Below are 522,876 nucleotides of genomic sequence, written 5' to 3' on the forward strand. Positions count from 1 at the left end.
TACTTTATTCTCTGAAACCTGGTTGCTAGTGATAGTGGTTCACTACTCTGCATAACTGTTGACTATTGAACTATAATAATAAAAATCCTTGCATTTGATATAGCGCTTTTCACATCTTCTAGATGTCTCAAAGCGCTTCACAGAATATGCTGTAAAGTGAATTGACTATATTTTGTGGGCGAAACGCGGCAGCCAATTGCGCACAGCAGCGTCCCACAAACAGTCGTGGATTGAAAATGAACAATTTATTATTGTTTTTTGTTTTGGAGGGATTATTATTAGGCGTGTGGAGTAAGGAAACTTGCCCAAGGTTTCGCCCTCTGCCTGGAATTGAACCCAGATGTCTCGTTTGCAAGGCGAGTGCTCTAACCACTGAGCTACAGGACTCCACAATAATATAGCAAACAACTGTTTAACATCCAAATTTCATCATTAAATAAATAATACAAAATTTCCTTGCAATATGTATACCACCTACACACAGACATTTCTGTCTTTGTAATGGAATGCACTCTATCCCAGGTGGGATGCATCCCATTTACATAATTCCAGAGAGTATTAGCTACAGGCTGGCAAGAGTCAAAGCTTGTGGACTGCAGAACTTGTATTAGGATATTGCTGGGTTGCTTCTCAGCCTTTTGGCTAGGATCAGTTCTCCCCCTTTGAGGTTTGGATCGTGTATGGATACCACGAACCAAACCTTCACATGATTTATTCATGGAGGGCAGAGCTACTGCCAGGAAAGCCATGTCTTCAGACCTTTGTTGGCTGGGATCGGGATATCAGAGGGTCCTGATCTGAGGAGTTTGATCTTCCCTCAAAAAGAGCAGAGAAACTGGAATACAGATAAACCCTGGCTAGCCAGACAAATGGGAAGGAGGGGAATCTAGTGTGGCTAGCTGGAATTTGCAGTTGAGTGCAATTACATTGCCAGTATTGGCATTTACCAGCAAATTTTATCACTTTTTTTAATGCAAACAAATCATGTAGACTGCTCAATGTAGTGTTGGCACTAATATAGTTGAGAGTCTACACACATGCCGGGTCCTGCGGAATTTGTTTTTAATTTTCTGTTTCAGGCCCATTTGGATATCTGCAGCCTGGAAACTCTACAAGGAAATGGGTCCATGTCATCTTTTAAAGATTTGGGACTCAGATTTAGGTTGGAACTCCGATTCAGTTTAATTTGGCTTAGTGGGGGTGAGTGGGGAAAACCTCTCTCATCAAAAATAAATTGGGGCACTGCTAGAGTGTAACTAGATAAATTACATAGATTGTGATTGAGAGCACTGTTTGGCAAGTTTCTCGTTGTTTGTTCAGCTAGGACCACCTTATGTGTTAGGGATTAGTTTGTTGGGTTAACCAGAGCTGAGTAGGAAGAATCCCTGGTCTGAGTGATTAGTTTGCCCCTCCCAAGTCCTACTGATGAGTCAGCAGTGCAGTGAAGATACTAGACCAATAAATCAATATATTTGATATATAGTCAATTTACTTTACAGTGTATCCTGTAAACACATTGAGGCATCTCAACGACGTGATGAGTCACTATATCAAATGCAAAGATTATTATTATACTAAAATAATCCTGAATGTGTGCAGCAGACTTGAGCTGGTCCGCATTTTGTTAATGCATCGGAGAGATCAGAACTGGACCCTGAACTAGCGAATAAGCGACGTTACCTGTCTCACATAAGAAATTTACAGACTTAAATACCAAGAGATTGCAAGAGCCAAGGGCATTCTGATTAAAAACCAAAATAAATTTTCCACACTCATCAATCATACACCAAGTGGTCTGAAAGTAAAGGTGCATTTAATAAACAGATTGAGAATATACAACAAACTAACTCAGCAAAGAATCTCCCTCTGGGGTGTAAAGTAAAATTGAAGTTGCAACAGTTCTAAACAACTGCAAACAGTCTGTTACAATCTATAGACTACTCAGGATTATCATATTAAAATTAATGATAAAACTCAGGAGTAGTAGCGAATAACTACCTACCATTCACCTACCTGCTCAGAATGGCAATGTGGAAGGAGAAAGGAAATTGGCTGCTCTCTCATTTTGTACCTACTTTTTTAATCCGTCTTCTTAAAGGGGCTGTCAACTTACACTCACAGGAGATGGTAGTCAACAATTGGAGGCTGAATTTGGTCCCAGTGTAAACAGGATACAGTTAAAATAGATACCACAAAAGGTAAAATTATATATGACTGAAAGCACAGATTTTCCATATCTACCTGGAGGTGGAGAGCAAAACGCCTTTGCATTTTACAGTATTGAGATTTCCTGTAAGAATTCCTGACAGTCGAGACAGAGAGCTTTCTTGACAGTAAAATCTGGCAGCTGAAATAAATGTCAGGCATTGAGGAATCTTATAACTGAAGACTCTCTGATCATTATTGGCAGATATGGAGCTTGGTTTTGGTTTGGACAAATAGATTGTTATAATTACTGTATAAGCAATTATAACGTGTTGGGGTAAAAACACCATTTATGTACGAAAAACGTATTTCATCAAAATACACTCAGTAAAATGTTCATAATTAATAATAATTTATAATACTAATGATAAATAAGAATTCACAACTGTTTGTGGGACAATGCTGTGCACAATTGGCTGCCGAGTTTCACCCACAAAATATAGTCAATTCACTTTACAATATATCCTGTGAAGTGCTTTGAGACATCTCAACGACGTGATAAGGCGCAATATCAAATGCAAGGATTATTATTATTTATTATATAAGTACCTAATTACAATTGGCAATCATTAAAGTCAAATTCACTGCAGAAATATTTTTAGTTTAAAAACAAAAATTGTGAGGCGTGTGTGCCAGAGGAAAGCCTTATTTGTCCTCCTTTGTGATGTTGTAATGATCCATACACAGAATATTACTCAGTCTCTGCTGTCCATTTCTACAACACTCACACATGCGCTCACACATTTCCACTGCACATATCTACACAATCTGCCTGTTCTTTTGGACATTAAAGATTTGTGGGACATCCTCCCAACGTAAAGTACAAATATGAATACGTATTGCATTATATCCCATGACAACTACAATATTCAAAAAGAGGTTCTTTTCTCTACGTTGTAGCCAACAATTCTCCACATAAAGTGGTCATTCACCCTCATGATTGTATGTGGGACCTTGCTGAGCACAAAATGTTTTTTGTGTTAGCTGATGAGAATAGTCACTACACTTGTCAGAAACTGAACTACTGTGAAGCACTTTGAAGTATTTTGCCATGGTAAGGCACAATGCAAGGTTTTGATTCCAGCCCCATGACTATCCTTCTAGTTTACATGTTTTATTATGAAACTTTGTCCTCAATAAGAGTTGGCAGTGATGGGAGAATGATTTTCAGCCAATTGAAAACCTGAAGATTGAAATATTGTACTTGTGTAATAAAAAGAGCTTGGGCTGATCTGTGTTGCGTCAAAGATCTGCTGAGCAGCGAGCAAACACCCATAGCTCAATGGTGTCTGAATCAGTAAAGCTCTTCCCACCACAGTGAGGGTTACAAGGGAACGTGCTATGGGTCTTTAATGTGCTGAACATAGGTTATATTGATGCAAGAAAGGTCTGTCGAGTGAAAACGTTGTCTTGAACAAGTAGGCTGCGAAATTGCTTTCTTACTTACATGTGGGAACAGAGGACCGAAAGTGTGATCAAAAAGATGGGTCTTAAGGTGTGATTTAAAAGTGGGAGTAAGGGGGCAAGGCAGAGAGACAGAATGGCTGAAAGCTCACCCACTGATGATGGGATGAATTGGGCAATGGGACATGAAGCAAGCTGCTGTAAACTGAACAGAGGGATTGGCAGAGCATGTAGGGTTGCAGAGGGTTGCAGAGGCGGAGGGTGAGGTTGTGGAAGGATTCAAACATGAGGACGAAGATCTTAAATGCAATCTGGTTTTGCAGGTGTGCACAACAGCTTTAGCACAAGGTTTACACAGAGCATATAATTTTTTTTCACGTTGCTCACATGACACATACAACAACAAGATTACATTTGTATAGCGCCTTTCACGTCGGGAGAACGTCCCAAGGCGCTGGACAGCGTACAGCATTTCAGACCCGAGCTGGAGTTGGGGGGGGTAAGGGAGGGTAAGGGAAGGGGGGGTGGCCGATGGCTGAAGAGGAGGGTCTTGAGGCGGAACTTGAAGGAGGCTAAAGAGGGGGCGAGGTGGAGTGACTGGGGGATGGAATTCCAGAGGTTGGGAGCAGAGTGGCTGAAGGATCTCCCCCAGTGGTGGGGTGGATGGGTCGGGGGACGTCGAACAGGTCAGAGCCGGCTGAGCAGAGGGAACGGGCGTGTTGGTAGGGGGTTAGGAAGTCGCAGAGGTAGAGTGGGGTGAGGCCATGGAGGGCTTTGTATGTTAGGACCAGGATCTTGAACTGGATGCTCTGAAGGATAGGAAGCCAGTGGAGTCGGGCGAGAGTGGGGGAGATGGGGTCACGGAGTTTGGTGCAGGAGAAGACACGGGCTGCAGAGTTCTGGATTATCTGCAGCCTGTGGAGGGGGGAGTTGGGAAGGCCGACAAGCAGGGCGTTTGCATAGTCGAGTCTGGAGGTGATGAAGACATGAACAAGAGTTTCAGCGGCCTGAGGGGTGAGGTAGTGGCGGAGTCGGGTGATGTTACGGAGGTGAGGGAAGGCAGAGTGGGTCATGGCTTGAATATGGGGGAGAAAAGACAGTTGAGGGTTGAACGAGACACCTAGGTTCCTGACTGGCTTTGTGAGTTGTAGTGTGCAATATGGAGGTTGATGTTGCCAGAGCCTGAGGTGCTGAGGCGCTGGTGTGAGCCAATCAGGAGGGCCTCAGTCTTGTTCACATTCAACTGTAGGAAATTTGCCCTCATCCAGGACTTGATATCCTACAGGCAGTCTGTCAGGACAGCAGTGGTCCTGGAGTTGAGGGTGGAGGCAGAAAGATAGAGTTGGGTGTCATCCGCATACATGTGGAAGTTGACCCCATGTCTGCGGATGATGTCACCAAGGGAGAGCGTGTAGATATTAAAGAGGAGAGGGCCAAGGACAGAGCCCTGGGGGATGCCAGAGTGACAGTGCGGGAGCTGGAGGAGAAACCGTTAGAGGCAACAAAGTGGATCTACATAGTAGATTCTTATGGCACATAGAAATATATATTTTTAAAAATTCAGTGACTAGCAAGCGTAAAATGATCAATTCTGAAAGATATAAAATTGGTTAGAGTAACTAGGTCCTTCGCTTCACAAAAAATAACGATATGCAAAGGACTATAAATACCCAGTGTGTCCCAAGCAATCATAATTTCGGCACTTTTTATTAATATGCAAAATAAATAATACAATACATGTTGAAAGAATGTCAAAATAAAACTAAATGTGGTGCACCTTCTTTGACTGCATATGTACAAGCAGGAGGTATATATTACTACAAATTGTTATATTTTCATTGATTCCTCTGCTAGCTGAAACATGAAACATTCTCATCGAATGGTTTGCAAGGGTAGGCAGCAAAGTCACCCTCCAGCATCCAATCAAGGCACCAATACTGTCTTTCACAAACAGAAATACTGCCTGTTGTCTGCACGTCACAAATTCATGCAATTTACACAATCTCAAATAAAACTTTGATGTACATTATTAAATAATAAAAACTGTAACATATACTAATTCTGTACCACTTACAGGAAAGGCTGTCAAATTTAAAGCTGCTCATATACTATTCAAGGCATGTGAAAATTAGAACAAATGGGGTTGTGTGCCATGCATGCATATAGTCACTAACACTAGAACGAGAATTGAGTGAGGAGAAATATTTCCTATTTGTTATTGTTTACTGAATGCACTCAATGACGATTAAAGGAATAAGCAAATAAATATTGGCAATTTTGTGTTTCTTTTGCTTGATTTGATCTTGTTGGAAGTTAATTTGTTCACTTTCTCTCCGTTCTCTCCCACCCACCACCATTCATTTTGCACAGTTCTTTGAGCATTCAGATTAATAGTCTTCATCTTCTGGATGAGTCACGTACATAATGGGTACCAATCCACACTCAGCACCAAGGCCACACAGCAGCCAATCTGCATCGACTTTGGATACCACCCTCAGAATGTCGCCTTTCTTAAAGCTCAGCTGTCCCTTCTCGGTTGCTATGTGATGACAAAGTGCTTTCACTGTTCTTCAAGGGGAAAAAAAGGAAAATGTGTCTGAAATGCTGAATGCAACACGCAGGGTTCAATATTAATTGCTTTTTCATGTCAACTCCCACCACCCAATTCCCAACTGATATTTTTCTTGATATCCTCCTGCATTTTCTTTTAATATATGAAATACCCAACTGCATCATTTTTTGGGTTAAACTTGAAAAGTAATCTCCCAATAAATAATAAATTTAACATGATCAACAACAAGAAAGTACACAACTCAGATGGGACATTAAACCGAGGTCCCGTCTATCTGTTCAGGTGGCCATTAAAGATCCAATGACATTATTCAAAAAGAGAAGTGAGGTTCTCCTGGTGTTCTAGCCAACAAGGCCAGTATGTCGCAAGCGATCATAATTTCGGCAAATAATCCCCCCAAAAATTTGTCACTCTGGTTGTTCGTGCAACTTTGCTATGTGCAAATGTGCTGCCGTTTTAGCCAGCAAATACACAGTCACTCCATTTCACAATATTTCCTGTGAAGCGCTTTGAGATGTCCTTCTGATGTGTAAAGCAAGGATTATTATTATTATTATTAACTCAGAAGAAGGAAGTTGAATGGTCAGTTCAGATTTGACTCTTAGAGTGATAACAATATGGAATAGACTAGGCAGGTAGACAGTAGAGGTAGATTGTGCCAACTAATTCAAGGGGGAATTCAGTAGCTACTTGATGAAGAATTTAATTGATTGAGGGATATAAGAGATAGAATCATGTAGGATTATCTTGTTTAACTTTGGAACTGGCCAGGTGGATTACAGCGGTCTTTTTCTTTTTCGTATGTTTCCATCTTGGAAACAAACAGAAAGTCCTGTAGTTCATTGGTTAGGGCACTCGCCTCGCAAACGAGAGACCTGGGTTTGATTCCCGGCAGGATGAAATGTTGGACAGGTTTCCTTACTCCACACGCCTCTGTTTACCTAGCAGTACATAGGAACCCGTTTGTTAGTCGATTAGTACATTGCTTTTCCGGGGGCAATAATTCCTTCAAAAAAATAAATAAATTGGTCACTCAATCTACGATTGTTGTAGGACACTGCTGTGCGCAATTGGCTGCCGCGTTTCACCCACAAAATATACCGTCAATTCAACTGAAACCATTTCACACAGAATATATAACAAGTGCCCCAGGATCAGGGAAACAATGTAAAAACTACTACCGCTCATGCTGAGCTTTTGTTTCTTGAGATTCAGGCTGACTACCTCCAGACTGTTGTGGGGTTTGTTCTACTGTGGGTGGAGGTCCTCTCCATTTCCCAGTTCCCATAGTTTGCACCATTAGATCATACACTGATTGATCAAGTCCCAACCAGCCAGAGGGCAACCTGAAAACCAAAGAAAACAATAAATTAATATCCTAACATACTACAAATAATCAAATGGACTCACGGTGCTGTTCTACAGGTCAGAGGTGGGAACTTCCAATTGGTAACTCATTGAGTGAGATTCTTTCATCTTTGGCAACCTTTGAAACTATTAACACAATGACGACAAATTACACATGTATCACACCTTTCACCTCAGGAGGATGTCCCAAGGCACTGGACAGTCAAGGATTTGCACCCTATACATTGTTGATTTTTGTTTAATATAAGCAACTAATTACTTCATGAATTAGGTCTTGAATTATTTGGTCCAAATCTAGAGAAGCATTTTAAAATTATCAAGGTGTTCACACACAGGATAGATAAAACGTACTTAAATGTATGTATGAATGTACTTCTAACTCAGGTGGGATCAAATATAATCAATCCAATTATTGTCAAACAACAGTTAGTTTTATCTTTTTATTAAAGAGACAGGAGTGTAATTAATACTCAATAACACATAAATGCAATCCACAAACATTTTGAGGGTTACTTCGAGAGAGCAGACCAAAGCAATTCACAAAGTCCACATTTAATCTCACCTGGTGAAACCTCCTACTTAAATTTGTTTCAGCAAAATGACCCCAGTGCAGTCAGTTTCAAGATTGTGACCTTCGATATATACTTAACTTTTGTATCAATTCAGTGTAAAATGTACACTATAATTAAGCCACTAATTTGGTCAGTTAGAGATGGAAAGGACGGCTACTGAGAAAAACAGAAAGCAAGTACTGGTCCAGTAAGGTTCTCTCTCCGAAGCTACAATGATAGTCTGAGGTCGATGTCTAATTGTACAATGCTTGACCTGGAAGCGAAGACAATGTGCACAAAATGTGAGGAAGAAAAATCTATTTTCCAGCACAGGCAATCCTTGCCAAAAATTATGCTAAAATAAGATTTGGTAGAGATCCAAGCAGTTTATACAGGTCATTTTTACACAGAAGATAATTAATGACTGGAAAGTGTTGCCAGGGTAGAGGCACTGTATTGAAGCATTCAAAAAACAGCTTGATGCTGTAATGGGAAAAGGCAGGATTGATATTCTGGAAGGATTAGATTAATTAGGCTGAAGAGTCTTCTGCATCCAAACTTTATTTGTCATCTCATGAAGTTGTTTCATCAACCTCTGAATTGGAACATGATAATTGTAGGACTATAGCAATCTATTGGGATTGGGGTGGGGGGGGGGGGGGGAGTTTATGGGAAGGAAAAAAAACTTAAATCTGGAGGGAAGAGGAAATATATTTTGCTTTTTAATATTCTTCAAAAATAATATTGGGTTACACATGAGATACTAAATTGCCGAAATGTTTGACGCCAGATTCGTAAAATGGTGAATCACAAATCAGAAAGCTTTGGCAAAAGGCCCTTTGATTAAAACAATGAATAGTCACCAGCCGTTCTTTAGATTCTGCTGCCTTTGGATTCAAGATTTGCCTTTTCCGAATCTCACAATCTGATATTCGCAGTGGATTGCAATTAGCAACTCAAATCCGGTTGGCAACTGGCACATTTTATACCCATCATTTGGAAAGTAAACATTTAAATTGAAACATCTGTTAAACCCTGACTCTGCAATTACCTGCTTCTATCCCGCTACCTCACCCACTCTGCTTATCAATCCCGCTTTTAAACCTATCTCTGCAACCACACCTAGGGTCACTTTCCCTCCCCCTTACTCCAACCCCTACCTCTGTGAAGTGTTCAGACACATTATTCTATGTGAAGGGTGCTTTCGAAACTTGAAAAATGGGTCACATCTAAATCTGACACAAAGAGCAAACTGTCCAATATTCAGAACAATAGTATACAATCAGAACAAATGGTGCCCCAATAGTTCTCACCTGCTTCTCTGGGATTTCCCCAGACATGGTTCTTCCTTTCTAGTCTGATTTACACTTGCACCAAACAAGCGACCCCACCACATCCCTGGCCTGCCCGCGGCAAGCTCTTGGCTTGGCTTTCCTTCTGCAGCTTGTTCACGTGTCACCATGTTTCCATTTGCTTTACTGGGTTTAAGTTCGTGGAGCATAGACTCTGGAGGGCTGCCCATCCAGGAGGGCTTAGCTTCCTTTTTAGGGCCCTTGGTCTGAGCTTCCCCCCGATGTTCCTTAGCTGCTGCTCCCTCTCTGGAGTGACGACATGGAACACTTGTAATGTTTGATTTTTCCAGTCCACAAACGGACCCATTCTCCGCTCCTTCTGCAACACCTTCTCGCAGGGGCACCTTCTCTATTCCTCCCCTTTGCCATTGAGGTGCTGCAGCTGTACTTTGCTTCTTTCTCTTCTCCCATTTTACAAAATTTGATCCATCCCCAGACCCTTCAATATACACCTGGGAGCTCTGCATGAGCTGGTACCACCACCCTGCCTGCTTATCCTTCTTCATCGCAATCACTTTCTCTTTACTCTTTCTCTCCATAGTCTGTACATCTTCATCTGGTTCATCCACGAATATTCCATCTCTTGCTGTTGCAACCTTTGCATCTTCACTTTGTGCAATTCCTTCCGATCTGCTCTCTCTGTTTGTTTCAGGCCCAGAACTGAAGCTAACGCCATCGCCTTTGGTTCTCATCAGCTGGAAGGTGGAGTGCACAGACTGCAGCAGGTCCTGCTTCACCCGCAGTTGCTCCTTCTTCTTCAGTTGCTCCTTGTTCATTTGCATAACTTGGTGCTCAAACATCAAATCCAGATCGAAGGGAAGCAATGAAAGAGGCTGCAGTAAAAGAAGCAGCTCCTCAAACAGCGGTTGGCAAACACTGTGCGATAGTGCCAGGAAGCCAGTGGGCAGATAGTGGACACCAATAATATCTAACAGAAGGAAAATAAAGATTTTTTAAAAAAGATTTTGAACTTATGCAACTTTGACATAGTAGTTCAATTTGGGCGTATTTCTAAATGATCGAGGGATTGTCATTATCGAGGGATTGCCTATTATTATTTCCAAACAGGATTTCTCAATGAAGAAATCTGAGTGGGGATTCCTCCTGCTAAAGGAAGTACAGTTCATCACACTTCACTCTGACTGGAACAACCGACTCTTAAAACAGATTGAGGAGAAACATTATTGGGAGTCGGCATAACCAACAACGCAGATTTCTTGGGTCACTTAAAGAGAAAATAAACTATGAAAATTGTTTTTTTTTAATTACGTCTGCAATTCTGGCAGCTGCACACATCATCAGTGTTGCCACAGTTACGTTTAAAATACAAGGATGCAAGGGCTACAACAGCAATTGTGCTTTATTTTTTCTTACCTTCATGATTGTTTAAGTGGTTAAACCAAAATTCCAAGGACCTAATACTGCAACAAAAGAACAGAAAGATATTGAGTACAAAAAAAGTATTAAACCCACAGGGAGTTTTTTTTAAAAAACAGGGCAGAAAAATGTGAAACTCTTAGTTCGTCAATCTTTCATTTTTTGCTACTCCTCATCTAATTATATAAACAGACAATTTTTTTGTTAAAAAGGAATTTTGGAAGGGATTTAAACAATTTTAGATTAACAACAACAACAACAAGATTTAATTTATAGAGCGCCTTTCACGTCGGGAGGACATCCCAAGGTGCTGGACAGTTGGGTCGGGACCCGAGCAGGGGGGAACTGGTCAGGAGGAGGGGAGGGAAGGGAGTGAGTGAGGAGGGGGTAGGGAGTCGAGAGGGGAGCTGAAGGCACGGTCGAAGAGAAAGGTCTTGAGACCGGCCTTGAAGGAGGAAAGGGAGGAAGCAAGGCGAAGGCACTGGGGGATGGAGTTCCAGAGCCTCGGGGCTGAGAGGCTGAAGGCCCGACCACCGATGGTAGGGCGGTTAGGGCGGCGGGGGATGTGGAGCAGACCGGAGCCAGAGGAACGGAGGGTACGGGCAGGTAAGTAGGGGGATAGTAGGTCGGAGAGGTAGGAGGGAGCAAGGCCGTGAATGGCCTTGTAGGTGAGGATGAGGATCTTGAAATCAATCCTCTGGGGGATGGGGAGCCAGTGGAGGCGAGCGAGGGTGGGAGTGATGTGGTCCCGAAGCCTGGTGCGTGACAGTACACGAGCTGCAGAGTTCTGAATGACCTGCAGCTTGTGGAGGGAGGTGCCAGGAAAGCCGGCGAGGAGAGAGTTCCCATAGTCCAGCCTTGAGGTGATAAAGGCATGGACCAGTGTTTCAGCAGTGAGGGGTGAGGTAGTGCCCTAGTCTGGTGATATTCCGGAGGTGGTGGAAGGCGGTGCCAGTTATGGCGCGGATATGAGGAAGAAAGGACAGCTCAGGGTCGAACAGAACAGATTAAGGAGCATAACAAGGAGGGTACATTCATATATTTATAAGGATGCTACTGGAGGTGAGATGATTAGAGCTATGAAGAGAGTCAAGTTAAGGATTCTTTGCAATGAAGCAGAGAAGGTTGAGGGTTGATATCATAGAGGTGTTTAAGATAGTGAAAGGGTTTGAGAAGGGTTTGCCAACCTCCTGCATACCAGAATTACTGTGCATAAATTGGCTGCCTCATTCACCTACAAAATACTTTAAATGTAGACCCTACACTTTAAGTGAAAATCCCGTGAAGGGCTTTGAGACATTCTACTGACATGAAAGGCATCATATCCAATGCAAGGATTACAACAACATCAAAATTACATTTATAGAGTGCCTTTCACATCGGGAAGACATCCCAAAGCGCTGAACAGTCAGCATAGGGGAGGGGTGGTGTAGGGGTGAGGGTAGGCAGAGAGGTGGGAAGGTGACCAAAGGCACGATCAAATAGAAGGGTCTTGAGACCGGCCTTGAAGGAGGCAAGGGAGGAAGTGAGGCGAAGGGAACATGAGATGGAATTCCAGAGTGTGGGGGCAGAAAGGCTGAAAGCCTGACTACCAATGGTAGGGCGGGTCGGGCGGGAGGCGTGGAGCAGACCAGAGCCCGCTGAACGGAGGGAACGGGCATGTTGGTAGGGAGTCAGCAGGTCAGAGAGGTAGGAGGGGGCAAGGCTATGGATGGACTTGAAAGTGAGGATGAGGATCTTGAACTCGATCCTCTGGGGGATGGGGAGCCAGTGGAGTCGGGCAAGGGTGAGAGTGATGGAGTCATGGAGACTGGTATGTGAAGGGAAGAGGCTTACTTAAGGTAAGCTTTAAGTGTGAAGGGAAGAGATTACTTAAGGATTATTATTTAGTTTATAATGTGAACCTTCTTTCACATAGGAAAATGTCTCAAAGCATATTACTGAGATGGAGTAGGAGGCAGAGCTTCAACCGTGCCTTCAGCTCCCCTCTCGACTCTCTAGCCCCTCCTCGCTCCCTCCCTTTCCTCCCCTCACCCTGGCCATTTCCCCCCTGCTCGGGTCTCGACCCAACTGTCCAGCACCTTGGGACGTCCTCCCGATGTGAAAGGCGCTCTATAAATGAAATCTTGTTGTTGTTGAGCTGGTTAGGAGATGGGGTGTAGGAGGAAGGTGACTAAATATGCACTAATTGTAAATAGGGAGGAAGTCTAAAGGAAGCAATTCCACATCCAGGTGCTTGCTTTACTCTGGATGCAGTCAGTTCAATACCATCTCAGTAAGCACCAATGATTGTCTTATAGCTATTTTGTTCGGTTTGCTGTGGAGAGTGTCGGGTTGTAACACAGCTGGGGATGCAGTGAGGACAAGATCAGCCTGAGTACTTTTGGAGCCCCTTTTCTAGGCTGAATAGATGTGTGGCTACAGCTGGGAGTTTACGAGGGCAGCTTCTTATTGCTCCCAGGACAGAAAGCTAGAGGCAGGGACATGAAGCAGAATGTGTGTGAGAGCGTGGCCCTATGCCATCATCATCATTCATCCTACAGGTCGGATAGAATGTGAGGTGTGTTTTGTGTTGGATTTTGAACTGGCCACATCTCATTCTGCAGATGGATGTAGAAGAGGAGGAGGAGGAGTTGAATTCTAGTGAAGTTAGTTTAGAGGGCATGAATGGCATTAGTCCATATAATCAATTGGTCATTTTCAATCCACGACTGTTTGTGGGACACTGCTGTGCGCAATTGGCTGCCACGTTTCGCCCATAAATATGCAGTCAATTCAATTTATAGCATATTCTGTGAAGAGCTTTGAGACATCTAGAAGACGTGAAAAGCGCTCTATCAAATGCAAGGATTATTATTATTATTATTATATCCAGCCGTGTGATCAGCCAACTTCTGAACTGAAACCTTTTGTTAAATAATGCAACAGTCTTCTTTATGCTAACGTGATCCATTGTTAAGTTATGAATTAGCTGTAACTTACTTGAGAAGACCAAAGATGAAAGCATTAAATCTAATGCTGTGATTAGTTAATTCAGTGTACTGACTTATCTTGCAAAACAGATTGTTGAGTGCCTTGGTCGAAGGACCTGTAAAAGAAAAAAACTTTTAACATCAAAATAAAGCTGTAAATCCTTCAACTTTCCATATGGTTCAATGGGTTAGCAAACTATTCTTTTACCTCCAGGTTTTTGAGTTTTAACCAAGCTCATGGTCATGAAAGCAATCACAAAATCATAGAATCATAGAATCCTTCAACACAGATGGAGACCATTCGGTCCATTGTGCTATCCAATTCATCCCACTCCCCATAGTCTTGTAATTTTTTTTCCTTTCAACTAAATATCCAATTTCCTTTTGAAAAAACATTACATTTTATGCTGTAATTAGTTAACCAAGTGTTTCCATTCCCTGACAACTCAATCAATGGATTTGAGTTTTGGCACAAAGATCCCCAATTTAAAATGCACTTTACATTCATTGATTCACTGTGCATCAGAACAAACAACATTATGAGCCAGCCTGGCTCGTTTCTTAAACTTTAAGGGCAGACCAATTATTTGAGGGTAGAGATTCTTCACATTCCACTCCAGTTGATCCTGCAGGCCAAAGTCCTAGCAGGTAGGGTGGTCGTGTATCCTTTTCTAGCTGTTATTTGGCATTTTTGGGGTGGAACCTCTACCTTAATCCTCACTTTAATTCTGAACACTGAAGATTTTATATAACAATGATTGAAACTGCTGGTCATACCAAGCTGAGTGGAGGCCTCAATCACAGTCCATGGCAGGTTCTTCCTTTGTCCCACAATCACGTCCAGAACATATGCCTTCAACCCATCCTGAAGAATGTTTCTCATGGCTGGACACAGGTATTTAAGTATCAGATGACCCACATTCGGACTTACTGAACTGTTGCCGAGCTTGGCCTGAAAAGTAACAAGCCTCTACAGTTCATCTACTTTTATGTCTGCTACAGTACGATATACAGTAGGTTTATTTTCAATAATTAACCTTAATATTCAACAGTGTTTCAAAAGCTAACTGTGTCAGCGAGGACCATATTTATTACTGGAAACAGCACAAATAATGCACTCACAATAAATAATCCTATTTTCTCACTCTCAAAATCGGTAGCAGGGCAATAATCCTACAAATTGGTGGAGTCACATATGGGGTAACATTCCACTTGAGTTTAGATTTATTATGTATGTCATATGTAATGTAATAAGTCACACCACTAAAATTAAAAAGGTGAATTCACTATAGGAAACTATTACTTAACCATTCGATTTTAAAAACTGCAAACAAATCAAAAATGATTACTATTACTGCTTTAGTTTTTTTAAAGGAAAGAATTGCATTCAATACAAATTACCAAATGGCACACTGATGTGCAGGTAATGACAAACCGCACACAAATCAGTTCATACACACAGACCAGAGCTGTGGTAACATTTCATGTTTTGTTGTACCTTCACGCCAGGCTCTCTACTTGTCCCGAAGTGTGCTACAATTAGATCAACAGCAGTGTTCACAGCCTTAACAAGACCTATAATAATAAAATAAGACAAATGATACAGGACTTGGAATGCAGTAGATTTTTTAACAAAAAAATAATAACATTAATAACCTAAAACACATTAATAACAACCAGAAAAGTATTTATATAGCGCCCTTCACATGAGATAGTGTCAGGACTCTGAACACAGTCTATACTGACAATGCAATGCGGTGTTGGGGTGTGCTGCATTGTTGGAGATGCTGTTCTCTGGACACGATGTTAAACTGAGATCCCATTTGCTCACTTAGGTGGACACTTAAGATCCCAAGGCACTATTCTAAAAAGAGAAGGGAGTTTCTTCTGGCCAACAATCCCCCAGGTAAAATTGGCTGTTTGTCGGATACTACTGTGCACAAATGGACTGCCGCGTTCGGCTACAAAATACACAGTCCCTACACTTTACAGCATCCAGTAAAGTGCTTTGAGATGTCCTCTCAATGTGAAGACGCTTATATCAAGTATAAAGATTATTATTAGTATTACTGGTTTTGTTGCCCATTACCTGGGCCAATAAAAACGTGCGAGCGCACTTTTCCCACAAAATCTGTCTCAAACACTCAACCCCCTTCTACAAACCCCTACAAATGTGGTTTATGGCCCCTGGCCCTCCCGGCTGTTTACCTGCCTTCATTGTGGGCTCTGGACATGCATGCACAGTGCGGTGCAAGCGGCAAATGAGCTTCACTCGGAAGCCCTACCGTTCTGATTGTCTGTGTGTCTTTCTCTGTATGTTTGCGTGTGTGTCTCTCTGTGTCTGTGAGTGTCTGTGTCTCTGAGTGTGCGTGTGTGTCTGTCTCTGGGTCTGTGCGGTGCTGGGCCCTGAGAGCTCCTGTAGCCTCGCTGGTCCCCCCTCCCACCTCTCAAAAAAAGGGCCACCCATTTTTTGTTAAAGAAGCAATTAATATTTTTTTTGCAACAATCTAATATGTGTTATTTCCTCATGTTTAGTTTTTATCAATAAAGTGAAAAAATGTAGGTTGGCAGTAAAATGTACCTCAATAGCACCAATCAACTCCTCGCCATTTTCTGCAAAATGCAACAAAAACTCCCCCACGATTTGGGGCAAAGATTTCCGCATTTTTCTATTGGCCCAACCCATTACTCTTTTCAGACAACCACCTTGATAGTGATTTGCATGATTTGAATAGGGTTAGCATTGAAACTAATAACATTAAAACAGGAGTATACCATTCATCTTGTTGAGCCCCCAATCCCCCACTCAAAATGTCCACTATTTTATTACATTATCGCAGGAATTTTAATCCCATTTCTCTTGTCTTTGCTCCATATTCCTTGATCTCTTCATTTCCCAATCTCTCTCTCTCTTTCAACATTCTAACAACATCTCAAAATATCTTAAAAAGACAATATTTTATTTTAAAAAGTATCTTTTTATATATTCAAACGCCAAGTACCTGTTTTGATGTACATATCATATTGTTCAAAACAAAGGTGTGTTTTACCTTTCTTCTGTAACAAGTCAATGGAGACACTTTCAGTGTTTCCATCAGGGGATAAGCAGAATTCAGCCGGAGGTTTCTCAGCCAGGGAGAAGTAATCTGGAAAGAAATCGTTGTAATAGCTCTGGAGCTGCTTGACTGACTGGCCTAGAACAAGAGAGAGGAGAGTGCATTATCTAAACCAGGGATAACTCCAAATTCATATGTAGATGCTATTCAAACAAAATACTCTGCAACAAAATATTAAATTTTTTTTAAAAAATGCCTTCTCAGAGTATAACATTGTGTTCCTTATTTTATCCTCAGATCTGAGGGAAATACAGAGATAGATTCAACTTATTACACTTTATATTACCCCTTATAAAAACTTTTTATGTACAGGATTATCGCAACAAAAAATACCAATGAAGTTAATCACAATTTAATATAATAGCATATAACTACACATTGCTCAACTATTCATTGTTATTTAAACTTCAGTAGCTGCAGTTTGCGGCTGTTTTTTTCAAAGACACAGTGATTCTTAAAATTCCCTCTCTTTTGCATTTTGTTTGCAGACCTCTGGGCAATATTATTCTATACCTTGTCACAAAGATCACACAGGAACAGCCTGGAGTGACTTGACTCCTTTTCCCTGAGGTAAGGTCTCTGTGCACCCACATGAAGATCTACCTATTGATGCAATTGTAGCTGTGTGAACCTATGCCACAAGCAGCATAGACTTGTCTGCATAAGCTTACATTATCCAACTGTTTGACCTCACTATTATCATATTGTTAACCCTTAGAGAAATTAAAACAAGTAACAATTACTGCTCGAAGTGCCATCTACATCAAGTTCCTAAATAAGATTATGTCTTCCTAATATTTAAAAATTTAATTTCTCGATTATTTTAAATTGCCTAGTTCCAAACATGTTATAAAACAGCGTCAATTTGCATATGGTAAACGTAACTGCTTTCGGAAACTATTTGTTAAACAGAAGAATTAGTAAAGAGAAAGAAGAACAGAATATTAATATATTAAGCAAAGAAAAGCGTGCCTCGGTCAGCAGATCTAAATACATTCAATTTTAACAACATCCACACACTATATTGTATAACGTTCTAAATGCATAAAAAAAAACTGCACCATATAACTTTGAACGTAAATGGTTAACACCACTTAGGCCAGAGAATTCCAGATAGGCATTCTTCCTAGTCATCCCAGCACCTGACAGTTTAGGATCCAAATTATTGACAAATCCAGTCACACGACCATGAGTGAGAGGATTTCTTCTCCGATATTCCCTCCACTTTAATGTCTGAGGTGAAAGGTGGTTAGCTGGAACACACAGCAGATGAAAAAGATAGAAGAAGCAAGAGAGATTTAGTGAATTAAAGAGTAAATCTAGTAAACATTCCACTGAATATTTATCATCAGATGGTGAGAAATTCATACAGCCTTAACTTTGAAGCTGGGTTTGTGTAAATTCTTGTAAGTACTGCAGAAAACTGACTGAATTTAACAATTTGCGAAACTGTGGATGCTCAAAAATGCTACATAGAAGAATCTCGACCCAGGTAAAATTTCTCCCCAAGAGTGCTTAGCTAATGCTCACAATCGATGGTATTTAACACAAAGCTTTTGAGTATCACTCACTCAAAAGTAAGTTATCTAACAGAATGAACAAATTATGAATGATTATAGAATATTAAATCTTCACATCAATTCAGAAACTTTGTGATTGAAATTATGCATAAAGTAACATTATTTTCTGAAAAAAATGTTTAACGTGCTGATTGTCACCCTCCTTTTGGGTAGTTTTGGTTGGTAAAGATCACCTTCAAATGTCTTTACAGATGCATTTCCAGTGATTTTGTGGTCAAATATGCAGATATTTAATAGGATTTGTAAAATTGAATGCTGAAGCCAATCAGATGAGCGTCACGTCAACTTAAGAGAGAATGCCTTTCCAACACTCTCCTACCAGTCTTCTTTGATCCAAATTCTTGGAGCCAAATTCTCACAGGCCTGCGTTGTTGACAGGATTTGATACACTGTTTTTCTGAACCTTTAATCAATCCTATTACTCAGCTTGCATTTTTACTCTAACATTTTGGTAAAGAAAGCATTGCTGTCACCGTTTCAGTGAAGAAAGTAGCCTGGTTTCTTGTCAAACCATTGACTTACACACTCTGGTACGAGTTACATAATAAGTTAATTTAACATGGTAATTGCAGCTACTACTCCGAATTGTGTTGTTATAAATTACAACTGGGATGCTATAATTATTTTGAAGAAAATAAATAAGACATATACCAGCAATGGAGCTTGATGCCAAGCTGTTTATCTGCCCTGATTTTCCACCTTGACCTCGGTTATCTCTCTGGTAATCTAGAGGCCTCCTGACACTACTTGATGTTAAGCTAGTAGATGGTAGGAACACATTTTGATGTGGACAATAACTGGACATCTGTGCAGTCTGAAAGTATCCTTGTTCCTTCTTCTGCGTTTCCTTGGGACTCTTTCTTCCCTGCCTACCTACATCACTGGTCTGTCCAAGTTGACCTTTATGAGGTGAAGCAACACTTCGTGGTGGGGAAGACCGCCCTGGAAGAAGACTAGCAGATAAGGGGCAAGATTTGCTTCGTGGAGGGTGGCTAACATCATTTCTTTCTGGTGAGAGAATAGAAGAGGACGAATCTCCACTCTGTAAGACAACTGGATTGCTCCTGACTGGTGAGTAACTGCCCAGTGGTGATGGCCTAATTGCATCTGGAGCAGGTCTCCTCAAACCGTAATCATTTATCGGTAGAGAGCTTCCCTGTGTTTCATCTTCAAAGCCTTTTTGTGCCTGACCTGCAATATTCTCAAGCGATGCCGTACCAGCAGAAGAACTAGAAGTGCAAGTTGAATGTTCATTTGTTGTCAGTTGACTATTTGGAATACTGTACATGTACGAGACAGAAGATGCACTGTGATTTTGGACTGGGCGAATCCTGGGAAGCTGCTTGCTCAACGGATGATGAAGGATGAAAGGTTGAATAGGCAAAGTAGTTGGCCGCTGCTCCTTACTGTAACGGATAACTCCCTTGGCTTCTGCTCCACCACCTACAACAGCAAAGTAGACAAAGGACAGAGGAAAGAAAGAAATAAATAAGGCCAGAAGCAATAGAAAAAGGCAGCAAAGGACAGATTACTTTTCCCAAGCATTAAAACGTTATTTGACAGAAATTACAGATAGGAAAGTGAAACAGAAACATGGATGGAACAGTTTCATGACAAAATTGTTTCCAGTGATTAGTTTTAAAGTAAAGCTCAAAATGCTAAACAATAGCACCCTGATCTTTTGTTAATTTTATTGTTTAAGAAGCTAGTCATAATTTCCAATATGATGAATTTCCAAACTGAAATGTACCATCGGGGGAGGTAGCGAGTAAAGGCCAGGAACACCCACACAGGATTTGAGCCATTATCTGCAAAATTGGATAGTCAGAATATTCCCTGTAGTGTAAAACCACCTCCTTTACAAATACTGTAATTTATGTCAGCAATTTCAAGACGGAATTAGACAGCTAGTTGGTTAAAAATTCAAGAGAATTGTATGAAAGATAAAGTTGTATGGAATTTTTTTTAATATAAAAAGTTTTACTTTGGGACCATCCAGATTGATGGCAATAGTCTTTTCTGGTCCATTAAATTCCTCTGTTCTACTCCTGACTTTGTAGTCACACATTTCACATTCTACAAAAATCCCACAGATCATGAGTCATACATTCAGAAAACAACAAATTGTATTCATAAAGTGCCATTCACATCCCAAGGTGCTGGACAATTGAAGATTGTCACCCAAGCTGATGGATGGATTTGAGAGGGGTAAGAGCCAAGGGGGTGTGGACGACAGAAGGTGCAGTCAAAGAGGGCAGTCTTGAGACAGATCTTGAAGGAGGTAAGAGAAGGGGCGAGGTGAAGGGATTCTGGATTTTGAGCTCCAGAGAATGGAGCAGACAGGCTGAAAAATGTTTTGTGTCAAAACAGACGTAAACACCACTCCAAATAAATTGTTTTATTAGAACAACTTATACTATATAGCCCCAATAATGTAGAAGCGCGACACAAAATGCCAAACAATGGAAGCTGTGGAACACAAGAGTTGTTGCATTTAGGAGGAAGCAAAATATACACATGAGGGAGGAGGAAATAGAAGTTTATGGGAGGAAGTAAGCAAAGGGTGGAGACTCATGTGGAATATATGAATACTGTCACGGACGAATGGCCTCTGGGACTCTACTCTGCGTGAGGGATGTGATATACGTGCAAATTGTTGTTGTTGTTTCCTTGCTGTGCATTCTATGTAAGTCTATGGAAGAGTTCAAAGAAGATGTGGAATAGGAGAGGATTACACAGAGGGGGAGGAGTGAGACCATGCAGAGATTTGAAAATAAGGTTCTTGAAGTCAAACTTTGGGGAACAGTAAGCCAGTACAGCATGGTAAACACAGGATGATAGAAATGCAAGAAAATTTACAGGGCAGGACTTAGGGTGGACTGAAGTTAGTGAAGAGTGGAGCCTAGGAAGAGACCATTTACAGCATAGATTTCCGCTTTGTAATCAAAATTTTGTATGATAAATTCTAATTATTCCCACAAGTATAATACTTTGTTTCATATTATACATTTTATGAAATAATCACCGTCTCTGAATGCTACATTTTGTTTACCATTTTGCCATTGCTGGCTGGCTGAAATCAACTGAAGTGTTGTAAAGTAAAAGAGAATTTCCTACTCAAAACATTTTACTATCGTTGCAAAAGCAGTAGTTTCAGCTTTTGTCACTTGTGTCTGTCCGCTAGTACATGCCAGAGGCAAGTACGCACCTAAATGGAATTGCTGACAACTGTTGTCATTACTTTCCCTGCTGATATAAACGGCAGGGAATATTTGAGTAGAAATATTTGTATTATACATTTTGGCTTTGTAGCTTGTTGAAAATGGTTCATAGCACTACAGTTAAAAATAGACAATTGTTCAGGTTGTTAAAAATGTTTGCCACTTTTATCTTCAGTAGGATCAACATAGAAGGGTGGTGTCTCTGGCTGTGGATATGAACTTTCTGTATTTGTTTCATTACCCGGAAACAGAAAATGTTTTGGCAGTAAATGGAAGTTGGCAGATAACATTTGCTAGGTTGTGTGCTCTTTTCCCCACGCTATCTCTATTCAGAATTTATAGATCTGGAAAAACAGATATAGGACTTGCCCAGGTGAGGCCCTGTGTCAGCTGAAACTGAATACAAGGAATGTGGAAAAGTGATGGCTTTTGCGCAAGGAGGCACTGCTACAAACATACCTGAAGCTAAGTACAGCTTCAGATCTGAAACTGGATAAAATTAAGATGTCTGATTGAAAGATAGAAGGTACATATCAGGGTTGTGAAGAGCAATTTTTGACAGGTCCCAAGAAGTAAAAATAATAATAATAATCCTTGCATTTGATATAGCGCCTTATTACAATGTTGAGATGTCTCAAAGCACTTCACAGAATATATTGTAAAGCGAATTGACTGTGTATTTTGAGGGCGAAATGCGACAGCCAATTGCACACAGCAGTGTCCCAGGACATTCAAAAATTGGAAAGGGTTATCACAAAAGAGGTTTGGATGAAGAACGCTCATGAAGAACACATCGTTCCACAAAAGAATAATGCTCATATCAGTGGTACAGCTATGAAATTGCTTTCTTCTGTGTTACAATTTCTATGCTTCTATGTTTATACTGACTACAAAAGATGGTTAAAAGGTTTTCCCATGAAAGCATCAGGCTGTTACCTAAGAGCCCAGCATCCTGGCCTTAGCATTCCTTCTTGAAACCCCATTTAGTAGTTAATTACTCTCTATATATAAATTTGTTAAAAATGCACGACTGTTTGAGGGACACTGCTGTGCGCAATTGGTTGACGCGTTTTGCCCACAAAATATACATTCAATTCACTTTACAGTATATTCTGTGAAGCGCTTTGAGAAGTCTCAACGACATGATAAGGTGCTGCATCAAGTGCAAAGATTATTATTGTATAACTGGATAATTCTTTGTATCTGTCCTGAAATTGCCCTTCACAACTGTAAGCATATGCTCTCTTGTCCTGTGTAAATGGCATATCTGAAACTATTATAGTGATTTACTTTATTAATCCTATTTAATATCCTATATTTTTCCAAAACCTACTCTCTGAGGTCTCCTTTTCCTGGCTGAAGAACCCTATCTTTTTTACAAGCTCACAACTCATCCCTCTAATGGGGTTATCCTTGTTGTTCTCTGCACTGCCTCTAGGGAGTAGGCAACCAGAAATATAAGCAGTACTCTAAGCATTGCCGGAACAAAACATTGAACATATTTAGGATATGGCTTGAAGCTATAATGGGTAGATGACAGGGTTGCTCTTATGGAAGATGGAGATCAAATAACCCCAAAAGTCTTCATCAAAACCTCTTTTTTGATCTTACTAAAGAGCTTCCATCTTGAATCATAAATTCTTTAATATATTGTGTAGCAAGAAACTAGTTTAATACTATGTAAGATAACATATTCCTGTAATGACTTAGCTCAAGGATCCTGGAACGTTGCTTTGGAACATCTATATGAATCCTACCACTTTTAACATAAGAAAAATGGAGAATGACATAGCTATTTTGCCCCATTTCAGCTGCATCTTGGGAAACTAAAGCCTCTAAAATGTTAATAAGGTAAGAAAAGTGTGTTTGTTTTAGACGCTATCCCATGTGAAGATCGCTATATAAATACAAGTTGTTGTTTTACTTTAGAATACCAAACTGCCCCATTTAGAAACAATTGAATTAGCTCATTCATGTTAGAGTCAAAGTAAGAGTTTGTTAAGGTCATTAATATTGCTCGTCACCATTTTCTGTCTTGTTAATCTCGAGTTCTAATAAAACAATTAAGTCCTGCATGTAAAGTACAAAATATCCACAAAGGATATTGCTGTTAAGGAACAAAAGTATACAGTTCTGTCTCCCTCAACTACCTGGGCACAAATCCAGCTAAGAGTGATGAGTTAGAAGTTTCTGGTGGCAACTACTGTAAAAGGATGCTTTGTGAAATACATTTGGGCAATCTCAAACCAATTTATAGTGGCATTGGTGCAAAGCATTGGTTATTACAACATGAAATACTTTACCACAAGTGGCTATTGATGCTGAAGCCATTACAGCTTTTAAAAAGTACAGTAATTGGATAAATCTTTGGAAAGGAAAAATATAAAAGGATACAGGTAAAGAAATATAGGAACAGGAGTAGGCCATTCAGCCCTTCGAACTTGTTCTGCCATTCTATAGGATCATGGCTGATCTGTACCTCAAGTCTAATTATCCGCCCTTGTCCCTTATCCTTTAATACCCTAACAAATATCTATCCACCCCAGTCTTGAAAATGTGAATGGATCCAGGATCCACAGCCCTTTGGAGGAGAGAGTTCCAGATTTACACTACCTTTTGGGTAAAAAATTGCCTCCTAATTTCACTCCTAAACGGATTGGTATAATAACTTGTTAAGAGCAGATATTAGTATCAGAGTTGTTAGCTCCAGTGGATAAGGTGGCATCAATTAGGCTTGATGAGCTGAATAGACTCTTGTATCTTCTATGATTCAAAGCACAAAGCTTTCTTTAAATGGACAACCTCAGATAAGTCACATGGAATCATGGTGTTGGAAATGCAAAAATTGCACTAGCATAGAAAGAGGTTTTACTCTCTGTCTATGAGGTCCTCCATATCTGAACAAAGTGTCTTGACACACACCCTACGAATGGCCATTCGGATGAGATACTGGAGTCTGCCAGCACCCCAATAAGAGGCTCAGAGCCTTTAGCAGAAAAGCAGACACAATTGGTTAAAATATAACACTTTTTTATTTTATAGGAAAAACTTTGCTGTAAAGAGGCTATGACGAGAAAACAAATGCACAATAGCAGTTGCTTTTGACCATATTAAGAGAGAGACACACACACGTTTAGAAGATCTATCTTACCTTCTGCTTTCACTCCACCATCAAAAGAAGCACCGTTTGCCATCTGGTTATGGAATGTATTTATTGGTTCCAGTTTCTGAGTGGCTTCTTCAGAATGTTGGGTTCTGCAGGACATCTTATTTTCCAGGTGATCTGTTTCATACACATTTTTGCTGCCCTTTTTGTTGAAACGATGAATAAAAGGTGCGCCACATGAGGCTGTCAAATCCACCCTTGTGGATGAGATCCCAGGCAGACTGTGGTAATGGTCTTCGTCTAGATTAAGAAATACATGATTTTCTTTCTGATTTTCCAATATTGGAGAAAACTCCAGAGACGACTCTCCACTGGATTTCAACGGTGGTGAGTTCCCGCTCCGCTTCCTGGTTCGAGCTATTTCAGCAAATGAAGTGACTCGTCTCGGTGGTGATCTCTGAGATGTCCCAGATTGACCATCACTAAGCTTGCCCGGGCAGCTATACATGCGTTCCAACGATCCTAGCCGAGGAGAAGGGCTCTTATCTAGATTGCGATCGTAACTCCTTGATCTCTGCCTGCCAGCAGTGTTCGATGCAGCAACATTCACATACACTTGACCTTCAATGAGATCTTCAGTAGTTTCCACCATTGCTGTCTCCTCAACACACTCCTCAATTCTGTTATCCTTTTTCATATCTTCTGGTTTCTGGAAGAGATAATACTCTGTAGGTTGGCCAGGACTTGTACTTTTTGTGTGTTCCTCTGAGCAGCTTGTAATTGAAGACTCTACTGGGCTGGGGGTAGACTGAGAAGACAAGTCACAAGTCACTAATTTATAATAGTTTTGTGTTGCAACAACCAGTCTTGCGTGACTTTGAAAGCATGCAGTGAAATCAGAATTTTCTGAAGAACAGGGCATATTTTCACACGGTAGATGATATGAATTGCAGTTGGCATCAAGAGCTGGCGAACATCGCTGATGGCATGAACAGGTTGTCATAACACTGTCTTCATTGTGAATCTCACATGAATTCTTTGGTTCATTGGGCGATGAATGTAGATCCAAGTAGAATGCTCCCATCTCTGGATGACCACAATAAGAAGAGTCATGGGACACATTACCCAAGCTCAAGTTAGACTTTGACTGGCTTTTCATCTTATTGTAGATTGCAGTAAAGTTGACCAGCACACCATCAGAACTGTTACATGATGAATCACTGTTGTAAGTCATATGCTGATTGTCTATTATCTCAGATTGATCTGAAAAGATACCTCTGTTTTGTTGGATATCTAGGCTAGAACTGCTACATGTTCTACTCTCTAGTAAATCTTGCTTTCTGAATGATCCATCTGGGCTGCTGTCCAAGCCTTGATCACAATCAAAGAATAAGGATGAACTGCTACCGTTATTATAATTGCACATTGGTAGCTCCAATTGATCATCTGAAGGTGGTCTTGACATGATGATTTGATTTGACGTCTTGCCGTCAGCTATACCATTCTGCTCTTCTTGACCCTCCGCAATCCCTTGTCTGCTGGCCAGGCTCCATTGCTTTGTGATGTTTTCAATGCCATGTAGGTGAAATGGTTGTTCATGCAGAGGAAATGGTGGTTTATTCATGTTCCTATTCTTCTGAAGATGGAAGGAACTGTGACTGGAGTTTTCTGGGCCAATGTACTCATTGAGAATGAATGAATTGTGCTGTTCACCGCCTGTTCCTTTTAAGTCAGGATGCCGGACTTCAATTTCATCTGAAGCACCAAAGGGTAAACATGAGGCCTGAATTAAGCTGCTATAAACTAATGTCTCCTTCTGAAGTAGGTCTTTCTCTGGTAGAGAAGTAGTCCTTGTGATTCCTAGATCAGTATGGCAGAAAGGGTTTGATCGTTTGCCCATACTACAGCACTGTCTGTCTGGAATCTGGCAATGAACAAGGGGAATGTGATGTACAATCAGCGTTTCCCCTGTTAGTTTGGGCGGGCTGTCCATGCTGTCTTAGGTCATCAGCCGAGCTGGACAGAATATACAGAACCTTTTGTGGTCATACAGACCGTCATTAACATACAATTCATGGTGTAGATTGGAAGCCTGAAAAAGGAATACACAAAACAGAAAAATGTGAGCCCTTGCATTACATGTAAATAGTATCTTATGGGTAGCAGCCAAAACAACAATACACAATAACAACAACTTGCGTTTATATAGTGCCTTTCACACCGGAGGACATCCCAAGACCTCTCCTACCAATATAGGACAGGGTAAATCACGTCCACCTGTAGTCATTTGTCAATTGTCATTAGTTATCAACTGGTGCATTGACCACACAAATCCCATTACCCCACTTTTTCTCCCTGACCCTTAATATCATTACTTGAAGTATTGCCCAATTGCCTTATTCACACCTTCGTCATCCTATGATTTTCACCCTACAGAAACTGAAGTAGGTCATTCAACTCCATAAGCCTATTCTACCATTTTATTAGATCAAGGTGGATCTTTTAATCCTATTCACCCTATTCAAGAAAGTATAATTTTTTTCCAAGTATCAATTAATCTCCCACTCCTGATAATAATCCCTCAAGAAAAAATAAAATAAAATTGGTCACTTCAATCCACGACTGTTTGTGGGACACTGCTGTGCGCAATTGGCTGCCACGTTTCGCCCACAAATATACAGTCAATTCACTTTACAGTATATTCTGTGAAGCGCTTTGAGAGTCTAGAAGACGTGAAAAGCACTATATCAAATGCCAGGATTATTATTATTATTATTTAAAGTTTGCAATCGATTTGGCATCTACAGCCTGCTGGGGCAGTGCATTCAAATTAGTTTGTTTTTATTTTCTGTACAATATAAATAACGATTATTACTGGACACCTACATAGCAGGGGCAATGATCGCGAAAGAGACTGTGGCTTTTTGTTTCCCCTCTTTTTTGTACAGATGGTATTTATCTGCCTGATCTAAGCTACATGCCTATCTGCAGCTGCCTAAGAGAAAGAAATTTCTTTGTTGTGCAATTGCAGCTTTTCCTGGCCCTTTTTGGTGCGACTTGCCTCATATAATTGATATCTGATATCATATAATTGATATCTGATCAATTATACATTACCAATAGGCACAATGGCAAATGTTTGGTTTTGCATAAAATAAAATAAATATTTTGGATATGTAAACAGGCCCCATTGGGATTTATGTTTTTTAAAAAATGTGAATTCAGATACAAAGCAAATCAGGGTCTTCTTCAGATCAAAAATAAAAATGTTCAAAACATCGGGTTCAGTGGGGGTACAATAAGCAAATGAATGTGAAGAAACACACATAATGGCTTGTGATGTTATTGGGCATGAAATTCTAGAAATGATTTTAGTCCTAAGGGTCTCACACTCCCATTGTATTACCAACAATAACTTGCATTTATATAGCGCTGCTCATGCAGGCTAGCGTCCCAGAGCATTTGACAGTGGTGGAGCTCAACGCCGAGCACTTTTGCTTCAGCACTGTACAGGTTCAAAGGTGCTGAAACCAATATCCAGCAAGAAGAGACTTCACAGTACTTTAGGAATTTTCATCGTCCTTTCTCATCTATTTTTGCTGCATATTTGCATTAGGGATTGTGGGCTTTTGTATGCAAATGTCAGCTGGCTCAAAGTGAAGGGCTTCTGTTAGCTTGTAGTTAAGTTTTTTTAATATTTTACTGTTTTTAAAAAATATTGCTACCTTTTCTGTCCATGCATCATTCTGTTTCATACACATTTGATACTGATTCTCAAACTGAGTGAATACTTCATGTTATCCCAACCTTTCAAAATAACACTTCTGCACATTCCTACTCAATTCTCTTAATTGTTTTTCATACAAATCATATTGAGATTGCCTGTCTGCATTCTTACTGGAGGATTTGCAGTGCATACATGCAGTGCAATATAGCACCTTCATCATAGGAAATAGCAGACAAATTACCATTGAACGCAGTAACAGTAGTTTCAATTGAAACCATAAGGAGCAGTGTATTTCTGTTTAATCAGAATTACCACCAAAATGCAGGAACAATATCAGTGTTTTTCCATTTAGTTTAGTTGCGTCCCAATCTTGGAATTCAATTTTTTTTTGGGGGGAAAGGTCATTACATTTACTTCCAAATCAAAAGGTATAGACATAAATAAGATACCATAATATCACGCAGCATTTGTATGTGGGATACTTAATAATCCTTGCATATTGATGTCGTGCTTTATTATGTCTTCTCAATGTCTCAAAGCGCTTCACAAAATACACTGTAAAGTGAATTGACTATGTTTTATGGGCGAAATTATAATTTGATTATAATGCTCACATCTCACCAAGCAATATTACTGACTCTGTGCAAATTAAAAAACATACAAAGAGACACAGTAGTTCACACCTCCACTGTATACAAAAGCCTAATATTAAGATATTGAGATATAATATACTCCACGGTCATCTATCACTATGTTTAGATTGCAAATTGCAGCACTACAAATATTGGTTAACAAAACAGGTTTAACACAAGCAACATAAGAAAATAGTTAAAGACCATTTTGGAAAATGGATAATACAGAATTGCTTGTACCCAGCAATACCATCACAAATTGCCACATCCCTTCAGCTTCCATATTACCCTTCAGCACAACGCCTTTGTTGTGCTCGGCACATTTGCCACACACGAATAGGTAGGACAAAGCCTATTTTTAAATTTAAAAAGACTAGTCACATTACAAAGATAATTGACAGTAATTTAATCCCTGTGTTTTCCTTTGGCTTATAAAATGCTTGAGATTTATTCTTGGGAATTTAATGATGCAGTCAGTAAGGAGCTGACTGAATATTGTTTTAAAGCTCCACCCAGTGATACAGCATGGCAGCCTCACATGAGAAACATCCACAACACCAATGAAGGCAGTCAAATATCAGCCCACAACACTTTAACATCACCAGAGGGCACCTGCTATCCTCTGCACAGTAGATCTAAACATAACAGATCATTTCAGATCGCTCATTGTGAATGAAAATAATCAAAGCATCGTATTTTTGCATCTCCAGATTGTTATCATTGACAGACCCTTCTGAAGGCACGGAGATTTAACATCAGGAATTGTAACAATCTCCAAAGCACAGTTTGAGTTGAGTCACTGAGCAAAAAAATATCCTGGGTGAACTAAAATCCCCATAATATCTTCTGACAATAAACAAACAATAGCCATGACAGAATGGTACTGTGGTGAACAGCACTGACACCCAGAGGTACAGCATGGCAGCTCCTGTACAAAACCGTTCTCCATCATGGAACGATGACAGCAACACATAAAGGAGTGGATCATATCATCTCAGTAATAAGGACACCATTTATTTATACCATGGTTCATAAAATATTACAGAAATTTAATCTGTTGGATTCATTTAAATTGCTTCAGAGCATTCCTCTAATTGCCATAGGTTAACCTCTAGAAAATATTAGACAACGATTAAAACACTGGAAGGGGGAGGAAGTATGTCTCCACCCTGCCCTACCTTCTGCCCACGATCTCCTCTTCTTTCAAAATTTCTTCACAGATAAATTATCTTTCATCTTTCAATTATCTCCAGTAACGCTCGGCTTTCTTTTAAGCTGGCATTTCCATTTTCTGGTAGAGCAGCTTTTTGTTAGGCAGCAGCTTATTGCAATGCAGTAGACTGCGCAAACACACTGCTGCTGCTTGCTAGAAAGATCCGACGTCATCACTCAAGCAGGCAGGCCGGCCCACAGCCACTGAGGCTCGATAACTGCAATCAATGCCTCAGAGACCTTGGCATCCATATGTGCTGGGCGGTAAGGAAACAGGCCACGAATGTGAGAAAGGCAGCCTGAGAAATCAAACCATTTCACCTGCCTTTGCTCCTCAACATTCAAATCCAGAATGTAAATCACACAACCATTTCAGACAAGCACAATTGAATGCAGATTTTAATCAGAAGCGTTGTTAATGCAAAACTTTGTAAATTTATCCCAAATCACCAAAACAAACCTTTACATTCAGGAGTCGAAAAAATTGGGGTATTCCTAAACATGTTGCGTTCCTTAATTAATGTACAAGGTTACATTCTGTTTTGAACCTCCGATTCCACACATTACGCTGAGGACAGGAGAGGGGAAGAATAAACCAGCTCCCAGGGTTAGTAAAAGGACGGTAGGGCCCGAAGATTTGATGCCTCCTGATTACAAAGTGGTGGTCATGTGCTAAAAATAGTATTCGAAACTAACTCAACTGGTATCCAGTAAAACAACACTCAAATAACAATAATAATAAAAATCCTTGTATTTGATATAGAGCCTTATCCTATCTTCTGAGATGTCTCAAAGCGCTTCGCAGAACATACTGTAAGGTGAGGTTTGTGGAAAAAATGCGGCAGCCAACTGCGCACAGCAGTATCCCACAAACAGTCATGGATTGAGTGATCAAATCATAATTTTTGAAGGGATTATTACCCCCGGAAAAGTGACCTGTCTATCGACAAACAACTGGGTTCCTTCCTACTGCTAGGTAAACAAACATGTGTGGAGTAAGGAAATTTGCCTAATATTTGCGAGGTGAGCGCTCCAATCAATACACTACAGGACTCCACGATACACAATCCAGAAATAAGAGAAAATTGTCCAACCTTTGGCAACCTTTAAATGACTATGTATTACTAAATAATCTGACTGCTTCTAGCCAAGGAGGTCATTACCTTATTTTCATTGACTGTGTAAATGCATTCTCATGATCCATGCAATTTGCTGCTGATATAAAATCTGTGTCGAAATTTGTGTAAGTTAAGCAACATGCATAGAAAATACCCAAGCTCTGGAAACCTTATAAAGGACAGACATGTGTCTGATCCTCAGTGTTAAAGGTATGAACTATAATGAAAGGCTAGATAAGATGTTAAATTAGATAAAGTATACTTTAAGAGGTACAATGTGACAGGACAAGAGGTCACATTTTTAGGATTGTGAATCACAATTTCAGGACAGACACCAGGAAGAATTTTTTATGCAAAGAATAATCAACAGTTGGAATGATTATGAGAAATGAAGACTGAGATAGGAGCACAGGAATAATTAATCAAAACCTTTCTCGTGAAATAGAAACTCCTGTTATGGACTAAAATAATCATTTTAGGGGCACTTGCGCTATTTAGTCAGCCTGACTCAGTGGTAACACTCTCACCTCTGAGTCACAAGGTTGTGGGTTCAAGCCCCACGTCAGGACTTGAACTCACATAGTCTAAGCTGAGACTCCAATGCAGTGCTGGTGGGGGATGTTGTATTACCGGAGGTGCCATCCTTCTGATAAGACATTTAACTGAGGTCCCATCTATCTGATCAGGTGGATATTAAAGATGCCATGACTACTGAAAAGAGAAGGGAGTTTCTCCCAATGTTCTGGCCAACAATCCTCCATATAAAACTTAGCATTCTTTTCATCGCTGTTCGTGGGACACTGCTGCGTGCAACTGGACTGCCACATTAGCCTACAAATACAAGATCATTCCACTTCAAAGTCCGTCCTCCAGATGTGAAAAGCCCTGTACCAAATGCGAGGATTATTAGTCCATGGTATATTGGTGGTGCAGTAAAGTATACAGCAACAGTCCCTGCTAACTACCAGTACAGTGTATGCTGACTATCACTAAGGTTTACTGTACTGAGATTTACAAACCTACTTTCTAAGATTAGTTGTAGAAAGCCACGGAAAAACATAGATCATCTTCTGCAATGACTGTATTAAGAAGCCTAAGCATTTATTTTTGGCTACAGAAAGCTGATCCATTCCTTTAATGATTGCCGTCTCCAGTGCTGTCCTTAGCTCCAGATAAACTCTAACTCATCTAAAACTCTTATTTTATTCTGCACAAAGCTTTATACCCATTGCTCCCACTCTCGTAGGCTCCACTGGCTCCTAATACCCCAGTATAGGAATATATTGGAAACGTTTACATGTTGCTTCCACTGTAAATTTCATTCTTTTTAATACTAATTATATGTATAAATTTATCCTTACATAAAATACTGTGCACTGAATAAATGTTTTAAAATAATTTACATTGAATAGATTATTCTGGCCTTCTGGCCTTAATTCTATAAGTAGTAAAGTTTTTTTTCTTCAATTCCTGTTTCCTGCATTTATCTAGTCTGTTGCCAGGAAAAGCCTGGTGGGAAAAGGCACAATCTGTTGTAGCACCAAGTTGTAAAAAATAAAGGTCACAGAATCATTCTGAGTTTGTTAATCTAAGCTAAGTCACAAGTTAGGAGCCCTCCAATTGGCTTCGGGGAATTCTACAAAGGGAAAATATCAAACCAAGATTCACCATTCCTCATCATTGTCCAGTGAACCTTGCTGGAAACAGTGCATGCATGGACATCAGCTGAAGACTCTAAAGTGTTCAGTTTCAATGCACCCATGATTAAAAAGCTCAATGACACCATCTTTTAGGGTCACACATAAATAATGCTCACTTGGGCGAGTAACAGAGGGTGCCCGGGTTTCATGAAACCCAATCTCCTCAGAGAGTCGAGTTCAAGGTCCTCGTGCTCACTTTTAAAGCCATCGACAATCTTGTTGCAGCTTATCTCTGTGGCCCTCTAAAACCCGACTAACCCTCCCACTCCCTCCGCTCGGCGGGCACTAGTCTGCTTCACATTCCCTGCCCTGTCCACCCCATCATCGGTGGTTGGGCCTTCAGCCTTTCTGCCCCCACTCTTTGGAATTCCATCGCCTCATCCGAGTCCCTCCGCCCCACTCTTTCCTCACCGTTTTGAAGGTCCGCCTCAAGACCTTCCTGTTTGACTGCACCTGTGATCATTGCCCACTCCCATTGGCCGCACTCTGTCTAGCCCCATCCCTGCTGAATTCAAAGTCTAGCTAGGGTGCAAACCCTCGACTCTCCAGTGCCTTGGGACGTCCTCCTGCCGTGAAAGCCACACTATGAATACGATTTATTGTTGTTGTCAAAACAGTAAACAGCTTCAGGAGATAATAGAAAATTTGCATTATTTTAAATAAATTAAATTGTTTTCTTAATATTTCTTAATATTGGTCAATAGGAGATTCATTTAAAAAAAACAATCAAATCACTTGTATATGACAATATCACTCTACATGACTCTATCCCTCCTTCCCTTATCCCCAACAAGAAAGGCATACACAGTAAGTATACACAGTACTTGTGTGATATTTTTCCAGAGTTGACTGACTGGATTGGCTGCTAAACCAGTGAAAAGCATTATTCCGTTGAAATAAATGAGACACCTCAGGACTTACACTGCTACTCACTGTCAGTAACTTGATCAAAGCACTTACCACACAGTTTGCTAATATAATAGAAACTCAAAAGAAATCTGATAATATATTCACATTATTTTCTAATAAAAGAGAGTGTCCTGAACAGTAAGAAATTACTCCCTGATATTATTCTTCGTCTCTAGGTAAAATGGCTTGTTGCCATTCTAGAATTTGCTTCAGCTACCTAACAGTAATGTCCTAGAAATCAAATTGTCTCAGTAATCTGTGATTAACTGCAACAGCTAGTGCAAATAACTTGAAAACTTGATTAACAGTGGTCATTGTGCAATGACCATTGACCATTGCACTAAAAAATGCTGGTGAATAAAACACCCCAAACTAGTGAAAACCAACAATCAGTACACCATCCTCAGGTGATTTTACTGTTGTAATCTTATCTTCAACCATAGGTAACATTTACAAACTGCTCTCATAGTTTATGACCCCTTCCAAACCATTAAATCTGATGAAAGGTTAAAACAGGAACATTAACCTACCTTTCTCTTTGTGATGCTGATGGTGCTGCTGTTGAGTCCCAGTATAATCTATTTGAATCAGATTAGTGCCATGTAATCACTTCGGTGTATCCATTACTCGCTCTGAAATCTATCAGTACAGAAATGAACTTTGTCTCCCAGCAGCATAGGTGGTAAAGCCATTGATTGGCAAGTGCAAAACTCAGCCACATGGAAGTTAGTTGATCTCTAGCCTGTGCTGAATTAGTTGGATGGTACTAAGGTGCTACTGTTGTCCTGAGTGCCTTTGAGCTATGGAAGCAATAGGAAATCAATCAAGGGCCTTGCTTCTGATCACTATTGAACATCTGCTCAAGAATGTTTATGTGAGTGGACCTCACCAAGGACAGGATTAGGAACAGTTGTGAAGCCTTCCATGATGCAGCAGCTTGTCAAAATTCTTCAGGGCAATCCTCTGGCTATTGGTACATTTACCAAGCTAAGCAGCAGGGTGCATTGAATTCTCTGAATTATAAGGTCGCACCACCAAGGTTAGTAAATAAACTGACTTGACATACTGCTGCCACCAAAGTCATTAAATCTAGTGGCAATCGGAAAAATCATAGCTATTGACTGAACTTGCACATAAACAGTGACCACTTAAACAAGATACCCAGCCATGGATATTCAGTACCTTTGGCATCCTATACCAGCAAGCGGCAATAAAAATGGGGCAAAAAAGGAAAAAGGAGCAAATATATAAGACCACAGGACACGGTCTAATTTTCCCAAACAACCCAACAAACCAAAATCAAAAACAAACAAAAATTATATCCGGAAAGTACAGACTTCCAGAACATGTAACGGCTACTTGTGTTGTGCAAATTCTAAACATAAAGAGACTTTTCAGCTCAGTACAGTGTGCTCCAGTTATGTGTGTTATCAGTATTGTGCTCTAGTTAATAAATTTCACAAATATGTCCGTGCACAGCTAAAATAACTTTAGCAAAAAATAACAAATGAGAGTATAACATGAAATCAAATGATACATATAACATTAAATTTGAATAAAAATTAAAATGAATTGCTGAGTGATGCAGAAGGTTATTATTGGGTAAGCCCAAATAAACAATTGTTCTACACACAGAACTGGATAACCCCCAAAGTATTTTCATTCATCCAAACAGATACTGGTCACATGGATTATATAAATCCCTAGACATATGTATTACAGATGAGTGACTCTTAAACCCAAAGGCCTTCCACTTTGTTCTCAGAAGCTTACCAAAATAGATTGTGGTTTAAAGCAATCCCAATGAGTCAGAACATAATATTCAAAAAATGCAAAGAAAAATGTTTATGTAATGTCTACCTACGTCACCATAACTTTAACATGTGTGACTCTGCCAGCACACAAACACTAGTAGAATTTACTAGTAACATATAATATTTAAAGAAGCTGATGGTGGACTATCACCAAGATAGGGTTAGTACAGAATGACAAGAGAAATAGGGGGGAATGCATGATGGAAAGAAAATTTCCACTTCACTTCAATATTTTTATTTCATGCTTTTTACATAACCATACTTATAGGTAATCCACTAAAATGCATACCCTAACATTTCAAAACAAGATTTTAAACGGGGTCTTCTTGGAGCTGAACTGGCTCCAAGATGAAATGCCTGGCCACGGAATGTCGGAATCAAGCCAACCTCTGTGGCGGACTCGGTCGTCTGTTTTCTGAGTCAGGCAGGTCCGCAGTATTCCAGGGCACTGCTAATGTGGAATCCTGTAGCTTAGTGGTTTGCGCACTTGCCTCGCAAGCGAGAGGATCTGGGTTTGCTTCCCAGTCAGGGTGAAACATGGGCAAGTTTCCTTATTCCACATGCCTTTATCTAGCAGTAAATAGGAACCCGGTTGTTAGTCGATTGTCATATTGTTTCTCTGGGAGTTATAATCCCTTAAAAAAAATTATTTGGTCACTCAATCCACAATTGTTTTTGGGACACTGCTGTGGACAATTGGCTGCCGTGTTTCTCTCACAAAATATACAGTCAACTCATTTTACAGTATATTCTGTGAAGCGGTCTGAGACGTCTCAGGAAGATGTCATAAGGTACTACATCAAATGCAAGGGTTACTATTATTATTATTATTATGTCAACACAACCACAGGACTTGAAAGGTCAGGCCAGTCTCTGGGGCTCTGAGATGCTACCCTGCTTGAAGGATGCTATGTAAGTGCAAATTGTTGTTGCTGTTGGGAACAAGGAATCATCCCACTCAGCTCCTGTTAAACCTGCAAGCCAAAGCTCTAACAAGTAGAGTGGTCCTTGCAGGACAAGCAGTGGGAAAGCTTGCCAGACAGTGATATCTGGCAAGATATTTGGCTATGCGGTTTTAGCTGGTTAGACTCCAGCAGTACCTCACGCTGGGGTCCCCAAGCCTTGGCTCTTGCCAAACTGCACCTAATACTTTCCGGAATTAGGTAAGCAGAATGCGTCCCTTCAGGGAGAGTGCACTTTCCATTCTAACAACCTATCTCTGGAATTTCCATGTGTAGGTGGGATGCATGGAATTCTCAGCTTGGTTTTCTATGGGGGTGGCTTGTCACATATATCAGAAACCTGTCTGACCAAAAAAAAACAAGATTTTGGTAAAGTCTTAAATTGCCTTATTAATCTTGTAATACAGCAATCATCATTCCTGACCATTATAACAATTCATCACAGAGAGCATTGTTATGATGAAATTCCCTGTGACAACAGCAAGATAAAAGTTTGAAACTATAACTAACTTGATCAATTCAGCTTCAAATATTAGCTTCAAGACAATGTTGAGAAACAGTTACAGCACTCATGCATTTGCAGATAAAATACATTATATAGGTTCATTATTTAAAAATACCTCTTCACAAAAAAAACTGGCCCACATGAAAACTTTCCCAAGGGTCCTTTATGTCACTCATTCTGTACTACTCCTGCCTGAAATCTAGAGATTGGCATAAATGTGATGCAAGGTACTAAAAAAGTAACATCATTGCTTTAAAATTATAAAGTTATAAAAGTTGCCAGAGAACTAACATCTCAAGAATTGAAACAAGTATTTATCTGTTTCCAGAAACACAATATTGAAGCATTGAAATCACTTATAAGTAGCATTACGTTTTCATAATGTTTCCAATGTAAACTCTATGAATGGAAATCTGCCAAAAGCTATCAAAAGTCAACAAGTTGAACAGCTGATTTTGGCCTTGGCAAAAGTGGCTAAACGTACATGATAGATTATAATTGGATTTGTTATCATTAAATCAATCAGCTTACCAAGTGTCATTTCAGATGAGATGTGGATAATCAGTCTTACTTCACACCACTGTGAGTACAGCTGATCATATGTAAATCCTCAATCCATGTGTGAGAAGGTTTGTAAATTTTCAGCTCTGACACAGCACTTGTCTCAGACTTACTCACCATTTATGGTTCCTAGGTCCAGATGAGAATGGAGTGAATCTTAAAGCAGTTCTGTGTCTTTTATAAATTCACAGCTCAACAACAGCAATATACAGTAAGCTAGAAGATGTGATTTATGTCTCTTGATTGGCATCCGGGTATGAAAACTATGCTTAAAATATATCAGACACACACATACAGACTGCAATGGAGCTTCAAAACTTCTAAATTATCAGCTACAACTTCTACAAAAACAACAACTTACATTTATGCAGCACCCCTCACGCAGGGTAGCATCTCAGAGTGCTTGACACAAGACTATTCTTCCTAAGAAATGTTAATTCAAAAGAAGTAATGGGATGGAGAAAAGCATTAAGTACATGTTCATCCACAGGCCCTACTTTCAGTACAATGATTCAGCACAGAGTCTTTTCATCTCAAGAATTAGGATTTGAATGCTGGACTCGCTCCAAGGTGACATGGCTAGCAATGGAATGTCAGAATCGAGCCCACCCTCGGTTGCCCTCTCGGTGAGAGAAGCGGGAGAGGATGAACGTGGGCCGACAGGATAAAGAGCTGCGAGGTTTCGGAAAAACAAACCACCCAATAAAAATGTTGGGGGGGTGGTATGTTTACACCCGCTTCCAATGAGAAAGCTTCCACCACCACCATTGATGGTGAGAATGGACTTGTGGTTCCAGCTGGAGAAACAGTGGTAAAGTTTGCCAAACAGTGCTTTTAATGGCAAGCTATGCGGTTTTAGCCTGTTAGACTTCAGCAGTATCACAACACACACTCTGGGTCCCCCAAGCCTTGGCTCTTGCCAACCTGCACCTAATGCTCTCCAGAATTAGATAAGCAGGATGTGCCCCTCCACGGAGAGAGTGCTCATTCCATTCCAATAAATATCTTGGGAATTTCAAGTATAGGTGGAATGCACGGAGCTCTATTTGATTTGGATACTCTTAAGCATGGTGATGGTTTTTTGCATGTGTCAAGACATCTGACTGACCAAAAAAAGAGGCCCAGAACAAGGATGCTTCACTCTACATCTGACAAGAAAATGCTCAATAATGATAATACCTGCCGACAAAATATGTGATGGGGGTTCTGCTGGAGTTTAACCAGCTAAGGGACACAGAGAAACTTTGGCACCTAGGTGCATAGGGTACAAAACACTGACTGTTCAGCGCCTTGGGACATCCTCCCAACGTGAAAGATGCTATACAAATGTAATTTTGTTGCTGTTGTTGCATACATGTGTGGAGCTCGGAATATGATTTATACTCATAATCCTTGCATTTGATATAGAATCTTATGATGCATATGATATAACATCTTATCAATGAGATGTCTCAAAAGCACTTCACAGGCAGGGTTTTACTATCAAGTGTAGCAACTGTCTATTTGTAGGTGAATGCAGCAGTGAATTTGAATACATCATCGTTTTATTAACTGCCGTGAAGTGAATGACAACAACGATTTGCATTCTATAGCGCCCTTCAGGCCGGATAGCGTCTTGGAGCTACGGAGTTTGACATCAAGCCCGGAGAAGGAAGGATATCGTAGGCACAGTCAAAGAGGAAGGTTTTCAGGTACGATCTGAAGACAGGCAAGGAAGAAGCAACTCGGAGAGATTGAGGAAGGGGATTCCACAATTTTGGGAAGTAGTGGCTGAAATCACAGCCACGATAGTGGAGTGGTGGGGATGAAGCTAAAGATAAACAAGCTAAAGTTAAAAGATTATCCATAAATTCAAGCATAGATACCTTCTACATGCAGTTTTGTCTTATACAATCATGAATTGTTGATTAATAATTAAGTCATGCGGCAAAAGTACACAATAATATTTGCACTGTGTGCTCCCATATTAACAGTCTTCCGTGTCATCCAATAGGCTTTGTTCCAATACAGAAATAAATAATTTGTCTTCAGGTTATCAGCAATTTTAGTAAAACCGTATCTGTGCTATGTATCTCACATCAATTTGCTGTTGTCACAATGGACCAAACAAACACCAGCTAAGATGTGTTATTTTTTAAAAAATGTATCAGCATATGATAAGAATTCAAAATGACAATTTTAAAACGAAGATGCTCAAGCACAATGTCATATATTCCTTCACAGCAATTGAGGCAGATGCTCAACTTCTGAGAAAATACAAAGTACAGTTAACCAGTTGCTGCAGGACTGTGCAGTAACAACACAGCAGGCACCAGATTCCTCCACTCAGCAAATTCCCCAACTCAGCAAATTCCTAACCTCATTCTCAATTAAACTGGTTGAGGGAGGAACTGATCAGAGGCAGACACCTCACAAAAGGGTAGGTAACAAAATAAAAATGGCACCTAATTGTTATGTTAGTTTTTGGACTTCAGGGTGAAAGCAAAATACTTGAGTCAGCTTTAGCACAACTCACACTCAAAATTAATAGTCATTAACACAAGCACATCCAGGTTCACAAAAAAGTCGTTCAATTGTTGTATTTTAGAATATAATACAAAGTTAAAGGTAACTAATGCACTGAAGAAAAGAGTTTCTTCTGAATGGAAGATACAGTGAACAGATCATTGGTAATCCCAACTCTGAACCCTAAATATCAGAACCATAGGCCAAGCATTGATTATTCGATCATGAACCAAATCAGTTATCAGGATCATAGTCTGAGCTCCGATTTCAGGCCCAAATTTGAGTTATCAGGATTACATTCAGAGCCAAAGTTATCAGGTTTGCAGTCCAAACACTATCTCCATGTGTTTTTTTTTATTTCAGACTGGTTGTATATTGTAAGTCAATTGGATCTAGTGAATTGGATAAAATAAAAAACTCCCATCACCACTCTCCATTAACCTCTCATATCCCAGTTACCTTAAAAGATATTTAGGGGCTTGTTCAAATAGGAACTGTAGCAACACAGGGAAAAAACTTGCAAACGCACAGGCTCATAATTGCACAGCAATTTACAAGTCTCAAGTTTAATCATCTGGGCAAACCCTCACCCTAATCCTAGATAGTTTGCAATACAAATAACGCATTGGTTAACACATCACAGGCAAAGAGGATTATTACTGGTGTCCTATATTGTAGGCTCGCTGAACTGCCTAAATACTGTTATTTCAAGAGCCAAGATGAAAATGCATCTTGGTAGACAGCGGCAGTTGCTTCCAAATTGATTTAAATGTTCATGCTTCCAAATGTATATACTCCCTCTCAGTGAAATCATCCGCAGACATGGGTTCAACTTCCACATGTACATGGATGACACCTAACTCTATCTCTCTGCCTCCACCCTCGACCACAGGACCACCGCTGTCCTGACAGACTGCCTGTCAGACATCAAGTCCTGGATGGGAGCCAACTTTCTACAGTTGAACGTCAGCAAAACAGAGGCTCTCCTGACTGGCCCACTTCAGTGCCTCTGCACCTCAGGCACTGGTAGCATCAGCATCCACGGATTCACACTCCAATTCACCAAGGCAGTCAGGAACCTAGGCATCTTGTTCGACCCTCAACTGTCCTTTCTCCTTCACATCCATGCCATGACCCGCTCTGCCTTACGCCACCTCCGCAACATTGCCACGCTCTGCCACTGCCTCACTCCTCAGGCTGCTGAAACCCAAATACATGCCTTCATTACAACGAGGCTCGACTGTGCCAACGTCTTGCTTGTTGGTCTTCCCAACTCTTCCCTCCACGCTGAAGATCATCCTGAACTCTGCAGCTCGTGTCCTCTCCCGCACCAGGCTCCATAACCCCATCACACCCACCCTCGACCGGCTCCACTGGCTTCCCATCCCTCAGAGCATCGAGTTCAAAATTCTCGTCCTCACCTTCAACGCCCTCCATGGCCTTCCACCTCCTACCTCTCCAACCTGCTAACCCCTTATCAACCTGTCTGCTCAGCAGGCTCCGGCCTGCTCCATGTCCCCTGCCCATCCTGCCCCACCATTGGCTGTCGGGCCTACAGCCTCTCTGCCCCCACTCTCAGGAATTCCATCCCACATTCCCTTCGCCTTGTTCCTTGCCTCCTTCAAGGCACTCCTTAAGACCCTCCTCTTCAACCGTGCCTTCTGCCATCCTCCTACACCCACCCTCCCCGCCTTCCACCCTCCCTGATCCCAACCGGCCCACCCCACCAGCTCGGATCCTAATCCCTGACTGCTCAGCACCTTGGGACATCCTCCCGACGTGAAAGGCGCTTTACAAATGTAATTTTGTATTGGATTATATTCCTCATAAATGTACTTGCAAACATGTACATTTATAAGGAATCAATTTGAAAGGCCACTAATTCTTCAAATAAAATTGGCCATTCACTAAAAGGCTGTTGTTTGTTGGATGTTGCTATGAGCAAATTGGCTGCCACGTTCACTCACAAAAAATATACATAGTCACACCACTGTGAAATGCTATGAGACGTCTCAAGACGCGATAAGGCACTATATCAAAAGAAAGAATTATTATAGCATCTATCCTCCTTCCTCGCAAACTTTCATCCCCTTCTGTGAGTCTGCACTCTCCGAGTTTTCTCTCCTAATCCCCTGACTCGATGTCAGGCTCTGCCACTGCTACCCCTCATGAAGGGCGCTATATAAATGCAAATTGTAGTTTCAATCCTACTTGACGCATCACATCTATTCTGTTTCCTCCAATGGCTTCTCCCACTGTACCTCAGGGTTCCACCCTTGGTCCCCATCTTTTCCACATTTACATGCTCCCCCTTAATAACATCATCCACATTTACGCAGATGACGCATAAATTTACTTCTGCCTGTCAGACATCATGTCCTGAGCAATACTCTTGTTGGGCGCTGTATAAATTCAAGTTGTACATTTTATTATAGATGCAGTTCTGAAAACTGTTTCCATTCTGGCTCTTACCTTCCAACCTACAAGAGCTAAATTTAAACGTTATGACTGCTAGTGGAAAGCCACAAAGAAGTCACTGTTTTACACTGAGAACCATAATCAGCTTTGTTTTCCCTCTTGTATTGCTGAACAATCAACTGTATTTATTGTCAAACAGGCAGACATTGCAGTGACTGCAGTAGTGATTGCAGAAGAGGAACAGCCAAGAAAAAACATGTTATTAACCAATTATTATCTTGATGTTGGTGTAAATCCTAAAATTATTTTAAAAAGTAATTTAATTTCAGTAGTGCAGTACTGTTTAAAAAATCAGAGATTTCTAATAGCATCCTTTAATAAACAACCAACCAAACAAACAAACTGCATTAATATAGTACCTTTCACATCGGGAGGACATCCCAAGAAGCTGGGCAGCTGATGGCTTGCACCCAAGCTTCGAGGTGGATTCAAGAGTGGTGGCAATCAAGGAGGTTTGGTGGGGGTGGGAAAATGACCACACCCTAGGGTACAATCCCCAGCATGGGTACAAACGCTCAACCATGTGCATTATTAAAGCTCCCTTCCCTTGCCTCCTTCAAGGTCCATCTTAAGATCTTCCTCTTTGACCTTCTTGAAGGAGGCGAGGGAAGAGAGCTTTACTAAAGCAAATGGGGGCTCCTTTAGGTAACTGGTAGAACACCAACCCATAGGAACTCAGCTCTAAAACAATGTACTTTTGGATTGGTATGCTGATGTATTTCCAGTTACCAGAAGGACAGTAAGTAGCATTAAAACTACTGATAGAAATATGCTACTTGTCAATAATTGTAAAAATCAACTCACATCAGATTCTAAGTTTCTGCTGCATTTCTTTGAGGTTCAGGGAAGTTGGCAAGCTGCCAAAATAGCATATGCTACATGATTCCCCACATATTTTCTGTTTCTGCTTACCATTCTCACTGCAGTAAGCAAAGATCATAGCCTGGAGCTGTGTTATCAGCATGTTGTAGTTTCTTAACTATGAAACTAAATAAGCAGGATTATGTGGTTAGCACCAAAAACACAATGTGTATTATGTGCCTTTGGAAACCCTGTGTACAATGCTCTTATTTATGTGATTTACAAGGGCTTTTATTTATAAAATTAATAACCAGTGGAAATGATTTTTAATCTTTGGTTAAGTGTTATTATTTGATTGAGCCCACCTACAATTCCCTTTGTAAACATGAATTACACACAACGCATAATATACTCTATTAACCATTGTTTTAAAATTAAATGTACAGTCATTTTCACTTGGTTCCTGTCTTAATTACCATCTGCTTCACCTTGATCTATTTTCTTACCTCTCCCTCAGACCCTTGCCATCTTGTTTCAGTTCTAAACTCGGTTCTGAATGTAGGAACTAATTCTGCTGCATTTCATTTGTAAAATAAATGTTATTGCTGCAGCACTTTACAAGAATTAAGTAAAACACACCATGATTATGGCCCTTTCTCCTGTATGCATCACCCTGAAGAGTCACATAAACAGCTGCAAAACAGAGATATTTGCTGTCCTCCTTCACTCTGATATGTATAGCTAACTCTTCAACAAAATAGTTGACAGCTTTTCCTCAACTGTAAACACTTTGCCATTAAAATATTTTGAAGTGAAAGTAACCCCCACCTTCCTCCTCCCCACCCCGAAGCGTCAGCCCGTGAGCACTTTCTATGTGAAAGTAAACCATTAATATTTTTGCAGCATTGCCCAAACCCATATTAAGGTCATTAATGAGTGACACAGTATTGAGATTCAACATTCAGACAAATTCTAACTTCCAACAACATTTCATATTCTATCACAGATTTAAACCAGTATTCTGTATCCACAGGTTTAATAACCTAATAACTCATTAGCAGCAATGGCAGAAAACTTGATACCATAATATACTTAATGTAGCACATCAGGGATCTAAAATGTGACGTATATTAAGAGGAAATCGTTTACGTAAAAGTAGACTCTTTCCAGTGACAGGAATGCATCACACTGACCTGCAATACTCCACTTCAATCTGCTTCCAGAGTGGGGTTCCCGCAAATTCTAAAATGATTCTTTTTTAAGGAACCCCTGTGGAGAAATATCCATAAATAGATACCCACATTCCAAAACTGCATTTACACTCATTACAGCCCCACTCATTTCACTATGTAGAGGGAGTATAGTTGTATGATTCACTCATTCCATTCATCTGTGCATGAGTCTGTTTTTCATTAAGAGCTTTTTCAAAATAAACTCATCTGATGTTTTTGTACTTTTTCCCCACACAGTGAGCTCGATTTTCCAATAAAGATTTTTTAAAAAAGGTTTTCATTTAAACTCCTTAATTAAGCACAAATCTCTTAGAAATGGAGGAAAGATAACCAGGTGCAGGGTTTCAGGTCCAAATCCCTGACTTTGCAGCACCTTGAGACATCCTCCCGATGTGAAGGATGCTTTACAAATGTAAATTGTTGTTGTATCGAACATTCCTCTCGAAATATGCATTGGGAGATATGGAAAAAACAACCTGAGGTACCTCTCCACTTACTTGCTGCCATGCTTCCCATTTCACTTATTTTTATATCAACTGGACACAGGGTACTGGAATTCTGTTTTAAAAATAAATGTCCCATCCTTCCTAGGGTGTCCTTTTTTCCAGCCTTTCATCTTCCAGATCACGAGAGGACAAGCAGGCAACACCAGCCATCTTCATGACTTTTACAAATTCTGCTTGTTGTATTCTAATGTCAAATCCTCAAGTATGACTCAAGTTGGAACCCTGGATAACTTTCCATTCCCTCCCACTGACAAGGGACATGCCTTGACTCAGTGACTCTGAATGGCATGTCACCAGGGAATGAGAATTGAGAACGTAAGGTCAACCGGTTTTAAACCTGGCCTCCCAGTTCACACTGCGCTGAGAAATTTTTCTGATGTATAAATTGTATGTTTAATTGTATGATATGACCGGGATTGACAAGACAACTGCATTGATTTAATGCTGGTATTTAGCACTCAGAAATTCAAAGTTCATAATGTTCACTTAACGTTCATCTCTTTAATGCAGAATTTTCTAGGTGAGTAAGTTGCTCTCAATTAGAACTTTCAGAACTAGAAAATAGCAACATAAACTTTTTCTATGCTGTAATATTCTATAATTCTCTATAAACTGCAAACTATACTTATGTCCAACAAAGCTGAATGCTGCGACAGTGAGTCAGAATGGGTTTGACTATTTTGACTGCCCTGAAAATATATGTGCCAAGAATGTTAGGTCTGGATGACACTCCAGTTCTCAGATTTTCCTTAAGCCGTCGCAGCACAGCTGTTATATAAAAATATCCCCACTGGTTTTCCAAAGAGTTGTCTGCACAGGGCTTGAAATTAACAGGAGCTCAATTGTTAATTCAGCAGCAAACGCTCTTAGAAACCCCTCGTTTTGGAGAGCTAAATTGCGATGTGTATTTATTCCCTGCCAAAATTACTAGCATCTCCAATTACAGCTCATGTAGAACATTCTGCAGTGCCAAGTTTACAGCCAGTAAAAGACGTTTCAATTCACGTATTTTACAAAAGTGAATGTCTCCAGTATTGTTCTAGAATCATAGAATAGACAGGTAAAATGCTGCAGCAGAGACAGACCATTTGGCTCATTGAATCTCTTCTGGTATTTTTCTTTACGAGTCATTTCACTAGTCTAACCTCACTATGTTCATACTAATCAAGATATCTTAATCTTCTGAACTAGTTTAATATTTTTATAAATGATCTGGAACTAGGAGTCACAAGCGCTCTGGGACGCTACCCTGTGTGAGGGAGCACTACATACATGCAAATTGTTGTTGTTATGTTACTTGCTCCCCAAACTCTTCAATAGTCTTTTTTTCAAACATCAATCTAATTCCCTTTGAAAATAATTCATGGACTCTCCTCAAAACGACGATTTGAGGGCAGAGAATTCTAACCATCCAATGTGAAAAAGACAACCTCCCCTTTAATGTTTTTCTCACTGTCTTAAATGTGTGCCCTGTTTCTAACTTGATAACTAATTACTGTTTATCCTATTGTAATGTTCATAATAATCAAGATGTCATCATGTAACACTTTAACCTTCTGAACTCTAGTGAAAAAGCCCAAAGCTCTCAAGGATCATATTTGAAATCCCCCCTTTCCCTGGTAACAGCACTGTATACCTAGGTTGCAAGATTTTCATTGCTTCCTATAATGTGTGGGTGGCCAAAGTTTTCTGTTGAAATTTTATATAAATTGGACCAATTATATTTTCATTGTGCACTTAGCAGAAGAGCAGTTAGTAGCACTTCTGAGAGGTTTTAAAGAGATGATAAGGCGCTGTATCAAATGCAAGGATTATTATTACTAATTTATCAGATTTAAAAATGTTAGATCTTTAAAAAGCATTTTGGCTGATAAATCATCTGCGATTACTCCTCCAACTGATGTGGGATTCATTCGTTGTATTATGAAAACAAAGTCAAAGCAATCTAGTCTTATGAAAAATTAAATGTTTGGTGTGTACATGGTGGGAAGTCGTGCTCAGCACACAAAAAAGACACTTTTCTGACAAAAACCTAATCGATCCTCATCACATCAGTTACGGTAAGATGGTTGTAATGTCAAAATTAAATGTGAATCTACTTCCAAAAATATTCAGACTACCTTCCGACAACAATCTTTTCAATAAATCAGAAGTCGCTGGGAACACTCAGCAGGTCAGGCAGCATCTATCGAGAAAGGAAAGTGAGTCAACGTTTCAGGTCCACAACCATTCGTCAGAACTGGGGCATGTTGGGAGGGAGAGGCTTTTAGGGGCTAACAGAGAGGGGGGAGACAGGGCAAGGAAGACAAAGGAGAAAATGGGGTAGAAGACAGGGGGTGATGGGTTAAAGAGGCTTTAATGATGCAAAACAAAGCGGGGGGTTGCAACAAAGCAGGGGAATAGAGATGTTAATACTGCAGAACAAAAGGGGAGGAGAGAAAAGATTGCAAAAAAACAGGCAGACCAGAGAGAGAAAATGTGTGTTTGGGACCAAGATGATATGGTAATGGTCAGAGAAGAGGGAGAGGGGGGATGTGAGCTGTTATGGTCTGAAATTGTTGAAATCAATATTGAGGCCAGAGGGCTGTAAGTCACTAGCAGATAAATGAGGTGCTGTTCCTCGATCTTGCTCAGTTCTGACAAAGGGTTGTGGCCCTGAAACGTTGACTCACTTTCCTTTCTCCATAGATGCTGCCTGACCTGCTGAGTGTTCCCAGCGACTTCTGTTTTTGTTTCAGATTTCCAGCACCTGCAGTATTTTGTGTTTTCTTTCAATGAATCATCTCACTCTGCAATGCTTTCAATCTATGCTACATGCTTTTTGGCCTAATCTACAACAACAACAACTTGTATTTCTATAGCATACAACCCGACCTCCTAACCCCCTACCACCCTGTTCGCTCCCTCCACTCTGCGGGCTCCGACTTGCTTCACGTCCCCCGCCTTTCTCACCCCACTATCGACGGGCGGGCCTTCCGCCACTTTGCACCCACCCTCTGGAACTCCATCCCGCAGTCCCTCCGCCTGGTCCCCTCCCTCGCCACCCTCAAGACCCACCTCAAGACCCTCCTCTTCGATCACGCTTTCGATCTCCCTGCTACCCCCCCCTACCCTCCACCCTCCCCCACCCCGACCCTCAGCTCGGGTCCATAACTCTGTCTGTCCAGCGCCTTGGGATGTCCTCCTGGCGTGAAAGGCGCTATATAAATGTAATTTTGTTGTTGTTATAGCGCCCACACACAAAGTGCTAATCTACAGATATCACATGACACTGCATAATTTTCGGTTCAAATAGCCTTCCACTACTAGGATTTTTTTTAATATTCAGGACACCTCTTCTTTATATTACAAATACTTTCACAAGAGCATATGACAATATAACATCAGCTTTCCTCTAGCATATAGGACCAGCTAAAGTAATAAGGTAGGCATCATCTTAATTCAGATTAGAACGTTGTGCAACTTTGTTTCTATGGAACATTTTCGTATTAATTTGATCTAAACCTATGTTTTCATCTTTGGAAATACCTTACATTAACCATGTTTTAAATGCCAAATATTGAAAATGGTAAAACCACCAAAAGCTTAAATCAAGTTTGTTTTTAAGAATCAATCATTCCTAAATGCAGCCAACAAGCTGGTAAATCATTATTTCCATTACTGTACTATAAAAACAAAAGGACGCTACATTGTAATTAATTCAGTGCCAGTTTGCCAGATACACCACAATCAATGAACATCAATCTTTCCTTTGTGACTGTTGCCTTTAGTTAAGCGGACATTTTATCTGCTTGGAAACTGTACACTTAAGCAAACTAAGTACAATATAGTACTTTCTTTGTATGCTAAATTGCTCTCAGAAAGAACCAGTTTTCCAACAAATTGTTTTCACCAATATTTTTGTTCAACTAAGATAATTTGATCCAGCTCTTTTTAAAAGACTTTTTAAATTATTTTATCCCATATTTGTAAACAGATGACTCTTTAAATTCTATTTTATTTTGTAATAATCCCTCTTTTTTGCCCAACAACAATGAACTACTGTATTTCAGGATGATAGCTGCAGTCTCGATTAACCTATCTCTTTGGGCACCACCAATGCTTCCAGTTCTGGACCTATCCGGGTGACAAAGTTAATTTTGCTTCAATCACTGGGACTCAGTAGAACATTTTCCTCCCTTGAACGTTTCTGAATAAAAATAATAATAATCATCCATGCATTTGATATAGCGCCTCATAACGTCTTCATGACATCGCAAAGCACTTTGCAGAATATACTGTAAAGCATTTGTTTACCTTGCAGTAAATAGGAACCCAGTTGTTAGTTGTTTCGCGGATTGCTTTTCCGGGGGTAATAATTCCTTTAAAAATAATAGGTCACTCAATCCACGACTGTTTGTGGGAAACTGCTGTGCGCAATTGGCTGTTGCGTTTCGTCCCTAAAATATACAGTATATTCTGAGAAGCGCTTTGAGACGTCTCGTGAGTGTGATAAGACGCTGCATCAAATGCAAGGATTACTACAATTATTAATGAGGTAGCTGCTCTCTGATAGAACGGTACTAGGGGCAGCAGCCCCTTCGCATGGATTGGGAAAATAGAAGTAACGTCAGTGAAGATCCAATTCCAGATCACTATTTACACAGACAGAATTAGTAGAAGAGAGTAGAAGAATTGCAAAAGGTTACAAAACATCACAGGATGTAGGAAGGGGTTAAAAAAGTACTGGGAGTGGAGACCAAAAGAGAAACTTGCAAGGACCCACAATTACAGGTTTGTCAAATGCAAAGCTGGAAAAAACCTCAATCTGGCAAGTAGAGTTTCCTAATCTTGGTCGCATCCTTCCCATTATTGCAATGTTTATAAAGGAACCACTAGTGAGTATTTGGGGTAAATTATTAACCCTTAAAATTAAATATTTTACAACTGTGTCTTAGAAATACCTAACTTTGGAGATGCTCATATATATTCTCATGAATGCCGCAGACATCTAATCAGATTGCAATTCAAGCATACCTACCTTATATTTCATATAAATGCAATCTGAGTTTTAATGGGATTTATGGCATAAAACCTCGCTCTTTCACATGTTTTATAAGTTTTTCTCAATTTCTATATACAAGCGATATTTTACTACAAAAACAAGATTTCTTAGATATAAAATAACATAAATGGTATAATTAGAGCTGGCTTGTCATCCACAAAAACTTTGCATAAGATGCCTTTGACAAATTTGCAAAAACAAGAGTCATTTCTTGGCTCTCAGCACTTCATGTTTGGTTGTACATTGCTTTCATGGTTTCAATTTTGCTTCCTTCTGAAGAGCACGGCAATTTGGTCAACAGCTGTCTGTAATTCCAACTAAATTCTAAACAAGCCTCCAGACGGCTGTCTACTTTGCAAGACAAAAATAGCAGGTGCCTGCCACCACAAGTGAGTTTAGGCTATTATAAATTATGAAATGATGATGAAGTCAATAGAGCTATGGAATGCAGTTAGTATTACAGATCTGTTTTGCCCTGCATTCATGTTGTTTTTGCCAAATGTTCTACCTTCCTCTGCTGAAGGCCTTGCCTTTTGTTGGGAAGCTATTCCACTGGTTCCACCGGCAGTCAGTCCTCTGCTACCTCGCCTCAGTGGCTCCTCTTCACATCCAACCCTGGACAGTGAGGGTCAGCAGGCAATCACAGCTCTGAGCCCAAACCTGCCTTTTGGCACACATACACTTTCCAGGAGGGGCTGTTAAGGAAACAAACAGAAGAGGGAACTGGACAATTTTCCCTTCCTCAGGTAGGACATGGAGGTCAATTAAAGGGATTTTTTTGTCAGCCGGGTATCTGCATGACACACGTGGAAACCCTTGACCACACTTAAGAGTATAGAAACCAGACTGAAAGTTAAAATATATATTTATATACTGTATATATATTATATATATATTATACAAATTCTGGAGAGCATTAGGCACAAGTTAGCAATAGGCTTCAGCTTGAGACCTCAGAGTGTATGTGGGAACTGTTTGAATTTAACCAGCTAACACCACATGGATTGTCAGGCAAGCTTCCCGCTGTTTGTCTACCTCTATCTCTCTGCCTCTATCCTCATTTACAGGACAACTGCTGGTCTGATCGATAGCCTGTCAGACATCAAGTCCTGGATGATTTCTAACTTTCTCCAGCTAAAATGTCAGCAAGACAAAGGCACTACAGCTTGGCTCCCATTAGCAACTTGGCACTTCAAGAGCTGCCGAATCGATCTGCGTGGATGCACACTCAATCTCACAGAGCCAATGTGAAGCCTTGATGTCCCGTTCTGCTTTAAACTGGCCTTTAAAGAACTACATCTGGATTCTTATTCCTTTGGCTTTATCTCGCCATCGTAACAGTGTTCGCTTCCTCCACTACCTCACCTTCCCTACCCTCGAATGAGTTGTTCAGCCCTTATTCATTCCTTCATCATACCTTGCTCACAAGCCACCAAGCTCCTGCCTACACAAACTGTAGACCATCTAGAGTTACTGCAGCTCATACACTAGCTCCCTATCCCACGGCAACAACAAAAAATACATTTATAGAGCGCCTTTCACATCGGGAGGACGTCCCATAGCCACTCACAGTAATGAATCCTTCCATTCAGATTTTTCCATGGCCTCACACCCCCACCTTCACAAACTCCTGCCACCCTGGCCCCCTCCCGCTGCTTGCTCTACTCCACAAACACCAGCCTGCTTCATGTTATCTATCCGACCCACTCCACCATCGGTAGGAGAGCCATCGCTCATTCTCCTCCCACTTCCTGGCACTCCATCCCAAAGTCCCACCACCTCACCCTCTCCATCCCCACCTTTACAATCCACTTAAGACCTATCTTTTCAACTGTGCTTTTGGTCACCTTTCCCCATTGCTTCCTCAGCTCCCCCCCACCAACTGCTTGGGCTTCCAGTCAGTGTGTGAAGCACTTTGAGACAGCCTTCTGACATGAACACACTGTATAAGTGTGAAAGTGTTGCTTTCGTTATATTTTGTATAACTTTTCCCAGGTTTTGAGTGGAAAGAATCGCTTCCAGTAAGTGGTCCGTCCCTCCTAGTCTTGCAGCACAGACAGGACAGGCTGGCTGCTCAGTCTGGCATCAGCAGTGCCCTGAACCACTGCAGACCTCTGGAACCAGACTACTGAGATCACCACAGAGGACTGACTCAATTCCAATATTCTGCTGCCAAACGTATCACTTTGGAGCCAACTCAGTTCCACGAAGACCCTGCTTACCTCTGTAATAATAATAATAATCCTTGCATTTGATATAGCGCTTTTCACATCTTCTAGACGCTTCAAAGCACTTCACAGGATAGACTGTAAAGTGAATTGACTGTATATTTGTGGGCAAATACCCAAGGAAGACAGAAAGTATTCAAACTGCTGAAGGATTCAAACCTGCAACACTCCAGTCTCTATAAACTTGGTGCTCCATCACGCATTGCATTTACCCACTGGTCAGTATGAATCTTATTGATCGCTTGTTTTCTGCATCACTCCAGTGCTATGGTATCTTGATTCGTACGGTTAAGATGCAATACAATGCTCCATGTTTACAGCATTGTTAAACAACACATTTACTAGAATATAATTCAGCAAAAAATTAGAAACAAACTTCAATTATTTTGTACAGTAAACTCCTGATAACTCATCACTCCAAGGTAAAAGGGCGCAGTGATGAGCTATCAGGAGTAGCGAGTAAGTATACATATTTATATATGTATAAATACATAAATAAATATGGTCGGGATATTGACAGCACAATGACTTTAGTGGTAGTGACAAGTCAAGCCAGGGTCGAGTTATCAGGAGTTTAGTGTATTTTTACAGAAATATTATGTTATGTTTAACAACAATAAGTCTGTCTATTCATGAGCTGATCGAACAGTGAACCCAGTGGATCTGGATTGCTGCGCTTGGCATTTTCTTCAAAAGGAACATATAGAAATTCTGTGTATTTTCCTTAGCAAATAATAGGATCAGTATTTTGCCATTATGCACGATTTTACGGTAAAAGAATAACACAATCAAACCAAGCAAAATTCTGTAAAAACTCAAACTCAAAACATTAAATAATGGGATCAGTATTTTGCCATTATGCACAATTTTACGGTAAAATAACACAATTAGACCACGCAAAATTCTGTAAAAACTCAAATTTCAAATACCTTGTTGATATAATTACAGCTCTTCACTATAATATAGCGCACAATGATCAAAAGGATACTATAATGGACACCATGTGTAACATTCATTAAAATGAATACTTATTGTAATTGATGCAGAGGATGGTGAAAAGAGCTTCACAGTTGCATCACTGGACGAGTCTGCAATCCATTTATTACTGCAGTTTGCATCTATTTTTTATTTTAATGCATTATGAATAATATATTATTTAGCATGTGATAAAAACATAAAACACAATCCACATCGGCTGACATAATTGTCAAACGAACAAGTAAATTACAGCCAATGCCCAAAGAGGATGCAAATAGCTCTTTTTCTCCGCTTATTAACATTTTAAATGAGACGTAATTTAAGTACGTATTAGAGTAATTAGAAAAGAGCATTTATGGCACAGGATACCCAGTAGAAAATAGAAAAATATTTATTTTTAATTAAAAATGGCACAATATTCCTTGCTTCCCACAGGCATATTTAAATAAAGCTGCTAAATGTTCTCATAAAGTCTTTGATATAACATCTTTACTTCTTTCAGACACCTGATTTTATTTTGTTTGTTGGTGTTATAAACTATTTAATTGTCATAATGCCTGAAGTTATTTAAAATTCTCATCTATTGCTACCTTTTGTAAAATTCAGTGCATCATTCTACCCAATGTTTGTTATCTTAAAGTGACAAACATCACGGGGAAAAATAAAAGATACATAAAATCATGGGAACCTTTTTTATCACATACTTAACCGGCCGAAAAACCCATCCCTTCCACTCGCGCCTAGTGTCACTCCCCGTTCTCTCTTGCTCAGCATCCAATCCAGTCTTTATGTAGCACTACAAAACGTTATCCTACCCAAACAGTTGCTTTATAAATGCAAGTTATTGTTTCTGTTTTGGGAACCTCCAACAATATTCATTTCAAATGGTGGAGGAGTGGGGGGTGTGAGCAAGATCTGCGTCTATACAGACATCCCAAAAGAAATGAATAGGATGCAACATTACAGTTGTTTATAATCCTTGCATTTGATATAGCGCTTTTCACGTCTTCTCGACGTCTCAAAGCGCTTCACAGAATAGACTGTAAAGTGAATGTACTGTATATTTGTGGGCGAAACGCAGCAGCGAATTGTACACAGCAGTGTCCCACAAACAGTCGTGGATTGGAAATGACCAATGTATTATTGTTTTTTTCTTGAGGAATTATTATTATTATTATTGGAGTGAGGAAATTTGCCCAAGGTTTCGCTCTGCCGGGAATCGAATTCAGGTCTCTCACTTGGGAGGCGAGTGCTCTAACCACTGAGCTACAGGACTCCTGTTTACGTAGAAATAGATGATCATTTCAAGTAACTTCAGGCCAATTAAATATCTGAACACAGCAGCAAACAAAATGAAACCAGGTTGCTGATGCTCTCGGATGGGATTCTGCTGCGCGCAACTAATTGGCTGTTGCGTTTCGCTCACAAAATACAGTCAATTCACTCTGCAGTATATTCTTACAAAGCACTTTGAGACGTCGCCACAACGTGATAAAGCGCTATATCAAATGCAAGGATTATTATATTATTATTATTATTATTATGAGGGTGGGGGGGGGGGGGCTGTGGAGCACAGTAAAGGAACCTAGAATTAATGGGGAGAAGATCAATGACAGGTGATCAGGGAGAGATCAGCAGTGGGAGGTTAGAAATGGTCCAATGGCGCTTTCCTGGTTCTATCTTTTTCTTCTTCTTCCTCTTATTATTATTATAATTATTATTATAATTATTATTATGTTGGGATGAAACGCGATCTCGGTTGGAAATCCAACAGGGATCCTTCTAGAAATCACATCATTTTCACCGCCCCCTCCCACACCCCCACATCCCCCCTCCCCTCCCACACCCCCACATCCCCCTCCCCTCCCACACCCCCACATCCCCCCTCCCCTCCCACACCCCCACATCCCCCTCCCCTCCCCCCCTTCCACCCCCCCCACCCCTCCCCTCCCTTTCTCTGCGTCTCCTCCTCGGGGGCTTCAGACAGAGACACTGAGACCCAGAGAGGAGGAGGAGGAGGAGGAATGGCTGCCGGGGGGGGGGGAGGGGGGGGGTCTGCACTGCACCTCAGACAGACGTGAGCGGTGATGGAGCCGAGAGATCACTGACAGGACAGGACAGGGCGGGAGCTGAGGCCACGGATTAGTGATTTAATGCGTAACAACAACAATAACAACAACAACAATAAGGATCTCCGGTCCCAGACACACAGTCACAGAGAGAGACGGAGAGACAGAGGGGGACACCGTTTCACACCCAATCCCCGGCCCCGGTGTTTGACAGCCGCCGCTCCGCTCCCCCCAAACATTCACACCCAATACAGCGACCTGTCCGCTGACCCCTCCCTCCCGGGCCTGACACCCCCCCACACCCCCCACACCCCCCCCCTCCGCCCACACTCACCGCGCGGACCCCCTCCGCCGCCGCCGCCGCCGTCTCCACTGGTTACCGAGACCCCGCTGTCCGCTGTCTGTCAGTCAGTCACACGTGACTCTCCCTCTCTCTCTCCCTCTCTCTCTCGCTCTCTCCCGCCCAACGGTGCCGGGTTTGGGCGGGTTCACGCCCAACTGGGCTGGTTTTTTTTGCTTTGGGGAGGGTTTTGGTGGGGGGATGGGGGAGGGAGGGGAGGAGCAGGGTGGGGGGGGGGAACTCATCTTTAATTTAAAACTGCAAAGCGTCTTTATCTGAAGACCCCTTTTCCCACATGGTTTCAAAAGTGCGAGCCTCAGCTCCGCTACCCCAATAATAATATTATAATAATAATAATAATCCTTGCATTTGATATCGCGCCTTTCACGTCGGGAGGACGTCCCAAAGCGCTTCACAGAACACACTGTAAAGTGAATTGACTGTATATTTGTGGGCGAACGCGGCAGCCAATTGCGCACAGCAATGTCCCACAAACAGTCGTAGATTGAAAATGACCAATTTATTATTGTTTTGGGGTTTTGGAGGGATTATTATTAGGCTCTGTGTGGAGTAAGGAAACTTGCCCAAGGTTTCGCCCTCTGCCTGGAATTGAACTCAGGTCTCTCACTTGCAAAGCGAGTGCTCTAACCACTGAGAAACAGGACTCCACAATAGGTGTTGGGCTACTTTTGGGCGAGTTTTTGGTTGACATTGGGCTACAAACGGGCTTTTATTCCCTGCTCAGTGCCCACCCAACACATCACATCACTGCACAGCACAGCCCCGGGTGCTGTCAGGTCACAATAACTATTACAATAATCCTGGCATTTACAATAGCGAGACTATAAGACGTCAAAGTGCTTTTGGGGAGACTTCTGCAGAACTGGAGACTGACTCCAGACCCGTGAAGGGTGTTATATAAATGCAAGTTGTTGCTGCTGCTGCACAGGTGGCAACCCCTCCACCCACAGCAGTGACCCAGTGTCAGCCACAACAACAGCTTCACATTGATATAGCGCCCTTCACAAAGGATAACATCTCAGAGCGCTTCGCAAAAACAGAGGCAAACTCTTGAGTAAAGGCAGAGACGGAATGGAAGGTACAATCGAAGGGGTAAGGTTTTGCGCAGGATTTAACAAAAGGTGCGGTTGCTGGTAGACAGAGTAAAACAACAACTTGCATTGGTGTAGCGCCGCTCATACAGGGTAGTGTCCCAGAGCGCTTGACAGTGGCGGAGCACGACCCCGAGCTGGGGGCGGTGACTGAAGAGAACAACAACTTACCCTTATATAGTGCCCTCCACGCAGGGCAGTGTCTCAGAGCGCTTAAACATGGTCGAAAACAAATTACATTTGTATAGCGGTTTTCACGTCTATAGGACGTCCCAAGACCCTGAAAGTGGGTTTGCTGGGTTGGCACTGAAAGGAAGGTCTTCAGGCACAACCTGAAGGGTAAGGAGGGTTCAAGGCGGAAGACCTAAGGGAGTTTTCTAGAGTTTTGGAGCATATATCAAATGCAAGGATTATTATTATTATTATTATTATTATAGTGGCTGAAAGTGCGGCCATCAATGGTGGCACAGAGGGCACTTGAGACAAGCAGGAGGCCGCAGCCAGTCAAGCAGAGGCAATGGGTAGTGGGTTCAGAAGTAATAAGGTTGGAGAAGTAGGGAGGTGCCTGGGCATGAAGGACTTGAAGTTAAGATTTCAAGGCTGAAATCTTGGGCAAGTTTCCTTACTTCACGTGCTTGATAATCCCTCAACAATAAGCAATAATAAAATTTGTCACTTTAATCCACGACTGTTTGAGGGACACTTCTGTGCGTAATTGGCTGCTGCGTTTCGCCCGCAAATATAGTCAATTCACTTTACAGTATATTCTGTGAAGCGCTTTGAGACATCTAGAAGACGTGCAAGAATTATTATTATTATTATCTAGAATGATGAAATCAATTGGTTTAGATCACTCGTGATCTGGAACAGATTGTGAATTATAATACTGAATAAATTAAAATCATCTTTTATTTTGATTATAAGAGATTTGATATAACAGATTCAAAATATACATTTAGAAATATTTACAATCATCAGTATTCATATGTAAAATGTTAAAATAATTTTCCATACATATATTCAATGATACACATTTGTTTTCGTTTGAAGCAGTAGTCTTTATGAAACAAATTTATTTGGTTTGGAGAAGGAAAACAAGCCTGACAAAGTGTGTCATTTTCAGCATGATAACATGTGTAAGTGACACAATGATGTGCTTCAATGTGATCTGTGTCAATGCATCATTTAATTGTTTGCCAAAACACTTTGTAATGAATATGGTGCCCTTTAAATAATAAAGAACTAATGCAATTGCTGCTGCATTTTTCTGTATCACCTATTCTTGCAGTACAGTGAAATAGTTAATTGAAAACCAAAAATCTACATTGATTAATGATGGCAGAACTAAAATTACGATAACCTTTGGTTTCCTTAAACTATTTTTCAAAATAATCAATATGTAGAATCCTTGGAATATATTCAAAATATGCTAAATTAAAAAGCAATACCATATATCATCAGTGTATACAATACAAAATTATATTTGTAAAGCGCCTTTCACGTCACGACGTCCCAAGACACTGGACAGTCAGGGATTAGGACCTGAGCTGGTGTATACCAAAAAATGTTCATACAAAAGGTTTAAATTTGCACTTTTAAGACTTGCTAAAAACAGCTTTATTGCAATGAGTGCAACAAATACATTTCCATGACTACCTTTGATTATACTCTTCAATTCCATCTTAAGGAGGTTTGGGAAGTTAGAATGATTATGGTGCATTCTACAATGTTATTATAATTATATTGACTTTCAAAACCTCTTTGAACCACCATCTGACTTAATTTTAGTTTAGTTTTTCTTCTCAATTTTGATGTAATTTCTGTTTCCCATCCATTCTTTGACCAAGGTAATAGGAAGGTCATCTTTTTTCAGAAGATGCTTTATTTAATCCTAGATTGAATCACTCTGTCCTTGCTATTGTCTTCCCAAACAACCTTGTTGAAATTGGGAACTTAATATTTGAGGTATTATGTATTTATATTGATGATACACCTGAGAATTTTGAGAAGTGTAAAAGAAGTACACACGCACATAAACTGTTGACAATTTCAAAGAAAGATTCTGTTGGATCCCAACCCTATTGAATTCCCCATCATTGGGGATTCAAGTCCTATGACTGTGTCTTAGTTAAATATTTCACTAGAGTATGCTGTGGTTACAGATGAAGCATCTTGCAACAACAAAGCATTACACTTGGAGGGAAAGTAATATGAAAGTAAGAACGAATCACATAAACAAACTTCTGAAGAAAATTATCAGTGGTAATAAAATAGTCTACCACGTAGATCACTTTTTTTTACAGAAATTATTGATCAAAACATAACAACCAAATTCACCACTGATTGTTTGCCACTCAGACATTTATGCACTACAAAATGCAAAACATACAAGGGTTCTGTAAGTAGCTGAACAATGTCTGAATTAAAGAACTGGATGAAATTCAATGTCTGAATGAAAACCCCTCCATTTTACATTTCAATACATGCTTTTTGTATTTCTACTTGGGATTTAGAAACTTACAACAAATAAATATCTTCGGGTATGTTAACATTGTCGTTTAAACATGTTTATGTTAAAAAAAATTATGTAATAGTATAAAAGGTATTCCATTTTTCTAAATAACAGCAAAAAAAGTTACATTTTCCTTTAAAAATATTTAAAATTGTAAATCTATCTACGTAGGCAGTGGATCATTTTACCCTATTGATAGTGCAATAATTACACAAAATTAACTGTCTTATGATCATGGTTTGAGAGATTTTCCGCCTTATACCTCATTTTATTTCAGTTAATTCCAAGAGACTACTATTACAGGAGCGCAAATAGGATTTTGTTCCATTTTAATATGCATAACTGCTAATTGGAAATAAAGGCATTTCCAGATACTGAGAAACTATGATATTTGAGCATGAATGCAAACACACCCACTGCAATTATAGTTTTTTTTGCGTTACTGGGTTTAGGTTTACACAAATCATTAATATGCAAAGTGCCATTTCAATGGTCATACATATTTTAAAAAATTCCCTTTTTTATTTATCTTTAGGAAATCAATCCGAGGATCTTATACATTCCCTAGAATTCTAAGTGTAATAACTCCTTAATGCATGCAGAAAATTATAAATCTCATGTAAAAGTATTGTAAAAATAGCCTTTGGTATTCAATGTCTATTTAGACAGCAGACTATTTCCTCTATTGTGCTCTATGTCTTTTCCAGTTATATTATTGGCAACACTGCTTCTGAGAAAAAGGTTACAACTGTTTAATTAGCATGCCTGTGCTTACCATTTCATTTCCCCATCTATCATTAATAACTACTCTCTTCCCAAGTCAGAATACTGCCTGGGAGCACCACAGGTAGAACACACAGTTTACTGGAGGTCACACCTCAAAGGCAATCTGAATATAGATAAAACTGTTTATATTCTGCTTCTGCTGAATCTGAACAAAGATGAACTGGCAAAGTTGAATATTCAAAGTTGAATAAGTCTAATGCCCATTTGTAATCTGGAACACTTTAAATTCACAAAGCAATACGATTAGCAGCAATTTACATATAACCAGTATAAGTAACTCTGAAGCCACTGATTGTATTCAACACACAACAGTGTTCTGTTTAGCATATTGTTTTGCTGACAAGACTGTTTGCTAACATGAGATAGCACATTTCCTACTATTGAATTTTGTCTCTTCAACACTGCAAGTGGTTAAACCCCAGCAGAGACAGTGTTTTGTAGAATGTATGACCACCAACATGTATAACTTACATCACAAAGATTCAGAAATTCCAAATATGAAAGATGTACTACACTCCGAACAAATAAATTCCCAAATATTCTGAGTGAAAAGGGGTAAATGTAAAAATTCTAATGAAATCTTTGCTACCATCTACAGCATTGCTGTATTTTGAAAAATGTGGAATACACTCAGTTAGATCCCTTCACCAGCACACCGCGGGGGGCGGGGTGGCATTTTGTCTCCAGCAATAGTGCCACCACTGCATGTCTGATAAATGTATACTTTGAGCAGCCAACACACATACTGCTCCTTTTTCTCCCACTATGTAGTCATGCCTTATGTGTCATATGTATATGGTAATGTCATTGCATATTTGGTGTGATGAATGCTGCAAGGAACTAGGAAAAACGCTCAATAAATGTGGCAGGGATGGGGTAGCGAGAGCACAGGTCAATTGTCAGGTAACTGCACTTTCACTTCAAGCTCAAGCTGAACATAGCATGAGAAAAGGTGTTTTTACAGAATATTCACTATCTGTTTAATGCCTCTAACATAAACATATAATATCCAAACATAAACACTTTAAATTAGGAGTGTTTCCTAAAAGAAAATTAAAATCAAGTGCTGGCTGCTTTGGATCACTGTCCTTTTATAACAAAGTTTCTTGTTTGTGTTGTTTACATCCAGGACGAATTATGCAGCAGACACATAAAATCTTGCACTGTTCACAAATAGAGGAATTTGTGCAGCCAGTATCTCATTATGGACAAACCCTAATCGTCTTCACCAAGAGTTATTTATCATACTTCTCATATAAAGCCAGTTTTACTCTCTTCAAGGTCTCAATGTTCACTTATCCTGATGACTTTTCAGTTTTAATTCCAGCAGAACTCCTAAAAGTTGGAGAACGGAGAGCTTGTGGTCGCATATTCAATCCAGTCGTAATAAGGGCACCAAAGCCCCGCTGATGGGAGAAAGCATAGCCAGAACGACGTGCACTGACCCGTCTGATGGGTTGAGATTTTCGTTTAGGAAGGACTATTTTCTTTCTCTGGCTAAGTTTGTGTCGCAGCTGAAAAAAACAATTTGAGGTTGTTCCGTGAGTGTTCATTAACTAGAGATTTAGCACATATAGATAGCTAATTACACACGTGAGGGGAGGTATTCCACCATTGTCTAGACATAATCTATCTTTCAGAATCGAGAGGTTAGTAAATTCTTATTTCTCGACTTAACTTTTCATCCAAAAGATGGCACTCCCAGCACTGCACTGAAATGCCAGACTATGCAAGTTCAACATGTCGACATAGAGCTTGAACCCACAATTTTCTGACTCAGAAGCGAGAGTTCTACCACTGAGCCCAAATGACAACAATAAAAGCTAATGTAAATAGTAATAACATTTAAAAATTTCTCCAGTTGACATCCTTTCTCTGTGGCATGCAGTGACTACCTACTTTATCACTGAAGGTTGGTTTTGTTTCGATTGCGATACATCGTAAGATAATGGTTGGCAGAGAACATAGTACTGTTGTTAGGAAAATGGTTAACCATACATGTGGCTGGTTCAGGATGTTCCGAGCAGCACCTGAAAAAAAAACCCAAAAGAATTTACAAAAACTAAAATATTCCAAAGGTGAATTCTTTGGCTATTTACATAGAATGTATGGCACATAAACAGCCCATTAGAGATTTTCCAAGATGTGTTTAGTGACATTTGTGCTTTGCTTTTTTAATGTGATCTGAATCAATTAATTAATTTCTAATAATGCCCAACTATTTATCTTATATGGACACACAATGAAAACCAAAACAATATGTAGTTTATTCCTTCATTGCTAGCTACCTTGACTAAGTCACAAGTGTGTTATGAGGTAATTGGCAGAACAATCTAGTATTATCTTTATCATCATTCTTCCTGTCATATGATACAGAACAGCAATTCGGGAAAATTCAGCATTTGCAATGATGGTACCTGAAATAATACTCTTAATGGTAATGTGAATAAACTGTTTAGGAGCACATCTAAGGATGTAACATCCTTATGTAGAGATCAAAGATGAGCTTTTTTGGTTCTAGTCAATTGTTACATTATAATCTCATTTTGACTACACAATGTAAAATTTGCTACATCCAACAAAGAGTGCATATTAGACCTGTGTCAGATAATGATCCAAATCCCTTGAAGAGTTAGTCTTGCAAACAGGCATATTTGTAACACACTCTCACTTACTTATTTTGCTTTCCATTAAATATATATGCAGGAATATCAGAATTATTTTTTNCAGTACACTTGCTTGCTACAATTTTACTGCCTTTATCTTATAAATCTCTCCAAGATAATCAAGTTATCAGCCTTATAGTGAAACATTGAGATAATATTATTTAAAACATATTTGTAATAAAAAATACATACCTATAAAAGAAAATGCACCAGGAATTATCGCAAACAAGCCATTGCTGTACATTGTAAAGCTTATGGCAAAGTAAACAACAAGACTGCCCCAAATAAAAAGGTGATTGAAAGCCGTCCAATATACAGTGTCAATTGCAATCTGTTGACAAATAGCAAGATCCATAAAATCAGAATCAGACAATGTACATTATTTGTTAATAAATAATATATTTATATGTTAGTAAATATATATTTATAAATATAGTTTTAAAACATTTAGAACTATTGTGGATTTGGGGGCATTAAAGCACTTGAGGCTATATTACTAGGTTAAGACACCCAGTCACTGACTCAGAAACTTTTGGTTTCAAGTGCAACTATAGGAAGACCAAACCAAATTTAAGTAGAGTGGAAGCCGCTTAAGTCAGACACACTGAGGCCCGTTTTATCAGACAATGGTGTCCAAGGCTAACCAAAGTTGTCTTCCCTCCGAGTAGAGAGGTAATAGTGTCGCCTCCCTCCCACCGCCATTCCCATTGGACTGGAGCGGACCAAATAGCGGCAGCTCCCAGGTGATTGACAGCCTGAAGTTGAATGGATGGGCACTCCATTCATTCACAAGTGGCTCAGCTGTCAATCAATCCCAATTTGACTCCGCCATTCCCCCCCTTTCGCCCCTGTTCCTCCGCCCTCTCGCTGATTGATAGCCTTAAACCACTTGTGAATAGCTGGAGTGCGCAGCCAATCAATCAAAATTTGACTCCTCCCATCTCCATCCCGAAGCTGTTCATGGCTGTATGGACCCACTTGAATTGACCAAAATTTTAAGTATTCATAAAATCAAAAAAAAGCATTACATAACGATAATTACCTCCATTGTAACAGTCAGAAGCAAACAGGTCTGAGCAATTAGAGCAAAAGACTGATAATCTGATGTAGTTTTTCCATCATCCCTGACTGTTTCATACAAAGCACCATAAGGAATATAGAAGAGAACCAGAGAACTGTAAATTCCATGGATAACACATTTAACAAACTCTAGTTTGTTGAAAAAAAGATCCAATTGGCCAGGTTCATAAAGTTGTGGATATGCAAGACTCCAGTAGTCATTCACATCCTGCAGAAGACAACACTTATGGTTACTATAGAAAGTCAGGACAAAGATACATAAAAAGATTTACCATGTAACAGTTATGAATATGTTGTCAACATGTAGTTGAAATTCTGTAGCTCAGTGGTTAGAGCACTCGCCTCGCAAGCGAGAGACCTGGGTTTGATTCCCGGCAGGGCACAATGTTGGGCAAGTTTCCTTACTCCACACATCTCTGTTTACCTAGCAGTAAGTAGGAACCCAGTTGTTTGTCGATTGGCGAATCGCTTTTCCGGGGATAATAATCCCTCAAAAAAAAGTAATAATTTGGTCACTCAAACCACGATTATTTGTGGAACACTGCTGTGCGAAATTGGCTGCCAAGTTTCGCCCACCCACAAATATACAGTCAATTCACATGGCTCTGGAACTCTATCCCCCAGTGCCTTCGCCTTGCCTCCTCCCTTTCCTCCTTCAAGGCCGGTCTCAAGACCTTTCTCTTTGACCGTGCCTTCAGCTCCCCTCTCGACTCTCTACCCCCTGCTCGCTCCCTCCCTTCTCTCCCCTCACCCTGACCATTTCCCCCTTGCTCGGGTCCTGACCCAACTGTACAGCGCCTTGGGACGTCCTCCCGACGTGAAAAGCACTCAATAAATGGAATCTTGTTGTTGTTGTTACAGTATATTCTGTGAAGCGCTTTGAGACGGCTGGAAGACTTGAAAAGCGCTATATCAAATGAAAGGATTATTATTTATATCTTATTATAACACCATATCTCCAACAATATAAAGAAAACATCACTGGTTGCTACTGTATACTGGCAGTGAGCTTTGGTATGTTGAGCTTTGAATCCATCGATAAGCAGTGTGACACCAGGAGAAATGCCTTACTTGTTTTGAATAGTGGCATAAGATCCTTAATATCCATCTGAACAGGTAGATGGGATCTTAGTTTACAATCTCATCTGAAGGCTGCAACTCCACAATGGAGTGAGTGCTCCTCCAGCATGGCATTAATTTCAATCTAAATTATGAGCTAAAAGTCCTGATATGGTGCTTGAATCTACAACCTTCTGACCCAGAGGTGAGAGTGTTCCTAACTGAGCAACGGAAAAGCAACAAGTTATAAACTTGACAAACATACCTGATTAAACAGACTCATTGCCAATATAGGAAGAGCTGTATATACTAAATTGTAAAGAGTAATGAACCATTCATCATACACAGTCTGTGGAAAAAAAATGAAAACTATGAAGTCTAGCAATATAAGAAAGCTTCAAAAAAAAAAGCATAACAATTTAAAATAAAATTGAAATAAAATATCTAATCAGGTTTCATTGTGATTTCTTAGCACTTCTGCATTACTTTTCTATTTAATAGTTTTAACAATAAAAAATAATTTCATAATCATACACAAAAGCGGAAAGGGTAAATAGGGCTGTGGCAAAGGGCTTAAACTAGTAAAAGGGGGGGAGGGATCAGAAGGAAATGACTCAAGCCAGACAAAAGTAAGAAATAAGGAGAATATAAATGGTCAGCGAATTAATACAATTATAGAACAGAAGTGCGAAAAGACTGTCAAAAATAAAATGAGAGGAACAATTAATAATAATGGATTAAACTGTCTGTACAGCAATGTACAGCACCCAAAATAAAACAGGAAAACTGGAGGCAATAATTCGTAGTGAGGAACTAGATATAATTGGGATTACTGAAACGTGGCGTCAATAAACATTGCAGGGTATAACGTACTTAGAAAGGATAGAGATGGGAAAAAAGGCGGTGGAGCAGCTGTACTCGTTAGGGATAACATCATGAAAAAAGGGACATAGCCATCAGTAAGATAGAAATAGAATCTGTGTGGATAGAGATAAAAGATAAGAAGGGATCAATCACACAAATAGGGGTAGTCTACAGACCATCTAACAGTGGAAGAGAGGTAGAGGAAGAAATATGCAAGCAAATTAGGGAAATAAGTAAAAGACATAGAGTAATAATCATGGGGGATTTCAACTACCCCCAATTGGGGATAAGGGAATGGAGTTCCTTCAATGTGTACAGGACTCCTTTCTTACCTAGTATGTAAGAGGCCCATCAAAGGAGGAATCCCTACTGGATTTAGAAATGGGAAATGAACCAGAGCAAATAAGAGAAGTACGAGTAGGAGAACATCCAGACAATAGCGATCATAACTTAATAAGGTTTAAGATAAAGATTGAGAAGGACAAAGACTAGGGTAATAAATTGGAAAAAGCTGATTTTGAGGGGATGAGAATGGAACTTGGGAAAATAAATTGGAAAACAATACTGGCAAACAAAGAGATAGAGCAGTAGTGGGAAACATTTAAAACAGTAATCAATAGAGTCCAGGAGAAATATATTCCGCTATAAAGCAAGACAAAGCTAAATAATGATGAGACACCATGGATGAATAAAGACATAAGGGCAAAGTTGAGACTCAGGAAAGAGACGTTCACTAAGTACATAAACAACAAGGTAGAGCATGACAAAAAAGAATACGAAAAGGTCAGGAAAATAGTCAAAAAAAAATTAGGAAGGCAAAGAGGAATTATGAAAGTAAATTATCAAGGAATATAAAACGAAATAGTAAAATATTCTGTAGACATAAATATCAAAAGAAAATTCAAAATAGTAATCGGGCCACGAAGGGATGGACAAGAGATGCTCACAGGCCGTGAGTATTCATCAGGGAGACGGATCAGGTGGACATGATAGTAGAAGAGATTGAAAACAATATAAATACATTTAAGATACAAAGAGGAGATATAATCAAAAAACTAATAACTCAGAGAGGATAAACCCCTGGTCCAGATGGATTGCATCCGCGTATATTAGAAGAATCGAGGGAAGAGATAGCAGAGGCACTATTACACATATATAATACCTCATTACAAAAGGGAGTAGTACTAGAGGACTGGAGGATAGCTAATGTTATACCTATGTTTAAAAAGGGAGATAAAACAAGCCCAGGGAACTATAGACCTCTCAGATTAACATCGGTGGTAGGAAAGTTAATGGAATACCTACTGAAGGAGGTAATAGAGAAATATCTAGAAACAAAAACATAATAGTCAGCAAGGATTTCAAAAAGGAAGGTCATGCTTGACCAACCTCATTGAATTCTTTGAAGGGGTAACAGAAAGAGTAGACAAGGATAATGCAGTAGATGAAATATATTTAGATTTCCAAAGGTGCTTGATAAGGTACCACATAATAGACTAATGAATAAGGTCAGAGCATGTGGAGTCAGGGGAAAAATAGCAGAATGGATAGCAAGCTGGCTACGAAACAAAAAACAGAAAAATAGGAATAGGGCCACGAAGGGATGGATAAGCGAAATGGCAGAAATATTAAGTAATTACTTTGCCTCAGTATTCACCATGGAGCAGATTAGGTGGACATGTCAGTAGAAGAAGAGGTTGAAGATAATATAAGTACATTTAAGATACAAAGGGGAGATATAATATAATGAGGGAAAAAGGAATAGAAGGTTATGCTTGAAGGCTTAGTTGAGGAAGGGCAGGAGGAGGCTCATGTGGAGCATAAACACCGGCATAGACCAGTTGGGCCGAATGGCATGTTTCTGTACTGTATATTCTAATGTATTCTAATATAAAATAGTTTTATAGTCATCTGCTCTTTACCATTCCAGTAATAATCCTACATTATGTCCCTTAGCTACCAATTTACAAAGCAGGAGAAATAATCTTTCATAGCGTTGAAGTTAGAATTAAATGCAGATATTCTTACTCCAACACATTCTTTCAACATTGGAAATTCTTGCCTCCACTCTGTTCCTTTGTTCCATCAATGTAGATTGGTGCAGCAAAGGAAGAGTGTGAAGGGTAGGATGTTCCAACCTTCCAATTGCTGCTTGATTTATCGTTTTTTTATCCTGCTTTCTTTTCAACCTTGGTGGCAACCTACACTGTAGGCTTTGCCCCTATTACTTGTTTTCTCAATATCAATAAAAAGAATAATTAACTTTTTCTGATGATTTAAGATATTAAGAGATGGAGATCTTAGTGTTTTGGTGGACTGGTCGCTAAAATCATCACAGTGTTTAGAAAGGATCTGCTGCTACAACAACAACAACAAAATTACATTTGTACAGCACCTTTCACGTCAGGAGGACATCCCAAGGCGCTGGACAGACAGAGTTTTGGACGCGAGCTGGGGGTCAGGAACAGGGAGGGTGGAGGGCAGGAGGGGAAGCTGGGAGATCAAAAGCACGGTTGAAGAGGAAGGTCTTGAGATCGGTCTTGAAGGAGGCAAGAAAGGGGGCAAGGCAGAGGGACTGCGGGATGAAGTTCCAGAGGGTGGGGGCAGAGTGGCAGAAGGCCCGTCCGCAAATAGTGGGGCGAGCAAGGCAGGGGACGTGAAGCAGGCCGGAGCCCACTGAGTGGCGCGAGCGAGCAGGATGGTAGGGGGTTAGGAGGTCACAGAGGTAGTGGAGAGCAAGACCATGGAGGGGTTTGAAGGTGAGAACAAGGATCTTGAACTGTATCCTCTGTGTGATGGGAAGTCAGTGGAGTCGGGCGAGGATGAGGACACGGGCTGCAGAGTTCTGGATGATCTGCAGCCTACGGACGGAGGAGTTCAGGAGGGCGACAAGCAGGGAGTTTGCATAGTCAAGCTTGGATGTTATAAATGTGTGTATGTGGGTTTTGGTGGCCTGTGTTATGAGACAGTGGTGGAGCCGGGCGATGATGCAGAGGTGGGGGAAGGCAGAGTGGGTCGTGGCGCAGATGTGGGGTAGAAAGGATAGTTGAGGGTCAAACAAGACGCCAAGATTCTGGACTGGCTTAGTAATGTGGAGAGTGCATCGATGGATGGTGATGCTGTCAGCGCCTGATGTGTGGAGGTGCCGACGGGAGCCAATCAGGAGAGCCTCGGTCTTGTTGACGATCAACTGAAGAAAGTTAGCTCTCATCCAGGACTTGATGTCTGACAGACATTCTGTCAGGACAGCAGTAGTCCTGGAGTCGAGCATGGAGGCAGAGAGGTACAGTTGGGTGTCATCTGCATACATGTCTTCGGATGATGTCACTAAGAAGGAGCATTTGGATATTGAAAAGGAGGGAATCAAGGACAGAGGCCTGAGGAATGCCACACGAGACGGTGCGGGGGCTAGAGGAGAAACCATTTGTGGAGATGAAGTGCAGGCGGTGTGAGAGGTACGACCTGAACCAGTCAAGGACAGCGCCGTGTAGGTTGAGGTGAGAGGAGAGGCGGTGGATGAGGACAGAGTGGTCGATGGTGTCGAAGGCAGCAGAGAGTCAAGAACAACAACAACAACAAGATTCCATTTATAAAGCGCCTTTCACGTCAGGAGGACGTCCCAAGGCGCTGAAAGAAGGATGAGGAGGCAGCAGGAGCCCTGGTCACAGGTGGACAGAATGTCATTTGTCACTTTGACCAGGGCAGCACGGAAACCCAATTGGAGGGGTCCGTGAAGGGAGTGGCGGGAGAGGAAGGAGCGAAGCTGGGAAGCAACAACTCGTTCCAGGACCTTGGAGAGAAAAGGGAGGTTGGAAATGGGGCCATAGTTTGAGAGTAGAGATGGGTCCAAGGAAGGCTTTTATAAGGATAGGAGTGATGACGACCGTTTTTAATGGGGTGGGAATGGACAGGGAGAGGATATTGATGTCTGTGAGTAGAAGGGCAAGGAGTTGGAACTGGGAGGTAAGGAGAGGTGTAGGGATGAGGTCGAGGGAGCAGGTGGTCGGTTTCATGTGGGTTATAGTGGCGGTGAGAGTGGGGAGAATTTTTTTCCAGGGTCGATAACAGAAGAAGGAAATCCTAAAAGCATGGTCCAGTGATTTTTCTCTCACAGAAACACCAGCCAGTGTTTTATACAGGGGAATATCATTATAATGGTCCTCTGGATCTAATAGCTCAGAAGCTGCAATAAAGTAGAGCATGACATCACTTCCTCTGCAGTGAGAGCCAGGATAGGTCCTATAAGCAAGGTATCTGGGGGCACTATATTTAGGTTTACCCCAAGCTCAGTGATGGATGGAGCTTTATAAATGAAGAATTAGGCTTTATATGCAACAAGATAAAATGGATGAATAGTTGAGGAAAAATAATATTAAAAGCTACAGGGAAAGATTAGGGGACATACATTTAGAACGCATAGCTCCAGTGGGAAGTTAATAGCAGACTTGAGACTGGATAAAGAAGGCCCTTCTAGCCCTTGATCTCATCCTTCCAGAATACCCACACTATTGTTATCCAATCACACAGTGAGACATTTTTTAAAATAAGTCCAGTCTACTGGCCTGAATCCCCTCCCAGGTAATCTGTTCCAATCATTAATTACCCTCCAGATAAAGAAATATTTTCTGGTGTCTGACCTGAAATTGCGCTTTGCAACCATAAACTTGTGCCCTCTTGTTCTGCTGTCTCAGCGCATCTGAAAGTATTGTTCTGGGTTCAATGTCTCAATCCCATTTAAAATATTGTATAACTCAAAAAGGTCTTCTCTGAATGGACTGTATGCTGTAAACTTTTAATTCGCTAATTCTAATAAGGAAAGATTACTTCCCCAGTTAGGCACAAATTATTTAAGGAGATAATGTGCTGCATCATTTTCTCCACTTATAACTGAAGGCTGACAAATAAGAAATAATTATTTGGAAATGTTCTTACCTGTGCTGAAAATCCACAGAAGAATCCATACCAAAAGTGAACAAGGGTAAAGGTAAAATTTTTGTAGAAGAAATAACGGAGAAAATTGCACATCCGAATATATGACCATCTTCCATGGACTAACAACAGGCGTTGGAGATAGCGAAACTGGGCAAAAGCAAAATCACTTGACAGGACAGCTTGCATTCCTTCTTGACCACTAACACCCACTCCAATATTAGCAGCTGTAGGAATATGAATTAAATATTACTTCTTTAAAACTGATGGTGCACAGTGGTGTGATACCTGAAACAGTGAAAGTGAAATGCTAACCAGTGGGTCAGTTGTTTGAATCCTTGTCATGGCTCAAATTACATCTTTCTTTTTATTATTCAGCATGTTTTGTCCAAATTTACCTCAACCCCTAGATGAAGAGTTAAGAGGAACTCTATTTAAGAAGTTTCCTTTTGCACTGCTACATCACATGAATTCTGGACAGAAATCCAGTCATGACCAGCGGTTATTCATGTTTGAAGAGAAGCACCTGAGCTATGGAGGGAAGGCATGGAATAGAACAGCTTATAAAAAAAAACTTTATTTTTAATTAAAAATACACATGAACTGTTCAGATTAGTAAATCATGTTGGTAGAAATCAATACAAATTGATAAACATCAATAATTGTCAGTTTTGCAATATTCTGCAAACGTCAAAATAATTTCACTGATTTCTAATTTTTTTNACATTCCACAATTAACCAAACATTTGGGTCACCGGGTCGTAACGGACGTGCCTTCCTGACGTGTTGAAGACTTGGTTGAAAAATAACTGGGCATTAGGAATTCAACATAATCTTTGCCATAAGACTAACCTCTTAAAAATTAAGAGCGAGGAAACTTGGTCTTATATTCCGCCTTAATTTCGGAGCCAATTTTCCACAATTCTTTTGTATCCAAGAACATTAGGTATTTTACGTTCCTGCAGATGTTATGATGGGAAAATGATAGCATTGTAGGTCTGAAAGAATTATATAAACTGAGCCCCAAACCTTTCTTTATCCAAACCTCTCTTGTGATTTGCTGATGTCTTGCATAGGTAAAGGATGGAAATAGTGAAAATGAAGATTATCTATGAAGTTTTTATTTAATTTCTTTTCACACAGCAATGGAGCTTCATGATAAATGATAATGTGGGGTTTGAAATCCATAAAATCTCAACCAAAGCTAAAGTGTAGCATGACAGCAGGTTTGACCACACATGCACAGCAGATTAACTTGCTTTCTGTTGTTCTCACACTAAAAAGGACAACTTCTGGGTCATCAGCCAACATTACTTCTTGTTTTGGATATGTGCAGCGAAGCAGGAAGTGAAGTCAACTGTGACTTAAACACCCAGATATTGGCCATTTAAAAGTTGGATGACACATGGGAAGCACATGGCTGCATGCATGCACAGTGAATGAGGTCCACAGTGCAACTATGTTATAAGCAAATTTGCACCATTGTAAAGGCCATTATAATGGGCCTGCGCTGCGGTTTGATCTACCCTTGTCACACCACAATCCCAGTCAAGTATTTTCATTTACCTTTAATCATGCTTACATCATTTGCACCATCTCCAATTGCAAGAGTTATTGCTTTTGTGTGCTTTTTCACCAGTTCCACAACATGAGCTTTCTGAAGGGGTGTTACGCGACAACAGATGACTGCCTCACATGAACAAGCTATGGTCAGGAAATCCAATTTTAATTTTTTTTCTAGAGCAAATGCCTATAGATGGGACAATAAGATACATATTATCAAGTTTATTTGAAAATAAGATACCATTTTTTAAGAACTGTAGCAAAGTGATTATTACAACCCTGCACTCGTCTCCACCTCAAGACCTTCCTCTTTGACCACATTTTCAACCGTTCTTCCCCTCCCATCCAGCCCCACTTCTCTCAGCCAGCAGCCCCAGCCCGGGTACAACCCCTCAACTGTGCAGCTCCTTTGCACATTCACCCAATGTGAAAGGACCTATACAAATTTGTATTGTATTTTATTATTACCATATTAAATATATTAAAGAAAACAGTTCAATACTGTGATGGGCGGGTGGATAGAAGGATAAGATCAAATGGGCTGAAGGACCTTTTTCATCTGAACTCATCTTATAACGTTTGGTCGTTTAGGAAAATTAACTCATGTAAAGTATTATATGGAAATGCTTCTTACCAGACTGGTTCCACTGATCACTAGACCATATTTCCCTTTAATAGTTTCAGGCTTGACAAATGGTGTCTTTGACTTTTTTGAGAACTCTACATCGTAAGTGGATGGCTCAACTTGTCCTGTCATTTGTTCTCTGGCAGCCCTGCATGGAAATGCTACTGTTACTATACAAAATACATATACGATAAACAAATAGCACGTTTGACAATTAGTAAAAAAAATGGTAATTTGATATTACCTTTCTTGCTATTTTAAGTAATTTCCTTAAAAAGTATTACCCATAACAGATCACAGTGAAGATATAAAGTCCTTACTTCTTTTGCAGCAGTATATTTGGTAACTAGTAAAGTGGCTCATCCCAGGATTGGCAATTGGGAGAAGGGCTTACAAATTACGAATCATTCACTTTATGAATGATTCTGTCTTGTTTGCTCCATGTATTTTTGTGGTTTTCTCTCCCTTATTTTGTGTCTGTCTCCCTCTCTATTCGTCTCCGTGTGGGATTGTTCTGTGTGTGTTTGTTTGTGCATGTCACTGTCTTTTTCTTGTCAGTGTTCATCCTTGTTTCTTTCTCGTTTACAATTCAACAGTGTCTGTCCATTCACTTGTTTTTTCCAATCTGATCAACTTGGATTTAGATAATGTCCTTCAGGGAGAGTAACATGTCATAATGTTCTATAGAGATTTGCTGGACCGAGTAGGGAGACTGGGGAGTGTGGTTACATTCGCTCACACTTGTTTCCCTCCTCCCTTTCACCGAGTGACTCTTTTGTTCTATCTCACACGGTAATGATTCACTCTAACTATTCACCTTCACACGCTAACTCTTTCAACAATAGCTTGGATTTATATAGGTCATTTGGGTAGGGTAATATCTTCAAGTGCTTCACAGGGTCAGGGTTGGTCACAGTGCCACTGTGCCTGAACCATATTGATGACTCAAGTTACAGATGAAGGACATTTGATCTCGTCTTTCCTGATCAGCCAGTCTACAACAACAACAACAAGATTCCATTTATTGAGCGCCTTTCACGTCGGGAGGACGTCCCAAGGCGCTGTACAGTTGGGTTAGGACCCGAGCAAGGGGGAAATGGTCAGAGTAAGGGGAGGGAAGGGAGGGAGCGAGGAGGGGGTAGAGAGTTGAGAGGGGAGCTGAAGGCTCGGTCAAAGAGAAAGGTCTTGAGACCGGCCTTGAAGGAAGAAAGGGAGGAGGCAAGGCGAAGGCACTGGGGGATGGAGTTCCAGAGCCTAGGGGCTGAGAGGCTGAAGGCCCGTCCACCGATGGTAGGGCGGTTGGGGCGGGCATGTGCAGCAGACCGGAGCCAGAGGAACGGAGGGTACGGGCAGGTAGGTAGGGGGATAGTAGGTCGGAGAGGTAGGAGGGAGCAAGGCCGTGAATGGCCTTGTAGGTGAGGATGAGGATCTTGAATTCGGGAAGTCTACTGTCTTCCCATTGCAGCATCTATCCGTTCTTGAAATAAGAAGTGTCCTGAACTCTACCACCCTTCCTAGTGATATTTTCCAGCTATTAAATAAACATTTCCATTAGGTAAATAAGTATTTCCTAAATTTGCCCTTCAATAAATACTGTCTTGGCATACCTGAAAGTATTGTTTTGGATTCATTTTTCTTAATCCCATTTAGCAATTTATACATATCTATAATGTTCTGTTATGTCTTTTGAAGGTTTAAGAGCCATAGCTCATCTAGTCATTCCTCATAACTAAATCCTCAATACTGGGGTCCATTCTCCTTAGCTTGCCTTGCACTATTTCCGAGTCTTGGGCAGCCGCCTTATGTTGCTATGACCAGAACTGTATCCGTTATTCCAGGTGCAGCCTAACCAGAACACACACATCTTGAGCAATGGCTCCTGGGGATGTGAACTCAACAGATCTAGCATTATAGCCCAGCATCCTATCGACCTTGATTATTGCTGTCTCATATTTGAGTCATCTCTCAAGTGGTGGGGGTGCATTAGAAGTCGGTGCTGGGATGCCTTGTATATATTAATAATCCCGATTGACAGACTCACTGCAAGGTAGCAGTGGCATTTACAAATGCCAAGTCAGAACTGTAGAATCAGGGAAAGCATTCAAAGGGATTAAATGGTCAACAGGCAACCAGTTCACATGTCTCTGCCAGTATCTATCTGAAAATTGCTAACAGTAGCACAAGGGAAGCCTTGAGTTGTGTTGGACTTTAGTGGAACATTCCTTAAATAGAACAATTTCTTGGGATAATATTGCTGTGAATAAAACTTTTGTGCAAACATTTTTGCACACTGTATGTGAAAAATAGTCACATTTAGGTTCTATACCATAGTTCATCATGTACAGCATCCGGAGTGTCAGCTTCAATAATGAATACTTCATTCATTTCATCCTGCAGTAAATTACATGCATACCCAATATTTACTGCTGTTTCTGTAAATATAAAAAAACATATTCTATTTCATTGCTTTTACAAAGTGCAGACTGTTCCAAAAATATTGAAGAAAGATAATTGGTCTTTCTCTTAAAAAAGGACATTAGGATTTCCTAATGTGTGTAAAAAAGACATTAGGGTTTCCAACAAATTAAAAGTGTAGTTAGAAGCTTCAGAGAATGAGGAAAATGGATTCTAGACAGATGCAAAATACCCAGTCAAGGCACTTTTGTTAACCCCATTATATTCAGTTTTGGGCATCCCTGCTGAAGAAAGATGTCCTGGCCTGGAATATGATACCCAAATCTATCTCTCTGTCTCCATCCTCAACTTCAGGACCGACCACTGCTATTCTGACTGTCAGACATCAAGTCCTAGATGATTCTTATGTTCTTATAGATAATTCATATGTTCTTATAAATAGATTTAAAAGCGACTACCAAGGTGGTGGAAAGGTTAGAAGTTTGTGGGATCAAGCCCCACATTGGGAATTTGAACTTATATTGTCTAGCCTGACACTGGACTGCAGTGATGCTTTGTTCTGCATTGTTGGATCCATCCTTTAGACGAGACATTCAATCAAAGTCTTGTCTCCTTATTCAGGAGGATGTTAAAGATCCCATGGCACTATTTCAAAAGAGGAGGGAGCCCTGGCCAACATCCCCAAAATAAAACAAATTACAACAACAAGATTACATTTGTATAGCACCTTTCGCGTCGGGAGGACATCCCAAGGCACTGGATAGTTTTCAGAATTATTCACTTTATGGCTGTTCATGGAACATTGCTGTGCGCAAATTGTTTGCTGTGTTCGCTTACAAAATAGTCACTACACTTTACAGTATATCCTGTGGAGTGCTTTGAGAAGTCCTCCCAACATGAAAGGAGCTATTATCAAATGTAAAGGTTATTATTATAAACATAATGCAGGAGTGGGTTCAATGAGCTCAATGATTTTCACCTGTCCCTAGCTTCTTTTGTTACTTTTCCTATTGTGTCACAGGCTGAAACAATGAAAACATAACATTTCAATTTTATTACATACATCAATTATTTATAATCTATAAAACAAAACTGACAATTTCTTTACCTAGTTTGTCACCTGTAAGAACCCATATCTTAATATTTGCCTCTGAGAGCTTTTCTATTGTCAGAGGAACACCTCTTTGGAGTTTGTCTTCAACTGCAGTGCCACCTATCAACTACAAACAAATACATTAAATTAAGCAAATTATAATTATTTACACATAAGCAGGCTCCAAAAATCTTGTTCCATATGAAATTTTAATTTGGTTTAAATAATAAATGAATTCAGTATTTATCAAACAGCATGCCAATTCAGACACTAAACTTAGAATAAACTACAATATCTATATTGGTTATGAAATGAAGCATGACAAAACATACATATTTCTATAACCAACAAATAGTCATCTAAGTAACTTATTTAAAAATAAATGTATGCAGATGTTACCAATTTGTTAAAGAATAAGGAACATATTTAATGGGAGTAGTTTCTGTTCATAGTAATTGCCCCTAGCTCTGTTGGAGAATGAAAATATATCTCAACCCGAAGTCCCGTCACCTCAATCCTTCCTTCATCTCATTCAAGGACCATCTCAAGACCTTTCTTTAACCGCGCCTTCGGTCAGCTTTTCCCCCACCACCCCAAATCCGAGCCCCAGCTCTGGTGCAAACCCTCATTTGTCCAGTGCCTTAGGAAGTCCTTCTGAGGTGAAAGGCGCTATAAAATTGAAATTTGTTTATAGTTGTCCAAAAAGCAACTATTACCTTTTGTTAAACAAAGTAGTCTCCATTAAAGACAAAACAGTTGAAATTAAAAAAAATCCTTACATGCAAGTCACGTTCAATCTCTTCATATAACAATTGCAGTTTTTCTTCTCGATTCTGTACTGAAGTACTTGCTTCAAGATGACGTTTTTGCCAAGAATTAAATGCTCGTTCATTTAACTCTTTGGATGCCAGAAGTAATGTGCGTAAACCTATTCCTGCAAATTCCTGTATGTAAAATTGATATATTTTAAACATATTTATTACAAAATTATATATTCTTATTTATACATGAGGGCTAGGAATGGAACATTGTTCCACTATATCTATTGCCAAGATAATAGCTATCAATCATTCAAGTGTTAGATAAATGCATCAGATATTGTGCACTCCAATACAGTGCTGGGGAGCTCGGTATTGATGGAAGTGCCATCCTTTGGATGAATGAGATGTTTGGATGACCAAGGTCTCGTTTGCCTAATCAGGTGAACATTAAAGATATCATGGTACTATTCGAAAAGAGAAGGGAATTTCTCCCACGGCATGGCCAACAATCCTCCAGATGATATTACTCATCCACTTCATGGGTATTTGTGTGCAAATTGGCTGCCACTCGCCTACAAATACATTCACTGTCATTGCACTTCACAATAAATTCTGTGAAGTACTTTGAGATGCTTTGCTCAGTGCGAATTCAAGAAGACAGCATCCAGGCCCTTTTATACAGATCTGGATACTATTCAAAAGTATTTCAACACATTTTAACTTCATTCCTTTAAATAAGAAATGAAAATCAGTTTAGGAACATGAGAATATTGACCACTATATTTTAACAATGCAAACTTACAGAACAGAGCCCTTGATTTACTTACATTGAGGTGTTCAACGGTTTTGGGCAATATAGTCTGAGATGAAGGACTAAGTTTGGCGAACAAAACTGTGTCAGCCCCCTTACAGTACAAGTGCAGCTTTCCCGCTGGGGACCTTACTGTTCAGGAAAATAAATTAAATATTTGGAAAAAATATTATTTTTTGAATGCTGTGATATGACTTTCAATCTCACTAAAAATAAAAATGATTTACTCATTTTTTAAAGTACACAAAACCCACCTATGACAGACATTCTTTTTCGTATGTTGTCAAAGTCCAGAATAGCAAGCATTTTATATACTGTTGGTTTACCCATTTCAATTATGGTTATTGTTTCAGGGGTACGGGACTTCAAAACAAAGCCAAAGTTTCTTGCTGCAGTTACAAGTGCACCTTCATCTGGAGACTGAGCCTGATACACCAGTTTACCTTGAAGAAAAATATAGATTGCTATTAGTAAGGATATCTCAGATTTGATTACTTTTGTATCTTTGAACTTTCAGTATCAACGAAGATGTGTCCTATTGTTTATTTAAATGGTTTAATAAATTCACTGCAAAATTATGATGCCATTTGGAATCCTTGGACATTATAGCACACAAGTGTGCCATTTGGCCCGCAATTGTTGTGATGGCTCTTTTAAACACCTATGCATTTAGACCTATATTCCTACTTCAAACCCTTTCGGATATTTTCTTATCAAGTATTTTTTAAAATTCCCTTGTAAAACAAGGATGTACCCCGCTCACCTAATTCCAGAAAGTACTGCTCAACCACTATTTTTGCTAAGGCATTCCAGGGTATAAATTCCATGTAATTCTTTCTTAAAGAAATCAAAGATGCATTCAAGAAGAAGCTAGTCCTTCACAAGGGAGAGGAGAATAGAAGGGTATGGAATGCAGTAAGAAATGGATGAATACTCATGTGGAGTATAAATGCCGGCACAGACCGATTGGGTCACGTGCCCCGTTTCCATACTGTACATTCTTTCTAAATCTTTGCAAGAAGACATTTGAAAGGAACAGAATTTGGTGGAAAACGCCAACTCTCTGCTCAGGGGACTACCCAGCTCCTGCATTTACAGGTTGGTGACTATCCAGAACTCTGCAGCTCATGTCCTTTCCCGCTCTGAGACAACAACAACATTACATTACATTAGCGTCTTTCACGTTGGGAGGACGTCCCAAGGCGCTGGACAGTGTACAGCATATCAGACCCGAGCTGGGGTCAGGAGGGAAGAAGGGAAGGGAGGGGAAGGGGAGTGGTCGATGACATGGTCGAAGATGAGGGTCTTGAGGCGGGACTTGAAGGAGGCTAAGGAGGGGGCGAGACATCCTCCTGACGTGAAATGTGCTATACAAATATTAATAGTATTGTATTGAAAACCAATCTACTGATCTTGTGAGGGGCCATCCTTCAGATGAGACATTAAACCAAGTACCCGTCTACCTCTTCGGTGGACGCATTGTTCGAAAAGAGAAGGGAATTTCCAATCACCCAGATAAAATTAGTCATTCACTTCATGTTTGTTTGTGGGACAAATTGACTACCACATCCACCTACAAAAATGTACTGACCCTATCATTTATAATCACTCACACTCACACTCTTGGGTCTCCTAACGTTGGCTCCGGTCAATCTTCCCTCAATACTTTCTGGAATTAGGCGAGCAGGATACATTCCTCTGAACAGAGTGCACACTTCATTCTCGACAAAACTGAAAGCTCCAGGTATATTTGAACAAACTAACTCTCAATTGTTTGGTTTGAATACTCTTAGGCAGGATGCTGGGTTTCTGAATGTGTCAGCTGACCAAATAAACAAAAACAAAATCCAAACCTCTTTTCATCTTTAATAGCAGATATCTTCTTTGGCACATTTCTTACCTTGTTGCTTTTCGTCAGGCATCACAGTGTTGCACAGTGAAAGAAGACGGAAGAATTCATGGACTTCATGTTTTTTTGTATTCACAGCTTCCACTAGACTTTTGTCGTAGAAAACAAAGTTACTGTCTGCCATGGGATTAAATGAGAAATCTAGTTTTGGTGTTTTCTGTGGAGATGATAAAATAGTTTTCAAATACTGTATATTCTAATTATTCCTAGTTACCCAATGAAAAGGAAATTGATATATTGCTCTTTTGTTAAAATAGTTGTTTGTCTATTTATAGTAACAATAATACAATTCTCAATGTTTGTAAGAATTTACATTTATTTTTAATTTCTATTGAACAAACGTTCCACAATTAGGTCTTACATATTTTGGATTTAATAAGATTATTTACCTGGATTATGAACACAGAAAATTGGGATCATGAGCACAAAACTAATAAATCTTAATAGAGATTAGACATTTTTTAACCGCAGATTAGCAGATATATAGAGCAAATCTAACTCATTACAAATCTGGAGAACATATTTTCTTGAGGATAGTATTAATAATAATTTGGACATTTCATCCACAACATTTTGTGGGACACTGCTGTGGGCAATTGGCTGCGCGTTTCACCCACAAAATAGTCAATTCACTTCACAGTGAAGTGCTTTGAGACGTCTCGAAGACATGATAAGGAGCTATACCAAATGCAAGGATTATTATTATAAATTACAGGGACGGCCAGCAAAAGCATAATGCTTTATCAAACAACTTAAAAATATCATATATAATAAGAAAATTCTAGGAACAGGGTTGGATGTTGTAAAGATGACGAAAGATAGAGAATACTATGATTGATTCTAGGTCTACTGAAGATCTGTCCACTTGACTGTCAGACATCAAGGCCTGAAAGAACCAAAATTTCTGGAATCCAACATGGATAAGACAGAAGCCATCCTCTCTCTCTCAAACTCACTGAACCTTTGCACAACCTTCAAACTTTCATATCACTGTTCTCCTACTTTACTCCTCCACTCTAACTCAGACTTTTGTGATCCCTGCCCTCTCAATGCTAGTCTGCAGCTAAGCCTTCATTTTTCATGCACCCAGTCTCTGGAACAGCCTCTCTCTACCCCTCTGTCTTGCCCGTCTCTATGAGTCTCGCCTCCTTCTTCCAATGTTCCTATGGCTACATCCGCCTGCCCTAAATTGGCTTCCAAACCCATCTTTGCTTATTCATTCAACAGCCAGATAGAATGGTCTTCCCCCCAACCACTCTATATCCTGAGGGGAAAGTATTCAGGGATCCACAAGTATTGTGGAGTCCTGTAGCTCAGTGATTAGAGCACTCGCCTCGCAAGCAAGAGACCTGGGTTCAATTCCCGGAGAGCGAAATGTTGAGCAAATTTCCTAACTCCACATCTCTGTTTACCTAGCAGTAAGCAGGAACCCGGTTGTTAGTCGATTGGCGGATTGCTTTTCCGGGGGTAATAATGCTTTTAGAAAAAATGGTCACTCCATCTACGACTGTTTGTGGGATACTGCTGTGTGCAATTAGTTGTTGCGTTCCACCCGCAAAATATAGTTTACAGTATATTCTGTGAAGCACTTTGAGACGTCTCAAAGAAGTGATAAAGCACTATATCAAATGCAACAATTATTATTATTATTTAGCCACTCCCTGAGTCCCAAGATAATTCAACCCTGATCTCCTTTGTTCCACAGAACACAGTTGCCTGCTCCTCTCTCTCATCCTTGCTCCAGAAGCATAGAAGTGTCCCATGGAGTATTTGTTAATTTGAGTTTTCATCAATCCCTATATCCTCCAACACTGCTCAAATAGGTAATAATCCAATATTGTTTTCAAGGAGTTAATCAATGCAGGATTTTTTGGTTCTGTTGCATGCATGTTCTATCAAGAATGCTGCTTTGTAAGTATTTCTGGCACAAATCTAGAGGACATATTTTTTATTGAATGTGGACTCGAAATATCAAATATTTATCTACCTCCTTTGATTTTGCGCAGTAGACATTCTTTGGTCATGTGACCAACCTGCACTTTATACGGATGGTTGCTAATACACTCTGACATGATCTTATATAAGAACAACAGCCCAAACATCCATCTGAAGTTAGTTGAGATGAAATCCAGCATGAAATAGGTAATTGCAAACCGCTCTTTATTTCACATCATGTGGAAAAAACAAAACTAAGAAATTCTTACCTCTGTAATTGTTACCCTTTGTCCGGCAAAGTCAAGTACATCTCCTGTTAACAAAAAAATTAAATCAAAATGTATTAGAACCACATAAATTTACAGCCCAGGAGACCATTTGGCTCACCCCAGCTGCGCTGACTCTCTGAATTATATCAATTTTGTCCAATTCTAGTGCCTTTTCCCATACTCTTTAACATTTCTCATTTTTCAATTACTGATTTAATTCCTTCTTAAAACATTCGATTGGGTTTGGACAAAATATTTAAAGAAGTAATTTTTTTTTCACGCCATAATCCAAAGAACCCCATTATGATACGTTAGTTCTGATCCATAAAATTCCAAGCAGCATTACGATGAGTTGCAGTCGCAGGTTAGCATTTCTGGATTCACTGTGCATATGCCAGAAAGCCATCTGGCCTCTACCCTAAAAACTGTCCATATCCAGATCATCAGGGGATGTTGGAGATGACCTGAAGATATAGACATCAGACATTTTTAGTGCAGAAAACTTGCTGGTGTTTTGAAGTGAGCTGACTGTTTTTGTGTGCACATTTCTGATTTTCTAGTAAGTAAATGTTGGGGTCCGCATCTCATTTTGGTTGTAAGTAGATTGAAAGAAAACAGGAATAATTGAGAACTTGTGTAAAAAAAATGTTTACCAGGATCAGTATGGTTGAAAGTGTCATTAAAATTAAATGCAAAATATATTGATTCTTACCATATAATACACCGTTAATTGTGCACTTGTTGAATGCCATGATGTTCTGTGTCAGAGTACCCGTTTTATCAGAGAAAATATATTTAATTTGCCCAAGCTCCTCATTTAGTGTTGTAGTCCGAGCTTTTGCAGGAAAATCTTTCTTTGGGTAATACATTTTACGATCCCAGTCAATGTAGAAGCTATTACCCAGACGTATTATTTCAACACTAGTTAAAAATAAGAGATGAAAGTAATATTGAGAAATAGTCTTTTTGCTCATGACATATAATAATAATCCTTAATAATAATCCTTGCATTTTATTTGGGGGATCTTTGGCCAGGACACCCGGAGAAACTCCGTTCTCTTTTCAAATAGTGCCATGAGATCTTGCGAACTGGCAGATTGGACCTCGGTTTTACATCTCACCTGAAAAGCTGCATCTCTGACAATCTAATTTAAATAATATGTTTCCTTTAAAAAACACAAAATATTGTTGATTAGCAACTAAAGTGAATGTTATGCAGGCACACCCAGCAGCTCCCAGTATCTTATCTGCCCCCCAAGGAGAATAGTGCAAACCCAGCACCAGTCTGCACCAACAATTCCCTATAAACAACATCGCCCCGTTTGTTAACACAAACCCAAGTATCCCTCAGCAGAAAACTACAGATTTGTTGAGAGGAGGGGGTGTAAAAATGAGAAGTATGAACGACCAAATAAATCCAAGAAGCAAAGCAAAACAAAACTATTTTCCATCTGTGGCAGCCTGTCTTTTAAATGTGAGCATTTTAAAGGGTCAAGAGTGATAATGCAAAACTCTTTTTATGCCATAATATGGAAATCCCATATCACCTTAGTTTCATGAAATTACAATTGAGTTCATAAAGTTTATGGATCACTTATTCTATATTAACATCTTATACAAAATACTATATGTTGAATGACATTGTTCTGGAAACACACATTCACTAAATGTACTAAAAAAAAGCACTCACCTGACATACAGGGAAATTGGCACAACAGTATTCAAAATGATCACATAAGACCAGAACACAAGGAATCCAGAAAACGAAGAATTTGATATGTAAGATTGCCAAGGCAAGAAGGTTTGAAAGTAATACCCAATATTATGTTGCCAGAAAGCATTTCCAAAAGCCAGAAATGTACACATGATGGCTAGGAAGCCAAAAATCTGCAATTAATGAACAAAACAAAAATAGTTAAAAAATGGATATATAGAATTATAACAAGACAAGTCTGGAAGAACATCTTTCAAAATAACAGCTTTTATTTTTAAAAATATATTTAAATTAAACCACTGTGTCTCAGAATCGTTTGCACTTTTTTGTTCAAGAATAGTCAAACCAAACCACAGATAAAAATTCTGATAAGTGCTTTATAGAGTGTCAAGTATCTTACCTTGTAATTTGTTTATCTTAAGACCGTGTAGAACACAGATTCAACTTCAATTATTTGAACCAAAATTCAAGCATATCAATTAAGCAACTATTTACGTGTCCCTATCCACGTGTTCCAGTTCTACTTAACTGGTTTTGTCTCTTACAGCAACAAATAACAATGTTCATTTGTTCCTTATTTTATTTAAATTTGTTGTAAAGAATGCATTAATTATATTTACTGTTAAAATTCAGGATTTTTCTTACATTAAGACATACCCACAATTCACATAAGTAGACTTTGTGAACTGGAACTATGCCCTTTCAGATAAAAACGAAACTAGTTTAATACACAGTAGTGATCAGCAAATATGCAAAAATACAGATTCTATGAACATGCAAATTACCCTTACAAGAGTCAAAAAAGCTTAAACCATGACAGTTAGCAGGAAATAAAATGTTTCTAATGATGAAGTAATATCATTTGTCACAATTGCAGGAGCTGCTACTTTTCGAGCAACAGCTGGCAGTCAACTGCAGAGGAAAAGTTATACTTACTCATGTCTATGATATAATAATAATCCTTGCATTTGATATAGAGTTTTATCATATTATGAAGACATCTCAAAGCATTTCACAGTGTTCTGTAAAGTGACTGTGTATTTTGTGGGAAAATGCAACAGCCAATTTTATACACATCAATGTCCCACAAACAGCCATGGAGTGGATGACAACAACAAGAAGATTACATTTTACAGATTACATGGATGACCACATTTATTGGGGGGGTTTCTAGCCAGGACACTGTGAGAAACTCCCTTTTCTGTTTGGATCTTTAACATTCACCTTGATAAGCAGACTGGACTGCAGTTTAATGTCTTATTCGAAGGATGACATATCTGACAATGCAGCAGCCTCCCACCCCTCCCCCTGCATTGGAGTGTCAGCATAGACTATACGGGTTCCAAGTCCTGATGTGGGGCTTGAACCAATAACCTTCTAACTCGGGAGGCGAAAGTGCTACCAACTGACCAAGGCTGACACACAAATTCAATGACCTGATAATATTGAACTTCAAACAATTCTTTCACAAACAGCCAACATCAATACTAAAAATGTGTTATCAATTTGAAATATCTCAATATGCAAAATATCACAATATCTCCTGAGAAATAATAATGATTCTATTGTATTTAAAACCCACCTGTTGCCAACTTTGTTTGAATAATTTTGAGAACCTGACTGCTAACTCTGAGGGTGTCAAATCTTTGTGATCTTGATCTGATTCAATCATTCATTAACTCCAGACATTAGAGGCTAAGATCAATCCTTTGGTTACAAATGCTTTATATTTATATCTACTTACCCATAGAACAAGAACGTTCATCAGTCGATCTATACTTGTCCGTTTAAAAGTTGGCAGTCCACTATTTTGCATTAGTTTTGTTTCTGGTCCTTGAAAAAAAGTGATAATAATATAAGTAACTAATATTGTTCACAATTTTCAGCTTCTTGCGCTTGAACAAATCTGTATTTGAACATTGACATGTGTATTAGGAGCTGGAACACTGAAGCCTAAATCTAAAATAAATGCTGTTTTTACCCAGCTTTGTTTGCATTTTCTGTCCAACTATTTAATATTCTAATCTCATCTCTAACTGATGCATGAATACCATTCTATACTTTAAAAAAACACAAAATACTGCAGATGCTGGAAATCTGAAAAAAAAAACAGAAGTGGCCAGGAACACTCAGCAGGTCAGGCAGCATCTATGGAGAAAGGAAAGTGAGTCAACATTTCGGGTCATATGTTTTAGGGTCTTCCTTGCCCTGCCTCCCCCCTTCTCTGTTAGCCCTTAAAAGCCTCTCCCTCCCAACATGCCCCAGTTCTAATGAAGAGTCGTGGACCCGAAACGTTGACTCACTTTTCTTTCTCCATAGATGCTGCCTGACCTGCTGAGTGTTCCCAGCGACTTCTGTTTTTGTTTTCACCATTCTATACTATTCCACTTTGCTTTTGGAAGTGGGAATTTTATTAAGCTCATCTATGTGGTTGCAACCCATAACATTCTGGTTCAGAGACAAGATTGCTAAATCAAGCTATTGCCTGATTTAATGTCATTTATGTGGACTACATTGTATATTTGTTCAAGCTTGCCAAACATTTTCCCTTAAGATCAAGTCCCTCGTAGAAATTAATCTTTACAGATCCTGATCACATTATAGATGATATAATATATTTGGCTGCAAATTATTTATGTATAATCATAAGAATGATCTACTATTTATCTACTACAGTATTAACTGCTGTGAAAATTATTGGCCAAGGTCTCAGAAACAAAATCAGGTTTTGTTGCTAATACCTCCTGAGAAACAAGGTATTAATATGGCTTATAACCTTAAGAGTACTCAATATGGATATTGAGCACCTCCAACAAAGTTAGACTTCCCCAATACTGCACTAGAATATCACCACAGATTATGGGTTTTAAAACCCAAGTTGGAGGCTTGTACCCATAACCTTCAGGCTCAGAGACTAGAGTGCTAAATCAAGCTAACACCTGATTTAATGTCATTCATTTTACAACATTGTATATTTGTTCAAACTTGCAAAACATTTTCCCTGAAGATCGAGTCCCTTTGGCTACTGGTCATAGAAATTAATCTTTACAGATTCTGATCACATCATAGATGATACTGGGATCTCATGTTTGACTACCTGCAAAGATAACAAGGCCAAAGCACCATTCTGTGTTTCTCAGAACACAGCCACGCAGTAGCAGTTTCTCTACATTCAGTGGATATTTATTTCCTTGGTAAGTAAGTGTGCCCACAAATTTATCCAACTTGTTATTGGGTATTTCGCATTTAATGTCACCTTGGATTTAAAAAAGAATTCACATGTATTCAAAGAATATCTAACTAGTTTCACCATTATACAATGCAATTTACATTTACATGGCATCGTTCGCGTCAGGAGGGTATCACAAAGCCCTTCACAAAGCTGGTTGTGAACCCATATTTGGGAGAAGAGTGGATGACCCCGGTACACACTTCCAGGGAGTTTGAGGATTTAAGTCTTAAGGCGAGATGCAGGGATTCCAGAAAGGAGTTCCAGACAGCCGGGGCAGAATGGCTGAAAGCTCACTCACCAAGAGTGGGACAGATCGGGCAAGGGATACCATACAGAAAATATTCACTGTAGAGGGGGAGCGAATGGGTTGATAGTTAGCAAGTACAGTATAAGTTGGGGGGGGGTTGGGTGAGACTGTGGAGGGAAACAATGTTGAATTTGATCCGTGGGATGATGGGGAACCAATAGTCCAGCAAACAGGATGTTGGAATAATCAAGCCTGGATGTGATGAAGGTATGAATAAGGGTCTCAGCAGCCCGAATGACAGGTATTGATGAAAGCGGGTGATGCTGTGAATGGGAGGGAAAGCTGAGCCAGTGAGAGCCAGGTGTAGGGCTTAAAATGACAAACATGAGGGCTTGGGGTCAAACATGATACTGAGATTCCACACTGGCTCTGTGAGTTAGAGCAAGTATCTGTGCAGGTTGATGGTGTAAACCCCTGGAAGAATTTTTCTCTTAACTCGGTTCTAACCAGTTTCCCCAATTTTTTTTTGAACAGGCTAAAGGGACTAAAAATCAACAATTACCCTGACACAAGTGAATTTTATCCAGTGTATTTCAGAGGATATTTTTGAAGTGCTAACAGTCATTTGCAACAAGTTAATATATACTGGTAAGGTTTCAAGATACAGGAAACAAGTATTTGTAGTTCCCATATTCAAGAAGGGTGACAGTTATACCTAGAAATTAGAGATCCATAAACTTCACCAAAATAATTGGAAAAGAAATGCAACCAACTGGAAAATTATTTCAGATTTGCAGGATATTTTTAAAAATTCATGATGTTAATTTGGTTTTAACTTTTTAATCCAAATGATCAGTACCATAGTACAAATTAACACACCATCAAAAGCTGCCAGAGCATGGATGTCTTCTCCCATGACCGAAGTGACTGTTAATGCCTGTTTCACTTTTAGATTTGTTTCCCTATAACAGAACATTAATTAACATGTTATATATTAGAAATTACAGAAAGGCATCCTATACATATGATTACACATATTAATTGATAAAGGTAATGTTATGGATGTGGTATTTGCAGATTTTCATAAGACTTCTTATCAGGTGCCAAGATGTTGCGATTGGACAGATAGATGTTAAATGAAATGTAAAGTGGAGAAAAGTGAGTGGTTATCCTTTTTAGGAGGAAGAATAAGGAGAGGAAGAACAGTGGAAAGTCCATCTTATTGGCATCCGAGGTTAACCGAAGTTCCATTACCTGTCCCCAACCAGCAGTGGAGCATCACTGCACCTCCCCCCCATTGCCATTCCCATTGGACAGGAAGGGGACCAATTAGTGGCGGCTCTGAGGTGATTGACAGCCTTGGAGCCACTTATGAATGGATGGGCTCCAGCCATTTACAAGTGTCTCCAGGCTTGTCAATCAATTGCAATTTGACTCCTCCCATTCCCTCCCTTGTGTCTGCCTTGTTCCTCCATCCCCTCATTGATTGATAGGCCAAAGCTGCTTGTGAATTGTCGGAGTCTGCTGTCAATCAATCACAATGTGACTACACCCATCTCCATCCTGTAGCCGTTCCGAGACACGGAAGGTGTGAGTGAATACTTTCAGCAGTGACCGGTGCGGCATTTTGTCAGATTAACTGGATTGTTGTACGAATTACCCAGCATGTTTAAAATGGGTAACAATACAAATAATAATAATAATAATAATCCTTGCATTTGATATAGCGCTTTTCACGTCTTCTAGATGTCCCAAAGCGCTTCACAGAACACACTGTAAAGTGAATTGACTGTATATTTGTGAGCGAACGCAGCAGCCAATTGCGCACAGCAATGTCCCACAAACAGTCGTGGATTGAAAATGACCAATTTATTATTGTTTTTGGTTTTGGAGGGATTATTATTAGGCTCTGTGTGGAGTAAGAAAACTTGCCCAAGGTTTCGCCCTCTGCCTGGAATTGAACCACGGGTCTCTCGCTTGCAAAGCGAATGCTCAACCACTGAGCTACAGGACTCCACAAATAAGTTGGGGCCAGGCGGTTCGTCCTATTTACCCGGGGTCCGAGGTTAACCGGCACACCAGCATGATGCTTATGGTAAGAAATGCCATTGTCACCTGCAACAATATTTACTTATGCTCAGGTACTTACCCATCAAGCTCAGCTGTCTCAATGTAAACCAAGCCATGTGGTTCACTGCTTGTTAACAACAGTACATCTGCCTACAAATAAAAATGTAAGGCTTAGTTCTGAACCGGTACAAGTATTATCAATATTCTATCACTATTTTGCACATTACAACTCAGAGTTTTGGGAATGAGGGAAAAGCGCAACGACAATCTGTTTTTACAAGATTATTGAAAATTAACCAAGTTGCGAATGACTTTCATCTTGCAGAAGTAGCTGAACTCAAAATGGTTAAATTCTAGGGAAGACAAAAAATAACTTGTTGTGAGTATCAACATCATCAATAATAGGTACTGAGGGCAACAACAACAAAATTACATTTGTAAAGCGCCTGTCACGTCGGGTGGACGTCCCAAGACGCTGAACAGTTGGGCATCAGGACCTGAGCGTGGGGGGCAGGGTTGGGATGAGGGAGGGCAGAGAGGTAGAAGGGCGGCTGAAGGCACGGTCAAAAAGGAGGGTCTTGAGTTGTGCCTTGAAGGAGGCAAGGGAGGGAGTAAGGGAAAGGGATTGTGGGATGGAGTTCCAAAGGGTGGGGGTAGGGTGGGTCGGGCAGGTGACACGGAGTAGGCTGGAGCCTGTTGAACAGAGGGAGGGGACAGGTTGATGGGGAGTTAGCAGGTCAGAGAGGTAGGAGGGGACAAGCCCTTCGAGGGCCTTGAAAGTTAGGTGATGATTTTGAATTTTATCGTCTGAGGGATGGGGTGGTGCAGTGGAGCCGGACGAGGGTGGGGATGATGGGGTCACGGAGCCTGGTGCAGGAGAGGACATGAGCTGCAGAGTTCTGGATGATCCGTAGTTTGTGGAGGGAAGAGTTGAGGAGGCCGACAAGGAAGGAGTTTCCGTAGTCGAGCCTTGAGGTGATGAATGCGTGTATGAGGGTTTTGGCGGCCTGAGGGGTAAGGCAGTGGCAGAGTCTAGCAATGTTACAGAGGTGGGGGAAGGCAGAGCGGCTCGTGGCGTGGATGTGTGGTAGAAAAGATAGTTGAGGGTCAAACAAGATGCCAAAATTCCAGACTGGCTCAGTAAGGTGGAGTGTGCATCCTTGGAGGTGATGCTGTGATGCCTGAGGCGTGGAGGCGCTGATGGGAGCCAATCAGGGGGGCCTCGGTCTTGTTGACGTTCAACTGTAGAAAGTTAGATCTCATCCATGACTTGATGTTTGACACACTGACATGGTGTCGCGTGTTCTCAGCTTTTGGAATGTTTCTAGACCAACCACCATCAGGAGAGTTTGATTCTTGAAATCATAACCCAAGAAGCTCAAGAACAACTTTGAAGAACTTACTCTCTAAAAGTTATGTATTAGAATTAAGATGGTTGTCTTAAAATTTAAGTTGGTGCAGAATTTTAGAGAAATTATAAATTCAATGATAATTTACAGGTTTCTCGCATTTCTTAAAAGAAACAGCATATTGAACAGAGGAAATCAGAACAACAATGTCAACAGCAATATTTATAAAACAAGAATTCAAGTCTTGGAAAAAATTAGGCTTTTTGTAATGTAACGAAGTACCAGCAATCACTTAAAACATGCAAGGATTTTATCTACATTAACGGCATAATGAAATAAATATATATACTGGCAATTGAGAAGGAACCTTGTTTCATTTTTTGTAACTTTATATTCTGTATTTTAAATACTACTTACTGTTACAAATTGGTTATTTTGGAGTTTAATTATATCGCCCACTTGAACATGCATCCATTTTTCCCTCTCTAACCTACAGAAAAGAATAAAATAAACGCCTGTAGAAAATGCCAACAGAAATGAATACATGTCTATGCAAACCAAAGCTAAACGTCATCCATATTTACCTGAAATATGTATTTACATCCCTATTAAATTAGTAGTAATCACAAACCTGCTTGCTTATTGGAAATCTATCAATCAAGTAAGACTTGAAATTTTTTGTGAAAAAAGGATTATAATAAAATAATAATCCTTGCATTTGATATAGCCTTATTACGTCTTCGATACGTTTAATGAAAAAGATAAATTCCATGTGGTTCAATAGAGTTCCGATCTACTTTACAATTTTCTTCAGTTTTAAAATTAGTAATGGACTAATCTGATAAATTTACATATGCACAATGAAGGGAAGTTGCCTATCCAACACACAATATACTTAAAAGCGTTGATAGTTATTGGTGACTGAAAATTATAATTTTTGTCTCACTTAGGTGGGACTCCAAAACAGAAGGGGAAAATCTTGCATTGAGGTGGCAATGTGTGTGAATAACATTATGGGTAGAGATGCCATATAAAAATAAATTCCAACTTAGTAATGTTACAATATTCCAGTCAAACTCTTTGCCTCCATAGTCTTAAAAATATGAGAATTATGCCATGGTCAATGGAAAAGCACTTCAAGAAATATGAGTGCTAAGGATTTCAAAGAGCTTAACTACCTCATCAGTGTTTAAATAGTAGAGTAGCAGTCAAGAAAAGGTAACTCATTTCTGCAGAGGGTGGTGATGGGTGTGGAGGTCGGTGCGAAGAGCTATGTAAATATGTTGTTCGTGTTGAAGATAAAATTATATAAATAAAAATATAAATGCAGTTTCCAACTTGGGGAAAAAAACATTCAAAACATATGAATATCTCAGGACCTTTCCATGGGCTGGATGCACTTATCTCAAAAAACATGCACTAAGATAACAAAAGAATTTTGCATGCAAAATTAACACATTATTTTTACTTAATTAGCAAAATTAGAGCAGTGTTTTGTGTGTAATTTTGACTCTTCTGCTTGAGGAAACCAAAAAACAAGAATAGGACACAACTTACTTCTTATTTGAGAGAATCTTAACGTAGCGATTGTTGACTTGTTTGTCACTCTGGTGGCGATTCTGAGAGAGACCACAATCAGTACGTTCAGATAAAATTGCTCACCAAATTGGAGAAAATATAATACCTAGTCTTTTGTCATTGCATTCTGATAAAATGATTCATATCCACTGACGTCTAGTGCAAATTGATATAAATTGGCTTAATCCTACCGACCATATATTTTTTTAAATGAGATAAAAAATAGTTATACACTTATATAACACAATTCAGTAGCTCCCCAGTAGTAAGTTAAGACATTTCACTTGCAGCACAAAGCTATAAAAAGTTAAAGTTTTGAAGAAAAGTGTTAGTTTAAATTCAAGTCAGAAATCTCAAGTCAGTATGATAGACTACCAAGTCAGAATCATAGAACAAGAACAAGCATTTATATAGCGCCCCTCACACATGGTAGCGTCCCAGAGTGCTTGATAGTGACGGAGCACGATGCCGAGCCTGGGGAGGTGACCGTAGGCATGGTCGAACAGGAAGGTCTTCAGGTGAAGGAAGGGGCAAGGCAGGCAAAGTTACAGAGGAAGAGTGTTCCAGAATTTCAGGGCATAGTGGCTGAAGGTGCAGCCACTGATAGACACGAGGGACATGCAGAAGGCTGGAGCCAGTCGATTGGAGGCAGTGGGTAGTGGGTTGGGGAATCAGCAGGTCAGAGAGGTAGGGAGGTTCCAGGGCATGAAAGGATTTGAAAACAAGTGAGAGGATCTTGAAATCAATCCATTCGGCGATAGGGAGCCAGTGGAACCTGGGTAGAACTGGTGTGATGGGGGTACGGAGTTTAATGAGGGTGAGTATGCGGGCGGCAGAATTTTGGATCAGCTGAGATCCTGTGCATGATGGAGCTGGTGAGACGGCAAAGAGGGCATTTGAAAAGTTGAGTCGGGAGGTGCCAAATGCGTTTCAGCTGCATCTGGGGTAAGGTATGGTCAGAGGCGGGCAGTGTGGCAGAGGAAGGCAGTCCTGGGCAGGGAACAGATGTGGGGAGGGAAGGACAGCTGTGGGTCGAACCTGATGCCTACGTTGTGCACTGGTTCAGTAAGTCCGAGGGATAGGCTGGGGAGGATGAGGAGGTCAGAGTCGCAGGATGGAAGATATTTACGGGAGCCAATGAGTATAGCTTGCGTCTTGTCAACATTGAGTTGAAGGAAGTTTTTGTTCATCCAGTCCCTGATGTCCGCCATACAAGCCGATAGAGCATCGGCTAAACTGGAGTCACAGCTGGAGGAGAATAGATTTGTGTGTCATCTGCATAAATGTGGAAGTTTACCCCACGTCTGCGGATGACATTGCCAAGAGGGAGCATATAGGTGAGGAAGAGGAGTGGGCCAAGGATGGAGCCCTGGCGTACACCACAGGTGACTGGGCGGGGGTGGGAGGAGAAACTGTTTGTGGAGATAAAGTGAACATGGTCTGCAGAAACTTGAATAACTTGGTAAACATTCACATCACCTTCTCAATTATTCTGTAAAATACAAGTGAGTATTTAGAATTTACTTTTTTCTACCAGAACTATAGATTTATCTGAAATTTATCTTCATATCTAGAATCACATTCTAAAATCTAAATATTTATTGTGATTCAACAACCAACGGTTGAAAGCCATTATGTTTCTTAGGGAATCAGAACAGCAAAAATAACTTACATAATCATCAATGGCATCTTTCACAGCTGTTATAATCAACACCAGAAGTAATGGTATAACTGTGGTAGTCCAAGAGAGAGACGAAACTTGTGGAACAAGCTGAAAGAAGCATCAACTTTTTAATATTTCCAGAACAAATTGCAAGAAAAAGATCTTGTAAAAAAACTAAAGCATTCTCTTTATTGTTGGAAGGCCATTATTTTTCTCAGGATTGGCTCAATTGGTTGCACTCTACCACTAAATCAGAAGGTTGTGGGTTCAAAACCCACGTTACGACTTTGAGCTCACAGTCCAGGTTGACATTCTGGTGCAGTGCTGCAGGAACACTGCATTGTCAGAGTTGCAATCCTTTAGATGCCACTTAAAAACAAGGTTTCATCTGCCTGTTCAGGTCGATATCAAAGCTCTATTATTTGGAAAGAGAAGAGAGTTTCTCCTCGTCGCATTATCAAATTAGTCACTCATTCATAGTCGTGTTACTGTGTGCAAATTGGCTGCCATGGTCGCCTACAAAATACACAGTCAAACTATACCAACTTCACTGGTGGGTTGGCAGTACCCCAGGACACTGCTGATAACAGACCGATCAGCCTGGTTCAGCTGGCAGAACTTAGATGGGCAAATTGGGGTAGGGATTCTTCCCACTCAGCTCCTGTTAACCCTGCAAGCGAAAGCCCTGACAGGTAGGGTGATCTTAGCTGGACAAGCTAAGACAAGGAAGCTTGCCAGATAGTTTTTTATGGCAAGTTATACAGTTTGGACTGGTTAAACTCCATCAGTACTCCAAAATACTCTGAGGGTCTCCCCAAGCCTTGGCTTTTCCCAATCCATAGCTGCCACTCTCTGGAAGCAGGTAAGCAGGATGCATTCCTCTAAAGAGAGAGTATGCCATTCCATTTCAGACCTGGAAATGTCTGTGTGTAGATAGCATACGTGAAACTCTCCATCTGGTTTGGATACTCTTAAGTAAAGTGATGGGTTTCTGCATGTGTCAAGTGACAACAAAAGCCAAAAAATATATATAAATAAAAGTGATTATATGTATACATATAAAACTATTAAACCCAGATGTTTTTAAAATAGCAAGGTGAACATAAATTGAAAGAAATTAGAAAAACACTTACCTGCAAAACCAATAAAAATAAAAAATAAGCATTGGCAATTCGTTGGAACTGTTCAAACAAGTTGACTGGCAAAAATGTCAAAACGTTGTATTTAGAGGTTTTAATGAAATTTTTCTGTGAATGAAAAAATGAAAACTAGGTAAGTGCATGCAACTTAGTTAATTCTAAAATATGTAAACTTTTTTCTAAAAAAACAAAATTACAAGAAATATGGAAATATAAACAGGTTCGTGGAGTTCTGTAGCTCAGTGGTTAGAGCACTCGCTTTGCAAGTGAGAGCCCTGAGTTCAATTCCAGGCAGGGTGAAACCTTGGGCAAGTTTCCTTACTCCACACGCCTAATAATAATCCCTCCAAAACAAAACAATAATAAATTGGTCATTTTCAATCTACGACTGTTTGTGGGACATTGCTGTGCGCAATTGGCTGCCGCGTTCGCCCACAAATATACAGTCAATTCACTTTACAGTGTGTTCTGTGAAGCGCTTTGGGACGTCCTCCCGACGTGAAAAGCGCTATATCAAATGCAAGGATTATTATTATTATTATTATATTATTCATTTACACATTTTGATTCAGATTAATTAATTGAATAATAGGAAACAGTTTCATTAGAGTTCTTCTCTGCACTTAAGGTGTTAGGATATGACTTGCCCTCTTACATTGGAATGACCAGAATCGTATGCAATGCTGTACAATATACGAGGATGGCTTCTGGACATTTTAACTCAACTGATTTGCCAATATTGTCCAACATGATGTTGTTTAATTGCTGTGTATTTTGTCAGCCTGGCTCAATTGGTATCACTCTCGCCTCTGAGTCAAGAGATTGTGGGTTCAAGCTTGACATTGGGACTTAGAACTCATATAGTCGAGGTAGGCTAATACTCCAATGCAGTACCAGGAGATGTCATTCTTCAGCCGAGACATTAAATTGAGGTCCCATCTGCCTGTTTGGGTGGACAGGCAGATGGGGATTAAATATCTCACGGCACTATTCAAAAAAGGGAGGGAGTTTCTCCTGGTGTCCTGGCCAATAATCACCCAATAAAATTGATGATTCACTTCATGGCTATTTGTGGGTCATTGCCATGCACAAATGTGGCTGCCGTGTTTTGCCACAAAACATTTCAATTCACAGTATATCCTGTGAAGTGTTTTGAGATATCCTCCCGTTCTGAAGAGTGCTATACCAAATTAATTATTATTATTACTGTAAACTGCTTGGAATATATTAATCCCTCCACCTTTCCCTCTCCCTCCCCACCTTCAAATCCCGTCTAAAGACCGTCCTTTTTGATCGTGCTTACGGTCACCTCACTCTGTCTTATGTCCGACTCCGCCACTGTGAAGCACTCCGGGAAGCTACTCCGCGTGCAGGGCGCTATATAAATGCAAGTTGCTGCATATTTACAAAAAAAAACATTTGTGGCATGGTGACTGAGAAACTATAAATATGAGTTGAACAAATGTTACTCGGAAGATGATAGCACTGTTATTCATTCTTGGATGTCGTTGAGCATGAATGCCCAATTAATATCCAATCGTCACTCTCGCCTGTGGGTCAGTGGGTACAATATGGGTACAATGCCCCATATTGGGCATTGTAGTTCTTAACAGAACTTACAGAAAATTAGCTTCAAAATTAAGGCTGGTTTTGAGAATGTCCAAATTCTGTTCAATGAAATAGTACGTTAATAGAATAAATCTACACCCATTTGGAATATTACTCAGTCTTACCGGATACTCAAATTTCTGATTGTATTCTCTGTCATTTGCCTTTAATTCCCTGTCTTGGGCTGCAGAGTAAAATAAACAACAATTAAATGCAGAGTAAAATAAACAATCATTACAGGTAAATAAATACAACTAAACTGAGTTCACTTCATGCTTTGTAACTTTCTCATCATGTTATGGAACCATAGAAATTTATGGCACAGAAGTCATTTTGCCCACCCTGTCTGTGTCAGCTCCTTTAAAAGTAATGTGTTCAGTCCCATTTACCTGCCCCACACCCTGCAGTTGATTCCTTTTAAGATATTTATCTAGTTCACTTTTAAAAGTTAATATGGATTTTGCCTCAACTATCACTCCCAGCAGGGCATTTCATTTCCTAACTACTGCTCACAGTCACCATTCCTCTCTACTCTTTTTTACTTTCTCCTGTGTCACTAACCCAGAACAAAGTTATTGAGTTATGTGTGATTTCAGTAGTGGAACTTCCCCCAACAGGTGTTGTTTCTAGGGAAAGTTCCACTGCTGAAATTTCATTGCATTTATTATTTCTTTCTATTGTAGATCCCGAACCTTCTGAGTTTTATTTGAAAGCATTAACCTAGAGTTAAGCCCTTTCTGTTCCCTCCATGTGGGTAAAGGCACTACCCATTAGCAATAGTCACAAGAGATGTGGGAGCTCACATGTCCCCGATCTGTCCTAAGACCATGGACCTTTCTGCTATGATTTGTCTCTGGTTTGGTCTGGAGACTCTTAAGCATAGTGATTTCTGTATGTCAGACACCCAGTTGAGCAAAAAAAGATTTATCTTAGTGCTCGTGATTAGAGAGGCGGAAAAGCAATAAGACTGTCAGCTCCTGATTAATATCAACAACAACTTGCACTTATATAGTACCCTCCACACAGGGTAGCATTGTAGGGGGGGAGGTGGCCATAAGCACGGTCGAAGAGGAAGATTTTCAGACGGGACTTGAAAAAGGGGAGAGGGGGCAAGATAGAGAGATCGAGGGAGAGTGTTCCAGAGATATCCAGGGACAGACAGAACCCCTTCCCTTTCAGGCACTATATAAATGCAATTTGTTGATATTCTTCTTCTTTCAAACCAATTTTGTGATCCTGTTGCAAGCGGTTAATTGATGGGCTGAAGCGTGTGCAGCATCGTAGCATTACTCATCTTAGTTTTTTTGTAACCTGAACAAGTCATTTAGCCTAAAAAAATCTCTAACTAATTGTTTTTAGATGTTATTAGCCTGAATTTCCTCTTTGTACCAACTGCGTTTGAAATCAAGCCTCCTTTGGATTTTTGCTTTGCCCTGTCTCTCCCGAAATATAAACTTATGCAGTATCCTAATATCACTATAGTCCTATTTCTTAGCATTCTGTGTAATCCCACTCCACTGTTGACTAAACAAGTGCTATAAAAATGCATGTTCTTATTTTACCTATCTGTTTGGGCTTCTTTGAAGTTATATAAAGGCGCGACATCCCAAAGGTTGTTTAATCTATAAATCCATGGAATGTCTGTTAAAGAAGAAACAATAAACACAATTATAGGTTTAAAAAACAAGATTGCACAATGGCAGGTATAAAAGCACTTTGAACAATTTAAATGTTAAGTGTTAAATTAGCAATGCAAATTCCAATGTACCATGGTCACTTATCACAATCAATAAGATATTGTAAATGAAATCATTGTAAAGCTGAAATAATCAGTTAGCAACAACAAGGTTACATTTACATAACGTCTTTCACATTGGGAGAATGTCCCAAGGTGCTGGGTTAAGAATCTAGACAGGTGGGAAATAAGGCACTTTTCAGTCAATATGAAGTATACCACTGATTGGAAAATGGCAATGGCAATTAATGGCAATTAAATGCAATTAAATTAAATGGCAATTAAATCTAAAAAATTTCCAAAAATGTGTGAAGAACAAGTTCCTGGAGAGTAAAGTGGCTCAGTTTGTGAAGACTGACTTGGCAAGAGCTCATTCATAAGATCAGAACCAGCAGAAATTCTTAAAACTATGCATTACCAGGAAACCATTAGAGACTGTTACATTATGATAAATTAGTTACTAGGTCCAGAAAAAAATGCTATTATAAAAGTGTGGGATAACTGCACAAGCGTTTGCTAATATGAATTCCTGGTTAGGGCGCAACCTTAGGCAACTTTCCTTGCTCCTCACACCTCTGTTTACCAGCTGTTAGTTTGCCACAATCAAGGGAACTCACAAGGGTTTGACTCCAACCAGGCTTGTCGAGAGATCAGAAAAGTATTCTGATCACATCTTACTTTGACTCTGAGATGTCTTATAGTTAATGAGAAATCCCAGATGATGGAATACAATAAAGAATTGTTGGACTGATGCCCAGATGATAAGTAGATCTGATGAAGCAATCATTTATATAGGCAGAGACAGAGAAATATTGTATATATAGATGTCCTGTAACAATCGATAAGCATTTTTGAACATAATAGGGGCAAATTATGCCTATTAAGACCAGGTTTCATTCTGCCTAAATGACACTAAAGCTGCTTTCAGTGCACTACATGTTAACTTAAATATCTCTGCAAATAAAATAAATTATTTAAACACATTTTTCTCTTCCACTGTCATTATTAGTATGGGAAAATTACAGATAGAGAAAAACAATTTAAAATAAAAAAACCTTGTGTTTTAAGGAGGTGCTAAAGAATAGCCAGGGAATATTCTACATTGGGCAGGAAAAAATAATAAAGAATCAATGTTAGGCCATTGCCTTTATCAGTCTGAGTCTAATTGGTAATGGCCAAATTCTCATGCAGAAGATATGTGGTCCAGCAGAGGGCATCACAGTAAAAATATATATCTACTCAAGAAGAAACATATGTTAATAAGATTAGTGATATTATTATTACTAGTTCAGATAAATATGGACTATATACACGTACTGTGCATCAAATGGACTGTCACCTCCTCAAAAATGTGTTTGAGGTTGGTCAAACTACACCAACTATTTCTGAACCCATGTCAGCTCTCATATTTTTGAACAAATAATTCTTCACTTCTGACAATTGCCAGTTATCTCAGTCATGCTAGTATGTCTATCGTTGTCAGGTACAGTTCTGGCACCTTTCTGGATTATGGGAACAATATTTGCTTCCTTCCATCCGGTTAGAACCTCCCCAGTGATGATTAACTTTCACAATATCTGGGTGACGGGGTTAAACCCTGTCACTGCTTGTTACGGTTATTGGTTCTCAACCTATGTGTAAAGAAGTTACTTGGTAAAAGGTGCCACAATCAAGAAAACTCACAAGGGTTGGACTCCAACCAGGCTTGTCTAGGGAGAAGCAAGAAGAGTCTGGATGTAAAAAGGTAGATCTTCCTTTTCAAAAATAAACCTTTCTTTTTATTGTTAAAACTGTTGAGCAAGTTTTGTTTCTGGTCGTAATCCACATCTTCCTACAAATAGTGTCAGAAGTGGGATCGCCTTCGGCTGCAGACGAGCAACTTTTGGCCTTTACGACCTGTGACTTGTACAATAAAAATAAAAGAAGCCTGATTGGAGTCCAGCCATTGTTAGTTCCCTTAATTGTGGCGCATTTTACCGAGTCACAAAAAAACCCAATACACTCCTTTAACATTGGTTGAGTGTCAATAATCTTAAAAAGCAGTGACAGGATTATCCCCCTTTCAGACCCTGCAGGGGCTGCACAAATCTCCTTTGTCCCTGAGTACCTGGAGTTGCCAATCAACTTTGCACACACCTCTCCTCCCACTTCGAACCCCTCCAGTCCAGTTTCCGCTCTGCCCACAACACTGAGACTGCGCTTGTGAAAGTCATAAATGACATCTTCTCTATCTGTGACCAGGGCTCCCTCTCCCTCCTTGTCCTCCTGGACCTCTCCGCCGTGTTCGACACAGTCGATCATGCCATCCTCCTCCACCGCCTTTCCTCCGTCATCCACCTCAGTGGGACCTCACTCACCTGGTTCGAGTCCTACCTCACAAACCGCCAGCAGTACATCTGCACAAATGGCTTCTCCTCCCGCTCTGACCCGGTCACCTACGATGTACGGTGTCAGCCTGCCTGTCAGATCTCAGGGGCTGGATGAGCGCAAATTTCCTTCAGCTGAACGTTGGCAAGACGGAAGCCATACTCTTTGGCTCTCGTCAACATCTAAAATCTCACGGGTCTCACCTCCTCCACCTACCTGACCTTCCTCTAAAACTCTCCGAACCTGTACGCAATCTAGGCATCAGGTTCAACCCCCAATTATTCTTCCTCCCCACATCCGGTCCCTCACCAGCACCGCTTTCTTCCACCTCCGACGCATCGCCCCCCTCCGCAAATACCTCTCTGAAAGCCGCTGAAACCCTAGTCCATGCCTTTGTCACCTCTCAGATGGATTATTCTAATGCCCTCCTCGCTGGTCTCCCATCCACTATCATCCATAAAACTCTGCCGCCCGCATTCTCACACGCACCAAACTCCGCTCCCCGATCACCCCAGTCCTTGCCAGACTGCACTGGCTGCCTGTCCCAGAGAGGATTGACTTCAAGATCCTCACCCTTGTATTCAAATCTCTCCACTCCTCTGCACCCCCCGACCTCTCTGACCTCCTCTCTCCTCAAAACAGTACCCGTTGCTTCGTTCCTCCGGGTCTGGCCTCCTCCTCGTTCCCCGAGTCCTCCGCTCCACCCTCCGCGGCCGTGCCTTCAGTCACTATGCCCTGAGGCTCTGGAACTGCCTTCCTCACTCCCTTCATCTCACTCCCTCCCTTCCTATTTTCAGGTCTCTGCTGAAGACCTTTCTTTCCAACCGCGCCTTTGGTCACCTTCCTCCCCCTCCCCCTGGCTCGGCGCCAGGATCCGTTACTGTAAAGCACTCTGAGACGCCGTCCGGCGTGGAGGGCGCTATATAAATACAAGTTGTTGTTGTTGTTGCAGTTGATTTGATGATTTGAAGCTCCTTGAGTTTATCTTGAATCTCAGCCTCACTTATACTGTATGATTACAACAACAACAAAATTACATTTGTTTTGCGGCTTTCACTTCGGAAGGATGTCCCAAGGCGCTGGACAATCAGTGTTTCAGAACCGAGCTGGGGGTCAGCATCGGGGAGGGTGGAGAGCGGGTGGGGGGAGGGGGGGGTGGAATGAGGGTGACCGAATGCACAGTCGATGAGGAGGGTCTTGAGAAAGGTCTTTAAGGAGGCGAGGGGGCGAGGTGGATGGACTGCAAGTTCCAGAGGGTGTGGGCAGAGTGTCAGAAGGACCGCCCACCAATGGTGGGGCGGGCTAGACTGGGGACGTGGAGCAGGCCGGAGCCCGCTGAGCAGAGAAAGTGGGCAGGTTGGGTTAGGGTTAGAAGGTCACAGAGGTAGGAGAGAGCAAGGCCGTGGAGGGCTTTGAAGGTGAGGACCAGCATCTTGAACCGTATTCTCTGTGTGACAGGAAGCCAATGGAGGATGGGGGTGATGGGTTGCAGAGCCTGGTGTGGGAGAGGACACAGGCTGCAGAGTTCTGGATGAGCTGCAGCCTATGGAGGGAGGAGTTAGAGAGGCCGACAAGCAGTGTGTTTGCATAGTCCAGCCTCAATATAATGAAGGTGTGTATGAGGGTTTCAGCAGTCTGTCAAGGTTAACTGCTCCAAGTTGTTACCTGCAAGAAGGGCGCTACATAAAGTTGACAATTGCACACAGCAGTATCCCACGAACAGTTGTGGATTAAGTTTTTGTGTGTGTGTGTGTGTGTAGGGATTATTAGATTATTAGATTATTCAGAACCCTCTCCCGCACCAGGCTTCGGGAACCTATCACCCCCGTTCTTGCCCGGCTTCACTGGCTCCCCATTCCTCAAAGAATTGAGCACAAAACCCTCGTTCTTCCCTTCAAGGCCCTCCACGGTTTTGCTCCTCTACCTCTCCAACCTCATAACCCATATCAGCCTGTCCGCTCCCTCCTTTCGTCAGACACCGGTGCCTGCTTCAGGTCCCCTGCACTTCCCGGGGGGGGGGNAGTGTAATTTGTTGTCATTACTCCCGGAAAGCGATGCGACAATCAATTAACAAGCGGGTTCCTACTAACTGTTAGGTAAACAGAGGCGTGTGGAGTAAGGAAATTTGCCTGAGGTTTCGCCCTACCCGGGAATCAAGTGAAATTGAACGCGGGTCCTCGCTTGCAAGGCGAGCGCTCTAACCACTACGCTACGGGACTCCACTGTGCTTCTAACTTTGCAAATTCTTTCTTTACCAAAAGTAAAATTTAGTCAACCTCATTATGACATGGTTGTCTGGGTCTATAAGGGCAGACCCCCACTCCCCCCGCTCCCCACACACACTGGATTTAAACAAAGACAAGAAAAGGCAGATTTCTTGGTAGATCCCGCTGATCTCACGTCCTGCTTACTGCAAAACAATGTCAGCGGTATTTCCTGCACATGTCTTACGAGGAGACGCAACAAAAGATAAAGTACTACTTTACTTTAAGGACACCATATAAGTAAAAGTTGTTGTTCAGCAGTCTATGTCGTCTTTCTAAGTTTGGAATCCTGTAGTTTAGTGGTTAGAGTACTCGCCTCACAAGCGAGAGGACCTGGGTTCGATTCCCAGGCAGGGGGTACTTTGTGATGGCATCTTTTATTAATATAATAATACTTGCATTTGATATTGCGTCTTATCACGTCATTGAGATGCCTCAAAGCGTTTCACAGAATATATTGCAGAGTTGACTGTATACTTTGAGGGTGAAACATGGCAGCCAATTGCACACAGCAGAGTTCCACAAACAGTGGTGGATTGAGTGACCAAGATTTTTTTTTGGAGGGACTCTGGAAAGCGAACCTCCAATCACTTAACGATCGGGTTCTTACTTACTACTAGGTAAACAGGTGTGTGGAGTAAGGAAACATGCCTAAGATTTTGCTCTGCCCAGGAATCGAACTTGAGTCCTCTTGTTTGCGAGTAGAGCGCACTAACCACGACACTATGGGACTCCACAGGATGGGTAGGGTACATGAGGGAAATTGAAAGAAATCAATGTACCAACTGAATAGAACCCCATAACAATTTGCACTTGATGCTATTTTTAAAAATGTCAAAACCAATTAATCAGTGTGGCATTGACGATTGTTTGAAAAACACAAGGTATTTTGATGGTTGTCTTCAATTATATTGAAAGTAACATCTCTACCAACCTGGCAGCTTAATATTAAAAAAAAAGAAAAATAATTTCCTTACCTTCACATCAATCCCAATTGTATTTTGCAGCTTGTACCTTACTCAGTGGTAGTTCAAAGAAGAGGAAGAATGCTTAATAACTCCAAACCTTAATAATGCAAACTATGTCGTCTGTTACTGCCACCAAACACTAACAATCAAGTACTGTATGTCCATATTCTAATAAATTTTCATCAAATGTTGGTTTAATTTGTAAGCTATGTTCTCAAATGGAAATAGGAATAATATACATATATATTCAGGTAGTTGAAAGGCTGCGTTTGAACTATTGGCTGGTAGGTACACAAAGCAATGTTAATGACGAGGTGGGTGGAACATGGTACAAGCTAGCACTCAGCAAATAAAGTAATTGATCGTTGGACCTGTTTGCCCATTATATCAGGTGTGCAAACACCTGAAAAAACATTTGTTCAATAACTGCTAAGTTTAGTCAGTCCACCAATGCTGAACGTTGGAAAGAATACAATACAAATTTACATTTATATAGTGGGAGAACGCCCCAAAGCGTTTCATAGTCTACTGGGAGCCCAAGCAGAATGCAATTTGTGCACTATTCCACAATTTACAGGACACAATTCTAACTGATCAAAAACTACAATCAAATCAATTAAATTCTGGCACTACAATTGTTAATATTGTACCATATAAAAACAATGCTGAGAACAAAACTAGACCAATAGTTGGTACAGAAGGCAAAACTGCTGATAAATTATAGTTGCAAAAGAAAATTTACTTCTAAAATATCAAATAGTGGTTTTGTAATTGTTTAAGAATTTATAAAGAAATATGAAGCATATCACATTGTTGTAAAAAGAAAAATTAGGATCAGACTCTAGCAACAATAAACAATTGTAAGTGGACAAACAGACAGTAATAACACATAGAATGCAAATGCAACTTTCCACTCAATTAATATGGGGAGAAATTCACCTGGATCTATTTAGTTTAATCTATTCAGTTTGTAGCATTTGTCAAATTCTTAAATACAGTCTTAGTTTTTAAGCCAATTTTTTGTAAGTTCTTTTAATTTTTTTTTAAGAACAGAAAACCACATTTGAAGTTAAGACTGAATTCAACAATTTGGCAAATTGTACATTCTCTAAGATGATTAAATTAGATTAAATCATGATACCTGGGCCACACAGTTCTATGTTAGTTAAACCTTGTGGATGGTGGAACTAGGGACCAGAAATAATAATAATAATAATAATCCTTGCATTTGATATAGCGCTTTTCATGTCGGGAGGACGTCCCAAAGCACTTCACAGAACACACTGTAAAGTGAATTGACTGTATATTTGTGGGCGAAAGAAGTGTGTTTAAGAAATCAAGGTAGATGAGGGCTCCAACAGTAGATTCGGAGGCAAGACAGCAAGGTCCCAGTGCAGGTCAAGCTTGTGGCATACAAGACCTGTGTGCAAACAAACCTCCTTTATGGATCTGAGCTCCAAAGGATGCACAGTTCTGTGCTGCCCGTATCCTTACGTGCATCATACTATGTGAATCGTAAAATATATACTTCTTTGTAAATAAACTGTTCGGGTATCTTGATTTAATCTAAAAAGCATCTTAGAGAATGTACAATTTGCCAAATTATTGAATTCAGTCTTAACTTCCTCCGACCTATCTGCAAAGTCCAGGGTAAGCAGTGAAGTGGATTTGTGGTAAACACAGGAAGTAGCTACAGGGAGGGAGGGCTCCGGCTTACACTGACCTGTCGCTACCCTGGAGGCGGAGGCGGCTTCTCAGCGGGCACATCTGTTTGCCAAGGCCCCTCGCATGAGGACTTGGATTGAGCAACTGATGCTGAGTAAGCCTGGTACATGGTATTGGGCTTGGACTTCAAGAAGATCAAGGTACCTATCACGTCACAAGCTATCCTGTAAAGGTCCTCCCATCACACTAAGTCAGATGCCCTCCAGATATGTGAACATACGTTCGTATGTCCAACACCTAGAATCCAACCTGATTGGCCTGCAGAGCAAGCAGCTGCTGCTTAATAATAATAATAATAATCCTTGCATTTGATATAGCGCTTTTCACGTCAGGAGGACGTCCCAAAGCGCTTCACAGAACACACTGTAAAGTGAATTGACTGTATATTTGTGGGCAAACGCGGCAGCCAATTGCGCACAGCAATGTCCCACAAACAGTCGTAGATTGAAAATAACCAATTTATTATTGTTTTTGGTTTTTGGAGGGATTATTATTAGGCGTGTGGAGTAAGGAAACTTGCCCAAGGTTTCGCCCTGTCTGGAATTGAACTCAGGTCTCTCACTTGCAAAGCGTACGTCCAATTGGTTGAACCATCGGTCAATGAGAAGGGACAGGTGCCTAAACTGCGGACAGGAAGGGTGGCAATGCTCTCACTTTCATGCTGAGATGTGTTACCAACCGCAAAGCTCACATGGAGTTCCTTGTACTTAATAAGGGCTCAAAATCCTTCTTGGGGTGAGGTAAGCAGGGTATTCTTGGAGCTGAACTGGTACCAAGGTGACATGCCTGGCAATGAAATGTCGGAGTTGAGCTCTCTGTGGCGGGCGGTCTCGGTAGTCTGGTTCCTGAGCCAGACGGGTCCACAGTATTCCAAGGCACGGCTGATGACAGCGCTGCCAGCCTGGCTCATCAGCAGGACCCGGAAGAGCAGACCAGTCACTGGGCCAGGGAGTCATCCCACGCAGCTCCTATTAACCCTGCAAGCCAAAGCTCTAGCGGGTAGGGCGGTCCTCGCTGGACAAGCAGTGGGAAAGCTTCCTGGACAGCAATATCAATGATATTGCAGGCTATGCAGTTTTAGCTGGTTAGACTCCAATATTACCCCTACGCACACTCTGGTGTCCCCAAGCCTTGGCTCTTGCCAACCTGCGCCTAATACTTTCCGGAATTAGGTAAGCAGGATCTGTCCCTCCAGGGAGAGAGTGAGCATTCCATTCCAACAATCTATCTCTGGGATTTCCATGTGTCGGGGGGATGCATGGAAATCTCAGCTTGGTTTGGATACTCTTAAGCATGGCGATTGGCTTCTTCATGCGTCAGACACCCGGCTGAACCCCCCCAAAAAATAGTCAAAGGCAACCAAGATGGTGGCGATGGAGAAAAGCAGCCTTGGTCTTGGGGAAGGAAGAGTAGCTGCAGATCAATCCAGATGCTGGGGTGTGCACTAGTTCAGTGAATTTGATAGGAATGGGAGGTTGAGGAGATTGGAGCCAGAGGTATGGAAATGCTCGCAGGAACCTAGAAGGATGGCTTCTGTCTTCTGCATATTAAGCTGCAGAAAGTTAGTGCTCATTTTATTTGGGTGGAACTGTTGGTTCGGACTCCAGGAGGAACTCCTTTCCCTGAATGAAAATTGGTCATCAAAAGCCACACCACCATCATATATTGTACCAAGAAGGCAAAAAAACAAATTGGCCTATTCCACATGAATTCAGTATATGTAATTTGGCACAGCATCTTTCACGTCAGGTCTCAAAATGCTTCACAGGAAATACCGTAAAGTGTAGTAACTGTGTATTGTTTTGGCAAACACACCAGCCAATTTGCGTAGAGCAATGTCCCACAAACAGCCACAAAGTGAATGAACAATTTTATATGGGGGATGTTTGGCCAAGGACACGGTTGAGTAGCACCACCAGATCTTTAAGATCCCCCTGGACAGGCAGATGTCACTTTGGTTTAACTTCTCATGCCAAGGACGGCACCTCATAGACAGTGCAAAGTGCCCGGTAGGCAGTGGGCAGCACTGCACTGCAGCGCCAGTCTAGACCATGACTTCAACCTTCTGACTCGGGGGGTAACCTGTGCGTTGGCGCTTCACGGTGAGCGGAGTCGCGGGTCTACAACTCCACACCCTCCAAACCAGCACTTCCCTCCTGGCCTCACCCTTAACCCCACATCTCACCTGTGCCATCGCGGGGCCACGCTGAACGCAAGCCGGACCTCCTCCCCGCCGGCGAGGCTGGCGCAGACGCGGGGCCCACAACAATCTTGGCGGCGACGCCACAAACATTCAAGCCCACAGGTGTCTATCACCAAATCAAACTGATAACAACACCTGTATGTGTGTGTGTTCGGGTGGGGGGCAGCGCTCACTCGGCTTCCCAGTGATTTGAAGTGAACACTTTGACGGGTTTGAGTCGTGTGTCTCCTCCCCCCCTCCCCCCCCCTCCGGCTGTGTGTTGGGGGCTGGTGTGGGCCTCCCCCCCCCCTGGCTGTGTGTTGGGGGCTGGTGTGGGCCTCCCCCCCCCCTCTTGGCTGTGTGTTGGGGGCTGGTGTGGGCCTCCCCCCCCCTCCTGGCTGTGTGTTGGGGGCTGGTGTGGGCCTCCCCCCTCCTGGCTGTGTGTTGGGGGCTGGTCTGGGCTCCCCCCCCCCCTCCTGGCTGTGTGTTGGGGGCTGGTCTGGGCCTCCCCCCCCCTCCTGGCTGTGTGTTGGGGGCTGGTCTGGGCCTCCCCCCCCCCCTGGCTGTGTGTTGGGGGCTGGTCTGGGCCTCCCCCCCCCTGGCTGTGTGTTGGGGGCTGGTGCGGTAGGTGTGGGCCTGGGGTCCTCTCTCTCTCTCTCTCGGGCGGGGCGGGGCCGCCGGCACTCTGCCACAAACGGACTCGAGCGCTGAGGACAATGAGACGGCGTTCAAACCAAAAGGGCGCCAAGCTCGCGCCTGACGCCCCGCCCACTGCCCAGTTCAGCCCCGCCCACTGCCCAGCTCCGGCTCAGCCCCGCCCACTGCCCAGCTCAGCCCCGCCCACTGCCCAGGCTCCGACTCAGCCCGCCCACTCCGGCCGCCCACTCCGGCTCAGCTCCGCCCATTGCCCAGCTCCGACTCAGCCCCGCCCACTCCGTCTCAGCCCCGCCGGCTCAGCCCCGCCCACTCCGGCTCAGCCCCGCCCACTGCCCAGCTCAGCCCCGCCCACTCTGGCTCAGCCCCGCCCGCTCCGGCTCAGCCCCGCCCACTCCGTCTCAGCCCCGCCCGCTCCGTCTTAGCCCCGCCCACTCCGGCTCAGCCCCGCCCGCTCCGGCTCAGCCCCGCCCACTCCGGCTCAGCCCCGCCCACTCCGGCTCAGCCCCGCCTCAGGTCAGCTTCACCCGGAGAAGCCACCGCTCCGCGTGGAGTTAACTGAGCCCCGGGCCGTTGTCTGATTGGGCGGGTTTGACGCCCCATTGGGCGGGTTGTTGTTGTTGTTGTTGTTGTCGTCGTGTCGCGCGTACAACAAAAAAAGGGCTAATTTTTATTCCAACCCGAAAAAAAAACGTCCCCCCCCCCCCCCCCTCCCTTTGAAAACCTTTTCCTCACACGGGTTTCAAAAACATTGAACTGAATTGGGCGCTCTCGGCTATCGATATATTGGGCTACTTGTGGGCTGGTATTCGGTTGCCTTTGGGCTACGAACGGATTGTAATGTCTGGCGCCTGTTGGGCCGTGGGGAGAAGCTCAAACCCGGCGTTGTTTCCTTTGGGGGAGGGAATAGTTTTAATTCACTTTATAATAATAACGCTATCGTTTATTACTTTCTTAGGGATTAAGGTTTCATTTGATTCTTTAACGCAGGGTATAAAATGGCGGCTTCGTTCCCTTTGAGGCGAGAAAGACGCTGTTCGATGGTAAATTGTTGTTGCCCTTAATTTGGGGAGGGGTAAGGTGGTGGTGGCGGTGGTGGTGGCGGTGGTGGTGGCGGTGGTGAGGGGAACGGGACGCGAGAGAGCTTCGCAGAGCCAAGTGGAAGCCAGAAAGGTCACCGAGAGGCGATGTTGTGGTGACGCGTTGACCTGGAGTTTTGACCTCCATTGGACGTACGCTTTGCAAGTGAGAGACCTGAGTTCAATTCCAGGCAGGTCAGGGCCAAACCTTGGGCAAGTTTCCTTACTCCACACAGAGCCTAATAATAATCCCTCCAAAACCAAAAACAATAATAAATTGGTCATTTTCAATCTACGACTGTTTGTGGGACATTGCTGTGCACAATTGGCTGCTACGTTCACCCACAAATATACAGTCAATTCACTTTACAGTGTGTTCTGTGAAGCGCTTTGGGACGTCCTCCCGACGTGAAAAGCGCTATATCAAATGCAAGGATTATTATTATTATTATAACACCTGGACGTGCTTGTGTATTGGAATGGCTCCGCAGAGGGACACACGTCCTGCTTCATCCAATTCAAGAGCGTAGGCCCAAAGAATCTTGTAGGACTTGGAATAACAGATCAGTTACGAGGGGAAGGGATTCTTCCCATTCAGCTCCTATTAATCCTGCAAGCCCAAAGCCCCAAGTAAGGTGGTCCTCGGTGGACAAGAGCGGGAAAGCTTGCCATGAGGTGCATTCAATGGCAAGCTATGCAGTTTTATCTAGTTAGATTGCAGCAACGCACACTCTGGGGTCCCCAAGCCTGCCTGAGCCTCACCCTCTCGGAATTACTTAAGCGGGATGCATCGCTCCAAGGAGAGGGTGCGCACTCCATTCCGATACAGTAAATGGGAATTTCCATGTGTTGATGAGATTTATGGAGGCGTTTGGATACTCTGAAGCATGGTGATTGGATTCTGCATGTGTCAAGACACCCAGTTGTTCAAAACAAATTCTGCAGGAATAATAATAATTCTAGCACATTAGAAGAATGCTCAAAGTGCTTCACAAGATATAACGTGAAGCTCACTCATTATATTTTGTAGGTGAACACGGCAGCTAATTTGTGCACAGTATTGTGCCACAAATAACCATGAATTGAATGGCCAGTCTTATTTGGGAGATTGTTGGCCAGGACACTGGGAGAAACTCCTGGAAGCTGCAATCTTTAGTGTAGAAGAAAGATTCAAAACAGCACAACTGGCTTTTGACTCCCAGGTTTAAACTCAAAAGAAATAATTCTTGACAGAGGGAGGTAAAATGCTGTATAAGGTTCAAAATAATAGTAATGCAGTCATTCCGTTTAATTGAAGTACTCAAGTACTATAAATGCCATTATTTAAATACAAAAGTTGTATTCATTTGATGTTCAATTTACTACACAACAATATTTCTAAAGAAGTTCAATGAATCCTTTCTCCATGTCAACCCACATACTGAATCATATCAAAGCCCATGTTTGAAACGATTGCCTTTGCACCACACCTGCAATACTTTAGTTTGTAACCATGAAATTAATGTATAACCGTGAAATTAATGTATAACCATGAAATTAATGTATAACTTTAAACTCTTCCCTGTTATTGTCTAACTCTTTAATTATACCACAGCCAGTTTCTACCATCTATTTTCCCTGATAATAGTCATAGCAACCATAGTTAATAAATAGAAGCAATTAAAGAACATGTTTAAGCAGGTAAAAATTGCAGAGGAAGATGGATGTGCTTGATTAGTTCTATATTGATAGTGTGAGACAGTAATAAATAAAGCAAACAGGATGCTGGCCTTATCTCCCAAATCAATCGAGTTCAGATCTGCAGATGTCATAGTCAAGCTATACAATGCTCTGGTTAGGCTGCGACTGGAATCAGTTATTTACTTTTCTAAAGTATTGCAGATGTAGTAACTAATGGCAGTTCTCATATAAGGGAATTACGAGACCAGAAAGAGGGAGCTTAGAGTAAAGAGACTGGTCTATCATGTTATGTAAAATAAAATGAAAGCTAAGCTAAATCTTAGAAAGCATGGAGTCGTCAGTGGTGCATGGAGGGGTATTTGGATTGGAGTCAATGTCGCAGAGAATTAAGAAAGTGAACAGAATGTAAGGATATTTTCCTGAGGGTGCTATGTACAAGTTGAGTCTATTTCAAAACTATATCTAGCGTTGGTGACCCTACATCAGTTATCATTTTTGGCCATGTGCAAAGTTCAGAAAGCAAGAGAATTATTTTGGAGTCCTGTAGCTCAGTGGTTAGAGCACTCGCTTTGCAAGCGAGAGACCTGAGTTCAATTCCAGGCAGAGGGCGAAACCTTGGGCAAGTTTCCTTACTCCACACAGAGCCTAATAATAATCCCTCCAAAACCAAAAACAATAATAAATTGGGTCATTTTCAATCGATGACTGTTTGTGGGACATTGCTGTGCGCAATTGGCTGCCCCGTTCGCCCACATATATACAGTCAATTCACTTTACGGTGTGTTCTGTGAAGTGCTTTGGGCCGTCCTCCCGACGTGAAAAGCGCTATATCAAATGCAAGGATTATTATTATTATTATTATTTTTGTGTTAAAGGGCAGTAGGTATATGGAACAAACTATCAACACGAGTGGTGGAAAAAATAAATAAATAAGGACCTGAAATATTTTTATAAAATCAAGGTTAATGGATAAAGAGATTAATGATCTTTTTGGAAGTTGGATTAATTGGTTCAATAGACCAATGGTATGTTTCTTCATTAAACTGTTACTGTGTTCCTTTGTGCTTAAAGCCATTCATCATTTTCCTCCTTGTGCTGAGTTCAGTATTTTTAATCTTTTGGTTGGCCAACAAAATAAATATTGTTTAACTGAATATTTCTTGATTTATGCCATAAACTACATACATATACCTCTACCTAGATGTGAATTTGTGCCAAATCGAAGGCAGTAGAAACTGAATTAAAATTTCCCTAACTCATTGATTGTAGCACCTTATATCCTACAGAGAGATTAAGGTTCCATACCATTAATCTGAGTTATATTGATTTGTTGGTGCTCTAGTTTAGTGCCAATATAAAGCAAGATGATTTAATGCTCACTATAGATCTGTTCCGTAGTCATTGTCAATCAAAGGACGCAAAAATGAAAAAGACTGGTACCCTCAATAAAGCAACTCTAAAGTTACTATGGGAATTACATTGTGATTGGATCAGGATGACCTGACAATCCGTGCTGGGTTAATAACAAGGGCTGCCTTGTGTCTATTCAACCTTGGGAAAGTGTTGCATTTCCTTAACACTTAATCTCACTAACAATTTACAAATCATAAACGGGAGAAGAATGCATTCTAGCTAGAAGCAATGATAATCGCATTTTATAGAGCGCCTTATATTGTTAAGATAACTCAACACGTTTCACAGAATATAATGTAAAGTGCAGTGACTATGTAAATATAGGCAAACATAACTGCCAATTTCTGCACAGCAAAACAGCCATTAAATGAGTAACCAATTTTATTTGGGGGCTTGTTGGCCAGGAAATCCAGAGAAACTCCTTTCTCTTCGAAAAGGGCCATAGGATCTTTAAAATCCATTTAAATGGGACAGACAGGACCTCAGTTTAACATTTCAGACAAACAAGAAAACTTGTTCCTTCAACAATGCCAGCCAGCTCCGAAGATAAACTGTGAGCTTTGACTCCAAAATCTGATGTGAACAGATTAACCGGTTGCTGCAATTCTTTAGTAGTTTCAATAAACATGAACATGGAATTAATATTCCTCATTTTGTACCTTCTGGAAATGATTACAGAGTTTTGGATGAGTTGGCTTGGGTTACTTTAATATCCTGCTAATGTCATGGTTGATTTTTTTCCTGATCAGCTGTGTCACAAATATTCATATTTAACAATTAAAAATTATAACAGTTACTTCAAATTTATCAATAAATATTTTGGACTTAATTACCAGGAAATTCTATATGCAGTAAACAGTGTATTACACTAAAAATACAAACTCATTAATTCTCAATCTACAATAGGAAAAAATATTTCAAGATCAAAATTCTGGAATAAAAATGCTTGAAAATAAGTGTTGAGACTACACAATTGAATATTACAGAGCATTGAGAAAAAATGAACAAAAGAGCAGAATTCCTAACATGGCATTTTCAATCACTGTGCAACTGCTCTGATTCACATTCTTCACACACAAAACAAAGTTCAATGATGAGGAAAACAGGAACTGATAATATAAGAGTACTCGGCATGTCAGAGAGCAAAGTGCAAAGTCCAGATTAGTTTTTATCAATTAACCTGCCTCGGTTCAAGGAAGAGATTGATACACTGAAAGTAGAAATGTTAAAGATACAACAAGAAATCAGGGAAGTGGGAGAGGTGTGGGTAATGCCAAGAAGTGGTCTGTGACAATCCAGACTTGGTGGGCTCAATGGCCGTCCCCTACTCCAAATTCCTATGGAATTGTGAACCTTAGGATGGAGTCACACATCAATCAAATAGATTTAGAGAAAATAACTTAAGCATTTATGAATTATCTACAGTAAAAAAAATTGTGTGCTTTGCCAAGAGAGTTTATTATAGTTTGTGATTTTTTTATTTTGAAATATGGCACGTAAAATACCAACAATTCCAAAATTCATTGTTTCAGAAATAAGTAATGCCCAGCTAACATGTGTAAGAGATTATATGCATAATAGAAATCTTTCCTGTATGAAATCATACCAAAATCATGCATGTGAGTTGGACTTAAATTATTTTATACACAAGTAATTTGAAAAATCATTAAAAATGCAAGGCCAGCATATCATGCACTCCTGCCTGAAGTTCAATAAGAGAGCAATTACACTTGCCTTAACTTGTTCTGTTACGCCTTTCACTTAAAATAAACATCTCAAAATGTTTCAAAAATATGATAGAGAGGAAGGGAGAATTAAGGATGTTGACCAAAAGTTCAGTCATATTTTAGGCTTGGCTTGAAAGGCAGCAGAGAGGCAGCTAGGCAAAGAGGTTTTTGAAGAGAGTTCTGGAGGGCAGGGACATCATGGCAAAAGGCTCAACCTCCAATGGTAGGAACAAGCAACAGACCAGAATTGGAGAAGTGGAGGCACAGAAAGAACAGAACCTATCTATATCCCCTGCTCTGATTCTGGCTGCATTTTGTAAGGAAGGGCAAGATTGTGAAAGGATCTGAAGGAAAATTAATCCTCTGGAGTACTGGGAGTCATTAGAGAGGAATGGCGAGGATGGGATTAATGGGTGTGTATCGCATAGTGCAGGAGAGTACAAAGGTTGCACAGATTTGGATGATGTTTGGGAGCTTATTGAGGGCAGAGCTGGGAAAGCTGGTAAAAACTTGGAGGACTTCTTTTCAAAGAAGTCTAACCTCAGTGTGACAGACGAAAATGAAGTTGTCAGCAATAAAGTGGAAAGGATAGTGTTAGGGTGACAGTAAAAGTCGTTTTTAGCAATGGATTTGTCATGGGTTTGAAGCACAGTTGGGAGCTAACGCAGAGCACCAGATCCTGCACTGCAAAGTAGTATAAACGTGCGCATTCTATCATGATTTTTCAAATTCTTACCACCGATCTTTTCAGCACCAAAGGTTGTAATTCCATATAGCTGAAAGTTTCTGGAAGTCATTTAAGACACTGAATGATACCAGATTAACAAATTTAGTTGAGCTGTTACACACACTTAGCAGAAATCTAACCAGAAAATAGTGGACAGTAAACATTTAGTCAACATTTCTTTCTTACCCTTATTTACTTATTGCAGCACAAAACTATTTAAAAAACTAGTGCATATTTTGACAAAGAGACACTGCTTTTTTAAATAAAAAAATCCAAACTAAAAACCTCACACTAAAACTACATCAATTTGTTTCACAAAGCAGCAATGCAACTATAGGGAGTTTCAGGCTGGACGTTGGTATAGCTAGAGGAAAGTAAGCACAAATTTCTCCTGTACAGGAATCTAGCTGTACATAGAAATGTACACTTAGCAAAAACATCTTAGTGTACATATATTTCATCTTATAATTGGAATGTATGACTTTATCTACAACAGTGTAAAGACATCCTTTGGCAATCCTATGGGAGAGAGACGAAGAACTGAGGCACTAGGCACTAGAGTAAGAAATTTGTACCATTTTCCCAGTTGCACATCTCACTCTGAAGGATGGTATCACAGTGCTCAATTACAGTGAAAAAGATATTGTAGGACTCAGGTCTCGAGTCCAGATCATAAAATTATTTATTTACATTAATGTAAGCATCCTATTTTAAGCAATAAACTTTTTCCCCATCTAAACATTATTTTAATTTTCTATGACTTGTAAATAAATATTCACATAAAGATCTATCCTTTGATTGGTATACAATACATGCTTATTAACAAAGACAAAATAGGGGCCCGTTTACAAAGTGAATTTGTTGAACACTTGCACATATTGGCACGAGGTATAAATTAGAAAACAAAACTAAATGCAGTGACTAATGTCGCTGAAATAAAGAATGTTCGAATAATTTTATATGGTATTGTAATTCAACTGCCCTCTTCAACAGATCGAGACTCAGATTTCAGTTTGACAAACTCTTTGGCGACTTCGTCGTTGGTTCTCTGTGAAAGAATTCGAAGAACGGTGAGTCCCGTCTCATCCATGTGGATTCTGCGGCCTAGTGGGCACCAGCAAGCACAGCTGCCTTTGTCTGCAATATCTCGTAGCTGCATTAAAGAAATCCCAATAATACGATCTTCTCTTGCAAAACAGTAATCCTTCACGCAGACCTGAAGTTCATATGTATCTGGCCCATCCTCATTGCCCAATATACTGCAAGGGGAAAAAGAAAACACAATTTCTGTTTATTATAGACCTTTCATTTATAATCACATTGAAACAGAAAAAATAATATAGCACCTTTCACGTAAGAAAATGTCTCTGAATGCTTCACAGAGATGGAGTAGGGACCTAAGCAGGATGAAAGATAATAATAATTCTTTCATTTGATATAGCGGCTTATCCCACGTTGAGATGTCTCAAAGCTCTTCACAGCATATATTGTACAACAAAAACAACTTCCATTTATATAGTACCCTTCACTCAGGATATCATCCTGCAGCACTTAAAAGAAAATAAAAATTTGTAAAGTGTAAACACTTGTATTTTGTGGGTTAAACACAGCAGCCAATTGCGCTCAGCAGTGTCCAACAAACAGTCGTGGATTGAGCGACCATTTGTTGGGGGGGTGGGGGTGGTTGTGCAGGGATTATTTTTGGCAGAAAGCGATCAGAATAATGAAATTTGCCGAAGGTTTTGCCCCGTTCAGGAATTGAACCCGGATCTTGCTTGCGAGGCGAGCGCACTCACCACTAATCTACGGACTCCACAGATGGGGAGGGGGGGTATGAGAGGTGACTGAAGTCAGTCAAGGAGAGAGTCCAGAAAGTGAGGCTAAGTGACTGAAAATGTGCTTGCTAATGGTTGGCAGGAGGGGCTGAGAGATGTATAACAGGCCAGAGTTAGAAAGGTATGGCAGGACTGCAAATCACATGTTAAACTGAGCCCTGTCTGCCTATTCAGGTGGACATTAAAGATCTCATATCGAAAAGAGAATACAGTTTGTCTCAGTGTCATGGACCACAATCCCCCCAGCTAAAACTGGTCAGCCACAATGAGACATTGGCCCCAGCATTCACCAACAAAATATATAGTCTCTACAATAAATCAAGTGACGCACTTTGAGACAAACTCCTGAGGTGAAAGGCACTCTATCAAATTCACAAACTATTATTTTTAGTGTAAAATTGTGGATGGGATTGGCAAATTTGATATAGCCAAATTATTGACGAGTGAAGTGTACAAATAACAGGACCAAGTTAAAAATGAGAAAGTTAGTGTAAGAAAGGAAATCAATCAGTTTTTTTTTAAATGGACAACGAGCAAAAGACTTGTGGAAAAGATCATCAAAGAAGGCCATTCAAGCAGACAGCTCAAATGGAGGAAATCAAATGAATTTCTGGAGAGAGGAGGATTTGACAGATTATGGTGAGAAGATGGGATTGAGAATCAAAGAATTATGGGACCTAACAAGCCTTTTCGTGTTTCTCACAATTCCTACCTTAGGTTTTTATGAATAGGAAATGTTTCTACCCTCTGAGGTTGTGGTATAGACGAAACAGACAACTCTCTGAGGAGTCAATTAAAAGACATCCCTTCCAAAGTCTACCATATGTGCTATATTGTTTAAATTATTCAACTGAATAATGATTGCAAGATATACTGGGCAAAAATAAATACTGTACTGTAATATATTGTACTGCTCACAGGTGCATTCAATTACCCTGCCCAAGCTTCTGTAATCTGCCTTGCACAATAGTTATAAGAATTGAAAAACAGCTACTCACAAGTGAAAGGTTTCATTGTACTTTGGAGCCCAGTTGTTGCTTTTTGACTTGGTAGTAAATTTCCTTTTCTTGTCGCTAAGATGTGGTCCAATCATGGTGACCTCCACAAACGGTCGAAACATGCCAGTCGTGTGCCATTTCAGGTCATTAGCAGCTACCACTGAGAAACATAAATCATCTCTCAATCAAAGTGAATATATTACTTTAACAAATCTCATACCAACTCCCAAAATATAATATAGTTTTATTTTTAAATGTCTAATAACTTTTAAAATCAAAATATACACCACAATCTTGTTATACTTTTATGTTAAAAAAGAGCTAAGGCATCCAATGAGCAGCAACAGGAAGGGAAAAAATGATCGACAGTTGCAAGCTAAACTTAATTGTAATAGGCAACAGCTCGAATCATTTTGTTGTAGAGTCACATAACAAACCTGTGAGAAGTGGTTTCAAGCCAATTTACCTGTAGTTGTGAATTGTCACGAAATGGTCTATTACAGAAATTTGCTTAAAAATTATGATAAAAATTAATCACACAGACATTTTTTTCCACACCAAAAACTAATGCTAACTTGAGGTTCCTGGTCTCATCTAATAATATGCGGACTTCATGAATTCTTGAGTAAACCTTTTCTTTATGAACTGCATTGAAGTGACGACTATGGGAACTCTCCTCGCCGGCCTTCCCGCCACCTCCCACCACAAGCTGCAGGTCATTCAGAACTCTGCAGCTCGTGTACTGTCCCGCACCAGGCTTCGGGACCACATCACTCCCACCCTCGCTCGCCTCCACTGGCTCCCCATCCCCCAGAGGATCGATTTCAAGATCCTCATCCTCACCTACAAGGCTATTCACAGCCTTGCACCCTCCTACCTCTCTGACCTACTATCCCCCTACCTACCTGCCTGTACCCTCCGTTCCTCTGCCTGCAGTCTGCTCCATATCGCCCGCCCCAACCACCCTACCATCGGTGGCTTGGCCTTCAGCCTCTCAGCCCCTAGGCTCTGGAACTCTATCCCCCAGTGCCTTCGCCGCTTCCTCCCTTTCCTCCTTCAAGGCCGGTCTCAAGACCTTTCTCTTTGACCGTGCCTTCGGCTCCCCTCTCGACTCTCTACCCCCTCCTCGCTCCCTCCCTTCCCTCCCCTCACCCTGACCATTTCCCCCCTGCTCGGGTCCTGACCCAAATGTACAGCGCCTTATGTCCTCCTGACGTGAAAGGCGCTCTATAAATGGAATTTTGTTGTTGTTGTTGTTGTTGTTGACTGATTACTTACAGGGTTCTCCTCAGAGTTAAGACTGTACATATAATAATAATCCTTGCATTTGATATAACGCTTTATCATGTTGTCACAATGAACAGAAAAAAGAAAAGATTTTTGTAAAAAAACAGAGAGGATATCAATTATTTTAAAAGTTCCAGGTGTGGATATTAAAGCCTGATGATAACAAAAGCAAACAAGACAGAAAAATTAAAGAACATATTTAAAAGCAATAAAAGCAGAAAACGTCAACATAAATAACATAAATAGGTTGTTTTCATGGATTGGGGAGTCCGTAACCAGTGAACACAAATATAAGATAATGAATGGGGATCTAAAAGAGAATTTAGATGTAACTACTTCACGCAGAGGGTAGTGAGATTGTGGAATTTGCTGCCTAAAGCAGTGGGTGAATCAGACAATATAGATGTATTGAAGAGGAAGTTAGAACTTTGCATAAGGGAGAGGGGAATAGTGGGGTATGAGAGGGAGTAAGACTTGTGTGGAGTGTAAACACTGGCACAAACTAATTGGGCTAGGTTTTCGTGCTATACATACTTTGTAAATATGAAAAGAACACCAGATAAGTTGGAAAAAAGACAGCCTTTCGACCATTTCATCTCATCCTTCTCGAATACTAAACCATCATCTCCCCATTATAACAAAGTGGTTTATTAATGGAACACCCTTCCTGTTCAGTTTAAGAACGACAGGAATTTTTTAAAAATTAAGAAATTTAAAAAAGACAAACAATAGTTTAAGTTGAATCTAATAACGTGCAACATAAAAAACACCTTTATGGACCTATGAGGAGGCAATTATTTTCTAAGTTTGTCAACTGTTTAAAAACAGCATAAAAATGATTGAAAAGTTTTCAGGCCACATCTGTGTTGGAAGTTTCTGTCAAATATTGATAGACCACTGATGTAGACATTGTCCTTACCTTTCACAGTGACCTTATGCTCTCCAGTTCCTGGATGTGTGAAAAGATCAATCTGTATTGATACTTCACCCACTGGATCATCCACACCAGAGCCTGATTCACAATAAAACATAGTCAGAAGATACAGAATGCACTCACTCAAATTACAACTGTTAAGGCAAGCACAGGCCTCTCAATGACACTGCAAGCTACCACATTACAAATGTAAAAGGGCTGTGTCACTATTATCTTTCATGCTTCTGAATTACAAGTAAACATTCTGAGGAGAGTGTTAGCATGCTTAACATCACCACACCTTTGTTCATGCTCATACACTGCTCACATCTAAGAAAGAAAGATGGCCTCGTGGGCAGAATAGAAGCACAGGTGATTAAAATTATCGCTTTATCAAGTGATCTGTGTGTCCTCAAATTAAGCTTTATTAATTAATTACCTAGTAAATTACACAGAACTTGTTCTTATAGGATAAGAGTGGGGGAGTCAAATGTAAAGGCTAGAAATTAGGTTCCAAAATTCTATAGACATCATGAGATTTCAAGAAAATTTTGCATTTAAAGACAGTCTTGAAGTAGATGAACATCAGCATCTTTGATTTAAAGATTGTGTACTTGTCCTTCATCAGAAGTGCACCCAGTATAAACCAAACCAGTTAAACATACACAAGACAGCTAGCGTTCATCACACTGATAGGCCAGCTCTGTGCTGTAACAATCCCCTTGGCACTGCTGGAGATAACACAACTGGGTTTCTATTGGGAGTAAAATTGCTTAGAGTGCTATGAGATATTCCAGAGAAACTGTGAACTCAGCAGAGATGAGGGATTCAACCTGGAAAATTTCTAGACAATATGGTTAGGTACCACACCATGCGATGCATTAACACAGCCCCTTTAAATGTCGAGCCCATCATTCTCTGTTACAAGGCCACACCGGCTGCACTTGTAGGTTTACAGCATAGTTCAGCGATTTGAACCAAACAGCAAACAAAAAAGACGTGGGTTGTTGATCACCACGACCCAAATCAAGAAATTTAAATAGCTATTGTACGATTAGCGAGCGATCATTTTAAACCATCAATGAGAATTTCATGAATATAACTAAGCATTAAAATATAAAAGATCAAGCCAGTGAGACTCATTAATAGATGTAAACACTGAAATCTCTCTTAGAATAATATTTAGGAGAAATTCAATCAAGTTTTGTACAATTTGTTGGAAACCTAAAGGTGCCGTGTAAACCTAGGTTCAAGTTGGAGTGATCTCAATGGTACGAGTTGATGAGCCACATGCACAAGCTATGAACCCCAGCACAGGCTGCATACCCAGGGACCGTAGTGATTATATTACCTTCAATAAATAATGCAGGCACTTAAACATGGTCCCTTACCAAGACAATATCTGGACACTCAACAGGTTCAGTTGGTCAGAAAAAAAGGGAGTTTTGTAGGTTAATAAACCAGTTCATTTTAAAGTTTTTTTAAAAGAGTTCCTCCTTTCAAATGACAGAAGATTTTTTAAAATCTGTTAAAGAATAACTTTTAACAGCAGTTATGTTGTAAAAGATCAAGGATTACCTACAGTTGGCCTTAGGCTAAACCTCTGTTGCTTTTGTAATTTGCTATCTGGAATTGCACTAATTAAAAAGAACTGTAAAGTAAATAACAGTCCTTGCAAATTCAGCTACTGGTTTGAAGTACTTGACCAATTATTCTTTGCAGTAAATACTGTATGTGAACTTGCTGTTGACTCAGCATGGTAAATTAATGAAAGTGAAACAGTAGTTACTCTAAGTCTAACATAAAGAACATGTACATTTTATTAGGTCACAATTGAGTTGTGCAGCAATACTAGTTTAGCTCCATGGATAACTCTAAAGTTATAGGTTGTAAACATCTCTTATATGAGATGGGCGAATGGAACCACAAAGGTTTGGAATGTGCTTTTTTCCTTGACATCAATTTGTACAGGAAACAGCATATACCCAAATAAGTTTTTATCCTGTTAAACAGGAAAATGAACAGGTCAATTTACTATTTTTTATTTACTGTTGCTTTAGGTTACTCAGCAGATGTCAAATAAAAGTGATGACAATCATGTAAATACTATATTATATTTTCTTGCCATTATAATTTAATTGAATATTAATACGGTGCAACTCAAATGAATTAGTACAGAGATGTGCTAAAAGTATCTTTGTGATGCTGTGCTCCCACACTACCTACAACTTACAAAGGACAACTTTATTGCTAGATAATATGTCTAATGAAATTTACATTTGAATAAATTATGCACATCGATTGGATCCACTGGATACAAGGATACAAGTAAACAGATCTGAACTTCCAACTCATGTCGATGAACAGGATGGATGGTCTGTCATCTGCAGTGCTCCACAACATTGCTAATGTCAGATTAGCCAGACTGGTTTAGCAGCACGACTTGGAGGGTCACACCAGTCATAGGGAGTAGGAATTATTTCTCACTCAACTGCTGTTAATCTGCAAGACAAGGTCCTAATAGGTAGGGTGGTCCAAGCTGGGCAATCAGCAGGAGATCTTGCCAGATAGACCGTTCAATGTTAAACTGTGGAGTTTTAGCTTGTTAAAATCCATCACATCGTGGAGAACTCAATTCCCATGTGTAGGTGGAAAACATAAGTGGAACACTCAGTTGGGCTTGGATACGCTTAAGCATGGTGATGGGTTTCCTCACAAGTCAACCCAGCTGATCAAAAATGAAACAGACAGGATGGGTTCATATCACACAAGTATTTGATCTAACTCATCTGCAATATTTTCAATTTATAGTAAGTGGATGTAAATAGAAACAAATTATAGGAGAGTTGTTAAACTAGTGAGAAAAGAATGAGAAATTAGACTCATTTATTCCGAGATGAACCCGACAATCTCATGCAATGACATCAAGACACTCAAAAACAAGTAACAACACCTCAAAGAAAAATATTATAAAGATTGGTCTTTAATTGCTGTTTTTCCCCATGGGTTTAATTCTCATTTGCCCACTTAAAAAGTTAAACATTGCCTAGTTATTAGTCTGGCAAATTTGTCTGCCAGGAAAACCACTGTGTAAGGTCTCCCACTTTAAACATTTTGTTCATGTAAATTTTATCATGTTCTTTGCTCATAAAAAAATCAAATAAACTTTTATTGGAGCATCACTCTAGCACTCCCGATTGTTCTGCAGCAGTTGCTGGACCTTGAACAGTCTTAAGTTCTTTTAAACCCTTACATGGAATGTGAACACTTAAGTGAACCTCATAGATCTTATCTTGTGGGCTGATGAGGTTACGCCTGTGCTTGAAAACATGCATTGAGTACAATGTTATGCTTGTCATATTCCAATAACATGGACTGATAATGTGGAACAAAGTTGCTTTGGAACCCGAAGTCCAATTAGTTGTGACAAAATGTATTTTGTCCTGATAAACTGAACCTCCATTGCCCAGAGCCCTTTGTAAAAATACACAGTTAACAGGCTTCCAATATCTTATGGTAACTTATTTTAGTGAAAAGGCAGTTGCATTGATGCAAATTGTCCTGCACTACCTCCACTGTTTGTTACAAACAGTAAAGCAAAGCCAAAAACACTTTGCACTATATAAATGTAAGTTTTTAGTCACACCTTTAAACTGTTATTCAATATCAAACATAAACATGCTTTGTGCAACATTTTGGTTAAACAATAACCGTACATATAGCATTTGACTGAGGATTTAATGTACTGTTAAAAAAAGGCTTAGTCCATAATTACATAATCATTCAAACCTAAAATTGTTAGAATCACAAGCAATATTGATATTATATAGAGGATGCACGGCATTCTGGAGTATTTCCATGAGAATGGGAGTGCTCTTATTCTCTTCAAGCCTGCATTCAGCTAATGTTGTCAAAGCTGGGCAACATTAGGCTCAGACATACCCTTGTCAGGAAGAACGTCCTCATTAGCCGTAAACCTAATACCCTTTCCACCATGCACTGATTCATGTTATCAAAGCCAGCAAGCAGGATGAAAGGGAGAAGAAAATGGAGTGAGATTACAGGATAGACAGTCAAGTCCAGAAATATAGCTCAACGACACATGAAAAAACTACAGAAAGAAACAGGACAGCGGGAGGGATCTATAAGAGAAGACCTATGTACAATACAGAATATCACAATCTGTAACAGGAATATATTCCTGGAATAATATGCATTATTAATATACACAGATCATCATTATAACTCACGTTAATAAAACACTCAACATTTATTTATTATATATTTAGAAAACATTTACAAAATAACATGGTTTTCTTATCTATTCAGAAGCAAATAGTTCTGTTTTGAACACAAAACCCTGTTAAAGATTTTATCTTTGGGCAAAAATATGTATATTAAATTCTACATTATAAATTAAAACCTTGATGCTATTGCATATAATTAATTGCTCAGTGCTACACATTACTGGCTCAGTCAGGCAGAGTCTTGTATTATGTCCCGAAATAATTAAAATGATGCTCTTTGAAATAGTACAATTTTTTGAAATATTTGAAATATCATTTAGCTCTGACCTACATTACTGCAAAGCAACTTTAAAAAGATCGGATCTGCCTTCATATTTTGTACTCTTAATTTAGGTCAATAAAGGTAGAATAAAAACATAACATAAAGAAACAAATAATTTGATAACATTTTACAGCATCTTATGTTTAAATATCCTCCCGACGTGAAAGGCGCTCTATAAATGGAATCTTGTTGTTGTTGTTGTAAATATCTCAAAGCAGTTACTTGTGTAGGACTGTTGATGTAGGCAAGTATTGCAGCTATTTGTAAAATGCAAGGTGATGAATTGAATGACCAATTAATCTGAAAGATTGTTGGCAAGAACATAGTCAGAAATTTAGTTCCTTTCTTTGAATAGTGTCATGGGATCTTTAACATTCACCTTAACAGGCAGACAGAGCTCGGTTCAACATTCGTAGAGTCCTGTAGCTCAGTGGTTAGAGCACTCGCTTTGCAAGTGAGAGACCTGAGTTCAATTCCAGGCAGAGGGCGAAACCTTGGGCAAGTTTCCTTACTCCACACAGAGCCTAATAATAATCCCTCCAAAACCCAAAACAATAATAAAATTGGCATTTTCAATCTACGACTGTTTGTGGGACATTGCTGTGCGCAATTGGCTGCCGCGTTCGCCCACAAATTTACAGTCAATTCACTTTACAGTGTGTTCTGTGAAGCGCTTTGGGACGTCCTTCCGACGTGAAAAGCGCTATATCAAATGCAAGGATTATAAATGCAAGGATTATATATGTCATTCCTTTAGAAAGACCTGCCTTCGTTCCTCTGGGTCTGGTCTCCTCCTTGTACCCCAAATCCTCCGCTCCACCCAAGACAGCCATGCCTTCATCCACTATGCCCCGGAACTCCCTTCCTCACTCCCTTTGCCTCGCCCCCTCTCTTCCTATTTTCAGGTCTCTGCTGAAGACCTTTGTTTTCGACCGTGCCTTTGGTCACCTTTCTCCCCCTCCCCCTGGCTCGGCCCCGGGATCGATTACTGTGAAATGTTCCGAGACGCCATCCAGCGTGGAGGGCACTATATAAATCCAAGTTGTTGTTGTTGGCTTCCGACAATACTGCACTCCCCAGTACTGTATAGATGATGTGATCAAGCTCTGACATGGGGCTTGAACCCATAATCTTCTGACCCAGAGATGAGAGTGTGAACGACTGAACTAAACAAAGCAAAGCTGGATCTTGAAAGTCAGGTTTGTCAAAATCCATTATGGAAAAATAGCACCATTGGAGTAGCATAACTATAATACTAATCCTTACATTTGATATATTCACGTTAGTAGGATGCCTCAAAGTGCTTCACAGGATATACTGTAAAGTGTAGTGACTATATTTTGTTGGCGAACGTGGCAGCCAATTTGCCGTAGCGAAGTCCCTCAAACAGCCGTGAATTGAACAACCAATTTTATTTGAAGGATTATTGGCTGTGACACTAGGAGAATATCCCCTCTCTTTTCGAATAGTGCCATGAAATCTTTAACATCCACCAGTCAAGCAGACAGAACACTCAGTTTAATGTCTCACCTGAAGCCATCGCTGCAGTATAGTAGCATTGCAACACACCTCCAGCACTACACTAGAGTGTCAGCTGAACCTATAAACAGTCTTATTGTGGGGCTTGAAACCACAACTTTCTGGCTCAAACGCCTGCTGCAAATTGAGCCAGATTGACACACAGTAGACTATAGATAGGTACACAAGATGTACCCCCTTCCGAAGAGAACTCCTTCCTTCAAAAAATGGTTCCTTTATCATAATCACAAAGCTGATTAACATCTGGAAATATTTCAAGAGTAAATGCTCAAAGTACAATTTCATACTATGGGCAACAGTTCTGCATGATTCAAGTATTCTATTGAGTTATTTAAATATTTTAAATCCTGAAAAATTTGTCCAAAATCAATCATAATCATGTTATGAAATCAAGAGACTTCAGTGACTGCAGAATTTTAAGGGACAATGGGAAGAAGCCAACCACGTAGGGTTGCTCAAGGCAGTTGATGTTCTGACATTTTATAAGCCTATTGCTGATATACTGCTCTCTACTGCTGAAAATAGAGCAGTGTATCATTTCCAGTAGTAGAGTGATGTGGAGTGGGACCCCGATTTATGCTGCTCTCTACTATTTGGAATGGCCAACGGATATTAAGAAAAAGTTTCAGAAGTATTGCTCACTGTTGAATTGCCAACAAACTATACTCAAATTCTACTTTTTTAAAAAATGTCTTTTGCAATTGGATTGTCCATGAAATTTTAAGTCGAACTGAGACAGAGCCAGAATCGATTGACATTTTCTACGTTTATATTGTAACAGAGTAAATCAAAATCCTGCCAAACTCACTGCCTCAAGATATAGGCTTCCAAAAAGATTAATCTCCAAATTATGCTATTCAATCAAGATTTATATGACATTTTGCAAATCATTTTGCCCAAGGAAGACAGTCAATCCACTTTACAGTAATAATAATAATCCTTGAATTTGATATAGCGCTTTTCACGTCTTCTGGACGTCTCAAAGCGCTTCACAGAATATGCTGTAAAGTGAATTGACTGTATATTTTGTGGGCGAAATGCGGCAGCCAATTGCACACAGCAGTGTCCCACAAACAGTTGTGGATTGAAAACGACCAATTTATTATTGTTTTGTTTTGTAGGGATTATTATTAGTCGTGTGGAGTAAGGAAGCTTGCCCAAGGTTTCGCCCTCTGCCTGGAATTGAACCCAGGTATCTCGCTTGCAAGGCAAGTGCTCTAACCACTGAGCTACAGGACTCCACAGTATATTCTATGAAGCGCTTTGAGATATCTAGAAGACATGATAAAGTGTTTTATCAAATTTTATATTGTAAAATAAATTATAAACATAACACTGGGAATGCACCAGTTCTATACTTCAGTAAAGTCACCTGACCAGGTGGTATTATTAGAAAGATAATTATTTAACTTAAACCTGTTAGTTCCAAATAAATTGAACACTTTATTGAGTTATTTTTCATCATTTAATAAAGTTTTATTCAACTAATTGCCTACAAATACATAGTTAATACATTTTACAGAAACTTTTATGAAGTGCTTTCAGATATTTAATGTAATAGGTGCTATTCCAAATGCAAAGATTAATTCCATTCAGCCTTCTTTCAAATGAAATGACAACCTAATGGGTTCCAGATTGCTCTTATACTTTATATACCAGGGCCACACCAAGGTTCACTGCAGTCAGTCCAGCAGAGTAATTCTTCTACGGTGTCAGCCTGACACAGTTGGTAATACTATCATCTCTGAATTAGAAGGTTATGAGCTCAAGCCCCACGCTGCACTCCAATATATTGCTGGAGGGGAGCCGCATGGTTGAAAATGATGTCCTTCAGATCAAATGGTAAAACTGTGGTCCTGTTCTGACTGTTCAGTTAGATCTCACTGCACTATTCAAAAAGAGAAGGGAATTTCTCCTGGTGTCCTGGGCAACATTACCTTAGATAAACTCAGTCATTTACATCATGTCTCTTTGTGGGATATTTCTGTGCACAAATTGGCTGCAACATTTGCCTACAAATACAATCAGTACACTTCATAGAAAATCCTGTAAACTACTTTGAGATGTCTCAACGACATGAAAAGATGCTATAATAAATGTAACAATCCCCATTATTAAAGTATGGCCCTCCTCCTAATGGCCTGACTAAGAACTGAAAATATCCATCCCTCAATATCATTTTTCAAATTTTTGGTTGTGTATGACTCTTTAGTTTCTTTTTTTAAAATCCATCTCTTGAGAATTAACTTAGTAAGCGCAAAAGTTACCCCATAAACTACTGAATATGATGCACTGATTTTTCCACAATGAAAAAAATGTATAAAAATGTTTAAATATTCATTGTTGCAAATACAGAAGGTGACTTTCACAGCATAATCATGCTGTCTTAGCTGTGCTGTCATTGTGTGATCCAGGGTCATGTTCCAGCTGAAAAGACTAAATATTATTCACCAAAACATCCTGACATCTTTTTAACTAATATGCAGGTACCGGGAGAAGGTTAAATTTACAATTTCTGGTTTGGCCACTGCTTCAAACAGAGCCATGACAAACAAGAAGGTTACAAGCAAAAACATTTCTTGGAAAGACTTACCCTGAGCAGTTTGAGATTGAACGAATGTTTTGATGAGGGTGTCTGTGGTCTGAGTGTAGAGCGAGAGTGCATATCGCAGAGATTGAAGGTCTGGACTCTTCTCCAGGAAAGCTTTTTTCAGCCCATTTCCACCAGCGTGGAAGTATTGCTGCAATTTCAAAACAGGAGGGCAAGTGTCACCAACACATGCACAATGTTTTTTCAGGCCACATTCTCGATAATAAAGGGTGATGACCCTTTAGATTCAAATAAACACACAAGATAATTGTATAATAATCCTTGGTTTTGATTTCTCTTTGACCGAGCCTTCAGCTCCCCTCTCGACTCTCTTCCCCCTCCTCGCTCCCTCCCTTTCCTCCCCTCACCCTGACCATTTCCCCAATGCTCGGGTCCTGACCCAACTGTGCAGCGCCTTGGGACGTCCTCCTGACGTGAAAGGCGTTTTATAAATGGAATCTTGTTGTTGTTGTTGTTAACACTTTTCATATCTTCAACAACAACAACAAAATTACATTTATAGAGCACCTTTCACATCAGGAGGACGTCCCAAAGCGCTGAACAGTCAGGTGTCGGGGCCCGAGCATGGGGGAGGAGTGGTGTAGAGGTGAAGGAAGGCAGAGAGGTGGGAGGGAGGGATTCCAAAGGCACGGTCGAAGAAAAGACCAGTCTTGAATGATACAAGGGAGGAAGAGAGGCGAAGGGACCATGGGATGGAGTTCCAGAGTGTGGGGGTAGAGAGGCTGAAAACCCGGCCACCGATGGTCGGGCGAGTCGGACGGGAGACATGGAGTAGGCCGGAGCCCGATGAATGGAGGAAGTGGGCAGGTTGGTAGGGCGTCAGTAGGTCAGAGAGGTAGGACGGGACAAGGCCAAGAATGGCCTTAAAGGTGAGGACGAGGAGCTTGAACTCAATCCTCTGGGGGATGGGAAGCCAGTGGAATCAGGCGAGGGTGGGAGTGAAAGGGTCATGGAGCATGGTTCGTGAAAATACACGAGCTGCAGAGTTTTGGATGATCTGCAGCTGTGAAGAGTTGGGAAGGCTGATGAGGAGGGAGTTCCTGTAATCAAGCCTTGAGGTGACGAATGCATGGGTGAGGGTTTCGGCAGCCTGAGAGGTGAGGCAGTGGCGGAGTCTGGCAATATTGCGGAGACGTCTCAAAGCTCTTCACAGAATATACTGTTAATTGATTGTATATTTGTGGTCGAAACGCGGCAACCAATTGAGCACAATATATAAAAAACTCCACAATCTATTCTAAGGCATTTGCATAAATATTAGAATTTATTCTCCTCTCACAAAGGGTGGCGATATCCCTCTAACTGTGCTTGCAAGTACAACTGTCCACTTCAATATCATCCCTTCCTGAAAAACTGCTCCAGAGTGGTTTAGAACTACTTTGGTGCTCTCAACTAGAAGGCACTTTGTTGATTTCCCACAGGCATGAAGGTGAAGAGAAGGACAATCTCTCCAAGCTGATTAGCCAGTGAAGGGAAAGGCATCTCGTGAGGAAGGACTGCTAAAGAAAGTTCACTGAAAGAGAGAAACCTAACAAAAACAGCCAAGAAAGGTTCTTAGATCTGGGACAAAAAACAGGAGTCTGTAGTGCTACATTTTATGCAATTTAAACAAGTATTGCTTCGGACATTCTCAATGAACAGTCTTATAACTTACTGCAACATTAAAATGTGATAAAAGAAATTTGAGAGAAAATTGCACTTTATCCAGTAAAAAAATACTAGAATAAGCTGCAATGTAACTAATTAGCCTTGAGCAGGCTCACAAAACTAGTTGGAACCTAGTCAAGAGCTTAGTCTTCAAATCCTACTATGCTGTCACTCCTAACTAATTTGTGCAATTTTCTCCAATTCAAGCCAATATCCTCCCCTGCACTTTGATTCCAGCCACAATAACCCAGTCCTCTGGAACCGTCTTCCAACTTTGTCCTGTATTAATCTATGACCAGTAAAGCTCTCCCATTGGAAGTGAGTAAAGGCTCTACTCGACACAGCAATAGAGTCCTAAAGATCACAAGGCCGTAGGTTTTCGAATCCCTACAGCTTTTATTTGCGGCAGCAGGTGAGGCAACACAACAATAATACTTGCATTTGATATAGCACCTTATCATGCCTACGAGACGTCTCAAAGCACTTCACAGAATATAGTGTAAAGTGAATTGACTGTACATTTTGTAGGCGAAACGCAGCAGCCCATTGCGCACAGTAGTGTCCCACAAGCAGTCGTGGATTGAAGTGACCAAGTTATTATTATTATTTTTTGAAGGAATTATTATCCCCGGAAAAGAGATCCGCAAGTTGACTAATAAACGGATTTCTACTTACTGCTAGGTAAGCAGAGGCATGTGGAGTAAGGAAACTTGCCCAATGTCTTGCCCTGCCGGGAATCGAACCCAGGTCTCTCGCTTGCGAGGCGAGTGCTCTAACCACTGAGCCATCCAAGCCATCATTCTTTCGTAACAATTACAAGGTTTGGCTGTATGACAGAAAAATTGGTGAAGTTTCAAAGGTTCTGTTTGTACAGAAGAACACGCCAAGCGATCAATGACCCCAATCAGGATACAGTCCACTTTCCTGTCATGATCACAATTTGGCAGCTAACTCATTGGTCACTTCACAGAAATCTATTTCTTCGATCAAACATTCATCAGCTGCAACGGTGCAGGATTCACATGCAATTATAGCTCCTGTGCCAAACTACCAGCTAAAGGAACAAGTGTCCTTTGAACAGACCAGCAAAAGCTACCTCCAATAGCAAAGGGTATTTTTCTTTAAGCAAGTGCACACACGATGGACAATCTGACAACAGCGATGCTGTATGATCACATAAAGACAATACACAATCAACTTGGATAATGTTGAGTGCTCTGAAACCTCTTTTTGGTGGGGGAGGGTGGGGGAGGGGGTGTTGGACGAGAGAGATAAACACCACAGAAACTCTCCGAGTCCCCTCCTCTCCATCACCACAAACACTGTGCACTTCCGTGAATTAAAAGCAGAATAAAAACAGACTCCCCCCACACACGCACATATTGGTCAGAAATAGGGGTTACTCTGGAAGTTTCTGGAAGTGGGGAGCACGGAAACCAGTAAAGGGAGTGGCAGGAGAGGAAGGAGTGGGAAGCAACAATTCTTGTAAAGGAAGGGGAGGTTGGAGATGGCGTAGTAATTAGTAATATATCCAGCAAACACCTATTGTTGAGGTTCAGACATGAATTAATAGCTATTTGGATTATGGATTATGGAACTGTAACCTAGTAAAAGGGCAAAGGTGTCAAATGCCTCCAAGGAGGAGAGGGAAGAAAGGAAAAAAAAGGTTAAAAAATGTTCTTCCTGAGTCCCATTCATTATATCCTCACCACATACTCAGAACACAGAGCAGCAAGACAATAAAACGCATGTTCAACTTCTATTAATTTGATAGTGTTCTGCAACAACTGTGGAGCAAAAGTTTTAATAGGCCTTATTATGGCGAGTGGCGAGTGTTGTACACATTATAAAAAAATAAACTTGTATCCAGTGAGATTTATTATTCCACACTTGGCATCTTGTGTGATCCCACATCAAGCTGCAATCAGTCAATTGACGTCAAATCTACTGCTTGCTGGAGGAAAATAGAACGGTATCTGTCATTTTAAACAAATAAAGTTTAAAATTCCTCATCTCTTCATAAAATAAATATCAGGTGCCTGTCAGTGAATTACAATCTTGGGATTCGGCAGATGTGAGCAAATGACTCGAGTTTGGATCTCACTGTCTAGGTTGTCAGCTGTGCCCCTCCGTCTGGATTACAGATTCCAAATGCACTGACAGCTATCAAGCATCCTCCATCTATTTAATCTAGGCAGACTGTGCCTTTATGTGCAGACGCTACGTGAAACAAATTAACCAGGTGCACAAGAGGGAGTTCACAATATTCATTTTTGATGGACTTCTGGGGATGATCAGACCTATAATTCACATTCCTGTGAACAACCAGTCCGAGTGAATAAATCTATTAACAAACGTATAAAACAATGTTGACTGCAATAATGAATTCAGCACCATGAATTGGGTATGATCTTTTCTCTTTGACCGAGCCTTCAGCTCGCCTCTCGACTCTCTTCCCCTTCCTCGCTCCCTCCCTTCCCTCCCCTCACCCTGACCATTTCCCCACTGCTCGGGTCATGACCCAACTGTGCAGCGCCTTGGACGTCCTCCTGACGTGAAAGGCGCTTTATAAATGGAATCTTGTTGTTGTTGTTGTAAACAGCTGCCAAAGATTGGGACCAATATGATTTTATCAGTGTGATATCAGTTAAGCTCTATTGCAGTCCTTTACCTTAATTGTATCCAGTGCCAGGTCCATGATGGCACACTGCTTCGGTGTAAGGCTTCTCGCTTCTTCCCGGACCATGTGATCCTGGAAGATCAAAAGATTTTTTTTAATAGTAATTACACAAAGGAAATTATTTTTATAAACATTTTTACAAAAGGACCCAAACAGCAGCATCTTGTTTTCTGTTCACTAATAAGCAATGTGTGGAATGCTAGCACTGCCTGCTGGAATTGTAACAAGTATTTTATAATTGGCGAACCTCAATGCTTCAAGCCTCTCGATCACTTCTTTGGAAGCTGGAACAGTTCCTGATAGATTGGACGGAAGTGAGAGTGGTATTGATGTTGAATCAATCATCAGGAATTCTTGCCTTATGTAGACAAACACTGCAACTCATGAAGTCTGTTCTACATCTCAGTAAGTAACTAACAGGGATTCTGCATTGACCATTGTTACCCAAATACAACAAAAGTTTCATGTCTTTTCTGTAATATTTGATAATAGTAGAAATATAATAATTATGCCATAAGATCAAACTTAATTGAAAATGTGCCTCAAAGGACCCCTCCATCCACCTTAGGTTTCTAACCTGTGTGCTCGTTAAAGTGAGATATCAATGCTGTGTAATGAATTGGAATATTTTACACCAGTTTTGTTCGGGATTGAACAATCCCACTTTTGGTGCAGTATAATGTACGGCAATGGTGTTCTGCCTCAAAACAGCTTAAGATACCCCTCATCCTCAAAACAGTTGTACTAGTGTGACTTTCTATTTCACACGCCAGTAACACTCTCAGTTAAACTCGAAATTTATGCCTACTAACACCATATGTGTGTGTTGTATATTCAGGCAGATGAAGATTTGGTAGATTGATAACAAAGGTACCAGAGAAGCAACTTTAATCCCATTAATCTGAGTTGGATTAAAATCCAGGCATGTCCTGAAAGGGAAAACACAGTGTGGTAACCCAATGCATCGCACAGGACCCTGTCTTTAACACCTCTTAGAATTGCAAAGGGCATTCAATGCTCAAGCCAGTTTCCAAGAATCCAAAGCCACTTTTCAAGAATCATCTGAGAAGTTCATTGGAGCAGTGCTCAGGACAGCTTCCAATGGCTTTATATATAGAAGAAGCATGAACTGAATAGCTCTATTTATTCTACTGGACCACTCTATCTGTCAAGTGACAAAAAACAAGAATTTGCAATGTTTGGGTTTTCCGATTTCTTTTGGAGAGTATGATGGAGTTGACAACACAACAGATAGTAGAATACATGCAACATCTATTCATGAAACCAAAGATAAACTTATTTCACATAGTTATTACAAACAAAACATTCTTCAAATCAATTTGTTTTCAATTATTTACTGTTAAGAATGGAAATAAGAAAAAAAAGTTAGTGTATCTTTTTGGCTGGGACATTGCATGCATTCAGCTGTACATGAACAAGTCTACTGATCGTGCAATATACCAATACCTTCAGCTTAGACAACTGCCCCAGTTCTTTAGCAGCAGTAAAAATCAGCTGTGTACCCTGTGGTTGCATGTATCAAAAGTGAGAAAAACATTACAATTCAATAAGGTTAGAAGAAATGCCACAATGGTACAAATCCAGAAGACAAGTTAGGCATTACTACTGTGTATAGATATACACATGCACACATACATACACAAAGACAGACCAAGGTTCCCAACACTTCACATTTGAAGTAATAATAATAATTATAATAACAAGTAATCTAATAGTCACAATTACTTGTGCAGATTATTATAAATTTGGTAATTATCTTTGGAATAAAGTAGCCCATAGTGCCCTAAGATTACCTCATCAATGAATTACCTTGCTGCACATCGCCCATGGCACTATTTAATTTCCTTCAAGGAGCCCAATGTTTATACTAAAATAAACTGCCTTGGGAGATAAATGATTTTTTTTTAATGGTGAAAAAAGCAAAATCCGATTGAACTCATTAAGAATAATGAAATATTCCTGGATTCAAGTCTCATAAGCAAGTGAGAGACCTGAGTTCAATTCCAGGCAGAGGTCGAAACCTTGGGCAAGTTTCCTTACTCCACGCGCCTAATAATAATCCCTCCAAAAACAATAATAAATTGGTCATTTTCAATCTACGACTGTTTGTGGGACATTGCTGTGCGCAATTGGCTGCCGCGTTCGCCCACAAATATACAGTCAATTCACTTTACAGTGTGTTCTGTGAAGAGCTTTGGGATGTCCTCCTGACATGAAAAGCGCTATATCAAATGCAAGGATTATTATTATTATTATTATAATGTTTCTAGTAATTCTATTTTAAATCCACTAGGGGGGGATAACCACCACAACTATCCACTCTTTATTTTCCCTCCACCTGAGAGAAATCAGGTTTCTTTCTCGTACATAAAACTCGCACTTTGTTACATATTGGTAGCCGACAATGAAGATATGAGGCCAGCTGGATGATAAAATATTTTTTTCAATTCAGGCATGTTATGTTTGAAAACAATCTGAATGAAAATATCCCCTTTGCACTAGCTAGTTTCACCAGAATATATTTTTGGGGCAAATCAACTAAAACTCTTACGGATAAAGATCTGGACAAAAAAAATTAATCTTCAAAAAAAATCCTAAAAAAAGTTTAAAATTCCACATCGACTCAAATACCACATTCAACAACTATTACATTTGATACAACACCTGTAACATTGAAATGTCTCAAAGAACTACACAAGTAATTGCTGTGAAGCAAAATTACTATGATTTTGTAGGCAAAATGGGTGCTAATTTTTGCACATCATTGTCTCACAAACAGCCATGAAGTGAATGACCAATTTTATCTGGAGAATCGTTGATCAGAACACTGGGAGAAACTCTCTTTTCTTTTAGAATAGTTTAATGGGAACGTTAATACTATCTTAGTGCTACCAACTGAGCCATTTTGAAAACAAAATAGTCTATTTTCCTTACAAACAGAGTGAGAAAAGTTAAGAACAATTGAGAAACTATAACTTTTTTCTCAAATGATTGTCAAAAGGACTGAGGAATGGGAAGCTGATTTACTGTGTAGCTAATCACATGTAAACTGTGTCCTCCCTCTTTGGGCATCGTGATTTGGTGGCACCAATATAATATACAAATAAGCAACTGAGTTTAAATCATTGAATGAGAAGCAAATCTACACAAGCACCAGCACAAAGGGAAAGGCAGAGAGTTCCTTCAAACCAGACCAGACCTTCCCTCCTCCTGTGCTCTTGGCTAGTTTTAAATAAATCTGCATTGACGAGAGTCCATTGTAAATCCTTTAAAATCTCAATTTCATCCATTTTGTCTGGAGTGAACCTGCTGGACTAACATGAGCCAGTGACCTCTTCATCACATCCACTCCACAGAACATGGAATCCTAAAATTAAATTCCAATTGCAAGACTCATCCTGGTGGAGAAATCCTATTACCAAAAAACACAAGCTGCAAATCACAAGAAAGAAGCTTGCCCTTTGTGAAGCATTGTTTTACTGAAAAATAATGCAGATTTATTCATGGGATTATACAGAGTGCAAATCTATCAGACACCTTAGATTTCAGTTTGCAATCAGTTATTGATTTTTCTCATCATTTTAAAAATTATGAAAAGATGTATCTACATTTCAGATTCAATTAAATCTTCACATGAACAATACTTTTATAGAACTCATTACAAGAGAGTTTAATCTTTTGATCCTAATCCATGGAGGCAATTATGTGTCACTGAATAAGTCCCTGTAATTAATAATGAGCTAAGTAGAAATAAAAGTTGCCAGTCAGTTCGAATAAAGCTAATTGATACCAAGGATTTGCAGAACAGGTCCAAACTGAACCAGTAATTTGTCTGTCACGACCTTTGATAACCTAATCTAAGTGTCAGTTTCAGTTTTCAATAAAGTAACACTTTTTTAACCCTTCTCCTCAATCTCCAACATTCACCATCTACAGCCAATGACTGACAGACAGTTCTGGCTCTGAGTCTGATTATCCCAGATCAATTCAACTTCAGAAATCTCACTTTCCCATGATGGCTGGGGAAGGTCTGAAATACACCATGAAAGGAACCAGGAAGCATTGCTGTTCCCTACCAACCTGCCCGCTACCTCTGTTCAGCAGATTCCGGCCGGCTCCATGTCTTCCGCCCAACCTGCCCTAAAATCGGTGGCCGGGCTTTCAGCCTCTCTGCCCCCACATTCTGGAATTCCATCCCACATCCCTTTGCCTCGCTTCTTCCCTTGCCTCCTTCAAGGCCGGTCTCAAGACCCTCCTCTTTGATCGTGCCTTCGGTCACCCTCCCACCTCTCTGGTTTCCCTCACCCCTACCCCATCCCGCCCCCATGCTCGGGTCCGACCCCTGATTGTCCAGCGCCTTGGGATGTCCTCCCGACGTGAAAGGCGCTCTATAAATGTCATTTTGTTGTTGTTGTTGTTGAAGTGTACCACTGCATCATTACCACTTCCTTACTCCGTAGAAATGTAATAATAATCCTTGCATTTGATATAGCGCCTTATCACGTCACATATTGTAAAGTGAATTGACTGTATTTTGTATTCTGTGTATTTTATAAATTAAGTTTATGTATTGTAATGACTATAAAGTCCAAACTGGAAATGATCTTTATAACTCAATAAATTTCTTTACATTGGCTGAAGGCCCGGCCACCGATGGTAGGGCGGTTGGGGCGAGGGATATGGAGCAGACCGGAGCCAGAGGAATGGAGAGTACGGGCAAGTAGGTAGGGGGATAGTAGGTCAGAGAGGTAGGAGGGTGCAAGGCCGTGAATGGCCTTGTAGGTGAGGATGATGATCTTGAAATCGATCCTCTGGGGGATGGGGAGCCAGTGGAGGTGAGCAAGGGTGGGAGTGATGTGTTCCCGAAGCCCGGTGCAGGACAGTACACGAGCTGCAGAGTTCTGAATGACCTGCAGCTTGTGGAGGGAGGTGCCGGGAAGGCCGGCGAGGAGAGAGTTCCCATAGTCCAGCCTTGAGGTGATAAAGGCGAGGGCCAGGGTTTCAGCAGCGTGAGGGGTGAGGTAGTGCCGTAGTCTGGCGATGTTCCGAAGGTGATGGAAGGCAGTGCCAGTTGTGGCGTGGATATGAGGAAGAAAGGACAGCTCAGGGTCGAACAGAACACCGAGGTTCCTGACTGCCTTTGAGATGTGGAGAGTGCAGCCTTGTTTTTTTTTTCGCATAATTTTAAGAGAATTTGGATTGAATGTTAGCAAATCATGAAAGTTGTACCGTTGAAGTGGTAAAATTAGTGTAACATCCAGTTTGTGAATTCTGCATTTTGAACAAAAGTATCAAGTTTTAATGCAGTAAGTACTGATTAATAAATGTTAAGACTAAGCAGTTTTTTTTTCAAACTAGCTATTACAAATTGCACTTTTGCATAAAATCAGTCCTCTATTCATAATGATAGTGTTCAGAATATCTAGTCATAACAATTATTTTCGCGCAACATAATAAACAGTACCAATTATAGCATTGCATAGTGTACAGAACAAATCAGATGAAGTAAAGAAAGCACAAGCGTTGCAGAAGTATTTTGAATGTACTTCTTTACTGGGAAAATGAAGTTACCTTCAGTTCCCAGAGGGTTAAAAAAACAAATACAACAGATCTTGCACGAATGATTACTGTGAAACAATCTGTTTTATTTGAAACCTGTGTCATTCTTCCTGCCAAAATGGTATGAGTGCATGACAGCAATAGCAATAAACAGCTGGTCACGGTGACATGCAGGGAAATTAATCTTTCAGCATGAATAAGCCTCATAATCTGGTCAGAGACTCCTAGGATTGAGCAGATCAAGATGATACCCGAAATTATGAAAACCTACGCAATATCTGTCAAAGTTCTGTTGCAATATATAGGTCATACATATTACTGTATTTATAGTGTATTGAAAAATGGTTAGATTTAATCATACCATTCTAATCAAATGAGGTGAATGAACAGCGAAACAATTGGCAACATTACTATACATTCCACAGCAGTTCGTCCAAACACAAATGCAAAACTATTAAAGAAAACAGATTCATAGGCATTGTCTGGAAGATTGTATCGCAACAGGACATCTGAATTGTTCTTAACTTTTATCTCCAGCTATTGTGATTACTCCATAGTTGTTTTTGAATTTTATATAAAATCCTAATTGAAGAAATTAATTTATCCCATTCAGGAAGGGGGAGGAGGTGGGAGCTGAATGGCTTGCTGATAGCGGAAGCTGAATAGCTTGGTTCACGAATGAAATATAGTCACAAAGCACCCATGAAATTGTTCATCAACATGAGCTTCAGAAAAGCATTATTGGATTGTCTGGTGAAGGAGGGTGAACTGGTTACTTTGAATGAAAAACATACTGAAATGTAAAAGCTCAATACTTCTGACAACAAAGATTAAAAAAAATTTTTTTTCTTATGGGCATTAATCATGTTAACAGAAAATTAAGAGCAGGGCATTGAAGTATAGCCTGAAGAATAAAGCACTTAACAGTGGTTGAACAGAGGAATCTTGGGGTACAAAGACACAAATCACTAAACGTGGGACAGCAGGAACAGAAAGATCTCAAGGCAGCAAATTAGCTTCCGAAACTTATAAACTTAAGTGCTGAATATAAAACTACAGATGTTAAGTATAGAGGATATTGGTTGAGTTTCAATTGGAATACTATGTTCAGTTTTGGGCTCTCCATTAGGGAAAGGATGTCAGAGAAATAGAAGGTGCAGAATAGGTTCACAAGGATGAGGCTAGATATGAAACATTATTAAACATATAAAAAGGTAAATTGGGAGGTTTAAACTGGCACAAAGGAGACTGTGAGGGGATATGATAGGTGAAAGTGACAAGTCAGTGTAAAAAGTCTATTTTCTTTTGTTGGGGAAGTGGTGACCAGGAAGCACTGTCTCAGAACTGTTTGTAGCAAAATTAGGGAAGAGGTAGAAAAAATCTCGTATTTACCCGTAAATGGATGCTCACTAGCGAGGGGATGTTGCAGGGTATTGCATGGTGGCGTGTGAATTTCTTACCAGGATAAATGGGGTCTCCTTGGACCTGAATCAGGGCCTAGCAACGGAATGTCAGAATCGAGCCAGCCCTTTCTGGTGGTCTCAGTATTGCAGTTTCTGTACAAATACTACCTACACGTGGAAATTTTCCTGCATCTGGAATGGAACATCGGGGGGACAGTTTGGCAAGAGTCTGCACTGAGGGACTGCTGTAGTTTAACCGGCTAAACCGGCATAGCTTGCCATTGAGAGCACCATTTTATCGCTGTTTGTCCACCAGGACTAAGCACTCCAGTCAGCTACCCCGCATGAACGGCCTAAATCCAAGTTGTTGTTGTTGTTGTTGTTGACAACTCTACCCTTGTGTGTTTTGGCTTGCAGAATTAACAGGAGTTGAGCGTTAGGAATCCTTGTTCCTCGTGACTGGTCTGACCCTCCACATCCTGCCAATGAGCCAGGCTGCCTGATCTGTCATCCATAGTGCCTTTGCACTGTGCCTGGAAAATGTCTCAGGAAAAAGCCTCTGGAATTCTTAAGAGAAAATAGTTAGGGAAATTTCTTACAGAATACCAAGGGCCACTTTGCTTCAGGACATGTGCTGCTTATTATCAGGAATCTGTAAAGTTGACTTCCGCCCAACCCACCTCCATCTCCTACCGCCCCTGGAAAGAAATCTTCCCCCCTCCCTCTCCACTGCCTTGGAGTCATCGGAACTCCTCCCCCTCTGGGCTTCCTCCCACAATAACCTATCCTCCTCGGTCACTCTCCTCCACAACTCCCTCTCCACCGCTCTCTAAACCCTTGCTCCCCTCATTTCCCGAACTGCCTCCTACTCACGGAAGTCACCCTGGTACACCAGCTACCTCCGCTCCCTCAAGGCACAGGCGCGCGCCGCTGAACCCACCTGGCTCAAATCCAATTTAGTGGGAGATCTAGCCTGACCTTATCAAAACTCTGCACTCACCTCCGCTAACTTGTCTTTCTTCTCCAACAAAATCTTGGAGGCCAGGCACAACTCCAGGCTTTTCCATCACCAACCGGCTTCTCCTTTCCACCCCTCTCATACCTTGCCTATCCTCTCCTCCCAACACCAACTGCGAGGAGAAGCTGGACTTCCTCAAAACCAAAGTTGAAGGGATTCGCTTAGCTTTCTCTGCCCTTCCGTCTACTACCCTTCCCCACCTACCCCTCACACCCCTGCCCCTATCCATCCCTCCCTCCACACCTTTGAACTTGTCTCCCTCTCCTCATCACTATAACCCACATTAAACAGACCAACTGCTCCTCGACCCCATCCCTACCTCTCTCCTTACCTCCCAGCTCCACCTCCTTGCCCCTCTACTCACAGATATCATAAACCTCTCCTTGTCCACTGGCACCATTTTCACCTCTTTAAAAATGTCCATCAACACTCCTATCCTTAAAAAACCCTCCCTGGACCCATCCCTACTCTCAAACCAGCACCCCATCTCCAAGGTCCTGGAACGAGTTGTTGCTTCCCAGCTTCACTCCTTCCTCTCCCACCACTCCCTTCATAAACCCCTCGAATCGGGTTTCTGTACCAACCGTAGCACAGAAACAACTTTGGTGAAAGTGACAAACGGCATTTTGTCCATCTGCAACAAGTGCTCCCTCTGCCTCCTCGTCCTCCTTGACCTCTCTACTGCCTTTGACCACTCTATCCTCTTCCACCGCCTCTCCTCTCACCTCAACCTTCATGGTCCTGTCCTTGAATGGTTCTGATCCTACCTCTCACACACCGTCTCCACTTCACCTCCACAAACTGTTTTTCCTCTAGCCCCCGCAATGTCTCATGCGGCGTTCCTCAGGGCTTTGCCCTTGGTCCCCTCCTGTTCAATATCTATATGCTCCCTCTTGGTGACATCATCTGCAGACATGGGGTCAACTTCCACATGTATGCGGATGACACCCAACTCTAGCCCGCTGCCTCCACTCTTGACTTCAGGACCACTGCTGCCCTGACAGAATGTCTGTCAAACATCAAGTCCTGGATGAGAGCTAAGTTTCTACAGTTGAACGTCAACCAAACCGAGGCCCCCTGATTGGCTCCTGTCAGTGCCTCCACACCTCAGGCACTGACAGCATCATCTTCCAAGGATGCACACTCTGGAATCTTGGCGTCTTGTTTGACCCTCAACTATCCTTTCTACTCCACATCCATGACATGACCCGCTCTGCCTTCCCCCACCTCCGCAACATCGCTCGGCTCTGCCGCTGTCTCACACCGCAGGCTGCCGAAACCCTCATTCACGCTTTCATTACATCAAGGCTTGACTATGCAAACTCACTGCTTGTCGGCCTCTCCAACTCCTCCCTCCATAGGCTGCAGATCATCCAGAACTCTGCAGATCTTGTACGCACCAGACTCTGCGACCTTATCACCCCCATTCTTACCTGACTCCACTAGCTTCCCATCACACAGAGGATACAGTTCAAGATCCTGGTCCTCACCCTTAAAGCCCTCCAAGGCCTTGCTCCCCCTACCTCCGCGATCTCCTAACCCCCTACCAACCGGCCTGCTCCCTCCGCTCAGGGGGTTCCGGCGTGCTTCACATCCTCTGCCATCCTTCACTCTGTCCCCATGCTTTGGAACTCCATCCCACAGTCCTCCCTTGCCTCTTTCAAGACCCATCTCAAGACCCACCTCTTCAACTGTGCCTTCGATCACCCTCTTTCCCTCCACCCTCTCTGATCCCAAACCCCAATTCAGGTTCCAAACACTGATTGTCCACCACCTTGGGACATCCTCCCGATGTGAAAGGCCCTAAACAAGTGTAATTTTGTTGTGTTGTTGTTGTTGTTGTAGGTGAACAGAGAGAGAAAGGGAGGAAGGGAGAAAGAGACACACATGTGCAGACACACACACACACATGTAGAGGAGGCAGACATGCACACAAAAAGAGGTAGTGAGACAGAGACCTTAACATTCAGAGAGGGAAAAGAAGTGCGTAAATATATTCTGGTTGATAGTCCACTTGCAGGTAGTAGTAATTTTAAAACCATTCTCCACAGGAATGTAATAAGACATTATCAAACTAGCAAATTTCCAAAGCATGCGACCATTGCAAAAGCAGCAGCTGTGGATAATAAGGTTCATAACCTGCAATGCCAGTAACTAATATCCCACTTAAATACTGTATTTAACAATTTCATTGTTTCCTTATGTCTATGGAAAAGATACATCAGTCACCATGAAACCATACAGATTAAAGTTGCAGGGTTGATTCCTGTGCTGAGTTTGCTCCTCTCAGACCTTGGCAGTCTTTGGAACATGATAATTGTTGTCAGCATCAATGAGTCAAAGAGAAAAACAGCCAGAGTTCCTGCAGTGTAAATGGTGCACCATGGCAGGAAAAGCACCTTGGGAAATAAAATATGTACATCTGTCCCTCTCCTTCTCTGTTGATGCACTTACTTGCCATTTAAGTGTTGTTTTCAATACCACTATATTTTAAAGGTACTTTTCAGATTTACGAACTACTCAAGTGAACGACTCCAAAATCTCTTAACGAAATCCACAGCAATTTAGCATTGCTGGTTGACCACATTGATGGTGGTAGTGCTCAATTTTCCTTGCAGTATAGCTATATGAAGATAGAAGCTAAAACTCACTGACAAAAGTCTGCCTTTCTCCTTTGATCAGACAAAAACGACCAAAGAATAGTGCAGCAATCAAGAATGTAATTCAAACAGGTTACATACTCAGCCATATAATCTATTCCAAATGATTCTGCAAATGTTTTGAATGATTCTGTTCCAATTTTTATTCTATAATAAAAAATAACATTCTCAAATTTATTACTGAAATACAAATTTTCCCAACATAATTTCTGCTGTAGGGGGCATGTCGTGACAGCATATATTTTGAGATTGTATGTTGTTTTACAATTATGAATACAATGGTATTAATAATTGTCTTTCTTATATATAGTAAAATTAAAAAGTAGTTTCTTTGCCAAGTATTTTTGTAAATGTTATTAATTGCAACAAGAGACACAAAAGCAATGGGGCACAAACACAATATACACCTGACAAGTGCTCATTTATCCCAACTATGGTATTAGTTTATGTAATATTCATTCTAAGGATTTATTTTGCAGCAACCACCACTCAGTGTAGTTTGCCTACAGATTTACTGTATTTTTCTCAAATGAAGATTCATAGAAGGTACAGCTCAGAAACAGGTTATTTGGCTCATCCAATCACACCAGTGTTTATACACGAGAAGTGCCAAGAGGAATTATAAAGCTAATTAATGCATCTGTAACTATGATGCAGGATAATCAGATTCCTTATCATGCTTTTGAGACGTCGAGAAGACGTGAAAAGCGCTACATCAAATGCAAGGATTATTATTATTATTAAACAAACATAACTTTGTTCCCAAGATTCCTCAAACCACGGAAGATATCAAATGAAAAAGAGTCTATAACTGCACATAAATCCCTTAAACATGAACCTTTAGGATTTACACGAGTATTTTTGTTCCATGCAGTTGGACATCTACTGCTACTGGGATTAATACGCTATCGAGCCTTCTGTGAAAGAACCACAAACCACAGGACAGAACATCTAAACTACAAGCTGACAATACAAGCACCACCTCAGACACCAGAACTGCAGACGCAGACAGATTAATAGAGCTAGCTGCACTTCGAATCTGCACCATTAACTAAGACAGCGGACAGCTCTACCAGACAAATCTAGACATAGAGACATAAACAGTATCATACTTACAATCATCTGTAAAAACCAGCGAGCAGAGCAATTAAAAAAAAAGCCATCAGTGAATATAAAGCTAGCATTTTCTGGTTATGCATTATGACAAACCAGAGAGATACGAGTTACTATAATAACAAACGCTTCAGAAAAAAATTGAAATCCAAGATCTATAAAAAAAATTAGAACATTCTAAAACAAATGAAATATATAATTCCTTCTTGAAAAATAAAGTTACAGGCTTATTCATGGAACAAACAAACATGAAATTAAAATCCTAGATTATTAATCATGGGAATAAAACACTTCATTCAGTATTCAGTGAGCAGTGAACGCAACAGTATTTCTGAGGAGAAAAAGTGAATTCAGGTTGCTGGCTCCACTTTAGTGCCTGTATATAATACAGTTATAATAGGTTATTGGTAGCACACCATCTATACTGTACTACATGCACTGCAGGTATGCTATAGCAAACAGGACAAAGGTTCTCACAACCAAGAACTGACTATTCACAAATTGGGAAATTGCAATTTCCAGACACCCAAACTTTTCAGATGGGCTGGTTGAATATAGGTTATCTCAACTGCTCCTCGTACACAATGATCCCAAAATATCATAGCCAAAGTTTTTCATGAGCAAAATTTTGTTCATCTTGCCAAAACCCAAATGAAACAGAAACATTTTTTTCTCTGGTATTTGTGAACTTCCTTTGTTTTCCTCCTTTCAACTCTGCCTTGAGCCAAGTGTCCTCTGAGCAAAGGAGCTGCTCCACGCTACTTTTACGCAGTATTAGAGGTTCCCTGACTGGCATTCCATTTCTCAACAACGGCATTCTCTGAAGTGTACCTTTTTAAAAAAAATACACTTTAAATGTTGCAGAATATATACTTTTCAAATACATCTAAAACATGTTGCCTTATCAACTTGTTGCAGTTTCCATAGAACGCTCTGAATACAGAAATCTATTTAGCCACTTCAGCTGTCATTAAAACCCAATATGTGCATTACAGTCTTTAAACCCTTTGCTGTTGCATTTTTTCCCCAACAATAGCACTCACTCATGGTATAATTATCTGTGGTGTTACCAATCTGTCACAAATTTTAGTACACCCAGAGGGCTAAATTTCAATAGTTATAAAATAGCTCATAAACATTGAATTCCTGTCTACTCTTTCTCTTGAATTGTCATCCTGGGAACAATTACTCAATAAACTTCATCACCAATTCCAGCAAACAGATATTACAGCCACACTGAAACTGTCACTTGCTAGAACAAATTAGATTACACAATGGCAATGTATACTTTTGTAACCACTGGGGTAAATCAGACCAATTGAAAGAACTGCACAGAAGGTTAAAAAGTTTATATACTGTCCAAAATAAGTCCCGAGCTTATGCCAGTCATAATATATTCATTCTGCTTCCAAAGATATCATCTTAAGGGTGTTCATCAAAACAGACTACTAGTTATACTATAAATAATCATCTACTTCCCAGTTTAGTGCATGCTGGTTGCTTATGCTTGTCAGTCTTTTGAATGGAACTACCAATTTGGTGGTTAGATTTACCATAGAAGAGTAATTTGGTGGTGTGGACTTGAACCAAAAATAGCTGGATTGGGAATAATTAAATTACTAGTCTGTTCTTATTGGCAGGCAGGAAAGCTTAGCTGTAAGTGGGCTGGAATTGAATCTAACTCTTGAGTTTAAAGAACCATGTTTCAAGAAATTGCACGATATAGCCCAGCCCTGTACCTGTGTGAAACAATTCATTATTTTCTTAATCGGCCTTGTAACTCAGTGGTCAGAGCACTTGCCTTGCAAGCGAGATACCTGGATTCAATTCCAGGCAGAGTGAAACTTTGGGCAAGTTTCCTTACTCCACACAGAGCCTAATAATAATCCCTCCAAAACAAAACAATAATAAATTGGTCATTTTCAATCCACGACCATTTGTGGGACACTGCTGTGCGCAATTGGCTGCTGCGTTTCGCCAACAAATATACAGTCAATTCACTTTACAGCATATTCTGTGAAGTGCTTTGAGACATCTAGAAGATGTGAAAATCGCTATATCAAATGCAAGGATTATTATTATTATATTATATACTCAGTCTAATATGCCCATCATTCTCTCTACTATTGGTGTCATCAGTGTCAAATGTTAGATTGCTGTAATTTCCAAGGAGGCGCTAAAATGCATTACACAGAAGCATCTTTCTAGAATTTTTTTTTACTTTTACTTTACTTAATGTTTAAGTTATGTTGTAAAGAGTACAATTTATTTATGTGGTTAAAATATCTATTATTTAGAATTGTGTCTTACACTCCACAGAACCAAACATTCAAACACTGAATTTGAACACCAGTTTGAATAAACATTTTGCTTCCTCTTAAAACATGGCAGCAGTTTGCAAGTCAGTAGAACAATTAGAGAATGACTCTGGCTTGTTCGTAAATGTAATAGCCTTGAGTTCACAGTCATTGAATGAGAAACTCCTTTTATTAGCTCAAACCTTCAAGAGACTGCAGGATATTGTTTTTCTAAGCTGTTCCAAATTTCAATTCAATTTTAAAACACACATTAAGAACTATTTTCTCACAAAAATTAAAACTAGCATAAAATCTACCAACGTGTTGATCTAAACTGCTCAACACTAATTTCTTTTTGGGGTTTGATAACAGACTTCACTAGTAGTCTAACAGCTGACACTATTTTATGAGCCATAGACCTAAGCCATGGTATATGGCTTCTGCACTCCATTATTCTAGGTTGACGTTTACCTGTCTGTGCACAGATTATCAGCACCAACTAATCAGGTTTAGGAACAAGGATGATACTGGAAAACATTTAAACATCATGATAGCAATGCAGTTTTTCAGTTGCAAATATTAAAATCCTTTGTGAAAAACGACTGAAGCTACTCACCGATTGATCAATTAGGGGAGGCAACACAATCGTCTTTTCTATTGTGTTAACTACAATCTTCCACAGTTCCTTGAGAACTCTCTTCAGCACAGTCTTTTCACAGACTTTAGCAAATAATGTCAGACTGCAAAGCAAAAAGGTTACATTCAGTAAATCAGTTGAAATTGATTTTCCATCTGCTGGATGAAGCAGACTGCAGTAAAAGACATTTACAGAAAACCAATATGATTAAAAATATTACTTGTCTTAATTTTATTCGGTTTCTTCACCTTCCCACCTCTAAAACGTTTTGCTTCAAGAGTGATGTAAGATCTGGGTCAGAACTAATCAATGGCCGTAACACTTCTGTTGGATGTTAGGTAATGTGACCCACATTTGTGCTGCAGGAAAGTACTCTTGTCTTCCTCTCTCCCAGAGGTGAAAGAACTGATTCAGTATAGATTATGTGACTACATTGATCCACTGCTTTAAAAGGAATTGCACACTAATGAGCTGACATTCTGGTCAGCTTTACCTGTGGAGTCTTTGGGATGCGTGATTATAATGAGAAAATTATATTCACGTCCAATGCTGCAAAAGGCACGAGGTGAAACTTGGACCATAATTTTAGCCTAACATTTGGTTAAAAACAGGATCAAAGGATATCAGGAAAACTAGACAGAGCTGATAAAATACCATTTCCCCGGACCTGTGGAATTTTAAATTAAATCAGAGCTACATGATGTTCCAGAGTTTTCATTTCATGGCTTCCGAAGGCCAGGGAGAAAGTTCAGTTTTATTCACTTGGAAGCTTTACCTGTGAACATTCACTTGCCTCAAGTAATGATTTAAATGAAAGAGAATCCACGGCAGCTAAATTAAATATCATCTGTTCTAAAGAGTGGGATGCAGACTGATATGCCAAATGTGAAAACTACTGAATTGCATTAACATCGAAAACCTTTACAAAGAAAGAATTAAAGGAAAGATAAAAATATTGAAATAGCAAAAACTATAGTAAAAAAGTTCTTAAAGGAGCATTACTATTATTGAACTTTAGCAATTTTTAAAAGAAATTCAATGACTTAAAACATATACAGTCAATCCACTTTACAGAATATTCTGTGAAGCGCCTGTGAAACGTCTCAACAATGTGATAAGGTGCTGTATCAATTATTATTAATATTAATAATCCAATTTCCCTACCGTTCCTCCATATCCCTTAAGATGCTTACTTTCCATATATCTATCCATCTCCCTTTTAAACGCTCCAATCAATTCTGCATCTAAAGTCTTTGGGCAAGTCTGTACTTTCCATATTTTTCACAACTGTATACATGAAGAATTATCTTCTAATCTCACATCATATCACTTGATCTCCATTTGTAAGAATACGTCCCCTTGTTCTGGATCCCTCCACTAGAGTGAATCTCATTATCTATTTTGTCAATTCTCCTCTTTATGTTAAAGACATCAATCACAGTTAAAATGATTCAAGGTTGTTCTCTTTTCAGAAAGTGACAGTTCCTCTTTGATGGAACCAATGTACATTGAAAAAAAGTTCCAAAAATTGCCAAGTTAAGTTATTATTCATAAACAATAACAATATCTGCATTTGTTTTATAGCACCTTTCACATCAGGAAAATTATAATAATACTTGCATTTGATATAGCGCTTTTCACGTCTTCTAGACGTCTCAAAGCGCTTCACAGAATATGCTGAAAAGTGAATTGACCATATATTTGTGGGTGAAACGCTGCAGCCAATTGCGCACAGCAGTGTTCCACAAACAGTCGTGGATTGAAAATGACCAATTTATTATTGTTTTGGAGGGATTATTATTAGGCGTGTGGAGTAAGGAAACTTGCCCAAGGTTTCACCCTGCCTGGAATTGAACCCAGGTGTCTTGCTTGCTGAGCTACAGTGTTTACTGCAAAGAAGCAAAGAACATACTTTGAAAGTACTTCACAGGATTCCCTGTAAAGTGTATTTTTCTAAAGAGCAGAACATAATTATCAAAAAATGGTATAGTCACTGGTTGGAAATATCTATGAAATATCTGGCCTGCTTTACTCCTCACTACTCACTTGCCATCCAGGAAGTCCATTAATGGTCCAAGCACATTGTCAGCATCCTGAGCTACACTGTTACGAGCTGTAGCCGGTACATTTCCAGTGCCTTTGACCTGGCTCAGGATATCTCCCATCTGTTTCACACATTCATCAAGACGAGGCTGGAAGCTACAGAGTAACAAAATAAGCACCGTTCCATGAAAGGATTGGAATGGTCAAAAGTTAATCAAAAGGTCCCTGAAAGCCGCTATTCGGAAGCTTGGACAAACCACGACTATCAAGAGATTATCAGAAACAATAACAAATCTGTGTTTTACAGAAATAAATCATCAAAATTAATGCATAAGAGGTCATTCAGCCAATCAATCCTACAATTATGCAACTTCCTCCATGGGAACTAACATTCGAATTACAATTTCTTGCTCTTTCCTTGCGCTCTTGTTTTTCTTCAAACACTCATGCAATTCCCTTATAAATTATCGATTGGGATTCAGAAAAACCTTTGGCTAAATAAATAGAATACTATTCATTTCTTTAATTATTCTTTAAAATGTTCATATAATCAATTACATTTTAGGACAGGAAGCTGTTCAGACCACTGTGTCTGTGCCGTGCTGGATTCCCACTAGAAATCTATCTCTTAATACCACTCTCTGCTCTGATCCCACTTACGCATACTGTTCTCAGTCAATGTGAAACCAATCATAACACACATAGAGGAAAAGCAGTTCTGTTGATTTTATATTGAATTTGTTTCGATTTACATATAAAAGGGAATTTTTATTCCATTTTATCCGTTGCTGAAGTGAATAATTAAATCAGTTTTTAATTTTGAAAGCAACACAAGAAAAACAAATGTAAACAAATTTAAACGCTGTGGAAATGCAATGCAATTTACATTTCATTTGTGCCTTTAAGTCAGGAGGACATGCGTTTTGAGATAGGCAGACAGGTAAAAATAGTCAAGAGTTAAAGATTGCTTACCTAACACCAAACACATCACTGAGTTCATCCAGAACATTGTTCAATTTCACTTGCAGCTCTTTTAACGTGCCACTCGCCTCAGGATCCAGCTGTAATAAAAGATAAAGCTCCAAGTTAGTATAACTGTCTAGCAATACATTTCTAATGATACCAAAATGTAGACACCTATTTGAAGAATATTAAAATTAAAGGCATTGAAAATAAGCACTGGACCAGGGATGGGAAGAAGCTCTTCCATGATGAGTGAAAAAAATGTTCCCCTCAAATAACATGACTTAGATTCATATATGAATGTAAGTAAGCTTGGAAGAAGAAAACCATTTGGTCCATCAAATCCTTTTGAACTCCTCCCACATTTGTTAATAGTCCTTCCTCTCCCAAACCTTGAAACACAGATGTTAATACATTTCATGAAGTATCTTATCATTTCAGTTTGAACATATTCCTGCGACCTCCAATTCTGTTCTCAAACAGATACTTATAGACTTCTTTTTATGAAGAAGTTACCGATAAAGCATCAAATGCTTTTATTGGGAGTCTTTAACAAACCTCACATCTGGACTTTGAGCTCATAGTCTAAGTGGACTCCCTACTAACCTGCCCGCTCTCTCCGTTCAGCGGGCTCCAGCCTACTCCATGTCTCCCGCCTGACCCGCCCTAAAATCGGTGGCCGGGCTTTCAGCCTCTCTGCCCCCACACTCTGGAACTCCATCCAACGGTCCGGTCCCCTCGCCTCGCTTCCTCCCTTGCCTCCTTTAAGGCCGGTCTCAAGACCCTTCTCTTCGACCGTGCCTTTGGTCTCCCTCCCACCTCTCTGCCTTCCCTCACCTCTACGGCACCCCTCGCCCATGCTTGGGCTCCGACACCTGACTGTTCAGTGCTTTGGGATGTCCTCCCGACTTGAAAGGCGCTCTTTAAATGTAATTTTGTTGTTGTTGGACACTCTAATGCAATGCTGGAGAGCGCTCATTGTCAGAAGTGCTGTCCTTCAGATAAAACTTAAAAAACGAGGTTCCCGTCTGCCTGTTCAAGTGGATGTTAAAGACCCAGTGTACAGTTTGATTGTTCAGTTTTGATTTGTATAGTGCCTTTCACATCGGGATATCGCTATGCACAAATTGGCTTCTATGTTTGCCTACAAATACACAGTCACTACATTTTACAGAAACATTCTGAGGTATTTAAGAGACATGATATACTAAAATCAAGGATAATTATTATCACATATTAACAAATCTCTGTAAAAAGAATCTACTTAATCATCCAACTGAGAAGACTACCTATTATGGAATGTGTAGGTTGTTGTTCCAATTGCTTCTTCATTTTCACCAAGGTGTAAAAATTGCAGACATACAACTGCAATCTTTAATCAGCAAAAATCAGTGGCACTGTAAAGTAGGTCATCAATTGCTATTGGGAGCAAGAGTGCTTGAAGTTTAATAATTTGCTGCAAGTCTTAAGAATAATGATGACAAGCTTTATTTTGCTGTAAAAAGTTATTTAGCACAGCTCCAAGGGTAATAACGTCACTTTTATTTTACTGAAACATTTCTCAGAAGTGTATTTTATGTGTGGGTTATCTATGCCTCTGACTGCTAGCAGGTCTATGATTTTCACATCAATGCTGAAAATTCATTGTCGCAATAAAAGGTATTCAAACATCAAGATTGCTTTATTTCTGTAATATGAATCCCAGCTAGCTCACAAAATACAAAGCAAATTAAAATAAAAATGGCTCCCCATCCCCCAGAAATGGATTCAAGATCCTCATCCTCACTTTTAAATCCCTCTTTCTTGTGGATAAAGGGATTAAGGAATATGGGGATAAGGTGGGTAGGTGGAGTTAGAATAGATCAGCCATGATCTTATTGAATGGCGGGGCAGGCTCGAGGGGCCAAATGGCTCCTGCTCCTAATTCTTATGTTCTTATGTTCTACAATCTTGCCCTACCTCTGTGACCTGCTAAAACCTTACCAATCCACCCGCTTCCCCCGCTTGGTGGGCACTGGCCTGCTTCATGTCCCCCACCACCCCCACCATTGGTGGTCAGACATTCAGTCTTTCTGCCCCCATCCTGGATTCCCTTTGTCTAGCCCCTTTCCTCGTCTTCTTCATGATACATCTCAAGACCTTACTCTTTGACCGTGCCTTCAGTCATATTCCCACTCCCAACCCCTTGCCCCCTACCTGCCATAATCCAACCCACAGCTCAGGTGCAAACTCTCAACTGTCCAGCATTTTGGAACGCCCTCTTGATGTGAAAGACTATATATAAATCCAATTTTGTAATTGCCGTTAAACTGTGCTACCCATCCTTTTTTTTGCTTATTTGTTTTCTGTCCTTTTTATTATTTGTTTTTGCTAATTTATCCAGGTCTGGGTTTGCAGACATTAAAAAGTTAATTAAATTCCTGAAATTTCACATCAATAAAGTTAGTGACAGATCTCAGTACCACGGTACAAATGATATGAATTTTTCCTTACTCTCGGATTTTAAAATATCCAAAGCATTTTTTTTTAAATCCTGCTTTCTCAATTGAGTGGAAACAACAACAAAATTACATTTGTAAAGCACCTTTCATATCGGGAGGATGTCCTAAGGCGCTGAACAATCAGGGATCAGGACCCAAGCGTGGGGACCAGGGTTGGGATGAGGGAGCGCAGAGAGGGTAGGAAGGTGGCTGAAGGCATGGTCAAAAAGGAGGTTCTTGAGTTGTGCCTTGAAGGGAGCAAGGGAGAGAGCAAGGCGAAGGGATTGTGGGATGGGGGTCCAAAGAGTGGAGGCAGAGAGGCTGAAAGTCCGGCCTCCGATGGTAGGGTGGGAGACCTGGAGCATGCCGGAGCCTGCTGAGCGGAGGGAGTGGACAGGTTGATGGGAGGGGTCAGCAGGTCAGAGATATAGGAGGAGGCGAGGCCGTGGAGGTCCTTGAAAGTGAAGACGAGTATTTTGAGCTCTATCCTCTGAGGGATGGGGAGCAGTGGAGCCGGGCGAAGGTGGGGATGATGGGATCACGGAGCCTGGTGCGGGAGAGGACATGAGCTGCAGAGTTCTAGATGATCTGTAGCTTGTGGAGGGAAGAGTCGGGGAGGCCGACAAGGAGGGAGTTTCCGTATTCGAACCTTGAGTTGATGAATGCATGCATGAGGGTTTTGGCGGCCTGAGGGGTGAGGCAGTGGCGGAGTCGGGCAATGTTGCGTAGGTGGGGGAAGGCAGAGGGTGTCATGGCACGGATATGGGGGAGAAAGGAAAGTTGAGGCCTCATTTGCACTATTTCTTTACCAATTTCTCAATAAGAAATACGTAATTATTGAATTTGTTCAATAATTTGCTGATAATAATAATAATAATAATCCTTGCATTTGATATAGCGCTTTTCACGTCAGGAGGACGTCCCAAAGCGCTTCACAGAACACACTGTAAAGTGAATTGACTGTATATTTGTGGGCGAACGCGGCAGCCAATTGCGCACAGCAATGTCCCACAAACAGTCGTAGATTGGAAATGACCAATTTAATTATTGTTTTTGGTTTTTTGGAGGAATTATTATTAGGCGTGTGGAGTAAGGAAACTTGCCCAAGGTTTCGCCCTCTGCCTGGAATTGAACTCAGGTCTCTCACTTGCAAAGCGAGTGCTCTAACCACTGAGCTACAGGACTCCACAATGAATGAATGAATGCATTCTTTAAAACACAACGTCTTTTACCATCTCATCCAAAAGAAAACGCAGTGCTCCCTACGTGAAAGGTGCTATATAAACACAACTTGCAGTTCCATGTAGGAATTGTTTTTAAATGTTCAGGCCTTCATGGTGAAAATGGACCTACACTCTCCCATCATCAAAGCTCACTGCTAATCCTATTGATTTTGCTGATCCCATGGCTCGTCAGCAATGCTAATTTTGCAAGTGAAGTGCTGTATTCTGAAGTTTGTGTTACAATGTGCTCTTATTTCTCAGGGGTTTAAAATCATGGTGGAAATTGTGGTTGTCTTGGTCCACTGTCTAACCAAACAAGTTATAAAAATAATAATCCTTGTATTCAATATGGCGCCCTATCGCGTTGTTGAGACGCGCCTGAGAATTGAACCCGGGTTCTCTCGCTTGTGAGGTGAGTGCTCTAACCACTACGTTCAAGGACTCCAGTTGTACAAAAGCATGCAAAAATGACAACCAGAAGGGTTAAACTTCCAGTTGCTTGGTCCACACTGATGCCACTTCCCACATGTTGTGTGCTCCCAGGAAATGAGACACTCTTTAATAACTGAATATGCTCATCAGCATCAGAAGCTCGGTATACTGGGCTTCCAGTTAGCACAGATCTACAGGAGACCCACACTCTAAGTGAGGCAGATCTCTATTGAAGCGTGCTACAACAGGTTCCCAAATACTTTGCAGCATCATCAAAAACTGGTTTCCATAGTGAAGAAATGAGTGAATTGAATCTCACCTCTTTCCCACCCATGGCTTCAAACATCTTCTCCAGCTGAACTCTCAGTTGTTGTACATTGTTCATCAGAATGCAAGGCTGGAGGAAATGAAGCACAAATATGAATCGTTAACTCAAAAAGTTCAATTTTTTTTAAGATCAAATCAACATTCAGTGTTATGTAGCAACATATGAATTAGTGCTTTAATGGCTCAAACTGTACTCAGTTAATATTTATTCTGCTCAGTATTGTATAGCAATAAAAAAACTTCAAAACTTAACTGGATAATATGACACTTCAAAAATGAACATCAATTTAATAACTTTTTAATCTATTGTAACATTCTAAATATTACCATAAATTGACACGTGAATCATCACTGGAAGACTGAAATAAAATTCTGAAAAATGTTATACTTAGAAATCTTGTTTCTATTCTATACAATAAAACTTGGACAAGACAATGTTAACCTCATTTACTGTGTGAGTTCTGAAGTGAAATGCTATTGAAAAAACCTGAAATGTAGTGAAGAATTATTTAATTGAAGAAACAGTAGTTACCAGCGTCTCCTTGGAGCAGTAGGACTGAAAATTCTTGGTGATAATGTCAGCGTACTGCAGCAACACTTTGCCCATTGTCTATCAAAAGGAGAAAAAGCGAATCTGATGAATTGTCCATCATTTCTGCAATGGGTCAGTCGGGAGCAATGTACAATAAAAAGCACTTACCATTTATATAGTGCTTTTCATGTCACAAGTACATTCCTAAACATTTCACCATGGGCTCAGTTAGAAATGAATTGAGTGTTATAACTATTGTACACTAGGTGAGCAGCCAATTCATTTACATTACAGGTCAATCTGGGTGTGGAAGGAATATAAACTAGCAAAAAGTTCTTTGAAATAATGGTGGAGATGGTCCCTTTATGGCCACCTGCATTACAACAACAACAAATTACACTTGTATAGCGCCCTTCACATCGGAAAGACATCCCAGGATGCTGGACACTCAGGGATTTGGGACACAAGCTGGGATTTAGGGTCAGAAATGGTGGAGAGCAGAGTGGGGGTGGGAGGGTGGCCAAAGGCACTGTCGAAGAAGGACTTTAGATAACAACAACAACTTGGATTTATATAGTGCCCTCCACGTCGGACTGTGTCTCAGAGCGCTTAGACGGATCTTGAAGGAGGCAAGAGAGGGGGTGAGGCAAAGGGATTGCGAGATAGAGTTCCAGAGTTTAAGGGACAAGACAGAGGAACATTAACTAATCATTCAAATCGAAGGGATGATGATTTGGAATGTGTTTTTAATTTAAAAAATAATCTGATTTAATAGTGTATGTTATGCAGGCAAATGCGACAAAATTCACAATGCATCATCAATATAACATGCTTCTATTGTTCTGTTACCAATCTAAACCATGTTTTAAGAAATCTGTTTTAGCGTACTGCAATCACATGATTATAAAGGAAATGATTGTGAATAGAGTGTTATATGAAACATGCCACTCTGGGCCTGAAATTGGGCTGGGAAAATTTAATTACTTTTCAAAATAGATTCCAATTATTCTGGGTCATGTGAGATGATCAAATGAATGTATCTAATTACCTCTGGATACCCAACTTAAACACCACATAATCTTGAACTGAAACATGATTGTGTATTGAAAGGCTCATGACACATTGAGGCAGTGTAGAGCTGATGAACCTAGGTCTTGAGCTATGTTGAGTTTCTGATCTCAATCCCACCATAGTAAGGCTGTGCTTGCAGACATAGCTGCTTCTCTGCAGGAACAGAATATCAAACCAATGGTCAACTCAAGCACAGCTCTGTTGGGACTTGATAACAAATGGATACAGGGATTGAAATCCACTCGTTGTTGAGTGTAGTGATTAACACAAGTGTTTATAATGGTATTTTTCAATTTTAATAATAATAATCACATTTAATATTTTAAGTGCACGCTGTCAAACTTAAATAGTGGCAAGTGGAATCATGCTAATAGAAATGTATTACAACAGCAACTTGGATTTATATAGCGCCCTCTCAGAACGCTTCACAGTAACGGATCCCAGGGCGGAGTCAGGGGGATGAGGAGGAAGGTGACCAAAGGCGCGGTCGAAAAGAAAGGTCTTCAGCCAAGACCTGAAAATAGGAAGAAAGGGGGCGAGGTGAAGGGAGTGAGGAAGGGAGTTCCAGAGCCTCGGAGCATAGTGGCTGAAGGCATGGCCGCTGATGGTGGAGCGGAGGATTCGGGGAACAAGGAGGAGGGCAGACCCGGTGGAGCGAAGGCAACGGACACTGTTGTGAGGAGAGAGGTGGTCAGAGAGGTAGGTGGGTGTAGAGGAGTGGAGGGATTTGAAGGCAAGCGTGAGGATCTTGAAGTCGAGGTATTATGGAGGTCTGGAGAGGAATTCTTCAGCCAAATCTTTCTCAGACTGAAAATCCACAGTCTGAGAGAGCATAAACAGTCTTTGAAACAAAAAGGACGGAAAATACAATTGAAAAAAAACCTTCCCAAAAACAATTTTAACTTATTTACTCTGATTTTTTCTGCCCTTGTTCAAGCTTCCACTAATGTATGTGGCTCTTAATTTACTGCCAGGACATTCACAAAAATGACTAAACAGTCAACAGCAATCGTTTTGTGACTTGTTCTATATGAACTAGAAGGTCACACGGTTGATGCTGAGTTAGCTGATCCCAAACTACTTGACATTTTGTCTCAATTTGCATTAATTTCCATCTGCCCTACCTTACAAGAGCTGTAAAATACTGACAATTTGTAGCTGGTATAACGTTGAAGCTAAAAACTGATGCCTCAGCTTGTGAAACGCTTGGGAAGGAGTGCCTACCTTAGCAAACCTTCTCATGTAATGAGCAACAATAACTGGATCAGGACATTCGAGTTTCTTGATGATCTCGAAGCTCTGATTTAATTGTGTGAATACATCCACCACCGAGCAGGAGAACAGAGCATGCTCCGAGGTTTGCTGAAACTGTGGGTACAACAGTGAGTCAATCAAAACAGCTCAACACTGGAAAACATACACTTCAACAACAAAAAGCCAAGTGCCTGATGAAAATTATTGTTTTACTAGCTGCACAAATTGATTACTCTTACCAGAACACAGAAATTTACAGGAAAGGAAACCATCATTGTGATCCACCTCCCAGTCCCAAAGTTATTATTTTTTAAAAAAAGTAATAGGAATTGTATTGTTTTACAATCACTTAAGTTCAGTTTTGTGGCCCAACATGAATTTAGATTTATTGTTCTGGTGACTTGTGATGTTCTTTTAGCATAGTTAAGTCAAAGGCAAATCACCTTCTTGTGACGTATCAGGTTACTTAGTTTTCTAGAATTGGCGCCCAATTAAATTAGAAAACAAACTGAATTTCCATCTTTTTTACAATATGCTTCATGGAAACACTTTTGCTGAAGCAGCACCGTGCTTTCTCCTTCTTCCCTTTGGAATAGTACACTGCATTGGCTCCCAGCAGGAAAAAGAGCGATCTTTCATCAAGGCCAGTTATGAGGATGGCTTGAGGTGTGCAGCATTACAGAAAGGAAACAAAGGTACTTGGATTCCCAGGCTAAGAATTACCATGTACATAACACAGGGCTCAGCATCTTATTCTTTGATACTGCGTAAAGCATTGAGATTGTATGTTCAAGACACATCAAAGGTTTCCAACAAGAAGTCTTTGAGGTTGAATTCACATCAGAATTTCTATGCCAAATTCTCTTTTTGTTTAACATAATTTTGCCTCAAATAAAGAATAGTGAACAAGTCTAATCTGTTGAATACATACCCCATCCTTTTTATCTCTTTCAAGAGCTCCATGTAAGAACTCCAGTGAAACCTCCTCATTTTCATCCAACCACTGCATTACAAACTGTTCAAACCATCTATATCAAAGGAGATACTGTCAGCATTAATATGCAAGGAAACAGCAGATCATATCAAGCTGAGTTGATATTACTACCTGGCAACCAAATAAATTGAGCAAAAACACAATGAACACCAACAAAAATGTTACACTGTTGGAGATGTAGTCTGCATGGCTCTCTCTGCCCAGAATAATGATGAAAATAATGTGGTGTGCTTACACGATATTGCAGGCATATATTATTGCTGAAGCTCATTAACAAATTATAGATTTTCATACTAAATCCTAATATTGTCAATCATTAAAACTGCCTGGCATTAAAACACACCAGATAATGTATCCTTCTATTTATCTCATTTTACTCTTCTTTCCTTCAAAGAAAACCTAAATTCAGCTACAATTCACGCAGCATGGAAAAGAGATAATTTAATAAATGGGTTATAATTTCAGGATTTTTTTTAAACAATGTTTTCACCTATTATCAAACCTTGTAGGAATATGGAAACAGGAATAGGCCATTCAGCCCCTCAAACCTGTTCCTCGATTCTATTAGACCATGGCTGATCTGCACCTCAACTCCAAATGTGTCCTTATAAGCACTGCACTTTTTTTCTGCAGTTTATATACAGTATATGCTTTAACATATAGTCAAGTGGAAAATAATTTGATTTTTTTTCCCGTAATGAAGAGTATAATGGAACTTAATCTTTTGTTGCTGTCATACATTATCCATGTGTTTTTTTCTCTGCTCCACAGATGCACACTTCTATTATAGGAGGCTATTAAATGGACTCCTTAATGCGTTTCTTCTAGGTGTCATTATTAGTCTTAAGAACACTTACGATGGATATTCAGGCACAGTGCCTTTGATAGCTGGAAGATCTTGGACATATTCATTATAAAGCCATTTCACTTTGAAGTGCAAATTCATGTAGTCCGCACTTTTACACAGTCTTTGCTTCTCATGCTCTGAGGACAAAGACATAAAAAGGCCACATTTTAACCAGTAATTACATGTATATTGTCCTCATACCCATCTTCTTTGTATCATGCTATTCATTGTGAAAACTAGAACAGAATCATTAAATGAATTATTAAAATGAAGGATTAAAATACGAGCAAGAAATTAATACAGCATTTCATGAAAAGCAACCAAGATTATATTAATTCTCCGCAGTGCATTTATAGATTTATAAATTAGTTAAAACAATCATCAGATTATGAGAACATTAAGATGGATTGTACATTTAATATCAACATGGTGCAATTGGTTAATCTACATTTAAATGGAAACAATACAATAGATAACAAAATTTAATTAAAAAGTGCCTTTCACATCAGGAGGACATGCCAAGGCGCTGAATAGTCAGGAATTAGGGCTCGAGTGGGGTTGGGGAGGTGGGGGGAAGGATTGGGATTAGGGAGCGTGGAGGGCAGAGAGGGTGGCCGAACGCACGGTCAAAGAGGAAGGTCTTGAGGCGCCTTTAAAGAGGCAAGGGAGGGAGCAAGGCGAAGGGAAAGTGGGATGTAGTTTCAAAGGGTGGGGGCAGAGAGGCTGTAGGCCCAATCGTCGATGTGGGGGGGGGGGGGGGGGGCTAGGCAGGGGACATGGAGCAGGCCGGAGCCTGCTGAATGGAGGGAGCGGACAGGTTGCTAAGGGGTTAGCAGGTCGGAGAGGTAGGAGGGGGCAAGTCCATGGACGGCCTTGAAGGTGAAGACCAGGATCTTGAACTTTATTCTCTGTGTGATGGGAAGCCAGGTGAGGACGAGAATTTTGAACTCGATCCTCTGAGGGATGGGGAGCCAAAGGAGCCGGGCGAGGGTGGGAGTAATGGGGTCACGGACCCTGGTGCAGGAGAGGACATGAGTTGCAGAGTTCTGGATGATCTGCAGCTTGTGGAGGGAAACGTTGGGAAGGCCGACAAGTAGGGTGTTGGCATAGTCGAGCCTAGATATAATGAAGTCATGTATGAGGGCTTCAGGGGCCTGAGGAGTGAGGCAGTGGTGGGGTCGGGCAATGTTGCGGAGGTTGGGGAAGGCAGAGCGGGTCATGGTACAGATGTGGGGGAGAAAGGACAGTTGAGGATTGAACAAGATGCTTAGGTTCCTGACTGGCTTGGTGAGGTGGAGTGTGCATCCATGGATGCTGATGCTGTCAGTGTCTGAGGTGCGGAGGCACTTCCTTGCGGAAACCTTCTTTAACAGAATTAGAGACGGTCCTTATGCAAGTCTGCAAAATAGTTAATACTTTACAGGGATAAAATGGATTAATTTAAGCTTGTTACTTTCATGATTATTTAGGAGATAAATAATGGACCCAGTAGGTCAAAAGTCAGGATATAGCATGTTGTATGAATTAAATCAATTTAAAGAGTGAAACTGTGACACATTTCAGATCTACTGAAATATTATATTTCAGACACGTTGCCTTGATACGTTCCAACTTTTATACATGTCACAGTCAAGAATCTGCTGCTTGGGTCTTAATTCCCACAATTAAACTATAATTGTAGTAGCATTACCCACCTAGTCTTTTCACTCATATGTACTCATTATAACAGTAATGGTACCCAAACCTAATTATGCAGTATTTGCAATACTGAATGGACAGCCTTGGTTATTATGGCTAGAATAGTTGCACGTTAAACACACATAAATATCCAGTGTCATACAAATACATATTGAATTGGTTATTTCTTATACTGCTACGGGAGAAATGATCATTAGAATAAACTTTATAGCACAAAAGGCAGCCATTTGGCCCATCGTTATCAAACCACACATTAGGATGGACCATTTGAATTTCCAGAATGCAAAGCAGTGCTTACAATATGTTAAGTCCTATTTATGCAAAACAGTTTAATAGTCAGCATAATAAATATATTTTATATAAAAGTATCTACAGATTGTCTATAGGTGGCAATACATACACCTACCAATATATTACTTGCATATTCAGCCTCCTTTTTAAATTTATTTTAATTTTGCATTTTATGAAAACATATCTTCGCCAAACAGCATGTTGAATCAGACTACAGATTTTTCAGTAGTTTTATACCTCCAATATCAAAAACATTTTGAGGAGGTATAATTCTAATTTACACATCACACATTCCCACAGAAATTCCCCTCCTCTAGAATTTTTCCCTTCAATTTTATCACATTTCCTCTCATCCCTTGAAGCCTGGACCAATGATGAAAGAGAGCATAAATAATGTCTCCATTGTTACAAGTAAATCATAAGATTGAACCAGAAAAAGGGTGGATATTCTGGAAGGATGAAATGAGATGCGCCAAACTAATCTAATCTTGTGAACCAGTTCAGCTCCTGGAGACCCTATTTACTTACCCCAAAGAAGATAATCACAAGTTGGTCACAAATCTTGTGATGAATGGTGCTAAGTATATTTGCATACTATCAACAGTACAAATATTTATGGAATAAATTTATCTTCTCGCTCATTTTAGTGCATTGCTGAATATATATCACTCATTAGCTGCTGGATTCATGAATTACAGCTCTTTTTCTACTCTGGAAATTAAGCTAGCAATTCCAAGTTACCATTGTGTGATGAATTATAGCACATCATTTATTTTTAAATGTTGAAACCTGTAGATGGTGGATAACTATCTTGAGCAAGCAATACTAAATTTAGATGAGCTAAATATATCACCAGGGATGGGTGATTAAATGATTAACAAGTATGAACTGAACATGTGAGAATCTCAGTCTCAATTTAACTTAATATCTATGCAAGATGAGCCCGGGTTCCTTTGCAATTAGGCAATTACAGTGTGGACGTTAAATGAGACATTACCTAGAAATTAGAATCATAAAGCCGAGACAAGTTTCAGTGTGCCGACACATGACCCTTTTGTTTTAAATGATTAATCTTTCCCCGAAATTTCAATATGAAGCAACATTTAAGATGGCAATTAAGAAAACAAACCAGCAGCTCTTTCTCAAGCAGTCAACTAATCCAACTTATTCGCTATTGGTAATTATTCAGTGCACTGGATTCTCAATAATTAAATCCAAAGATGAATTCTTTGATAAGCATAGTCAGAGTTTTTGGTTTCAACTGTTAACCAGGAACTAACAGCACCGACAAAACACACAATCACTACATTTCACAGTGAATCCTGAGAAAATTCTGAGAATTTACTGAGAAAAAGGCAGTTTAAACTGTGCACCCAATGAAGCGGTCTGCTTTTAAACCAAAATTGTTTAGATTAGGAAGCTGATTTTTTTTGCTCAGGTGGATAACTGATACATGCAGAAACCCAGCGCCATGCTTAAGAGTTTATAAACCAGACTGAGTTCCACTTATATGCCACCACACATGGCAAGTTCCCTGTGACAGGAATGAAATGTACATTCTCTCCCTGGAGGGAAGCATCATAGTTAACTAAATCTGGAATGTATTAGATGCAGGTTGGCAACAGCTAAGACTTGTTGGCCCAAAATTGTGTGTTTGTATAATACTTGAATTTAACCAGCTAAAACCACTTAACTTGCCATTAAGACACTGTATGGCATGTTTCCCACTGACCACCCTATCCATTAGGGCTATTGCTTGCTGGGTAAACAGGAGCTGAGTGGGAAAAATCCTGCAACCAACAACAACTTGCATTTATACAGCTCAGATCCTGGAGACCCTTCTTACTTCCTCCCCTAAAAGAGGATAGTCAATACTCGGTCATTTGATAATTTGACAAGTGCAGGTTTGAGCCTTCGCTAATTGGACAGAGGTCACCAGGAACTGTCTGGGAGCAGCACAGCTCAGCAAGAAAGCTGATCTTGAACTGAACACTGACATAAATAAATGGGTATACAAAGATAAGCCAACTTTTGGATAACAAGTCTTATATCCCTATCGGACTGTACAATCAAGATCACACTAGACTGAATGAAAAACAACAGTGCACAGGAATAGAAATACTCTACAATGTTACCTTGCTCACAATGGCCACAATCGAAAATAGATGGAACCATATACCTGGACTTCACATTTCAATAACTGAGGTAAACTGAATTATTTTTTAATTATTTGAAGTGAATTAAAACACAGTAAATTAGAACTAGAACACATACTCTCTGCTGCAAGACACTAGTAATTGCTATGAACGTATAAGATCTCCAGTTAAGTAGGGAAGTCACAGATGATGTCTAGTTTTCTAATTAAAGGAGATTATGACTATAGCACTCTGGGTTGCTAGATTTTTTTTGCATTTTAGTAGCTAAATCCATTCCATAGATCTACTTCGAAGGCAGGAGCTACAATGAAAAAGGATAATGTGGAGGAAAGTGTATATCTTACCACCGTAGAAGAACACTTTGCGAATACGAAACACAGCTGGGGCTTAAGGAATGAACAGACACGAATGCAGGGAACAAAAGATGAAACATAGTAAAATGTAAAGATAAAGGAAATGAGGTGAGAAAGGCAAGCACAAGTAACAATAAATAGCATTGAACAGAAAATATCAATAAAGCAGATAATTGGTGCTGAACAGTCGGGGATCCGGACCTGAGCGAGGGGGGGGCATGATTGGGATGAGGGAGGGAAGGCAGCTAAAGGAACAGTCGAAAAGGAGGGTCTTGAGTTGTGCCTTGAAGGGGGCAAGGGAGGGAGCAAGGCAAAGTGACTTCGGATGGAGTTCCAAAGGGTGGGGCAGAGAGGCTGAAAGTCCGGCTGCCGATGGTAGAGCAGGTTGGGTGGGAGACCTGGAGCATGCTGGAGCCTGCTGAGTGGAGGGAGTGGACAGGTTGATGGGGGGGGGGGGGGTCCAGCAGGTCAGAGATGTAGGAGGGGGCAAGGCCGTGGAGGTCCTTGAAAGTGAAGACGAGGATTTTGAGTTCTATCCTCTGAGGGATGGGGAGCAGTGGAGCCGGGCGAAGGTGGGGATGATGGGATCACGGAGCCTGGTGCGGGAGAGGACATGAGCTGCAGAGTTCTGGATGATCTGCAGCTTGTGGAGGGAAGAGTCGAGAAGGCCAACAAAGAGAGAGTTTCCGTATTCGAGCCTAGAGATGACGAATGCTTGCACAAGGGTTTTGGCGGCCTGAGGGGTGAGGCAGTGGTGGAGTCGGGCAATGTTGCAGAGGTGGGGGAAGGCAGAGCGGGTCGTGGCACGGATATGCAGATGGGGCCTGACCCCGGCCGGAGCTGCTCCGTCACAAACCACTCAGAGCGCACCCACCAGGTAGCCCACGAGCACACCCAAAACTGACTGAAGTAAGGAAACAGAAGGACGCTTGAGATGTAACCAAAGAGCGTCCCGAAACATGTGCGGTTATGGTGCACATCGGGGCACCTTCCGCAAGTGGCAAGTGCACCTTATCAGGGTGTGTGCAGGCACGCACATGAATGTGGTGTACACAGGGGTGACTCCTGACTGTTTTGAAGGGAGCGTCCCAAAAAACGTGTGCTCAACCTATGTGCGGTGAAGGAGTATACTGTAAACAACTGAATGTTGTATCGGGAGGAAGGGAAAAATTGTAACAGAAGATGTTGTGTTTGTTTTGGATTTCTATTGTACTAAATACATTTATAAATATATATTTTTTTTAAAAAAAGGTGCCTGAGGTGTGGAATGCCTGGAGTTGAGGATGGAGGCAGAGAGATAGAATTGGGTGTCATCCGCATACATGTGGAAATTGACCCCATGTCTGCAGATTATGTCACCAAGGGGGAGCATGTAGAGGTTGAAGAGGAGGGGACCGAGGACAGAGCTCTGAGGAAACCTGCACAAGACTGTGCGGGGCTGGAAGAGAAACTGTTGGTGGAGACAAATTGGAGACGGTTTGTCTCATCAATGGAGTAATGGCCTCAATCCCAGAAGAAGCCAGATGAATCAACAATTTAGATTTAACTACTTCATCCAGTGGATACGTCAGTTCCCAAGAGATAGTTGAGACAGATTGTACTACCAATTACAAAAGGGAATAAGATAGATCTATACTGAGGTGGAGACTTTGTGGAGAGAAAGAAACAGCAAATGGTAATGATCTTTTACAAACTTGTGCGCTCCTGTATTCTTAAGCAATATCATGTCCAGAAATGCTGTCCAAACAAAACAAATTGTCAGTTTTATTCTTGCAGGTTTCAATATTTGTTACAAATACACAGTCAATCCACTTTACAGTACATCCTGTGAAGTGAGTTGAGATTTCTCAGTGACGTGATAAGACGCTTTATAAAAGCAAGAATTATTAATATTCAGTGAAGCAATATAACCCAATATAATGCAATTTTTTATCCCCCAAATCAAACCATGCTCAATTGCAAAGTGATAATTTTAAAAAATCGTTAAAGTGTTAATATTAAATGGAACTTAATTCAAATATGACAGACTGCAATGAAAACAGGTGGCTTTCGTACAGGATAACATCTTTTGACATTTGCAGAATAATCGCCTATCAAATACAATTAAAATTCTTTACAACTGTCAGAATCATGATTGAACTCAACGAACCAAAAGATTTCTAAACTGAAATTCTTTTTCCGGAGACAAGGCATTTTAAGGGGCTTTGAAAATTATGAAAAGTTTAATAAAGTGGACATAAATATGCTGTTTCCACTTGTTGGTGTGTCCATAACAAGGGGGATTAAATATAAGATAGCCAGTAGAAGACCTAAAAGAGTTTAGGAGGAACTTCTTTACACAAAGAATGGTGAGAATATAGAACTCACTGAGAGAAACTGTGGTTGAAGGAGAATGCATTAATCTATTTAAGAGGAAACTCAATGCATACATAAGGGAGAAGATTCCTGTGGAATATAGACACAGATTTAGCCTATGTTTGCTGAATGGCCTATTTTTGGTATTATATAGTCTCTGTAATTCCATTTAAATCGCAACCGAGACGTTACAAGCTGGAGCACTGGGTTCTCAAAATACAAAAGAAAATCCAGGGCTTGAATGACATTATCGATCGGCGTTCCTGCAAATCAGCTTTTGTTTCAATTATCTCAAGGAGAGGAACCAGGAAGAGATATTTTCCTGTGTTATTTAAGTACATTTTCTGTGCGGACCGAAGAAATTTACAAATGATTTTAAGGAGCTATCATGCAGACAGCGATCTGTTAGTCTAGAGTGTGGGTGGGCAGAGAGAAAGATAGAGAAAGACTAAATGGGAAATAACCTAGAAATATACCTTTTTGCTTTATGGTCCAGAGAAATTTGATAACTATTAATTCTTCTCTTCTATGCAACAGCAATCACCACCACCAACAACAACTCGCATTTATATAGTGCACTTCATGCCAGACGGCGTCTCAGAGCGCTTCACAATAACGGAGCCAAGCCAGGGGGAGGGGGAAGAAGGTGACCAAAGGCGCGGTCGAAAAGAAAGATCTTCAGCCGAGACCTGAAAATCGGAAGAGAGGGGGTGAGGTGAAGGGAGTGAGGAAGGGAGTTCCAGAGCCTCGGGGCGTAGTGGCTGAAGGCACGGCCGCCAATGGTGGAGTGGAGGATTCGGGGGACAAGGAGGAGGCCAGACCTGGTGGAGCGAAGGCAACGGGCACTGTTGTGAGGAGAGGAGTTCAGAGAGGTAGGGGGTGCAGAGGAGTGGAGGGATTTGAAGACAAGAGTGAGAATCTTGAAATCGATCCTCTCTGGGACAAACAGCCAGTGCATTCCGGCAAGGACTGGGGTGATCGGGAAGTGGAATTTGGTGCGGGTAAGAATACGGTGGAAGAGTTCTGGATGACCTGGATTTTATGAATGGTAGTTGAGGGGAGACCGGTGAGGAGGGCATTTTAATAGTCCAGCCGAGAATTGACAAAGGCATTGACCAGAATTTTGGCGGCTTTTGGAGTGAGTTATTGGCGGAGATGGGCAAAGCGTCGGAGGTGGAAGGATGCGGTGCTGGTGAGGGACCGGATGTGCGGGAAGAAGGATAATTGGGGGTTGAACCTGACACCTAGATTGCGTACGGGTTCGGAGAGTTTTAGGGGGAGGTCGGGTAGGTGGAGGAGATGAGAACCATGCGATTTTAGACGTTGACGAGAGCCAAAGAGTATGGCTTCCGTCTTGTCAATATTTAGCTGAAGGAAGTTTGCACTTATCCAGCTCCTGAGGTCTGACAGGCAGGCTAACAGAACATCAAGGGACTGGGGGAAAAATAGAGTTGGGTGTCGTTCGCATACATGTGGAAGTGTACCCCATGTCTGCGGATGTCACCAATTACTAGTTCTTCATTTAATAAAATCAAAACTCAGTTTTAGCAGATATGTGTGGGGTGGAGGGAAGGGGAGGCAGATAAAACTCAATTAATTTGCCATATTTGCAAACCAGAACTTGCAATCCATCATGAATTGCAAGCTCTGGTATGCAAAACTTCGGGCTCACAAATCTCCAACTAAAGTCCATAAAATGACGGGAGAGAAACAACCAAGGGTTTTACTTGCGGGCCTTGGATTCACAATTTGCAGGCCACGAATCTCATAAACTAGAAGGCATAATTAACACAACATAATACAAATTAGCCCCCAACCACAATACAACAGTTCGTCATATTTCATCAATCTTTCAAAGTATCATTGTCATTGTACACTTTAGCCTGGGGAACTCAATGAGCAGGTACTGCACTGACAAAATCACTCACCAGTTCCTACTTTTACAATGCAAAAAAGCAACATTTATTCCATATTCAAATGGGTAAAAAGTTCCAGTTTTACACCTACCTTCCATCGCATATTTCATGTCCTGTGCAAAGAGGTTCCACATTACTTCGGCACTTATCTTTCCTACATTTAACTCCTGAGGAAACCTGAAAGGAAGTACATCGCAACATAAGAGAAATAAAACAAGGGACAAAAGCAAGCCAGCAGCTATATAAACAGCTATATAAGCAGTTCAACAAACACCTGGCTCCTGCATTATACTGCACACACAATAACTCTACTGTCAAATCTTTAACAGCCTGACAGATACAGTCTAGATTCAGCCTTGTCGCTATCTCATCTTGGATGAAAAGGTTGTGGATTCAGGCCCACATTAGGACTTGAGCTTAAGAGACCAGCCTTACACTCCAGTAAAGCACTAGGGGAAAGCATTGTCGGGGGTGCCATCTTCTGGATGAAACATTCAGCAAAGGTCCTGTCTGTCTGTTCAGGTGAATGTTACTGATACTATTCAATACTGAGAATAGAATAGAGACTAAGTCTTGGCCAACAATAATCCAGCTAAATTGTTCATTGACTTCATGTCTGTTTGTGGTACCTTGCTGTGGCAATATAATTGCTGTGTTTGCCTACAAAAAAACACTTGACAGTAAATACATGTAATGCTTTTAAACAGTTCAGCATTAAAGGAGTGTTTACAAATGCAAGGATTATTATTTTCAACTGAGCCAAATCCTGTCTTCTACTGATCTCTGAAAATGAAACTTCCAGCAAAGGCTACTGTGGACTCTTGTAGCTCAGTGGTTAGAGCACTCGCCTTGCAAGTGAGACACCTGGGTTCAATTCCAGACAGGGCAAAAACTTGGCCAAGTTTCCTTACTCCACACACCTAATAATAATCCCTCCAAAACAAAACAATAATAAATTGGTCATTTTCAATCCACGACCGTTTGTGGAACACTTCTGTGCGCAATTAGCTGCTGCATTTCACCCACAAATATACAGTCAATTCACTTTACAGCATATTCTGTGAAACGCTTTGAGACGTCTAGAAGACGTGAAAAGCGCCATATCAAATGTAAGGATTATTATTATTATTATAATGAGGAGGACCTGGAACCCTGCCCTGAATGTCCCTTCCTGAGACCTGTCCTCCCAGAACACAATGAGATTTATTGTTTAGCCCACACCTCTGAACCAGCTAAGATCAGCTAACTCAGCAAATTTGGGATTGAACCTGGGACTTTATTGCTCTGTACACTAAGTTCTATAATGGATAATGTATTTACCAACTGACCCAACAGGTAAGCCTGAAGGAATCACATTTAATCCAAGCAAACATCTTCTCAGACATTTTTATGTGCTTTTGACAGATCTCTAAAATGTGAAAGGGCACTGCAATAGACTTATAGCTGGGATTTAATTGTGTGGACAAATCATTAAAATAAGACACGTTTCTATTATAGCAGCAAATGTTTCACTGGAATTGAAGTTGAAAAAGTAGTTCTCATGCTATCTGGCACCTTGATGCCCACAATTAACCTGTGTGCTTTTGCAACCCAACCGTACAGAAATAATGAAAGTGAGTTTCTACTCACTGGTTAAGGACTGGAGTATAAGAATTCTTATCCTCTTCAATAATGGAGACAATAAGTGTGATAAGTTTAGGCCAGAAATCCAAATTCTTGATGCTGGGGCCTTGCTCCTCTGGAGGCAGATCTTGCTTCTTGTTCTGTGAAAGAAAAGAAAGACACAAGGATCAAAAAATATGGCAATAAAAAAAGATTAGCAACATAAGATAGAGAACTGAAATAAACATTTTCCTAGAAAGTTTTCAGTGGGGAATATATTCAAATACTCAAGGAATAAAAGTAATAATATTATTATTAATGATAGTGAAGTGCTGGTGCACCATAAAACGTACAGACTGCTCCTAGGAACTCCTTGCTAATGATAATTCTTTGCTTACCATTCATAGTTAGGGTAAGAGAATGGTACTGAACCTAAATAATACATATTAAATTTTGTTCAGCTGAAAATACAATCAAATACAGTCAACGCAAAAATGTGAACTTAATTCTTAATGTGTGCAAATTTAAATTATTTATAACAACAAAATTACACTTTTGTAAAGTGCCTTTCATGTCAGGAGGATTTTACAATTTCTTGTACAATTTCAGCAAAAGTAGAATTTTATTATTTGGCAAGATCAAATGCAAAGAGAATACAGGAATTTCTACGAGTCTTCTTTGAATATTGGACAATTCACCTGTCCTTGAACCTTAACACAAAAAAGTATTGTTTTTGCATAGTTTTTGAAATAATCTAACAGTCACTCACTGGATCAGTCTGATATTCTCGACTGTACAGTTCATGGCAGTTGTTGAAGATATATTCATAGGTGGAATTGAGGCAAGCTTTCACACAGTCCTTTACCACTTGACTGGCTCGAGGTGGGCTCTGCAGCTCTTGCACCTGAACAAATGTGAAACACACATGATGATGTGTACAGAGATTATTTGACTTTGTTCCATATTGAAAATTAATATTTGCACAAGATTTGAGAAAGCATAGAAATAAAAGCAAATACAAGATACTGGTATTCAACATGATCAACGTGACATGCTTTTTTAAATAAAACTCACCTTCTCGTCAATTGAGTACCCAAACAGCAATAGCAATGTTAGACCTGTAAACCATGTGCCTGAAGGTACGACATACAAATCAAGCTAAAACTGCAGCTGGGATATTCACATAGCCGCATTCCATTACATCAGTCAAATTATTTTTTTAAAAATTGTTTCTATAAAATAATAATCATTGCATTTCATATAGGGCTTTGTCAAAACACCTCAAAGTATGTTAAAGGTAATTGATGGTCAGTAAGGCAACTGTGTATTTGTAGATTAACGGGATCTAAGCAGGTGGTGGAACCTTTGTTTAACATCTCTTCCAAAAAGCAGCAACTCCAACAGCGCTCTATCAGCACTGACTACATTGCAATGCTGGCCAAGTTTAGGAGCTCATTCTGGTGTTCAGATCTGAGTACAAGCTGAGTGTCTGTTATTCCAACGCATTCACGTCGAATCAACATCTGAGAATGAAAGTCCTGTGGTTTCCACTGGTGTCAATTGTTTCATTAGCAAACGAGAGGAGAATGGAGGCAATGATCCCCAGCTTTAAAATGATTAGAAAAATAAGTCAAGGAGAAGAACAGGCTGTTTGACTAACACGGTGAGAGCAGAAGTGAAGGACGTGGGTTTAAAATTAACACACCTAAAAAGATGAGAGAGCGGAATCATTTCTGCTATTGTAAAGTAGTGGATATATGGTGCAAATTCCAGATAAAACAGAAGATTAAGCATCAAATAGCTCCACAATAAACAACAACAACAAAATTACATTTGTATAGTGCTTTTCATGTCGGGAGGCGCTGGACAGGTTAGAGATTCGGACCCGACCTGGGGGTTGCAATTGAAGGGCTGGCGGGGGAAGCAGGGTGATCAAAAGCACAGTCGAAGAGGAGGGTCTTAAGATGTGTCTTGAAGAAGGCAAAGGAGGAGGCAAGGCGGAGGAACTGTGAGATGGAGTTCCAGAGGGTGGGCTGCATGGCAGCAGGCCCGTCCGCCAATGGTGGGGCGGGCGAGGTGGGGGATGTGAAGCAGGCCGGAGCCCACTGAGTGGAGGGAGCGAGCAGGATTGTAGGGAATTAGGCAGTCACAGAGGTAGGGGGGAGCAAGACCATGGAGGGCTTTGAAGGTGAAGACCAGGTTCTCGAACTGTACCCTCTGTGTGATGGGAAGCCAGTGGAATCAGGCAAGAATGGGGGTTATAGGGTCACAGAGCCTCGTGCGTGAGAGGACATGGGCTGCAGAGTTCTGGATGATCTGCAGCCTATGGAGGGAGGAGTTGGGGAGGCCGACAAGCAAGGAGTTATAAAATAAAAAATTGGACCTTTCCCTCAAGGAGATAATAGTTGTTTTTTGGTGGAGTGGAATACAGATTGAAAAGTCTTTTTTGCGTCTGTGGAAGAAGCTTCAAGCTTCAAAATGGCTTTTTTCATTCAGTGCTGTTTTCTCCAGATATAACATTTGATATTAAATAAAAGTTTATCATTTATTTCCAACTAATCAACCCTCTTTGAACCATTAATTTAGATGTGAGAGGCCTTATCCTCATCTGCACCAAACTGTACTCCCATCACCCCAGTCTTTGCCAGGCTCCACTGGCTCCCTATTATAGAACGGATCGATTTCAAGATAATCACATGTACAAATCACTTCATACCCTGGCATCTCCAAACCTCTCCGACCTGCTTACTCCCCACTCCAATATCCGCCATCTTCACTCAGCTGGCTCTGGCATCCTGCACCGTCCCTCTTCCCTTCCGCTCCACTATCGGCGGTCATGCTTTCAGCCACAGAATAAAAATTTTGTTAAAATATAAACATGAATAACAGCAGTAGAGGGTTACCTTCATCCTAAAGAAGGTTATACTGGTCAGGAGATCCACTGTGGATTTCAGATCTTGTAATCGCTCCGGGCTGCTGGCAGGGAAATTGTTCTGTTGACAAAAAGAAACAGATCTTCAATTTCTGAAAATGAATACTCTGGGAATTACAAAGAAGGTTCGACAGAATTGACAAGTTATTCAATTTTCTATCAATGATATTGGCTTGAACTACAAATTCTAAGCAGCTGAAACTATAGGCTCCGAAACCTGTTTGTCAGGTTCCTGGTTGACAAAAACAACTGCGAAAAGAACTCATTAAAATCAGATTGTGTTAAGGTGAATTAAACTTTGATTTGGGGAAGGAAAACAAACTCAAAAGGCATGAAACAGTTTAAAATAAATTTAAACTCCCTCATCCAATTAGCTTTCACTTAATTCCTTACATGAATTACTCCATTTACCTGAGGAGCAATTTAAAAATATTCATGTCTCCAAAATATTACTGGATTAAAAATATTATCTATATTCATGCCTAAAATTATTTTGCTCGCTTCTTGCCTGGAAATCTTACACAATGACATACTGATTTTAATATTCATCAGCTAAAAATAACTGCAATTAAGAGTCAATTCAAGAAAATAATTCCAAATTCATTATGGAAATTACTCTTAAATGCCCTTTACCACTGAAACCATAAACATCTACCTGTAACTGCACTGTTTTCATCTAATAATACATCAATGAGAATCACACATTGACCCACATTTATCATTCCAAAATGTAAAATGAAGAAAGCAACAAAGTGATCCAACAAGGGACTTCTTTCTAACACATTAACTCGCTAGATATAAGAAAATGCTCATACAAAAACAGAATGAACATTTAAAGCTATGGGCCTTGGTTTTTTTTGAACAACTAATTTAATGAAGGTGTTAGATAGTATCTTAACTTGGAGACAACTGCAACAAGGATAAATATCTCATGATTAGTTGTTCTCTGTGTAAAGACATAAAGACTTCATTCCCAGGATCAGGAAAGTCAGAGAGTCCTATAGTCAAAAGCATGTTCCAGGAACCTGTAAATTGTTCAGTGCAGCACAACCATTTTTACTACATGTTCCCTTGTTACTTTAGAACATCTACTTCCTGTGCACTGCCTCTCACAACCACTCAGATTTTCTCAATTCCCTGTAGAAGCAAAGGTCCACTTTTTATGGGAATTGTATCCCATGGATACAAGAGACAAACAGAGAGAACTGCTTCGCTCTGCACGTCTGCAACAGGGAGAACAAAGTGAGCGATGGGTAAGAGTGTGAGCGAGTCTGAATGTAACAGAGGTAATGGAGAGGTAAAACAGAGAGTGAGAGAATGACAAAAGGGATAGAGGTTAAAGAGTGAGAGGGAGTTAGTTTGTGGGTATGTGAGTGGAAAGAGAGAGAGAGAGAGAGAGAGACGCAAGACAGTGAGAAAGAATGTGAATGATTAACTGAGGAAAGAGACAAAAAGGTAAGTGAGTTATAGGATAGAGTGAGAGTGAATAAGATTTAGTATGAGCACTAATGAAGAGATAGAGAGAAAGTGGTTCAGTGAGAGGGAAGAGGAAGATAAGTATGAATGAACTCTCAACCTATTGCTCAGTCTCCCTGATTGGTGTCTGGCACCAATTGTATAAAGTGATCCGACACATTACTCTGCATTAAGGACACAAATATAAATCCAAGTTGTTGTTCTGATGGGAAAGAACAAGCGATATGAGAGACAGTGTTGAAATGACAGGGTCAAGAATCCCAGAGAAAGAATGACAGAGAGCCACTGTCCTCATTAACAAATCCAATTGATTTCATAATTGAACATCGTGAACTTTGTAAAATGTTACTAAGTCCTATTTTTTCTCCTGACAACCTCTCTTGAGGAGGATAAGGGGTGACCTGATAGAAGTCTTTAAAATTATGAAAGATTTTGATAGGGTAGACATAAGAAAGATGTTTCCACTGGTGGGGGAGACCAAAACCAGGGGCCATCAATCTAAAATAGTCACAAATAGATCAAATAGGGAAATTAAAAGAAATGTCTTCACACACATAGTGGGAATGTGGAACGTGCTACCACAAGGAGTTGTTGAGGCAAATAGCATAGATGTATTTAAGGGAAAGCTGGATAGGTACATGAGGGAGAAAGGAATAGAAGGTTATGCTTGAAGGCTTAGTTGAGGAAGGGCAGGAGGAGGGTCATGTGGAACATAAACACCGGCATAGACCAGTTATAATAATAATAATAATATAATAATAATCCTTGCATTTGATATAGCGCTTTTCACGTCGGGAGGACGTCCCAAAGCGCTTCACAGAACACACTGTAAAGTGAATTGACTATATATTTGTGGGCAAACGCGGCAGCCAATTGCGCACAGCAATGTCCCACAAACAGTCATAGATTGAAAATGACCAATTTATTATTGTTTTGTTTTTTGGAGGGATTATTATTAGGCGTGTGGAGTAAGGAAACTTGCCCAAGGTTTCGCCCTCTGCCTGTTGTCTTTTTTTGTCTGTTGTGTGTGAAGACAGTTGGGCCGAATGGCCTGTTTCTGTGCTGTATATTCTAATATATTCTAACCAATGCCCATTTACATTCTCCACAGTAGTTGAGAAGTGCAGTTTAGGTAACAGTCAGCCAACTATTATCTTAAAGATCCTGGGAGTTTACGTGCACCAGAAGTTACATTTTAAATCTAATTATTTGCCTTTGTGTGTGTTGTCAAAAGCTTACGAATAAAATTCCAGTGGTTTATATATGTGAGCACACAGTGACTACTGTAAAGGTTTGGGATTTTTAATTTCACAATTATAGGAGGAATGATCAACTCAGTAGTCCAGTGATTAATGACAATGCAGAGACTGAAGATATGCAATATTATCCAGTACCGTGTCACATCCAATATCTTCACCTTCTACATAACCTAACATTGTAAGGTTTGGCAGGCAGCACATTACTGAGAAAATTACTAGAAATTTGCACGGTTTTGTTGCAAACATGTAGACAGGATGAAAATAATACTCACCCTATACATGGACAGATCAATTCGAAGCGAGTTATGCAGCTGGTCAAGTAGCTTCACAAATCTTTCTTTCTGTTTTGTCAAAAGAATACATATAGGAATATCAGAAATATATCAGAACCACACCTGTGCAAGTATAGAAAACTGAAAATGCTTTCCATTAGCCATCACCTACAAAGCACAGTATGAAAAATACTCTTCTGGCTGACATAGCAATTTCTGCATGATATATCTGGGATCTAATGACTCTCTATTGCCTTCCTTATCTTACTCATATTTTTTCTCCTCGGTTGAGAATAATAATTATTTTCATGGCTCACAGTAGTTGAAGGAAAGAAACACAATTCCAAGTTAATGGTGTTGAAAGAAGTGCATTGACACGAAAAACTTAGCATAAATGCCACAATCTCGGGTAGGAGTAGAGTTCTTGCAGACAATGTGATGTACATGAGTTGGGAGTTGCATGAGACATTACAACATCACCAGAAGCTTTTCTCCAGCAATCGTGCTATTTTTCCATTTGAGCATTTTTCTCAACCTCAACATCTTCACTATCCGATTTAATGATAATATTAATAATCCTTGCATTTGATATAGCGCCTTATCACGTCTTCCGAGACATCTCAAAGTGCTTCACAGAATCTACTGTACAGTGAATTGACTGTATATTTTCTGGACGAAATGATGGGAGATATGGATACTTCCATCTTCCTTGTCATAATGATTCTTCAGATTTTAATAGAAGCTGTGAGAAACGTTTTGGAAACTTTCATTACCTTATATCTTATTCTGATACTAAATAGTGTCTTTATTAAAGTCTTCAGCATTTGGTAGCTGTGGGAGTCGTATGACAATTTAAAACAGTTCAAATCAGTGCAATGCATCCACAGCAAATGAGAAAGTGGTCACAATTAACAAATTAACAGTATGAACAAGTTTGGGAAAGAGAGAACAGGGGAACCCCATTATAACACACCATCTTGGCACTGGTGTCCTAATGAGCACCAGTAGGAAAATGGAAGCCTTCTATGGCTTCCTTTTTTGTTAAAATGTCTATTGTTCTGTGTGAACAAAGAGAATTTCATTCAGGAGAGGAGAAAGGGTATAAATTGATGACAAAAAAAGACAAACATTTAAGAAAATTGTAGGCATGAACATACCCCAAAGTTTGAAGCAGCGAAGCGATCAGAGGCAGATACGTTGGTAGAGGCAGTGGTGTGTGCATAGTATGCATTTATATTAGCTAACAAGGTACTCATTACTGCTGGCACTCCAGGGCACATGTATTTAGAAGACAAACAAGCAAAATGCCTGCAACAGCAAAAGCACACAGTTAGTTATCTAGTAAACATGCACATGTGCAACAGAAATAGACAAGAATTTGAATGTATCGATCTTTTTAATCACATTTAATAAAGCGTGAACCTTTGTGCTGAATTTAATCTTAATAGAGCAACAATTCACATTTCTATAGCACATTTCATTTTACAACTTTGTCTCTGAGTGTTTCACACAGCTGACTGGGAGCCCAAGCTGGATAGATAGTGTTATGGCAAGTTGTGAAGATGGAGAGGAAGGGGTCCAGGTAGAGATACTGTGGGGCAGAATGCTCACTAGCCGATGATGAGGCAGAACGGGTGGGCGAATGAAGCAGGTTGATGTTTGCCGAGTGGAGCGAGCTGTTAAGGCAGGTTACAGAGGTAAGGTCAAAGCTGTGGAGGAATTTGAAAGAGAGGACAAGGATCTTTGATCCGCTGGAAGTTGAGTGAGGATGGGGAAATGGACTAGCCAAGCCTGGTGTGGAAGAGGTCACAGATTGCAGACTTCTAGATGGTTTGCAACTTGTGTAGGGAGGAGCTGGGGAGTCCAGTGAGCAAGGCATTGGAATAGTAATCCTTGCATTAATAAATGGAATAATCAATCATGGACATTATGAAAGTGTGAATGAGGTTATCAGCAGCTGAGGGGAGAGACAGTGATGGAGGCAGGCCTGGTGTGGAAAGGCTAGCAACTGAGAGTCCAGATGAGGACTCACACTTGCTAAAATTTGGGAACAGGACACTGAGGTTCTGCACAGCCATGAGAGGTGGAGTGAGCATCTGTGCAGGATGATGAGGTGGCACCTACTGTGAGAAGGCAATGATGGGAATCAAGCAGGAAAGCCTTGGTCTTGTTGACATTTTGCTGGTGCAACTTGGAAGACATCCAGGATTTGATATCTGACAGTCAGTCAGAACAGCATTGTTCCCGGAATTAAAGGTAGAGTGATAGAATTGGGTGTCATTCATGTACATGTTGAAGTGGACTCCATATCTCCGGATCAAGTTCACAAGCAGCAGGAAAGTTTGCTCAACAACCATATCAATGGCAAGCTATGCAGGTTAAGCTGGTTAGAATCCAGCAGTACCCCAATGCACATATTCAAGTCCTCAAGCCTTGGCTCTTGCCAATCCTTGCCTAATACTTTTCGGAATTAGGTAAGCAGGTTGCGCTCTTCCAGGGTAAAGGTGAGCATTCTATTCCAACAATCTATCTCTGGAATTTCCATACAGAGGTGGGATGTGTGGAATTCTCAGTTAGGTTTGGATACTCTTAAGCATGGTGATGGGTTTCCACATGTGTCAGACACTCGGTTGACCCAAAAAAGCTTTTAATTTAGCTGCCTCCATTTGAGGCAACTACTTTTAACATATTGCATGTTCTTTTGCCAATTAACAATCGGCACCCTTGATAGCAGTCATCTCCCAAACGAAAATTGCTCAGGTACATTGAAAAAAAAGTTGATAGCATTGAATTTGTGATATTTGCTGCCCTGCTCATCTCTAACATGTGTAATCAATCTCAGTTCTCTAGAAGCTACTCTATCTGTCAAAACACAGCCTAAACATATAATGTACTATATGTACTGAATCACCAGCCCTCATTTCAGATTGGTATTACATTTTTTTTTAAAAATAAAAAATAGATTCCCTTTCTTCTATTGGTGTGATTGATTAAAAAAATAAATGCTCAGGTTTTGTTTGTCCCACAATTTATTACTTCTCTTCTTAATCATTTTTTCCTTTTAAACTCACGTCATTGCCTGATAAATGGATTCAATGCCATAACGCATGGCAAACTCATCCACTATTTCTTGTGCGGTCTCGTCAAAGTAAACCTTCCAAGCGTCGTCTCCTTTAGCTTCTGGTATTTTCACAACACCATTACTCAGAAGGTCTGTGAGACAGTGGAAAAGATTCTGCAAAATAACAGTCATAGGCTTAGCATTCCAGAAAATATCCAACAGTATAATCAGTATCAAAGTACAAGACCGCACCAAGCTTTTATTTAAACAGATGGCTGTTCCACACGGAAATTCACCCCTATCTCCTGGTATTTTGCTGAAATTCCCAAACCACGATACTGGAATCTGATAAGTTTTCAGACTAAAGCCAATTTCAAAAGGCAGCTTGTATATCCAGGTGTTCACCATAATACGTGGTGATAATGTTGGGGTCTAAACTGTGAGAATCACTGAATCATAAAAAATTATGGTACCGAAGGAGGACATTCAGCCCATCAAGTCTGTAGCAGAGCAAACTGTTCATTGGATTACTGCAATGTAATGTACTGATAATCATCCAGTACTCTATTCCGGTCCAACGTCATTCAGTCACCCAGAGAGGCTGCACTTACTTCATGCAGGCAGGTATACTGGATGTGATAAGGAGCGACTTTCTCTTCACCTTTGATTTCAACACTGATCTGCAGTCGAATAGCACCTGAAACTGCAGATTTATCTGTTCTTTTCTCTGAAAGAAGAAAAAAATTAGGTCAGTTTGCCTTGTCTTACCCGACACTTGAAGCAGTGGATAATTTATCACACAGCACAGAACAAACAAAGCTCAAAGCAAAGTTTTAATTTTTACATGCAATTCACTCCCAGTCGAACAACTAAAATAAAAAAAGTTTTTTTGGGGGGGAGTTTAAAAAATAATAGAAGACCAAAGAATGCAATGTGTATCTACAACAGTTGTCCATTTAAATGATTAATGTATTACTTGTTTTATGCTATTTGCAATGTTCATTCTGTAGACATTGAGAAAATTAATTATTCTGTGGAAAACATTTACCAGACTGAGTGGCAATATTCACATCCATTCTGTTTTCTTACATTGCACGTTTTTTTGCAGTAGCTACTACAACTATATTTACAAATTATTAATTTTCTAACATTAAAAAAGAGCGTTTGCCAAGATGCAATGAGGAAATGTCTGAAAAAATGGTGGCCAACCTGGACAATGGACTGAAGGTGAAATCGATCGAATGAATAAATATTATCCTTTTACTCACCCAGATTGTACCAGACATCCATTTCTCCACTTAGTGTTCGAACCTCAATGATCGTCTGACCCAAAAAATCATCTGATTCCCGTTTTAGCCTTTGTTTAACACGTGACTTAATATCATCATCCTCATCCCAAACCCGTACTTTGATTCGATCAGAAGAATTGTGGCATTCACTGTGACAAATAGAATAAACTGATGAGGAAAAAAATTACACAGAAAACAACACAGCACAATTTATTTACAAAACCTGAAAAGTTCCATTTATAGTTGATTGTACTGAAGTCTGAAAGGACTTTCTGCAAAATTCCCTTTTGTTCTCTACCTTGGACTGAGAACAATTATAATTACAAGCCTTGAGAGTGGTTAAGATCTGGAAATGCACTGCCTGAAAGCGTGATGGAAGCAGATTTGATTGAAGCTTCCAAAAGAGAATTGGATAGCTACTTAAAAAGGAAAAATTTGCAGCGATATGGGGTAAAAGCAGGGGAGTGGGACTAGTTGGATGGCTCTTTCAAAGAACCGACACAGCATGACGGGCGGAATGGCCTCTTTCTGTGCTGTAACAACAACAAATTTACATTTATAGAGCGCCTTTCACGTCGGGAGGACGTCCCAAAGCGCTGAACCGTCAGATGTCGGGGCCCGAGCATGGAGGAGTGGTGTAGGGGTGAGGGAAGGCAGAGAGGTGGGAGGGAGACCAAAGGCACGGTCAAAGAGAAGGGTCTTGAGACCGGCCTTGAAGGAGGCAAGGGAAGAAGTGAAACGAAGGGACCGTGGGATGGAGCTCCAGAGTGTGGGGGCAGGGAGGCTGAAAGCCCAGCCACCGATGGCAGGGTGGATCGGGCGGGAGACATGGAGCAGGCCGGAGCCTGATGAGCGGAGGGAGCGGGCAGGTTGGTAGGGAGTCAGCAGGTCAGAGAGGTAGGAGGGGGCAAGGCCATGGATGGCCTTAAAGGTGAGGACGAGGATCTTGAACTCGATCCTCTGGGGGATGGGGAGCCAGTGGAGTCAGGTGAGGGTGGGAGTAATGGGGTCGCGGAGCCTGGTGCATGAGAGTACACGAGCTGCAGAGTTTTGGATGATCTGCAGTTTGTGAAGGAAAGAGTTTGAAAGGCCGATGAGGAGGGAGTTCCCGTAATCAAGCCTGGAGGTGACGAATGCATGGGTGAGGGTTTTGGCAGCCTGAGGGGTGAGGCAGTGGCGGAGTCTGGCAATGTTGCGGAGGTGGTGGTAGGCAGTGCCGGTCATGGCGCGGTTGTGGGGGAGAAAGGACAGTTCAGGGTCAAACAAGACACCCAGGTTCCTGACTGGCTTAGTGAGGTTGAGTGTGCAGCCATAGAGGCTGATGCTGCCAGCGCCTGAGGTGCGGAGGCGCTGGCGCGAGCCAATCAGGAAGGCCTCGGTCTTGCTGACGTTGAGTTGGAGAAAGTTGGCCCTCGTCCAGGACTTGATATCGGACAGGCAGTCGGTCAGGACCTCAGTTGTCCTGGAGTTCAGGAAAGATTCTATAAGATTCTATGTGGTGAGGAAGTGAGCAATCGCATTCTCCTTCAGTCTGTTCTGCCTCTGGAAGAGAGTACTTTATGTTTACTCTCAGAACGAGATATCGTGATGACAACAAGTGAATACTGACGCAATTCAAAATGACCTATGCCAATTAGATGGATGAGATAAAGAATGACAGATAGATTTTAAAGGCCATAAATGTAGTAATTTACATTGGAATAGAAAAGATGAAAAATCTCACTACAAACTCCCAGCACCGAAGAGGATAAATGTAGCGACCAGCAAACAATCACTTGTGCCGTATGTTGTGAAGTGACCAATAAATGGCAGAGGGAAGAAATTAAAACAAAATGCTTCACAAATCAAACAGTGCCTGATGCAAGTAGACAGGTAATGAAGGGGAGAATTAGTGGCTGATATTTAAACCAAAAACAAGCAAGACCTGTGAGTCATTTATACCGAGACTTAAAATGACAAATTTAAACAAAAATGGGAATCTTCACACTGAACTCAAGATGTCAAAGTGATTTATTAGGCTCAAATAAGAATGGAGCACATTATTCAGTCCAAAGGTGGCTGTGGGAGAGTCTGAGAAAAACATCCGCTCTGCTGCTGTGTGGCAGGCTGAGCACATTTGTTCCAGACAGGAAGAATAGCATTAAAATTAGATGCTATAACACAGTGATGACTATCAACATTATGTTGTATAATGTGACACTGATTACAAAGAAAAAATAGTTTGACTCAATCATGCACATTAACTGTATTCTGCTGGCCTATTTTTAAAATGTAAGATCACTAAAATAGGCGTTAAGCTTCCAGCATCAAAGTAAACACAAGCTGACACTAGTAATAGGTCATGCCCACATCCAGAAAGCACGGAGAATGAAAAGCTAATGTTGTGCTTGATACAATCTGTAAAATCTCACTTCAAGAATTACATTAAAACCCAGAGAAAATGTGAATTGATCTCTGTGATTTGATGCACAGATTTTTTCTCCCTCTTTGCAATATCTTCCCTTTCCCTGCTAAAGGTACTGAGGGATTTAAGTGGGTACCACATGGTTTAGAAAGAAGGAATTTTCATTTATCGTTGTGAATTATCATACTGAAATACCTCAAAATGCCTCACATGGAATTAGCTATCTATAGTCAACTGCCCTTAGGTGAAAGCCAAATTTAACTGGAGGATTGTTGGTCAGCATATTCGGAGAAATGTCTTTCTCTTTTTGTGTACATCTTGGGATCTTTAACTCCGGCATAAGTTAAACTAACTTCAGAAATTTCATCCAAGGGGCCATTTGTCATGGATGTTGATATTAAGAAATGGAGGAACATTCAACACAATGGAGCACCACAGCCAAGCCCAAGACTGTTCTCATCCGATATGCATAAATATCCAGCAGGGATCATTGCATTGCCCTACACAGTACTGGGATGTTGAGATTAATTGCAGCTATAAAGCTGAGTGGATCAGGAGAGACAGATTTCTTATAAAGGAAAGTGTGATGTTAAATACATAATTATATCAATGCATTCCTCATCATCAAACATGAAAGCCCAGCTAATCTGAACAGGCTACAATGAACAAACAAAAATATGTTGAATCTGATTCTCCTCCAAGTATGAGAAAAAACAGTCAACAGGAAACTTACAAATAAAATTTCTCCTCCCAGACAGGGTTCAGATTCCCGTAGATAGTCTTTGTTCGCTTCTTGGTTTTGCCAACCTGAACAGTGACATATGGGTCGCTGGAGCCAGTTTTATCCTTGGCTTGAAGTCCCTGTGCACACACCACTGCAGACAAGATTGAACACCACACTTCAATATTTAAAATCACTAGGAGGCTTTGCTGCACCAAAGTTCTCAGTACTGGCAGTTTCTTTTTCACCACATTCATTACTGTGTCAGTAACAATAAATACGTCTTAGTCTCCATAAATACTGGTCACATAAATGGTGACAATGTAATGAAAACTACTAAGTACCAAGATACTATTCGATAGATCTCACATAGGAAAACAAGTCACTAAAGAAGGTGATTGAAAACAGTCAAAAAATTTGATCTTTAGTCAGGCTTTGAAGAAATGAAGATAGGGGGAAAAGTGGAGGGACTCTGGCAAGGAGTTCCAGAGAATGGGGCAGAAAGGCTGATTGCTCACTCTCTGAAGTTGGGTGGGTCGGGTGTGGGACGTGAAACAGGCCAGTGTTTGTTGAGTGGAAGGAGCAGCTGGCAGTAAAGTTGCAGGTTACAGAGGTAGGGTGGGATAAATTAAAAAACTAAATAATCCTTCTTTTTGAGTTTCCCCTTTCATGTTAGGAGGGTGTCTGAAAGCACTTCTCAGGATTTACTATAAAGTGTAGTGTCTGTATTCTGTAAGCAATCAGCTTTACTAGAGACAGAGTCACGCTCTACTCTGCAAAGTGAGGGAGGCCACTGAATTTGGATATTTAAGCGTAACATTCCTGAAATCTAACAATGAAGAATGCGTTAGTGTTATGTAACACTTTAAAGTGCCAACAAGATCTTTCTGTAACAGAGAGCACTTTGTGCCAAGTGAGTCATGGGCTGCAAGCATCAACCAGTTCCATGACAATTTGTGAAGTTGTAGCATATTTGTGTATCTGTACTAACTTGAAACTAGGTTGCAAGATTTTAATGATAATGGTGAAAACTCTGAAGGAAGAGGCTTCACATAAAGCAAATAGCCTGAATAAAATGAAACAGATGACAGATGAGTTGAATAATAATTGGTCTGCACTTGTAGTATCAATTAGAATGTTGTGAAGGCATTGAGTGTGATATTTGTTTTGTTTATATGGTGTACAGATTTTGTTCCTTGCAAGTGGCATAACTATTCTAACTGGAGAACTAACTTAAATGGAAAAAATTATGTAGATACTTTTGAATCTTCCTTTGAAATGACTGACATTTTAGTGTATCAGTGATCAAGATCCCTAACATTTTCCAGTTTATAAAAAAACACAGATAATGTGGACATAATTTTAAGAAGAATAATCCTTGCATTTGATACAAATGCCTTGTTACATCTTCGAGATGTCTCAAAGCACCTCACAGAATATACTGTAAAGTGAATTGACTGTATATTTTTGCCCTGTACCTGTTATAGTAATCTTTGCTGACCACTTGGATGTTCCCTCAAGTACACTCTGTTTGATTGTCTTCATCTGTTGTGCATGTGCCACCTTGGTCACTCCAAAAACATCCCGGATCAGCTCAAAGATTTCTGGCTTGTTGCGTTCTCGGATTTTCATTCTGTCTTTCATCGCCATAATGATGTTTTGTGTCCGATCTTCTGCCCCATGTTTAGAGCTCTTCTCTGCGGCTCCTGTTCAAAGGCAACAAAGCAGAAACTTCAAATCAACGTGGAAATAAAAAAAAATTCCCCAGAATGAGTGAAAGGTGTTACATTACTATGATTGCACATCGCAAGGATTTGCTGGCCACTATATGTTTAATCACAATTAAGTATATTAGATTTGCCTCTTCCTGACTGTTGTAGCTTAATATATAATTATTAAGCAATTCAATTTTTTTTTAAATTTGTGTCCAATTTTTTTTTCTAATTTTTCCCCCCCGTGGACACATGCCAAATTGCTACTGGTCTTTCCTCCTCTTGCTGGGCTGTGGTCCCACAAGCACTGGATGCCCTGCAGAATCCTATTCAGTTGTCATGTGTGAGCCTCAGCAGTGAGTGTCAACAGGCCACTCTACAGTAGGGGGAAGTTCAAAGTTCAGCCTGACCTCTCCTTACCCATATGCCACAAAAGTGAACAACCAGTAAAAAGTACTGAAGGGGGACTAAGAGCAGGAAAACTGGCTGTTTTCCCACTCTAACTTTGGGAAGGAGAGAGTCCCCATGCAGCCCTGACTGAGATCAGCAATCTCAGCCCAAACCAGGATTGTAAGCAGCTCCTGGTCTGTAAGCTGATGTTCCACTGCACCATCAAAGCTGATTCCAGCAGTTCAATCCTTAATTCTTGAGCCATGTAGATAAAAAAATCCCCACATTACTGCTTTCAGACATCTTGTAGCACTTCCACATTATTCTTTCAAAGCAATCAGACAATTGCTTTTATTTGGCTGCATTGCGGGGTTGGCAGAATATAAAGCAGAATTGCCCCAGGCAGACAAACCGACAGACCTTTGATAGTAGATTGCTATTGATCTAGAGAGTGGTAGGATTTACAATTCAGATGAACCTATGCATCCTGGCATAAGCAGCTGGAAGGGTGATCAATTCTCGGACAATAAAGAACAACTAGGACCTGAAGTGGAATGAAGATATGATGGACATTGTGGGAGAATTAAATCAAATAGCCCGAAGGACCTTATTCTGTATCTCTCTTGCAATCAAAACAAACTGTCCAAATATTGGTGAAACAGTAGAAATAAGTAATTGCACAACAACCACAAATTATATTTGTAATTACACAGGAAAGACTTACGTTGTAAACAATCTGCATTTAATAAGTCTTGGCACTTTTCATGGCATTTTACCCCACACTCAGTGCAGCGCATTCCCTGACGAGCGATACCCCACAGCAAACCCTCACACTCGTAGCAGTACGTTGGTGTTGTGGCTGTCCAGACCTCAAAATTGTGTGGTGTGGTGCAAGAAATAGGATAGATTAAGGCTTGGAGAGTCTTCTTGTACACATGGTTTTTCTGTTGAAGTAATACAAAAGCATGAATAAATATTATCAACAATGCAAATAAGGAAATGGATCTGATTAATTATGCTCCATTAAACATTAAGTTTTCAGCTCTCAATGGCTCAGCAAGTTATTCAGCAAGTTTCCTGAGGCATGCAGACCGTAACTATCCCAGGTTCAATTCACGGTTTATGCTGGGTTTGTTGTTCTCAGCTGTGCCAGCCTTAGGGGTATGGCAAATTGGCCTCAAGGTTTTTTAGTTAGACTGGGGAAATTAAATCATGGTTCCCATTTGTGAACGCCATACTGCTGGAGATGCTTGTGTTTGAAAAACCAAAATGTCAGTCACGTAACTGCATTTCAGCAGTGTCAAAAATTCAAAACACCTTCAGGAAGAGGAGGGAAGAAAACAGGGTGGGGGTAAGAAAAAAAAATCTAAACATGAACCCTAAATTTGGACTAGGACATAAATACTTCAGACAAGAAACTCAGTGCTAACTATAATCAGTTTTCCATTGAGCCATTGATGCACAATGCGCCAAGCACAACCCAAGCTAAGTCATTCCAAGCATCAAGAAACAGTATTAATCATAATTATGTTGCCGAGTGAGCTGTAAATGAGGCCCATGACCTTATAAGGCACAGCATTATAGTGCTGATAAACAAGCTGACTGCGATGATTAATGAATGATTGAATGTCCAAAACACATGGAATGAATAAATACATTTTAGGTCATTTCACATTGTGATCTTCTGCGGTTGAATTATGAAGGAGCAGATGTACATATTTTACAAGCTTTGTTAGCAGCAGCAACTGCAATACACCGTTGCTATTTTTAACAACGTAATAATAACTCTTGCATTTGGCATAGCGCCTTTCACATCAGGAGGATATTCCAAAGCTTCACCGGTTATATTGTTAAGTGGAGAGACTATGCCTCAAGCAAAATCTTCGAATGTATAGATTATGCCAAATTATGAAGCAGAATAAAGCAGCCAGTTCTTGGCTGTCATAAAATCAAATAAGGAACTGCCTTTTAGAGTCACCACAATCAAAAGCTGTATGTTGATGCTGTATAAAGCATTACTAAGGCCTGATCTGGAGTGCAGCTCTGATAAACACAACACGTATGAGAGATAACGTTCTAGAGCAGCATGCCAAGGAACCAACGAGGGGACAGGCCATCCTAGACCTTGTTCTGTGTAACGAAACGGGGCTAGTTGGCAATGTAGGTATTAAAATTCCTCTAGGGCAGAGTGATCACAACATGATTGAATTCTGCATTAAGTTAGAGAGGGATATAGTTAAATCCGAGGCAAGTATTCTGAACTTAAATAGGGCTAATTTTGTAGGTATGAGGAAAGATTTAGGTAAAATAGACTGGAGAATAAGATTAAGAGGTAAAAATGTAGACCAACAGTGGCAAATATTTAAGGATGTAGTGCAAAATTCTCAGCGGTCACATATTCACTTGCGGAATAAGAGTAATAATAATAATAATCCTTGCATTTGATATAGTGCTTTTCATGTCTTCTAGACGTCCCAAAGTGCTTCACAGAATATACTGTAAAGTGAATTGACTGTATATTTGTGGGCGAACGACACAGGGAAAGCAATTCATCCGTGGCTAACTAGAACAGTTAGGGAAAGCATCAAATTAAAAGAAAAAGCTTATAAAACTGCCAAGAAAAGCAGCAAATCTGAAAATTGGGAGAGTTTTAAAAACCAGCAAAACAAAACTAAAAAACTCATTAAGAGCGAGAAAAAGGAGTATGAGGGTAAGCTAACTAGAAACATTAAGTCTGATTGTAAAAGTTTTTACAAATATATTAAGAGGAATAGGCAAGTGAGGGTAAACGTAGGTCCACTTCAGTCAGAGACGGGAGAAGTTGTAATGGGGGATAAGGACACGGCAGAGTCCCTAAATGGGTACTTTGCATCTGTCTTCACCCTAGAAAACACAAGTCTGCCAACAATAAAGATGCACCAAGGGGATAAGGACAGGGAGCAACTAAGGGAAATTTTATCAGTGGAGAATTGGTGCTAGGGAAACTGTTAGCAATAAAAAGTGACAAATCCCCTGGTCTGGATGGTTTGCATCCCAAGGTTTTAAAAGAGGCAGCTGAAGAGATAATGGAGGCCTTATGTCTGATCTTCCAAAATTCCTTGGATTCTGGAACAGTTCCCATGGATTGGAAGATCACAAATGTCACACCACTATTTAAAAAAGGTGTAAAGGAAAAGATGGGGAACCATAGGCCACTTAGTCTACAATCAGTGATAGGAAAAAATTTAGAATCATTGTTTAAGGATGTGGTAGTGCGGTATATAGAGGAGCACAATATAATTAGGCCAAGTCAACATGGCTTTACAAAAGGGAAGTCATGTTTGACAAATCTCATCGAGTTTTTTGAGCATATTTCGAGTAAACTAGACCCAAGGCTCTCCTGATTGGCTCCCGTCAGCACCTCCATACATCAGGCGCTGACAGCATCACCATCCATCGATGCACTCTCCACATTACTAAGCCAGTCCAGAAACTATCCTTTCTACCCCACATCTGCGCCACGACCCACTCTGCCTTCCCCCACCTCTGCATCATCGCCCAGCTCCACCATTGTCTCACAACACAGGCCACCAAAACCCTCATACACGCATTCATAACATCCAAGCTTGACTTTGCAAACTCCCTGCTTGTCGCTCTCCCCAACTCCTCTGTCCGTAGGCTGCAGATCATCCAGAACTCTGCAGCCGTGTCCTCATCCTCGCCCGACTCCACTGACTTCCCATCACACAGAGGATACAGTTCAAGATCCTTGTCCTCACCTTCAAAGCCCTCCATGGTCTTGCTCTCCAATACCTTTGTGACCTCCTAACCCCCTACCATCCTGCTCGCTCGCTCCACTCAGTGGGCTCTGGCCTGCTTCACGTCCCCTGCCTTGCTCGCCCCACTATTGGCGGACGGGCCTTCTGCCACTCTGCCCCCACCCTCTGGAACTTCATCCCGCAGTCCCTCTGCCTTGCCCCCTTTCTTGCCTCCTTCAAGACCGATCTCAAGACCCTCCTCTTCAACCGTGCTTTCGATCTCCCAGCTTCCCCTCCTGCCCTCCACCCTCCCTGTTCCTGATCCCCAGCTCGCGTACAAAACTCTGTCTGTCCAGCGCCTTGGGAAGTCCTCCCGATGTGAAAGGTGCTGTACAAATGTAATTTTGTTATTGTAGCAGCAGATCCTTTCTTGTCTCCAAATAAACACCATGATGATTTTAGTGACCGGTCCACCAAAACACCAAGATCTCCATCTCTTAATATCTTAAATCACCAGAAAAAGTTAATTATTCTTTTTATTGATATTGAGAAAACAAGTAATAGGGACAAAACCTACAGTGTAGGTTGCCACCAAGGTTGAAAAGAAAGCAGGATAAAAAAACGATAAATCAAGCAGCAATTGGAAGGTTGGAACATCCTACCCTTCACACTCTTCCTTTGCTGCAACAATCTACATTGATGGAACAAAGGAACAGAGTGGAGGCAAGGATTTCCAATGTTGAAAGAATGTGTTGGAGTAAGAATATCTGCATTTAATTCTAACTTCAACGCTATGAAAGATTATTTCTCCTGCTTTGTAAATTGGTAGCTAAGGGACATAATGTAGGATTATTACTGGAATGGTAAAGAGCAGATGACTATAAAACTATTTTATATTAGAATACATTAGAATATACAGTACAGAAACATGCCATTCGGCCCAACTGGTCTATGCCGGTGTTTATGCTCCACATGAGCCTCCTCCTGCCCTTCCTCAACTAAGCCTTCAAGCATAACCTTCTATTCCTTTTTCCCTCATTATATTATATCTCCCCTTTGTATCTTAAATGTACTTATATTATCTTCAACCTCTTCTTCTACTGACATGTCCACCTAATCTGCTCCATGGTGAATACTGAGGCAAAGTAATTACTTAATATTTCTGCCATTTCGCTTATCCATCCCTTAGTGGCCCTATTCCTATTTTTCTGTTTTTTTGTTTCGTAGCCAGCTTGCTATCCATTCTGCTATTTTTCCCCTGACTCCACATGCTCTGACCTTATTCATTAGTCTATTATGTGGTACCTTATCAAGCACCTTTTGGAAATCTAAATATATTTCATCTACTGCATTATCCTTGTCTACTCTTTCTGTTACCCCTTCAAAGAATTCAATGAGGTTGGTCAAGCATGACCTTCCTTTTTGAAATCCTTGCTGACTATTATGTTTTTTGTTTCTAGATATTTCTCTATTACCTCCTTCAGTAAGGATTCCATTAACTTTCCTACCACATATGTTAAGCTGAGAGGTCTATAGTTCCCTGGGCTTGTTTTATCTCCCTTTTTAAACATAGGTATAACATTAGCTATCCTCCAGTCCTCTGGTACTACTCCCTTTTGTAATGAGTTATTATATATGTGTAATAGTGCCTCTGCTATCTCTTTCCTCGATTCTTTTAAAAACGCGGATGCAATCAAATCTGGACCAGGGGTTTTATCCTCTCTGAGTTTTGTTAGTTTTTTGATTATATCTCCCCTTTGTATCTTAAATGTACTTATATTGTTTTCAATCTCTTCTTCTACTGTCATGTCCACCTGATCCATCTCCCTGGTGAATACTTAGGCAAAGTAATTATTTAATATTTCTGCCATTTCGCTATCACGGCCTGTAAGCTTCTCTTGTCCATCCCTTCGTGGCCCGATTACTATTTTGATTTTTCTTTTGATATTTATGTCTGCAGAATATTTTACTATTTCTTTTTATATTCCTTGATAATTTACTTTCATAATTCCTCTTTGCCTTCCTAATTAGTTAGTCTCACATCAGTGATAGGAAAATTTTTAGAATCATTGATTAAGGATTTGGTAGTGCGGTATTTAAGGGAGCACAATAAAATTAGGTCAAGTCAACATGGCTTTACAAAAGGGAAGTCATGTTTGACAAATCTCATAGAGTTTTTTGAGGATATTTCCAGTAAACTAGATAAGGGTGAATCAGTGGATGTGGTCTATTTGGACTTCCAGGAGGCATTCGATAAGGTGCCGCATAAAAGGTTAGTCCAAAAGATAAGGTCCCATGGAATTGGGGGGAGCATATTAACGTGGATTGGGGAATGGTTAACGGGTAGGAAACAAAGAGTAGGGATAAACGGGTCCTTTTCAGATTGGTGGGATGTGACTAGTGGAGTGCCACAAAGATCAGTCCTTGGGCCTCAGCTATTTACCATCTACATCAACGATCTAGATGAGGACATTGAAGCTAATATATCTAAATTCGCGGATGACACAAAACTAGGAGGAAGTGCCAACACAGAGGACAATATTAAAAAAATGCAGCGAGACATAGATAGGTTAAGTGATTGGGCAGGTAGGTGGCAGATGAAGTATAATGTAGGGAAGTGCGAAGTCATCCACCTAGGTAGCAAAAACAGTAGAGTGGGTTATTTTTTAAGAAGGGGAGAGATTGGAATGTGTTAGTGTCCAGAGGGACTTGGGTGTCCTTGTACACCAATCACAGAAAGTTAGTCTGCAGGTGCAGCAGCAATTAGGAAAGCGAACGGTATGTTAGCATTCATTATGAAAGGATTAGAGTATAAGAGTAGGGAAGTCTTGCTGCAACTGTATAGTGCTCTGGTGAGACCACACCTGAAATACTGCGTCCAGTTTTGGTCTCCAGGGATGAAGGGGATGAGTTACGAGGATAGGCTGACCAGTTTGGGCCTATATTCTCTAGAATATAGAAGAATTAGAGGGGATCTTATAGAAACCTATAAGATCATCAAAGGGCATGATAGAGTAGATAGTGGGAGATTGTTTCCCTTGGTTGGAGAAACTAAAACCAGGGTTCACAACCTTAAAATCAGAGGCCAGCCCTTTCGCACTGAGTTGAGGAAGAACTTCTTCACTCAAAGAGTGGTGAATGTATGGAATTCAGTACCCCAAAGGGCTGTTGATGCTCAGTCCTTGAACATATTCAAGACTGAGATAGATTTCTTATTGCAAAAGGGATTAAGGGATATGGGGATAAGGCAGGGTCAGGTTATTAGCTGGAGTTAGATTAGAAGATCAGCCATGATTGAATGGCGGGGCAGGCTCGAAGGGCCGAATGGCCTACTCCTGCTCCTACATGTTATAATAATAATAATAATCCTTGCATTTGATACAGCGCTTTTCACGTCGGAAGGACATCCCAAAGCGCTTCACAGAACACACTGTAAAGTGAATTGACTGTATATTTGTGGGCGAACGCGGCAGCCAATTGCGCACAGCAATGTCCCACAAACAGTCGTAGATTGAAAATGACCAATTTATTATTGTTTTGTTTTTTGGAGGGATTATTATTAGGCGTGTGGAGTAAGGAAACTTGCCCAAGGTTTCGCCCTGCCTGGAATTGAACTCAGGTCTCTAGCTTGCAAAGCGAGTGCTCTAACCACTGAGCTACAGGACTCCAATGTTATGTTATGCATAGGAAAGATATTTTGCTGTTGGAAAGGTTGTTTGGGACATATGTGCATGCGACTGCCAGGAAAGTGGAAGGCGAACTAAATGGGCCTTGGTCTTTTTGCATCTAGCATTTCTTATGTCCTATGTTCTTATGTGTTGTGCAATCAAAGTGGTTCCTAGCTTCAGGAGTAAAGAAAGGATGATGAACAAATTGATCTTATTCTCTTTCTAAAATAAATGGGAAGGTCACTGACGAATGTTTTCAAGAGTGACAAAGCTCATCTAAGTGATCAGTATGGAGATAAACACACATAAGAACAAACACTTAATGACATTCTACTGTTCTTACCAACTCTTCATCTTTTAGGGAGGTTCGAGTGGCCATTGCTGAGGTAATGCCAGCCTTTCTCGACTGCACAAGCGACTGTAATGTGAAGCCAAAAATGTTAAGTAATTAGTTAAAAGAGACAAAATAAATTGTGCTGTGAATAAACATGCAAAAGTAACTTTTAAAACAGGTGGATCTTCATAATATTAACTAAAATTATATTTTGGATAAATCAAAAACAATCCAAACAAGGTTGTTTTTCCCTACAGTTCTGAAGGATGAACCTTATAGACATCAGAGAGTTGAAAAGACATCAAAAAAAATTACCTTGGAAATAATTTTAATATTTTGATTGATAAGTATAAAATATAACATTCAGGGCAATTAGCAGCTGGACATCTTTGACCAGTCTATAAATGCCATAATCAGGAAATGATATCAAAGCTATTTGGAACCCAAGTTCAGTCAAGAATCAGTCCATGTGAATGGAAATGTTTTAGCATTTCTCCTCCAGCATTTAACCTCCAGCGGGAGGTGGGGGAGGATTCCACCTCGGTCAAGATTTTGTCTTGCTCTGCAGCATTTTAGAGCATCCAGAAATTTAGTAAATCTACTGAGGTGGGGTATAGATTTTCTGCCCACTGGTGTTGTTATTGACACTGCCAAGATGATGCTTCTGCAATTCCTGTAACATATGAAGCAGGCTTTTTATGAATTCTCTTGATCTTTTTAAATCACAACATGGAAAATTTGTGGCACTGCTAAGAGAGATGAAAATGTTGCTTTGTTTGTAGAGCATATAGCCTGACACATATTGGAGGTATCCCTATTCAACATTGACAACATTCTGCATTGTGTATAAGGTTCAGTCCTGTTTCAGAGCAATTTAGTACTGTTTGGTGGAATTAAATTATGTCAAAAACAAACAGATAAAAATATTGATGATACAGCACAGGAAACTATCAGGAACATGCTGTAAATTAGGATTAAACAAGGAAGTGGTGGAATAAGGGGTGATTAGACAAAAAAACATGTTTTTTGTCTAGTTGGGATATTGTTGCACCACTTACCATGGCCTGCACAAAAGGAACGATTGCATACAAAAGAATTATAATATGTTATTGCTGAGATCAACTAGTCAGCTGGAAACATAAGTTATGTCAGCATGTTGTTTATCTAGTAGAAAGTATCAGTCCAGAAATTGTAAACTCGATATGTCACTAATATGAAAAACTGGGTTTATCTCACCTTGCTGCACGGATCATCTCACAAATCATCAGCAAATCTGGATAGTATTGCATTTAGAATCTTGTCTCAAATTTTCATAAAGTTCCCATTTATTTTGATGATTATAAACACACCAAAAGACACTTATTTCTCTGGAATTAGAATTTTTTTTGATAATTCCACTATTCTGATCAAGACGATGTGCATGCTTTGTAACTGGCCAATACTTCTTTTCAAGTTAATTAAAAACAATTGTCAAACAGTAACACATTAAATTAAAGCAACATTAGTGTTAAATCAATAACAGATTGCTAAAGAATTATTTAGAAAGCCTGTATAACACATTCAGTACATTGTAAAATTCCTTGAGTTTGTGTAACACATCGCAGCAAGCTAAAAGGAGAAAGTTCAACACGTAACTAATTGACCACAGGAAACACATCAACACTATAAAGAAAGGAATCCATGTAGAAAGGCAGATTAAGAAATACACATGTACATTAAGATAGAAAGAAAATGTATGTTTAAACTGTAAATATTTCCAGCCTCAAGAATCTTAAAAAGAAATCAAGTGAATGTAGCTAACATTGTAGCTCTGACCTAACATTTTGTATTCTGTGTTGATACTTAGTAAAAGCAATATATTAAGGTGATGAGGGTGTAACTGGTGGAAAGGTGAAACAAGGTGTGCTAAGGAATCTGTGGAGGAATAAAACCAGGAACAAGTGATTGCAAGGTGCAGGCAGATACTTTTAACATAACGGTCATTCTGCTGAAGGTGAGGTTTTCTGCTTGAGATGACTGCAAGTGGAAAAAAACTGCTCAAACCTTGACTAGGCTTCAAACACTAGGCTTCAAAGGCCTAGTCTTAGCCTATAAGACCATGTGTTTTAACAGTTAAGATATTTTAGAATAATGGAAAATTCCTAGATTCAGTCTTAGCTTGGAAGTTTTTTTTCATACACTTTGCAAAGGACCGGCTTCCAAACTCAAGTCTGAATTTAAGAATTTTACATAATTCTCCATGATTTTAGATTTGAAGACAAAATGGTTTGACAGGTTAGGACCCTGCAGTATTTTGAGCTTGAAACTCTAAGAAACAACTTGCATGTGCACACCTGGCAATCAACAAGAATAAGAATTAGAAGCCAAAACAGGGGGCGAGGTAGATTTACCAACAGGAGTTAAAAGAAAACTGTTGCAAGTATATATGGGATCTCTTACAACACCAGTATATTTATTTTGGAAAAAACTCACCAAATCACTAACAAGTGGAATGGGTTTTTTCTTCCGCAGGTCTGGCATGCTGTCAATACCAAACAGCCCACCTCCAGTCCTGTAAAAACACCAAAAGTATTCAGATTTGCTAACATCATTTACTGCACCCTGCATATACACAGGAAGCACTTCTTTTGTGAAGTGATATCAGCAATGCTTCTTGCACATAGCATGCACACATAGCAAATGGGATGATATCAGCATTCTTCCAGTGCATTGTGTGCACACGCAAATTTTACCCTGCAACCTTGCAAATAGATTAGCTGAAAATAAATGACACTTTTGGCAATAACATTTTGCACAATAGTAATAAATACACAAAACAGAGAATGAACAGAGTTAATGCATGTTGCACTAACAATTACACATAAGAAATAGACCAAACAGGACAAGCACCCCCAAACACACTTTATATATACATCATATCAAAGCCCTTATTTTCAAGGCCCTCCACGGTCTTGCCCCTCCTACCTCTGTAACCTGCTAAGACCATATCAACCTATCCACTCCCTCTGATCAGCAGGCTGTGGCATGCTCCACACCCCTCGACTGGCCAGCTGGCACCACTATCGGGGGTCAGGCCTTCAGCCTCTCTGCCTCCACCCTTTGGAACTCCATCCCAGATTCCCTTCGTCTCGCTCCCCACCGTGCCTCCTTCAAGGCACGCGTCAAGACCCACGTCTTCGACAGCGTCTTTGACTACCCTCCTATCCTTTCTGCCCTCCACTCTCCCTGCAACCCGCCCCCCCCACACACACCTGACTGTTCAGCGCCTTGGGACGTCCTCCCGACGTGAAAGGCACTATACAAATGTAATCTATAGAAAGATCTATAATTGGCCTCAAGCACTGCTATAGTCAAGCACCAGTTCACTGTTTTTCCTAATTACTCTTCACAGTTGTCTGGATTTAAGAAAAACAGCTTCTCCTGTTGCACAGCATTCAAGAGATAAGAAATGTTTTCCATGCTTATTGTTTCTCATGTAATTATAAAATAAATTAAAATTAAAAGCATTTGATTTCTGATGCCTGTTGTTCATAACTATAACAGCGGTCAATGCATTCAAACATAAATTTGTTGTTAGGCCATTCCTGCCATTGATATTAATAATGGTTGCATTTAATATTGTGCCTTATGGGCCATTGAGACGTCTCAAAGCACTTCACAGGATATAGAAAGTGGAGCGACAGATTAATGCTTAAAATTGGGCGATAACAGTTTCTTAGTAAGTGAAAGTGGAAGGATAGTATATACAACTCAAAAAGGTGGCCATAATTGTTTCTCCTTGTAAATCTAGAATTTTATCCAGCAAGGATTCGCTGCTCTGCGAGAATACAGGCAGAAATAGTCCAACAAAATGAAATTTTTATTTAGTCCCTGATACGTGATAAAACATTTTTACTTATTTGTGTTATTTGCTCTGATCAAGAAAGGAATGACTTACCCTCCTTTAAACCAAGGCGGTTTTGATGGATCATCTCCCCCAGCCTAGTGTTTCACAAAAAAGAGTGAGTGGAAAACAAATAAGTTATTTACAAATCAAAACAAAATGACAAAATATTCAGGTTGTCAATGCACTTATGCAATGCACAAAGCAGTTCATGCTGTTACAATATCCTGTTTCCAAATGTATTTGAAACACAAATTTCTCACATTGTCTCAACAACAATCATAGAGACAATACAAAACGGGCAGAGGAATGAATTTAAAATAGGATTTCATCAGTATCACTGGAGGTTAAAGGGTTTGTTCAGTCAATGGTTCTTTCAGTGATGATTGGATGTATTTCAGAAAGAAATAAAAATGTTAATGACACCTTAAACCTACAGTGTTTAACGTCGCAGCAGGAAGAAAAACTCTGAAGAAAAACTTGCCCTTTTGTACTCCAATAGAAGAAAAGCCCAATTGTAGATATTATTATTGGCAATCTTGATTGTATTGATATTAGAACTATCACATGCAACAGTGCGAAAGTATTGATTCTTGTAGATGTTACATCATTGCTGAAAACAAAGCCTTGAGTACATGTAAATTATGCTTTGCACTTCCCAACAACTGGTCATATCTCTGACTCATCATGAACTGGACAAAAATATTGGCCACAACTGTCAACAGGTACAGATGAACAAAGTCTAATTGCTCCAGAACCAACACTTCCCATTACAGAATCAAACTGTTTTTAAATAAGTCTAATGTCTTCATCTATACCACTCTTCCTGGTAACTCTAGCCACATTTTGATTATTCTGTGTTAAGATATACTTCCTGATGCCTTTCCCAAATTTACCTTTTATAATTTTGCCTGGTGCCTTATTGTCCAGCGATGCAGTACATCTGAAGACACTGTTCGTGGTTTACTTTATCTATCCCATTTATCATTTTATATAGCTCAATAAGGTTCCCTCTGAAGCATCTCTTTTCAAGGCTGAGAACCCATCTTATCTTGTCATTCCTCAAAGCGTATTCCTCATACACTTGAGAGTTTTTGTGTTCTGAATCTCTCTTGGGTAACTTAAAATGTTATGCAATAAATCTGAGATCTGTACCCGACAAAAATCTTTATGTGGCCAAATGCTTTATATGCCACAAATTTAAGCACTGCACTTCAGTCACAATCTTTGTGCACCAAGCAACAATACCAGGCTGCAGCCACGAAATGCTGAAGAAATAATTGTACAGCTCCACTAGTGGGAATGGACTTCCTACTGTCTCTTTCCCTACTCTACCCTGAGCCTTGCTGGACAAATCCCCAACAAAAATACAGATGAGAAAAAAGCAATTTGTTTTCAACTTCTGTATTATCCTGATCAAGCACATTTAGTGTAAAATCTAAAATTAAATCACAGTTTATATGGAACAGCTTCAACTCACAGCACTTCGAAATCATCCATAAGTGTTCCTAAAAATGAGCACTTTCAATCAGCGTTCAACAAGCTCGTTGATAGATCTCAAACTCTGCAAAAATCCTGGACTTTTGCACAATGTAATGAAGCGATGTCAGTGAGCAACGCAGTGACAAAATGACATGCAAGACAATGGTGATGTGTATCCTTAATGTAAATATAGCAACAAGAAATTGTTTAACCTGTCCATCTGCTGTACACCCTTCTGAAAAGAGAGAGCAAGGTCAAAGATTATTAGTGCAGATAAAATATCTTCCTTGTAATACACATTATTATTGCAATATTCCAAATATTCAGCAATATTTTAATATCCTCCCTTTTTAAAACCATTTTATTCTACTCCTTCCTGCCAGCAGGTGGATGGATGAATGTTACTCCAGGCCTCTGTGGCCTGAATTCAGTGGATTTATGCAAGAGCAAATTAGGAGAGCTCATTATTCCAATATTCAATTTTTTCCCCTCCCACATGTGATGAAGATCAAAATTATGAATCATGGTCAGAAACATGTGTCTGCCTACTTGGTGCCACTATTGTTGGGAGTCCCATAAGAACATAAGAATTAGGAGCAGGAGTAGGCCATTCGGCCTCTTCAGCCTGCCCCGCCATTCAATAAGATCAGGCTGATCTATTCTAACTCCACCTACCCACCTTATCCCCATATCTCTAAATCCCTTTATCCACAAGAAATCTATCAATCTCAGTCTTGAAAGCACTTTGCAACAAATCAACTTTTCCCAAAGCTGCAGTACGTCACCCATGACAATTCAGTTCCGACCAAAGATGCCTTTGGAGCAGAGGTTTTGCAGGCCAGTTTGATGTATATGAGATAAATATGCAGTTAACACTGCAAAACACTTTCTGCAGTGGCAAGCAGAACAGCTTCCACTTTCAACCCATTTACCAAGATTAATAAATACCTCAATTATGTCAACTGCCACTTTTCTTCTGAACATTTAATTAGATCTGATATCCATGAGAAAAATTAATCAAGTTTTTCACACTGAAATCGATAGCCATGTTTCAGTTTCAAACATATTAACACACACTCGTTACTTTACTCGACACACCATTAATTTGTTTTGTTTTGCTTCAAATAAATAAAACAAATGTTACAATGACATTTTACTCCACGAAACAAAAGATGATATTTTGACAAACTTCATAAACTGGACATCTTTTCTAATCAATATGTTAATAAATGCCAACAGAACACCCACACACTGCTTCACTGCTATAGAATTGTTGCTCATCAAAATGAATTTCAAACCAAGCAATTAGTAGCTTTTAATCAAATAATACATGAAGGACTTTGAGGTCAATGTTGTCTCGCATTGAAATGTACGGTAAACACCAGGCAACTGAAAACCCACAGGCCAATTCCCAGTTATTTGTATAGACAGGGAGCACTTCAGTTATACCGAGCCATAAAGTAGCAAAAACAATAGTTGCAATACTCTGACTCTTATCTTTTGTTTCAATCTGAAGATGAACCCTTCATTTAAAAAAAAACTTTTTTCCAGGCTCCATGACCCCATCACTCCCACCTCGCCCGACTCCACTGGCTCTCCATCCCTCAGAGGATCGAGTTCAAGATCCTCGTCCTCACTTTCAAGGCAATCCATGGCCTTGCCCCCTCCTACCTCTCTGACCTGCTGACTCCCTACCAACCTGCCCGCTCCCTCCGTTCAGAGGGCTCCGATCTGCTCCATGTCCCTCGCCCGACCCGCCCTACCATCGGTGGCCGGGCTTTCAGCCTCTCTGCCTCCACACTGTGGAACTCCATCCCACAGTCCCCTCGCCTCGCTTCCTCCCTCGCCTCCTTCAAGGCCGGTCTCAAGACCCTTCTCTCCGATCTTGCCTTTGGTCGCCTTCCCACCTCTCTGCCTTCCCTCACCCCACGCCACCCCTCCCCCATGCTCGGGCCCCGACACCTGACTGTTCAGCACTTTGGGACGTCCTCCTGACATGAAAGGCGCTCTATAAATGTAATTTTGTTGTTGTTGTTAGTTACATTGTGCCTTATAATGTATTTTGATTTATGTTGTAACTAAGCGATGCTACAACACATTCCAATGAAGTCTCATACAGATCAGAAACTCTTTCCGCCAATTCTGTTTCAGCTCTATAACTGACCAGCAAGTTTACAAATACACTCTAATGCACCAGTTATTTACTGCAGGATCAGTGAAAGCTGCATACGATTCCATAAAAGTAGATTCGCACCCAGAGATCACTACTCAGTATCTACGTCTATACTATGTTCTTATTTAATTATCTGGCATAAGTTAGGGTTATTCAAACACCTAGCAATTAACTGATGTTAAGATTCTAGCAATTTACAAATTTAGGAATAAGTACATTGTAGCTCCAACAATATGTCACGGATTGACAGGATGACATTCACATGTTTAATGTCCAAGCCAGCGTCTGATCTCATCTGTGGTATCATGAGGAAGCACAGAGTAGATGTAATATAGTTCCTCAGAAGCACATCTTGTAACATAGAGCATCACTCAGGCCTGAGAGAAGGATTGCTATCACAGCTCTCAGCCCAGGTGCATTGGGCAAAGACCAAAAAGGAAAAACTACTGAGTTCTTCATAAATAATCCACTGAACAGCTTCAGTTGGAATATTTATTTAATATCACAAAATATAACTTTTCTCTGGAAGGTTTAACACATTACTCATACTTCAATATTTTAAAGATATTTTGATCCAGATCATGTAGTTTGATGTCAAAAGCCCAAGAAGAATTTAGAGGAAAACATGCTGTCATCAATATTTGTGACCGCTGACAATTGCAGAAACAAAATGAACTTGAATGGGAATTGGATATTAAAAGTTCAATGTAAAACTATCATTATTGACTACAGCCTGTTGATATTTAGGTGACAGCTCAGAAATGATTAACCCATTGATATTACTCTGTTCGTCTCATTTATATTAATCTTGCTCAACAACATTACATTGTGCATAATGATAATCATAATCATAATAATAAACACCGAGGATGACATTTAAAAAATGCAACGAGATACAGATAGGTTAGGTGAGTGGGCAAATAGGTGGCAGATTAAGTATAATGTAGGGAAATGCGAGGTCATCCACCGAGGTGGCAAAAACAGTAGAGCAATTATTTTTTAGAAGGGGAGAGATGAGATAGTGTTAGCGTTCAAAGGGACTTAGGGGTCCTTGTACACCAGTCACAAAAGGTTAGTTTGCAGATACAGCAAGCAATTAGGAAGGCTAATGGTATGTTGGCATTTGTTACAAATAGGTTAGAATATAAGAGTAGGGAAGTCTTGGTGCGACTGTATAGGGCCCTGGTGAGACCACACCTAGAGTATTGTGTGCAGTTTTGGTCTCCTTATTTAAGAAAGGATGTACTCGCCTTGGAGGGGCTACAATGTAGATTCACAAGGTTGGTACCAGGGATGAGGGGGATGAGTTATGAGGATAGATTGAGCAATTTAGGCCTATATTCTCTAGAATATTAAAGAATGAGAGGTGATCTTATAGAAACCTATAAGATTATTAAGGAGCATGACAGAATAGATAGTGGGAGACTTTTTTCCCTGGTTGGAGAAACTAAAACCAGGGGTCACTGTCTTAAAATTAGGGGTAAGCCCTTTCGCACTGAGTTGAGGAAAAACTTCTTCACTCAGAGGGTAGTGAAATTATGGAATTCTCTACCCCAAAGGGCTTTAGATGCTCAGTCCTTGAACATATTTAAGACTGAGTTTGATAGATTTCTTGTGGATAAAGGGATTAAAGGATATGGGGATAAATCGGATAGGTGGAGTTAGAATAGATCAGCCATGATATTATTGAATAGCGGGGTAGGCTCGAGCGGCCGAATGGCCTACTCCTGCTCCTAATTCTTATGTTCTTATGTTTTTATAATGGAAATATTCTAGAAAAGTCATTAACAAGAAAAATATCATTATAATGCACTTAGTGAGACAAAGTGCTTTTACTTTAAACACAATATGGTGTGCTATTTTCCCAGTTTCATGCATTCAGATGCATCTCAGATACAATCATTTATTTTATTCATCCAGACTGAACTATTATTGGCAAAAAGGGAATAGTACTTCAACAACATTTTGTTACTAAATGCCTGTATGTTAATGATTAAAATTTAGTCCTGCAAATATCAATATTTTAAAGATTCAAAAACCACTATTTGTACAAATGCAAAATTCAAGCAGGCAATTAAATAAATGACTTTTTTCAAGGGAAGGGACACACAGCAACAAAGGGTTGTACAATTTCTAGATTCTTTCATGAGTTTATTTTATATACCTTGCACTCTTGCTTCCTCTTCGTCAGCTGATATCACATGGCCATGATGTTCTATGCTTTTTAAGGTTCTTTGTTGTCTTTCTTCAAGAATGTTCCTAAAATGAGTCATGCATTTGCTTAAATATTCAGAGTCCCTGGACACAGTCTGTGGGGCACTGGCTCTGCATTCAGAGGAATTATCTAAGAAAATATTTTTGTCCTGGTTGACATTTATTTCGAGTCCTTCACAAGAAGACAGAAGCCCTTGATCTGAAAAAGCCTCTTTAGTTTTGTAAAGCAGTAGCCTCCAGGGTGAACTGGTGAGTGCTGAAGGTTGGTAATAAGTGGAAGAACCTTTTGCTAAAGGTGCCTGTGAATCTGTAGTGAAATTCTCCATTAATCTGCCACGAGCTTCTTTTGCAGAATCCCCATGTTGATTTCCACTGTTGCCTCCATTTACTTTCCTCAAATCCCCCTTTTTATACAATGAATAATTATTTTTTGGATTCCTGCTATGAAACTTTTTTGGATTAACATACAGGGAATCTTCAGGATTCTGTGAGCCCTTGCTCTCTGAACTCATAAATACTGCCTTCAAGACAGATTTAAAATGCAAAAGCCTTTTCCCCAATCTTTTCAAGCTAGACCTCAGGTCTGCTAAAGGAATGCTTTCCTGCTCAGGATCTCCATCTATTTCTTGCTCCACAAAATGATCCCATTCCTGATAATCACATTTCCATTGACAATTTCTACATCTTTCATTGCCTGTGCTTTCCATCAATCCTTCAGCTTTACTGCAAGGCAAAGGTATATTATTGATGTAGTCTCCGTCATACACAGCATTTGATAAATTTATATCAAAATCATTTTGCACGGATGGAATATAGTTCTCCATGTCATGGTTATGTAATGGTGTTATTTGACTGGTATATTTTTGACGTGTTGCACTGCAGGATTCTACCAGCTGAGTTTGGGGGGTTATTTCAATACAATATTCTTTTTCCTGGCACACGAAATCATCTTCCTCCATGCAAGTTTGGCCCTTAGGAGAACTGGTTTGCTCCAGCACAGTCAAATCTTCTGAGGATAACTCACAATATTCTACAAAATTCAAAAAATATTCAGCAATCGCTGAAGGCTCTTTCATGAGTAAACTATCAGCATTCAGGATCTGGTCAGTCTTACACTCAATAGGAAACTCATCTTTTGTTTTCAGTGTCAAATCATATACTTCAACTGGATTACAAAAGTAGTTTTTTTCTTTATCAATCTGACTTTTTGTCTTGGCAAATTCATCAATCTTAGTGAGCAACAATTCTGATCCAGCTTCTAAGCCACTGACTAGTCCAAGTGTGCCTTCGGATTCCTTTTCACAAATAATGAAGGTTTCCCCTTTTTGTTCGTTCAAACACATTTCGTCTGCAGTATCTACTGAAGGCAGCAAATTATGCTTATGTCTTGTTGAGGATATGTAGGTGGAAACATCAATCCCCATACTCTGTAACTGGTAACATTTGGTGGAGAAGAGATCCCAGTGTTCAGGACTGGTACACATTGCTATAATGGGTCTTGGTTCTCCTATTTGAATGTTCCCCATCAAATCTGATCGATACGTTTCCTTGATATGGAACAGGTGTTTAATGTCATCAAAGCAATCATCCTTAGATAAAAGACTATAAATGATATTTTCTATATTTTCATTGAATTCTTCAGGAACATTGTAAAAGCACAGCATTACATCTTGTGGGTCTATTACTTCATCCAACTCGTGCAAAGTAATTAAGTCACTTGATGACTGAAATCTATTTCTCAACCACTGTATTTCATTTAACATAGCATCTACACAAATGGACACTTCATCCACTGAACCCTTTAGCGAAGACATCTGGGTTTGTAAGTCTATAATGCCTTTGTATATTTTATTAATTCCATGCAACTCTTTAAGTATAAATTCAACATTATCCTCTGACTGGTTTAGTGAGTACTTATTATCTAAGCAAAATCTGTAAGCATCAACAGTTCGATCAGCACTTATGTCAGGTGCATCAATGAGCAGATCTTGACTGTTTAACTCACTGAATATTTCTTTGTGGTTAAATGTTTGCAAACCATTAATCCATGGAGTGTTGTCCAGAGGTTCTCTATTTGGAAAACGAGTCCTATTTTGTTCGACTGCATCTTGGCCTTTTGCACAATCATTCATTATTTGTTTCTCCATATTACATACTGTTGCTGGCAAATTACCTTCTTTGCCTGTAGAAGACTTGAAGCCTATTCGTTCATAGCTGGAATCCACAGTCTTTAGATTCTCTGATTTGAGGCCACATACAAACATATCAGTTTCAATTTCAACAGAAGGACGGCAGTCTCTGAATCTGGACAAGTTAATATCTCTACTGTATCGTAATACTCTCTGCATTTTGTGCTTCAGACTTAGTGAAATGTTGGACTTTGGAAGTTTCTTTTTCTTCAGGGTTTTTGTCTTAGATGATTTGAATTTAAAAGGAATAGTAATGCTCTTTTTCCTTTTTAAATTGTAAATTTCATTTCTAGAAAACATCATTACATTGCATTTACAATTAAAACATGCAGTTTGTAGTTAATATGTACTACACTGAAAGATTTCCTGTGCATTTATAGGTTCTACGTTCTTAAAACACTTTGAGTTGTTACCCACCGTGAAAGGTGCTACAGAAATTCAGGTGTTGTTAACCTTTTTCCTTTATGCATTAGTTTCCAGGTTGGTGGTAAGTAAAATGCAGGCTAGTTCACAGATGCTTGAAACAAAACTACAGAAACACAGAAACCATAAATTAATCATTTCATAGATTCTAAGACAAAAAAATTATGTTTCAAAGTACAGTATTATGAGCTGGCTTGTAAATGAATCTTACTTACGATAGCTATATGGTTTCTGAAATATATAAATTTACACCATTCCTTAAAGGAGCAGAAAGATCAGTTAACCACTGCAATTATATTACAGATAATCCACCAATTAAAAATACAGGACTAAAGAAAATGTAGATCAGGCGGTACAATTCATTGCAAGCAGAATAACATTCCTGCTTCTCCGCCAGTGTATGAGGAACATTGTTAGGCCCTCTGGTTGCCTGATCCCATTCCCAGTGTCACCATGAATAGCAGCGAATACAATACGCTCCTTGTTAGGTCAGTTACTTAAGGTGATCTGGAAGGGTTGGAACCAGTTAAATTAAAGGGTGTGCTATGTCCTGAATAAAATCCTTTGAAAATAAAATATAATATACATCTGTATGATATACAGTTGAGGTAATAATTAAAAATGTGCTCACATACAAAGTGGTTTCTCTTGATTAATACATTATAATCCAAAGAACTTCATTCATTTTAATTCTGTCACAAATTAACTAATTGTTAAATTTACAGCAACATTAAATGCAGAAAAAGAGTTGCAAAGTACAAGAAGGCTATTTCTTAGCATCTGGTAAAATGCAGATGGAAGAAACTCCTTTGAGAGTATTTATTCTGGCTGAGTGCCGCAAAAACTAAGCAAAAAAATTACCTACCATGTCCTTACTTCTATCAATGTACGTCTTCATTAATGACCTAGGTTACCAGATTTCAAAGCAGAAATGTTCATTCCCCCTGAGGATGCATTGATAAAGCTTCTATGGTGCATCATTTTTTCTGTTAGATCATTAGTGAATCCAGCCTCACATCTGACTACCAGCCAGCTTCCCTGCCTTTCTCACATCATCATACTGTTAAAAATAAATGTTTAAATGTAAATTTCATCTGCCATCTGTCGTTCGGCAGCACTCCAAATATTGCCACACATTAAACTCTATTCATACATTTTGGAATTTTCTCTGAGCCAAGGAAGAAAAGTAATCACAATGACCAATATACAAACTACTCATAGCATGGAGTGTAAAGGTTTGTTGATAGAATTTTTTAAAAAATTGGTCAAGTAGTTCAAATATATTTTGATTTAATAATGCACAAACATTTTTAAACATCTCTGATATTGGGAATGTTGGATATAGACCAGAAATTATTAAACAGTTGCTGGTATTGAATGTCCCCTGGGGTTATTAAGTGGGTTTGGATCTGCTGCAATATGCCTGATAAACTGAATGGAGCCACTTTAGCTACTCCTAATGATAAGCATCTCTGGCTGGCCTTGTGCTGAGAAAATGAGTCACAAGGACTATGTTAAAACAACGATTATACTCTTCTACAGAAAACTGAGAATTGTTTTGTTTTACACCAAAAGTACACCAGCGAGACTTGCTTTCCCCATTAAAAGAGAAATGCAAGTTAAAGGAGAAATCCTGAGAATGCTAACTGATCCACTGATAATCTGTGCAAATTACTTTGTTGAAAGAAAAGTTGATAAAGAGTTGGAGTAAGCAAGAGCGGGGCAAGAGGCAGGCAGTGAGCAGCTGAGAAACAGAAAAAGTATGGAATTCAGAGGCACTGAAAGAGCAAGAAGGCACAGATAGTTTGTGTATGTGTGGCCTGCTGACAAATCTGGGCTATCTTGGCTCAAATTTAGAAAGTGTCCACTTGGCGAGGTATCAAAGGGCTGTTCGCATCATAGGGACCATACCCCAGCAGGCATCAGTGCTCAGGAGCCAGGAGAGGGGCAGTCATTTTAAATGAGCAAAGAATGCTGTGAGCAAATTCTTTACCTAAAGTCAGACTGCACCATTGAGATACTTATAGAAGCTCACAAGCTGGTTTAGTTCATAAAACTACATCTTAAAGTGAAAGTCAACTCCATGAAATTCCTGGTTCATACCCTTCTCTGTTCTGAGTTAGCTGCTCTCATCTGGATCAACTCAACTAAAGAGGGAAAAATCAGGTTGTGTATCCATTTCTGAGATCTATGCAGTGGACAATGCTCAGAAGTTCACATGGATGGAGACTGGTTGAAGACAGGATTATGTTTGGCTGTGTTACCCCATCTCCATTTAAACAACTTTCCTTCTGACCGACTCATGGCTTTGACAACTGAACAAGGTAGTGGAAAATATCTGGGATAAAAACCCAGCATGAGTTTGTACCTTTAGGTGAGGGAGAGTGAAGGAAATTAGAGGCAAGTAAGTGAACCGAACACAATCTTTTTTAAATAAAGGATCAGATTTTGGAAGGCGGATTTTGTTCCTTTAGCTCATTACTAAAGCTTCCCTTTATCACAAAATCATTCTTGAATAGTCAACAGGAGTCTGAAAACCATATCATTTCATGAAGATCGAGATTCTAGGTGCCAATATTAAACAATTTACAATAATATTCCTTGCATTTGATGTAGTGCCTTATCACGTCTTCGAGACATCTCAAAGCACCTCACAGAATAAACTGTAAAGTAAATTGACTATCTTGTACAGCCTCATGCTGAGTTTTCTTACAGGCTTGTGAATCTTTGACTTAACTGGAAATAGTCAAGTAGCCTTACAATCTTACTTTCTGGTGGTAAAATGGACATGACAAGAGTTAATGCCAAACAAGCAGTACAAGCTGACACGGCACTTGGAGTATCATTTACAGTTCTGCACCTTGCCTGTAAGCCAAGAACAGTCTGAAGTTTTAAATAATGATACACAGTGCCAACTGGGTTTACTGTGGATTTAAACCCCTTTCTTTTGCTTTATTCTCAGTTTGCTGTGAAGGTAACAGTTTCTCTGGGTGCAGCTTTAAAACTGCTCCAATATATTATTTATCCCTTCACCTTATGTCTTCTACCGTTGCCTTCAAAACCCTCTTAAAGAAACTTATTTTTTTTGACCGTGCCTTTGCTGAACACCTTCAAAGTCCACCTCTATGGCAATCCCCATCTCTTTTATAAAGCGTTTCATGACATTCATTTTCCGTGGATGGTGGTGAATAATTGCAAGTTATTATATAATTTTTCAAACTCAAGTAAAAAAAATCCAAGTGCTTAAATGATACACAAGGTATAACTATAGCTATTGTGCTACATCCCTGGTGTAAGTGATTAATAAAATTCCAATAGAATCTTCATCTTAAAATTTTTAAAGCACAAACTTGGGGTAGTATTGCCTGAACCTCCTAGAATTTAATCTGCGTCTAACTGAAATCACAACTGAATATAAATGACAATGCATTTATCCGCCACGGCTCATTAACATAGCCCAAAAGCATGCTGTTTTGTCGATACACAGAGACTTGGGAACTAAAAATAGACATACCTGTCAAGTTTTTTTTTCTTTCAATACATTTGAACTGTCCATGTCATGATAGACATCGCTCATGGTTGACTCATCTCCAACCTGCACTCTTGATAAAAGTCCTCAGCTTTCTGTTGAAGCTAATCCATCTAGCTAAGTTGTACTCAACCTTAATAATGACATGTACAATGTCGCTGTGAAGATTGTGGCATTCCATATATCACTCAGCTGGATGCTTTTTGGGCTTTTTTTCCCCCTCTCTCTGACTTAGAGCTGCTTAGCAACAGCTGGCTCCTATCTTCCTCATTATCCACAGTCAAATTGACAGTGCCTGATCATGGTGTCAATCCCACTCTTTAAACCTGCCTCCTGCCCAAAGCGGTACACTTTAGTTGAAAGCACTGACTGTGCTGGCCAACCACTAGCGGAAATTCAAAAGGCTAGTACAATTAAGCTGTCAGGACTGACTTACTTCAGAAGGGAAACAAATATATAGAGGATTGTACAATAGCAATCCATATGATGTGTAATACACCGTTATTCCTGGCTTTTGCCAAAATCAATTTGATTACACTGCTTAAAATGTAATTATAATGTACACAGAAAAAACCCATGAAAACATGAACATTATCTCTTTTGTGACAATCATAGGGTGGCAGGTTTTAGAATGTTGGATTTTTTGACGAACACAGAGAAACGGAATTGCAAAGAAAACAGCCATTGCCATTATCTGGAAGGCAATGGCTAATGCATCGAGTCGACAAATAGAATCGTGAGGAGGATGCCACACCAACATGATGATGCTGCAAGTCATCTCCCCGCAAAGCAACAATTACTTTGCACTATAAGAGGTGAAGCCAGCTGCAGGATGTGAAAATGATGCATCTTCATTCACTTTGGAATACGTTATTTTGTCAAATTAGTTATTTTTGCCTTTCTTTGTACGTACACCCAAAATACATACAAAGAAAATCACCAGAACCAAATACACTAATATTCTACAGTAAAGAGATAATTAATGAGCAAAGAAATTTAAATCTCAAACGCAAGCAAAACCTACTTGATATGCAACTTAGTCTCATAGTATCCATTCATTCCATTCCTCTGCCATGTGGGAGGAATGAGTTATGTGGAACAATTAGACAAGGCTCTTCAGTTTTCAAAGGTGCCAACTTAAAGTGAACTTTATGGACGAATACAAGATTTGAAATGGAATTAAGAAAGTAAACACTGTATGTGAGGGGAATGCTAGACCATTGTGTGAGGGAAATACAACAAAAGGCGAGAAATACAGTGTAAACAATTTCAGAATTTTTTTTGAATCAGTGACAATTCTGTTTTTAACTGAAACCTCACGGGTTGACATTTAATCATTAAACACAGTAAACTCCTGATATATCGTCATTCCAAGGAAAAGAGCTCGGTGACTCTGTATCCAGTGAGGCAAGAACTAAAATTTCTACTCACAAAGGTCTTGCCGCAACTCACCAGGATGTGAGTTTATAGATTTATAGGCGAGTGATGAAATAAAAGGGGGACCTAATTCAGATTTTGCATGGCAAGTGCCCGGGATAGTGACAGCATGATGATACAAGCCAGGCTCTTATTATCGGGGGTTCATTGTATCTCTTTACTGAGTATTTATGCTAACAACATTTACAAGAGCTGGGATATTGCACTGTTTTATAACAACTTTTTAAAAAGTTCACCTTTATTCAATGAGCAATAATATATTGTCTGAAATAATTTTTTTAATCTTTCTTTGGACTAAGGTTGCAGGTGAATGTGACAGGTAATTTGTGCACAGCAGTGTCCTACAAACAGCCATAAAATGAACAAAGTGAAATTATCTGGGGGGATTGTTGGCCAGGACACTGGGAAAATCTCCCTTCTCTTTTCCAATAAAAAAATCTTTAAAAATGATTTCCATTAACATTCTTTTCTGAGTTTTTTTTTAAATCTAAGGCTATTTCTGTTTTAACAGTCGTGGATTGAGTGACGAAAATATTATTTTTGTAAGGCATTATTACCCTCAGAAAGCGATCCGTCAATCAACTAACAACTGGGTTCCCACTTACTGCAAGGTAATCAGAGACATGTGGAGTAATGAAGCTTGCCTAAGTATTTGCCCCGCCCAGGAATCGAACACGGGTCCTCTCGCTTGCGAGGCAAGTGCTCTAACCACTGAGCTACATAATCAGTTTCTGAAATTCGTTGGGAAGCAGGGCCTGAAAATGTCACAAAAAAATGGTGGGAATCTTGAAATGAAGATTGTGTGTTCTCGGCTGTTTTGTCACATTAAACTACTTTTCACTTTGGTTGTTCTTATGGTGGGTTACTGCTTTGCACCACCTATATCAATCGTTACCCTTGCATAAAACCTACAAAGAGAAAGCTGAAGAAGGACTTCAAAAGCTAAGAATTAAATTTGACCACAGCTCATCTCTTTTTACTCTTAATTTGGCGACTGCTGAAATAATCATAAATTCTATAACTTTAGTTAGTCCAACTAAGACAAAAAATATACATCTCTTTAAAGTGTACTTTTATTAATTGCTTCAATGTGTAATCTTTGATTAGAACAAAAATCATATCCCTAGTAAGATGAGCTTTTTTTTTGGCTGCAGCAAAATCTGTGGGCTTTAACTCTATTTCCACCGTGGGTTTTATTGGACTGAAACATGAATTACAATCACATTCTGATTATCCCACACAGTATCCTTCCTCCCAAAGGAAGGATGGACATGTGTAATCTCAGAAGACAAATCCCTAGGTTCACACACCGAGCACTCCTGCAATTTATAAATATATTTTTATTACACAATCAGAATTTTATCTATTCAACAACATTTTAATTTTCTCTTTTGTAATAACAGCCACTACCGAATAGCAAGTTTCCTTATTCCACACGTCTTTGTTTATCTGGCAGAAAGTATGAACCCACTTGTTGGTCGATTGGTGGATCACTTTCTGGAGGTAATAATCCCTCCAAAAAATATAATAATTTGGTCACTCAATCCACCACTGTTTGTGGGACACTTCTGTGCGCAATTGTCTGCCCCGTTTCGCCAACAAAATACACACTTTATAGTATTTTCTGTGACGCGTTTTAAGACGTCTCAAAGACGTGATAAGGCGCTATATCAAATACAAGGAATATTATTATTATTATTACCTGCTCTGGAGAGAATGTAATCTGTAAATGTTCTGGTCATGCGTTCTCAGCTACTTGCTGATTGAAATAAATTTAGAATTAAATAGTGGTGGTCTGAAACATAGTATTTCATAATCCGTATTCTACTTCACAAATGGGGACTCTTCTGGTACCCCGAAGTATGTCAAGCCAATCTACAGGTATGCCAATCTCAAATGAGTTACTTTTGGAGTGGAGATTCTGTAAATTGGCCAAGATTTTTGTTCTTGTTGACCTTACGTTTTGGTCGATCAACAAAATACATTTTCTTGATTGAATATTTCTTGATTTATGGTACAACCAATCGAACGCTGACTTACCTAGACTTTTGTGAATGTTCAGGGGAAGGGGCATCTTGACGGTTCCATGGGCCACTTCCGGCCTGCTAGCCACAGGTTGGTCACCACTGCTCTAGACCTTACACAATCAGATGGTGCTATTGCAGACTTTTAGCTCTGTAATGTAACTCGATCCAAATCAGAAGTGTGTTAGTTGCATCTTTATTTGTCAATCCAAACTCTCAAGAATCCAGCACTCTAAACCACACACTTTGTCGCACTCCCAGTGGCCTTTTATACTTTTTTTTATTGGCCCTTTGTTAATTGTCAATTTAATCTTAAAAGAAGTATCCAACAAGCTCCCTCTGTATCTCCTCCTCAATTTTTGGATGTACACGATGCAGTCTCTTTTGTAAAAGGTGAAGTCAAAGTTAATCTTATCAGTTGTAGGTACCAATCATCCACACACCTGCAAATACCTGAGTACTTGACATGATGTTCAAGCATCGTCTTTGAGACAATTTTAAACAATGCTGATCTGCAAACAAAAATTGGCACAAATGTAACAACATTGCACTGAATACAATACATGGATGTATGGGAGAAAAAGGTAACTAAACCCATTACATGCTGCCTTATATACATATGCAGGATTCTGGAATTCAAGTGGTGGAGAGCGCCCTCCAATCTCACAAAGTATTCAGAAGTCTTCTAGGAAGCTGGTCCCTGTTATTGTTTCCCAACTTTTTATTCCAATGTGGATCTCAATCAAGTATTGCGAAGAGAATAAGGAGCGAGAAGGAGCACAAGCTCATCACTCGTGTGACAGGCCTGAAATTAAACTTGGTTTGAAGTTAGCCATCTTTTATCACACACCCACAATGCACACACAGATGGAGCAACGAGATGCTGAAATTCAACAACATGAAGCCAATGAAACAAGATCAGAGGTTTGAACAAACAAACTAAAAAAACACGATACAACAATTGATCTGGATTTGTGTTTCATACATTTGGAAACAGGAATAGTCATAAGGCAATGGATATACTTTAGTCCTACCTCTCGGATCTGCATTCTAACTTTGTTGATAGCTCGAATCCAGCGTGCTCGAGCAGGAGGGAATGGGGGAGCTTCATCTACATCATTGTAGCTAGACAAACAAAAAATAATTCTCAATAAATACCAGTAGGCCAAATAAATTACTTGAATGTGTTTACTGTTTGTTCTAAAAATTTACAAGAACAAAAATCAGTTGAAATCAGAAAAAGGCTATTCAACAATTCAAACACATCTCTTCGCCAGACCATGTGCAGCTTGCTCTATTACAGACTCCGCACAATATTTAAATCTCTTAAACAAAGGTTCTGCAAGGTTTCTTTCTGTAACAAATGTCCTTTGGATGAGATGTTAAACTGAGGTCTTGTCTGCCTGCTCAGGTAGATGTTAATATCTCAAGGCATTACTCGAAAAGAGAAAGGAGTTTCTCCCAATGTCCTGGCCAACAAATCCACCAAACAAAATTGGTCATTTACTCCATGGTTGTTTATGAGACATTGTTGTGTGCAATTGGCTGCCATGTTTCACCCACAAAATACAGTCATTCCACTTTACAGTATATCCTGTGAAGTGGCTTTGAGATGTCTTGATGATAACGTGATAAGGCATTATATCAAATACTAGGGTTATTATTGTTATAAATGTATTCAATAGTGCTGAAGATACTGAGTTTTTAATGGCCTGGTACTGGAGTTACAGTTTTGAATCACTTAAAGGACACTATGTTTGCAAAAGGGGAAAGCAGGGAACAACAAGCCTGTATTTGTCCACAGACCGATGTACAATGTGAAATCCCAGAATACGAGTTGAACTCTATCAACTTTCTTTTCCACATTGGATGGTTGTTTCCTAATGATGACTTTCACAGAGTTCCAGAGGCACAGATTGTAAACAATATTTGTTTGCTGCCAAGAGACATCACCTCGTACTTCTGAGCAGAATGGCTGAAACAACATGAGTTAAGATGCACTGGTATGGAATTAAAATTCTGCCCAAGGTTAGCCTGACTTCCCTGTAACTGGTCATTAATCTGACCTACTGTAGGTTTTCAGAAAAGGTAAGTTGATTCTGACACTATTTTTAACCTGGCCACAACCACAATTTTGTGTTAGAAAATAACAGTTTTTTTTGTTGTATGCCTACCGAACACATTTCTAGATTTGACTTGACAGCGGCGGGGAGTTAAGATTTCCAGTGAGATGTAGTCTGAAGAATACAGTGTGCTTCAGCGTGCCTCGCTGTCAGTTTCTGGTGCGAACTTGGTCACTGAGCCTTCTGAATTTGATGATTTATATCCACGGGAAACATCAATCAGCATGTTACTAATGGGCTGCAGTGATGCAGTGAGCAAAAATGGCAACAATGTGCTACTCAACTTCCAGTCAGTTCAGCAGGACACATACCATCTACCACTGTGTTTAAGCAACACAAACAGCTGGAAACATGAATGTTCCTCTATACTTTATAATATTGCAACAAATACAGTGGCAACTTAAATGATAACACAAATTTACTGTGAGAGATCTTTCTCTTCGACTGAGAGAATACAATTGAATATGCAACATTTTATTCAGAATTTCAAATAAATCATTTTATTATTTGCCATTAAAATTATTTTTAAACTGTAAAACTATGGTTCACATTTTTTTGATGCATCAGAATATTAGTTTTATTTAACCTGCACCAGATGCTCTCCAAAATTAGGTAAGCAGGATGCATCCTTCCATGGAAAGAGTTCACATTCCATACAAAGAAAATTGACATATGTAAATGGCATTTATATGCAGAATTCTGTCTAGTTTGGATACTCTTTACTAATAAAATCAGCTGGGTGTGCATCAGGCACCCGGCTGACTAATAAACACTTCAAAACACTTTTGTGTGGATAAATAGCTGTAATACTGCGGGATTGAAAAAGTGTTCCTTGTGTAAGTGGTTGTAATACTGGTGACTCATTGCCAAGAAACAACATCAAAATGTAACCTGAGCTTTCTCCAGAAAATCTTGCATAAACCACAATGACTCAAGAGATCTCAGCTCCAACCTGAAAGCATCTTGAAGTCTCAAGAGTCGGTGTGATGCACAAGAGTTTCTCTCCAACAAAAAAATATTCAGCTCACCTCACCTAGCACTTTGTACATTGGTGAGGCACCACTAGTGTTATCACTTAAAATTTCACTGCCTAAACCCCATTGAATAAGTTGTTTGCAATGCTGGCTCATAAAAAAAACTTGATGGAAGATTTTCATATCTGGACTTCAATAATATTTATTAAAGACATGTAATTTATTTAAAAAATATTATTATTTAAGATATTCTAATTACTTTTTAGGAAATATTTCATCAACATTTGAAAACAGAATTTATCAGCTTGCTTCCAATAAATGGACTTAAAGTACACCTATTCATAAATATAGTTACTTTTTCAAAGTCTTTCAAAGGGATTGATTGCCCCATTGTAAAAATGTTTCAGAAATGAATGTTATTATAAACCGATCAGTAGAAAGAAGATAAAATTGTCTTAAAAACTAAGACTGGGTAGCTTTCTGGGTCAATATTATCTAAATATTGTGCTATACATAAACTAGCTACTCACCTGTCAAGTGGTTTTGCAATCACCTCCAGCTGCTGGGAGATACTGTCGCAGGGAATTTCTGGTAAAACTTCATTCAATTTCTCATCTTTTTCTAAATCTTCACAAAGTTCAGCTTTCTCGCATTCACTCAAGTTCTCCTGCTCTTCATCGTGGCTGTTGTGCCATTCCTGTGTGTTTGGCCTTAAAGTTCCTGAGCCTTTAAAGGACTCTCGATCACACCTGTCCTCTGCCTCAGACCCATGGATGCTCTCATTGTCACGGTCAAGTTCACTAAGTTGAGAGCTGCCTTGGCTGAGGTTTCCTGACGAGCCATATCTGCTACTTCCTGTTGGGCTGTAGACAAAATCAGAAAGTTTAGCTACTAACTCAAAGCTGTTGCACCAAAGCTTACATGTATAGTGCATAGCAGTCATTAATAATCGGTAGTTTAGCAGTACTTGAATATGATATTTTGCAGCCAATGTATTTGACCCCAATTTGCAAACCATTCTGAATCATTTTCTCATACATGTTCCAAAAAACATCAATTGCCTATCCATCAGAAACATTTTGTGCAAGTAAATTTTAGGTTTGATTCAAGAATTCCTGGCTTGTTCAATAATGTAGACTGTTATGCATACATACATAAACCTTAGTTAACTCAATTTTTTGTTTTGGTTCCTTTAATGATCATACTTCAGAGTATGTATTCAGTGGCATATATTAAGGAACGGTGACAAAACACAGCACCAAAAGCAGCAGGTGCTACTACACTTAGCACACTAAGGACAATACTGCCGCATGGTTACCTTCACAGAAAGCAAACTACAGCTAAAACTTCCACAAAGCACATTGTAAATGAACTGCACGTTTTGTATGTAAGACGTTTCAGTTGCATTAAATAGTAATTCAAATTATAGGTAATTAAACAGAGTCAGAGGACTGCCATAATGTTATGGCATAACGTAAGAAAAGTAGATATTTTAACAGGAATAACATACAAACAATTAAAATGCAAGGAGAAAGGTTTCAAACAAAAAACACCAAACTACTTCAATATGCCTACTTTATAAATTGCATTATAAATGGTCAACCTACTGGTGCCATTTATCATGCGTAAGCTAAGACTGGCCTTTTCGCATTCAAAAGGTCCGAACTCTTGAAAGCTTTCTGCTGTGATGCATGGTGGAGCTCTGGAGATAAGTAGGTCTCAGTGGAAACATCGGTTTCAGTCTCAGTTGTCTTCTCCAAATGTATAGTAACTTCTTCAGATGGCTCCTTTGCATGTAATTCTGAAGCTATTATCTCAGAACTACTTTGAAGAGCAGCAATTGAGGCAGTCTCTAGACTTCCTGACAAAAGATTAGCCTGATCATTCAGGGAACTGCTCTGACTTTTGTTTTCAACACTACCTACCTTTTCAGACTCTCCTACAATGACCTTATCTGTTAATATACTGCTTTCACTTTTGGTATCTATACTGTGACTAAAGTCTGGAATGGCGTGAGAACTCTGTCCACTATCATCTCTTGCTACAGGTTGTTTTGTGACTACTGTATGCTCTTGTTTAGCAGCGCTCTCTTTCTGCCAAGGAAAGTGGTCCAGTTTTCCAAAGACAGATCCCTGTGTGGAATCCTGTGCTTGGCCATTCTCTGCATCAAAAAATGTCTTGGAAAATTTCTTAAAACTAGATAACAAACCAGTTTCCCTGGATGGGTCGCTCATAGGAGATGGTTGCTGTGAAAATAAACTGAATGGCTTGCCACTTTCTCGGGAAGACAAAAAACTGAATTTAGATGTAGCAATGCTGGGAATTTCAAAAACAGATTTCGTCGTCCCATAATCAGCCTTCTGTGGAGTTTTATTTGTTAGTGAGCCATAAGAGGCTGGTCCATCCAAAACCTTGGAATTCATTTGCAAAGTGGGTTGATCATTTAGAAGATCTTCAGACTTAACATCTAGCACTAATTCTTGACTGGAACTTCCCAGCTGTGAAATGTCTCCACTTGCTGCATCAGGAATAAACACATTATCAGGAACATCTTCCACCTCTTCACTTTGCTGTGCATCCGAAACAAGAAAACCTTCACCTGCAACTAAAATATCTGGGTCTTCTGGCTCCATTGTGTTGCTGGGCATTACTTGACTTGTATCTTCAGTATTGACTGATTCGTTTTCAAGGACTTGGACATCAGTGCTTTCGTAGTCACATTGGGTATTATTTTCAATGTAATAATTTTCTGATTCCTGCTCTGATAAAGTGCCAGCAATATTACTGTGAGAAACATCAATAGGCATTTCTTCGATTGTTTTGAGTGGGTCACCTATACTTTGAGAATTGTTACAAACTTCAAATGTATCAGCTTCTTTTTGCACGAAAGAGGTTTCTAAATTTGCAGCTGGATTAGTTTTTTCAGCAGGTACCTTAAAAAGGCTAAACAAATCAGGTTTTACAGATGGCATCTGGCTATTATTGTGCGACAAGTTAAAAAAAGTGCTTCTTGGTTGAGCACTTGGTCCTGAACTTGAGTTTGCAAACAGTGATGGAAACGAAGTGGTTGAGGTTTTCATAGATTCACTCCCACTGCTAGAAAATAACTTCACTTTTGTCATAAAGCCCGAAAACACTTCCATTGAGGAGCCTATTAAAGACTTTTCACCTTCAGACAACTTCTCCCTTGCTTTAAAATCAGTCAGTCCATCAACAGTTGGGGTTTTCGGAGATTCACACTTTTCATTTAACAAGTTGTTGGATGTATCCACTTGAGAATATTGCGGTTCTGAAACAATCCCTCTTTCTACAACAATCTCATCCGAATTGTTTTTCATCTCAATCCCCAAGTCAGAGGCTTCTATATCAGTCTCTTCTGCCAAATTTGGGAGATAGGTTTCAACTTCTGTAGTCCAGGCTTCATCTGTGTCTGTAGCATTAGCAGGGAAACTATTCTCAGTGTTGTAATCAACGTCAATGTAATCTGCTGTAGGACTCTCATCAATATCAATGTGTTCTGTAATAGGTCTCTCATCAATATCAATGTGATCTGCTGTCACACTCTCATCAATGTCAATGTGATCTGCTGTAGGACTCTCATCAATGTCAATGTGACCTGCTGTCAGATTTTCATCCAAAATGTTTTCTGCGGAAACACAGTCCCTAGTATCAACATTATAAACATCATGATGACATGGTACATCTGGGATACTTCTGCTTTCCATGGGATCTGAATACATGAAGTTTTTAGTAGCAATGATACCTCTATCACAAACATTGTTGGCTATTTTAACTTCACCATTTTCATTAGTTGTCAACGAACTTTGCAAAGTGGGTGCACCTAAATCATTATTGTTATAAGTTAAAGGGACCTTTTCCTGCAGAACTGATGTTATTATGTCCACCTCTGGTACACCTTTCCTGTCTTCACTGCCAGGATCTCTCAAACTGCCAGCAGATAACACATCTCTCTGCCTTGCAAACAAGCCAGCATTATTTTCAGTGGATTCTGAGCAACTTTGCTTGGAAGGCTCTGGTTTTGTCCTTTTCTCATCCTGAAATGTCAAGTTCAAGAAACTAAAGCTGGAGCTGCTTTCCTTTGGTTTTCTCTCCTCAGCTGGAGGAGTGGATGAGAAGAACGACGGTAATTTGAAAAATCCTTCTGAGCTGCCTGTCTGCCTAGCTCCAGGAAATGATGCATTACGACTAGGGGTTTGGGTCTGACTTGCTTGGTCTGTCCCACTGAAGAAAGAAAATAGGCCTTTGTTTGTTCCCTGTTGTTTGGAACTTGAGACATTTGGAAGTTTCCAATCTCCTGCTCCAAAGGGTAAACTAAAGAGACTGGATTGTTTGGGTTTTTGCTCCTGTTTTCCTGCCTTTGATGGAGAAGCAAATCCACCAGTTTGATTTTCACCACCTCCTTGAACCTTCGTAGAAACCTGGGAATTAACGTTTTCTGAACTAAACTTATTATCCCAAACTGTGACTGTGGATTTCTTTCTAATATTTTGCTTTACGATGGGATCAGAAAACTCTGTTGTGGTGATATTTTGTGCAGCATTTATTTCAGTCCCAGGAGGGAGTTCAGTATAGTGCACAGTAGATTCATTGATTACAATTCCACCAGTATTTGGGGCAGATCTATTTTGATGCATAGAGGTTTTTTCTGCCTTATCCAAAGCACTTTGCACATTTACTGAGGTTATATCATTTGTTTCATCCACTGAAGGCACCATTTTAATTTCAGTAGTTTCAAAACCAATATTTGGTTCTCTTAGTGTTCGTTGCTTTTGCAAACTCTTTGACCTTGAGCATGGCACCTCAGGTCTTAAGGAAGCCAGAAGAGCATTCTCACGTTCGTTCTGCTTGGTGTTATCATGCACAATTTGTTCTGCAAATGGTAGCTTACTTTTATTTTCATTCTTACTTGAATTCATTGCATGCTCTGGATGTTGAATTGGATCCATTCTGAAGAATCCTCCAATTGAGCCAAAGAGGGATGAGATGCCAGAAGGCTGTCTTTCTACATTAGGAACAGATTTCCCAAAATTGTTCTGCTCCTTTTCAAGTGTTTCGTTTACTCTCGACGGAAAAGTCAAGCCTGAAGAATTCTGCTCTTCTTTGGCACTGGCACTTTTAAAAATGTCAAAGAAACTAGAACTTCGAGTTCCCTCGCTTTTTGATTGAGTCTGACTTTCGGACATGTTAAAAAGTTTGAGAGGACTTTTGAAGAACGAGTCCTGTGTCGTCGAAGTGGGAATGTGAGGTGCAGTAGGCTGAGAAGATATCAGAGGTGGTTTGGCACTAGCATTAGATTTACTTTGATTTATCTTTGACATCCCCTCAGGTAATGGCTGCAACACACTTTCAGCTGAGGCCTCGGGATGTGGTAAGTGAGAGTGCAAAGAAGATGACCTAGCCACATCTTGATCTGGTAATTTGCGTCTCTGATCAACAACAGATGGTTCGTCATCTGAAACACTTATTGTACTCTTCAAGTGACTGGACATTGATATTAAACTTTTTAAACCAGATGCAAATATATTACTTGGTGTGTCATCTTGTGAAGTAATTGAAGGCTGTCTATCCCTAGCATTAGGCTTAGTCTTATCCAGATCATTTCTTAATAAAGGAGTGGTATCATTGGTCATGTCCATTGTGCTCTTTGATGGGGTGACTGGTGCCGAGTCTGCTAAAGCAGAATTAGAATCCACAGAACTTTCAACATTTTGTTTTCCAACAAGATCACCCAATGAAGAAAAGAAAGATGTTATCTTTTTGATAGGCTGTTGGTGCTCTTCAGGTTGCTTGATTTCAGAGGTCTTCTGTGTTGAAGAATCTGATAACTTAACAGAAGAACGAAACAGACTAAACAGTCCTGATGAGGTTGGCACTGATGTCATTTTTGGCTGCGATGTTGTAGTTGCATAATCTGAGATTTCATTTGCTAGTGTTGTCCTAGATTTAGATTGTTTCTGAGCTGACTGACTACCTGCGACGATTCGAAGATCAAAGGCAGTATTCTGAAGTTCTCCGTGAAAATGTTCCATTTGTTCTTCAGAAGAAAAATCCATCCTAAGTTTTTTCAGCCTGCATGTTTTGTACTTTGACGAAAAATCAAGTGGTTCATCCCTATTCCATTCTATCGACTCTTCAAACAGTTGTGAAAAAGAATCTAAATTCTTCCTTACAAACTGGTCATTCCTTCCCCAAACCAGAGAAAGATCAAGAGGTCCATCGTCCATTTCAGATTCAATCTGCTCTTCTTCACTGTACCAGAACAAATCAAAATCATTTGAAATGGGCACCTTAAAACCACATACGGAAACCATGTCCTCTCCCAGTCCTACATCGCATTCACCATTCAATTGCCGATAATACTCCCACTCTTCCTGCTCTTCATCTGTCTCTGGTCTCCAAACGTACACGTATTGGCCATTGGCATCAGTGAGCAAGGAATATATGTATTCACCATCGCTGTACATGTAGTAGCCATATTCCCCATCTTCTGAAGGCCACCATAAGCCATTTTCAAGTAAAGTAAGCCAGTCTTGGTACTCCTGATACCCGCTGATAGAAAATTGATTTTCCCTTTCAGTCATTAATTCTTGTTCATTCGGAATAAGCCAAGAAATTGCATTGCCAGAAGAGGAACTTAGATCCATTGGCATTTCAAGACAGGAATCAACAGTTCCATTGAGTTCTAACGAATTCCAATATCTCTCTAAAGTTTTGCTCAGGTTTTCTTCAGCAGAATTTGCATAATATGAAAATGACCTATAGGAATCACCTGATGCTACACTAAAGTCTAAACACTCAGGTTCCATAATGTTTTCAGTCCTATTGAAAAATAAATAGCTGCCATCTTCTGGATTAATGACCTCCTTGTTAGATAAATTTATAATATTACACATTTCTGTCCTGTTGCTCAACTCTCCATATGAAGCCTGGAAGGCATCACAAGCTGCAGTAGAAGCATCTGTCCAGATCAGATTGGAATCTTCTTGAGAATAAAATTCACTGAATGCTTCAGTTTTTAATCCTGATTCAAACCGAATTAATTCTGGGTAACTTTGGAATGAATGTGGAGATGAATATATCGATGCTGCATCATTTATTGGTAATGAATGATATTCAGCCATATCGCTATATGAAGAATTCCAAGGAACCTTGTGTGCTTGTGCTCCGGTTGTAATTTGCTTGGGCCATTCTTGAAATTCCTGAGGAACATTTTTACAGTATTTTGTCAAAGCTTTAGCCTGCCAAGTACTCGATGCTGCAGGTACATCATTTGGACTCGAATTCTGCACAATATGAGAAACTTTTTTCTCATATCGTTTGTCATTTCTGCTTTCTGACATGAGTGGCTGCTTTGAAGGCCACATTGATTGTGTCTGTTTATCAGTGTTCTCCTTCAATTCAGTTTGCTCATTACTGTCCTTTGGTTTGGAAGTAAAATGTTTAAACAAATTGAAGGAGGACGTTTCTTCATTCTTGTTCTCTGGTGTATTGACAGATTTTGTGAAAAACGAAGATAAATGATTGCCTTCACTTTGGATCTCATTTCTTGCTTTGCTGGCATCATCACTTTTATTCATGAATTTAAGAAAACCTAAAGGACTGTCATTCTTACTCGTCTCCTCTGATTTCCTCGTTGCTGAATTGAATAAGCCTGAGAAAAATCCTGGCTGGTTGCTGTTTTCTTTATCATTCTCAGGTATCTGGTTTGGTTTTACTGCCTCACTTTTATTTCCCAATTCTTCATTTTGTGCTACAACATTTTGATGAGATGAAATTAATGAAATATTTGACAAAGTTGAACTTTTATTTATCTCACTTTCTTGCACTGCTCTCTCTATTTTATCTGGATGCTCTTGGTTGCCTACATCTTGTTTTAATAAGGATACATTTTCAGTTGAGGATAACTTAAACAAGCCTGAAAGGAATCCTTGGTTTCCATGAATGATTTGTTGTGTGTCGGGAATACTGCTGTACTTTGTTTTTGCACTTCCTGATACGTGCCTTGGTTCTACAACATCGTGACAAGAGGGAGATTTTGTTGCATCTACAAATAGTACTGGTTTGTTTCGATCTTTTTGCACAACTGATGCATTCACCATTTTACCTGAATCTTCTTTATCACTCAATTCTTCCTTAGATGTGGACAGGCTTCCACTGGAAGAAAATTTAAGCAGGCTCGAGAAAAAACCTTGCTGGCTACTATTTTGTTTGGCTTTTTCAGTAGTAACCTGTTTTTCAGTAGTACCTTGTTTTTCAGTGCCTTTCTCTGGACTTGATGAAAACCTTAAAACACCAAACAAGCTACTCTGCTTACTTTCTTTTTGTTGTTCACCAGATGTTCTTACACTGTCTGACTGTTTGGCATTCGTTTCTTTTGTTGCAGATGTTCTTTCACCTGTAGGAAATTTGAACATTTCTGAAAACAGGCCACCCTCAGATTTTGCTTCTTTTGGTTTTTCGGAAGCAACATTTTCAGATGAAAAGAAGGGAAGTTTTAATTTTCCAACCAGAGAGAACGTTTGATCATCTTTCATCCTTTCTTTCCCAACTCGAATGTCCTCTGTAGATTTGTAAAAAGGAAATCTTGAGACACCTGCAGAAGGATCCTCCTTGGGCAGAGTACTATCTGATGAAGAAAGGATAATTTGGCTGAATGACTTTTTCAGAGGGTTGAAAAATCCAAAATTAATTCCAGAGTTGTCAGCACTGTCAGGCTTTGATTGGGAAGAGGATTCCATTTTATCAGAAGCTTTTATGTCTTGTACTACTTCAACACTTCCAACATGATGAGGCACCAGCGTTTTAGCAGCTTGCTCATCTTTACTTCCCTGTGCTAAAGTGGGTGAAGATTGAACAGTTTCTGATTTGCTGCCCAACCCAATTGCAAATCCTGACTGTTTATCTGAAATAGCCCCTTTTTGCTGTTTACTACTTAAATTACTATTCTGCTGCAATGAAGTGTCATCACAATCATCTTGCAAAGCGACACTCATTTCATTAGAATCAAGCATTTTTTCAAATCTTGGTGAAACTTTTCTTTCTTCACAAGATGAATTCAAAGTATGCCCATGGGTATCAAGATTAGCAGAACTGTTGGCCTGAAGTTCAGAAGTTTTGTGTTCTTTGTTCTGCCCAGCAGGTTTGTGAGAATCCTGAGCAGAATCTTTCTCTGTGAAGAATTTTAAGGGATTCAATTTTCCCAGGACTGAATCAATGATTGTATTTTGTGATGAAGATGATGACTGGTTCTTCACAATGTCATAGTCATTATGAGGAGCCGGTTGTATAAGTGAAGTAAGAGCGGTATTAATGTCAGCTTTCTTCTGCTCCGATGTCTCAGAAGTATTGGATGTAACTGACTTGCTGGTGTCAGCTTCTAATGCTCCTGTAGACTGCAAAGAAAAAGTTCTTTCCGCTTTATCTTCCATAGATGAAGGTGATGTGAAACTCCTGGACATTGACTTCGGAGAAAACAATTTTACAAGACCAGGGACTTCCCTACTCTTTTCATCTTCATTTTCAAGGGAAGTGGGAACCATTTTTTCCACAGAGGCTGAAGACTGTTTTTTATTTCCTCCTACTTTTTCACCTATTGAATTGAATAAAGACTGCATGGTATTCTTTACTCCAGTCAAGTCTGGAATAGGGTCTAGTTTTTGATCACTATCATCACAATTAACATTTATCGAAGAGCCTTTCGGTCTCCTTTGTCCTTCTTGTCTTCTTGGTTGAAGACAGTCACCACTGTCTTCAACACTGCAACGTTGCAGGGTCTCATTTTCTCCTTGGGACTTTCTGAAAGTTCTGTTGTGTCTCTTTGGAAGTGAACCAAACTTGCTCATTTCTTCTTCTTTTTCAGCCAAGTATTCAGATACAGACTCCACCAAACACTGAAGTTCATCCATTGCATCAACATACTCCTCATTCATTTCCTCACCTTGAGAGGAATGCAACTTTCCTCTGAACTCAGATTCTTCATCAAGGTGATGATCGTAGCTGAGCTGGTACTTTTTCTGAGGGCCATGCATTCCACGAAGATCATGTTCCCTGTACTTAATGCAAGGAACGGTGCTTTCATGCCAGGACTGTCCCATTAATATATCTTCCTCTTGCTCATCGTCAGATCCAAATGAGCAGCGAAGTTCATCAGAGCCACTGCTATCATACTCACCACAGATTTCCCCTAGTATCCTTTTCTCCAGCATCTGCTCATCGTACACTTCCTCTAGGCATTCATCTATATCTATCATGTCATCAGGTTCATTATGGAGCAACTGATTTTCTCTCCACTCATTACTTTTCACCATAGATCCATGTTCATATCCATTTAGTTGCTGGTTATATTGCTCATCTACTCCGGAAATGTCATGACTATATAGTACAGGATCACTTTGATTACATTTCTGACTTTTAGATTTGATTTCAGGAAGGCCACTAAGGACGCCTTGCTCTGCATCAAGACTTCTTGAAAGCATTTTCAATGTGCCATCCTCTAAACTATTGTATCTGCATTTCTTTTTCCTCCTCCTATCTATCGTATTGTATTCTTCCGGATAACTAGAGTGGCTGGGAACATGCGATTGCCCAGTTAAGGACCGGTTACACCTCAATGAGTGTCGCGGTACTCTTTCTGCACGTTCCCTGCATTGCTGACTTTTTCTGATCGCACAGCTCTTCTTTGCAGTTTCTTCTTGCCAACTTCTTTGACTTTCGACTAAAAAGTTTTCAATGAGCAGTTTCCCTAACTTGTCATATTTATGTTCCCACTCTTCCTCCCCAACTCCAGAATCGACTGGTATAATTCTAACTCTCTCTTTAAATGCTAAAGCTTTTTGGCTTGGTAAGGATCAAAGTTTGTGTAAAGGTGTAGAGAACAAAATGATTTGGAAACAAACAGAAAAGGGTAGGATAAACAAAAAAGAATCACATTGAAAATCTCAAATCAGTAGAGAACTGAGAACACAAAACTAAAATGACACACTAAAAAAAACAAACTCATATCAGATAAATACATTTTGCTAGGGCTGATGAGTAAATTTTCACTGGTTTGGTTCTTTTGATTTAAAAGTAGTTGTACCCTAAACATAGACATAACATATATGAAAACATTAAAGGCATGCAAACAGCTGCCAATGGCCTTCTTCACAGCACCACAGTACACGGTAACATCAAGGCTGTAAAGAGAGCAGAACCCACCTATCGGACAGATCTAGAGACTGCCTACTTTCGAGGGAGAACTGGCGGCTGGTTAGCTGACTAGACTCAGATGGAGACTCTAGATCACTACGACCATTCGCAGCAGAATCTACGCTATCATATCGTCTGGTAGGGAAAATGAATGACAGTAGGAAACAGGAGGACACATGATTATTGATTGTTCACTTCATTTTACAGCTTACTACTGTTATTGCTTACTGCATGTAAATTAAACACAATCGATACTGATCTTGCTACTCAAATGAATTGGCAAGGTGCTACCCTCCAGAATATATAAATCCAACTCTAATGATTTCTTTGTATTTTCTCATCTAGAAGAAATGTGCTTCATCATATAAATCTTTTCTCTGATGAACAATAAATTGAATAGATTTTATCTGGAAAATGAAATACCCCAAAGTAAGGCATGAAACATTTACAAATTGAGTTTTCTTTGGGTAAGTGTGGAATGATTAATAAGTACAAACACATAGCCAGTCATACTTTGGCTAAGATCATTTTCAACTCTAACGAAATAACCCGCATTGGCTCAAACGCCAATGCTATTATTTCAATGAAATGGGAAACTATTGAGATTGGACAGCATCAAGTGAAATATTTCAATCTATTAACAAAGGCAATTTGACAACAGTCTATAAATATTTGTATACTTGCAATGTTTAACATGCCAGTTATAAAGAATTAATCCTTGATCTTAATAACAGTTGTACAAGATAACAATACCATCAACTTGGTAGTTATTTATGTAATTTATTTCAATAATGCACAAATTAAGCCGAGCATTTGTTTTTGCTTTCATTTGATGGAATACAATATCTTATCAATCTTTTTCATCCTTACCAGCTGTCTGAATTAAAGTTATAGGAATCAAAAGAACAGAACCACAGATTTAAATAATTAAAGCACAAAAACGTCTTCAAAATAAATATGCTACAGCAACATTTTCTGAAGACACAACAAAGTCACATTTCAAAAAAGAGAGAGATTTTCTCCCCTTCCCGTAACCCATAGCTCAGTGAGCAAATGTATTATTTGGCGTAATTAATGAGCCACTAAGATCAGGTGGAACTTCTGGTATACGTCAAGTTAGTTGATCTCACCCTGAACAACAGTAAAGGCACTATGGTTAGCCTCAAGTGCTGCATTATTGAAGGAGAACAAGCAACCACTACTCCTGTTCATACTCCTTTTTCAGCGACCCTGCTGTAAAGAGCATGTGTCAGCTGAAGACAGGATTTGATGATAACCACACCAAACTTTTAACGTTCACAGTTGAAGGTCATGCACACAAAAAAAATTAATGCCCGAGCTTGATACCGGAAAGCTGCTGGCATCAATAGTACTGCATTACAACATGCTTCCCTGCCTTTGGAAGAGAGAATATTTAGAAAAAAAATTAAAAGAAAAAAATAAATACCCTATTGCCACAGTGGGATTGCAAAAACATTTATCAGTGAAATGGCAGCCATCAAATTGGTAAAAAGTGCCTTATGACATAAAGTGATTCTTCTCCAGGGAAACCCATTAAATCAGATTCCTGAGAACTTGGCTCTGACAAGATCTCGGATCAGTACAAAGATATTGTGAGTTGGCTCAATATAGACATGGTTCCCTGTAGGAAAGAACCTCACATCCCAAATGTCCCTTTCCAAGAAGTCTTCCGCAAAATGTGATTCATTTTGTGCAGGTTCATCACATAATAATTGATCGCAGGTGATAAATGTTGTGCTGCTCCATGATGCGAAAATCCCTTTGCCAAGCTATATGCAAAGTAATTTTACATTGTATCATCAAGCATCTGTTAGATTGCAATGCTTCAAATTTTTTTTACATAATTTGATTAAAATGTGAACATTAATATTGGAGAGAGCCAAACAGGCATTTGAAAACATGCACATTTTTAACGAAGTGGATCCCTTCCACCTGGACAAGCAAATAAACTTCACCATCTATTGGAGAGGAAAATGAGGAAGATTAGACAGGCACTCAAGTCCTTAACCATTGTTCAACAAAATTGCATTTCCTTGATCTCCTATCTTCCACCTTGAGTTAAACCACTTAACTGCAAATTGGCCACTTAAGCAAGAGAACAACTAGGACAGGAAATCAACAGAAAGGAAATATGTGTCTAATAAATCATATGGCTAAAATAGAACTGGGATGTTGAGAAAACCTACAAAGACTGCCATCATCTGCCTTGAAGGTCTAGAATGAAAGACATTACCATGGAAGGAATAACTCAAACATTGGAAAAACAGCAGCTTAGCAAGTTACTAAACTTATTGTAGTGTAATGATACAGGTCAATTTTTTCAGCTTTAAAAAAATTCTAGGCTTTCCGTTTTTTGCACAGATACTGACCAGGTTGTTTGCATGATATAATTATTTAAACATTTTTGTGAGTTTCAGCAGCAAAACTATTGTCAATCTTTCTAAAATAGATGACGTACCTCATTTCTTTCCGATCGCAGTAATCAAGGTCATAGTTTAGGTCAGTGTAGGGGTCCCTTGAGCCACCTTGGAGCTGTAATCGTGATTGAACTGGGAACTGATGAACAGATGCATTTGGCTGAGAGGTGGTGTGGTAAGGAGGTGGAATACTGTTGCTTGTCTCACTACGATAATCACTATCCCTATCATCAACAGCACTGTCTGGATCTTCAAGTGCTAAAAAGAAAAAATAGAAATAGTTCACATCTATAATCCATAACATATGCATAACTTAGGAAGCAGCACTTGGCATTTTAATTTGCAAATTAACCAATTTATTACTCAACAAGCTAATCAGAATTTAATAGGCAACATGAAAATGTGCCTAGTCCAATGTACTGTATTTAGCCAGGTCAATTTTTGCAGGTTAAAAACTTTCTGCAAATTCTAGTAAATATTCAATTTTTCTGCACACCAGAAGAAAGAACAAACTTGTCAATTTTCTCTTACATTAATACATTAAATAGAAACAATTTGGATAGGTTGCTTCTCTTTCTATCCAATGATGTGCAGATATTAAAGCAGGTTTGTCCTTAGAAGAGGGAACATGCATGCTCGTTTGATAGATATCTCAATATTCATGCATACAGTGGTCATTTTCTGGCTTTAGTTTTCATAATGGGGAACAGAATAAATAGAACACAGGTTCTACAGAATAAATGCAATGGTTGCACATCCCAAAACAAGACACAAAGAAAGAAAAAGCTGTGCAGACACAGACAACAAAAGGAAAAAAACTGCTACGGTATCAATACAATATGAGGGATCCATGTATCCCCTATATGCATGAATACTTCAGGTCTCTCCTGTCGGAGCATGCTAATGTAGGAGCCAAGGTACTTGTGAAGAATAAATCATTACATACTTTGTTGCTCTCCCCATCCGAAATAACTCCAATTGCCTGGTGGATGCAAACGTTGGCAAAGAAGGGGAAAAAGAAGACTTCAGCAAACCAACAGATTATAATGTTGGGAAAAAACTGCTGTTTTGCTTTTCCATTGTAGAAACCTTAAACTTTAGACCCTGCTCACAGAAATGATGCAAAAACATGATGACAATAAATATGGGGGGTGGGGAGGGAAACATTCATTTGTTTAATAAAAGGGAGGCCTAATTTGCAGTGTTTCCTAACAGAATTTATCAATAAGGAATCAGCCATGTAAACAGTGACTTTTTCTGGTAACCGGAAACAAGTCACACACGGCTGCAAGAACTCCACTCCCATCAGATCTACATCTATAGTGGAATTCCCAGAGTCGATGAGAATTCTAAAGAGAATTTAATAATATGGCAAATTTGACCCCAATCTCTCTGTGCGTATGTTCGTGTTGAACACCTTTTCTGAACAAAATACATGGATTGATCCAAAAATCACACGTTTAAATCATGTTTATTTCTTTAAGTCAAGCATTTCCATTTGAAACTATGATCCAAAGTAAGTGTTATATCAACATGGTACACTCTGCTGGGGATATTTATATATTCTTATCTCAGACCTCTTCATTCAGTGAATTCTTGGATGCACAGAGATGGAGAAAAGGGAAAAAAGCAAAACACAACTTCATTTTCGGGTGCAGAAAATATTTCTAAAGTTCTATTCCCATCTGAAAAGGCTTGACGTGGATGACAACTGAAAACAACTATAGTAAGAGCATACAACATTGGAAATTCTACACAAGACATCTTAAGTGTGTGTCGCCATAGTGACTGATGATGTTGAACAAGGAAATTGGAGTAAACCAACCACTACTGAAAACACATGGCATTTCAGGTGTGATGTACTGTTGCATTCAACAAAGTTTGTACACAACATTACTTCTACCTTTCTGGCCCATACCTAGACTTCCCAAGAGAGCTTGTTGCTTACCAATCAATGCAGTGCAAAATATTACACGATTAAATCATGTTTATAGAATGTTGGTTACTAGCAGTACCACAAACAATGAATCTCCTAACTCCAATACAGGAACAGGGGAAAATACCCCCAAGGAGACATATCTCCTATACAGAGGCAAGTAAGAAAATAAGAAAGCCAAGCATTGGGATTGAACTAAAGGCATGTCACCAGGGTGCCATTCGTGAGCAAAACAGATTCTTTAGGAGGAAATTATCCTTAAAATTAAGGAGGGGTTAAAAACAGAGCATTCTGGGCTTCCCTTGTAGTTCTGCGCTTCAGTAGTTAAATGAATAGTAATATATTACTGAGATACAGAGAATAGGAAGGTCATAGCTTTGATACTTTGTCTAATGTTATTATTTATAATATATTATACACTAGCTGATCTCAGCCAGTATGTCAGTGTGGGCACTTGAACGTGATCTCAGTAACCTTACTAGTGACAAGGAAAAACATTTGCACAATTCCTGATATCAAGTAAACCCTGCTGGGATAAGGTAAACTCGCATAAGTCATATCAGGCGGGTCCATAACATTTAATACGATTTACACAAAGTATGCAGGCAACCTTGCATAAGTCACATCATATACGACTTATGCAAAGTTTTTATATAACCAACAGATAACCAAAACAGTAATCAAGTACAAGGTCTTTGTCATCAACTTGTGTTTAGATGTACCTATATTGGCTGATACCATGATGACGGGTCAAAACCTAGTTTTACATACTTGTTACACTGTACTGCATTGCATATGCGGTACTTTACCACTGCAGCCAGTAAGTGGTCAAGACGTGGTTTCCCATGATTGTTTCAAACAAGTGCAGTAGTGGTGTTACAAGTTAGGAGATGATTTGCACAGGATTTAGGATTATTTGGGACGTTATGATGTAGCTGTTTATCTGACTTATAAAATATAATTAGTGCACAGAACTCTAAGTGTTATTTGTTAGGAAACTAATGGTTCATTAACAAATTAGGTGATTATACAATTTATAAAGAGACGACTTGTGTGAGTTTTACTGTATGCAAATTACCTTCTGCTACAGTTACCTACAGACACTCACTGCTCAGGCTCAGACATGAACAACAGCTATTTGGATGAGCTGCTTAGGATTGCTTGCACCAATGAAGTTTGAAGGATGACAATTTGTGTGAAGAACCAAAGATTTTCAGTAATCATCACCCTAAGATGAACCAATTTCAGTAGATGCAGGAAAAAATAATAATCCCTCCAAAACCAAAAACAATAATAAATTGGTCATTTTCAATCTACGACTGTTTGTGGGACATTGCTGTACGCAATTGGCTGCCGCGTTCACCCACAAATATACAGTCAATTCACTTTACAGTGTGTTCTGTGAAGCGCTTTGGGACGTCCTCCCGACGTGAAAAGCGCTATATCAAATGCAAGGATTATTATTATTATTAGGAAAGGGAAGCTAGGCCATTCTGTTTTGCATGCAGCAGAACATTTAGTTTATTCTTTTTTAAAAAATCATGAAAACATGCAATAATAATAGAAAGAAAGTCATGAAACTGGAGATCAGCAATGATGCACTTTCCAACATCTAACACTGAGATAAATAGAATAATAAGAAAGAAATTCAACATTCACAAAAATAATTTTTTAAAATCTTGCCTCAAAGAATGTTGGGTTGAGAAAAAGTTTTGCAGTTTCCTTCTTCTCTTGCAGGCTGAGAGCAGCCACACAGCCTTTTTTAAGCTATCGGACTAGTTGATCTGGGTCACTGACATCTCAGTGGCCACCATCAATGCCACTTGCTGGGTGCCTCAGCATGAGGTTTGATAAGGTGCCGTCAGCTGACACTCAGGATGGATTCTAGGAATCCAGCTGGCTGTGCTGTTGCTAAAAATTGCAAACTCCACCAACTGAGACAAATTAACTGATTTGAAAGGCAGCACAACACCCCTTTTGACTTTAGGAGTCAAGTACTCAACCATATCAACAACCAGATTCCACTATTTTCACAGAAAAGATCCAGCTACAATTCTAAACCAGTTCAAGAAAGTGTTAGATGTAACTTCACACAACTTAAATGGTTACAGAGGTGAAGTGGATTATACGAATAATCAACAATATCATTTTAGTTTGTCTGCTATTTAACTAAATTCATTAAAACTTTTTAAAGCACCTTGGGACATCCACCTGAGGTAGAATTTGATATGTAAATGTAAATTTGTTATTATAGAATATCATTTGATCAAAATTGAAATTATAACTTTGAAATATACTTTTTGGGAGGAGCAACAAAAAGAGAATTGTTTGCACTTTACATTCAACCAAACTAAATATAATAAAATGGTTACCGAACATCTCTGGAGGTAGAGCCTAGTGTTCATTCCCTAACAATTGGGAGAATAGAATTTCATGCACATAATATCACCTTTAAAATTAACTTTGAAAAATCAAAAAAAAGTATCAATGATGTATTTTTGAACTGAATATTTCATGCGCAGCAATGCAATATGATAAAAATGTCTACACATCAAGCAAACTAATGTACATGCAATATCATCCCCAATAAGGTACAAAGTCATTTTCGCTTCTGGAGTTCTTACAATCTCCCCATTGCAGGCCAGTAATTAACCAATTCAATACTTTTTGTTTTCGGACTTTGAGATATGCAACATGAACATAAGATGATGAGGGATGCTAGGGATTACTTCAGTACTTTATACCAGGACAGCAAACAAATAATAAATTCTGCAATAGTATTAAAAGACATGCCAATGACATGTGCGGCAGATCAATACTACACCAATTTAATCACCATTACCCACAGATTCAACATGAAAAGCTAGAAATTACACATGTATCCAAATGGATTTAGTTTCAGAATCCCACATCCAATCTCGTAGAAATGTCAGAACCCTGAGAGATGGGACAGATAGACTAGAGATGTGCATGAAGCATGAAATGGAATGTTATGGCTTGAGGCTGTATTTTTACTGCAACTTAAGAGGCATGAGGAAGTCACTTGAAAGAGGATTATACAAAGGAAAGGTTTTATTGTATCTCACGACTCCCCACAGAAGAGCCAGAATAAACCAAAAATGGCTTTCTACCACCACTTACAGAATGTTTAATTCAAAACTTATTTTATTGGAGGGTAAGCTTCCCATTTCTCCTGGGTCACACAACTTTGACTGTTCTACTCACAAACGTCTATAAGTGCAACTGTGAGCTAGACATCAAGAAATTCCCTGAAGCAACAAAGATGGCTCCTCCAAACTGCTGATTAACCTTCCTCTCGCTGAGGTGATGGCTGACTTTGTTAATACTTTCAATCAATGACTCAACTGTAATCAGGTACACAGAAATTGAACCTGTTTGTCACTACTCCATGATACAGTCAATTCAACCTTCAATAGGTTGTGTCACGCCACCATCTCTTTGAGGAAATTTGATGTGAAATAATGGTAAATCTTGCAACCAGTCTCAACTTATTTTACACTTTAAACACATTCTGCTGATGTATTAACTTGGATATACTGTATCATATATCTCATTGCTAACATTCCTTGCTAACCAAAAAGGATTATAAATCACAATTTTTAATTTCAATAAACTGAAACGTCTATTTGTCTTTTTATAGGAAACTTGCTTGGGATATGAAAAATTCAAACAGAATTGATAGAACATTTTATTTTTCATTCCTCTTAGCAGTGGGGGATTTTATTTCATAAAGATATTTTGCAATAGCAAATAGCTACAGATGAGGAGAAATCCCAATTAATGACAAACAATGAAGAAACAGCAACCTATTTTGGAAGCTTGCCCTTCTGTGATATTGTTACACTCCACCAAACCTGTCCTTGATTTGGCTCGTGAATTTAATACAGCCCTGAATCAGTGAACCGTGTGCTCATTCATGCTAGGTCCTTGTTGGATTATTGGAATTGTGACAGGATAGAAAGTGACAGATGAATGAGGGCCAGTAAATGCTAATAAGATGGCTTATCCTTTTTTTAAAAAATGTAGAAAGTGTTCCACCTTCACACTATTCATGCATCTTCCGACAGCTTACTAGAGTATAAAAGAAAACTTAAATCCCTTGTTATTGCAGATACAATCATCCTTTTACTTTTCATCTCAATTTCTGGAAGCCTAAAACTAACAGATGGAGGATGATTTTTTCTGCTCCAAGTAGAATGATTTGTTGAATATCTCGGATTTCTGCCATAAGCTATGGTCCTGGATTAAGGTCCTGGATTTTATATAGCATGTGTTACTCCAAAACATTTCTAACCACTTCACCGGTAATTGATGTGAAGTATAGTGGCTGTTTATTTGTGAGCAACAGCGCAGTCAATTTACACAAGCAAATTTACACACTGAAAGCTGACTCCATATAATCGTATAGTTAGACAAGAGCAATAAAGGCCGGAGTTCAGCACTCTTCATTCTTAATTGCTGAAATAACTGAAAACAAGTTTGCTCTTCGATAACATTAAAAAGACTAATATCTAATGTTGGAGTTCTGTGCTGATCAGTATGTGTTCAAAAGTCCAAAGCTCAGGATATGAGCCTGATGAAATGTGGAGTGGCAAGGATGGCTGCACTGCTGGAAATGTTAACTTTGGGGAGCATAAATGCAGCACTTAAGTCCTGGAGCATCCTGAAGGGGTAATAATAGTAATAATCCTTGCATTTGATATTGTGCTTTTCACGTCGGGAAGACGTCCCAAAGCGTTTCACAGAACACAATGTAAAGTGAATTGACTGTTTACTTGTGGGCGAACGCGGCAGCCAATTGCGCACAGCAAAGTCCCACAAACAGTCGTAGATTGAAAATGACCAATTTAATTATTGTTTTTGGTTTTTGGAGGGATTATTATTAGGCTCTGTGTGGAGTAAGGAAACTTGCCCAAGGTTTCGCCCTCTGCCTGGAATTGAACTCAGATCTCTCACTTGCAAAGCGAGTGCTCTAACCACTGAGCTACAGGACTCCACATGCTATGTAAGCTATGAAAAGTGGCATGATCAGCTCTAGTTAGCAACAATTATTATTTAGTAGAAAATTCAGTCATTTTAGGTAAATGAAAGAATTTTTCAGTCACGTAGAATCTTAGAGGAGTTTTTTTTAAATATAAGCATAGCTTTCAGGACTTCATACTCACCAAGACACAATCAAAAACTGGTCCCTTTCATATAAATATTTATGAACTTACAGATGGGACATGTATCATCTCCTTCATTAAAAAAAAACTAATTAAACTAAGTCGAAGAGGTTTAAATTCTAATTATAGTGTGACCTCAGAAGATAACTTCCCAACTTCACTTTTTCCATCTTCTGCACAGCCATCCTAAGGTGCTCTCAGAGTGAGACTGCCAATATATCCTCAAATTATGAAGTTTTATACTGTGTGCCAGACAGAATAGATCTGGATTGAAACTGCCCAAACGCATTTCACCTGCTCCTGCTGACAACAGAAAAAATCATTTCCAGCATTCGTCCCCAGAAGCAAAAATGCAGTATTTTAATCCAACACACCATCTTGCTTCCCCTTTATTTCTGGATTCAAAAAGAGACCTAGTAATAAGACATTGGCTGGCAAGTTGAATGCCAAGTTCTCATTTTCATTTCATATTACTAGGGAAGGTGCTAAGTAGACACTGAATGTAGAAAAAAAAGTGGTAATCATCTCAGGACATTCTCAGGAGTCTCCTTGAAGTTGACTTAGGACCAGAAATAAAAATATTTTTGGCTAATGAATGATGCATGAATAGAAAGCGAACATAATAAAATAAAATGGATTAAAATGGAAGAAAGGCAAAATAATTGTTTAGTTTTATTCATGACAAGCCCATGCCACAATCTATGTCCCTTATTTCAACAGTATGTGCTGGCGATGTATCAAGGGGAAGGTGAAAAGAAAGAAATGGTGATTGTGACTCTCAAACCCATTTACGTTCAATCTGGCAAAATGAAACATTTTTGAATGTATTCTCAATCTGAAGGGCTTAACACTTTCAAATTCAGTGTTTTGCTCTGCAACAATATAGTATCAAGAATTTCAATAAAGTAAATAAAATGAATTATGTTTCTCAAATTGAAGTTAACAACTTGATATAATATAAATCGGCCTATACTGAGGCCTAGGAGCGCCCTGCAAACATGCACCATTATTGACAGCAGTGTTGTGCATCAAGAATGCGTACCTCTTGAAAATTGAAAAGGGAATATTTACTTCAAAATGCTGAGCAGCAAATAAAACACTGGAATCGTATGTTTTCAAAAAAATGGAAAAACAAAATAAAACTGATGGTATATAAGCAAAAAACCTCTAAATACTTCTCATTTCATGTGAACCATCTAACTACAAACCTCAAACAAACCACTGTGCAGGGAATACTACAAGTAAACATAAAAACAATATGAACTATAGATGTGAGAAAGAAAAGCACAATAAATATGTTTTCAAGCTGTGGCAAATATGTTCAGCACTTTCCTTTACTTACAACACTGGGAGGGAGCAGTTGGCAAAGGTTTGTTCTCAGCTTCTTCATCAATTGAATACTGGAAGGCACAGGAGAGGCAAGAATCAAATATAAGACAAAATCACATAGTTCCTTGTGTTCATTAAAACTGTATTACATCACTGAAGAAAGTGTCATTGAGATTAGCTCTCCCATTATGTTCCCTTATATTAACTGCAAATACATTAGCTTGTGGCTAAAGCTGAAAAAGTCTAAGACAGCAAATAAGTTGAAAGAAGTCTGTAAATCTGCTTTCTCTCTCCCTCCCTTCCACCCAACCCTCCCAAATGGTTTGCCCCACACTGTGGTCAGTGAGTCTCCAAGGAACCAGATTGAAAATATTCTGTTATTGCATGCGATAGTACTGCCTCACTATTAGTACCATGTATAAACAAATTATTTTATTAAGATTTGCCCAAGCTTCTTTTGATTGGATAGATATTTTTGTTTGCCTTAAACAATGGTTGCAGAAACTAAAATTTATCAATTTTGATGAGGCGTTTTTCAGTGTTTAATAATGGTGTTCCAAAATGAAAATTCCCTTACATTATAGATATCACATCAGTCACTTTTGCCCAGTTATTGTATATTTTATACTTACTTTTGCACTAAATGCACTATATTGCAACTGCTCAGTTTCTTACACCTACCTCATCATGATCCTTTATGGCATTCAACTGTTCAAGTTTTTGAGTCCAATATCTTGCTTCTTCTTCTGGGATATCTATAGAATGAAGACAATGGAACAGAAATAAATTTTCAGTTATCTGACTTTGATATTCCATCATGCCAACCTCTATAATCTAGAGAAAGCACTGCAAACACACATACAAAATGGAATATTTGGGCATAAAGTTCTAGCAGCCAATGTTTGTCATTTTTGTTTGTAATCTAATGTTTTCACTTTGTGAAGCCTGAGTATTCCACGTTCCTTTCAATTTCAGATCCCAATTCTGATGTACAGGATGCCTTCATGAGATTCATGAAAATAACTTGGTGACTTCACCTGCAAGTTCTTCTGTGGGGAATACCTGAGGCCCACAATTTCACCAAATATTAGCTTGCAAAACCATTTTGTCTGAGAATTTAAGATCACACAGATTTGTAGACGATTCTTAAATTCAGTCTCAACTTGGAAGCTGGCTTCTTTTCTTTAGAGCCACAGAAAACCAGCTTCAATATTGAAGAAATGAAATTAGAATTTTCCACAATTCTACACACGCTAAATTTTCAAGACAAAATGGTCTTATAAGCTAAACCATTTTATACTTCCAGGATTTCTCTAACAAACAAACTCAATACGTGCGTTGCTGAAGATTTGAATTTTCAGCTGATCATTCCATGGTGCATCACAATGATCCTATTCCTCTCCAAAAAATGTTTTGTTTAATTAGTTTTATATTTTTCTCTGACATGTTAGGGTTCTTCAAGCCTCACCACTTATTCCTGGCTTCCTTGTTGAGAAAGCAATCTTATTGATCTGTTCACAGGCTTCTGGCAATTTCACTCTTGAAATGGCTACACAGTGGTACACAACAGCAGTACAATAAAGTTCCTTGTACTCAGTAAAAACACAAGATGGTGCTCCATATTCGCAAGCGGCTCAAATATAAAGGGATGTAAATCCCGACCACAGTAACAGCTCTCCAATTATACACATCAGCTAATTATGGACCAACATTTAAGGCAAACAAAGTAGTTTATGTCCAGATTGCCTTCCTTGACCAACTGAGGGAGAAAAAAAGGAAGTGCACAGAGAGAAAATACTGAGTGCAGAGTTTAAAACATAGGGAAATAAAACTTCCTAAAACTAAAAATGCTGAATATTATACAACACAAACCTTTGACATCAATCTCAGATTTGTGTAATTTCTTTTAGTTTCCTGGTAGAAAAAATTACTGCTGTGATCCTCATGCCTTGGACTATTGTCCGATTTAGATCTAGGGAAACCTCTTTCATCTCCCTCCAGGGGTATTTTAAATGTGACACTCATTAATTAACCTCAAAAGGATTTGGCTGAATAATCCCAATAGGATTGAAATCCTGAATAGACTCCCTTAGGTTTCACATCTCAAACTCAATATCTTCGGGCACCAAGCTCATTGCTCAACTGACTGAGCCACCTGGGATTCTGAAATTGATTTTGGGCCATGGAATGATCATAATTATGAAACCAGCACTGAACTTATGTAACACAGTTTGTAATACAATGCAACAACAATAAATTCCAAAGTACAAACAAAAATGTCTAATATTTCCTACGAGCTTTACTTTAAACTTAAATTTACGCTTACTCTGCAAAAACACATTCCGCCTCTCAAAACAAGAAATTGTGCAAAATGAAAATCACACTCCACTTAAAAGCACACATAGAAGCTCTTTATCTTACAGTGCATATCCAATGTCCCGATCACTATTTTCTGAATGTGAAGAACATTTTTTATTAAATTGCTTTACAATATACCGTTCAAAGCAACAGAAATATTCAGGATCTGCCATACTTTATTTCATCGAGTGCAATAGAAGTAGAAAGCACATTTTTCAATCAAAAATAGCACTAGAAACAAATCTACAACACAAGGAAGAAAATAGAAAACCTATAATCAATAGAAAACCTATAGTCATGGGAATATTGTAAAAGATACATATCTGGACAAACAATTCAAAAGGAGCGAGTTTCTTCCAGTCCACTGGCCAAAAATCTTCCAAAATAAATTGATCGTTCACTTTGTGGCTGCTTGTGGGACCTTGTTATGGTTGTGAATTGGCTCCAACATTTACCTTCAAGTAAACAATCACTGCATTTGACAGTAATTACCTGTGAAGCACCTGGAAACATTAACATCACCAGTGTTGTATTAAAGGCAAGGATTATTATAAAATTCTAAATGTCTCTGCAAAAATGTTCGTTTGACCCACCATCTTATCTTCATCCTCAAAGCACCCAACATTTGTTAAACCCTATTTGTGAACTTTGTGCTTACCAGAGGTGAAGGATATCAGTGCTGAGCCTGGAAACACTTCTAATGCTTGGCACCGAGTTCCAGGATCAGGCACTCAAGGGTTTTACTTATTGAGGTCCAGAGAAAAGCTCCATCTGCTCTGCTCCGACAATACGCCTCAACAGCACCAATGTGTCAATTCCAATTCCCACATCAGCCAGTTTGAATGTTCTCCCAATTAGTACCAAATTAAGGCCAGTTTTTGTCATGTGGTCTCCACTGGTAAATCAGTTGAGATTTTGCCAATGTTTTTCATACAGGATTCTGACAAGCACGAGGAAGAAGACCGGAGCAGCTCAACCCATCTGTCTGATCTGGTTTGGAACTCAGATCCCAGAGGTAGAAGGAATACCTCTTTACAGCACATTCAGTCCCAAGCCTTGTTCTTTTAACATTTCATTTGCTGTGGTATGTCAGTGCCCAGTGACAAAATACAGTAAATCCTGTAAAGCTCTGAGATGTTCTCCCGCTGTGAAAGGTGCCACATCAAATGCATGGATTAATTATTACCCTAACCCAGCTACACTGGCTGACTATCCCCCTGTGCATCAACTTCACGATATTTTTCCTCAACTTCAAATACCTCCATGACCTTGAAGTATTCTATCTCTGTGATCTCCTGCTACCCAACTCCCCTGGCCACTCCTTTCTCTGAACAAATGTATGCCCCAACCACTCTGCCCACCATTTGAGGGGGAACCTTCAGCCACTTTGCTCATTTCTTCTGGAACTTTCTCCCAATTTTCCTCCACCTTACCTCTCTGTTTAAATCCCACCTGAAGCCCTACCTCGTTGACTTTCTTTAGGCTACTTTCCACTCCCTCACTCTCCTGTAAATTATTATTTTTTATTATTCTTGCACCAGCAAAATATTCTTTCATTGACCACTGAAGGGCTGTACCGTGCTTTACAAAAAAAATCCTGTCAACTGACTCTAAAGGGCAGTAATAGCATTAAAAATCAATATTCCAACTGAGTTTCTCTCATCTGCCTTGTCTTTCACTATTCTGCAACATAGCTGCAGGCAAACACTTAAACTGAATTCCTCATTTTGTCTATATTTAGCTTCACTGTCCTTTCTGCTGCAGTCGTAGCATTAAATCAGAATTGTGAAACATTTCAGGGATGAACTTTTCTTCCCTAGACTGAAACAGCTAAAAATATAACTTAGATATGATAACTATCATCGATGATAATTTTCATATGATGGGTCACATTGTTCCAAACTAAGTTAGAAAGATATTAAACTAGCAAATGTGGAAAATGTGTTTGTATTGCAAGTTACTGCACCGAGAGACAGATTAATGCAGATTCATATGACAATGATTTTGGTAATTCCACAATTTCTCAAACTGAGAAATTACGCAAATGTAATTTTTTAAAAAAAAACTCATCAGCCCCTATTTAATTTCCCTTTGACAGGTACAAAATAGTAGCTGATGTGGAAACACTTAAAAGAATCTTTTATGAAAATATGTGCAACTGCTTTTTTGTGGCAATAGTACCACTGTGCATCAGAATTTCAACACAATTTGTACCATTGTAACAGATATAAAAGGATATTGCAAACAAAACACCATGGTAACATTAGTTATCAACAACTTGCAAATGATATAGCACCCTGCAGGGTGGCTTCTCAAAGCACTTAAACTCAAAACTCATTTGAGTTTTCAGTCAAATAAACACTGCTTCTCCCAAGATTTCCTCTTAAAGCAGTTATATTTTCTTCTTTCCACTTTTAATTGGCCTTTTCGTACCACCAAGGCTAAAAATTGGGAATCCTTCTCCCACCTCAGTCAGTCACTCTGGGTGGGCAATTGAAGATGTAGGAGATATCATTTTATTTTTATAAAAATAACTGTTTTTGTCATACTCATTATTTCCCTTTTTGTGAAAAATCTTCCACCCTCTATTCTGTCATGGCCTGGTTTGAGACCGACATCTTGGATGATGTTCCACCAATATTTGAAGCTGTTTTTCCAATATGCTGCGTCACAATGCTCCTCCCTCTAATACATGGGAGCTTTTGGGCACATAAGTAAAGGAACGAAAATTCAATTCACACATGTCTCAGAAAACACAAAACAGCAAAAGGAATTCTATGTCCTCTGGAGGGGTACTGAATACAAGAGCAAAGAAGTAATGTTAAATTACTTTATTAAAATTGTTAGACATGGTTGAGGCTGCAACTGGAGTACCATGTCTCGTTTAAGATCCCTCATTAAAGGAAGGAAATCACAGTCATTAAAAGGCCGCAGTGGAAGTTCACATGGATGATACCAGGGATTAGAGGCTAAAGTAAAGTGGAGAAGACCAAATGTCGACTTTGTTTGCTGGAGAAAAAGGATCTGATAGAGATTTTTGAAACTGTGAATAGATTTGATTTGAGTGTAATTATTGAGAGACTATTTTCACTGATCAGTGAGTCAGCAAAATGACAGCATAAATTGATGATCATCACCAGAAAAGGGGTGGATGAGAGATGTTTTTCAAAACCATATACAGACAGTCAAAATATGAAATATCTTACCTCAAAGGTAACATGCTGAATCCATGAAAATATTTTAAAGGGATTTGGATAAATATTAAAGGTAACATTATTAAAGGATACTGGGAAAGACCAAAGAAATACAATGAGAGCAGATAAACCCAGTGGGGAAGCAAACACCAGCACAGGCATGACATGCTGTGAACTTTCTATGATTTCTACAATTCGACAGACACAAATGGGTTTAACAGTGATTTTTATCGTGCCTGGGAGGCACACTCGTTGAGCAGTACCTCATCACCTCTGAGAGGTGAGTTCAAATCCAGCTTACCATGAGGATAATGTCTCTTCTCTCTGTTGGCTGTTAAAAGAGTCCTAAATAAAATGAGTGTGGACAGCATTGAACCAGTTTCTTGAGGTACTGGTGCCAAAGCACAGAACTGTCATTTCAGTTAGAACATTCACTATAATTTTTAAGGCAGCGTCTGGTGAAACAGCATTGAATCACAGCCCCAACAACTGGGAAAAATAGCAGCTATATTTCTTGCTCACTAATAAAAAGTTATACATGTTGAATTGTCCGAGGGCTGGACAAAATGTTCGTCTACAGCAGGGGTAGCCAAAATACAGCCCGCAGGCCGTATCCAGCCCACCAAATGATTCTATCCGGCCCGTCATTGTGTCTACCAATAGAAAAAATTATAGTTCGTTCAGTCCCAGAAAGGGTTAGGGTTAGGGTTTTAAATGCGTTTCTTACTTTTGTCACAGCATTGATTTTTAATTGCTAATGTCGTTAGTTTTTTTCTACACAAATTTCACATTTGAATTAGACCAGGAACATCAGCCAATCACACTGCTTAGTTGTGTGCACGCTCCCTTAAGTGTTGAATCAGACTGACGTCAGAAATGTATCCGAAATCCCGGGATCCCAGGATGTATCCCGGGATTCGAAACTGTAAAGCGCTCTGAGACACCGTCCGGCGTGGAGGGCGTTATATAAATCCAAGTTGTTGTTGTTGTACGGATCGGCAAATTTTTCAAACACGGCGTGGCAACCGTGGCAATAATTTTCACTGATGAGGACGTTAATTCGAAATGAGTTTATCAAAGAAGCAGAAAGTGGATCCTGAAGGCCGAATATTCAACAACAACAAGATTCCATTTATAGCGCGCCTTTCACGTCGGGAGGACGTCCCAAGGCGCTGTACAGTTGGGTCAGGACCCGAGCAGGGGGGAAATGGTCAGGGGGAGGGAAGGGAGGGAGCGAGGAGTGGGTAGAGAGTCGAGAGGGGAGCTGAAGGCACGGTCAAAGAGAAAGGTCTTGAGACCAGCCTTGAAGGACGAAAGGGAGGAGGCGGCGAAGGCACTGGGGGATGGAGTTCCAGAGCCTAGGCGCTGAGAGGCTGAAGACCCGGCCACCGATGGTAGGGCGGTTGGGGCGGGGGATGTGGAACAGACCGGAGCCAGAGGAACGGAGGGTACGGGCAGGTAGGTAGGGGGATAGTAGGTTGGAGAGGTAGGAGGGAGCAAGGCCGTGAATGGCCTTGTAGGTGAGGATGAGGATCTTGAAATCGATCCTCTGGGGGATGGGGAGCCAGTGGAGGCGAGCGAGGGTGGGAGTGATGTGGTCCCGAAGCCTGGTGCGGGACAGTACACGAGCTGCAGAGTTCTGAATGACCTGCAGCTTGTGGAGGGAGGTGCCGGGAAGGCCGGCGAGGAGAGAGTTCCCATAGTCCAGCCTTGAGGTGATAAAGGCGTGGACCTTTCAGCAACGTGAGGGGTGAGGTAGTGCCGTAGTCTGGCGACATTCCAGAGGTGATGGAAGGCGGTGCCAGTTGTGGCGCGGATATGAGGGAGAAAGGACAGCTCAGGGTCGAACAGAACCCCGAGGTTCGACTGGCTTTGAGAGGTGGAGAGTGCAGCCTTGGATGCTGATGCTGTCAGCGCCTGAGGTGCGGAGGCGCTGACGCGAGCCAATTAGGAGGGCCTCAGTTTTGCGCACGTTGAGCTGAATAAAGTTGTCTCTCGTCCAGGACTCGATGTCAGACAGGCAGCTGTCAGGACATCGGTGGTCGTGGAGTTGAGGGTAGAGGAGGAAAGGTAGAGTTGGGTGTCATCCGCATACATGTGGAAGTTAACCCCATGTCTGCGGATGATGTCACCGAGGGGGAGCATATAGAGGGTGAAGAGGAGGGGACCGAGGACAGAGCCCTGAGGGACACCGCACGAGACAGTGCGGGGGCCGGAGGAAAAAACATTCGTGGAAACAAAGTGAAGACGGTGGGAGAGGTACGACCTAAACCACTCAAGGACAGGGCCTTGAAGGTTGAGGTGGGAGGACATGCGGTGGAGGAGGATAGCATGGTCGACCATATCGAATGCTGCCGATAGGTCGAGGAGGACGAGGAGGCAGAGGGAGCCTGGTCATAGATGGTCAGGATGTCATTGGTGAACTTGACCAGGAGTTTCTGTGCTATGGGCAGCACGGAAACCCGACTGAAGGGGTTCGAATAATGAATGGGTGGAGAGGAAAGAGCGCAGCTGGGAGGCGACAACTCATTCCAGGACCTTGGACAGGAAAGGGAGGTTGGAGATGGGCCGGAAGCTTGATAGCTGCGACGCATCAAGGGAGGGTTTTTTCAAGGTGGGAGTGATGGTGGCAGTTTTTAAGGGAATGGGAACAGAGCCAGAGGAGAGGGACAAAGAATGGACTTCTAAATATTTTTGTACCAGTGTGGGTGGAAAAGCTATGCGCTTAATTTGCAAAGAAAGTGTGGCAGCGTTCAAAGACTACAACTTGAATCGTCATTTTGAGAGCAAACATGCTTGCAAATATAAGAACGTTTCTGCCGAAGAAAAAGAAAAGAAAGCTGATGAGACGGTTGTTCGATTGCAAAGAGAGCAAAGCATTTTCACAAAACAATTTGCATCCCAGGATGAGATTACAAGAGTGAGTTACGTGATTGCACACAAAATCGCCAAGAGCAGCAAACCATTCTCTGAAGGAGAATTTATAAAGGAATGTCTGGTTGACTCTGCCTTGATGTTATGCCCAGACAAGAAAAAACAGTTTGAGAACATTAGCTTGTCAACGCGAACTATTGTGAGATGTGTCGAAGATATCTCTGAGAACCTGTATCTGCAGTTAAAAAATAAAGCAAGCAATGTTGCATGTTTTTCACTGGCACTCGATGAGAGTTGTGATGTCAAAGACACAGCCCAGTTGATAATTTTTATTCGAGGTATCACCAAACATTTTGAGCTCACAGAAGAATTGGTATCAATGCAGTCAATGAAAGATACGACAACTGGAGAAGATTTTTGGAGGCAGTGAATAAGTGCATCTTAAAATTAGGGAGTGGAGTGGAAAAAATTGGTGAATGTGACCACCACCGATGGAAGCCCAAATCTGATAGGTAAAAATGTTGGGTTACTGAAAATAATTCAAGATCAAGTCAAAGAAATAAATCCAGAACAGAATATTGTTTTTCTACACTGCATTATCCAGCAAGAGGTCCTCTGTAACAGTGTTCTAAAACTAAGCAATGTTGTGGAAAGTGGTCAACTACTATCGAGTAAGAGGATTAAACCACAGGCAGTTTGTAACTCTGCTTGAGGAATTGGAATCCGAGCACACAAATGTTCTGTATCACACAAATGTAAGATGGCTTAGTTTAGGAAAGGTCTTGAAAAGAGTGTGGGAACTAAGAGCAGAGACTGATTTATTTTTGGATATGTAACAAAAAAATTTGGATTTCCCACAGCTGAATGACGCGAATTGGCTCTCTGATTTCACATTTGCAACAGAAGGGGGCCTTTGTGTACGATTTGTATCGCAGTGTCATGTCATTTATGACAAAATTATTTCTTTTATCGTGTCAGATAGGAAACTTTCCAACTTTGCAGCAGATTACCGTTTGCGATCAAAGTCTTAAAAAGTATACTTCGTTACTACTTGACTTACATGCCGAAGTTTCTCGCCGATTCCAGGATTTCAATTTGATCAAAAATGACCTGTCATTGGTCTCTTCACGTTTCTCATTTGATGTTGACAAAGCCCCATTTGACCTCCAACTCGAGCTTATTGACCTGCAATGTGATTCATTGCTTGCAGAGCAATTAAAATCAGTGCCGCTTCCCAGTTTTTACGCCTCTCTTAATGAATATACCATTCAAAAAATAAAGGCTCATGGCCAGAGGATGCTTGTGCTGTTTGGATCAACATATATGCGAGGAGAAATTTTCTGTGATGAAATTCAATAAATCAAAACATAGATCTGCGATGACTGATGACCACCTTGCAGCAGTTCTCCACATTGCAACAACGGAGACGATTCCTGACTTCAATTGTCTGGTTAACTCACATCAGCGCTTTCATTCTTCTCATTGAGTGAGCTTCTCACATTCTCATCAATATGTGAATATATGAATAATTATCGAATAAATGTCTCCTTAATAAGTTGTTTTTATTTAACCTAATTTTAATGAATGTCAATTATATAGACTTTATTTTATGCATGTACAAGTGTAAGAGTTGATTTCGAGCTATTATTAAGCATTTGCATGTATATTAAGTGTGTGGCCCTCGAAGCTTACTGAAACTCGTGAAGTAGCCTGCCAGCCAAAATAATTGCCCACCCCTGCTCTATAGGCAAGAGTGTAGAATAGGTTTTCAGATGGTTTTAACTGCCTTTTCTATTCTTACAATAATCATACCAGATTACATTTCTGTCCCCCTCTCTCCTTCACACACACACACTCAGAAAAATCAATATCCTAACGCTAAACATTTTGAAAAGTGAATGACCAGATGTGATAACATTCAAGCCAGCAACTACAGTGTATAAAGTTTTTTTTAAAATAGTGCTACCTGTCTAGATGGAAGCTTACAATACTCATCCAATTTAAATAATTACATCATCATTCTACTCATGTAATATCAATTCTCTGAACTCTTCACCTTATAATATTTGTCGACCAATACCTAACAAAATATTTCCTAAGTTTCCTTAGTCTACACACCTGACAAGGCATGTGGACTAAGGAAACTTGCCCAAAGTTTCGCCTTGCTGGGAATCAAACCTAGGTCCTGGGTTTGATAAATGAGTCCAGTGGACTCCTTCTGGAGTCTTCCTAATAAGCCAGCTATTAAGGAGTTGATTGATTGATTGATTAAATATTATAATACACAGACATGCAATTCAATCTATCCTTTTTGAACTTGTGTCTTTTCTCCACAAGAATCAATTGAATCCCACTCAAACTCCATACTCTTCTTAATATCTCTTCTCTTCAAGCCAAGCATGCAATTTTCTTTTTAAATAATTTATGGACCTTGCTTCAACTACATCTTGTGACGGAGAATTCCATAGTCTTACCACTCACTTTGTGAATTTTTTTTTCTACCCTTCGCCTTCCTTTATGTATTTGCTCTGGTTGGGAGTTTACTCCCTATATCCATTATTCTGCAACCCTAAAACAAATCTGATCTCTAGTCTCATTTGACGTTTTTAAGTCAACACTACAAAGGAGACAAACATATTCATCTTTTTCTTTAAGTACCATATGGTATCACTGAGGCACTATAGATTTTATTGAGCTTGCAGTTATAAACTGAAATGTTTACCTGCAAAACATTAAGATTTAAGAACGCAAGTTTTTTTTAAAAAAATTTGGTTAGTAGAGTATTGGTTAGTAGAGCATTCGCCATGTCATCAAGAGGACCCAAGTTCGATTCCTGGGTAGGGAGAAACGTTAGGCAAGTTTGCTTACTTTACCCCTCTGTTTACCTAGCAATAAGTAGGACCCCGTTGTTAGTCAATTGGCGGATCACTTTTCCAGGTAATAATCCCTTAAAAAATAATAATAATTTGGTCACTCAATTCACAGCTGTTTGTGGGACACTGCTATGCACAATTTGCTGCTGCGTTTTTCCTACAAAATATAGTCAGTTCACTTTAGTGTAAAATTATGTGAAGTGCTTTGAGATGTCTTGAAGAAGTGACAAGTCACTATATCAACTGCAAGGATTATTATTATTATATTTACAACATGCAATACACATTTTCAACAATAGGGTGTTAACATTGTGCTCTAATTGTTTTGCACGGGTTGCCATATCAAGCAGGAATTAAAATAGCAAAGAATGTCACCATTAACAGAGTCGTCACTCCTCTCAACAGTAATTGAATGTGAAGCGCTTCAAAATTTTAACATAAGGTGCTATAGAAATTTAATATCAATGTTCCAAAATGGCTATTTATATACGTGAATTGATACTGCAATGTACCTTCTGGGGGTGATGCAATTTTAATTAATTGGCAATTGAGCAAAATATTGTAGTTTCAGGGAAGGGTTTCCACTTGCACAGCTGGCATATTTTTATCATTCTTTTTCCAGAATGATTTTGTGTAGGAGGTGGTTCAAATCACTCAGAATATAATCACACTCTGAACATGCTGCCTATAGTTAATTTGCCAATAAGAAGCAATCTTAACAAAAAAAACTATGCTCAGTCAATTAAAGAAATTATATTTTTGTTGTACTGTATAAGCCTCTAACTTCTGAAAGTCACATCCTTGGACACATTTATTCAGTCCTACTCATTTCAGACTTTGACACTCCTTGCTCGGACAGTGGGATTACAATGGTTCTTTATCATTTCCATTAATCTGTGGTACTGTAAATGATCAACTCCCATGTGCATACAACACAGAGCAAGAAGCAATGCCTAAAAATCAGATTTTCTCCATTTTGTTCACATAACTAAAAAAAGCTAACTCATCCACAAATACCTCTTTTGTGAATTGTATATAAAATGCAGCATTCGGAAATGCACTTGATACTAAACAGTAAGCGTAAGCTAACTCGTGTTGAATCACTCCAGTCAACTGGAACAGGATAGCACAGCAGAGTCCACATACCAGCCAGCAATATTTCACAGAGCAAAGCACTAACATCAAAGCGAGATAATCTTTTCCTCCCCTTCTGTAGGTTGAGCTTTAATCTTGAATCACAGAAAGGAATAATATTTTCCACAAAGGTAGGCCAGATCACGCAGTCCATCTGGTTTTGGAAGTCTGCTGGAGGGATGGGAGGCAAGACTTGAAATGAGGGAGGAGGGGGAAAGAAAGGCGTAACAATTTAAATTATTCACTATTTTCCAGAAGTAATACTGAAAGAACATGAATGGCACTATATCAAATGCAAGGATTATTGTCATTTTACACACGCAAAAGGAAATAAATCTGCATGCATCCATATAATCCTACCTCTTTGTGAGGCATTTGTGAGGCACTCCAACATGCCACCCCATGTGAAGGGTGCAATATAAGTTGTTGTTGATGATTGGCAATATTATGGTAGTGATATAAATCATTGTGCAGAAGGGAAAAGGGGAGTATTGTTGCACATTACATATGAATTATTTATATATTTCTTAGAGATGATGTCATTCTGAGAACAAATGGAAATATGAACAAAAGCTTTGTATTGCTAGCAAGAAGATTTGAAAGGGTTTCCAAGTTCCTGGCACAGGTAAAGCTAGTTCACAGAGCATCATAATCTTCATTAAGACACTAGAAACAGAACACTTCAGTTACTTCAAATGCAAATAGGTTATGGTACAAAACGCACTTCATATTGTTTCAACTTTGTTCAGAACTGAAGCTCAATCTTCAAAGCAAACACCAATGTAACAATGACCTCATGAAAGTGCCCTTAAAGTCTAATTAACAGATATATTCATCACTACAGTTATAATCAGACAAACAGAAAACACAGATTGCACCTGCATCAGTATAAATAATATGGATGCTTTGTAAGAGGTTGCATAACCACATTATATTCTTTCTGTCAACTCATTCTATCACATAACTGTCTTGCATCCTCTGCTATCTCCTTGTATCTATGTAAAAAAATGCATGCAATCACCCATGTGGTTATCTGTGACAATAGGCAACTCTTGTATCGATTGAATATTCATAAATAAATCCTTTGCCAAGAACAGGCTAAAGAAATTCTACTGAAAAATATCCACATCGAATTAGGACATTGCGCAACTGACAGTATGGATAGCTAATCCCACAAAACAGGACGGTTACCTTCAGGAGTTAGTCCTTTCCTATTTAAATACTGTATATGGCAATTTAATGATCATTCCAATTACCTATGAGATACTCACCAAAGGGCAATTCAAAACGGGTGTCTAACAGGATTTTATGTGGTGTTGGACTTTTGGTTCCACAAATCTCATCGTCCTTCATTAAAACCTCTGCATCCAAAATTGTCCATTCTCCTGGTCCTTCCTGTTAAAACATAAGCCCCAGTTAAATTCATGCTAGACCTAAGCAAAACATAAAAATCTTGCACCTTGAGTATTAAGAATATCAAAAGTAAACTCAATGACTCACAATAGTTTCAATCATTTTCTGATACAAGATCATCCTTCTTTCATACCTAAATGTTTAGGTGCTAATATCCATTTTATACCCAAAATTTACATTTTGAATCATTTGGCCAAAATGTTTGAGCTCATCGTATAAGAGATATCAGTGCTAGGAATGGATAATTTTATGAATATTTTAAATAGGAATGCTTGTGGGACACTGCTGTGTGCAATTGGCCACCCTGTTTCTCCCTCGAAATACACAGACAATTCACTTGAGACATCTCAATGATGTGATAAGGCGCTATATCAAATGTAAGGATTGTTATTATTATTATCAATTTTAAACTTCAATACCCAGTTTCAGCATCACGTACACCCGTGAGAAATATAATGTGAGTCAGCAGAGAAGCAAAGCATTTCTGCCCTCAAAACAATGCAAGTTAACCTTAGGCTCCAACTTTAACCAATCTAAATGATTCAATTTCCTTACCAGCTGCCTGATGGGCTCCTGAATGCTGATTCAACACACATGAGCAGTGAACTTATACACAAACACAAATTGTACTGATGGATCAATGCTAACTACCCAGAAATGGCTAGACCCCGTACAAACCTCCCATCAATAAATGGATCCCACACTAACTTATTATCCCTGACTAGATCCCATTCTCACTACTTAATCATTGGCGGGATCTGAACTCAGAATCGAGAGGTGAGTCGGCAATATGCTAAGACTCCAAAACCAACAGCCCCATTATTCTACTGAAACATTACTATTAATTACATATGCATCTTTGTCAAATTATGTTTCCTTTCTGTATAGAAGCCTTTCTGTATGGAAGTCAATTAAACACAATCTATGAAGGCACACTCAGTTACGCTGAAAGATTTAAGTGAGGCATTTTGACAAATACACCAACATTTCCAATTACTGGTGGATGCACATTCTACATTAGCAGCAGTGAAAATAAAAGGCTTTTCACTATCACTTTCATTCAGACAATAATACAATCCTACCATATTGATTTTTAAATTACAATTAATACCACTGATCTATTATAAATTATTAATCTTTTCCTGAAGAAAGGAAGTGTTCACCACTGCGCTGCAAAAAGCACATCAAATGTGCCACAGGGAAAATGGATGACAGCAAAAAGAGAGCAGCTAATGTGTGGTATTGATTTAAACAAACACTCCTGGGCTTTTCACGTGTTAAATGTTTTTCGGAAAAGATCATTGTGGACTGAAGTGATCTTCCCTGCAGGTAAAATGCAGTCACAAAAATGAACTGGTCTGAGATTGACAGCTAGGAAAACAATTCCAGTTAATATGATGTAATAGCAACCAGTTTATTAGAAATTAAATCATATAAAAATAAGAGGTAAGAAGCTCTTATAAAAATAACATATATTCTCCAATTTTTTTAGTCAAACGTCGTGACTAGTTTTGTAGACAAAAACAACTAGTGAGGTCCCATGAAAAGCATTGAAGTGAATGGCCAACAAGTCTGGTGACAGGAAGAAACATGCCTCTCTCTTTTTCAATAGTGCCATGGGATTGTTAACTGTTTTGCGAAAACTAACATCTGCAGATCTGTGCTCTTTTCTCCAATGATACGATAAACATTTCTATTCTTACAAATGACAGCTGCACAAGAAAGGAATAATAATAATAATAATCTTTGCATTTGATATAGCGCTTTTCACGTCAGGAGGACGTCCCAAAGCGCTTCACAGAACACACTGTAAAGTGAATTGACTATATTTGTGGGCGAACTCGGCAGCCAATTGCGCACAGCAATGTCCCACAAACAGACGTAGATTGAAAATGACCAATTTATTATTGTTTTGGGTTTTTTGGAGGGATTATTATTAGGCGTGTGGAGTAAGGAAACTTGCCCAAGGTTTCGCCCTGCCTGGAATTGAACTCAGGTCTCTCGCTTGCAAAGCGAGTGCTCTAACCACTGAGCTACAGGACTCTGAATAAATGGTATTTCAATATCTTGCAGCCATCTGGACACAGTAAGACTGTAAATGCGGGTACAAATGACTGCCACGTTTTTCTACAAACACTACATTTTGCAGTAAATACCTGTGAAGCGCTTGGGGACCTTTCAAAATGACAAGGTGCTATAAAAATTCAAGTTTTCTTTCTCATAAAGGAATTGAAAGCTGGTGATTTTCCTGGTAGTAATAACTAAACTAGTCTCCTGGTGAATAATTAAGAATAATTAATTACATGCCTACTGCAGACAAAAATCAACCATTGATCTCTGCACAGTCTGGAACTGTATAAAACATGCAAAAGGTTAAATATGTTTCTTCAATGAAAAATGAAGTGTTTTACAAAAATAGCCTGCAGACCTCGTTTATAGTGTGGTGCAGTGAGGGTCACAGAAACCCAGATTCAGTGTCCCTGCTCTTGTACTTACACCAACCTGGGAATACCATTTATGTCCTTAACCACCTTCAGAAGAGTGAAATGCAATTTCCGATCTTTTGGAAACTATATTTGGACTGCAATTTTAGGGTCAAAATTGCGACAAAATCCGTTCCTGAATCAAAGGAATTGAACCGAGAGAGTAATATAATTGTACTGAACAACTCCAAAGCATATATGGTAGTCCTGAAAAGCACACAACTGTTGGGGCTTTGAAGCCAGAGAGTATTCTCAGTAGTTCAATATTTATGTGAAATTCATTTTGTGAAATCATGTTTTACTAAGAACATCTGCAATCGAATTTATGATGAGACACTCTCCTTTCCATTGACAAAACTGTCAGAATAAATTTCAGCTACACTAAAGAGCTTTAGTAAAGGTCACAGCATGAGATTACATTGGACTGTTATGTATGCAATTACCACACAAACTCATGAGGTCACGGACCGCCACATGGCCTGCTACTGCTTTTGTTACTGAGATCTGAGAATTCTCCATGCACTGCAGGTCTGTCACGTGATAGCATTGAGGTACTATATTCCAAAGCGATAATCCAAATCATTTGGGCACCCTAAAAGACAATAATCCTGATACGTAATGTCCTCTATTAACTTAGCTCCAATGATCAGCTATGAATAGCCTCCCAACATACTGTCATTAGAAATGACCAATCGCTATTTGGGTGAAGGGTTAGAAACAGAAGAAAAACAAATACTTGTTGCAAGTCAAAACAGTTACTACAATTTCGACAATGCAACGTAACAAAAAACACTTAAAAGATGAGTAGAGGCTGAAGAGTTTGAGTCTTCATGTCAGAGCAAATAAGCTTCAGGGGTGCTATGATTGATATGTTTAAGATAATGACTTTGAGAGGATAAATTATGAGAAAATCAATGCTGGGAGGTGATCTGTGGACAAGAAGGCATGAATTTAAAATTATAGCTAGAAGTGAGGAAGTTTTTTTTTCCCAAAGGGTTATCAGAATATGGAATAAATTGCCAAGTCTAGCTGCTGGATCAGAATCAATTAAGGCATTTAAAACACAATTAGATTAGCAAATACAAAGAGAGGGTAGCACTGGGTATAAGGAAACAGCAGCGAATTGGGATTAAGGTAGATATCTTCATTAGAGAATCAGTAACACTAATACAATAGATTAGAACGACTTCCTACTGCATCATAGATTTCTATAGTTTTCCAATAGTATATGTAAACATAGATTTCTTTGGTTCTATTGATTGTGTAACAGTGGCAGTGACAGAGCACAAAGGACATGACAACTGTGGTTGCTTTCCTCCTGATGTTGATGACTTCACTCGAGCCACTCAATACAGTTAAACCTGTCACATTCATATGTGCTTCCTTTCAGTCATTCCACCGTAATAATAATAATGATAATCCTTGCATTTGATATCGCGCCTTATAAGGTCTTCGAGACGTCTCAAAGCATTTCACAGAATATACTGCAAAGTGAATTGACTGTATATTTTGTGGCCGAAAAGCTGTATAGTAAATTGTCAAAATCAACTGAATATTGCAAGAAAAAGAAGAGGGGATTGGGTTAAGAACAGTTCATTGACTGGAGATGATAGCACCAGTAGAGGTTCAGTCAGCCAATTGGCGTCCTTCAGGAATTAATTAAATGTTTCCTGAATTCTAGCCATTATTGTTTTAGTTAAAATTACAAACATGATGGATTCATTAACTCAGTAAATTGGTTCAAATCCATTCTGCCACCCTGTTTGCCTTGTTTGTAGAATTCATTGCCTACAATAAAAATAATTTTGCATAAATATCCAAAGTATAATCACACAGACTAGCAGCTTTCACTGTGTTCTGCTGATGATGGTGTCATGATAATAACAATCCTTGCATTTGGTATAGTGTCTTTCATGTCAGGAGGATGTCCCAGAGCGCGTCACAAAATTTACTGCAAAGTGGAGTGACAAAATCAACGAACACGGTAGCTAATTGCGCACAACAAACTGCCAAAAAAATCCATGGAATGAATGACCAATTTTATTTGGGGGATTGTTAGCCAGATTAGGCCTTCTCAGGGAGTTTTTGGCTCACATAGTCCTTGATACAATGACAACAACTTGCATTTATTGGTCCTTTTACCTGAGCAACGTCTCAGAGCGCTCAAGAGCGGTGTGGTTTGACACTGAGCTGGAAATAGAAGGGAGGTGACCAAAGGCATAATCGAAAAGGAAAGTCTTCAGATAAAGATGCATGTCTTGAGATGATAAAGACCAAGACAATACAACAGAATAAAATACTGAACTTGTATTTCACATCAACAATTCATCAGTATATTTCCCCAAATTCTATTGTCTGGCTCGCATTCCATTCTTTATCGCATGTGTGTTGTCAAAAATTGTTCAATCTTTACACCGAGCTGAGTAGACAACTGTTGCCAGCAGAGGGGGCTGCATTACATCAGAGACAAATACAACTTTCCTTCAAGCTTCTTTATGATTTAAGTTACCAACACCGTACTCTCACTCTCTCTGCAACTATCCTCCTTGACTTCTCTATTGCTTTCAACACCACTGACCACTCTATTGTCCCACTGACCACTTCACCTCTCTTCCCTCATCCAACTCCATGGCTCTTTTTTGGTTCCAATCCATCCTGATCCACTGCCTCCTCTGTTTCTCTCCCTGCTCTCGCACTGTCACTTGTGGAGTACCTCAGCATTCTATCCTCAGCCTCTTCCTTTTCATCATCAACATGTATCCTCAGCTATGTCATCCCAGACACAGGGGTTCCAATTGTATGCAGATGACACACAAGTTTACTTTTCCACTTCTACTCTTGATTCCAGGTCCACCAATGTTCTGATCACTTGCCTGTCAGATATCAGTGTGAGGTACGAGCTTCTCTAATTCAATATGGATATTACAGAAGCCTTTCTCCTCGGCTCCCGCCAACATCTCCTCTCTCCTGGCTCTGACCTCCTCAACCTCCCCGGCCACTCTCTCAAACTCATTAAACCAGTGAAACTTGCCATTTGTTTGATCCTCAGCTTTTCTTTCTCCCTCACATCCAGTCCCTGACCGAGGCTGCATTCCTACCTCACATCCACTGCCACCAAAAAAAACATTCGCCCCTTTTCTAATGCACTCCATGCTGGTCTCCCTATCTCCACCATTCACAAGCTGCAACTTATCCAAAAGCTTCAACAGTCCTCAGTAGGTTCTCCCAGGGATTTCAAGTTCTACACCATCATAACAAATGCATCCACATCCTGTTTCTCCTCATCTCTTTGATCTTCTCCTCTGCTCCGCAAACTTAGGCTTGCTGCACATCCCCAACGCTCGCTGCTCCAGTAGTTGACTGAGCCTTCAGTTTCTTACGTCCCAAACCTCTGCAACTCCCTCTCTCTATTCCTCCACCTTACTCCAAACTACTTTCTCTTTTTTGAATGGTACCCTTGGATCTTAAGCAAGCAATTGGGATTTGCTTTTAACATCTCATCTGAAGCACTACACCTCCGACAACCTCAACATTGCACTGAACTGTCAGCTAAGATAATGAGCTCAAAAGCACAACTTTGCTTTTAAGACTAAACCAATAACTTCAGTTGTTTCAAGAACCCAGTTCTGTAAAGTATACTGATGCAACATTAAACCATCAGTGGAGCATCACTTTTCTTTGCAATTAGTGAGTCATACTTCATTTAATCACCCACGCAATAAAGTGTACAAAACTATGATAACCATGCTAATCAAAAGATGAGCACATTTGATGCCATCATAGCAAGATCTTTGTGACAGACATGGGATGCAAATAAAATTCCACTGTAGAGCTGCCACTTCCATCCCACAAGGTCATTTGTACTAAATACTCTGGGTTCCTCAGAAATACAAAGCACCACGGCATTTAGTGTTCAGAGGGTTTGGGTGTCCTTATACACCAGTCACAAATAGTATGCAGGTACAGCAACCAACTAGGAAGGCTAATGGCATGTTGGCCTTTATTGCAAAAGGGTTAGAATACGAGAGTAGGGAAGTCTTGCTGCAACTTTATAGGGCTTTGGTGAGACCGCACCTAGAATATTATGTGCAGTTTTCGTCTCCTTATTTAAGAAAGGACATACTTGCCTTTGAGGGGGTGCAGAGTAGATTCACTAGGTTACTTCCTGGGATGAGGGGATTGACCTATGAGGATAGGTTGAGTAAACTAGGCCTATATTCTCTAGAATATAGAAGAATTAGGGGTGATCTTATAGAAACATATAAGATTCTTATGGGGCTTGACAGAGTAGACAGTGTGAGACTGTTTCCCCTGGTAGGAGAACCTATAACTAGAGTCTTAAGATTAAGAGTCAGCCCTTTCGAACAGAGTTGAGGAAACACTTCTTCACTTAGAGGATAGTGAATTTATGGAATTCTCTACCCCAGAAGGCTGTAGATGCTCAGTCCTTGAACATATTCAAGACTGAGATTGATAGATTTCTAAAGGATAGAGTGATTAAAGGATATGGGGATAAGGTGGGCAGATGGAGTTAGGTTAAAAGATCAGCCATGATCTTATTGAATGGCGGGGCAGGCTCGAGGGGCCGAAGGCCTACTCCTGCTCCTAATTCCTGTGTTCCTATATTCCTATTGAATGTTAACAACAACAACAACAACTTGGATTTATATAGCGCCCTCCACGCCGGACGGCATCTCAGAGCGCTTCACAGTAACAAATCCCGGGGCCGAGCCAGAGGGAGGGGGAAGAAGGTGACCAAAGGCGCGGTCGAAAAGATAGTTCTTCAGAAGGGACCTGAAAGTAGGAAGAGAGGGAGCGAGGCGAAGGGAGTGAGGAAGGGAATTCCAGAGCCTCGGGGCATAGTGGCTGAAGGCACGGCCGCCGAGGGTGGAGCAGAGGACTCAGGGGATGAGGAGGAGGCCAGACCCGGAGGAACGAAAGCAACGGGTACTGTTTTGAGGAGAGAGGAGGTCAGAGAGGAAGGGGGGTGCAGAGGAGTGGAGGAATTTGAATACAAGGGTGAGAATCATGAAATCGATCTTCTCTGGGACAGGCAGCCAGTACAGTCTGGCAAGGACTGGGGTAATCGGAGAACGTAGTTTGGTGCGGGTGAGAATGCGGGTGGCAGAATTTTGGATGATTTGGATTTTATGGATGGTGGTGGATGGGAGACCGGTGAGGAGGGCGTTAAAGTAGTCCAGCTGAGAGGTGACAAAGGCATGGACTAGGGTTTCAGCAGCCTTTGGAGAGAGGTATTTGCGGAGATGGGCGATGCGTTGGAGGTGGAAGAAAGTAGTGCTGGTGAGGGACCGGATGTGGGGGAGGAAGGATAATTTGGGATCGAACCTGACGCCAAGGTTGCGTACAGGTTCGGAGCGTTTTAGGGGTAGGTCGGGTAGCTGGAGGAGGTGAGAGCCGTGGGATTTGAGTCGTTGACGCGAGCCAAAGAGTATGGCTTCCGTCTTGTTGATGTTCAGTTGAAGGAAATTTGCGCTCATCCAGCCCCTGAGATCTGACAGGCAGGCTGACAGAACATCAGAGGACTGGGGATCGCAAAGAGAGGTGGAAAAATAGAGTTGGGTGTCGTTCGAGTACATGTGGAAATGTACCCCATGTCTGCAAATGACATCCTCAAGAGGGAGTATGTAGATCAGAAAGAGGAGAGGGCCAAGGATGGATCCTTGGGGTACCCCACAGGTAACCGGGTGAGAGCGGGAGGAGAAGCCGTTTGTGCAGATGTACTCCTGGCAGTTCGTGAGGTAGGACTCGACCAGGCGAGTGCGGTCCCACTGAGGTGGATGACAGAGGAAAGGCGGTGGAGAAGGATGGCGTGGTCGACTGTGTCAAACGCCTCAGAGAGGTCCAGGAGGACAAGGAGGCAGAGGGAGCCCTGGTCACAGATAGAGAGGATGTCGTTTGTGACTTTCACAAGCGAAGTCTCTGTACTGTGGGCAGAGCGGAAACTGGATTGGAGGGGTTCGAAATGGAAGTGGGTGGAGAGGTGTGCGCGAAGTTGATTGACTAAAACGAGTTCTAAGACTTTAGCGAGGAAGGGCAGGTTAGAAATGGGGCGGTAGTGGTTGGGGTTTGAGGGATCTAGGGAAGGTTTTTTGAGGAGGGGGCTGATGACAGCAGTTTGAGGGGGGCAGGGACTGATCCGGAGGTTGATGACTGGTTGATGACGTCAGCCAGTAGTGGGCAGAGGAGGGGGAGCTGGATGACCAGCAAGTTGGTGGGGAGGGGGTCGAGGCAGCAGGTGGTGGGTTTCATGGAGGTGATGCTGGGTGAGAGGGAGGAGGGAGAAATGGGGAGGAAGGAATGTAGGATGGAGGTGGTGGTAGGAGCAGATGATGGGGAGGGTAAGGGGTCAGAGGGGGGTTGGTGGTGGGTGACAAGAGGCAGTTGGATGAGGCTGCCTGGCGGATTTTGTGAATTTTAGATGAGAAGAAGTCCATGACCTCCTCGCACTTGGCATTGGATATGAAGATTGAGGAGGCCTGAGGGGGGGCAAGGAGGAGGCAGTGAGTGGTGGAAAAAAGGACTTTCGGGTTGTGTTTAGCCTCCAACACGAGGTTGGAGTAGAAGGCCGTTTTTGCGCGTCAGGGGGAGTTTAGGTGGAGGTTGAAATCGCCCATTATGAGCAGGCGCTCGGAGCAGAGGGACAGGGAAGAGAGTAGGGTGGAGGTGTCTGTATAATAATAATAATAATAATCCTTGCATTTGATATAGCGCTTTTCACGTCGGGAGGACGTCCCAAAGCGCTTCACAGAACACACTGTAAAGTGAATTGACTGTATATTTGTGGGCGAACGCGGCAGCCAATTGCGCACAGCAATGTCCCACAAACAGTCGTAGATTGAAAATGACCAATTTTATTATTGTTTTTTTTTTGGAGGGATTATTATTAGGCGTGTGGAGTAAGGAAACTTGCCCAAGGTTTCGCCCTGACTGGAATTGAACTCAGGTCTCTCGCTTGCAAAGCGAGTGCTCTAACCACTGAGCTACAGGACTCCACATGGAAGGAGCCGGGGGGCTTAGGGGGGGCGATAGACCAGGAGGATTTTCAATGGGAGAGAGGGATAGAAGATGGTGAGGTGCTCGAAGGAGGGGAAGCAGCCAGAGGAATAGGGGTTAAGATCAACGGAGGCTTTGGAAATGAAGGCCACCCTGCCGCCACGTTGGTTTGGACGGGGGGTGTGGTGGAAGATGTAGTTTAATGGGGAGGCTTCCACTCGAGGGACGGGGTCATTGGGGGAGAGCCAGGTTTCGGTGAGCCCAAGAATGTCAGGATGAGGTTGTGGATGGTGAGGGCTTTATTTGTGAGAAAGCATTGAAACAGCTACTCAGGCAACAAATTCACACTGGCACTTTTTTCTACATGAGCAAGCTAATCTAATCCCATACTCCTACTTTCCCCACACATCCTTTACTTCCTCCTCTTGAAACATCGATTTAATTCACTTTAAATAATTTACAGACTATGGGGCAGAAATTCCACATTCTAAACATCTAACCTCCCTTTCAATTATATCTGTGATCTGATATTTGTGTCCTCATCACTGACTCATCAACCAGTGGAACCAATCTTTCACCCATAAAATATACAGTCAATTCACTTTACAATGTATTCTGTGAAGCACTTTGGGAAGTCTTGAAGACGTGATAAGGCGCAATATTAAATGCAAGGATTATTATTATTATCACTTTACACTATTAAACTTCCATCAAATCATTGGCTCCAATTTAGTTTCTCTTTTGAACTGCAACCCCTTCTTGCCTGGTAACAGCAAGTGAATTTACAATGCATCTGTTGCATTGTTTTTACATCCTTCCTATAAAGAGTTGTCCAAACTGTACGTAACATCACAAGTGAGGTTTGGATGAAAAAGGCTATTTGGACCATGTAATCTCAGCCTTCCCACCCTACCAGGTTCCCACCACAACATTAAGCTACTGTGGCCTCAACCACTTTCCTTGTGACCTGTTCCAGTCATTAATTACCCTCTGAGTAAAGAAATACTTCCTGTTATCTACTCTAAATTGCCCTTTGCAACTTTAAACTTATGTTCTACTACCTTAGCGCATTCATTTCTCAATCCCATTCAAAATTGTGTTCATATCTATGAGACATATTTCAAGATTGATGAGCCCCAGCTCGTCTAATCTTTTTTTTTAAAGTCCAATCTTTTGTTTGTCTACAAAACGTGGAGTCCTGTAGCTCAGTGGTTAGAGCACTCGCTTTGCAAGCGAGAGACCTGAGTTCAATTCCAGGCAGAGGGCGAAACCTTGGGCAAGTTTCCTTACTCCACACAGAGCCTAATAATAATCCCTCCAAAAAACAAAAACAATAATTAAATTGGTCATTTTCAATCTACGACTGTTTGTGGGACATTGCTGTGCAATTAATTAATACAAAGAGCAAGAGTGGTCCAGGACAGACTACCTGAAATACACGCTTAACATTTGACCCAACTTCCCATCACAATGAGCCTCTGCCAACCAATCTGAATCCATGACCATGTCTTGCCCTTGATATCAGCTTGTGAAGGAATCCTCGACATGGTACTTTGTCCAATGTCTTTTGGAAGTCCAGATACACTATGTCATATAGCTTCCCACAGTCAATTTTGGTTGTCACCTTCTCTAAAAGTCAAAAGTTGGTCGTGCAAGATCTACAATTTGTAAGGCTATGGAGAAAGAGTGTGGGAGTGGGTCTAATAGGAAAGCTCTTTCAAAAAGCCGGCACAGACATGATAGGCCAACTGGCCGCTTTCTGATTCTGTGATCTACCCTTTCTGTGACCATCTGCGACCAGGGCTCCCTCTGCCTCCTCGTCCTCCTCGACTTATCGGCCGCATTCGATACATTCGACCACGCTATCCTCCTCCACCACTTGTCCTCCCACCTCAACCTTCAAGGCCCTGTCCTTGAGTAGTTCAGGTCGTACCTCTCCCACCGTCTTCATTTTGTTTCCACAAATGGCTTTTCCTCCAGCCCCCGCACTGTCTCGTGCGGTGTCCCTCAGGGCTCTGTCCTCAGTCCCCTCCTCTTCACCCTCTATATGCTCCCCCTTGGTGACATCATCCGCAGACATGGGGTTAACTTCCACATGTATGCGGATGACACCCAACTCTACCTTTCCTCCTCTACCCTCAACTCCACGACCACCAATGTCCTGACAGCTGCCTGTCTGACATTGAGTCCTGGACGAGAGACAACTTTCTTCAGCTCAACGTGTGCAAAACTGAGGCCCTCCTGATTGGCTCGCGTCAGCGCCTCTGCACCTCAGGCGCTGACACCATCAGCATCCAAGGCTGCACTCTCCACCTCTCAAAGCCAGTCACGAACCTCGGCGTTCTGTTCAACCCTGAGCTGTCCTTTCTTCCTCATATCTGCGCCACAACTGGCACCGCCTTCCATCACCTCTGGAATGTCGCCAGACTACGGCACTACCTCACCCCTCACGCTGCTGAAACTCTGGTCCACGTCTTTATCACCTCAAGGCTGGACAAAAGGAACTCTCTCCTCGCCGGCCTTCCCGGCACCTCCCTCCACAAGCTGCAGCTCGTGTACTGTCCTGCACCAGGCTTCGCGACCACATCACTCCCCATCCTCGCTCGCCTCCACTGGCTCCCCATCCCCCAGAGATTCAAGATCCTCATCCTCACCTACAAGGCCATTCACGGCCTTGCTCCCTCCTACCTCTCCAACCTACTATCCCCCTACTTACCTGCCCGTACCCTCCGTTCCTCTCTCCGGTCTGCTCCACATCCCCCACCCTAACCGCCCTACCAACGGTGGCCGGGCCTTCAGCCTCTCAGCCCCAAGGTTCTGGAACCCCATCCCCCAGTGCCTTCGCCTTGCTTCCTCCCTTTCCTCCTTCAAGGCCGGTCTCAAGACCTTTCTCTTCGACCGTGCCTTCAGCTCCCTTCTCGACTATCTACCCCTTCCTCGCTCACTCCCTTCCCTCCCCCTGACCATTTCCCCCCTGCTTGGGTCCCGACCCAACTGTCCAGCGCCTTGGAACGTCCTCCCGACGTGAAAGGCGCTCTATAAATGAAATCTTGTTGTTGTTTCTAAACCTGTACGGGCAGTCATTTAATAGGTGTTTTATTCAAAAAAAAATTCTAATCGGCTCCATCATTTTTCCAATTCAGACTAATGGGTTTAGAGTTGCCACATGTGATTCAATTACCTTTCTTGAATATGAGATCAATATGTGCTGCATCCAGTCTGTTGGAACTTCATTGGTGGTGAGTGATTCTTCATAATGTCTAACAGTGTTACACAAATATTCTCCCTTGTAACCCCAAGAAATTTGGAGTACAGTTATTATTATTATTATTACAGTTCATTTGTACCAGGGAATTTGTTGTTATTCAGCCTCTTGAGCCTATTGAGATCCTCAGCCTCACTTATGCCATTCCTGAAGTTCAAGCAATATTTGCTGGAATACTGCGGGGCACATCTTTCGTGTCCTCCCTGGTAAAAACCTTCAGGAAGTAATCATTTATTAGATTCACCATCTCCACCATCTCTTAACATCCCAACTGTATTAGATGTGTCACTTCATGTGAAACTCGAGATTTACTGAAGAAGGAGCAACTAAGTATATAGAGCCAAAACTGGAGAATGGAACTGAGGACTGTCAATATAGAAGATAGGACCAGCATCAATGACCAGGTAGAAGCCGAATAAAAACATTTTCAATACTTATGCTAGCTGTCTGCTCTATTACCATATTTTCTACTGAGTTGAAATTGAAATACAGAAAAGAAAAATACAATAAAAAATATGCAATTTCAGATCAAATATAATCTTTTTGTAGAATGGATCATGATCAATATTAAATGTGTGTGTGTTGTAAGAACATCTACAACTTGAATTCTGGTCTTCTGTCCCCATAATAGCCATCTGACCCTCAGCAAAGATATTATGGATAATGTCATGAGAGATATGCCAAGCTGGCTCAAATTGAAATCATTAAAAAGACATTAGGTGGGATATATTTCTACTCGAAAATAATGGAGTTTGTACTTTGTTATGAACAAATTCCATTTCTAAAATGTTCCATTTTCACAATAATCAATGAATGTAAAAAAAGTGAATATGTTTGCCCAGCAGAGGTCAGCATTAAAAAAAAATGGTTCAACTTAAGAATGGTGTTAAGTTATTAAATCCACCTGGTGCAAATTATTTTTAAAATACAAGGATAAAGGTTTTCTCATTTACATGCTCCCTCTTGCCAACATATTGCGCAGACAGAGTTTAATGTATTTTTCCACTTCCACTCGATTCCAGTGGCAAGCTTTCAGTTTCTACATCCCTAACCTATGGAAGTCACTCCCTCTACCCACCCCATCTTTTCCTCTCTTGGTCTTTATGTCCCATCTTAAAACCTCCTTCGACCACACCTATTGTCACCTCCCCCTTGCTATCCCTTGCTCTTCAACCAGCCAAGACATTATCCCATATACACTATATAAATTCAAGTTGGTGTAAAATTAACTTTTTTTTTATCATTTCCATCAGAGGATGGATAGTGAAACAGTATTCCCACTGATTTGTCAATTGGTAACAAAGATTGCAACTTTTTTGGGGTCCGCTGAGTGTCTGACACATGCAGAAACCCATCACCATGATTAGCAGTACCCAAACACAGTTACGAGAATGCCACCTACACTTGGAAGCTTTCTGTTGTTTGTCCAGCGAGGACCATTCCACTTGATAGGGCTTGGCTTTGGCTTGCAGGGTTAAAAGGAGCTGAGTGGGAAGAATCTCTGTCCCCAGTCTGCCATTGAAACAGACTGGCTGGGCTATCAGTGCACTGGAGTACTGTGGACCTACCTGCCTTAGAAACTGAGCTATCAAGACAGCCACACAATTGACTCGATTCCAACAATCCATTGCCAAGCATATTATCTTTGAGCCAGTTCAGCTGTCAGTAAGTTTGTAACCATTAGAATTTCCTCTGTCAATTCTCTGCCTGCCTTTCATCTATCTTCAAATCCTACCTTTAAACTGACCTTGTCGACCAAGTCCATGGTCACTTATTCTCCATCGTTCTATTTCCAACCTGCCACTGTGCAGTGCTCTGAGATGCTATCCTGCATTAATAATAATCCTTGTATTTGATATGGTCTTCTAGATGTCTCAAAGCGCTTCACAGAAAATACTGTAAAGCAATTGACTATATTTTGTGGGCATTAAGGGCAATATATGACTTCAATTGATCTTGTTTACCTCTCTCCCAAGGAGGACAATCCAAGTTGGTCATTTCAACAGTGACGAGCACATCTTTGAATAATAATTCAGTGATTTTTATAAAACACTGGTAAGGCCACCAATGTGGATGCTGTGTTCCGTTCTGGGCACCACACTAGTATATGTTTGTGGGACACTGCTGTGCGCAATTGGCTGCTGCATTTCGCCCACAAATATATGGTCAATTCAGTTTTCAAGGCTGAGACTGATAGATTTTTTAAAAAATAGAGGGATTAGGGGATAGGGCAGATAATTAGAGTTAGGTCAGAAGATCAGCCATGATCTTATCAAATGGCGGGGCAGACTCGAGGGGCTGAATGGCCTACTCCTGCTCCTAATTTTTATGTTCTTATGTTCTTTACAGTATATTCTGTGAAGCACTTTGAGACGTCTAGAAGACATGAAAAAGCGCTATATCAAATGCAAGGATTATTATTATTATTTACCATGATGGTACCAGGAATGAGGTACATCAGTTATCAGAAGAGGCTAGAGAAGCTGGGATTATTCTCCTTACGAGCAGAGAAGGTTAAGAGGAGACTTAATAGAAGTTTTCAAAATTATGAGGGAATTCGATAGGGTGAACAAGGAGAAACTATTTCCACTGGCGGGTGGGTCGGTAACCCGAGGACACTGATTTAAAATAGTTGTTAAAAGAAAGAGAGGGGAAGTGGGGAGAAATGTTTTCACACAGTGAGTTGTTTGGGTCTGGAATGCATTGTCTGAAAGGTGGTGGAACCCGATTCGATAACACTGGCCTGCGGTGTGAGACGATGGTGGAGTCAGGCAATATTGCGGAGGTTGTGGAAGTCAGAGCGGGTCATGGCACAGATGTGGGGTAGAAAGGATAGTTGAGGGTCAAACAAGATGCCAAGGTTCTGGACTGGCTTAGTAAGGTGGAGTGTGTATCCTTGGATGGTAAGGCTGTCAGAGCCTGAGGTGTGGAGGCGCTGACAGGAGCCAATTAGGAGGGGATTCGTCTTGTTGATATTCAACTGAAGAAAGTTAACTCAGAAAGTATCAGAAATTCCTTGCAAGCTTCCTGGTGAGCAACAGGCCGTGGTGGAATTTAAAAAGGAATTTTTAAAAATAATTAACTATTGAAGAGGCAGAATATAAATCAGTACAGGGAAAAAACGGAGAATTGGGATAAGACCAGTTAGCCTCAATGGAGAAACTGGCAGCAACACAGATTTGATGTGCTCTTCCACTGCTCCAATTTCCATGAATATAAGAACACATGGATTGCTACACAAAAGAAGACCAAGGCCCATCCAGTTCGCCTTCCACCATCCTGGTAGTCGCGTGCACATGTCGTGTCCCAAACTCTATACTGTATACCAAGATATTATTTCCTAAAAGAAATCTATCTGATTTGCTTTTGAAGGAACATTACTTTCTGCGTCCACCGTGTCCTTATGAATCTATTAAATTATGTATTATGAGCAAAATAACTTTTAAACTAATACCAATGGCAGCAAACACCAGCTGGGTTTATACTGACTGCTCATGTCAGTGGGTTCTGGGTCAGTAGTTCAAGTGATCCACCCATTTTTTGAGCCCTGCCAGTACTTTGCTGCTGCTAGAATATAAAAAAGAATAATAGAAATTTGGCAGTGTCGTATTGTTCATTTTCATTCACATTTCACAGAGCTAGTGGTGGAAATCCTAATTGTTGGTAATCACAGAATTGATAACAATTACTGTCTTTTTTCTCTGACCCTCAGTAGCTACGTTTTCTGATTTAACAGTATGTAATTACTATTATATAAAAAAATCATCGCCCACATAAAAGCAACAATATAATTACTATTATATAAAAAAATCATCTCCCACATAAAAGCAAGTGTTCAAAAAACAAGTTTGCTGATGTAGCTACATTTACTTGTACCGTTATTTGATTTGCAAAAATCACAACTTTGAGGAGGGATAAGTAAATTCACTATTTTCAACAAAAACAACAACAACAACAACAAGATTCCATTTATAAAGCGCCTTTCACGTCAGGAGGACGTCCCAAGGCGCTGCACAGTTGGGTCATGACCCGAGCAGTGGGGGAAATGGTCAGGGTGAGGGAAGGGAAGGGAGGGAGCGAGGAGGGGGGACATGGTCAGGGTGAGGGGAGGGAAGGGAGGGAGCGAGGAGGGGGAAGAGAGTCGAGAGGGGAGCTGAAGGCACGGTCAAAGAGAACAACTTGTATTTTATAACGCCCTTCACATAAGGAATGGCGAAGCACTCGGGTTCTGCTAACAGTCGTGTCTATTACAAACCATCTGTAAATGCAGGTGCACTATGAGCTACACGAGAGAAATGAACATCCACGTTAATCAGAATGGGCCCCATTGCAGATAATTGAACATCATAAAAAACACTAATTGGTTACAATGTTGGCTGCAGGTTCAGACTATTCACCCCCACCCCTTGGCTTTTCTCTCTGAGGAAGAAATTCCACCTGGATTTACTCAGTTTATGTAGCATTTCAGAATGTGTAGAATTTGGCAAATTAACTCTCGCATTCAATTTTGCATTCCTCACTTCAACTCTTAAAAAAAAGTGCAGAAAACCTGCTTCAAGGTTACATTAATAGTAATAATCCTTGCATTTGAAATTGCGCCTTATCGCGTTGTTGAGCCGTCTCAAAGAGCTTCACAGAATATACTGTGAAGTGAATTAATTGTGTATTCGAGGGCGAAAGTGGCAGCCAATTGCGCATAGATAGCAGTGTCCCACAAAGTCGTGGATTGAGTGACCAATTTTTTATTAAGGGATTATTGCCCCCAGAAAGTGATCCACCATTCGAGTAACAACCGGGTCCTATTTACAGGTAGCTGAACAGGGGCATGTGGTGTAAGGAAACTTGTCTAAGGTTTCATCCCACCCGGGAATCAAACCCGGGTCCTCTCACTTGCGAGGCAAGCATGCTAACCACTGCACTATGGGACGTTAAATCTGCATTTAAGAAGTTATCCAATTCTGGACGTTCGGAAATGTGAGAGTAAATCTAGGAATTTCCTCCAACCCAAAATCTCTTTCTGCCTTTTTCTCTCTCTCGTCCTCATCATGTGCAGAAGTCCGTGTGCAGAGGAAGAGCAAGTGTCCTGAATTATGTAATTAAAAGTGAAGTAAAAGGATTTACTATGTAATCAATACTTTTCATTACTGTAGAATTAAGGGCACCTGTAATTTCCATTATTCTATGAAAAAGCACTTGGGACATCCCACTGACATGAAAGGTGCAAACGAGATGTTAGAATTATTTTTATTAGCATACACTATTGTTGACATACACTTTAACAGGCTGCAATATCTTAGGCAGCTGAATGTTCAACTCCAGAAATCGAAAAGCATGACTGAGTTCTAGGGATATCTGCTACTCAGACACCTGCTTCACCTGAGTGAGCTCAGGCTGATCTCAGGCCACTTTGTCAGAGCTCACATGAAAAAAAATATAGTGTTCCAAAATGGTCTTGTGCTGCACTCATGAGAGGATTGAAATCTCCAATCTATCTTCTGCAAATTGGTACAAAGACTTTTAGAACGAGTGGGAGGCCAAACGTACCTCCTCAGACTGCCGAATGGACTTCAGTGGTATCCAGACGTTGCCCACCATCGTGTCCCAGATTAGCCCTTTGTTCCACACCTCCACAATCAAGCCAAGGTCCAGCCGATTGATTTCACTGCAGGAAAGCAAAGTTACAAAACATCAGTCCCTTGTTCAGTTTGTCATCACATGATAAGTGTCGATACACAAATAAACTATTTGGTACAGAGTTAACCATCGCCAACATTCATTCTTAGTGACCGAAACTATTTTGATTCCAGTCTATTCTAATATTGACTGAGTCTATTATTCAGTCCATTTTATAGAATTATAATTAAACTTAAACAATATGCTTTGAAATGTTTTGACATGAAAAGGCACAATCCAAAATACATTTTTTTATTTTTATTTAGCAGTTTGAAATGTTCAAGGTGGATCTGCATCAGAACACTTTGTACAACTCGTAGTTTGGAATTATGAATATATTGGAATTTCACATCAAGAGCAATGTTATTTTAGTTTTTATGTCTTTTAGGATAACAATGCTGAAACAATTAAATCATCTCCTATTATTTCAACAATTCATGATAGCAAAAAATACAAAAATCAAATCATATAAACAAAATACAATAACTCTACATTAGCTAATAGCTTTTGGCATCCTTTCCAGTGAAAACTGGCTGGCTTAATTCCGATCCCAAAGTGGTTTGAAGCGCTCTGAGACACTACACCATGTGAAGGGCACTATATAAATGCAGGTTGCTGTAAATGCAAGTAGTTGTTCCATAATTATAAATTATAAAATCTCTCCCTCGTCATTTCTAAAAAAAAAGCATGAGCACAGTGAACAAGATAAGGGAGGATGTATGAAGAAATTCCTTTCTGATCTTATCATCTAAAACACCAATCCTATCTTTGTTCAATTCCAGCATTAAGTCATTTCTTAAATGAGTCCATGAGAGATGTCAAAGTCTTCAAAATGTACACCCACAGGCTATTTAAGTTGTCCTGTGATTGCAGACCTCGAGGACATGAGGAAAAAAAGACTGCTTATAAGAGGAAGAAACAGTAGAAAATTCAGATATGTGTGTGTGTATGTGCGTGTATATATATATATATATATATATAATATGAAACTGGCACCAAACAAAAGCAGTTACCAAGTGTTGATTAATTCCTGAAAACTATTAGAGGGAGGATAGGCCAAGACTCACACTTAGTGGAATATGATGGATCGTGAGTTACAAGGATAATAAAAGAACCCAATATGAATAATGCAGGATGTAAGAATGAAGATATTCTAGATATTCACTCCATTACATCTGACAGTCAGGGAGAAATATTCCAAAACCGTTCCGCATTAGATGAAGCACGTGGCATTCCTAATGGAGCAAATTATTCACATCTATGGGAAAAACAGATTTAGGGGGTCTTTTATTCCCGATCTTTGTGATGTTCAATTAAGTGTCCAAGTTGTCAGCAACAGGCAGGAAAATAAATACTGTCCACATCACTATGGTTCTTTTCAGTACTTTGCTGAACAGAACAAAAAAGAGCAAAAAAGACGACATGTTGAGTTGGGAGCTGACATACCAATTTGTTCAAAATGAGCTACCACAAGTATCTTAATACTTAATATTAAGATATAATATACAGATAAAACATTTGATTGCTTTGAATTGAGGTACATGATGTATATTTTGGCTGGTTTTCAGCAATGACTAGCAGTCATCGAAAAACTCCAGGTTGCTATACAGCTGAGGAGTCTTGTCTGCTTAGCAGTGTGGCATATCATTAATAATCACAAAGATGGTGTTCAACTACTAACTGAGCTTAATTCGCTGGAACAAGTTATGCCAACCACAACATTCTGAACTGGTATTCAAATGACAAGTCCTAATCACGTGAAAAGTATAGATGTGTATCAGAAGGAATTATGAAGCTTTCAATTATGCAAAATATATGAAATTAATTTGGGCACGCTGAGAATATGGTTACACAGTAAATCAGTTAAATCAGTTACACCTAACCAATTTCAAAATGTTCCAAATACATAAAAAGACACATTTGACCTCCATTATACCGTGGGTCCAGACACAATTCAATTCACGACTGTTTGTGTGTCACTGCTGTATGCAATTGATGCCGCATTTTGCTCATAAAACTATACAGTCAATCCACTTTACAGAATGTTCTATGAAGTACTTTGAGACGTCTCGAAGAGGTGATAAGGCACGATATCAAATGCAAGGATTATTATCATTATTACTATTATTAGGTGTACCATGGTATTTAAAATACACTTTCAGCCTGGCTGGCTTCCAACATTAATTATGCACAATGCCTCCTGGTATCTGCAACATCCCAGCTGCCACTGAAAAGGCTCATGAGAATGGTCACCCCCTGACTGGCCAGCTTTCCATGTGTTTGTGTGCACAGTGACTTCAGCTGTAACCTGACAACTCAGCAGGAAAGACAAGATAGCTTAGGGTTTTTTAGCCTGGAGATGAGACGATTGAAAGAGGATGTGATAAAGGTGTTCAAAATGATGAAGGGGTTGATAAGGTGAACATAAATAGTCTGCTTCCACTTGTTGGCGACTCCAATTCCACCATTCTATTAGATCTTAGCTGATCATAAAATCATAGAATATTACGGTATAGAAGGAGGCAATTCGGTCCATCGTGCCTGTGCCGGCTCGTTGGAAAAGCTATCCAATCAGTGCCAATCTCACACTTTTTCCACACACCCCTGCAAATTTTTCTGATCAAAATGAAGCAACATTAATTTTGTATAAAACCTCGGTGAGACCTAATTTAGAATACTGTGTGCAATCCTGGTCAATAGATTATATGGAAGATATTGTGGCAATGGAGATAGAGCAGCGTAGATTTACGAGAATGTTATCATGAATGAGAGAACATGGATAGTGGGAAAGGCAAGATAGCTTAGAGATTTTTTGCCTGGAGATGAGGCGATTGCGAGAGGATGAGATAGAGGTGTTCAAATGTTCAAAATTATGAAGGGGTTGATCAGCTAACATAAATAGACTGTTTCCACTTATTGGCAACTCCAACAACAACAACAAATTACACTTGTATAGCACCCTTCATGTCAGAAAGACTTCCCAGGGCTCTGGACAGTCAGGGTTTTTTGGACCCGAGCTGGGAGTTGGGGTCAGGAGGGGTGGAGGGCAGGGGGGTGGGAGGGGGGGCCGAAGGCACAGTTGGAGAAGAAAGTTTTTAGACAGGATTTGAAGGAGGCAAGGGAGAGGGTGCGGCAGAAGGATTGTGGGATAGAGTTCCAGAGTGTGGGGGCACAGATGCTGATTGCCCAACTGCCAATGGTGGGGCGGGAAATGCGGGGGACCTGAAGGTCCATGTCCGCTGAGCGGATGGAACGGACAGACTGATATGGGGTTAGGGGGTCGCAGAGGTTGGGAGGAGCAAGACCGTGGAGGAATTTGAAGCTGAGAACGAGTGTTTTGTACTCGATTCACTGAGGGCTGGGAAGCCAGTGAAGCCGCGCTGCAGAGTTTTGAATAATCTGCAGCTTGTGGAGGGAAGAGCCCCGAGGGATGCCACATGTGACAATACGGGGGCTTGAGGAGAAGCCATTGGTGGACACGAAGTGCAGACGGTGGGAAAGGTAGGATTGGAACCAGGCAAGGACAGATAAAGGGGCACAAATATAAGACAGCCACTAACTGATCAAAAACAGTTTAAGAGGAACTTCTCTACAAAGAGGGTGGTGAGAATGTAGAACCCATTGTGATTGAAGCAGAAAGTATCAAAGCATTTAAGTAGAACCTTTATAATAATAATAATATAATATGTACAAATAAGAAATAAAGGAATAGAGGAGAATGAGGAATGGGGGAAAGAGAGGAAATTAAGATGGCAGGAGGCTCATGTGGATTATAAAACAGTTGAGCTAAATGGACCATTTTGGTGCTGTAGATTCCCTATAATTTTATGTAAGAAAATAGAGTCTAGACCAAAGTGGAATTTCTCTCCCATAGTAAGCAAATTCCATCATATTACACCTTACTCGGTCACTGTGTTAAACACTGACGCTGACCCAGTTTTACACACATCGACAACACTAACAGAAAATATCACTTTACACAACACAAATCTCTATTGTACATCAATCAAAACAAGTTGACAGTCATACTACTTTGGTTTCCAGTTCTGACCTCCACTTCCTTTGCAAATATAACTAACACCACAAGAATTCATTTCAGTAATTCAAAGAATTTGTAATATTAGCTAAGTTAGGCACTGTGTATAATTTACATTCTCTTTATATGCTTCAAGTCTCAAAATTGTATTTTAATATTATGACTAACTCAGAAATTTGGTTTAAAATAACTTAATATTAGCATTTGCACTTAGGAACAGTGAACATGCAGAATGTACCCCTCAGAGTGAAAGAGGCAGCTTGCAACAGCCCATACAAGAGGAAATTGGATATTTGGCAATAATTCAACTGAAGCTAAGTGTAGAGTTTTTTTTAAGTCTTGTCTTGTATATTCCTAAACTTGTCCTATAATAATAAAGACAAGTCTAATTCTCAACTTCAAACCTATAATTAACTAACTGTGCAAGGAAACAACTCACTGAACGTTGCTGATCTGCACAGTTACGGAATCTCCAAAAAACAGCATCTAAATCTTTGAAAAAAAGTTCATAGATGGTTGGATCAGATACTCAGAGAATATGAACAATGCAGAAGGCTTGATGGGCTGGATTTCCTAACATCTAAACGCCCTTTGGGCTGCAGTGGTCTATTGCCACATTCATCTTTCACTTGCCTTTTCCAAAACGAAGCTAATAAAGCACATAATAAGACAGGGAATCAGGATTAACAAAAGACAGCAAACATTAAAAAGACATACAAGAAAATCTAACCCAATTTGATAAAAGGATGAAAAACAAAGAATAAGATAAAGATAAAAATACAAGACATAAAGTAATTCAAGACAACACATGCAATTGATGGAACAACAAGGTAACAGTGAGAGTTTAAGCTTCGATTGCTGACTCCTATTATGATGTTTGCCCTTCAGTCAGATAAGCAAACTGACCTGATGGCTCGACATCCTTTCACCAACAGTGCTGCAAAGAGCTGGCTGCACAGTGCTACACCTAGTGGTCATATAAAGGAATCACAGCTGAAAGAAAGTATTGACTAAGTTCATGTCAGAGAAAACTGCAATTTAGGTTAGCAGCTGCTTGGATTAGCAGCAAGAACAACAACTTGCATTTATATAGTGCCCTTCACACGGGATGGCGTCCCAAAGCGCTTGATAGTGGCAGAGTCTGACCCTGAGCCAGGCGGAGAAGGAGGGGGGAGGTGACCATAAGCATGATCAAAAAGGAAGGTCTTTAGGCGAGATTTGAAAATGGGGAATGAGGGGGCAAGCCGGAGGGATTGAGGGAGAGAGTTCCAGAGTTTTGGTGGAGCTGAGAGCAAGAGGGACGACCAGGAGGCCGGAACCAGCCAAGCGGAGGCAGAGTGGGGGGTAATTAGATTGGAAAGATAGGGAGGTGCGAGGGCATGAAGGGATTTGAAAAAGAGTGAGAGGATCTCAAAATTGATCCGTTGAATAATTGGGAGCCAGTGGAGCCTGACAAGGACTGATGTGATGGGGGTACAGAATTTTGTGCAGATTAGCAATGAACACCTCTTTGACAAGAAGTCCCAGGCTGCTCTATTCTTGCCATAGACAAGAAATTGCATTGGTTTCAAAGGTCATTTTTAACTTTGAAGCTTTGTAGTTTAACAGAAGTCAATATTTTAGTTCATTTCCTCCCTCTAAACAATACAGCATTTCAGCTGTCCATCTGTAATTCAACATGTGTTTTATTCCTGTCAATGTCTGGATGTCTCATCACAAAATCTGTGGTGAGTGTGTAAAAATCAAATCAAACTACACCTTTTTATGCAATGTGTATACCCAGGATATACCGTAAGAGAAATGTGATACTTATTACTACATGATTGTTCTTATTTTCATATCCAGCACCTGATAAACTGCCTTTGTCTTGTCACTGATGGTCCTGACACTAAATTACATGCTACATTTATTTTTGTACTGAAGGATTACTTTCCAATAAATCTCTGACACTGCTTAAACAGAAAATCATTAGATTTGATGAAAATTATAAGCGCCTTTCATCGGGACACTTTGCAGCTCAGAATTCAATTTAAAGCAGGGCATCCAATGCTGCCCACCTAAAGCAAAAATAAAGAATTTCCTGGGATATCATATCCATATTCCAGCTGTGCAAACCGTGTAACCATAAGATCTTGTATAAGCAAAGTTTTTTTTGTTTAACAGGGTTTAGTACCTCAAGGTTCCATCCTCGGCCACCTTCTTTCCCTCACTTACATGCTCCCGCTTGACGACGATGTCATCCACAGACATGGGGTAAACTCCCACACACATGCAGATGACCCAAATTTACTTCTCATCCAGCTGTGATTCCGGGTCCGATGATAATCTGTTAGCTTGTTGGTTGAACATCAAAGCCTAAATGAGCAAAACTTCCTGTAGCTAAAAGTCGACAACAGAATCCATACTCCTTGGCTTCCATTAACGTCTTCTCTCCTATGGCTCTGACCTTCTCAACCTCCCTAGACTTTCCCTAATATTTACTGAACCTGACGCCAAGTTTGCACACAGGTTCAATCCCTAGCTGTGTTTCCTACCCCACATCCTGACCAGGATCGCTTTCCTCCACCTCAGTCATATTACCAGCCTTCAACAGTACCTCACACCCAACGCAGGCAAAACCCTCGTCCACGCGTTTGTCACCTCCCGCCTCGACTATTCCAATGCCCTCCTCACTGGTCTCCCCAGCACCACAATCCACAAAATACAACTAATTCCGCACTCCGTCGCTTCTATACTTACTAGATCTAAAGTCCATACCCCCATCGACCCAGTCCTCGCCAGGTTCCACTGGCTCCCTATCACAGAACTGATCAACTTCAAGATCCTCACACTCGTCACACACAAATCCCTTCATGTGGAGTCCTGTAGCTCAGTGGTTAGAGCACTCGCTTTGCAAGTGAGAGACCTGAGTTCAATTCCAGGCAGGGCGAAACCTTGGGCAAGTTTCCTTACTCCACACGCCTAATAATAATCCCTTCAAAAAACAAAACAATAATAAATTGGTCATTTTCAATCTACGACTGTTTGTGGGACATTGCTGTGCGCAATTGACTGCCGCGTTCGCCCACAAATATACAGTCAATTCACTTCACAGTGTGTTCTGTGAAGCGCTTTGGGATGTCCTCCCGACGTGAAAAGCGCTATATCAAATGCAAGGATTATTATTATTATTATTATTATTCATGTCCCCACTCCACCACTGCCACCTCCGCTTGGGATGAATCTGTCCTACTGCTTGTCCTTTGACTCCTCCGCTCCACCATTGGTAGCCGTGCTTTCAGTCACGATGCCCCGAAACTCTCTCCATCAATCACTTCACCTTGCTTCTCCTTCCCCTTTTTCAGATCACACCTGAAGATCTTCGTCTTCGACAATGCTTACGGTCACTTCCTCCCTCCCAGCTTGCTATCAGGCTCTGGCACTTACGGCACTCCGAGACATTACCCCCCGTGTGAAGTGTGCTTTATAAATGCAAGTTGTTGTTGTAATTATAATCCTCTAGCTTTTTTGGGGAGGAAGATAAGACAACTGCCATTACTTGCAGCTCAAGATATAAACCTTGGGCAAGTTTCCTTGCTCCACATGCCTGATAATAATCCCTCAAGAAAAAAAACAATAAATTAGTCACTTCAATCCACGACTGTTTGTGGGACACTGCTGTGCGCAATTGGCTGCCACGTTTCGCTCACAAATATAGTCAATTCACTCTACAGTATATTCTGTGAAGCGCTTTGAGACGTCTAGAAGACATGAAAAGCACTATATGAAATGCAAGGATTATTACTCCTGGAAAAGTGATCTGCCAATCGACTAATAACCAGGTTCCTACTTATTATAATATATAGTACTATAATAATGATTGTTATGGTATATGGATGCATACCTTACTGTGCATATGGATTTATATTATAGCAAGAAAAACAGACCGGTAATTATTTCTATGTATTTGCATAAGATAAACATATGCACAATTAATACCTTGCATTGTATGCAGTTTTGCACATTACATTGGATATATCATGCATTACTTTTCATATGCTTGAGGACAGAATTTAGGCAGTACAACTGAGGTTCCATCAGTTCATATGGTCATAAACAGTTTTGTTTATGTTAATAGAATATTAAAAACAAACTAAAGCCTTCATTTAAAATACAACCCCCAAAAACATCCTTTGTAATTTGGTTGAATGTGAAGTTTACCCTTTTATAGCCCTCACTTTACTGTCTTCTGAGCTCCATACTATTTCCATTTACCGGAAACTCAAAATAATGAAATAAATAAAACATTTTCCACTTCCTTGTCAATATGCAGATCGCCATCAATGTTACTCTACCAGAATGGGTATTGGCACCTCGTCAATGTGTGAAATTAATGTTTTCATGAATAAACAAAACTGTTAATATTCCAATGATGATAGTAAGCAGAAACTCCTTGCAGCTAAACTGGCTCCAAGGTGACATGTTTGGCAACAATGTCAGATTAGGGCCCACCCTCTGTGATGGTCTCAGTGGTCCAGTTCCTGAGCCAGGCAGGTCGGTAGTATTCCAGGGCATGGCTGGTGACAGCACAGCCAGTCTGGCTCATCGGCAGACCTTGCAATGGCAGACCAGTTGCTGGGGGCAGGAACTCTTCCCATTCAGCTCCTGTTATCCCTGCAAGCCAAAGCTCTAAGGGGTTGGGTGGTGGTCCTAGCTGGACAAGCAGCGGGAAAGTATGCCAGACTGTGCTATTGATGGCAAGCTCAGCGGTTTTAGCTGGTTAGACTCCAGCAGTACCCCAATACACACACTGGGTTCCCAAGCCTTAGCTCTTGCCAACCTGCACCAAATACTTTCTGGAATTAGGTAAACAGATGCATCCATCCAGAGAGAGAGTACACATTCCACTCCAACAATCTATCTCTGGAATTTCCATGTGTAGGTGGGATGCATGGAATTCTCAGTTTGGTTTGGATACTCTTAAGCACGGGGATAGATTTCTGCATGTGTCAAGGCACCTGACTGACCAAAACAAATATTCCAATCCTCTGTGTCATCCTTTCAGCCTTCCACAACCTTAAAAAGGTTACTATTGGCCTAAATAAATGTTTGCCTCTCTTGTACTGTTGTTATTCATGTTGCATTTATTAAAATGTTTGCAAGGTACATGCACTGGAATCTATCCACAGCAGTCAAATGATCAGATACATATTATAGAGATCTCAAGAAGCTGTAAAATGGTCAATTTGGGGGACAGTACAACAATCATTTGTAGTAGAGAGAATTATGCTAATTTGATGCAATAACATTGGTATACCTAATTCATCATGTGATTTGAAATCAGAAGTCTTCTTGCACAGAGGGATATCATTATCAAAACAATGGCAAACTTAAAATACTTATTTGGGGGCATTTCTATGTATGTAAAAAGTAAGGCAACTTTAGCAGTCTGGCCTTTAGGCTATCAATTGCATGTTGATATTTCAGCAATCGATTTATATCCTTGTAAACATTTTAGCTGTGACTATTTCAAATTCAGTTTTTAAAAAATCAACACTGAATTAATTTAAGGTCTGGGGTGCGTTTAAAATTTATACAATTAATCTGGTATCGGTTTGCTGGTCAAGGAGTTGAATATTTTTGCAAAAATTTGAGTATTTTTGTCACAATTTCATAGCTTTCACCACTGTGAAAGCAATGAGATGAAACACTCTTTAAAGTTTTTCTTCTGTAACTCATGCAAATCAATCATTTCTCAATGTGCCAAAATCCGACAAGAACAATTTGTAATTCCGTTTCTCTTTATTGTATCATGATAGATTCAATACAAAACAATAATTAGCTTGGAGAATATCAGCAACAGATTTTTCATCTATCAAGTTCCAAGACAATTCTCAGCCATGTATTATTTATGATCGAGGATCCTACTCAGGTCTTTTATTCAAAGGAATGATTATATGGATAAAAAAGTGGCTTTTGTTAAAATTTGTTGCCAAACAATGCATCTTGGTTTCCTAAATTAAAATAAGCTGCTACAAGTATTGCAATTCAACTAACAGACCACATGTGTAGGTATTTTTGCGACATAAGGAAATTTAATGCGTATGGTACATATAAAAACATAAATAATCCAAGTTTTGACAGATCGAATATTTTACTGGGAATGAAATGTAATTCTTATTTCAGAAAGTAATTAGGAGTTGAAATTATTTAATCAAGGAAATAATACTATGGGGGGAAAGCACTTTGGGACTTTTTAATTAACGCAAATTGATGCAAAGTAAACTACCAAATGATGCATACAATAGATCAATGAGCAAAAAATACAGGACTCAGCAATACCATCACCATACAAGGGTCACAGAGTGAGAGCAATGCAGAGGCACACAGGGTCACTTGAATCCTTATCTATCAGTTTGAGGAGGGCTGGAAAGGAATGGCAACATTACCAAAGGTTCAAATTCAAGTCATCTATCGCTCCTTTTTAACGGAAATCAAGGGGGTAAAATAATAAATATGCCACAAAATACGATTATATGAATAAAGTAATTTGAATTTCTTTCTTAGGTTATTTCTTTTGTAAAGATGCATCTGAGTGTGTAACTGATCCATGTAATCTCAAAAGATTACAAATTCCATCATCAATCTACACTGAATTAGCTGTGTAGATCAACACTACACTCGACAATCTCTACTCAGCCGCAAAAGCAACAGGGGTGAGACAATTTGTGGAGTCCTGTAGCTCAGTAGTTAGAGCACTCGCTTTGTAAGCGAGCGACCTGAGTTCAATTCCAGGCAGAGGGCGAAACCTTGGGCAAGTTTACTTACTCCACACAGAGCCTAATAATAATCCCTCCAAAAAACAATAATTAAATTGGTCATTTTCAATCTACGACTGTTTGTGGGACATTGCTGTGCGCAATTGGCTGCCGCGTTCGCCCACAGATATACAGTCAATTCACTTTACAGTATATTCTGTGAAGCGCTTTGGGATGTCTAGAAGACGTGAAAAGCGCTATATCAAATGCAAGGATTATTATTATTAATTTTCTGTTTTTATTCTGTGGGCTCATGCCACAAAATGTACATGAGCCCATAGTGTGTGTTTGTGAGAGAGAAAGAGAGAGAGTTTTGTGAGAGAGCAATGAGAGAGACCGAGGGAGCGCAGTTAAACTCAGCTCAGTTTTGTGCGCGAGAGAGTGCGCATGAGAGCAAGAGTATTAGATATATCGAGAGTTATTGAGATCAGCTTTGATTAACCTCCAGTCAATCAGTTAAAGAATGACATCTTGGGCGAAGGGTTGCTAGTACTTTTATTTTATTTCTTTATTTTGTCTACAAAATACACTGTCAATTCACTTTACAATATATTCTGTGAAGTGCTTTGAGACATCTCAAAGACATAAGGCGGTATATCAAATGCAAGGATTATTATAATCATACCTCAGCAAGAATTAGTCTCATCGGGAGACAAGGAGAAAATCGGGTGGGGTGAAGGGGGTAAGAAGGAGCAATTTTGAAAGGGCAAAGAATGGTTAATTTTCAATCCTGGGCACTTATACAAAAGTATCTTAGATTACATAATACATTTCAGTATTATAATACCTTGGATCAGCCAGAAGTGTATAATTTATTACAAAATCAAAAGTATATTTCTGAGTTATTGTTCCAGGATCCCCCCTCCTCGCTCCCTCCCTTCCCTCCCCTCACCCTGACCATTTCCCCCCCTCCTCGCTCCCTCCCTTCCCTCCCCTCACCCTGACCATTTCCCCCCTGCTCGGGTCCTGACCCAACTGTCCAGCGCTTTGGGACGTCCTCCCGACGTGAAAGGCGCTCTATAAATGGAATCTTGTTGTTGTTGTTGTTGTAGGATGGACAGAAATTGTTTTTTCATAATTTCAAAAGCATGTCTGGCTATTTTGCGGGACGATGCTTAGAGATGTCTTGGCATAAGGTGCTATATCAAAAAATCATTATTAAAACTTGGAAGCAATGACATTAACCATCCTGCTTTCTTCATATCTTCGGATCCTACTATTTGCCTTCCCTAAAGATGTTGAGCATTCATATGGATGTCTGGGAGGAAATTAGTTTCTCAGTCAATTACAAGCAAGTGCTTCTGTTGGACAAAATACATGTTAAAGTCAGATCATCAATATCATTTTTTAAAAATAGAATTCAGGCTAGTCATACGTTTTGGAAAAGTATGAGCACAAGAACAGGCAGAGAGCATGCAAATTAAAATTAAATCTGCCCAATCCCATTCAGTCTCCTGAGATAACTGACGACAACAACAACTTGCATTTATATAGCACCCGTCACACGGGATCGCATCCCAGAACTACCCAACCACACAAGTAACATTCTGAACGATAAACCTCTGAAATTTTTCCACTCTCAAATGTAATCAAATGAAAACTCCAGGATATTAATCCAGTCTTACAAGCCAGCATGTTCAATTCAGACCTGCTGCCTTTCACAGATGGCTCATCTATTATCCAGGCAGCACAGGAACCATTATGTTCCATCGTCCTTTTTATCACCTAAGACTATCACCATCTTGAGACAACTGCTCAAAACTTGGCAAGGTACAAAAGACCTTCTGCTTTCTCTCACAGTAGTTGGAACAGCAATGCAAACAACTGAGAGAATTGTAGGAGAGAAAAACAGAGAGCCACATTAATGAGCAAGAAGAGATGTATATGGAAAAAGCAGAAAGATTTTGTAATGTTTGTAAATCCAAAACACAGTTTGGATTCACTAGTTCCTTTATTTAAACCTTACACTTCCACAATCTGCCCAGTCACTTTCCCAGAATCCTTTTACACTTGCTTGCTTCTTATTGTCAATGTCCAATTACCAATTAAGTAATTAAAGCAATATACAACAACAACAACAACAAGTTTCCATTTATAAAGTGCCTTTCACGTCAGGAGGACGTCCCAAGGCGCTGCACAGTTGGGTCAGGACCCGAGCAGGGGGAAATGGTCAGGGTGAGGGGAGGGAAGGGAGGGAGCGAGGAGGGGGAAGAGAGTCGAGAGGGGAGCTGAAGGCACGGTCAAAGAGAAAGGTTTTGAGACCGGCCTTGAAGGAGGAAAGGGAGGAAGCAGCGAAGGCACTGGGGGATGGAGTTCCAGAGTCTCGGGGCTGAGAGGCTGAAGGCCCAACCACCGATGGTAGGGCGGTTGGGCGGGGGAGTGGAGCAGACCGGAGCCAGAGGAACGGAGGGTACGGGCAGGTAGGTAGGGGGATAGTAGGTCAGAGAGGTAGGAGGGAGCAAGGCCGTGAATGGCCTTATAGGTGAGGATGAGGATCTTGAAATCAATCCTCTGGGGGATGGGAGCCAGTGGAGGCGAGCGAGGGTGGGAGTGATGTGGTCGCGAAGCCTGGTGCGGGACAGTACACGAGCTGCAGAGTTCTGAATGACCTGCAGCTTGTGGAGGGAGGTGGCGGGAAGGCCGGCGAGGAGAGAGTTCCCATAGTCCAGCCTTGAGGTGACAAAGGCATGGACCAGGGTTTCAGCAGCGTGAGGGGTGAGGTAGTGCCGTAGTCTGGCGAACAGATTTGTAAGGCAAAAAGTGAAACCCAGTTTGTGACACTTAGGCTCTCCAACTGCACAAGGAAAACATTGCAATGGAGAAGGTGCAGCACAAACTGATTTTCATAATACCAGGTTAGAGAAAATATACTTATGAATGGAGGATTGCTATATTGAGGCTTTTTTCACTTGAGAAGAAGAGATTGATAGGATATAGTAGTTGTTAAAGCTCTGAGGGATCATTAAAAAGGTGAACAGGGAACATTTATTTTCTTTAGTTAGAGAACCAGTAACAACTCTGACATGATGCCAACTGCTAAGTCAGCACGAAGTAGCACAAGACAATCGGTTCCTGAGCTGAAATAAAAATAGCTCATTTCCAGGTCATCGGTTCACCGCCAATATCATTTCCTGTTTGCTGTTGATGCACAAAGCAGGAGTGATGTCAATGACCTGGAAATCAGCCTTTTTTAAAAAAATGCACGAAAGCTAAAATGGCAAACCTCTGGGTCATTAGGTCACTGCTAATGTTACACCCTGCTTTGCGAATGAGCATCAACCTGGATCAATCTAATGGTCAACCTAATGATCCAGAAATCTGTCTTTTTAGCAAGAAAAGCCAGATGGCGCATAGGAAGTAAGCAGGCTGGCTGCACAAACGTGCCTTTTCAGTTACTGTTTTGAAAAGAGAAGGGTGTCTCTCCTGGTGTCCTGGCTGACAACCTCACAAATAAACATTGGTCACTAACATCGTTGGCTGTTGTGGAAAACTGCTGTGTACAAAACTGACTGCAAACTCACCTACAAATACACAGGTAAGACACTTCATAGGAAAATCAGATGTCTCAATGAAGTATATCAAATATATAAGTACATCAAATGTCAAACCATATCAACTGCAAGGATTTTATAAAATGACAGCTGGGTTAGGTGAACATATAGCATTTGCAAGCTCAGTTTAATGGTCCAATTTTAAGACATTTCAAGGCTGGACAGTACATTAGAGATGAACAATAGATCGTCAAATAATCAGACTAGCTGGGGATTTTTTTCAAGAAAAATATAATAGAATGTCTGACCCAATTCAACAATGGACCCAATAATCTAAGTCACTTGTAGGCCCCTTCAGTTTGAACCAAATTATTTTGAATATATCTAACAGATGCCAAATGTACAGTAAAAAAAACTCCACTGTATGTCAACAAAAGGAAACTGGTCTAAAAAGAATTATTGCTCCACCTCCTAATCTAACTAAATAAAGATTATTGCACTCTTGCATGCATTGTAGTGATCCAAAGATCAATTTACCTGGTGCCACGTTAATGAATGCATAATTAAAATTCAAATAATGAAATGCTGCAACTTGGAATGCTGAGCTTCTATTCCTCAAAGGACTAGATTTGTATTCCTGCACCAAACTTAAAAATAGAACTGGGCTGTAGTTTATTGGAACCAGTGAAAATTATATAAAAATGTGTGGGTTTTTCCTGAGCTGCAGAAGTCATTTATTACCCAAGCGGCCAAATAAAGTCAAGAATAACTATAATTATTCAGGTGCAACAGACTGCAACGGTTCTGAACAATTAACTAAACACGTCTGTGCATGATAAATGGTTGTTCCCTTACTGCTAGAAGATTTTGTTTCAGCAGTTTAATTGATGAGCACCAGAGCAAGCAGGTAAGTTATGACACTCTTTTGTAAGAGTCGAAGAACGCATGAAATTTTCTGACACTGAGATATTGTGCTTATTTTCTATGGACCCAGGTTCACGTCAAATCATTAAGCAAGTCTTTAAATTCGACTTGTTAAGGCATTGCTCAAAAACTTAAATTTCAGATTGTCGCACATGCCACTAGATGGTGAACTTCGTAGCAGCAGAATCTCATCGAAAAGAAGAATGATGAATATCCTCAGTCGGCCAATGTGAGTAACATAACATAACTTAACATGTAGGAGCAGGAGTAGGCCATTCGGCCCTTCGAGCCTGCCCCGCCATTCAATCATGGCTGATCTTCTAATCTAACTCCAGCTAATAACCTGACCCTGCCTTATCCCCATATCCCTTAATCCCTTTTGCAATAAGAAATCTATCTATCTCAGTCTTGAATATGTTCAAGGACTGAGCGTCAACAGCCCTCTGGGGTAGTGAGTTCCAAAAATTCACCATCCTTTGAATGAAGAAGTTCTTCCTCAACTCAGTGCGAAAGGGCTGATCTCTGATTTTAAGGTTGTGACCCCTGGTTTTAGTTTCTCCAACCAGGGGAAACAATCTCCCACTATCTACTCTATCATGCCCTTTGATGATCTTATAGGTTTCTATAAGATCCCCTCTAATTCTTCTATATTCTAGAGAATATAGGCCCAAATTGGTCAGCCTATCCTCGTAACTCATCCCCTTCATCCCTGGCACTAACCTAGTAAATCTACGCTGCACCCCCTCCAAGGCAAGTACGTCCTTCCTTAAATGAGGAGACCAAAACTGGACACAGTATTCCAGGTGTGGTCTCACCAGGGCCCTATACAGTTGCAGCAAGACTTCCCTACTCTTATACTCTAATCCTTTCATAATGAATGCTAACATACCGTTCGCCTTCCTAATTGCTGCTGCACCTGCAGACTAACTTTCTGTGATTGGTGTACAAGGACACCCAAGTCCCTCTGGACACTAACACATTCCAATCTCTCCCCTTCTAAAAAATAACCCCTCTACTGTTTTTGCTACCTAGGTGGATGACTTCGCACTTCCCTACATTATACTTCATCTACCACCTACCTGCCCAATCACCTATGTCTCGCTGCATTTTATTTAATATCGTCCTCTGTGTTGGCACTTCCTCCTAGTTTTGTGTCATCCGCGAATTTAGATATATTAGCTTTGATGTCCTCATCTAGATCATTGATGTAGATGGTAAATAGCTGAGGCCCAAGGACTGATCCTTGTGGCACTCCACTAGTCACATCCCGCCAATCTGAAAAGGACCCGTTTATCCCTACTCTTTGTTTCCTACCCGTTAACCATTTCCCAATCGACGTTAATATGCTCCCCCCAATTCCATGGGCCCTTATCTTTTGGACTAACCTTTTATGCGGCACCTTATCGAATGCCTTCTGGAAGTCCAAATAGACCACATCCACTGATTCACCCTTATCTAGTTTACTGGAAATGTCCTCAAAAAACTCTATGAGATTTGTCAAACATGACTTCCCTTTTGTAAAGCCATGTTGACTTGGCCTAATTATATTGTGCTCTTCTAAATACTGCACTACCACATCCTTAATCAACGATTCTAAAATTTTTCCTATCACTGATGTGAGACTAACTGGCCTATAGTTCCCCATCTTTTCCTTTCCACCTTTTTTAAATAGTGGTGTGACATTTGCGATCTTCCAATCCATGGGGACTGTTCCAGAATCCAAGGAATTTTGGAAGATCAGACATAAGGCCTCCACTATCTCATAAGCTACCTCTTTTAAAACCCTGGGATGCAAGCCATCTGGACCAGGGGATTTGTCACTTTTTAGTGCTAACAGTTTCCCTAGCACCAATTCTCTACTAATGAAAATTTCCCTATGTTGCTCCCTGTCCTTATCCCTTCGGTGCATCTCTATTGTGAGTAGTTCATATTGAAGTGCAAGTAAGGTGGTTCAAGTTGCTACACACATTGCAAACTTTGGTTTACTCCGAAATTTGGATTGCCACTGTGAATACACACAAATATATATGCAGATCATTGTTAAACAACAATAACATCTTGCAGGAATACAGCACCCTTCACACATGATAGTGTTTAAAGGAGGCTGAGATTATAATAATAATAATAATCCTTGCATTTAATATAGCGCTTTTCACGTCGGGAGGACGTCCCAAAGCACTTCGCAGAACACACTGTAAAGTGAATTGACTGTATATTTGTGGGCGAACGCGGCAGCCAATTGCACACAGCAATGTCCCACAAACAGTCGTAGATTGAAAATGACCAATTTATTATTGTTTTTAGTTTTGGAGGGATTATTATTAGGCGTGTGGAGTAAGGAAACTTGCCCAAGGTTTCGACTTGCCTGGAATTGAACTCAGGTCTCTCACTTGCAAAGCGAGTGCTCTAACCACTGAGCTACAGGACTCCACGATTCTGGATAGGCTCAGGGTCTTAAGCACAAGATTCCACCTAGGACATATAAACTGTATTCCAGGATACTTAGGGAGACAAGGCAGAAGAAGATGGGTGACCAAACTAAACCTGGCAACTATAGACCCATTAGCCTGACCTCAATCATAGCACAAATTATAGAATCAGTCAGAAAGTGGAAGATTACCTACATAGAAATAATCTAACAATTGACAACCAACATGGATTCAGAAATAATAATAATCCTTGCGTTTGATATAGCGCTTTTCATGTCTTCTAGCCATCTCAAACTGCTTCACAGAATATGCTGTGAAGTGAATTGACTGTATATTTTGTGGGCGAAATGCAGCAGCCAATTGCATACAGCAGTGTCCCACAAACAGTCGTGGATTGAAAATGACCAATTTATTATTGTTACTTTTTGTTTTGGAGGGATTATTATTAGGCATGTGGAGTAAGGAAACTTGCCCAAGGTTTTGGCCTGCCTGGAATTGAACTCAGGTGTCTCGTTTGCAAGGCGAGTGCTCTAACCACTGAGCTACACGACTCCACAATGGTATGTCTTGTGTAACCAATCTAATTTTTTTCAAGCGGTGACAGTCCAGATTGACTATGGGAAACCATATGATCTTGTATATCTCGACTTCCAAAAAGCATTCAATAAAATGCCTCATGAAAGACACCTTCACAAACCAAGCTTCAGAGGATATACTGTAGAGTGGATTGACTGTATTTTGTGGGCGAAACACAGCAGTCAGCAATGTCCCACAAACATCCATGGAGTGAGTGACCAATTATTTTTAATTTTTATGGATTTATTGGCCAGGAAAGGAAGAAACTCCCTTCTCTTTTTACATAGTGCCATGGGATCTTTAACATCCACCTGAACAGACAGATGGGGCCACGGTTTAACATCTCATCCAAAGGACGGAATAATGAAGGCAACAGGATGTTGGGTTTTATTGTTAAATCAGTTGAGTTTAGATTTCCCAGATGTCATACTCAGGGTGTGATGTCCTCTGGTCAGACTGCACCTTGAATAGTGCACATAGTTCTGGTCTCTGAGACATAAAGAAGCAGCCTAGACCCTAGAGGCATTGCAGAGGAGAGCAACAAGAATGATTCCCCGGTGTTTGAGCAATCAGATAAGCAATAATTAGACAAGCTCAGGTTCTTTAATCTTGAGAGAAGACGACTCGGAGGGGACCTCGTAGAGGGATTGAAAAAGTAAACCCAGATCAATACTTCAAGATATATCAAAACACTAAAACAAGAAGGCATTGATTTAGGGTTGCAAAGAGCAATTTGAGAACAGACACCAGGACGTTTTTCTTTACATAGAGGATAATCAACAACTGGCACAGTTGTTCCACTTGAAAAGAACTATATCAAATGCAAGGATTATTATATTGTTTATTATTTTATAAACATTACACCCAAACTCAAACTCTTCTCACAGATGTCCACACTCACCTATTTTACAGCACAACTCAGCTGAAAGCAGTCAACATAACAACGCCTTGCATTTAATTACTGCCTTTCTCACAAGGTAGCATCTCACTGGAGTGCTGCACAAGATACCATGGAGAACGTTATCTAAATGCACTGAGACCAAAAGGCTCAATAATATTTTGAGAAAAAGCATATTAAGGATTTGTGTCTCGGATCTGTGAAAATAAATTGTATTATTCCTTATCAAAATCAAATGAAAATTTTAATAGATATGCAAAGGTCTTTTGTTTTCATATTCAGGGACATCTGTCCCAAATAGTACCAAATTCAGCAAACTCAATACAGACGAGGGCTTTCTGCTCAGTAGAGTTAAGTTCAAGATAAAACAGGGAATTTACTAACTCAGCCACTGGATTAATGATTTCTATAGTCCTGTAGCTCAGTGGTTAGAGCACTCACCTCTCAAGCAAGAGAACTAGGATCGATACCCGGCAGGGTAAAACCTTGGGCAAGTAGTTTCCTTACTCCACATGCCTAATAATAATCCCTCAAGGAAAAAAACAATAAATTGGTCACAACTGTTTGTGGGGACGCTGCTGTGCGCAATTGGCTGCCGTGTTTCTCCCACAAGTATATAGTCAATTCACTTTACAGTATATTCTGTGAAGCGCTTTCAGACATCTTGAAGACGTGAAAAGCGCTATATCAAATGCAAGGATTATTATTATTATTGTTATTATTATTATTATTATTATTATGCACACAATGTTACAAAGTTTTAAGCAGGCCCAAGTAAATTGTTTGGGATACATTACACTGTCCCATCACCTGATCCTCTTTTCCCAGGTGTGAACAGTTTTCTCTTTAGTTGTTTTCAAACGGAATGCTTATTCCGTTTTCAACATGACAACCTGACAGGTAATATGTATTCTGCTTATAGCAATCATATCTTTTTTTGGTGAGGCGAAAGCGCTTGGAGAATTTGCATAAACAAAAACAAACGCAAGAATCCTATCACTACAGATCAAAATCAAGAAGGGGTAAGGGTGACAAAATTGGTATACAGAGTACTTCATTAATTCTCTATGTGCACGGGTAATTTTCCCAAAGTAGAAATACTTTGGGGAGGAGGTCGAACCTATCCAATTAGGAAAGAATAAAAAAAACGACTCTACAAAACTGGCATAGAGTCAAAACAGAAAGTGTAAAATTTCCTCCACCTAGTTTATATTTAAGACAGTTTGATCAAAACTAGCCAAAACTGCAGGTAGAATGTTAAGCTCTTGCTGAATGTTAAATTGTTTTAATGGAAAATATTTCCTTGGTTAATTACCAAAAGTGAATATACATTCATTTAATATGAGACATCTAGAAAATGTAACAACGCGCTATTTCAAATGCAAGGATTATTATTGATCATTTGGATGTTCTTTTCTAGTTTTGTCTTCATAGGACACCGTTCCCATGGCTTTCTACATTTTCATTTAATCTAAAAATATCAGAGCCTTGCGCACTTCCACATCTGTATTCCATCCTGGATTTTTGTGAAACAGAGTTGAATTGATGGAACAATAATCTTTTGAGCAAAATGAAATTCAGAGGTTACTCGAGATAGGAACTGGAGATAAGGCACAAATACTGCTCTGTCCTGATGCCCTATCAGTCAAGGTTGGTTGGTTACCAAAGGATGCAATTTACTGATACTTGATACTTGTGAACAAGACCAAAATCATGTTGCAAATGTGAAGCAAGAACTCACACAGTACAATAGCTTCAAGGAGAGGTAGAGGGGTGAAATACGAAAAATACGAGTCTATGTATGACTTTGTTCAGCTCCCATGTAAGGATGAAAAACACGGGGACTGTATTTCATGATGTGGATAGTTTATTTTTTCAAACTGCTGACATAAGTGTCATGTAAACTGTTTGAAATACTTGCCATTTAGTTTTACATAAATCGAATAAATATGTGGCCCCCATTGATTTCTTCTTAAAAAAACTTGAAAGTGTAATTGAATCCCAGGGTGTAAATCTGTCCTTTATGACACTGTTATCTGGGGTTTGCAGTGGATGTACCCAGAAAACAGCTCAGCAATAAAGGTAGTAAATACATCTTGATAATAATTTAAATAAACCAAATTGTTTCGTAACAAAATTGGAGAATTTTCCATAAAAGTCACACAATTTCGCCCACAAAATATACAGTCAATTCACTTTACAGTATATTCTGTGAAGCTCTTTGAGGCATCTCAAAGACATGATAGGGCACTATATCAAATGCAAGGATTATTATTATTATTATTATTTTTCCCAGAGGAGGAATTTTCCACCTGTACTCAAAAAAAATCACATTTTTAAAATAATCTGGTATCAAGCAAGTGCAGCACCACCACTACCAACGTAATTTGTTATCCACAATATCAACTTACAAGGGAATGTTAAGATATTTACAGCACACAGGACCAAAAGCAATGATGTGTGAAAAAAAATTAACAAGTGCTAAAGAAGATGTAATGATTGTACAAGATTCACACAAGTAATTTGTAAGGATGACATATCTGAATGAACACTATATGAGCTAGTCACTGTGCTCTGAGGACTTGCTTGGCAAGTGATAACTTATTTAATGAATTGCCTTGCATATCCACAGGTATCTTGCATTACATAGATAACAAATTACATTGGTAGTGGTGGTGCTGCACTATATCATTGCTTTACAGGCCACAAGTGCCATCTAATCTGCAGAGACCACCATTAACAGTTTTGACATCTTCCTTCTATTTAATAACTGAAGCTGGATTTTTAAATTTATTACAGAAATATTTACTGGAGCAATTATTTTCTAAAAATACAGTACTTTGTAGTATTTTCATACAAAGACGAACTTCAAGCACCAGAGACCTTTTAATCTGAGTTTGTATGTTGAATGTCACTTGACAGCCGACATAGGAAATACATCCATTATTTTTTTACTGCCATTATATTGAAAGATCTTCCACGAATAGTTGGAACTTGTGCTTATATAAGTACTGTACATCTTTTGCTATGAATAACAGCTGGGAGTGCAGAGTCCTGTAGCTCAGTGGTTAGAGCACTCGCTTCGCAAGCAAGAGACCTGGGTTCGATTCCCGGCACGGTGAAACCTTGGGCAAGTTTCCTTACTCCACATGCCTGATAATAATCCCTCAAGAAAAAAAACACCATAATAATTTGGTCACTCAATCCATGACTGTTTGTGGGACACTGCTGTGCGCAATTGGCTGTCGCTTTTCGCCCACAAATATACAGTCAATTCACTTTGCAGTGCATTCTGTGAAGCGCTTTGAGACGTCTAGAAGATGTGAAAAGCGCTATATCAAATGCAAGGATTATTTCATTTTTATTATAAACCTCTATGGAATATCAATAATTCAAGATACCTAGCATAACTATGTACTACTCCTACTCAAATCTAAAATAGATACTTGGTTCAATAATGCAGTCTATTTTTTTTAATGTGTCCAGAACTGTTATTTAATGTACTCAAAATTATTGCTTAATACCCTAAAAGTAGATCTATACTTTTTTAAAAATATTTATCTCACAAACAAAAAAACTTCTGAAACACATTAGACTGTGCTGTAGAACTTCGAATTATGAATGTATTCACCTTTAACAAATATGTTCTCCTAACTCCTTTCTGCAAGATTATAGTGATCAACTTGTGCTATTCAACATTAAGAGCTTGAGATTATAAAGGAGTTCTGGAATGACACCTTTTTAAAAAGTCTCAAATGGCACATCACCGGTCTTCAGCCAGTCATATCAATTCGTATTGCCTAAAAATGTTAAATAGTGGCTCTTAATTGTGTTAACCTGGCTCAGGTGGAGCACTCTCACCTCTGAGCCAGAAGGTTCTGGGTTTAAGCCCCACATCGAAACTTGGAATCACACAGTCTAAAATGGCATTCTAATGCTGGGGGCGTGTTGCATTGTCAGAGGTGCGGTCCTTCAGATGAGACATTAAACCGAGGTCCCGTCTACCTGTACTATTCGAAAAGAGATGGGAGTTCTCCTGGAATTCTAGCCGACATCCCCCAAATAAAATCGGTCATTCACTTCATGGCTGTTTGTGGGCACATTGCTGTGCGCAACTGGCTGCTGCATTTTGCCTAGAAAATACAGTCAACCACTTTAAAGTATATGTTTTAAAGTGCTTTGAGGCATCTTGACAGTATGATGAGGCGCTATATCAAATACAAGGATTATTATTAGCATTAATTTTATTGTTTTTTTAGAACAGTGGCTGATAAATGAAAGTACAGATGTTTTATTCGGAAGTAACTGCAATATTGAAGTTTCCAAAAACTGAATACCTCTCTTCACTTAAATATTTGACACAGAATACATATCCCGCCTCCATAATGTACTAACACTGTGTGGGTATGGGTACTCACTCATCTGTCTGACAAAAATAACAATGAATGTTATTGTCAGCTCAATAGCTGATGTTGTCATGGTGATGCCATCTTCTGGGTAGTGAGACAGCTGAACCCAGGTTTACATAGGACCAGGGACTACTGTAAGGAGTATAACACAGGTCTGATTGATATTGATGATGACTGGTACCAAATTGATAGTGTGCAAGAATGGTCAAGAACGGTGGGCAGGGTTTTGACATCTTCATTGAGTAATGACTTCATTTTCCTCAGATCAGGTGTCAGCCTATACTCAATCCGAACATATCCAATATGTATTTCTTTAGCCGAATTTGATTTGTAGTTTGCTTTAATTTAACCTTTTTTTCATTATTCTCTCAGAAATACCTTTTGCAGACCTTCATTGTTGCTTATTTTCTCCCCATGTGAATTAGTCATCGTCAATTACCTTTCTACCTTTAAATCATCACGTATTTGAGTCACTGTACTATATACGTGGGCTGAAGATTGTAACAAAATGTGTATTGAAAGTATAACATTTAACTATTTCCTGATTCAAGGAGTGTACATCAGCCAAAGTTCCTGATTAGCATCTAAAACTCAAAATATTTTGACAATGAGTATGAGTTGTAACCTCAAAGGTTTCAATAGGTAACTTTCTCAGTTGATGGTCTTATTCAAAAGTCAGATTATATTGCAGTAAATTTAATGACATTTGACTCACATGTTGGTTTCTGTATGCGTTATATGCTTCTTTACTTTCACATTCATTTTTAATCTGTGTTAATAGCAAAACGTGCAAGTTACAACAACAACAGATTTCATTTATAGAGCGCCTTTCACATCAGATGAGTGCACATGTTGGATATCAAGAATAAGATTATTAGGATGCAATACACTCCAGACCTTGTAATGTGTGTCACAGAATGATCTCTTGCCTCACTCAGCTGCTCCAAGAGAATGCCGAGTCACAACCCTGTGTGAAGCGTATTATAAATGCTCATACTGACTGCCAAATATTTAGAGTTTTAGATGCTGGTCAGGAATTCTGGCTAATAAAGTATATGGTAGTTAGATCAGGAGATTGTTAAATGTTATACTTTCAATACACATTTTGCTACAATCTCCATCCCACACATATTGTAAAGTGACTCAAATGCAGTACTTGATGATTATTGTTATTGCTGATTCCAATCACTGAAAACATGCCTTTCACAGTTATTATTGTAGACTTGATTTTTTTTCAAAATCATGTTTATTTGCAGATCAACGACTTTCTTTCATTTAAAGCAGTTAAGTAAACACCTTTGTGATTGATTTTCAATAATTCTGTAATATAATACTGAAGCTACTTTCATATGAACAAAGCAGGGAATAAGAAAAGTCCATTGGTGGCCATAAAATTCACTTTCTGTACTGCCACACAAAACGTACCTGGTGTCATGAACTGCACCCGTCACTCGTATTAACTGTGGTATAAATGTTCCCAGAACTCCAAAGATACAGACAGCCTTGCCACCTTCACATAGTATGTTGAGGGGATGTCAGGCACTATATAAATATAAAATGTATCCATGCTCAAATGTATTCTCAAATAGGTACTTATCTAGTTTGCACCGAAGTTCTCTGTGAGGCTCAGAGGTTCCACAGGCTTCATTAGTTCTAACATGAGTTTTCATATCAGATGTACCCTTCTGACACCATGCAAATAATTGGAAGATGCTCACCACATTGATACTGGATAACAGAAGCACATTTAAGCTGACTTCAATTGCCCCTGTGTATTGCTAATGCATATAATAATAATAATAATCCTTGCATTTGATATAGCGCTTTTCACGTCGGGAGGACGTCCCAAAGCGCTTCACAGAACACACTGTAAAGTGAATTGACTGTATATTTGTGGGCGAACGCGGCAGCCAATTGCGCACAGCAGTATCCCACAAACAGTCGTGGATTGAAAATGACCAATTCATTAGTGTTTTGTTTTGGAGGATTATTAGGCGTGTGGAGTAAGGAAACTTGCCCAAGGTTTCGCCCTGCCTGGAATTGAACCCAGGTGGCTCGCTCGCAAGGTGAGTGCTCTGACCACTGAGCTACAGTATTTACCGCAACATAGTAGAGGCCAAATACATCCTGTTTCCACAATATAGTGAAGCATGGCTCAGTTAACACTCTTGCTTCGGAGTCAGAATATTGTGGGTTCAAGCCCCATGTTGGGTCTTTCAACTCAGACTAGGCTACTAATGTCAATATAGTGATAGTGAGTGGGAGGGGGTGGGGGGAGCTGCATTGTTGGAGGTGCCATCCTTTTCTCTTCAACCGTGCCTTCACCTCCCCTCTCGACTTTCTACCCTCTCCTCGCTCCTTCCCTCCCCTCCCCTCACCCTGACCATTTCCCCCCTGCTCGGGTCCCGACCCAACTGTCCAGCACCTTGGGACGTCCTCCCGACGTGAAAGGCGCTCTATAAATGCAATCTTGTTGTTGTTGTTTAAATGTTAATGGTAAACCTAAGACCTGGGACTGTTCAGTCCCACATTCCATGCACATTGGATGCCGCATTCACTTAGAGGTGCAATCAGACAAAGATGTGAACAGAGCTTACTGAAATATTCAGAAATGGGTTAAAGTAGCCAAGCAGGCTTCTTTTCAAACAAATGTTTTACTAACCTCCAATTAACAAGAATCCCAGTCAATCACGTCTACCGGAGGAACCTGTTATTTGGAGAACTGCAGTCACAATTTACCGAAACTAAAATACTCCAACATGCAAAACATTTTTTTTTAATCACCATTAAAAATGGGATGTTTTATTGCTATAACTCCTGAAATCAGAGTCTCGTAAAAGACTGATTTGTAGTGATGATCAGAAGCAGCTTTGGGAGGGGCTCCTAAATGAATCATGAAATGAGTCTGAAAAGCATGTAAGTAAATGCAATCACACAATAATTTTAAGGTAATTGATTCTATGAATATGTAAATCATGGCAGTAAACTCCAAAAAACACTCGAGGGAGACAATTGTACAGTAATAGTGCCCTTAAACAGGCCTACTAAGAACACAGTAAAATGTTTTGGATAGGAGTGTGATCCTTGCACCAGTTATGAAGAAATACAATCCAAAAGCTCTTGACAGTAGCAACAGCTTCATTGATGGCCTTCATCAACCAAACCATCTGTGCTGATACTTTAAAAATACCTATGCTGGCAACTATTCTGTGCAAGTTTAAAAGAAGCTGTCCCCAGCTTCATGGCGTTTCTCTGAATAAACACAGGAAATGCATGGTGTTGTATAGAAGAACTAATCTGTCATTCAGAGTTATGGTTAATTCCTTCCTTTTCATCTGTGGTTTATTGTTCATAAAACAGCATTCAGAACCAATGCAAGGAAATACACAGCTAAGAGATATTTCCTAAAGATTAAGATCTTCAAACATTTTTTCTTTCTTGAAAAGAACAACTACAGCTGTGATTATATTCAGCCAAATACAGTTTAGTTAGTATTTGTTAAAAATTCATTTTGGAACACTCCTCCAAATACAATTTTCTATCAATGATAATAATAATCCTTGCATTTGACATACCGCCTTATCAACGTCTTTGAGATGTCACAAAGTGCTTCACAGAATATATGGTAAAGTGAATTGACTGTATACTTTGTGGGTGAAACACGGCAGCTAATTGCATACAGCAGTGTCCCACAAACAGTTGTGGATTGAGTGACCAAATTATTTGGAGGAATTATTATCCCCAGAAAAGCAATCCGCCAATCGACTAACAACCGGGTTCCTACTTACTGCTGGGTAAACAGAGGCATGTGGATAAGGAAACTTGCCTAATGTTTCGCTCTGCCTGGGAATCAAATCCAGGTCCTCTCGCTTGCAAGTCGAGTGCTCTAACCACTAAGCTGCAGGACTCTGCACACACACACACACGCGCGTATTATATTATATATATGTATAAATAAAACATGCCTTCGAGCTAAAAGTAACACTAGATAGATTATAATAATATTCTAAAGAAACCTAAGGCAACAAGAACATTTATATCACAATTCCATGCAAAACATCTCAAAAGTACTTCACAGTTAAAGTGATGAACACTGAGCAAGAAATGGGAACAACGAATTTTGTGTTGATTTCATAGGAATCATAGAATATAACTGTACAGAAGGGTGCCATTCAGCCCTTTGGAAGAGCTACTCAATCAGTCCCATTCCCCCGCTCTTTCCCCACATCCTTGCACATTTTTCCTCTTCAAATACCTATCCAGTCCCCTTTTGAAAGTTGTTATTGAATCTGTTTCCACCACCCTTTCAGTCAGTGCATTCCAGACCAAAAAAAACTCTGAATAAAAATATTTCTCCTCATTTTCCCTCTTTAAATTAACAAAACACCTAATTTAGTTGGGAACAAGTGAATTCAAATGTTGCCTTATCGACCTATGTGAAAAATGTGGGGAATTTAAGATTATATAAATTAAGATTAATCCCAATTTGCACCAAAAATAAACTACATTGGGACATGTGGCCTTGCAATAAAATGACTGACCTGAACTTCTGGTTTACACGATGGCTGGTGTTTCAAGACGAATACTCCTACGTGTTTATTTTAAAAATTGGGCAAAAGATTATCTAGGTTTTTGCTCCCTAGATAATTTCCTGAAGGAGATTTTTTTGTCCCTAATGAGTGCCGTTTCATGGCACATTGCATTTATAGTGAACCAAAATACTGCCCTCTTCAACAAGCACAAAGTCTATGGCTATTACAGCTTTATGTAGAGTCCTATAGCTTTGTGGTCAGAGCACTCACCTCGCACATGAGAGGACCGGGGTTCGATTCCCGGGCAGGGGAAACATTGGGCAAGTTTCCTTACTCCACACACCTCTGCTTACCTAGCAGTAAGTAGGAACCTGTTTGTTAGTCGTTTGGCGGATCACTTTTCTGCAGGATAATAAACCCTTCAAATAAAAAAAACTGAGTACCAGTTAGGGCACGAGCTAAACTTAAATATTTGAGTGAAGGTTTGTGAGAAAAGGAAAGTTAGTAAGGACTAGAAGGGAAAGGAAAGAAATAATGAATTTTTTAAAAAAATAAACATGGAAATTTGAAAATCACACGTGTGGGAAGGAATCACAGCCAATTTCAGCAGTTATTTCTGGCGGCCGCTCCTCTTCACACCTAGTCTCACTCAATAAAAATAAAGTCTTTATTGGTGAATTGATTACGCTAAATGGGGAGATTTGCCACTGAGGTGAAACCAAGGTAACAATGATGCACTCTTGATTTTGATTATGCAGCAAACACTTATTGTACATTCATACTTCACCTTGTATCTGACATTAAAGGTCATGACACCACAAGAGCCAACCTTTAAAAAGAGGACCAATTTGAAACAGCTTTGAAGGTTCAAGTCATAGCCAGTTCAGTTTGCGTCATTATTTATGTATCTATCTCACCTCGAAAGGCTGAAAACTATTTGAACTCTGCTTCACAGAAGAAACTTGATCACAGCACCTGATACCAATATTCATTGGACGTTTACATTTAACTCTGCAGTTGAGTTAAATTCAAACTTACAGTGCATTTTAGAGCAAATGGTTACCTCATCATTTGGAAACTAATATAAATACAGAAAATGTAACTATCAATTGAAATATTCAATATTGAGACATATTTGAAAATAAACTGACATATATGAATATATATGTAAATATTCATATATATATTACCGACTGGTGTGTATGTGTATGATGATAATAATAATATTAACGTGGTCACTCAATCCACGACTGTTTGTGGACAGACTGTTTGTGGAACACTGCTGTGCGCAACTGGCTGCCACGTTTCACCCACAAAACAACAACAAAGTTACATTTGTAAAGCACCTTTTACATCGGGAGGACATCCCAAGGCGCTGGACAATCAGAGTTTCGGGGTCGGGGAGGGTGGAGGGGATGAGGGGGAAGCAGGGGGATCACAAGCACAGTCGAAAAGGAAGGTCTTGAGATGGGTCTTGAAGGAGGCAAGGGAGGGGGCAAGGTAGAGGGACTACGGGATGGAGTTCCAGAGGGTGGGGCAGAGTGGCAGAAGGCTCACCCACCAATTGTGGGGCGAGTGAGGCAGGGGACGTGAAGCAGGTCGGAGTCCGCTGAGTGGAGGGAACAGGCAGGATGGTAGGGCATAGGAGATCACAGAGGTAGAGGGGAGCAGGACGATGGAGGGCTTTGAAGGTGATGACCAGGATTTTGAACTGTATTGTGTGTGTGATGGGAAGTCAGTAGAGTTCGGTGAGGATCAGGGTGATAGGGTCACGGAGCCTGGCGCGGGAGAGGACATGGGCTGCAGAGTTCTGGTTGAACTGCAGCCTATGGAGGGAGGAGTTGGGGAGGCCGACAAGCAAGGAGTTTGCATAGTCGAGCCTCGATGTAATGATGGCATGTATGAGGTTTCCGGCGGCCTGCGGTGTGAGCTAGGAGATGTTGCGGAGGTGGGGGAAGGCAGAGCGGGTCATGGCGCAGATGTGGGATAGAAAGGATAATTGAGGGTCAAAAAAGACGCCAAGGTTCCAGACTGGCTTAGTAAGGTGGAGTGTCTCTCTGGACGAGAGACAACTTTCTTCAGCTCAACGTGCGTAAAACTGAGGCCCTCCTGATTGGCTCGCATCAGCGCCTCCGCACCTCAGGCGCTGACAGCATCAGCATCCAAGGCTGCACTCTCCACCTCTCAAAGCCAGTCACGAACCTCAGCGTTCTGTTCGACCCTGAGCTGTCCTTTCTCCCTCATATCCGCGCCACAACTGGCACCGCCTTCCATCACCTCCGGAATGTCGCCAGACTACGGCACTACCTCACCCCTCACGCTGCTGAAACTCTGGTCCACGCCTTTATCACCTCAAGGCTGGACTATGGGAACTCTCTCCTCGCCGGCCTTCCCGGCCCTCCCTCCACAAGCTGCAGGTCATTCAGAACTCTGCAGCTCGTGTACTGTCCCGCACCAGGCTTCAGGACCACATCACTCCCCATCCCCCAGAGGATCGAATTCAAAATCCTCATCCTCAGCTACAAGGCCATTCACGGCCTTGCTTCCTCCTACCTCTCTGACCTACTATCCCCCTACCTACCTGCCCGTACCCTCCGTTCCTCTGTCTCCGATCTGCTCCACATCCCCCGCCCCAACCGCCCTACCATCGGTGGCCGGGCCTTCAGCCTCTCAGCCCCTAGGCTCTGGAACTCTATCCTCCAGTGCCTTCGCCTTGCCTCCTCCCTTTCCTCCTTCAAGGCCGGTCTCAAGACCTTTCTCTTTGACTGTGCCTTCAGCTCCCCTTTCGACTCTCTACCCCCTCCTCGCTCCCTCCCCTCACCCTGACCATTTCCCCCCTGCTCGGGTCCTGACCCAACTGTACAGCGCCTTGGGACGTCCTCCCGACATGAAAGGCGCTCTATAAATGGAATCTTGTTGTTGTTGTTGTACAACCATGGATGGTAATGCTGTCAGCGCATAAGGTGCGGAGACACTGAAGGAAGCCAATCACGAGAGCCTTGGGCTTGTTGACGTTCAACTGAAGAAAATTAGCTCTCATCCATGACTTGACGTCCGACAGACATTCTGTCAGGATGGCAGTGGTCCTGGAGTCAAAACACACTGTCTCTACACTTTACAGAATATCCTGTGAAGCGATTTGAGATATCTCAATGGCATGATAAGGCACTGTAACAAATGCAAGGATTAGTATTATTATTATGATGATGAAGACAGGAGTATTTTCCCCTTTTTTTAAAAGAAGCACTTGCTGATCTCATTCTAGATTGCCATTTACTTACAACAGGCTAAAAATCAATGCAGCCACAGTCATAAATGGAAACCTTTCAGTTTGGAAAGAGATTATAAATTGAGGACTTCCTTTTCATTTTTACATATATACATGGCAAAGCAGTTCTTCAGGTCCTATGTCTCAGGGTGAGAACAAAGCAGAAAAAATGGCTAACTTCAAAGTCCTTAAGTGAATGACTCAAGACCTTTCTCTTTGACCGTGCCTTCAGCTCCCCTTTCGACTCTCGTTACACTTGTGCATGCTTTGTGCAGTTAGCGCTGCTGATATCATATCCTTCCAGGGTGAGCATACACAGTGCATAAGAAATAATGTTAGCAATGCTTCCTTCACACAGTGTGCAAGCAGCGACATCAGCAGTGACTGGATGACCCAGATATTGTTAATATTTTTAAGCATAGCAAAAAGGCCTTGTCAGCAACAGAAACCCGGTCCACTTGACTTTCTGTGGACCTGCACTTTAATGTTAGAATTTACACTTTTTGTATAATGTTAGAATCATAATAGATGTTGCGAACGGGTTAACTTTTAAGTTAAGTGTGGGGGGCAACTGGACTGACACTCATGATTAACACTCAAGAGCAACAAAAGGCAACCCTCAAGAATAGCAGCTAACGAGCAAATTGCTTAAACTGGAGGACCTTGGTACCATCCCGGGATACTGACAAGAAATAACCAGTCATTTAAAAGGAATGTACTAATGATCCCACCTTACAAAATAACAAGCATCAGATAACAGGGGTCTTAAGAGCAATGTGTATGTGTGCTGAGGCACGTACACCCCATGAGGTGTTCACATGAACCCAGCATGATTTCAACCAGGTGATCTAATGATCTAATGTCCACACCATGATTAGACGAACATCAGTTTAAGAGTTCCAATAACTTTGTGAACGGGGCCATCCCGGGTCGCGGAGACAAGGGTACGGGAGATGGGGCCGTCCCGGGCTGAAGAGACAAGGGTACGAGAGATGGAAGACTGAGAGCTAGAAACACTAAGACTGAGGATATCAGATGGAAGATTGAAAGCTGTAAGCAAGAAGGCTGAAAACATGAAGAATCAAGCTTGTGTGCTGTAAAGACAGTGTTGAACTCGAGACATCTACGGTGGTATTGTTCTGTTATAAGGTCTGCTGATTGTACCGGCCTTTGGTCTGACCCATCAGGATATTGGGGAATAACGAACGAATAATAATAAAACAGTCTGATATCTGGTTGCAAACGGATTATGGCTGATTTTATTTTCTAACATTAAGCAAACCCACATTCAACCAAGGGATGTTCTAAAAGAGCCATCTTGTATTCCCCGAATCTTGTCATGCCCATCTTGCCGTGCCCTCCGTTCCACCATCGGTGGCCGCACTTTCAGCCCCGAAACTCTGGAACACTCCCTCAATCCCTCCGCCTTGCCCCATCCTTCTCCATTTTCAAGTCGTGCCTGAAGACCTTCCTCTTCTACAGTATCTATAGCCACTTCCCTTCCCATCCCAGGTTCTCCATCGTGTTGTGACACTACCAAACACTCTGGGATGCAATCCTGCATGAGGGGCGCTATATAAATGAATAAATAAACCACTTGGTTGAGGGAATCTTGTGTCGTATGAATAAATAAGTCATATGAATAAATAAACCACTTGGTTGAGGGAATCTTGTGTCGTATGAATAAATACGTCATATGAATAAATAAACCACTTGGCTGAGGGAATCTTGTGCAAAATGTTAGGAAATAGAACAATTAATGAAGAAATTGATAAGATTCAGAAGGGTTTGGCTCTTTTGGATACCTAGGCTTATGAATGTCATATGCGGTTGAATATGGGCAAGTATATGTGGGCGCATAAAAACATGTAAAATGAGGGGAAATATGATGCGATAAATTACAAGAACATCATATTCAGTTATTTTTGTCAGGCCAGGATAATTGGAAAATACTGAATCAAATCGGGTAGATATTATGCTTCTTTGCCAAATAGTGGAAAAATTTAAGATAAATAATTCTAGAAGTAACAAATTAAAGTTCAAGAGCAGTTTTGGCAATTCAATCAGATAAAAGTCTCACCAGTGAGTTAGTAAAAGCATTCTCTTATAATGTCATTTGTTGTTGTTGAAGAATTGAGAGCTATACAGTGCTCCTATGTCAGATCTTACTAAAGCTACCCTGAGCAAAGACACTTTCCACAACAAGAACTTGGATAGAAGGAACCATTTGCATTAGTTTCTACATGTACAGCAAAACAAAAAAACAAAAAATGTGGTCACTTCATCCACAACTGTTTGGGATACTGCTGTGCGCAATTGGCTGCTGACATTCCACCAAAAAAATAGAGTGATTTCACTTTGCATATATTCTGTGAAGTGCTTTGAGACATCTCAACAATGTGATGGGGCGCTATCAAATGCAGGGATTATTATGTATTATTACAGAAATATTGGTTGTGGACAACAATTGCATTGAATCTAAAGGGTCTCATTTATTCACTTTCCTTTTGCCCCCCCCCCCCCCCCATAAAGTGGCTTAAGAACATAAGAACATGAGAATCAGGAGCAGAAGTAGGCCATTCGGCCCCTTGAGCCTTCCCCGCCATTCGATAAGATTATGGCTGATCTTCTGACCTAACTCTAATTACCTGCCCTATCCCCATATCCCCTAATCCCTCTGTTTTTTAAAAATCTATCAGTCTCAGCCTTGAAGATGTTCAAGGACTGAGCATCTACAGCCTTCTGGGGTAGTGAATTCCATAAATTCACTACCCTCTGAGTGAAGAAATGTTTCCTCAACTCTGTTCTAAAAGGCTGACCCTTAATTTTAAGACTGTGACCCCTGGTTATAGATTCTCCTACAAGGGGAAACAGACCCTCAGTGTCTACTTTATCCAGCCCTTTAAGAATCTTATGTGTTTCAATAAAATCTCCCCTCATTCTTCTGTACTCTAGAGAATATAGCCCGAGTTTATTCAGCCTATCCTCATAGGTCAGTGCCCTCATCCCAGGAACTAACCGAGTGAATCTACGCTGTACCCCTTCTAGTGCAAGTAAGTCTTTTTTTAAATAAAGAGACCAAAACTGCACACAATACTCTAGGTGCGGTCTCACCAAGGCCCTATACAGTTGCAGCAAGACTTCCCTTCTCTTGTACTCTAAACCGTTTGCAATGAACGCTAACATGCCATTCGGCTTCTTAGTTGCTTGCTGCACCTGCAAACTAACTTTTTGAGACTGGTGTACAAGGACACCCAAATCCCTCTGAACACTAACACTATCTAATCTCTCCCCTCTAGAAAATAATCTGTTTTTCTATTTTTCTACCTAGGTGAATAACTTCACACTTCCCCACATTAAATTCCATCTGCCACCTACTCGCCCACTCCCCGAGCCTATCTATATCCCGTTGCAATCTTTTTGCATCATCCTCAGAGCTTACTCTCCCACCTAGTTTAGTGTCATCCGCGAATTTAGATACGTTACATTCAATGTCCTCGTCTAGATCATTGATGTAAATTGTAAATAGCTGAGGCCCAAGCACTGATCCTTGTGGCACTCCACTAGTCACATCCTGCCAATTCGAGAATGACCCGTTTATCCCTACTCTCTGTTTTCTACCCATTAGCCACTCTTCAATCCATGCTAATATGTTCCCATTAATCCCATGGGCCTTAACCTTGTGCAATAGCCTTTTGTGTGGCACTTTGTCAAATGCCTTTTTAAAATCTAAATAAACTACATCTACTGGTTTCCCCCTATCTAACCTGCTAGATACATCTTCAAAAAACTCTAAAAGATTGGTTAAGCATGACTTCCCTTTTGTAAAGCCATGTTGACTCTCCCTAATCTTGTTATGGTCTTCCAGGAATCCCATAACCACATCCTTAATTAAGGACTCAAGAATTTTCCCTACCACTGATGTCAGACTAACTGGTCTATAGTTCCCCATCTTTTCTCTCCCACCCTTCTTAAATAGTGGTGTTACGTTTGCAATCTTCCAATCAATGGGAACCATTCCAGAATCCAGAGAATTTTGGAAGATCAAAGACAAGCCATCCACTATCTCAGTAGCCACCTCTTTTAAAACCCTAGGATGTAGGCCATCAGGTCCAGGAGATTTATCAGTTTTAAGACCTGATAATTTACCTAAAACCATTTCTTTACTAATATTAATTCCTCCAAGTTGCTCGCTAACATTTTCTTCTTGGTTCCCCTCTATTCTTGGTATGTTTTCAGTGTCTTCTAAGGTGAAGTCAGTAGCAAAGTACTTGTTTAATGACTCTGCCATGTCTTTGTCCCCTACTATAATTCCCCCCGTCTCTGCCTGTAGCGGACCCACATTTACCCTTGACAGCCTCTTCCTCTTTATATATTTATAAAAACTCTTGCAGTCTGTCTTTATGTTCCTCGCTAGTTTGCCCTCATATTCTATTTTATCCCTAATATATTCCATAAACTCTTCCTCTATCATACTTTTCCCAATTTGGTTGTCCCAATCTATGTGCAGATTAAAATCACCCACAATTAATGTTTTTCCTTTATTACATGCTCTGCTAATTTCCTGATGTATACCTTGAGAGATACTGTGACTGCTGTTCGGGGGTCTATAAACTACTCCCACTAGAGTTTTCTGCCCCTTGTTGTTACGTACCTCTACCCATTCTGACTCTACTTCCTGCTTTTCTAATTTAAAAATCTTTCCTCTCTACTGTTTTTATCCTATCCTTTATTAGCAGGGCCACCCCCCCTCCTCGTTTACCACATTGCCTATCTTTCCTATACACCACGTACCTTGGAATAACTGCTGGTTTTGATTTAATTTTTAATTTCCTGTACAAGAAATTCAGTCTCACCATCGAGCTGCAGGACTCCACAAATGGCAGAAATCTCGGGGAAAATTCTGATATTCTCAGACATTTTCCACTCACAAGAAAATGAGAATAAAATTAAATGTTACCCTTTCTGTGTATATTTTACACTTTATTTTACATTATTATTTTCTTATTATTCCAGTAAAACAGGAGTTTATTTCCTTCACCTTTTCAGCTACTATTCTTTCCTGTTCTAATTATTTTCTTCCTTTTAATTTTGTTGCCTTAATTGTAACCAGAAACCATTTCTAATGTGCATGTTTTATCCACTATTGTCTTCCCCCTTTACCAAAGTCAGAACCATTTTCTCCATATCAATAATAATAATCCTTGCATTTGATATATCGCTTTTCACGTCTTCTAGACATCTCAAAGCGCTTCACAGAATAGAATGTAAAGTGAATTGACTGAATATTTGTGGGCGAAATGCGGCAGCCAATTGCGCACAGCAGTGTCCCACAAACAGTCGTGGATTGAAACGACCAATTTAGTATTTTTTTGAGGGATTATTATCAGGTGTGTGGAGTAAGGAAACTTGCCCAAGGTTTCACACTGCCGGGAATCGAACCCAGGTCTCTTGCTTGCAAAGTGAGTGCTCTAACCGCTGAGCTTCAGGACTCCAATCTACTTGGAACACAATTCCCTTCATTCTCCTTTATTAAAATGATTACCGTGTAAAAAAATATAAACTGCCAACTGGGCCTTCACACACAGACCTGTGCTAACGCAGCTCCCACTCTTGTACCCATAAGATCATTCTTGTAAATCTCCTCTGCACTCTCTCCAAGGCCCTGACATCTTTCCTGAAGTGTAGTGCCCAGAATTGGACACAATACTCCAGTTGAAGCCGAACCAGCGATTTGTAAAGATCCAGATATCTTCCTTGCTTTTGTTTATGTGTTCTGCAGGTACAAGTTGTTGTTTACCCAGCCACTTCCAGATAGAAATGAGAAGGTTCTCTTTGAGATGGGGGGAACCCAGAATCTCATGAATGTTTCAAGTATTCACAGAATCAAACGAGTACAACAGATATAAGAAACAACAACAACAACAAGATTCCATTTATAAAGCGCCTTTCACGTCAGGAGGACGTCCCAAGGCGCTGCACAGTTGGGTCATGACCCGAGCAGGGGGGAAATGGTCAGGGTGAGGGAAGGGAGGGAGCAAGGAGGGGGAAATGGTCAGGGTGAGGGGAGGGAAGGGAGGGAGCGAGGAGGGGGAAGAGAGTCGAGAGGGGAGCTGAAGGCTCGGTCAAAGAGAAAGGTTTTGAGACCGGCCTTGAAGGAGGAGAGGGAGGAAGCAAGGCAAAGGCACTGGGGGATGGAGTTCCAGAGCCTGGGGGCTGAGAGGCTGAAGGCCCGACCACCGATGGTAGGGCGGTTGGGGCGGGGGACGTGGAGCAGACCAGAGCCAGAGGAACGGAGGGTACGGGCAGGTAGGTAGGGGGATAGTAGGTTGGAGAGGTAGGAGGGAGCAAGGCCGTGAATGGCCTTGTAGGTGAGGATGAGGATCTTGAAATCAAAAATAATGGGGAGTTCCAATTGTAAAGATTCCCACTGCTAAAAATTATAACAGTAAAGGGCTTAATTTAAAAAAAGTGCAGACTGTCAGAAAAAGGGAGAGCAAGTGGGGTTTTTTTTACTGCACATTTCTTAATGATATATTTGAACAATAAATGAAAGGTTTAGAACATCTAGACAAACATGAGAACAGGTATTAAAAGAACTGTGCCAATACAAAGCTGGAACCAAACACTTATCACGGATATTTCTGGCACGTTCATTATATAATCAGGAACAATAAAAGCTGACAATAGCAGTCTCTTCAACCCACGCAAGAATGTCACTTTCTTTGCATATCTAGATGTGGAATTTCTTTGCACATTTAGACAAAGGAATTCCACTCTTTCCTCTTGTACAACAACAACAACTAATCCTTCAGTACTTCATTCAAGGCACTAATAGTAATGTGTGAGCTTCGACTGTGAATGTTGGCAGGGGTATCACAGCGGAATTTGATCCTGTCATACAATACTGACAGGGATCCTAGAATAGTGTTCAGGCGTGGGAACTGTGTTCAGTTTTTCTTGACCCAACCTGTAATACTCAGATCAATTGTTGTAACTTTAAGGCTGTCCAACTGATATCAGCACACTCAAGGTAAAGGAACTCATTGAAGGTAGGACATGGTTGGGATGTAAATAACTGTGTTTCCTGGATAAACTCACAAATGTTTGAGAGTGTTTTTTCAAATATTTCTCATGTGGGCTGAAAATAAAATTAATTAATTCAGTAGAAAAACTTGTATATTATTTACATTGGCATTCCAATCATTGTGAAGATGCCAACTTGGCACAGTTGGTAGTACTGTGGCATCAAAAAGTTCTGAGCAGTAGTTGAGAGGTGGTTCTATATTATCCAAGCGCCATACGTTGGATGACATGTCAAAACAAGGTTCTCAGGTAGACATTTAAGTACCCATGATACAATTCAGAAAGAGATGGAACTTTGACACCACACTTCCTATACCTCATTCTAAATCATTGATGTATATGGTGAACAGTAATAATAACAATCCTTGTATTTGATATAGCGTTTGATATTTCATGTTTTCTAGATATCTCAAAGCGCTTCACAGAATATACTGTAAAGTGAATTTGACTGTATATATTTGTGGGCGAAACGTGATAGCCAAATGCGCACAGCAGTGTCTCACAAACAATCATGGAATGAAATGACCAATTTTATTACTGTTTTAGTAGCAGTCCAAACACAGATCCCCGTTGAACACCACTTCCGACTTCTTGCCAACCTTAGAAGATGTCTGCTGCATCATCAAAGTGTTTTACCGTGATCTGCGGTACCTATTTTGGAGGTGAAATCAATACATTTGCACAGCATTGTCCTACAAACAACCATGAAGTAAATGACCAATTTTATCTTGAAGATTGTTGACCAGGACACAAGGAGAAACTCCCCGCGTATGTGGTCAATTTCACATCAGTTCATTTTATTCTCTGTCAGGATGGCACAGTATTTCAGTCCAATGACATCATCAATCCAACCGAGGTCAATCCATCAGCACACTTACAAAAATGCAGGATGCCTTTCCTGACTTCCTTCCTCCCTGTTTGAATTCTTACTTCCCAAAGTATCCTAGCTGAGGCTGATATAATCTGTTAAGATCTGAAATATCCCAGGGGCCATCTGCCTATCAACTGATGCCTTATTATAATAATAATAATCCTTGCATTTGATATAGAGCTTTTCACGTCTTCTAGACGTCTCAAAGCGCTTCACAAAATATGCTGTGAAGTGAATTGACTGTATATTTGTGGGCGAAACACGGCAGCCAATTGCGCACAGCAGTGTCCCACAAACAGTCGTGGATTGAAAATTACCAATTTATTATTGTTTTTTTTGCTTTGGAGGGATTATTATTAGGCGTGTGGAGTAAGGAAACTTGCCCAAGGTTTCGCCCTGTCTGGAATTGAACCCAGGTGTCTCGCTTGCAAGGCGAGCACTCTAACCACTGAGCTACAGGCCTTCATCAGATGAACCATAGGACCATAGAATTATACAGCACAGAAGGAGGCCATTCGGCCTATTGTGTCTGTGCAGGCTCTTTGAGCTGTCCAATTCAATTCCACTCCCCCACTCTCTCCCCATAGCCCTGCAAACTTGTCCTCCCCAAATAATTATCTACTTCTCTCTTAAAATTTGTTATCAAATCGGCTTCCATCACCCTTTCAGGCAACGCATTCCAGATCCAAACAACTCGCTGTGTGAAAAAATTTCTCCTCACCTCCCCTCGTTTTCTTTTAACAACTATTTTAAATCGGTGTCTTCGGGTTACCGACCCACCCGCCAGTGGAAATAGGTTCTTCTTGTTCACCCTATTGAATCCCCTCATAATTTTGAAAACTTCTATTAAATCTCCTCTTAATCTTCTCTGCTCTAAGGAGAATAATCCCAGCTTCTCTAACCTCCCCTGATAACCGAAGTCCCTCATTCTTGGTACCATCCTGGTAAATCTACTTTGCACTCTCTCCAATGCATTGATATCCTTCCTAAAGTGTGGTGCCCAGAACTGAACACATTACTGTAGCTGAGGCTTATCCAGTGTTTTATAAAGGTTCATCATACCTTCCTGACTTATATATTCTATGCCCCTATTTATAAAGCCTAGTATCCCGTATGCTTTTTTAACAGCTTTATCTACCTGTCCTACCACCTTCAAAGATTTACTTTTTGAACCCCCAGGTCTCTCTGTTCCTTCACCTCCTTTAAAATTGTACCATCAGCTGATATTGCCTCTCCTCATTCTTCCTCCCAAAATGTATCACTTTGCATTTCTCCCCATTAAACTTCAGCTGCCATGAGTCTGCCCATTTTACCAGTCTGTCTATGTCCTCTTGGAGTCTGCTACTATCCTTCTCACTGTTTACTACTTTTCTGAGCTTAGTATCATCTGCAAACTTGGAAATTGTACTCCCTATAACCAATTCCAGGTCATTTATATAGATTAAAAATAGCAGTGATCCTAGTACTGATCCCTTGGGGACATCACTGTACACTTCCCTCCAGTCAGAAAAACAACAGTTCACCACCACTCTCTGCTTTCTGTCTCCCAGCCAGTTCTGCATCCATGCTGCCACTGTCCCTTTAATACCGTGGGCTTCTACTTTGCTTAGAAGTCTCTTATGTGGCACTTTATCAAACGTCTTTTGAAAATCCATGTAAACTCCATCAACTGCACTACCTTCATTCACCCTCTCCGTTACTTCATCATGAGCAGCTCCACTTTTCAGTCTTCTAGGATACTGACAATCAACCAAAAAAAACAAGTCCCATGTCCTTCTCTATGAACGAGGCCTCAAGGAAACATCTAGCAGATCCATCTGGCACTAAATCACCCTTACTTCAGTCCAAATTGTTTATTGGAACTGGAACATCACATCCAACAACTTGAGAAACAGGTCAGGGAAAATGAGGGCTTTCTCACAGGTTTGGAAGGCCAAGTTGTGAATTTAATTAAATAAAAATAGACTGTGAATGTGCACAGGTGACCTCAATAATCAAGATTGCTGAAACAATACATGCAGATTTGGGATCATGGAGAGAGCAGAAGGCTTGTGATTTACGTGGAATATGCCAGATAAATATCCAGAGCATTTCCATAAAGGGAAAAGGATTTCAAAATGTCCATTAAGAGATGGCATTGTGCACTGGCCATGACCCTTTTAATGACAGGAGAGATCATAAATTATGGTGGTCAGATTATACTACTTCCGTACAAAGGAAGCCATTATGGCCAAGGCAAGAGCACTCAAGGAAGTAAGATATAAAGGAAATCGTATATCAGTTTATCCAGATTACTCTGTTGAGCTTCTTAGAAAATGTAATGCCTTCGATGGGATAAAAACAACCCAGAGAAAACAATATTGAATACTAATTTTTGTACACAGAGGAGCTACATATTATGATGCAAGTAGTCCAAACTCTCTTTGATTCACTGAAAAAGAGGAATTATTTATAACCTCCATCAATATCAATGTTGAGATACCATGAGGAAATGAACCATCCTGGGAAATGAACCTTCTACATGGCAGAGGAAAGCCAAAAGGTCAAGGATGAGAAGTAGATCGTAGTTGAGCATAAACATACATCATGACTAAGAAGGCATGCAAGAAAAGCAGCCCCCCTCCCACCCACACCTTTCTGGACTTGGGATAGTTGCCAGGGAAGGGCTTTTCACAATATACATTACACAAAATGTACTTAGCCCACAAAATACACAATCAATCCACTTAAAAATATATTCTGTGAAGCGCTTTGAGATGTCTCAATGACGTGATGAGGCACTATATCAAATGCAAAGATTATTATTATTATTGTTGAGTAGAGCCCACCTTGCTCTTCCCAAATTCAGAATAGAATAACAAAGGGAACCACATCAACAAAAACATACCCTGATAGGCTTTCCAGTATATTTTCTGATCAATCTCAGATTCATCAAAGATGTTAGTTATAAAAGGCGTCCTGATTGCTCAAGCAGTAAAATGTTAGTGTCCTGAGCAGTAGGTTAGTGTTTGAATACCAGTCTCATCTGACATTCAAACAAGTGATCTTAATTTGCTCCTGGCAAAATGTTACAATGGAGGCAGCTGGCAGCACTGCTGAGCAAGGGTGGATAGTTGTGCAAACATCCTGCCCATCCTTCCTCCAGTTGGAAGATGCACAGGAGCTGTAGACACTCAGCCAAGCAAACACATATGGAACAAATCAGTAAGTCGTCCATTGTGATCTGCAATAGCATTTCTGCAGCAACTGAAAAATATAACAAGATTGTTTTAAAAATAGTTTCCAATCAAGTGTGCCATTTTATTTGATCTGTCTGGTGCAAGGTAATCTTGCAGGAATAGCTGTGGTTTGGTTGACATTCAGCTTGAGGAGCTACTGCCTTAACTGGTTTGTCATCAGTTCGGAGCAGACCAATTGGAGGTCACCAGGTGACCTGCGGCTGTTGCATATCTCTGGAGACAAGAGGAAAATAACTGCATGACAACTGCATTTTTATAAAGTAAGCAGAGTAATTACACCTCACTTCAACATATCTGTTCTGACTGACCATGCCTTCAGTCTTGATTCCATCCCCCAGCTCGGGTGCAAATCCTTAACTGTCCAGTGCCTTGGGACGTCCTTCCGAAATGGAAAGGCGATATACAAATGTAATTTTTGTTGTTATTGGCCAGCCATTCAGTACTGTAGTGGGTAGCTACTTCCACAAAAGCAGTGCTTACCCAAATCCATACACTCGAGGAGTAAAACAAAATCACTTCATCCTTTGGATGTTCCTGCGCAAACTGAGAAGGTTGGAAATCAAGTTGTTGGCTCCACACACGCAGTATTCTTTCCAGATTCCTACTTACTGCTAGGTAAACAGTGGCATGTGGAGTAAGGAAACTTGCCCAACATTTCACCCCGGGAATCCAGCCTAGGTCCTCTCACTTGCAAGACGAGTATTCTAACCACTGAGCTACCACTGTCTGAAGCAGAAACTTTGAAGAAAATGTTGACGTCCTGTCTTCATTAAAAAAACAGAACTACCAACCGAGAGCGAGGCGGGGTGGATTAAGAGGAGCCTGGTCAGGTGAGCAGGGGCCTCGTCAGTTGACTCAGAGGACAAGAGGAGAAAGATTCAGTATCAAAAAGGGCAATTTTGGAATATGCCCAAGGCAGTATGTCTATACACATAGGGCAATTAAAGACTGGAACAGGTCACTTCCTAGTTGAGGTCAGGGTGATGGACTCATTATGCAGCTGGCAGAGTCAGGATTCTGGAAGGATGAGTTAAAATGGACTTATTGCATTTCTTCATCCAATCTTCAAATTATCAAGTGAATAGCTTATTCATTCATTGCAGCTTATGCAGCATTTCTCAGGTAAACCTTTGCATGTTAAACATAGTACCAGATATTGATCCCAATGACACCTTGGGGCCAAGCTCATGTCTCGCAATTCTGGGTGACGTATATGGAATTCCCTGGAGAAACTGTGTATTGTCAGGAGCCACACATCCTTTATTCCACTCCAGGACTTTAGATTCCAATGAGTCATTTGACATAGTTGTATAAACTTGTAAAGTCATCTCACTGGCTTCAGAATTAGGATATTTTAATTACAGTGGGCAGGAATTTTCCATTTGTCATCCAAAAACTGAGAACGGCAGTTTATACAAAATCTCAAAATGTGTCCTTACTTTTTCCATCATAAAATAGATAAACCTGTCATTTAAGTCTATTTTTGTGGTATTAGGGAAAGAAAGTCCATGTGTAGCAGCAGTTATTACTAATTATTGCTTTTATTCTTATGCTTTCCTTCATGGAGAATAATGACCCTGTGACGTCAACCGTGCCACTGCTGTCCAACTGACAGGAAAGCATAACTGTGGGGTAAAGAATCTGCTTGAACTTGTGTGACTGAGCTCAGCAAGCCTCGCTCAGCGACAGATTGCACAGTCAATTCTACTCATTAAAAACAGACCACTTCCTACTGCAGCACCAGCATGGTGCTATTTACACAGACTCCACTGCCGTAGCAATCTTCCTATTAACAATTCCTGTTTTAAAGCAAATTTGTTTTCAGTTCAGACTTCATTTAGTCTGAAATAAAATCTTCAATAGGATCAACCTGCTCCTGTTGGTAAATCATTTCCCCCTGATTTGTTAATAAAATGTAAATAGTTTAAATAGCACATCTAAGCATTCGACATTTGCCAACAAAACATGCAGTCACTTCACATTAGAGTAAGTCCAATGAAGCGCTTTGAGACGTCCTCCTGACAAGAAAGGCGCTACATCAAGTCAAAGACTATTTATTAGGTGTAGTTAAAGCCTATTAGTGAGCACTTTTTATCCATTTTGTGAGCACTCCTTTATAACTATAATTATATTAGATCCAATATTTATATTGCATCTTCTACAGAGCAACTGAACTCTAAGATTTATTTTACCTTACTCTACATTTCATCCATTTATTTGAAAACAGCGGAAAGGTGAATCTAAAAAGATTTTCCATCAGTTGGTAAAATCAGTATTGTTCCTGGTGTAATCTCTAATATTGCTATTTTTACCATAAACAAATCTGCAAAGTGAGACTGGGTGATTGAAATGTTTCTGATATAATGAGAAGTGAAATAGCAAATCGCTGTGGCCCACATGTGGGTGGGAGGGCTAAGCAAACTGCAGTTCTATACCATCCTCCCCATCAACAGTCTGACCCCGTTTCCGAGGCATACTTTGGCAGATGCGACAGGCTCACTGGCACATCTGTCATTCCAACTGATCTGGAGGGACTTGGGACTTGGTGGGTTAGTAATGCGTTTGACCGACCATTAAACATAATGAGAAATCAATAGTTTCTGAAGAAACAATATATATATATTTACACAGAATTCTCATTTAAAAACTGCATCAGCAAAGTGATCACAAATCCTGTTAACTGAAGCAGGTGGATTTCAGAGACACAATGCAGTGCACAATTCTCACTATAACACTGAGCACTAAATTACTGAGCAAAGCAATCGTCAAAGTCCACCATCTGGCAAGCAATTACCAGCAACCAAATTTGTCAGAACATACATCTTTGGACAACTTAACACAATTTTTTCCTCTTCTCATTGCTATAAAGAAGCCTAAAAGCACAACAGTTAATTCACGGACTTTGGTTGCCAGAATCTATCAAGAAAATTACAGTAGAATCTCGCAAAACAGGTCCACTGAGATACCTCTTCGATTTCTCATACCTTGAACATCAGATTGTTAAAATCGGTACTTACAACATGAAGTCCTGCTCCCAACCAGGCTGGTCACCTCTCACAGCAATCGTTGTGCTTTTCACATTCTGTACTTTCAGTGTCACATAAGTGTTAAACTTATCTGTCAAAGGAAAGAAACTCATTTTATCACGGATCCTTGTAAAAGTAAAATCTACGACAGACAAGTTCATTTGTAATCATGTTTTTCAATTTCAGGAGAGATCTGTAAATCTATAGCCTTGATAGATGCCACAAAGGTAAAAATCAGTTCATTTTAAACATTTCCCCATTCACCCCAGCATCCAAAGCACCTCCTGCCCACAAAACTTTCAGTCAATTCACTTTACACTATATTCTGTGAAATGCTTTGAGACGTCTCAACGACTCGATAAGGCGCTATATCAAATGCAAGGATCATTACCTCAATATTCAGTACATGACGAGAAAGATGAACATTTAAGTACCAGGGTTATGGGTCTCAGACTTCACTTGGTCAGCCATGCAGAAAACCATCACTTGAGAATATCCAAACCAGACAGAATTCCATCTATGTATGCCACTTACGCAAAGATTTCCTGGGGTCTTTAATGGAATCTCTCTCACTCTCTCCCTGAAAGGATACACCTGGCTCACCTAATTCCAGAGTGTATGAGACTCTTATAAAAAAATGTGGTCACTCAGTCAACGACTATTTGTGGGACACTGCTGTGTGCAAGTGGCTGCCGCGTTTCGCCCACAAAATATACAGGCAATTCACGTTACAGTAAATTCTGTGAAGTGCTTTGAGACTTCTCAAACATGTTATACAGCAGTATATCAAATGCAAGAATTATTATCATTATTGGCTAGATCTAAGGTTGAGGACCTCAGAGTGTGTATTCATGTACTGTTGGAGTTTGACCAACAAAAAATGCAAAACATGCCATGAAGAGCACCGTCTGACAAGATTCCCACTGCTTGTCCAACAAGAACCACCTCACCTGTTGGGGTTATGGCTTACAGGCTTAACAGAAGCTAACAGAATCCCTGCTCCCAGTGACTTGTTTACCTTTGCAACTGGTGATCCAAGCTGGCTGGTCTATCATCAGAAGTGCCTTGGAGTGCTGCAGACTTGCCAAGCTCAGGAACCAGACTGGGTTCCGATATTATGTTGTCAAGCACGTCACCTTGAAGCCTGCTCAGCTCCAAGAAAACCCTGATTACCTCCCCCAAAAGGAGGATAGGTTTGTCTGTACAAATCTCTTGTGGACAAGTAAAATTTGGTCATTATTTCATAGCTATCTGTGTGGTTACTGCTGTGCTCAAATTGGCTACCAAGTTCACCTAAAAAATCCAAATCTTGTGAAGCACTTGGAGACAATTTCCTGATATAAAAGGTGCTGTATCAAATGCAAGAATTATTATTGTTAACCCTGTAAGTTTTAGGCTAGAAAGAAAAAAAATCAATGTGTGAAAGAGAAAGTTCAGAGAAAGAGAAAAGATGTTTTTGGTTAGCATAATTGCCTATTTGTACTTTGTGTGATGAACAATTATCCACATTGTTTCGTTATCTAGTGTGGCCAGTCCAAATTCAGTAATATTTAAGTTACCTAGATTCTTCCATCTACTAATAGGTAACATGCGTGTTTATGCAACAGTATACCAGACTTGTACAACACGAAACAAAAAAGAAATTCAAGGAGATATCGGAGGTTGTGGAGATTCCTGACTGACTCATGAAAGCAAGTCTACAGAAACTGCCATGCTGAGTGTGAAGTGATTCTCACAGTGTCCAGAGTAGAAAGTTTCAAACTTAGAGTACTTCACATTATCCAAATGAGAACAGACATAAAATGTTACTGAAAGAGAAGCAGCAGAACTCTCTAGCTCTGTAACCTGTAAAGATGGCCAGGATAAAGGACTATTGATTAGAGGATTAACATCAGTCTTCACCACACTCGTACACAACAGTGAGCGTGTGCAAGATGACAAAATGTCTCAATCGCAGCACTGTGATGTCAAAATTGCATAATGCGACAACTAAGATTTAACAAAAGTGCATCCAAAAAGTCAATACTTATCACTCTGAACTCTGTTATTCATTCTTTCTCTCCATCCCCTCTCCAGAGATAACTTGTTTTGAGCACGTTTATTCTGTATGACTATTATAACCGATATCACATGCCGCAGTTTTGACTGCTAAATCTTTTATGTGATTCTCTTCACATGGGTCTTAAATCTTTTTTATATACTGTCCAGGTGCAATCATTGAGGAAATCATTCAGTTGGTTCTCTGCCCACCCTTTAGGTGGAAGGCAGCTGAACTGTCCAGCAACATGGGGATTTAAAATGAATCACATTCATCACTACCACTGAGGGATCAGAAGGCAATGCGAGTAGCTTGCTGACAGAGTTCTGTTCCACTGTATGTGATTGTAGAGTTCAAGATGAAACGTATGAGGTTTACGATTCTTATTCCAAGCAGTCTTATAGTAGATGAGCATGTGGTTGAATTTCGGAATGTTGGGCAATTCCAGACAACATACACAACTTCCCACCTGCTATTGTTAAATTACTCATCATCCTGCACAAAAGAACAATTCTAATTTTGGTCAAATTTTGTTTGATGGAGCATGTTTCAACAAAACAACAACTTGCATTTATATAGCGCCCTTTACACAGGATAGCTTCCTGGATGCTGATCTTTTCTTAAGTTTCTTAGCTTTGGCTGACCAGTAGTTATTGCATGCAGTTATCACATCTAAATTGCATTTAAAAGTCAAATGCAATTTAGGGGAAGGCTTTGTGTAACACAACGCAAAAGGATGCCTTCATGAACAGTCACACCTGGAACCAGCTTTAATGATGTGTTCTGGTGTCCTGTTTGTACCACTGACTTTTTTCTGAAGTTTCAAGGACATGTAACTCACAAGTACTGCTGGCATCACTGGATGTAGCAGTCAGTGAGGTAAGACTAGAAGTTTGATGTTCTTGCAAGGAAAATTATTTTCTTTTTGTGAAACAGTTTTCAAAAGATACTCCAAAATTGCACTCATTGCACTCACATCCACCCATTCAGTTTCCTAACAAAACACTTGGATTTTATTGCACTGCTCATATTTATCACCTCCTAACTCGTAATGCCACTCCCCTACCCTCCATTATTCCCGCACTTCCTGGCTGCAGTGAATTATAGGAAACATAGTCTTGATCCGTCGACGCATGCACAGAAGAACTTAGTTTCCTGAGATTCAATGCGATCGCTTGCTGATATGACTTATCTGAGTTTTACTGTATTTAGTTCTTTGGCAGCTGTTGTCTCAGATTGCCATATTTTTTTCAATGACATAACACGAGTACAGTGAAGTACCATGACTAATGGGCAGATTCACTTTATGACCAAACAGGAAACCGTAAACTGAATGACAGATAAAATGCCTAGAACAGCCTTCGATGAAGTAAATCTCCCACTGCAGTGATATAGCACTGCACATCTTCCATCAGTACAAAGTACTCCTTTAGATCACAACAGAAGGTGCATAGTGCAATTCTACGAAATCTCCACAGGTTCACTGTTGTGCATATGTTGTACCTGTAAATTGTGCACATTCGCTGCAGATACAACACATTCACAACACCTCACAGTGTGAATAAAGTAACCAAGGGGCCTTAGCAATTAAATCGACAACAAAAGACCTCAGCCAGAACAGCAAATGGGAATATGAGCTCAGTCTCATGGTTCTCCCATGAAACATTATTTGAGCAACAAATACACTGAATTTAATTAAATTAAATGAAATAAGATGTGTTCAGCACAATATTTTACTGTATAAAGCAACATTCGTAACAGTTAATTTACCCTTTGAACACCTCATCTTCTAAACAACTGCAAACAATTAGTTGAAAACGTATCAAAATTGCTTTTTTTTCTCCTCTTGCAATTCCTGCAATATATGTAGCGTAATGGTTAGTGGGCTCGCTTCGCAAACGAGAGTACCTGGGTTCGATTCCAGGGTGGCGCAAAACCTTAGGCAAGTTTGCTTACTCCACATGCCAGATTTACCTAGCAGTAAATAGGAACCCAGTTGTTATTCGATTGGTGGGGGTAATAAACCCTCCCACCAAAAAAATGTGGTTCACTCAATCCGTTACTGTTTGTGGGACACTGTTGTGCGCAATTGGCTGTCGAAGTTCACCACAAAATAGTCAATCTACTTTACAGTATATTCTGTGAACTGTTTTGTGACATCTCAATACTGCGATAAGATGCTATATCAAATGCAAGTATTATTTTATTATTATTATATATCACAGACATTTTTGGCCAAAAGAAAGGCTTGTCAAAGTGAGCGAGTAACTTGGCTCATGAGCTCACAACATCCCCACATCCCCTACAGCAAAATACAGGTACTTAATGCTCACTTCCAATCCAAATTCTAAATTCTAAATTCCAATCTCTTTGATATGAACGGCAAAGCAAACAGAATGGATTTAAACACCGCTACCAATAACACTCCTGATTGAGTACTGTATTAGAAGCCTTTTAAATATTCTCACTGCTTCTTACCATTTGGAAGGAAGCCAGCAGCACAACTGTGACAACATACATAATACAGTCACTACACTATATCGTGTATCCTCTGAAGTGCTTTGAGACATCCTCCTGATATGAAGGTACATTATCAAATGCAAGGATTATTTATTATGTGCAACTGAAGCATTTTAGTGAGCACTCCTTTATCCATTCATAACAATCAAAACAATAAATCTGACTCTGCACAATACAATTTACATTTATACAGCACCTTTTACATCAAGAGATGTCTCAAAGCACTTTACACTGCTGGCTGGACACCGAGTTGGGGGATCGGAATCGAACAGGTGAAGGAAGCGAAGATGAATGAAGGCTTTAGTATAATTCAGCTAGATCTGGCAGTTTTTCCCTGAGATCTCAATTAAGCCACATGCGTACCCTTGACTTGAGGAAGTGGTGATGGCTGCCAGGGAGGACTTGCAGGGTTAACAGGTGGTGTAAGTTACGATGTTGAGAATGGTGATGAGGAAGATATACAGGTGGGTGACAGAGGAGGTATGTTTGAGATAGGCAATGGAGGGTACGAAAAAGACTTGAGAGCAATAGAGGTGCGGAAAATTATTTTTTCCCAAACAGACAGACATGTTAAATACTCGACAGCACGTATGTACGTGTTAATGGAACGTTTCAAAGAAAACTGACAAGTACACTAAAGACTTTGACACCAACTATTCCACTGTGTTTGTAGGCAAATGCAGCAGCTGTTTGCTTGAGCAATTTCCCAAAAAACAGGAATAGACAATCCTGGAGGATTGTTGGCCAAGAAAATGAAAGAAACTTTTTTTCAAATAATGCCATTAGATTATGAATGTCCAGCTGAAAAAACGACAAACAACGCCTTGACTTAACATCTCAAGAGATGGAAGGAAATGATGAGGAATTAAATCTGGCTTATATATAATAATCCTTGCATCTGATACAGCACCTTAACACTGAAATACCTCAAAGCACTTCATAGGATTCACTGTGAAGTGTTGTGACCATTTGCAGATGAATTTTTTTAATATAAATTACATTTTTGGGGCAGTCAGCTGGGTGTCTGACACATGTAGAAATCCATCACCATGCTTAACAGTGTCCAAACCAAACAGAGTTCCATGCATTCGATCTACACATGGAAATTCCAGAGATATTTATTGGAAAGGAATGCCCAGCCTCTCCCTAGAGGGATGCATCCTGCTTACCTAATTCCAGAAAGTATTTGGTGCAGGTTGGCAAGAGCTAAGACAGTGGTTTTAAAAAAAAATTGGTCAGCCAGGTGTCCTGACACATGGAAACCCATCACCATGCTTAAGAGTATTCAAACTAAACTGAGAATTCCATGCATCGCACCTTCACATCGAAATTCCAGAGATAGATTGTTGGAATGGAATGTGCACTCTCTCCCGGAGGGACGCAGTCTGCTTACCTAATTCCAGAAAGTATTTGGCACAGATTGCCAAGAGCTAAGGCTTGAAGACCCCCGAGTGGGCATTGGGGTATTGCTGGAGTATAACCAGCTAAAACCACATAGCTTGCCATTGATAGGTCTGACTGGCAAGCTTTCCCGCTGCTTGTCCAGCTAGGACCACCCTACCCATTAGGGCTTTAGCTTACTGAGTGAGAAGAGTTCCTGCCCCCAGTGACTGGTCTGGCCTTCCAAGTCCTGCAGATGAGCCAGGCTGGCTGTGCTGTCATCAGCAGTGCCCTGGAGTCTTGTGGATCTGCCTGGCTGAGAATTGAGATATATATTTCATGTATATATATATATATACACTGTATATATATGTGAAAATATTTAAAGTATAGTAGAGCTCGGCTCTTGAAGCTTAATTTAGCCAGTCAAATCATTAAGTTAAGAACAACACAGCCGAGTCTGATTACAGTATCCAGGGACTCAAGCACAAACAGATCAGATCGTACAGTGAAAGCTGAACAGTTTAAGCTGCCTTATTTTAAATCCTGATGGTTTCCTTCATAGGCCATTGCTTTAATAACCAGTTCAAATAAGAGACCAAACTGTTCACAACCTCCGCACCGCAGTGATAACGCAGATATAATTTCCATATCTTAATTCTTGCTTAACATTACTTCTAATCAGAGAATCCAACTTGACATCCCATTTAATGGGTTAAGTGCAGTACTGGATGACATATTAAGAAAAAGGTCATCAAGGACAATAAATATGTTGTCTGCTTTCCTCTATTGTTCACCTGGCACTCACCCTCACTAAGCCAGTCAGGAACCAGGATGTCTTGTTTGACCCTGAACTGTCCTTTCTTCCCCACATCCGCGCCATGACCGGCACTGCCTACCACCACCTCCGCAACATTGCCAGACTCCGCCACTGCCTCACCCCTCAGGCTGCCGAAACCCTTAATCAAGCATTCGTCACATCAAGGCTCGATTACGGAAACTCCCTCCTCATCGGCCTTCCCAACGCTTCCCTTCACAGGCTGCAGATCATCCAAAACTCTGCAGCTCATGTACTCTCACGCACCAGGCTCCGTGACCCCATCATTCCCACTCTCACCCGACTCCACTGGCTCCCCATCCCTCAGAGGATCGAGTTCCAGATCGTCGTCCTCACTTTCAAGGCCATCCATGGCCTTGTCCCCTCCTACCTCTCTACCTGCTAACTCCCTACCAACCTGCCCGCTCCCTCCGTTCAGCGGGCTCCGATCTGCTCCATGTCTCCCGCCCGACCCGCCCTACCATCGGTGGCCGGGCTTTCAGCTTCTCTGCCCCTACACTCTGGAACTCCATCCCACAGTCCCTTTGCCTCGCTTCCTCCCTCGCCTCCTTTAAGGCCGGTCTCGACCCTTCTCTCCGATCTTGCCTTTGGTCACTTTCCCACCTCTCTGCCTTCCCTCAACTCTACACCACCCCTCCCCAATGCTTGGGCCGTGACACCTGACTGTTTAGCGCTTGGGGACATCCTCCCGACGTGAAAGGCGCTCTATAAATGTAATTTTGTTGTTGTTGTTGGATGAGATAAAGAGAATTTTTCAATGCAACAATGGTACACATAACAACTGCTTCTATTTTACGTTTCAGCAGCCATTATTTTGTAGGCACTTGGTAAACAGGAATAGAACGACTAATCTGTGACCACCTATGGGACAGACCACAGGCGATCTCCAAAATCAAATTCCCTCACTGAACGTCAGGCTGGAAGCAGTTTTATTTTCTGCAATTGTAATAGGATGCATTTTGTTACATGGAGCTTAATATTTTCAAACACACTGTGTTACTTTTGAAGCTGAACCATGCAGTGCTATAAGTAACTCGTAATTTCACGATTTAGGGGAACTAATGTTGCATGCACTTAGTTGATTATCCATACACATGTGCTAAACGTCTGCTGGAAATTGCAGCTCTTTGTGTATATTTTCCACTATCTAGTTTATTTATTGAAGCATTAAGCACAAAACGGATGCTCTAAAATGTACTTCTTAATACCTTACACCGAGGGAATCCATGCTAATGAAATGAGAACCTCTCGATTCAATACAGATTTTTATTTCAAAATATTAATTTTATGTAGTTAGATGGAGCAGTCATGGGATTGGAATTTGGTCCACAATCCCTGCTTCCAATTATGTACTAACTAGATTATTAGGAGGTAATCAGGATGCTGATGGTCACCCGATTCAACTTTCAGCATTGTCACAGACGTCAAGGTAGTAAAGGTGATGCTCCTGCTTCCAACTCCCAGAGGTTTCAAGTGGAGTGTTCTGTCATTTACATTGGCAACACATCTCAAGCAGATTTGGTCCCTGCATATATTTCTATACTGTACCACTCTAATGAGGTCTCAAGTATCCAGCAGCTCTTAATTACACAGTTAGACTTGGTTTACCTGAACACAAATGTGCAATCTTATTTTGTTGTGGGCTGCTTATCATTAGATTAATGCAATTCCATTAAAAAATACAGAAGCAAGAGAAATGCAGCAGAGTACAATATTAGCTTTTTGAAAGCAAAAAACACCTGAGCAAACTGTGTACCAACAATTTTGAATAAGAAGACTCATCTAAGAGTCTGACAGCGAAGATATCCTATATTGCTCTCACTTGATATCTGCCCATTTTGCTTGAGCACAAGTATTTTAAAATGTCCTAGACAGCACCATTGAAACTGTTGGTGTCTGAGCAAGGAAACCACTATCATAGAATCATAGAATTATACAGCACAGAAGGAGGCCATTTGGCCCATCATATCTGTGCCGGTTCTATGAAAAGAGCTATCCAATTCAATCCCACTCCCCCGCGCTCTCCCCATAGCCCTGCAAACTTGACACAAGTGTATGAAGCAATCAAAATTCTGTTGCCTATCATTGAACCCAACTACTTTCATCCACATTTTTCCATTTGTCCCTTTATCTAGCAAATATTTCTGGAGTTACGTTCTCAATAAAGCATTTTGGCTTTCGTTCCTTGACCACAACAAATGGATTTCTCTTCTCAGAGGCATTAACATTACAGCAGAGAGCAATCTGTGGAACTCTCTGAACCTATAATCAATCAGCGTCAATGCTACAACCAGAATGTGAGTCTGGTCAGTAGAAAAGGGTCAATTTCATATAGGTGTAGATATAGGACATATTTCCTTTAAACTTCCTAGTCACATAAACTGGATAGGCTGAATATTCTGCTTTCTTATACTGGGATTAATATTGAAAATGGCAGATCAATTTATTAAATTGATCCTTTAACCTGACCCTGAAACAATTTTTTTTACTGATTTATAGAGTTGTAGATTGAAGATAAATGCTTGTTTCTCGTATTTCTCCTCATGAATGTCCTACTCTGCTCATCAGTGGTGTTCTACGTACTGTACCAACCTTTCTCACCAGACAAGAACACAGTTTCCACTCGAGGGGGAAAGTGGCGGATTCAGATAGCCCCAGTCAACGGCAAAAGAAGTAAGAGAAGGGAAATCCTGCCATTGCTTTGACATTGGTCTCAGTGAACTAGGGAGATCAGGTGCATTTGCTGAGCGATTCCAAAAGCACATCAGTACAAAAACATATTAGTTTGTAAACTAAATGTTAATTAGTTGGCTCAAACATCTTACAAACTGGTCAAGAAATCTAAGTAAAATAATAAAAATACTAATGGCACCTAATATGTCAAAACCTCTCAAAGTGTTTTACAGAAATTTCAGTCATGTGTGGTGACTGTGCATTGGTTGGTAAACTCAGAAGCTAAATTCCGTATAGCGAGGTCCAACAAATAGCAATGAAGTAAATGACCAATTTTACTTAGAGGACTGTTAACCAGGGCAGTAGGAGAAACTGCCTTCGCTTTTCAAAGAGCTCCACAGGATATTTAACTTTCAGGCAACCAACAGGCTAGGAGCTAGGTTTATAATTTATCCAAAGAACGGCACCATCAGTAATGCAGCACTTTGAATTTAAACTCACAGTCTTCAGACACGTAAACAAAAGTGCTATCAACTGAGCCAGGCCTCTCCTTATAGAAATAGCCTTGTGGGCCTTTCCATTTGTCCCATGATTTAGCAAATTTACTGTCAACAACCTTGTCTTCAAACACAATCCAAGGAAGTAAATTAGACTTTTGTGAACAATTACTTAAGTGGTTAATTGACTGATGCTTAACACTGGTTTACCTGCACTGATTGAGAATCTCACAGTCAGGTCCACTAGATTTTTCTACTTCCTGATAATGTATGAAAAGGGCACAGTAACAAGTAAGTTAGGCACCTTTTGAGTTGATTAACAGAATAATTATAGAAATAACAAACAGCATAGATTTATGCCATGAATAAAACAATTTCAATCAAGAAGATTTATTTTATTGGCCAACCAAAGAAATTGTTCACTACTGACTTAAGGTTGAGTACTCAAGATTTTACTGTACAATACAAATTTACATTTATATAGTGATCATGTCAGGAGGATGTCCCAAGGCACTGGGTGAGCACCTGAACTGGGTGGGATCCGAGAGGGGTGATGAGGGGAAAGATGAACACAGTGCAGTCCAAGAGGAATGTCTTGAGACAGAGCTTGAAAGAGTAAGTGATAAAGTGTTGTGCAGCACGCCATACAAAATGCAGCATAGAGCAATCCTTAATAATAATAATCCTTGCATTTTGATGTAGCGCTTTTCACGTCTTCCAGACGTCCCAAAGCGCTTCACAGAATATACTGTAAAGTGAATTGACTGTATATTTGTGGGCGAACACAGCAGCCAATTGCGCACAGCAGTGTCCCACAAACAGTCATGGATTGAAAATGACCAATTTATTATTGTTTTTGTTTTTTTGGAGGGATTGTTATTAGCAACCTATTAGGTTATTAGCAACCTAAGTTCAAGGGTAAAGGACTACATTTTCCTTAGTGCAGCCAAGGGTATTAATAATAATAATCCTTGCATTTCATATAGTGCCTCATCACATCATTGAGACGTCTCAAAGTGCTAACACGCGAACCTATACTCTATTGTATATCTCATGCTCTGTCATAGCCCCACACTGTATCAGAAATCAAACATTTATAGCATTGGAGGAGGACAGTTAGCAAATTGCATCTGTCCTGACATTAGTTAGCTCTCCCACTGGAGTCCTCCACTCTATTCCCAATCACCCACTCTTTCCTCATAACCTCATATTTTTATTCATCAAGTTCCCTCAAAAGTGCTATAATACACTCTGTTTTACCAACCATTCTTGGTAAAGAATTCCACATTCCAAAAAGCCTTTGTGTAATTAAAATTTTGCTATCTTTTACCCTCTGGTGATCATCCGCAAATTTATTTCCACTTAACGTTTGCTTCTTAAAATTAAATGTGTCCAATTATTGTCAGTCAGCCTAGTTCAGTCTGACCTCTGAGTCAGAAGGTTGCAGGTTCAGGCTCCATGTCAGTGTTTCAATTCACACAGTCCAGGCTGACGATTAGTCCTGGGAATGCGCTTCATTGTTGGAGGTACCGTCCTTCAGTTAAGCCATTAAGTTGAGCTCCCAGCTGCCTGTTCAGGTGCATAATAATAATAATAATCCTTGCATTTGATATAGCGCTTTTCACGTCGGGAGGACGTCCCAAAGCACTTCACAGAACACACTGTAAAGTGAATTGACTGTATATTTGTGGGCGAACGCAGCAGCCAATTGCGCACAGCAATGTCCCACAAACAGTCGTAGATTGAAAATGATCAATCTATTATTGTTTTGGGTTTTGGAGGGATTATTATTAGGCTCTGTGTGGAGTAAGGAAACTTGCCCAAGGTTTCGCCCTGTGCCTGGAATTGAACTCAGGTCTCTCGCTTGTAAAGCGAGTGCTCTAACCACTGAGCTACAGGACTCCACATGTTATAGATCCCATTGCACTGTTCGAAAGGTGAAGGGAGTTTCTCCTGGTGTCCAAGCCACAATTTTATCCTTGTGATAAAATTGGTTATTCAACTTATGGCTGTTTGTAGAACATTGCTGTCTGCAATGACTGCTGTGCTTACCAACAAAGTACACAGTCACTACAATTCACGCCAAATCCTGTGAAGCACTTTGAGATGTCCTTGTGGCGTAAAAGGCGCAATATCAAATGCAAGGATTCTTATTATTCTTTTACGCCTGGAGCAGCCACTATTTGGCTGAGCTGGTGCTGTTTGATAGGTTCATTGTCCTCTCAAACAAAAACAGAAGTCGCTGGGAACACTCAGCAGGTCAGGCAGCATCTATGGAGAAAGGAAAGTGAGTCAACGATTTGGATCCAAGACCCTTTGTTAGAACTCTGATGAAGGGTCTTGGACCCTAGTTCTGATGAAGATTTCCAGCATCTACAATATTTTGTGTTTTGTTTCATTGTCCTCTCAAGTGGCTATTGTTCAAGTGTGAGCTTTCGAAGTGGGAACATCACAGTCGAACCTTTCCTCTCCTCGCACAATGCACAGCCTGTAGAGGGTGCTACAGAGAGACCAGAAATAGGAATCCTCGCCACTTTTCCTCTCTGCTGCCAATTTAACCTACCAATCCAGATCCAAATGAGACCAGCAAACTCAGCATGAACCAGGATTTGCATCAGTGAGCGACTTGTCTCTATGCTGCAGCAGCTTTGTATACTCCACCAACGAAGATGCCTCATTATTAACTTGGTTAAGATGGAAGATCCGCATCCTTCCCACCATGCTAACGAATAACCAAACCAGACTGAGAGATCCACATATGTATGCCAGTCACACCTCCCCCATCTAAATAAATGTGGCTCTAAACTAGCCACTGGAAAGTACACAAAAACAGCTCCCAATGATCTTCCTTCCTGCGGGAGAAGCATTGGAGCTGTATTTAATGCTCCAACAGCAGTGTGACTAAAATAGCAACTCCAAGCATTCCAAGGCGATCAGGAAAGAGATAATGGGTACAAGACAACATTTCACCACTGAGCTGAAGACACGGTTGCCCTCTGTGCTCGACAACACCTCTTTAATGAGGGTTGGACAATGAAGTTGGATGATTCTTAACAAGCTCTCGCTCCAAGAAATGTGGATGGCAAGAAAGATTCTGACATTTTGTTTCAAAAGCAAGTTGAAATGGGCAGAAATGAACAATTGAGTCTCTCACTGAATGTGAAGAGAGAGAGCACTCGTGGCATTCAGCCCACCACAACAAACAACTCTATGTTTAATTACGTTCTACAACAGCTGGTGTGCTCAGTCAGTACAGCATCAATATTTAATAGGCAGGTCTATTGGGATGTCTATGTTGGGAGTTTTTGCCACTGTTTGCATTTATTGACTGAAAGATAGCATTGCAGATTCTATCACTCAAATATCATTACCATGCTGCAGTTCGCCTTGTTAGATAGATATAATCCAATTCATCTCTCAGATTTTGTAATATGAAAGTGATTCATAATGATTGCCCAACTCCGTCTGTACCTCACAACCATCGCAGCCAAAACCCCATCCACGTCCCCTCTCCCACCCGGCCACCGCCCCACTACCGCCCTGCCTTCATCACTTCCCGGCTGGTCTATTTCAATGCCCTCCTCGCTGGGCTCCCCAGCTCCACCATACACAAAATTCAATTAATCCAAAACTCCGCACCTGGATACTCACCCACACAAAACTCCATACCACCATCACACCGGTCCTTGCCAGGCTCCACTGGCTCTCAATTAATAAATGGATCGAGTTCAAGATCCTCTCACTCATTTTCAATCCCTTCATGCCCTCGCACCTCCCTACCTATTCAATTTGCATTGTTATTATTATGCATACCCCCCCATTCCACCACCCTCTGCTTGGCTAGCTCCAGTCTCCTATTTGTCCCTCATGCCCTCCACATCACCATCACTGGCCGTGCCTTCAGCAACTACGCCCCAAAATTCTGGAACACTCTCCTTCAACCCCTCTGCCTTGCCCCTTCCCTCCCCACTTTCAAATCCCACCTAAAGACCTACCTGTTTGATCGTGCTTAAGGTTACCTCCCCCCTCCCCCTCCCCCTGCTCACCACTGCCAAGCGCTCCGGGACGTTACCCCATGTGAAGGGCACCATATAATGCGAGTTGTTGTTGCTGTTGTTGTTATGAAAAAAATTCTGTCATTGAGTGGAGAAAAGTTATCAACAACTCCCGGAACAGACAAATTTATTTGAGCTCTAAATTTATTCTCAGACTTCTTCACCCTTGCAGTTTTTTTNGTTAAATAATTGCATTTCTACAACTGCTCTCTTACCCTTCAGAACAAACAAATGTGATTCAGGTATCTTCCACTCAATTGGTTTTATTTTTATCGTCCTCCACAGCTCTTCCTTCCCCCACCCAACATGTCCATCAAGCATCCTTCAACTTACTGCTAACAAGAGAAGAATCAATGGTTAATTCCCACACCCACTCTTAGTAAAATGAAGTAAAGGTGACTCAGTGAAGTGCTGATTAGTTTCAGCACACCCATACTTGGATGTATTTGAATGTGAAGCAATAAACTAAATGGCTACAACAACAACTTGCCCTTATATAGCTCCCTCCATGCAGGGTAGCGTCTCAGAGCACTTAACAATCGCGGAGCCTGACTCCGAGCCGGGCGGGATTGGGGAGGTGGCCGTAAGCATGTTCAAAGAGGAAGGTTTTCAGGCAGGACTTGAAAAAGGGGAGAGAGGGCAAAGTGGAGGGACTGAGGGAGAGTTTTGGGGCATAGTAGCTGAAAGCATGACCTCTTATGGTGAGGCGGAGGGTGCGAGGGACAAGTAGGAGGCTGGTGCCAGTCAAGCGAAGGCGCCGGGTGATGGATTGGGGAGGGAGGAGGGAGGAGAAGTAGGGAGGTGCCAGGGAGTGAATGGAATTGAACACGAGAGTGAGGATCGTGAAATCGATCCGTTTGATGGTGGGGAGCCAGTGAAGTATGGCCAGAACTGGTACAATGTGGGTATGGAGTTTGGTCCGGATCAGTATGCGGGCGGCAGAGTTCTGAATGAGCTGGATCTTTTCGCCCACAAAATATAGAGTTAATTCACTTTACAGTATATTCTGTGAAGTGCTTTGAGAAGTCTAGAAGACGTGAAAAGCGCTATATCAAATGCAATTATTATTATTATTATTACTGAATGGTGGAGCTGGGGAGACTGGCGAGGAATGCGTTTGAGTTATCCTAGCAGGAGGTGGCACACGCATGCACAAGGGTTTTGGCTGCATTTGGGGTAAGGTATGGTCGGAGGCAGGCAATTCAATGATGGAAGAAGGCGGTCCTGGTCAGGGACTGGATGTGAGGGAGGAAGGACAGCTGCGGGTTGAACCGGACGCCTAGATTGTGCACTGGTTCGGTGAGTCTTAGGGAGAGCCCGGAGATGTTGAGGAGTTTAGATCCACAAGAGTGAAGACATTGACGGGAGCCAAGAAATATGGCTTCCGTCTTGTCCATATTTGGCTGCAGGAAGTTTATACTCATCCAGGTCTTGATATCTGGCAGAGAAACTGATAGAACATCGGCGGACCTGGAGTGGACGTTTACCCCATGTCTGCGGATGACATCACCCAGAGGGAGCATATAGATAAGAAAAAGAAGAGGGCCAAGAATGGAGCCCTGGGGTACTCCGCAGGTGACCAGACGGGAGCAGGAGGAGAAACCATTTGTTGAGACAAAATGGAGGTGGTTGATTAAGTAGGACTCGAACCATGTGAGTGCAGTCCCACAAAGGTGGATAACGGAAGACAGGCAGTGGAGAAGGATGGCGTGGTTGACTGCATTGAACATGGCAGAGAGATCCAGGAGGATAAAGGAGCCCTGGTCACAGATAGAGAGAATGTCATTTGTGACTTTGACAAGCGCTGTTTCTGTGCTGTGGGCAGAGCGAAAACCAGACTGCAGGGACTCGAGGAGGGAGTGGAGGAAGAGGTGTGACCGAAGTTGATCTGCAACAATGTGTTCCAGGACTTTGGCAAGGAAGGGAAGGTTGGAGATGGGACAGTAGTGTGAGAGATAAGAGGGATCAAGGGTGTTTTTTTTTCAGGAACAAATGTCATGGATCAAAAGACACATTGATTTTTATTGTTTCAAAAACTCAGCATTTGTACAACATGGAACTGAAGTTGCCGGTTAGATCGATCCAGCTGTTCTTTTCAATAACACAACAGTCAAATCTTTGGATCTTAAATTGAATCCATTTGTTGTGAGCTGTCACCAATATGTTGGTGAAACACTTTTCCAGGTTCGTAACAAACTCTCGTTAACACTCTTTTCCAATGGTAAGGACATTGTAATATACAAAATTGAACTTTGAAGTCGTCATGTTGCCAATGATTACAGATTGGAACCATATTTATTGAATGAAACAGGTGCTGTGCGAGTTGCTGCCTCGCAGCAAGCTGCAGTTTTACATTATTCCTGCTTCAATGCCATTAGGAAACCTTAGAGGATGTATTTGGCAAGTTTTGTAATCTCCACATTCTCCAAATGCAGCAGGAAAGTTCAAAGATTTAAACCATTAAATCCACTTAATTTGGAAAAATAATCCTCATTCAATCCAGATAATTTGGGGACAGAACAAATACAGTCCCATGAAGAGAAATTGAATAAGAATAAACAGAGAGGAGGTACTAAAATGAACACAATGATCAAGGTAGATAAGTCACTTGGTCCGGACGGGATGCATCCTAGGTTACTGAGGGAAATAACGGTGGAAATAGTGGAGGCTCTGGCCACAATCTTTCAATTCTCCTTGGATACCGGAGTGTTGCCAAAAGATTGGAGTGTTACAAATGTTACTCCCCTGTACAAAAAGGGGGAGAAGGATAAACCCAGGAACTACAGCCAGTCAGCCTAAAGTCAATGGTTGGGAAACTTCTAGAGATGATAATCTGGGACAAAATAAATTTTCACTCAGAAAAATATGGATTAATAAGGGACAGCCGACACGGATTTGTAAAGGCAAATCATATCTAGCAAACCTGATGGAGCTTTTTGATGAAGTTTTATTGGTCATTCATGTCGGGTCTGTTTGTGGGGCCTTTATGTGCACAAGATAGCTTCCATGTTTGCCAACATGTACATCCATCACCTGATGGTAATTTATCTATGAAATGCTGTGAGGCATTTGTAGAGGCTATATCAAATTCAAGCATTATTACATGACCAAGTAAAACTGAATCTTTCATTTAAAAAACTCAACCACTCTTCAATCTCAGGTTTCATGCTGCAGTCTCAAAGCAACACTTCATAAACATAAGTACAGTACATGTTAAGAGCTAGTTGTTTACAAACTTTAGATTCCTTGTGTAACAACTAACCTAACTCAATATGCTTGTGGAATTCCATATTATGGATCCACTTTAGACCACTTAGGAACATAGGCACAAAAATCCTATAAACCTCAAATCAATTTTTTCACCAAATACCCATCCAATCCCTTTAATTTGCGCTCACAATCTGCCTCAGCTGCATTCCTACACCGATTCCATTTTACTTTGTGTAAAATAATGATCTTTATGTTTGAAAGTACAGCCTTATCACGCCATTAACACAACTCAAAGCACTTCATAGATGAAATTAATATATATTTTTAGGCGAAGATGTCAACAACAACATTACATTTGTATGGCATCTTTCACGTCGACAGCCAATTGCACACAGCAATGTCCTGTAAACAGCCATGAAGTGGATGTCTATTTTTTTTTAACTTTATAATTTTATCTGAATATACCTGTTTACATTCCCACTTCTGAGCTCAAGACACTGTCGTTTTAATCAAGATTTTTTGACCTTGTTGCATTAATTTTACCCAAGCCCTTAAATACATCAAAAATCTGTCTGCTTCTGACCAGTCAGCCTGGCTCATTGGTAGGACTCAGAGGAGCAGTCCAGTTACAGGGATTCTTCTCAGCTAGCTGTTAACCCAGCAAACCAAATCCCTGACGGCTAGGTTGGTCCTAGCTGGAAAAGCAGCAGAAATCCTGACAGACAATGGCAAGCTATGCGGCTTTAGTTGATTAAAATCCAGCAGTAACGCGACGTACACTTTGGGGTGCCGAAGCCTTGGCTTTGCCAACCTGTTCTTAATACTCTCCAGAATTAGGTAAGCAGGATGTGTCCCTGTAGGGAGACAATATTTGTTAATACTCTACCTATTTAATCTAAGAGCAAATTCTCAAAAATTCCCCCTCACCAAATATTGGAATCTAAAATTTACAGAAACCCAACTATGCAGAATTTCAAGACAATTTCAGAATTTCATCAACCTCCAGTTTTCACGAGTGGCTCCTCAACATTTCCCTCCCCTTCACCACAGCACGGCAGCATAACATTTCATCACCTGTCTGGAGATATCCCTGTCGCCTTCTAGCATAATTCATCAGAGAGAATTGGCACAACATTAATGATTGCCTAAAAATCTGCTCCACATAACTTCTGCTCTATGGAGATAGAAAGTGAGGAAAGAGGATTTCTTCAAAGCTGTTGTTTCATTTGAAGCATCTTAATTTTGCATTAAGATGCCTCAAATGTTGTCCTCAAGTTTTGTACTTACAATCCTAGCCAAATCATCTTATGTTCACATCTAAAGATGCTTCTCAGTATTCGAAACCAATCTTGGGAAGATAGGAGAACAGGAACAGGAGGAGACCATTCAGCCTATTCCTCAAGCCTGATTTAGTTCTTAGCAAATCTTTTAGTCTCAATGTCTCGCCATTTTCCTCAATACTTCTACTACCCAAGTATCTCTCTTTTAAACATCACCATTTATTCTGCCTCTTCAGTTTTCTTGGACCTCGCATTCCACATCTGCACCACCTTTTGAATAAATAAATGTTTTCTGACCTCACTTCTAACATTTGTGGTTCTGATTTTAAGGCTGTTAATGGATCTCGCTACAAGAGAGAAGTCATTCACCATCCAACCTGTCAATTCCTTTCATTTCTTTAAATAATGAATTAATCGATATTAATTAGTTTATTAATGGATCTCTTTCCGGGTAATAATCCCTTCAAAAATAAATAAATAAATAATAACAATTTGGTCACTCAATCCACGACTTTTTGTGGGATACTGCTATGACCAATTGGCTGCCGCATTTCGCCCACAGAATATAGTCAATTCACTTTACAGTATATTTTGTGAAACGCTTTGAGATGTCTCAGCAACTTGCTAAGGCGCTATAGCAAATGCAAGGATTTTTATTATTATTAACCAGCCGTTAACTTCCTGTTCTTTTAAGAAGTACAACCCCCATCTACAAAGCCTCATCCTAGCTGAACGCTTTACAGACCATGTTTTAATCAAGTGAACTACTGCTGGGCATCTTCCAGGACTAATATATCCTTACAATTGCTCTCTCCTGAAGACAGTACCACAAATGATGTCTGATCAGCACTTCCTATAACTGGAGCAGCACCTCATTACTTTCATATTCCAGACCATTTGTAATTTTCACTCAATCTTATTCCCAATGAAACAGATCAACTCTGCAAATTTTTCTTCACAATTTACAGCACTTTATCTCAGAATTATCCTCACCATTCTTCTCGAAACATTCTGCAACATTAACATCCAATCAAAGATGCTCCAAGGTGCATACACTCTTGTATATGTGACCTCACCAACAATCGATAGAAAGTAAAAATAATTTCTTCTTCTTTAAAGTCGAACACTCCTGAGTTTTGCTAATAGCTTCACGTGGGCTGGAAGCATCCAGTAAATAATGAGTAATCACACCCCAATTCCTTTTTCACTCTCTCCAATTTGCACCCTTGTCTCTCCAACAGTTAGAAAAGGGTCTTATGGCCCATTAATTAATTATGCAATTAAGGACCAGAATTTGAATAGGAGAAAAACACTGCTGGGAACCACAAATGCGAATGAGGACCAATTAAGGATTGCATTCTAGTAACGTGGAAACGTAACGTGGAAACATTTTCGCCATACAAAGAAACTGACAGAATTTGGTATGTATTTAAAAAAAATACATCTTACAACTTTCCTCCAAATTTCATTACTTCTGAAATATTTTGTAATGCATTTATATAGCGCCTTTCACATTGGATAGCATCCTGAAGCAGTTATTTGATTGATAGAATTTGGACCCAGTGCTATGAACACAATCTCCCAACTATTACTGAAAACACTCAAACTAATCTCCAGCTATGATAGGAAGTAGGTTGTGAACCATTCCTCAAAATCACTACAGTGTGTTCTTCTCATCCATCTTGACAGCATATGAAACAATCTCAGTGGACTATTTGCATGACAGAATCATTCATCTGTCTACTGAAGCTGTGTCCCAAGTGAAGAATAAACCAGACACATCAGCACCTTTTAAATTATGTAGACTTCAAGCGCTCAATCTTTTAAACATTTAAATCTATTTTTAATGAACGTGAACTTTACTAAAGATATACTAAAATAGTTGCACTTTTGTGCTAATAGCCCATCCAGTTCCATTCCCCTCTAACCTGCCCCCATATCAAACATGCCTATAGGGATTATACCAGGTTTATTTCTGCATCATGTCCTGCCTGGGAAACCAGGTGAAGTGCCAGATGGATGGCATCATTCAGGAAAAGCTCTTTTCACTTCTCCATATTTAAAACTGCTGCTCTGATGGTCTCCATTGTACAATAAATGCTCCATACACATTCATATAATCACAGTACACGACTGTCTAAGGCAACAGACTGATGTGACACCTCCTTCATTCAATTCTTCAAAAGAGGTCGACAAGAGTGAACTGTGAAGAATACCAGAAGTTTCAATGGAACTAACTGGCAATGAAGCTAAGTTCTACCTTTGAGGATTCTTACAACTTTTTCTGCCATCTTTGCTACACATAAGTCCCAGCAAAAATTGGATTTGATCATCAAAATAGTTGAATGCGTCAGCCTGGCGCAGTGGTAGCACTCTCACCTCCGAGTCAGAAGGTTGTGGGTTCATGCCCCACGTCCAGACTTGGAATAACATAGTCTAAGATGACACTCCAATGCAATGCTGGAGGGGTGTGGCATTGTTGGAGGTATTGTCATTCAGTTCAGATCTTGAACTGAGGGGGCCCCGTCTGCCTATTCAGTTGGATGTTAAAAATCTCGCAGCACTATTCAAAACGAAAAGAGAGATTCTCTTCTGGTGACCTGGCCAAAAAAAAAAAAAAAAAATTGGTCGCTGTTTGTGGAACATTGCTGTGCACAAATTGGCTCCCGTTTTTGCCCACAAAATCCATTGTCACACCACTTTACAGTATATTCTGTGTAGTGCTTTGAGCTATGTACCTTTTACAGGTTTGTTGAAAGTTTGAAACAAAATTCTATTTAGGGCTCGAAACAGAACATTCTGCTTCAGGAAGTATTCAGCACCTTGAGAATTCTGAACAGAAGGCTCACCTGATGCTTATAATCAAACCGTTTACCCACCACAGCTGAAATGGATTTCTCTATTCTCAAAAAGATTATGGGGGCACGGGTATGAGAGAGAGAGAAGGGCCAGCTCTCCAATCAGAAGAGAAAAATCTGCAACTAACTCTGAAGCAGATCAAGCAAGGAGCACGATTACAATCAAGTACAATACAAAACTCAGCGACACTCCCCCCACTCCCGCGGGCGGACCTAAAGATGGAGGATAACTATGAAGGTTGGACGAGAACAAGAGCAATGTTGAGTCAGCAGCTAAATTGCATTGAACATTATTTGGAAGTGAATTTGGAAGTGGCATTTGATTTCTGAATGAAAACATAATTACTGTTTATATTTTCATACTTTGCAACTCAGCAGCAATCAAGTATTTTATATTGATTGCATAAAGCATATTGCTGCTTTATTCTTATTTCTATTCAACACATATATAGTGAATGAGGTCCACAATACAACCACATTATAACAAACTCTGGGCTATAAAGAATTGCTTTAAAATTGCGCTAAACTGTATATATGCGCACACATATTTGTACGCACATACACAGATATGTGTACAGATATTTATGTGCTTACTGCATCTCAGTTGTTTCAAGTTGATTCGGTTGCTGCAGAAAACACCCTGCAATTTTCACTTCAGGACTGGGATGCAGCTTCAGGGAATGACATGAAATAAATGGGCCATGAAATTCTAAATGGAACCATCGCTCAATGGGTTGAGATGTATGTCAAAGCTTTGGGCAGGAGAAAGGTGGCATTTATCTCACGCATTCCATGCTGAGCTGTGCTGTCCACTAAAGAGCTTGCAGAGAGATCCAGCACCTGCCATCCAACCAGTGAGGGACCTACGCTTGTCAGATATCAAATGATCAATTAGTGACTATTTTCCTTGGTAGAGAGGGAAGAGGGCTCCAATGTGACATGCTTGCAATGTTCGAACCAAGTCAACCTTTTGTGGCGGGCTCATTAATCCAGTTCTTGATTTCATGAATATTCTTGCATATATGTACTTTACTGATAGTGTATTATTATTTTAAAATTTGTTTGAATGTTTACATACCTGTTTAAAGTTTGCATTGTAAGTAAAATAGGGTGAAATTAAGGAATAGTTTCAGAATTTATAACAGGATTTCTGTATATTTCTTACAGGTTATGTTTCTGGAAGGGAAATGCAAAAATATTGGTGTTGCAGCCTGTGGATGTTTCTCAAATCCACCATCTTAGCAGCCAAAAATTGGACCACCCTGCTTTAGGCCAAAACAAGTTTTGATAGGTCCACACAGCTTTGATAAATACTATACAAAAGACAAAGCCTTCACAAACTCACGTCAGTGAATATCAACAGTAAAATACAGACATGGTTAACTAATTGACAAAATGGTAGGAAATAACAATAACAACAAAATTACATTTGTGAAGCTCCTTTCATGTCAGGAGGATGCAAGGGAGGGAGCGAGGTGAAGCGAATGTGGGATGGAGATCCAGAGGTTGGGGGCAGTGAGGCTGAAAGCGGGCCGGGCCAGGCAGGGGACATGGATCAGGCAGGAGAATGTTGAGCGGTGGGAGAGGTTGATAAGGGGTTAGCAGGTCGGAGAGGTAGGAGGGGGCAAGGCCATGGAGAGATTATAAGGGAACAGTAATTATAAGGGAACTAGTTTGAGATGGAAAGAAAGTATTGAATGCAGTGCCTCTGGCCTTAAGTATTAAATGCAAACTAAGAGGAGACAGCTAAGATTTTAAAAAGAGCCCCACTAATCTGTACAATTCATGGGCAAATTCAGTTCTTTGTGAACAAAACAAAAATGCTACATATGGGGAGTAGCAATGGAAGGCATATTCACTCCATGCATGCGATCGAGAGTTTACCAAGCAAAAAGTTGAAAGAAATTTTGGAATCTTCATCAACTTACTCATTATCTCATCCTTGTGAAGAGATATCCCAACATTAACAGCAGCTGACCTCAATTAGGTCACAAAATACACCACTATTTATTACAAAAGAGGTTTTAAAAACATCCTGGTTAAAAATGTATAAAAATGGAACAAGGGATGGCTGTTGTCCACCAATTAGGTAATTTTCAAATTGGTATTGTTTTTTCAAACAATTTCACTGATCGCCGGTATTTCAAATTGGCATGTTCCTGTCATTGGCACTGTTATGGACTTTCCCAATTTACTTAATCTTCTGAAAAGGTGATCCAAGAGAAATAAAATGTCCACTTCAAACACTCAAATTTCTTTCTAACCTTCCTGAAGGTAATTCAGTAAAACTCCACAATATCACTTTCTCCTTACAAACTGCATCATTTAACCCTAACTAGATGTCCTCCACAGCTGAAATTCCCATGATTTTAAAAGGACTGTGTAAACAGAGATCCGTTTTCCTTGAAATTAACCTAATTTTAATTCCATTCTTTACCAGAGTTTCACCGAGATTTGATTGTTTAGTTAGTTTATAAACACTATGCCCTATAGATAACCGTTTTGTTGAATCGGCGTTTGCAGCTGCCAAGATTGTTAATTAATCTGGATTAATACATTTATCTTCATCACATTGCTCACCTCCATCCCTGCCACACACCCGATGAGGCCAAAATCCTTATCCCTTATGAAGTAACATCAATTGGAAAGAGCACACACACAGTTTGTTGTTTATGCAACTCGTGTCCTCTCCAGTACCAGGCTCTGCGAGCCTATCACTCTCATACTCACCCGGAACCACTGGCTCCCCATTCTCCAAACAATAACAACTTGCATTTGTATAGTGCCCTTCTTGCAGGGTAGCTTCGATTGAGCACAGGCGATTGAGTTCAAGATCCTCAACCTCATTTTTAAATCCTTCCAGTCTTTCCCACTCTACTTCTACATCTTGCTTAAACCCTACTCCCTCCGCTCAGCAGGCACTGGGCTGCTGCATAACCCCCACCCTACCATCGGTAATCATCCTTTCAGCCTACCTGCCCCCACCCTGAAACTCCATCATTTACTTCTCCCCCTTCCCTCACCTTTTTCAAGACCTTACTCTTTGACCAATCCTTCGGTCATCTTCCCCCCTCCCCAGCTTTCATTGTACACAGATCCAACCTTTAGTTCAGTGCAAACCCTCAACTGTCCAGCACCAATGTGAAATTCGGCATATAAATGTTGTTTTATTGTTTCTTGCACGCAAGTGCAGAATGCAAGAAATTATGTCAGAGTCATTTTCTACACACAGGAAGCAACATTAGTGATGCTTTCTGCCCATAGAGTTGGACATGTTGTGACCCGACCAGATAGAAGACAGCTTTTATTTTTTTTTAAAAAAGTGTAGGAAATTGTCTAGTCAATGCTGAAAGTCTGGTTAATTATGCTCCTAGTTAGCACAGGCCCTCAGAACACCCATGCTTATTAATGAGGCAGCACCATACCAGGGATTGCTGGAACACGGTTGCCCTGTTTCATAAAACTCAAATCCCATTTGTCTTTCTATGGATTTTAATACCTGCAGATGTATAAAGATCTATAAGTCTTTATACATCTGCAGGTATTAAAGTGGAGTCCTGTAGCTCAGTGGTTAGAGCATTCGCTTTGCAAGCGAGATATCTGAGTTCAATTCCAGGCAGGGCGAAACCTTGGGCAAGTTTCCTTACTCCACACGCCTCATAATAATCCCTCCAAAAACAATTAAAAAATTGGTCATTTTCAATCTACGACTGTTTGTGGGACATTGCTGTGCGCAATTGGCTGCCGTGTTCACCCACAAATATACAGTCAATTCACTTTACAGTGTGTTCTGTGAAGCGCTTTGGGACGTTCTCCCGACGTGAAAAGCGCTGTATCAAATGCAAGGATTATTATTATTATTAAGTCCCTTCACCAACCCTAGATCTATTGGATCCCTTGCATCATTGAGATCTGTACCATTTAAGATATATTTCCTTTATTTGTTTTTCAAAATGTACTACAAGTATTTCACATTCTTCAAAATTAAACTGTATCTACCACTCACCTGCCCATTCTAAGGAATCTATGTAAATCTTGTTTCCTACATGATATCAAAAGCTGGGGAACATACTAAAGAATCGAACATCCAATGTGGCAATCTCTGGATTACTCCCTCTGCCTTGGGCAAATAAGTAATTGTATCTAGAATGAAGCAGAAAAAGGAGGCGTTTGACAAATGTCAAGCCCAAGATACAGAAGACAACCAAATAGAATATAGGAAGTGCAGAAGAGGTTTGAAAAAGGAAATAAGAGGGGTAAAAAGATTATACGAAAAAAGGTTAGCAGGTAACATAAAAGGGAATGCTAAAATATTTTACAAGCATATCAAGAAAAAAAGGCTAGTCAAAGGTAGGGTGGGGCCAATTAAGGACCGAGGGGGAAATCTTGTTGTGGAGGCAGAGGGCATGGCTGATGTGCTGAATGAGTACTTTGCATCTGTCTTCACAAAAGAAGTGGATGCACCAAATGCCGCAGTATCGGAAGAGAGGGTAGAGAAAATGAATAGGATAAGTATAAACAGAGAGGAAGTACTGAAAAGGTTGACTATGCTGAAGGTAGATAAGTCGCCCGGTCCGGACGGGATGCAACCAAGATTACTATGGGAGGCACGGGTACAATAGCGGAGGCTTTGGCTACAATTTTTCAAAATTCCCCTTTTTTGTACAGGGGAAACACAGTGGTGCCAGAGCACTGGAGAGTGGCCAATGTGATTCCCCTGTACAAAAAAGGACAGAAGGACAAACCTGGGAACTATTGCCAGTCAGCCTACCATCAGTAGTGGGGAAACTCCTAGAGACTATAATCCGGGACAGAATAAATCTTCACTTAGAAGAATATGGATTAATTAGGGACAGCCAACATGGATGTGTTAAAAGCAAATCTTGTCAAACAAATCTAATAGAATTTTTCGATGAGGTAACGGAGAGGGTGAATAAAGGTAGTGCAGTTGATGTAGTTTATATGGACTTTCAAAAGGCATTTGACAAAGTGCCACATGAAAGACTTGTAAGAAAGATAGAAGCCCATGGTATAAAAGGGAGAGTGGCAGCATAGATCCAGAACTGGCTGGGAGACAGAAAGCAGAGAGTTGTGGTGAACGGCTGCTTTTCTGACCTGAGGGAAGTGTACAGTGGCGTCCCCCAGGGATCAATTTTAGGACCACTACTTTTCTTAATATACATAAATGATCTGGACTTGGGTATAGCAAGCACCATTTCCAAGTTTGCGGACGACACAAAGTTAGGTAGGGTAGTAAACAGTGAGAAAGATAGTAGCCAACTGCAGGAAGACATAGACAGAATGGTAAAATGGGTAGACACATGGCAGATGAGTTTCAATGTGGAGAAATGCGAGGTAATGCATTTTCGTAGAAAGAATGAGGGGAGGCAATGTAGGCAGGTAATACAATCTTAAGGGGGGGTAAAAGAACAGAGAGACCTGGGGGTGCAGGTAAATGAATCCTTGAAGGTGGCAGTACAGGTAGATAAAGCTGTAAAAAGGGCATATGGGATATTAGGCTTTATAAATAGAGGCATAGAGTACAAGAGTCAGGAGGTTATGATTAACCTATATAAAACACTGATTAGGCCTCAGTTAGAATACTGCGCCCAGTTCTGGGCACCACACTATAGGAAGGATGTTAAGGCATTGGAAAGGATGCAGAGGAGATTTACGAGGATGGTACCAGGAATGAGGGACCTTGATTATGAGGAAAGGCTAGAGAGGTTAGGATTATTCTCATTGGAGCAGAGAAGGTTACGAGGAGACCTAATAGAGGTCTTCAATATCATGAGGGGATATGATAGGTTAGAAAAGGAAAAACTGTTTCCACTGGTGGGTGTGTCGGTGACTCGAGGTCACAGATTCAAAATAGTCTCTAAAAGAAGCAGAGTGGAGGTGAGAAGAAATTTTTTCTCGCAGCGAGTTGTTCGAATCTGGAACGCATTGTCTTAAAGGGTGATGGAGGGCGATTCAATAACAACTTTTAAAAATGCGTTGGATGGGTATTTGAGGAGGATGGGTTTGCAGGGTTACGGGGAAAGGGATGGGGAGTGGGATTGACATAAATTGCTCTATTCAAAGAGCCGATACAAACTCAATGGGCCAAATGGCCTCTTTTTGTGCTGTACGATTCTATGATTCCAGGTTGGTACAACCTTCAATTAATATGATCAGTATACTTGGGAATACCTGTATTAGCTGTATCCTTATCATTAAACTGAATGGAAAACAGAGGATCCATGCACAGATTCCTGTTACGTGCTTCAAATTATCTTTATTTATCCTTACTATCCACCTTCAAGTTTTCAGCCATTCGTCCAATGTGACACCAATTTACCCTTACCATCTGACTTACTTTCTCAACCAATTTCTTAAGTGGCACCTTATTGAACTCTTTCTGAAAAGATCTATACAAACAACATCAACTGCATTCCCTTTATCTGTACACTATGTTTTTCCCCAAAAAGGCAATTAAATTAGTCAAGCACAATCTGTCATTACAAATCCATGCTGGCTCACCTGGCTCAATCCCAGTCATTGTAGCGTTCATAAATACCACCTATATTACACACTGCAAAAGTTTAAAGTGGTGTACAAAATTTGGCCTACAATTTTCCAATTTCCCACTTTACCTTTTTTTAAAAAAAAGCAGGGTGTAACTTTGGTCTCTGCTTTGGCATGATTCCCAATATTTGGCCAAACATTGCATGCAAAATGTTAATATTACAATGCAGCCCCATTATCAGGAGACCAACTCAAAGCGCTTCACTGTAATGTGCAGTGATCTTAATGAATTAACACTTGACAATTTCTCCTGGTGTTCTGACCAACAATCCCCAGATAAAATTAATCATTCCCTTCATGGTTATTTGTGGGAAATTATTGTGCGCAAATTGGCTGGAGCATTCGCATACAAATATAGGGTCAGTACACTTTACAATCAAAATCCTGTTTAGTGCTTTCAAAAGTAAAAAACACTATCACATTCAAAGATTGTTCATTATTATTACCATTGCCAAACTATTTTCCAATACAGTTACCCACTAAGCATGCATCAAAACCCTTGAATGCAAGTTACCAAATCAATTACAATAACAACTTGCATTTATATAGCGCCCTTCACACAGGGCAGCATCTCGGAGCTCTTAAATTATATTCATCCACTAAGTTATCTGCTGAAAGGATTCTAGTATTCTGCCTCAACATCACTTACAACTTCTGTACTCCCAAGATGAACATTAATAGTGTTGCATAAACTATGCAACATGCTCTCAAGTCCTTTCCCCCTTATTGCAATATCACATAATTGCTCTAATTCCCAATTCACTCTTTGGAGAATATCAAAACATATGCACTCTTCTAGGCCTCAGATTCAGCCCTATATTTAATAATAATAATCTTTGAATTGGATATAGCGCTTGTCACGTCTTCTAGACGTCTCAAAGCACTTCACAGAATATACTGTAAAGTGAATTGACTGCATTTTTGTGGGCAAAACGCTATTTAGAGGAGTTCTTAATATTATTCTCCAGCATTTTATTCATTTTCCTTTCTCATTTCCTTGAAGATTCTAGAGTGTAAACCATCAGGTTTTCTCCACCTCTTTCGTGCTTTAAATTTCTTTACAATTCTGACATCTACGTTAGTTATAGAAACTCTATCAACTTCAACAGAAAATGTAATTTGTTCGTATACCTCAGTTGTAAATATTGACATCAATAATTAAACATATTCTGTCATGTTTTGATCTCTCTATCACAGCTATACCTCACATACTCTTAGAGAAATTACACTCTGAATATTGTTTTTATTTCGTACACAAGTGACTGTCATCTTTGTGGGGGAGGGGCCATGTATGCGATTCCAAGGTAACGTGATAACGGAATGTCACAATCAAGCCAACCCTCTGTGACGGTCTCAGTAGTCCGGTCTTGAGCCAGGCAGGTCCACAGTACTCCAGAGCATTGCTGATGATGGACCTGGCCAGCTTATCTTTCATTAGATTGGTCACTAGGGACTGGTCACTCCTGCCTTCCCTGCAAGTCAAAGTCCTAAAGAGGTAGGGTGGGCTGAGCTGGATTAGCAGCTTCCCAGACAGTACTCTTAATGGCTAAAATAGCAACAGTAACTTCCTTTGCACCCTTCAAACAGGGTAGAGTTTCAAAACGCTTTATACCGTTTCAGCTAATTAAACTCCAACAGTACCCCAACATCCATTCTGGTGACTGTGCTTTCCAATCCTACGCCTTAACCTCTGGAACATCCTCTCAACCCCTCTATCATGCCTCTTCTCCATCTGTCTTCATATCCCACCTCAAAGTCAACCTTTTTGACCATGTCTATTGTCACCTTCTTCCGCCTTCTGCTGTTATAAAACACTCCAAGATATTACTCTATATGAAGAGCACTATATAAATGCAAGTTGTAGTTATTGGTTTGGATACTCTTAAGTATGGATGGGTTTATCAATATGTCATACACCCAGCTGACCCAAACAAAATTACACAACTGAAAAAGTGTTTCGATCAGTTTTACAATTCAATTCATCTTTCTATTTTCCTCTTATTTCTTCAAAAGTTTATTTTAGCTACCTGCACCCAAGTTATGTAAAACACTCTCTCACCACCTTTTGTTTTTATTATTTTAAACCAACTATTTTCAGTGAAACTGGAATTGAGAAGTTTTAATTTCATTTTTAAAAAGAATTCCATCAGTTTCTCCATTACAACATCTTTACCTCAGTCTCACTTCCTCGCCTTGCTACGAACGCTATTTATAGACTGAGACATTATAGCTTCTCCAGGTATTATCTGACAGTGAGAATATGCCAGTACCCATGGGAAACCTCCAGTTTGTTCATTTCTATATCAGCTGAATATCACATAACTTCAGTCTAATACACATCTGAGAACCGAACTTCAGATATACAGCAAGACCAGAATAGACACGAAATACAGCAAGTTATTTGGTGACACTCCCACCATTTAAATCCACAGCCACAGTACAAAACAATACCAAATTGCATTTAAGTAGTGTCTTTCACATCAGGAGGATATTCCTAGGGCAGTCGAAGGTTTGAACCTGAACTGTGTGTTAGATTTGGGGGACAAGGGGGGTAGGGGTAAGGACGAATCTTAGGAGTCCAATTTTCTTTTGCAAAGTAAAACCAATAACAACAGTTGCTCCCTATTAGGACACCGTTTGGGTGCATACGTTCAGAATGTGCATTACTACAGGTGCTCTGTAAAAACAGCTGCTCATCAGTAGTTCTGTCCCAGCGTCTTGGAACGTCCTCCTGACATGAAAGGCACTATACAAATGTAATTGTGTATTGTATCACTGCTGAAATGACTTCCTACGAGAGTTTAGAAACAAAACTAATTTCAACTGAACTGGAACTTATCTAGACACATCAGTTGTGAAAATAACAAGACAAATTTATTTAAAGCTTTCTGCCATTTCTCTATTTCCGTTTGATAGTTCTACCTATGCTTGAGCACAGCACTTTAAGATGTTGGCCAGTCAGTGCTGGAAGTGTACTGTATTTCAGGCACACAGTGGCTCAATCGTACAATTATAAACAAATCCATACAATACAAAATACAATACGATAGGTGTCCAACATTTCCTCTCTGGTAATGAGAAAATACAGTAGTTCAAACTTAAAACAAAGGGAAATCAGGTATAGTTTGTCATAGTCAGTGTACCAGGAATTTCAACTGATGCATTAAAAGGGATAAATAAGAGAAAACTACACAATTTCTGGAAATCTGTATTACCCATTTTAAATTTTTAGTTTTATTGTTAGTTTTGGTGCTATAAATAGCTGTGAGCAGATTCTAACTCACATGCTGAGTTTATGTGGGTGGTAGTAAGCAGAGGTGTGTTGCTTTCCCCAAGGGAGGGAGGACGAACAAAACACAAATATTTAGAGGATAAGTCATCCTGAACTCCACGTAGCCAGTTTATGAGAAGCACTGATGGGAGACCTAGGAAAAGGTCACCTCTTGAGCAGAAAATGAAATGCAACTAAAGGGTACCTAAATCAGGATGGGAGAAATAAAATAAAATTCAACTAAAGTTTTTTTGAAAAACGAAAAAAATGCACATGACTGCAATCTAATTATTAGGTATCTAATCATACTCAAGACACATTTGTAGCTTTTTTTACTCATATTTTATTTTACCTTTTTTATATCGACTTTTTTTATTTTACTGTTGTTCTGCATATCAATTAAAAAAGAGAGAAAGCAGAACAAGATGTGACACTCCAGGAAGGCACAAAGGCAGAGGGCACTACACAGTTGAAACTTGAGCAAAGCAGAAACCATGGAGAGTATTGAAATTAACTGGAGAAAATGCACAGTCAGTGAGAACTACAGGAGAACAGGGCGTCACACATCACACTGCAGAGAGAGGAGAGCAGTTGCAATGGCAGCGATTCAGCAGAGAAGTTGAAGAAAGACAGCAATTAAATAGATATACCTGACTGTGGATTACCTGCCAGAAGTTGGGATTTTTTTTTTGATCATGCAAAAACCCATCATCATTCTTCAGAGTAATCAAACCAGAGAGTTCCACATATGTACAACACTTAAACATGGACGTTTCCCTGTGTCTAGAATGAAATGTGCACTCTCCCCCTGGAGGGATGCACTCCACTGACCTAATCTGAAGAGATTCAGTTGCAGGTTGCTAAGAGCCCAGTGTGTGTGTGGGGGTACTGCTGAAATTTAACCAGTCTAATCAGCACTGTCTTACCGCTGCTTGTCTGGCTCAGACCACAATAGAGATTTGGCTTGAGGGATAACAGGTGCTGTGCAGGAAGAATCCCTACAACAGTACAAATCAATAACTCAGTTCAAATATCTGCAAAAGAATTGTGCACATTGATTGGACTACCTTGCAAGTCCTGCCAACACGCCAGGTTGGCTGGTTTGTCATCATGGGTGCCTAAGACCTCTGGAAGCCCACCCGTCTTTGGAACTGGAGCTCCAAGACAGACTGCTAGGGTGGGCTGACTCGGTTTCAACATTCTCTTGTCAAGTACATCACATTGGAGTTCCAAGGAGACCGAAGTCAGCACAATGCTGGGGAAGGTAGTAGAGTTGCTGATAAAACTGGGCAGGCAGGAGAGATTTTCGTCATCTTAGTCACAATCACCCAATTGCAGTTGTAAGTCATCTCAATTCAATTTAGAGTTCAAAATATTTTGTACAAATCAAAAAGTCTTTTTACCAAGTCATGAAAATGTTTGTTTTTTAGCTCCTGCCTTCCTTACTTTTGGTTTTAACTCAGAACACAAAACTGAAGTATATCTATTGACAGTAGAAAATCATTAAATCAGATCAAATAACTGCAGGAGAATTCTGTAGTGAGTAACGTAATCTTTCACAATTTCACTTAAAACGTTTTTGAAGACTGAGACTAAAGAGTCTATTTGCCACTGGAGACTGCAGCGACCAAACTCGCTCAAATCCATCATGACAAAATAGAGCACAAAAGGTGGAAAACTGCAGCTGCAACACACATTGTGCCTGCAGTCCTTAGAATGTGAAATCCCAAATCTGAGACACAACACAGAGCTGTGCAATGGGCAGAGCTCATACATGAAGAGAGATGGGGCAATTTGAGAGCATGTTGCTATAGAGTAATTGAAAATTTACAAAAGGGCCAATTTAAGAAGAAGGGCAGGAAGTACAAAAGGACACTGGGAGTGGGACAAAGTGTGTGGCTTATTGAGAGTTTGGATGACAAATAAAGAAGCTACTAAAACACCCTTGATTTGGATCGAGTTATAAGTCAAATATGGTAGGAGCCACCTTCAACACACTATCAGTGAAAACTTCGGAACAGATCACCCACTCAAAAATGTGCTTCAGTGAGAAGGGAGCAAGTGAAATATATGACTCATTAAAAGAGAAAAGAACACTCCCTGAAGAAAATGAAATGGTTCAAATAGTACAGGCCGCTCTGTAACTTTTTCAAATCAAAAACGCCTCTTCTTTACCTGCTTCAGTTCCAGGCACACACACCAAACTAGTGCTGAGAGGCAATGTTTGCAATCTTAATACTATTAAGTATCTGTAACAGATCTGATGAAATAGCAGTGGAAATTGAGAACTGAGGCTAAATATCAACAAACCTTGCTCTGGCGGCTTTCTGCCCTCTGCTTGGGTCACCTTGCCGCTGGCCTTTTTTGTTTCAGCACTTTGGGAAATCCTCCCGACATGAAAGGTGTTCTATAAATGTAATTTTGTTGTTGTTGTTACGGGCTACATGAAGGTTCACCATTCATGAGGAGAAAGAGGTCACTGTAGCGGATACTATGATATCACACAATTATCAACCAGCATTAATCAAAATAATGGAAAGGATAATTAAGACAAAAGAGGAAGATAGCTATAAACGAGGATCCATGCGCACCTTCTTTTCATTTCAAGTCAGTGCGACTATAGCTTAAATCGAGCATAAGCATTGCTGTCCAAGAGACAACCTCAGCAATCTTCTCTGATTGTTGAGGAATTGACCAGCTCTGGAGGCAGGGATACCAAAGAAATGTTGCTCACTGGCCTGGAATGGATTTTGCCCTATTGCAAATGGCAACCTAAAAAAACTGCACCCAGTACTTGTTCGCATCTGTTTCCTATTGCTCTATTGTTCTCGCTGCCAAGGAATCAGGTTTCATAATATAAACTAAAGTTGTTTCTACAGCACCTGGATCCTCAAGTTATTTTACAGAATGATTCAAATAAGCCTTTCTATAATGTAAATGCAACAGATGACATTTAAATATTCTCAAGCTTTCAATTGATTTTGCATATGTAGGTGGCGAACGCCAACAATAGAGAATGAAACACTGACATTGATATGCACCTGGTGTCAGCACTCAGCATCCGAGGGTAGAGTTTAGCAAAGCCAGCTTCTGAGTAAAGATTCCTCTATTCTGTCCAAATACAGAGAATGTATTCCCATACCATTTACTAGATATCGCTAATGTGGCAATACTCATTGGGCTTCTCTGCTCCATGGTGATTAACAAATTTGTTCATGAGCGGACTGTCCTCCAAAAGGAGGAAGAGTGTGCTCTTCAGAGCTGAGCTAGCTCCTATTTGACATGCTTGAGCAGGTAATGTAAGCATCAAATCCACGCTCTGTAACGGTGTTGGTATTCTGGTTCCTGAGTCTGGCAAGTCTGCAGGCCCCTATAAATCAGGTCCCAGTCAGCTGAGTTCATGTCGGAGGTTTCGCATCTCATGGTCAGAAGGTTGTGGATTCAAGTCCAAAGTTACAATAATAATAATCCTTGCAGTTGATAAAGCACCTCATCACGTCGTTGAAATGTCTCAAAGTACATCACAGAATATTATGAAGTGGATTGACTCAAATTTGAATTTGAGCTCATAATCTAGATGAAACCAATGATTGCGCCCACAAATACTAGATTGCTATACTATTCAAGTACAGCAAAGAGAGTGTAACATTGTTGGATTTTACATCTTCACACAGTGCCAATGAATGTGTACCCAGAAGGAGGAAAGGCATTTAGACATGCCTTTTCAAACATATTAAGACAAATATATTAAGAAGGGAATTGGGAAATAGTGAGACCATTAATGGTTGCTAAAAAATAAATGAAATAATTTCACCTACAAAATGAGACACGAATGAAGCATCTGAGCAGAGGAGGAGGAGGAGGTGATGCAGTGTCAAAATACATGATGGTACATAACAGCTTTACTTTAAGGAGAGGCACGACTGTGCAGCTGTGTGTCAGTCGATGATTCATTTTCGGTCCTCTCCAGGATTCTCTGCAGGATTCCCAGACACTTCTCTGACAGGTTCTTTCCCCAACCCACTCAAGTATAATGACAATTTTCAAGTAAGACTCCCAAGAATTAAACACAGGAAATGCCAGACTTCATTCTGGTTCATAAGTCGACACAGACACCTTTTGGATTCCATCTGTAACTATGCTAAAAATGATCTCTTTCTTTTCAGAAAGTGCTTATGTAGTTCAACAATACAAAGTGCATCTAAGTTGCATTCATTTTTAAATTAAATAGTTTAATTGCTGTAATATTGCAATAGAATGCCTTCTAGTCACAGGATGGCTTATCCATATTGAGCTCCAATTCACGTGTGCACATTCCAATACACGTATACCTCAAGGGGCTGTATATCAAATGTAAAGATCATAAGTACAACAACAACATTTATATAGAGCCCTTCACACGGGGTGGCATCTCGAAGTCTGAGTTTAATAATTGTGCAGGGTGATACAATAACAAAAAAAAACTCTTGCTTTTGGTACAGTGCCTTTCACATCAGTACAACATTCCAATACGCTTCACAGGAATGTGTAGTGGTTGTACATATTGTGGGCAAAGATGGCAACTAATTTGCACGCAGCAAAATCCCATAAACAGCCATGAAGCGAATGATCAATTTTATCTGGGGGAATTGTTGGCCAGTACATAAGAACATAAGAATTTGCTAAGCAAAATAAGACCAAGGTCCATCTAGTTCACCTTCCACCATCCTGGCAGTCGCTTGACATTTTGTGTTCCAAACTATATACTGCATCCTTAGATATTATTTTCTATGCCCTTATTTTAAACTTTTCTCTTTCTAATTTTCTCCCAGTGCCATTAACATCTCATCCAAGGGGCAGCACCTTGACAATGGAGCACTCACCCCGCATTGCAGTGTTAGTGAAGTCTGCGAGTTCAGAGTTCTGACTTGCGGCTTGAACTTTAAGGTTTAAACTTTAAGGTTTAAACTCTGTCTATCCAATGCCTTGGGACGTCCTCCCAAGGTGAAAGGGGCTATCTATACAGATGTAATTTTGTTGTTGTTGAACTTACAACCTTCGGACTGAGAGAATGTCACCAACTAAGCCAAGCTAATACCCCCACTCCCCAATATCTTTCAGAAACTAGTGTACTGGTAAAGGCTTGGTGTTGTACTCACTCCTCTTGCAAAATAAGAATGATGAATGGCACTGGGAGAGAAACAGAACGAGAAAGTTTAAAATAAGAGCATTGAAAAACCTCAATACCTAATCTTCTAAAATTGATAATACTAAAAAAAAGTTTTGACCCATAAGTGGTGCATTGCATGACAAAATAATCAGTGTTGTATAGTACAAATAGTTCAGCTTTTAGCATTGTGCTGCAGGTGCTTGTTTGAGGCTGATATCATCAGCTGAGCACTTTACTGCAACACTGAGCGCTGCTTGTTACCATGCTGTAACTCACATACACCACAAGCGTTTGCGATTCCCACACTCAAATCTCAACCATACAGTTGAAAAAAGCTTATTGCAAAACTTTTCCTTCTGTATGTAAACGGTTCAAAGACCTGGTGCAGTACAACTTAGGGCACACAGATGTCTCTGCTAAGATTAAGTGGATGGGCGAGGGTGGGGGTGATAGGTTCACGGAGCCAGGTTCGGGAGAGGACACGAGCTGCAGAGTTCTAAATAATCTACAGCTTGTAGAGGGAGGAGTTCGGGAGGCCGACAAATAGGGAGTTTGTGTAGTGGAGTCTGAATGTTATGATTGAGTTAATGAGGGTCTCGGCAGCCTGCGGTATGAGGCAAAAGCTCTGCCGAAATACTGAATCCCAGAGACCAATTAATTGGGGTTAAATAATCTACAGCTTGTGGGAAGAGCTGGGAAGAGCGAAATGCAAGAAATGTAATCGAGCATGGATGTAATGAGGGTCTTGGCGGCCTTAGGGCAGAGCCAGGAGGCGGTCAATGTTGCGGAGATGGGGGAATACAGAACGGGTCATGGCACGAATGTGGGGTAAAAAGAATAATTGAGGTTCAGACAAGATGCCATGGTTCAGGACTGGCTCAGTGAGGTGTAGAGTCCCTCCATGGATTGTGTTGCTGTCAGTGCCTGAGGTATGGAGGCGCTGACAGGAGCGAAGCAGGAGGTCCTCGGTCATGTTGACGTTCAACTGGAGAAAGTTAGCTCTCATTCAGGACTTGATATCTGACAGACAATCCGACAGAACATCAGTGGTCCTGTTGTTGAGGGTGGAGGCAGAGAGATAGAGTTGGGTATTATTTGCATACATAGTTAACCCCATGTCTGCGAATGATGTCACCAAGTGGGACTTATCTGCAGACCAAAAGACATATTTACATTAGTACAATCATTTTCTTACATTTTTAATTTATGTGCAGAAAATGTTGTATACACAATTGATTAAATTATCCAGAATGAGTGTAAATTAATTGGCACTGCAACACAATCACATTAATTATGAAAGAGTATTTAGTTCATGAAAACTATATTGGGCATATGTAATGTAATGCAACGTATCAATTTAGAATTGGCCTGATATGGCATACTAACAAAATAATTTGGAAAGCATTATGATCTAATGTGGGAAACGTAGATTTATCTTTAGACAAAGCACACTCTTTGCAAAACAATCCTGAGTTTGCTGCAGACAAGACAAACAGTACAGTGAACAAAACTCATTGGGGATGATGGTCAATTTAATAGACTAGCTGGCCATTTTAAATATTGTTCCAAGGTAATTACAGTTTTACTTTCATAACAGAGGAAACAAATACAAATCCATTCTTATTAATAATTGACTATTTGGATAATGATTACTATAAGGTTCGAAAGAAAGAAAGAAATAGGGAGTTCTGTAGTTCAGTGGTTAGAGCACTCGCCTCACAAGTGAGAGACCTGGGTTTGATTCCAGGCAGGGCAAAACCTTGGGCAAGTTTCCTTACTCCACACGCCTGATAATAATTCCTCAAGAAAAAAAAACAATAATAAATTGGTCATTTCAATCCACGACTGTTTGTGGGACATTGCAGTGCGCAATTGGCTGCCGCGTTTCGCCCACATATATAAAGTCAATTCACTTTGCAGTACAACAACAACAACTTGGATTTATATAGCGCCCTCCACACCGGATGACGTCTCAGACCACTTCACAGTAACGGATCCCGGGGCCAAGCCAGGGGGAGGGGGAGGAAGGTGACCAAAGGCGCGGTCGAAGAGAAAGGTCTTCAACAGAGACCTGAAGATAGGAAGAAAGGGGGCGAGGTAAAGGTAAAGGGAGTAGGAAGGGAGTTCCAGAGCCTCAGGGCATAGTGGCTGAAGGCACGGCTGCCGAGGGTGGAACGGAGGATTCGGGGGACAAGGAGGAGGCCAGACCCGGAGGAACAAAGGAAATGGGCACTGTTTTTAGGAGAGAGGAGGTCAGAGAGGTAGGGGGGGTGCAGAGGAGTGGAGCGATTTGAAGACAAGGGTGAGGATCTTGAAGTCGATCCTCTTTAGGACAGGCAGCCAGTGCAGTCTGGCAAGAACTGGGGTGATCGGGGAGTGGAGATTGGTGCGCGTGAGAATGCGGACGGCAGAGTTTGAATAATCTGGATTGTATGGATGGTAGTGGAGGGGAGGCCGGCGAGAAGGGCGTTAGAATTGTCCATCCGAGAGGTGACAAAGGCATGGACCAGGGTTGCAGCGGCTTTGGGAGAGAGGTATTGGCGGAGACAGGCGATGCATCGGAGGTGGAAGAAAGCAGTGCCGTTGAGGGACCGGATGTGGGGGAGGAAGAATAATTGGGGATTGAACCTGACGCCTAGTATATTCTGTGAGACGCTTTGAGACAACAAAAACAACAAGATTGTATTTATAGAGTGTCTTTTACATCGGGAGGATGTCCCAAGGCACTGGACAGTTGGGTCGGGACCCGAGCAGGGGGGAAATGGTCAGGGTGAGGGGAGGGAAGGGAGGGAGCGAGGAGGGCGTAGAGAGTTGAGAGGGGGGGGTAAAGGCGCGGTTGAAGAGAAAGGTCTTGAGACCGGCCTTGAAGGAGGAAAGGTTCCAGGCAAAGGTTCCAGGCAAAGGCACTGAGGGATGGAATTCCAAAGCCTAGGGGCTGAGAGACTCTCTCAGTCACTCTGATAACAATGCAACAAATTCTATCAAACTATCAGCACTTTTTATCCACAGAACCAGTATCTCTTAAGATTTCCTACAACACAAATAAATTGCAATTGTGACACTTTGTTTATTCTGTAGAGGGCAGAGAATCCTTATCAGGTTATTTTGTGGTCAGCTGGGTATCTGACACATGCAGAAACCAATCACCCTGCTAAAGAAGATCCACACCAGAGCTCCACCTATATATATGCCGCCTGGTTTAGATACGTTTCCTCATGTTTCAAAGCAACAACAACAACATTCCATTTGTATAGTACCTTTCACATCAGGAGGACGTCCCAAGGCACTGGACAATCAGTGTTTCGGACCCAAACTGGAGTTTGGGATCAGGGAGAGTGGAGGGCAGTGGGGGAAGGAGGGTGCCTGATGGCACGGTCGAAGAGGAGGATCTTGAGACGGGTCTTGAAGGAGGCAAGGGAGGGGGCAAGGTGGAGGGACTGCGGTATGGAGTTCCAGAGGGTGGGGGTAGAAGTGCAACAGCCCGCCTGCCCATTAATGGTGAGGAGGGTGATGTGGGGGACGAGAAGCAGGCCGGAGCCCCTTGAGCGGAGGAGCGGGCAGGTTGGTAGGGGGTTAGAAGATCGCAGAGGTAGGAGGCAGCAAGACCATGGAGAGCTTTGAAAGCGTGGTCCAGGATCTTGAACTGTATCAACTGTGTGATGGGAAGCCAGTGGAGTCGGGCGAGAATGGGAGTGATAGGGTCGCGGAGCCTGATGCGGGATAAGAGATGGCCTGCAGAGTTCTGGATGATCTGCAGCCTATGGAGGGAGCAGTTGGGGGGGAGCTTGCATAATCAAGCCTGAAAATTATGAATGAGTGTATGAGGATCTCGGAGGCCTGCGGTGTGAAACAGTGGTGGAGCCGGGCGATGTTGCGGAGGTGGGGGAAGGCAGAGCGGGTCATAGCACGGATGTGGGGCAGGAAGGATAGTTGAGGGTCAAACAAAACGCCAAGCTTCCGGACTGGCTTAGTGAGGTGGAGTGTGCACCCTTGGATGGTGACGCTGTCAGTGCCCGAGGTATGGAGGCGCTGATGGGAGCCAATCGGGGGGCCTCAGTCAACTGGAGAAAGTTAGCTCTCATTCAGGACTTGATGTCTGACAGACAATCCATCATGACATCAGTGGTCCTGTTGTTGAGGGTGGAGGCAGAGAGATAGAGTTGGGTGTCATCCATACACATGTGTAAATTGACCCCATGTCTGCAGATGATGTCACCAAGAGGATAAAATACCTGACTTATCAAAAATATTTTAGGCATGCTGTGTTGAGTGCTGAACGACTATGTGCCTCAATGTTAAGACTGACAACCCCTACCCCCGACGCATCGCCCATCTCCGCCAATACCTCTCCCCAAAAGCCGCTGAAACCCTGCTCCATGCCTTTGACAGCTCTCAGCTGGACTATTCTAACGCCCTCCTCACCGGTCTCCCATCCACTACCATCCATAAAATCCAGATCATTCAAAACTCTGCCGCCCGCATTCTCACCCGCACAAAACTCTGCTCCCCGATTACCCCAGTCCTTGCCAGACTGCACTGGCTGCCTATCTCAGAGAGGATCGATTTCAAGATCCTCACCCTTGTATTCAAGTCCCTGCACTCCTCTGCACCTCCCTACCTCTCTGACCTCCTCTCTCCTCAAAACAGTACCCGTTGCCTCCGTTCCTCTGGGGCTGGCCTCCTCCTCGTCCCCCGAGTCCTCCGCTCCACCCTCGGCAGCCGTGCCTTCAGTCACTATGCCTCGAGGCTCTGGAACTGCCTTCCTCACTCACTTTGTCTCGCTCCCTCCTTTCCCATTTTCAGGTCTCTGCTGAAGACCTTTCTCTTCGGCCGCACCTTCAATCACCTTCCTCCCCCTCCTCCTGGCTCGGTCCCAGGATCCGTTACTGTAAAGCGCTCTGAAACGCCGTCTGGCGTGGAAGGCGCTATATAAATCCAAGTTGTTGTTGTTGCAGCTCATATTGACCAAATGAAACAATTGTCCACATCAGCCAAAACAAACTCTTAAAGAGTTAACAATACTCAACAAGCTTGTTCTCTGAAAACCTTTGGATTTGGGAAGCAAAGTTTTCCTAGCCCATTCATATTAGTAATAGATAATCTAGAAAAGCTAGATTTGTTAAAGTATAATTAGGGGATACTTTTTGTTTAAAACCTTTCATCAACATAAATAGGCAAAAAAAAATCTGGAAAAAAAATCTATAATTTTCTTTTGGCGGGGAGGAAGAGGACCAACTGTGCTTCAGAGACCAACTGTGAACAGAGCAATGGTGCACAGGTGAACTCAGAGCTGCCGCAGTTGTGCATAACTTGCCTCAGGACATGTTCTTGGGAGGCCAAGTATATTGCTTGACATCAGAAATGTATGCATTTGTTGTTGCCTCTGAGAGTGAAAAGAGCCGTTTTGAGTTGGGCTGTGAAAAAGGTTTGGTGTTTCTGCCTACCTTCAACAAATGCACAAAACATTGGCAGATTTCTACCTTTTTTTTGATCAAGCTTTTGCCCTCCAAGAAGTGGAGGTTGGAAAGTCCCCATGTTTATATACAATTTTAATTATCCTTAAATGTCATTAAGTGCATTCATTCTCCAGTGGGGGAATATTCAGGTAAATATTGCCACGGCTCAGTTGGGTTGCTTAATAGCTCACACTTGGAAGGGGATGGGGGGAGAGAGAAATTCAAGGAAGTCTTATTCATCCGCACAAAGCACTTCAACTGTCAACTTGACAATCATTGAAAACTCAGTGCTTCTCAGGAGAGTCCCACTCTTCCAATTAAAGGATGGCAGATGCGAGAGGGAAAATAAAGAATTTAATGAAAATGGAAAAAGTCGATTGAAAAATAGGTATTGGCATGACAGTAAAATCAGCAAAACATTCAGCTAAAAAACACAGCAGCATATTCAAGCTGGTAAAACACTGGATAGTGTAATTCTGACCACTAGAACTAATCCAGCTACGTGAAGTATATTTGAACCCAGATTCAACTCAGAAACAAATGAGAGCAGTGGCAATTGGGGTCTTTCTGTCGCTCTATTGGAACTGGGGCCTCATGAATAGGTTTCTACATTATACAGTAAAACTCACCTTAGTCATATCAGTCGGAACCATGACATTTACACAAAATCCGAATTGCAAGCAAACTTGTATAAATCGTTTAAAATCCAATTTAATCAATAATGTCCACTGTGCATTTGTGATTCAGTGTAGCCAGTAAGTGTGCATGCGGTACTTTGTCACTGCAGCTGGTCAGCACCTTGGGATGTCCTCCTGACGTGAAAGGCACAATACAAATGTAAGTTGTTGTTGTAACCGTGCACACAGTGACAGGTCAAGACAGGTTAAGTTTAAAGGCACCAACCTTCCTTTTGCTAGTCAATGTTTCATGCTTTTCTAAATCATAACATCAAACTTGTAGGCTAACTTCTTCTGTATTCTCAGAAGTTAGCAGAAATTTCCATTCAGGTTGAAACCAATAATACGGTATCCAGACATTTTACTTTCTTGAGTGCACACATGCAAGTTAAGATGACCCAGAAACACAAATCTGCCCTCTCTGTAGGCCCAATAAGTCATTCTTACCCTGAACAAAAACTAATTGGGTCATTCTTGAAAGTCACCAGAAATAGAAAAAAATAATCAGAATCCTGGGAATCATGTCAGATGTAAATCAAATCAACACCACTCATTTTAACAGTGGATTCAGTGCCACCTTTATGGTAAAGAAAATCATTAAGACTTTCTACCAGTACAAATCATTAATTACTGCAGCTTGGGCTATGCCAACCAAAACAAAACTATTCTAAGCTTTATTCAAACTTCATTTACATTTCCCCAAGGTGGCCACCTTATTCCTTTGTGTGTGTATGAAGTAAGTTAATTAGAAATATCCAAGGACAGAGATCCACGACTCCAACAAATACATCAATCTTACAAGCGTCAGCAACTTATGTTGATTTATTTTATTGCATAAAAGTGTTTACCCAAGCTTCGTTTACATCACCATAGAGATGGTTGGCACACAGGCTTCAGCAAAACACGTGTCCTGAATTCATTGCATATCTGACCTATCAAACATTTGGATTAGATACACATCTAAGGCGCTGCAGAGAAATTAAACCTGAACAACAGGTGAAATCTCTCAAGAAAATAAACATATTTGCATGATGTTTTCCTTCTGTTTGAGTTTTATTAAAGCATTTCTTGTATTATATAAAATGCACAACACAACAATTGCCAAAACCTTGAACAAACTAAATCACAATAATGATTTTATGCACCACAGTCAAGAGGCTGAATAGTACAGCTCAGATACCATAAAAGATTAACTGCAGGGGAACACTGAGGTTGAAAAAGCGCCCAGCGGAAACACTGCAGTTAGAATAGCACCTTGACACACCTCAAGACAAAGTGTAAGTTCTGCAAGGTTCCTCACATGTGAAATCCTGACCCATGGGAACTTGATTCTGATGCCTTTTCAGCATTGAATAATCCCACTTCTGAGTCAGATTATGTAATCAATTAAGTTGTACGTTGAGCTTAATCTAGGCTCACAACCAATGCAGTCCTGGGGGAGCAATGGGTAGTGGAGTGTGGCACCTCTTCAGATGAGATATTAAATTAAGGCCCCATTTTCCTGTTCAGGTGGATGTTAAAGGTCCATGGCATTACTCAAATAAAGGAATTGTTTCCATGTTTTAGCCCAAAATCCCCAAAATAATATTAGTCATTCACTTCAAGGCTGTTTGTGGGACATGGCAATGAGCAAACTGGTTGCAACATATACTTACAAAATACATGGTCACTATATTCTACAATAAATGCTTGTGAAGCTCTTTGAGACTTTAGGTGATGTGGTAAGGCAACCTATGAATTGCTAGGATCATTATTATTGCCTTTGCGTTTTCTCCGAATTTTTCAACCATTAATCCGACTCCATTATTCACAAGCTGCAACTCATCGAAACTTCTGCGCCCACATTCTCACTCGCACCAAGGTCCGCACACCGTCACCTGGCAAGAGTGACGGTGTGCAACAACAACAACTTGCATTTATATAGCGCCCATCACACAGGGTAAAGTCCCAGAGAACTGCAGTACTCGTCAGGCTCCACCGTCTCCTTCTTGATAAATTTCAAGGTCCTCACCCTCACTTACAAATCCATTCACAGCCTGACACTTCCTTATCTTCTCCTACCCTATTCCTTCTCCTCTCAAACCCTGCCAAAACTACAACAACTTGCACTTATATAGTACCCTCCACGCAAGGCAGCGTCTCAGAATGCTTAACAGTGGCGGAGCCTGACTCCAAGCCCGGGTGGGTGGGGGGGGAGGTAGTTGTAAGCACGGTCAAAGAGCAAGGTTTTCAGGTGGGTCTTGTAAAAGGGGAAAGTGGGGGCAAGGTGGAGGGACTGAGGGAGAGTGTTCCAGAGTTTCGGGGTGTAGTGACTGAAAGCGCGACCTCCAATGGTGGGGCAAAGGATGTGAGGGACAAGCAGTAGGCCGATGACAGTTGAGCGGAGGCACCAGGTGGTGGATTGGGGAGTGAGGAGGCCAGAGAGGTAGGGAGGTGCCAGAGAGTGAAGGGATTTGAACACAAATGTGAGGTTCTTGAAGTCGATCCATTCGGTGATGGGGAGCCAGTGGAGCCTGACCTGAACTGGTGTAATGTGGGTATGGAGTTTGGTCTGGGTCAGTATGCAGGTGGCAGAGTTCTGAACAAGCTGGATCTTTTCAATAGTGGAGCTGGGGAGACCGGCAAGTAGTGCGTTTGAGTAATCCAAGCGGGAGGTCACAAACGTACGCACGAGGGTTTCAGCTGCATTCGGGGTAAGGTATGGACGGAGGCAGGCAATGTGGTGCAGATGGAAGAAGGTAATCCTGGTCAGAGAATGGATGTGGGGGGGGGAAGGACACCTGGGGGTCAAACCGGATTGCCTATATTGCGCACTGGTTTGGTGAGTCTGAGGGAGAGCCCAGGGAGGTTGAGGAGTTTAGATTCACAGGAGTGAAGACGTTGATGGGAGCCAAGGAGTATGGTTTCCGTCCTGTCCACATTCAGCTTCAGGAAGTTTACTCTCATCAAGGTGCTGATGTCTGCCAGACAAGCTGATAAAACACTGGTGGAACTGGAGTTGGTACTGGAGGAGGCAAAGTAGATTTGTGTGTCATCCGCATACATGTGGAAATTTACCCCGTGTCTGTGGATGACATTGCCCAGAAGGATGTCACTTAACTAACTTGTGTTTGCTGCATTCCCATTCTCTCTGTGTTACCAAGCTTTGGCTTTAACCCCTACGCTCCTAATCTCTGGAATTCTCTCCCTTTATCCCTCGGTATCCCCCACCTCCCCCCACCCCACAGACACACACTTCTTTTCATCTCAAGTCCAACCTCAAAAACTACATCTTTGAATGCACCTATGATCACTTTCCCTCTTGCTCAGCATCTAACCCAGTCTTTATAAATCATTCCAAAACATTACCTCACGTGGAAGGTGCTATATGAATGCAAGTAACAGTTGCAGTAATGATGGATACAGATCCCTCAGCAAGCAATGAAGCTGACAAGTTAGAAAAGAAAACAACAACAAAATTACATTTGTACAGCGCCTTTCACGTCAGGAAGATATCCCAAGGCGCTGGACAGACAGAGTTACGGACCCGAGCTGAGGGTCGGGGTGGAGGAGGGTGGAGGCCAGGGAGGAAAGCAGAGAGATCAAAAGCACGGTCGAAGAGGAGGGTCTTGAGATGGGTTTGAAGATGAGGAAGGGGGCGAGATGGAAGGACTGCAGGATGGAGTTCGAGGGGATGGGGGCAGAGTGGCAGAAGGCCCGCCCGCCGATAGTGGGGCGAACAAGGCAGGGAACGTGAAGCAGGCTGGAGCCCGTTGAGCGGAGGGAGCGAACAGGGTGGTATGGGGTCAGGAGGTCGAAGAGGTAAGGGGGAGCAAGACCGTGGACTGCTTTGAAGGTGAGGACCAGGATCTTGAACTGTATCCTCTGTGTGATGGGAAGCCAGTGGAGTTGGGCAGGGATAGGGGTGATAACGTCACTAGCAAGCCCTAGTGCAGGAGAGGACACAGGCTGCAGAGTTCTGGAAGATCCGCAGCCAGTGGAGGAAGGAGTTGGGGAGGCCGACAAGCAGTGAGTTTGCATAATCGAGCCTTGATGTAATGAAGGCATGTATGAGGGTTTCGGCGGCCTGCGGTCTGAGACAGTGTCGGAGCCGGGCGATGTTGCGGAGGTGGGGGAAGGCAGAGCACCATATGGCGCAGAAGTGAGGTAGAAAGGATAGTTGAGAGAAAACACTCAAAACAATTGTTGTTAATCGTCCTGTGAGCATAAATACAATTAGACTAATGGTCGCTATCCTCCATTATTCATAATTTGCCAAAACAAAGTAAAATTGACAATCAAAATATGTCAAATTATAGTTCTTTGAGTTTAAAGTAAGAAACTTTACTTAACTCATACAGCATAAGCATGCACCCTCCAGGTGACAAAACCTTAAAATGAGTTTCTTTAGGAATTTTGTAAAGGTCCTGAATGCATTCTTCTGGTCATATCTCACAGTAAGAAATAATCTAGGTTTTACAGAGAGTAAATGGGGCATGTCAGTTTTTAACAGTGACTGAAATAGGCAGAAATATACATCATATTGTCTGCTCTAGAGACATATTATAGATCGACTAAGAATAACAAAAGGTCTAGCATCAGTCACGTGCCGTAATGAAGGGAATGTATGGTATCATTTGTTATTGCTCGATTTTCTTTAAAAGGTAATTTGATAAATTGCTCCCAACAACTGTTCTGCATGAAGCTCATTAACATTAATGAATTCTTCTTCATCCAACAGCAATAACTGTGAAGATTAATTGCTTATTTCATTAAAACAATTCTTGAAAGGCCACCCTGTAGCAGTGACCAGAATTGCTAGATATGTCCAGTTAACCACCTCTAAATTCACAGTAAATTTATTGAGGATTTAATGGGCTGACAAACCAGTTCACACAAAATTGTATTCTGCTAGAAATGATTATGCTGCACTTACTTCAGGATCAAAGTTCACATTCTAATTAGATTTTGAATAAACTTTTACTCTATATTTATTCACCTTTCATGTACTATGAATAGCAGTTTACAAGATTATCTTATAATGTTTGTCCTGATGCCTTTAATTGGTTGATGGGTCAGTTTCTTAAGCGCTTTGTGATCAATCAACTCATCATATTGTAGCAAAGAACAAGTGGTAGAGATCAGAAAAAGAGATCATATTTGTTTTTGCCAAAATTTAGGTCATAAGCTCAGCACAAATTGGCATACAGTCAGGTTTATGAAGAGATTTTTTTAAAAAACACCAGGAAGTATTTTTCTGCCCAGAAGATAATCAACAGCTGGAAGATTAGGAGGACGGGTGAACTCATCTCCAAAACAGTCTGCTGCTGTAATAGGAAGACCTTTTTGTTTTATCCTTTATCCATTTGATCTCAAAGTTTCAGAATACCAACAAACAATCTTGTGATTGTTAATTTTTTTTAACTAATGAAATTAGATTTAGCACCCTTAGCCTCTATTCTGTTACCAATCTTAGATTCTAAAATGAAGAACCTTCTTTTACATCTTTCTGTAAATCCTTTCACTTTTGTTTCCAAACTATGGTGAGCAAACAAGGAGGTGGGGGAAGGAGGTCACTTGGATGTTTTACCTTCTCTTTCCATTGAATTTCAGAAATGATATCTGAGGAGTTTATTCGGTCCATTGTTCCCAAACTGATGTCAACTCATCTGTTTTTATGGGGGGAGGGGGGTTGTCAATCAGTGTCTGACACATGTGGAAACCCATCACTATGCTTAAGAGTATCAAAACCAAATTGCAAATCCTATGCATCCCATCAACACATGGGCATTCCAGAGATATTTATTTGAATAGAATGCGCACTCTCTGCCTAATTCCGGAAAATATCAGGCGCAGGTTGACACAAACCAGCGCTTAGGGACTCCAGAGTGTAACTCATCCACCGGAAGTGACTTTTCTTATCTCAAATGCTGTTTTATATCCTTCATCAAATGTTAATCCAATTCCTTATTAAAACGTTATGTTCTCAGCCTCAACAACCACTTGTGGCAAACATTTCCATTCTGATAAATCTCTGGGTGAAAGTTTCTTCGAACCTCCCCCCTTAACTCTGCCAATGACAATCCAGCAATAATTCTCCTTTTGTTACTAATTTATTGACTTCTCTCAGAACATCAAGTAGAGTGCATAATCGTGTGTGACCTCATGAATGTTTTATGGAGTGTCAGGATCACTTTCATGAACATATCACTTTAGTTACTCACTCCAATATTTAATTTTAATTTATTCAATACTGCAATAACTCTTTCAATGTTTTGTCAACCTATACATCCTAATGTCGGTTTCCTAGTACAAATTTATTTCAACATATACTTCAGATTCTACAATTATCGCTTTCCAGGGATAATAACTCCTTAGAAATATTTGGGTCACTCAATCCACGACTCTGGTGTGCAATTGGATGCCACATTTGGCCCACACAATACACAATATATTCTGTGAAGCACTTTGAAACATTTATATAAAATGCTATATCAAATGCAAGAATTATTATTATATTTAATATGTATTTACCCTACATTTCTCTGTTTAAATGCCTAAAATTCAACTGTCTTGGAGAAGCCAGTGCAGTGCCATCTAACATTTCTCTATCATCTCCCCTTAGTAGATAATAATAAGAATCTCTGCATTTAATATGGCGCCTTATCACGTCATTGAGACATCTCAAAGAACATCACTTGTAAAGTGGATTGACTATGTTTTATAGATGAAAAGTGAAGGCCAATCGTACACAGCAGTGTCCCACAAACAGTCGTGGATTGAGTGACCAAATAATTTTTTGGGTGAGCGGGGAGGGATTATTACCCGAGAAACGAATCTCGGTTGCAAGGCATGTGCACAAGCCATCCCACAATATATTAAATAATAATAGTAATCTTTGCATTTGATATAGCGCTTTTCACTTCTTGTAGACGTCTCAAAGTGCTTCACAGAATATACTGTAAAGTGAATTGATTGTATATTTGTGGGCGAAACGTGGCAACCAATTGCGCACAGCAGTGTCCCATAAACAGTCGTGGATTGAGTGACCAAATTGTTATTGTTTTTATGTATTAAAACCTAGCGCATACCCTGTAAATACATTCTTTTAAAAATAAAATTCTACTTCTCCCTCTAATATTTATACACAAACATGTTTGCCCTTCATGGCCACTAACCAGTGCAGGTTTGTCTGGGAACAGACTTCCCAGCACTGGGCAAGATCAAACCAATCAATCATTGAGAGAAATTTAAAATGCAGAAAAATATTTCAAGATATCCTGCAATAATTTCTAATAACACACTTCACGTATAACAATAAACTGTAAAAGTCTCTGAGACAAAAAAATCTAAAATCCATTCAATTCAGAATGGGGGGTGGAATGAGAGCAGTTGTAGCTGTGGAACTTGAACTCCTATTCATTGGGAGTTAACCACTACACCAATTACACACCTCAACCTGTATTTATTTGTGTAATTAAAATCTGTCCATTTCCATCATCTCCCAAATGGAGCCCATGACACTTGACCCCATCCGTACCCCTCTCCTTACTTCCACCCTCTTGCCTTCTTACTAATTGACATCATCAACCTCTGTCCGCTGGCAACTGTTCACACCCCCTTAAAATCAACCCCCATTCTCAAAAAAAACTTTTGATTCCAGGCAGGGTGAAACGTTGGGTAAGTTTCCTTACTCCACACGCCTCTGTTTATCTAGCAGAAGTTGGAACCAAATTGTTAGTAAATTGGCGGATTGTTTTTCCGGGGGTAATAATTCCTTAAAAAAAAAATAATTTGCTCACTCAATCCACAACTGTTTGTGGAGCCAAACTCAGCAATTCGCTGCTGCATTTCACCTACAAATATACAGTATACTCTTTACAGTATACTCTGTGAAGCGCTTTGAGACATCTCGGAGACGTGATAAGGCGCGATATCAAATGCAAGGATTATTATTATTATTATTTGCTTTATGAAGTCTGTGCTGGTGTTTTCCTCCCTTGAGCCATTAAATATAATACACCTCTCCTGTTCACTTCCCATACCGTCATCAGCAACTTGCATTTTGTATACAACAACTTGCACTTATATAGGGACCTCCACGCAGGCTAGCATCTCATATAGCATCCATCACACATCCCAAAGTGTTTGAAATATTGAATTGATCAGTTTTAATTCTCCTTTAAAATAAATTGACTGCAAAAGCTAAGAATAGATAAAGATAGCACAAACACACACACATTAATTTTAAGCAACACCATGCATCAAAAACGGGTTAACTTACAAAGTACTAGGGCCACAGTTTCAGACGCTGTATGGCCTTACTTGAAATTCAAGCTTCTTGTAAAAAAAAACTAATCAAACAAAATAAAAGGAAGGAAAGCACAACCTCTTGTGCTGATACAGATGTTGGTCAGAAACACTGTTGTGCAGCAAGACTGCAAATAAGGAATTTGATATCCAATAATTTATTCACTGTGAGTGCTTGTACTGAACAACATAAGAAAGCTAAATATTTCACCACTGAATCATTCGAAAGAAAAGTTTTCCTCCTCAAAGGGAACAAAAACATTCTGCAAAAATACTGAATTGCAAACAAAATATCAATCAATTCTCTATTCCTCCTTTTGGTTAACGTTTTCAGACTTTTTGGGGGGTTTCTCCAGCTCCTTCTTTACACCCCTCCCTCCTAAGGCAGGAAAGGCAGAGCATAGCAATCCAGATCATATCTGAACAATTTATACTAAGTTTTTTCAATCAAATTGTACTGTATGATTCCTGGAGATTCTGGTAGTAAATGACATCCTCATAAACAAAGATAGGAGTAAAGTAGCTGTTTTTACCCGTCTGCCTCTGAACCTCAGTCCCCACAATCATCATGTGGCACAACAGCCCGAGTTTATGTCAACCTTCATTTATCTTAATGTTTAGGCAGACATGGAATACAAACTCAAGAACACACAAGCAAAGAAATGTAAAGCAATAAAAAGTGACTCCGAAAAATCAAAGTGCAGTGATAGAGACAAAGAACATGCAGAGTTGCTTATAGTCGCCCGCAAAATATACAGTCAATTCACTTTACAGTATATTCCGTGAAGCGCTTTGAGACGTCGCCAAGACATGATAAGGCGCTTTATCAAATGTAAGGATTATTTCTATCATATTATTTGTAATTTTCTTGGTATACAGGATTTGGAGCTACAATGGAAAACGGATATCTACACCATTGGAAAACAGTTGTGAAAACATTGCTGATATCAGGTCATCTTCTGAAGTCCTGTCCTGTAATATCTGCTCGATGTATAGGTATTTTTAATGGTAAGCATAGACATATGTGTGTTTGATATCAACCGACAAGAGAAAATATTCAGAATGTTCAGCAGATTGGAATACAGCACTTTAGCCCTGAATAAGAATTAAGCTGTTCGAGAGTTTTAGGATGATTATATACCTATAAGCTTTGGAACGACATTATAATCTGGGTAATAAAATACCATTTTGAAGGAAAATAGGTCAACCAAAATATTGTACTTCATTGTATTTAAAATCTACTGGAGGCAAGTGCAGATTTTATAGTGTGACAGGTCATCAAATAAATTCAAGGATACATTAAAGGATATTTAAAAATTATTGTTGGAAAAATCTCATGAAACTGATACAATTCTACTAATAATCTTGGCTCACAATCACTTTATGGTTGTTTGTGGGGACACTGCTGTGCACAAATTGGCTGCCCCATTTGCCTAAAAAATACAGTCATGGCACTTTCCACTAAATCTTGTGAAACGCTTGGAGACATCGACAACATGATATGGCACAATGTCAAAATTGTTATTATAGTTAACCCATCAGTGCAAAAACAGTCTTATTTAGGAAGCTGATTATCTTCAGTTCTTTTTAAAGACACCAGTTTCTAAATTGAGACTGAATTTAAGATTTTTCCAAAATTCTGCACAATGTTATTAAAGCTAAGAAATCTCAGGCCTCAGGAATCCTACTATGTTTATAGCTAAATATACAGAAAAAAAAATAAAGAGATAACAAAAAAGACATCTGCGGGAAACATCTCAAACACAGTGGCATAATGAAATGAATGTTGACAGGATCCAATATTCAAAACTTCTGGTTTCAAAATTGAATTACAATCAATTTAAACATGTTCAAATGTATCACACGGTGACAAATATTGCTCAACTTCAGCAACCACTGTGGCATATCTTTTTAAACATTTGGAAAATACAGCTGGCTTCATATTGGAAGAGAACGATGTATCCATATTAGTGCGGCTTCAGACTGGAATTAAATTTGCACATCAAGGGCTGCAGAGGCTTGAAAGCCAGTTCTGGCCCTTGTCCAAGCCATGCACTTACGGAAGGCCTTCTCAAAAGCAGGCAGGGATTTGATGTAAATTGATTTTACTGGATTTATAACATGACAAATACTAACAGGACAGTGTGCTGATTGGACCAGAAGGCTGTGCATTTGTAATAGAATTAACAGTACATTGCCAAAACAAGCAAAAGTGGTCTCCACTAGCCACGTATCTGTTCATTCAAGGTTTTAGTGCACAATTTCAGAAAACATAATGATAATATTTTCATTTGATATAGCACCTTATTTTTTTTAAAAAAGTTTTAAATTTAGGATTTAATTTTAACTTAGAATTGGTACATTACACAGACTGAGCAGCGTTTAAAGTCAGGTATTGTAAGAACTTGCATCAAAATAAACACCTGTACTGTTTAACCTGAATATTTGCTCCAGCAGTGTGACAACATAAAACATGTTGTTTTGTGGTACTAAATATGAAAACGCATCACTCACTCGACTGTATATTGCTAATAGACTGCTTTGCTATTGCTAACCCTTCAAAACGTTATTTGTCTCCATAGCACTGTAATTTAATCTCCTATTCACAATGTACAACACTTCTTGCAACAATCCATAATTTGATGTCTTTGACTTCATCTGTAGTCATTCAATTGCACAGGGATTTAGTAGTATCTATTAGTATAGCTTTTATAAGCAAAGGGATAGACAAGCACCTACACACAGAGGCTATCTGCACGCTCTAAATCTCCAATGCCAAATTCAATGCCACAGAGATTATCAAGGATTATTTTCATCCACTGCAGAATTCAATAGTTTAGTTATCTCATTCTATTTCTTCTCTTACATTTTTAGGACTGATGAAATTCACCTACTTTTCATTGGGAGTACATAGATTAACCTTCAGCACCTCCAAATGCTAGAACACAGATGGAACATAGATGTCAGGCTGGCTCAGTTAGTCGTACTCTTCTTTCGAAATCAGAAGATAGCAAGTTCCAGACCCACATTAGGACCTTGTGTTCATCATCTGCTCTGACACTCCAATGCTGTCCTGGGAGTGTGCTATTTGGCCACAGATGCCGTCCTTCAGGTGAGATGTTAAACCGAGGTCCCATCTGCCTATTTAGGTGGATGTTAAAGATCCCATGTGCCGTTTGAAAAGAGAAGGAGTTCCTCCCAATGTCCTGGCAAAAATCCCCCAGGTACCCAATATGTTGATACAAGCATCAGTTTTGTGGTTGTTTTCAGTAAAGGTATTTTGAACTCAGAGTATCCTTGAGTGGTTTAGGTCGTACCTCTCCCACCGTCTTCACTTTGTTTCCACGAATGACTTTTTCTCCAGCCCCCGCACTGTCTCGTGTGGTGTCCCTCAGGCCTCTGTCCTCGGTCCCCTCCTCTTCACCCTCTATATGCTCCCCCTCGGTGACATCATCCGCAGACATGGGGTTAACTTCCACATGTATGCAGATGACACCCAACTCTACCTTTCCTCCTCTACCCTCAACTCCACGACCACCGATGTCCTGACAGCTGCCTGTCCGACATCGAGTCCTGGGCGAGAGACAACTTTCTTCAGCTCAACGTGCGCAAAACTGAGGCCCTCCTGATTGGCTCACGTCAGCGCCTCCGCACCTCAGGCGCTGACAGCATCAGCATCCAAGGCTGCACTCTCCACATCTCAAAGGCAGTCAGGAACCTCGGCGTTCTGTTCGACTCTGAGCTGTCCTTTCTCCCTCATATCCACGCCACAACTGGCACCGCCTTCCATCACCTCCGGAATATCGCCAGACTACGGCACTACCTCACCCCTCATGCTGCTGAAACTCTGGTCCACGCCTTTATCACCTCAAGGCTGGACTATGGGAACTCTCTCCTCACCGGCCTTCCCGGCACCTCCCTCCACAAGCTGCAGGTCATTCAGAACTCTGCAGCTCGTGTACTGTCCCGCACCAGGCTTCGGGACCACATCACTCCCACCCTCGCTCGCCTCCACTGGCTCCCCATCCCCCAGAGGATCGATTTCAAGATCCTCATCCTCACCTACAAGGCCATTCACGGCCTTGCTCCTTCCTACCTCTCTGACCTACTATCCCCCTACCTACCTGCCCGTACCCTCCGTTCCTCTGGCTCCGGTCTGCTCCACATCCCCCGCCCCAACCACTCTACCATCGGTGGCCGGGCCTTCAGCCTCTCAGCCCCGAGGCTTTGGAACTCTATCCCCCAGTGCCTTCTCCGCTTCCTCCCTTTCCTCCTTCAAGGCCGGTCTCAAGACCTTTCTCTTTGACCGTGCCTTCAGCTCCCCTCTCAACTCTCTACCCCCTCCTCGCTCCCTCTCCTCCCTCCCCTCACCCTGACCATTTCCCCCCTGCTCGGGTCCTGACCCAACTGTACAGCACCTTGGGACATCCTCCCGATGTGAAAGGCGCTCTCTAAATGAAATCTTGTTGTTGTATCCCATATCCTATATGTTGGATCTATTCAAATTTTCAACATTAAGGTGGATAGATTTTTTATTAATAATATAACAAAAAAAAGATTTTTATTATGTAACAGGTATCAAAGGATATGGGGCAAAGGTGGGTATTTGGAGTTAAGGTTCAGATAAGCCATGATCTAATAAAATGGCAGAACAGACTCAAGGGGCTGAATGGCCTATTCCTGTTCCGATGTTCCACGGATTCAAAACATATTAATTTGTGAATTAGATCAGTTACCAACCCACTGAAAATACAAAGAATATACCAAAAATAGCTGTTACATAAACCCTGAATGAAATCAGAAACTGGCAGATTCGGCAGACAGGACAAAAATCATAGTCATAATTTCTCACAAGTGAGCTGTTGGAAACCTATTTTCCCCCAAATGGGATTTTTCAAAAGTAATGTTTCCATGAGCCAGATCTGAACATCCATAACAGAGAAGAGATTCTCCCTTGAGAAATCCTTAATCCGACTCAAGGGGCACTGCTCTGCTGTTGGCACCCTGAAACAAGACTATAGCAATCTTGTTCCAAAAGCCAGCTTGTGCCTTGAAACCATGCAGGTTTGGAATATACTCCATAGTAAATCACTCATTAGAAGCAAAATGGAAGTGGCCAAATAAGTCAATACAACTTCTGAAGAGGCCAAACTTAGACTTTTGTGATAAGATGTGTCAAAGCGCTTCATAGGTTTTACTGTGAAATACAGTGATAATTTTGCAGGCGAACGTGCAGCCAATTTGCACACAATAATGTTCCACAAACAGTCATGAAGTAAAAGAAATTTTTTTCTCATCTGGGGTTTTGTTGGCAGGACATCAGGAGGTTCTCCCTTCACTTTTCAAACAATGCCCATGGTATTGATAACATTCACTTTAACAAGCAGACGGGACCTCGATTCACATGTCATTTCCAACAATGGAGCACTCCTCTTGCACAGTTTTGAAGTGTCAGTGTAAACCGTATCCAGAGCCCTATTGTAGAGCTTGAACCCACAAGTGACTCATAGGGGAATGTGCTATAACAACAACTTGCATTGATAAGCGCACTTCATGTAGGGTAGTGTCTCGGAGCTCTTAACAGTAGCGAAGCCTGGGGCCAAGCCAGGGAGAGGTGACCGGAAGCACGGTCAAAGAGGAAGATCTTTAGGCCTGATCTGAAAATTGGGAAGGAAGGAGCAAGATGGAAGGATTGAAGGAGAGTGCCAAAGTTTCAAGGCACAGTGGCTCAAAGCACAGTCGTTGATGACGGAGCAGAGGGGATGAGGGAAAACAGGAGGCAGTAGATTGGGGCTGCTCAGAGGACTGGCTGTGGTGTCCTCACGGCTCAGAGTTTTCCCCTCCCAGCTCCCCTTAAAGACAGTAGATAGATTGGGTTTGCGGGGTGTGGGGAGGCACTGAGCCCCCTTTAGCCCTAGCCAGCTACTGCTTATAACTACAGTACTTCCTACTGTGCTTGGTTTCCTCTTTGTTTGCCCGTGACCTTTTCTAGAACCACTATGGAATCTTGCCTGTGACCGAAGCTCCAGCCAGGAAACAATCTTTATAAAATAATGATCCCGGATGTTGAACTCAGATGTCAGTGACATCTTGGGCAGGTTTCACAAAACCTGCAAATTGCAATTTAGCATTAATAGCAGCTTTATAATATAATGAAGAAGTTAACAACTCCCAGTGTTTACAAGGATCTATAAGGTATGGAACTTATGCAATTTATAAAGCAATTACGTCTTTAAAAATACACATGTGGAAAACGTACAAAAAAAAAGATTCCCATGCAAATTGTAGAATTGAGGCCAGTTCAAAAAAGCTTACTGCTGCTGCGTTAGTTGTATTGCTTGAGATAAGGAACACAGTACGTTCTGAAACAAAACACACAAAATAGTGGTTTCATGACAATGCTACCCATTTTTACTGGCTTTGTACCAAATTTCCATAAGATTTATGCCTTGCAATTTAACAAAAACAAAGGAGGGGATTTCAGTTGCCTTTCTTCTCTCCCCTTTCCCTCGAGGACATTTAATAGCAAACTTAGCAGCAGCATCATGCACATTAAGCGTGTGCAATTAACATCTATGCTTTCAAGCATTGTTATAAATCTGAGAGAAATGTTGCCATAGGTGCTCTTTTACCTGCTCTGTCAATCATGGTGATCTGGGCTTTGCCACATGTCTGTTTTGCAAAGCAGCTGCTGGATTGTAATAAATACAGCATATTCAAAGTGCTGCTCAGAGCTGGGCCGCTGAAAGGTTTGCCCATTTAGTGCAACAATTGACAAAAAGGAAGAGACAAAGCAACTCCTGCTTATTTTGGAGAAAAATTAGAGTCCCAGCTTACACAAGTTCGGATCTCTGAGATTACCCTTGTGCTTTGAGTAGTTTCACAAACCAATTTTATCTTACCTTGTTGAAAAGAAATTAACTAATAAATGATCAAAATGGCATGACCTACTTGCATTATTAGCTGTTACGACACAGATGAGACACAAACGAGAGGCAACTGAATTGGTGAAGTTCTATTGTTATTTCCCTTTGCGCAAACATTGATATTAGAGTATTAAGATAGGTGTCCAGGTTGACTCATATTTCCTGTTTTAATAACTTACACAAGGTATAATAAAAGCACAGTACCAATGTACACGCTGCTTAGAGATAATTCTACGTATTAAATTATTTATTAAATCAATTTAGAAGTCCAATTACATTTAAAAAGAAGCATCACGATGCCAAGTGATGTTATTCAGTATGCTATAATAGCAACTTTGGTCCAATTTAGGAGCAGTTTTGTTTGAACAGGAGCATTTGTTTTCAAAGGGAAATGCTCAGAAGATGGTATATCATTCACATTTTCCAAATTGTTTGTTTAGAGACGATTTACATTGATCATCGGGATTCAGTCATAGAAATACTATATAAGGAGCACCAATTCAGAGTGAGACAACTCAGAAATATCCAACAACTACAACAACAAATTACATTTGTGTAGCGCCTTTCACGTCCCAAGGTGCTAAAACCCAGAGGCTGTTATACATATCCAGAGTGCTCTTTACAACACCACCTTGAATTTATATAGCACCCTTCAAGCGGGGTAGCGTCTCAAAGTGCTTAACAATGGAAGAGATTTAGTGACTGAAGGCATGGCTGATGATTGTGTGGTAGAGGGGTGAGGTTATGTAGTTGGTGAGTTAGTAAAAATATTCATGGATATGGTGAGAACTGAAAAATTGGTTTAAATAAAGTGTGGCAAGCCTGAACAAGCCTACCCCTGCTAAAAGCCCAACAAGTTTGCACAAACGTAGACATTCAGAACAAATACAAATGTTCTGGTTAACGAGGATTAAGTCACCCAGCACAGTATGCATCTATATTTATCAAACGCAGAGAGAGTATTCATTTATCACTTATTTATCATTTCACTGAAGGAGCTCTTTAAATGAAGATATACGGCTGATTTGTTTAATAGCCTCAGGTTACTACTCCCTCCCATTGGCATCCAAAAGGATTAAAGATCATTTGAGGTTAAACTTCAAAAAGACAAAATAGTTCAACACCAAGAGTTTCCCCCATTCCTTAAATTCAGCATTTTTTAAATGCTACAATCGTATCAAACACAGCAAAATAAACCGAAAGAGTTGTTTTGTAATGCAACAGCAGTCACCGAGCATCGAGACTGGTTTAACATGTTTAATTAGGATTTACTATCCCTAGCAAGACAGGAAAACACCATTGTGTCCATCTGTCCAGTGCAACATTGAAGAATAGGTCATGTTAGTACTGTATATAGTAATTATACTGCTCACATTAACAAAATTGTAAAAAAAAACTGTAAAAGACATACTGCTTGGTTTTTCGAAGTGTTCCAAATCACAACTGAGTTTGTTTTAAAAGTATTATTATTTGAACAACAACAACAAAATTACATTTGTATATTGCCTTTCACATCGGGAGGATGTCCCAAGGCGCTGGACAGTCAGAGGTACGGACCCAAGCTGGGGGTCAGGGTGGGGGAGAGTGGAGGGCAGAGGGGGAAGCAGGGAGATCGAAAGCGCGGTCGAAGGAGGGTCTTGAGGTGAGTCTTGAAGGTGGCAAGAGAGGGGGCGAGACAGAGGAACTGCAGGATGGAGTTCCAGAGGGTAGGTACCGAGTAGCGGAAGGCCTGCCCGCCAATAGTGGGGTGAGAAAGGGGGACGTGAAGCAGGCCGGAGCCCGCTGAGCGGAGGGAAGCCAGAGAGGTGGGGGGGAACAAGATCGTGGAGAGCTTTGAAGGTGAGGACCAGGATCTTCAACTGTATCCTCTGTGTGTTGGGAAGCCACTGGAATTGGGCGAGGATGAGGGTGATAGGGTCGCGGAGCTTAGTGCAGGAGAGGACACGGGCTGCAGAGTTCTGGATGATCTGCAGCCTGCGGAGGAAGCAGTTGGGAAGGCCGACAAGCAGTGAGTTTGCATAGTCAAGCCTAAATGTAATGAAGGCATGTATGAGGGTTTCGGCGGTCTGCAGTGTGATTCAGTGTCGGAGCCAGGTGACGTTGTGGAGGTGGGAGAAGGCAGAGCGGATCATGGCGCAGATGTGGGGTAGAAAGGATCGTTGAGGGTCAAACAAGACCCAAGGTTCTGGACTGGCTTAACAAGGTGGAGTGTGCAACCATGAATGAATGGTGATGCTGTCAGCACCTGAGATGAAGAGGCGCTGACAGGAGCCAATCAGAAGAGCCTTGGTCTTGTTGACGTTCAACTGAAGGAAATTCGCGCTCATCCAGGACTTGGTTTGACGAGGGATATTGTGCATCAGTCATAGGGCTGTAATTTTCACATGGATAATTTTGGGGGAAAATGATGCATCAGCTATATGAAACATCAAAAAGTCATGGATTACATGCTAAAACTTGTGAAAATGCCACACACATTGTCGTAACTAAACTATGTATCTTTATTTTGCTATATTTCTGTAAAAACACAAAATTGTAGCAAATCAAACAAAACCAAAGTATCAAAGCTCTATCTAAAAAATGATACTGTTGGGAGTCCATAAAAGCCCAAAGAGCGCTATAACCCCGGGGTAGGCTCAGTTTGGCAGTGTTTCTGCATTCACCATCTTTTTGAGTCCATTGACACATCAAAACACCAGCTGGCGTGCAGGAAGCTAAAATGATCAATTTCGAGGTCATCAAGTCATGACCAACATACATCTCCTGCAACCTGATGGCTTGCAACTCAGACATTTTGACTTCCCACATGTCGGTCAGTGTTTTGAAACCTCAAGGTATTTTGGATATTTCTGAGTAAATATTGGGGTCCCATGTATCAGGTGATTGAAAAAAATGTTTTTAAATAAGGATATGTAAAAAAATACTATTGTGATCGTAAAAACAATTCATTCTCAGTGGCAATGACAACTTTGGATCCGAATTATCAGAGCCAGGAGAATGGAGGAAATGACAAATTTCATTTGGCCTCTTTTTTATTTTTATTCATTTGCTAGCTTGCCTTTCTGCTGACATACCTTAAAATGGTGGATTGTGTGACTCCCACAACAGAAATGCAGCCTTAATCATCAGTAACACAGGAATCATTGCATTGAGGCATTTATGCAATTGTTGTTATAGTGACAAGCAGTGCTGATAGTTTCCAGCTTGAAAAGGAAAACCCAAACACTTTCATGTAGTTTTAGAGCTTCAAAGAGTATTGTTACATCAGTTGAGAACACAGATACATGGAAATAAAGTTATGCAGAAATCATACCTGCAGGTCCACTGAGGCTGGCTTTCTTAACTGCAAAGAAAAAAAAGAAAGTGTCAGTGCGGCATAAGTACAGGTACAAGCTAATAGCTTTTAAAACTAAACCTCAACACCCAGAAATACTTCTTAAAGCTATGAGACAGGTTCCAATTTATTGTGAGCATAATTCTATAAGGAAACCCTGTATAGGTAACCATTAGCACTCAAATATCATAGCAGAAACTAAAATCTGTCGGTAGGTAAAAATCACAAAGCGAGTCAAAGCATTTCCAAGATGTCTCCAGAAAACTTGCTAAACTTACAGCAAGCTAACTATTTAGTAGCTGAGTTGGCAACTATAGTTATAACCGTTTTTATCCTTATTTCCACACAGTCAAATATGGATGGGATTGGGGGGGCAGGGGGGATCAGGAAGTAAATGTAAATGGAAACACTCTCCACCAAATATGAAAATAATCAACAACAAAATGCATTTAATTGGCGCCTTTTGTGTCGAGAGAACATCCCAAGACAATCAGTCAGAGCAGCAGTGGTCCTAGAATTGAGGGTGGAGACGCAGAGAGAGATAGAGCTGTGTGCCATCCGCATACCTGGGCTGTCAAGTTGGAGCATGTAAATATTAAAGAGGAGAAGACTAAAGATGGAGCCTCGACGATGCCGCATATCGGGAGAGAAGCCGATGGCAGATATGAAATGGAAATGTTGGGATAGGTAAGAATTAAACCAGGAAAGGACAGAACCGTGAGGGTGGAGCTGAGAGGGAAGGCGGTGGCGAAGGTTAGAATGGTTGACAATGTCAAAAGCAGCAGATAGAACAAGAAGGAAGAGGAGGCAAAGAGGGGCCTGATGGAGGCTTCATGCAGGGTGTGTAGGGAGAGGAGAGAGTAAAGCAACAACTCGTTCCAGTACCTTGGAGAAGAAAGAGACTGGGAGATGGGATGGTAGTTTGGGAATAAGGATGGGTAAAGGGAAGGTTTTTTGAGGGGGTTGTTATGACACTCACATAAAACTGAAAAACAACTCAGCACAAACCAGCTTGTCACGATGTGAACAATAACAAAAAAGGTACGACATCACAGAAAGTGGGAAATTACTTTTGGTGACAGATTTTATCCAACAAAAAGCTGCTAAGATTCATACATTAAATGCATTAGAGTAGATGTTTTGCGGCTCGGTGGAATTACAATAAAGTCTCATATCAAAATGAATCAAAGCATCAGCTGCAAGGAACAAAGAGAAACACGAAGAGATAATAAATGATTTGTTGGGTATACAGTTTTCATGGCATATGAAATGCGAAGGTTCAGTCCTTTTAGTGAATGGAAATACTATTGTTTTAAACTTGCTGCACCCCAGCATTAAACAGGTTTCCATAGTGCACACCATTCTGAAACCCATCATTCAGGGTTATTGCAACTCACAGATCTGACCTCCAATCTCTACCCCTAGGTAATATGATTGATTGACAGGCACAAAGGGCTGAAAAGCTAAGGTCAGTTTTCCAGGTACTTTTGCAGGCCATCAACACGCCTCCCAAATTAAAACATTTGAGACAAACCACTCCCGCTCTTTAACTTAAAAATGCTGGATTCAGTGCAATGTACTGCAGAATTACACAGCTGTCTGCTTACATTGGTCTGCTTAAGGTTGATACTCCAACTCCTTTTGTGTCATACACACAAAACCAAAGCTTACAGTTTGTAGCAATCCATTTATTGAAGGACTGCCATCGTAATGAAAGCATATTTCATTAAACCTTTATTCACTTAAATTCACGCCACACGATTGCATCCCAGGCATGACATTTATATTGACATCTTCAGATTTTCTGGTCTTCCTCTTCTGCGTTTGAATTGTTGATTAAAAACGTTTTCTTGAGGGCAAACCCATCAACAAGTTTGTTTCCAAACATGTCAGAGAACAAGCTGATGGGAGACAGAGAATTGAATCCAGCAGACAGCAGAGTTTCAAATCTATTTGAAGCAAAAACTTCAATACAACCTAATTGCATTCTATTCAGCTGAGCAGTAAATAATGAGTGATTGCTATATCAATAGGGTCAAATGACACAAACTTTATTTTTAAACCAACATTGTTAAACGTTTGGTGCTCTGTAATATGAATTACTGCATTATCGATTTACTTGAATTTTTTCACCCTCTTGAGTTTACAGCTCCCCAGGGTGAAAATTAGTTTAGCCTGCCAAATGCATAAAGGTTCACTCTTTTAATGAATAGATTACCCACACTTTTGACTGACCTCAATTATTCCACTATAACCTTTTAATCTGCCAACTTCTCCCATGTGGAAAAGGTGGATTTGAACAGCGGAAAGAAGTATTTAAACAGGGAAGACTGGAATAGAGTAACAGAGGAAAAACTTAACATTAATTAAAAACTAATACTTTATGCAAGAGAAAGGGACAAAACAGTTAACTATACTTATCAGTTATGGGCAACTTACTTGAAACCATTATCAGACACAAAATAACTGAGCATTTGGATAAATGTCAATTGATCAGAATGATCGATCATGATTTTGTAAAGGTTAGGACATGTCTGACGAACCTAATGCTGTAGAGATTTGTTTTATACATACTACTGAAGTGTAGATAAAGGCAAATTGATGGATGTAAATTATATGAATTTTCAGAAGTCATTTCATCAGGTGTCACATAATATACTCCTAGCTCCAAGTAAAACAAGAAGTATGTATGGAAAATTGATTAAAGATAGGAGGCAAAGAGTTACAGTTAGGAGACATCAATGAATGTTTCTTTCCTAGGTATCAATGCTGGCACCCCAAATTTTCTCTCAATATATAAATTACCTAATAATAATAATCCTTGCATTTGATATAGTGCCTTATCACGTCTTCTGAGATATCTGAAACACTTCACAGAATACACTGTAGAATGAATTAACTCTAATATTTTTTGGGCGAAATGCAGCAACCAATTGCGCGCAGATGTGTCCCAAAAGGAACCCTTGAAAAAAGACCTGCCAATCGACTAACAACTGGTTTGCTATTTACTGCTAGGTAAACAAAGCCGTGTGGAGTAAGGAAACTTGCCCAACATTTTGCCCTGCCCAGGAAATGAATCCAAGGAATTGCTTGCGAGGCAAGTGCTCCTACCACTAAGCTACAGGACTAATAGAGGGGAAAATATCCCCATTTGCTGACACTAATTTATGAATTGTAATAAACTGAGGAGAGCAGAACCTTGCAGAAGGACAGACTAAAATTAAGAAAGTCGGTGGAAAAAGAGATCGAGTTCAATGTAGCAAAATGTGATGTTGGGCACAAGAATGGTACACATCTAAAATCACTGGGTGCGGGGGATTAACTGATGAAAGTATTCAAAGGGTCAGTGAGTACACAATGATAATAACAATAAATTACATTTGTATAGCGCCTTTCACACCTGGAGGATGTCCACAATTCATTAAATGTTAGTTCACCGGTGCAGAAAGATACAAAACAAGGGATACACAATCTTAAAATTAGACCAAACCAGTTGGAAAGAAGATCAGAAAATATTTCTCCACATAAAAAATTGTGAGAGTGTGAAATGTATGGCTACAAAAAAAACATAAATGCTGATCAATGGAATGGGATGTTTAACACAGAGAAGGGAAAGATACTTATATTTCTGGATAATCTGGGGTTTATGGGAGGTCAAGCAAGCAGCGCTAGCACAGAGACCATTAGAGAAATGAAGCCTGAAAATAAAATTCATTTTCAGGATTTGCATACAGGAAACGATTTTCCAAATGTCATAAATGATCCAAAACGGGACAAAGGGGGGAGGGAAGAGAGGCAAGGTTCTGAGAATAAAATCTTTCAATTCAGTAACGAACAGACACTGATCATTGATAGAGTACATCACTTAAAAGCAGGCAATGTGTACATGGTACATATCTGCAGTCACTTTTTACGCACAAAAGGCAATATTCAAAATACACTGATATCCCTAAATATCTCTGCATTAAGGAAGAGCATTATCATGGGGTTTCGCATTACGGATACATTTAAATCATACAAAGTGTGGCTCACTCAGCTGAAATCCATCTGGCTGGTTGAATCAATTTAAAGATGAATCAAATTGTTCAAACAGCAGCTAGAGTTTAAGAATCAACCACAGTTTAATTGAAACATTGGCCAGTTGGAGGTATAGGAGATTTCGCCCTCAAAATATACGTCAATTCACTTTGCAGTATATTCTATGAAGCGCTTTGAAACGCCTCAAAGACATGATAAGGTGCTATAATATAATAATAATCCTTGCATTTAATATAGCACTTTTCACATCTTCGTGACGTCCCAAAGCGCTTCACAGAATATACTGTAAAGTGAATTGACTGTATATTTGTGGGCGAACGCGGCAGCCAATTGCGCACAGCAATGTCCCACAAACAGTCATGGATTGAAATGACCAATTTTATTATTGTTTTTTGTTTTTTGGAGGGATTATTATTAGGCGTGTGGAGTGAGGAAACTTGCCCAAGGTTTCGCCCTCTGCCTGGAATTGAACTCAGGTCTCTTGCTTGCAAAGCGAGTGCTCTAACCACTGAGCTACAGGACTCAATATCAATTGCAAAGATTATTATTAACTATTATTATATGCAGGAAGAGTTTTGTGTTTCTTTAGAATAAGGGAGATGGAATAATTTTTTCAATATAAAGAGTTCCATAATTCCACCTCACCGTAACTGCAAATCTTCACTATAATTATAACATCCACCAGGTCCACTGTACCTCATCAACAAATTGAATTTATTTAGCGCAAAAAGCTGGATAAGAGTATCACTAAGGTGGAGGAGTGTGGTCCAGATGTGAGGTAGAAATCAGCCACCCAACTGGCCACTCTCTTCACTCAGCAAGTACCACTGCTTCATGTGCGCTGCCTAAATCTACTCTATCATTAGTGGGTGAATCTCGGCTATTCCTACCCCCCCCTCTCTTATACTCAATCCAGAGTTCTTCCACCTCAACCCCTCCCTCAACACCTTTGAAGCTCAACATAAGATGTATCAAATTCTTGAAATTCTATCTTAATTCGGAAGCTAGTTTTTCACAGTTGATTGATTTTAAAATTAAGACTAAATTTAAGATTTTTCTACAATACTATACTTATGATGTGGTGTGTTGATTCACTGGTATGGACTGCTTCATTGATATGATGAATGACTTTAAATAAAAGATACTAATTTCTTCTACCGAGAATTCCCTGAAAAGAAGAAAATCTAACAATTCATTTTGTACATTCTGTATAGCGGTCTCCTCCTCCCTCCCCTTGGCTCGACATCAGGCTCTGCCACTGTTAAGCACTCTAAGACTCTACACTGCATGAAGGGTGTTATTGTTGTTGTGTACTGTGAGATGTGGGCTGGGTGGTGTACTATACAGTTTGTGCTGGAAAAAAAGTTGTTTATGTAACTTGTGATGGAATATGTAAGCAAGAAGCACTGTGCATGGCAAACAGTAAATCAGACCTATTTAAAAGCTTTGTAGAGCTACAGTTAACCTTCAGGTTTACCTTCAAGGTTTAAAAGCAATGCATCTCAAACTATTAGATGGAAATCCTGGAAATCCTTTGAATAGTCACTAGGAAATCGTGCTCCATGTGTCCCGTCCAACCCGCCCGACCATCGGTGGCCGGGCTTTCAGCCTCTCTGCCCCCACATTCTGGAACTCCATCCAACGGTCCCTTCCCCTCGTTTTTTCCCTTGCCTCCTTCAAGGCCAGTCTCAAGACCCTTCTCTTTGACGTGCCTTTGGTCTCCCTCCCACCTCTCTGCCTTCCCTCACCCCTACACCACCCCTCCCCCATGCTCGGGCCCCGACACCTTACTGTTCAGTGCTTTGGGACATCCTCCCGACTTGAAAGGCGCTCTATAAATGTAATTTTGTTGTTGTTTTTGTTGTAGTTGGTCATTTTATTCAACAGAGAGGTAAAGAAGTTCTAAAAGAAATTCCAATTTTCTCTTTGTGAATATCTTACCTGCGTTTATTCACCTCCTTAAGGCTTAAAATCTGGACAGATTCTACGACAATTCATTTTAAAATTTGTTATTAAGCAAATCACTAATTTACAGTGCTCTTTTGTTCCTTCATCTCTAGTGCAAGACTGATTAATGACTGAAACAAACAATAAATTGGACCTAACTATTCCCAAAGGCCAACCAGCAACTGTACTTGAAGTTGTCTCCACTTTTCCTCATATACAGATGCCCAGCCCTCAATATTTCCACCGCTGTAGTCAGAAAACAACACATACACATCTGCTGAAGCTATATTTGAGTTGTTCACAGTGATGCCATTCCAACAGCTTGCACTAATCATAATGTCCTTGTGACAAATTTGACAAGTGATCAAGTTACCATGTGAGGAAAGGTGGAATGTTTTGTGCTGCAGAACTTGACCACATTAAAGATTAGATGCGCATTTATTTCATGGATGTGCATTTAGTAGATCTGTATTTATTTCTTACTGTTGAAAGAAAAATCTGATGAAAATCTGTTTTATTTTCTTGAAAATTTCTTTTGTACATTGAGCATGATTTAAAGAGTTTTGTGAAAAGGAAGAATAAATCAAATGTAAAAAATGACACTCCACTACATGCTGAAGTGATGTTTTTTTCAGAATGGAGTGAAGTTTCAATGAATTAAATTCAATGCATCATAGATTTACATAACAAAAGTGCAGAAGAAATAATTCCCTATTTTAATGTTATGTACATAATAACAATAACAATGCAGATCTTCTTGCCATTGAAAGCACTATCTGGCAAGCTTTCCCCCGTGCTTGTCCAGCTGGGGCCATCCAAGCCACCCTAGAACTTTGGCTTCCAGGCTTAACGGGAGCTGAGTGGGAAGAAACCCTGCCCACAGTGACTGGTCTGTCTTTCCAAGTACTGACGATGAGGCAGGCTGGGTGTGCGGTTATCAGCAGTGCTCTGGAGTACTACAAACCTGCCTGGCTCAGGAACTGGACCACCTAGATCTCAATTCTGACATTCCATTGCAAACATGTCACCTTGGAGCCAGTTGAGCTAAGGAGACCCTGTTTACCTCTCTCCCCAAGGAGACTAGCCACTAGTTGGTCATTTGACATCCAACAAGCATGGTTTTGAGCCATCACTAGTTGGATGCAGCAATCACTCCCTGCGATATTCCTGGTGGGCCACGTAGCTCAGCATGAACTGTACGAGATATGTCCGTCATGGCACCGAAGAACACATTTGTGGAATACAAGCATAACTTTTTTTGTTGTCTAATTAAGGCAGTATCCCACTAACTGGATCTCCAGTTTCAACTTCAGGGCCAACCATTGAGATGGATTCGCCCTTAGCTGTTCTTCAAGACTAACTTGTGAACATCATTTATCATTGCAATAATTAACACATCACACATTGCAATTTTCACCCAGTGGCAGGGCAGTCTGCTCAAATTCACACATTAAAAAGATGAGACTGACCCGGGAGTGTTGCTCATCTTGTTCTTATTTCCAATGGTTTTAACAATATTATACAGCTGCTTTAAATGGATCACTAAATAGCTTTCAAATGTTCAAACATTAATTTTAAGAATATAAGAATTAGGAGCAGGAGTAGGCCATTTGGACCCTTGAGCCTGCCCCGCCATTCGATAAGATCATGGCTGATCTTCAGACCTAACTCTAATTACCTGCCCTATCCCCATATCCCCTAATCCCTCTATTTTTAAAAAATCTATCAGTCTCAGCCTTGAAGATGTTCAAGGACTGAGCATCTACAGCCTTCTCTGAGTGAAGAAATGTTTCCTCAACTCTGTTCTAAAAGACTGACCCTTAATTTTAAGACTGTGACCCCTGGTTATAGATTCTCCTACCAGGGGAAACAGACCCTCAGTGTCTCCTTTATCCAGCCCTTTAAGAATCTTATATGTTTCAATGAGATCTCCCCTAATTCTTCTAAATTTTTGGAAACCATTTGACTTCTTTTAACATATAGTGCTACAATAAACTGAACTAGCCATCAATTAACACACAGAAATCTGACAACATATTTATGATATATAATGGACGAGAAAAAGATTTTCCATGAACACAACAACGAAAATGAATGTCTTGAATCGGTGAAATGGAAGGCAGGCTATCAAAGCTTGGGCTGAATGCCGTTGTCAAGAGTGAAGAATGAAGTTATTCTGAGCCTCAAAGGACAATAAAATTCAAATATTCTTTATTGACAGGTTACTGACATGATAGCTAACTAATGGTATGTTCACTTCCACAAAGCCATAGTTAATACAGCATGATGGCTATTACAGTGTCATTTACAACAAAGAGTAATCATACAGGTTGGGCTAACGATTCTGCAACTGACATTCAACCTTTGAACAGTATTTCACATTGCAAAATGAAACTGTTTTCACTTAATTATTGAAAAGTTGTCTTATTCTGATTAATTATATTCTGCACAGAGAACATATACACTGATACTGGATACAAAATTATTTTCACAGAGTTGTGTTTGAGTGTGGTCATAAGTGGATAGTTTGTATTTTTGTAACACAATCTACAAAAGGGTAAAAGCACCATTCTGAAAATATTTTTTAAAAGGTGATTTTATTTTGTTCTCCCTTCATATATGTTTACAGAGGCAAACATCCTGGTTCCAAGCCTCATAAATGACATTCAGAAGTTTACCCCTGAAGATGTGTCAGAGTCGCCAACATCCTGGCACTATTTTATTTTCTCTCCCTTCATCTCAAAACAGGACAAATGAAACTACTTCCTTGAAGGAGAAAGGTTCCATATTCCATTTCACCACCCAGCAGTAACTTGATGGACTCATACTAACCTTCAAATACCAAAGCTTCAAAACTCAAACATACACCACATACATAAAATTACTCTATAAGCATATTCTATGAGGTTACATTAACAAGTTGAGAAGAGAGGAGGTAAACAAGCGCTCCCTGTTTTAACTAGCTTAGAAGAGGTGCATCTACCTCATTATGTAATGTGAAAAACATGCCAAACTTTCAAACACTACTGGCCAGCTGTTCAGTAACAATTTTCATTTCATACACCTCATTGTAACATTTAGGTCTGTTCCAAACGAATAATAATCCTTGCATTTGGTGTAGCACCTTTGACGTCAAGCGGATATACCAAAGCGCTTCACAGGATTTAACGTGAACTGGAGTGACTGTATTTGTGGGCCAACATGGCAGCTAATTTGCACACAGGAACATCCCACAGCCATGAAGTTAAACTTTATTGGAGGGATTGTTGGCCAGGACACCACCAACTGTGAGCACCACATCTACTACCGCTCCCTCTCTCAAGCCAAAACTGCCTTCTACTCAGTCAATCTTCAGGCCAAAAACAACCCCAAAGTTCTTTTCTCCACTACCCACCACCTCTTCCACTTCCCCTCTCAAGCATCCTCAATCCTCACTTCCGTTGCCAAGTGCAAAGAGATCCTGGACTTCTTGATCTCCAAGCTTTGGGACGTGTTATGACAAATAAACTTCGCTGACACCTCTCACTCACTCCCTACTCCAATCCCTCCAGTCCAGTTTTCGCCCTGCCCACAGTACAGAGACAGCTCTCGTCAAAGTAACAAATGACGTCCACTCTCTCTGTGACCAGTGCTCCCTCTGCCTTCTCGTTCTCCTGGACCTCTCCACCATATTTGATAAAGTCAATCACACCAACCTCCTCCACCACCTCTCCTCCCTCATCCACCTTAGTGGGACCGTACTCACACGGTTCAAGTCCTATTAAACAAACTGCCAAACATACATCTCGGCAAATGGGGTTTCCTCCCAACCGCCCAATCACCTGTAGGGTACCCCAAGGCTCCATCCATGGCCCCCTTCCTTTCCTCATTTACATGCTCCCTCTCGATGATGTGATCCGCAGACATGGGGTCAACTTCCACATGTATGCAGATGACACCCAAATCTACTTCTCCTCCAGCTGAAACTCCCAACCACTGATGTCCTGTTAGCTTGTTTGGCGGACATCAAGGTCTGAATGAACACAGATTTCCTGCAGCTGAATGTCAGAGAAACAGAACCCACACTCTTTGGTTCCCATCAACGTGTTCTCTCCTGCAGGTCTGAACTCCTCAACCTCCCCAGGCTCTCCCTTAGACACACCGAACCTGTGCACAACTTAGGCATCAGCTTCAATCCCCAGTTTTTCTCTCTACCACACATTCGTTCCCTGACAGGGACAGCTTTTCCCACCTCGTCACATTGCCTGCCTCCATCCGTACTTCACAACCAACGCAGCCGAAACCTTCATCCACACCTTAGTCACTTCCCGGTTGGACTATTCCAATGCCATCCCCGCTGGTCTCCCCAGTTCCACTATACACAAACTTCTATTAATCCAAAACTCTGCCTCCCGGATAATCACCGAACAAAACTCTGTACCCCCATGACACCAGTCCTTGCCAGGCTCCACTGGCTCCCAATAACCGAACAGATCAATTTCAAGATCCTCACTCGTTTTCAAATCCCTCCATGCCCTCACACCTCCCTACCTATCCAATCTGCGTACCCTGTCCACCACCCACAACCGCTGCTCGGCTGACTCCAGCCACCTGTTTGTCCCTCGTGCCCTCTGTTCTACCATCGGTGCTTTCAGAAAATCACCGAAAATCTGGAAAGCTCTCCCTCAACCTCTCCGCCTTGCCCCTCCCTCTCCACTTTCAAATCTCATCTAAAGACCTTCGTTTTTGATCGTGCTTATGGTCACCTCCCACCTCCCTATCCCTGTGGCTAGGTGTCAGACTTCGCCAATGTGAAGCATTCCGGGACACTACCCCGGTGAAGGGCGCTATATAAATGTTGTTGTTATTAAGAAACTCCATTCGCTTTTCAAATAGTGCCATGGGACTATCTAACTGGCCTAAAAGTTGATTTCCTATCTGGCTATTACAGGAGCTCCACAACTGCTCTGAAATTGGAGTCTTGTGTACAATTCTGGTTTCCAAACTATAAGAAAGATATAGCAGCAATGGAAAAGGTACAGCGTAGGTTTATGAGGATGATACCAGGACCTGCGGGTTTCTACTATTAGGATAGAGTAGATAGGTTATACATTTTTTCACTAAAGAGGCATTTAAGGGGGAAACCAAACAGAAGTGTTTACAATTATAAAAAGGTACAAAAGGTCAATACTGCTGGGGGCGGGGGGAATCTGTAACCAGGGTACACAAATATAACATAACGACTGGGGTACTCAAAAGAGAAGTCAGGAGGAACTACCTCGTGTGGAGAACAGTGAGAATGTGGAACTCGCTGCCAGAAGTAGTGGAATCATATAGTATATACATTCAAGAGGAAGCTAGACCTTCACATGAAGGAGAGGGGAATAGAATGTTATGGGAGTAAGGATTGGGTGAAGACTCGTGTGTAGTATAAACATCGGCACAGAACGGTTGGGCCGATTGGCCTGTTTTCTTGCTCTCCCCTACCTCTCCGACCTCCTAACCCCCTACCATCCTGTTCGCTCCCTCCACTCAGTGGGTTCTGGTCTGCTTCACGTCCCCCGCCTTGGTCACCCCACTATCGGCGGGCAGGCCTTCCGCCACTCTGCACCCACCCTCTGGGACTCCATCCCGCAATCCCTCCGTCTCGACCCCTCCCTCCCCACTTTCAAGACCCATCTCAAGACTCTCCTCTTTGACTGTGCTTTCGATCTCCCTGCTTCCACTCCTGCCCTCCAACCTCCCCCACCCCGACCCTCAGCTCAGGTCTGAAACTCTGTCTGTCCAGTGCATTGGGACATCCTCCCGACGTGAAGGGCGCTATATAAATGTAATTTTGTTGTCGTAAGTTGAGCTAAAATTTGGGTAAGCACAAACACTTCAACACATTATCACTGAGAAACAGGTTGCGCTTCACACACAAGATTCCCTGCATACCTTTCAAGATTGCATTGTGCCATTTGAGATAGCAGCAAGCACCAACCAGGTGTGGTATGACCTCACCTTTTCACCTCATTCAGTATGTGTTTATTGGTAATTTAGTTTTTGAAACATGAAGCAGACTGCACACAATTTCTCATGTGCCAAGTTCCTAACCTTGTCTTAGTTGTCAGAATGATTGTCAGACAGAATGCTATTTTTTTCAAAAGACAAAATTAATGTGACTTATTTTCTGTTGCACCTCACCAACATTTCAATATTCTTTTTGCAAGAGACACAAAATTATTTCTATGTAGTGTACATTAGTCTGGATCAGTTGGTAGCGCTTTTGCCCGAGTCAGAAGATTGCGAGTTCAAGCTACATGTCGGCATTGTCCAGGCTGACACTCCAGTGCAGTGCTAGGGGAATGGCGCATTGTAAGAAATGCCGCTGTTGATGAGTTAATAGGTGAGATTTTAAACCGACATGCAGTCCGTCTATTCGGGTGGACGTTAAATATCATCACATGCTACTAATCAAGAAGTGAATGTGGTTTCTCCTGTTGTCTAAGTCAACAATCTTCATTTTATCTCTCATATAAAACTGGGCATTCAATTTACACTAAATTCTGTGAAATGCTAAAAGACATTTCTCCGACTTAAGGCACTATATATGAAATAATAAATTACATCTTTCGACTTAAGTTAAAACTTTGTCATTTATCATACTGGGAATTTTATATTTCTCTGTGTTAATTGTATATGCCACCTTCCTCACAGGTTCTCCAAATCCTTCTAAATTTGTGCCCATTGACTCACATTTATCACGGCTCCTTATTTGGTGTTCTGCAACTTTATACACCTCCAAAGTAATGCAAGTCATCAAATCATTTATAGATTATAAACACCAATGATCCAAGTAAAGATTTAAGTAACATGCCACAGTAACTGCCTCCCAGGCGAACAGTTCTGCATAAATATACTTTAATACACTGTCAATCTGTCCCATGGGTCCGAACATTAAGCAGCAGTCTATTCGGTGGGAGACTGTCAAATGCCTTTCTGAAATCCAGGTAATTAACATCAGTTGTCCTCACTCACCTCCCCACCCATCCATGGATCTGTAACTTAGTCACATACATGAAATTCATTTGTTACACACCTCTCACTGCTAACACCATGTTGGCAACCACTGATTTACAATGCAATACAAATTTACATTTATATAGCACCTTTCAAGTTGGAAGGATGTCACAAGGTGCTGATTTATCGACACTAACACCCCAGCTGGCCAGACTACAACAACAACAAAATTCCATTTGTATAGTGCCTTTCACGTCGGGAGGATGTCCCAAGGCGCTGGACAGACAAGAGTTTTGGACCCGAGCTGGGGGTCGGGATCAGGGTGGGTGGAGGGAGGGCGGGGGGAGAAGCAGGGAGATCGAAAGCACGGTCAAAGAGGAGGGTCTTGAGATAGGTCTTGAAGGAGGCAAGGGAGGGGGTAAGGGGGAGGGACTGTGGAATGGAGTTCCAGAGGGTGGGGGCAGAGTGGCAGAAGGCCTCCCCGCCAATAGTGGGGCTAACGAGGTGGGGGACATGAAGCAGGCCAGAGCCCGCCAAGCAGAGTGAGCGAACAGGATGGTAGGGGATTAGGAGATTGCAGAGGTAGGGGGGAGCAAGACCATGGAGGGCTTTGAAGGTGAGGACCAGGATCTTGAATTGTACACTCTGTGTGATGGGAAGCCAGTGGAGTCGGGCGAGGATGGGAGTGATAACCGAGCCTGGTGCGGGAGAGGACACAGGCTGCAGAGTTCTGGATGATCTGCAGCCTATGGAGGGAGGAGTTGGGAAGGCCGACAAGCAACGAGTTTGCATATCAAGCCTCAATGTATTGAAAGCATGTATGAGGGTTTTGGCAGCCTACGGAGTGAGACAGTGGCGGAGTCGGGTGATGTTGCGGAGGTGGGAGAAGGCAGAGCGGTTAATAGCACAGATGTGGAGTAAAAAGGATAGTTGAGGTTCAAACAAGACCCCAAGGTTCCGGACTGGCTTAGTAAGATGGAGTATGCAACCATGGATGGTGATTCTGTCAGTGCCTGAAGTGTGGAGGCACTGACAGGAGCCAATCAGGAGAACCTTGGTGTTGTTGACGTTCAACTGACGAAAATTAGCTCTCTTCCAGGACTTGATGTCTGACAGACATTCTGTCAGGACAGCAGTGGTCCTGGAAACAAGGGTGGAGGCAGAGAGGTACAGTTGGGTGTCATTCACATACATATGGAAGATGACTCCATCTCTGAGGATGATGTCACTACGAGGGAGCATATAGATATTGAAGAGGAGGGGATCAAGGACAGAGCCCTGAAGAACAGCACACAAGATGGTGCGGGGGCTAGATGAGAAACTGTTTATGGAGATGAAGTGGAGGCGGTGTGAGAGGTTAAGGAAGGAAAGGAGGCAGAGGGAGCCCTGGTCACAGATGGATTGAATGTCATTTGTCACTTTGACCAGGGCTGTTTCTGTGCTGTGGGGGGTTCATGAAGGGAGTGGCGGGAGAGGAAGGAGCAAAGCTGGCATCAACTTGTTCCAGGACCTTGGAGAAAAAAAAGTAGGTTGGAGATGGGGCAGTAGCTTTGAGAGTAGAGATGGGTTCAGGGAGGGTTTTTTAAGGATTGAAGTGATGACGGCCGTTTTTAATGGGGTGGAAACAGTACCAGTGGATAGGGAGAGGACTAATGGGGTGGTGTGGGGGGAGAGAGATCCGGTCCTGTGAGCCCCTTAAAGGCAGAAATCATGTCACCTCTCAATCTTCTCTTTTCCAGCATGAACATGACCAATTTACTTAATCGCTCCTCATAGGCCAGTCCTTCCATTCCCTCAATCATTTTAGTTGCCCTCCTCTGTATTTTCTCAATTTCTCCAATATCCTTTTTTTACTGTGGCGACCAGAACTGTACACAGTTCTCTGTATGGTCTCACCAATGATTTATACAATGACAGGATTACCCTAGTACTTTGGCTTGCTATGGATCTTTTGATGCATCACAACATCTGCTTTGCTTTACTCACTGCCACAAGAGCATATTGGGAGAGCTTCAATTTATTGTCAATCAGGACCCCCAGGTCCTTTTCATTTTCCATACATATTATTTTCCTTCCATTTAAATAATAGTCCCTTCCAGGACTTTTTGTGAAGTACTTTACATTTCTCCACATTGAATTTCATCTGCCACCGATCTGCCCAATTCCCAAGTATGTTCAAATCCTCCTGTAACCTACATTGTTCAGCTTCACAATCTTCGCAATCTACCACCTCCATTAGCTTGGTGTCTGCAAACGAATCGGTAAATTTAGCCACTGTACTTGTGACTCCTAGCTCCAGATTATTTATAAAAATACTTTTTTTAAAAAAGGTCCCAAAAGAGACCCTTCTGAAACTCCACTGGTAACATTTTCCCGGTCTGATGACATTCCCTGTCCCACCACCCACCCTCTGTGTTCTTCTGGGCAACCAATTGCGTATCCATTGTAATATACCTCCACTGATTCCCGCTTTCTTTACTTTTAATACCAGCCTCTCCAGAGGAACTGTTTTCGAAGGCCTTACTGAAATCCAAACATACAACATCCACAGCCTTACCCTTATCAAGCTCCCTTGTCATACTGTCAAAGAAAACCAGTAAATTGGATTGGCAAGACCTTCTCTTCTTGAACCAATTTGTTGCTGTTGTCTTCAGGCGGGATTTGAAGATGGGGAGGGAGGGGTCAAGGTGGAGGGATTAAGCCAGAGAGTTCCAGAGATTCGGTGTGGAGTGGCTGAAGGCACGGCCACTGATGGTGGAGCAGATGGGACAAAGGAGGCTGGAGCCAGCCGAGCAGAGGTAGCGGGTGGTGGAGTAGGAGATAAGCAGATCGGATAGGTTAGGGAGGTGCCAAGATCTTGTAATCAATTTGTTCGATAATTGGGAGCCAGTGGAACCTGGCAAGGACAAACCTTTCTTCTGCAATTAACAAACATGTGCACACGCACAAAACCAAGATTTTTTGAACAGGAAACGGCATGTGATACTCCAGACATTCTTGAATAGATTTGCTATCAGCTACAACATCTGGTCTCAAACAATGAGCACTAGCTACATATCAAGTTATTCCATTGTAACAAAAATACAGATTTTTTTAAAAAAAGGATGATGAAAACAACTTCCAGCAAATAGAGACAGACTGCATGGCAACGAAATAGCTGCTTAACTATTTTCCAAATACTGTATGTCTTAGTCTGTACAGCACTGGCAACATCTTCACAATATTAGACAACGAAAGACCATTAAAATTAATTGCACATTTCGTTCATACAAACAAAATTCTGGAATAGGTGCGGTCCAACCAATCAAAAGCTGGTAAAAAAAAACAGAAACAAGCTACTCAACATTGAAACTCAATGGTAAATTAGCTTTTCTCATCAGACACTGTGATAAGACTTTATGGAGAAACTGTACTAGAAATTGATCCTTGGGGACCATAGCTCATTCGGTGCAACAAGAATGAGATAACAGCAAAGTTATTACTGGCATTAAAAGATAATAATAATCCTTGCATTTGATACAGCGCTTTTCACATCTTCTCAGCGTCTCAAAGCGCTTCACAGAATAGACTATAAAGTGAATTGACTGTATATTTGTGGGTGAAACGCGGCAGCCAATTGCGCACAGCAATTCTGCAAATGTAAAGGTATAATGTTTCAAGTTCGACTTGTTTGCCCATTGCTATTGAAGAGTCACAAGGGAATACTAAATCTTTCTTTTCCTGGTGCTCATCAGCCTCATTTCTTTTCCTGTGAATGTTAAGCATCTTTTTCAATTTCAGAAATAACAGCCTACCTCAGAGACCTCCCTGACCAACTGTATGTGGGTATTCGCCCCAAAACACAGTCACTCCACTTTACAGTATATCCTATGAAGCACACTGGGATGAATACCTTCCTGTGAAAGACACTATACTAAATATAATGATTATTATTTTAACAATCCTCCAGATGCAAAAAAAAAAAAAATTCATTCATGACTGCAGGCTGTCACGTTTCCCTATAAAGTGCACAATCACTACACTTTGAAGTGAATCCCATGAAGCACTTTGGCATGTTCCCCAATGTGAAAGACACGATTTTACACGCAAATACTATTTTTAAATTTCCATATGTAGGTGGTATGCATGTGGGAAACTACCTAATTTGAACATTCAAGTATGGTGATGAATTTCTGCATGTGTCTGATGCGGCAGACCAAAAGAAAGAACTATACAAATGCATGGGTATGGGTGTCAGCCACCGAATGTGGTGGTCTGGGAGATCTCTTGGGTAGTTTTTTTTTCACATGGGACACAATCTATCTTGAATGATGACTGGAAAGATTCTGGCCCTTTTACTGCCTCGTTGAAATTCTTTAAAGAACAGCAAGATTATCTCTGTTCTCCAATATCTGTAAAGACCAAGTTCCAGTTAAAGGACAGGAAACGGAGGATGAGAATTTGCTATTTGATGGGGTTGCTATTCACAATGCAGTGATGAAAATAATGGTGTCTCCCCCGGGGCCAGTGATAGCACCACTGTTTTTTTCCATTTATATAAATGATGATCTGGATTCTCGTATAAGGAGAACAATTTTCTAAGTTTGCAGATGACACGAAAATAGCGAGTATGGCTAACAGCGAAGAAGATTGTAAGCAGTTTCAGGGGGACATAGATAGATGACTTGATTAGTCAGAGAAATAGCAAATTAAATTTAATGGGATAATTGTGAGCATTTTGGGAGGAAGTATAAGGAGAACAAGTATATGTTGGGTGGTAAAATATTAAAAGGAGTATAAGTGCAAATACTTGGGGGTTAATGTATATAAATCCTTCCTCGATTGGCAGTTGGGCCTTCAGACTTTCTGTCCCTACTGTCTGGATCTCCATCTTGGTGTTCCTTCTTCTCACCCCTTCTCTCATCTCCTTCCACCTTTCCCAAATCCAACACTCAATTGTCCAGTGCAATCTTCCCGACATGAAAGACAATATATAAATGCAATCTGTCATGGTTTTAAATGGCACTTTTGAACATGGCACTCAAACCTGGATATCAGCAGTTTCAGGAAACTTGGCCTTTCATTTATCCTCATGCCTTCCCTTTGGGAGCAGAGTAGTCTGCACTTAGCATCTTTGTATAATATAAAACAGATTGGAAGACAAACTAGATTATGCCCTGGAGCTACAAACTCTTCTCACCATTTTCAGTTTGACTGCTGAATTACAAGATATTACTTTTTTTTAAATGAGAATGTATTAAAAAACAAGAAATTCATACTTAATGGTGGGGGTGGGGTAGAGGGGGAAGATATTAATGACAAATTTTATTCCACATTTTATTATATTGGCTCCACGTCCCTCAACAGATTGCATTCAAGATCATCATTCTCAAATCAAATCCCTTGATGGTTTGACTCCACCTTTTATCTGCAAACTTCTTCATCCACACCAACCATGTCGTTACTACGCTTGGCCAACACCAGTCAACTCCACATCCACAGCTCTATCAGCCCTACAACACTGCTGTGTTGTGCTTCAGCAACTTGGCTGAACTCCATTCTCAAGTCTCTCCGACTTGCTAGCTCACTCCCCTTTTAAGATACCATAACAAGATTACATTTGTATAGCGCCTTTCACGTCGGGAGGACGTCCCAAGGCGTTGGACAGTGTACAGCATTTCAGACCCGAGCTGGGGTCAGGGGGAGAGAAGGGAGGGGAGGGAAAGGGGGGTGGCCGATGGCATGGTCGAAGAGGAGGGTTTTGAGGCGGGACTTGAAGGAGGCTAAGGAGGGGACGAGGCGGAGTGATTGGGGGATGGAATTCCAGAGGTTGGGGGCAGAGTGGCTGAAGGCTCTCCCGCCAATGGTGGGGCGGGTGGGTCGGGAGACGTGAAGCAGGCCAGAGCATCTTGGCAGAACATTTTCTGTCATTGTTTTCTTCCTCACGTGCCTCAGTGCCAATACCCACCCGGAACTGTCAAGTGATTAGGGACATTCTCCCAATGTAAGTGTGAATTCTGTGGCATAGTACCAAAGATCATTCCATCCAAAAGTAAAAATTTGCAAGTGAAAATGAAATGTTAATTGAAAAATCCTCATTTTCTTTAGTAAAGTAAAACCAGTTCAAGTTATCTTGGACGTCATATGACATTAGTAACACTTTTCATGAACATTCTGCGACAGACAGAGATCTAATGTTACTCGACTTTTCAAATGCCCTCATCACCGGTCTCCGCAGATTCACCATACACAGGATCTAGCTGATCCAAAACTCTGTCACCCACATACTCACCCACACTTAACTCCGTACCCCCATCACAGCAACTCTGTCTCCCTATCGCTGAATGGATCAATTTCAAGATCCTAATACTCGTTTCAAATCGCACTTGCCTAACTCTCCGACCTGCATACCCCCCAACCCATTGCCTCCGCTCGACTGGCTCTGGCCTTCTGCATGTCCCTCATGCCCTCCGTTCCACCATTGGTGGCCGCGCCTTCAGCCACTTCACCCTGAAACTCTGGAATACTCTTCCTCTATCCCTTCTCCTTGCACCTTCCTTCCCCATTTTCAAGTGGCACCTGAAGACCTTCCGATTCTTCCACTGTCAAAGGCTTTGTGACGCTATTCCGAATGAGGGGCATTATATAAATGCAAGTTGTTATTGTTGTACTGCCCATGGCAAATATCAATATTCTAAAAAGTGCAAATTAGCATTGATCTCATACTAACAACTGAAACAAACAGTTTATTGAAAATCACACCTATGCACCAAAAACTTTATTTAACATTGTGCTTTAATATTAATGTCTACATTAACCAGTTAATTTGAGCCTGCCTCAGATCAACGTGTTGTAAATCGTTCGCAACTCCCAGGTATTGTATATTCATATTCTAATAATCCTCATGTGTATTTGATGTAGCACCTTTCACAGGAGGAGCGACATCCCAAAGCTCTTCAGAGGATTCACTTCAGTGTGTAGCAACTATGTATTTTGTAGACAAATGAACATTCTTCACAATGTTTGAAATCTTGTTCCAGACAATTGGGAAGCATCTTTGTTACAGTGGTTGAAATCACAATTTCTTTGAATTTAAAGATGTTGGATTTAAACATAAATTTATCGACTGCATATATCAGTAAGTACTACTATGTGCTTGATTCTGATGAAATGATCTTAAATACAAGTGTTTTCCGAAATTCAATATTCCAGCTGCTAATGAAACCAGTTCTCCAGTAAAATAAAAACCATCAATAAATGAACATTTCCCCACCTGTGCTAAAATAATCTCCTCACTGAATTTTAATTTAACTGGATATTAGATTCTTAAAAAAGAGAACCTGACTAATTAGTTAATATAAATTAAATATGGAGAACTAATTACAATGGCTGATATAAGTATTCATCATGCTTGAATCTCTTAATCGTTATGAACAGGAACTTTTATATTCCCACTTGAGCTCCAATTCAATTGCTTTAGCTACCACGGTGCTACTCACTACCACGGTGCTGCTCAATGCTACAACAAACCACTCAGACAGATCTAACACTTAAATCTGGTATTCAATTCATGTGAATGTTTCTGCCTCAAATGTGATTTTAAACAGGATAATTGACACAAAGATAGTATTGACCTGCAAACCCATTGGAGTGGAATGTTTCAATTCCAGGCAGAGGGTGAAACCTTGGGCAAGTTTCCTTACTCCACACAGAGCCTAATAATAATCCCTCCAAAACCAAAAACAATAATAAATTGGTCATTTTCAATCTACGACTGTTTGTGGGACATTGCTGTGCGCAATTGGCTGCCGCGTTTGCCCACAAATATACAGTCAATTCACTTTACAGTGTGTTCTGTGAAGCGCTTTGGGACGTCCTCCCGACGTGAAAAGCGCTATATCAAATGCAAGGATTATTATTATTATTAACTATTGACAAACTATGTAAAGAGAGAACAGCAAAGGTAACACTGGAAATGTGATGATGGGTTGCACCCAAAATGCTAACATCTCCTTCAGATGCTGATTGACCCGCTGTACATGTTCAGTACAGTATTTCTATTTTGATTGAAACAGATTGAAACACTGTTAGTCTGCCTGACATTTGCACAGCACTGTGGGAAACTCATTTCAAACTTAATCATGTTTACAATGGGTTTTGATATTCAATTATCCAAATAATTGGTCGGCACGGAAATACAGTGCACAATATTACATTTAGCTGCACTTTTGTTACACAAAACACAAGTATTGCTGGTGATCTTTTCTACACATTTCTGGCCTTCAAAAATGTTTCAACTTGCTGGATTGTTTACTAAAAAGCATAATTACATTTCCGTTTTGCTCAGTTCAACAACCTAGTTGTCAAACAAAAGTAGCCCCACCATTTAGCTCAACATATCATTTCACACTGCAACACTACTATTCTTGGTCAAATAGTTGTGCATGTATAGAGCTTTACTTGGCCCTCAACAGAAGGATTCAAAGTAGGGACACAGCAAGAACGCTTTGTAATTTACAATTAAAATAGTGTATTTAGATTAAGGTGAATAAACTATTAATATTCCAATCTGTATTGTAAACAAACCTCCACTTATTGGATGTTAAATGACCAAATATTGACTATTCTGATGCTCTTTTTCCATCATATATATTATATACTGTATTCTCACATAACAACATCAGCCGTATACATGGAGCCGTTATCCAATTCTCTCTCTATACTTTAATAAACATTACCTTTGATAAAGCACCATTCACATCAGGAGGACGTCTCAAAGCGCTTCACAGGATTTTACTGTGAAGTGTATTCACTGTATTCTGCAGGCAAATATCACACTGATTTGCACCCAGCAATGTCCCATAAACAGCCATGAAGAGAATAACCCAGGATAATACCCAGAGAAACTAGTTTATTTTTAATGCATTGGAATCTTTAACATCTAGTTCAACAATGTAACATCTCATGTGAAGGACAGTACCTCTAACGTGGAAGTGCTGAGAATGCTTGCAATAGTTTTTCATGCAAAACTGATGGCAAAATGTGGCAAGAATACCTTTTTATCCTCAACTTTAACAACGAGGTTGAAAAGCAGCCCTTCGTAATGGGACTCATTTGTAACAATTCAGTCGTTAAGGGGAATATTATCAATATTTCACAACCAACTCCCAGATTTGTCGCTCCTAAATACTGTAACTGCTGGATTCCTGCTAGTCCCCATACTGCTGGTAAATAGATTGCCCATTAATGATCAAGTCATTATTCAATACACTTGTTGTAAACTGCTCATTTTCCAACTCCACTATTATAATAATAATAATCCTTGCATTTGATATAGCGCTTTTCACGTCGGGAAGACGTCCCAAAGCGCTTCACAGAACACACTGTAAAGTGAATTGACTGTATAATTGTGGGCGAACGCGGCAGCCAATTGCGCACAGCAATGTCCCACAAACAGTCTTAGATTGAAAATGACCAATTTATTATTGTTATATCCTAAAATAGAGAAATTTTGTTCCCATAAACTATTTTTTTCCTGACTGCACGATCAAGCAACAATAGTTACCAAGCCTTCCAATGAGTTACCTGGCAATCAAAGTCCAAACTGCATTGTTCCATTCGCATTTGCTTTTCCAAGTAAAATACACAAGTAATTAATACTGACCCAATAGTCTCTTTGGTAATTATCTCTCTGGCATCAGGGAGATGGACTGCATTCAGCAAAGCTTCATGCTTCAAAGCACGAGTGCTTGAAGTCATTGTTATAATTAATACTCAATAGGTCATTCCCATTATTAAACTGTTCAATGGAACCATTGTACGGTTATATTGTTTGTATCAGACCATACTGATTCTGCAGTACAACATAGAAGAGTAATTTGAGATACAGTATTCTGCGGGAGAGATATGAGCAGTTCCATTGACAATCTTATTTCTAATTGTAAGCAGCAAAGCTAGAAAGTTCAATACCTGTTAATTATTTTAAATTCAAAAACTAACACCATATACTTGTGGGATATCCCACTACAATCAATCACTGGTCACACCACAAACAGTTCTGCAGGAGATTGTAAATGACTACGACTAATAAAGTTTATTTTAATCCACAAAATTAAACACCCAAATGTTTCCCTCCTCATCCTCACCTACAAGGCCATTCACGGCCTTGCTCCCTCCTACCTCTCTGACCTACTATCCCCCTACTTACCTGCCCGTACCCTCCGTTCCTCTGGCTCCGGTCTGCTCCACATCCCCCGCCCTAACCGCCCTACCATTGGTGACCGGGCCTTCAGCCTCTCAGCCCTGAGGCTCTGGAACTCCATCCCCCAGTGCCTTCGCCGCCTCCTCCCTTTCCTCCTTCAAGGCCGGTCTCAAGACCTTTCTCTTTGACCGTGCCTTCAGCTCCCCTCTTGACTCTCTACCCCCTCCTCGCTCCCTCCCTTCCCTACCCTTACCCTGACCATTTCCTCCCTGCTCCGGTCCTGACCCAACTGTACAGCGCCTTGGGACGTCCTCCCGACATGAAAGGCGCTCTATAAATGGAATCTTGTTGTTGTTGTTCCCTGGGAATATACACATCTATCTTGGTAAATTCAATAAAAAAACAGGGATTTAGCAACATAAAATGAAGCCAGATGCAGTTATACTTTTTAAATATTAAATACTACATTTACAGATTGTGACAAATTCTATCAATCGTTTCATGCTAAGAACAGACATGTGATGCACCTACATTCTGAAACCCACCTCCCTGCACTGGCAGTTCTGAGAATATACATTTAACTGAGCGAATATACTAGCAACGCAGCAAGGAGTTTCAAGAAGTGCACACCATCATGGTGGTCAAACAAAAATGGCAAAATAATAAATATTTAAAATATGAAATTTGAATTACTTTACCAATTGACTAACTAAAACAAAACGGGTATTTATCGGTGAAAACCAATAAAGGCCCTCCATCCCAACAAGTGCACTCCTTCAAACACAAAATTTGTTCCCATGTCCATTCACTCACTGCGTGTGGACACTATGTTTTAATTTGTTGACATTATTTGCGACATGTCAACATAAAATTATATGGATAAATATTATTCAGATATCTCATTACATATCAGTATAATAAATAAATAAATAAATAAATACATCCCTGGCAAATTAAGCCTAATTGGATAGATTTAGTTTACTTGATACATATTAAAACATTTAAAGTAGCTGAATAAACATTGACTTATCATAGTTATCAAGAGATGATTTTTATTGATGAGGTTAGGTCCCTGCTCTTTGATGGCAAACTGGTTGCTCAGAGTACATTGTTTACTGCAAGGTTTTCTGTAGCACGCATGATTGGAGTTGAAACATTCAGAGTACTTTCTAAGTCCAAAAAATAAACTACTTTTTGTTTTTTAAAAAAAAGTCTTGTGGACAGTATTCCACAGCTAAATAATTCAGTCCCATGACTGTAACACACAAACTGAATTTGTTGTTTCCTTTCCCCATTTTCAGGAACAAAGGGCATGCATTGTTTTTTTAACCCATGTTCGCCACACAAGTCTTTCCACTCAGCACTCTCCTCAGAGTCAAAAGGTTGTGTGTTCAAAGCCTATGTTATGTAACTCATAGGAAAGCTGACACTCCAATATATTTCTGGGGCGGGTTGCAAGTTTGGAGTTATGGTTGGAGTCTCTCCTTTGGATGAGTCATTAAACCGAGGCCCTGTCTACTGTTCAGATGGACGGTAAAGATCCCATCACGCTATCAGAAAAGATAAAGGGAGTTTCTCCCCTGACCAACAACCCCCCAAATAAAATTGATTCACTTCATGGCTGTTTGTGGGATATTGCTGTGGACAAATTGGCTGCTGCATTCACCCACAAAAAAAGTCATTGCTCTTTACAGTGTATCCAGTGAAGCAATTTGAGACATCCTCCTAATGTGAAAGGCACTATACCAAATGTAATATTTATTATTATTTCTAAGGCTTCTCTTGGCTAGATAGCACGAGGTCACACCACTGGCCTGGTGAGGATCTTGATTTCGATTTAGAATTCAATTATTTCCATACTTAATAATAATAATAATCCTTGCATTTGATACAGCGCTTTTTCACGTCTTCTAGACATCTCAAAGAGCTTCACAGAGTATACTGTAAAGTGAATTGACTGTATATTTGTGGGCGCCAATTGCACACAGCAGTGTCTCACAAACAGTCGTGGATTGAAGTGACCAATTTTATTGCTTTTTTTCTTGAGGGATTATTATTAGGCGGGTGGAGTAAGGAAACTTGCCCAAGGTTTCAGCCTGCCAGGAATCGAACCCAGGTCTCTCACTTGCAAGGCGAGTGCTCTAACCACTGAGCTGCAGGACTCCTTGTGCTTAAAAACATATTTTAATGGAAAAGAGAACGCAATTTTGGCACCTTTGTATGTTTTATCCAAGTATGTTCTCCACACAAGCTTCTACTAATTGTTGCTCACTACTATTCTCAACTCCAAACCCAACTACATGAACTGGAAAAAAGATATTTGACCACAAAAGCAGTCCAAGATGTGGTTTTCTTTAAGCATAAGCTTGGTTCATGTAACTATCCCTCCATGGTCTCCCCACCTACCCCATCTCTGCAGCCTCTTTCACCCTGACCAACCCAACTGTTCCCTTCGTTCGTCTGACACTGCCTGCTCCACTTCCCCCAGTATCCACCCCATCATCAATGAGTGGGCTTTCAGCCACCTTGCACCTGGAATTCCGTTCTGACTTCTCTCCCTCCCCTCTTTCACAGCACTCCTCAAAATATCTCTTTAACCAGTGCCGAGTCAGAATTGTCAAGCACTTTCGGGACATTCTCCTAACGTACAAGTGTGAATAGTATTGTCACTTTTTGATTTCAAGATCCTCACGCTCGCCTACAAATTGTTTCATGCTCCAGCACCTCCGGATCTCTCCAATCTGCTCGGACCCCATTCCTCAACCCGGCCCCATCACTCAGTTGGTTCAGGCTTTCTGCGCATCCAGCCACTATACCCTGAACCTCTGGCATTCCCTACCTCAACCCCTCTTGCTTGTCCCTTCTTTGCAAGTCTTCAGATTGCCATCTTAAGACTATCCTCTTAAACTGCCTATAGTCACCTCCCTCACTCATGTCAAACTATGCTATTGTTAAGTGCTCGAAGTCGCCACTCCACGTTAAGGATGATATATAAATCCAAGTTGTTATAACTTTGGTGTCATTCTGCACCATGTACATCAGTTCCTCACCTTGCCCCTCAATAAAAAAAGGTGGATGAAACTTCACTTACCACTGCCTTCGCATATTTCTTCAACACATCAGAGTGAGGCCTTATAGACATATAGTGCTAGTTTTTCAATCTCTTTCATTCTACTACTGATGGGCATGGCTTCAGCCACTGCTCCCTCAACTCTTTGCAACATTCCAGGAAATCCTTGGCCTTGTACCTCCACTCCATTAATTCAAAACACCTAAAAAAATCTATTTCTTTGACATTACCTTTGGTCCATAACCTTCAAATTTGCCTCTCCTGCTCAGCAACTACTGATCATAAACCTCTTTGAGGTGTTCATTCTATGTGAAGGGATGTACACAATTGCAGCTTTTATATCTCACAAGTTAACCTACAAGACCGACACTTGCAGCATTCATGAATTATATCCAGCATCAAGCAATAGTTTTTTTCTCAAATAAAATCCGATGGCAAACAATCATTTGAGTACATTTGAGTACACGCCACTTATAAACTTTTACACAAAAATGTTTATGAATATGGATATTTTTAAAATATTGACTATGAATATATTCAAACCTTCGCTGGTCTGAAAGTGTTCGCTATTTCTTCCATGTACATGGTACATTGTGTATCAAGCGAAAAGAAAACAATCAGATCCCAGGCTGACCTCATTTACTCAGTCTGACTCCATGACAACTGAATTTGACAGCAAAACTGTACTGTTATTATCAACACAGTAACCTGCCCGATGCTTACAAACAAAAAGCCAGTAGTGCCTCAACTGACAAAAACAGCATTGAAAACAGTGCAAATGTCCCTCTCAATATATAGCTCAACTGAACTGTACTCTAAATACTGTATTTGAAATGCATAAAGAACAAATCTTACAATCCACCCACATGAGTATATTTTATCAATTTACTTTATAAATGACCTCAAGTGGTATAAATATTTGAGCTTCTCTCTGGAGAATAAAAAAATCTTAATTTATCCTTCTTGGCTAAAAAAACTATTACTGACCCATGAATAAACAGATCCTAATTTTAGCACTGGCATCATCCTCTGAGGCTCAGTTACATGTTCCAATATATAGGGCTGCATTTTGAATAATATATTGTTGAAATAAACACCAACAGCAACAACTTGGATTTATATAGTGCCCTCCACGCCGGACGACGTCTCAGAGCGCTTCACAGTAATGGATCTCAGGGCCCAGCCAAGGGGAGGGGGGTGGGGGGTGCGGGGAAGGTGACCAAAGACGCGGTCGAAAAGAAAGGTCTTCAGCCGAGACCTGAAAACAGGAAGAGGGGGCGAGGCGAAGGGAGTAAGGAAGGGAGTTCCAGAGCCTCAGGGCGTAGTGGCAGAAGGCACGGCTGCCAATGGTGAAGAGGAGGATTCGGGGGACAACGAGGAGGCCAGACCTGGTGTAGCGAAGGCAATGGGCACTGTTGTGAGGAGAGAGGTCAGAGAGGAAGGGGGGTGCAGAGGAGTGGAGGGATTAGAAACGCTATTGTTATACCTCAATGGTATTACAATATTTAAAAAGTATTGTCCATAACGAGAGTATATTAAATACAAGCAGAAAATAATTGTACCATTTTACAGATATGAACTATCATTGTGCTTCACTATGCTTTTCGTAGTCCTGTTAAGAAATATCATTTAAAAAGGGCTTCATGAAAAAAGACGAGTTGTTCCAGTTATCTGAAAGAAATAAGAAGCTGGACAGAGATTTTTACGTTACCTCTGCCAAAACTCTGGAGTCTTTCACAGGCCAATATATGTTGCTTGGACTTCGTGTTTTATAATTAGCATTGATGCAATTTTATGTTAAATAATCTTCCCTATATAAGATTGATCCATCTGCCAACCTCTAATTATCTCACCTCTCTTCTAAAGAGAGCCAACCTGCCCGTTCCCTCCGCTCAGCGGGCTCTGGTCTGGTTCACGTCCCCTGCCTCGCCTGCCTACCACTGACGGGTGGGTCTTCCAGCCATTCTGACCCCACCCTCTGGAACTCCATCCCGCAGTGCCTCTCCAGGCCCTCCTCTTCGACAATGCCTTCGACCACCCTCCTTCTCCCCCCTCGGCCTCTACCCTCCTCAATCCCGACCCCCAGCTCGAGGCCGAAACACTGATTGTCCAGTGCCTTGGGATGTCCTCCTGACTTGAAAGGCGCTATACAAATGTAATTTTGTGTTTGTTGGAAAGAAAGTAACTAACGCTGTAGCACCATTTCACAGCACTGACAGCCTACAATACTTTTCTCAAGCAATGATTCTTCATGTGCAAATCTAGACAATGCACATGACAGGTTTTTTTAATTCTGGATAGGGGTGAAGCATCACCATTTAACTTGATTCTGTCCACACTTACAGACTTTCCAAGGGAACACAATCCTTACCATTGTTTGTCCAGTTTAGACCACCCTACTCTATAGGGCTTGCAGGGCTAAAAGCAGCAAAGTGGAAAGAATTTCTGCTCTCAGTGATTGATCTGCCCTTCCAATCCTGCCAATAAACCAGGCTGGCTGGCCTGTCAGTGCCGGTGATACTGCAAACTCCTAGCTCAGAAACTAGACTAAGACCACCACAGAAGAGTGATTAGATTCTGACATTCCGTTGCCAAGATGCCAACTTCAACTTTACCCTTCCCCAGCCAGAGGGCAATTATAATGTACCAAAGATCCCCTAAGCTAAGATCAACTAAGCTCAATAATGAACCGTTGTTGGAAACAAGATTTTTGAAACACCAGCATTACAATGAAACAGTGACAAGTCCTTATTTATTACTACTGTGGGTTTATTCTGTAATTTTAAAATAGAACGCAATGTTCTGAAGATGAAGGTACTATAAAACACACAGATAAGTCACACCTCAGTGTAGGGTGGAGGACACAGCTCACACCATGGAATTCAGGTATTCCTCAATAAATTAAAAGAGGCGTTCCTCAAGAAATTAAATTCATGAGGCAGATGTAAGCAGACAATTATTTTTCTGACGGACATAATTGTAAATGTAAAGGAGCCCAGGATTGAATATTGCAAATCTCTGAATATTCTACAATTCCTTTGAGGTCCTGGATATATTTATTTGACAGTAAGACAGAGCAGGTTATCTGTGGTGCAAGGGTTGTACTTGGGACTGAGATTTCAAGAAGCAGAGATAGCTCCGGATTTTGAAAGGTGGCATGGAAGGGAGGTAGCCATCAAGCAGCAGCATCTGTGAATACAAATTGTGACAGGAAGCTCAATTAAGAGCTCAATTAAGAGCTTTCCTCTCAATAGGTTAGAACACAACAATCCTCCTTGTGCTCCACCCAACAACATAATAATAATAATGCTTAATTTGATATAGCGCCTCATCACATCTTTGGGACATCTCGAAGCGCTTCACAGAATGTACTGTAAAGTGAATTGACTATATTTTGTGGGCGAAACACGGCAGCCAATTGCACACAAAGGTGTCCCAGGTGGATTGAGTGACTAATTTGGTTTTATTATTTTTTTTGAAGGAATTATTACCCCCGGAAAAGCAATCCACCAATTGACTGACAACCGGGTTCCTACTTACTGCTAGTTAAAGATAGGCATGTGGAGTAAGGAACTTGACCAATGCTTACCCTGCCAAGAATCAAACTCAGGTATTTGACTTGCGAGACAAGTACTCTAACCACTGAGGTACAGACTCCACAAACATACGAGTGTTGTTTCACTGGTTTGTTCCTCCTGACTGTGTTGCAACTACCAATACAGTGTTAATACATTTGTTCTGTACAACTATGTTCAATTGTTTCCAATCCCCTTGTGCAATTATTTAGATTTTCTTCTCTCTATCAGAGAATTGATTTTTTTTAAGATGAGTGCACCTCTTAACAATGCCAACCTCATTATATCAACATCTTGTTATGTGATAGCACACATAACCCTACTACATTTTAAGCTATTGCTAATGATGACCTCAGTAATGGTTCTGGTTTGTCTGTGCACTCTATATGCAACCACATTAGCAGAATTACTACACATTAGCAAAATTACTAAACTCATCTGTTATTAAAACAAACCATATGGATCATTATCATTCATTATTGAATTTGTGCAATAATGAAGTTCTACTCATTTCCAATTTAGGGAACCTGCCTCCTCACTTTCCATGCAGATAGTACAAGGGGATACATAGGTTCTGTGCTGGAATCACTGATACAGAAATGATTAAATCATAACAGTAAAGTACTCAGGTCAACTATCATCGACTATTGTGGCATTCACTCTGCTGCAACAGGACTACAAGTAACCTTTGAAAACAGCAAGATTTAAACTAATGGTTCCGTAGCTCTGAAACCCCAGTTGTTAAATCTATAACAAACAAATGTTTTTCAAAGGTGCAGGCTAAACGTAAGAAGCATTTTCCATTAAACTACGGGTGGTCCAATCTTTTGGCTGCTGAGGGCCGGATGCCCTATTTGAGAAACGTCCGTGGGCTGCATAAGCAATATTTTTTGCCTTCTAGAAACATAACATTTACGGGTTATAGAGGGAGCGAGTGGGGCAGATGAAATAAGTTGCAGGTGGGGGGAGAGAGAAACGACAACAATGGACCACCCCGAGCTACATCATTTTCAAGTCTGACTATAACTGTTAGGAGGCCCGGGATAGCCGACAATAAAACATGAGATTGCTTGGGATGGAGAATTGCATGCAATACCAAATTACTGTATCAACATTTTAGATTGTCAGAAGCAGTGTTACCAAATGCCACCACCATTTTTTGGGGGGCATGGGGGGAAGAGAACATTAGGAAGAGAAGGAAGTGACTGCATCCATCAGGCTGAACCAAAGGTCAGATTTATTATTACTCCAGCTAGGATGGATCGACTCAATTTTCCCAGTGACTGAAATTCCTTTAAAGATACAACCATTTGACAGGTAGGTATGGTTCTTATATTTTCTTTCATTACTGTATAAACACTTCCTCCATCAACACCCCTTAGCATTCTGAAAATAAGAAAGCAGCAGCAACTGATGAGGCAGCCTAAGTTATGCCTAGAAAAAAATACAAATTAGCCTGTTTTCACAAACACTGACACCCACAAATAACTTTCATGTACACTTCAAAAGATCTTGGCAACAGATTTTTATTCTGGATTGCCTCATAATAGATGTAGGAACAGCTGCCTCTTGCAGTTTTTAGAGTCCATTGTAACTTTTCAAAGAGAAATCAGTTGTCCTTCCAAGTGCAAACATTCTGCATACAAACGCTTTCTCAATACTTTTAAATGATAAACATCCACCATCCCCCTCCTCCACCACACACATACACAAATGTACATTATTTAAATAAACCAAATCATTTGGAATTAGCTTGCACCAACGTAATCTTGTTGCAGAAATTCTCATAAAAAGTCAAGGGATTTAAGCTATGATATAGTTGTTCAACTCTTACTGAAGCTGCAGTTCCCTACATTCAGCACATTTTAAATATGGCCATTATTACACTAATTTCTAAAAGATATTGTGGTACGTACATTTTCATGCAAAACAAGCAATATCTAAGGTGGGCAACTTCCTAAGACTACTGCAGCTCTAAGCCCTGTAGTCAGCCTTGTAATTTGTTTTATTCTGGTTTTCCAGCTAGAACCATGGAGCCAGTCAGAAATAGAGAGGGACAAATTCTTGCAGTAAATGATAGATGTGATCCTCCAGGTTTTGGCTGACGACCCAGGGTAGCTGGTTTGTCATCAGCAGTGTGGATCTTAGAGTGTGAATCCATCTGGCTCGAGAAGAGAACTATTGAGATAGTCCATAAAATATACAGTCATTATAACCATTTACCACAACTAATCATGTATATCAGCCGGGTAATTTAGTATCTCCAAGCACATGAACTGAATCTGGCCAATCCTCTAGTATTTGGTTGAGGTTATCGTGACCCAAACTCAATCTCCAATCATTTTACACTGCTAACAATGAAACAGGAGTAAGTGACAAGAGAAATATTATAGCACCAACAACCTCTGGAACAAAAAGTGAGCCAATCAACATGAAGTAAATGAATCAAACATAACCGTGCATCTTAATACTGCTTTATACTAATGTGTCATTTAATCTCATGGAATAGTGCAATATCTGTATTCACCACCATTGAGCTATTTGGCAAACCCCAAAATTATCTGAAAAACTCAGGTTCAACAAAGTAAACCACTGCAGCTCCAAAGACAGAACAGTCATATTGTTGTCACACAGCTTGTGAAAACAGATAGTTGCCTGATTGATAATTTAAAAATATAACATTAAATGGCTGTTCCATGGTGGGAGCTAGCTAGCAAGCAATGTTTAGATTTCTCCTCACAAGGAAGAGGGGAGAGAGCCTATTAGATCTCACAGTTATACTTCCCTTTAAGGTGGTGATAGGATTTAGTGACCAATCCTTCAGCAAAAGATGTATCTTTGATGTGGGCTGACTTCTAAGGCTATTCAGAAAATAAAATTCCAAATTTGCATGTAGAAAACAAAGAAGTTATTCGTGCTTGGATGGTTTCACAACTTCCAGTGGAGCTCTGGTGACCACTTCATAATCCAGCCTGAGCTTGAGTAGAGAATACCATCAAGATATGTACAGTATTTCATTGTCAGATGAGATTACACATGAATCATGTAAGCAGAAATAATTATTTTTTCCTTCCCAAACCCAAGCATACAGATTATAAGACATTCCGATGAAGAAATCTTTCAGGTCAATTTGATCTCATCCTTCTAGAATACCCACCAACACCCTACCAGCATCAAGCGGTTTGGTAAATGAATACAACGGGGGTTAATTGGAAAGTTTCCACTGTCAGCTTGGCTGTGGTCTGCATATTGTTGATTCTGATTCAGACCACCCACTGCAATCAGAGTATGCTAAGAAACATAAAAGGAGCACTTTATATTTAACAACCTTCCATTTCTGCTGTGCAAAAACGACAGGGATTTGAATGACAATATTTTAAAAAGCCATTTCATTTTAGTTGAGTATAAGACTTCAATACTAAAACAATGGGGAGCTACATAAAGCTTTTTTTTAAAAAATATCTCCATCCTCACTTTCTCCACTGTGTAACATCCTGTGCCTCACAGCACCACAGCAAGGAAGGCAGGTGACAAAAAACACCTCCATAACCTTCATCAATGCTGTTCTTTGTCAGCTGTTAGAAAGGAAGCTAAACTGCAGCTCTGACAATTCCATCCCTTCAATCTGCTGAGCACCTTCCATTATCTTGGGGGTAACATCCAACAGCCCTGACAAGCGAAAAATGTACTGCTTCGAGAAAGCTATTTCAAATATCAGTGACAGCCATGATGCTCACCTGGGTCTCAAATCTGCAACACTGTGCAGTGCATTAACATGGCACCTCTCAAATTATTCAGTCTAAAAGCAAGAGCCAATTGTTACCCTCCCATTACTTCAGACTGAATCAGTTGTAATTTTCTATAGCAGCCTCTCTCAAGTATAAAGAACAAACTTTAATAAATGCCAGTAAGTGACTCAGCTCTCATTTGCCATTTCTGAATTTACAGCAACAGTTCATCCTAGGACATTTACAATTCAATTTTAACTTTTATGCCCTTTATAGCATTTAACATCATATAAACTAGTAAATATGCTGTTCTCTAAAGTGCCAGAAAAATCCAGTGTTCAATGTAATGTACCCATGTGGCTCCAAATTATTTTAATCATACCAATTCATTTACATGATGATGTCCAATGAACATTACGTAAAATATTGAAACTGCTATAAACATTAAGACATAAAAAGAATAATGTAATAATGCACCATACTGCGTTCCACGATGAAGCACACTGCATAAATGCAAGTTTTGTATGACCTGCCAATTACCAGATAAATCCCAGACCTAAAGCTAATCTGCAAACCTCTTCCCTCCAATACTCTTCTCATATTGATTTTTCTGTACAGTGCTCAGTATTGGCAGACTATGTGCAAGATTGGAAATTATTAGACACAAGCACGTTCAACACCTCACAAAATGGAGGTTTGAATGGAGAAGACCCTTTGGCCCATTTGATCTCATCCTTCCAGAAACTAATCCTACCATCCTGCCATCACAGCATCAAGTTATTTTTAAATCCACACTAACCGTTTCTGTATTGCTGTGTTGGAGTGACAAATTATAAATCCCATTCTACCCACTGCCCCAAAACTTCACCCTCATGTATTTTTAATGATATGTGCTATAAATGTTTTTTGCCCAGCAAGCTGTGCATGAGCTATGTGTAAGGAGAAAGCAAACTGTTTCCAAGTCCGTATGCTGTTCAGACAAAACATCAAAAACTCAAAAANTGACAATGATCGATTGCTATCCTTCCAATTTTTCCTCCCTGCAGTAACAATTTGCATTTATATAGTGCCCTTTACGTGGGGCAGAGTCTTGGAGCACTAACAGATCAGAGGGAGGAAAGTCAGAGAATGGAAGAAAGCAAGGCTTTGCTTGACTGCTCTTTGGGTGCTACTTTGTTGGCAATCCATTGTGTTGTGTGGCAAATACTTATGTTATCTCTATTTTCAAATGAAATCTTTAACAGCTTTACAATGCAAATTTGGTAAAGTCAGAAAATCAGAGATTCACAATGAACTGGGATGCATACTACTGAAGTTTAAATGTTCAACCTAAAAGGTTTAGGTTGGGGATTAAGATTATGGGTTGGAGAGGACTACACTGACCAATTTGCTTAAATTCAAAGGGATAACAGTTGGGTGCAATTGAAATGCATCTGAAATGCAGGAAGTGAACCTCAGTGTTTCCTTCATTCCATAGATTCCCCAGCAAAGACTGAAAAATCTCTCCAATGAAGTGAAAACAAGAGAAGAATCCAATACCTAGATGACACAGCTGCCAGGTTGGACAGCACTCCAGTTTTATATCACGACCATCACGATTTATTAATTGAAATGTTTAAATTGCATATTAAATAATTAATCACTCATCACATCACTAAACAAATAACTTTATGTAGCACTTTCCAGGATTTGGGTGACCAGATCAAGAAGATTGCTATATGAAAAAAATCTCAAAACTCCTTCGGATTTCTAATCTTATTCTTATCAGCTCAGCTGAAAATACGATGTGATCAAGCAATCAATTGGTTGTTCAAAACACAACATGCATTGCACCTTCCACAAAAAAGGAAATGTCTCAAGGCACTTCTCAAAATATAATCCTAATAAATTAAGTAAATATTTGTTAGATGGACAAACATGGCAGCTAATCTGTGCTAACAATATTCCATGAACAATTGAATGATACCAGGAATGGGGAACCTTAGCTATGAGGGCAGGCTGGAGAAGTTAGGACTTTTCCCATTAGAGCAGAGAAGTTTACGTGGGGACCTGATAGAGGTCTTCAAGATCATGAAAGGTTTCGACAGGCTAGATAGGGAAAAGCTGTTTCCGCTGGTAGGTGTGTCTGTGACCCGTGGTCACAGTCTTAAGATATCTACCAAAAGAAGCAGAGGGGAGGTGAGAAGAAATTTTTTCTCTCAGCGAGTTGTTCAAATTTGGAATGATCTGCCTGAAAGGGTAGTGAAGTCCAATTTGACAAAAACAGCTTTTAAGAGAGAACTTGATAGGTATCTGGGGAAGACGAGTTTGCAGGGTTATGGGGAGAAAGCTGGTGATTGGGGTTAGTGAAAGTGACTTGCTCTGTCAAAGAGCCGGCACAGACTCGATGGGCCGAATGGCCTCCTTCTGTGCCGTAAGATTCTATGAAAATTCTATAATTAGAAATGCAGCCAATTACATTTGAATCTGGGAGTAAATTTGGATTAGGCTGAGGCAAGATAATATCAAAAAAATTCTACATTTCTTTGAAACATTGATTCTTTACAACTACCTAAATCAAAAGATAGACAGAATCAAAAATTTCTAACAGGAAACTGCTCTATCGATACTCACATTTTAAACAAGTGAGAAGTTGTTTCATTAATACATCAAAAATGGTATTAAAAATTGTTCAGATCCTAATTCAAGAGTACTATCTACCAACCATAATTAAAAATGAAAAAGTTGTTTAAATACTTTAACTTTACACTGCCCTTTCCTCATATTCGCCCACAAATAACACAGTCAATTCACTTACAGTATATTCTGTGAAGCGCTTTGAGACGTCTAGAAGATGTGAAAGGCGTTATATCAAATGCAAGGATTATTGTATTATTATAGTGTAGCTATCATTGAAACATTATCTGATGCCTACATTTTCTCGTACTACATCATGCGTGGGAGGACGTATTAGCACAATGAAGTTTACAGTATCATCGATCTCTAACCATGATTTTGTAACCTTTAATACTACCACATATTGTGAAATGTAGAATTGCACACTGTATTGCAAAAAAATTATGTGATCCTATTCTGCTAGTCATATGAAACTCAATAAACTCAAAAAAAAAGCAATCAAAGAGTGGATTGATACTCTAGTCTACAGAATTCCTACCACTGTTGAAGCAACCTTGATGCAATTTACCAGCAGCTTCAGAACAAGGTGCAAGCTATATTTCTCCAATGATCTATTACAACAGGTGTCATATAACACGCATTGAATTAGGTCATTGTTTACGCCTCTTTGTTCAAATGACACGACATGTATCCTGTAAGTAAGTACCTGTTTACATGCATAATCAGATTCGTAATCATTAATCTGCCATTTTCTTTTGTTAACCTAAAATTAGAACACCTGACAATGCACAAATACAATCTTCAACGAGAACTGATTTGACAATGCATTTAGATGCTAAACAATAATAATTCATTAGTGCAACATAATAAGTGTTAAAAATGCAAATGTTGCCACAATGCAACAGATTTTGATGTACAGTTTGATGTGGGCAGCCAATGGAGTTGTTAATCGTGTGTGTAAAATGCGGATAATGCTTAACTTAAATACAGCCTTTTAAACTAGAAAATCATCATTAACAATGCTAACATAAAGATCTTTTTTTTTCTGGGTTCTGCATGTTGCTGTGACTAAGAAACTATCTTTGGGAATCAGACTGATTAGATGAAGTCTGCTCACCATAATTACAAAATATTCCCTTTCATGAGAGGTGGTATTTTAGTTTCATGTGAAAGTGGTTCTAAGCAACCTGTGGTCATAAACAACTGCAGAATTTCACGTAGACTGACAATCTTATCCAGGAGTATTAATGCAGAGGTTAGAAAATGCATACATGTACAAATCCTCTGCAAGCGCTGATCTGGAGTATGGTAAATTAATGTTTGATGGGCATTGCTGTGTACCAGTGTCCAAAATAGAAATGATTGTTTTTAACATGAAGAAAAGTGTGTAATGTCTTAAATAATTCCTCCACTTAATATAGCACATAAATTGCTGAAACATCTCAATGTATTCACAAGTAAGTACCATCAAGTGTATTCAAAGTATTTGTAGTCAAGCACAAGTAAATTTATGCAGAGCAAGATCACACACGTATTCATAGTGAATTCCCAATTGAAGTGGATTGTTGGCCAGTACACAAGGAGAAACTCCCTTTTCTTTTCAATGACGTGGGATCTTGACTCCACCTGAACAGGCAGAGTGGATCTTGATTTTGACATTTCATCTAAAGGATGGCACCTCCAGTTGCGCAGCACTAACGCAGCACAGCACTGGACTAGTTTCAGCCTCGACTGTTGAGCTCAAAATCCTGATGATTAGATTAAATTTGGCACATATCCAAGTTCTAAATTACTTCTTTATAAAGTAATCAAAGTACGTCAGACAAAAACAAGTCACTTAACAGTAAATCTTTTGAGCTTTTAAGACTTGCGAAACGTAAAGCTGACGTAATCTGGTTAAGTTTGACATAAGCAGCCAAGTATTATTGCTTTATTTTAATTCTTAACATTGCGACATGACTTAAGGAAAGTATTAACTACAGTAACAACTTCTTCAACTGTCTTGTACATTTGGCACGTAGCCAAGTTCTAAATTACTCTCTATAAAAAGGGTTAAGTAAGTTCCCTACAAATGTCACTGGATAGATCAGTTGACGTTAAATCAGTACCTCCATCAAGTGATGTCTAATGGCTACAAATCAAACCATCAAAGAGGAATAATTATGAAAGCCTTGCAGATTGTGCATTTACAATTCAGCGAATCTGACGAGATTCTCAGTTATATTCGTGCCCCACACAGGCACGAGGGCAAAGCGTATTTAATAAAATAGATGGACCGAAACAGATAAAATTGAGATTTCCCGAAACACAACTGCAATGTAGATGTGCCGTCTTTACCACTTTTATTCTCCTGTGTTTGCCGATTTCGTTAATCTTCCTCCATATATCGTTTGGCGACCGCGGCAACACCCCGAGGGGGGGATACAGGATTAAACCATCGCGTATCTTTAAAGTGATGTTAAAAGAGATCGGGGTCACGACCACCACCAGTCGCTGACCCGGCGATCCACAACCAACGTGCCCGGAAAATCACCAAAAGCCACAGTCAACGTGTTGCATTCGGGACACAAACCGGTCTTTTGCATTTTTTTGTTTTGTTTTTTAAAAAAAAAATAATGTCTCCATCACCAGAACGCGCCAAATATCTGATTGAAACCGATCCACTCGGGTGGACACGGATACGCGGCACTTGCACTGAAAGGCGCTCTCGGCGCCGCCGCGGGTGAATTGTGCCGCTGTTGCTGGACCGGGAGTGAGGAGTTGGGGCAGGGGTTCCCCCAGCATCCACACTCCTTACAGGCACCTGTCTGGTCGATGGGTTCCGATTGCAACCCTTTCCCCCCCCACCCCCCCCCCTCTCTCTCTCTCTCTCTCTCATACTCATTGCGAGCTTTTGCCCCCCCTGTCCGCCGCTGCCTCGTCCCTAAAATTAAACGTGGGAGGGAACGAAGGAAGGGAAGGGAAGCGAAGGGAAGGAAGCTCGCAACTTTGCTCAGGGAGTGAGTTGGGTCCAGCGTTGCTGACATGACAAGCTTCCTCCCTTCCTCGAAGCTTTTTCCTCTCGACGGCGGCAACGAACCGCCTGGAAAATAACCCCCCACCCCCCAAAAAAAAATCTCCCACACACACACACACAGAGAGAGAGAGAGACGACCCGTCTGATCAGGAGAGACGGCCAAGTCCAGCTGAACCCGGTGTGAACCGACTGCCACGTACATTAAATTCCCCCCTCCCCCCCCCACCACCACCACCACCACCGAGAAAAAAAAACGTCCGTTATATTTAAATGTCGCCCCAAAAAGTACATCAAAAAAGTGTGAGGTTTTTTTTTAACACTAAACACACACCTCCTCACACACACACACACATTGACACACAGTTATTTTTTTTGTGCCGCCGACGATCAAATTAAAAGGGAGAGGGAGAGGGAGGAAAGAAAAAAAAATCAAAAGAACTTTCTCGAACTGGCGAAGCCACGCAACATGTCCCCCAAAACAATCCCACCCCGGGATCCCGAGCCTCCATCCCGTGGGATAAAGGCGGCCGTCGGAAAGAAGAGAGGGAAAAAAAGGAGATGAGCCTGAAACGGGATGGGATTCAGAGAGAGAGAGAAAGAGAGAAAAAGAGAAAGAAAAAAAGAGAGGATAAAACACTCACACATCACCTCTCTCTCTCTCTTTACTTCTCCCCCTCCATCTCTCCCTCGTCGCTAAACGTAAATAAAATAGCACTCAGTCACCACGAGAGACGTCGTCGTTTGCGTCAAATAAATAAAAATATATCGGTATATATATATATATATAGATATAAGTGTGTATGTATATATATGTATATATATAACCACCAACAAAACCCACAGCAACAAGTCAAGTCGGCAGTTTGTTCTGTTCTGGAAGCCAACGTTATTGCTGAGGAGTTGGGGATATTCCTATTATTATTACCCCCTCTCCTCTCCCCTCCCCTCCCCCGGGCTGGGGGTGAAGGCCGGTGGGTCTCCCTCCCTCCATCCCTCCATCCCTCCCGCACTCAGTGACACTCACCTCGGACACAAAGTAGAGACATAGTCACCAAAGTCGGTGTCGCTGCCACTTAATTAAGAGGCGAAATAACCGGAATGTGGGCGAGGAGGGCGCTGCTGCTGCTGCTTCTTCTTCTTCTTCAACTTCTTCTACTGCACCGGCGCCAGTGCTCGCTCCCTGCCCGGCACGGCGGCTGACAGGTGGAAGCAACTCTCAGCTGCTCGGCGACACCGCCGCCTCTCACATCCCATCGCCATGTTGCCACCGACTCGTCGCTCCAGGTCCAACAGGCGGAAGTCGCGCGTGGAGGAGGGAGGGGGCGGGGGAGTGTGTGTGTGGGGGAGAGTGATTGACAGGCAGCTTCACCAATAGAGAGCGACTGACGCGGAGGGTCCCACGCCCAGTCCCGTTCGCGAGCCAATAGAAGAGGCGTGAGGGGAGTGAGGGGCGGGACCTGGTCAGGTCGGTGTCTGGAGTGTGTGGTGTGTGTTGTGAGGTGAGTGACGTCGGGATCACTCAAAGCCTCTTCAATGCTAATCCCAACCGCAGGTGAATGAAGCGTTTGCTCCGTCCACCTCATCCAACCGCACGCTCCTCGGGCACAGTTCCCAGCCCCTCACCTGACTTGCGTTATCAGTTGTTTCACGAGAAACATTGTGATTCAGTTACTCGATTGCACCCCTCGAAACGCAATCTGAGTTGCCCTGTGCATGTAAATCCCAAATCTGTCCGATGTAAATGTTTATGAAAATGTACTCATCCATTGCACGTTTCTCGGGAATTTGTTTGGAAGTTTGCAGTGCTTTTTGCTGGATTTCGAAGAGTTGGATTAAACTTTAACTTTTCTGTCTTCTCGTGTTACCGAGCAAAAATGAATGCATTGAATAGCCTATTAATGATATTAATTGAAGGCCAATAATTTATCCTCTGGCTATAACCCCCCAACACTGATCATGTTGGGTTTAAAATATACTGTCTTCTAATATTGTTTTGCAACACTATATTTAGTTTGCATTTTCAAAATATATTCTCTTTACCACAATCTTATTCACAATGTAATCACATCTTTAAAAAAAAATGGTTCATCGTAATTACGTATCCAAGTAATTTGAAGATTCAGTAGTTCGTTAAAATTACTAAATGCGGTTGAAATGCAGAAAAATCGTTTTGTTTTCAGGTAGTTTAATTGCATGCATTGTGTCGATTTTCTTACTTGCACTTGCATCGCTTTAGCTTTTAAAATCATTGTTATATGGTTGGTTAATGCCACATTTATGTTTCAACAATTCTAAATGTTTACATATTAATTGTCAGTTTAAAGTTAGGGGAAGCATGTTTTCCAATCAAAAGTGTTAATCGTTACAAAATCATTTTCAGCAAGTTAAATACTTGTGTAACAGCCATTTAAGAAATACTGTCATTTAAGAATGATACCACATTAATTAGATTACTGTTAATGCTATTATGTAGATTCATATTAATCAGTAGTGTTATCCGCAGTACAATGGACACATAATGAAAGTATTTCATATCGCAATGTAACTCATCGAGCAGAGATATTTAGACTTGAATTCAGACGGTCTTTGTGGACGAGAGATTTCCTAAAGGGTTAAATCTGAATCATTATAAAGTATCACTGCAATTGAGGTTCTGTGCAGAATGGTTTCTGTTCAGATCGTGGATTATCTATTTAGCTCTGTCATGTCGATGTCACTAGATTTTTTGCTTACAATGCGGCATGGTGAACAAAATTAAATAATGTAAAATGAATTGAGAATGTAGATAAATATTTAATACGGTACCATCCAAAAAGAACTGCAATTGTAAGCTGAAACTGATAAGCACCTTTATGAGTTAACAGGAGGCAAAGTACCTATTAAGATGCGCAAAGGAACATGCAATCTGTCCAATGCAATCTGGTGGATATACAGCGCCAGTAATTCATTTCAAATAAACCGCTTCTGCTTCTGCTTGGTGTGATGTGGGCTGGAACTCAAATTATATCCACGTTGTGAGGAAAATCCACTCTATTTGCAAAACAATTTCATAAAGGTGTGTTGCTGTATTTATTGCTAATATGGGGCTGGAGGGTTGTCTGTCCATTCTGATTGGCGTCTTAGAAAGAAATTAATGTGACGAATTAATATTGTGGATGTGTACCCAGACTAAAAACATTGAATGTCTCACTCACACCCTCCAAATTTATGCAGAGAGGGAATTTTCGCTTTGCTTGCAATCAAAGTTTATTGGGAAGAACTTATTTTGTTATGTGTAAAAAAANCTTGTTATACTTCTCCAGGATATCTTCACTTCCAATACATCTGACACCAGTAAATCACTTCCCACAGGAGCACAGTGACACCAGATCCAACGTATTAAATCGCCCTTTGATTGCAACACAGGAAGAACATGCTGTGTGCAGTATATGAATGGCGCGTCAGTCACACAGTATTTGCTGCTAATACTTGTAATGTTTTAAATATAACTTCATAATGCTGCAAATCGTACTAAATATAACGACTTACAGCTAATTAGTTAATCACTGCTTACAACGAGGCACTCCCTGCTCGCTTTATGTCCATCCCACAAATCTCATCAAAACTCCTCTAGTGCATTGCTGCTGCATTTGAAGGAGAATAGTACCACCTAGTGAATGTGCTGACAAAGTGCTCTTACTTTGCCTACTATTAAACATCATCCCTCTTAATGAATAATAATCCTTGCATTTGTTATAGTGCCTATAACGTTGCGGTGTCTCAGAGGAAATTGCTTGTGAAATGAAGTGTATTTGTAGGCCAACACAGCAGGGAACTTTAATAAATGAAATGTTATTCAGATTTGCTTTGCAACCCTGTTAAGTTTGTGTTCTTTAAAGCAGTTTGTCTTTTTGGTGAAAATGCATCAATAAAACATTTTTAAAGTAAAACCACACCATGAAAAAAAAACTGCTTGCACTACCTTACATTTTTACAGAATCGTATGCATCAAAACTTCTCAATGCATTTTCGAGTAATTCGTCTTGGCTCATTCTCGAATGTCGCTCAAATTCATTTCCAGAAATGCAACCTTTGAAGAGACATTAAACCAAACTATTGTCTATTCTTTAAATGGACGTCAAATATGCTATTTGAGTAGGAAAAGAGCCTTTCCTCGTATCCAAGCCAACGGCATTTTAGATAAATTGATAATTCATCTTATGGTTTCAGCATGTCATCATTCAGTTTTGCCTTTGAATGTCTTCCCGATGTGAAAGGCACCATATAAATGCAATTTGTTGTTTTGGAAGTATCGTATTGTGCACAAAATGCTTCATTTGCTTGCAAAAATGGTCACTGCATTTTACTGTAATTACTGTAAAGTGCTTTATATTCTCCAACATAAGGTGCAATAAAAATGCAAGTTCTTTATGTGTAGCAGCTTGGTAGATAATAAGGTAATTTGTTAGTTAGTGGTTCTGGCTCAATAACATTGTCATTCAAAGTATTGAAAATTGGACATGATAGATTCAGCAACACATTTTCTGGTTCATTGCTATTGTAATGTTTTCATCATAGTGGACCTCCTGACCATGTCACTTGGATGGGCATGATATCTTCTGCTTCTAGCAAAAATATGTTTTTGCTGCATGTTTGGTGGTGAATTGTTGTGTTTGGCAATAATTTGGCAGAAAATATGTACAGTAGTATAATGGTGGCTCAAACAGGATATTGGAGTGTAATTCCCCCACAAAATATAGAGTCTATTCACTTTACAGTATATCCTGTGAAGAGCTTTGAGACATCTAGACAAAGTGATTATATCAAATGTAAGGATTATTATTATTATTGACAGCAACTGGAGAAGGGAGTAACAGGAGTGAAGTGATTTGCATCTGCACAGTAAAGTATGAAAACAATGGGTGGAAATTAAACTGAGCTGCACTCAGAAATCATCCCTCAAAGCTTTGTGTGGGTCTACTGAACATTTTTTTAAAAATATCATACAAACCCAGAAGCACTATGTTTTCTTTTAAATGTTAAGCAACCATCTCTTTAATAATATTTAAAAGCCCAATGGTGTTTTGTTCATGTGTGTTTTCCAAACCAATTCATGACAGTGTTGTGTGGGCAGAAGAAACATGGCTTCCGTCTCCATGTGCAGCCCATTCCACACATTCATCACTCTCTGTGTAAAATGATTAAAATCTAAACGATCTGTTCACCTTTTCACTTCTGAGCTTAAGTCCGAACCTCGTTGTTGTAGATTTTGTGATTATATTAAACATATTAAACATATTTCTTTTGTGTTTGTACTATAGTTTAGTAATATTTATATCTGCTGAACAAAGGCAAAAAGAAAACACAGTGCCGCTGTGTTTGTATGACATTTTTTTAAAAATGTTCAGTAGACCCACACAAAGCTTTGAGGGAAGATTTCTGAGTGCAGCCAAAACCAATTTGCACTTCCTACATTCATACTACAATGGTGTGAATCAATGTGCTACCAGTCAAGGTACAGGGTGACTTTCAGATTGTTCACCTTCACACCAATTTATTCCTTTTGTTTGGTGATTTGCCAAGGGTATTAAAGCAATCTTTATTAAACTATTTGATGAACAAAGTGGACGTGACACAAGTACATTGTTAAAACATAATGATGTGTTTGCTCATGAAATAATACCGAAATTTGATCTAGTTCCTTGAGTTTGTTTTCCTGGTTGACACTCTAGTACCGTATCCCAATCACACCAGTCCTAGCCAGGCTCCACTGGCCCCCCAATCAGCGAACGGATCCTCTCACTTATTTTCAAATCATTTCATGCCTTCACACCTCCCTACATATCCGACCTGCTTGCCCTCACTCCACCACCCGCTGCCTCCACTCGGCTGACTACAGCCTCCTGTTTGTCCCTCGTGCTCTGCCCTCTGTTCCACCAGCCATGCCTTCAGCCACTACGCCGCAAAACTTTGCAACTCAATTTCTCAATCCCTCCTCCTTCCTTCTGCCTTGCCTCGTCCCTCCCCACCTTCAAATCCCATTAAAGACCTTTTTGATCGTGATTGCGGTCATCTCTCCCCCCCCTCTCCCCCTGGTTTGTTGTCAACACCACAACTGTGAAGAGCTCCAGAACAGTTATCCATGTGGAGGGTGCTATATAAATGTAACAGAATTTCTGACCAACAAACCTCCAGGTGAAATAAGTAATTCACCTCAGAGCAGTTTGTGAGGCTTTGCTGGGTGCAGAATAGCTGCTGATTTGCCTTAAAAAAATGCTGCATGTAATAGCATTTTTTATTAAGCGCTTTGAAAAGCAATCTTTATTAAACCATTTGATGAACAAAGTGGATGTGACCCAAGTACATTGTTAAAACATAATGATCTTTGGCATTATAGATCCTGTAAAAATGCGAGTTCATTCATCTTTATCAAGTCAATAGGTCTCAAAATGCTTGATATCTTGCAAGTTTAAATGTAATGCCTTTTAGACAAATGTATGAGTAATTTCCCTGGCAAAGGAATGAGTTTAATCATCCAATTAATCGGGGGGGGTGGCAGAGGAGAGTGCAATGTGGATGAGGGAGGGATATTGGCCAGAATTCTCCAGGACTTCAGTATTCTTTATCTAAATAAATCCCAGGCATCTTTATCATCCACCAAAATGGGCAAATACTCTAACAATACATTACAGGAGTCCTGTAACTCAGTGGTCAGAGCACTCACCTTGCAAGCAAGCCACCTGGGTTCAATTCTAGGCAGGGCGAAACCTTGGGCAAGTTTCCTTATTCCAATACGCCTAATAATAATCCCTCCAAAACAAAACAATAATAAATTGGTCATTTTCAATCCACGACTGTTTGTGGGACACTGCTATGCACAATTGGCTGCCACGTTTCACCCACAAATATACAGTCAATTCACTTTACAGTCTATTCTGTGAAGCGCTTTGAGATGTCGAGAAGACATGAAAAGTGCAATATCAAATGCAAGTATTATTATTATTATTATCTTTTTCGGAACTATGTCCAGTTCTCAAAAGATCCCCCCCGTCTCACTGTTGCACTGCAGTGTTTTTCAACTTTAATTATGAGTTCCAGGCCTATTGTTTGTCTCAGGCCATCAACCCTCTGAACCAAAAGTTAGCGTGCTATCAACTGAAGCAAACTGATATTGGCAACATGATGAAAATGACACATGAATGTTCCAGCTCTTTTCTCTCTTGGATAAAGGACAAAACCCCTTTAAAATCTGATCACCTGGGCAAGTAATTGGCATGTCTATTTTATTGACTCAGGTTTTCCTCATTATTTAGCTGTCAGCCTGGCTCATTTGGCAGCACTCTCGCCTTTGAGTCAAAATGTTGTGGATTCATATTCCAACATCAGGATTTTGAACTCACTGTCCAGGCTGGCACTCCAGTATAGCGCTGGGGGAGTGTTGTATTATCAATGCTGCTGTCCTTGAGACATGAAACTGAGGTCCTACTTATCTGTTCAGGAGGATGTTAAAGATTCCATGGCACTATTTGGAAAGTGAAGGGAGTTTTTCCCGGGATCCTTGTCAGCAATCCCCTAGATAAAATTTATTATTCACTTCATGGCTATTTGTGGGACTTTGCTGTGCACAAACCAGCTGCCGGATTTGCAGCAGTAAAATCCTGTGAAACATTTTGAGACATCCCCCAGACGTGAAAAGTGCCATTGCAAAGATTGTTATCATTACTTGTTAACATCACATTGCCTACAAAATACAACCAATAAACTCCACAGTGAGTGCAATGAAGGCTTTGGGATTTTTTGCTAAGGAGCTATATTATAATTATTATTATTATAATTCTATGCTCCGTTATTTTGTGTTCACCTGAGACAAGTTCAGGTACACGTAGAAAAGATTCATTGTTATAAAAAGAGTCCTGTATTCAAGTTAATTCAACTGTTCATTCATTTTAAAAGTGACAAGAATGTGTTGCTTAAATTGTATCCCCTATGTACAAAGGGTGATAAAATATCAAATTGATTTTGACATCTAATTTGTGTTCTCTCTTGATAGTTTCAGGCCTGAAGGGTTTGCTGATTCTGCAATGCAGGCGAACTGGATTAATAGTAATTTTATCATCGTTAGCCCAAGTACTTCAGTTTCAGCTGTGAGTTGGTCATTCAATTCCCATTCCATTGGGATTGTTGACTCTTCCAAGCAATTTCCCTCAAAAATGTCAATGTTTGAAAACAAATTAAAAAATACAGATAACAGAAACATAGCAACCCAATTCTGGTCTTTTTTTAATTGTTAATTTAGGTAATTCCCAAATATGAGATTTTTTAATAAAAATCTCCTGCTATAACCAATTATAATAATAGTAGTAAATAAGTTTGAGTATTTGTTCCTCTGCTTTATTGGTGAGCAGGATAAAAATGTTAACATTTATCCAAGAAACTGCATACAAAAAAGATAGGTGCAATTCTACAGAATATACACAAAAGAAAATTGCTTCACAGATCGACCCCCAAGCACTGAAAGCAAAATTGCAGCAATCTGGAACCAAATCAAAATCATATTTCAACAGTAGCACTGTGAAATAAGCTGCATTTTTTACTAAACGTAAAAAACAAAATTGTTGAAGCCTTTTGCCAATAAAAAACAGAAGCCCAAATTATTCTTGTCTTGGCCTATTAGCCTGTTTTGCGTTGACATTTCAGATTGTGCAGAACTGTGAAAAACTCAATGTTAATTCGGAAAGTAGTTATTTTTAAGAAATGTGTAAAAACAGCTTCCATAATTCAGACTGGATGCAAGAATGTTTCACAGATTTCACACGTTTGTGTAATATTACATTTTAAGACAAAATGATGGCTAAAAAGCAGGTGGAATTTCAAGCTTCATATTTATTGACAGGTTAGAGCTTTATAGCACAATCAAATGTCTTGATTTTTTCACTTGATTTTATTCAATAAAAATCAAACATCAGTTATTAATCATAAATCAGAACAGTTCAGACACAAAATGTTAGCTTTTTAAAAATATATATATAATGTACATATACATTCTTAATGGAACCAGGAAGGAATATTTTTACATACGTAACCAGTTGTATTTCAACAAATTCATAATTGGAAATAAATATATTTTTATATTATTACAGTATTCTATAAACAATTGCAGGATGCATACACATAACCCTATTCTGCTTCATAATAATAATAATCCTTGCATTTAAAATCCCGCCTTAGCATATTGTTGAGATGTCTGAAAGCGCTTCACAGAATATACTGTAAAGTGAATTGCCTGTACATTTTGTGGGGGAAACGTGACAGCCAATTGCACACAGCAGTATCCCATGAACAGTCATGGATTGGGTGACCAAATTGTTATCATTATTTTATTTTTATTTATTTATTTTTATATCATGTTAAATGTTGTGTGGTGATTCCCCAGATTATTAAGTGAATACATTTACTAAGCAATACAGATCAGTGGTGAGTTTGCTGATGTCATGCGGTGTGGGAACAGGGCTGTTACAGTTTGTCTTAAAAGCCCCTGGGTGAGGGAATGAAAATTTGGCTGGGGTTCACCTTCGTGAGGATTATCCAGTGACTCCTGCCAGAAAATGCTTGGGTGTGGATACAAAATTGGGCTAATCTGTGAAACTCTCCAAAGTTAAATAGTCTGCTGATTCTTGTTGCTGAGGCTAACGTATAAAGTATGATTGTTGGGCCCAGTGAAATGAACTTACACAAATCAGGGTTGTCGGAAGAAGATGAGGAGAGAAAAGTGGGAGGGGGAGAAAGTGGGATTACAAAAGCTGCATGCAGAATAAAGTGTGGGTTTGATGGGCCATAGTCTTAATTTATACAAATACCCACACAAGGAAAATTCCTGGTTTTCAGTCACCTATGGAATTAACAAATGAAGCTAATGCTTATCACATGATACAGAGCTTGAAAACTAGCAGAGTTCATTGACCCTCACTGCTTGTATGATAAATCACAGTCTGGTCCGCCATATGATTACAAAGCAACAATGCCAAGAGTCTGAGTACAGATCAACCACAGAGTATGGGTGAAAACAACTATGGAAAAGATGCCATTTATCTTAAATTTTAAGATAAAATTATCTCACAGGCTGAATGTAACATTATTTTATCTTAAATGTAAATAAGGAATTTGGGCCTCATACGTTTTCAAATGACAACTGACTGATCAATCTATGAAATAATGCAAAACATGATCTTGACTTCTCCTTGTCCTCCTCGACCTCTCTGCCGCCTTTGACACTGTCGACCCCTCCATCCTCATACACCACCTTTCCGCTTTACTCAATCTTCACGGATCTGCCCTTGCCTGGTTCGATTCCTATCTCTCTCACCATTTCCACTTTGTTGCCTCTAACGGTTTCTCCTCCAACCCCCGCACTGTCACATCTGGCATCCCCCAGGGCTCTGTCCTTGGCCCTCTCCTCTTTTATCTACATGCTCCCCCTTGGTGACATCATCCGCAGACATGGGGTCAACTTCCACATGTATGCGGATGACACCAACTCTACCTTTCTGCCTCCACCCTCAACTCCAGGACCACTGCTGTCCTGACAGACTGCCTGTCGGACATCCAGTCCTGGATGTGGGCAAATTTCCTACAGTTGAATGTGAACAAGACTGAGGCCCTTCTGATTGGCTCACGCCAGCGCCTCAGCACCTCAGGCTCTGGCAACATCAACCTCCATGGTTGCACACTACAACTCACTAAGCCAGTCAGGAACCTTGGTGTCTTGTTCGACCCTCAACTGTCTTTTCTTCCCCACATTCAAGCCATGACCCGGTCTGCCTTCCCTCACCTCCATAACATTGCCCCACTCTGCCACTACCTCACCCCTCAGGCCGCTGAAACTCTTGTTCATGTCTTCATCACCTCTAGGCTCGACTATGCAAACGCCCTGCTTGTCGGCCTTCCCAACTCCTCCCTCCACAGGCTGCAGATAATCCAGAACTCTGCAGCCCGTGTCCTCTCCTGAACCAAACTCCGTGACCCCATTTCCCCCACTCTCGTCCAACTCCATTGGCTCCCTATCCTTCAGAGGATCCAGTTCAAGGTCCTGGTCCTCACATACAAAGCCCTCCATGGCCTCTCCCCACCCTACCTCTGCAACCTCCTAACCGCCTTACCAACCCGCCCGCTCCCTCCACTCAGCTGGCTCCGGTTTCCCGACCCAACCACCCCACTATTGGTGGGAGAGCCTTCAGCCACTCTGCCCCCAACCTCTGGAATTCCATCCCCAGTCTCTCTGCCTCGCCCCCTCCTTAGCCTCCTTCAAGTCCCACTTCAAGGCCCTCCTCTTCAACCATGCCATCGGCCACCCCCCTTCCCCTCCCCTCCCTTCTCCCCCCACCACCCGACCCCAGCTTGGGTCTGAAATGTTGTACACTGTCCAGCGCCTTGGGACGTCCTTCCAACGTGAAAGGCGCTATACAAATATAATCTTGTTGTTGTTGACAATAAACCTACTTTGCTCCGATGGTCTGATTTGATCAGTTAATATTTTAGAAGGCACAATACTTGTGTGGGTTGGAATCAATTATCTCGACTATCTAAAATTGGGTTAACATATCAAACTTGAAGAGGTTTTCCATTCTGAACTTCTTACTTTATGTTTTTGGCAGCATATGAGGGAGATCAAATGGCATAGCTGTCTCGCCTATGAATCAGAAGGTTGTGGGTTCAAACTCCATGACAGGACTTTGGACTCGTACAGTCTCGGCTGATACTGCAAATACAATGCTGGGTGTGTCCTGCAGTGTTGTTCTTCGGATCACACAATTTACATACAATCCAATTTACAACTGTAAAGCACCTTTCACTTCGGGAGGACATCTCAAAGAGTTTCACAGTGCCGGATAGACACTCAAGCCAAAGGAAGTGGTGTGCTGAAACAGTGGGAAGGGGAAAGGTGACAGAAAGTGCAATCAAAGAAGTTTTGAGACAGACCTTGAAAGAGGGGAGGTAGTTTGTTAGAAGGACTTTGTAATAGAATTCCAGAAAGTTGCAGCAGGGGTTAAACAGAGGTCCCTTCTGCATGTTCAGGTGGATGTTAAGGAACCCATGGCATTACTCATAAAGAGTCATTCACTTAGATTTGTGTGGGACCTTCAGGTGGATGTTGAAGAAAATATTCCACAAATAGCAATGATGTCAATGACCAATTTTATGTGACAATCAATCAACAGAGAAGTTAAACCCAAAGTTTTATTTCCAAGTAAACTAAGAACAAGAGAACAGAAATGGGAATAAGTGAACAGTAACTTTAGAGCTGGTACCAGAAAAATATAATTCTTCAACAAGGGCTAACATCCTCGTAGCTCAGTTGGTTGGTCTTGACTTGGGTTGAGATGATCTGGATTTAATCCCGATGAGTCCAATCAGCACTTCACTGGATGATAAAATGAATACCATGTCTCAAAAAAACATTCTAAGGAGCTAAACGCTGTTTCCCTGGGACTGAACAAACTCCAAGAAGACACCGTAATCTAAGGCAGCTTTTTCTGTTTCATCACTGAGTCATGGAACTGTACATGTTTACTTAATCTTATGAGCTGAAGCTTAGATGACTCAGATGGAAAAAAATACGATTTATTCCCTTACAGTGTGTTATAAATATTTGGAGTAAGCAACAAAGGATGTGATAGAGGATAAAATAGAAGTAAATACTAAAATTGGGAGAGTGAATTGAGAAAGGAACATGGCCTGGTAGACTGGATGACAATTTCTCATCCTGACTTTATTATGTTGTCATCCATCTTGAGTTACATTTCCTAGAAATTTACAGAACCAGAATTGCACTTCATTGCATTTTCATCTGCCTGGTCCACAGCAAATACACTTAATCTCTAATACTTTACCATGCTAAATAGCTTACAGTATTAGGGTTTATCGATATCTTATAGGATCTTGAATACATGTATAAAATCTCCCCTGAGTTCTGTTCTCTCCTGTGAACATTCACAGTTTCCGGAATCCAATGTCTAATTTGAGCTTTTAATTTTGTTGGCTTTCACTTTCCATTGCCAAGGCTTCCATCCTTACCATGTTACCTATCTTCCTTCCTTAATTTTGATGTTGATACTTGTCCAGTTTCTTGCTAGCTCTACTTGTAAAATTTGACAACCACATTTAGTTTAAAATGCCTCTAGGATTATTTCATTCACTACAACAGCAACAACAACTTACATTTTATTGCACCACTCACACATGGTAGCATCCTAGAGCTCTCGACTATCCTCAATGCCTTTGTTTCAGTAAAAAGCACGAGATTTTGGAATACTTTTCAGATTTCCAGTGTTAATCCTGTGTACGACAGTACCACCTTCCAAATTTCGAAAATATAAATATAAAGTTTACAACTTCAGGATTTTCTTCCATACTGTGCAAGTAAGTGAATTGTGCCACAGTTTTCAACTGCCTGATTTTCTGTCCATATGTTTGTTAGTTCTTTGTGACATATTTCCATAATTACATTGCCCACATCTTATGTTCCTGCAGGATTGTTGTCATCAGCAAATATTATGTTAATGATTCATTCATCCCTGTTACCAAGCATGATTAATGTTTCTCTCCAAGTACATTTTAGGCAAGGACACATCAAATCATTCTACAAGCATTCCATATTTTATATATTCCATATCTGAGACAGCCTGTACTTAATTTTATCAGAATGTGATTGTAATTTTATCAGAATGTGACAAAGGATGTGATAGAGGATAAAATAGAAGTAAATACTAAAATTGGGAGAGTGAATTGAGAAAGGAACGTGGCCTGGTAGATTGGATGACAGTTTCTCAGAGTGTTGGTAGCTATTTGCCCAGTTTTGTCAAAGCACTAAATAATCTTCCTGCCAAACTTGATATGGGCTAAAATAATAATAATAATCCTTGCATTTGATGTAGCACCTTACCATGTCCTATAGCCACCTCTCAAAGCGCTTCACAGAATATACTGTAAATTTGATTGACTGCATGCTTTGTGGGAAAAACACGATAGCCAATTGCACACAGCAGTGTCCCACAAACAGTCATGGATGAAGTGATTGAATTTTTTTTTTTTAAATTTAATTTTTTTAAATTTTTACTCCCGGAAAAGAGATCCGCCATTCAACTAATAACTACTCACTGCTAGGCAAACAGGCGTGTGGAGTAACAAAACATGCCTAACGTTTCGCAATGCATATGTAATTCAGATAGTTTCATCCAATGACTGGCCAGGTTGTGTTCCATGTCTTTTTGTATTCGATATCCATTCGGAGTTGTTTTATATTGGCGTCTCACTTGAATGACCTCAGCTCCAAGGAAACTCTGCTTACTATCCCCCTCAATCCCCCAGCCCGCACCTACCTCCCTGCCCACAAAGTTGACCAATGGGAATGAAGAAAAAGCAAATATAAATACATTAATGCATAAATTAATAAAGAAAATATTAAGGGACATCCACTTCACTATCATTTCAACAAAGAAGGAACTTTTCTTGCTGTTATCTCTTTCTATAATTTCTCCTCATCCCAAATTCAGGTTAAGTGACAACTCATCCGAATGGTTGTATGGTTTTGCTGAGCACAAATTAGCTGCCACAAATCCAACATTACAGCATTCACTTTGTTTGTAATTCAACTCATTCTGCAAAGTGCCAGCATGAGGGGTTTGGAATCAAGAGTGGTAGAGGCTAGCGGGATCCGAGAGTGGCCGAAATCATGATCAAAAAGGAAAGTTTTACAACATCTGAGAGGAGAGTTACAGCGCACCTTTCACTTAAAATAAAATAAAAAGCAGACCCCAAAACAGTTACTGGTCAACTAAAGAATGGTAGAATATTTTTGAACCATATTCTCAAAGTTTCTCTTTGCTCCCAGACCTCCAAGAACAACACTTCAAAGCCAACATCATTACCTTTAGATCTTTGATTCTATGCTTGAGTCACTAATATCCTCCTTGATTCCACATGTGCTGAGTTTGAAATGTGTATCCACTCAATATACAAAAAATACAGACATGCAGATTGAACTAATTGAAAAACTGATTGTATTTCATGAATCATATGACAGAACGTACCTGATGAGTCATACTTGTTGATTCCAGCCATTAGTCACAGGAACCATTTCCTTCCCAAAGATTTCATCTTTGTGACACCGAGCAACAACCAATTGTTGACTTTACTGCATAGATGCTTATTTGCTCGACTGTCATTAATATCACAATACATATTCCTACCAAAGTAATGACTATTTCCTAGTTTAATAAAACAACGTTGACATAATGTTGACTTATTTACTCAAGGGAAATGCCTTAACATGGCTTCAAATATTGTATGTGGGTGATGTTGCCAAGGGCCAGCAATGCAAATGAGGGAATAGGAGAGTACCTAAAATGAAGCTCTAGAATACACCAACGATGTGTGTGTGTGAAACCATGCAAAGCATTTGGATGAAAGTAATAATGGGATAGGATCATAGAACAGCATCATGGAAGAAAAGCAATAGAGGGGAATGGAATGGTAAAGGTAATCAAAAATGTTCAAAGAAAATGACTCCAGCTAGAGAGTCCAGTCACAGTTTGATAGAATGTCATGCGATGGCTTGAAAGCTTTGTTGGAGATCTTGAAAAGGAAATGGTGAAAGAGGTGATAGGGTAGGTGTGTGGCAATACACATGACAAGAAAGGGAATGTTAGAAATGTAATGGCAAGCCCCTATCTCTCAATGTGTTCTAAATAACTTTGAATAAAATAAAATGAAGACAGGTGTCCATCAGATAGCTGTTGAGGAAACTTTGAGACAAGGGATAACAGCTGCTGGAAGGCATTACCTGGAGTCTGAGTTTGTGAATACACATCCATACATTCAAGCTCCGTACCTCCAACTGGTGGAACCATTGCTCAACGGGAAGAGACATGTGCCCAAGCTTTGGGCAGGAAGATGGTTGCCCTCCACCTAGTGAGGGCTCAGACCCACGTTTGTCGAATATTCAATGACCAACTAATGACTATCCTCTTTGGAGGGAGGTAAGTGGAGTTTCCTTGGAATTGAACTGGCTCCAAGGTTACATGTTTGGCAATGGAATGTCAGAATCCAGTCAACCCTCTGTGGTGGTTTCAGTTCCTGAGGATGATCTGCTGTATTCCAGGGCACAGCCAGCCTGGCTCACTTGCAGGCCTTTGAAGGGCAGACCAGTCACGGGGGCAGCAATTTTCCCACTTAGTTTCTCTTAACCCTGTAAACCAAAGCCTTTTATTCAAATACATATCTCGGGAATTTTCATGTGTAGTTGAGATGCATTGAACTCCCAACTTGGTTTGGATACTCTTAAACATGGGGTTAGATTCCTGCAGGTCTCAGACACCCAACTGACCCCCCAAAAAATTGTTGTTCACTTCATGGCTGTTTATTGGACATTGCTGTGTGCAAATCGGTTGCAGTATTTGCCTTCAAAAATCCAGTCAGTACACTTTAGAGTGAATCAACAACAACAAATTATATTTCTATAGCACCTTTCATGCCAGGAGGATGTCCCAAAGCTCAGGAATTCTGTGAAGCACTTTAAGACATCCTCCTGTTTTGAAAAGCGCTGTATCAAATTCAAGAATTCTTAGAATTATGAAGATCATGACAAAAATCGTTTTTGTGTATCTTCTGCTGTCTATCGCCAGGGCAGTTTTCCTTCTCATCAGTTAATCTGCAGTTAATCTTCATCTTCTTTAAACGTTTCACAGGTGCAATTTCAGCAAATGCATTCTGAAAACTCAAGTCAGCTGTGTCTGTGAAATAACATTCCTCTTCAAATGCAGTTATCTCCTCAAACATTTATGGATTTGTGATTTGAAATCTGTCACATATTACTTCTAATTTTATACTGATACCGTTTTATAGGCTCACTCAGTGGTTTTTAAATGAACATTGACAAAAACATGCAAGCATTGCCTTCACTATCAATTTCAGATTAGCTGGATGACAATAATGCCTTATATGTTAATTATTTGCTTAAATATTATTAAAGAATGCAATTTCTGCTACTTTTTTTTACCTTATATGGATTAGATTCCTAACGGAATATTGGAATGGCTATTAATTCTATCCAGCATTGATTCTATCTAATAATTCAGAATTGTGAATTATTAGTATTAAAATTATTTTTTGTAATGTAAAGTTATACTCAATTTACAGATCATAGTACCTATTAGGAGTTGAATGAGCAGAACAAAAGGTGTCTGGCAGGTTTCCTGGTTACAATAGAGGGGCTTGCAGACACAGAGAGGGAGAGAACCACAGAGACAGGCATTATAATCAAGGAAAGAGATAGCTATTTTTATACTTGTATAGCTTGCTTAACCAAGCCTCATCATTCACTTCGCAATAATGTACCAAATCTGGGTTTTCTCAGCCCACAGGTGACAATGTAGAAGTTCTTGAAAATTTTGAAGATTAATTTTTGTGTTTGCTGAGAGTTTATGCTTTCTCATGTTCAATGTTAATATGGTTATCCTGCTGTCCACAATAGAAAAGATATGCTTCTCTGCTTCCTCCAACTCCCTTGGCTCCCTGCCCCTGCTGCCCTGTCTACACACTCAACCTTTACACACTTTTGACCCCTCTTCCTTCTTGTCCCTCATCTCCCATACGAAACCCATCACCTGCTCGTTTGACCCAATTCCCACACAGCTCCTGTCCTCTCAGCTGTCACTTCTCCCTCCACCCCCCACTCCTTGCAGGATGACAATATCAAACTCTCCCTTTCAAATCGGCCATCATTACACCCCCCCCCCTATCCCACCCACCGCCTTTTTTAAAAAAACACTTAGGCCAGACCCCGCCCACCGCTCCAGCTGTCATCCTTTTTCTCCTCTCCAAGGTGCTGAAACAATTTGTCGCTTCCCAACTCTGTTCCTTTCTCTCCGTCCATTCCCAGTGTTGATTTGGGGCACAATTGCTGCCCCAGCAGATATCTGTGAATTAGGAGTTGATTCCTAGTTAAAATGGGTGGGCAGCAGTCCTCTTGGCTCAGGCGCAGTTTGGCGCTGTTCTGTATAAACTCACTCACTGTATAAAATCATACAGCCTGACAAAGCGCTTGGAGCCTGATTACAAACTGTACTGCAAGATACTATGAGCCTGATATGATAAGATACTATGGCTGAGAGGTTTATCATTAGGATTCTCGAGTAAACCAGAGCTCAGCAAGTCCTGTCTTCTCTGGGGGTTCTTATCCCAGGCAGGGCAAAATTCCAGGCAGGGCGAAACCTTGGGCAAGTTTCCTTACTCCACACAGAGCCTAATAATAATCCCTACAAAACCAAAAACAATAAGAAATTGGTCATTTTCAATCAACGACTGTTTGTGGGACATTGCTGTGCGCAATTGGCTGCCGCGTTCGCCCACAAATATACAGTCAATTCACTTTACAGTGTGTTCTCTGAAGCGCTTTGGGACGTCCTCCCGATGTAAAAAGCGCTATATCAAATGCAAGGATTATTATTATTATTATTATTATCGGTGGCTTATCCAAAGGACCAAACTGTCCTCTGCAGAGAACAAACTTCCTCCAGTTGAATGTCAACAAGACTGAGGTCCTCCTGCTTGGCTCCCGTCAACACCTCCAAATTTTGGGCACTGACAGGATCATGCTTGATGGATGCAATCTACACCTCACGGAGCCAATACAGAGCATCCTGTTTGACCCTCAACTGTCCTGCATTCCCCACATCCATGCTATGGCCCGCTCTGCCTTTCCCCACCTCCGCAACATTGCCCATCTCTGCCACTGTGTCTCATCGCAGGCCACCAAGACCCTCATCCACGCTGGACATCACATCTAGGCTAACCCCCTGCCTCCCCAACACCTCTCTCCACAGGCTGCAGGTCATCCAGAACTCTGCAGCCTGTGCCCTCTCCCGCACCAGGCTCTGTGACCCTATCACTCCCATCCTCACCTGGCTCCACTGGCTCCCCACCACTCAGAGGATACAGTTCAAGATCCTGGTCCTCCATGGCCTTGCTCCTCCCTTCCTCTGTGATCTCCTAACCGCTAACAACCTGTCCGCTCCCTCTGCTCCATGGACTGGCCTGCTCCAAGTCCCCCGACTTACCCCCTCCACCATTGGCAGGTGGGCCTTCAGCCTCTCTGTCCCCACACTCTGAAACTCCATCCCACAGTCCCTCCATCTTGCCCCCTCCCTTGCCTCCTTAAAGACCCATTCAAGACCCTCCTCTTCAATCGTGCCTTCGTTCACCCTCCTACCCCTACCCTCTTCACCCTCCACTCCTCCTGATCCTAACCACCAGCTCGGGTGCAGAATCTTGACTCTCCAGTGTCTTGGACATTCTCCTGACATGAAGCGTGCTGTACAAATATAATTTGTTGTAGTTGTTGATTTTCTCTACCTGGGGCCCCGGGCACTCCAGCTTGCCAATTACTGTTATTCAGCACAAAAAAGCTGCCCTGAGATATCTTACACTCAAGCAATGAGCCCATGAGAGCCTGGTTTGGCCACTTTTTTTCTCTGCTTGGACTTGTTGAGGTCCTTCAGATCAATGATGAATCAGATCTGGACCCACTTGTATATGGCACCTCATTGCCAATGGGAATGTGCTTTCCTCTCCACTCCTTGGGCTGCTTGAGCTTCCATAATCCAACTTGGCTTCCATAGCCTTTGCATTTTTTGCCACTCCAGGTGTTTCTCCCGGCCCCACTGAAACCATCTCATGCTCCCCAGGGACCACAGACCATGATTTGGGAACCGATGCCTTCATGAAAAGAAATAAAATGAGTTAAACTACGAAAGAAAGGGAAGGGAGAACATTTAAAACAAAAAATTGGCAGGAAAAACAAACTGCTCATATTATGCTGGTAGGATACAGGCTGACTTCCATGATTTCCCAAGTGCAAAGATTACTTTCTTGAACAGAGTGGTTGAATGAGTTGAAATGTTCAATCGTGACTTCCAGTGGCATTTTGTTTTCAGGCTGTTTCCTGGCCAAAAGAAGGCTCAAAATGTTCAACCAAAGATTAGAATAAGAAACTCCAGCCACAAAATGGCCATTGTTGGCTGGATCATAGTTTGTTTACAAATCTATTAGCAAACAAATTTGCTCATCTCACAATTTTATTCTCAAAATGAAAGTCACAATTCAGCACGACGAACTCAGGTTTGCAAATACCACATTTTAATATTAATTATCTTTGCATTTGATGTAGCAGCTTATCATGTTGTTGAGACATCTCAAAGCTCTTCACGGAATACACTGTAAAGTGGATTGACTGTGCATTTTGCAGGCGAAACGCAGCAGCCTACAGTGACCTACAAACAGTCGTGGATTGAGTGACCAAATTATTATTTTTTTCAATTATTTTTTAAAGAGATTATCAAGCCCGGAGAGCAATCCGCCAACCAGCTAACAACTGGGTTCCTATTTACTGCTTGGTAAATAAAGGAGTGTGGAGTAAGGAAACATGCACAAGGTTTTGACCTGCCCAGGAATAGAACCCGGGTCCTCTCGCATACGAGGTGAGTGCTCTAACCAATATGCTCCTACAGGACTTTCAGACACACATTGTCGGCAAAATATGTAAAGAGAAAGGAAAGGAGCAAGGAAGTCAAGTATTTTAATGTTCTTGGCAATGATGCATCACAGTCTAATTTTCTCTGAAGTGCCCCAACCACCGTGATTGGAATTATGATGCACAAAAATGCTGGATAGAGAGGCAGCCACTGTTTCCAGCTAATCCATTGTAGGGAACATAGGTTAAAGTGCAAGCCAGTTCCTAAATCATAATCACTCTTACTACAGTCATGAGAAAGATCACGCTTTGTTGCTTTGGCTTTCTGCTGCCCACGAGCTGAAAGAAGTATAAGAGACTGTTAAGCTAGGTCCTGGAATAATAACTGCCTTGCGCAACTAGGCATGGAATGGATCCTCCTGAAACAACTCCAAGGGCAAAGTCACTGCCACAAATTATTTAAATCCATCGTGCCATGTGACCTGCTTAGAGATTGATAATCTGTGTTCTTCATCTGAATAAATTGAACTAAATGTATTCAAATGTGTTCAACTCTCCTCTGAATTTGTGATGCAAATCAGAGGCTCAAAGACTGTCCTGCAAGTGTTAGGTTGAGAAGTCCACAAGCAGAAAATAATTGACCATATGCTTTTTAAATAAAATTGAATATAATAAATAAAATTGAATGCATGTTGAATATATTCTATAATAGAATATATTCAACATACATGTTAGTTGTTGGTACCAAATATTTAACACTGGGACAGCACCAATTCTCATCTTCCAGGGAATCCTCGATACCAACAATCTCTCTGATATCAGATATTCTGAGATTATATCAGAATCTCCAAAACACTGACTATCCAGCATCTTGGGACTTCCTCCCGACATGAAAGGTACTATACAAATGTAATTTTGTTGTTGTTGTTGTATATGCTCCCCCACCCCCCACCCCTCCACCTCAACTCATAAATGTTTGAGTTTTGATTATTTGGTAAATGTTAGCCCTATAATAACCATGGAAGGAATTTAAATGGCTAAATGTGAGCAGCATAGATTTGGTGGCAGATTAAATAGGCTTGTTATCCTTCCAACAGTAAATCACACCGACTGTCGCTGTAATTCTCCAGAGACAAGTCACAAGCCCTGGCATGTGCAATCAATTAAAGTTATATTTTGATAGATCTCTGGAGAATTCATATTCAAGGCAACAACTGAAAAATAAATACGGGCTCTGTGAGATTGGTAATAATATGCTGCGAAGTGACAATTTTATTTTGTTGAAGTAGATGAAGCAGCAAACACATTTAAATCAAATTATCTGCAGTTTTTTTTTAACTTCCAATAGACTTAGTTCAATCTAGAAATTAGCACACAAACCAATACCATAGCATTCATGATAACAAAACACCAGCCAGTCATAGAATCTTACAGCACAGAAGGAGGTCATTTGGCCCATTATGCCTGTGCCAGCTCTTTGAAAGAGCTATCCAATGAGTCCCACTCCCCCACTCTTTCCCCATAACCTTGCAATATTTTCCTCCAGAATGTCTGACAATTACTTACTACAGTTACGAAAACATGAAATGAGTAAAGGTCCTCCATTGCATCAAGCCTGTTACTTCTGCAGACAATGTGGGACGTAATCTACCTTGTTCTACTCCAGTTACAGTATTTAAAATCCTGCAGAACATTCTGCAAAAATATTGCCTTATCTCCAAAGGTAATTAAGAGAAATGTACAACATCAATTCACTCCTAATGTTCAATCCTGTCGTGTTGATCCTCCACAGATGAGCACCCTCCATCTTCAGCGGCATTGGGACCGCTGATGATGATGGAGGGTGTTCATGAATATTTGTTGCCTTAAGATTTAATTCCTATAACCTTCAAATCTGTTCTCAACCAGATATTTATGAAGCAGTTTTTGAAGAAGTTAATCAACACAGCCTCATTTGTTTTTGCTGTGTCTGCTCCACATATCCAACTGTTCTCTGGGGTCATTTCTTTCAATCCCACTTTTCATTCGAAGTTTGCTAAATTTGAATGTGTCATTAATTTTTCCCTCTGATTTTCTTGCTGCCCTGTTCCTCTCCTGCAGATGTCTTGATTTATTATTCTAGTTCCAAAGAGAGGCTGTTTACCTCGCAGTAAGCAGGATCCCGATTGTTAGTCGATTGGAAGATCACTTTTCAAAAAAATTAATTAAAAAAACGAATGGTCACTCAATCCACGACTGTTTGTGGGACAATTGGCTGCAGCGTTTCGCCCACAAATATACAGTCAATTCACTTCACAGAAAATTCTGTGAAGCGCTTTGGAATACATTAGAATATACAGCACAGAAACAGGCCATTCGGCCCAACTGGTCTATGCCGGTGTTTACGCTCCACATGACCCTCCTCCTGCCCTTTCCTCAACTAAGCCTTCAAGCATAACCTTCGATTCCTTTCTCCCTCGTGTCCCTATTTAGCTTTCCCTTAAATACATCTGTGCTGTATCTATATCGATATCTGTATCTATGCCTCAACAGCTCCTTGTGGCAGCAACAGTAGCTTTGAGACGCCTCAGCGACGTGACCGGGCGCTGTATAAAATGCAGTGGGTGTTATTATTAAGGGCTGCACACAGTCCCTGTCAGCAGCAGTTGCTGGTGCCAGATGTGCACGTGGCTCAGGTCACCCACGTGGCCCGAGCCCACGCTCTCCAGCGGGACCCTCCGGCACGTGCACCACCAGCCCAGAGCCGTGGGAACCGGCCCCTCGCGTCACCACTTGATGGACAGCCACGGCGACCAACCGCAGGCAGGAAGGCGGGGTCCACGGCCATGCAAATTAGGCGCGTCCGGCCAATCAGATTGTGACGGAGGCGGGGCGAGCGCGGGAGGGTGGGGGGCGGGGTCTGTGGAGGCCGCTGTCGCCTGACAACAGGCCGGAAGGAATGCTTGTGTACGGAAGCCGGCGCCCGTCAAGCGGCACCGCGAAGGCGGACGAGGGGTGGGGGTCAGGCTCGTGCGTCTGGCGAACCGAACCCGAGCCTGAGGTGAGAGGTGACGCGGCTGTGGCCGCTGGCGGTGTGTCCCTGAGGAGGGTGTGGGGCAGAGAGGCCGCGGCTCCGCCTGTCGCTGTGTGAGGAGGGTGAACCCACACTGTCTGACTGACTGACTGACTGACTCGCTCTCTCTCTCTCTCTCTCTCAGGCTCCGCGCTGACACCTCCCAATGAGTTTGAGCAACGAGTTCAAAAGAAACAGCTCAACAGAGAACCCTCGACTCATCAGCTGTGAGTTGTGCCCTCACTGACTCACTCACTCACTGACTCACTCACTGACTCACTGAGGCTCAGGCTCCCAACTGCTCCCACTGCTGCTGCTCTGTAAAGGTATGAAGCCGCTGTGAATCTTAGTGAGTGAGTAACTGAGTGTGACAGACACACACACACACAGACAGACACACACACACAGACAGACACACAGACAGACACACACACAGACAGACACACACACACAGACAGACACACAGACAGACACACACACACAGACAGACACACACAGACAGACAGACACACACACACACAGACAGACACACACACACACACACACACAGACAGACACACACAGACAGACACACACAGACAGACACACACACAGACAGACACACACAGACAGACACACACACACACACACACACACAGACACACACACACACACAGACAGACACACACACAGACAGACAGACAGACACACACACAGACAGACACACACACAGACAGACACACACACAGACAGACACACACACACAGACAGATACACACACACACAGACAGACACACACACAGACAGACACACACACACAGACAGACACACACACAGACAGACAGACACACACACACACAGACAGACAGACACACACACACAGACAGACACACACAGACAGACACACACAGACAGACACACACACACAGACACACACACACAGACAGACAGACACACACACACACACACAGACAGACACACACACACAGAGACAGACACACACACACACACAGAGACAGACACACACACACACGGAGACAGACACACACAGACAGAGACAGACACACACACAGACAGAGACAGACACACAGAGACAGACACACACACAGACACACACACACACACACACACACACAGACAGACACACACAGACAGACACACACACAGACACACAGAGACAGATACACACACAGACACAGAGACAGACACACACACACACAGACACACACACACAGAGACACACACACACAGAGACACACACACACACAGAGACACACACACACATACAGACACACACACACAGACACAGACACACACACACACATACAGACACACACAGAGACAGACACACACACAGACATACAGACACACACACAGACATACAGACACACACACAGAGACACAGACACATACAGACACACACACACAGACATACAGACACACACACAGAGAGAGACACACACAGACATACAGACACACACATACACACACACACAGACATACAGGCACACACACACACAGACATACAGACCCACACAGACACACAGACCTACACAGTCACAGAGACATACAGAGACAGACACACACAAACAGACGCACAGTGACACACACACAGACAGAGACACACACAACACAGACACACACACACAGGGACACAGACACAGACAGACACACACGCAGACAGACACCACACACAGAGACAAACACACAGATGCAGACAGTCACAGAGACACACACAGGCACAGTTACACACAAAGACACACACACAGACAGAGAGAGAGAGACACACACAGACATACACGCATATAGACACGCACAGACTCAGACACACGCACATAGAGAGAGACACACACACACAGACTCAGAGACATACACACTCAGATACACACACACAGACACACACGCATAGACACATACAGACAGACAGACAGACAGACAGACAGACACACAGACACACACACACAGACAGAGAGACACACAAACACAGACAAATACACACAGAGACACACAGACAGAGAGACACACACACAAACACAGACACATACACATGGAGACACACACACACACAGACAGACAGAGAGACACACACACACAAACACAGACACATACACACAGAGACACACAGACCGACACACAGATACAAACAGTCACAGAGACGAAGAGAGAGACCGAGACACACACACACAGACAGAGAGAGACCGAGACATACCCACCCAAAAAGACACACACACACAAAGACACAGAGAGAGACACACAGACACACACACATATAGACACACACAGACACACACACACAGACAGAGACACACACACACAGACAGCAACATACACGCAGAGACGCACACGCAGAGACGCAGAGAGAGACAAGCACACAGACACACACGCAGAGACACACACATACACACACATTAACATTAACAGACACACACACGCGCATAGACACATATACAGAGACACATATACACAGACACACACAAACAGAGAGACACGCACACAAACAACACAGATACACACAGAGACACACAGACAGAGATGCACACACACAGACGCGCACACGTGAGAGCGAGACCGAGACACACACACAGACACAGAGAGAGAGAGAGACACACACAGACAGACAAACACCTAAACACAGAGAGAGAGACAGACAGACACAGACGACAGAGACACACACATAGAGACACAGAGAGAGAGACACACAGACAGAGAGAGAGAGAGAGACACATACGCAGATACGCACAGAGACACACGCAGACACACACACACAAAGGCACACACACAAAGACATGGAGAGACAGACACACACAGAGACAAACACACACAGAGACACCCAGACACACACACCCAGAGACACAGACACAAAGACACGGAGAGAGAGCCACACACAGAAACACCCAGAGACGCGCAGACACACACACGCGCAGACACACACACGCGCAGATACACACATGCGCAGACATGCATCGATACATACACCCAGACAGACACACCCAGAGAGAGAGAGACACGCAGAGACAGACAGACACACGCAGAGGCAGACAAACCCACGCGCAGACAGACAGACCCACGCGCAGACAGACAGACCCACGTGCAGACAGGCAGGCAGACAGACACACACTGAGACAGACACACACAGAGACAGACAGACACACACACACAGACACATGCAGAGACACACACGCAGGGACACAGACACAGAGAGCGAGAGACTGTGACATAGACACAGACACACACAGCCAGAGATACACAGAGAGACACACACACAGTAACACACACAGACACATGCAGAGACACACACACAGACACAGAGAGCACTGTGACACAGACAGACACACAGACACACACAGACAGAGATACACAGAGAGACACACACACAATGACACACACACACACTCACAGAGACACACACACCCACACAGACACACACACCCACACAGACACACACACCCACCCAGAGAGACACACACCCACACAGGGAGACACACACCCACGAAGAGAAACACACATCCATGCAGAGAGACACAGACACCCGCAGAGACAGAGAAAGAGACACACACACACACAGACAGACACAGAGATAGATGCACACACACAGAGACAGACGCACACCCACAGAGACAGATGCACACACACAGACAGACGCACCCACACAGACAGACGCACAGACAGACAGACAGACAGACACAAGACACAGAGACAGACAGACACAGAAACAGACACAGACAGACAGACACAGACAGACACACACACGCACAGAGACACACACGCGCAAGAGCAGACATGGGCGGGCGTGCATAGACCCACGTGCGGGCGCGGGAAGACACCCACGCCCAGAGACACACCCACGCCCAGAGACACACCCACGCCCAGAGACACACCCACGCCCAGAGACACACCCACGCCCAGAAACACACCCACGCCCAGAGACACACCCACGCCCAGAGACACCCCCACGCCCAGAGACACACCCACGCCCAGAGACACACCCACGCCCAGAAACACACCCACGCCCAGAGACACACCCACGCCCAGAAACACACCCACGCCCAGAGACACACCCACGCCCAGAGACACACCCACGCCCAGAGACACACCCACGCCCAGAAACACACCCACGCCCAGAGACACACCCACGCCCAGAAACACACCCACGCCCAGAAACACACCCACGCCCAGAGACACACCCACGCCCACAAACACACCCACGCCCAGAGACACACTCACACACAGGCGCGCACACACGCAGAGGGACACAGCACGCGCTCACGGAGGCACACAGCGCACATGGAGGGGCACGGTGCACGCAGACAGACAGCACCACACACATACAGACACACAGACGCAGCGGGTATTGTTTTGTCTGTCAGCTCTTTCCCCGCTGAAGGAATTCAGCAACTTGTTTTTGAGGCAAGAAATTAAGTCTTCTCCCACTGGTAATAATACTAATAAAAGATCTTTCTCATCTGTGGTGGGTATTTTTTATTAGTATTATTATTTTAATTGTATATCACGAGGGGTTAGTTGCCAGTACTTTGATTTGTCTCACTTATAAGGTGTAAAGGTGATGGTTTATGAGGTGGTTGGTTGGTGTTGCGCGCGTGTGTGTGTGTGTGTGTGAGAAGGAGGGAATAAAGACATGTATAGACATTTATAAGACACTGACATACTGGGATCATCTTCACAGGCTTCCTGGGAATGTGCAGAGGTTCGTGTGTCAGGGAAAGGGTTCATCTGTCAGACTTGTGTGTCAGCAGATAGCTGCATGAAAACCACTGTGGAGAACTTGTTAACATGAGCCGCAGATTGGAGCAGTTGTATCTAATGGTTGTAAGCTTAAAGTTTTAAATTGTGTTCAATCGACTGCAGCATTCACCCCACAAAATACACAGTCAGTCCACTTTACAATATGTTCTGTGAAGCAATTTGAGATGACCAACAACGTGATAAGGCGCTTTATCAAATGCAAGGATTATTATTACCATTGTACCCCATAGTGAATACTGACAAGTGCTTCTTGACATCATTTAAAAAAACACAAATTGACAACTACTGTTTAACCCATTGGATGCTGGATTTTAACCTTATGAGGCCTAGCTCCAAAAGCACAGTCTAGTTTTTCTTTTCTAAAACACTAATACAATGTTACTAAATTAATTTAGAAATGAAAAGAAAGGCTGAATAAGTCTTTAATTTTATAACAAACTATATCGATATTCCTTTAGTTTCTATGAATTTGGATCAGTTTGAATCGATGCAACAGTCAAACATTCTGTTCACTTTTTATTGAACTTTTGTTTGGGTGTTGGAAGGGGTGTAATTGATGTGTTGAGATGGTTTCTATATCCTGTCATTGTGTGTATGTGGAGAGGGACTCTGGCCTTATGCATATGTACTACATCATTTTCTGAATCCTGCCAGAAGTTTTTTTTTAATGTTGTGACATTTACTATGCAGATGTCTGTTTTCTGTGGCAAAAGCCACCGAAAACAAAAAAAGGTACTGTTTCTTTTCATACTTGTTTGCCTGAGCATTAAAAGTGCTCCGAGATGCCAGCGCGTGAAGGGTGCTATATAAATGCAAGTTATTGTTGTATGATTGGGATAAGATTTAAATTTATTTGCGTATCCGGTATTCTGTTAAAGGTGAAACTTGCCCAGTTAATGTATATCGTACAACATTATCTGGCATTCGAGGGAGTCTGTCTGATCAGACAGTTAAATACACAATTTAAGGCATCCTTAATTTCTGGTAGTCATTGCTGTTGAGTGTTCTTTTAACACTGAACAAAATGTGATTCTGGAAGAATTGCAATTCTGCTGTTTCTAAGTGCTGGAAGAGCATTGCAGTATATCTTATGTCAGTTTGCATACCAGGCTATAGTTTCTCTATTATTAATGATTTTTATTGGATGTTAAAAGATGATTAGGTCAAATTTAATAAATGGGTGCTCTCTAAACACTTCAGGTCAGGGCAGATCCGATGGTGTAGTGGATGGAGATGCATCTTTTGAATGTGTTAGTTCGATTTCTGGTTTGTGCAGATTTTGCTGGTCTCAGATGGGACTGTGTGGGGAGGCTAAATTGGTTCTGGGGTCCCAGGGCTATGGAGGATACAGAGTTTCTGAAAGTATTTTTTGGAATGATTACTGTTAAGATTTGGGGACACAAATACAATATGCAAAAATTGTTCTCGGTGAACAAATTAAGGGTAGAAAAGTTTTTCCTTTGTCAGCCGTGTGCCTGACACGTGCGAAAACCATCACCATGCTTAAGAGTATTGAAACCAAGTTGAGATTTTCATGCATCCCATCCACATGTTGAAATGCCAGAGATAGATTGTTGGAATGCAATGCACACTCCCCACCATGGAGGGACAAATCCTGCTCACCTCATTCCGGAAAGTATTAGGCCCAGGTTGGCAACAGCCAAGGCTTGGGTACCCTGTAGCTCAGTGGTTAGAGCACTCGCTTTGCAAGCGAGAGACCTGAGTTCAATTCCAGGCAGAGGGCGAAACCTTGGGCAAGTTTCCTTACTCCACACAGAGCCTAATAATAATCCCTCCAAAACCCAAAACAATAATAAATTGGTCATTTTTAATCCACGACTGTTTGTGGGACATTGCTGTGCGCAATTGGCTGCCGCGTTCGCCCACAAATATACAGTCAATTCACTTTACAGTATATTCTGTGAAGCGCTTTGGGACGTCCTCCCGACGTGAAAAGCGCTATATCAAATGCAAGGATTATTATTATTATTATTATTACCCCAGTATGTGTTGGGATACTGCTGAAGTCTCACCAGTTAAAGCCACATAGCTTGTCATTGATATCACTGTCTGGCTCGCTTTTCTGCTGCATGTCCAGTTAGGACCGTCCTACCTGTTAAGGGCTTTGGCTTGCAGGGTTAACGGGAGCGGGGTGAGATTACTCCCTGCCTCCAGTGACTGGTCTGACCTTCCAGGTCCTGCAGATGAGTCAGGCTGGCTGTGCTGTCATCAGCAGTGCCCTGAATACTGCGGTCCCGCCTGGCTCAGGAACCAGAGTATCGGGACCGCCACACAGGGGTGGCTCGATTCCGACATTCCGTTGCCAAGCATGTCACCTGAAGAAAAGAGTTGCTTGTACAGGACTGGGAAATAAATACAAATTTTATTTAAAGAATTAAACTTAAAGAACGTAATGTTTCAATTCAGGGAGGGAAAACATCTGTTGCAGTATCATAAGAATGGAAATATATAGGGATTAATGAGACTCTAATTGACCCCCCAAATTTGCATATTATTTAAAACTACTCTAATCACTCCGACCTGAGTGTGAAATAAAAGTCCACTTGTATTTTGGATTATTTTTTTCCCCCATCCACTTAGTCTCCTGCCCCATGCTGGAAGCAGTCATTTTATGCCTAAATAGCCTAACTTTATATTGACACAAATGAACAAGATGACCTGAGAGTTTGTTTTCCCATTCCCAACAGAGTAAATGTAACAAGCAATTGGTTTACATTGCTGACTAGTTGGGGGAGGAGAGAGACATTTTTTCCTCATTTCAACTTCTGGTGTTTTTTGCCTTGGGAACATTGTAAAAGGTTGATTAGGTACAGTGAGTATCAATCGACTCAGGCCCCAGGATTAGGAGAACTCAGAAGGACCTGCTGGTGTCCTGAACATGAACTTCAAACCCGTTAAACGCCAGCCATTGTGCAAGTGCAAAGGCTTCTGCTTTTCATTTCCCACCCACCTCATCTCTTGATAGCAGTGATTCATGCTGAGCGTGTATCCAACAGTGCTGGATGTTTTCTGGTACCAACCCAAGAAACTATTTTCGTTTTGTGAGCCCAGCCTGGCTGTTGGATCAGGAAAGGAGGGGAGAATAAGAGCTCACTCTGATCTTGTCCTCATTCAGTGTTAACATGCCCAGACTTTCCAATAGGGGTCACTGGGTTTTCTTTTTCGGGCAGGGACCCAAGCTGTTTTTCTCCTATTTTTTCCCCTCCTAATCCCAGAGACACTGAGGCCCAGTCTGATATCAGGTAATTGAATACAGATCAGCCATTGAAACAGATTCCATACTAGGTGAAGAAAGTGTGAAGCATTCAGGGGTTTTAATTAAGTCTATGTACAGGACAGTGTTAAGGAATATGTTATTGGAATTTGTGGTGGTCCCATTCAATTTTCATGATTAATTTAACACCTATGGGCTAGCTTGTTGTTCTCCTCTTTAATATGTTCAGTTCCTCTACACTTTCATCCCTGGCCAAGGTAGTCTCCACCCAACCCCCTTTTCCCACTAGTTAAACTTGTTCTCATCCTCAAAAGAAACCTTTAACCTCCTTGTTGTTTTCAGTTGGTCTGATCTCACTTACTCTCCTCCGGCCATATAGGCCAGTCACTTATTGTGAAGGGTCATATCAGAATAGGTATACATAAACATTAAAATAGCTTTCTTTTTCAGATGCTGATTGACCTGCTGTGCATTTTCTAATTTTATTTTGATGAGCAAGGCTTCTTCTGCATGAAATGTGACTCCATGAAAGACCTGTCATGAAATATCGCCCTCTTTTTGGCTCTAATTCCAAAGTGAACTTTTGCATTGTAAACGAGAAGGAATGGAGGTAGAATTGAGAGGAAATTCAATACCGTCATACTTCTTTACTGTTGATCTGAATTTCATGAGTCAGTTATACTTTAATGCTAGTTTTCATTCTCTAAATTCTCCTAGAGTCATTACAAACTCTATACATTTGTCCTCTTGAGTCTCTTAGCTTAGTGGTTAGCCGCTCGCTTTGCATGCAAGAGGACCTGGGTTCGATTCCAGGGTAGAGCGAAATCTTAGGCAAGTTCTCCACATGCCTCTGTTCACCTAGCAATAAGTAGGAACCCGGTTGGTAGTCGATTGGCAGTTCGCTTTCCTGAGGTAATAATCCCTCCAAAAAATATTTTAGTGACTCAATCCATGACTGTCTGGGACACTGCTGTGTGCAATTGGCTGCTGCATTTCCCCCACAAAATACACAATCAATCCACTTTACAACATATTCTGTGAAACGCTTTGAGATGTCTCAACAACGTGATAAAGCACTATATCAAATGCAACTATTATTATTATGCACTTTATGGATTAAGGTACAGTGATTTACGTTGGTAATCTACATAGACAATCACAGTAAAATGAGACATTTTGGAGGAAAGAAACTTTGACTATTATTTGTGAAGACATAAGGTCAGTTATGGTACTGAGGTAGTTGGGCCACATGGCTGTTCAGGTAAACTGTTTGAGAGTACTGTGCACTCGTGTTCCTTCTCTTTATATGCACAGCTTTTGCTAAGTGGAGTCCTGTAGCTTAGTGGTTAGAGCACTTGCCTCGCAAGCGAGAGACCTGGGTTCGATTCCCGGCAGGGCAAAACATTGGGCAAGTTTCCTTACTCCACATGCCTCTATTTACCCAGTAGTAAGTAGGAACCCGGTTGTTAGTCGATTGGCGGATCACTTTTCTGGAGAAAATAATTCCTTCAAAAAAAAATTGGTCACTTCAATCCACGACTGTTTGTGGGACACTGCTGTGCACAATTGACCGCAATATTTCACCCACAAAATCTACAGTCAATTCACTTACAGTATATTCTGTGAAGTGCTTTGAGACATCTCAATGGTGTGATAAGGTGCTATATCAAATGCAAGGGTTTTTATTATATATTAGTAAGTAAATATAGCGCAGTACATTTTTTTCATTGAGAAATGTAGATTAAGAGAGGACAAAGGAAAATTGCCCAGTATACCTTTGAAAGGGGATAAACACTATGTTGAGAAGTAGCAGACATTTGATTTCAAGCTTAGATTGAAAAATTATCTTGTCAATTGTAGGAGGAAGAAAAAGCTCAGGAAAGGGAATAAAGTTTTAAGATCCTAAGAGAACAGTGTTACACTGCAACGAGTCTCCATTTTGACAGAGTGCAAAGCAAGAGCATGTAGTACTGGAGTAAAGTTGTCAGAGGAGCGTTGACCTGCAATCTATAGTTAAATAGAATAGAAGCAAAGTTATCCTTTCCATGTCCTGTTGCAATCTCTTTCACCAACATCCGGTTGCAGCTTATTTGAAGAGCTTTTTTTCATATTTTGCCCAGTCAAGCAAAGAGAGGCTACAAGGCTACAAAACCAAAAAAAAAATAATAAATTGGTCATTTTCAATCTATGACTGTCTGTGGGACATTGCTGTGTGCAATTGGCTGCCACGTTTGCCCACAAATATACAGTCAGTTCACTTTACAGTGTGTTCTGTGAAGCGCTTTGGGACGTCCTCCCGACGTGAAAAGCGCTATATCAAATGCAAGGATTATTATTATTATTAAGAGGAGCCTATTAAATCTGCCCCGAGACGGTTCCACCCCGCAGCCTTCTGCCTCCCTCCCAGCATCGTTGCTATGTTTCTCTCCTTTTTCCAGACGCTTAGACTCCTTGAGGAATGGTGAAAAACTAGAGAAAATTGTAAATATAAAAGAGGTGAATTTGAGGTGGGGGGGCGCCCGGAGGGAGGGAAATCTTCCAGTTTGAAAAGGCAGTCAAGCCAAGCAAGTTCCAAGAGAGCGCAAGACCTCCCCTAACAAAGAACCAAATGCCCCTAATACCTTGCTGCATTATTGTTAGCACCCTGTGTGTAGCTGCCAATCTGATGTGTTGTTAACGGTCTGTCTCAACAGTAAGTCTTTTGCAAGTAGTTGCTATTTGGACGGATTGAATCACACAACAGAAATCTCCACAATTCTTTGAGAGAAGTGCTTCCTCGGGTCCAGACAGAAGTGATGTTTCTCCATCTCTAGGGTGTGATCTCTAATTCTGGAACGTGTAGTGACTATGGACGTCCTTCTGTCTGTTATGTCAATTCCTTGCAGATTCTTGAAGATATCGTTGAGATTGCCCATCAGTCTCCTCTGCTCTAGCGTGAACTGGCCCAGTTCCTCAAGCCTTTCACTTTTGGTGCCCTCTAAGGGATGGAAATCAGTCTTGTGGCCCTCCTCCGCTTTTTTTTCCATTGCCTTCACGTACTACAACAGACGTGGCAACCAGAAGGAGACACCGGACTCAAGATGAGGATGCCTCAGAATAGGTTTTTAGGTTTTTTAATCAAAAAAACTTGATTAAATGAAGAATTAATACTACAGCCATCAATGTTAGATTTTGAGGCATGAAGATAGTGTATGAAAACTGTCATTGAAGACGAGGTAAGACAACCAGATTTAGTGATTCCGCTGTGAGACTGCAAGAATAGATGCATAGAATCTAGATGAAGCATTTGAGAAGCCAATAATTGCACTAGAATAACCAATTAAAACAAAAAAAATTCCCAGCAATAATGAATCCGAATGTGAACCAGACACCTCCAACTTGAAAATGAATCAAATTCTGGATTTTCAAGCAGTGAATGGTCAAAGTCACTGAGAACATTTGTGCCCAGTTACTTTTAAATTGACCCTGGCTGATTCAACAAGTTCTTTAACTGGTTAAAGTGTGAATCATTCAATTTGTTACTGACTGAGCAATCTTTACAGAAGCAGTTCTCGGTCACTTCCTCTAATATAGGTTACAGGCGTCAATCTGTCTTAATTGGTTACTCTTGCCTCTGAGTCAGAAGGTTGTGCGTTCAAGCCTCACGTTGGGACTTTGAGCTCACAGTCTCCAGGCTGACATAACAGTGCACTGTTGCAAGCACTGCATTGTCAAAGATGCTGTTCTTCAGGTGAGATGTTGATCTATGCATTTTAGTAGCTACAATTTGTACTTTTTTTTATCAGAACCATAAGATAACACAAAGGTGCTTTATGAAATAAAATTAGTCCTTTTGACACTCGTACTCCATTATTACTGTTGATTCCAAGCCTGTCTACTTTATTGCTTGTATTCTTGCAGATCGCTTTTTGGGAGTAATAATTCCTTCAAAAAATAATAATAATAATACTTCAATCCACGGCTGTTTGTGGAACGCTGCTGTGTGCAATTGGCTGCTGCATTTCGCCCACAAATTATACAGTCAATTCACTTTACAGTGTATTCTGTGAAACGCTTTGAATTGTTTCAAAGATGTAATAAGGCACTATATCAAATACAAGGATTATAATTATTATTAAAAACAATGTGGGATGCTGAGCGCCACGAAATCTCGCCCAAAATTTAGGAGCTCTTTTGGGAAGCATTGAGCTCCTGGCAATAGCTATACATTCGGCCCTCTGTTGACTGGGATCGGTATTGCAGTACCTCTGAGCTAAGGAGTTTGATCTGTCTTCACAAAGGGGAAGCAGAGATAATAATAATCCTTGCATTTAATGTAGCGCCTTATCATGTTGTTGAGATGTCTCAAAGCACTTCACAGAATACACGGTAAAGTGAATTCACTGTATATTTTGTGGGTGATAATGGAATGCAGAGCGCAATTGTGCACTTGGTCACTTGTCTGAGACTGGGCTTGTCCTGCCAGAGAGGCGATCCAATCACCTGACTTGCTCGGTTGATTGGATCGTGAACGCAGATATATGACAATTTGGGGCCAAAAAAGTTCAGGGGATAAGGGTTTGTTTGCGTGGACAACATTGTTCTCTCGTGGAACATGATTTGGTCTAATTCAATTAATGGAGGTGAGCAGGGCCTATTCTTGCTAATTACCAATATCTATATAGAAAAATGCAGAAAACAATTGCCTTAAGAGCATCCAAACTAAATTACTGCATTCCACTACATTGTACTGTATATAAACTGTAGAAAATGGTCTGTTTTGGTGAATGAATGTGTGTTGATTTGTACATTGAATCCCCAATTTTTTTTAAAAGATCCTTTCCTCTGAATTGGACTAAAACCAGCTTTCTTTTCAAACTACCTGCATCTCTTGCCTGCCACAGAGATTTGGAGGAACAAAGGGGTTAAATTCTTCAAGGCAGCTGCAATTCCTTTTGCAAAATCTTGAGCAGCAACTGGCAAACAGAATTCGAGTACACGTACTTCAATCCAGCTATACAAAGTATAAATATATTGTAAACTATAAATACATTGGAGAAAACATTTCTTTATCCATTTTTTTAACCAGTTCAGATAATCAGCACTAGGCAATTTTATAGATCATTGGGTCAACAAAATATTTCTAAACGAGAAATCTTTATCTGTAAGCTTATGGAGAGCTTTATTTATGTCTTGCCTATGAACAGATTGGCTTGTTTTGAATGAAGGAAACAGCTACAATAACAACAACAACTTGCACTTATATAACACCCTCCACGCAGGGTAGCATCTCAGAGCGCTTAATAGTAGCGGAGCCTGATTCCGAACTGGGGGGAGTGGGGAGGTGACCGTAAGCACAGTCGAACAGGAAGGTTTTCAGGCGGGACTTGAAAGAGGGGAGAGAAGGGGGCAAGGCGGAGGGATTGAGGGAGAGTGTTCCAGAGTTTTGGGGCATAGTGGCTGAAAACACGACCTCCAATGGTGGGGTGGAGGGTGCGAGGGATGAGCAGGAGGCCGGTGCCAGTCGAGCAGAGGCACCGGGTGGTGGTGGATTGGGGAGTAAGGAGGTCGGAGAGGTAGGGAGGTACCAGAAAGTGAAGGGATTTGAACATGAGAATAAGTATCTTGAAGTCAATCCTTTTGGTGATGGGGAGCCAGTGGAGCCTGGCCAGAACTGTGGGTACGGAGTTTGGTCCGGGTCAGTATGCGGGCGGAAGAGTTTTGAATGAGCTGAATCTTGTGAATGATGGAGCTGGGGAGACCGGCGAGAAGTGCGTTGGAGTAATCCAGGCGGGAGGTGACGAACGCATGCATGAGGGTTTTGGCTGCTTTTGGGGTAAGGTACGGTTGGAGACAGGCAATGTGGTGGAGATGGAAGCAGGCGGTCCTGGTCAGGGACCAGATGTGGGGGAGGAAGGGCAGTTGGGGGTCGAACCAGACGCCTAGTTTGCGCACTGGTTCGGTGAGTTTGAAGGAGACCCCAGGGAGGTTGAAGAGTTTAGCTCCGCAGGAGTGAAGACGTTGACAGGAGCCGAGGAGTATGGCCTCCGTCTTGTCCATATTCAGCTGCAGGAAGTTTACGCTCATCCAGGCCTTGATGTCTGCCAGACAAGCTGATAGAACATTGGTGGACCTGGAGTTGGTACTGGAGGAGAAAAAGTAGATTTGTGTGTCATTCGCATACATGGGGAAGTTTACCCCATGTCTGCGGATGACATTGTCCAGTGAGAGCATATAGATGAGAAAAAGAAGGGGGCAAAGGATGAAGCCTTGTGGTACCCCGCAGGTGACCGGGTGGGGGTGGAAGGAGAAACCATTTGCTGAGATGAAATGGAGGCGGCAGTTGGTTAAGTACAACAACAACAAAATTACATTTATACAACGCCTTTGAAGTCGGGAGGACGTCCCAAAGAGCTGACTCAAACTCAAGTAGGACTCAAACTATGTGAGTGTGGTCCCACTAAGGTCGATGAGGGAAGAGAGCCAATGGAGGAGGATGGTGTGATCCCATCCTCTGTGAAGTGGTAAGGTGGCAGAACAGGAAGATAAAGCTGTAAAAAGGACATATGGGATACTAGGCTTTATAAATAGAGGTATAGAGTACAAGAGTCAGGAGGTTATGATTAACCTGTATAAAACACTGGTTAGGCCTCAGGTAGAATACTGCGCCCAGTTCTGGGCACCACACTATAGGAAGGATGTTAAGGCATTGGAAAGGATGCAGAGGAGATTTACGAGGATGGTACCAGGAATGAGGGACCTTGATTATGAGGAAAGGCTAGAGAGGTTAGGATTATTCTCATTGGAGCAGAGAAGGTTACGAGGAGACCTAATAGAGGTCTTCAAAATCATGAGGGGATATGATAGGTTAGAAAAGGAAAAACTGTTTCCACTGATGGGTGTGTCTGTGACTCGAGGTCACAGATTCAAAATAGTATCTAAAAGAAGCAGAGGGGAGGTGAGAAGAAATTTTTTCACGCAGCGAGTTGTTCGAATCTGGAACACATTGCCTGAAAGGGTGTTCGAGGCCGATTCGATAACTACTTTTAAAAATGCGGTGGATGGGTATTTGAGGAGGACGGGTTTGCAGGGTTATGGGGAAAGGGCTGGGGAGTGGGATTGACATTACATTGCTCTTTTCAAAGAGCCGGCCCAAGCTCGATGGGCCAAATGGCCTCTTTTTGTGCTGTATGATTCTATGAAGTGAACAACTGTGAAGTGCCAGCATTTAATGCAAAGGAAGATTGATCTTTCTAAAATTAAGGATATTAGGTGTGGTACTGTTTTTGTAGTGAACTATTAATTAACTTTTAATGTCTTATTCTCGATGTCCTACAATGTATTCTTAAAGGTTAAATAATGTGTTTTTTTTCTTTTCTATAGACGATTTCATTCACTGTGTGTATATAAAAAAGTCTTCAAATGTGTGGAGTGTTGCGAATTCGCCTGTAAGCATTGCTGCCCTAATACATAAAATTGCTTAGAGCAAATTGTCACAATTCTCAAACTAATTTAATTACATTTGCAGAGTATGAAGTGACGTCTGTAATACTCCAATCTCTGGCTCCTTGTGTTGCACCCAGTTTGATGCTGATGAAATCCAGTGAGAAACTAATAAGCTGTGTTACAGCAACAGGGCTGCCTGTGATCAAAAGGAAAATGCTGTTGCCCTTATCAATGACCATTTTGAGAGGTGAGAAATAAACCGTAGATATTTTCTGATGGGCCAGATGGAGGTAATGCTGAATTGAAATTAGTTTTATGAATTTACATCAACAAAGGTATTCTTATCTTTGGGCTTATGCAGGACAGAGTAGAGCATTTGCATTTTGTTCAGCAAAACAACAGAATTCGCTGATATTTGGCTGCCTATATTTTGTTTTGAAAAAGGAGGGCGTAAAGTTAATTCTTGCTCATGTATTCAAATAGCCTCCAGTACCCCACCTACCTTTGTGATCTCCTTGGCCCTTATCCTTCACCCACTCCCTCTACTTTGCCAGCGCCAGCCTACTTCATGACACCCATCCTGCCATCAGTGAATGAATTTTCAGACATTTTTTCCCTGCTCTCCAGAACTGTCCTGAAATTCCTCTGCCTTGCTCCCTTCCTCTCTGCTTTCAAATCCCATTTTAAAAAATGTACAGTGTCTCCCTTCGCTGCTACCATTGTCACGTGCTTTACAGTGGTGGTAGGCTGGCTCGGTTGGTAGCATTCTCAACTCCGGGGGTTGTGAGTTCAAGCCCTGTGTCAGGGCTTTCAGTTCATGGTCACTCTATCTTGATGTATCACTGCTACAACAACAACAACTTACATTTATAAAGCGCCCTTCACATGGGCTAGTGTTCCGGAGTGCTTGACAGTGGCGGAGTCTGACCCCGAGCCAGGGGGAGAAGGAGGGGTCAGAAAGAAAAGTCTTTAGGCGGAATTTGAAAGTGGGTAGGAAGAGGGCAAGGTGAAGGGATTGAGGGAGAGAGTTCCAGAATTTTGGGGCGCAGCCACCGAAGATGGAGCAGAGGGCATGAGGGACAAACGTGAGGCCGGAGCCAGCCGAACGGAGGTAGCAGGTGATCGAGTGGGGAGTAAGCAGATCGGAAAGATAGGGAGGTGCTAGGGCATAAAGGGATTTGAACACGAGTGAGAGGATCTTGAAATCGGGAGGAATGTTACATTGCCAGATGTGCCTTCTTTAGGATGAAATGTTAAATCAAGGTCCTGTTTGCCTGGTCAGATGGATGTAGAAGATCCCATGAGACTATTCAATAATTAATGGAAGTTAATTCTGGAATCCTGGCTAACAGTCCTCAAATAAATTGTTCATTCACCCTCTACCTGTTTTGGGGATATTGTAGTGTGCAAATTAGCAGCTGTGTTTGTCTCAAATTGAAACTTTACAGGGAACTTTGTGAAGCATTATGAATCATTCTCAGTGATTTATCAAATGCAAGGATTATAATTGAGTATAGTGACATTTTCTGTAGGTAAATTACAGCAACAATTTTGTGCAGTGAGATTCCACAACCATCAATAAGGAAGGGTGAATGACAAATTAACTGGGGGAATGTGTTGATCACGACACCAGGAGTATTTTCCTTTACTTTTAATATAGTGTCATTCCATCGTTCACAACCATCTGAATACAAGTACATGGTTCAATATTTTTCCAAGGACGATATCCGCATTCAATTAAGAGCTCTCCAGTATTGTACCGAGTAACACTGTAGATGGATGATCGGTTCAAAAGCCACAAAAATGCAATAGCTCACTTGCAATAAATCAATAGAGTAGATATAACCCCAGCTCCAGTTTCTATTGCTGCTTCTCCATTGTTCTTATCATCTGAGTCGTAGATTAATCTGCAATGGTCTTCCCTCCTGTGTTGCTCACTTGATTGTTTGAGTGAGAAGTGATTTCTACGCATTCATATAGTACTTTGAGAACGTTGCGTTCTGTGGTTGGTGCAAGAAGTTAATGAGTTAGTCGGGATCATTCAGAAGATTGATTATGATTCTTATAATTCCTATAGCTTAGTGGTTAGAGCATTCTCCTCGCAAGCAAGAGGATCTGGGTCCGATTCCCGGTAGGTCGAAACATCGGGTAAGATTCTTTACTCCACACAACTCTGTTTACCTAGCAATAAGTAGGCACCTGGTTGTTAGTTGATTGGTGAATCGCTTTTCCAGGATAATAATTCCTTCAAACAATAATAATAATTTAATCACTCAATCCACAACAGTTTTGGGGAAGCTGCAGTGTTTTGCTCACAAAATACACAGAAGGCACAAGGGACAAATGGGAGGCTGGAGCTAGCCGAGCAGAGGCAGCAGGTGGTAGAGTGGGGGGTAAGCAGATCGGATAGGTAGGGAGGTGCGAGGGTATGAAGGGATTTGAAAACGAGTGAGAGGATCTTGAAATCAGGAGGAGTGTTACATATGTGACAAGGGTAGCAACCAAGGGAGATACTGTACAATTTTTAAAATACACAGTGTATTTTGTGAAGCACTTTGAGATGTCTCAAACACATGATAAAGTGCTATATCAAATTCAAGGATTATTATTTTAATTTCAGTTTGGTCATTTAAAATCCAGGCTGGGTGCTTGCTCAATCTAAATTGACAACCCAGTACCTGCACTTTTGCACATTCTCTCTGGGTTGGTTCATGAAAAATTCCTTCCTGACATTCAGTGCATCCAGGAGGTAGTAAATGTACACAACAGTGTCCGATACATAAAGCAAATATCCTCATTTAGTGGCAGTAAAATCAGTATGTTGAGCTATCACTTTATATAATCAACAGGAAACTATATAGAATTGAAATTATTTTAAAAGCTTAATTTCTGCAGCAAATTGAAATGAATCTGAGGATTCAGTGGACAATCAGATCAGTTTTTTAAAAAAAATCCTTACTCTGCTTACACAGTCTCTACTGTTGTGTCATGTTCGCTCATGACACTGAATTGCTGCATAAAGCTACCGTATCTGCGTATTCTCTGTACTCTCTATGTGGAGTCCTGTTGCTCAAAGGGCTCAGAGACGCTATCCTGCGTGGAGGGTACTATATAAGGGCAAGTTGTTGTTGGAGCATTTATCTCGCAAACAAGAGACCTGGGTTTGATTCCAGGCAGAACGTTGGGCAAGTTTCCTTACTCTGCATGGCTCTGTTTACCTAGCAGTAAGTAGGAACCCGGTTGTTCATTCATTGGTGGATCGCTTTTCCGGATGTAATAATTCCTTTCAAAAAAAAGTTTAAAAAATAATAATAAATTGATCACTTCAATCCACGACTGTTTGTGGGACACTGCTATGTCCAACTGGCTGCTGCATTTTGCCCACAAAATATAGTCAGCTCACTTCAGTATGTTCAGTGAAGCGCTTTGAGACATCTTGAAAACATGACATGGTGCTATATTGAATGCAAGGATTATTATTATGCATAAGTATTGATGATCTGAATTTTCTTGACTTTCTATACTATTTTAACAATCTCTTAATTTCAATTAAATGGATCATGACCTGGTACTTGTCTTGCAGTGACGTCATGACACCAGGACTTGTACAGTATTTTCTGTATAATATACAGTATTTTAAAGAGAGGAAGGATCCCGTAAATCAATGGAAACTAGGCAAGCTGGAGTACGTACTCTTTGCATTCCTGTTATTGAGTTACAATACATCCTTCAAGTTAGTTTCTGCGTTTGCTTCCATGATAACACAGAGTTCATATCTGATTAACCTGAAGTGCTTTGAGATGCTGCTTTTATGTGAAAGGTGATATATAAATAAAAGTTGCAAGATACAACAGTATGATGTGGATTTGCGTCTGCAATTGCTGATGCTTCATTTTTTCTGGTCTCTTGCGGCTGGATGGCTGTAATCCCACGAAATGGGAAGATTTGGCTGCAGTCTCCCAGATACCTTTGACTGCTTGGACCGGAACATTAATGGAGGTCTTAAAACGTCTTCTCCATTGTGGATGCACGAAGACATGCAAAGGAGAAAATAAAAATAGCAAAAATAGAATGCCCCACTTCAGGTCTTTGAGTTTGTCGTCTATCCTGGCACTGAATGTTGATACTCTCTTGACTGTGGTTGATCCATGTGCGAAAATTAGCTGCCACGTTCACCTACAGTGACTACACTTAAACTTTGTAAAGTGCTTTGGTATGTTCTTATATTAGACACTATCAAGTGCAAGAATTGTTCCTGTAACATAACACAATGACACTACAAACATATTACACAGCTAATATCACCTTGTAGAGGTCTGCCGGAGGACTGTTTGCATTCCCTACCTTTCTCTCCTCCTCTCCCTGTGCTCGAAGAATTGATATGTTTAGCACTTAACAAGAAATGGTGTAACTTGCATCAATGTAATTGGTATATTTGAAATGATATAGCCTGTGTAATATGATTCACTTTGCAGGCCTGCTAGTGTTGATTATGTTTCCATCTTGGTCCAATCTTTATATTTATACTTGATGATAGATTTCTGGTGTTCATTTGTTTTCTGAGCAGGAAGATTTTTTTTTTTGGTTTGATAGAAAACAATTTATTTCATCAAACCAATTTTTTGTCTGTGTTCCAGCTGTCTGACACAATAATAATAATCCTTGCATTTGATATAGCGCCTTATGGCATCGTTGAGACATCTCAAAGCACTTCACAGAATGTACTGTAAAGTGATTTTTGGAGGGATTATTACCCCTGAAAAGTGATCCGCCAATTGTTTAACAACCCGGTTTCTACTTACTGTGAGGTGAATAGAGGCGTGTGGAGTGAGGAAACGTGCCTAAGGTTTCACCCCGCTCATCACCATACAAGCTCATCACCATGCTTCAGAATATCCACGCTACTTAGAATGGAACAGAAATGTACTTTTTCTGTGAGGCTGAACAGATCTTTGGATCTTCCAAACATATTTAAGAGCACCTGAGCACTTGCCTCTACCTTTCATTGGCACTTTCTCAACGTTTTTAACAACTATCCTCTCCGCTCACTTAAAACCCAAACCTGGTCGCTTGTGCGCAGATGGCAGAAATCCGGCCTCATGATTCACCATCCCATGCCTCCGCTCGACTGTCACTGGCCTCCTACTTGTCTCTCGCACCCCCCGTTCCACCATTGGAGGTCGCGCTTTCAGCCACTACGTGTGGAACACTCCCTCAATCGCTCCGCCTTGCATCCTCTCCCCTTTTTGAAGTCCCGCCTGAAAACCTTACTTTTTGACCGTGCTTACGGTCACCACCCCCACCCCTGGCTCAGAATCAGGCTCCGCCACTGTTAAGGGTGGTGGTGTTGTTTGGTGATGGAACTGGAGTGAGGACAAATGATTCAGAAAATGTTACCTTGGTAATGCCTGGGAAAATGTAGGCTAGCTGTTTAGGTGCAAGCACATTGCTTGGTGACATTCACCCATTTCATGTAGGGCAATTGGATTAATGAATCTGATAATTATCATATCGAGAACTGACAGTCCAGAGACACATCTGACTTTTTGACTTTATAGAGGTCTGAGTAGGTCAGTTTTGTCCAGTAAATTGAGCCTTATTGAGCAAAGAACGGTGTCTTTGCTGTTCAGGAGTTCAAGGTGGGATTTCGCCTTGTGTTTAACCTGCCAACTGGGTTACATTATTTCATCGTTAGGCAAATGCTAATTTTGGATGATAATTCCTCAGACCAGAAGTCTTGAGAATATAGAAGTTGCTGGGAACATTCAGCATGTCAGGCAGCATCTATGGAGACAGGAAAGTGAGTTAACGTTTCAGGTTGATGACCTTTCATCACCTTTCTGATGAAAGGTCATCGACCTGAAAGGTTAATTCACTTTCCTCTCTCCACAGAATGCTACCTGACCTGCTCTGCTGAGTGTTCCCAGTGATTTATGTTTTTATTTCAGATTTCCAGCATCTGCAGTATTTTGCTTTTTGTAGCCTTGAGAATATAACCTCTTCTGTCAACATTTCCAGCTGGCTACGGTTTCTGCTTGTCTCACCGTTGATTATATCTAATTACCCAACCAAGGAGCTTGAGCTTGATCCTTGAAAAGTTCTTGATACTCTTAGATGAGAAAGGAGAGCGGCTTCTTGGCACTTAGGTAATGTGTTCCGTAGTTCGCAGACCAATGCATTGTCTGCATTAATTCAGTCATCTATTCTCCTTCTTAGATTGGATTTAACAACAACAAAATTACATTTGTATAGCGCCTTTCACATTGGGAGGATATTCCAAGGCGCTGGCCAGTCTTGGACCTGAGCTAGGGGTCGGGATTGGGGAGGGTGGAGGGGGGAAGCAGGGTGATCGAAAGCACGTTCGAAGAGGAGGGTCTTGAGATTCATCTTGAAGGTGATAACGGAGGGGTCGAGGCGGAGGGACTGTGGGATGTAGTTCCACAGGTGCAGGCAGAAGGCAGAAATCTATCATCAAGGCAGGGGACATGAAGCAGGCCAGAGCCTGCTGAGCGGAGGTGGCAGGATGGGAGGGGGTTAGGAGGTTGCCAAGGTAGAGGCGAGCAAGGCCATGGAGGGCTTTGAACGTGGGGACCAGGATCTTGAACTTTGTCCTCTGTGTGATGGGAAGCCAGCGGAGTCGGCCAAGGATTGGGGTGATAGGGTCACAGAGCCTGGTGCGGGAGAGGATACGGGTTGAAATGTTCTATATCATCTGCAGCCTAAGGAGGGTGGAGTTCGGGAGGCTGACAAGCAAGGAGTTTGCATAATGAAGCCTTGATGTAATGAAGGCGTATATGAGGGTTTCGGTGGCCTGCGGTGAGACAGTAGTGTCGGGCGATGATGCGGAAGTGGGGTAGGTAGAGTGGGTCATGGTACGGATGTGGGTTAAAAGGAAAGTTGAGGGTCAAGCAAGATGCCAAGGTTCTGGACTGCCTTAGCAAGGTGCCGTGTGCATCCATGGATGGTGATGCTGTCAGCGCCTGAGATGTGGATACGCTGACAGGAGCCAATCAGGAGAGCCTCCATCTTGTTAATGTTCAATTGAAGAAAGTTTGCTCTCTTCCAGGACTTGATGTCTGACAGACATTCTGTCAGGACAACATTGGTCCTGGAGTCGAGGGTGGAGGCAGAGAGATAGGGTTGGGTGTCATGCATACATGTGCAAGTTGACCCCATGTCTGTCGATGAAGTCAACAAGAGGGAGCACATAGATACTGAAACGGAGGGGACCAAGGACAGAGCCCTGAGAAATGCCGCACGAAACGCCGTGGGGGCTCGAGGAGAAACCATTTGTGGAGAAACCATTTATGATGTCTGTAAGTAGAGGGGCAAGGAGGTGGAGCTGGGAGGTAAGGTGAAGGGTAGGGATGGGTTTGAGGGAACAGGTGGTTGGTTTCATGCGGATTATAGTGATGGTGAAAGAGGAGTGAGAGACAGACTCAAAGGTGTGGAGGGAGGGATGAGTAGGGACCGGGGTGTGAGGGGGAGATGGGGAGGGTGTAGTAGACGGGAGGGTGTAGTAGATGGAAGGGCAGAGGCAGCTGAGCAGATCCCCTCGACTTTGGATTCGAGGAAGTCCAGCATCGCCTCACAGTCGGCATTGGAGGTGAGGATGAGCGAGGCGTGAGAGGGTGGGCGTAGGAGCTGCTTGTTGATGGAAAAGAGGTACCTGGAATTGTCCTTGGCCTCCAAGATTGTCTTGGAGTAAATCGACAATTTAGCGGAGGCGAGGGTGGAGTGCTAAGATTTGATAAGGCCCAGCCCGATCTGCTGATGGACTGTTAAGTTTGATTTAAGCCAGGTGCGTTCAGCAGCGCACACCTGTGCAATAAGGGAGTCGAGGTGGCTGGTACACCATGGTGACTTTCGTGTGTAGTGAGGGGAGGAAGGGAATTGAGAGTGGTAGAGAGAGAGCTGTGGAGAAGAGGAGGATAGGTCATTGCGGGAGGAAGTCCAGAGGGGGAAGAGTTCAGATGACTCCAAGGCAATCGAATGGGAGGGGGGGAGATTTTTAACAAGTCTGGTTCGAAAAAGAGACAAACAACATTGAAGTGTCAAATACCAGTTCTCTTGTCAAAGGAACTTGCTGTTTAATACTAGTTATCTTTTATTTTTTATTTATTATCATTTAATTTTTAAAATAATATATTGTATTCACCCACAAAATATACAATCAATCCACTTACAGTATATTCTGAAAAGTGCTCTGAGACGTCTTAACAGGGTGATAAGGCACTATATCAAATACAAGTTTTATTAATTTTTATTATTGTAGATGGAAGTATCTTTAGCAGAAAGAGCAACACCAGTTTTGATGACCTGCACCAAATTTAGAATTGATTTAGAATTGATTGCATGTTTTTACCAATCAGGTAGTTTGTGTTTTCTTCCTTGACATTAAGCACTTCTAGAGTCTGATACTCCTTGGGGGCCAATTTGACAATTTATAGGCTAAACAGAAGTCAACTGAAGGGGTACTAATCTGTTTTCACTTAGGTTGATAATCCTGGGTTAATTTATTTATTATGGAGCACTGTTCTGATTAAAAATGCTAAGTAGCACAGTTTTGTTTACATAATTGGAATATTTCTATCTCATTGTAATTATTTACTTCAGGTATATTTTTTATTATTGTGAAAAACTGCATTACTTTTAAACTGGTAACCAAACTCGCAACTGTGATGTGCATTTAATGAAATTACAGCACATAAAAAAAAAACCTTACATTTGGTATGGCGCCTTTCATGTCACGAGGAAGTCTTGAAGGATATACTGTAAAATACATTGACTGTGTTGTGGGTGAACACAGCAGACAATTTTTACACAACAATTTTCTACAAACAGCTAAGTGAATGACCAATTTTATTTGGGGAATTGTTGGCCAGGGCACAGAGAGAAACTGTATACAATTGCTAAAGTTGAGAAGTCATTCAGTCAATTTGGTTTAATTAATATTAAACTAAATTGACTAAATTAAAGAACTTTCCAAAATTGTGCACCAAATTTATACTTTAAGACCAGGAGCTGAAGATCATGGAGAATTTCAGACTTCACATTTTCAACTCTGCATTTGTTTTTCTAACTGGGACAAGAGTTCAAGATAACAAGTAATAAGCAATGAGTTTTGTTGGCAAGAGAATACATGTCTGAAGCTTCACTGTTGATAGTATTTTGGAGCTATGGACTTGTACATCTCATTGAGGTACAGCTGCAGCAACTCAGCTATACCTCAATAGGTATAGTCAAAGGGGAAATTCTTGATCCATTCTGCAGTAATAATATAATAATAATAATAATAATAATAATAATAATAATAATAATCCTTGCATTTGATATAACGCTTTTCACGTCAGGAGGACGTCCCAAAGCGCTGCACAGAACACACTGTAAAGTGAATTGACTGTATATTTGTGGGCGAACGCGGCAGCCAATTGCGCACAGCAATGTCCCACAAACAGTCATAGATTGAAAATGACCAATTTATTATTGATTTTGGTTTTGGAGGGATTATTATTAGCCGTGTGGAGTAAGGAAACTTGCCCAAGGTCTGGAATTGAACTCAGATCTCTCACTTGCAAAGCGAGTGCTCTAACCACTGAGCTACAGGACTCCACGGGAGGGAGCCAATGGAGCCTGGCAAGGATTGCATGATGGGGTTGTGGAGTTCAGTATGGATGAGGATTTTGAATTATTTGGATCTTATGATTTTATGGAGCTGGGAAGAAGGGCAAGGAGGGCATTGGAAAATTGAGTTGGGAGATGATGAATGCGTGGATAAGGGTTTCAGCTGTGTTTGGTGTCAGGTATGATTGGAAATGGGTAATGTTGCAGTGATGAAAGAAAGCGATCCTTTGGTGTATGAAGGACAGCTGAGAATCAAACCTGATGTGTCTCGGTTGCGCACAGGTTCAGTAAGTCTGAGGGATAAGTCGTAGAGGTAAAGGAAGTCGGAGCCACAAGTGAGAAGATTTTATCGGGAGTCGAGAAGGATGACTTCCGTCTCGTCAATGTTCAAAGCTGGATGAACACCAACTTTCATCCAGGCCTTAATGTTTGACAAGTAAGTAGACAAGAACATCGGAGATCTGGGATTATGGCTGGAGGAGGATAAATAGATTTGTACGTCATCTGTATACATGTGGAAGTTGACCCAATGTCTGCAGATGACATCACTGAGAGTGAACATGTAAATGAGAAAAAGAAGGGGGCCAAGGGTGGAGTCTTGTGTTATCCGTAGGTACCTGTGTAGGAGAAGAAACCTTTTTCAGAGATGAAGTGATTGTGGTGGGTCAAATAGGAGAGTGTGGTCCCACTGAGTTGGAAGAGGAAGGAGAGGCAGTCTTGGAGGATGGCATACTCGACTGTGGAAGGCAGCGGAGATGACAAGGAGGCAGAGGAAATCCTGGTCGGAGAGAGAGGACATCATTTGTGACTTTGAGGAGCGCTGTTTCGGTGCTATGAGCTGGGCAGAAAGCAGGCTAGAGGGGCTTGGGTTGGGAGTGGTATAAATGTCTAAACTTGGTAAATGCTTATAATCCTCCGCAATGTCGGTGCTCTCTGCCAAAAAAAAATTAAGAATTTGTGTCTGTGGCTGAACTTTTACACATTGTGGAATGGGAACATTCCATGCGAGTATGACTCAAACTGCAGAGTGTAATAATAATAATAACAGTGTAATGCTACTGTTATATTGTTAATATTGCTGTGATACCAGGTCACTTTCACAACAATGTGCACGGTTATGCTGTTTGCTCACACAAAAGAGCCTCACACTACTTAAAAGATGTTTAAAATGCACGTAAGCAGAACACATTATGAATGTGATATCCATGTGCTCAGGGCATCCTGATGATTACTGTACTGTAGTCCTAATAATGTGTATTGGCCCATTGCCTCTAATATGTGGATGTTTCATTCTTGTATTAACCGATCGTGAATTTTCACTAAACTGTTACCCTCATCACTTGTTGGCTTCCATTTGATGATCAGAATGCTATGACTTTTCTGGTTAACCCAACTGTGAATTTGCACAAATTCATAGCATGATTGCTTTGGCCAACCCTGGCTAAGAATGGGTATCACCTTTAAAAGTTAGGTATTATTAGCTTTACTTTAATGGTTAGTTTTGGTGGGGGACAAAATTAATTTGCTTGAAGATATGAAATTAATATTATTCTTGGTCTGTCTGTCAGGAAACGTGCTTGAGGTCTCCTAGAAAATAATTGTTCTGTTTTTTACTTTCCTCTCCTCCAATTCCACCCCTCCCACCCAAAAAAGACTGAGTCATTCATTTTTTTTATCAGCCGGGTATCTGACACATACATTAGAATACATTAGAATATACAGCACAGAAACAGGCTCTTCAGCCCAACTGGTCTATGCCGGTGTTTATGCTCCACATGAGCCGCTTCCTGCCCTTCCTCAACTAAGCCTTGAAGCATAACCTTCTATTCCTTTCTCCCTCATGTACCTATCTAGCTTTCCCTTAAATACTTCTATGATATTTGCCTCAACAACTCCTTGTGGTAGCACGTTTCACGTTCCCACTACTCTCTGTGTGAAGACATTTCTTCTAACTTCACTATTTGATCTATTTGTGACTATTTTATATTGATGGCCCCTGGTTTTGGTCTCCCCCACAAGTGGAAACATCTTCCCTATGTCTACCCTATCAAAACCTTTCATAATTTTAAAGACCTCTATCAGGTCACCCTTACCCTCCTCTTTTCAAGAGAAAAGAGTCCAAGTATGTTCAGCCTTTCCTGATAGGTGTAACCTCTCAGTTCTGGGATCATCCTTGTGAATCTCCTTTGCACCCTCTCCAGTGCCTCTACATCCCTTCTATAATATGGAGACCAAAACTGCACACAGTATTCTAAGTGTGGTCTAACCAACGTTCTATAGACGTTTACCATAACTTCCCTACATGGGGAAACCCATGGGGAAACTGATTGCCGTGCTTGAGAGTATCCAATCTGAGAATTCCATGCATCCCACCTATACATTTGAATTCCGGAGATAGATTTTTGGAGTGGAATGCTCACTCTCTCCCTAGAGGGACGCATCCTGCTTACCTAATTCCGGAAAATATTAGGCACAGGTTGGCAAGAACCAAGGCTTGGGGACCATAGTGTATGCATTGGGGTATTGCTGGAGTCTAACCAACTAAAACCACATAGCTTGTCATTGATATCACTGTCTGGCAAGCTTTCCCGCTACTTGTCCGTTGGGGCTGTGGCTTGCAGGGTTAATAGCAGTTGAGTGGGATGATTCCCTGTCCTTCCAGCTCCAGCCGATGATCCAGGCTGGCTGTGCTGTCATGAGCAGTGCACTGGAATACTCCGGACCAGCCTGGCTCAGGAACCAGACGTAACAAAACCATTAGTTATAAAACCTTTAGAAAATGACTTGAGACAAGATCAAATGAAGGATGGAATTGAAGCAGGGGTTTATGATAAGTCTCCAACTCTTATCATTAATAAAACTTCAAAGCTTTTACTTTGCTAGTGAATTGTCCAACATGTTGGTAGAAAAATAACCCCACCAGAATTAATGTAGGGTGGTGGAAGAAGGTAGGATAGGTATTAGGGAAAGATGAGATCGAATGGGCCAAAGGGCCTTCTTCATCCAAAGCAATCTTGTATAACCATGGATGAGGATTTCAGCATTGCGAGTGAAGTAAGGGTGCAAGTTCGCAACATTTTTGTACGGAAAAGGATTTTCCTAGCAATTATTCAGCCATCGGATTTGAAATTTACTTCTAGGTTGAATTATATGCCAATATTGCATGCTACTCGGTTCATCCTGAACAAGCAACCAAAGAGATTAATGAACTGAAGCAGAAGCCTGTTGGTGTTGGAGAGAATTAGACAAGATGATGTTTGGGTAGTTTCAACAGGGCTTGAGGGGGAAAATATAAATGAATGCTTTGGACTGCCTGCAAGTTAGTTTTGGCTCTGCTGACTGATCTCTGAGAGGAAGGTGGACTCATCTGGAGACAAAAGAATCTGTCTGTGGTGTGGTGCTCTGGAGTGTCGATTAAGGAAAGCCTGGGATATCCGTCAAGGCTGAGTCTTAAAGAAATTGCAACAGGAAAACCTTTAAAAGAAGCAATCAGATGGTGACAGCTAACTGCTGTCGTATGGTAAGGGATGTGTTAAGATGTTGCAGGGATATTTGTATTTTTAGAAATAGTGTAAGTTGTTGGGTTTGTTGAGTTATAGACATTTTCTTGTGAGGTGGAATTGAACTGAACTATTTTCTCAACTCTGCTCTCTGATCATTCAGCTATGCATTTACCATGTCCCCCAAATACTGTTTTTATTGCCATAACTACCTTTTTGACTACACTTTTGGTTATCTTTCCCCAACCTACTTCCATTTCCAGCTCAGGACCCAAGCCCCGGATGTCCACCTGATGTGAAAGGCACTGTATAAATGTAATCTTGTTTTATATAATAACTTGCAGAGAGAGTACAATTTCACCAGGCTTGATGATTGACCTTCCCCTAAAATTCCAATTTTTTTCACAACTGTATTTTAGAGTAGAAACGACAAGCATATATTTCCAGGGCAGGACCCTTGACTTATTTCTGTAGCCTTTATTCTGTTGAAAATCCTCTTGAATATAGCAAGACTCTTATGTATAATGCTGAACATTTTCAGGAACGTGCGAGCTACTGGCACACAATGTGCTTGCCGTTCTTGTAATGAAATAATGTTGAACAATTTGCCAAACTAAGTTTCACACTGCAAAAAAAATTCATCTATAAACCTTTAAAGACTGTTCATTTCCGGTTTGAAGGTAGGGCATATCTTCCAACGCAGCATCGCACAGGTTAGAAAATAAACAATTTTCACTCCAAGTCAAATATGAGGTTGATGTACACGAATCTCTCCATGGTATCATTTCTATTTCAGTTTTGGATCAATTGGTATTTGCAGGAGTACTTTTTAATCTGGCCTTGAAGATTGATCCGGTCTGGTGTGGACAATTCAAACGGTGTACTAGCAAAGCTTAGTTTAAATCTGTTAATGAGAACATTTTCCAAATGCTTCCGACCGCTTCAAATCGTGGGTAAGTATATCATTTAAGCCGGCACCTTGAAGGTTGTTTATAAATGCCTCTCACCCCAAAACCCACACAGACACACACACATCTCCTGCATGATATTAGAGCTTTCTGTTTTAGTTGCAGTGACCTAGCATGACACTGCTAGGCAACAGGGAGAAGTTTCTGTCTGGGTAGATTGCCAATCAAAGGCAGCAGCATTCCACCAATCAGCTATGTGCTCCGCCAGAAAGCCAGAGCTGACGGATGAGCTCTCTCAGTCAGCTGATAGGAAACCAAGTGAAAGCTGTAACCGGCAAGAACAAGGCAGTGTATGTGAACATTTTCATTGTGCTAAGAAAGGGCGAGAATACCAGATAATGCTGCTCAAGGTCTGCCTGAATGTACAACCAGCCGCTATGTATTTAAGCAACATTAGACGGGCTTGTGTTACCCTCCTGGTGTGTGCTGTGTAGTACAGTTTTCCCCTGGACTAGATCTTTCTATAGAAAAGTTAACTGGGTGAGTACTGCAGGATTAAGGTGTCTAATGTTGTCCTTGGGGAGAAGTACAGGGTAATTGGAGAAGCACTGGGTAATTGGTGTGCACAATGTCTGACACACACACACGCCAGTTGGTAAGAATTTTACCAAATCTGATTTTAAGTTACTGTGGCTTCTGAAACCTGAAACAGTTTGTGCATTTACAAGCAGCAGTGTCTATAAGATTGTGTGAATCGTGTTTTTAAATGGTGAATACTTGCTGAATACCTCTTTCTCCCCCACCCCCGACTAAAAACTCCCTTTTTTTTCCTTTGTGAGATGTGAAATGACTGTGTCACTCATGGATTTAGTGGTATTAAGGACCAGGGTGATTCGGTGAAATCCTGTCTAGGTGTGAATGCTGGTGAAATATTAGAGTTTGTACATTTGGCGATTCCTGGATGACCAAATACAGTACTAGGCCTTTCCGAGTGATGGGCTATCAGGTAAATTAACCCTTCTTTGTCTCCCTGCTGCAGCTTTGATTAAACGTTAAGACAAACTCTTTGTGTTACTGAAATACTGTATTCGCCTCAAATGATCTCATTCTGACTAATCACTGGATACAAATAAAAGTTGGAAAATGCTGGTTCGGTTTTCTTTTGTCTGAAACCTGCAGGAAGTGCATTCTAACTGCACAATTATTCACATAATTTGGTGTGAAGAAATTCTACGAGGGCATCTTTCTGAGATGGGATTTGATCTTTTTGATGTGGGATTTTGCATGATTTTACAATCTATCTGAGAGTTTCGACAATTACCTAGGATTACAAATGACTATCTTCGTGAAAGGACTGCAATGAAAAGATTATCTCTGGCGGAGGGGGAATTAACCAAATTGGTGCTATTTTAAAAAAATGGTCTCCAGTACTTTGTTAATTAACATTTGAACTTACAGTTTGTGAGAAGCAAAAAGCAATTGTTCTCAGTTAACCCCAGTTATTTCCACCATTTCCTTGCATTTAGAAAACTTGTGCTTCTATTTTTCAGTTGTTGACTCTATATAGGGTAATGAAAACCCAAGAAGATATTTCAAGGCAATAACGAGTCGAGGACATTCGCTGACATCTTAAACCACTGGAGTGAATCCTATGGCTTATCTGTTTCCTCTCGACCTCTCATACCTCTCGGTAACATGGAGAAGTACTAACAAAGCTGAGAGTACAAAGAAATTTCTTTTGCATTGTGACTTGAATCATCTGAGTGCTGTAAAGCCCCCCCCCCTACACACACACACCCAGTTTCATAGCCTTTTCTCCTCTTCCCTTCTTAAGGCATTGATATGATAGGGTATGGGTTGATGGGATGCTCCTGTCCCTCATCTTGTTTCAGTGACCTTTATTCATTGGCACAGAATTCAACCATCATCCAATTGTATGCTCATCTGATTTTCACTTCCCACTGTATGGTGAATAAGAGAAGGAAAACTGGCTGTGTTTCTTTTGCCCCTCCAAGATTCCATTATTTGGGAGGAGGGGCTGAGAGTCATTTTAATGGCCCATTGCTTCCTTGATTGGAAGCAATCTCAACACAAACCAAAGCTCCTGGTCTTTATTGGATCAGTCTCGCTCCATGCAGCACAACAAACAATTTCCAGAATGTAAGGATGTTTTATCATCTCTATTCTTAATGACATGAAATACGGTTAGATTTACGATCGGTTATTAATTATCTTTACATTTGGTGTAGTTTCACATCAGACCATCCCAAAGTGCTTCACCTAATGCAAAGTGGAGTGACTGTGTACAATATATTAAAAAGGCTTCTTTTGTTGACCTTTCTTAGGAAATTATTCATTGCTAATTGCAGCTAACTTAATAATCCTTGCATTTCATATAGAGCCTTATCACGCTTTGAGACGCCTCAAAGCGTTTCACAGGATATACTGTCAAGTAGCTTTGACTGCGTGTTTTGTGGTCAAAATTGCAGGAAAGAATTTGTTACTCAGTGTTTAATTACTTGGACGCAATTCATACTGCAATTTTATTCTAGCAGCACTGGTCATTCACACTCGCTTGGCTCAGTTGGGTTCTCAGCCAGGCAGCTGAAGAGAATGCTTTTCATGTAGTGTTCTTATCTGGGGGGGTGGGCATGGGTGTTGGAGGCTGAGGTAATTGGATTTGCACAGCCTGAATCAAACATTGTGCTTCCCAAGAATCAGTGTGTGGTGTCAACTGCAGTGATGTACCAGATGAAACTCTCAGGCCTAGGAGTGTGTAGGGTAATGTGTGGGCTGTAGGTGAGAAAATCACTTATTGTGGGAGGGAAGTAAAATAGGTTAGTTGCAAGTTATTTAAACCTCTTGTAGTTTTGCTTTGCATAGTTAGTATTTCTTGCGTCTCGCACTTTTTTATGCATTTGAAGTATTTTATGCAGCTTTTTTTCAAAAAAGTCTAACAGTATACTATAACCTGGCCTAGGCTGATGTGAACTTGCAGTGCTCCATTACCTGGAGGCACAGAGCACTGGCAAAAGGGATAATCAAAGAGTTCAGCTTCTCAAGTCTAAAAGTGATTTTCTTTTGTTTGCTATGGTGCATCATAGGCCTTGTGTCTACTCCAGAATAGTTCTGAATACCTTGTAGTTCCTGTTATAGCAGAGCCAACGTAATTCTTCCCCTTCTTCATTCCCTTTCTACAGTGAGGCAAGAAAAACCTTCTCGGTTTGTCATCTGATTAGATGAGTCAAGATCTGTAAATACTTGAAACCATTAACATTTGTTTGCGGTTTATTCTCTTTCTATCCGATATCTACGTGGATCTCGATGATGATATTCTGGCATAGGGTAATCTCTTCTTTCAAACATGTTCTAAGAACACAAAAGGTTTGTTTCAGTAATGCCTTGTCTGATTTTTATGTCAGCTGCTGGTATGTTTCCAAAGCATACAACAGCCGGACTATAATGCATCAGCTATAAAATGTTAGGAGGTGCATGTTTTTAAAAGAGCAGCTTGTAGTTAACGGGAGATAACAAACAGAAGTAAAGTTATAAAACGGAGGAAAACCTGTTCCACTGTCTCGAGTTTTGTATGATTAAAGCATTTAATTTGTGGTCTTAAACGGGTGTGGGGGGGCTTGCTATTTTGAATGTCTCCTGAGCTGTGAGCAAATAGATTCTGCTCTGTGTTTCAGTCTGAAATGAACAATTGTGCCTTCTCAGCGTGAGAGCAGGTCACTGGCAGGTTTTTTTTACACAAAAAAAGCTTTACCATTCTGACTGCTTTAAAACTGCAGTACAATATGGTAACGAATTCAGCAACTGAAAACTCTCCAGCTGCAGTATTCTTACTTTTTTTTCTTTCGTTGGGGCTGCTTAGAATTTCAATATGGTTGAAGGAGGGTGAATAAGTGTGCAAGTCGTGTCCATTTACAAAAACATTGTAGTATTTAATTCTTTGCTCAAATTTACAGTGCCTTTCATGTGGTGGAATGGGAGCCCAAGCAGAGAAGGTAATAGGGGTAAAATAATAATAATAATCCTTGCATTTGATATAGCGCCTTATCATGTCTTCTAGACGTCTCAAAGAGCTTCACAGAATAGACTGTAAAGTGAATTGATTGTAGTTTTGTGGGTGAAACACGGCAGCCAATTGCGCACAGCAGTGTCCCACAAACAGTCGTGGATTGAAATGACCAATTTATTATTGTGGTTTTTTTTGAGGGATTATTATCAGGCATGTGGAGTAAGGAAACTTGCCCAAGGTTTCGCCCTGCCGGGAATCGAACCCAGGTCTCTCGTTTGCAAAGCGAGTGCTTTAACCATTGAGCTACAGGGTATAGGAGGAAGGTGGGGATGAAGACCAAAGGCAGTAAGAGAGGTTTTTAGAAGGGTATTGAAAGCGTGGAGGGCAGGAATTCAAGGTGGAAGGAATTGGAGGGAGAGAGAGGTTCAAACAACCAGGGCAAAGTAGCATGCTGAAAGCTTGCATGCTGGTGGTGGGGCAGGGGAGATAGACTGGGCTTTTGTTAGTAGAGGGGAGAAAGTGGGTGGGAAAGGAGGAGCACTGTAGCAAATCAGAGGTAAAGTAACATAACATGTAGGAGCAAGAGCATGAAAGCATTTGGAAATTACACTGAGGATCTTAAATTCAATCCAGGAGACAACTGGAGTCAACTGAGCTTGGCAGGGCTGGGGATGAGGGGCTTATGGGGCTGAGTATGGAAGATATGGGGTGTTAATATTGGTCTGGATAATGTTTTAGGAGGGTTTAGCTGGGAAGCTTTATGAGAGGGTATTGGAGAGATGAGTCTAGAGGAGAAGGTATGGTTAGCTTTTCGACTGCATCAACGACCACTTGCATTTATATAGGGCCGTTATGACGCCGAGGAGGAGGGAGGTCACTGTTGGCACTATCGAAAAGAAAGGTCTTCAGGCATGATCTGATAAATAGGGAAAGAGGGGGCAAGGCGGAGGGATTGAGGGAGAGAGTTCCAGAGATTCGGAGCGAAGTGATAGAAAGCATTTAGGTTGAGGTAGGGACTGAGGCAATTAATGCTTTGACGGAGGAAGTGGACATGGTGAAGAACTAGTTGAAAAGCTTGAAGGAGAGTGGAAGGTCAAACAAAACACCAAACAAAATGTGAGGAACTATGGAAAAATTATATTGCACTTGCTCTTGAGTATTTTTGTATTATTTATACCAGACATAAGCTCAGTGAAATATATTGGTCTTACAAGTCAAATGAGTTGACATGACCCATTGGGATCAGTGGTTGTGAGTGTTAGCAGGTTATTGATTTGAATTTATTTTTCCTTTGCATAAATATGACTATGACAGTGGAAATATTGAACAAAGAATTCATCTCAATGTCAGGAAGCAGTTTGTCTCAAATACATGGGTTCTCTGGCATCACTTGGCAAACAATTTTGCAGCGTTGCAACATTCTATCTTCTTCCATTAGGTTCACTCTGAACACTTTCTGATTTTAATGCTCTTTAATTACACACAAGATTGTGCAGGACAGTAGTTTTAAATGCTCTCTTTTCATGGCTAGGATCTGGAATCGCATCAAGCCTGAACTACACTGGGATCAGTCAGTCTTCTTTCTTTCCTCTTGATATATTTCCCTGCAACTTATGTTTTGGCAGTCAGAGGGATACCAGTCCACAACACAAATGCACGTATTTTTTGGCAACCTGACACCAGCTGTAACAATGACTGAGGCAGGAAATGCAACTGTTGCATCAATGCAGTTAAAGTGTTATTCTGTTGTAGAAGTTGAGGCATTTTGTTGGCATAGCTGAGGGATATTTGCTCAGCATCTGGCCACGACACACTTTGGGTCAGGAAATATTTGATACTAACACTGGTTAGCCACAGTAGTTTTTTTTTGGGGGGGTGGGGGGGTGTGGATGGGTCAGCCAGGTGTCTGTCACAGGCGGAAACCTATTGCCACACTTAAGACTATGCAAACCAAACAGAATTCCATGCGTTCCACCCAGCCACAATACCTTGTGTCCCTTCCCATCAGCAAACGTGTATCCAAAACTGAGGGCTAAGAAGTTGTTTCACTTTGTAAATATCTTCTCTTGTAATCCAAAGTAGAGTTCCAGATTTTTTTAAAAAAATGTATGGGGGCAGGGGGATGGAATGTGCCTGTCAATTTTCTTTTTGGCTCAATGATATTTGTCTTTGGAAATACAGTTTGGCGTGTCATTGAAACTGGTTAATATCGTACTGAACTAAATTTCTTGAATTTGCCTGCTGTGACCTCATGAGCTATGGAAGTAATGTGAAATGCAATTTCTATTTGGCCACACTATTTGGCCTAAGTGTGTCTCTGATCTGCTCACCCCATCTGCTCAGCTAACACAGACATGTCGCCTGTTTCCTCTATGCCGCTATCGGTAGTTGAGCCTTCAGTCAGTATGCTCCTTGTGTCCCTCCACCTCACTTTCTCTCTGTCTTTAAGTCCTACCTTAAAGTTACCACTTCAACCATGCCACTGTTCTTCTTCCTCTCCTCCTCCGTTGGACATCTAACCCTGCTGTTGTAAAGCACTCTGAGACGTTATCCTATGTGAAGGACACATTATAAATGCAAGTTATTGCTTCGTCCACAAAACATACAGTCATTTCACTTTACTGTGAAGTGCTTTGAGACATCTCAACAACACAATAAGGTGTTATTATTTGTTAATGAACCTCACTTCAGTCTCTTGAGGAGGAACATTCTGCAAAGTTTTCTCATCACTCAGCCCCTAAAATAAATCAAGCAAAACTCCAAAGCATTTTTGAAACCCAACTATGTATATTTAGTTGCTTTTAGTTCCTAAGAGCACAAGAACCATTTTACAATCTATGGAGTATTTGATAAGTGATGACTAACACAGGCTGAACTTAAGTAGCTGACTCTATTAAGTTTGGATGAATACTTAAGTACCTCAGAGGATTATGTTTAGATCTTTGCCCTGGTCCCCAGATATTTGCATCCTTTCACTCCAACCCAAACTATGAATGATTTGCAGTCAGTACGGTCCAATCTTCTGACTGATGCATTGCTCACTCTTGACTCTCTTTGCTCCACAAACAATTTGCTAAGCCATACGCCTCCCTGTCCATTGCAACCTCTCGTCCAAAAACACTTTGGTTCAATTCACTTTATAGTCTATTCTGTGAAGCATTTTGAGACTATGGAAGACGTGATAAGGCACTATACAAATGTAATCTTGTTGTTGTATATCAAATGCAAGGATTATTATTATTTATTATTATTACCTCTTGCTTTGCCTCCAAAAAAAACTTCTACAAACCTCCTTTGAATCCTTCCATCTTTTATTTCAGGGATTGTTCTCCTTAGAGCAGAGAAGGTTAAGGGGAGATTTAATAGAGGAGTTCAAAATTATGAGGGGTTTTGATGGAGGATATAGGGAGAAACTATTTCCATTAGCAGGTGGATTGATAATCATAGAATCGTACAGCACAAATAGAGGCCATTCGGCCCATCGAGTTTGTGCCGGCTCTTTGAATAGAGCAATTCATGTCAATCCCACTCCCCAGCCCTTTCCCCATAACCCTGCAAACCCATCCTCCTCAAATACCCGTCCACCACGTTTTTAAAAGTAGTTATCGAATCGGCCTCGACCACCCTTTCAGGCAATGTGTTCCAGATTCGAACAACTCGCTCCGTGAACAAATTTCTTCTCACCTCCCCTCTGCTTCTTTTAGAGACTATTTTGAATCTGTGACCTCAAGTCACAGACACACCCATCAGTGGAAACAGTTTTTCCCTTTCTAACCTATCAAATCCCCTCATGATATTGAAGACCTCTATTAGGTCTCCTCGTAACCTTCTCTGCTCCAATGAGAATAATCCTAACGTCTCTAACCTTTCCTCATAATCAAAGTCCCTCATTCCTGGTACCATCCTCGTAAATCTCCTCTTCACCCTTTCCAATGCCTTAACATCCTTCTTGTAGTGTGGTGCCCAGAACTGGGCACAGTATTCTAACTGAGACCTAACCAGTGTTTTATACAGGTTAATCATAACCTCCTGACTCTTGTACTCTATGCCCCAGGGCGTATAGATTTTAGATAATTGGCCAAAGAACCAGAGGGAAGTTGAGGGAAACTTTTTTTACACTAGGAGTTGTTACGGTCTGGAATGCCCTGCCTGAAAGGGTGGTGGAAACAGTTTCAATAACAACTTTCAAAAGGGAATTAGATAGGTCCTTGAAAAGGAATAATTTGCAGGGGTATGGCAAAAGAGCAGGGGAATGGGACTGATTGGGTAGCTCTTCCAAAGAGCAGGTACAATGGCTGAATGGCCTCCTTCTGTGCTGTTATATTCTATGATTTCCTTGCTCGGTGCATATTGTTACATTTGTCAAGTGCTGTAGACATTCCTTTAGATTAAAAATTGAAAAATGTTCCATTTAAAAATACGATTTGTGTTGACTACAATTTGATAAAGCAGGGATATTTCACAGGGAAGCACGTCATGCTGCATAAGAAGTTTGCATTTTCCATTGAACGCTTAAAAGGTTTAACATGTGCTGCTGTTTTGCTAAACCTGCATTCAACCATGTACTTGCCTGTTTACCTTTCTAATCTTCACAGTAATTATGTTTTTAATGCGTTACTTCGACTCATTCTTTTTCAGCAAATAAGTAACCGAATCAAACATTCGGTTTTATAGCTTATCTTTACAGCACTTATTGAAGCAGGTGCTTGCTGGAGCAAAAACCCTAACAGAACAGGACTTGCATGGACTATTGAGAATGCTTGATGGGCCATTTGCCTTTTTCAACATAATACTTGTGTTCTGAATCATTTGAAATTACGATGCAAATAAAAATGTGTTGCTGAACATTCACTTAATGCTATGATTAGGAGTGAACAAAGATTCTTAATCCCATTTCAAACCATTCTTGGTCTAACGCTTTTAGGTTGAGGCTATTGGATCTGCCAGGAGCTTGCCACAGGTAACTCTTCAATGTTGGCATCACTATTTTGAGTAAACATATTTGCCCAAAATAATCAAGAGTGGTACCAATTTCTGCTCTTGAATCTGTCAATTCCTTTAACTTTTGGAGTGCTAATATTTGAGGAAAAGGAGTGGTGCTGTTTAAAATAAATAGGTATATAAATAAGTGTCTTATGGCTTAAAGATACTTTTACGAGGCAAAATTAGATTTCTGCTTCCATTCCATCCATCCCAGAAGGACACTTAACCTCCCATGTTGGGAGAGACAGTCGCTCTGTGGGATGGAAAAATCGCATCATTTATTAAACAAAAATCAGGTGGTACATTACACTTGCATTTAAACAGAAGATTTTAATTTCCAAATGGATAATATCCAACCTTTAACCCTCTGATTTTCTTTTAACATGTTGACAAAAGACTGTGACGTCAGCAAGATTAGTGAAAAAATATTTTCTTTGTCGACAGGTTCTGATGATGCAACGCCTTGATTATAATGAAGATTACTTTTCTGGAAAATCCTCATCATTCTGACGGCTTTGTTTCACAGAGGTTAGTCAAAGGTCGCTATTGCAAACTGCCTGATGTACAAAAGCATGGGGTTTATCAAGTAGTATAGTACTGAAACAGGTTAGTGCTCTCAGTGCTCCTCTGAGCCCTATTTTACTAAATCAGTGGGGCCTCGTTAGAATTCAGTTTGATCAAAAAAATCTCACCCCACACTATAGTGAGATGCACGACCTGGTTTCATTGTAATGCGTAAAGCCTGCAGGTTCATAAACTGCGCCAGTTCCCACAATGAAAGAAAAGATGGCTAACATCCAGATCATTGAATCACCGTCAGTGTCATTTACTGTTTGCTGTTCTTGCGCAAAAGCAGGAAGTGATGTCGGTGCTGACCTGATGACCGACTGCAAAGTTGTCCAATGTATCGTGAAAACCAGTGGGTGCAAGTATCGGCCAGCTGCACACATGAGCAGTGAGTAGAGTCCACAGTACAATCATATTATAGCCATTTGTGCTGCAATGAAGCACTCTAGGAACTACTCTGGTGCAAGCAACAGTAAATTTTTACTTTCTATTGCAATAATTGGGTAGAAAGGTTGATAGATAAGACAGTAGATGAGCAGTGGGGAACTTTCAAGCCAAGATAAAGCTGTACAAATAGGCAACTATTGACAATTAATAAACTGCTAAAACTTGGGTTCTTTGGATGAGTAGAGAAATTAAAATAAAATTTAAAAGAGAAGCTACAATAAATGTAAAGCTAATAATACAAAAGTACATAAATCCTTAAAGATGGGAAGTCAGGTGGACAAAGCTGTCAAAAAAGTAAATGGAATCTTAGGTTTTCTAAATAGGGGTATAATAATAATACTTGCATTTGATATAGCACCTTATCAAGTCATCGAGACGTCTCAAAACGCTTCACAAAATGTACTGTAAAGTGAATTGACTGTATATTTTGTGGGCGAAACGTGCAGAATATGAAGGCAAAAAGGTAATTGCCTTTATAACTTATATAAATCCTCAGTTAGACCGTAGTAACTGGCTGTATGCGATTTAGAGAAGTAACCCTGTGGTGCAAGGAAAGACTCCTTTGACAGCATGAGTGACAAATCCTAGGTACACATTTATGCAGACTTCTTTTTAGGATAATCATGATTAATTAACTGAACTCTGATATTGTTTATCCATAATAATATTATTGTTTATCCACCATTGGATTTGGTTTATTTTGGAAGAAACGTTATCATTCAGTAACATTTCTTGTTCACTTTAATCCACCTGCGATGTATCTGTTGTATTCTTTTCTAAGATGATGAAAAATAGTGTCCTAAGCAGAGCACATTTGTAATTTGACTGTGCCATTATTTGTTGTACTCCAGTGAATTAATATGGATTGTTACTTGGGGTGGTTGATGGGACAACTGGTTACTGCACTTTGAGACCAATTTGTGGAGGGGTGGAGGAGCTCTGTGCCCTGAAACTTCCCGTCAAGCTTCTGAGTTGAGGCACTTCCCCTGTCATTTGAACAAATCTTTAGCAAATTCTTCCTTCCCCCTCTCTCCCCCCTGAAGATCCATGTACTGTTACCCTCAATGATCCTGAGTGACACGGTAGTATTCATTGGATTTGTGTCTTCATGTGAAAAACCCCCCTGAAAAAATAGGTTGACAAATGCTCCTTAATGAAGACTTTACCTTTCAAAAAGATGCTTATAATTAGGTTGTGCACCACCGTATTGCTTGGTACTTGGGGAAAGAGAAACCTTTCAATTTCCTGGGGAACTAAAAATGACTTGGTATAGAGTAACAGCTTGATGCATTGCTCCAGGTATATCAGTGTGCAGTGGAAAGGGATGCTGCAACTAAATATGAACGTGCTTTAAAGTCCTTGAAACCTAACCTAAGTTTTTGAATACGTTTACCACCTTCATATCAGAACTTTTCCCTGGAGTGGGGGAGGTGTGAGCGTGCGCTGGAGAGGGGCTGATGACGTGCCTCCCAACAGTCGCACAAGTGCTCTGGGACGCTACTCTGCATATAAATCCAAGTTGTTGTTGTTGCCAGTTTTGCGGAGCTGTCCTGGAGGGGACGTTCCCCTGAGGGCCAGTTCCCGCCACAACTAAACCCCATCTCTATCTTTCTTCACTGCAACCCCAAATTTCATTGCTTTGTACGGAGTTTAAACATTTAAAATTGTTTTTAAGAGAGTCCATGATCATTGCATCTTTTATGCATCATTGTTTCATTTTTTTAGTATCTGCACTACCCAACAAAAGATCGTTTAGGCGGTACTTTACAATTTACATTTATATAAGCCCTTTTATGTCAGGAAGATGTGACGAAAAAGTGCTTCACAGTGCTGGATGGGCCCCCAAGCTGAGTGGGGAGGGAAAAGATGACCAAAAGTATGATCGAAGATGTGTGTTCTTGAGATGACATTGAAAGAGGGAGAGATGGAGGGACTCCGGGATGGAATATTGCATACTGTTGACAAAAAGCCTTTTGTGTGACTTGGCGCTTCAGTAATATTAAGCCACTAACACCCAATATCTGAGTATTGCACACTCTCCTGTGCTCTGGTTAGTTTGATTAGCTGCAGCAAATATTGTTAGGCTTCCTGTTTCTAATTTATTGCTGGAAGTCCATGGAACTGTATTGTTTTAAATCCAACAGTACAACCAGAGCCTAAATGCTTCGCAAATTCACCTTCTTCAAATACTTTTATTTAATCTTTAAATAAGATAGCATTCTGGTAAAAGGATAAACTAATGTTCAGTACAGTCTTATGAGACTGAAGTTATAAGATTTGTTGCTTTACTTCCAGATAGTAAAAGATGTTCTTTGATTGTACAATTTAACTTTGATTTGGAGTGCTTGACTCTTACTGCTATGTACTGTATTAATTTTGAAAATTAACCCTTTGCTGTGTAAGCATAGCATACATCGTATAGTGTCTCATTTGAAAACATCTGATATGTTACACCAAGCTTCTGCAACATGAACACCATTTCCTAGTAGCCAGGATTAGTATATAGGCTTAATTTCAAGATGTATTTATATCTTATATATTATTGTCTAAAATGTTCATTTGGTTACTTACACCGTGCTGAGACTACAGTCCCCAGAAGGATTTTGTAATCGTAATCCTTGTATTTGATATTATACTTTTCACATCGGAAGAACGCTCAAAACAAATTCACAGGATTTACTGTTAAAATGTCCCGCTGTCTACTATCCACATTTGTCCAACTCTGTGAGATGTTGTGCTAAAGACACTAAGTAAATGCAAGTTTATTGCCGTGGTCTTTGTGGGGTGTTTTGAATTGACTGTGCTATGAAGGCAATACTCCCTAGTCTCAATAGATCCAGAAGAAGGAAACAAAGCAGCCAAGTTTACTGGACAACGTGTGATCGTTATCAAGTCACTGCTGCAATAAAAATACACTTGAGAACTCTCTCTCTCTCTCTTTCTCTCCCTCCCTCCCTCCCTCCCCCGAACTTCTGACACCCACAATCCCCGCCTGAGCTGCCCTATTGTGCCCCTGCTCTCTGAAACACCTTCCAGGAATTTATTCACCCTGTCCTCTCCCTGTTTTCACAACCACCTTAACATCCAAGCCCTGCTGTGCTTTCAGCTATTTCTTCCTTATTCTCAACCGCCCCCAAACCCCACCCCCCCCCCCCCCCCCCTCCCACCCCAGCTTGAACACAGAGGAAGTGGGGTGAAGTGCTGGTGGTGATCTCCCGATGTGAAAGGTGCTAGCTATACAAATGTAATTTATCATTGTTGCTGCATCTATTAAGCAGAGAATAATACCTCAAACATCTGTCATTCTTTGTAACACTGGTTGGAGAAGCCTTGGATATAGAGCAAGGATTTTGTGACCTTCCATTCCATAGCGAGCTTGGAGTTCTTCTCTGGTAATCTTAGAATGGAACTAGTGAATTGTAGACCTTGCTCTCCATTCACAATCAAGCTGAAGGGTGATGTACATCTGTAAAACTGAGAACCGAACATTGTATTCATATTTTAAGAAACTGAATAATTTTCCTTCTGATTGTTGATGTGTACCTTTTAAAAAAAAATCTTTAGAGAATTTTTATTTTTAAAAATGTGCATATTGTCATTGCTGTGGCTTAATCTCCAAGGTTTCCCATTATGTATCTTTCTTTCAAAAGGAAATGTGCTGAAAAGCAAGTGTTCCAAAGAAATGCTACATTCCTGTTTAATGTGCTCATCTCTGATGAATTGCCTCAGTTTGCCATGTAATGGATGTGGAATTTGGTTGCAGATTCTCCAAATTCTTTATTTGCAAATTAAGGTACTGAGTCCATTATAAATCTCCATACAAAGACAATCTCTGAGACTCATTCATCAGCACACACAAACGAAATCCATTAGTAGAGAAGCTTTTAAGGCATGGTATATTTTAATTTCTCACAGATTAGACTTCATAATAAAGCAGGCACTTGCAGAAATGTGCATATTGAAAACAGTACACTACAATGAAAAATATAAAATAACAGTTTACCAGATTACCAGCAATCCCTACTAAATGTGGGAAAAATGCCAGTTTCAGAACTGCTTCTTAATTATATTTGAAAATAATCATGTCAAGATGGGATTATGATCTAAATTGTCAAATAGGTTAACCTAGAAGATCACACAATAGCACCATGGTAGGTGATATCCTTACATCATCTGATCAGATCCCCCACAAAGAATCATTCATAAAATTTGCTGATGATGCCCAGCCAAGTGGCCAACTGGAGTCCTGTAGTGTATTGGTTAGACACTCTCCTCCCAAGTGGGTGGACCTAGGTTCAATTCCTGGCAGGACGAAACGTTAAGCAAGCAACAGGTAGAATAAAACTATTTCTATTCTAAAAATGTCACAAATGTGATCTGATCTAAAACTTCTATTTACCAAATCAATAATGTTACACTGGATTAAATTACCCATTTGTGTAGATATATATCACCAGTCCTGTGATGTGCACTTATTTGAACTGTGACATAAGGTATTCTAACTAAGCATTCTAACCAATCTTTCACAAGAGCAGTCGAGTGAATGGAGGAGGAAATATCTAGCCCAACCTTCAAGATTAGAATCAAAGCCAGAAGGTATAAAATGGTAACTCACTGCATCACCGCCCAATCCCTCAGCTTTATTCAAAGAAGGAGAATATCTAATTTGGAATAAGAATGGCCAATCAAGCCCACTCCTTGCATAGACTTTGCAAAGTTCTGCTGAGATGATCCCTCTCCATCAAGCTGATCCAGCTACAAATTCAGAAGATTGTACATGTTCTCAAAAGTATCCCTTCCCTCTTTCTGCTCTTCGTAGTGAGGGATATCCATATTAGGTCGCTCAACTTTTTTTATCCAAGACCATAGACTGCTTCAAGGTCAGATGTTGCAAGACAAACTTCCGCCCACAAATACACTTTACAATATATTCTGAAGCGCTTTGAGATGTCTTGACGACATAATAAGCCATTATAATCAAATGCAAGGATTGTTATTATTATTATTACTTGTCATTTCCAGAAATAAGACTCAACAATTGAATGCGCTTACATGTGGGTTTTTGCTGTGGATTCATGCCATTTGAGAATTGCTTGGAGACTTTGCAAACTTAATTAGTTTTGGACACTCAGCCCTGCTCTGTCTTAGAAGAGAAAATGTTCTAACCCCTTGTGCTACCCAGTGCTTCAGAGGGAATGTTTGGAATTGCATTATGTTCAGAAGTTTAATTGGAAAACATTTGGGGTTGTTTTGCTATCTCTTCCTCACTTCTATTGACCAAGAGATTTCAATTTCTGCTAAAACTTAAATAAGCAACTATGCACCAGCCAAGGCCAGTCTATTTTTATTTCTTCTCGTGTGAATTTTGCAACAGTTTTATTTTTGGAGGAGCATTTATCTGATGAAATAGGAAATCATTTGTAAATCAGAAATATTTCCACTGTACAAAAAAAGTTCTGAATCTTATCACATTAATAGTTGTACTATGACGATTGGTGCATATCTCCATGCCAACATTAGTAAACGAACCTCTGGAAGTCTCTCTCCATCTCATCCCCTTCTTTCAAAAGCCACTGAAAACTTACTCCTTTAACCAGCTGTACACCCACTTCCTCCTTCCTTTTTTTTGGTTAGCCGGATGTATGACACTTGAGGAAACACATCACCATGCTTAAGAGTGTCCAAATCAAGCTGAAATTTCCATGCATCCCACCTACACATGGAATTCCCAGAGATAGATTGTTGGAATGGAATCCGCATTCTCTCCCTGGAGGGATGCATCCTGCCGAAACACTGATAGTCCAGCGCCTTGGGACGTCCTCCCGACGTGAAAGGACTCCACAAATGTAACTTTGTTGTTGTTGCTTACCTAATTCCAGAACGTATTTGGCACAGGTTGGCAAGAGCCAAGGCTTGGGGACCCCAGAGTGTGCGTTGGGATACTGCTGGAGTCTAACCAGCTAAAACCACATAGCTTGCCATTGATATTGCTGTCTGACAAGCTTACCCGTTGCTGGTTCAGCTAGGACCACCCTACCCATTAGGGCTTTGGCTTACAGGGTTAACAGGAGCTGAGTGGGAACGATTCCCTTCCCCCAGTAACTAATCTGCCCTTCCTGGTCCTGCAGATGAGCCAGGCTGGCTGTGCTGTCAACAGCAGTGCCCTGGAATACTGTGGTCTTGCCTGGCTCAGGAACCAGAATACTGAGATGGCCACAGAGGGTTGGCTTCATTCCGATATTCCATTGCCCGGCACGTCACCTTGGTACTAGTTCAGCTCCAAGGAGACCCCGCTTAACCTCCTCCCTACCTGTGTGGCACCGTTTCTTTAAAATGCTCCAAGGCGTTACTTCACATGGATGCAATACAAATGCGAGTTGTACTTTTGATGACTTTATCATTGTTAAAACCTAATGGTGTGAAATATTTCAAACTAACTGTCAATTATATATATTTTTTCAAATGATTAAATTATTTTCTTTCAGACCTGCAGTAAAAGCAAACAAAAGTCGTGCATAAAGCAAAAAAAAGTTGATCATCTTTAAGCTAACTTATGCTCCAGTGATGGTGGAAGTTACTCTGCAACCAGTTTGTGTCTGCAGTTGTAAAGATGGAAGATTTCCCGAAATAGCTGAGGCGGACACGACAATCATTTGGAATCTCTTGTACAAAGAAAGGTGTGTGGTGGCACAGCTTATCCCCAAGCGACAAGACCATCAGGGTAACCAGTTGGATAGAGGAGTGGTAAGTTCAACTTGTTGGGTGATCTGTTAACTGTGTGAGATATTGTACATCATGCCCCAATGTTGTAATGTTTAATCTGAAACCGATGTTCTGTCCTGTGTGTCTTAAGTTGCTTTCAGAAAGACTTGGGAACCTGATATTCCAAATTAGTCCTATGGTTGGCAAGAATATTTTATGTTATGTTTTCTACAAAAAAATCCTGAAATAATGCTTTAATTTCATGTAGTGATGTGAGATTTCTGTATACAATCCATTAGAATCTTGTTTTTGGTGCTGTTATTTGACTTTTATTTGTTTAATACTGTACTTTCTGTTTCTAACTTGGTGATTTTTAAAGCCTTAATAAAAGTTCAGAAGTGGCTGGATTTGTGGCTCATGTTTAGGAACCGAATTCTGTGCCTGAGTCATTCATGGAGGGAAGTGGCTGATTAACTTGCATATGGCTTTAAGATTCTGATGTTGACTGGATAAAACTGATAATAATAATCCTTGAATTTGATATAGCGCTTTTCATGTCTTCTAGAGATCTCAAAGTGCTTCATTGAATATACTGTAAAGTAAATTGACTGCATTTTTATGGGCGAAAAGTGGCAGCCAATTGTGCACAGCAATGTCCCACAAACAGTCGTGGATTGAAGTGACCAAATTATTATTGTTTTTTTTTCTTAAGAGATTATTATCAGGCGTGTGGAGTAAGGAAAATTGCCCAAGGTTTCGTCCTGACGGGAATCAAACCCAGGTCTCTCGCTTGTGAGGCGAGTGCTCTAATCACTGAGCTACAGGACTTAACCACTAAATCTTGAAAAAGAGAGAAAATGGTCTGGTGGACAAACTTAAAATTATCAATGCCAATGGAGGCGATGTATGTTAAAAGCATAAATCAGTATTTATTTTGAAAATAGGTTTAATTCTGCTGCACACACAGTAGATTCCAGCTGATGTGCAGTGATGCAACACAGTCTCCATTTGATAAGTAGTTAAAACCCAACTATGAAGATGTTTTGCTTTTGGAGAAAAAATGTGAATTTTGCTGCCGCACACTGTAAATGGACTGACCGTATTTTGTGTGCGAAATTAGTGAAATTATCTTTCCTGGATTCCCACCTTACTGTCTTATCACAACAAGAAGCTTTTTTTAAATGAGTGCAGTGTCTTGGCCAAAACTACGCTTCCTATCAACCTTTTCCAGCACTTTGGGCCATCCTCCCGACGTGAAAGGCGCTCTATAGATGTAATTTTGTTGTTGTTTTCCAATTGCTAATTACCCTCTGTAAAGAAAAACTTCCTATCTATCCTGAAATTGCCCTTTGCAATTCTAAAACCTATATCCTCTGGTTCTGCTGTCTTCAAAATTGTTTTGAGTTTAAACTTTCATACACCTATATTCGGTCCCCAATGAGACATCTTCTGTCAAGACTGAAGAACCCAGTTTGCCTAACTGTTGCTCATTCCTGAGGATCAATTTTTTTTAAAGTTACGTTAGCTTTTGTTTTAATTTTTACATGCAATACGTTTCTAAAATATTAATGGGATTTCTCTAAAGCATCCTAAATATTTTTCAATAATTTGGATCATGGTAGAAACCGGAAACGCTTTGAATTACAATGCAGTGTAAAATATATATTTTTAAGAATTTGCACAAATCACAATGAAACAAATTGAATGTTTTGTAGTCCAAGTAAATGATATGTGCTAGGAGTTCATGTTTTTAACTGATAGTTGGCAACCTTCTCTTTTGGAATTGGATGAGTCTTTAAAAGGCATAATAAAGGTTCTACAATACTGTGTTGCATAATAAGCACATTTTCTTTCCAGTTTAAATCTTGAAGTGGCAGTAATTAATTTGCTCCTTTGCCGAATTGTGCAAAAGTGCCACATTTTCACTGTTGTGAAGACATTCAACAATGTAAGGCTATAAAGTCTGTTGGAGGAAATCAACTCAAACCAAATGTCTTGCTTTTTTAACCTCAAAGGGATGTTACTGGCTCTCTTCATTTGCAAATAATATTTCTTTTTCTGGTACACTTGTCCATAGTTGGAAGGCATTCTTGCTGTTTTAATGACTGATTAAACCAGTTAATTAAATCTTTGTCCACATGTTTATTTTTCGAAACTCTTGGCAATTACAAAAAAATCCCAACTTAAAATCGTTGCACATTAAAAATATAAATTAGCGCTTTTGTTTAACGAGTGGTTGGAATTTGACGGCACTTAAAGTGGGCCACACCCTATTGGTAAATAACCCTGTTAAGAGGGAGTCAAGAGCATATTCGCTGATTGATGGTTTCTGTAGCTTCATATAGAATATAAGGCAGCAGGATGAGATTCAGGGTTGCAAAAGGCAGTTTTTGGATTCATGCCACAAAATATTTATTTTCACAGATGGTAGTCTACAAGAGTTGGGTTGGCAGAAGTAAAGATACTGGACTTGTGTGAGAAATAGCTGGATGGGAAAACGAGGGTTGGATTTGACTTGATTTCACTTCAGATCCTGTGGTGATTCACAGTTTCAGTTGGAGAGAGCACTGATTCCATGGGTGAGGAGAGTAGACTTAGTGGTTTGATGCTGGTAACTTGCCATTTGCTTCTTTAAGACGTCTGGGTCAACCCGGGACAGTTGGAACAAATTGCTGTATTTGCTGTTTGTTTCACTTTAAGCCAAAAATGCACCCTTTTCAGTTTAAATTGCTTTTCCAGATTCTGCAAACTGATCTAATTTCACACACATTGCAACTCCTGTGAAAGGAATAAAGGGAAAAGCATCCAGCAATCAGTGCTTTCATTTTCAGACCGAATAAAAATGCAGCCCACTTTAACGCACTTCATTATAGTGTGAATTTGTGGAAAATGCTGTTGCTCAGTGGACTTTGTTCATTGTGCATGTTTGTAGTTTCCTGCTTGCTGACTGGCTTTTCATGCTAAAATGGCAGACTTCTGGTTCATTAAGTTGATGTCACTTCCTTCTTTGCTGTGCGTGCGCAGCACAGGAAGTGATGTTGGTGGAAACCGAATGACCCAGAATTCAGTCATTTTTGTTTCCTGTGCTTAAAAACAAGGTTGACTTCAGGATTAGCTTTACACATGCACAGAAAACGGTTAGCAAGTTGCGTGAATTGGTATTGTGCCTCATTATAATATTGTGCATGTGGGATGGCATTTTCTGGATCATAATAATAATAATCCTTGCATTTGATATATAACATCATCTTACAATGGGGCTGTACTTTATATATGAATACAAAAAGGACAATCGCGGCACAAAGCCAGTTCACATATACTGTATGTTGAACTTGACTCATTTGATTTAATCTTACAAGAATCCACATCAAAGTCACTCCCTCTTTCCTTGCACAAAGAAAAATGTAAGCAATATCCTATCAAACGTGACTTCCTTGACTATAATATATATATAACTTGCAATAATAATAATCCTTGCATTTGATATAGTGCCTTATTATGTCTTCGAGATGACTCAAAGTGCTTCACAGAATATACTGAATATATTAAGTGAGCAGGGAATAAAACATTTAAAGTACTGTGTTTTAAGGCTGTTTTGAGGTAGGAAGCGAGGTAGCAATGAGATGTGGCATTGAAGAGACCTATAGAGGCAGCAGTATGGTGGCTGAAGACTCGGGCACCAATTGTGGAATGAGGGGAGCAAGCAATCGAAAACAATCTGGAAAATGGAGAGTCCTAGTAGCAATGTTGAGCTGAAGAAGGTTGTAAAGGTAGTGTGGGTGAGACAATGGAAGAAATGATCAGCACAGCCTTGATCTTCTAAAATACTGGGAGCCAGTGGAGCTTGGTAATGATGGGGTTCGTGCTTATGCATGGGAAAATCTCAGGCTGTAGTTCTGGATCAGTTAAAGCTTTGGAAAGTGGAGCTGGAAGGCTGACAAGTTAGAAAATATCTTCTTGAGGTGATGAAGCATGAATTTGGGTTTCGGCAGTTGTATGGTCGAGGTAAGGGAATAACAGCAATGTTTTAGAAGTGGAAGAAGGCAATCTTATTAATGGACCAAATGCCACAGAGAGATTAAATCATACACAAGCTAAAAATAAATAACTGCCCAGAACAAATACATTAAGTGTCCCTGAAAGAAATATTATAAAAGTGTTCGTAACTGGGTTATTCAAGTTAGCCTGGGAGTTATTGTTCTCTAGTTGAGAACTCCCATCAGTCAACTGAAGATGATTGAAAAATTGTCTCTTAAATCTGTTGTGTTTTTGATCTATGATCCAATATCCAGCGCTTGAGATATCCTTTAAGGTCATTGAAACGTGAACGGCGCTTTACAAATATAATTTTGTTGTTGTTGATCAAAATCAACATTCTCTTGTGAATGTCAGCTGTACGTTGCATTTAAAAAACAAACATTGCATGCTTTAATATAGTTTATTCTGAAACTCGGAACCGTAGGTGGAAATCATGGAGAGTGCTTATCGGTAGATCCCAGACTATTATCTACGGGGAGAGAGGGTGTCATTTTATTAGCAGTGCTCTGAGACTCCAAAGGGTGTTATATAAATCAAGTTGTGGTTGGTATTAACCCATTATATTTATTGAACCACTTTCAAGTTCCTTTGTGGGCAGGGTTTCGCTCACAAATATAGTCAATTCACATTGCAGTGTATTCTGTGAAGCGCTTTGAGACGTCTAGAAGACATGTAAGGCGCTGTATCAAATGTAAGGGTTATAGTATTATAAACAGAGCTGCAGTACCTTCCCTGCTCCTCTTTTATTCCCTTAATTCCAGGAAATGGTGTACAGTATTACAAATTCCTAAGGCTGTATAATTGGGTCTGGAACTTTTCCAGTTTTCATTTGCTCTTTTGCTGTCTTACATAAAGATCGTTTCTGGTTTTGACCTAAATTAAGTCGTTGCATTGATCAGTGGATCAAAAATGTTAAGTGAAACACAAATATTCGCCTATATTACAAGTTTTATTAGCAGTTCGGACTATATGTAGTGGATGTTCTTAATTTGATGATGAACTTTGACAATGCTAATAATGGGATTTCCTGAAATAAACCATCATCAAAATGTACTGAATTTATTGCTAATGTAGCCCCATGTAACATTTGCTCTACTTCCCTCTTTTACATGTTTAAAATGATATTATTTTGCTCTGGGTTTGCTAAGAGAGGAGAAAATCAGCAAGATATTCTGCTGTCTTTATCGAATCCAGTGAACTTGACTGGTAGGGGTGCAATTGTAGATGTCAAGTGCTGAAATTCTTTGTACTTTCAGATGTCCTCCTGATATGAAACGTGGTGTATATATAAATGTATATTCTATCATAGATTCCATCTAGTCTTTGCTGCAAGGCTGCTTTGTCTTAAAATTTACGATCCTCACATTCAGATTGAATTTAAAGTTTCTGTAGGACTGCATGATCTTACATTTGAAGGCAAAATGTTTTTATGGGCTAAGACTTGGTGGAACTTTAGACTTCTGATAATGACCATATCAGGCTTGGCTATGATGCATTGCATAATCTAGTAGCCTGCCGAAGGTCACAATTAAGGCTTAAAGTGAAGAATGTAGACTTAGAAGCCTACTGAAGATTTACTGGCATGTGTGAACAGCATGAGTTGACATCTTTTGAGATCAAGGAAGAGAATACATAAAACGCTTCAGTCAATGATTAGTTCAGTAAATAATTTTACCTTCAATCCTCACCTTTTTGTTCGTGTTCACTTTTTACCTCTGTAATTTTTCCACTTTCAACCTTCCTTTCCATTTTACATTTTACCTTTGAGTATTTGTTAATCATCTATAGGGGATAAAAGAGGGCTAGAATTTTTTTTACATAATCAGGCTTTTTAAAATATAATGTTCCTAACCACAATTGGCTTTTGGAGTCAAATCCACACAGTATTCGAAAGGAAATTGGATTAAATTATTAAGAACATAGGTGGTGGAATCGAGAACTATAAAAGGGTGAACAAGTTCCTGCAAACTAACAGGACTCGCTTATTGAATGAAATGGGTGAAACAAAAGAATCTTGGTAATTTGTATGAATTGGAGAGATGAATCAATAACTTTTAACTCTTTAACTTTTCTTTCTTTTTGTCTTATCACCTGAGAGAGAGTGTGTGTGTGTGTGGCTGTTGTGTGGGTTCTCTCGCTCTCTCTTAATTAGTTAATACTTGTCATATTGTCCTGAATAGCTCCCTCTGTAACCGTATTCTTACCTGTGTTCAACAAAAATTAAGTTGGTTTTATGTCTTTCACATCGGGAGAACGTCCCAAGGCGCTGGACAGTCAGGAATTTGAACCTGGGATTTGGGTTGGGATCAGGAGGGGTGGAGGGTAGGGAGCGTGGGTAGAAGAGGAGGGTTTTGAGATGGGCCTTGAAGGAGGCAAGGGATGGGGCAAGAAGAAGGGACTGTGGAATGGAGTTCCAAAGGGTGGAGGCAGAAAGGCTGAAGACCCGACGGCTGATGGTGGGGCAGGGGACTTGGAGCAGACCAGAGTCCTCTGTACGGGGGGAGCAAACAGGTCTTTATGGAGTTAGACAGTTCACATTAGGGATGTATGTTTTCTTATCACCATAAAGGAAAGCCAAAGAATGTTTCTCAAGATCAGTGTTAGAAACTATGGGTATTTCACTTGAAATGTCACCTGGTCTAGTGGTATCACCAAGTCCATTGCTGGCTTGCATCTTATTTAATGTTGGGGAGGATGGTGGAGTTCTCGGCCCAGATTCCCAGCTGGATCTGTTTTCTTCCCTTCCCATGTGAATATATTGAAATAAATGGTCCCATTGCTGATGAAAAACCTGCTTGTTTATCAAAAAAAACTGACTGTCCAGCACCCTGGGTCGTCTTTCCGATGTGAAAGGCGCTTTATGAGTGTAATTTGTTGTTATTTTCATGCTTCAGTGTTCACTGGCAGGAGATTGCTTACCTCAAAGCAATATTGAAGCTTCAAGGGTTTTAAGTAGTGGCAGGATATTTGGTAGATGTTTGTCCAGTTTAATTACATTTCTAATAGGCAAAATACTGCCGATGCTGGAAATCTGAAATAAAAACAGAAGTTGCTGGGAGCACTCAGCAGGCCAGGCAGCACCTGTGGAGAGAGGAAAGTGAGTCTCAACATTTCACGTCAATGATCTTTCATCAGAACACTACATTTCTACCTACTTCAATGTCTGATCAGACTTGCAAACAAAGTATAGACCTTAAAGAGGCAAGTTCTGAGGATTTCTTGTGCACAGAAGTCATAAAACTATTTCAGTTCAGATGATTCTACCAGTTGGGATGCAGATCCAGGGATGTCTATGGAAGGTGGATCGCCCATGTTCTTCAGAATCTTTAATACACTAATTCTTTGCATTTCTACAATAGACTTTACTCTGCTTTCAGATCTGCCCTTCGAACTTGAGTAGTTGCAGTTCAAACCAACACTATTAGTCCAGTAATAAACCAGCAGGTATGCACCAAGTTGGCCTCATCCTCCCTGCAGCCTGTTATCAGTATTGTTAATTACGTAATTAAGGACATCTGCAATTCCCTCTCTGCAACTGTTTGCACATGGCACATAATAGAACCCCTTAAATCAGATACGATACAAATTTTGAATTGGTTACCAGTACAGTATGTTGTTTATAATCCTGGTGTTAAAGCCCCGCTCATAAATACTGACTGTTCCATATTATTTGTAGAGTCCTGTAGTGTATTGGTTAGAGCATTTGCCTGGTAAATGAGAGGACTAGGTTAGATTCCTGGGCAGAGTGAAATCTTAGGCAAGTTTCCTTACTCCACACGCCTCTGTTTACCTTGTAGTAACTAGGAACCCAGTTGTTAGTTCATTGGCGGATCGCTTTTCTAGCGTTAATAATCCTTAAAAGAAATAATAGTAATTTGAGCACTCAATCCACAGCTGTTTATGTACACTTCTGCGTGCAATTGGCTGACGTGTTTCGTCCACAAATTATGCAGTCAATTAACTTTACAACAACGACAATTTTTATTTATACAGCGCCCTTCATGCAGGGTACAATCCCAGAGCACTTCACAGTGGCAGAGTCAGAGACCGAGCCAGCGGGAAAGGGAGGGGCGAAGGTGACCGTAAGCACGACAAAAAAGGTCTTTAGATAGGATTTGAAGGTGGGGAGGGAGGGGGTAAGGCGGGCAATGTGACAGTGGTGAAAAGGTGGAAAAAAGCGGTCCTGGTCAGGGAACGGACGTGGGGTAGGAAGGAAAGCTGGGGGATCGAACCTGAAGCCTAAGTTGCGCACAGGTTCGGTGATTCTGAGGGAGGGAGAGCCCGGGGCAGTTGAAGAGTTCAGACCCGCAGGAGAGAAGACATTGACGAGAGACAAAGAGTATGGCTTCCACCTTATTGACATTCAGCTACAGGAAATTTGCACTCATCAGGGCTTGATATCCATCAAACAAGCTGATACGACATCAGCAGATTGGGAGTCGCAGCTGGAGGAGGAGAAGTATATTTGGGTATCATCCGCATGTATGTGGAAGTTGACCCTATGTCTGCGGATGACATTGCCGAGAGGGAGCACGTAGATGAGGAAAAAAAGGGAGCCTTGGGGTACCCCGCAGGTGATCGAGCAGGGGCGGGAGGAAAGAACACTGGCTGAGATGAAGTGCTGGCAGTTGATTAAGCTATTTGAGATGTCTCAATGACCTGCTAAGGTGCTATATCAAATGTAAGGATTCTATTATTATTACCACACTCCCTTGTTGGCGAGGAAGCAGATGAACTTCTCCCAGACATTTACCAATGATGTGTTTTATAACTGGCAACAAATATTCTTCAGACATCTTATTAAAAAAAAATTCATTCTGGCCTTTGCACTAAGATTTAATTGACGAAGTCTGAACGCTTGATTCGTCAATTTTTGATGACATACAATACAAACTAGCAGCGTCCTGTAATAGTGGTGATAAATAGATTTGTGGTGTAATGGACGTGGACTGGGATTATCTTTCAATCTAACTGGTGGTTCTTTGAGGCGTAATACTGTTCGTCTTATTTCATCTCTTGATAACCCTGGTGGTAGAGAAAAGCAAATTGATAGGTTAAAGTGAGCGTGGCATTCATTAGGACCAATGTTTATTATTTTATTTTGTGTAGTATCATCTTCGTGAAGCAACATTTGTGACAAGCTCATGAGCCTCCAGTTAAAGGTAATAATAATAATCCTTGCATTTGACACAGCGCTTTACATGTCTTCTAGACCTCTCAAAGCGCTTCACAGAATATATTGTAAAGTGAATTGACCGTATATTTGTGGGCGAAACACAGCAGCCAATTGCACACAACAGTGTCCCACAAACAGTCATGGATTGAGTGATCACATCTTTTTTTGAGGGATTATTATCCCCAGAAAATCGATCCGCCAATCGACTAACAACTGGATTCCTATTTACTGTGAGGTAAATGGAGGCTTGTAGAACAAAGAAACTTGCCCAACATTTTGCCCTGCCGGGAATAGAATCCAGGTATCTCACTTGCGAGGGGGAGTGCTGTAACCACTGAGCTGCAGGACTCCAGTGTACTTGGGTTCTGACATGCCCAAAACCCTTCTTTCCCTTTCACGGCTACAGTAAAGGCCTTCTTTCCCTTTGATCATGTCAAACAACTGGATCGTGGTCATTTGTAGTTTGCGCAGTTGTGACATGGATTTCTAATTTTGTTTGGAGAGGAAGAGAAGAAATTAGTTTGATAGGAAGTTTTCTTTAAAAGAAAGAACTTTTGCTTTGGAACGAATAACCAGAAATAGTAAATGAATTCTATTTGGAACCAAGCTTATAATTAGCAAATATCTTTATGCCGGGAGTCAGTAAATGCAATGTTGGTGGTTCTACTTATGGAATCCTATCATCAACCAGTGACCAATGCAGCAAAGGACAATTGGAAATGAAGTCAGAGGAGTTATGCTACATATTTATTTTTCAAATGAAAGGGTTGACATTTAAACGTTGTAAAAGCTAACATCAATATAGCTGTAATTTTTGCTGCTATGACAACATTAAAAAGTATTCAAGATGGTTTCTCAAGAGCGACATGACTTTTAGCTCGTCAGTAGAAAATAATGACTTAAGTATACGAATGTTGAGAATACAGTCCATTCTGAACTTTGAAAATAGAAAAAATAGTTTTGTGCACGCAACTATGGCATCATTGTGGGGTTGAGCAGAGCTTTGCTATTAGCAGCATGTGAATATATCTAAGCTTTTTGCACAGTAGCTTTATTTAGAAGCTGATAATATTCCTTAGATGAGTGTTTGGCTGCTTACTGGCTCCTGGCACCCATGCCAGCAATGTGGTGGCAGAGTGGAGTTGGAGGGTAAAAAGAAATTTCTCGGATTTGTGTATTCCACCAATCTCCAGCGTGCATTTCAGGAAATGGTGCCAAGACTGTCAAACTTAACTTTTTTTTAATATCATCTGAACCTTTCTATTACTATTCTGTAGTGCAGTCCAGACCCTATTACAAATTAGTATATTATCTAGGCTAGCTCTTGGTTATAATGGGATGTCTAACCTTCTGTGCTTTTGTTTCCTTATTCAGAGTAATCTCTTCCGTAGACAACTTTGTATTTTGCTGTTTGAAACTTGAGTTTGTTAATCTCTGTTGTCTTAAGAAGACCTCCGTACTGTGGTACAACAAGAGTGTATCACGCGCTCTCTTTGTTTCCAAGTTACAGAAGAAGGAGATGCGGTGCAAATGATATTGAGCGAGGAGGAGGGTAACTAAAACTGATTCACCTTTCTGTACTTCTTGGCATCTTCTCACTGAAAGACACTAAGCGTTTGTAACAGGTTATCTGTCTCGACACTCAGCTGGGGAATCCCAGAACGTGAGAAAGCAAAAACGTGTTGGGTATTTTCTCCCTTCTCAGGCTTGATAAATGGTAGTAGGTGTGTGGTGTATTTTTGATGATTACTTCCTAAGTTTTATCACTAAATCGATATTCTCACTTTAAAGGGAATTCCAATTTGGAATGTTGACAGAATGAACGTCAAATAGACCCGGACATGGCCATTGCTTTACTTATTGCTGAGCATCAGGCCTCTGAGTCCAAATCCTTAATGTTTCCCACACGTACCATTCAACAGTACGTGAAATGCTTAACTTCAAGCTTTCAAATTTTGTTACTATTAGAATTGGGTGTTTTTCATTTTGTTCTACTTACTTCATGTCTTTATTCTCTTGATTTAGGGTTAGGGTTTCACCCACAAAATACAGTCAATCCACTTTGCAGTGTATTTTGTGAAGCGCTTTTGAGACAGCTCAACAACGTGATGAGGCTCTATATCAAATGCAAGGATTATTATTATTTAGGGATATTAGTACACTCCATTTTCAGTAAGAAACCGAATATTAGAAATGTCTGACCTATCTTAAATGTTTACTGTATTCTTTTTAAAACGATTTTCAAGTGTGGTAAACCTTTATCTGGAAAATAGAATAATAGATTATAAATATGGAAGTTCATCGACTGTTTACATTATTCTTAAATGCAAGGAGTAGGTTTGTTGATACAAATTATTTACTAATCACATAAAGCTTTAAAACCAGGTTCAAAACATAAAATACTGCAGATGCTGAAATCTGAAACAAAAACAGAGAGAGCTGGGAAAACTTAGCAGGTCAGGCAGCATCTATGGAGAAAGGAAATGAGTCAACGTTTCAGGTCCATGACCCGTTTCGAAGGGTCGTGGACCCAAAACTTTGACTCACTTTCCTTTCTCCATAGTTGCTGCCTGACCTGCTGAGTTTCCCAGCTCTCTCTGTTTTTGTTTAAAACCAGGTTGTTCTTGTGAGAGAAGTTAATAGCATTCAACTTAATGTTTGCTAAGGAATGACAGTTGAAGATTGGTGAGAGTAAATCTGATATAATAATAATAATAATAATCCTTGCATTTGATATAGCGCTTTTCACGTCGGGAATGGACGTCCCAAAGCGCTTCACAGAACACACTGTTTGAAAGTGAATTGATACGCGGCAGCCAATTGTGGACAGAATGTAAAAGTCTGATGTTTTGAAGTTGGTGTGATAGCATTGTATGTTGGACCCCCAAAAAAGTCACTCTACCTTGCAGTAAATGCGGTGAAGCACTTTGAGACGTCATCCTGATGTGAAAGGTGCTATGTCAAATGTATGTTTTTATTACGTTTATCTTTCTGAACAATATTCAGTGGAGTGCCATATTGCATTCATTGGAGTGGTATCTATTGGTTGATTATACCACATTCATAGTATTCTGCTTTCTTTCTTGATTATTTTTGCTATTTGCTAGTTTGGTATGAACAATGGACAAATGTGTTTTTCTTGTAGTGTTACTCAAGCTAGCCTTAAGTAACTGTTCTATTAAAAGATGGATTTGTGAAACATCACTCGAGATATTACTGGAAGATTTGCTCATCTCAGTCTTGTATTGAGTCAGACTTGGGGCAAGTTCTTAATGGAAAAAAGCAGGTGTCAAAATCAAAATCAGAGTCTGCACATTTTGATCTTGAGTAACATTTATGGTGCTGTCTGAAAATGATTGGTGGCGTAATTGACTGTTCACTTGAAATATCAGTCATTGTGGAGCTGTTATGAACAAAGCTCATAGAGTGCTGAGATGAGACTCAGCAGATGTGTCAGAACTGGTTATTAATTTCTGGCATCCTGTTTTCACACGGTAATTGACCATTGGAATGTATTGGGGGAGGGGGGAAGAGATGGCCGAAACTTGTGGGTCAGTTTTAGAATAAAACTCAGATATAAATGTACAAGCTCGTTTTCACTGGAGAAAAGATAGAGGGAATGTGTTCAAGGTTTTAAAATGTCAAAAGACGCAGATGTGTGTCTGATATCCTTGCCTTTTAAGCTCGATCAGGAATTAAGCTGTGTGTTTAGCACTTTTATGAAAATATCTGAGTTTAGAGGATTATGGACTGCAATCTCCTATGGCACAAATGAGGATACTCAAAAGAATGCATATCCATGATCTTCAAACTCAGACATTCCATAAAAGATGTTAAGCATACGTCTTATGATATGATGATATTGATGGTTAAGGCACACATACACTCACTTATATTGCTTTAATTGCTTCACTGCTACTTCTTTGAAAGACGTTCACTGGAGCAGTGTAGTGATCTGTGACTGCATTTTTCCAGTCTGTCGGACCAGTCAAGTCAACGTGAATTGGGTGCAGATTGCATGAATTTCTACAGTAATCATGTGGTATTGTCAAAAACATTTTTTCAGCATCAGTTTTCTGCCAGAATGGTGCTTTCTGACAGTGATTGAGAAGCAGCAAATGAAGTGGAATAAACAGCAATTGAAGTATTTATACTATGTTAATTCTGAATGTTAGCAGAGTAACTTGATTAAGAGGAAATATTACATTTTTAGATTATAAAGTGCCAGAATATCAATTATAAACCAGAGATGGCCTGAAACTATTGGAAACAAGCTCTGGAAATGGACCATTGGCAATGCCCAGTGATATCTGGATATCCCTGCATATTCCTATTTGACTTTTTATTTTTTGCCTTGAAAACTTCCAATTCCATCTTAAATGCTGTGGTTTTAGCCATCTCAGTTCAGAGTCCTGAGGTAATGTTAATGATAATGCAGCTGACTCAGCAGCTATTAGCAAAGACTGAGAATCAAATCTGAGATTTTTCAAATCCATACGACTGCATTTTACACTGACCAGTAAACATGTTGGTTGATTGGGTCGGGGGTGGGGACAGGGACTTTGTATTTGATTTGTAACAAATTTAATGGGAAGAGCATTTTACTGCATCAGCCTGATGGTAATGCTGTAGCGTAGCGATTAAAGCACTTGCTTTGCAAGTGAGAGGACCTGGGCTTGATTCTTAAGGCAAAACCTTAGGCAAATTTCCTTACTCTACACGCCTCTGTTTATCGAGCGGTAAGTAGGAACCCGGTTGTTAGTCATTCGGTGGATCACTTTCCGGGGGTTGTAATCTCTTTTATATAATTTTTTAAAAATTGGTTACTCATTCCGTGACTGTTTGTGGGACACTGTTGTGTGCAATTGGCTGCCTCACTTCACCCACAAAATATACACACAATTCAATTCACAGCATATTCTGTGAAGCCCTTTGAGATGTCTCAACAAAGTGATAAGGCGTTGTATCAAATGCAAGGATTATTTTGGGAAGAGAAGAAATAACAGACCACATTTTAGACGTTTTATGCTTTTACAGATCGCCCTTTTCTGTGTGTGTGGACAAAAATATCTAAACAGTAAAATAATGCCACTTGTCAAGTAGCACCTTATAACTCTTCCTTATTTTGTTGTTCAGATGCTGTGCCACAGGAGTGTCAACAAAAGCATCTTTGGTTCAACTTCATGAAGGCACCTCTTCATCTTTGTGAATCGCACAACCGTTTTCCCTGCTCTTGGATTTCTACGTTTCTGTGGTGTAAAATACAACAGTCCATGAGGCACATGCATTTGGAGAGCTCTGAGAAGGAACAGTCTAAGGACGTACCTCTGCAGGCTTCAGGTCATGCCAATGGCAGCCTCCAAGGTTCACCAGCAAGTGACTACAGTGTGGACTCTAATGATGTCTCACAAAGAGGTGTTTTGGGAGAATACAGTGAGGGGGAGGTCAGATTTCAAAAGGTGTACCAGCTCTCAATATTTTCACACCTATCTAGCACTTCCAATAGTTCGGAGCAGAGAAACTGCAAACAGGGTATTAAGAGATGTCTGAGTGAACAGCATCCAGACCTTGAGCCTAATCAGAAACGAATACATGTGCGTTGTAAAAATCCTTCTATGTTGACTGAAAACTTAAATGCTTTTCACTGTGGAACTGACAACGGCAATCATCCGGAACCGGTTGTGGAAAAAACAAATGAATTTACAGATCAGGAAGATAACTGTTTCCATGATGGAGAGCCAGTTATACATGGGTCTGCGCAACACTTTTCTCACAGTGGTTTGCACGTAGTGGAACATAAAGGCCTTCGGGACGATATCTTGTTAGAAGATGGAGAGACTTGTACACCTGCAAGTAAATCAACACCAAAAACTCCCTCTGAGAAATGGGCGCCACCTAAAGTGAGTGCTGGTTTGCCCTCTTCTGAGAAAACACCCTCCTCCTGTGGACAGACTGCTACTATCCCAAGCCGATGTACAGTAAAACGAAAGCTGCTCTCACCAACAAATGCATTGGGGAAAGAGATGTGCTTAGGGGATGAATGTCCCTCTGTCGCAAAGAAATGTAGGATTCAGTTATCTCATTCCATCCCAGTATCCTGCAGAAGTACCGATGCCAAAGGTGCACCTTTCTGGAATCACTTACTTCCATCGTCGAGAGATGCATCCAAGGTGAGTGTTAAATATCTTGTTCTTCGCTTCTTGTGCTTTCAGTAAACCATTTCCTAACTGTGATCTTTCTCTTTATCAAACGCATTGAACGGAAGTCGAGGAGAAAGCATGTTCAATACTTACTGTTTTTTTTAGGAAAAGGGAATTGTCAAACCTGTTAAAGTAACCACCTCAATTCCGCAACCACCCTGGAACGGTCCCTTGCTTTGATAATGAACATTGTGTGGTAATTATTTCCAGGTGTTCTTTTTTTTATATCTGTTTGATCTGAGATGCATTTTGTAGTATAAAGGTACTTATGTAGCATAAAGGTACAGCTACTACACTCTGGATCTCGCTCCCTCAATCCCTTCGCCTTGCCCCCTCCTTCCCCCCCTTTAAAACGCGCCTAAAGACATTTCTTTTTGATTATGCTTACGGTCACCTCCCTCTCCCCCTGGCTAAATGTCAGACTTTGCCACAGTGAAGCCCTCCTAGATGCTACACCGCATGAAGGGTGCTATACATGCAAGTTGTTGTAGGATAAAGGTATTCCTGGTGTGTAGTTTCTGGTTCCAAGGGACTAACTTCACTGCTGTTTGATTCATAGAAAGTACAGTCCAGAAACAGGCCATTTGGCCCTTTCAATCCAGCCGGTGAATATACTTCACACGAGTGCCCATTCTAGATCCTATCCCTTGTTCCCTATTCCGGCCCGTTCCCTATATCCCTCAACTTTATTCTCGCTCAACCATGTGCCCAGTCTATTTTTGAACATGCACATGGTTGCTGCCCTAATAACTGACTGTGGCAGAGAACTCTACACTCCCACCATTCTGAGAAGCCCCCAAACTGTGCACAGTATCCTGTTGTGGACTGACCAACTTGAGATGCCACTGATTGTCCAACAGCTAATCATAGAATTGCTTAACTATTCAAAGTAATGGAATACAGGGAAATCTTTTTAATTTTGCATTTATGAAGCATTTGGCTTAAATGCTGGTTATATCTGTTGATGCCAATTATTTCTCATATTCAAATGCTGACAATTAATTACCACACCAAATAAAATAAAACAACCTTTGATGTTACTATAACTTCCGTTGCCCTCATGAATCTTTTTGTCACTGGTGCCGACTTTTCAATATATGAAAATTGAATTATGAATTTCAACATTATTTAGTCTCTCTTCACTGGTCAGTTGGAGTAGATGAGGCACACTGTGCTGGATTACGATATTCATTCCTTTAGTAAAACAATTTTGGGGATGACTCCAGAATACGTGTTGGGATAGTGCAGGAAATAATCTGGGTAAATAATCCTTCCATCTCACTTATAATTTAAAAAAAAATTCAATAAATTACGTAACTGTTATTAAAATCTGTTTATTATTTTTTTAAAAATTGCAACATCAAGGTGAATCATTTTAACATAGAAAATACTGTTGTTTCGAAAAATGTTTCCAACACAATTTTAAGACTTGAATTGCATCTCCCACAATCACACATTTCACCATATTTCTGAAGTAGGAAACATTGGGGGTGATCCTGTTATAAGGTCCTTGTTAGAACATTGCTTTGCTTATAACACAGATGTCTTGTAGTACACTTGCAGCAATGGTCAGCTACGAATGCTCACCAAACTGCCAAGCATGCATAAGAAGGGTAATGAGTAGCGACCTGATGACATGAAAGCATGTAATATTTTTCAGTGTCGTAACAGGTCTGTCCAATTCTACAAACTGAAAACACCGTGTATAAAGTGAGACAACTAAAACACACTTATAATTTAGATGTTGCTTTGGTTGTGTTAGAACCGTAGAAGTTTAGAGCACAAAAGAAGGCCTTTTGGCCCATTGTGTCTGTGCTGGTTCTTCTCAGAACAATCCTTTCAGTGCATTTTCCTGCGCTTTCTTCATACTCCTTTTTAGGAGTTTGTTAGTCTGACTCCTTTTTAGGTGTTTATCTCGTCCTTTTTTAAGAGCTAATCTGAATCCTGACACAACCACCCTTCCCGGCAGGGCATTCCACGTCCCAACTACTCTGGAAAAAGATTTTCCTAATCTCCCCATTTGCTTGTTTTGATCACGATCTTAAATTGATGCCCTCTGGTCACTGACTCACTAGCCAGTGAAAATTTCTCCAGATTGACTCTATCAAACCCTTTATAATTTCAAAGACAACTATTAGGTTACCCTTCAACTTTTGATCCAATGGAAAAAATTCCCAATTCCTCCAGTCTCTGCTCGTAGGCCAAACCACTCATCCCGTTGAGTTTTTGTACTTCATTCAGTTCCAGATCGTGTAGTGCCAAGTTTCAGAATATCGATGCTACATTATGCATTGTAATCTTAAACAAAGACAAACATGTAGCACATTTATTGTGGTGGAATTGGCATGACATCACACATGCCATACACAATACACAATAAATAAACATACATTGAGCATGTTGATTTATGCATATTTCATTGCACCATCCTGAATATTTAACTGTGGAGTCGTTGAATGTGAGATTATACTTGATTTACAGCTTCACCTCCATTCTAAAAATCATTTGTCCTGTTCTTTTCAGCAATATTGTAGAAGTCAGCATTTTGTGAAAGCACTATGGGCCTTGGTTCTCCAACTTTTTTTCTCAATTTAAAAAAAAATAGTGAGCTGGGCTTCACATCCGCTTGCTGTGTTATTTTTAAAAACGACAAATTCTGAATTTTGCTTGCTTGGCTTATACATAGACCTTACTTTGTGTGTAGATTTTGCGAACTAATTTCAAAGCGCGCAGTAAGAATTGCAGTAGAATATGATTGGTCATGGTCTTTCCATGCATAATAGCTGAAAGAATTGGCTGAATGACACTTCAACCAGAATGCAAACTGAGACAAATCGAAAACATGATCAAAGCATGACGCTCTGTGTCAAATCCTATTGTTTTGGATTGCTGGGTGTTTGTAGAGCAGCCGTTTCTTTTTCCCATAGAAAGTTGCACAATTTAAAATTCTAAAAAAAATCATTGTAGAAATCCTGATTCCCTTTTCCAGAATAAAACCAGTTGAGGTATGATTCTTTGCAGAGTTCCCTATAAATATTGTTTTTATTTTTTCCTGGAGAGGTTGCTGAAATGCTTCCAAACTCTGTCTTAATAATTTTGCTCTGGCAGATGTTACAGATTTAGTTCTGTTGCATAGTTCTGACTTGTGCAGATTCTCACTGGTGAGCATCTGTTTATTTTATTTCACTTTGGAAGCTTTTTCGAAATAGACTTGCAAAAAGAGCTGTGAATATTTTAGTGTGAGTTACTGTATGTAATTTGAAGTTGGTATCCAAGCAGACATTATTACCTACTGTCACTGTTTTCTATTAACACTCCTATATTCTTCTTCATTTGTGGTCTATCAGTTTTTACTGATAATGATGCACAATAAACATTTCCAGATAAGTATTGCACCATAATATCAAAAACTCTTTTCTCCAGTTCAGTTCCTCTGTAATTCTTTCAGTTGACTGGACTGTATAGTCACAATTGGAATACAAACTATCACTTGTTCACTTGTACCACTGAATTTTGAGAGCAAAAATCACTAACCAGATTATTCTGTGTTCCCTTTACCATTAGAATTCTTCGGATTGCATCAATGCTGGCAGAAGGTTAAAAAATGGATTGCGCTCAAAAACGTAAGTGTACTTTACATTGTGTGTGGTTTAGCATTGCCAAATCCGAGATTCGCTGTATTACCTTTCACTTTATGAAGGCTATGCTATTTTGGTTTACGTTACTGTAAGAGTCAAAATAAAATTGTTTCCATTTGTATATCAGCTATTTTCCACATTCAGCATGTCAACTCAGGAGAGTTTAGGCAATTAGAGGTTGCCTGTTCTTTGTGCCTTGAGTCAGAACTCTGCCTTCTGTTTGCATTTTCTCTATCCTTTCCTCTTCTTTCTCCCTTCCCATGTAAAAATAGGATATTTCTGTCATCACCACCTGGACTGTTAATTCAAGTGAGCAAATGCTACTTTATTTTTTCCTCTCTCCTCCCCCACCTTCTCTATCTCTCTCTTTCTTTCCCCCCTCCACAGGAGACTAGATTCCAGTTTAGAGATTCAACTAAAATGCATCAAGAATGATTTAGCCTGGAAATGCTAGCTTCAAAATCTGTGTAATCTGGCTTTTCCTACAACCAATCACAACTGACTTGTTATAAGACTCCAAATTCACATAAGTGTAAATTTTATTGTGGTTCAGAATAGACATGTAGCTTTGCTATTGAGCATTAATACACTTTGGGTCTTTCTATGGTTGTTCGAAAAGAAAGAAACTGGCCGAGTAGCATTTGAAAGAAGCAGCTTTGGGTATTATTGCGTAAATCTAAATCTTATTTTGAACAGAATCCAATGATCTTCGTTCAAATTGACCTTTGAATTGAATAATGAATCAATCAGATTTATCGTGCCTCAGGTGACAATTGATTCTCAAACACTGCATACGGTATCCAGATCAATAGTACAAGTATCTCATTTGTGGGGCTTCCCTCCAAATGTTCTCCAATCGGAGTCGCCCCTCTTGGATATGAAATACAGTAGGTCTCTGAAATTTCATCCAAGTTGCTGTTCATTTGCAAGTCAATATTTTGAGCAAGCCATTTTGAGTGTTCGAAAGGCCATATCAATAATATCAATAATATGATCCCAACCCTGAACCTGCCCTTGCTCAGTGCCCACGCATAAATAATTCTACAGAAGATTCCACATTGCTTTTTGCTGTTATTGCACTGAATTTCTTTAGATATTCTTGAGTGTAAAGATGATCTTAACATTTTGAAGTGAGTTTTTAAATGGAGTTTATTCAGTTCTTGGAGCTATATGTGCTAGTCTATTTTATTGGTTAACTAATTAACCTTAGTAATTAACCTTGCGGTTTTATATATCAACCTTTTGTTCATCTGTAAAATGTCAGTGATATTTACTGAATCGTGTTTCTTTAACATTTCCCCAGAGCCTCTATTGAAACACAGTTTAAAAGTTAAAGGATTTCCTTTTTTTATCAATAAGTAAAGAATGGTTATAAATTAATGGGTACACAATACACTGAACATTTTTTATAGTAATTGATAGAACATTGTCAGCATTCTCCCTTACATTGCTTTCTGAGAAATCAATTAACCATAGAACCATAGAAATGTACAGCACAGGAGATGGCCATACAGCCCATTGAGTCTGTCTGCTCCCTCGAGCAATGTTTTCAGTCCCAGGAAGCAGAATGTACTTAGACCCCTGTTGCAGCTTTCATGTTTTTCTGTGTTATCGCTTAAAGTAACCTCCTTGCCACATAAAGTTCCTGCAAGTTGTCCCTCCCCTCCCCGTCATGCTACCCTATTATCACTTCTTGAAACATACTGACTAGAATTGTGCAAGTGATGTCTTTGTTTTCTGCAATTGTGCAAGCTGCACTTCTGCCTATCCGCTTATCTTTGAGTACATCCCCAGTAGTTAACTATGTAGTAGTTTTACAGTGTGCTGGATTTTACATGGTTGGTTGGCATGTTACTTTGCAAGAAGACTGATATTACCAGAAACTTAGATAAATAAATTGATTTACAATGTGGCATAAATACCATCCCCCCAAGCCTTCCCCCACCTTCCTCTCGGACATCTCCACTCTCCTATCTTCCCTCTCCCTCTACTCTGAACGCCTCCTTATCTTAGGTGACTTCAACCTCCACTTCACCCCCTCCTGCTCTACCTCTGCCGACTTCTCCTCCAGTCCTCTTTTCCCTCAACCTCTCCCTCCTCATCCACTCCCTCACTCACGACCGTGGCCACCCCCTTGACTTGGTGATCACCCGGGGCCTAACCATCTCGGACATCACCATTGTCGATAAAGCCATCTCAGACCACCACTTCATCTCCCTCAACACCTCAGTACCCCTTCCCCTTTCCCAACCCTCCACCATTACATACCGTCCATGGAAAAAAATGTCTTCCCTCTCCATTATCCTGGAGTCATCTGAATTCCTACACCTCTGGCCCTCACTGACCGATCTTCCCTCCTCATTCTCCTTTCTCTACAACTCCCTCTCCTCCATTCTGGACTCACTTGCCCCCATCACCTCCCAAACTGCCTCATACTCCCATAAATCCCCCTGGTACACCAGCCATCTCCTTTCCCTCAAGGCACAAGTACGAGCTGCCGAACACTCCTGGACCAAATCCAAACTAACAGTCCATCAGCAGATTTGGCTTCACCAAGATATACCAATGCGCTCTTGTCTCCGCCAAATCCTCCTTCTACTCCAAGGTTATCTTGGAAGCAAAGGACAACCCCAGGGTTCTCTTTTCCACCACTAATCGTCTCCTCCGTCCACCTTCCCACGCCTCGCCCATCCTCTCCTCAAGCTCCCAACTGTGAGGAGATGCTGGACTTCCTCGAATCTAAAATCGAGGGGATACGTTCAGCCACCTCAGCCCCATCCACAACCATCCCCACATCACGTCTCCCTCATGACCCACCCCCCACCCATCCCCCCTACATTCCTTCGATCCTAACTCTCCCTCCTCCCTCACCACAAATGTCCGCAAACTCAAACCCACCACCTGCTCCCTCGATCCCATCCCCACCTCTCTCTTCATCTCCCAGCTCCACCTTCTGGCCCCTCTCCTGTCCAATGTCATCAACCTCTCTTTGTCCACTGGTTCAGTTCCCACACCCCTAAAAACAACCGTCATCACCCCCATCTTGAAAAAACCTTCCCTGGATCCATCCCTCCTCTCCATCTACCGCCCCATCTCTAACCTCCCATTCCTCTCCAAGGTCCTGGAACGAGTCGTCGCGTCCCAGCTCCGCTCCTTTCTCTCTCGCCATTCCCTCTTGTATGTGGATGACACCCAACTCTATCTTTCTGCCTCCACCCTCAACTCCAGGACCACTGCTGTCCTGACAGACTGCCTGTTGGACATCAAATCCTGGATGAGAGCAAATTTCCTACAGTTGAATGTGAACAAGACTGAGGCCCTCCTGATTGGCTTGTGCCAGCGCCTCTGCACCTCAGGCTCTGGCAGCATCAACCTCCATGTTGCACACTACAGCTCACCAAGCCAGTCAGGAACCAAGGTGTCCTGTTCGACCCTCAACTGTCTTTTCTCCCCCACATTCAAGAAATGACCCGCTTTACCTTCCCTCACCTCCGTAACATCACCTGACTTCACCACTACCTCACCCCTCAGGCCGCTGAAACTCTTGTTCATGCCTTCATCACCTCCAGACTCGACTATGCAAACGCGCTGCTTGTCGGCCTTCCCAACTCCCCCCTCCACAGGCTGCAGATAATCCAGAGCTCTGCAGCCCGTGTCCTCTCCCGCACCAAACTCCGTGACCCCATCTCCCCCACTCTCGCCCAACTCCACTGGCTTCCTATCCTTCAGAGGATCCAGTTTAATATCCTGGTCTTCACATACAAAGCCCTCCATGGCCTCACCCCACCCTACCTCTGTGACCTCCTAACTCCCTATCAACCCACCCACTCCCTCCACTCAGCCGGCTCTGGCCTGCTCCACATCCCCCGACCCACCCACCCCATCGTTGGTGGGAGAGCCTTCAGCCACTCTGCCCCCAATCTCTGGAATTCCATCCCCCGGGTCACTCCGCCTTGCCCCCTCCTTAGCCTCCTTCAAGTCCCGCCTCAAGACCCTCCTCTTCGACCATGCCATCAGCCACCCCCCTTCCCCTCCCCTCCCTTCCCCCCTCCCAACCCCAGCTCAGGTCTGAAATGCTGTACACTGTCCAGCACCTTGGGATGTCCTCCTGATGTGAAAAGCGCTATACAAATGTAATCTTGTTGTTGTAAAAACTAATCGTGCTGCCAGCACAATCTGCTATTACTGTCAAAATAAGTTAATTTTAAACAAATTAACTGTTTATATAATCAGTTCTATCTTGTCCTTCAAAGCAGTTGTGAACATAAATTTGATATTCCTTTTTTTTAAAAATCCATGAAATCCCTTCCTTGTAGCTTATTCCTTATTTAATGTTTAAGTGGAATTTGTCTGATAAATGGAACACAAGCTCTCTTCTTACGTGAAACTTGAGTTCTTAAATAAAAATATTACATAGTGAAACAGATTTTTCTTTAGGAGAGATTGTGAGCAATCTAAAGATGATCTCATTCGTATTTGCCCAAAGAAGTACTTCTGTAATGTTTTCTTATAACCAAATGACTTGCCAGGCCATTTCAGAGGGTGTTAAAGAATCACATATTGTGGGACTGGAGTTGTGTGTAGGTCAGATCAGGTGAAAGGCATATTTCTTTCCCTAAAGGACATGAGTGAACCAGTTGTGTTAATACAATCATCTAGCAGGTTTATGACTATTTTTCTCGCTCAGATTATCTTCAAATTTTCTAAAATAAATTAAGCAAATGTCTTAGGGGAATTGAAACCCATGACTGTTGGGTCGTTTGTCCAATAACTTTGATTGTCCTTCAGCTCCCTTGATTTCATTCTTCCAGAATGAAAACCCAACCATCTTGGCGATCTGTTCTAGATGTTACTTATGCTGTGTAAATAAATAGTTTCTGGTATCTGTCCTAAAATTACCCTTCTCAACCTTGAACCTGTGCTATTATGTTCAATTCCCTTGCGTATCTCAAAAGTATTGGTCTGGTTTCACTTTCTCACACTCAGTTAGCATCTTATATTTCCTATAGTTCACTCTGGGACGTCTCTTCAAGGTTGAAATGGGGTACCCAATTTATCCATTCTCATAGGTCATCCCTCTGTTAATGCAGATTATCCTTGTTAACTTTCCTCTGCTCTGCCTTTGGGGCCTGTCAGTCCTCTTATGTTGCAGTGACCAAAACTGTGTGCTATTCTCTTAGTGGAGTCTAACCAGAGCATGACTTCTAAGGATTTGAACTCAATTGATTTGGCAGTTTTGCCCAGCATCCTGTTGACATGATCCGTCAACTAAACCTCTTCATTTCCACTTTATTCCCTGTCTGTGAAGTATATGTGCCTCCTATTTTTACCTCTTAAATGGAGCTTCTTGCATATATCTGTATTGAACTTCGTTTACCTGTCTTCAGCATATCTTGTTAAGCTATCTTTGTTAAAACTTGAGTGTCGTCCAATTCTACAGTTCTGCTAACTAATATGAGAATTTTAATTTACATTGTGCCTTTCGTGTCATAAGGGTGTCTCAAAGTGCTTCACAGTGCTGATTGGAAGGGGAAATGGCACCAACAGCACAATCAAAGAGGTACCTTTTTGAGACATGCCTCAATCGACTGAAATGAGCCACCCAGGCTAATGCCCTTCAAATGTATTCTTTCACTTGCTAGGACTTGGCATAGTTTCTATCCCTTCCTGTGATAATGCAACTCGGGTCAATAACGCACAATATGGGAATCATTCGCATGAAGCAAGACCTACTGCTCTCTGACACAGATAATTGGCACTCTAATGTACGGCGTGACTGTGCAAGACAGATGGCACAAACGTTATTAGAGCTGGCCGCTTAACATTTGACCTACTGATTTCTCAGATATTGCCACTGCTATCAGATAGTGTCAGTGGAAATGTTTTATTTGACTGCCCTCGAATAAGTGACCACCGACAAAAAAAAAAAGGTTACTAAAGGTCAATTCCGTTGCCACAAACAAACGCTCAAATGAAGATCTTCTGCTCCAGGAATAGAGAATCCTGTACCATGATTGCTCCAGGATTTTGCTCATACACTCACCCCATCCTCAGTTTCTGGGGCAGAAAGATGAAAGAAATTGAACCGGGAGGAAAAAACAGTAATTCTGTAGCTCTGGAATATAAACATGTATTATTGGAAGTGCTCAGAAAATCAAATTAGCATCTTAGAAGGAAACCTTAGTTAATATTTTAGTTCCATAAGCAAGTGGGGCAAATATAAAATTGATTTAGCAGTGACACAGACACGATGGGCTTATTGCCCTCTTCTGTGCAGAAAATTCCTCAATCTATGTCTGACCCTGAAACCGATCTTCTTTGGAGTTGTGTCTCCAACATCTGCTATACTACGTTCTCCCCAAAAAATCCTTCATAACATTTGCTCAACGGTTTGTTGATGAGAAAGAGAAGCCAAATAACCAGGAGGCACCACTACAGATAATTGACATCAGTATGATCAAAGGAGAGCTGCTGGGTGAAGGATTTTCAATGGAAAATGTTTTGGTTCCAGGATAGGGATGATCTCACTTAGTGTGAAACCTCTGGAAAATCTTTAAAGGTAGTGTCAAATGCAGTTCCAAGCAACAGAAATGGTGCCAATGTCTCATAGTCTGGTTAAAATGGTTCAATAGGGATCATCCTTATGTTGGTTTTGCTGACTTATTGTGTGGAGGACAACATTTATTAAGTATACTGTGCATCATTAGGTCTTTAGATTTAACCAATTCAGAAATCATTGCCTGGTTGGAAAAGTGTCTATCGTAAACTTTAAGGGAACACAGTTGTAACCTTCACACGCAAAGTGATGTCAGAATCAATCTGACAATATGAAGTTGACTGACTTTGACCTAATGGACGCAGAGGACTGAGTTATCAGGGGTTGTCTTGTGCCAAGTATCTTTCCCTTCAGCTCTTGGTTTAACTAATTCTAAATTGTTAGTTTATTTCTGTATTTACTGTTTAGGTAACCGTACATTGAAAAGCAAACCGTAACAGAGGCTGAAACTTTTTATTTGACTTATTTAGCTCTGAGCCAGATAGTGGGTCAAATAAACATCGTCTTACATTGCAGTACTGCCTTCCCAGCATTCACTGTCAATGAGGGAAGCCCCACAAAGGAATATTTGCTAAGTTTAAAACGTAAAATGCAACTTGATGTGATCTATTTTATATCTTCAGGAGATCTCTATGCAGTGCATTTGGGGGAGAATCCAGCAAGTTTTCGTCAAGTTCCAGCGCCTCTCCTTCTGTTAGCCGTTCTTTGCTTGGCAACTTTGAGGTAAACTTCTATTATATCAGCATGATAGATCTTGTAACTATGCATCAGTCGTGCTGTGATGATCAACATGCGTTTGATCAAAACTAACAAACCAGTTGTTGATTTCTAAAAAAAAACTTCAACTTAACTTTTACAATGTTATAAATTCACACCATTCAAATGAAAGGCAATTTGCAAAGGTGCAGGAATAGGGTGGAGGGGTAGAGAATCTGGATCAGTAACCTACAAGAATGAAATGCATCCTTTTTGATATGCACACTGTACTGTAATTTACATTTCACTTGAGACATTTATTTGGTTCTAGGAGTCGCTGCTAAAAGGAAGATTTGCACCATCGGGAAGAATTGAAGGTTTTACAGCGGAACTGGGAGCGAGTGGATCATACTGCCCGCAGCATGTGACATTACCTGTGGACGTGTCTTATTATAACATTTCAGAGCACAGTGCGCCATCACCGTTCCTGGTAAGAGGAAAAACATGAAAATTGGAGTAAACATAAGATATTAAATTCGCAATTCATATTCGTACATATTGAATCCTACTGGTAACCAAATGTCATTCACACCAGCTGCTGGAAACTCCAGGGATGAGATCTCAATTGAAATGTGTTGGGGTGGACAAACTAAATGTTGTCATGTACATTGAGTTTCTTGTGTGAATTCATGCAAAAATCTATTGCATTTTAAACCCCACTGTTTATAATCCATCACCAACTGGTGACTCCTCCTTGGGGGCGGTGGGTGTGGGGCTTGTTCAGTTGTGTCTCTTTGAAGTTGAGTTAGTTCCAAGGTGACCTGCCTGTCAATGGAAGATCTGAATCGAGTTAATCCTCAATGGGAGTCTCTGCAGGACACCACAGGGCACTGTTTATGATGGACCAGTTAACCTGGTTTGTTTCCAGATATTTGAGGAACTGTCAAGTCATTGGGGGCTGGGAATCCTTCCCCTTATCTCGTGATAACTCTGCAAGCCAAAGCCTTGTTTAGGTAGGGTGGCATTAACTGCAAATGCTGCAGGTAGATTACCATAATGGTACTCTCAGCAGTTTTAGTTGGGTAACCTCCTCAGTGTACCGTGCTGCCCCTGAACTTTGCTCTTGCCAATTTGATCCTAAATTCTCCCTAAAGTTTGGTAAACTGGTTTCGTCAGTTTGGTCAGCCAGGTGTCTGAAACTTGCTGAGATCCATCACCATGCTTAAGAGTATGCAAACCAGACTGAGTTCCACCTATGTATGTCACAAGACTGGCTGCTCTGTCTTCAGCTGTGCCTTGGAGTACTGCAGACGTGCCTTTCTCAGGAACCAGACTACTGAGATCATCATCAAGGCTTGGCTTGATTCTGTCATTCCGTTGCCAAGTGTGTGAGCGTGTAGCATACCCAGAATATAATGTATAATATAATTGCCTTTAGCTATTTATTTAAACTTTTTTTTGAAAAAAACTGAATGTTGTCATGTATATTGAGTTTCTTGTGCGAATTCATGCATAAATCTCTCTTTTAAGGATAATGCATTATGGTAGATATTAATGTATCGCATATACTGAGGTACAGTTTCCTTTTGTTGAAAGCACAGCCAATAACTATTGGGGTATATTTAGCAATAGCCCGTGCTGCTTTCAACAGCAATGGCAATGTCATGATGTCTGTAGAAGCCAAACACAGCTAACATTCCCTGAAGGAATTTGCATTCTTCATTTTATTATCACAATTATTCTTTGCACTTTTTAAAGATCACATGCTTGCTTTATTTTTAATGAACTCCAAAGTTGTACTTTTCTTGAACCTCCTGTTTACTCCAATTTTGGAATTTTCTGGTTTGCGTTAGTGTGCAGAACTGACATTATCCCATTGTTTGATCATACATTTGTAATAATAATAATCCATGCATTTGATAAAGTGCCTTATCACGTCGACAAGACGCTTCACAGAATATTTGTGATACTTGGACTTAAACCTTGTAATTTATTCAACCAAATATCTACATGATGGACATAATCCTGTCTCCTTATCAACATGAAATGATTCAAATTTTAACCAAACATTACAGAAAATTATTTAGTTTTTAAGAAATATTGCTTCTGGAAATGTTCTGTCTCCTGTGTCTTGTGAATGTTATCAAATGTTAATGCGTTCCTGATGTTATAGGATTGTTAGCAAATCTGGAACTGTCCTCGGCAACCTCAGGACTTTAATTTTTAAAATTGTTTTAACTTGATGGTGAATATTATGCGCCATTTCTTTCAATGCGCCAAAGAAACTGGTGCTGAATTTCACCTCTTGCAGTGTTTGGCTAGCTAATTGTACAATACAAAATTATATTTGTATAGCGTCTTTCATGTCGGGAAGATGTCCCAAGGCGCTGGTATAATTGTATAATAATTGATTCAAGTCCAAGAGGTAAACACAGGTGTGGATTGGAATTTACAACCATGTGATGTACCAGCCTGTGTGAGATATAAGAATCTTAATAGGAAGGACTGGATATTTTGGCCAATGAGACACTTTTCATGACTGATTGTGGCGTTTTCATCACTATATTGTGTACTTGGGAAAGAAGAAACCCTTTGATACGTTTAAATTCATATTGGCACTTTGAAAAGAATAATTACCTGTTTGCTGATCAGTGTAATTCTTGTTGACAACAAAAAAATTACGTTTATGTAGAGGCTTTCATGTCGGGAGGATGTCCCAAGGGAGAGAATTTTATCTGGTGCCCTAGCCAAACAATCCCCCAAATAAAATTGGTCACTCACTTCATTGCTGTTTGTGGGGCATTGCCGTGCACAAATTGGCTGCTGCATTTCCCTACAAATACACACTACACTACAATAAAATCCTGTGAAGTGCTTTGAGACGTTTCAATGAGAGACCCGGGTTCAGTTCCCAGCAGGGTGAAACCTTGGGCAAATTTCCTTACTCCACACACCTGATAATAACCCCTCAAGAAAAAAAAGCAATAACAATTTGGTCACTCAATCCACAACTGTTTGTGGGACACTGCTGTGCGCAATTGGCTGCCGCGTTTCACCCACAAATATACAGTCAATTCACTTTACAGTATATTCTGTGAAGCATTTTGAGAAGTCTAGAAGACGTGAAAAGCACTAGATCAAATGCAAGGATTATTATTATTATTGAACTTTGCTGTCCTTTTTATTTTCCAATTTAGGGTGTGATAAATCTGGAATCGTTGGGAAAGAAGGGTTACAACATCCCCAAAGCAGGAACCATCCAAGTGGTGAGTGTGTTTGGGTCATAACTACACCTTTTATTCTAAGGATAATTACAAAACATACACATGTTCAGATTTAATTTTTTGTTTGTTTTTCAGTCTAAGCGCATGATAGTTTTCCTTAAATATTTCCTGAAATGTTAACAGCCTGAATTTTAAAAGTGAAGTTTCACCAGCACAGACTCGATGCACCAAGTGGCCTCCATCTGTGCTATAATTTCTATGAATTTTTCTTAAATTATAAATTGGACTGCTCTTTATTAGCCTCATTTCTGCCTGTATGTATGTACATTACAATGATCAATTCTTGCATTTGATAAAGAGTGTTTCACATCAGGAGGACACCTCAGATACCATCATGAGATTTACTGTTAAGTGTAGTGACTGTGTATATTGTAAGTTCATGATTATTATTTACCTGATCTGGTTTATACGCAACTCTGACCTTCTGCACTCTTCTTCCCTCCCCTCCCCCCATCCCCATTCAGCTCCACATACTATACGTGTAAGCATGACATCTCCTGACCAGCCCAAATGTTTGGGTTCTTGCCGTTTGCTGATACACTTTACACCAGTTGTCCCAGCAAGAGTGCCCCATTTTTAATACATGGTTTCAACCTTTTAGAATGACCCTCACCGCCCCCCCCAACACACACACACACCACACACAAACATAAACACACACACACACACAGTAGTAGAGCATGGATTTAGTTGGAGCACAGGACTACTGTGAGCTGGGACTAGAAGTCCGAATCAGCCATCTTCCCATGCTCAAAAAATGGATGATTTTCAGGTTGTTAGCTGACTGCTAATGGTGCTTCATGAAGGAACAGCAACAACAATAACTTGCACTTATATAGCGCCCTCCCTGCAGGGTAGCGTCTCAGAGCGCTTAAGTGATATCAGCTGCACTCCTGGTGCATAGAGCAAATGCACAGATAGGGAAGTAACTTTAGCAATGCTTACTGCACATTGTGGTAAGAAAGGCAGTAGTCTGATGATTTGGAAAGCGGCTATTTTTCTCACTTGCTGCCCTTGGTGGTGAAAGATTGATTGATCGATGATGCTTTCTTTGGTCTACAAATGAAAGTGTCACGGAGTGTCGTGCAGGTATAAACTCGTATTCCTTCCTTTAGTCATTGTGAGGGAATGGCCAAGCAGCCGTCAGGTGCTCACTACAGAGAAAAGACACAAAGGTGACTATAACACAAACTATATCCGTGTGGTGTGGTCAAAAGCACCAGAACAGATTACCGACATACCTTATTGTCTGGGAATTGTATGTAACATAGCATGACCGAATTGGAGAAGTGGCTAAGAAGAACATGTTGTCTTTACCAAATGTAAAAACAAATATACGTAGTGTTTTTGTATCACATCTGTTTCAAGTTCTAGCATTAGTTCTAAAATCCTCAACAAGTATGATCTGTGATATATGCCAAATAATTTTCCAAAGATAGATTGTTACATTAAATTATCACATTAACAGAGTATGTCCTTTATTTTAGAAATTTTGCATAGGTGATAAAAATTCCCATTAAAATTTGAATTCTTGAATGGAATTGAAAAGCATTGGTTCCGATAACAATTCTATGAATCGGTTTTATTTTCCATATATGTTCTTACTTAACAATCTTTTCACATATACCAAGTGGGATAGGGAAAATTGCATCTAGTTATTTATTGTATGGTTTATTGCATTTATCTATTGTATGGTTTAAATGTTTCATTACACAGTAAATACCTTGATAGCAATCATCTTTGTATGTGACTCTTGTGATCCCAAATTTCATTCTCAAAAGGAATGAGTCTCCCAGAGAAAGAGAGAGAGAAAGAGACCATATATTTAATTTCCCACCTGAGAGAAGATGTTTTGCTGGAGTTCCAGCAAGTAGCCAATTTTTAGTTTGATTTTAGTGCCAAAATTGGCAAAGATACTGGCTAATGCCTGCACAGGTTAATGGGGGCGAGGTTCGGGGCAGGGGTGGGGGGGGGGAGATTAACTTGTCAAATAAATCAGTGGGGCGGCTTTAATTTCTAGCCAGGAAATGACTTGGACGTCGCTAGTAAGTTGCGTTTATAGTGAAGAAATAATTTCTTCTTTGGGATGATTGTTTTTTTAAAAAAAACCTTCTTGCAGAAATGCTTCTTCTTCCCCCCCCACCCGTTCATCCCACTTCCCACATATGGTTTATCTTTTAAAATATCCTTTATGGTCAAGACAATTGAATAACTAAAACGTCACATCTGGAGCAAAAGCCTCTCCAATGCCTCAATGCACTTCTCCATTTGGTACAGAGCCAATACAAATTGGGCAGGTTCCAGCTTTAATCCCTCCTGAGGTAACTGAATTCAGCCAAGTTAAGACAGACTGTAATTAACATTAGTACCCCTGAGCTGAAGAGGACAAAACCAGCAGTTAAGGTTACTGTACTTGATCATTATCAATGAACCCTGACTGAAAAGTGCCAACCCCAGCCCCGGATGTGAACCCCTCTAAATTCATTGTTCAACGGTCATTTTGGCAAAGTACTAGAGAGCTCCCGTACTTGCCACTGTATCTGACCGGTCAACACCTTCAGGGGAGATGTGGAGAAAGTTGGATGGGAGAAGAGAGAATATGGTTATCATTAACGAATCTAGGCCTGGAATGGTGTTTTCACTTTTGTTTTCTTGTTAGGGGTTTTCATAATTATTATTTTGGTTATGAAAAAGAAAAAGAAAATGTTTAAGTCTTAAGTGTACTTTATAGCTAGTTGCCAGTTCCACTTCTCTAAAAGCCGTGTAAAACCTCTTGGTGCTTGCACTTTATTAAGGCATAGAAATATCTTACAAGGTATTAATGGTGATGGGACTAATTAATTCTGCACCATTATTGTCGTCCCTCTTTAAAGGATTTCGCCAATGAAAAAAGGCAACATTGTAAATTTCAAGCTACCTGAATTGGCAAGGGAAGTTGGTTCCAGTTAATGCATAAAATACACTGGATTATGGAATACTTCCTTGAGCTATTTGCTACTATAGACTCATTTTTAAACCAATGCTATGTGATAAATGTCTGTTTTGAAAGATGCACAGGATCTCCACAGACTTTCTGGAACTATTTAATGGATTATTTTTTGGACTCTTTCCTTCCACCCCTGTCAAACCAATCGTTGTTTACACTAGAGACGTTGTGCTGCTCTACAGCAAGTATTATATTTCAATTCTCCAATGTAAACCTTCCTGATTGAGCTGCAGTGCTGCCAAGACCATAACCAATCTTGCCTGCCTTGGAGCTAGTTCTTTACTAGTTTCATATCTTTGATGCAATCCCAAAAATAGAAGAGTTTTGGTTTAAATGCTCAATACGATTCTTGGCCCAACACCAATTGCTACTTTGAGCTGTTTTGTTTTGAAGAGTAGATTGGTGTCAGCCTGGCTTAGTCGTTTGCGTTCTCACCTCCAAGTCAGAAGGTCTTTGACCGGGACTTTGAACTCAGTCTAGGCTGACCCTCCAGTGTAATGCTGGATGCAGTCGTTTGGATGAGACATTAACCCAAGTCCTCCCTCCCTGTTCAGTTTGGATGTTGAAGATTCTACAAATCAAAAAGAGAGCTCTATACACAAATTGGCTGCTCCATTCGTCTATAAAATACACAGTCATTACAGTTTAATATTAAATCCTGTGGAGCGTTTTTGAATGTCCTCACAATGTGAAAAATATCTGGATGCAGTTTGTTCTCGTGTTAATGAAGGAATTTCCAGATTTCTGTGTTTTCAGGGGGATAGTTTTTAACCATTAACTTGATTTTGTGTGTGTGCATGTCTTTTTATGTAATGTACATAACCAATTTGCTATTCAATTACAGACCTTATTCAACCCAAACAAAACCGTGGTGAAAATGTTTCTAGTGACTTATGACTTCAGTGACATGCCACCAAACCACATGACATTTTTGCGTCACAGGATCTTTCTCGTGCCTGTAGAAGAAAATGAAGGAACGCATCACAATACGGAAAATTTGGAAGCAAAGAAAAAAGTACTGTGTCATCTGATCCATTTGAGGTATGCTGCTTTTAATGGCACGTGTTTGTTTATATACTATACTGTAATCTCGCTTTTGATCTGCATAGGATGTTCCAAATGATGTATCAGATGATGAGGCAGTTCCTTATCCATTTAATTTATAACATAATAATAATCCTTGCATTTGATATTGCATCTTATCGCGTCATTGAGATATCTCAAAGCACTTCACAGACTATATATTAAAGTGAATTGACTGTATTTTGGGGCAAACCGTGGCAGCCAGTTGAGCACAGCAGTGTCCCACAAATGGTTGTGGATTGAGTGACCACTTTTTTTTGAGGGATTATTTCTCCTAGAGAGCGATCTGCGAATCGACTAACAATCAGTTTCCTACTTTACTGCAAGGCAAACAGCGGTGTGTGGAGTAAGGAAACTTGCCTGTGGTTTTTCCGTGCCCAGGAAGTGAACCCGTGTCTTCTCGTTTGCAAGGCGAAAGTGCTAACCATTACACCAGATGGGACTCTAATTTTCTACTTTCTGGATATTAACGTGCTTTCGAACACCCTGCTTTCTCCCCTGCCCTCCACCCTCCCCGATCCCGACCCCCAGCTTGGGTCCAAAACTTTGTCCAGCGCCTCGGGATGTCCTCCCAACGTGAAAGGCGCTTTACAAATGTAATTTTGTTGTTGTTGTTATCTTCACTGGACACAATATTCTATTGGTGGTCCAACTGAGGATTTATATAGGTTTAGCATAGCCTCTTTGCCTTTATATTCTATACCCCTTGCTATAAAACCTAAGATTTCATTAGCTTTTTTGACAACTTTGTCACCTGCCTTCTCATCTTCAAGGATTTATGTACCTTGACCTCCTAAGTTTTTGCTCCTTTTAATATTTTACAACCCAAAGTATAGTTGTTCTCCTTATTCTTCCTCCCAAAATGTTCACAATTATCCACATTAAATTTCATTTGCCATTTCTCTACCCAATCAAGTAATCTTCTATGTCCACGTGAAGTTGCTTACAGTCTTCTTCACTCTTAGCTACATTCCCTATTTTTGTGTCACCTGAAAACAGAGATTGTGTCGCTTATATGAAAAAACATATCATTTATATGAATGGAGAAAAGCAGTGGTCCTAACACTGACCCTTGAGGGACATCACTATTTACATCTCTGCAATGCAAACAACTACCCTGTACTCCCATTCTCCGCTTCCTATCCTTTAACCAACTATCTATCCATGTTGGTATCTTACCATTGTTATTAATAATAATAATAATCCTTGCATTTGATATAGCGCTTTTCACGTTTTCTAGATGTCTCAAAGTGCTTCACAGAATATACTGTAATGCTAAGTGCTCTGATTTTTTTTAACAAGCCTCCTATGTGGCACCTTATGAAAAGTCTTCAGAAAAATCCATATGTACCACATCCATAGTGTTACCTTCATCCGTTTTCTTGGTTCCCTCATCAAAAAACTATTGGACAGGCAAGATTTGATTTTAACAAATCCGTGCTAACTGTCTTGAATCAACCCAAGTCTTTCCAAGTTATCAATATTGTCTCATATAATAGCTTCTAAACATTTGCCTATTATGGATATTAGACTGACTGGTCTATAATTACTCGGTTGATCCCATTCCCTCTTTTTAAACTAAGTTGTTACATTAGCTTAACAAAAAATTCAATCCAAAATGTTTGTGGGACACTGCTGTGCAATTAGCTGCCAGGTTTTGCCTACAAAATATACAATCAATTCACCTTACAGTATATTCTGTGAAGCGCTTTGGGACGTCTCGAAGACCTGATAAAACGCTATATCAAATACAAGGATTATAACACTTCCTTTCTATCGTTTCCCTTCTAAATGCTGCACATCCACCTCATATATACTCACTGTCGCTCTCTTCTGTAAAAAATTGAGGTGGAATACTCATTAAGTATCTCTGGCCATACATTCATTTTCTGTTCCCTGATTTCCCTCTTTGTTTCTAATTGGCCTTTTTCTTTAACTATTCTTTTACTTTTTATGTGTTTATAAAGTCCTTTACTATTTTTCTTTATGTTTCCTCCTTGTCTTTCCTCATATATCCCCTTGGTCTTTTGAATCTCCTTTTTTAATTCCCATCTATATTTTCTGTATGCTCCCTGATTTTCTTTCAGATTGCTATCTTTACATTTATTGTGCACCTTTTATTTTCATTTTAATTTGTCTATTCATCCAAGGCAATACGGCTTTATTAATTGGTGGTATATGTCTATTTTTTACTCTGTTTATCTTGGCTTTTAAAGTTTCCCACTGCGTATCTACTGTCTTATCTGCCAGCTTTTTTCAAAATATTTGCTGGCTTCGCACACCCAAAAAAATTGGCCAACATCTGACTTGTTGGATTAACACTGATGCAATTTCCTGCGCATGTGCCTCAGTAACTATTCTGTTCTACATATGTGAGTCTGGATTGTAGCTAACTGGCTCCTGTTTGTGTTTAATCCTGATATTGGGTTTCTAAAATGACTAAATATTCAATTCCTTATTGTTGACATCCTTTGCCTATATGAACATAAAAAGTACATAATAAAACGTTTTAATAGATTACTGAATGAATATCAACAACTTAGGAGCCCATTTGATCCCTGAATCCAAACCCACTCTTATCATTCATTCACACATGGTAACCCTTCAACAACAACAACAACAAGATTCCATTTATTGAGCGCCTTTCACGTCGGGAGGACGTCCCAAGGCGCTGTACAGTTGGGTCAGGACC

The 522,876-nt window shown here is 40.6% G+C and overlaps 4 protein-coding genes across 13 annotated transcripts; 1 reads left to right on the forward strand and 3 right to left on the reverse strand.

The window, feature by feature from the left end:
- Positions 1 to 5,396: 5,396 nt before the first annotated feature.
- Positions 5,397 to 26,911, reverse strand: rusc2 (RUN and SH3 domain containing 2). Of its 5 annotated transcripts, none has more exons than XM_007892216.2 (11): positions 24,870 to 26,911; positions 19,149 to 19,940; positions 17,979 to 18,170; positions 16,852 to 16,995; positions 15,300 to 15,376; positions 14,579 to 14,753; positions 13,812 to 13,917; positions 10,827 to 10,873; positions 9,414 to 10,380; positions 7,406 to 7,527; positions 5,397 to 6,172 (listed from the first exon to the last, which is right to left on the reverse strand). In XM_007892216.2, the coding sequence occupies exons 1-11, from the start codon at positions 26,815 to 26,817 to the stop codon at positions 5,997 to 5,999; spliced, it is 4,746 nt and encodes a 1,581-aa protein (XP_007890407.2). In that variant the 5' UTR covers positions 26,818 to 26,911; the 3' UTR covers positions 5,397 to 5,996. The 5 variants fall into 5 exon arrangements, with proteins under 5 accessions (XP_007890407.2, XP_007890406.2, XP_007890411.2 ...); XM_007892215.2 differs by having other exon boundaries at positions 5,397 to 6,177; positions 7,363 to 7,527; XM_007892218.2 differs by having other exon boundaries at positions 6,054 to 6,172; positions 7,363 to 7,527.
- Positions 26,912 to 60,475: 33,564 nt separating this feature from the next.
- On the reverse strand, positions 60,476 to 104,748 carry LOC103177855 (phospholipid-transporting ATPase ID). Of its 2 annotated transcripts, none has more exons than XM_042335414.1 (28): positions 104,478 to 104,748; positions 98,697 to 98,775; positions 97,260 to 97,318; positions 95,521 to 95,634; positions 94,397 to 94,495; positions 92,704 to 92,765; positions 91,564 to 91,636; positions 89,877 to 89,947; positions 88,607 to 88,689; positions 87,346 to 87,504; positions 85,993 to 86,081; positions 84,225 to 84,421; positions 83,247 to 83,455; positions 82,535 to 82,578; positions 80,322 to 80,487; positions 78,676 to 78,864; positions 78,438 to 78,553; positions 77,629 to 77,793; positions 76,865 to 76,976; positions 75,668 to 75,773; positions 73,351 to 73,489; positions 72,720 to 72,903; positions 71,157 to 71,380; positions 65,626 to 65,709; positions 64,264 to 64,509; positions 63,414 to 63,552; positions 62,455 to 62,585; positions 60,476 to 62,069 (listed from the first exon to the last, which is right to left on the reverse strand). In XM_042335414.1, exons 2-28 carry the CDS (start codon positions 98,737 to 98,739, stop codon positions 61,851 to 61,853), a joined length of 3,522 nt encoding a protein of 1,173 aa, XP_042191348.1. In that variant the 5' UTR covers positions 98,740 to 98,775; positions 104,478 to 104,748; the 3' UTR covers positions 60,476 to 61,850. The 2 variants fall into 2 exon arrangements, with proteins under 2 accessions (XP_042191348.1, XP_042191353.1); XM_042335419.1 differs by lacking the exon at positions 104,478 to 104,748 and adding an exon at positions 101,810 to 101,830.
- Positions 104,749 to 113,888: 9,140 nt separating this feature from the next.
- LOC103177885 (protein unc-13 homolog B) lies at positions 113,889 to 418,099 on the reverse strand. The gene is made up of 41 exons (XM_042335427.1): positions 417,839 to 418,099; positions 377,643 to 377,672; positions 316,637 to 316,736; positions 270,935 to 271,052; positions 252,487 to 252,610; positions 239,464 to 239,537; positions 238,796 to 238,853; positions 230,373 to 230,589; positions 217,216 to 217,548; positions 214,623 to 214,713; positions 198,172 to 198,215; positions 196,707 to 196,785; positions 195,293 to 195,298; positions 194,244 to 194,318; positions 187,220 to 187,439; positions 185,872 to 186,099; positions 184,406 to 184,547; positions 181,248 to 181,417; positions 180,591 to 180,706; positions 179,990 to 180,153; positions 178,076 to 178,226; positions 176,919 to 176,987; positions 173,883 to 173,972; positions 171,749 to 171,883; positions 171,007 to 171,140; positions 169,469 to 169,554; positions 160,619 to 160,745; positions 159,699 to 159,795; positions 158,738 to 158,881; positions 156,443 to 156,520; positions 155,903 to 155,980; positions 151,458 to 151,546; positions 150,489 to 150,641; positions 148,422 to 148,545; positions 135,202 to 135,258; positions 133,726 to 133,806; positions 129,390 to 129,537; positions 124,631 to 124,687; positions 120,695 to 120,787; positions 118,489 to 118,648; positions 113,889 to 116,914 (listed from the first exon to the last, which is right to left on the reverse strand). Exons 1-41 carry the CDS (start codon positions 417,858 to 417,860, stop codon positions 116,629 to 116,631), a joined length of 4,848 nt encoding a protein of 1,615 aa, XP_042191361.1. The 5' UTR covers positions 417,861 to 418,099; the 3' UTR covers positions 113,889 to 116,628.
- Positions 418,100 to 440,638: 22,539 nt separating this feature from the next.
- LOC103176877 (protein FAM214B) lies at positions 440,639 to 520,142 on the forward strand (the record flags this gene model as incomplete). 5 transcript variants are annotated; one of them, XM_042335436.1, is given in 10 exon segments in its annotated part: positions 470,082 to 470,344; positions 470,644 to 470,810; positions 479,256 to 479,339; positions 486,311 to 486,569; positions 500,878 to 501,911; positions 505,506 to 505,564; positions 512,759 to 512,858; positions 513,163 to 513,321; positions 516,029 to 516,097; positions 519,946 to 520,142. In XM_042335436.1, coding segments are annotated over 6 exon segments (1,571 nt in total), but the record flags the coding sequence as incomplete, so codon positions are not given.
- Positions 520,143 to 522,876: the final 2,734 nt, after the last annotated feature.

The sequence above is a fragment of the Callorhinchus milii genome, unplaced genomic scaffold (genome assembly GCF_018977255.1).
Source record: "Callorhinchus milii isolate IMCB2004 unplaced genomic scaffold, IMCB_Cmil_1.0 Scaffold1, whole genome shotgun sequence".
Taxonomy (NCBI): domain Eukaryota; kingdom Metazoa; phylum Chordata; class Chondrichthyes; order Chimaeriformes; family Callorhinchidae; genus Callorhinchus; species Callorhinchus milii.

Excerpts from the sequence above, each read along its gene's own strand:
- rusc2 (XM_007892215.2), bottom strand. The coding sequence starts at position 26,817 with ATGGACAGCCCGCCCAAACTAACAGGGGAAACGCTGATTGTACATCAC. Across the intron at positions 16,996-17,978 it reads TTTACGTTCAAAGTTATATG|GCCAGTCAGTCAAGCAGCTC; the intron begins GTGCAGTTTTTT and ends CTCTTGTTCTAG. Across the intron at positions 15,377-16,851 it reads TGACTTGTTACAGAAGAAAG|GTCTTGTTAAGGCTGTGAAC; the intron begins GTAAAACACACC and ends TTATTATTATAG.
- LOC103177855 (XM_042335414.1), bottom strand. The coding sequence starts at position 98,739 with ATGTCGCGCCTTTATATAACTTCAAAGAAGCCCAAACAGATAG. Across the intron at positions 92,766-94,396 it reads AAGATGCCATTGATGATTAT|AATCGCCACCAGAGTGACAA; the intron begins GTAAGTTATTTT and ends GGTCTCTCTCAG. Across the intron at positions 62,070-62,454 it reads AACCAACCTTCAGTGATAAA|CTGCGACACAAACTTAGCCA; the intron begins GTAGGTAGTCAC and ends TGTTTTTTTCAG.
- LOC103177885 (XM_042335427.1), bottom strand. The coding sequence starts at position 417,860 with ATGTCTCTACTTTGTGTCCGAG. Across the intron at positions 252,611-270,934 it reads CCATTCGGCAGTCTGAGGAG|GAAGGACCAGGAGAATGGAC; the intron begins GTACGTTTGGCC and ends ATGTTTTAACAG. Across the intron at positions 181,418-184,405 it reads TGGGAGGAGAAATTTTATTT|TGAATGCCACAATTCTTCTG; the intron begins GTAAGTTTCCTG and ends TATTTGTCACAG.